Genomic DNA, 576,716 nt, shown 5'->3' with positions numbered 1-576,716 from the left:
TATGAGGACCTAAAGTCCTATGACACCTCTGTAATCCAACACACCATCCCTCTCAAACCTGATCAAAAGCCCTTTAAACAAAAACTGAGGAGAATCAATCCTATGCTTCTCCCAGCAATGGAACAAGAGGTACATAAAATGTTCAAAGCAGGCATCATAGCACCAATCAGATTCTCTGAATGGATTTCCAACTTAGTCCCTACAAGAAAGAAGACTGGTGAGATCAGGCTGTGTGTGGACTTAAGGAATCTAAACCAAGTATCCTTAAAGGACAACTACCCCTTACCCAAGATGGATCACATTCTTCAAAGGGTGGTGGGGCCTCAAGGATCTCATTACTGGATGGACTTTCAGGTTTTAACCAGATCTTAGTTCACCCTGATGATCAGGACAAAACAACATTTACAACCCCATGGGGAACTTTCAAATATGTAAAGATGCCTTTTGGATTGAAGAATGCAGGGGCAACATTTCAAAGAGCAATGGATATTGCCTTTGCCAAGGAAATTCATGACTTTTTAGTCATTTATCTAGATGACCTAACACCTTTCTCAAAATCAGACCAAGAACACATAAAACATTTGAGACAGATCTTCCTAAAATGCAGAAAATATGGAATCTCCTTGAATCCTAAGAAGTCCCTCTTTGGTTTAGAAGAAGGCAAGCTCTTAGGACACATCATCTCAAAAGATGGCATTAGAATTGACCCAGATAGGATACAAGCTATCCTGCAAATGCCTCACCCAAGGAATGTCAAAGAATTACAAGGATTCTTGGGAAAAATCAATTTCTTGAGAAGGTTTATCCCAAACCTAGCAGAGCTAACCAGATTATTAAATAACATGCTGAAAAAGGATTCAAAAGTGAAGTGGACTGTTGAAGCCAATCAAGCATTTGAAGGTATAAAATTGGCCCTTACCCAGACCCCAGTCTTGACCAATCCTCAGTTTGACAGAGAATTTATCATTTTCTCTTTTGCTTCCCAACATACTATTTTGCTGTTTTATTACAAAAGGATGACCAAGGAAATGAGAAGCCAATTGCTTTCTTTAGCAAAGCTCTCAGAGATGCACCTTTGAAGTATCAAATCATGGAAAAACAAGCTTATGCTTTAGTCAAAGCAATCAAAGACTTTAGGATTTATATCCTTTATTCCCATGTCAAAGCATATGTGCCAAGTCCTATTGTCAAAGACATTCTCACCCAAGAAAATTTAGAAGGCAGAAGAGGAAAATGGATTGCCAGCATCTTGGAATTTGACATTGAGATAAAACCTACAAAACTAATAAAAGGGCAAGGCTTGGCCAAATTAATGACAGAAACAAATTTTCAAGCCTTAGACATCAATCAGCTGGACAGTGAAACAGAGCTGGCGACTCCAAAGATCAATGTAGCCTTTGAACAATCCCCCTGGTACTCTGATATCTGTTATGTGTTACAAAACCTGTGTGCTCCCCCAGGACTGTCCAAAACTAAGTGTAGGTTCCTAAAAATGAAAACATCAAGATTTTGTGTGATGGATGGCAATTTACTTTGGAAAAACCATGAAGGGATATTGCTGCACTGTTTAATTGAAAATGAAACTAACAATATCATGCAAGAGTTTCATGCAGGAGACTGTGGTGGACACTTGTACTGGAAGTCCACTGTGGATAAAATACTAAGGGCTGGATACTACTGGCCCACCATGTTCTCTGATGTCAAGAAATTTATCACATCATGTCATAAATGCCAAGTGTTTGAGGGAAAGAGACAACTGCTGCCACTTCCTTTAAGGCCTATTGCAACAGAGAGACCTTTTCAACAATGGGGATTGGACTTCATTGGGGAAATTCATCCCTCATCTTCAGGCCAACATAGATGGATCTTAACAGCCACAGACTACTTCACTAAGTGGATTGAAGCTGCCCCATGCAGACAAGCAAATGATTCAGTAATCATTCAGTTCTTGGAGAACAACATACTGGCTAGATTTGGCTGTCCTGACAAAATTATAACAGACAATGCTGCTGCTTTCAGATCCAAGAAAATGGTGAATTTTTGTCACAAATTTCATATTACTTTGGGCCATTCTACTGCATACTATCCCCAAGGAAATGGCCTTGCTGAATCATCAAACAAAAGCCTTGTAAACATTATAAAGAAGGTACTTGAAGAGAACAAAAAGAACTGGCACAAGAAACTAGTCAATGCCTTATGGGCAGATAGACTAACAACCAAGAGATCAATTGGGACCAGCCCATATGAATTGGTTTATGGATTAGAGGCCAAATTCCCCTCATCACTAGGAGTGCCTGTTATGAAGCTTCTTCAAGAAAGCCAAGCTGAACCAAATAATATGCAAAGAAGGATAAATCAAATCATATGTCTGCATCAAACCAGAGATCAAGTTTTCAGCAGAGTTCAGGTATTACAAGAAAAACTAAAGAAAGCCTTTGACAGAAGAACCAAAGCAGAAGATTTTAATGTTGGTGATAAAGTCCTCAAGTGGGATGCAAGGAGAGAAGACAAAGGAAAACATGGAAAGTTTGATTCCTTATGGAGAGGACCATTTGCTGTCCAAGCAGTGCAAGGAAACAATACTTACTTCCTCAAAGGTCTTAGTGAAACTGACTTGGATGAAGGTCCTGTGAATGGCAGGATGCTGAAGCACTATTTTGAATACCACCCCTAAGTGCAGCATGAGCTTCCATTGTACATACCCAAATGTATATATTACTTTCTGTTTAAAATTGTAAAATGCAGTTTCTCAAGTGTTATTAGTTGGTCAGCAAAAGGAGAAAAGAATCAGAGGTTTACCAAGAAGAAAAGCACACAATTTGGGCACTTCAAGGCAGCAAAACTACAAGATGGATAAGCAGTAAAAGGCCAAGGCATTCTGACCTGCTGTTCTTGGTATTTCAAATGAAAAACCATCCCCATGTGGAGCCACTGTTAGCTACCTATACCAATAGGTTTCATATTTCATGATTGGCTATGAAAGGACCAAATATGCTCTGCTTTGATAACTCAAAGATCACATATTTCCAAGAGAATCCAATCTATGTATATAGCTTGGTATGGACTTAAGATTTTGATGGATGGTCCAACAGTCTAATCTGGATCATTCCATGGTTTAAATTTGCAGTTGTAGATTAGAGAAGAAAGTCTGTCCAAACTGTTTAATCTTGGCAGACAAGTAGTTCAGGTAGAGAAGAAAAGGCTCCCAACAGCTTAATCTGGGACCTTGGAAGAGATAAGGGTAGAAGTAGATAGAAATAACAAAGGAAAAGCCAAAGAAAAGAAAAGGCAAGTAAGGGTCTGCAAGTCCAAGTGCACCCTCCAAGAAGAAATAAAAAATGTTAGGCAAATACTGGGGTAAGTAGTTGGGGGTTGCAGAAAGGTTATCTTTACCATTACAGATGTGTGAACTGTGTTTTCCAAGGCAAAATCTATCAATGGACAAGGTGTTCATCTTCATCAAGTTACAGCAAGGAGCATGACTAACCTCCCTCTCCCCCTTCATTTCATTGCTAACATCCCCTCTTCAGCTAAGATCCATGGAAGAAGATCATGGTTTCATGGTGGTTCTTGTTCATTCAAAAGCCACATTTCTTGTGTAAAAATCTTTTCATTTTGATCTACTCTTTAAACCAAGTGTTTTGCAAACAAATTCAGTGTTTTCCCCCTTCATTTACCCCCATCCATATTAACTTTAACTTTACTATGTAAATCCCTATATCACCTTTCCCCTACTAGTATTAAACACCATGGTGTATAAACCCCAAAATTTGTATAAATATCCCTCCTTTTGGCATTATAGCCAATAAGTTCTCTATCAGGGATCAAAGTGACATCTGGCCACTTGGATGAACCTACACCTCATCTACCCTCCCTTTCCTCAAGTCATTCCACTCACTAAACTGCTATTTGCCAAGAAAAACCTTATAAAACCCCTTTACCCATGAAAACCCTTTGAAACTACCAAAAATCCCGAAAAAACCCACTTTCTGTTGCCTAACCAAAGTTTGCGCATATATTCGATTTTCGAAATATATTGAAAAAACATTAAAAATATGTATTTATGCCTCCGCCCGCTGCCTTATCCACCTATCACGTCATCGCCCCGACAGCCGCCCGATCTGATCCAGAGCATCCAACGGCTCTTATCACATCGGAGCGGCTCCGACGTCCGCCGTTTACCCGCCGTATATACCGGTCACGTCACTTCCCGATGCCGTTGGATCGAGCCCTCCAGATCCGACGGTCAGCATCGATATCGGAGCGGGTCTCACGTCCGACGGATATCGTCCGATATCCGTAAAATGGTTACGTCACTCGGCTGCCACGCGTCCTCGCCACAGCTCGTCGGAGGTACGTCTGACAGATTCCCCCCCGTACCATAAGCGGTGCGATATGAAACCGCTGGCTGTTTCCGGTTTCGGCTTTTCCGCCTATGCTACGTCACCTCCACGTCAACCCTTGCGCCCGACCACCTGCCGACCTGGCATGCCACTTCACCATCCCCGTGGACCAATCAGAGCCCGCCACCTCACCTATGACGTCAGCCGGCCCTGACCCCACCAATGACGTCATGCTGACGTCATCACAGAAAAGGCGCCAAATTGTCAAAAAGTCTATATTATGGCCGAAAAACATGTTTTTACGTTCTTTTCGCTCATTTTTATTCTCTCTGCTGCATGTTGTTCACGTCCGACTTACCGCCAACCTGCTAAATCAACCAGGAGACCTCCAGAGCACCAATCCTGCCTGCTCACACAACCTCTGCTCGCTGTTTTACCAGGTATTTTTCATCATTTATCCTCCGTACGCCTGGAATTCTCTATAAATCACTCAAAAAGCTTAAAAGACGATAAAACTTATAAATTCACCGGTGAATTCCTCTACAGAGCCTCTAATTTTCAACTACCACCTCGAAAACTACTAGCCAAGCCTTGTTTTACCTACATTTTATTGAAAAACTAAGTTCTGTCTGCGCAATCGCGGCAGACTCATTCAAACCAAATTTAACCACTGAGAGAGACAAGGAAAGGCCAAACATTGGTCCTAGTTGCACTATAAATAGTATTTCAACTGCTATTTCCTAGAACCACTCTCTGTTCCTGATAATCTCACCTCCCTGGTACAGAGGCATTCCTCTGTACTGTCCTGCTCAATCAAAATCACTTTGCACTTGATTCAAAATCCTCCCGTGCAATGGAGACACCTGTAGTACTAAATGTTCAACCTCTGAATGCCCCTCAAAAGAACTTGAAATGGCAAACCTTGGCAGATATGGATTACCAAATTACAGAAGAAAGCTTATGAGCAGCAAATTCCACATTCATCTGTTGAATGAGTTGAAAGCCAAGCATGAAAATGGGACAGATATATTGGGCTTATGGGACTCTTTCCTCCCTATTTTTAAGCTCCCTCAGGTCAACCAGTTCCCTGAACTAATCCACCTCTGTGCTGAACAATATGATGTTTCTCAGAGAGCTGTTGTTGACCCATCTGGTTCAGTACTTTTCTATGTTACCCCTCAAGCTATCAGAGACATGCTTTGCTTCAACCCTCAGAAGAAGTTGGTTCCTTTATCACTGGTAAACCTGATAAAACAAGGGGATAAACTCACAGATGCTCAAATTGTCAAATTTAATCAATTATACATCAAAACTAACATTGTGATGGGCCCTCCAATTCTTCATGTATACCTCAATGAGCTGGGCAGAGACCTTGCAGATATGATTTCTCCCATCTTGGGATATAGTTCAATTGAGCATATTGATGCAACTGTGCTGGTAATGATGCTTATGTTTGCTCCTGGCAAGTCACCAATCTGCTATGACTATGCCACCTACATATCAGACAAGATTCATGAGCAATTGATGAATTTAAGGAGAGATAGGATGTTCAGATACACCTCCTACATTTACCATTTGATCTTGTACCATCAACATGAGAAGTTTCACTTTTCAATCAAAAGAATGGATGCCCAAGGCAATCCCAGATCAGTGGTCTACTGGTCATCTGTCTTCCACATTAGACCTGAGTCTCCATACACTTACTGTGAATTCATGGATCTGTTCATCCATCCAACTATGGCAATGCTGATGAGCTCACCTCCTCCGAGACTCACTGATGACATGCAGAGAATTCTTCAGCTGTCCAAAGCTTATAGCATTGGGGATTGGTACTTCTACCAAAACCACACTGTCATCAGGATATATGGGTGTGATCTACCTCCTTTCAAATTACCCAAGTATGTGCCTATGAGGCTATTTGCCCTAGAGTACTTTAGGCAATTTGGCAGAGTTGATGTGCTTCATTTTTCAGGAAAAGGCAAAAAGGCACAGTTGAAGGTCAAAAGCCAACTTGGCCATTTTATCTATAATGAGAGGGAGCAAGGATGGAGGGAAGCAGAGAGAATGCTTGAGGCCCTTGGCCTGCAAACCAGTTTCATATGGGTACCCTATGACCCTAATCATTTCATATCCATGAGGAGGCTCAAATATAAGTTATCTGCCTATGATCACCATAGCATCCCTCACATTGAAAAATATGCAAACCAAGACAAATGGAGGAGAGGGACCTTAGAAGAGCCCTTGTCACAAGAAGAGCTGAACAAGAGGGCACTAAGGAATCTAAAGAAGTTGGCTGACCTTGAGCTTTGTTCACAGGTATTCACACTTCCAAGCACACAAACGGGAGCAGCTGAATCCTCCTCAACTGCCAAGCAGCAAACTACCAAGGCCACTGAGAATATATCCAGCAGAGGCAAAGAAAAGGAAATGGAGACAGAGCAGACAGATAAAGAAGAGCAGCAGCAGGCAGAGCAACAACAGCAACAAGATCTGCAGCAAGAAGAAGGGCAACATGACAGACAGCAGCCCTTACAGCAGGAGAGAGTAATTGATACTCCAACTTCCACTGAGCAACAGGCTCAGAACATAGTGCCTCCTAGGCCAGAAGTCACCACCGATGCCTCGGTCCTCCAAACTCCTCAAAAGGAGGACTTAAGCAGAAAAAGGGATAGAGAAACTCCCCTCACTTCATCTATCAACCAGGGAGAAAAGAGACAAAGATTAAATGATTTTTCAGAGGAGGACATAGCAATAAGACAGGCATTGGGCATGGGCCCACCCAGCAGAGAAGCTTCAGCAAGTTCCTTCCAGCAGGAACAGGACAGGACTATGGGAGGGGAGGTCAGCTCCTCCAGCCAGCAAAAAGAAGGACAAGTAAGCATCAAACAACAATTCATAGACATCAAAAGGAGGAATGAGCCTATCAAAATACAGCTGTACAATCATCTGCTAAACATGGCTCCTACTAATCAGCAGAGACTTATGTCTGCCTTTGATGTAGGTGAAGGCAAAATGATTATGAGCCATTTTTTGCCCACAGCACTGCAGCCCCAATCTGCCTCAGATTACCTCAGGACCAACCTGGAGGTCATGGCCAAAGACATACACCCAATGGACAAAATTGAACTGCACAAACAAACTGGTGAGATGGTGTATGCCTCCTTAGCAGATGAAACATTGGAAAATTATAAGCTAAAGAGCAGCCTCAATGCCACAGCCTCTCAACTGGAATTGGAGAAGGCATCATCCCAGGCAAAGGACAACAGAATAAGGTCCCTGGAAGACATAATCATTGAAATTGGGCATGATCCCAAAGATATTTCAGGGATACAGGAAATCTTGAAGTTGAGGGATGCTGACATGGCTGCCATGAGAAAGAAAATCAAGATCCCAGCTACCATTCACCCTCAGACAGATGAGGTAGCCCAACAAAGGCATGAGAAGGACACCACAGATTTGTTGATCTCCATTTATAAACAGCTGGTTCAAGCACAAGAGAAGTTGGGAGAATCAGAGGCTGCAAAGGCAGCATTACAGGCATCTCTGAAACAAAGAGAAGAAGGGCAGACTTCTCAGCCTCCTCCTCAGATCATCAATCTTGAGGAAACTGCTCCTATCACTGCCCCTCCTCCTCAACAGACCGAACAAACAGCAACATCTACTTCAGCAGCGCCAACAACTACAGAGCAGGCCCAAAGCCTAGATATGCAAAAGCTGAAGAACGAAATCCAAGTCCTGGAAGCTCAAATGTTGGAGCTCAATTCAGCCAAAGAATCTTTGGCTAAAATCAATGATAGATATGATAAATCCAAACAAACTGTGGCAGAGAAGGACAGGGAGGTGAAAGCCCTCAAAAACAAAATAAAAGAGCTAGAGAATGAGCTCAAGTTAGATAAAGTGGTGGCCGAACTGAAAATAGTGCTATGGGCTAACATTGGTCAATCTATCAATGAGCAGTGGCCATATATTGAAACTATCCATGAGCAACTAGAGCTCATCCCAAAGGCACAGAGGGAGATTCACAGATCAAGAGCTCAATTGAGCAATATGCCTGAAGTGGCCACTAGAATGATCAATGTACTTAACCACAGAACAAGTTCTCAGTTAGCTGCCATGGGAATTACAAACAGAACTGACACTATCCAAATGGTCAAAAGGGTTCTCACACTGAGAAACTTTGTGCAGACCTTGGAAAGAAGAACCCAGGATATGCAGACTGAGGTGAACAAGTTTTTAGAAAAGTTTCAAGTGTTAGAAAGCAGAGGACTCCCTGGCTTACTGAACAGCGCAGGGAGATTGTTCACACATGACCAGTATGCTAAAAGGGTCAATACATTTGCCACTAGCCAGATCAGTGATAAGCCCAGCACCTCAGAGGAAACAGGGCCAGCCACAGGACAGTCTCTTTACAACAGAGTCGAGAATCTGTTTTTTATAATGAATGAGATCAATCACCTGTTTGGGGTGGCTCCCAATTTCTTCAAGTACACAGAGGCAGAGGAGACAATGGATGCTATTCTCAGGCATCAACTCCCTACGCAAGAATGGTGGACAAACGCAATACAGAAGATTTTGTAAACAGGGAGTCACTTAACAATTTTGTTTCTTAAAAATATCAGTTGTCATGCAAAGCAAAGTTTAACAAAATCAGCATGCATGATGGATTAAAGCTGAGCCAACTCAGCAGATGGATCGGCCAACAAAGCAGAAATAGAAGACTACAGGTGGCAGGGCCGAGAAAATACAGCGCAGCAAGAAATAAAGACGCATTATTTAGCGTTAAAGCAAAACGGCTCAACCGACTCAATGACCTCCAAAGGTCAAATTACCCTCTGACAGACATAAAGAGCATTTATGCTGCATTCAAAGTTGCAATAACTTCTTTTCCTACTTTCTGTACGCATTTATGAAGATATTTTCTCTCTCAGATGACTCAATACCTGAGATATTTTGTATAAACATTGCTATAAAGTCCCCTTCGCATGAGCTTGCAAGGGTTGTTGTTGATTTCTCCTAAAGAAATTCTTATGCTGTAATCCTTTCAGAAGTTTAATAAAGAAAGTGATGGAATTTCTCGGATTTCTGAAGTGTTGAATGCGTTCTGGTGTCTGTTGATAACTGCTGGATTCCTGTGTATTTCACCATACAATAAGTCTCTGTAACTCTCTCTGTCAATTAGTTGTTTTGTTAAAATCCATATATGTTATCTGATTTTCAATACTAAGCAACAAGGAAAAAGAATAACTTTCAGGATTTATTCACTGAGTACCCTGAGTTCAATCTGTGTTGTTTATGAATGTTTTCTTCAGCTGTAATCTAGATAAGTGTAATTCTTAATTGCTGCACTTTCAGAATACACCTTTCACAGTGGCCTTTGTCACAGGAATTCAAGTTTTGCTCCTGTGCAGTGTGTTCACCTTCACCTCACCAACTTAATAGAAAATTCTTAATTGCTTTCTGTTGGTTGACATACATCACCATTTAAGCTAATTTTGTTTGTCTAAAATACACAATAGGCCCTGCAGTTTGAACACCACCAATCCAGCGTATCAAATCATTTCACAACTCCAGACTCCATTGCCCAATGGTATTTCACTATCTAAACACTATATCATAAGACCTGAAAGAAATCCTTCAACCAAAACATAAACCAAAACCTGAGCATAATAGCTAGCCTAAAAACACCATCATAACAGAGACAAATCATAAAGAGAGAGCCCTCTCTGATCACAGTTTGGCTAGAAACTGTGATCCAAAGATTGGTTAGTGGTTACCCCGGCCGTATTCCCTTGGGAGTCATAGGGAACAACCTGGGTGTTAACATAATTGGCGACTCCGCTGGGGAGTGCTTGAGATTTTTTACTATATATCTTCCATATAGCTACTATCAAGCCTGAAATAAGTCAAGAGGCCTTTGATCTGTTTCTGTATCACATTAGCAGTTTTAGGGAGGAGCTTGTTTTGGGAATCTTCATCTTAGCTCTGAGAATATATAACCATTCCAAAAATCTTCATCCAGTCCCTTCGGATATAAAAATTTCCCACAAAATCCTAAAAAACAGTTAGAAACTGGCTCCTAAGAAAAATCCTCGGCATACTAGGGCAAATCCTGACCCAAATCCACCCACCATTGTTGATAATCCAAATACAATCCCAAGAAACATTAGAAGGCAGCAAAAGCAGGAGCAGCCTGCTGATTTGACTTCAGAGCCAGATCATCCTAGCCTTATACCTACTCCATGCAAGGTCCTTTTCAGGTCTACCCCTAGTTCCCCTAGTTCACCATCCACATCTCAAAGTCCCCCTCTCACATCTTCATCCACTGCACATATCCCCTTGAACCACACTTTAGGTTCAGCTTCACCTGTTACCCCTGTGGTACCCACTGTTCCTATTATCCCAGCAGCACCTATTAATACACCCAACCCTCCAAATATGGCAAATAGATATGCACCCTTGCAGCTACCTGCTAATCCTGCAGCTCTACCCCAGGATTACCAAACCAAAATCTCATATTTTGACTCCACTGGCCCTTACTCTGCTATTCAACATGCTAAGAGGATGCAAGATCACTTTGAAAACTATGAGATAGATGATGACAGTGTGAGGATGAGAATTTTTGTCCAAAGCCTGACAGGTGATGTTAGAACCTGGTTCAGGTCAATTGCTGCAAATACTATCACGACCCCTGATGAGCTTTATCAGGCCTTTACTACCAGATGGGAGAAGAAGAAAGATCCCCTGCACATACTTGGTGAATATGAAACAATCAAGAGAGGTCCTCAAGAGACCGTTTTGGAGTATTGTGCTAGATTCAACAATGTGTACAATGCAATACCACAAAACCTAAGACCTCCTCCTGATTTGGCCTTGTACAAGTTCCCTGATGGATTTGATTCTGACATGGCATATCAGTTGAAGGAAAGAGAACCTGAAACCCTTGAAGACGCCCAGAAGGCTGCTGTCACAGTAGAAGCAAACCTGATTGCCAAAAGAAACAGGGCAAGGTTAGAAAAGAGAAGCATATACAAAGAAGAACCCACAGCCTTTGATCAAAAGCTCGATGCCATACTCAATAGCATGAAAAGATTGGGTGATAGGGTGGAGTCAGTTGAAAGAAAAGCATCATGGGAAGCACCACAAAACAATCCTCCTAGGAATCCAAATTTTAGGAGAAATCCAAACCCGAATGTTGGCAGGGCCAACCCTGATCCAGATATAAGACCCCCTTTCCAAGAAAATTATGCTGAAACCTCCACTTCAGCCGAGCCCAATGAAGATCCTGAGATTAATTTAATAGGGCTGGATGGTGAAAGTCAAGTTTTCTTAACACAAGAAGATCATGAGGATGAGGAAATCAAACTGTTCCACACTAAATCAGGGGAATCCTTTGACTTTAAACAAGGCTATGACACTGCTGTTTATGAAGTCCATAAACAGTACAAGCTAAGGAGCAGAACTGTGAATGTCAACCAGCCTGAAAAGAAAAAGGATAATCAGCAGCCTGAAAGAGTTATAGTCACACAACCTAGTGACAAACTAAATTCACCTACAGAAGAAGTGATTGTTGAAGAAATCACTGAGCCACTGTCCTTAAGACAGCAGTCTCTGGACACTTCATCTTCTCATCCTAATTTAAATGTTACTCCTCAAGAGATGAGTAAAAAGGATAAATCTCAAAGTCAAGATAAAAATCTAGAAGGAGACTTAATGAACAAGGAAAGAACTGTCACCTATAACCCCAAGACCCAATCTGAGAAACCTTTTGATCTTGAAACAGAAATTGGCAAAATAAAAATAGCTATTCCTCTCTTGGAATTAGCCAAGCATGACAGCTATAAATTGCAAATCAAAAGGTCCCTTCAACTCACTAGCAACAAAGATGATGTCAATGTACTGGATGACACCCCAGAACTCCTGTTTGGCCCAGAAGTGGATGGAAAAACAGTAGTCACAGGGGTACTGCCTTTTTATGTCAGTTTACATATTCATGACAAAATACTACATAATGCAATGTTTGACTCAGGTGCCTCTCACAATCTTATGCCAAAAGCAGTCATGGAGAGATTGAATTTAGACATAACAAGACCATACAAGGATCTGTTTTCCTTTGACTCCAGCCAAGTCAAGTGTCTAGGTCTCATAAAAGACTTATGTGTCTCTCTAGTTCAATACCCAAACAAGACAATCCTAATGGATGTGGTAGTTGCTGATATCCCACCTAAGTATGGAATGCTGTTATCAAGATCATGGGGAGCCAAACTCCAAGGTTCCCTACAATTAGACATGTCATATGCCACCATCTCTGTGTTTGGGCAACCAAAAAGACTGTATAGAGAAACACTAATGAAGTACATGGTCAGCAGCGAAGAAAAACCTCAAAATTTTCCTATATATGCTGTCCATTCAGACATAGACTCATACATTCTCTTCAATGATACAACCACTCCCTCAAAAGGTGAAGTTGAAACCAAGATATTCATACAGGAGGAAGATGCAAATGAGAGTAGTATCACTCATGAAACAACAGTCAATCAAACATTTGATAGTGCTGCTGCCTTAATTGTCAAGAACATCCAATTAAATGATGAGACTGTCCTAGAAGACAAGCTAGAGAAAAAACCACAATTGCTACTTACATTACCAGCCCATGAACAGATCATAAAACCTCCTCCCCAACAAGATATTCTATGGTTCCTTGAATTTGATGGCTCGGTCAACAAATTAGGGGCAGGAGCTGGAGTTTGGGTACACAATAAAGAAAATAGTCATGCAGAAGGCAGAGCCTATAGATTGAATTTCAGATGTACTAATAACATGGCAGAATATGAAGCTCTTTTACTAGGACTCAAGTTGGCAAAATTCTTACAAGCTGCCAGGGTTTCAATCATGGGAGATTCAGATTTAGTTATCCAACAAGTGAAAGGAAACTTTATCACCAATGACAAAAGACTAAGGACTTATAGGTCTGCTGTTGCTGAGATACTAAACTTTTTCTCTGAATTCCAAATTACGAAAATTCCCAGAACCCAAAATCTACATGCTCATAGTTTAGCCACCTTTGCAAGTACCTGCAAGTTGCCCTTTGAGCCCCACCATTGTTTCACAGCTGAAGTAAAACACAGACCCTCTATTCCAAACAACATCAATGATTGGCAAGTATTTGAGGATGACAAGCAAATAAACCAGTTTTTAACTCTGCAGCAAGAATTTGCAGGATTAAATATTGACAATGAGACAGCAAGTCAATCACAAATACTTGAGACAGCAAGTCAATCACAAATACTTAATGGAGCAAGTCCATCACAAATACAGTTTCAACAGACTGCTCAGCCAATATCACCTAGGACTGCAAAGCAAATGCTGAATCCAACTATTTTCAATATAGAAAACATCCAGCAAATTCAACAAGTTGACTGGGAAGAGGGAGTGTCCAATGCTGAAACTGAAATCATTGAGCTAAAAGACAATTTTTTACCAACAGGCCTAACCCCACTAGAAGACATTTTTGATTCAAATGATATTCCCAGAAAACCAAAAATGCAGCCCCTGAATGCAGCCATTGAAGAGTGCAACATAGGTACAATTGACAAACCCAAGATAATTAAATTATCTGCTTCCTTACCTCCTGACCAAAAGCCAAAATACATTGACCTCTTCAAAGAGTTCCAGGATGTTTTTGCATGGAGCTATGAGGACCTAAAGTCCTATGACACCTCTGTAATCCAACACACCATCCCTCTCAAACCTGATCAAAAGCCCTTTAAACAAAAACTGAGGAGAATCAATCCTATGCTTCTCCCAGCAATGGAACAAGAGGTACATAAAATGTTCAAAGCAGGCATCATAGCACCAATCAGATTCTCTGAATGGATTTCCAACTTAGTCCCTACAAGAAAGAAGACTGGTGAGATCAGGCTGTGTGTGGACTTAAGGAATCTAAACCAAGTATCCTTAAAGGACAACTACCCCTTACCCAAGATGGATCACATTCTTCAAAGGGTGGTGGGGGCCTCAAGGATCTCATTACTGGATGGATTTTCAGGTTTTAACCAGATCTTAGTTCACCCTGATGATCAGGACAAAACAACATTTACAACCCCATGGGGAACTTTCAAATATGTAAAGATGCCTTTTGGATTGAAGAATGCAGGGGCAACATTTCAAAGAGCAATGGATATTGCCTTTGCCAAGGAAATTCATGACTTTTTAGTCATTTATCTAGATGACCTAACGCCTTTCTCAAAATCAGACCAAGAACACATAAAACATTTGAGACAGATCTTCCTAAAATGCAGAAAATATGGAATCTCCTTGAATCCTAAGAAGTCCCTCTTTGGTTTAGAAGAAGGCAAGCTCTTAGGACACATCATCTCAAAAGATGGCATTAGAATTGACCCAGATAGGATACAAGCTATCCTGCAAATGCCTCACCCAAGGAATGTCAAAGAATTACAAGGATTCTTGGGAAAAATCAATTTCTTGAGAAGGTTTATCCCAAACCTAGCAGAGCTAACCAGATTATTAAATAACATGCTGAAAAAGGATTCAAAAGTGAAGTGGACTGTTGAAGCCAATCAAGCATTTGAAGGTATAAAATTGGCCCTTACCCAGACCCCAGTCTTGACCAATCCTCAGTTTGACAGAGAATTTATCATTTTCTCTTTTGCTTCCCAACATACTATTGCTGCTGTTTTATTACAAAAGGATGACCAAGGAAATGAGAAGCCAATTGCTTTCTTTAGCAAAGCTCTCAGAGATGCACCTTTGAAGTATCAAATCATGGAAAAACAAGCTTATTCTTTAGTCAAAGCAATCAAAGACTTTAGGATTTATATCCTTTATTCCCATGTCAAAGCATATGTGCCAAGTCCTATTGTCAAAGACATTCTCACCCAAGAAAATTTAGAAGGCAGAAGAGGAAAATGGATTGCCAGCATCTTGGAATTTGACATTGAGATAAAACCTACAAAACTAATAAAAGGGCAAGGCTTGGCCAAATTAATGACAGAAACAAATTTTCAAGCCTTAGACATCAATCAGCTGGACAGTGAAACAGAGCTGGCGACTCCAAAGATCAATGTAGCCTTTGAACAATCCCCCTGGTACTCTGATATCTGTTATGTGTTACAAAACCTGTGTGCTCCCCCAGGACTGTCCAAAACTAAGTGTAGGTTCCTAAAAATGAAAACATCAAGATTTTGTGTGATGGATGGCAATTTACTTTGGAAAAACCATGAAGGGATATTGCTGCACTGTTTAATTGAAAATGAAACTAACAATATCATGCAAGAGTTTCATGCAGGAGACTGTGGTGGACACTTGTACTGGAAGTCCACTGTGGATAAAATACTAAGGGCTGGATACTACTGGCCCACCATGTTCTCTGATGTCAAGAAATTTATCACATCATGTCATAAATGCCAAGTGTTTGAGGGAAAGAGACAACTGCTGCCACTTCCTTTAAGGCCTATTGCAACAGAGAGACCTTTTCAACAATGGGGATTGGACTTCATTGGGGAAATTCATCCCTCATCTTCAGGCCAACATAGATGGATCTTAACAGCCACAGACTACTTCACTAAGTGGATTGAAGCTGCCCCATGCAGACAAGCAAATGATTCAGTAATCATTCAGTTCTTGGAGAACAACATACTGGCTAGATTTGGCTGTCCTGACAAAATTATAACAGACAATGCTGCTGCTTTCAGATCCAAGAAAATGGTGAATTTTTGTCACAAATTTCATATTACTTTGGGCCATTCTACTGCATACTATCCCCAAGGAAATGGCCTTGCTGAATCATCAAACAAAAGCCTTGTAAACATTATAAAGAAGGTACTTGAAGAGAACAAAAAGAACTGGCACAAGAAACTAGTCAATGCCTTATGGGCAGATAGACTAACAACCAAGAGATCAATTGGGACCAGCCCATATGAATTGGTTTATGGATTAGAGGCCAAATTCCCCTCATCACTAGGAGTGCCTGTTATGAAGCTTCTTCAAGAAAGCCAAGCTGAACCAAATAATATGCAAAGAAGGATAAATCAAATCATATGTCTGCATCAAACCAGAGATCAAGTTTTCAGCAGAGTTCAGGTATTACAAGAAAAACTAAAGAAAGCCTTTGACAGAAGAACCAAAGCAGAAGATTTTAATGTTGGTGATAAAGTCCTCAAGTGGGATGCAAGGAGAGAAGACAAAGGAAAACATGGAAAGTTTGATTCCTTATGGAGAGGACCATTTGCTGTCCAAGCAGTGCAAGGAAACAATACTTACTTCCTCAAAGGTCTTAGTGAAACTGACTTGGATGAAGGTCCTGTGAATGGCAGGATGCTGAAGCACTATTTTGAATACCACCCCTAAGTGCAGCATGAGCTTCCATTGTACATACCCAAATGTATATATTACTTTCTGTTTAAAATTGTAAAATGCAGTTTCTCAAGTGTTATTAGTTGGTCAGCAAAAGGAGAAAAGAATCAGAGGTTTACCAAGAAGAAAAGCACACAATTTGGGCACTTCAAGGCAGCAAAACTACAAGATGGATAAGCAGTAAAGGCCAAGGCATTCTGACCTGCTGTTCTTGGTATTTCAAATGAAAAACCATCCCCATGTGGAGCCACTGTTAGCTACCTATACCAATAGGTTTCATATTTCATGATTGGCTATGAAAGGACCAAATATGCTCTGCTTTGATAACTCAAAGATCACATATTTCCAAGAGAATCCAATCTATGTATATAGCTTGGTATGGACTTAAGATTTTGATGGATGGTCCAACAGTCTAATCTGGATCATTCCATGGTTTAAATTTGCAGTTGTAGATTAGAGAAGAAAGTCTGTCCAAACTGTTTAATCTTGGCAGACAAGTAGTTCAGGTAGAGAAGAAAAGGCTCCCAACAGCTTAATCTGGGACCTTGGAAGAGATAAGGGTAGAAGTAGATAGAAATAACAAAGGAAAAGCCAAAGAAAAGAAAAGGCAAGTAAGGGTCTGCAAGTCCAAGTGCACCCTCCAAGAAGAAATAAAAAATGTTAGGCAAATATTGGGGTAAGTAGTTGGGGGTTGCAGAAAGGTTATCTTTACCATTACAGATGTGTGAACTGTGTTTTCCAAGGCAAAATCTATCAATGGACAAGGTGTTCATCTTCATCAAGTTACAACAAGGAGCATGACTAACCTCCCTCTCCCCCTTCATTTCATTGCTAACATCCCCTCTTCAGCTAAGATCCATGGAAGAAGATCATGGTTTCATGGTGGTTCTTGTTCATTCAAAAGCCACATTTCTTGTGTAAAAATCTTTTCATTTTGATCTACTCTTTAAACCAAGTGTTTTGCAAACAAATTCAGTGTTTTCCCCCTTCATTTACCCCCATCCATATTGACTTTAACTTTACTATGTAAATCCCTATATCACCTTTCCCCTACTAGTATTAAACACCATGGTGTATAAACCCCAAAATTTGTATAAATATCCCTCCTTTTGGCATTATAGCCAATAAGTTCTCTATCAGGGATCAAAGTGACATCTGGCCACTTGGATGAACCTACACCTCATCTACCCTCCCTTTCCTCAAGTCATTCCACTCACTAAACTGCTATTTGCCAAGAAAAACCTTATAAAACCCCTTTACCCATGAAAACCCTTTGAAACTACCAAAAATCCCGAAAAAACCCACTTTCTGTTGCCTAACCAAAGTTTGCGCATATATTCGATTTTCGAAATATATTGAAAAAACATTAAAAATATGTATTTATGCCTCCGCCCGCTGCCTTATCTACCTATCACGTCATCGCCCTGACAGCTGCCCGATCTGATCCAGAGCATCCAACGGCTCTTATCACATCGGAGCGGCTCCGACGTCCGCCGTTTACCCGCCGTATATACCGGTCACGTCACTTCCCCGATGGCCGTTGGATCGAGCCCTCCAGATCCGACGGTCAGCATCGATATCGGAGCGGGTCTCACGTCCGACGGATATCGTCCGATATCCGTAAAATGGTTACGTCACTCGGCTGCCACGCGTCCTCGCCACAGCTCGTCGGAGGTACGTCTGACAGATTCCCCCCCGTACCATAAGCGGTGCGATATGAAACCGCTGGCTGTTTCCGGTTTCGGCTTTTTCCGCCTATGCTACTTCACCTCCACGTCAACCCTTGCGCCCGACCACCTGCCGACCTGGCATACCACTTCACCATCCCCGTGGACCAATCAGAGCCCGCCACCTCATCTATGACGTCAGCCGGCCCTGACCCCACCAATGACGTCATGCTGACGTCATCACAGAAAAGGCGCCAAATTGTCAAAAAGTCCATATTATGGCCGAAAAACATGTTTTTACGTTCTTTTCGCTCATTTTTATTCTCTCTGTTGCGTGTTGTTCATGTCCGACTTACCGCCAACCTGCTAAATCAACCAGGAGACCTCCAGAGCACCAATCCTGCCTGCTCACACAACCTCTGCTCGCTGTTTTACCAGGTATTTTTCATCATTTATCCTCCGTACGCCTGGAATTCTCTATAAATCACTCAAAAAGCTTAAAAGATGATAAAACTTATAAATTCACTGGTGAATTCCTCTACAGAGCCTCTAATTTTCAACTACCACCTCGAAAACTACTAGCCAAGCCTTGTTTTACCTACATTTTATTGAAAAACTAAGTTCTGTCTGCGCAATCGCGACAGACTCATTCAAACCAAATTTAACCACTGAGAGAGACAAGGAAAGGCCAAACATTGGTCCTAGTTGCACTATAAATAGTATTTCAACTGCTATTTCCTAGAACCACTCTCTGTTCCTGATAATCTCACCTCCCTGGTACAGAGGCATTCCTCTGTACTGTCCTGCTCAATCAAAATCACTTTGCACTTGATTCAAAATCCTCCCGTGCAATGGAGACACCTGTAGTACTAAATGTTCAACCTCTGAATGCCCCTCAAAAGAACTTGAAATGGCAAACCTTGGCAGATATGGATTACCAAATTACAGAAGAAAAGCTTATGAGCAGCAAATTCCACATTCATCTGTTGAATGAGTTGAAAGCCAAGCATGAAAATGGGACAGATATATTGGGCTTATGGGACTCTTTCCTCCCTATTTTTAAGCTCCCTCAGGTCAACCAGTTCCCTAAACTAATCCACCTCTGTGCTGAACAATATGATGTTTCTCAGAGAGCTGTTGTTGACCCATCTGGTTCAGTACTTTTCTATGTTACCCCTCAAGCTATCAGAGACATGCTTTGCTTCAACCCTCAGAAGAAGTTGGTTCCTTTATCACTGGTAAACCTGATAAAACAAGGGGATAAACTCACAGATGCTCAAATTGTCAAATTTAATCAATTATACATCAAAACTAACATTGTAATGGGCCCTCCAATTCTTCATGTATACCTCAATGAGCTGGGCAGAGACCTTGCAGATATGATTTCTCCCATCTTGGGATATAGTTCAATTGAGCATATTGATGCAACTGTGCTGGTATTGATGCTTATGTTTGCTCCTGGCAAGTCACCAATCTGCTATGACTACGCCACCTACATATCAGACAAGATTCATGAGCAATTGATGAATTTAAGGAGAGATAGGATGTTCAGATACACCTCCTACATTTACCATTTGATCTTGTACCATCAACATGAGAAGTTTCACTTTTCAATCAAAAGAATGGATGCCCAAGGCAATCCCAGATCAGTGGTCTACTGGTCATCTGTCTTCCACATTAGACCTGAGTCTCCATACACTTACTGTGAATTCATGGATCTGTTCATCCATCCAACTATGGCAATGCTGATGAGCTCACCTCCTCGGAGACTCACTGATGACATGCAGAGAATTCTTCAGCTGTCCAAAGCTTATAGCATTGGGGATTGGTACTTTTACCAAAACCACACTGTCATCAGGATATATGGGTGTGATCTACCTCCTTTCAAATTACCCAAGTATGTGCCTATGAGGCTATTTGCCCTAGAGTACTTTAGGCAATTTGGCAGAGTTGATGTGCTTCATTTTTCAGGAAAAGGCAAAAAGGCACAGTTGAAGGTCAAAAGCCAACTTGGCCATTTTATCTATAATGAGAGGGAGCAAGGATGGAGGGAAGCAGAGAGAATGCTTGAGGCCCTTGGCCTGCAAACTAGTTTCATATGGGTACCCTATGACCCTAATCATTTCATATCCATGAGGAGGCTCAAATATAAGTTATCTGCCTATGATCACCATAGCATCCCTCACATTGAAAAATATGAAAACCAAGACAAATGGAGGAGAGGGACCTTAGAAGAGCCCTTGTCATAAGAAGAGCTGAACAAGAGGGCACTAAGGAATCTAAAGAAGTTGGCTGACCTTGAGCTTTGTTCACAGGTATTCACACTTCCAAGCACACAAACGGGAGCAGCTGAATCCTCCTCAACTGCCAAGCAGCAAACTACCAAGGCCACTGAGAATATATCCAGCAGAGGCAAAGAAAAGGAAATGGAGACAGAGCAGACAGATAAAGAAGAGCAGCAGCAGGCAGAGCAACAACAGCAACAAGATCTGCAGCAAGAAGAAGGGCAACATGACAGACAGCAGCCCTTACAGCAGGAGAGAGTAATTGATACTCCAACTTCCACTGAGCAACAGGCTCAGAACATAGTGCCTCCTAGGCCAGAAGTCACCACCGATGCCTCGGTCCTCCAAACTCCTCAAAAGGAGGACTTAAGCAGAAAAAGGGATAGAGAAACTCCCCTCACTTCATCTATCAACCAGGGAGAAAAGAGACAAAGATTAAATGATTTTTCAGAGGAGGACATAGCAATAAGATAGGCATTGGGCATGGGCCCACCCAGCAGAGAAGCTTCAGCAAGTTCCTTCCAGCAGGAACAGGACAGGACTATGGGAGGGGAGGTCAGCTCCTCCAGCCAGCAAAAAGAAGGACAAGTAAGCATCAAACAGCAATTCATAGACATCAAAAGGAGGAATGAGCCTATCAAAATACAGCTGTACAATCATCTGCTAAACATGGCTCCTACTAATCAGCAGAGACTTATGTCTGCCTTTCATGTAGGTGAAGGCAAAATGATTATGAGCCATTTTTTGCCCACAGCACTGCAGCCCCAATCTGCCTCAGATTACCTCAGGACCAACCTGGAGGTCATGGCCAAAGACATACACCCAATGGACAAAATTGAACTGCACAAACAAACTGGTGAGATGGTGTATGCCTCCTTAGCAGATGAAACATTGGAAAATTATAAGCTAAAGAGCAGCCTCAATGCCACAGCCTCTCAACTGGAATTGGAGAAGGCATCATCCCAGGCAAAGGACAACAGAATAAGGTCCCTGGAAGACATAATCATTGAAATTGGGCATGATCCCAAAGATATTTCAGGGATACAGGAAATCTTGAAGTTGAGGGATGCTGACATGGCTGCCATGAGAAAGAAAATCAAGATCCCAGCTACCATTCACCCTCAGACAGATGAGGTAGCCCAACAAAGGCATGAGAAGGACACCACAGATTTGTTGATCTCCATTTATAAATAGCTGGTTCAAGCACAAGAGAAGTTGGGAGAATCAGAGGCTGCAAAGGCAGCATTACAGGCATCTCTGAAACAAAGAGAAGAAGGGCAGACTTCTCAGCCTCCTCCTCAGATCATCAATCTTGAGGAAACTGCTCCTATCACTGCTCCTCCTCCTCAACAGACCGAACAAACAGCAACATCTACTTCAGCAGCGCCAACAACTACAGAACAGGCCCAAAGCCTAGATATGCAAAAGCTGAAGAACGAAATCCAAGTCCTGGAAGCTCAAATGTTGGAGCTCAATTCAACCAAAGAATCTTTGGCTAAAATCAATGATAGATATGATAAATCCAAACAAACTGTGGCAGAGAAGGACAGGGAGGTGAAAGCCCTCAAAAACAAAATAAAAGAGCTAGAGAATGAGCTCAAGTTAGATAAAGTGGTGGCCGAACTGAAAATAGTGCTATGGGCTAACATTGGTCAATCTATCAATGAGCAGTGGCCATATATTGAAACTATCCATGAGCAACTAGAGCTCATCCCAAAGGCACAGAGGGAGATTCACAGATCAAGAGCTCAATTGAGCAATATGCCTGAAGTGGCCACTAGAATGATCAATGTACTTAACCACAGAACAAGTTCTCAGTTAGCTGCCATGGGAATTACAAACAGAACTGACACTATCCAAATGGTCAAAAGGGTTCTCACACTGAGAAACTTTGTGCAGACCTTGGAAAGAAGAACCCAGGATATGCAGACTGAGGTGAACAAGTTTTTAGAAAAGTTTCAAGTGTTAGAAAGCAGAGGACTCCCTGGCTTACTGAACAGCGCAGGGAGATTGTTCACACATGACCAGTATGCTAAAACGGTCAATACATTTTCCACTAGCCAGATCAGTGATAAGCCCAGCACCTCAGAGGAAACAGGGCCAGCCACAGGACAGTCTCTTTACAACATAGTCGAGAATCTGTTTTTTATAATGAATGAGATCAATCACCTGTTTGGGATGGCTCCCAATTTCTTCAAGTACACAGAGGCAGAGGAGACAATGGATGCTATTCTCAGGCATCAACTCCCTACGCAAGAATGGTGGACAAACGCAATACAGAAGATTTTGTAAACAAGGAGTCACTTAACAATTTTGTTTCTTAAAAATATCAGTTGTCATGCAAAGCAAAGTTTAACAAAATCAGCATGCATGGCGGATTAAAGCTGAGCCAACTCAGCAGATGGATCGGCCAACAAAGCAGAAATAGAAGACTACAGGTGGCAGGGCCGAGAAAATACAGCGCAGCAAGAAATAAAGACGCATTATTTAGCGTTAAAGCAAAACGGCTCAACCGACTCAATGACCTCCAAAGGTCAAATTACCCTCTGACAGACATAAAGAGCATTTATGCTGCATTCAAAGTTGCAATAACTTCTTTTCCTACTTTCTGTACGCATTTATGAAGATATTTTCTCTCTCAGATGACTCAATACCTGAGATATTTTGTATAAACATTGCTATAAAGTCCCCTTCGCCTCAGCTTGCAAGGGTTGTTGTTGATTTCTCCTAAAGAAATTCTTATGCTGTAATCCTTTCAGAAGTTTAATAAAGAAAGTGATGGAATTTCTCGGATTTCTGAAGTGTTGAATGCGTTCTGGTGTCTGTTGATAACTGCTGGATTCCTGTGTATTTCACCATACAATAAGTCTCTGTAACTCTCTCTGTCAATTAGTTGTTTTTGTTAAAATCCATATATGTTATCTGATTTTCAATACTAAGAAACAAGGAAAAAGAATAACTTTTAGGATTTATTCACTGAGTACCCTGAGTTCAATCTGTGTTGTTTATGAATGCTTTCTTCAGCTGTAATCTAGATAAGTGTAATTCTTAATTGCTGCACTTTCAAAATACACCTTTCACAGTGGCCTTTGTCACAGGAATTCAAGTTTTGCTCCTGTGCAGTGTGTTCACCTTCACCTCACCAACTTAATAGAAAATTCTTAATTTCTTTCTGTTGGTTGACATACATCACCATTTAAGCTAATTTTGTTTGTCTAAAATACACAATAGGCCCTGCAGTTTGAACACCACCAATCCAGCGTATCAAATCATTTCACAACTCCAGACTCCATTGCCCAATGGTATTTCACTATCTAAACACTATATCATAAGACCTGAAAGAAATCCTTCAACCAAAGCATAAACCAAAACCTGAGCATAATAGCTAGCCTAAAAACACCATCATAACAGAGACAAATCATAAAGAGAGAGCCCTCTCTGATCACAGTTTGGCTAGAAACTGTGATCCAAAGATTGGTTAGTGGTTACCCCGGCCGTATTCCCTTGGGAGTCATAGGGAACAACCTGGGTGTTAACACCTGACAGAACAGAGTTTTTACATACAGAGTTCTACACCAAGCTACAGACTCAATGCCTTACAATACATCCTTTACGCAGAGATTTAATGCCATTTTACACTCAATGATTATACATGGCAGTTACCACTCAAAATCAATGTAAATTCAAGCCCATTGATCATTTCTTCATTAATTCAACAATGCCATGAACTTCAGAAATCAAATAAACAGTTTCTCCATCAATCAACCAATGTATGTATAATCTGAAACAAAACAATGACTTACAAACTTTTGTTGGCCGATATTCTAATTCGGTGGCCCTTTGCAAATTTCCCGAAGGCTCCCAAGCAGAAACCCCTGCTTTCTATTTCCAATCTCTCCCCCTCTACAACTCACAATCTCGCTAATCTATACAAATTGAATTGAACCAATTTTGGTTCATATCCCTTTAACCACTCAACAAAATCCCCAAATATCTCAACACCCCTATAATCTAGATTTTATCCCTAAAATCTTGAAACTAAATCTATCTTAGGCTCATAATTAATTCTTAAATATCCCAAGTCTAATTTCTCTCATGTTTTCCAATTATTTGGAAACATTACAAATCCTCTCAAAATCTCATAAATATTTACATAAAATTAATAATTTCTCAAAAACATGAAACCCCTAGATTTAAATAAAATACAAAGTATTTTCCCGAGTCTATGCTCCTGCATCAGACTCCCAAGGTAGAAAATGATCATGATCTCCAGATCATGCGTTTTAAATCTTTGTCTGCCTGGATCCCACATTTTGTTTTGCAAGTTATCATCAATTTTTGCTGTCGTATGCTGCTTTTCTCCAGGTCTCCATATCTTATGTTGTCTTGCTCCACTAGCTGCACTTTCACAATCTGTCTCTGTCTTCATTTTGCTGCTGCTGCTTCTTCTCTTTCTTGTTGATGTCTTCCTCTGAGACACTTTCAACATGATGCGTCTGATTAATTCAATTTCTTTGTCCAATAAATCTTCAAACTGCTGATTTTTTGCTGCCTGCTGAGCTAAGACGGCTTGCTCAGTTCTTATTCCTATGCTTGTTTCCGTTCTTACCTTCTCATTTCTTACTACCACCCAATCATCCATGCCCTCTTGTCTTCTACAACAGAAAACTTCTTCCTTGCCTTCTCCTATCAGCAACTTACTAGACTGGTACATTGTGTACTCCTTTCTGCTATCTTCATCTCTATGCATCTACAACTCCCAATTCTGAAATTGAGATTCTTTTTGCACTGAATTTTGATCATTCAGCATCCTTTCCATCAACATAATGTCCTCATCCCATGGATTAGAAATTTCCACAGAATTCTCGTCTTTCTCCTTCATTTGACAGCTCAACTGAGTCAAATGTCCTTCAACACTCCCGATAATACCTGCATTCACAAAACACTTGTTAAAACAAAAATCATAAGGCATCAGTGCCTTACTTCCCTTTCCCAGCACCTTAGTATGATATTCTGAATTCTCCCTCTCAATCAGCACATCAGTATGCTGATTCTCTCTTCCCAAAAAATTCTCTAAAGAACTCTCAAGACTATCAACCAGTCTTCCTCTCATACCATCTGTTTCCATGATGTCTTTCTCCTCTTGTTCACTGTACTGAACTCTTTCTTCTGCAATCTCCTTGTCATACTCTGGATTCTCCAACAAGTATTCCAACAATGCAATTTCTCTGTGGCATTGTTGAAGCATACCATCATCACTTATAGTCCCTGCATTCACACACAAACTTTCAGTTTGAAAATCAAAAAGTTCAACAGTCTCAACTGTTGCTTCACTTATCCGTGCTACAGACTGATCCACTTCTTCTGTATCCATAAGAACTTCCTCTTGTGCTGTAATAGTTTCACAATATTTCACATCCTCCTCAGTAAAACCTGTAATCACATCACAATTGTTAGCTACAAAAATACGCGGTTTTACATTATCTAGTTGATCTGGATTTACCCAATAACTCAAGAAATCATCAATGATCTTCTCCTCTGTTTCACCAATGGAAACCTCCACTTTCAACTCAGCTGCTCTGAGTTCTTCACGACTCAACTGTATACTCATCATCTGCTCGAGCTTCTTCAGCTCTTCTGTTAACTGCATGTTTATCTGTTGATCTCTTTTCTGTTGTAGCCTCTGCCACTTCACTCTCTTCCTCATCAGCAAACCATGTCTCTGGTCTTCCACATTTTCCCGTAACAACTCCATCAATAGCTCAAGATGAACTGCTATCTTAGCTTTCTCTTTCTCATACTCTTCCTCAGTCAACTGCTGCCTTATGCCATTTGCCTTGGCATATTTCTTCTCTTTTCTACTGTGGCCTCTTTATGAACCTCTGCTTTCTCCTTTATGACTTTCAGTAGTCATCTCCTTTTCCATGAGTTTCTCACCCATGAGTTGCATCAAGCCTCTAGAACAACAAACTCTCTTGCTGCCACTTACTTCACCAATCCTTTCCTCTGGATCTGGTCTTTTGGTAATCGCCGGCCCTCTTCTGGAACCTTTCAAGCATTCTCCGCTGCTCCTTCAGGCTTCTCTCATCTACAACTTCCAAGAACACACTTGTCCTTTTCATTCAAACTCTGTTGAATCTTTAGGTTCTGCCACATCCACCTAGAATCCCTTGCTTGACTCCTTAATCACTGCACTTCAGCTGTGATCTACTTCTTCCCGCTGAGATTTCTTCACTATGGCTGTAAATCAAATTATCCAAGCATAACCTTTAAACCAGAGATAAATAATACCTGTCAACTCACCTTTCAAGATCCTGTTGATCTTGTTTCACTTCTTCAACTGCGCTGCATCTCTGTGCTGCAATATTCATCAGCTTCAAAATCTGATCTTAACACATGCAATTAATTTAACTTAAAAGCTTGAATCTTCAAACAGAGCTATTCCAACTCTGATACCAAAAATGATGCAGGCAAGGCCCGCAATACCCAGGATCTTTAACATTTCGTGCATATAAGAATGCATCTCAGCTTTTTTCCCTAATCAAAACTTCAATAGTTGGCAAATTCACAGAATACCATTCCTCAGTAACAACTTATCTTGCCAGCGCAATTCAAACTAATTCCATTCGATTTAAACATACCTGTGTTATCACACATTGTCCATCCTCCAGCTCAAACTCTGCTTTTAACACTATCATTAACCTCAACGCTGATCCATACAATCACTTCATTCAGGATTCGATCCATAACTTTACTGCGCCCTTCAATCTTTAACAATTGGTTAGCCAACCAATTCACACAAATCACTGGATTAACTCTAGGAGCGCTTTACATAAATCCATGATGCGCCCCTTACCAAGCTCAAATCTAAACAATAGAATCCAAATTTCATACCTGTTTATCCACCAATAACACAGGTTCTTTGTAATACCAATTCACCCTCTGTAGTTGCTATGGAACTATAATCTCAAATTCCAGCATTTGATCTCAAACCTTCTGGCGCTAAGGCAGTACATTCAGACATAAGAAATCGATGTTTAAAATCGATTTCACTCAAGAGTTAATCATAACTCTCTCTGCTCCAAATTAACTTCCTAGACTCCAATTTCTTTGTTGTATTCCAAGACCAACAGCCCTTTCTTGCAATTACAATCAACTAATACACAGAGTTCAGTTCTGTGTTTCATAAGCTCTGCATTTTAAACTACTCTTCAGTCGATCTACTGCAATATATACACAGACAACTCTGCATTGGATTTAAACAAATTCATGTGACCGCTTTTCACCAATCAGGAATGTAGATTTGCAGATCCTGAACCTGCAATTTGAATTCAAACACGATTTTACACACAACAGCTCAATCAAAATTCCATTAAACGATTCTGCCTCCCTGAAGTCGAATTTCCAAGTCCAATTGAGCTCCGTTTGAACATCTACGTCTTGTACACAACCCGATCACTCAATACCACTGGCGCAGTCAACAACTATGTATTTTAATACAGAACCGATGCAATTTTAAGTTCTCCTGAAAACAGCTTCAATAACATGGTCATATATCAGGTCAACCTTTATTCTTGGACAGAAGACCAACACATTAATAATAGTGATTCACAATTTGTTCATACCCAATTCAACGCAATTAACAACGATTATTTAATCTGCGCCAAAGCAATGCTCCAACCCTTTGATGGTTTACAGTTCATTTAACACATTATGCAACAGTGAAATCCATCCATTATTGATGTCACTGAACTACACAAGTTTTTCTCAATAACCAACGACCCTGACAGAACAGAGTTTTTACATAGAAAGTTCCACACCAAGCTACATACTCAATGCCTTACAATACATCCTTTACGCAGAGATTTAATGCCATTTTACACTTAATGATTATACATGGCAGTTACCACTCAAAATCAATGTAAATTCAAGCCCATTGATCATTTCTTCATTAATTCAACAATTCCATGAACTTCAGAAATCAAATAAACAGTTTCTCCATCAATCAACCAATGTATGTATAATCTAAAACAAAACAATGACTTACAAACTTTTGTTGGTTGATATTCTAATTCGGTGGCCCTTTGTAAATTGCTCGAAGGCTCCCAAGCAGAAACCCCTGCTTTCTATTTCCAATCTCTCCCCCTCTACAACTCACAATCTCGCTAATCTATACAAACTGAATTGAACCGATTTTGGTTCATATCCCTTTAACCACTCAACAAAATCCCCAAATATCTCAACGCCCCTATAATCTAGATTTTATCCCTAAAATCTTGAAACTAAATCTATCTTAGGCTCATAATTAATTATTAAATATTCCAAGTCTAATTTCTCTCATGTTTTCCAATTATTTGGAAACATTACAAATCCTCTCAAAGTCTCATAAATATTTACATAAAATTAATAATTTCTCAAAAACATGAAACCCCTAGATTTAAATAAAATACAAAGTATTTTCCCAAGTCTATGCTCCTGCATCAAAAATTTATGAAACGTGGTCCCTCGAAGAAAAGAGAAGGTTGTAGCCTTCTGTAGGCTGGCACCTTTGTACTAGTAAATGTTTCAGCTAGTACAAGAGCTAGGGGGTAGTAGCTCCCTTCCAGAAGAAGCTGGAGAACGATAGAAGGTTGTAGCCTTATGCAAGTAGAATCTTGTGTACTGGTATAAGTTTGCACTAGTACAAAAATTGTAAAAAGAAGTTTCTTATTATTAGAAGAAGATATAGGCGATTACAATAGTTGGTTTTCACCCACATTGGGTTTCCACCTTATATCTTGTATTCATGTGTGTGATTTTCTATTCTGTTCTTATTGCACCTGGTTACTATTTATGTGGTTTTGATGCACTAATTAAAGATTGACATATGATGAATTAACTGAATCATAAGTTTGCAGGATATATGCTAGTTGCCTCAAACATAGTTGCGTATAGACGCGAGTTCCATTAACTGAGGTAGTGTATATGAATCTGATTATGGAAATGAAAAATTGTTTGACTTGCTAATACTGATTCACCCACCCCCCCAGTATTATTTCCAACACTTCTTGCGTGAGGAACTTTGATGGTAAGAAGAAATTCAGTTTTTTTTCTTCCTCAACCTGTTCATCTCTCTTTGGACATGTTTTTCACTTGAAGTTCTCCTGATCCTTGAGGAATCAAGTGGGTGCCAATTCTAGATACAAATCCAAACATCTTGACTCCTCCTGTCCTCTCTTATGGAAAAAGGAACACGATACCCATGAGTTGTTGCTAGAAGACCATTCTTCTATGGTAACATAGCTTAAGCCTTCATATTTAGGCCTCTCCTTTGCCTCAATTGGAATTTTAATGCCTTGATGGTTCACTCAAAGGCCTCCTCCCTTGTAACCCATCTTGGTCAAGAGGTTGGATTTAATGCCTTTACTATGTTTTTCAAAGGTTGTAAATGAATTTACATCAACACTTTCATGTAAAGAAGAAGCATGTAAATTCTTACCATTTGCCTCATATTTTGATTAACATACAAAGATGATTTAAAACTCTCTTTTGAGTCTAGATGTGTCTTCTTGGACTCTTTGGCTCTCTTCTTTATGCTCCTTGAAGTTGGGTGTTGATAAAACCTCATCCTCCACATCATGTGGAGAAACGTTACAAACATGTCCATCTACCTTCTCCTAGGGACTTTCTACACTTTCAACTTGCATAACAGTTGTAGAAAAACGTGAAGATTGTGGATAAGATGGTGGTTTATCACCATTCTTGTTACCTTCTTTCTTTAGAGAACATTCTCCTCTTGGAGGTCTAGAGATTTCATCTTGCAATTTGGTATTCCTCTCTTCATAAAGGACCTTCACCATTTCTGCCATGTCCAAGAAAGCCTTTCTAAAAGCCTTCACATCCTCTAACATTCTTGCAAGTTCTCCTCCTTGGGACATTCTTTTCTTGAAGCTTCTACTCTAACCCAAGTTCAGAGTTGTTCGCGCCAACCAAAAAAAGGCTAACTATTGGCCTTTTCAGCCACAACCTACATAGTGCAGGCTAGATTCTCACCTGAAGTAGTATTGGGGAATGCTAGAACCAACTTTCTACATCGAGAGATAGTGCGATAAGTGATCCTAATCTCTTGTAGCTCAAATCTACCTTTGCACAAATCGGTATCCTTTTATGGCTTGCTACTGCAATTCTAAGGAAATGGCTTCTAGACCTTCACGAAGGTCTCCGATCAATCTTTATAAACCTTAAGGAAGTTGTCTATATACTTTCACGCATTAATTAATAACCCTCATTCTGCCTTCATGCAGATCTATCCAATTCATCAGAAATCATAGCAGAATTAATCCTTATGTTCGCAAAAATAGTTAATCACTTATTTCATGCATAAATATTATAGATTCAATAGATTCTCACAACATTTACACATTATACCATAGAAAACATGTTATTGAGTGATAGAACATAACATAAATAGAATTAATAATAATACTCGGATGCAAGATATTTCTGAAAAATCAGTCCTTATTCAGTTCCAGTGTTGCATTTATAGACTTCTTTACCCTCCGCAGTCAACTGCAGGAGTCCATGCATTCAGTTGCAGAATTTCCAAGGCCTCCTACGCACTCATCTCTAGAAACCTTCCCCCCTCGCCTAAGTACAAGAAGAAGAGCCTTCCTACCTTAGCACTTGCCCAAAATAATCTCTATCTTGACTTTGTTTCTACTCTAGTACTTCTTAGACTCGCTATGACTCAAATATATAACATTTCCAATATAATACCATGTCCCGCGGCCCATTGGTGAGTCTCAAAACTAACCTATTACTTACCCAAACAAGGGGCTAAATCCGCTTTGACTCTTATCTATCTGTGTGCTCCACATCCACATTTTGTGGAGACTTTACATTCTTTACGACGCTTTTTACAAAATTGGGTTAAACTAACCCCAAAACTGACCTAGGGATCCTATCCTAATAGTCCCCCAACACAAACATTGTCACTATCCCTCAAGTCACTTAGCTGGTGCCTCGATTTTTCTATGGATACCACTTAGCTTAACCTATAATGATGCGATGTTAGTAGTGATCTGTACCGTGGCCTGCTACACTTACTCTACCAACATCTTTGTTGTTGGGCCTTCCACTGCTAGGCGCATTGTTCTCTATGTCTGTTGTAGTACCTTTAAATTTTTTGGTTGTGCTAGAGTAAGATGGCAGGCTTCCTCTATCCATGGCCATAATCTGGCCTTCAAAAGGGTCTCTTTCCTTTGTTGCTCTTCTATCCATGCTTGCAACTTCTTACCTTCCTGCAATTTTGTAAGGTGTTGTGCTGGAAGTTGCTTGAAATTCATCATACTTGTGCTGTGTCTCCCTGGTATCTGTGTTCAACCTATACATGTTCATCCACAACTCCATGGCATGATCAAACTTCATTGTGTAGTCTGTGACTGCAATATCCAAGGTATCCATATTTTCTCTGATCGTTTCTCTACATTTTTCCCGAACCTCTAGTAGACTAGTTGGCTGTAACTTCAGCTATAGTTATGAGAGTTTCATTTGAAAATTGAAGGTAACTCTACAAATCTCGTCCTTTGATGTGTGGACCACAACAACTAATTTTCTGAATTTTTCTATAGTTGCAGCATCCTCTGGGTTCAACTAAGGAAATGTCTTGCATGCCTACTTTATGGTTATCTCTAGACTCTAACTTCACGCTTGCATTTCCTTCTATTCTTTCAACTCTTGGTATTTCTTCATGAACATATGTTCATTATTCACATTAAACTCACTTATGGTTACAAGGGTGAAATTCTCTTTGATCCTTAAATCATCATACACCCTACACCCCCTAATGAAACATGTGGAGCGTCTGAGGCTATAGCGCGACCAATTTGACTCTTATGTCCTTCACTTGAATTGATATAGCGTGGTCCTCCTCTGACTTTGTGCGAATAGACCCTTCTGGCAAAGTTATGACTATGAGGTCCAGAGTTCATTCCAGCTCTGCTATTGTTCGACTTCCTTGTGCCATGCTTGCTTGTACCCCACTCACTTGCCCAAGACTCACCTAAATCTTGCTAGTCTAGATTTGTAGCTAGAGCAGATCCTTTTGGACGCTCCCCAGCATCTACATGTATTGTTGCTCAAAATGCTTCCACAGCTTTGCTGGTCACTGATATCATCGAGATACCCTTTTGTGAGGACCATCGGGTTGATGCACGTCTACTTCTATAACTTATGTTATTTTGATGGCCCAATAGTTGTCTCTACTCTGTGCTTCTTCAGTGTGAAAGGAGTGCTCTACTCCTCTCCACTGCCTCCTACCTTCTTTGATTTTTCCTATTTGTTTGTATGCTGGGAATTTTATTTTTTGAATTCCTCTGTGCCAATGCGTTCTTCTTCCGCATGCTCCTTCGCAACATGCTCTTTCTCCGAAGCTGCCTTAGCAGTATCTCCTTTCTTCTTTTGCTCAGCTAGAGTGTGCGCTACCTTCTGAGCTACTTCTTTTCACCTCTGCACAACGAACGACTGCACAGTAGAGCTTTCAGCCCCCTTACTAGTCCCTACACCAAGCTCCATGGGTTTGTGCCACTCTAGTGGCCAAATCCCCATGATCTCATGTACATCTATTTCTGATACTAAATATGGATGTTTGTGCCAAATATGCTTTGGGTCCTTCCATGCCTTGATTGAGACATTGTGGAAATTGTCCTTGAACTCCGTGAAGGCCATCAACTACTTGAACAAGGTTGGGGACAACCTTGGCTAATGACTGATGATTGTTTTAAGATCCATCTCCATCAATATCCAAAAAAAAATTGAGTCCTTGATCCTTTTCAGATCCTATGTTGCCCATAGCAAAGCGAACGTCACTCCCAGTCATAAATCTTCTGCCTACAGAGGAAACTGTCTATCCTCAGCAACCTCCATGCTACTAAGACAATGGAAAATAGAAGCCATACATAGTGGAATGGTTTTTTTCCTCCTGAGCCTCACGGTAGTTCACAAGGAACTCCTTGCAAAAATATTTCGCCCAATTATATTGAACTCCTTTCACACAGTGGGCATCCAATGATATGACAAGCATCGGAACTTCATCTATGCAACATTTCCTCATAATTTTTCCTGTAAGTATTTGGGTGGCGAACTGCACATCCTCATTCCAAAACCATTTGTTGGCTTAAGGAGGCCTAATCCGAGTTTAGAGTTGTTTGTGCCAACCAAAAAAACCCTAACGGCTGGCCCTTTCGGCAACAGCTTGCATAGCGCAGGCTGCAATATCACCTGAAGTAGTATTCGGGGATGCTAGAACCATGTTTCTATATCCAAAGACATTGTGATAAGTGAACCTAAGCTCTTGTAGTTCAGAGCTACCCTTTTGCAGATCAGTATCCTTTTGTACCTCACTACTGCAATTCTAAGGAAATGGCTTCTAGAACCTCACGAAGGTCTGTGATTAGTCTTTATCGACCTTAAGGAAGTAGTATATCTACTTTCACACATTAATTAATAATCATAGATCTGCCTTCGCGCAGACCTATCCAATTCATCATAAATCATAGCAAAATTAATCATTATATTTGGGAAAACAATTAATCGCTTAGTTCATGCATAAAAATTATAGATTCAATAGGTTCACACAATATTTACACATTATTCAATAGAAAACATGTTATTGAGCGATAGAATATAACATAAACAGAATTAACAATAATGCTCAAATGTAAGATATTTCTCAAAAATCAGTCTTTATTCAATTCCAACGTTCAATTTACAGACTTCTTTACCTTGTGCACTCAGTTGCAATAGTCCGTGCACTCAGCCGTGGACTTTCCAAGGCCTTTGATGCACTCAACTGTAGGAGTCTTCCCCTTTCACCTAAGTACAAGAAGTAGAGCCTCCCTGCCTTGGCACTTGCCCAAAACAGTCTCTATCTTGACTTTGTTTCTTCTCTACTACTTCTTAGACTCGCTATGACTCAAATATATATAGCATTTCCAATAGAATACCATAGGTCACGGCCCATGCGTGAGTCTCAAAAATGACCTATTACTTACCCAAACAAGGGGTTAAATTCCCTTTGACTCTTATCAAGTTGTGCGCTCTGCATCCACATTTCGCAGAGACTTTACATTATTTACAACACTTTTTACAGAATTGGGTTAAACTAACCCCAAAATTGACGTTGGTGACCCTATCCCAACACTCCTTGCACAAAGAAAACTAGTCTTGTGATACCAACTTGATCTAAATGTGGAATATTAGTTTTTTATACTAAGATCCTCATCGCAATACAAAAATATGCTTGAGGTTTGTACTTCAAAATAGCAAGTAAAAACTTGAGTTTTTATGTGTGTTTTCTTAAGTTAATTTCGTGAAAAAGTTTAAACATGAAATCAAAACATTGAATGGAAGCATGCATCAATCATTAATACACTAGCCATTGTTAAAGAGGTTCACCCCTCATAGGCTACATCTCCCTGGATCAGCTATAATGGCATGACCCCTTCTCATTATGCTGATGTTTAGAAAAAGAAGAGTACATAAAATGTTGAGAAATGGAATGGTTATTTTCTCCTTCAAAGAAACAACTTCTTCAAGAGTTATCACTCCAAATACATGTTAACCTACAGTCAAACATGTAAACTTTCAACAAACAAAGGCATCTTTCACGAATACCCCATACTCCAACTTCAAAGAGCGTCAAAGTACTACAATCCACTTGAAGTACAAGAACAAGTATCTTCTCCAAAGCACATAGAGAAAAGAGGAATAAAAGCTACAACATTGATGTAATTGTTGTTTCAGAAAGCACATGGAGGCTAGAAAACCCCTACAAGTCATCTCCATCTTCAAACTCCTCCATACGCTGATTCAACTCTCTGGTTGACCATGACACCCATATAATTCAACCTCCAAAAATACTATCTAGAAGTGATTTTTTTTTATTCTGGGACCTACTTCAATGAATCCAAAATGTTCAAAAATTGCCATCTAGCCTCTTTTTGCACCCCATTTGGTAAAAAACTAGAAAATTTATGACCACTCCTAGTTTTCCAACTATTCGCTCTACAAATCGCTCAAAATTTGACATCTTCCTACAATTTCAAAGTTTTTTGGGCATTAACAATTACCTTCTTCCTTTAGAGAACATTCTCCTCTTGGAGGTCTAAAGCTTTCACCTTGCAATTTGGTATTCCTCTCTTCCTAGAGGACTTTCACCATTTCTCCCATGTCTAAGAAACCCTTTCTAAAAGCCTTCACATCCAACACTCTTGTAGTATCTCCTCCTTGGGACATGCTTTTCTTGAAGCTTCTATTGCAACTTGAGGTAGAACTTGAGCTTAAAAACACATTCACTTGCAAACAACAATGAATTCCTCCTTGGACAAAGAAAACTTGGCTCTGATACCAACTTGATTTGAATGTGGAATATTAGCTTTCTATGCTAAGATCCTCATCATAATACAAAATTTTCTTGAGGTTTGTACTCCAAAATAGCAAGTAAAAACATGATTTTTTATGTGTCTTTTTCTTAAGTTAATTTCATGAAAAACTTTAAACATGAAATCAAAACACTGAATGGAAGTGTGCATCAATTAGTAATACACCAGCCATTTCCAAAGGATTTCAGCCCTCTTGGGCTACATCTCCTTGGATCATCTCTAATGACATGACCCCTTCTCATTATACTCAATGTTTAGAAAAGAAGAGTAAATAAAGTGTTGGGAAGTGGAATTGTTAGTTTCTCCTTCAAAAGAAAAACTTTTGCAAGAGTTATCACTCCATATACATGTTAACCTATAGGAAAACATGTAAACTTTCAACAAACCAAGACATATTATACCAAGACCCCATACTCCAACTTCATAGAGCATCAACAGTACCACAATCCACTTGAAGTACATAAACAAGTCTCTTCTCCAAAACACATAGAGAAAAGAGGAATAAAATCTACATCACTAATGTAATAACCATTACAGAAAGCACATGGAGGCTTGAAAGGTGCTGCAAGGTCATCTCCATCTTCAAACTCCTCCATAAACTAAATCAACACTCTAGTTGACCATGGCACCCATAGACTTCATCTGCAAAAAGCCTATCTAAAAGTTCTCCTTTGATTCTAAAACCTACTCCAATGAGTCTAGAATGTTCAAAAATAGCCTCTTTTTCTACCCAAATTGGTAAAAAGATAGAGAAGTGATGACCTCTCCTAGCTTTACCATTATTCGCTCTATAAATTGCATAAAATCCAGCGTCAACATACAATTTTGCCCCATTTTTCGGTAAGGAGAGACAAAATTCCGCAATTTTCAGGCAGATTTGTAGGACCATTAATCTAGTCATTGAGGCCTAAAATCCAAAATATTGCTCATATGCGGGCCATGCACCCAGGGGCTAGCCCCCGACGTTGGCCCCTTACCTCTAGCAATAGCATAAAATGCTAGCGGTCAAGTTTAAAGTGTTCATATGCTAGTTGTTTAGTTTGGCAGTCATTGTTAGAGGTTAGCTTGGTACTGACCCTTGGTGGTCACATTAAACGGTGGTCAGGCATTCACATGGGGGAAGATTAAGTCTGTCTACCCCTTCATACCATGTGACATTAACTTTAACATGAACCTGCCTCCCCATATGGTTATGTAACAAGCATGTGGTGCATTTGTAATGTCGTTGTGTTTGTGTATGGGAGGTTGTGGGGTCAAACTCAACCTATTCCTTGTCCACCATAAAAAAAATTCCATGACATGAGGAGGACACATGGTGGCCTCAATATTAGCCACGTGTCACCTCCTCATTGGGCCAAAACAAAAACACATGGACAAATAGAATGATGCCACTGAGCTTGAAGAATATTCCAAAGAATATGCTAAAGGAATATACCACAAGAATATACCAAGAATATTCCTTTTGCTGACTGGGTTGTAAGAATGCCTAGTCATCATCCCACTCAGCACCTACAAAAATTTTACCTCTTTGAAAAAATGATCAACACACGATATCTTGATCATATCATATCGGTTTTCCACGAAATGATTTGCACTAGAATCAGGATGATGAGATCTACGGAGTCATTTAGGTTCCATGCCATTTCAAAAAAATTGATTTTTGGCAAATTTGAGCTCCTGATCAATGTGCTTCAATTTGGTGTTGAAGGGTTCACATGCTCTTTTTATGTCATTTCAGTTGGAGTATGTCATCTTTGTAGGAGACGTTTTGAGTTGTTGTTGTTCGTGGGAGTTTTTTGTAGGAGAACACTACCTTGTAGGGCTAATTTCCACATATTTACCTAAAAAAAATGTTTATGTACTTCATTTGATATTGAATATATGAGTGGTATAGTTATTTGTCTTCATTATGTCTACATGGATTATGTGATGCTATGCCATTTATGTTAAGTGACATATGAAGACTAATTCATGATTTGAAGAGAGTTTTAAAAAACCTGTTGTTTCGAGACCCATTTTAACTTTGGAAAGCAATGACACGGTCCTAATTTTTGTTTTATTTTGTTTTGGGAAAAAGGAATAAATGACCTAGTCCAATTTAAGATCAATTTAGTATAAGAGAAACGAAAACTTTCAATTTTGAGCACTTTACTAATTCCCTAGATCACTCCTACCAAATGGATACTTTTGGACCTCCAAAATGCTAAATTCAGTCAACAAATAGATGAGGGTAAAGTTCCCTCACCCTTCCATTTTCAATCCATTTGTCTTCCCTCATTTTGTACCTTTGATCCACATATGAAGATGCTTCACATTCTCTCTTTTTCAAGTTCTTGCTTTTCTATCAAGGTTAGGATCTTGTAGTAATTCTTCAATATTTTTACAAGAGAAAATTCTCATGAAAGAATCTGAATATTCTCTCTTGAGCCTTCAATCAAAGGAGGTTTGCCCAATTTCAATTTCTTCTCACCTTGAAGCTTTTCTTTGTTGATGAAAAGGCTTAATTCATCTACAAACTAAAAAATGTGGTCAACAAGATGCTTATCATGTCTCCAAGTTTCTCTTCTATAGGTTATCCTTATTAGTTTGGTATTGGGGGCTAGGGATTAGCCTCGGCCCCATCCCATGAAATACAAACACCTAAACTTTAAATACGATTTCAAGGCTATATTAGTTAAGGACCACCATGTATCCTAGTGGTAAGGTGATATAATGTTGCTCGATCGGTCTCATGTTTGACTCACCAAAGGTCTGTTCGGCCATAACAAAAATTTTAATGCATTGTTGGGAGGCCACGTGGCTTCCCTCCATTAGCCCATGTGGCTTCCCTCCATTGGCCCATGTGGCCTCCATTCATTGGGCCACATGAACACCACTTCGACCAATCAGAATGCAGTAGCATAGAACTAATATGGAATGCCACTTGGTAGCTTTCCATTGGCCGAATAAGTATGGAGTGAAAATCTGGTAGCTTTCCATTGGTGCAATAAACACGTTCAACCTTCCTAGTCACCATGCCTAGTTAGCGTATGGACAAACCAGTCAACGTATAGACTACCTAGTCAGTTTTCCTGTAGCGGACATGCAAATTTTTACTTATTTCGGAAAATGACCAGAATGCGATATTAGGAGCATACGATATTGGTTTTGAATGATTCAAGATGTTTTTGATTGAGGTCATCAAGCTCTGCACTTTAGGACCAATTTTGAGAAATTTGAGTTTTGAGCATTTTATTGATCCACTAGGACACTTTTCCCGACTACAATCTTTTCAATCTCCAAAAAGATATTTTTAGTTAGGAAACAGATGCAGGTCCAGTTCCCTCATCCTTCCATTTCTAGTCCATTTGGATTTTCCTAGTTTTGTACCTTTAAGCCCCATATGAGGATTCTTCACATTCCCTCTTTTTTAAGTTCTTGTTTTTCTGTCAAGGTTAGGATCTTGCTATAATTCTTCAAGATTTTAAGGAGAGAAAGCTTCTCTTGAAATAATATGGACATTCTCTCCTGGGTCTTGAACCAAAGGACGCTTACCCAATTTCAATTTCTTCTTACCCTGAAGCTTCTCTTTGTTGATGGAAAGACTTACTTCATCTCCAACTTGAAAATTGTGGTCAACATGATGCTTATCATGTCTAGCCTTGTATTTAGCTCGACTCTTTACCAAATGTGATTGCCCTATCCATGTGCCATTCTTCCCCAAAGAAAAAAACATAAGGAGACATACAAGAGGATGTATTAGAACTAATGTCCCCTTGGTCAATTACCTCTTGCATCTTCTTCTTGATTTCAACATCCTCTAACACTGGTATCTTGTTTAAACCAATGTTCAAAAATGATGCATCCTGCTGCAAATGAACTTCATGTTGTTTTCCTCTTTTAAGAGGCAACATATTAGATTCTTGAAACATCTCATGACATGTGTTAACAAGTTCAACTAAATCAGATTTTATTTTGCATCACATCCTTGTAAGGCTTTTGATTCATCAACATCTTTATGATTAATCATCAACAATACAAAATTCTAATTAGCATTAACAAACCTCCTCATATTTCTAGCATTCTCAAGAGACAAATTCAACTTTTTGCAATGTGCTCTAATAGTATACTCAATCCCATTTTAAAAAAAATTATACTTGTTCTCATGGCAATGAAATATGGATTTCATATCATATAAGTATGGCCTTCTTTCATTAAGTGCTCAAATTTGTGTTTGCATGGATTTACAGTGCTCATAATGTAAATATTATGTCTCCATTGGCTTCGGAACCACCATGTTTCTTCATGTCCTTTGATTTTTTCCCTCCCACCAAATTAGTGTTGCACTTTCCAACCTAAGAAAAGAAAGCTAAATTTTGGTCTCGTCATCCTTGATTCTTTGTATCCTGCAATACACTTCATTCCGATGAATCCAATTATCTAATTTCTCACCACCTTCACATCCATCGTCATCCTCATCTTCTTCTAATTCTTCTAACACCAAAATGAAACATGAATCAACCTCATTGGATCACTTTGAATTGTGAGCATTTTATTGTTCCCCCAAATCAGTTTTCTCTAGTACCAAACTGATCTTAAATTGGATTAGGTGATTTATTCCATTTTCCCAAAACTAAATAAAACAAAAATTAGGATTGTGTCGATGTTTTGCAAGGTTAAAATGGGTCTTGAAACAACATGTTTTTCCAATGTCTCTTCAATTCATGAATTAGTCTTCATATGTAACTTAACATAATGAACATAACAGCACATCATCCGTCTAGGAATAAGGGAGAGAAAACTAAAAGGTTTGTTTATGGAGTTCACCCCTCCTGGGCTACATCTTTGGGCCTATCAACATGACTAGACCACTCATATATTCAATATCAAGTGAAGTACATAAACATTTGCTACAAGTAAATATGTGAAAATTGCCCCTGCAAGGTAATGTTATCCTACAAAAAACTCGCACAAACAATAGTAACTCAAAACATCTCCTATAAATATGACATATTTCAATTAAAATGAACTAAAAAGAGCATGTGAACCGTTCAATTCTAAATTGAAGCACACGATATGACATAGTTAAACTAAAATGAACTAAAAAGAGCATGTGAACCCTTCAATTCCACATTGAAGCACACAATCAAAACTTCAACTTAATAGATATTAAACTTGAATTAAACCTTGCTAGTTACCACTATTGGAGTAAACTTCTGGAAGTGAGAAAACCCCTACAGGGTCTTCTCCATACATAAATACCTTCCAGAACTACTTCCATACCCTGGCTGATCCTTACACCCTTAGTCTACAACCTGCAAAAAAATCTTTGTAGATGTGCTCAAATTAGAAATTAAAGTTTACCAATGGATTCAGAACATCCAAAAACCCCTAAGTGCACACTTTTTGAGCTCAATTTGGTCAAACAATAAAAAATATATGAGATCCTAAGCTCTCCCATGAACTTCACGTTAATCATCCTACAAATTCGACCTTCTGTTTATTGGTATTACAAATTTGCCCCTCAAATCGCTAAGGGAGTGATATTTTAGCTACCCATCAGGGAATTCTACTGGACAGTTAATTCATCCTCGGATCCATTAATCTGAAAAATAATGTCACATTGGCCACATAGGGCGAAGGGTTGGGCCTTAACACCCACCCGCATTGGTTAAGCCCCTCAACTCTAGCGACATGGTCATTTAGTGCCCCAAAGGGTCAAGGGGTGGGCTAATGGTCTACCCTATCCATTGAATCCACCTTATGCACTAGTGCACGGTTTTATGGCGACATATGACCTATATCTAGGCTTAAGATTTTAGCCCCCTATCTAAACGCAATCTGCCGCTGGTCCCGTGAACCTACATATGACCTAGAGTCAAGGCTTTCCCAAGCTCTAGACTTGTTAATGCCTCTCGCCAAGGTTCTATGCATTGGTCATATGACCTATACTTGGAGTTACGACCAATCCTCTACTCTATTAGTGCTTAAGCACTGGGGCCTCAGTCCTGTGGTGTCCTTGTGACCTTGGGGCCGGCCTCCTTCCTTGGAACCTTCCATCTGATGCCCAAAATCGACATTATGGTCACATGAAGGGCCATATGGCCTAGGCTAAGGCCTAGCCTTCATGCCTATCACAAAAACCTTTATTGAGACTTCATTGTGGTTATATGGTGTGTCATATGATACAGGGTTGGTCCCCAAAACTCTGCCCCAACTATTTACACTCTGCATGTTTGGCATATGGTCCAGTGGTAAGGTGACTGGGATGCCGGAACTATGGACTGTGGATAAGCTTGAGCCCTTGGCTCCCCTACCTGTGGTCATGTGGGCATGGGGTGACTGAGGGCTAGGGCTTAGCCCTAGCCCCATCTAACAATAAAAAAATGAAGAAAATTTTAATAGAAGTTTTGAACTATGGTAGTTAAGAACCCTAGCAGTAAGGCGTTGCAATGCTACTCAACTAGTCTCATGTTCGAATCACCTGGAGGCCTGTTCTATGATACAAAATTTTGGTTGACCCTAGGCTTCCACATGGTAGCCCATGTCTGAGCCACATGGCATCCCACCATTGGTCCACCTACAAACTCAACCACCAATCAGATTTCGACTACATGTGCCAACACCAGTGAACTAAAATGTGCAAAGTGTCATCATCTAGTTGGCTCATACCTGTACAATCACCCTGCTGACTCAATAGTACGCTCAACCCAATCAACAGTCTACTAAATAGGACTGCTCAAATTTTACCTGTTTTAGAAAATTACCAGAACATGATATTTGGAGTATATAGTGTCAGATTGAAGTGAAATAAACATAATTGTATTCAGTACAACGAGCACTTCGATTTTGTGCTAGTAACAAGAATTTCTGGGCACTTTCATTTTTGAGTTTAAAATGGATCACCTAATCACACCTCCCAAGTAGGAACTTTTGAACTCCCAAGGTTTACCTCCATAGTCAATATAAAGAGGTTGGAACCCAAAAACACCCAAAAACACAATCCAAAATGAAAAATTTTCAATTGCTTCCCTTCAAGCCCCATTTTAAGGCACTTCACCATTCTTCTTCATGAAGAACTATTGTCCTGAAGATGAACACGAAAAATGAACAAAGGATTCAAAACATCCAAAAACCACTAAGATAAATCATACTATTGGCCTCAGATGCAGTGACCAGGTGATCAAAGAAAAAGTTAAACAGTGCTAGTTTACTCCCACTCGCCATTGAAGGGTCATATATTTACTCTCATCCTACTTGTTGAAAACCTCTTTGAGGCATCTAGTAGGCCTAAGAAAGAGAAAAAAGTGAAAAAAATACCATGTGTGAATTAGTCTTTCCAAACCTTGATAATGTGTTGAGTCGTTTGGTATGCAACCATGAAGGATCCCAAGCTTAATGACATTGTACGATATATGGTGCTCAAAATTCAAATTGTTCAAAATTTCTCAGAATTTGTGCCAAAGTGTATAGATCGGTGACCTAAATCCAACGCAACTTGAATGGATCAAAACTAGGGGCCCCGACCCCATCTCCAATGGGAGGAGGCATGTTACATAGTATTTTTTCATGGCTCCTCACTTCCTTGTGACATAACCCGAAGTGCCCAAAACATGACCATTATACGATATGCTCATCGAGGTATACAACTCAAATTCCTCCTAATACTTTCATTGGAAAATACATTGAGCTTTCCCAAACGAAATAGCTTTCAAAACCCTAAAATGAGAGTTGTCACTCTTATGAAATTTAAAATTGCAATGGTCACCTGTTTCACTATACGTGACCAATTATGTCATCACTTTGTTCCCTTGCATACCCATGATGACCCTAAAGAGTTAATTTTCCCAAAGAGGATGAGAAGCTTTGTGATCTAGAAGCTTCCATAGCGACGAGTTGGAGGTTGTTTTGCATAGACAAGGTCTAATCCTCCAAACTTGGCCTCTTAGTCTTATACCTATGAGATATCTCCTTGAGATGATGGCCTAATCTTATATTTGTAGAAGTCCTAACTCCCTTTCCTAGTCTATAAATTCATCCGTTCCCATTCCCAAATGGTGGTCTATGTCCATTTGCACCTTTATGCTGTGATTGCGCCTAAGGCTATTCATTTGACTTGCAGACGAAGTGCTTGGAGAGTTTTTGGCTTGGAATTGGATTACCACTCAAGGAGAGCCTTTCAACATCAACGCTTTGGTTGTAAGATTCCCTTTATTTCCTAATAATATACAACTACTGGTTCATCTTCCCAAAATATATATGTTCGTGTATTACTTAGCTTGACATTACTTGATTAGTTAAGTAGGTTGTGATTGGATTTTCTATTGGATTTGGCATGCTTTGTTGTCTCTTGATCACTCGTGCAAGTACATAAACACTGAGAGAAGTAGGAACAAGTCTGTAACACAAGCATTTCAAGGCCTTCAACAAAGGAAATCAGAATAGCATGAAAATGAGGTAGGTCATCTCTTTCATTCTTCTTTTCAATTATAACCTTGGAAGATGTCTAGTTGATTGTCACTTCAGTTTCTAGACCCACTCATTGGGCTAGAGGGACCATCTATTTCCAAAGAGAGGATTAACCTTGTCAACAAAATAGCAACTCCACTAGAAAGCCTATGATCCTTTTCTTCTCTTTCTTCACCATGTCTTTTGACAAGTTTGATCAGCCATTCATTCTCAGACTTCATTTCTTGTCTATAGCCAGTCTCTATCTTTGATAGATGCCTGAAGTTTGTTGATTTGAGTTGTTCTTGAAGATTTTTGTGTTTCTTCTTTGTTTTCTCACCCATCATGTTTTTATCCCTCACAGTCGCGATGATATTGTGGATTTTTTATTATAGTAGTGATGATCACTGTTTTTCTCTTCAAAGGTGTGATGATTGCATAAGTTAAATATATTTAGGGTTTCTCTTCTTGTTTTAGTTCTTTTTTTCATTCTCCCGGTGATTTATCGGTGTGATCTTAGTTGACTCTTTTGTTTTCTAATTGAAATCGCCTCTTTAACTTGGTTTGAGTATGTTTGAAATTTGATTATCCTTTTAGCATTTCTAGGTCTTCTAGGTTATCCTTCATCCACTCATTGATCTCCTCATTAGATATCAATTACCTATGTTAAAGAGTATTTTGTGTGATTGGTCATCCTTTGTAAATAACTTTTGGTTCTTGTGTCTTAACTTGGTTTCATTAGTGTTAGATTGATTAGATACTATGAAAGTAGCTTATGTTTCATTTGACAAGAAATAGATTACAAATTGATTGTCTCATTTCGATTGAAAGGAAGTGTTTTCTTTGAGTTTGTGTTTCGAAAAGAAAAAGTGAAAGTATTTATCTTTTCAATAGTTTTCGAATAATTTCTTTTTGCATTCAAATCATTAATGTGAAAGAGATTTTCATGTTTGTTGTCTCGCTTGCATCATCTTTTACTTTTTTGAGCTAGATTACATTGATTGCACTAACGTGAAAAAGAAAAATCATCATTGCATTTTAAGGTAGATTACTTTAAAATCACTTTTGGGCATTGCATTTGTTGTGAAATGAAAGATTAGATTTCATGTTTTGTATTTAGCATTGGAAATTGTCATTGATGCATGTTTTCTTGTTTGATGCATGATTTGGGTGATCTTCTTCCTTACATATATATCTTTCATTCAATTGAAGGATTTCATTTAGTCATGTAGTTGAATTTTAGGAACAGATAACATTGTTAAGGCCTTGAAATTGAAACATAATTCCAAGATCAACTTTAAAATCTATCAATTAATCTAAGAATTTGAAACATTAATGTTCATACTTAGTGGTCTAGGCTAGAGATGTGTTCGGAATCTTTAAAACTTAGCAGCTCTCATTCACTTTAGCATTACACAGTGCTAGCACAGACTTGTTCTCCCCATAATGTCGCGTATATAAAGGGAGAACCTGATAGGTTGCAAACCTTTATCCATAGGATGTTGATTCTGCCACCATGTAACATGATACACCGAACACAACATTCGGGGAGATTGCCTACACGTACATCAAGTCCTTGGAAAATTTATTTAATGAGGTGTATATTGCAGTTCACGGTTACTTGGTACTCCTTTTTATCTAGAGTCACCTGACTAGTCATTTCGATATTTTCTGACTCTTTAAATTTGAAAAGATAATCAAGCAACTTGTTCTTTCAAGCTCGCTAGAGAATCAAAAGTGACTAGAGACACCTTTTTTTCCCTTTTCTCGACTCTTAAAACATGAAAATCAAAAGCTTTTTCTTCTAAAAATAACTTCCCATGATCAAAATGTTGAACCCAAGCAGTTTCTTCCTCAACCAATATTGAGTATTTCCTTGTTAATTCCAACATTAATAATCCCTCAACAAATCTCCTTTCCTTTTCTATGCTTGAGAGGAAGTCATCATGGTTGAACCATTGAGTTCATTTCACATTTCCCCTTTATTGTCTAATGTTGAAGGTTCCTCCCAAGGAGTTCATATGGAACTTCCTTAGTCGCTTGAAGATCAAGGTTTTGAACTTCGTATTATTCCAAGTATCCAAGCTCTATGTTCTCATCCACCTACATCAGATTCCTCTTCCTTAAGAATCTGATCTCGATACCCCTAATAATCCTATTCAAACCCCTAAGAGTCTGCAGAGACTTGTTATTCATCCACCGAATCTGTTATTCGATTCTGTTGTGATATCTCCTCAGCATCCTTATAGTATGTACGATCAGCCTAGTATTCCTTTGGAGTTATGTTCTTGCACATTTCATGTTCCTCGTCACCATTTGTTTCCACCTATGGAGTTAGAGGGTGAGATACCAAACTCTCCTCAAGGTCATCTAGAAGTTTCTTCCACTCACACTCCTTAGGTGCATGAGGAGAAAGACTATGAATTTCCTCCTGAATATTTTACTTTTTTAGGAATAACCCCATCTCGCACATTCCCTAAAACTAGTGGACCTTTGCTTCCACATGGTTATACCACCTTAGCGCAATTGGTTTCAAGAATTCCCAATGCTTCATCGTTATAAAAAAATCATATTTGGTCATCTAATTCCATGCCTACATTGGGTCCGTTCATTCCAAATGCGCCCTCTCGAATGTCTGTAGGAATTGTTGTGACCCAAGTTCCTATTCAACCTATGCTTCTGTCATAGCCCATCTCATCGTTTCAACTGACTCTTCTTGTTCAACCGACTATTTTAAGTTAGGTTTCAGTTAGTTCTTCTACCCTCCATCAAGTGGACAAAATGTGTCAATACCTTGGGGGTCAAGATCTGAATACTCCTCTCGTGTTAGATGAAACCAATGTGAGTGGATTACAAATTCACATGGTTGGAGTTAATCAACCTTATTATGGTACTATCCCTAACCCTGCTAGTCCATCTGGGTTAGGTAACATCCAATATCAGCAACCTTATATGGCTCAGCTTCCACTCCAACAGGATTATGTCCCATATGCTTCACAAGGCTTGGTTAATCCATCTTACATTCCTCAAGCAGGAGCTTATTTCCAGCCTAGTCAATCTATCATTCTCGGTGGATATGGTCAAATTCAATTCGGGAGTTATCAATATCCACAAGGAATATCCCAAGGAACTATCCAACATCCCTTTCAATAGTAAGGGAAGCCTTTGTAGCAGCAAGGGAAACTGTTACAACAACAGGGGCAACCTTTGCCACATTCTCAATAGACTTTACAGCCGCAAACATAGTTTGTTCAGCAGTCTACCCGACCTTTGTACTCACAAGGCCAACCTTTGCAGTAGCAAGGTCAACCTTTACATCAGAAAAGTCAACCTTTACAGCAGGAAGGTAAACCTCTGCAACAAGATCAATACATACACCCACAAGGTCAGCCCTTCCAAGTACAAGGTCAAAACCTATAGTAGCAGGGTCAATCTCTTTTTATCGAGGGACAACAAGTTCAACAACCTTATAACCCATATGCTACATACAATGCTTGTCAGTGGCCTTTGGTAGGACAATATCAAACCTACCTTGGACTCAATCCACCTTATGGTCAAGGTAACCCTTAGTGGGAACAAAATCAGGTCCCATATGGACAAAATCCTCCACTATGGGGGGGAAATCCTTACCAGCAAGGATGGAACCTGTAGTTTAGGTGTCCTCAAAGACCATACATGTTGTTTAACATGAAATTTCCTTTCTTGGCTACATGGAAGCTGCCCAATGTCTCGTGGCTCATGACTGATCCCATTCTTAATTTGCCTTACTAGCCTCCAGTTCTAACTAAAATTCCAAGTGATTTTCCCAAATTCGAAGGAAAGGCTAAAGAGGACCCACAAGCCCATGTGATGACATATCACCTATGGTGCTCCTCCAATTCCTATGTTGATGATTCTATCTATCTCTGTCTCTTTCAAAGAACCCTCATAGGTGCTACTGCAAAATGGTATATCGAGTTGCTTCGAGGTACCTGTGCTAACTTCAACTCTCTGGCTATGGCCTTTCTCACCCACTTCCAATTGTTGATTCGATATGAAACTAGCACTCATTTTCTCACATCCCTTAAGCAAGATACATAAACCCACATCTCTGATCATATCCATGAATGGATACATTGGCGTCGCATCATCAAATTTTATATTGTTGATGAGTTGTTGACTGAACAGTCCACAAATCATTCGTTAACAAGATGGATAAGGATATAGCTATGGGTGGACATGTTACTGAAGAGTAATCTATCGTCTGTGCCCAATATCTAGACTTAGTCTATTCACAATATGGCACGTTGTATGAGATGTTTCTTGATGCTCGAAGACCATATTTGGATCTGACAACACCTAAGTCCCCTGATGTACCACCTGTGGAGGGTGTGATTGGTTTCGTGTCTTAGACTTCCATGAAAGCTTCTTCAAAGAAGAAATTTGTTTCAAGCATTGGTTCCAATAATCCTTCAAAGAATTCATCTAGTCCTGGAAAAAACTCTGAGGTACATGTTATTCAGTCTACTGCAGCAGATAAGGCCTCTAAAAGTAAGAAAAGTGGCAAAGGAAGAGGCAAAGTCGATGCCACAAAACAGGACCCACCTAAATTATCTATTGATGATGCTTCTAAGAGAAATCTGAAATATCCTTTCCTCCTCTATGAAGAAGATCATTACACCAAGGATTGTCCTCATCGTTATAAAGTTAACAGCTTGTTGAAAGGGACTTGAGCTGTTTTAAAAGAAACCTTTCCATCCCAACAGATGAAGTTGGTAGACCAACCACAATCCTCTGCCTCCTTTGGTTCCCAGGTTTTCATGATGAAATGTTCATCACCTATTTTGATTGCTACTTAAACAAAGGACTATCAAACCATGCATAAGTAGATGGTGGAGAAAGAAGTCACCGATATCCCTTCTACTTCTACTTTTTCTAGTTTTGGTCCGCTCCGTATTGAGTGCCCTAACAATGAGTCCATGGTTTGACCATCTCCTAAGGGGCTAATTCGGAAATCATCTTATAATCCGAATGCTAGAGCTACACAACACTATAATATTATTGAGGATTTAGCTCAGGCACCTTCAACAATGTCTGCCTTGGAGGTTCTAAACCTATCCAATACAATGGAGTGACTGTTATCTGCTATAGGTGATATTGATCCTTTCAATTCGAGTTTGATTACCTTTGATATTGAAAACCATGTGCCTCATCCTCCTCATCAATTTTTTTTTTTGATACAAGTTCTTATCAAAGGAAAGACGATCCATCAGACTGTTATTGATGAATATGCTTCTACCTGCATCATGTATGTTTCATATTGGAAAGCCATTGTCTCTACTTCTCTTAACTAGTCCCCCAACACCTTCGAAGCCTTTGATGGCAGATGCTCATGTCCATACAATATTCTCATGAAATTGCCGATTACATTAGAAGGCAATATTGTTGAATTAGAAGTAGGAGTTGTAGATGCAAATCTCAACTACAACCTTCTTCTCGGGCAACGTTGGACCCACGCTGTGTGGTTTCTTCTTTGTTCTGGGTGGTCTGTTTCCCTCACAAAAGAAAATTTTTCACCATTATTAGTTGTCTTTCTTTTCTTCTTACTCATCCAATGACAACATCCCTTATATGGGAAATATTGAGGTTCCTTATGAGAGTGTGGGGGTTGTTACACAGCATCTTGTCACTGTCCCTATACACCCCATTCCTTGATCCTAGAGGACCTCTACAGTGAACCCTGCATGGTTTTCCTTCATGAAGAAACTCCCATTATGTCCCTCTTCATGAGAAAATAAATTCCCTTTTGCACCATTTCCCCTGAAACTTTTGTTTTTCTCAGTTTACAAGGCTGGCACTAATGGCCTTTATCTCCCCTGCACTGATGTGCAGAGATTAGCACTACTCCTCGTGATGACCAAAGTGACTAATCTATCTTCCAGTCACGCCAGTCCTATTATGGATTTTTTTTTAATTAGAGCCAAAGCTTCTAGCTCTAGAAGCTCTGTAACAGAATTATGGTAAATGTTTTGGTTAGATGGGGTTGAGGATGACAGTTTGGGCCCCTTTCCCCTATAATTATGGAACTACCTCAAGGGATAATTCCTTCACCCATGAGAAGAGGATCCATCTCCCATCCATATTTCCTATATAAACCTCCCTTCTTCCCAAGCACATACTAGTCACAATTGATAGTTTTGGCCGAGTCTTAGTCATAGTTTTTGGTTGAGTGTTGATGTTATTTTGGTTTGGAGTAGACAAGGAAGTTATTACTAGTTGTAGCTATCTAGTTGTGTTAGGGAGAGGTGTGATGTGGTTTGGAGTGAAGCCTAAAGGGAAGAGCCTCAAAACTATTGTTGATTGAGGCCATTATGGAATGCTAGCATTAGTGTGTGGGAACCTGGTCTTGTCAGAGGAAGACTGCAACGTCAAGACGGATGGTTGTAATCTCTCTTAGATATTAATATATGCAACTATCTATTGATTTCCTACATGTTTTGTAATATTACATATCCATGTCTTAATGTTTCTTGACTTGTTAAGTAGGTTGAATTGCAATTTGTCTATTGTTATGTTTGTATGTTGTTTTTGTTTACTTGTTAGAGGAGCTTGAAGAAGGAAGCGAGAGATTGTTGGAGCGAGCAAGTGAGGACATCATAAAGCAGGATAAGAGACCAAGAGGTAGGCCCTCTTGATTAATTCTAACCTAAGGAAATCTTCCATAGAATGTATCTGTTGTGTCTAGACCCACTATCGGGCTAGAGGAATTTGCTTGTGTCCGCACTTATAATTTCACTTCACTATAAATTGGCAAATCCACTGGAGATCCCAATCCTTTTGTTTGTTTTGGATTTCATGATTTCGAGAACTTTTATAGTTTCATGTTTTCCCTTTGCTTCTGTTTCTTTTCTCCTTATTACTATCATAAGTCTAAAATTCGTAGTAGCAGATATGGTCCGTGTTTTGAATTTTTTATTATTTTTCCTTGGTTACCTTAGCCAGTGTGCTTAATCTGCTGTCAATCATGTCGACCAGTGTGAATTTCTGAATAATAGTCATGTCGACCAGCCTCTAGCACTTTTTATTAGTTAGGTAGTCGCGCCGATGCCTGTAAGTGAAGATTAGGGCTTGACCCCAATGTTGGCCAGTGTGTTTTGCTCTTGTGATTTTGACCCCATAAGCCTTTTGGACCATTTTCTCCCTAACTGGAAAGCTTCATTTAGTTTTCTTTGTGTGCTTGCTTGGTTTAGCCCACCCTCTGATGTGTTAATTTTGGCCCTGTGTGAAGTTCTTTTTTATTTTTTCTTTGAATCCCTCAATCAGCACTATTTTTTTACCAAAAAGTTTTGTCGATCAGCCATCAGTGCTAGTTGTAGTATTGGTTAGTCGTGCCGATCGGGGCTACTTTTGTCCCAAAAGTCACTCCAGTCTCAGGGGTAAGAAAAAATTAGAATTTCTCTCATTCCAATGCCAGTGTGTCTTAACCTTTAGACTCTCTTCTTCCTCCCAGAAGTGACTAGGATGCTTTGTTTTCAATTGAATGAGTGAAAGAGTCTTGCTTGTTCTCTCATCTTGAGTGTCTCTTTTCGCTCTCCAAACATATATTACATTACTTGGTTTGTCAATTGAAGCATTTATGTGTTTCGTTTGTTTGATTCAAGGAAGAGGATGCTTTTAATTTCATTTATAATGCTTTGGATTTGATTGATGTTTGTTTGTTCGAAATTGTGAAAAATTTCATTTAAGGTTCTGTTAGATACCTATACCAATAGGTTTCATATTTCATGATTGGCAAAGAAAGTTCCAAATATGCTCTGCTTTGGTGATGCAAAGATCCCATATTTCCAAGAGAAGGCAATATGTGTACATAGCTTGATGTTGACTGAATTTTGGATGGATGGTCCAACAGCCTAATCTGGATCATGCCATGTTTTAATTTCTTGTTGTAGAATAGAGAAAGAAGTCTGTCCAAACTGTTTAATCTTGGCAGACCAGTAGTTAGGTAGAGAATTAAGGTTCCCAACTGCTTAATCTGGGGCCTTGGAAGCAATAAGGGTAGTTCTAGATAGAAAATCAAAAGAAAAAGCCAAAGGAAAAGAAAAGGCACATGAGGGTTTGCTAGTTCAAGTGCACCCTCCTTGGAGTAACAAAAAATGCTAGGCAATAGAATGGGTAGGTAGATGGGGTTGCAGAAATGTCATTCCTTTCAATTGAATGTTTAGTGGTCTAACATAAAGGAAACATCAGTGGATAGAGAAGGTCCTCTTCTCCATCATTTTGCAGCAATACAAAGAAGCATGTCTAACTTCCTGTTTCCCCCCCCTTCACATTCATTGCTAACATCCCATTACCAGCTATGTTCATGAAAGAAAGTCAAAGTCTTTTGTTGGTTCTTGTTTCTTTAAAAGCCACATTTCTTGTGTAAAATTCTTTTCATTTTGATCTACTTCCTAAACTAAGTTGATTTCATATAAAACTTAGTGTTTTCATTCCTCATCCACCTCTTCCACTCATATTAACTCCTAATTTCCTATTATTTAACTCCCTATACCCCCTATTCCCCCTATTACTATGTAAATTATACAAAAAACCCAAAATACCTATGTATCCCCTTCCCCGAGCATTATAGCTCTATGTTCGGCTTTAAATGGTTTGAGCGCTAAACATTAGAGCGCGACCCAAGGAGCCCTGAAAAATTAATCCCGGGATTAATCCAAGATCTGCTTGGATTAACAGCCTAAACTCAGTTTTGTAACTAAACCTGTGCATAATCCATTTTACCCGTAATACAGTTGAAAACCCACTTTTCTAATGTTTTGCCGGGCGCGTATTTCACCGAATAATATTATTTTATATGCCCGCCCGCTGCCGTATCGTCCTGACATCTCATTGACCCGTCGACCGTCGGATCTGGGCTTTCCCATCCGACGACCCATATCCATATCGGGTCGGGCCCGATAACCGAGCTTTACCTCCCGAGAAGTTGTCAGAGGGTGACGTCAGGCCTTTGCCACACGTCGCTCCCAAATTTGCTCGGGCCACCCTCTGACAATACCGCGACCGTATCCAGAGCGGTCCGAGAACTTACTGCTTACCACTTCCGGTTTTCGCTGACCAGTCGTGCCCACGTCACGCCACCTCACCGCCGCATCATCGCCCCCGTCCGCCAATGCTCTGATCTGTCCGCCACCTCACCAGTCCCCGTGGACCACTCACAGGCCGCCACGTCACCCTTCCGTACCCGACCCCACCCGATGACGTCATGCTGACGTCATCCAAAAAAAGCGCCAATGACCCAAAAAGTCCATATTTTCGCCAAAAAACCGTGTTTTTGTCACTTTTGCCTAAAGAACTATTGCTCTGCTCTGCATGCATATTACGACCATTCTGTCGCCAACCTGCAGAAATCGATACAAAGACCGTGGGCGCTTCCAATCCACCTGCATTTGTAACCATTGCCGGCAATTCACAAGGTATTTATCCAAATCATTCCCTCCGCGCCTGGTTTTGTCCATAATTCTCCAAAGCTAGCTTAAAAAGAGTGAAGAACAGTGTATTTACCAGCAAATCCCCGGTGACCAGCTTTATTTTCAGTTGTAAGGTCGAAATTCACCTGCAGAACCCACATTTAGCTAAATTTTCCTGAATTCACTGTCAGTTCGCGCATTCGTGAACTTAAAACCTGAGCTGCACTAATTCACCGGGAAAACAGTGGTTCTAGTCCCAACAGTTGCTCATTTACCTCCCTCTGGAGCATTTCAATTGTTCTCACCACAAGTTACTCAGTTTTTTCTCTGCAATTCGCCTCTCTCTCGCAAAATACCCCTCTGTGTTGCTCTGTCCAGTAACACTAGTTCAAGTACAAATCAGAGTCCTAATTAGCCATGGAAACACCAGTAGCATTAAATATCCCACCTCTGAATGCCCCACAGAGAGAGTTAGAATGGAAGGCCCTGGGTGATAAAGATTATCAGATGATAGAGACATTCTCAATGAATTCCAAATTTAACATCCATATGCTGAATGAGTTAAAGGCCCAACACCTCAGTGGAGCTGATATTTTAGGGATTTGGGACTCCAATTTGCCCATTTTTAACCTTCCTCAAGTCAATTCCCTTCCAGACTTGATCCATAGATGCTGTGAATGCTATGATCCATGTCAGAGAGCTGTTCTCAGTCCCACAGGTTCAGTCTTGTTCCATATCACCCCTGAGGCCATAAATGAGATGTTGCACTTTCACACTGCAAGACCATTGACTCCTCTCTCCATGTTGGACTTATTAAAGAAGGGGGGCAACCTGTCCAGTGCCCAGGTCATCAAAATTAATCAGTTATTTATTCAGCCAAGCTCTGAAACTGTGAGAACACCTCCTATTGGAAATCCATATCTCAATGACTTGGGAAAAATGCTTGTGGACTTGATCAGTTATGTCCTGGGGTACAAGGGACTTGAGGATGTTGATGACACCATTATGGCCATGCTGTCCATATTTTCTCCTGGAAAGCCTCCTGCTGTGCACTATGATTATGCTACATACATTGCCAATAAGATTCATGAGCAACTGATGAATCTAGAGAGGGAGAAGGTGTTTAGATACACCTCATACATCTATCATTTGTTCTTATTTTATCAACCTGACGGTTTCCCTATTCCTCTCAAGAAACTTGATGCCCAGGGGAATCCAAGGTCTGTAGTATTTTGGACTTCAGTTTTTCATCACACCTCCTGGTCACCATACACATACTGTGAATTCATAGATCTTTTTATCCATCCAGCTATGACCTTGTTATATGGTGTCCCTCCTCCGAGATTGACCGATGAGATGCAAAGAATACTCCATCTCTCGAAGGCCTACAGCATTGGTGATTGGTACTTTTACCAACACCATACAGTAATCAGAATATATGGCTCTGAATTGGACCCTTATAGGCTGCCAAGATATGTCCCTATGAGGCTATTTGCCTTGGAGTATTTCAGACAGTTTGGAAATGCAGACCAGGTCCATTTCCATAGTAAAAACAAGAAAGTGCAACTAAAGGTAAGGAACCAGCTAGGCCCTTTTCTTTACAACATAAGGGAGGAGGGATGGAAGGAAGCAGATGGCATGCTACAAGCCCTCCAGTTGCAAACTAGTTTCCGTTGGGTACCTTATGACCCTAACCATTTCATTTCTCTCAGGAGGGTAAAATATAGATTGGGTAGCTATGACCACATCAGTTTGCCTCATATTGAGAAATATGCCAATTTATTAAGTTGGAAAGAGGGCACTCTAGAAGAGGCAATTACTAGAGAGAAAATGCTAAAAAGAGAGGCAAAGAATATTGAAAAAGAGGCTGACTTGGAAACTTGTGGACAGGTTTCCTCTTCATACCAAAGGCACCTTGGAGCAGCTGCCTCATCTTCTACAGCACATCAGCAAGCAGCCAAAGCTACTTATCAGGCTTCCAGCAAAGGTAAAGACAAGCAGATGGAGCAAGAACAGCCACCTCATGCAGAAGAACAGCAGAAAGAACAACAACAAGAGGAGCAGCAAATGCAGCAAGAACAAACAGCAGAGGCCCCAATATCCACTGGGCAACAGGCTCAAGAAACTGTGCCTCCTAGGCAGGAAACGACAGTGGAGGCCTCGGTGCTCCAAACTCCACAAAATGAAGACAGAAACCGAAAGAGGGATAGAGAGCAGGAGACTCCCCTCACCACATCCACAAATCAAGGGGAGAAAAGACAGAGACTAAATCCCCTTTCAGAAGAAGAAATGCCTATGGGGCAATCTTTGGGCATGGGCCCACCAAGTATGGAGGCATCTGCAAGTTCCTTTCAGCAGGAACAAGAAAGAACAGTTGGAGGAGAAGTCAGCTCCTCAAGCCAGCAAAAGAGAGCAGAAACAGGCATCAAACAACAATTTATTGATATCAAAAAGAGGAATGAGCCACTTAAGATGCAGCTCTACAACCACTTATTGAAAATGGCTCCTACAAACCAGCAGAGGTTGATGTCTGCATACGATGTGCAAGAGGGCAAAATGACCATGAGTCATTTCATGCCAACCATGCTGCAACCACAGTCAGCTGCAGACTACATAAGGACCAACCTTGAGGTCCTTGCAAAAGACATCCACCCTATGGATCAAATAGAACTTCACAAGCAAACAGGTGAGATGGTATATGCCACCCTTGCAGACAAAACATTGGTAAATTATAGATTGGAAAACAGCCTAAACAATACAGCTGCCCAACTTGAATTGGAGAAAGCCTCCTCTCAGGCAAAAGACAACAGGATAAGGTCTTTGGAGGATATAATCATAGAGCTTGGGCATGACCCAAAGGATACCAAAGCTATAAAGGAGCTGCTAAAGATAAGAGATGCAGATATGGCAGCATTAAGAAAAATGGTTAAGATCCCAGCAACTCTTCACCCTCAAACAGAAGAGGTTGCTCAGCAAAGAAAGGACCAGGATGCAACCACCATGCTGATGTCACTATATAAGCAGCTGGTCCAAACAGAAGGCAAATTGGGAGAGACAGAGGCTGCACTGCAGGCAGCCCTACAACAGAAAGAAGGAGGCCAAACATCTCAGCCCCCTCCACAAATAATCAACCTTGAGGAACCCCCTCAAACTACTGCTCCTCCTACAGAACAGACAGCTCAAACAGCGCCATCTACATCAGAACCAGCACCAACATCAGAGCAGGCTCCAAGCCTTGACATGCAGAAGCTGAAGAATGAGATTCAAGCCCTGGAAGCCCAGATGGCAGAACTAAATGAAGCCAAGGAGAATTTAGCTAAGCTGAATGAAAAATATGACAAATCTAAGCAAAGCATAGCTGAAAAAGGAAGAGAAGTGAAGGCTCTCAAGGAGAAGATAAAGGAGCTGGAGAAAGAGCTCACCCTTGACAAAGTGGTGGCTGAGATCAAGACAGTTTTATGGGCCAACATTGGCCAATCAATAACAGATCAATGGCAGTATATAGAGACCATTCATGAGCAGATGGAGCTCATAGGCAAAGCACACAAGGAAATCCAAAGAGCAAGGGCATCTCTAGGAAATATGCCTGAGATAGCCAATAGAATGATTAACGTTCTCAATAACCGTACAGGTCCTCAGCTGGCAGCAATAGGAATCCCCAACAGAACTGAAACCATCCTGCTGATAAAGAGGGTCCTTACATTGAGAAGCCTGGTACAAACATTGGATAGAAGAAGCCAGGACATGCAAACAGAAGTAAACAAATTCATGGATAAGTTTGCAGCATTACAAAGCAGAGGCCTTCCTGGCTTACTGAACAGTGCAGGGAGGCTACTATCACATGAGAACTATGCAAAAAGGGTCAATACATTTGCCACCAATCAGATCACTGTAAGACCAAGTACCTCAGAAGAAACAGGGCCAGCATCTGGGCAAAGTCTCTATGACAGAGTAGAGAACTTATTTTTCATTATGAATGAGATCAAACATTTGTTTGAAGTGCCTCCAAACTTCTACAAATATACAGAGGCAGATGAAACCTTAGATGCAATTTTGAGACATCAATTGCCCACACAGGAATGGTGGACCAAAATGATACAGTTGATACTGTAAACAAGAGCCTTTCATCAAGTTTTTTCATCAAAAAACATAAGTCATCATGTTCAGAAAATTTGATGCATTCAGTATGTCTGCAGAAGAATGGACTGAGCCAACTCAGCAAACCAATTCGGCCACCAAAGCAACACTGACAGCTACAGATGACAGGGCCGAGAAAGCTACAGCATGACAAAGCCATAAAGACACATCATTCAGCATTAAATACAGAACGCTCAACCGACTCAGTGGCCTCCAAAGGTCAAAAAGTCTTCTGACAGAATTAAAGAGCATTCATTTTGTATTTAGAGCAGCAATAACTTCCTTATCTGCTATTCTGTAAAGTTGGTGAGCGTATTTATTTATCAAGTGACTCAGCGGTTCAGATATTTTGGTATAACCGATTGTATATATTCCCCCTCGCATAAGCTTGCAGGGGTTGTTGATTTTCTCTTCTAGAGATCTTATGCTGTAAATGTTCAGAGTATTAATACAAAAGCTGATGGAATTTCCAAAGTTCTGTGTTATCTGAGGCGTTGTGGTGTGTTTGCTGAATGCTACAGGATTCCTGCGTATTTCATGGCTCAATAAGTTCCTTTAAACTCTTCGTTATGTTTTTTATTATTTCTTCATAACTCATTCATGTTCTATGTTTCACAGTTTAATGGCAAAGAAAAAGAATAGTTCCAGGATTTATTCATAGAATACCCTGACCTCAATCTATGCTGTTATAAATGTTTTCCTCAGTTATAGTTATAAGGTGTAATTCTTAATTGCTGCACCTCCAAACTATATCTTTCACAGTGGTTATTGTTCAGGAATTCAAACCTGCTCCTGGGCAATATATCTCTTTCTCACATCCCCAGCTTAGTGGAAAATTCTTAATTGCCTTCCACTGGTTAAACATACTTCACCATCACAATTTCAAATTTGTTTCATGAAATATTTAAATGGCCCTGCAGTTTCAGCAATCCCAATCAACCTTTCAAACAACCTGTAGCCACGGACTCCATTGCCCAATGGACTAAAACTGTCTGAAGATTTCCACCTTAGGTACTGAAAGACATCATTCAACCAAAACCTTAAACAAAAACTGAACTCATAACTAGCCTAAAATCTTCACAAAACAGAGATAAATCTTAAAGAGAGAGCCCTCTCTGATTATAGGTAGGCTAGAACCTATAATCCAAAGCTTGGTTAGTGGTTACCCCGGCCGTATTCCCTTGGGAGTCAAAGGGAACAACCTGGGTGTTAACAGGTTCTTTATGTGAAAGATTCATTTTACATTTTATGAAAAGAAGAACATCACTTTAGTTTACTTAAGCAAAATTATTGCATTAGTAGCATTGTTGGGAAGCTAGAATTGCATCATCATAAGCATTGAAAATGAAATGAAACTTCTTATGTTGTTATACGAAGATTAAGTGAATTTAGGAGATTTATTAGTGAAAGATTTCATTCTTTGGTTGTTGCATTAGTTTTGTGTTCTCTATCTCTCAATTAGTGATAACTTTCATCGAAGACAAAGATCTTTTTTCTCATATAGCTACACGTAGGAGATTTTCCAGATGAAAGTGGTAGGGCCTTGTAATTGAAAACTAATTCAAGGTCAACCATCAAAATTTATTGGATTAACCTAAGGAAGCATTGAAACTTAATGCTCATATTTAGAGGTCTAGACTAGAGACGTGTTCTGACGTCTTAAAACCTAGCAGTTGTCATTCACTTCGGAACTAGACAATGCTAGCAAGGATTTGTGCTCCCCATCCCATCGAGTATATAATGGGATACCCCATTAGGCTACAATTGTTTATCCATAGGAAGCCGAGTCTGTCGCCTTGTAAACATGATACACCAAACACAGCATTCGCGGAGATTGCTTGCCCTTACTTCTTAGTTCACCAGGAAGTATTCTGCAGTTCACAGTTACCTAGTAATCCTTTTGCCTAGAATACCCTGAGTAGTCATTTTTTTATCTTTCCTAACTCTTTAAGATTGAAAATATCATCGAGCACTTGTCCTTTCAAGCTCGTTAATTCCAAAAGTGACTAGAGTCACCATTCATCCTTTTCTTGACTCTTAAAATATGAAAAGGAAAATTTTTGTTTTAGTGTCTTAAAATTAACTGCCCACGAAATATTCCTGGTTAAATTTATCTTCCTTAGTGTTTCTTTAGCGTCGTTTCCAATGGAAACATCTCCAAAGTCTACTAGTCAAGGGTTCACCTCGGATGGGAATCCTCGTCCTTTTCTTTCTTTTGGAAATGTTGGTGATCCTTATATGGAAATGTTGTCCCTCCTTGGGTTAACCATTGGTTTACTTGTCTGGTTATTTTCGACCTCGGTGGTTCCGAGTGTCCCAATTCCTACCCTGTTTTCTCCTTCATTCAAATCATGTCACTATGATTCTAAGGTTGACCCCCCGCCTTCTTTCCCCATTTCTTCACCCTCTTCTTCTACTTCTCTTGGTGAAAATTTGAAATCCAGTAATCAGGAGGCTAAGAAGAAGAAGAAGAAGACGAAGAAGAAGAAATCAAATAAGTGAGAGGCCAATTGTGTAGTTATTACTCCAAATGCACCCCCCATCGACAAACCTTTTGATCCTTCACAGAAGGTAAAATTTCCTTGCAAGCTGTGTAAGGGTGACCATCTCCTTTAGGACTGTCCTGGAATTCCCAGAGTCTTAGAGGTATGGTCTAAGAACTTGGACCAACCATCCCCATCGACCTCTGGAGATCATGTCGATGTTATGCCTTTAGTTAATGATGGTAATAAGAAGGGAAATATTAGATTCCCTTGTAGGTTATGTGAAGGAGAGCATCTTCTTCACCTTTGTCCTCTTATGGATAAAGCTTCCAAAGTTTTTGAAAACCTTACAGCTCCTCAACCCCAACTTCTGGTTGGTTATCAGAGGCTTTCTTCTCACCCTCTCCTGGTTGGTAAAGAGATTGACTTAGGTTCATATCTTTCCCATCCTTCTCTTCCTAAGCGAGAATCTCTTGTGTATGTTCCTAAACAACCATTGGTTGAAAAGAGTGTCGGCTTGGTTCTGCCACCAGTCGCTCACTCTGTTCAAGAAGAGAGTGGTGATCATAATGCTCATGTTCTTCTTGTCTCCTCAGATTCTCATGAATCCAAGAGTGACCCTCCTGTCCTGGTTGTTTAGGAGAGTCCTCCTATTCTTGTACATCATAGGGGTAATCATATGATACCCCCACCAAGTAGATCTGTTGTCTCTTTTGATTGGGATCCATTGACTACTTTCCACCTCCAATCTTATGTGCCTTTCCAGATCACAGTGCAAGCCTACAACATGGTAGTATCTATTAGCATCATGTCTTCTACTACCTGGAAAGCTTTGGGTTCCCCACAACTTTTGCTTGTTACCCATAATTTTTGGGCTTTCAATGGAGGAACCGGTCAACCTTTAGGGATACTTCCGAAGTTCCCTATTAGTTTGGGAGGAAAGACCATCTATATAGATGTGATGGTAGTCCAAGGTATTTTAGATTTCAATCTTCTCCTTGGATGTGGCTATGTTTATGTCATGGGAACTCTTGCTTCTTCACTTATCCATGTGTCTGGTTTTCCGCACGAAGGGCGAATTTTGACTATTGATCAACTGTCATTCATTGGTCACCAAGTGCCTCCTATGCAACCATATTCCCCTATTGGTCCTTGTTTGCAATAAGTACCTTCCCTGCCATAGGTCAATTATGTGCCTACCCATTCTGTCTCCAGATCTGTTGATGATCACAAAGATGGTACAATACATTATGTATTGGGGGTATTGGAACCTGATCTGTGATTGGTACCAGTTGACATGTATTCCCCCAGAGAATAGTTCTCTTGTCCACTAAGGACCTCTTGTGGGCCATGTTCTCGTATGTTCCATGATCATCTTACGAGGATAGTTCTTTTTCTATGTCAACCTCGTTAAAAAATTAAACAGTGGATGAGGATAGTTCCTGGTCTTGTGTCAAGCTCTCTAAAGAAATGAAACAAGGAGTCATGAGCATAGTTCTTCATCTTATGTTAAGCTTGGTAAAAAATGAAACAAGGATCTCGAGGATAGTTCTTTTACTATGTCAACCTCCTTAAAAAATGAAGCAACTCCCTTTTCCAAATCGAGTCTTTGATTAAGATCTCGTAAAATACCAATCAAGTCTTTCCAAGATCTCGAAAGTGAACCTTCATTCCATCCATATAGTTGAGTGAAATGAAGCTTGGGGGCATGTACCTCGATTGAATCATTATGTTGGGGGCATGCAAACTTATAGCAAGCATAGTTCTTTGTTTCATGCTTGTGTAAACATGAAACTGAATCCAAGAATAATTCTACATGATTCAAGCTTGTGTAAAAATGGACCCATGCCCAATTTACATCTCGTGATTTCTATTTTAATCAGCTAATTTCTACTAGACGAGCCTTGGTTGTTTCATTTGATCGCCACCATCTCTTTGGATGATCGTATGCTTTCACTTGGTTAGTTTTCCTTTCCCGAGGAACCGCAACAATGAGAGGTTTTGTTAGCGAGCCCCTTGACCATTACATGTTTTGAGTAGTTCCATCATTGTCGGAACCAGTTGCTACCCTTTATACCACTCATTCCTCTAGGATGAGTTAGCTTTGAGCTCTTTTCTTACTCGTAAAAAAATGAAAAGGTTGCCAAGTATTTTTTCAATTTGACTTGTAAAAGAGAATAAAATGAGGGCTCCGCTTTCAGCTCTTTTCCAACCCTTTAAAAATGAAAATATAGTGGAGCCATCGTCGTTTCGAACTCGTTAATGAATACGAAATGTCATGCTCCCAGTATAAGTTTACCCCCCTTTCAGGCTGGGAGGCACTATTTATGAAAAAGGTTCTCCTTGACTGAAATGGTCAAGCAATTCTCCCAAGTATTATTTTCTACCTTTTTGGGCTCGAGAGACACAAATGTACGAAAAGGGACCATGTGGAGTTTTATTTTACGTGTCTCTTTCAAACTCTCTAAACATGAAAAATATAGCGAGTTACACATTTTTCGGACTTGTTAAACTATTAAACAACATTGGATTTGTCACCATGACAAACATGAGCTTCTCATTCCTAGGGCTCGTTAAACTTAATAGGTTGGATGCATCCAAAGGATGAACTTACAGTGCAAGCATATGCTATCCCGTTCAAGCTTGTGATTAGAAAACAATTGCGGTACTCGCCAGAAATGATGGCGGGGAATTTGGAAATCTATTAGTCATGTCGGCATCTCACTCTTGAACATGACACTCTTTGCTTCGTGTCAGGTTGGGACATCCTCATCTGTATCATTGAGCTTCCTAGATTTGGGTTGTTTATTTTTCCCTTCCATTTGATCTCTACCACGCCATCATGACCATCGATCCCATGGATCCAAAAACTACCAAATTCTAGTTGTGTCATTGATATGTTCAAGAGTTGTCCTTCTATAGTTACACTTACCTCTGATTCTTTTTATCATCTAAAATCATTTCGCATGCTCTCATATCACATCGATGATGTGGGGTTCACTATGGCCCACCTTTGACACAGTCGCTTTCCATCTACTTCAACTCATTATCTAGCAAGTTGACTGAGAAACTCCCTTCCAGTACCTTAGAGCTTGTATGCCCTAATGGCAAGTTCTTCATACTCGATGACGATTTCACATCATTGACTTGCAATCAAGTGATTTCATGGGTTTTCGACTTCAGTTCCTGTATTCACATTTCATGAATTGTGTTGATAGTACCTTTAGGACCATTGTCATTATGGGTGGTTTCTCTTGCACTTATTAAAAGTTTACATCATTGACTGGTAATCAACCAAATTTCTAGCATGTTCGATGTCAACATACCCATTTTCATGCTATGATTTGTACTTTGATCGGGTCGCCTTGGAGCACAAGACCTTGGACTCATATCACAAAAAGTCCAGGTTGTGAAGTGGTGTGACATGGTTATGATGATATGCATGTCTCTATCAGATGACTGGCTGTAACTAGTCCATGAGTTATCATATGTGATCCTTCTAATTATTGGATGGTTGCGACCATACCTTGCTTTCATTATAATCCTCCTTGACGGATGGTTGTGCCCATACCTAGATCCATTTACATTATCATTCTCTAGATGTTTGTGCCCATGCCATGATTCATGTATCATTTGATAGAGATCTCATTTTATGTATATGTATCTGTACTTTCTTCTAGGTTTTCTGATGGCAGACCAGTTCCCCGCACTGATTTATAAAGCATTCCATCACTCACTCTAGTTCAATATTCATGCTTTAGGGGTCATCTATTACACAACATTTTCTCAATGTCCTTGTACTCCTTGTTCCTTGATCCTGGAGGGCCTCTAGAGTGAACCCCACATGCTTTTCCTTCATGAAGAAACTCCCATTATCTCCCTCTTCATGAGCAGATAAATTCACTATTGCACCATTTACCCTAAAACTTCTTTTTTGCCCAGTTTATAATATGGGTGCTAATGACCTTTATCTCTTCGGCACTAATGTGCAGAGATTAGCACTACTCCTCATGCCGATCGGAGAAATTGAGCTATGTTCTAGTAGCACCGGTCCTATTATGGAAAGTTTTTTTAATTAGAGCCAAAGCTTCCATCTCTAGAAGCTCTGTAATGGAAGTCTGGTAAATGGTTTGGTTGGGTGGGGTCGAGGATGACAGTTTGGGATCCTTTCCCCTATAATTATGGAACTACCTCAAGGGATAAGTCATTCTACCTTGAGAAGAGGATCCATCTCCCATCCATATTTTCTTTATAAACCACCCTTCTTCCCAAGCACAAACTAGTCATAGTTAATAGTTTTGGCTGAGTGTTGATGTTATTTTGGTTTGGAGTAGACAAGCAAGCTATTAATAGTTGTAGCTATCTAGTTGTGTGAGGGAGAAGTGTGATTTGGTTTGGAGTTAAGTCTAAAGGGAAGATCCTCAATACTATTGTTGATTGAGGCCATCATGGAATGATATTAAAACTGTGTGGGAACCCGGTCTTATCAGAGGAAGACTGCAATGTCAAGATCAATGGTTGTAATCTCTCTTTGATATTAATATAAGCAACTATCGATTAATTTCCTACATTCTTTGTGATATTACACATCCATGTCTTAATCTTTATTAACTTTTTAACTTTTTAACTTTTTAACTTTTTATGATGTTGTCATTTATTTGTTACAGGAGCTTGAAGAAGGAAGCAAGAGATTTCCGGAGCGAGCAAGCGAGGAAATCATCAAGAAGGATAAGAGACCAAGAGGTAGGCCTCATTGATTGATTCTAACCTAAGGAAATCTTCCATAGAATGTATCTATTGTGGCTAGACCCATTATTGGGCTAGAGGAATTTGTTCATGCTCGCACTTATAATTTTACATCACCACAGGGGCAGGTCTCTTCAAATATTTAATTTAAATGGGTACTTTTACTCTCCCACCTCCGCATGTTAACTCAATCAACATGATCTCAGTTTCTATGGATCCTTCGATTATCCCTACCCCATATCAAATTGATTCATTTGGCAATTCTATGCCGTTAAGTACATTGGAGCAAAATTATGAAGAATTTGCCTTGGCTTCGATGGCCGCTTCAGAAAGTCATACTATTTTCAGTATGAACCTAGACACTTATGTGCCATCTCCTTGGCTTGGTTCTTGGAATTCTTTGGATCCTTTGAATGAGACATTCCCCATCAATGAGAGTATCATTGAGGTTATGTCTCTAGACAAAACTCTGTGGAACGGTCTACATCATCGTTCTTCATTTCTTCCTAGCCTCAATGAGATGCCTTCTTGTCTTGAAGTGTTTGTTTCTCATTGTCCCACGCATCCACTTCAAACACCTGTCTTGGTGCATGAAGTCTTGTCAGAGGGTAATATGTGAAACATCACTGCTATTATGCCTCTTCACATTTCCATTAAACCTAGAATTATCGAGAAAATTCATATTGGATTTCCTGTTCTCTAGATGAGATCAAGGTTTACACTCAATTTTTTAAATAATTTCGAGATGTCCTCGCATTGTCATACGAGAAAATGCCTAGTATTGATCCAGCAATAGTGGTGCATGATATTGGTACTTATCCTGGTGCCAAGCTTATTCGCCCCCAACTTTTACCCGTGCACCCTCGAAATGATGGTGTTATCAAAGAAGAAGTGGAGAAGCTTTTAAAAGCGGGTTTTATTTATCCTATTCCATTGATAGATTAGGTGTCCAACATCATCCCTATTGCCAAAAATTAGGGCACGATCCCTGTTTGTGTTGATTACTGGGATGTCAATCGTGCATGTCCCAAAGACAATTATCCCACCCCTTTTATTGATCAAATTATCGATGACTGCACTGGGACTGAGATATTCGTGTTTATGGATGGTTTTTCTGGTTACAACCAAATCAACATTTCACTTGTTGATCGACATAAAATAGCCTTTATCTGTCCTTGGGGCACTTTTACTTATAAAAAGATTCCTTTCGGTTTAAAGAATGCTAACGCTACCTTCCAACGAGCAAAGTCTTATGCATTTCATGACATTTGACACATTATTCATCCTTAACTTGATAACTTACTAACTCATTTTCCTAAGCATCATGACCATCTGAATCACCAGAGATCGATCTTTTTACGATGGTGGAAATATAACATCCGTATCAATCCACACAAGTGTGTGTTTTGCATTGAGTCTAGCCGACTCTTCGGTTTTGTGGTGTCTCACTAAGGTATCTAAATTGATCCTTTGAAAGTTGAGGCCATTTTAAACTTACCCCCCACCCCCTGACCTCATTACTGCAATTACAGAGCATGCAGAGAAAGGTTAATTTTCTCCATTGATTTCTACCTAATTACGCCGAACTCGCCAAGGGTTTCACTTGCTTAATTAAGAATGGGATCCCTTTTATTTGGGACGAAGTTTCCAAAACATCCTTCGATGCTTTAAAGACATGCTTATTAGTGCTCCTTTACTACATCCCCTTGGTTATCGATGCAATTACTTCCTATAGTTGGCTGCAACTAATACTATTATTACTATGGTGTTATTTCAGGACAACGATGATAGAAGTGAGCATGTGGTTTATTATTTAAGCTGAAATCTTCTCGATACTAAGTCTCAATATGACCATGTCGAGAAATTTTCCCTAGCAGCAGTTCATGTTTCCAAATATTTCGACAGTATATCCTTTTACGGAAAACCACAGCGATTTCCGATTACATCCCCATGACCTATATATTGACTCATCAGTTACTAGAGGGAAAATACTCCAAATGGATTGTTATCCTGTAGGATTTTGATTTGGAATTTACTATTCCCAAATCAAAGAAATCACTTTTTTTTGCTGAGTTGATATGTGCACTTCCATCTGCAAGCACTTCGACTAATTTTACTGAGAATATTCCATTGAAGCTCTGTTTCTGATCATCACTCTTGACCCATGGTATGGAGATATTATCATTTATCTTCAAACCCAAAACTTTCGATCTGATTTGACTCAATCCCACTGACATCGTATCCGGCATAAGTCCCAACCTTATCGAATCCTTGGTGATACATTGTATCGGGTCAGTGTGGAATCTATTCTTCACAGGTGTCTCACCCTAGAAGAGGTTGAATGGGTCTTAAATGATTGCCACTCTTGTTCCCATGGTGGTAATATGTAAGGATATCCCACTGCTGAGAAAATCCTCCGCGCTGGTTATTTCTAGCCTTCTATATTTAAAGACTGTATTCTTTCTATCCAAAAATGCCATGAATGCCAGATTTTCAACCGCAAGTAGCGCACCCCACCCACACCCTTAGACCCAGTAATTATCATTCACCCATTTTCTAAATGGGGCATTTGTTTCATGTCATGTAACCCTCACTCGATCGGGGTGCCTGGCTATATCATCATCGTCGTCGACTATTTTACTAAATGGGCTGAGGCGATGCCTACATACAATGCTGATGGTATTACTATTGCTTAGTTCCTTTTTAACCACATTGTAGCATGTTTTGGTGCTCCTCAAGCCATTGTAACTGATCATGGATCATATTTTCGTCAGCACATGATGGAATTGTTGACTGCTCAGTTGGGCCTTCATCATGACAGCTCAACTCCATATTATCCACAGGCCAATGGCCAAGTTGAGGCAGTTAATAAAGTTTTGATTACAATGCTTCAATGTATCATTGGGAAGCACAAAAATTATTGGCATTTGATGTTATTCTCAGCTCTTTGGGCTTACAAAACTTTCGCTAAGACGGCCATTGGATTCACTCCATTCCAGCTGGTGTATGGTTTAGAGGCAACTTCTTCTGATACCTCGCCTGAAGAGGAATGACTACTGTATCCTGAGAGGCTTGATGAGACTCATCGTATTGTTGCGATGGTCAATGAACATCAAAAGAAACATCTGAAAGCTCATTTTGACCCAACTATTCCTCCCTGCACTTTTGCTGAAGACGACTTGGTCCTTCTTTATGATCAAGCCAACAATAAATTGGAAGCAGGAAATTTCGAACCCATGTGGAATGGTCCCTACATCGTTAAACATGCCTTACAGAAAGGTGCCTATGAACTATGTGATTATGAGGGAAATGCATTGTCATGACCCCGTAAGAAGTTGTACTTGAAGATGTATTATGTGTGAAATTCATGTAACGAGTTTTGTACATTAGTGTGTTAATTCATTAGTGTGCATTTTGAGTTTTTGTGTGCTTGTTTTCTTTTCATACATGTGCTTTTCTTCTTACCTCGTGTTTCACTCATTTCATAGGTTTCGTCAAGCCATTACGTTGGTTTTCTTGACGGTGCTGGCCGTGACACACATAACCTGTCTTCCGTAACATGGGTACTCTACGACCCTAATGGCGAGCTGATTAACTTAAAAGGTATCGACCTTGGTCAAACAACTAATAATATTGTTGAATACAGTGCTGTTATTGAACTCTTGTCAGAATCAGTTTCTCTTGGCGTTAGGGATTGATTGTCGAGTTGGATTCACAGCTTATTGTGTTACAATTAAATAGTCATTACTTAGTCAGAAATCCACAAATATTGTGTATGTATCTACATCTTATATTACCAGAAAGAAATTTTGATTTCATTACAAATCAACATATTACACATAATTTAAATACATTAACATATGCATTATAAATTTTGTTCTTAATAGGCATTTGTTTCATTTATAAAATTGATCATACTATGGACACATAAGTAGAAAATAAAACATGCATATATATATATATATATATATATATATATATATATATATATATATATATATATATATATATATCGTGTATGTTAGAATGCTTACGTCAATATATCAAAAAATATAGTGTTCTGGGACCCTTGGCTTTCAAAGCCTACAAAATGTGTAAAAGAGCTAGAAAGACTATTAGTCTACATGGTGCTCATGATAACACGAGACCACTTTGATCACTCGGTATAATAGATGGTGTAGTCTCACATATACCCCCCACTATGTGTTTTTGCAAATGCAGTGGAACGTCATCAATAGTGGCATACTCTGGGACTCCTCAAGTTATCACCTTTAGGTTGCGCTCCATCTCAACTAAGGGTTCAACCCCTTCTTCATAGTTTATGCCCAATATCTGATGAGAAATGTGTCATGCTATTGGTGACATGTCAACTGGTCTCTCTGGTCCCACATCTTCATATTTATCATAAGTTGAGTCTCAGTTTACATTTTCACAAAAAAATCATAAAACTTGAAAAAATCCAAAAAATAAGTTTTAACCTACATCGGTCCACTGTTCTCCTGATGGCAGAGGTAGATGTGGATCCCACTTGAAATTCGTGCCAGCATAAGCATAGTCATCTACCACAAATAGCTGGCATTCTAGCCAAGTGACAAATTGTAGTGGGTAATGCCTATGTTGACCCGTTCCTCCTCGAGGCATGACTTGACTCCATCTCATGAGTCTTGGATCTTGGGGGGCAGGATCTAGTACCTCTGCCCACTCATACCAGAATAAGGGCACTCACTCTAAAAACAAGGTCACTAGTATTGAACTGAACCCAAATTGCTTTAGATGTCCATGCTTCCCCTTGGTTAGTTGTCTTTTCATATTTTCCAAGAGGCCTCCACACCATTTAAATATGGTGCGGGATAAAAATGTGATAGGATATTAGAACTAGGATTTTGAAGCCTCATGCAAGGTTTGTGTGCTAGATACACACGCCATAGTGAAAAATATTGTTCTTGAGTGAAGGTTGTTGGTGATTATCGATATCTTTACCTTCCCTCCATTGGTCATTTTGGCACCTGGACAATCCCTCTGGATTAGAGTCCTTATACTTTCACCTCCTTAGTGAGATACAAAGACTTGAATCGCTTCCCCTTGTCAGGATAATCTTGTGATAAAGTAGATATCCATCTCCTAAAGTTCTACATCCAGGCCTTTCATGAAGATATCTCGATCTACATCCTAGAGACTGATCAAATAGGGCAGTAATTCCATATGAGCGCTTAACCTTGTGGTTCTGAAGAATTTTAGTAGCCCGCAATTCCTCAGAGTGTTTATGCATTTAGGATTCTAAGTTGCTTGATGGTCTTCAGCCTCATGGCCTCTTTCTTTCCATTTCAGAATCATGATCTCCAACAAAACATCATTTAATACCAACTAATGTTTTTTCATGGATTAAAGTCATAATTTTCTGCTAAAAGGGTTTTCCTTCTAAAAAATTTGCCTTTGTGCTATTGCACCTGTTTTTACAAACAAAGCAATGTCATCGCACGGCCCTGTGGGCTTGAATGAAATTATCATTTAAAATGCATTAAAAAGTGATAAAATTCAAGAGCAGGGATGGGCCTCTTACCTGTTGTAGACGACTCATGAAATGGCACTACAAATCTCTCCTAATGGCCACTTGAAAATCAAGAGAATTTGGGCACAACTACACTTTCAGAGCTTACTATGGTACAAGGTAAAAAAAAAAACACTTTTGGCTATTTATAAGTTTTGCAACTCATTTTGGTCAATATTTTCATAATACTTTAATTTTTTTCTCGATATCAGTGATGGGTGTGTTTCTTTTTGCAGTTATAGGTACCTTCAACTGAATAGTGATCATTTTTTACTAATTCTTACACATTTTATTTTATCTCTTTTTCAGACTCATTGAAGAAATGAAAAAGGAAGCCCCTAGAGTCATCTCTGATCTCTTTTTTGACTCTAAAAAACTGAAAATATTGCTGAGTACTTGTCATTTTCAACTCATTAAGGTAAATGAATCAATGTCACCTCAATGTTATCGGGAAATCTAGTGTCCACTCGGAGCTGCTAGTCCCAATAAGACTGGTAGCTATCTTAGAAACAAACAAAATAAAACTACTTTCGCTTTCCTTTATGAAAAGTAGTTAAGAGGGGAACAAAGGACACCAACCTCAGTCTTGCGCTTAGTTTCTTGCTTGGTTCCTCTCCCTTCGGACAGATCCTTGCCGCTTTGCCTTCATCTAGCCAGCTTCAAAGAGCACCTATGGAATCAAAGCAGCATAATACTATCGAAGAACAAAGATCTACAATATAGGACCAGATATATATTGACCACACAAATGCATATATCATCAAACATACAAGAATGTGGAGGAAAAATTGAATAGCTTTATTAACATCAAGAATAGCAAAGAGGATTACAACCAATTGTTCTGACCCAGCGTCATCCTCTTAGCATGAAAGCCCTTCTTCACCTCATGAAAAGCTTAGATCACTCAACACTATGATGTTCCACCAAGAAACCAACAACACTTCCTTACAAGATACAAAATTCCAGCCTCTGGATCTCTAGGATGAGGGATACATATATAGATGATTGTAGGGAGGTGAGTCAACTTCTAGGATTTTGATTAGTGTCTTCTCTCTGATAGTTCTTGATTCCACTTGGAGATTGATGATCTCTTACTCATCCCTGGGTGAATTTAGAGAGACAAGTGTCCTGGGGAAGTTTCTGGAATATTCCAAGATCATCCACTTAGAAAACTGCCTCCGCCATTTGTCTACTCTCATCCATCGTACCCTATAGAAGGACTTTTCAGTATGCATTACACCCCCCATGTGTAATAGGTGCGATGCATCTCACCCTCAGCACTGAGTAATCAGTATGGTCTAGTTTTTACCATTTCTGAGTAGTTTTCTGTGGAGAACTTCTGGGAGATGATGTAATCAGCTGACCTTCTTCCTTTAGGGTGTGAAGCAATAATTTTAGGGACTTAGAAGCCCTTGGTTTATGGACATGTATGATTGGGGATGCAGTGCCCATAAATCTCTATAACAGTTGCCCCCTAAGGCATGAGGTCATTAATCTTTTGATGTCGGGTGAAATGTTGTATCATGAGGATCTGAAGTTTTTTCAAGCTAGAAGGCTACCTGTAATAAGATAGAATACAATAAATTATCTTCATAATATTTTTCATAATCTAGCTGAGGTGGGCATTCCATGCTCAGCTTTATAAATTCATTTTCATGTACATAAGACAGACAACAGTCTATGTGGCAGACTGATGATTCTAATAGAGCCATCATCCTTTGATTCAGATGATCATCTGTGCAGCAATGATGTACATTTTATGTCTTTATTTTCCTAAATATATCGTAGCCCAGATGGATGATACTAGATCCAGGGTCTTCAAACTCGTCCAATCTTCACTCGGAGTACAAGTCGATCCATGTGAAAGATGTTCTGGAGTCGAACATGGAAAGACATCGCCTGATTACCAACCAATGATGTAAGTTGTTAAAAAGCGCGAGAGGAATCATCGATAATGATGATGACCCTCAAGGTACTACAGTACAATTTGCGTGGTGTGAAAAGGGACTTGGCGTCGAACACCATAATCTTTCGGTCGAAGGCCATTGATGTAAACCTGTCACCGGAAGTGAGAAACTTGCCATTGAGGCATGCAAGCTTCAAAGTACTGAAAGGGTTGTTCCTAAGTCGACTTCTTGGATAATGAGCTGATGTCGACAAGAAGTGACCCATCGTAGGAGGGCCTTAATGAATACCACATCTGATGATATAAGGTTTAGGGTGGCGATCATGAAAGAATGGAGCTTGAATGTATTGCAGTGGATGAGACACAAGTGAATTCTCTGAGCGACTTCTCTTGAACATACCGGCGACACTGGCATGGATTGGTAGTGTTTACCCCAAATATGGATGGTGTGATGGACCAATGGTGACATGACCAGCGAACGGAATAACCCAACTCGATTTGGACATGGAGTGAAAGTGTCATGTTCAAGAGCGACTTGCTACCAATAAAGTTTCTTCAAGTTTTCTTCCCAATTTTTCCCCAGTCACTGCTGACCAGTACCTCTTTATTTTTATCAAGCTTGAAGAGGATAACATATGCTTGTTCTATAATTTTCCCTTCAGGCAAACCCGTCGCTATGTTTTAACAAGCCTAGCGACAGTGAAACTCATTCTTTTCTATATGGACAAGTTTGTCGCTATTAGGTTTTAACAAGTTTAACGACAAGGATAACTCAGTCCTTTTCAATTTTAGAGAGTCTGAAAGGGACATAAAGGAAACTCCAATAATCCTTTTTCGTCATTATTTCCCTTAAGTCTAAAAAAGTATAAAATAATACAAAAAGGATGAGTTTTCGGTAATTTTAACGAGCCAAACAAAACAAGCGCTCAATCTTTTTGTGTAATAATCCCTTGGGTCCAAAAAGATTAAAATCTAGAGGAGGGATAACACTTCCAGTAGCTTTAACGAGCTGGAGAGGCCAATTGCTTGGCAATATTTTCATATTTTATGAGTTATATGAAAAGAGCTTGAAGGAGACTTGTCTTTTGAGGAACGAGTGATAATTTCAGGTAGCAGCTGATTCCAGGTAAGGTTTGGAATTTTCCAATCATGGCAGTGTCACAAGGATGGCTAACAGGATCACTCTTCGCAGCTGTTCCTCAAAAGGGGTAAAAAATCAAATGGAGGTGAATGATCGGCTAAAACAGAGTGGAGGTGATGGTAAGAACACGCCCAAGGCTCAAAAAGCTGATGATAATGCATTCACAATGGTTATTTACTGGGGATTGGTTCATTTTTTAATGAGCTTAAACTCTGGGGGAATGTTTGCTCATTGCTAAGGTTTAATTTTTAATGAGCTTGAACTTCACATAATAATTGCTCATGCCAATCATATAATAAGGATGTCTCATCGATAGGTTCAATTCTTAGGGAGCTTGCACCATTCGAAACTTTGCTCCGGATCCTTTCATTATGCAAGCTAGGAACGACCAATCCTACGAGTTTAAAGGGTTGAGAAACTACAAACTAAGAAAATAAATGGTCTCTCTTTACTTTCAGGAAAAACGGTTTGCATGCCCCCAAGTATAGTGAAGTAAAGTTTCCAGGTTACCATTTAGAATTTCTCGCGTTCACAAGATAGTTTCCATCCCCACAGCAAACAGAAACACTTCCTCGGCTTAGTCCACCTGGACAAAGGCTCCAATCACCTAACCTTGATGAAAGAACCTTATCCCAGTCTAACTCCCTCTTCCTATACGGACGGGTGTCGGACCCTTCTTAAATCCTTTGTGGAAACTTACCCTATACCCAAGGTTTTCTGCCGAAACAGACCAGGGTGCATGCCCCTTGGGTTTCAGTCATGTCCTCCCAAATCACTCGCCCTCTTCAGGTGGTTGGAATGGAGATTGATCGGACATTCCATGCGTGAAAAGACCATTTAGGGATGGCATTTGACTATTAGCTATGTGTGAGCCGAGGAATGAAAGCTGGTTTACGAGCTTGACCACTCGGCCTTCATGCGGAAAACACAGTACTCTAAAGAGTGAGGAGACAATGGCTCCCATGCTATAAATATATTCGCACCCAAGGAGTAGATTATAATCTAGAGGTCCTTGGACTACCATTACATTCATGTAAACGCTTTTCCTCCTCAATGTTATGGGCACATTGGGAAGGATCCCTAATGATCGACCGGTTCCTTTATCGAAGCCTGTCAGATTTCTCATCTCGGGCAGAAGCAATGGTGAACTAAGCGCTTCCCAAGCAGTTGAGAAAAGGATACTCATAGAATCCCCTTCATCTATGACGGTACTAACCATGATCATTTTGTAAGCTTGTATAATGATTCGGAATGGTACATTAGCCGGTACACGGGGTCTGCCTAGTAGATTCCAATCGAAGGAAACGACTAGGTTGCTTGGAGGTGGGACCGAATAGACGGCCGGATATGACTTTGACGAAATTCCTTCCTGCGGTAAAGGAAAGGGTAGATTTCCCCCATGTTCATTGGAGTCTGTGTTTACAAAAAGAATTTGAACGATTTCATTCTCATTCTCTTCGGTGATTGTGTCATCTGAAGATGGACCTTCCGAAGACAAGACCAGGTTGACTGCTGCCTCAACCTTTTCAATTTCATTTGGTATGTATTCAACGGGTTTATCTTCAATGACAGATGCTTAGATCGACCATAATGGCGTGTCGGTCAGATTTTCAACTAGTGACAGACTCGGCAAGAGTTTCTTATATCCAGGGGGAAGCCATAGCGGTGAAGCCGGACGGTTATCCAAAACTCTTTTAGCTTCTTCTAGGAAGGGACAACGGTGGACAACGTGATCACCTTCACACAGTTTGCAAGGAAATTTACATTTCCTTTTCTGTCCAAATGCTTCACTTTCACTAGTTGATGGTGTACTTTCAACATGATCTCCAGAGGTTGATGACAATAGATTGTGCAAACGAGGAGACCAGTCCCTTAAGATCTGAGGGATGCAAGGAAAATCTCGATGATAATGGTCTCCTTTGCAAATGACACATGAAGATTTATGCTTGGATAGTGCAGTGTGTGGATTTTGACTAGACGATGCCCAATTACCCCTTTTTGCCTTTGGCTCATTCTTCTTCTTCTCTTTCTTCTCCTTCCCCTTCTTCTCCTTCTTAGTTACTTGATTTTTGGCTTTACCAGCTTCATCAAGCGAAGAGGAAGGAGGAGAGGGAGAATTGGATGAAGTAGAAGGTTGGGGGGTAACTTTAGTATCATCTATTTTCCGACTTGATTGTTCAGGAATTACGATGTTCTGAACGATGGAGGTCGAGAAGAGCCATATTGGCAAGCCAATCGTCAATCCTGAAAGTGACAATGTGGCCATATGAGGTGCACAACCATCTCCCCAAGAGGAGAAAGGACTAGGATTTCCTCCAAGGGGAAATCCTTGGTTGGTGAACTCCATTTTTCTCAATCTAAGACCAACGCGGGAATGGTGATATTATTTCGATTAAAATAAATTTTAGACACTTTGACACAACTTGTTTTTCCAATTTTTAAGAGTCGAGAAAAAACAAAAGATGACTCTAGTTGCCTTCGATTTTTAATGAGCCTAAAGTGACAAATGCTGAGATGGACCTTTTCCTTTAAGGAGTTTGAAAAGGAATGAAAGAGACTACTCTAGAAATCTAGACAGAGGGATTACCAAACCAATCGCAAAACTACAGAATACTTTTACAGTACATCAGTCAATCTTCCCGAATGTTGTGTTCAGTGCATTGTGATCCATAGGGCGGAAGACACAGCTTCCTATGGATAAAGGATATAGCCTATTGTGGTCTCCCACTATATACTCGACAGTACGTGGGATCACAAGTCCGTACTGGCACTTGTCGTCTCAGAGAGGAGGAATCACCCAACCAATAGTGAAAGCGACAGTTACCAGGCTTTACGACGCTGGAATACGTCTCTAGCCTATACTTCTAGATGTTGTGTGTTAGGTTCCAAAGTGTTTTTAGGTTCATTGAATTTATTTTACAGTTGATCTTTCCTAAGAAATTTTCCTTTCAGGTTCACCATGTGATGTAGATATATAATTCCTAAAATGCAATCTAAGATTATAAACAATCATTTAATCTTCCTTTTGCAATGAAAATCATAGCTACTAAAGATAGAGAGACGATATTCTTTCAACATAGAGAAGAGAGCACACACTAGATGCACTGTCCTAAATCAAACCAACAAGTAGTCTAAATGCAAATGCACACGCATGTATTTGTTTTCAGCTTTATTAATGTGTGAATGAGAAGAAGAATGCCAAGTACAAATCTAAATTATCTTTTCAAAGCGACAGTACTAACAAATTTATCTTCAAAAACGAAAGGAATATAATGACGACACTACGCTTTTCTGAATTGAAAACTACTTTCGACACTTGAAAAACCACTAATTCAAATCAAATACAAGAGTAACTGTATAATCGACCATCAAGAACAATAGAATTATTTTCTTTGACTGAAAATGACACTTGAGACATTTTCAAATCAAAATACGACAGCTTGATTATGCTACTTCCTTGTAAAAGAGAACTGAAAATGGCGCACAATACATAAAAACATTCACAGTTATTTGCACAATGGAGGCGGAATGATGGAAAGGAAGGGAGTTTCCACAGTGGTATACTAATCACAGACAACAAAAATCCTGAATAAAGCTAAAGAGAGTGAACACAGCAACCAAAATTTGAGAGCAGAAGAGGTCTTGTCTGATCAGCGCACCTGCAACACAGGGAAGGTGTGATGCAGTGCACCTACTGCACACGGGAGGTGTGATGCATCCAGATTCCCAAGAGGAGAAGGTTCGATGGTCCAAGGACGAGACCTCAACTGGGTTTCGGGTCATAGTTTACAGCTCAATCCAAGGATTTAGGCCGAGCAAGTGATGTTCAGTAAATATAAATCACAGGGGTTGATCTAATGAGGTTACTAGAGCCACCACTAGGGAAATTAGAAGGTTTACAAATTGATTGTTTAGTTTATAAACAAAACCCGAAGATAGACTGAAGCAGCATTGATCTACTTTTCACTTGCATAGCAAATGCAATTCGTAGGCTAGCTGGCTTGACTTCCGGCTCCATCTGTAAGTTTATAAATAAAAAAAATATAGACAACCAAACAATCTATTCGCTCCCCAGTGGAGTCGCCATTTTGTTATCGGGAAATCCAGTGTCCACTCGGAGTTACTAGTCCCACTAAGACTGGTAGCTATCTTAGAAACAAACAAACTAAAACTACTTTTGCTTTCCTTTATGAGAAGTAGATAAGAGGGGAACAAAGGACACCAACCAGAGTCTTGCGCTTAGTTCCTTGTTGGGTTCCTCTCCCCTCTGACAGATCCTTGCTGCTTTTCCTTCGTCTACCCAACTTCAAAGAGCACCTGTGGAATCAAAGCAGCATAATACTATCTAAGAACAAAGATCTACAATCATAAACAATATAGGACCAGATATATATTGACCACACAAATGCATATATCATCAAACATACAAGAATGTGGAGGAAAACTTGAATAGCTTTATTAACATCAAGAATAACAAAGAGGATTACAACCAATTGTTTTGACCCAGCATCATCCTCTTAGCATGAAAGCCCTTCTTCACCTCATGAAAAGCTTAGATCACCCAACACTATGATGTTCCACCAAGAAACCAACAACACTTCCTTACAAGATACAAAATTCCAGCCTTTGGATCTCTAGGATGAGGGATCCATATATAGATGATTGCAGGGAGGTCAGTTAGCTTCTGGGATTTCGATTGTTGTCTTCTCTCTAATAGTTCTTGATTCCACTTGGAGATTGATGATCTCTTACTCATCCCTGGGCGAATCCAAAGAGACAAGTGTCCTGGGGAAGTTTCTGGAATATTCCAAGATCATCCACTTAGCAAACTGCCTTTTCCATTTGTCTACTCTCATCCATCACACCCTATAGAAGGAATTTTCAGTATGCATCGCACCCCCATGTATAATAGGTGCGATGCCTCTCACCCGCAGCACTGAGCAATCAGTATGGTCCAGTTTTGACCATTTCTGAGTAGTTTTCTATGGAGAACTTCTGGGAGATGATGTAATCAGCTGACCTTGTTCCTTTAGGGTGTGCAACACTTTTAGGGACTTAGGATCCCTTGGTTTATGGACATGGATGATTGGGGTTGCAGTGCCCAAAAATGTCTATAACACTCAGTATATGTTTACCCCTTTTTTGGGCTGAGATTGACTATTTACGAAAAGGGTACACCTTGATCAACATGGTTAGGAGGTTCCCTTGGATATTGTTTTCTACCTTTTCAGATTGGAGGGACAAATCACAAAAAGGGCATGATGGTGTTTTCTTTTTCGTCTCTTTTTCAAACTCTCTAAATATGAAAAATATATTGAGTTATTCTTACACAGAACTCGTTAAAACTCAATGAAAGACTCGTCACCATGATGAGACTGAGCTTCTCCTTCCTAAGGCTCGTAAAACTTACTAGGATGGATTCATTCAAAGAATGAACTTGCATGACAAGCATATGTTATGCCCTTCAAGCTTGTGATAAAAATAATTGGGGTACTCACTAGAAATAGCGGGGGGGGAATGAAGATGGAACATCCTTTGTATAGACAGCATGTCACTCTTGAACATAAAACTCTTCTTCTCTCATGTGGGGTTTGGGATATCCTCACTCAGTCACATGTCCTACCGGGTTTGGATGATCCATTTTTGCATCTCCTTTGACTATTCCATTTTTTCATGATGATGTTTAGTCCTATGTCGAGTTAGATACTACCACACCACAAAGTCACATCACCAATGTTCAAGAGAAGTCCAATCTACAACTATTTCCCTATACATTGTCTGACCCATTTCTACAGTCTTGGATCTCATTCATTTCATTCCACTTTATTCCTTGTTTCATGTTGATAATGAGGGACTCATCATTTCCCTCCTTCGATGGGTTACTTCCAGTCGAATTCAACTCATTATCCAGGAATATGACTTAGAAACTACCTTTTAGTACCTTAGATCTTGCATGCCCTAATGGAATGTTCTTCACGTCCGACAACAGGTCTTCATCATTGGCCTTCAATTGGATGATTCCATAAGTGCTCAACTTCAAATTCATTATCGAATTCACAGATTGTATTATTTTACCTTAAGAACCATTTTCATTATTGGTAGTTTCTCTCGTACCTATTAACAGTCCACTTCATTGGCTGATAATCAAGTGGTTTTCTAGCATGTTCAACTTCATCACATTTATTCATATGTTAGAATTTGTACTTTGATCGGGTTGGGATGGAGCACAAGACCCTGAGTCTTATGTGATACGACTTAGTCTGCATGGAGTTATATGTTATTCATGATTGTACACATGTTTCCATTATATAGATGGTTGTGACCATACCGTGTGACTTTACATTTATGATGATCTACCTACATTAGATGGTTGCGAGCATACCTTGGATCTTATATTTACAAATGATCCTTCTCATTTGTATCATCCAAGAATTTTTCATTTGTGTAATGTAAAGGAGGTTTCCTCTTCTAAGAGGCTGATTTCTAAGGCATTTATCTATCTTTTCTATCATTTTATGAGTTGGTAACATAGCATTTGGTATTAGAGCTTGGGATTCTAGGGTTTCGATGCTCCAAATAGGCCATCTTGAAATGTTCGCTATAACTTTTCTTCTTTGACATTTCAAAAGCTAACAAAAAAAACCATTTGAGAACAAGTCTCGCTGAACCTCAGCTTCGAATTTCAGATCTTGTCTCACTATATTTTTCAGAGATATCATCTGAGGAAGTTAGGGTTTGTGCAAGCTCCAAAATTTTATCTAAAATAGGTCATCATAGAATTTTTGCTATAACTTGTTCTCTACAAAGTTTAGAAGTTAAAAAAAAAAAAAAAAAAAAAAAAAAACCCATTTGAGACAAAAATAGTCTAAACCTCGGGTGTGAATTTCAAATATTGTCTTACTACATTTTCAGATATATGATATGAGGAATTTAGGGTTTTTGGAGACTCCCGAATTACATCCTAAATGGATGACCTTGGGAAAATCATCATAACTTTCTCTTTGAGCATCATATTGAAATTTCCTAAGAAGTTACAGAAAGAGGATGGATTGTATTGTGTTTGGGTATAATTTCCATAACCTAAGGTTGAAACAGTGACACGTGGAATGTCGTACAAGGTCATTCTACTGAACTAGTCTATAATAGGTCATCGCGGGATATTCAGAATAAATATTTCTTTAGGAATCCAATTGAGGCCAGAATTGCAGAGTTAGAAAGAGGACTTAGACGGCTATTACAAGCTGAAATTTCAGAACTTAAGGATCTAAAATTACAGAGTTAAAGTCATTTCAAGATCAAGCTCCTAAAATCAATAAAAAGTGAGATGAGGAAGTTTGATGGAAAGGATCCAGTAAATTGGATACTACAGATGGAGAAATATTTTGATCTACATGGTGTACCACTATTACAAAAGGTACGTATTGCATCTAATTATTTAGAACCAAATCAATTTTTATGGTATAAATGGCTTTGCTCTCGTAAACCACTTGTTATGTGGTCAATTTTCACAGAGGAAATGATAACATAGTATGAGGATACAAAGAGAAACACCTTCTTTAGCCAATTGATAAATCTCAAACAAAAGTGTTTAATGGCAGAGCAGATTGAGGAATTTCAAAAATTGAATATACGGGAAAATGATATTCCAGAGAAGAAAAGGATTGATGTCACCATAGGGACTTTAAAGGATAACATTCAACATAAGTGTTGTCTTTGGGAACCTGATTCATTGGAGAGGGCATTCAGGTTGGCAAGAAAATTGGAAAGAAAAATTATGGAAACAAGGAAGTCTACCCCTCACAACTATAAATATGGAAGTGTTGTTTCTCCTAGCCTTCCACAACCTAAAAGGTTGACACCACAATAATTGGAAGAAAAAAGAGAAAAAGGGCTTTGTTACAATTATGATAACAAATAAATTAAAGGTCATAAGTGTGCTGAGAAGAAATTATTTTACATTGATTGTGAAGAGAAGGAAGAAAAGGATCAAGAAACATCAAAAGAAGAGGATATACAACAAAAACCACCCCAGAGGAAGAATAAATGAATCTGACCATATCTTGTAAAGAATTGGCAAGAATTACGCTCCTCAAACTCTCAAGATAGAAGGACATATCAAGAAGAAAAAGATTCAAGAAGTGAAAGATCACATCAAGAAAGAAGAAATTAATCTGACCATATCTTGTAATGCATTGGTCATAATTACCACTCCTCAAACTATCAAGATAGAAGGACATATCAAGAAGAAAAATGTTCAAGAAGTGAAAGATCACATCGAGCATTAAGAAATGAATCTAACCATATATTGTAATGCATTGGAAGAAATTACCACTCCTCAAACTCTCAATATAGAAGTACATATCAAGAAGAAAAAGATTCAAGTAGTGAAATATCACATCGAGAATCAACAAGAAGTTCTACAACTTTTAAAGAATAATGCCACTTTGGTGTAGAATCGAATGAAACAACATGCAGATCAACATCGCAGTGAAAGAAGTTTTGATGCAGGTGATTGGGTATTTTTACAGCTACTATCAAGAAAGCTATTTATGAGAAGGAAATGTTGGCAATACTACATGCACTTAAGAAATGGTGACCTTACCTAATGGAAAGACACTTCAAGGTAAAAGTGGATCATGATAGTCTTAAATATATTTTAGAACAAATATTATATTTAGAAAAATAGAAAAAATGGGTCACAAATATATTAGGTTATGACTTTGAAATCATCTACAAAAAAGGGAAGAAAAATGTTGTTGTAGATGCACTCTTAAGAAGGATGAGGATGTGCAAGCATTGTTTTGTGTTATTTCTATTATCCAACCAGATTGGATAAATGAAGCAAGGGATGAATGGAGGAAGGACGAGGAAGTGTGGCCACTCATTTAAAAGTTGCAGAATATCCTATTTCAAGCAATATTATTTGAACTTGACGAGGAAGGAAAAATCATATTAGAGCCTGGAGTGGTTACAGAAACAAGAACTCGACAACTACAAAATAGATCAATTTCAGAGTATCTCATCAAGTGGAAGAACTTACTCATTGAATATTCCACATGGGAGGACAAGAATTTTATATAGAGGCATCAAGAACTACTCAAGCGTTGAGGAAAACACTCTTTGAAGGAGAGGGGCATGCTAGGTCCCTATACTACTAGTGTAACCCCTTATTGTTATTAATACAACCCCTTATTATATTTTTATGCCCATGTAGTCCCCATATTGTTATTATTGTGCCCCATAGAAGCCCACTATTGTTACTATTGTGCCCTTACATTATTATTGTTATGTCGGCTTTGATTATATTATGACCCCTTAGACTACTATATATAGAAAGGAGGTATTGTCATTTGTATCTTGCATGAATTGTTCATTTGTGTAATGTAAATGAGGTTTCCCCCTCGAAGAGGCTGATTTCTAAGGCATTGATCAATCTTTTCTATCTTTTTGTGAGATGGTTTCATAACAGATGGCTATGCCCTTCCCATGGATCTTTTCATATAGTCTTCATCATTCGGATGGTTGTTTCCATGTCATAGATTCATGTCCTGATCTCATCTATCTATATGTATATGCATCCTTTATTTGTAGGTCTCCTGATAGTGTGTGTCCTCATCCTTGCAAAAGCCCATAAAGCATCTCAGCTGTCACTCCTCGTTCTGCCTTCATGCCTTAGAGGGCATCTGTTACAGATTATTTTGTCACGCTTCCTGCACTTCACTATGACATACCCCAAAGTGCCTGAAACATGACCATTAAACAATATACTCATCAAGGTATACATCTCAAATCCCTCCTAATAATTTCATTGGAAAATACATTGAGCTTTCCTTGAAGAAATAGCTTCTAAAACACTAAAATGAGAGTCATCAGTCTTATGAGCTTAAAAATGCGATGGTCACATGTTGTACTGTACTTGACAGTGATGTCATCACTCTATTCCCTTGCATACCCGCGATGATCTCAAAGAGGTAATTTCCCCAAAGAGGATGAGAAGCTTCATGATATAGAAGCTTCTAGAGTAATGAGCTGGAGGTTGTTTTGCATAGATTAGGTTGATACCTCCCAACATGGCCTCTTGGTCTAATCCCTCTTAGCTACCTCCTTAGGATGAGGGCCTAATCCTATCTTTGAATAATTCCTAACTCCCTTTCCCATACTATAAATTCATGTGACATACCCCGAAGTGCCCGAAACATCACCATTATATAGTATACTCATACAGGTATTAAGATCAGCTCCCTCCTAAGACTTTGATTGGAAAATACATTGACCTTTCCCTGAAGAAATAACTTTTAAAACCCTAAAATGAGAGGCATTTCTCTTATGAAGCTAAAACCACGATGGTCGCTTGTCATACTATACTTCACCAACAATGCCATCACTCTGTTCCCTTGCATATCTGTGATGATCCCAAAGAGATGATTTTCTAAAAGAGGATGAGAAGCTTCATGATCTAGAAGCTTCTAGAGTGACGAGCTAGAGGTTGTTTTGCATAGATGAGGTTGAATCCTCCCAACTTGGCCTCTTGGTCTTATCCCTATGAGCTACCTCCATGAGATGAGGGCCTAATCCTATCTTTGTAGAAGTCATAACTCCCTTTCCGAATCTATAAATTTATCCTCTCCCATTCCCAAATGGTTGTTCTATGTCTATTTGCACCCTTATGCTGAGATTGTGCATAAGGTTATTCATTTTACTTGGAGAAGGAGTTCCTGGAGAGTTCTTGGCTTGGACTTGGATTACCACTCAAGGAGAGCCTTTCAACATCAAGGCTTTGGTTGTAAGATTCCCTTTATTTCCTAATAATACACAACTTCTAATTCATCTTCCCAAAATACATATGTTCATGTATTATTGAGGTTGAGATTCCCTTATCAGATAGGTAGGCTGTTATTGGATTTTATATTGGTTTTGGCATGTTTTGTTATCTCTTGGACACTTGTACAGGTACATAAACGATGAGAGAAGTAGGAACAAGTTTGTGACACAAGCAGTTTAAGGCCCTCAACAAAGGAAATCGGAATAACATTAGAATGAGGTAGGTCATCTCTTTCGTTCTTCTTTTCAATTATAGCCTAGGAATATGTCTAGTTGATTGTCACTTTAGTTGCTAGACCCACTGGGCTAGAGGGATTGTCTCTGCCCGCAGAGGATTAACCTTATCAACAAAGCCAAACAAGGGTTAATGGGGTGATCACTAACCAATGAGATGGTACGACATGAATACCCGGTATTCGTGTCAGAGACATGGTGCAATACATGGTGGGTTAATCATGTCCTCCTCAAAAACTAAAGAGGACATGAAGAAACATGGTAATGGTTTATCCTCTTGGAATGATTTTATTGTTGCAATAAGAAAACACTTTTATCCATTAGCATACATGCAAAAAGGTATAATGGATTCGCAAAACTTTAGGCAAGATATGGGTCAAAATGTACAAAGCCATACTCAAGAATTTAGGAAAAGATATTTAATTTCTGGTATATCTTTGTCCTCCCAAGATATTCTACTGAAATACATTGGAGGTTTACATAGTTATTTGCGTTAAGTTATGGTATGTTCTATGCTTATAATAGTTTACTTCTTTTTCTTATTATATTCCACTGATTAGCAATCACATGTACATAAAGTAAAGTTCAGATAGAACATTAAACGATCGACAGAAAACAAGCCAAGACAAGAGACACAAGATGTGGCGGCTAGCCAGGGACAAACCCCACAATGTGTGGGGAAACCATTTGATAAAATATTCTTTTATCTTTAATAATTCAGCAAAGAGAAATAGTACAATAAATCTGATTCATATCAACAGTAGAAAACCCTAGATCAGCAGCATCAGCATTAGAGGCTTCATTATCAAACTGGGGCAGACCATATCTCACAAACTGACCATCGGATTGAATTCATTCCACCACCAAAAGTTTCGGCTTCCAGAGGAGGTTCAGATGAATCTATAGCGCAATTCAGATGAGGAGATCTTCTAGGCCACGCAAGTCAATCTTTACTTCTGCAGTTGCAGCTTCAGTTTCAGCAGTTTCCGGCTTCAAACTAGGGCAGTCGATATCTTGCAAACCGTTCATCCGATTGACTTCATTCCACCACCAAAAGTTGTGGCTTTTAGAGGAGGTTTAGATGAACCTACAGCACAGTTCCAAAGAGGAGATCTTCTAGGCCACGCAAGTCAATCTTTACTTCTGCAGTTGCAGCTTCAGTTTCAACAGCTTCCGGCTTCACATGTGTGAGAGAGAGACCCATTTCAGCGCAGTAGAGAAGAGACTCATTTCTGCGTAGTAGAGAGAGAGAGAGATGTGATGAGATGAGTGAGTCCAAATGAGGAAAAGTCCTCTTATATTTATACACAACGTTGATGGGTGAATAGATGCGACTGTTGGGCTTCTGAGCCTACATGAGTTGTAGGTCGGCTTGATAATAATTCCATAATCAAAATAAATTCATATCTCCATGAATACTTATCGGAATCGGATGATCTTTATATCAATCCTACACCTCTCGATGAGAGGAATCTAATAAAAATATTATTAGTCATGAATAAGATGACCCACATGAAGTTTTTCCCTGGTTGCCAATTTTAACACTCCCTCTCAACCATCGAGAACTTCATCTGCAATCTGTCTATCGGTCGTTACTATTCATCCATCAAATGCACTGCCCTATACAGCCTGACCCTTGCCCTTCTCTGCTCTATTCTGCCTATTCTGCTTTGTCTTGTTCTGCCCTGCACTGATCTATACTGTTTTGCTCTATTCTGCTATGCTCTTGCATTGTTCTGTTCTGCTCTACTTTTGTCTGAATTATGAAGAAGAAATGATCGAGGATGTATCATACTGACTCAAAGTCAGTCTCAGAGTATGTACCACTGGTCCCAGACCAGTCTCAACCAACCTAAAGTCAGCGTCATAGTGAGTACAACTCCACTGGTCCTAGACCAGTATCATCCTCCACTAACTCAAAGTCAGTCTCAGAGTGCGTACCACTGATCCCAAACTAGTCTTAGCCGACCCGAAGTCAGCTTCATAGTAAGTACCACTCCTACCACTGGTCCCAGACCAGTATCGCAGTCTTTGAGAGTGTACCACTGGTCCCAGACCAGTCTCAACCGACCCAAAGTCAGCGTCATAGTATGTACCACTCTCACTGGTCCCAGACTAGAACTGCATTGACATGAAGTTAGTCTCGGAGTATGTACCACTGGTCCCAGACTAGTCTCAACCGACCTGAAGTCAGCGTCATAGTATGGTACAACTCCTACCACTGGTCCGAGACTAGTATCGTTGATCCCAGATCAATGGAGGTCATCCTAGCGTAGGGAGCACAGTAGATACAACGATGCGTCCACCAATACTACTATGGTCCCTAACTTCATTTCCCTACTCATTGATCAGATGAGAGGTAATTCCCATGAGTCCCAGACTGCATGGGTAGGATGCCTCGATAGGAGAACTAATCAATCCTTTCCTCACAAGAGAACACATTAATCCTGCTACAATCACCGTGGAGAACACATCAATCCAGGCTGCCATGGAGAACACATCAATCTAGGCCTCACAGGAGAACTAATCATCCTGCTACATAGGAGAGCGAATCATCCTGTTCCACAAGAGAGTGAATCATCTTGTCCCACAAGAGAGTGAATCATCTTGTTCCAGTGTGCACCACAAGGGGAGGGTGAGTCACCCTGTGGTCATATGTTGCTCCAGTAGGAACCGTAAGCCCTCAGAGCTCCCAGAGCTCAATGTATGCAACATGCAGGACCCTTGTACAAGGGTTTCTTGCCAACTCCAAGTCATTTGGGAAATCACAGATTAGATCTTTCCTCGGGGCTTTGACAAGGTGTATCAACCTGTACATCATCTTAATGTGATGGAGCTTCCTTGCTCATCGACTTACCATATCCCAGATGATGTCTATCTTTTGGAGCAATTGACGAATACGGGATTCCTCAATAATCAAATCCCACCTCTGGTTGTTACAGAGAATCACAGTGGTATCCAATGTAAATCCAAACAGCTCACTGAAGAGCTTTCGCAACCAGACTGCCTCACACGAGGTTATGCTAGCAAAAATATATCTTGCTTCGGCGGTGCTCAAAGCCACCGGCTTCTGCTTCCTGCTCATCCAGGATATCGAAGCAGATCCCAAGGTGAAATAGTACCCCGAAGTTCTCTTATGGTCCACCACACTGCCTGCCCAATCAACATCAGTATATCCAAGTAGTCTCACATCTCCGACAGTGTATTTTAATCCATGAGAGATTTTGTCCTGAAGACATCTCAGAAGATTCATGGCATCAATCCAGTGAGGCTCAACCAAATATGAGCTCACAATGCTAACTGCAAAACATATGTTCGGATGGAGGTTCACCAAGAACATCAATGCGAATGAGTATTTGAAACTCAAAGGCATTTCCCAAGTCTGGTCCGACAGCACTACCATATAACTTCTAAAAGTTAAGATCCTCGAGGTAGTCACAAGCTTGCAGTCCATCATACCGAATCTTTCCAATATATTTACCACATATTTTCCTTGAGATAGGAAAATTTCCCTTGGCTTCTGCCACACTTCAAGTCCTTGGTCCTTCATTTCAAATTCAGAAGCCATCTCCCTCTTACATTTGTGAATGAGAGGGTTTGCACCTGTTAGAAAGAGGTCATCCACATACAACACCAGTATGAGAGGCTTGTCATCTTCAACCTTAAAGTAAAGGTTAGGATCAGCTTCACTCCTAATGAATCCCAGCTTCATCAATTAGCTATCGATCCTCTCATACCATGCTCGGGGTGCTTGCTTTAGCCCATAGAGAGCCTTCTTCAACCTGCATACATGAGATTTTCAATCATAAATCTCAAATCCTTCAGGTTGCTCCACATAGACCTCTTCTTTGATAGAACCATGCAAGAACGTGGTCTTACATCCATCTGATGTAGGTTCCATCCTTGTGAAGCCAAAAGGGCTATGATCAAGCGGATGGTCATATATCTGGCAACAGGTGAAAATATCATAGTATATACCTCCCTTCTGGGATAAACCACGAGCAAAAAGTTGAACCTTATACTTTTCCATACTTCCATTTGCTGCATGCTTTATCTTGTAAAGCCATTTTGAAGTAACAATTGTCTTGTCCAGAGTCTGGGAACTACTTCCCAAACATCATTCTCCATAACAGACTCATATTCTATGGTCATAGCATCCTTCCATAGTTAATGCTTGATCACATCTGAGAATGATGAAGGTTCATTTTGTATGATCATGCTCATGATGGTCAGGCTTCACTGATACCTGTTAAGTTTCTTACTTTGATGGAAGGTTTGTTATAGACATTTTTGTGCCTCGCAGCATGGAACATGAAATGTCGATAATTACAGGGATCCTCAGTCCCTAAACATGTTGTTCTTACCCCTAGAGGAACAAGGTCAGCAAACCACAGCACTTCCTATCAGTTCTCCACCTGAAAACACTCAAAAACAGGCTATTTTTGGATCATGTCAGCTGCTCCACTGAGCATCTGCGCTGAATGTCAACTGCTCCTGCTTGTACCTGCACTGAAAGTCAAAACCAATGAAGGCTACCTGCGCTGGGTGAGATTGGCCAAGTGGCACAGTCATTCTGCAAGGTGTCAACTGCCCAGGAAGCTTCCAAACTGACACTTGGTTCAAGGAATTCGCCCTATGATGAGTAAGAGGTACTTGATCTCCATGTGGAAGCAAGGATCTCCAAGTGGACTCAAGAACTGAAGTTTAACTGAAGAGGGAGAGGACACAAGGCAGCTTTATGTCAGTCTCAAGCTAACTCATCCTTTCTCCTTCTACCCTATATATAGAGCTCTCTCATGAGGTCTAGGGAGGCTGGAATTTTGTGCAAAGTAAGGAAGTGTTGTTGGTTTACAGTTAGAGTTATTGGGTGATTGCTTTTATAGAGGAGAAGAGGAGATTTCTTGCTGCTGGGGAGGTGCTGCTGGATTGGAGCCATTTATGGTTGTAACCTTCTCAGAACCTTTATCTTCTATCAATAAAGATTTTGATGTTCTCCTATATACTTGTATTGCAATGATGTATTGTTTTTATCTGTATATTTGATCCATTCTAATCCATGCATCAGTTATGAGTACATGTTTCTTGTAGTTTCCCTCTCTTGTTTTTGCAGGATCTTTGTGTAGCTGGGCTGGCAAAAGGAGCAAGGAGCTGGGAACAAGAGGCAAAGAGAGAAGACAGGATCGACAAAAGCGAAAGACATCGGTTGGTCAATCTTTTCTTCCTTCTCTGTACTTTCATAAAGGAAAAATATCAAAGCTTTACTTTCAGTTGTTGCTAAGGAACTATCACCCTTAGAGTAGGGATAGGGTCATTCCGAGTCGGATACTTTTCCCCACAACAAACTGGCGACTCCACTGGGGATCCTAGTATCTTGTTGGTTTATTGTGTTTCTTGCTATTCATCTCATAAACAAGGAGAGCACCAAATCGAACTGCAATTGAGTCCTTCAATTGCAAAGTAGAGGGCAGCTGCTCTGGCTCAGTTTCTGAGCAAGTTTATGATTTGAAGAGCTGATTCACAAGGACTCTTGTGCTCTTTGTGATAGCTTTTCATCCTCTTGATCATCCCTTAGCTTGTACTTGACCTATAGCTTTTTATTTCAGCAAAAACAGTGAATTTTTGAGCTTTTTATGACCCGGAAACCCTTGTAAACGCAACTCTCGTGTCTCAGTGCAGGCTGTCCAAAGGCAGTCTGCATTTCAGCGCAGGTACTCCCTTCGGGAACTGCGCTGAGAGTCAGTTTGACAGACCAGAGCCTGCACTGAACCAGTTAGGCTATGTCTTCCTGAGGTTTCCCACTGAGTCTTGGCCCTGTTTTCACTGTTATTTTGCTGCTGATTGCTTGTCATTTGTACTTGCTGTAAACCAAATTTCCTTGACATCATTCCGCCTCAGTTGTGTGATGAAACTGTAATTGTTCTTTTAGTATTTCTTGTTTCAGTTACAGTTTCCCATTGTGAAAAGCAAACCAGTATAGCTGTGGCCTCTTAGATCCTCAACTGTAAAAGTGTCTTTGTGATCTTAAGAGCTAGTTTTATTACTGTTCATGGCTGTTTGAGTTTGTTTGTTTTTCATTTTGTGGTTTGAACCTATACATTTCCAATGTCTAAACAAGTCGATCTTAAGGTGTCTTTTGATTTTGGACAAGCTTGTTTACTTCCGCTTGAAATTAGATTCAAAGTTACACAACAGTTTCCTTTTTGTCTTACATCAACATTAAGGATAAAGAAAAGAAATATCTGCATTGTGCATGTGCATTATTGACAGTTTGCATGTTGATTTAGGAAAAAGTGCATTTAGTGTGTGTTCTATGATCTGTGTGAAAAGTTGATGTCTTTCTTTTCCCTCAGTAGATTAAGGTTTTCAAAGTTGAAAGATTGAAAAGTTTTGCTTCTCATCTTAGATTGCATTTAGGAAGTTGTATATATACATCTCGTGGTGATCCTTAAAGGCAAACTGCTAAGCAAGATCAACATTAAAATGAATTGAATTTACATAACAACGCATTGAAACATAACGCAAACACATAGAGGTCTAAGCTAGAGACGTGTTCCGGCGTCGTTAAACGTGATATCTTAGCGTTGAGTGGTTGGGTGATTCCTCCACGGTGAAGCGATAAGTATCAATACGGATTTGTGCTCCCGCGTACCGTCGAGTATATTGGGAGACCCCTATAGGAATAAAGCCTTTATCCTTAGGAAGCCGTGTCGGCCGCCCTACTGATCGCGATGCAGTGAACACAGCATTCACAAAGATCGACCACCCGTACCGTAAAACGTATTCTGTGGTTTCGCGAAAGGTTTGGCACACCCTCTGCCTAGATCTCCAGAGCAGTTTCTTTTGGCCTTTTTCAAACTCTATAACTGAAAAAGTCCAACCGAGCATTTGTCACTTCGGGCTCGTTAATACATCGAAGGCGACTAGAGTCATCTTTAGCTTTTTCTCGACTCTTAAAACATGAAAAAGCAAAGTTGTGTCTAATAAAGCGTCGTTATAAAATTCATTTTAAACGGAACATAATCACCTCTTATTCCCGCGTTGATCTGTGAGTTGAGAACATGGAACGCCCCAACCAAGGAAGTCCACAAGATGGAAATCCTAGTCCTTTCTCCTCTTGGGGAGAAGTTGGTGCGCCCCATATGGCCACATTGTCACTTCCAGGACTGACAATAGGCCTGCCAGTTTGGCTGTTCTCGACCAATGTAGTTCAGGCCACCATGGTTCCTAATCAATCGAGTCAACTGTTAGATCAGTATAGAGCTGCCCACCAGCCTTCTACTTCTGATAACTCTTCCTCCAATCCTTCATCTTCGCAAGGTAGAGCCGGCAAAAGTCAGCCTCCCAAGGAGAAGAAGGAAAAGAAGAAGAAAGAAAAGAAGAAGAAGGAGCCTAAGGCGACTGGGGGCAAGCAAAAGATATCTGACGAAAACCCACCCACTGCACAGACCGGGCCTAAATCGCCATGTGTCATATGTAGAGGAGACCATTTCCACAGAGATTGTCCCTGTATTCCCCGGATACTAAGGGACTGGTCCCCTCGTCTGCACAATTCGGGGGCATCAACCTCTGACAATCAGGTTGATTGCTTTCCGTCAACCAGCGAAAGTGAAGGATCAAGACAAAAAGGGGGAGTAAGATTCCCCTGTAAGTTGTGTGAAGGCAGTCATGCCATCCACCATTGTCCCTTCTTAGACGAAGCGAAGAGAGTTTTGGAAGATCGTCCGGTTTCACCGGTAAAACTTCCTCCTGGATACAAAAAACTCGTGCCAAGTCCTTCGTTGGTTGAAAATACAGCTGGCCCGCTCAAGTGGTCGGCTGAAGCGTCAGTCACTGAAAATGAACCTACTGAATCCAGACTGGACGAAAGTCCAAAGGTCGATATGGCAGTTGACCCGGTTCTACCTTCAGAAGTTTCATCTTCAAATGACACCGTCGCCGAAGAGTCATCTTCATGCGACACCCTCACTGAAGAGAATAAGGATGACACCATCCAGGTTCTTTTCATCAGCACCGACTCTGATAAGCGTCAGGGCAATGCGCCCATTCCTTTATCGCAGGAAGGAACATCATCAGGGTCATATCCGGCCGTATATTCGGTCCCGCCACCAAGCAACCTGGTTGTATCCTTTGATTGGAATCAACTAGGCAGACCCCGGTTACCAGCCAGTATACCGTTCAGAATCATTGTCCAGATCTATAGAATGATTATGGCTGGTACTATCATTGATGAAGGGGCGTCTGTGAGTATCCTTTCCTCTGTTGCTTGGAAAGCACTGGGTTCCCCGGCGCTTTTACCTGAGTTAAGAAATCTCTCAGGTTTTGATAAAGGAACCAGTCGACCATTAGGAATCCTCCCCAATGTGCCTGTTACATTGAAAGGGAAGACCGTTAATTTGAACGTGATGGTCGTCCAAGGAACCTTGGATTATAACCTACTCCTTGGACGTGACTATATTTATTGCATGGGAGCGATAGTCTCCTCACTCTTTAGAGTAATGTGTTTTTCACACGAAGGAAGGATGGTCGAGCTCGTAGACCAACTTTCATTTCCGGGATCTCGCATCGCAAATAGTCAAATACCAATCCTAAATGGTCTGTTCACTCAAGATATGCCTCCACCCCCAGTCCTCCTTCCCGATGAGTGCGAGTGATTCGGAAAGAAAGACTGGAACCCAGGGGGCATGCACCCTGGTCTGCTTCGGGCAGAAGAAACCCTGGGTATAAGGTAGAATTTCCGCAGAAGAATATGACTAGTCCGTACCCCGTCCGTGGATGGAAGAGGGGTTGTTCTGGAATAGTATTCTTTTGTTAAAGTTATGTGTTTGGCAAAAGAGTCATTCACCTTTGTCTAAAGAGGTGGGAAATGCCCAAGTAGGAATTCCCTTATTGCGACAAGCAGTAACCATCTTTGGGGAAAAGCAAGCCTCACCCATTAAAACAAATGTTTTGAAGGATAAGTAGGGGCAGCGTCCAAAGAAAGAGATTCTATTGTTGTGACATAGGGTAACCATCTTTGAGTAACCTAATGATAGACATCGCCGAAGAAAGAGATTGATTTGCGGCAGCAAATAGAACCCTCTTCGGATAATAAGAAAGAGGCAAGCCTCCCTCAATAATACCAATGTTTTGTCTTTGAGTAGTGTTCTTCTCTTGTCACAAATAGCTGTTCGTTAAAAGTTGGGCCGACGGGAAGACTGAGTACCGCGTAAGACCCCTTAAAATAACGAGAAGACTAGTATCGTTAACATTAGATTGGCAAGATGACAAGTAGCTGTGAACACCCAAAGAAAAGCAGAGGTGGGGGAGAGGAGGGGCAGCCTCGAAATTCTATCCTATACCTGGGGGCATGCAAACCTTCTGGAATGCAAGCTAGGGGCAGTTATTTATCTGGTTTTAAGATTAACCGTTTTCCAAACTTACATAAAGGAAGGATGAGTTGGAGCATAGCTGTGGTAAGGCGCAAGCTCTATAAAAAATGGATCCTTAGAGGAGGCATTCTTATCTTATGACTGGTATATCGAGCAGTTTTAGCACATAGTTCATGCTCGTTAAAAAATAAACGCAAGATCCGAGCAGTTTTAGCGCATAGTTCATGCTCGTTAAAAAATAAACATAAGTTTATGAGCAGGCTTTCCTTTAGAGTTCAAGCTCATTCAGAAAAAATGAACCGGTAAATACCCTTTTGAGATCGTAAATTCATCAGCCATAAAAGCCTTGGTCATGTTTGTGCACCATCACCTCCACCGTCATTTGGCCGATCATTCACTTCCATTTGTGTGTTTACCCATTTTGAGGAACATCTGCGAAGAGTGATTTCACCTAGCCATCCTTGTGACACTGCCGTGATTGGAAAATTCCAACTTGTACCTGGAATCAGTTGCTATCCCTGTTCATCACTCGTTCCTCAAAAGACGAGTCCTCTTTGAGCTCTTTTCAGACTCGTAAAATATGAAAAGTTTGCCGAGTTTTGGCCTTCCAGCTCGTTAAAAGGACCGGAAGAGCTATCCCTCATTTAGACTTTAATCTTTTTGGACCTGAGGGATTATTACACAAAAAGATCGAGCGCTTGTCTTGTTTGGCTCGTTAAAAGTACCGAACACCCATCCCTTCTGTATTGTTTTATACTTTTTCGGACTTAAGGGATTAGATGACGAAAAAGGAATTATGGAGTTAACTTTCTGTACCTTTTCAGACTCTCTAAAAATGAAAAGGACCGAGTTTTCCTTGTTGTTAGACTCGTTAAAATGATTAAATAGCGACAAACTTGTCTTTAGACAAGAACGAGTTTCCCTATCGCTAAGCTCGTTAAATCATAGCGATGGGCTTGCCCGAAGGGCAGGTTATAGAACAAGCATATGTTATCCTCCTCAAGCTTGACAAAAATAAAGAGGTACTGGTCAGAAATGACTGGGGAAAAATTGGGAGAACATCAAAGCTTAATGGTAGCAAGTCGCTCTTGAACATGACACTTTTCTTCCGTACCACATCGGGTTGGGTTGTTTCATTCACCGGTCTCATCACCATGGTCTTCGCCAAACCATCCACATTTTGGGGTAATGCTACCGATCCATCGCATCAGTGTCGTTATATGTTAAAGAGAGGTCATTATGAAAGTGTCAACCGTGTCCCATCCACTGCCATACATTATCCTTCATCCATTCATGATCGCCACCCTGAATCATATGTCACAGTTTGTTTTCACCTCCACTAAAATCATTAGCTCCGTTCCATGTCATTGATGTGGGATTCATTAAGGCCCTCCTTTGACGGATTGCTTCTTGTCGACTTCAGCTCATTATCCAAGAAGTTGATCTAGGAACAACCCCATCAGTACTTTGAAGCTTGCATGCCTCAATGGCAAGTTTCTCACTTCCGGCGACAGGTATACATCAATGACCTTCGACCAGAAGATTTTGCGTGGCGTTCGACGCCAAGTCCTTTATTCACGCCACGTGAATTGTACTGCAGTACCTTGAGGGTCATTATCATTATCGGTGATTCCTCTCGCGCTTGTTAACGGTTTTCATCATTGACCGGTAATCAAGCGATGTCTTTCCATGTTCGACTTCAGCGAAATTCTCACATGGATCGACTTGTACTTAGAGTGAAGATCGAACGAGTTTGAAGACCCCGGATCTAGTTTCATCCATCCGGGCTGCGATACATATTCAGGAAATATAAAAGCATTTGTCATGTACATCATTGCAGCAGATGATCATCCTACTCAAAGGATGATAATTTCAGCAGAAAATTATCAGTCTACCATCAGACGATCGTCTGTTCTATGTACCAAAATGTATTTATAAAGTTGAGCATGGGAATGCCCGCCTCAGCTAGATCATGAAAATAGAATGAAAAATAATGTATTGTATTGTATTGTATTACAGGGCACCTCTCAGCACTTGAATGAACTTCGGACCCTCTGGATAAAGCATTTCACCCGATAAACGGCCTCATACTTTAGGGGGCAACTGTTATAGACATTTTTGTGCCTCGCAGCATGGAACATGAAATGTCGATAATTATAGGGATCCTCAGTCCCTAAACATGTTGTTCTTACCCCTAGAGGAACAAGGTCAGCAAACCACAACACTTCCTATCAGTTCTCCACCTGAAAACACTCAAAAACAGGCTATTTTTGGATCATGTCAGCTGCTCCACTGAGCATCTGCGCTGAATGTCAACTGCTCCTCCTTGTACCTGCGCTGAAAGTCAAAACCAATGAAGGCTACCTGCGCTGGGCGAGATTGGCCAAGTGGCACAGTCATTCTGCAAGGTGTCAACTGCCCAGGAAGCTTCCAAACTGACACTTGGTTCAAGGAATTCGCCCTATGATGAGTAAGAGGTACTTGATCTCCATGTGGAAGCAAGGATCTCCAAGTGGACTCAAGAACTGAAGTTTAACTGAAGAGGGAGAGGACACAAGGCAGCTTTATGTCAGTCTCAAGCTGACTCATCCTTTCTCCTTCTACCCTATATATAGAGCTCTCTTATGAGGTCTAGGGAGGCTGGAATTTTGTGCAAAGTAAGGAAGTGCTGTTGGTTTACAGTTAGAGTTATTGGGTGATTGCTTTTATAGAGGAGAAGAGGAGATTTCTTGCTGCTGGGGAGGTGCTGCTGGATTGGAGCCATTTATGGTTGTAACCTTCTCAGAACCTTTATCTTCTATCAATAAAGCTTTTGATGTTCTCCTATATACTTGTATTGCAATGATGTATTGTTTTTATCTGTATATTTGATCCATTCTAATCCATGCATCAGTTATGAGTACATGTTTCTTGTAGTTTCCCTCTCTTGTTTTTGCAGGATCTTTGTGTAGCTGGGCCGGCAAAAGGAGCAAGGAGCTGGGAACAAGAGGCAAAGAGAGAAGACAGGATCGACAAAAGCGAAAGACATCGGTTGGTCAATCTTTTCTTCCTTCTCTGTACTTTCATAAAGGAAAAATATCAAAGCTTTACTTTCAGTTGTTGCTAAGGAACTATCACCCTTAGAGTAGGGATAGGGTCATTCCGAGTCAGATACTTTTCCCCACAACAAGGTTCCTCAGGGTGCAGCATGTCCTTCAGCATCATCAAGTATCCCCCTAAGCCATGAAGGCCTCTTCCTAGAAGAGGAAGGCTCATGTGGATGATGATCAATCAGATCCATGGGTTCTTCTACATCAGGCATTGATTCATCATCCTTTTCTTTCGGTTCCTTGGTGTCGGCTTCTTGAGAGCTACTCAAAGTCAGCAAATTGTCCACCTTGCTGAGAGCCATATCTTTGTCAAAGGTGACATCATGACTAATCATGACTTCCCTTTGACAGGTGGTGAACATTTCTGCAGGAGTTTAGGAACCCAATGCTTGATGAGGGCATCGATGTTGTACATATATGGCAGTGATTGTAGTTTCAGCCCATAGAAACTTTGGAAGTCTTTGATCATGTAGCATGGCCCAGACAACTTCCATCATCGTGTGGTTCTTCCTTCCCACCACACCATTTTGCTCAGGAGTATGTGGTCTAGTACTCTCCCTCTTAATGCCAACATCAGGTATGCCTGAGTGAACCAACTGTAATATATTGGAGGTCTTGCTTTGGCTTGAGGGGAATGGTCCCCTTTTGAGCTTTCCTTCGGCACATCTTAGACATACACCTTCTTTCTCTACTCAGAATTCGGGCATCCCTGTCACCATTTGTCTTACACCGAGTATAGCTTTATAATGAAGGGGGGAAAACCTCCAATGCCAAAGTTCGGACTGAAGAGATGTGTCATAAGACATGACACCTAGCGGACTTCCATCGACCTGATATAATGAATCAACACTAAACCCAAGAGTAAAGGCATCTTTAACATTATTTTTCCATATACGTACCTTGGCATCGCTGAAGGTTACCTTATAGCCTTTGTCTTCCATTGCCGAGATGGACACTAGGTTCTTTTTGAGGTCAGGTGCATTTAATACATCCTGGACTTTCTAGCCTTCTTGAATGGTTTTCCTCTTCCTCGATTCCCAGCTCTCCTCTTACCTTTGCTATTGAATTTGTCATTCCCTTGATTTCCATCAGAGGGATTTTGCTTATCGTCCCAATGTGAGTCCTTTCTATCAGGGCACTCCCTTGCATAGTGACTTGCATTATCGCAGATGTAACATCATCATTTTCTTCCAGCCTTAGGTCCAGCCTTTCCTTTTGATTTAGTCTCAGAATTATTTCTTTTCTTAGCATGAGAAGAAAAGGTAGCAGGAGGACCTTTAGGCATGGGCATTTCTTTCTCTTCTACCCTTGTTTCTTCTTGAGTGCATCTAGCCATTAATTCCTTGAAACCATAAATTACATGATTGTTCAGAAGAGTAGTCATGAACACGTACCATTCAGATGGTAATCCTCCAAGAGTCATGAGTGACATTTCCCTGTTAATAATAGCTAGTCTATCGTAGATTTCCTTGGAGGTTCCCAGTTCAGAGATGTAGGCCACCAAGTGCTTGTCGATAGAGTCCCAGATGATCTTCTACTTTGACTTCTTCGGTTTTCCATTTGTTCCATGCAGCAGTGGATGCATTTGATGGAGGCTCAACAATATTTCCTCTTACATGGTCCAACACTCCTTGATCTTCTAGGGTTAGATCGATAGACATCTTCCATCCATGATAGTCAGCTTTCTCACGGAGCTTGTCTTCGGTAGGAAAGAGTGTTGAGGACCCCATAGTTCTTTTAGGATAGCCTTGCCAATCTTCTCTTCGGTGATTTCTCTTGCTCTTGCTCGGGCTTTGTCTTCACCTCAGCTCTGATACCATGTTAAGTTATGGTATGTTCTATGCTTATAACACTTTACTTCTTTTTCTTATTATATTCCACCGATTAGAAATCACATGTACATAAAGTAAAGTTCAGATAGAACATTAAACGATATGACAAAAAACAAGCCAAGACAAGAGACACAAGATGTGGCGGCTAGCCAGGGACAAACCCCACAATGTGTGGGGAAACCCTTTGATCAAATATTCTTTTATCTTCAATAATTCAACAGAGAGAAATAGTACAATAAATCTGATTCATATCAACAGTAGCAAACCCTAGATCAGCAGCATCAGCATTAGCGGCTTCATTATCAAACTAGGGTAGACCATATCTCACAAACCGACCGTCGGATTGACTTCATTCCACCACCAAAAGTTTTGCCTTCCAGAGGAGGTTTAGATGAACCTATAGTATAGTTCAGATGAGGAGATCTTCTAGGCCACGCAAGTCAATATTTACTTCTATAGTTGCAGCTTCAGTTTCAGCAGTTTCCGGCTTCAAACTAGGGCAGTCGATATCTTGCAAACCGTTCATCGGATTGACTTCATTCCACCACCAAAAGTTGCGGCTTTTAGAGGAGGTTTAGATGAACCTACAGCGTAGTACCAAAGAGGAGATATTCTAGGCCACGCAAGTAAATCTTTACTTCTTCAGTTGCAGCTTCAGTTTCAGCAGTTTACGGCTTCAAACTAGGGCAGTCGATATCTTGCAAACTGTTCATCGGATTGACTTCATTCCACCACCGAAAGTTGTGGCTTTTAGAGGAGGTTCAGATGAACCTATAGAACAGTTCCAAAGATGAGATCTTCTAGGCCAAGCAAGTCAATCTTTACTTCTGCAGTTGCAGCTTCAGTTTCAACAGCTTCTGGCTTCACATGTGTGAGAGAGAGACCGGTTTTAGCGTAGTAGAGAAGAGACTCATTTCTGCGTAGTAGAGAGAGAGAGAGAGATGTGATGAGATGAGTGAGTACAAATGAGGAAAATTCCTCTTATATTTATACACAACGTTGGTGGGTGAATAGATGCAACTGTTGGGCTTCTGAGCCTACATGAGTTGTAGGTCGGCTTGATAATAATTCCATAATCAAAATAAATTCATATCTCCATGAATACTTATCGGAATTGAATGATCTTTATATCAATCCTACACCTCTTGATGAGCGGAATCTAATAAAAATATTATCAGCCATGAATAAGATGACCCACATGAAGTTTTTCCCTAGTTGCCAATTTTAACAATTTGAGATACACAATTATCATATTCATCCCTACAAAAGTAGATGAAGTTTGTGTACATGAAAATGATTTAGAAGAAATAGGGAAGAATGTTTCTGAAGAAACTATTGAGAATTCATTTAAGTCAGGAGTAAAAGGAAAAGGGAAGTTAAAAGGAAAGGATAAAAATAATGCTTCAATCACAAAAGAGGGAGAAAAAATCATTTGTAAACACTTCTCTAAAAAATGCCATGGTGAAGATCATTGTTGGAAACTTCATCTTGAGATGAGACCAAAAAAGTTTAATAACAAGGAGAAAGAAAATATTGCTGCAACTACACAACAAGATCTAGGGTCTGATTCTAGAAATGAAACAAATATCGTAGCCATGGGATTGAAAGGTAAGGATTCGATTTCGAGTACTAGTTCTTCTAGTGAACCCATTGAAACTCAAAATGAAAAAGAAAGAATAGAGCTTTTCCATATTAGATTCATCACAATACATAACAAACTAGATACTTTGTTTGATGGTGGATCACAAGCAAATAAAATTTAAGAAGACATTATCAAGAAATTAAATTTGGAAACTATTCCTCATCCCAAACCTTATCCTTTGTGTTGGGTATGTGACAATTCCAAATTGCAAGTGATAAGAGAATGCATACTTAGATTTGCTAGCACTACAAATTTTAAGGATGAGGTAGAACTTGATGTGGTACCACTTATCATTTGTGGGATTGTCTTGGGAAGCCCATAGTTATATGATAGGAAAGCCATATTGCATCTCCATGAGAACAAGTATCATTTGTTTAAAAATGGGATTGAGTACATTGTTAGAGCACATCACAAGAATTTGAATTTCTCTCTTTGTGAATGTTGGAAAAATGAAGAGGTTTGTTAATGATAGCCATAATTTTGAATTTTTGATGATTAAACAAAAAGATGTCGATGGATATAAAACCTCCCAAGGATGTGATGCAACATTAAAATCTGATTTTGTTGAATTTTTTCACATGTGTGATACGATGTTTCGGGAATCTAATATGTTGCCTCCTAAAAGAGGAAAATGACATGAAGTTCATTTGCAGAAGGATGCATCATTTTTTAATATTGGTTTGAACAAAGTGTTAGTGTTAGAGAATGCATGAAGCAAGAAGAAGATGAAAGAGCTACTTGACAAAGGGAACATTAGTTTTAATGCATCTTCTTGTGGGTCTCCTATTTTTTTGGCTTTGAGGAAGAATGGTTCATGGCGAGGGAAATCACATTTGGTGAAGATTCAAGCCAAATACAAAGCTAGACATGGTAAGCATCATGTTGACCACAGTTTTTAGGTTAGAGATGAAGTAAGGCTTTACATTAGCAAAGAGAAGCTTCAGGGTGAGAAAAACTTGAAATTGGGTATTCGTCCTTTGATTGAAGACCTAGGAGAGAATGTTCAAATTCTTTCAAGATAGTTTTTCTCTCCTGAAAATATTGAAGAATTGTAGCAAGATCCTAACCTTCACAGAAAAAAAAGAACTTCAAAAAGAGGAAACGTGAGGCATCGTCATATGGAGCTCAAAGGTACAAAAGCAGGAAAATCCAAATGGATTGGAAAGGGAACGGTGAGGGAACTAGACTCTCATCTATTTCCTGACTGAAAATAGTCTTTTGGAGATCCCAAATTTCTAGTTGGGATGAGTGATCTAGGGGATCAATAAAGTGATCAAATTAAAAGTTCTCAAAAGTGCTCGAAAATAGTCCCAAAATGTAGAGCTTGACGATGTCAATCCAATGCAAATTGAATCACTCAAAATTGATATCATATGATCCCGATATCACTTTTTGATTGTTTTCCCAAACAACTAAAAATTGGCAGGTTGATTACAGAACTTCTGACTGGGCTCTCTAAACACTGAATGGGTTGGGTGACTTGGAAGGTTGAGTGTGTTTATTGGTCCAATGTCAGGCTTTCAAGTGGCCACTTTGTATTGGTTCGGTGTTGATACATTCTGATCCATCGAAGTGGTGTTTATGTGGTCCGGTGAAGGGAGGCCACATTAGCTAACGGAGGGCAGCCATGTGGCCTCCCTACGGTGCATTAATTTATTTTTTATGGCTGAACAGACCTTCATGAGTCGAACATGAGATTGGTTGACTAGTATTGCAATGCATTACCACTAGGGCGCATGGTGGTTCTTAACGACCATAGTCCCAAACTTCTATTTAAAGTTTCTACATTTGGTATTTGGGGATGGGGTTGGGGGTAAGCCCTAGTCTCTGGTCACCCCATTCCCATGAGACCACAGTTATTGGAGTCGAGGGCTTGAGATTTGCCCCAACCCAAGGTTCCAACACCTACATACTTTAACCATAGGACCTATTATCACTTCAGGAAACTCTCCTAGGTTGCAGCTCGAAGATACCTGGTAACATATAATATTCAATATTGTTCTTTGAACTATTAGAATGGATGATGGTTTGGATCAGGTTAGATGACTGTTTTAACTCTGGTTTTACTCAAGACATGCATGACCACCCTCAACTTTACAAGGCTTTAAACCACTAATGCTCAATAGTTTGTAGATTCAATGAATAGATGGAGAATACTGACCGTACCGGCAGATGCATATATAAACACATATGAATGGCTAGCTCTAGGTAGTAAATGAAGCTTGTGAATCTAATTTATCAACACAGAGATAAGATGATAGTTATCAGGAATTAGACACAAAACAAAACATGAACAACCTATTCAAGTGCAAGATTAGAATAGAAGAGAAAATAGAAATTGAACATATAATAGCAAAAGAAGCTTATATTTCTAGAATGAAGATGACAAGCTTGAGTAGCAAAGACTCCATAGTCCCCAAAAGTTGAAGCCTTCATACATTTAACTTTTAGCCATTTATAGGCCTTTTACAGTGCTCCTGAGCTCTCAAAGGCTCAGAGTGTCTTAATCTATCCTCTGTCTTTTTAACTGTTTGATGCCCTGACTACACAAGCATGGGTTGAGAGGTTTCTTCTCTAACAGTAGAGTAACCTCATTTTGGTAATTTTCTGTGCTGGAAGGGAGCTCACTCATGCAAAAGATGTCCCACAATCACATCTGTTTGTTTTTTCTATGTTGCGTTGTTGATGCTCCATGATCATTTGTTGGTTGTGGCTACATCGTGCTAGGCTTTTTCCCTTTCCGGTCTCTGTCCGCCAGATTTTGTCTCCCACCTGAATCCCTCTTCTGGCATGTAGATATTATTGTATAACGCCTCTGCTCTGTGATGGAATGGGTCTTTGGCCCTTTGAAATCCCTTCAAATATTAATCAATGATTTTTTTTTTTTGTTTTATACTGAAAACACTGCAACAATGTAAAATCCCACCCATATTTGTTTATTTTAGACTTTAAAAGTCCTTAAACATGGCCTATTCCTCTATTGAGTCTGCCCTCTGGGTTGCTATCGCAAGTCGCTAGTGGCCTGTTCCTTGGTTTTTTCATAAATGCATCAAAACATTGAAAATACATTAAAAAATGGCTTTGGTGGACTTGAAAATATTATATATTTTCATTCCTGAACCCTTTCAGGTCCGAGTCTTATCACATTAGCGCTGCTCCAAGGTTCCCTTTGTATTTCTTTGAAATACACCAAACTGTGAAAATGCATTGAAAAGGGCCTTCCTGTGAACCTAAAATCTTATGAAATAATACTTATAATATCGTCAGGTCTGATTCATCGGGTCGCACCCATATATGTGTAAAGGCCATACTCCATGGTGTTGCCTCGTTGCAATATAGTGATGCAATCTGATTGCAATTGCATATTGTTCATGCCCCAGGCCATTGCTAGTGCTCCTTGTATTCCTCGATAGAAATCTTGTGACGCGATGTGGGTAGTCGATCTATATGCTTGATCGACGGTCCACATTGCATCGCTGATCACCATAGCAAGTTCCACTTGGCCTGCCCTTAATCCGCTAGCTTCCTTCCCCAATTGTGACCCGTTGATCCGATCATCGGACATCGTTGATCGAGGATGTCTTCCGCCCAACCTTATGTCCTCCTCTGTGTTTGGTTGATTGTGATTTGCCGCTTAGAACTAGGCCGTTGATCAGCCAGATCTGATGACTACTATGCGTTTCAATGTTTATGTCTGCGATACATGGGTTTTCACTATTTTTATGTGTTTTATCCTACCGATAGTGCTTTTCTGCCACTCTAAGTGTTCTTCTCCTTCAATGGTTTTTATCCTTGGCATGATTTTACTAGATTTTAAAGACTTAAAGGGCATATTTGGATTCATTTTTGCGCCATTTTCCAACAAGACTAATAGGACCATAGCCATAACCCAGAAACGTTGCACAGTTGACGGGGGTGAAACTTGGGGACCAACCCCGGATGATATGGAACTCCTTATAACCACATGCCAATGCTGAACAATTGGGGGTAGAGTTTTGGGACTATCCCATGACCTCATGCACACACCATATGACCTGTGCAGAGAGCTAATAGTTTTTGGGTAGAGTTTGGGGACCAAACCCTAGTCACAATACTTGCCATATGACCACAATGAAGTTTCAACAAATTTTTGTATTCATGCATGGAGAAAATGGGAACGACACAAGGTTTTATGCACCACATGTAACATAGCATGATAAGAAAATGGGCTTCGATGATAAGGGTGGCCTATTGGCCCTAGCCCTCGACCACATGGCTCATGTGGCCCAATTTTTCTGCTCATAGGGGTCATTGGACATTTAAATGGTGCAAAAAATTCTTTTGAGACGACGGGAATCTCACAGGCACTAGGAAAAATTAGTGTTTGGAGACCCCCGAAAAAGGAAGATTCGTAGGGTGGATAGCAGTCCAGTGTAGTCTCTAGATCAGTTAGCAGAGAAAACTTTGAGAGGGCATAACTTCTTCAGTTTTTGGCCATATTGAGCCCAACAAAATCCCAGCTAGGGACTTTTGACTGTTTTGAAGCCATTGGAGGCGTAATATTTACATTCTTAGCACTATAAATCCATATAAATACAAATTTGAGCACTTAATGGAAGAGGCCAAACAATGGAAGTTGGACCAAGAGATGTATCCCAGGAGAGAGGTGAACTCCTTACTCTTTTTTTGTCATGTGTTTTTGATATGGTAGCTTATCTCTATTTAATGTTGTTAACTAATTTTAAAAACCATTATTTTATGTGTTTTTTAAAGTGATTCATTATCCAAAATACATAAAATTTCACTTGCAATTTTTCCATCACCCTCAACTTTACATTACAAATCAGTTTTCTATCCCATCTTGGAATAAGTATCCAAACCATGACTGATCCATACACCTTTAGTCTCAAACCAACGAAAATGCTCTGTATATGTGCTCAAATTAGATATTATAGGTTACCAATGGATTTAGAACATCCAAAAACCCCTAATTGCACTCTTTTTTAGTTCAATTTGGTAAAAAACTCACAAAGATATGAGCTCCTAAACTCTCCCATGAACTTGAATGTACACATCCTACAAATTCGACCTTATGTCTATCGTTACTAAAAATATTCCCTAAAAATCACTAATAGAGCAAAAATTTCACTACCCACTGGTGCATAATGTTGGACAGTTAATTCAGGGTCAGACCCCTTAATCCAAAAAATAAGGCCACATGGGCCACATAGGGTCGAGGGATGGGCATTAACGCTTAAACCCACTAATTAAGCACTTAATTCCTGGGACGAGATCATTTGGTGCCCCACAGGGCTGAGGGCTGGGCCAATGGCTTGCCCTAACCATCAAAGTGCTTAATTATTACCGTGTGGTCATGTTAAAGGCCATATTGCCTAGGTTGGGGCCTAGCCTTCATTTCCATCACAAACCTCCAGCGAGCCCTTTAAACTTAAAGGATGGGGCCTAACCTTTGCACCCTTGATTGTTAGCACTCTACTAAGGTTCTATGCCTGGAGCTGTTACACTAAAAAAATGTCACCATGACTATTTACAGTTAGTATGGCTCAATCAACAGTCATGCTACCCTCTTAGGCAAGTCTTATGCCTCTGCTATCCATCTCAAACTCAAAAAAGAGAGAAAGTCTTGTAAAAAATGTGTTTATCTCTGGGGACGCAGGTTCTCTCAAGCCTTACCTGCGGGGACGCTCACAATGTTCACAAAGACTGCGTCCTTGGACGCTCTGTATGTTAAGGGACAGGTGCGTCCTTCTGTAAAAGGCAAAATGCACAAGTTTCATCTTAAAAAAGTTACTTGTGGTTACTTCTAGAACTTTCTAGAGGTCGGTTTGATGAAATGGATGTGCCTCCAGTTGGTTCATGTATCCCTATTAAGGAGGAACTTATCCCATCAATAAGGGAGCTATCCCACCCAAAGAGGGGGATTATCCCATTGATGGTGGACCTGAATAACCTCTTTACAGCACTATAAATAAAGGCATTGAGCCAGAAGGAGGGGAGGTTGAAGCTATACATTTTCTTTGGGTAAATGCTACAGGAATTAGGACTCCCATTTAGAACCTTGTGAGGAGAGATTGTCTTTGCTTGATTCTACTTGGAAATGGGTGAGCTTTGTCAAAGTAGAGGAAAACCCTTGATGGACCCTGGGAGGAACTTGCACAACACCAAGGCCAGGTTGTAAGAGTTTCTTTGTTTCGTTATTAATACAAACTGGTTTATTTTTCTCAATAGCTTGTGTTAATGAGTTATTTCATGTGTTCCTTGGTCTGCATGTTGAATATATGTTTTATTATATGAAATGCAAGTGCTTGGTAATTGTTTGATTGTTTGTGGTTGCAGGAATTGATGTGAAGGAGGAGCTCATCTGGATCGGCAAGGACGGACTACAACAACAGCGTTTTGGAATAAGGTAAGCCTAAACACTTGTAGTTTTCATGTTTTAAAAGGTATATTTAGAGAAAGATCACTCCATTTTGTCTTGTTTGTCGCTAGAGAGTTTAGACTCCTAGGGAGGTCAGTTGTGTCCGCACAAACGACTTTTTCCGCCACGACAAATTGGCGACTCCACTGGGGAATCCATTAATGAGAAAGTCTTTTCCTTTGTGTGAACTTTGCTCTGAGAAAATCATTTTTATTTTCTGGTTTTTGACTGTGAGAATTAGTATTTGGGTGGCTTAGCTTTAGATTTAGTTAGATTTGGTTTTTCTTAACTTTTCCAGAAGGACGCATCCTCTGAGTACTGCACAGTGCGTCTTTGGACGCGCTGTTGCCGTTTGCACAGAGCGGGCCCACGCCTGTTATAACGGGTTGCCTGCGTCTTCCTGTAAAATTTAGGAAAATTCCATTTTTTGCTTTAATTGCTTTTAGATTTTGATTTTTCTTAGTGTTTTCTGCCCAGATCCTTTAGTACCCTGTCAAAAATTTTCACCTGAACTTGTTTTGTGAGCTTTGAGTGTTTTAGTGGATTTCAACGAAATTTAGGCCTAGGGTTTGATTTTTGGATAGGTCCTGTAGTGACTTTGACGGTAGAAAGTTGTCCAGCCTTAGATCTCTCTGGTTTGTCAGCCTTCTTAGAAGTCGGGCCTGTCGTAAAGTCTCCTTGTGTGAGCAGCTTACCATTTAAGTTGTTTTGGGTCAAATTTCGAATTACTTGTTTATAAAGTGTTGATTTCCATTTTACAAAAGAACAAAAAGATTAGAGTTTTGTTTTGGCTAGTTTTTGGTTCTGCAATAAGCTAGTCCTTGATTTGATTGTGATCAAGTAAAACACTTTAGAATAATCATTGTTGGTTTTGGCCTCGTTAAGATTGCTTAGAGTAAATTTACCTTTTAGTTTGCTTATGAGTGAATTTTCGTAGATTTTAATAGTTGTTAAGATTGATTTTTGTTACCTTAGATTTATTTGCTTTATTAAAAGAAAAATACAAAAACATCTTCTTTAAAAGTCTTGTTTCAAGTAGCTTTTTGTTTTTGAAAGAGAAAAGAGTTTTTTCGTGTATGTAAAGAGTGGTCATGTTTTTATGCTTGGAAAAGACAAACGAATTGTTTCTTTGATTGTCTTCAATTAAGAAGTTTCTTTTATAAAGATTGCATTCTCTCAACTTTTTAGTTAAGCAATTCATCGAAAAAGTAAAGTAGTGGGTAAATCATCCTAGGTGCATTTTGTAGTGGTTTCGAGTCGAGTCAACACACCACTGGTTTCACTTCCATCACCTTTTGACTTAAGAAACAACCTTAAAAGTAACGCTTAAATTAAAATCAATCTAGTAATTTTTATTTTTCTAGGGCTCTGAAACACCAACATAGCTTAGGCTAGGGTCTTGGAGTAGGTGAGTACTTAACTCTCCAAGACTACAAAACCAAACAGATAGTTTATCTTGAGTAGATTAAATCCAATTGTTTCAATTGCACTCTGGGAAAGCTCCTCTTAAAGGAGAAGCACGAGCTCGTGACCGAACCAGTGAGGGGATCATTCCCCCCTCGTTGGGAACGACGCCAGACAGTACGTATTACAAACGGTAAACCTCGGATTAACCATTGTCGAGGAGCCAGGGGTCACTTATCGGTAAACCTTGGATTATTGTCAAGGAGCCGGTAAGGGGATTGAGCTTGTTACTCTGCCCTTGCGTGCTGTCGGAGTTTAGACTGTTCCCCCAGGTGTAATTGTTGTGATTGGTAACTTTAGTGACCATAATCTTTAGGGTTCTACCGAGGTGACGGTGGAGGGAAGGTCCCACTGTACCTGGAGCAGACGTCGGTTATACTCACTTGGATTTTCCGGGGGGTTCACTTCACTTCGAGACGGTTAAAGTGGAGGAACTTGTGCCGGTCTATTCATTAAGCAGGTTGCGGGGTAACTGTTCCACCCGCCATTTCTGTACTGAATCCTGCGAGGTTGGGCCTAATCACCAACTAGCGCTTTTGGTCCGGAAGACTACTGTTTGTGTTTGGTTTGACGCTCTAGATTCTTTAGGCGTGTGCTTCAAATTTGTTTGCTTCTTTAGAAGACTTTAGGTGGTTTGATTTGAAATTTTTACTTTGTTTTCGTGTGTTGTAGTTAAAAATCTTTAATTGTGGCGGAATTACCGAGACAGTCCCGTCGACTTCGGGGCAAGTCTCCTGAGATTGTTACCGGAATAGATTTGTTAAGAAAACTCCGTAAATCGCGGGGTGAATCTCCTGAAGACATTCCGGGTCAGTACGAAGGGTTAAAGGTCCTTGTAACTCCTCCTAGTGACAGTAGAGTAGGTTCACCTGAAGAAGGAGAATCTTCCTTGGTAGTCCATCCAGATTACCAAAGTTTAGAGACAGGTTATAATCCCGAAGCTGTTACAGTTTCTGAGCTTGTTGGTAGTTTTTCGTCTGCTAGTGATACAGGCGAAGAACCTGAAATATCTGAACCTGTTACTCCAACTTCTAGTGTTCCAGATTCACCAAGAATAGAAAGAATTATCACCGAAAATCTACCTTCTGGTTTGATTGCTATAGAAGAACTTGCTCCAGAAGAAGATATAGGTGTCTCTCACCTTGAAGGTCAAATTACTATTGATCTAAGGGAGCGTGAATCCATCTTTTACAGTCCTCCTAGAAGTACTTCTTGGTACCTTGCGTTAACCAATTTTTTAGACAACTCAGTAGGTTTTTCTACACCTCGTACTCCTTTTCCACCTGGAGGTATTTATACTCCTGTAAATATGTCTGGTCAGTCGTCCGTGTTTACTCAAAGTCCTGAATCTTTTTTACACGGCGGTCCTTCTGTTCCCACTGGGTATCAGTCACTTTCTGGTACCTTTGCGGGGGCATCTCCTCAACCCGTTGATCATGGGTTATTTGCTGGAAACAGTGGTAATATACCATTGGGTGTAGGAGACATTTACATGATGTCAGGTTCAGTTCCCGTTTCCCAACCTCAAGGTGGCCAATTACCGCCTGGGGGGCAACCGCAGTTAACGCCTGGGGGGCAACCTCAAGGTACACAAATCGTGTCTGGGGGGCAACCTCAAAGTCAGTATGTACCTATGGTGCAATACGTGCCTCAAGGTCAACCTCAGCCTCAATATGTACCCCAAGGTCAACCTCAGCCTCAATATGTACCCCAAGGTCAACCTCAGTATCAATATCAACCTCAAGGATGGCAACCCCAAGGATGGCAACCTCAAGGGTATCAACCCCAAGGTTATCAACCTCAAGGGTACCAACCTCAAGGTCAAGGTCAACCCCAGTATCAGTATTTACCTCAAGGTTATCAACCTCAAGGTCAATACTCAAGTCAAGGTTATCAACCGCCTCAAGGTCAGTCATATGTTCCAAGTATGGGAACTGCACCTTACAATTATCAATCCTACCCTCAATCTGGTTATGGATCTCAGTATCCTCAACCTGTTACGGGTCAATACCCTGGAATGTTAGTGTGGGATCCATCACAGGGTCAACAGGTGTTGCAGCCAAGTGTACAGATGGTTCCTCAAGCTGGACAACCCGTAGTTTCTGGTCCAACCCAGCAACCGCAACCTGTCCAGCCAAATGTTCAAACTTCTGTAGCTTCGGTAGTTACTCAGCCGTCAATTGCACCTAGTACTCCATCTCAAACGGCTGCTGCAACTACCGCTACATCTACCATACTTACTTCTGGAGTATCGACGGCTCCAGTTTCTACTGTCCCTGTTACCACACCTCAGACATCTTTACCGTTGTCTGGATCTACGATTCAAACCACGGTCCAGATGCCTGTAGGTCAACCTGGTATAAGTACGGTTGTCACTACTCAACCTCAATTTGTTCAACCTCCGTACCAGGGACAGTACCAACATGGGCAAGCTGTCCAACAACCGGTTTACCAGTATCAACCGTATCCTGGGTACACTTATCAACAACCTCAACAACCCCAGTACGGTCCGGTTAATCCTGGTTTTCCAGGAGGATATAATATCCCAAATGCGACTCCTGTTCCTAGTTATCCTGGATATCCTCCTCCTGGGGCTGGTATTGTGACCCAGAGTTTTAGAGATCCTAACCGGCAGTTACCGTTTATTGCAACTTTGGATTTACCCGACTTGACGCGCCTAACGAACGATCCAATTCAATATCTTCAGTTCTGGCCGCCAATGCCAAATAAGTTGCCCAGCGATATACCCAAGTTCGAAGGTAAGTCTGGAGAGGATCCGTCCAATCATGTGATGACTTACCACCTCTGGTGTGCTTCGAATTCTATCTCAGATGATTCCATCCGCTTACGTCTTTTCCAGCGTACACTCATTGGTCTCGCGGCCAAGTGGTACATTGAGTTACCACGGGCCTCTTTTTACAACTTTAGCCAGTTAGCTACCTCGTTCTTAACTCACTTTCAGTTGCGGTCAGATACGATAACGGCACGGAGTTATTAACTTCACTAAAACAATCGACGTCCACGTATATTTCTGATCACATTCATGAGTGGAGACGTCGAAGGAGATTAGTGAAAGTTTTTATCCCGGACCAAATCTTAGCTGAATGGTTTGTCAAATCATTATTACCGAAGATTACTGAAGATGTAGCTAAGGCCGGAGTAGTTACTGAGGAGCAAGTCATTGCTCAGGCACAATACCTTGACTTAGTTTACACTCAGTCGGGTACGTTACACGAGAAGATTCCGGATCTTCCAAAGTCGAATCAAATCGCTGCTGCTCCTTCGGGATCTCATGCCGCTGATGGTATGATTGGTATCGTGACTACGAAGAGCAAGAAGAAGTCTTCCAAGGCTTCAACTACTCCAATTATCACTTTGCCTGATTCTCCGACAGGAGAGTCTTCTCCTGAACTCACCGCCGACATTCACGCTGTAGAGTCATCTACGGCCAAATCAAAAAACGGTGGAAAGAAGAAAGGAAAGAAGAAGGCTAAAGCAGACAAGGCTCCAAAGGAGAAAACTGAAAAGTCGGAAACCAATGACGAAAAACGCAAACCTCGATATCCTTGTCTTATTTGTGAAGAGGATCATTTTACGAGAGATTGCCCTCATCGGGCCGAGGTTGTGAAAATAGTCAAAGGTTCTCCCACTCCTGCTGTGTTAAAGAATCCATTTCCAGAGCAGGAGAATAAGATGATAGGTTCTTCTTCGAATGCCAGTGAAGAACCCATTTTGATGATGTCTCATGTGAGGATTGCGACTCGATCGCAAGATTATGGTAGTAAGGCTCCTGTTGATGGTAAGGAAGCAGAATCTTCTCACTCTAACCCATCAACCTCAGCTCCTGGTTCCGATCCACTACAGATCGAAAAACCTAACCCAGACTTAGTGATTAAGCCGCCCGCCAAGGGTGTACTTCGAAGGTCTGCTTTCAATCCACATGCGAGAGCAGCCCAGAATTACAACATTGTTGAGGACTTAGCTGTTTCACCTTCAGCAATGTCGGCACTCGAAGTGCTGCAATCATGCCCAGCACAACGGAAATTGCTTTTGTCGGCTATCGGAGCTGTCGATGTTCAGGACCCGAACCTAATGATCTTTGATCTAGAAAATAGTACACCACGTCTCCCCCATCAAATGGCTTTCCAAATTCCAGTGATAGTCAAAAACAGGCCTATTCATCGGACTGTGATTGATGAGGGAGCTTCTACGTGTATTATGTCGATTCAATGTTGGAGATCGCTTGGTTCTCCTTCGTTGAACCAATCCCCCACCATCCTTAAGGCCTTTGATGGCCGTGGGTTCCGTCCGTTTGGTATTCTACAAGAATTGCCTATAGGGGTTGAAGGTAAAACCGTTAGTCTGGATGTGGAAGTGGTTGATGCCCCTCTAGACTACAACCTTCTTTTGGGTCGAAGTTGGTCATATGCTATGACAGCGGTCGTTTCATCGGTCTTCAGAGTAATTAAGTTTCCACATAACGGTAAGATCGTGACTATTGATCAGCTGACATACTTTTCATCCGACCCAGCCTCTTCAGAGAGTATCCAGCATGTCGGTAAGACGACAATCCCTTATAGGGACGTTGGTGTAGGTTTAGTTAAGGATTCCGGTTTACTGGGAACTTTTCCTCTCCCTCCACTCAGCGCAGATCCTTCGTTTGCAACAATTCATATGATTACATCAGAAAACATTATTTATGATGATCCTTGGTTCGTCCCATCTGACTCTGAGATAGACTCACTCGGTAATGCTATGCCTTTGAGTCCGTATGAAATTGCTTATGAAGCTCTCATGTCTTTTACCGACTTTCATTCAACCGAAGTCGACCAAATGAATGTGGTCAGTGAAGAGTCACTTTTCACCTCACCCTTAGAACGGATAACGTTTCCCGAAGTCGTGTCATCTGACGAACAACTTCGCGAAATCCTAAGTGTAGACGATCTACCATGGGAGGATCTCCATCACAGATCTTCGTTTTTACCTAAGGATGATGCATTTGAAAATGATTTTTCATCTATCTTTACCGCTGAATATGTCAAAGACGCTCAGGATCCAACGAAACATTCTGATTCAGAGTTGAATTTAGGGAATATTTCTCGTACTATTCCCATTGATATTTCAGTGAAGCCCGGAATCGAGGAAAACATTCATATAGGTGCCGCATGTACTGAAGAAGAAATCCAAACTTACAAGGCCCTATTCCAAGAATTCCGCGACGTGTTTGCCTGGTCTTACGAGGAAATGCCGGGAATTGATCCTGCCATTGTTGTTCATGAAATAAAGACCTACCCGGATGCTAAACCCGTCCGGCAACGGTTGCGTCAAATTCACCCTCGAAAAGCGGCTGCGATTAAAGCAGAAGTCGAAAAGCTGTTGAAAGCAGGTTTCATTTATCCGATCCCGTTAACGGATTGGGTATCGAATATTGTTCCGGTCAATAAGAAACAAGGAACAATAAGAATCTGTATCGACTATAGGGATATAAATCGAGCTTGTCCAAAAGACAACTATCCTACGCCTTATATCGATCAAATTATTGATGATTGTGCCGGAAGTGAAATGTTTTCCTTCATGGATGGTTTCTCGGGCTATAATCAAATCAATATTCTACCTGCCGACCAACCAAAAACGGCATTCATTTGTCCATGGGGGACATTTGCTTATTGCAAATTACCTTTTGGGCTTAAGAATGCCGGGGCTACTTTTCAACGGGCGATGTCTTATGCATTTCATGACATCAAGCACATTGTGCAACCCTATCTCGATGATTTGCCTGCTCATTCTTTACATCGAGCTGATCACCTTGTCCACCTACGAGCAATCTTTATGAGGTGTAGGCATTATCGAATTCGGTTGAATCCCCACAAGTGTGTTTTCTGTATAGAAACAGGTCGATTGCTGGGATTTGTTGTTTCAAAAGCCGGCATTCGCGTCGATCCCTCGAAAGTCGAGGCTATCATCAAATTGCCTCCTCCTTCGAGTTTGCGCCAACTCCAAAGTTTGCAAGGGAAAGCGAACTTTTTACGCCGATTCATCCCAAACTACGCCGAGGTCACTAAAGGTTTTACACGGTTGTTGAAACAGAACGCACAATTCTTTTGGGACGAGATTGCCCAACAATCTTTTGATGCACTTAAACACGCGTTGACCCATGCACCGTTATTGCATCCTCCCAACTACAACCAGGACTACTTCTTATACCTCGCAGCTTCGCATTCCACCATTGGAATGGTGTTAGTTCAAGAAGATGAATTCGGAGCGGAGCATGTGATATATTATCTTAGTAGGACCTTGAATCCCACTGAGCTAAAATATTCGCATGTGGAGAAATTGGCCCTGGCAGCCGTTCAAGCTGTCCAGCGTTTTCGTCACTACATTCTTCTCCGTAAAACTACAGTTATTTCGGATTGCAACCCTATGATTTATATTTTGACAAAACAATTGCTAGGGGGCAAGTACTCTAAATGGATCGTTATCCTGCAAGAGTTCGACTTGGAGTTCGAGAAGTCCAAGTCTAAGAAATCCTTAGTTTTTGCGGAATTGATGTGTGATTTCCCGAGTGCTGACACAGAGACTGTGGCAGAGGGTCCATTGCGGACGAATCTTTGTTTCTTATCAGTACTGTAGATCCGTGGTACGGGGATATAATCATCTATCTCCAAACCCAAACCTTTCGGCCTGAAGCTTCCAAAGCGGAACGTCGAAAAATTCGGTTTCAATCCCAGCCATACAAAATTATTGGAGATACACTTTATCGCCGGGGGGCAGACTTAGTTTTTCGACGTTGTTTAACTCACGAAGAGGCTGAGAGGGTTTTGAATGATTGTCACTCTGGAGCATGTGGCGGTCATATGTCTGGGTATGCCACAGCTCAGAAGGTGTTGCGCGCTGGCTATTTCTGGCCGTCTATGTTTAAGGATTGTATCATTGCAGTCAGGAAGTGCCACAACTGTCAAGTGTTTGATCGCAAGATGCGCGCTCCACCTGCTCCTCTCCACCCTATAATTGCCGTTGGTCCATTCGCCAAATGGGGTATCGACTTTATTACTTGTAACCCTCACTCGGCCGGGGGGCATGCGTATATCATCCTTGCGGTTGATTATTTTACTAAGTGGGCCGAGGCGATGCCTACATTCGACGCAAGCGGCAAAACAGCTGCAGTTTTCGTATTCAATCATATCATAACTAGGTTTGGTGTCCCACAAGCAATCATTACTGACCATGGGAGCCATTTTCGAAACGTCATGATGACTGAGCTTACAAGCCAGCTTGGTTTGCGCCACGATAGCTCTACTCCTTATTATCCGCAAGCCAACGGTTTGGTTGAGTCTATCAACAAAGTTCTAGTTATCATGATCCGACGAACCATTGGTGTTCATCGGTCGAATTGGCACAACATGTTATTTTCAGCGCTATGGGCATACCGAACCTCAGTGAAAAATTCAACAGGGTTCACTCCTTTCCAGCTAGTTTATGGCTTAGAAGCTGTGTTACCCATTGAATGCGAAATCCCATCACTTCAAATGGCTGTCGAATTACTTCCAGCTACTTCCGAAGAGGAGAAACGTTTATTGTACTTGGCTAAATTAGATGAGACTCGACGTGACGCTACATTGGCAATCGAGACTCACGCGAAACGAATGAAAGCTCAGTATGATAGAAATGTAACCCCTCGAAGTTTTTCGGAAGGAGACCTAGTACTATTATATGATCAAGCTAACGATAAGCTAGGTGCCGGAAAATTCGTTCCCATGTGGCATGGGCCCTACATTGTAAAGCGAAAGCTAGCAAAAGGGGCTTATGAGCTAGTTGACTTTGATGGGGACTCTTTGGGTAAACCCAGAAATGGACTTTACCTAAAGAGGTATTATGCTTAAATGATGGGTATGGAGAAATTTTTAGATAGGTTAGATTTTCTTTCTAGCTAGCAAGTGTGTTAGTTTAGTCAGTGTGCTTAGCTTAGAGAGTGTGTTTTTTCGTCGTTATTCTGGCTTATCTTGGTTTTACTCTTGATATTGCAGATGTCGACGCCTCTCCAAACATACATTGGATTTGCTGATGGTGCTTGTCGTAGTACACGAAACATCTCTTCCGCAGCTTGGGTTATCTATTCGCCCTCTGACGAGTTAGTTTCTATGCATGGGGTAAGCCTCGGTCAAACAACGAACAACATTGCAGAATACAGTGCAGTGATTGAATTATTATCCGAATCTATTTCATTTGGAATTCGACGTTTGATAGTGAGGTTAGATTCTGAACTTGTTGTATTACAGCTTAATAGAGTTTATGCCATTAGAAATCCTGTGTTATTAAGGTTGTTTTTGAGAGTGCGTCTCTTGGAACGTGAATTTGATTACATTGAATATCAACATATTCCAAGGTCTTTGAATACATTAGCAGATGCAATTGCTTCTCGAATGTTGGACAGACATTTACAATAATCATGCAAGTAAATTTAAAAACATTTCATCACATATGTTAAACAGATAAGCCGGTAATAGTGATATATATAGATAGAAGTGTGTCAAAAAATATATACATCGTCTTCGATCATAGGTTGAAAACACCTTATGATCGGCAAAATGATAGTACAAAAAGTCAAAATGTCACATGTGACTACAAAAGTGACTAGTCAATCACTGGTGGTGCTCTCTGTATGACACCACTGCGCGGGCTACCTTACGCAAAAATCTCCTAAACGGTCCAGGGACCGCGACTACGAAGCGCTGAAGCCTGGTAGGAATGTCGTCCATAGTAGTCTCAGGTATATCTGCCGTGAGACGCTCTAGATCATGCTCCAACTCAGCTAGTACTTCTGCAGCCGCGTCCTGTGGGGCCGGTACCGGTGCAGCTGGATGTAGTCTATCAAAAGGCCGGAGGTTGGCTGGACGCTGTGGACCAACATCTGCATTTTGAAAGTTTTACTGTTAGTTTTGAGACGATATATATGAAAAATAAAAAAAAATACATAATTAGAAAACTTGTGAAAATAAAAGTACCTCTGTCATCCCATTGTTCTCCCGGTGGAAGAACCATGTCCGGATCACCTCTAAAATCCACTCCGGCATACGGAAAGTCCTGTATCGAAAAAACCTGGTCCTCTAACCAGTGAAAGTAACTATCTGAGAATCGAACCACTGTCGCACCCTCGTCAGGATGCCGGGCCATCACCGCAACCCATCGTATCAGCTTTGGCTCCCGAGGACCCAAGATATCAACAGTGAGTTGCTGAGGGATCAGCATTGGAACTCTCTCCAAGGCAAAGCTCACGACTAGAGGCCCATATCCAAAAGTCTTTAGTCGTCCGTTCTTTGCCTTGGTCAGTTGGCTCTTCATATGAGCCGACACAGCTTCACACCAGTTGAAAATGGTGCCTTGGTAACAGTCAATTGCCATCCGCATTTGGGATCCGGAAGCAATGTGTAAAGCGGCCGCGCCGCAAATTCTGGTAACCGTGAACGCTATGACTTTGAGTTCACGTAGAGTGATGTGTTTTATCTCTATGCCTTTCGAATGGTGAGCCCCAGGTGTGCACCACTCGTCGCGGAGACTATCAAGGGATTGGCCACCCGGCCTAGTCCCCGCAAGACTGAGTTGCTCACCTCTGTTCGGCAAGCCAGTGAGAAAGTATACATCCGAGGGCTCTATCTCGAGCTGGTGCCCTCCTATGTAAAAGCATTGTTCTTGAACGTTCCATCGCTCAACCAGCCATTCCAAGAATCTTACCTGGCCCCTCATGCCCGGTATGGTCCAGTATTTGTATAATCGCATGCTCTTAGGGCATCCAGGGAAGGTTGATGATTTATTGCAGCTTCATCATCCTCTACATGCTCTCTTTCTCTCCAATCTAACATGGTTAATGCCCTGCACACCAGAAATAGTCATTAGAAATTGATTTGGGGATTTTTAGATAGTTATTTGAGGGGGTTGGGGTTTTGAAATGCGCGTTTCATGGAAGACGCACCCCGCCTTTACAGCACAGGGCGCCCGGACGCGGCTGGCCTGAAGGCGGACTGCGTCTTCCGACCGTTTTCCTGTATAGGAAAAAGTCGGGGGACGCGGGTCACCCGAAGGGCACCCGCGTCCGCCGAGAGGCGCATTCCAAAACCAAAACCCCCCCAAAAAATGAAACTAAGACCTAAAAATTAATTCTAAACGGATAGAAATGCAGAGTAGGATGTGTAAAATACCTGGATAAGACGGCGTTCGATTCCGACGGTCGGATTTTCCGCAGCAACCACGGGAAGTTTCTTGTCAAAAGCTCCTTTTTCAACCTCAACAGTCAAACGGTAAAAATGACATGGTAAAAGGTCTTTTTATAGGTTTTTTGGATGAATTAGTTCATTTTTTACCATGAAAAGATATTTTTCGATGTATTTTTGCCTATTTTAAACAGGTATGAGTAATGTGTTGCTTTTGTGCAGGACAAAGGGATTTCGAGGGAAATTGTCATTTTTCACAAACAAAAATATCAGAGTCATCTTTTAAGCCCTTTTCTGACTCCTAAAACATGAAAAGATCGCCGAGCGTTTCTTTTACACTCGTTAAAACGGAATTAAAAGACGGTCCCCTTTTAGCTCTTTTCTGACCGCAAAATCAGGAAAAGATTGCCGGGTTTTTGTCGTTTCAAACTCGATAAGGAAATAAAACGACGTGTCCTTGATCGCTTTTTACTTTTCAGGTCAACGACACTATTATGAAAGTACTCCTTGGTCGCAAGATCAAGCGGTTCCCCCAGGTATTATTTTATACTTTTTCGGGCTTGAGGGACACAAATATACGAAAAAGTTCAACATGGAGTCTCCTTTTGTTTTTCAGACTCTAAAATTGAAAAACGCCGAGTTTCTCCTATACTGGGCTCGTTAAACTTTTACAGTAGAGGACCTGTTCAATTACAAACAGGAACGAACCACTCCTTCCTAGGGTTCGAATTTAAACTAGGTTGGACTCGTCCGAAGGATGAGCTTATAATCAAGCATATGTTATCCTCCTCAAGCTTGTTAAAAATAAAGAGGTACTTGCCAGAAATGGTGGGGGAAAAGAGAGAAGAATGAACCTGTTTGTTACCTTTTGTCTCAAAAGAAACTTTATTACCACTCTTGAACACGACACTTTTTCATTCACCTGGGTTGGGAAATCTTTTACCTCACAGTTGATCAAACCACTTTGAAAGTCTTTAACCGGGTTCCGGGATTAACTTTGAGTTATTCGTCACCAAGCCATCTGTCGTGTCGTTATGTGTTCAAGAGGTCTGCAAGCAAAACTTTCATCTGCAAAATACTTGTCATCCATTTGACCATCCCTGAGTCAGTCCTTACAGCAACATTTCTTCAACTTGAACAATGATTTCGTGTTGCGGGCTTGCCTGCAACGGGTCGCTTTCTATCGACATCGACACATTATCTAGAAAGATGACTTAGGAATCGACAGTACCTTGAAGTCTGCATGCATCAATGGCAGGTTTCTCGCCTTTGACGTCAGTTTACATCATTGACTTTCGATCAAAGGATTCCGTGAAGTGTTCGACATCAAAACATCTATTCACATTTCACGGGTTGTGCTTGGTACTTTGAGAACCATTGACATTACTGGTGGTCTCTCTCACGCTTGTTAACAGTTTACATCATCGACTGGTAATCAAGTGGTTTCTAACATGTTCGACATCAAATCATTTAATCACATGGCTAGAATCGTACCAATTCGGGAAGTAGAAGTGAAGACCCTGGATCTAGTTTCTACCATCCAGGCTGCAGGAGTTTTGTATTCATTATCTATGTAGACTAATCATAAACAGATGGCTGCGTCCATACTGTGTCTACAAAAGTCTATAAAATGATGTACTGCAAGATCATTCCTGTATCAGAGTAGTTAGTCCATTAGTTAAAGTTTTGAATCTGAGTATGGGAATGCCTACCTCAGTGATGATATAATCTTATACATGTATTTTGTGTTGAAAATTGCAGGTTCCAACCAGGTCATCCACAAGACAATCCTTGAAATGATAAAGCGCTTCACCCTTCCTAGAATTACAAAACCCTAATCTATTCCAGGCTTCGCACTTTAGGGGGCAATCTGTTACACTAAAAAATGTCACCATGACTATTTACAGTTAGTATGGCTCAATCAACAGTCATGCTACCCTCTTAGGCAAGTCTTATGCCTCTGCTATCCATCTCAAACTCAAAAAAGAGAGAAAGTCTTGTAAAAAATGTGTTTATCTCTGGGGACGCAGGTTCTCTCAAGCCTTACCTGCGGGGACGCTCACAATTTTCACAAAGACTGTGTCCTTGGACGCTCTGTATGTTAAGGGACAGGTGCGTCCTTCTGTAAAAGGCAAAATGCGCAAGTTTCATCTTAAAAAAGTTACTTGTGGTTACTTCTAGAACTTTCTAGAGGTCGGTTTGATGAAATGGATGCGCCTCCAGTTGGTTCATGTATCCCTATTAAGGAGGAACTTATCCCATCAATAAGGGAGCTATCCCACCCAAAGAGGGGGATTATCCCATTGATGATGGACCTGAATAACCTCTTTACAGCACTATAAATAAAGGCATTGAGCCAGAAGGAGGGGAGGTTGAAGCTATACATTTTCTTTGGGTAAATGCTGCAGGAATTAGGACTCCCATTTAGAACCTTGTGAGGAGAGATTGTCTTTGCTTGATTCTACTTGGAAGTGGGTGAGCTTTGTCAAAGTAGAGGAAAACCCTTGATGGACCCTGGGAGGAACTTGCACAACACCAAGGCCAGGTTGTAAGAGTTTCTTTGTTTCGTTATTAATACAAACTGGTTTATTTTTCTCAATAGCTTGTGTTAATGAGTTATTTCATGTGTTCCTTGGTCTGCATGTTGAATATATGTTTTATTATATGAAATGCAAGTGCTTGGTAATTGTTTGATTGTTTGTGGTTGCAGGAATTGATGTGAAGGAGGAGCTCATCCGGATCGGCAAGGACGGACTACAACAACAGCGTTTTGGAATAAGCTAAGCCTAAACACTTGTAGTTTTCATGTTTTAAAAGGTATATTTAGAGAAAGATCACTCCATTTTGTCTTGTTTGTCGCTAGAGAGTTTAGACTCCTAGGGAGGTCAGTTGTGTCCGCACAAACGACTTTTTCCGCCACGACAGGAGCTACTGTCAACCTCCTACTCCCTTGATTCTTAAGCACTAAGGAATTGGTCATATGGGGTCCATGCAACCTTGGGGCCACCCACCTTCCTTAGCACCTCCGCCTATGATTAGGGATCATTATTTTAGCTAAAAAAATGAAAGTGCTCATAATTGCTTCAGAATTGAATGAATGGATAGAGCTCATCCCTAGAATTCCAACATCATGAATGGTTTGAAAAACTGACATCGTATGCAAAAGTTAGAGCTTCTAAAAGTTTGGTAAAAACCAAGCCCTGCGGGGCCAACCCCACCCCATGTGACCAAGTGCCCAAACCAAGAGCTAGGGGCTAACTGTTAAGCGAGATTAATGTGCCACTAATCAGTTTATCATTTAATTAATCCATAACTAAGTTGGGAGAATTTATGGCGGAGCCACTAAATCCAGAACCGCCACGAAACTTGGCGGACTTAAGTGGAGTCTCTCTAGAATTAGTGGAGGTTTTCTAGGAATAATTGTTTTAGCCATAATTTACTCAATTCATAGCCAAATTTCAAAAATGAATAGTCACTTTTGTCTAATTGGCATGCTGGGAATGCATTCGAGTAGGTTGTAAAGGTAGAAGAGGTCATATACTAGTGTTTTTGATCACTTGAATATTTTTTATTCCAAGGCCACTAGGTGTTGAAGGCCATTACCAGAGCAACTGATAACCAAATTGAGTAAACAATTACTCATTTATAATAGATTTGAATGTTTTAAACTCATTTGAATAGGTTACACTAGCATTTGATGCATGTAACAACAATTTGAGCACTATTGAAGATAATACAAGGGCCCAAACTATGAAGCTCGACCAAGCAGATGTAGCCTACGAGGGGTGAACTCCTTCAAAACAAATTTGTGTATTGAGCTCTGTTATTTTTGCTTGATGTGTTTTTATATTATTTTGTTCTTCCATTTAAATTCATGCTTTTAATTTCATGCAAAACACTAAATTTCACCAAGTTTGTTGAATTGACATTCACATGCTCATGGATAAACTCTTGATGGATAAGCAAACCAAAGCAAAGAATATTTTATATCTGGAAATGGTACTAGCACAATATTAAATAGAAATTAAATTGATCTAAAATTTATTTCTAGTTAATGTTGTGCTGGTACCATTTCTAGATATAAATTTTTCTTTGCTTTGGTTTGCTTACTGATCAAGAGTTTATCCATGAGCAGGTGATTGTCAATTCAACAAACTTGGTAAGATTTTGTGTTTTCCATGAACTTAAAAGCATGAATTTAAATGGTTGAACAAAAACATATAAAAACACAACAAGCACAAATAACAGAGCTCAATACACAAATTTTTGTTGAAGGAGATCACCCCTCCTGGGCTACATCTCCTTGGTCCAGCTTCATAGTTTGGGCCTTTGTATTAGCTTCAATAGTGCTTGAATTTTTGTTACACACATCCAGTGCTATTGTAACCTATTCAAACGAGCTTAAATCATTCAAATCTATCATAAATGACTATTTGTTTACTCAATTTGGTTACCAATTGCTCTGAGAATGACCTTCAACACTTTGTGGCCCTAGGCTTCAGAAATATTCAAGTGATCAACAAAACCTGTAGATGAGCTCTTTCGCCTCTAAAATATTCTCCAATGAGTTCCTAGCATGCCAATTAGCAAAAAACTAACTATTTTTTTACTCAATTTGGTTACCAGCTACCGTGGTAATGGCCTCCAACACCTGGTGGCCTTGGGATTCAAAAATTTTCAAGTGACCAAAAACACTTATTGATGACCTCTTTTTTCTCTATAAACCACTCAAATGAGTTACCAACATGCCAATTAGCAAAAATGACTATTCACTTTTGAAATTTGGATGATAATTGAGTAAGTTATGGCTCAAACAATTTTTCCTAGAAAATCTCCACTAAATCTAAAGAGACTCCAGTTAAGTCAGCCAAGTTTGGTGGTGATTCTAGATTTAGTGGCTCTACCATAAATTTTTCCAACTTAATTATGGATCAATTAAATGTTAAACTGATTAGTGGCAAACCAATTCCACTTAATAGTTGGCCCCTAGCTCCTGGTTCGGGCGCTTGGTCACATGGGGTGGGGTTTGGCCCCGCAGGGCTTGTTTTTTACAAAAAATTCAGATGCTCTAACTTTTGCATACGATGTCAGTTTTTCAAATCATTCATGGTTGTGGAATCCTGGAGATGAACTCTATTCATTAATTTGGGTCTGAAGCAATTTTGATCACTTTCATTTTTTAGCTAAAATACTGATATATGATCATTCCTCCCCACTAGAAGCCTTTTGGACCCAAAAATCTCTCTTGATCACTGACTATGTTGATGAGGGGACTGTTCCCTCATCATTCTAGTCTTTATCCATTGAAATTTTCCTAATTTCATCATTTTGAGCTTTTCATAAAAAGCCAACTTTTTCCTTAATTCCGACAACCATCTATTATTGTCTTTGACACTGTCATGCTGCAATATTTATGAATTTGCAAAACAACAATCTAATTTTGCAAAAAGCATCTTGTTCCTACCTTGGTGAACAATCAAAAGAAACTTGGAATCTTTCTCACCTTGCACTTTGTCTTAATGGCAACTTTTAGCTGCTTTTGCCTTGTACTTGATTTGACTTTTGCCCAAGATTCCTCGTCATTGTAATGTGCCTTTTAAAAACCAGCAATGAACATTTATGAAACCTATGCCTTCTTTGTGAAGCTACTTTATCCTCTTCTCTTTTACCTTTGCAACTTCTTGCACCAACACCTTGTTTTCAACACTGCTCAACACCAATGTTGGGTGCTATAAATGTTTTTCACCTTCTTTCAAAGGCGACCTATTACCATTATGAAACAACTCATTACAAATATAATCATATTTATGAAAAGTATGATTCAAAACCTCTCTTTGTTTGATCATCAACAATGTCAATTTTTGACTTGCATTCACTAGCCTCTTCATTTTCCCTGCATTAACTAAAGAAATGTTTAGTTTCTTGTAATGAGCCCTCACAATCTACTTCACCCCATCTTTAAGAAAATGATATTTGTGCTCATAGTGATGAAACACCGCTTTCCACCATACAAATATGCACTTCCCAAGATAATTCCAGAAATGTCAAGTGGAACCACGTCTAACTCGACTTCATCAACAAAGTTTGCAATAATACCAAATCTAAAAATGCATTTCCTTGAAACCTGTAAATTGCCATCCTTAACTATCCAACCCAAAGGGCATGGTTTATGATGTGGTACAGTTTCAAGTTTAAGCTCTTTAACTAAGTCTTTTGAAATAAGGTTTGCTTGTGATCCACTATCAAAGAGTGCATCAATCTTGGTATGATTTGAGATTACTCTGACAGTGAACAACTCTTCCCTTTTGTTTTCATTTGGAGTGTTGTTGTGACTATTTGAGGAACTAGTGCTTTCAACATGTTTACCTTTCAAACCCATAACTGTAGTTTTTGTCTCACCTCCTAAGTCTGACCCTAAGTCTTTTTCAGCTATAGAAATAGTTTTTCCCTTCTCTTTAGCTTTCAATCTATCTGGCTTTAATTCTAGATGAAGTTGCCACAAATGGTGTTCATCATGTCCAATCTTTGAACAGTTTCAGCATGTGAGATTTTCCTTCTTATTTTTTATACTTGCATTCTTCTTTCCCTTCCATTTTCCTACCTTCTCTTTTCCCTTACCCTCAATTTCACCTTTCTCCTCTATGTTTTGCTTTCCCCTTGCCTCAAGATGTGTGGCTTGCACACATACTTCATCTAAGTTGCTTGGGTTAAACATCAGGATAATATGATGCAAATAGGAATGTAAACCTCCAATATATTTCAAGAGTGTATCTTGTGAATTCAAGTATACTCCCAACAATAAATCCCTCTTCTGAAAATGATGAGTGTAGTCTTCGACAGTCGGCCTTTTAGTTGCCTAAAGTTTTGCCAACTCATGATGGTTTTTTGCATATAAGCTAAAGGACAAAAATCTATTTTAATTGTAGAAACAAATTCAGCCCAAGAAATGGATATCTTACCATGGATTCACATTTCCTCTTGGGTCTTTGATTCCCACCAAACTAGTGCAGATCCTTCTAGCCTTAGTGAAGCCAACTAGATCTTTACATCATATTCTTGAAGGTACTAAATTCTGCAGTATAACTCCAACTGTTGAATCCAATTGTCCAACTTTTCTGCATTCACTTCTCCATTGTACATGGGAAGTTCGAATTTTATGTCCAATTTCAGTAATGGAGGTTTTCCTTTTGGGGTTTTGGAATGAGTATGGGTAGTGGTGGTTGTGGAAGATGATGGTGTGTGAGATGATGGAGATCATGAGGAAGATGATGAGGATAGTGGAGATGGAGGTGGCTTTTGACCATTCCCTTTGGAATCCTTCTTCTCATCTTTTTTGTCCTCTAAGCTTCCTTCTCCATGTGGAGGTTTAGAACTCTCTCCAACCATTCTAGTGTTCCTCTCTTCATAGAGGAATTTAACCATCTCAGTCAAAGTATAGAAATGTTTCTTGAAGTCTTCCTCTTCTGGAGAGGGACCTTCATGTACTCTTTCTCCAAACATAATGACTATGGATTTAGGCTCAAAAATTTGTACTGATTGTACCTGTTCAATCACTTTAACCTATTTTGCAATTTGTGCCTCTTCTATCTCAACTGATGGAGATGGAACTTGAGGTGATTTAGGTGCTGCCTTGAGTGGTCCTTTGGGTGAGTATGATGCTTTCTCAGCCTTCTTCCTTCTTTTCCTAATCTAAGGAATAGCTATCAATAGCTTCCTTTCTCCTCTCTACAACTTCAACCTTGTAATAATAACAACAATTTCAACTATTAAACCCTTCAAGAAAATCAAGAAAGCAAACTTGCAGTCTGATACTAACTTGATCTAAAATTAGTTGCTAATTAATGTTGTGCTAGTATTATTTCTACATATAAAATTTTCTTTGCTTTGGTTTTCTTATCCATAAAGAGTTTATCCATGAACATGTGATTGCAAATTCATCAAACTTGGGGAAATTTAGTGTTTTCCATTAACTTAAAAGAATGAATTTAAATGGCTAAACAACATCGTATGAAAACACGACAAGCAGAAATAATAGAGCTCAATACATAATCTTTTGTTGAAGGAGTTCACCCCTCCTGGGCTACATCTCCTTGGTCCAACTTCATAGTTTGGGCCTTTGTATTAGCTTCAGTAGTGCTATAATTGATGTTACATGCATCCAACTATATTGTAACCTATTCCAATGAGTTTAAAACATTCAAATATATCAGAAATGACTATATCTTTTACTCAATTTGGTTACTAACTGCTCCAGGAATGGCCTCCAACACCTGGTGGCCCTAGGCTTCAAAAATATTCAAGTGACAGAAAATGCATGTAGATGACCTATTCTACCTATGAAACCTTCTCCAATGAGTTCCTAGCATGCCAATTAGCCAAAAATGACTATTTGTTTACTCAATTTGGTTACCAGCTACTCTGGTAATGGCCTCCAACACCTGGTAGCACTAGGCTTCAAAGATCTTCAAGTGACAAAAAATACCTGTATATGACCTCTTCTACCCCCTAAACCTACTCCAATGAGTTCATAGCATGCCAATTAGCCAAAAATTACTACTCATTTTCGAAATTTGGCTGATAATTGAGTAAGTTATGGCTCAAACAACTTTCCCTCAAAAACCTCTGCTAAATCTAGAGAGACTCCAGTTAGGTCTGCCAAGTTTGCTTGTGATTCCGGATTTAGTGGCTCCACCACAAATTATGCCAAATTAATTACAGATTAATTAAATGCTAAACTAAGTAGTGGTGCACTAATCTCGCTTAACAGTTGGCCCGTAGCTCTTGGTTCGGGAAGTTGGTCACATGGGGTGGGGGTTGGCCCTGCGGGGCTTGTTTTTTACTAAACTTTCAGAAGCTATAACTTTTGCATATGATGTCAGTTTTTTGAACCATTCATGGCATTGGAATACTGGAGACGAACTCTATCTAGTCACGTGGGTCTGAATTAATTCTTAGCACTTTCAGTTTTTAGCTAAAATACTGATCCTTAATTAGCCTAGCCCTCCACTGTGAAGGCATGTTGTTCCATGGCCTGTGGTGACCATGGGTTGGTCCGTAAACTCTGCCCCAACTGTTTCACTCTGAGGTGTTTGGTATATGGCTTGGCATCTTGTAATGTTGGTGTTAAAAGTGTGGGTTGCGGCTGAGCTCGAGCTCTTGGCTCCCCTCGATGTGGTCGCATGGTCGTGGTGTGACTAGGGACTAGAGCTTAGCCCCGACCCTATCCCCCAAATGAAAAACACATCAACATTAAATATGATTTCAAGACTATAGTAGTTAAGAACCATCATGAACCCTAGTGGTAAGGTGTTGCAATGTTGTTCCACCCATCTCATGTTCGACTCACACGGAGACCTGTTCGGCCATAGCATAATTTTAGCGAACCCCTGGGTGCCATGTGGAAACCCATGATTGGGCCATGTGGCATCACACCATTTTTCCAACTACAAACTTAACCCCCAATCATATTTTTACCACGTGCTTGAAAACTGGTGAAGCAAAACATGCCAAGTGTCATCATCTGGTTGCCTTGTACTTGTACAGTCACCTTGTTGACTCAGTTGTATAGTCAACCCAGTCAAATGGCTAGTCAATAGGCCTGCTCAAATTTTACCTATTTGGGAAAATGATCAAAATGCGATATATGGAGCATACACTAGCAGATTGAGGTGAAATGAATGTCGCTGGATTAAGAATGACAAGAACATCCATTTGGAACTAGTTTCAACAATTTATGCGCACTTTCATTTTTTATTTTAAAATGATCACCTGATCACACCTCCTTGCTAGGAACTTTTGGACTCAAAAATTTCACTTCACTAGTCAATATAAATAGGTTGGAACTCAAAAACACCCAAAACTCAATCCAAAAATGAAAATTTTTCAATCGGTGCACTTCAAGCCCCAATCAAGGCACTCACCTTTCTTCTTTGTGAAGACCTGTTGTCCTAGAAATAATTGAGTCACCATTCTTATCTCTGTTGCAGGAAAAAAATACTGATGAGTGGAATCTGAATGCTCGCTTTACTTTAATCTTTTCATGGCTCCAAAAACACTTCATCTTGAATTTTAAACTATTTAATACAAACTTGACCACATCTTGGAAACCAGAAACAACATAAATTTGCTTTAACATCTTCAAGCTGAATTTGTACATGAAAGTTAGATTGTTGCAAAATTTTCCATGATATGATTGGCCTTGCCTACAATACATATTCATCTTATACAATCTTGAAAAACAAGATATTATTAACACAAGTTTCAAATCGAATACTTGCATCAGTGAACATACCACAAACTTGTAGACAACATTGAATGACAACCTTGTACATTCATAAAAGTCCTTAAACATGTGGAATTTAAGGAGCCAATATATACATCAATGAAAAAAATCTACTGTTTGAACATAGTGACAATGAATGTTCACTTTAAAAAAGTACCTAAATAGGTAATGAGAACAAGTATTTACAAAATTTACAAAACAACTTTTACAATAAATATACCAAAACTTTGCCTCTCCTAGGCTTATGGGTTCTCTTCTTGCATCCACTTTGTCTTTAAGGTCGCTTAGGAGTGGTGCAAGTCCTCTTTTCCACCTCTTGCTTCCCTTGCATTTTGTAGCATAATCTCTTTACCTTTATTTGAACAAAGCTCTGGATGTAACTTCCAACATCATATAGAATCATGTCCACGCACCTTGCAATGAGTATAGAATAACTTCCTTGTGTTTGTTGACATGGGAGTTCTCTCATGTGAAGATAATCCATTATGCTTGATGCCTAAAATTTTGTTCATTATTTTAACCATTATCATCCCCTGCTCACATACATCCACGCATGGTCAATTGGATCACAAAATGTAAAAGGGTACTTATTCCACAAGTATTCAAAATTTCCATGCAATGAAAAACACTCTTGAGAGTTATACACGTCTTTAGAGCTGCAACTTCGATGGAGTGGAGTGGACGATGCCATGCAAGGCCCCTTCAAACATGCATCTTTTTTGGGAGGTGAATGAACATTGTCACAAGGTGGTGACATCTCATCCTCAAATGGTTGATGTGCCTCGAGTCTTTTGGAGCATTCTCGAAACTCCCTTCAGTTAGATGTCTCTAGAGATGTAGCTTCGACGGAGTGGAATGGATGATGCCATGAAAGGTTAGTTCAAACATGCATCTTTCTTGGGAGATGAATAAACATTGTCACAAGGTGATGACAACTCATCCTCAAATGCCTGATGTGCCTCAAGCCTTTTGGAGCATTCTCCAAACTCCCTTTGGTCATATCCCAATCCTTAATACTTTAGTCTCTCCTCAATCATAATTGGATTGGTAATACCATGGCCATTAGTTGGAGCCTTCATTAATTTTGAAGAAGTTTTGACCATTTTTGACCAACCGTAGGGTGGGAAAGGACAAATGGCAGCAACGTTTGGGTGGTATAACAAGAAGTTGCGGGGGAGTGATGGAAAAGTGGCAGCGAAAGGCAAAGGTAGCCGATGAGATGGAAAGGCGTAGAAGCAGCAAAGGGAACAAGCAGTCGAATGAGAACTGGTATTTCAAGCACCCGGGAAGGATATAAAAATGAGAAGAACAAAAAGGAAGGGGTTGTTTTTTAATACGCTAGATGCAAGCGGACTTGGTTACTGAGGAGGTATGTGGATGTAGAGGCCGATGTAGGAAGAGCTGGGAGCTGAGGAACTAGGTTCCGGAGCTGATCCGACTCAAGCTACTAAGCTAGGTATTGTATGTATTGTTTATGGAGAGATTCCAAGTTATGATGTTCTCTGTCTTGTTGATTTAATGTAATCAGAGTTGATGGTTGTTAAGAATTATAATGTATTGCGTATCGTGTTTTGTGGGATTTCTAAAATTTTAAATAGTTTACTTGTTGCACGATGATGGTGATTACTAGATTGATACTAGAATGGTGTTAGTTCTATGTTATTCATGATGGATCCATGTGTATGAGTTTAGGGTATCACTATCTCTATCTCATTTATTATGGACACATATGTGTATGATTGCCTGTGCCCAATTGTTATTCTCCCGGTCCCATGCTGAACCCTTCTCCCCTTTAGTCATGGAGAGCTTTGGTCCCCCTTCGGGGTGAGGTGAAAATTCCAGCACTATCCTAGACTACAGTAGACCACTATTGGTCTCCATGCCTAAATCTGGGGTCTTTTCCTTTATGATTCTCTCCAGCCAATAAATGGTTCCTTTGTCGGGGCTCGAAGTTATGAGAACTATTCAAAATATGGTGTCAAGGGTGTTTAAAGGAGAGATTAGAAACTGGTGGAACCACAAAGTAGACCAATTTGTGGAAAAAAGAGCTACCCATAGGAATCAACTAATTGGCAAGGTGCGTGTGGAGATTTCATACGCTGATAACTCAAATGACCAGTATGAAATTTTCTGGTGCAAGTTTTCTGAAGACCTATACAATTGGTTGAGGGAATTGAAGCAGCAAAGTCCATCGAGAAAATCGGCAATAGCCCACCATAGTTGGACTTTATCTGACACTGCATTACTACAACAGTTGGATAACGAACAGACAAGAGCAGTTGATTTCTGGGTGAGGACTACGGTGGAGGGATACGTGTTCAAGTTTTCTGCAGAAAGCTATCAGTCCTACTCAAAGGTAGAGGTGGTGTTCAACTCTGGGCGAAGGGAGGAATTGATAGGGGATGTTTTGACATGGATTAAGATGTTTCTGGTGGAAGAGAGATTCTATCTTTACCCACTACTCGAATGGAAGCGTAAAACCCCAATATCAAGGGAAGGAACTGAAGGGGTAAATGCTGCCCAAAAGGGGATAGGGATAATGCAAGGACATGGATGTAGAAGGATTGAAGAGAGCTAAGGATGTTAGAGCATAGAGGAGGGCGCTGCTAGCAAACAAGTGATAGGCAAGAGAAACTCGAGCCCTAGGAGAAGGAAGGAGAGGGGCTCGCCAAATAGGAGTGGTGAGGAGAAAACCCCAGGTTGGGATGAAGGGAGAGGATGATGCTAGGCAACGTGGATGTGGGAAGAAGGGATGTTGGAATCAGGAAGAGAAGGAAAGACATTCCTTGCAGGTTGCAAAAATAGGATCACAATAAGAGACAGGGGGAGGATCATCTCGAAATGTTGCAGATTGGGAATCACAACAGGGAGCGGATGGGGGATCCTCCCTGAAGGTTGTGGAAGAAGGAACGCAAGACCAACACCCATGTTTCCATGAAGATGATGACAATGTGGGTGATGGGATGAGGAGGTTATTCAATGAAGAATAGGCATATACCAAGTTTAAACATCCGCATCCCTGCAACGTGAGTGGCATTTTCCCCGACCTTCCCATGGTACCTTATCACAATCCAAAAGAATTCATCCTTAACTTAGGCAAGGCGGCATGAGTATACAGTGCACGAGAGAAATACATAACCAGTCTCAATATTGGAAGTAATACAAGAACCAGCTATAGCAGTAACTTGGGACTACAGGGATCCCTACAGCCAGGAACCAAAGGTTTTGTGCTATTAGCTAATACTCAGAGCAGTATGGTAGGATCATTTACTAGATACTTGGAGTTTGAAAGAAAGGGGAATGAGGATGTGGAGAAACACTAGTACCTTTGCGAAGCCATCTAGAGGGCCTATCAGACTCTGGATAATGTTCGTATGGTGGAATTCCAGACCACACTAAGAGAAAAGGCTCTACACTAGTTCATAAAGTGGGCAGAACAGAACCAGAACCCAACCATATATGATATTAAGAGGGTGTTTGTGCAAGAATTCAAGGCACTGCAAAGAAATATTCAGGGGCTATTAGAGTTGTTGGAAATTAAGCAGAGGGAGGGCAAGAATGCTTGGGAGCTCATGCAAAGGTTTATGGACGCCATTGACAATCTAAGTTACACCCTGGACCTGAACCACCAGCGGGACTAGTTCATCAAGGAACTCTTGCCCCTTACCAAGACACTGCTTACACAAAAGTACATACGAACCTTGCAGTATGTATTAGAGAAAGCATCTCGAATAGAAGTAATGGCAGGGTATCCCCATGAATACGGGGGAGGCACGATTCTGCACAATCCAATAATCATGGGCTTGCAAAGACATATCATGAATCTGATCGAGAAGTCGAGAGACCTCTAGCCCATACGACAAGCCAGGCCCAACATTTGGTGCACCCATTTCCTAGTGGAAGGGCATATAGCAATGCAGTGCCCGTGACTGTGGGGTCTTAACCAAATAGGGAGGGTGGCAGGATCATCTAGAACCACTCCCATCGTAGGAGTTGTGAAAATTGGAGTGCAAGGACCCTTGCCAGGAAGGAATAATGTAGAATTTTGTGAGATTTATAGAATGTATGGACATATTGTTGGGCAGTGGATCACCCACATAACGATTTTGGGGCTTAAAGCCCACAATTTTGGGTATTGATATTGTAAAAGTTCCACAAAGCGCGCGGAGCATGAATTGTAATGGGCCAAGTCAAAGGGTTGTCCGCCTAAAAATAATGTAAGATAATAGAAAGTGAGTTGGCCTGCCCATGGTCCGCGAATGATAGGAAAGTATAAATAGAGTGAGGCTCTAAGGGTAGAAGGTAGCTTTTGGCAAAGATAAAAAAGTGTTATGGCTTTGTAAAGACTAGATTGCTCTAAGTCTGTAAGTCCATGTTGGGGTCAATGGTAGTTAGTGTAGGCTCCGCAGCTGTGTGTGCAAAGGCTTGGTAGATTCTGCAACTGTGTGCGCGGACCCTTGTAGCTGAGTGTGAAGGGTGGAAGTGGATTGTACTAAAATACAAGATTAATAAAGATATGTGTTTCTGAATTATTGTGCATCTGGTCACAGAACTGTATGTTTATTCTTATGTTATAGTTTTATGCATATGTTTAAGATTTATGGTTTCACGCACTGGTTCAAATTATTGAATTCTTGATTAAGACTCTAAGAATTAGATCAGATCCATAAAAACTGAAATAATAATAAGGAATCTAGGAAGTGCCTTGTCACAGAGCTACGTGAGGGCCAGGCAGTTGTGCAACATAGCGCAAGTGCACCGATTGGTTCGTGACCCCTCCAAACCTCATCAAGACATCCCTAGGGTGTATAAAACTGGTTCCAACACCCTCCCATACTACCTCGGGGGAGACTTCAATCTGTGCTTTGCAGATTGTTGCTGGAAGGGACGATAGTGCAGGATTTGTTTGGCCAAAACACTTTTGAACCTGGGCCAGGCCCCAATAAGCCAACACATGTGTCATGGATGTGTCCAGTTCTGCAAAAGTACTCCAATGTCCCCAATAACAACTATTGCAAGTTCTACGCATCGACCACTCATCACACCAATCAGTGTTGAGCACTGGATGCTCTAGTAGAAAGGCTAGATAGATCCACATTCAGGGTCAATGAAGCGAGTCGAGGGGGGCGAGGAAATGGGTGCGGAGGAAGAATGGGGAAGGGGACCCTTAAGATGCTAGAACTGAGATCAGGAAAGACATGTCACAAGGGAATGCCTGCTCCCAAGGAGACCATGGTGTTCGCAATGTAGAGTTAACACCCATGTGACAGAAGATTGCCCAGAACTCATTGCAAAATTGGAAGAGAGAACCAAACATCAAGGGTCCAACCTGGTGAATGCTGAGCCTCGGATTGATGAGGGTTTCCCTGCAAAAAATATTAATATAGTAACCTAAGGAGGGAAGAAGACATGGGAAGATTGTTACACTGAGGAACCCTCCATGATTGTCAAAGCAGCATCACCACAAAAGGCATATCAGCTCGAGCACCAAAAGCAGTATTATCAAGAAGCAGCCAAGTTGTTCAAGGGAATGATGGAAGATATGGACACTCGAAGACTGCAAGTCTATGGGCCTACTCCTTCCCAGCCCATTAGGGAATGGTTTAAACTATTCTTAAAAGTTGTTGAAGATGAGGCCATGATAAAGGAATTATGGAAAAGCTTAAAGGTGCGGTATCCATATAATGAGAGCACATGGGACAACCATGTGAAACCTGGAGAGAAAAATCCTCTAGGAGAGTGAAGTGGAATAAGAAAACAAGTGTGAAGGAGTTTGGAATCAACGTGCAGGTAGCAAGATTCCAAATAAGGGACACCATGCTAGATCTTGGGTCGGATGTAAACACCCTACCCGGGAAGACCTGGGAGGCAATGAGGAAGTCGCAGCTGAAGTATTCACCAATTCAATTGAGAATGGAAAATCAGTATTGTATATTTCCTATTGGGAGATTTGAGAATGCAGACATTGATGTGGCGGGAGTGAAAACGCGCACTGATTTCGAAGTAATAGACATTATGGGGGATAAATACTTGTATCTAGCACTCTTGGGGATTGACTGGGCATACAAGAACTATGATGTCATAGATTTGAAGAAGGAACTAATGATCTTTGAAGTAGAAGGACTAAGGGTGATTTAGCTATTGGACCCTTACCAAGGACCCAAGTTTACAGAGCCAACAGATGACAGGGAGGAACCAGGGATGTTAGATCAGTTGTATACACTCACGGTAGGAAAGAGGGAGGACTACATAAATCCCACAGCCAGAGGATCAGTTAGCTGGAGGAGCATCCAAAGTTTAGAAGCTGGTTCAGAAGTTGCATGGGATGCATGGCAGTAGGGTGGGTATGAACTGACAACCCGACGATGTGCAATGATAAGCCGAGTAACCTGGAGAGACATAGGAAAGGGTGACAACCCAAAGTATTGTGGCCTTGAACCGATAGATCGGTTCTTGAACATGATGGACCAGGATGTACCGGAAAACTAGAGAATTCCCTTACTGGACATTGCACTCATGGAAACACCGGAAAGGTGGTGGAAATCACACTACCAAGTATTAAGAAACTCAAAGGATTCCAAATGAGCAATGAAGGAGAGGTTCAACAAGAAAGAAGATCGGCCACCAGATGAAAAAGAATACACGAGGAATTTAAGTCCTAAGGAGCATATCAAAAAGTGCACGACCAACTGGGAAAGCTCAAGGCTACCAAAGGACCTGTGGGTGCATGCTTTTATACACACCCTTAGTTCCATCCCCTAGGCTTGGTACATCTAGGAGGAACTATGATGACAAATGGTTGCTTGGGATGCCTTGAAAGAATAGTTCATCGGCGATTTTTCATTCAAAAGTAGTGAAGCACAAATGACAGAAGTACTTCAAGCGGTGAAAGGGGTTTTTTTCACCCAGAGACGCTAGTTGAAGGGGAGCACAAAGAAAACTTTCTGCAATGCTTGTATGATATGGAATTGCTAGGATTTGTAACCTATGACAAAATTCATGCAGAACCAGAAGAAGACGGATTAGAAGGGCTTAAACACCTAGCCTTTGAAGAAATAGAGGGAGAAATGGGGATTTAGGAGAATCCCTTGACAGAAGGCGCCCATCTCCTACCAGTGAAGCTGAGAAAACAGAATGTAGGGACAAAAGATAAGCGCAAGTTAACATAAGTGGGAGACTACTGGGATGAACAGACCACCAAAGAAATTTTTGATTTATTACAGGAATAGCAGGACTTGTTCTTAGCTTCAATAGCAAAACTCGAGGGGATAAAAGGTAACTTGGGAGAGATGAAAATTGTTATGAAAATAGGTGTCTGACCAGTGAAGCATAGACCATACCGATTGAACCCAAGGGTCAAATAGAATGTTAAAAGGGAGATTGAAAAAATGTTGGATGCAGGAATCATATTTTTAGTCAATGAGGTTGACTGGATAAGCCCTATAGTTATTCAGAAAATTAAATATGTGACCAAGATTAGAGTATGCGTTGACTACAGAATCCTGAGCAATGCATGTGTGCATGACCCGTTCCCCAAGCCATTCAGTGACGGAGTCCTAGACAATGTTGTGGGGAACAAGGCATACTCATTCACAGATTGCTTCTTAGGCTACCATCAGGTCCGAATAGCTGAAGAAGATAAAAGGAAAACAACTTTCACGACTTAGTGGGGGTCATACGCATACAATGTAATGCTATTCAGGTTAAAGAATTTGCCAACAGTATTTTCAAGGATTGTAATAGCTACATTCCAAGATTACATTCATAAGTTCCTAGAAGTCTACATGGATGACTAGATAGTATACAACCTACTAAAGAAGCATGCCAGTCTATTGAGGGTAATGTTTGAAAGATGCAGACAGTTGCAAATCTCTTTAAATTTAAAAAAATTCATTTTCACAGATCCCTTTGGAACACTATTGGGCCATATTGTTTACAAGGATGGAGTCTAAGTGGACTGTACCAAAATAGCAGCAATTGTCCACATGGAACCACCCTGCAATGTGAAGCAACTAAGAGAAGCTCTAGGCCATACACGGTACTACAAAAGGTTCATCAGAATCTACACAACCATAACAACCCCAATGGAGAAACTGTTAAGGAAGATGGATGAATTCATCTGGAAAACTGATTGTCAAGCAACACTGAACAAACTGAAAGAAAGGTTAGTAAGTGCCCCCATATTGGTGTACCCCAACAGGAACAAAATATTCCATGTACACATTGACGCGTCTAGAACAGCACGAGTAGTAGTCCTAGTACAACTAGGAGAGAAGATGGATCATCCGGTATAATACACAAGCATAAAGCTCTCCATGGTGGAAGAAAACTACACAACAACAGAATGGGAAGCTCTAGCAATGGTCTACTCTCTCCAAAAGTTTAGGCACTACCTGCTAGGTGCGCCATTCAAATTTTTCACAGACCATTCTGCACTGAAGTACCTACTAAACAAGCCGATACTAGAAGGAAGAATATGCAGGTGGCTATTAATTTTTCAAGAATTCACGTTTGAGGTGGTTTTTAAGCTAGGCAGATTGAATGTAGGCCCAAATCACCTGTCCCACCTAGAAACAGGGGAGAATGATGGGGCAATAGACGATCAGTTACCCGATGCCGACCTGTTCAGGATAGAAGCCATACCTGATTACCTAGAGGAAATTGCTACTTTATTAACAATAGGAAGTTTCCCACAAGGATACACAACAATGCAGAAGAGGCATTTAGTGGTCAGAGCTGCAGATTACTAGCTCATAGCGAGACACCTTTACAAAATGGGCTTGGACCAAATACTTAGATGCTGTGTGCTACAACATGAAAGAGAAGTCGTCCTATGGGAGTGCCACACAGGGGTCGTAGGAGGTCATGTAGGGGGCAAGGCTACCACAAGGAAGATACTACACGCAGGATTGTGGTGGCCCACTATACATAAGGATTCGAAGGAATTTACTAATAATTGTGATGTCTGTCAAAGGATCGATAAGCCTTCCCGGCACAATGAGCTACCACTACACTTGATCCATATAGTGTAGATATTTGATAAGTGGGCAGTTGATTTCATTGGACCAATCTCCCCACCAGCAATACACTCTCGAGTCTGATACATCATCACAACAACAGAATACCTAACAAGATGGATTGAGGCCACATGAGTAAAAGACTACACAGTAGAAACAATGACGAGATTCATTTTTGAAAATATCATTTCAAAGTTCGGATGCCCGAGGAGCCTCACAAGTGACCAGGGCACACATTTTTTGAACAAAACAATTGAAGTTTTTTTAACAACTTTTATGGTACAACATAACAAGAGTATTCCTTATCATCCATAGGAAAACGGTGCAATGGAGGCATTTAACAAAATACTAGAAAGAGGGCTAACAAAAATCGTATCGGCCAACCAAGATGACTGGGATGAAAGAGTCCCAGTGACTCTTTGGGAATATAGTACAATAGTCAAAAGACTCCACAAAAAAACACCATTCTAGCTCCTCTACAGCATAGAGGTGGTGGTGCTAGGGGAGTTCATATTGCCCAACATGTTGATTTGAGAGGCTACAGGAATGACCGAGAACAGTGCCTTGCGAACAGACTGAGCCAGTTGATGGAACTCGATGAAACCCAGTTCCTGGCAGAGTTCCATCAATATGTCTAGCAACGAAGACAAAAGACTTGGCATGATAGACACATCAAGAACAAATTGTTTGATGTCGGCAACCAAGTGCTCCTCTATGAAAACAAGTTCCTCAAGTTCCAAGGAAAGCTACAAATTCACTGGTTAGGCCCATTCATCATTACACAAATAAAAGAATAAGGTGTAGTAAGCCTCACACAACTGGATGGAGTTCTACTATAGGGATGGGAGAAAGGTGCATGCTTCAAACCTTTTCGCAAGTGAAAAGAATTAAAAAAAAGAAAGAAAAATTGAGTTTCTTCCGAATAATAAGGTTGTAGCCAATTTGGGATACCGCAACCCATTTGTGGTGGGGGGGGTGGGGGGTTAGTGTCAGTGGCCAAAGAATGTTAGATCGCAGTGTTCGGCCTAGTTAGCAGGAACAGTAGCCATGTGTGTCAACCCCAATCAGCAGAATATATGTAGGTTTGCACCTTTTCTAGAAATGATGACTACACGAGTACCCACCCAATCCACCATACCAATAGGTAATTCCCAATTAAGTAATCAATAAGGCAACTGTCAAGATAGGGTCGCAAAATCTTTCTCATTAAGCATAGAATTAATTAATAAATAAGCCCATCATGGCAGAATAAAGACGCCATGCAGCCCACTCTAAATGTTCCAAACTACATCATAGTTGGCACATACCAGTCGATCGATAACGGAAAAATATGGCTAAAATACATGGAAAGGTCATCAGAGTAATTAGTTGATTAAAGCCTCATCAGTTAGGGGACGTCATGTCAAAATTGGCTATATAAATCTCAAGAGAATGCAAATAATGGTAGAACTTCAAATAACAGAAGGATTCTAGGATCACTTGGAAGAACAAGAGTAGGACAAGAAAAATAGGAGACTGCCAGTTGAAATTGTTTACAGCAGAAGGAGAACAATGGAAAAAAGAATCATATCAGTCCCACAAACCACTCTAGATGCAAGAATTTAAGTCATGGACAACCTATACGAGAAGTATGACCAATCGAATCTCATCGACAAGGACTTCACAGAAGGATTCTAATTTCCAACAATGAAGAGGGAAGTATACGTAGAGGAATTTCAAAGGGGGTATGGCACCAGGAACTCAAGAATCAGAGAGGACTTCAGAGGGCTACAGAGGTCTAGGTTGTTCAACCTACAAAATTTGCCTGTATTTGGCACCTAATTGACTGCCATGCAATGCACCAAGCTATTGGCGAGTAGGATGCATGGAGGTTCACTATGGTTCGACAAATAATACCCTATTCATGCCGGAGATATCTATCGATTGACTAGATTGGAAGAAATGGGGAATGCAGTCAACACAACATTCTAGGTTAGGGCCAAGTGGGCAAAGAAATGACATAAGACAACATCTACACCCGCTATGGAAAAGATCGAGGGGGAAAGGGTGCGAAGGTGGACAAGATCGAAAAAGGTAACATCCAGTTTTCCTACTACCTTATTGTAGGAAAGACAATGTGACACTTCATGAGAAATGAGTGCACCCTCGACATCGTTTCAATAGTAGAACATTACTGCTAGGGAGAGATGCTCAACTGGTCAGCTTTCACACTCAATAAACTTTTTGAGGCATGTGAGGATGTCTACCGGTGGAGCACTGGCTTTGTGTTCGGGTACTTGGTAATGGTGCTAGCAATGTGGAAGTGGAGGCCACCACCAGAGAGGTAGATGGTAACCATTACTAAAGACCAACCAATTGTGCTCATGTACGAACTATGGAGGGCATTAGGGGATCCCTACAAAAAATAGATCAATGAAATAGCCTTCAAGAGCTGGTACACATAGATGGTGGATGCCATTCAATCCACAAAGAGAATACATAGGATTCTCCTACATGATTTCTTAGGTGAGCTCTGGTTCAGTGCCTCGCACATGCACACTTATCTTAGACCACAGTGTGTCAACCCCACCACATTCAAATTAAGGCCACTGAGGTTTAGCCTGACAAAGGAGGCCTTACGCAGAGAAGTGGAGTCCTGGCTGGGAGTGGCCTGCGAAGTGAGAGAAGGGAAGCCCAAGTACCTATTCAGAGCTCTGATGCCATAAAACCGAGAGGGTGAGGGGGTAGAAAGTAGCAGGAAGAGGTCAATAGAAGAAGTACTCCAACCGATGTTGCTCCAAATGGAGGAGAAAATGTTTGAAGTAAGAAGGACAATCACAAGCTTCGAGCTAGGTGAGGGTGACTATCCCGAGCATTTTCAAGGTTCAACCATGTTGTTCCCCATTATAATGCCACCTCTCTCAATGGCACCTCCTGCGGGCATAGCCCAGGCTCCCTCCCCAATGCCGATGCCCAAGCCACAAAAGAAGTGAGTTATTTGCACACCCCAAGTCCAAAAGTTGCCTACCAAAACGTCAAAAGTTAACCCCCCAGCTCCATTCATCAACCTTATTGTTAAGGTCAAAAACCCAATTCCCACAACAACCATAGTTGATGAGATCCCCACCACCACATCCATTGTAGTACACCCATCATGAGAGTCATCCCCGCAAACCGCTTCCGCCTCCGCACTGTGTCTGAGATCCTCCCGTTCGGCCACCAACGGGCTTCTGCAGAAGTAGAGGTTTAGTCAGTTGGTCAGATAGAAGGCGCCACCTCGACCATCAGGATGCCACCCAATGAGAGTACAACACCAATGCTTGAGTTGGACCCACCAACTTGGAGATTCCTGGATACCGGTTGGTAGGGTGAAAGGACTTGATCGTACTTACCCACTTTCCCTATAAAGATCACAGTCCCCCCAAACCCTAGCATCACTCCAAGCACAACATAGTCCACTCAACAGTCCCAGCAACCATCCCACTCTGATAAGACCATTGCAAGCAGCCTACCCTTACAGCAAGAATTCTTGAAACCAGACACAATGTTGGCCGATACACTCCAAAACTGGTCATTAGCCCATCTATTCTCTTTTATTCAGAAAGCAACCCATAAATTCAAGACCCTTCATGAGGACTTGGCCAAGGAACATGAGCAGTAAAAAATGCAATTTCTCGTAGTGACGGAAGAACAAGATCACTTGCGGGAAGAAAATACAGGATTGCAATCCTAGGTGAATCAGCTTACACAACGGTTCCAATCCATATTAGCCAACTGACACTGAAGGCAACACAGAAGCCCCGACGGACATGTCTGCCTGCACATTGATCGATTGTTGTGATCATATACAGATGACATGCATGCACCTAGCAACCACAAATGCATAAATGAAGTGGAAGCTAGGGACGATCAGGTCTACACTACTCGGTCATGTAGAAATTTATGCACAGTCAGTTGAAAGCAAGGTCAGAGAGCTAGAGATGAAGAAACAAGCCTTAGCCAAAGCCCTCACTAATGGATATGCCTTAATGGGCAAGGTCCATGATTGGTCAGGCAGTCTAGCTTTGAAAAATCACCAGGTCTACCCGTTAAGAGAACAAATTCAATCCCTATTTTCCAGCACAAGGGCATGCACAAACCATGTGCAACTCCAACAAATAAGTGAAAAAATTGATGTCCTCTAGGCATAGGTTGATGCAATTAAGGAGGAATTGCCGAGGATGAAAAGAATAATCTGAGACCTGTGGCCCTCAGTTCAGATGTAGGTCCTACTATTGAAGGAAGCGTCCAACTCAAGTAGGCAACATTGAGATGACCTGCAGAGCCAATGGCCGACAACCTTAACATCATAATCAGCCGAGGAAATCACACAAAGTTCCAATGCAATCCTCGCTAACTGGGAGCTGGCAATTCAACGATACAATGGGTTTAGGCAGCAAATAAGAACAACAGTCCTAGAGTTAGAGCCTTAATTTCGAATGAAGGAGCTACAAGGTGAAGAAAGGACAACACATACAAATGCCATGCCACAAGCTAGGATTGAGATGGAAGAGATTACTACTCTGCAAGAAAGTATCATAGTAACAGAGGTGTTGGCACAACATACAGTGGAGACAGTGTTGGTAGCAACACAGCCACCACTCGGAGAATATATGGAAGCAACGACAAAGCTGCCAAAGGTTGAAATGACTTGACTGAGGGACGAGTCAAGAAATTGTGGTCAGGTCTTGTTGGAGCCTTTGTTAATTTTGAAGAAGTTTTGACCATTTTTGACCAACCGTATGGCAGGAAAGGACAAATGGCAGCAAAGACAGGGTGATGGAATGAGCAGTTGCGGGGGAGTGATTGTAAAGTGGTAGTGGAAGGTAAAGGCAGCTGAGGAGATGGGAAGGCGCAGAAGTAGCCAAGGGAACAAGTATTCCAGCGAGAACTGGCAGTTCAGGCAGTCGGGAAGGATATAAAAATAGGAAGAACAGAAAGGAAGGGGTTGTTGTTGAACCCACCAGGGAGGACTTGGTTGTCGTGGAGGTATGCAGATGCAGAGGTCGAAGTAGGAAGAGTTGGGAGCTGAGGAACTGGGTTTCAGAATCGATCTGACCCAAGCTACTAAGCCAAGTATTCTATGTATTGTTTATGGTGAGATGCCAATTTATGATGTTCTATGTCCTATTGATTTAATGTAATCAGAGTTGATGGTTGTTGAGACTTATAATGTATTGTGTATCGTGTTTTGTGGGCTTACTAAAATTTTAAATAGTCTACTTGTTGCACGAATATGGTGATTACTAGATTGATACTAGAATATTATTAGTTTTGGGTTATTCATGATGGATCCATATGTATGAGTTTAGGGTATCACTATATCTGTCTCATGTATTATGGACGCATATGTGTATGATTGCCTATGCTCGATTGTTATTTTCTCAACCCCATGCTAAACCCTTCTCCCCTTTGGTCCGGGCGTGCTTCAGGTGAGACTCCTCACTCTTCTAGGTGACATGGAAATGCCAGTGCTGTCCTACACTACATCGGACCACTTTTGGCCTCCGTGCCTGAACTTGGGTTCTTTTCCCTGATGATTCTCCCAAGCCAACATTATTTATGCCAAGACCTCCAATTCCTATCTTATCTTGGAAAGCAACATCATACCTGTGCCCTTGGTATGTTGCTCAAACGCTGCAAAAGAATTGTTATGCACAAAAATGGAAAGTGGTAAGTTACCTCCTAAAACTTGGTATCTCAAACCATTTGCATATCAAGTGGCCATAGTCTCACCCAAGTTTCTTCATGTGGGCCATGAGTGTTGTAGGATCCTAACTCACTAGCCACTGAAACAATTCATGTCCTCTTGGAGGATTATATAGTTTGGTAAGTTGTGATAAGGATGTTACCAAATGAGGTTATCCATTACTTGCTTAGGTGATACCCTGATTTAGCGTTGGTTTCAATACTTTCTAGGCACTTTCATTTTTTAGCTTAAAATTGATCACCTGACCAATTTTAAGATTGGGTAATCCAAGGAAGAAACCAGCTAATCCAATTTAAGATCAGTTTGGTATCATAGCTTTCAGGTAATGGATGCGGTATAGTGGTCAAAGTATGTAGGTGTCAAAACCTTGGGTCGGGGCTAAGCTTGAGCCCTCAACTCCCCTACATGTAGTCTTGTGGGTGTTGGGTGACCGAGGGCTAGGGCTTAGACCCAGTGCTATCCTAGTCATTTTTCTTCCCATTCTTGCAACTTGGTAAACTTGGATATGATACCAAACTAATCTTAAATTGATGTAGGTGACTTTTTCCTTTTTCACAAAATAAAATATATAAAAATTAGGACCATGTTGATGCTTTACAAGGTCAAAATGGGTCTTGAAACAATAGGTTTTTCCAATGTCTCTTCTAGTCATGAATTAGTCTTCATATGTAACTTAACATAATGAACATAAGAACACATAATCCATGTAGAAATAATTAAGATAAAAACAAAATGTTTTTTTGATGAAGTTCACCCCTCCTAGGTGTTGGTCACTTTAATTGTTTAATAATAAAATAGTCAAGTGCCAGATTAATTATCAACCCTGGAAAGTCTGATTATTCCAAAGGTGACTACGTACTATATGTACTCAATCTTAATGGTATTAAAAGATGTAGTATAAATAGTCTATTATTTATGAAATCCCTACTCTGTGTTACAACAGTTACAGTAGTTACAGCTTATTGCAGAAAATGAAGTAAGAACAAATAACTTCAAGGAAACAAATCTGCAAAAGGAATTGATGGCTGTCCTGCAACAAAGGATCAGGACCCTATCCTCAGAGTAAGGACTTTCAGCACCTGCCTCTATTGTCTAGTTCACACATACACTCTATAAATCCTAATCACCGGTGAGGCACTCATATGCAACATCAATCAGTTAAAAAGGAAAACAGAGTTTCAGCAAAAGTAAATGTCATTAGAAGCAGCAACTGTAATATAAACAGAAAGCACACACACACCACACAACAGAAATAAGATGGGTGAATCTTGTGATGAAGGTGGGCCCTGTCCTTCTCACAAGATTCCCTAGAACACAGGAATTAAAATAAAATACCCAAAACAGAATTGTATTCATCTGCCAATAAACCATATTACAAAAAGAGATTCAGTCTCATCCCTTCACTACAAGTTCTGTGTTATAGTTTGTTACCCTCCTTTCCCCCCCATCCTCTAATGTAGATGTCTCCTCTTTATAGAGGAGACATCTATTACAATAGATTTTCATACATTCGGATTCAACCCTTTTGTACCAAAAATAAGAAACTCGGTTCTTGATAACAAAATATTGTTACAGCCATGAGGATCGTGATCATTACGACCAATATAGTAATCGGTCAGACTCCTTTGCCGATGCAGTTTTGTTATGCAAATCCCAACTGTTCCTCAAAGTGTGCGTGCTGTTTCAGCTTCAAGGTTCGTGCTGTTCTTGCTGTTTCAGCTTCACAGTTTGCGTTGTTTCCGCTGTTTCAACAACGGAAAAATGTGATCCTGCCAGTTAGGCAAATTCAGCAATTAGTCAACACTTTAATCAACTTCAGGGAATAATTATAAAGATAGCATGATTACGTGTTGAATAATTAAATATGTAGAAATGAGGAAAGTTATTCTGTACCTTTTGGAGTGATTAAGCCAAAAACACTAGCAAAGGCTTTCAGTTAAGGGTTGAAGAGGGTAATACAATGGCAAAATATACAGTCAAAAATAGAAAAAATGGGAACCTAACATCCCCCCCAACTGAAAATGTTGCATGTCCGCATGCAACGCCTAATCTGAATCAGAATCAGAATACTGGGCTGAACAGTGTAGATTGCTTATACAGTAAGTGTAGAAAGTGCTGTCAACCATGTCTCTGAACCCTTGGGCATTCTGAATGCTTTTCCATGCTGCCAATTCTTCCTTTTTAGTCAATGTAAATTGAGCCTTGTATTGTTCTCCAGGAAGCCATAAGAGAGGGAAATGAAAACGGTAACCAATCCACCGTTCAGCACATTGTCTCATGCATTTTACATAAGCAGGTATCCTTGAGATTGCTGCCTACGGATTGAGGGGATTGTAGGGATGATATTCCCTTCTTTCTTTGGGACACTGTTCCCAGAAAAATTCATTTGATTTTATGGCCAGGGGTCCTTTACCTTTGACATAATGTTGGCAATCTTCCAAAACTACTGCTTGCAGATCCCTAATGTAGTCGGTCATCCTTGGTTCTCTTAGATTTCGTTGATGTTCCATAAGGAAGATAGCTGCATTCTGTGGTTCTGGACGGATCCAGAGAAGACAGTTCTCCTCATTGTGTTGTGCAGACATGAAAGCATTCTGCCAAGTGAGTTGGTTGGCCAAAAAGGAAATAAAATCTCTTATTTGAATATCACCACAAATAGGAAGTAAATTAATCTTTCTATCTTCAGGCATAGCCTCGTTGTGAAGATAGAGTTCACACAGCAAATTCTGATCATTGTTTGGTGCTTCTGCAAAAGTTTCAATGAATTGCTGTGGTGTAGAGACCTCGTGTGGTCTGCCATCCTTTATTGCTTTCAATTGGATGAACGCTAAGCGTTCTCTCAAGAATACAGAATAATTAAAAGAAGGCTTTCTTGTAGCCAGTAAGCACTGGACCAAATCGAGGATAAGGGACAGTCTAGCTTTTAATTGCTTATTTTCTGTGTGCTGTGCATGAGACTGTTCCATTGCTTCCCAATTCCTATAGGCATAGTTAAACCATAATGACTTCTGCTATTGAAATGCCTTTCCTTGGGAAATCTCGTATTCTACTCTCCATGTGTTGCTTAATTCTTGAAAAGTAGAAGTCTGTGCATGAGCATCGCTAACGCAAGGAGGTTCAGTTTGTATATGCATAGTTGTAAAAGATTTTGATTCTGGTTCCTGCTCATCAATAACTTGGGTAGGCCGGGGTGGTTCTACTTCTTCTTCTGATTTCTGCTCATCAATAACTTAGGTAGTCCGGGGTGGTTCCATTTCTTCCTCTGGTTTCTGCTCATCAATAACTTGGGTAGGCCAGGGTGGTTCCATTTCTTCTTCTGATTTCTGCTCATCAATAACTTGGGTAGGCCGGGTTGGTTCTACTTCTTCTTCTGAAATCCTAGAAGACCCTACTGGTTCTTGTGTAACAGCAGGGTGTTCCTTTTTTAATATAACAGGGCTGGCTCCAATCAATGGGACTGCAATTATTTTATATCCTGCTTGAGTATAAATATCCCCACATTCACTGCACATGTATTCACTGTATTTCTCTTTCTCTACACTCTTTTCAGCTTGAGATGCTACTTGAGCTAACATGTACAGGTTGAGTTCTTCTTTATAGGCTTCCCTAGCCATTGCTAATTCTTTCTGATAGGCCTTAATTTCTGATTTTAAGAACTCATTTTCTTCTTGTAGGGAGGCTAGAGTGACCTGGGCTTCTACAGTTACAGATTCCAAAGGAAAAGAAAATTGTTGTTCAGCATTATCTTCATCATGTGCGTCCCCAATAGGTGGTTCTTATGTTTCACCTATTGGGTCTATTTGTGTATCAGTTTCACCTAGGGCATCTTCTTCTTTCTCCCCAACAGGTGGTTCTTGTGTGGCACTTATTGGGGCAGTGGCTGGTTTTTGAGTAACAACCACATGTAGGTCGTCTTCTTTAAGCTACCCAACAGGTGGTTCTTGTGTGGCACCTATTGGGTCAGTGGTTGGTTCTTGTGTAATAGCCACATGCAGATCGTCTTCTTTTTGCTCCCCAATAGGTGGTTCTTGTGTGGCACCTATTGGGTCAGTGGCTGGTTCTTGTGTAACAGCCACATGTCCTATATCAGCTTGGATGTCTAGCTTGAATTTGTCAGCAGTTGGTTCTTGTGGAGCAGCTACCTCTGTTGAGAAAAATGATGTTAAAAAATCATGAACACTTTGAATTTCGGCGTCTGAGGGTGAAGGGGGTGAAGGTTCAGGGCTATGGGGAATACAGGGATTTAAAATGATAGGAGGAACGGCCTCGGTTGCTGCAAACAACCTTGTTCGTTGCCGAGGTAGGGAACCAGGAGAGACAGTAGTTTTCCTCTTGCGAGGACTTTTACTCAGGGAATCATCAGAAATAGTAGCTGCCTTTACTGAGGCCCTGGTTCTTCTTTTTGACGGGGCTGCAGTTTTCTGTTGCTTTTTCCTTTTAAGGAAAGTGATGAGGGCATCGTCGTCTGAATCGTCGGTAGGGATGTGCACTATGGGAGTGGACGGTTTGGCTTCATCATGGGGTGAGGACTGTAGCAGATTTTCAGTGCTTAATTGGGCTGTTCCTACTGTTGGTTGCTGAGTTTCAGCTTCTTGCTGGGAATTTTCTTCATTTTGCTGAGGATTTTCCTCAGCTTGCTGGGGAGGGTTAATGAGTAGAGGCGGGTTATGCAGGGCGAAGCCTCTATTTATCAGGAGTTGGACCAAACGATGGTGCGTGAGACAGAGGAATTGATGCCTAGTGTTCACAGTGTAATGTGCCATATTTTTCAGACATCCAAGGAGATAATAAGGCATATTTACTAGACGACCATGCCGCAAATGATTTAAAAAGATGAAGTCATGTTGATAGACTACTTGATAGCGGCCCTCACAAGTGAAGTAGTGTTTGACGAATTCTGCAACTTTAGGCCAAGGCGGTGGTAATGACCGAAGTGAAACACCCCTGCCTTTGGCTTCCACCTGCTCCCCCGGTAGTAGGAAATCTTGCCGCACATTGAGGATAGGATGCTTCATGCTGAACCAGCGAATGCCGTTGGTTGGAAGCCCCGAAATTTGTGCTATGCCTTCTTCTGTTACTGGGATTCTCACCCCTTGGACAGTAGAATACCCCTCCCTCAAGTTGCATGCAAATTCAAGAACTTGCTGCAAATCAAATTCCGGAAGTCTTCTAAAATAGTCCACCCATCCTGCCTGTAGGAAGATTTGGTATGCGTCTAGGTAAAGTTCCAGTAATGCCGTCGAGCCCAGTTCATGTCTAACAGCATCTCCACCCATGGTTACTGTTTTAGGCAGAATACAAAGTGCAGAGCCGAGTTGCCGAAGTCGAAACAGAGCAGAACGTTGCAAAATGAAATTATGACGTGGTAAGGCATAAGTGAGGTGGATTAGACACAACCGGGAGGAATAGGGATGACGGTGATGGGCATGCCCTATAATGATTATGATATTTCGTTAATTCCCCCCAACTACGGCTAAATGATATGGTTGGTAGTACGACGCTTTTAGCAGTCATGTCAACTATCTCCTCATTAACTACAATTTAATATTCACACATAACATGCATACCTTTACAATTACCTTGGGTTGTTGCGACGAAAAGTGTTACCTCATCCTTAATAGGTCAATGATCATTATAAAAAAAAGGGTTTGTAAGGTGTGAGGGTTTTTGTCCACGAGGTTTTTATTATTCACGAGAGGCAGTAGTGAAGGGGTATTATTAACAGGATAAATGGTTGATTCCTTTGAATAAAGAATGATATATTTCTTTTTGAAATAATAGTTCATTCTCGGGAGTAAAAATGGGGATATTTAGGAAAATAGAAAATATTGGTGTTTAAGCAGTGGGATTTGGTGTTTCGACACTGGAAAGTGGTGTATCAACAATAGGAAATGGTGTACCAGCAACGGGAAATGGTGTATCAACAGCGGGAAATGGTGTATCAGTAATGGGAAAATGGTGTATCAACAACGGGAAATGGTGTATCAGTAACGGGAAAAATGGATTATGATCTGGAATGACATGGCGATGCTTTTCCAATATGCAGATTAATTCTTCCTATATTGGAGTCTTTCTTTTTCAACCACCATCCAAAGCTAAGATCTGCAAAATAATTAATTGTAACATCGCAACCCTTGACAGGGATTATTAGTTAAGAAATCTAATCTAAAAATAAATATATAAACATGAAATTAAGTGCATTGAGGGATAGTTGGTTCCCCCAAAAAGGTATAGTGTATGTCTATCATGCAAGTAGCTTTGAAATCCTCTTTTGAAACAGGTCGTTGATACAAACGGAGTCGATACCCATTCACTAATAGTGGTGTTCTACTATCATCAATCGTTAGGAGTCTGACTGTTCCATTTGGAAAAACAACATCTACTTCATAAGGTCCTAGCCACCTTGTTCTTAATTTCCCCTGAAAATTTTCAAAACGGGAGTCATACAGTAAGGCCTAATTACCTTTTTGGAACTGCTTGTTCTTAATAGTTTTGTCATGCCACCTGGTTCTTTGCTATTGTATCATGTTTGTTTGATGGATGGCATCCAACCTCTTTTCATCCAATTCCTGAAGCTACTGTAACCTAGCTATCTGTGCATCAGTCAAATCAAGGTTAACGGCTAAAGCAGTCCTTAAGGTTTTGATTTCAAATTCCACAGGAAAAACAACATTTTTACCATAGACTAATTCATAAGGTTAAAAACCCGTAGTGTTCCTCCAAGTATCTCTGTAAGCCCATAATGCTTCAGGCAACCTTTGAAACCAGTCCCTTCTATTCTCCTTGACTGTCTTTGTTAAAATGGCTTCTATGACTTTATTTGTACTTTCCACTTGCTCATTTGCCTGGGGGTGACAAGGTGTAGTCATTTTATGCTTAATGTGATATTTCTGGAGTGTATCTTTGAAGCCATGAGAATTAAAAGGGGGTCCTCCATCTGTGACTAGTTCTCTAGGCAGACCAAACCTAACAAAGATTTCTTCAAATAGAAAAGTTAACACTGATTCTTCATTAGCTTTGATGAGTGCCTTAGCTTCTACCCACTTAGTCATATAATCTGTATGAACCAGTATATAAACTCTTTGATTTGATGGAGGATTGATGGGACCTATAAAATCCAGTGCCCATCTTTCAAAAGGTTCAAGTATTACCTGGGGGTTAAGTGGCATTTTATCCCTGTGATTAGGCTGGCCCATTCTCTAACAGCTATCACAAGCTCTAACATATTTCTTTGCATCCTTGAAAAGTGAGGGCCAATAGTAACCCATTCTAAGAACTTTATGTGTTATTCTTTTATCTGCAAAATTCCCTCCATAAGGGCTATCATGGCAAGCCTTCAATAGATGATAAACTTCATCTTCTCTGATGCATCTTCGAATTTCCTGATCGAGTCCTGTGTGAAAGAGACACCCACTTATCCAGCTGTACCTAGCACTTTGCTGAACGATCTTTCTTTTCTCTCTGTGCGATAGGTGTGATGGTAGTTTCCCTGCAACTAAGTAATTGGCAATGTCTACATACCAAGGTGAGTGAGCAGATATTGCAAATAAATATTCATCAGGAAAAGAATCATCTACTGGAATATTTTCATCAGTTTTTAACCGAGAAAGAAAATCAGCAACTACATTTTCTTTACCTCGTCGATCTACAATTGTGATATCAAATTCTTGTAATAATAATAACCATCTAGTAACTCGAGCATTTGTAACTTATTTGTTCATTAAATATTTAATGGTCGAGTGATCAGTATGCACAAAAGTAGTGTAACCAGTAATATAATGTCGAAACTTATTAATAGCATAAATAACTGCTAAGAATTCTTTCTCGTGACTGTATAATTAAGTTCAGCAGGGGTCATATTTTTACTAATAAAATAGATAGCATAGGGAAGATTGCTTTCTTCTTGACCCAAGACAGCTCCAATTGCAGTATCAAAAGCATCGAAGGATATATGAAAGGGGAGTGCCCAGTCAGGTCCTCTTAAAATGGGAGCTGTAGACAATTGATGTTTAAGTTCATTAAATGCTTTTTGACAACCATCAGTCCACTTAAATTCAACATTTTTCATAAGTAAAACAAACAAAGGAGAAGCTATTTTAGAAAAATCCTTGATAAATCTTCTATAATATCCAGCATGTCCTAAAAATCTTCTTACATCAGTTTGTGTTTTCGGGATAGGCAAAATCTGAATTACTTGTACTTTAGTTGGATCAACTTGAATTCCTAGGAATGAAATGAAGTGTCCCAAAACAATACCTTGATTCATCATCATATGACATTTTTCAGTACTTAAGGCAAGATGTGCTTCTATAAACCGTTTAAGTAATTTTTCAAGGTTTTGTAAAGCATCTTCAAAAGTCACACCATAAGGAGTAAAGTCATCCATAAATATTTCTAAGGAATCATTAAGCATATCAGAAAAAATTCCTATCACCGCTCTTTGAAATGTTGTTGGGGCATTACATAGTCCAAATGGAAGAACTTTATAGGCAAAAGTCCCCCATGGACTAGTAAAAGTGGTCTTGTCCTGATCTTGGGGTGCAATCTTGATTTGATTATAACCACTAAATCCATCCAAAAAGGAAAAGAATCTCTTACCTGCCAAATTATCTAGTACCTAATCAATAAATGGTAAGGGAAAATGATCTTTCTGAGTAGCCTTATTCAGAGCTCTATAATCCACACACACTCTCCATTTCCCATTTTTCTTAGGTACTATTACTAATGGTGAAACCCATTCACTATCAGATATAGGATATATAAATCCTGCATTCAACAGTTTTTGAAGTTCTTCTTTCACAATTTCCCTTAAATTGGGATTCATTCGTCGTTGGGGTTGGCAGACTGGGCGGGATCCTTCTTTAATATAAATACGGTGAGTACATAATTCAGAAGAAATTCCCTTCATATCTGTGTAATCCCATGTGAATGCTTGTTTATTCTCGTGGAGTAACTTCATTAACTATTGTGTTTCAGCATCTGTTAAGTTAGGGTTTATATTTAATGTTTTGCCAGGCTCGATTTCGACTACTATACTTTTGGAGGGGGTGTCAGCTAATGTCTGAGATAAATCTTCAGTTTTAAGATTCTGCTGTGATTCAGATTCCAAGATTGTAGCCAAGTGATCATGTATTTCAGAGTTAACCGGAGGAGGTTTAGAAATAAAGCTACTAATTAATTCATCTTCGGTTGAATCTTTAAAAGTTAGGGCTTGTCCGACAGTCAAGATGGGTTGAGTCTCATCATCCTCATAATCTAACCACACAGAGTTATCATTGTTAATCATAGGTGTGGCATGAGGGTACAGAGTAAGCTGTTTGGTTTCACATCCATTAGAAATTGTCATTGAACCTGACCTACAGCTAATGAAGGCATCTGTTGTAGCCAGCCAAGGTCTCCCTAAAATCAATGGATGACCCCCCAACTTATTTTTGGTCTGTAACACCACAAAATCAGCTGGGTAGTTCCAAGATTCGACTGAAATTATCAGGTCTTCAATGACTCCTTCAGGTTTGATTGTGGAGCGGTCAGCCAGCTCTAGAATGGTTGGGGTTTCCCTAATGAAATTTTTTAACTGTAGTAATTGTGCTGTTTCAAGTGTCATGATGTTTATTGCAGCACCCAGATCTACTAGAACTCTAGAAACAAAGGTTTTACCAACCTGAACTGTGACTGTAGGGTGACCAGGGTCACCATATTTCACAGGGGGATTTTTTTCTGACATTAGAGCAGCTAGATCACCCATCACATGAACTGTGAGGGGGTCTTTAGCTTTTCTTCCAGGTTTCTTAATACAAATATCTCTAACAGTTCTAGCATAAATCGGTACATCTCTTAGTGCTTGTAAGAGTGGAATTTTAACATATAAATTCTGCAGCTCTCCTAACAGATTAAAAGCAGGTGGCTCAAGTGTTTTGGTAAGAGCCAAATGTTCAGGGAATGGTGGCTCTGCTGCTTTAGCAATCTTTTTAGAGGATGTTTCAACTGTTTCAGCATTATTAGGGGATGATCCAACTGTTTCACCATTAGATGACTTTTCTTTTCCGATTTCTTCTTTATCAGAATCGGAAGTGATGTCATCAATAATGGGTTCAACTATTCTTCCAGAGCGTAAATGAATGTCATTACATTACATAGGGGAAACCAGTTCGTTTTGAACATCAATTACTTGCAGAGCTTTATTATTATTCGGGTTGGGTTAGGTTGTAGAGGTAGCTGGGGTCTTATTTTCTGATTATTTGGTGGGGCATTTGATGGTAAGGAGAGAGATTGCTGATACTGAGGTAATTGGTTTGGAAATGGGATCTATGGAGCTGTCCAATTCGGGTTCCATTGATTATAATAGGTTTTCTCTAGAGCCTAGGGATTCCACATCGTAGGATCAACAAAAGGAAGGTTTGGTTGCTGCATGGGTGGAAAATTCATTTGATTTAGGTGTGGGTACTGCATTTGGTTGAAGGGTGGGTAATTTGTTTGAAAACGAGGATGATTATTCCAACGATTAAACGACATGTTAGAATTCGTACCTTGTCCTCGTGGTTGCCATTGTATTCTCTGTGTGACGAGGTACACTGCTTCAGCTTCTTCTTAAGTTGGTTGCAGTGCTACTTTTATTCCTGGCAAAGAAGGGCATTGTTGAGTCTCATGGTCCTTTTCACAGATAGTGCAGATTGGTACCTTGTCCAGGGGACATTCCCTTAGTGGGTGTTTTCCGCTGCATTTAGAGCAGAAAATAGCCAGAGTAGCTTATGCGTTTGCCTGCTTCTTTTTAACCTGCAAGGTATCAATTTTTGAAGCGAAAGAGCTTAACATTTCAATTTTTAATTCTTCAAGTAAGTTACCTATTTCAGCCTGTGTTGGTCCTCCACTTGCTGATTTATGGACTCTTGAGTATGTACTGTCTTTGCTCTTTGGTCTGTTTGCTGCTCCTCTTGAACATCTTTTACAGAGATTAATAATCTCATCATAGGATTCCTTAGATATGTCTCCTTTTCCAAGCATATTCAACATATCTAAACAATCATCTCGTACCCCTTTTAGCAATATTGACTTGAGAATATCCTTACTCATATCAGGATGATCAGATCGCTGTAAGTTATATTGTAGCCTTTCCACGAAGTCCTCCAGACTTTCGTCCTCCTTCTGAGTCATCTTGAATAATTCCTCCTTCCTTTCTCTTGTTCGACAATAATCTTGGTATTTAGCCAAAAATTTCTCCTTCATCTGGTCCCATGTTGTAATCACATGAGCTCCCAAGCTCATGAACCATCTTAATGCATTCCCTTTTAATGTAGCTGGAAACAACTTTAATTTCTGAGCAGAATTAACATAGTCATAGCTTCTACACAGTATATCAAATTCAAAAAGAAATTCATCAGGATCTTCTGTGGATAACCCATGGAAATTGGGTAATGTTGAAAGTGGGATATTCTTCATAGGAGTTGCTCCTCTGGGGAGATCTCCAATGGGGAATTCCAGGGTTGAGAGAGAATTTTCTCCCCTTCCCTCTATCCTGCGACCTCCATCAAAAAGTCCTTCATTGTTATCCTCCATTGGTTGTTTTCTTGATGCGCTCGCCCGGTCTTCGGAATTTTCTGTTGGGATTTCAATGTCCTACACTGGTTCCTCCACCTTAACTTCCTCTATTGGTTCTTCTACTGGTCATTCATCTTCTTCCACCAGTTCCTCAGTATATTCTGATGATTCTATAACCCTCTCTGGCCCCACTGCTTCCTCTGTCTGAAAATCTGTCTGGGAAGAGTGTTGGGTCTGTGGCCTCCGAGAGCTTAACCTCTGGGATGTCTCAGCTTTTGAAATAATATCGTCAATCAAAGTTTTTCTTCCTCCTCCTTTGCCTTTGCCGCCTGAATGGTTAACCTTCTTGCGTCCTCTCATGCATCCTGCATTTCTAAAGAGAAATGTTAATACCCTTAAAATCTTCAGTCCCCTTCCCCAGCAACGGCGCTAAAATGTTGGTCACTTTAATTGTTTAATAATAAAACAGTAGAGTGCCACATTAATTATCAACCCGAGAAAGTCTAATTATTTCAAAGGTGACTATGTACTGTATGTACTCAATCTTAATGGTATTAAAAGTTGTAGTAAAAACAGTCTACTATTTATGAAATCCCTACTTTGTGTTACAGCAGTTACAGTAGTTACAGCTTATTGCAGAAAATGAAGTAAGAACAAATAACTTAAAGGAAACAAATCTGCAAAAGGATGTGATGGCTATCCTGCAACAAAGGATCAGGACCCTATCCTCAGAGTAAGGACTTTTAGCACCTGCCTCTGTTGTCCAGTTCACACATACACTCTGTAAATCCTAATCACCGGTGAGGCACTCATATGCAACATCAATCAGTTAAAAAGGAAAATAGAGTTTCAGCAAAAGTAAATGTCATTAGAAGCAGTAACTGTAATATAAACAGAAAGCACACACACACACCACACAATAGAAAGAAGATGGGTGAATCTTGTGATGAAGGTGGGTCCTGTCCTTCTCACAAGATTCCCCAGAACACAGGAATTAAAATAAAATACTCAGAACAGAATTGTATTCATCTGCCAATAAACCATATTACAAAAAGAGATTCAGTCTCATCCCTTCACTACAAGTTCTGTGGTATAGTTTGTTACCCTCCTTTCCCCCCATCCTCTAATGTAGATGTCTCCTCTTTATAGAGGAGACATCTATTACAACAGATTTTCATACATCTGTATTCAACCCTTTTGTACCAAAAATAAGAAAGTCAGTTCTTGATAACAAAATATTGTTACAGCCATGAGGATCATGATCATTACGACCAATATAGTAATTGGTCATACTCTTTTGCCGATGCAGATTTGTTACGCAAATCCTAACTGTTCCTCAAAATGTGCGTGCTGGTCATGCTGTTTCAGCTTCGAGGTTCATGCTGTTCTTGCTGTTTCAGATTCATAGTTTGCGCTGTTTCCGCTGTTTCACCACGGAAAAATGTGATCCTGCCAGTTAGGCAGTTTCAGCAATTAGTCAACACTTTAATCAACTTCAGGGAATAATTATAAAGATAGCATGATTATGTGTTGAATAATTAAACATGTAGAAATGAGGAAAGTTATTCTGTACCTTTTGGAGTGATTAAGCCAAAACACTAGCAAAGGCTTTCACTTAAGGGTTGAAGAGGGTAATACAATGCCAAAATATACAGTCAAAAATAGACAAAATGGGAACCTAACACTGGGTTACATCTCTGGACCTATCAACATGACCAAACAACTCATATATTCAATACCAAATGAAGTACATAAACATTTGTTTTAGGTAAATAAGTGGAGATTACCCCTACAAGGTAATTTTCTCCTACAAAGAACTCTAAAAAGCAATAGCGACTCAAAACATCTCCTACAAAGATGACATACTCCAATTGAAATGAACTAAAAATAGCGTGTGAACCCTTCAATTCCACATTGAAGAACAAAATCAAAACTTCATGTTAATAGAAGTTAAACCTGAACTAAACCTTGCTAGTTACAACTACTACAATAGACTTCTAGAAGTGATAATATCCATACAAGGTATTCTCCTTGCCCAAATACCTTCCAGAAGTGCTTCCAAACCCTGACTCATCCATAGACCTTTAGTCTCAAACCTACAAAACAACTCTGTATCTGTTCTCAGAAAAAAATAAATAAAAATAAAAGATAAAAAATAATTCTAGGTTAATAATGGATCTAGAACATCCAAAAACCCATAAGTGCACTCTTTCTGAGCTCAATTTTTTCAAAAAGTCAAAAATATATGAGCTCCTAACCTCTCCCATGAACTTTATGATTAATCATCCTAAAAATTTGACCTTCTATCAATTGGTCCTACATGTCCACCCTGAAAATTGCTAATGGAGCGGCAATATCGCTAACCACGAGTGCATTCTATTGGACAATTAATTCAGCCTCAAACCCCTTAATCTAAAAAGCAAGTTCACATGGGCCACATAGGGTTGAGGGCTAAGCCTTAAAGCCTGTCCCCATTGGTTAAGCCCTTAAGTTTCGGCACATGGTCATTTGGTGCCCCAAGTGGCCGAGGGTTGGGCCAACGACCTGCCTTAACCATCTAAGCCCTTAACTGTTGGCACACTATCAGGTTAAACACCATATGCTATAGGGTGTGGCCTAGCCTTCACGTGCAAGGAAAACCTCCGACGAGCCACTTAAACTTTAGCACATAGTCATGTTGGGGTTGCATATTACTTGGAAATAGAGCTACAACCAAAACCCTAGTCTGTTGGTTCTTAAACACGTGGGCCTTAGCCACATGGTGTCTATGTAATCCTGGGGATGGCTCCCTTCAGTAGCACCTTCTCCGAGTGCCAAACTCTTCGCGCCAAGGGTTATATGGTGTGCCATATGATCCGAGGGTAGTCCCTTAACTATTGAAACCCTATGTGTTTGGCATATCATCCAGTGGTAAGGTGACCAAGGGTGTTGAAACCATGGGCTGGGGCTAAGACCAAGCCCTTGGCTCCCCTACCTGCATTCTCCTAGGTGTGGGGTGACCAAGGGCTAAGGCTTAGCCCCAACCCTGACCTTGTCCCCCAATATAATAACACATAAAGTTAAATAATAATATGCACCCATAGCTAATAAGAACCACCCTTGGCATGATGGTAAGGTGTTATATTGTCTAGAATAAGGTCTCATGTTTGATTCCTATGACAGAAGTTTGGTCCATAACCAAAATTTTAATGCACCATTGGGAGGTCACATTGATGCTCTCCATTAGCCCATGTGGCTTCTACCCATTGAACCACATCAACACACATTCAACCAATCAAATCACAAAAAAATTAGACCAATGTGGTGAGGCCACTTGGTAGCCTACCATTGGGCCAATAAACATAGTCAACTTGTCCAGTCACCCTACCCATTCAATGAACAGACTGCCCATTCACCGTATCTACATCCAATATGCAAAAATTTTGCCTGTTTAGGAAAAAAATCAGAACACAATATCAATAGAATACAATATCGGTTTTGAGTGATTCAAGTTGTGTTGAATTCATGTCAGTGATCTCTTTGATTTGCTGCTGGTTTCATTTTTTTGGGCACTTTCATTTTTTATCTTAAAAGTGGTCGCATGATCACACCTCCCCACTAGGAACTTTTGGACTCCAAACGTTTTATTTCCCTATTCAATATAAAGAGGCTAGAACTAAAAACACCCAAAAACTCAATCCAAAATTCAAAATTTTCAATTTTTTCCCTTCAAGCCCAATGGGGGATCCAGGCTATCAAAAAAGTGCTTAAAATTCGTAGTGTTAAAAAGTGCTCGAAATCACTGCCAAAGCATAAAGATCGATAACCTGAATACAACGCAACTTGAATCACACAAAATCGATATCGTATGCTCTCGATATCACATTCTGGTCATTTTCCAAATAAGTAAAAATTTGCAGGTTGGTTGCAGCACTGCTGATTGGGAAATCCATATACCGACTGCTCATGTTGACTATGTTTTTAGGGCCAATGGAAAGCTACCAAGTGACCATTCCATATTGGTTCAGTGTTGTTGCATTATGATTGGTCGAAGTAGTTTTTATGTAGTCCATTGAATGGAGCCCACGTGGGCCAATGGAGGGCAACTACATGGCCTCCCAACACTGCATTAAAATTTTTGTTATGGCCAAATAGGCCTCCGATGAGTTGAACATGAGATTGGTCGAGAAGCATTGCTGCACTTTACCACTAGGGCGTATGGTTGTTCTTAACTACCATAGTCCCAAAATTCTTTAAAGTTTCATCATTTTTTATTGGGGGAGAGGGTTGGGGCTAAGCCCTGGCCCCAAGTCACCTCATGCCCATGACACTACAAGAAGGTGAGCCGAGGACTCAAGCTTAGCCCCGGCCCAAGGTTCAAACACCTACATACTTTAACTACAGGACCGCAACCATAGCCCAAAAGCGTTGAATAGTTGACAGGGTTGGAACTTGGGGACCAACCCCAGACCATATGACACTGCTTATAACCACATGTCAATGGTGAACAGTTGGGGGAGGAGTTTTGTGACCAACCCATGGTCTCGTACTGACACCATAAGACTAGCGCGAAGAGCTAATAGTTGCGGGGCAGGGTTTTGGGACCAACACCCAATTGTAGTACCCTGATCTAGTTGACTGACAGTGGTATTACATTAAAATTTATTTAGCCCTAACGCCTGCACTTTATTCTTTTAGGACCTCAGGTTCAGGATCTAGACACATGACTCTATTATTAGTGGTTTTGACATTAGTGGTTGTGATGTTTATGTATGTTCTCCATTGATATTATGATGATGATAGCATTAATGGTTATGTATGTTCTCTGCTGGTATTGTGATGATTGTAGCATTAATGGTTATGCATGTTATCTATTGGTATTATGATGATTGTAGCATAAATGGTTATGTTTATTCTATATTGAAATTATAATGATAATAGAAGTAAAGGATATGTATGCTCTCTATTGATTTCATGATGGTGATAGCTTTGATGGATGGTATGTTTTCTATTGATGTTACGGTGATGATAGCTTTGATGGATATGTATGTCCCATTGATGTTATGATGATGATAGCGATGATAGATGTGTCCTCTATGTTAGCTACTTACATTAGTTCTGGTTCACAATGAACAATGATGCGAATGACTAAGTGATGTTGATGATGCTATTACAGAAATAAATAACAATAATAAACTTTGTTACTAATGATTATTGAGTATGAAAAGAAATGACTAGAGACACTCGCATATGATGAATTGATGACACCTGGTTTGATGAAAATTAATATTGTGTCTTTGAAATTCTAAGTCAATTTTGAAACATGCCATATATATATATATATATATATATATATATATATATATATATATATATATATATATATATATATATATATATATATATATATATTGATGATATGTTAGTGGTTGTAGGCATAGATTATTTTCTTAGACGAATGACTCACATCTGGGTGACGGGGTTGTAAAATAGGATAGAACTGCATGGGAGGGGTGGGACAGTGTCCCTGATCGCACCTGCTAGCATTCCCGCCATGACTTGGGCTAGAAAGGCTGAAACCCCTTTGCCTTGAAGATCATGATGTCATGAGAGCAGGTACCAAATTTGGGTCACTCATGAGGATTTCACTGAGGGGCATGCATCAAGGTGAATTCCCTGATCCCTAACACCATTAGTCTCACTATGGCAGATAACATAAGAGATGATAGTGGTTTCCGTTGTTGCACCTATAATTTCGCCTCGTAGCCACTGGATTCTTGAGGGGAAAGTGGCATGGCACCCTTGGAACTTCAAGGGAATTTCTTGAATGTCATGACCAACTTGGCACCCTTGGCATCACAAATAAACTATTAGGTGTGGCACCCTTGGAACTTCAAGGAAAGTTCTTGAAGGGCATGACCAACTTGGCACCTTTGGAATCATTAAAAATAAATAAATTAATAAATATAATCAAGATATGAAAACCTTGTAAATTCACATCAAGTGGTAATTGATGTTAGAACCAAGGTAATTAAATCAAGAATAAAATTTGGGTTAAGGGGATCATAGGAAGAAATAAAATATTTTACCTCGAAAACTCTGCCCTTCCCATGTTGGAAAATATTAGGTAGATAATCTACGTAAGTAGCTTAATTAGGTAAAAGGGGGAAAGAGGGACACAGATGTAAGTATAAATATTAATACTAAAATAGTTAAACCTAATTAAGAGAACATGGTGGTGAATCAAAATAAGATTACTAAATTTAATTTTAGAGAAATTTAGAGAACCTCCATGTGGCAACAACCAACATAAGAATATCCATCTAAGAGGAAAATTGAGTTAAATTAGGGAGTAGTTAGGGGATCAAATCTGTGACTTATCAATTTACTTTAGTAATGAACACAATCTAAGGAGTATAAAAGAGGGATCAAGAGACAACTAGGAGAAGAAATACGAAGTATTGTTGGGGGGGGGGGGGGAATATAATTCTAAAGTAAAATTTAAGTAAATAATTTTGGAGATCCTTGGTGAGAGAGTGACACATGGATGGGTGAATAATCAAACTATTGGATTAATAAAACTAATTAATTATGCATGAAATTCCAAGTTTCTCCTATGAAGACTCCTATAAAAGAAGGGTCATGCCATGGGAGAAGAGACTTTTCTTTTACCCTATTATTGAATGGATGAGACTATGTTAGAGTAGTGACTACGAGCTATAGTGAGTTTGGTTAGGTAGAGGACTTTAGAGAGGGGACTCTTGAGCTAAAGAGTGCTCTCCTTTACCAGCTAATACATTTCCTCCAATGCACAACTCCATTGCAGCTTAGGGGTCCGCGGGGAAGGAGAGTACCCAAAGAGTAGGTTGGGAGGTCAACCAGTGGGTCACTGCATTTGGATTAAGCATGTCAGCATTCAAAATTGGAGGCGACTGACAACAAATGAGTGCAAGTAGTGGCAAGTCAAGATTGAATCCCAGCTCCTGGTGAATGGTACCTATGTTATTATAATGTTCTTTTATATGACTTCATTATGGCTTTAGTTAATAACATGTAAAATAGATGATATGTTGAATGTAGTGAAATTCAGGGATGTTTTATATAATTTCTTAATATTTTTTAGTTCCTAATGCTAGTTTCTTGTGGTTGTATTCTTAGATTAAAAACAATATAAGAAAAAAAATATAGGGTTGGTCCCTACACGAGTCACAACACTTGTCATATGACCACAACGTAGTTTTGGTGGAGTTTGGTATTCGGGCAGAGAGAAAATCAGAATGGCCCCAAGTTTTATGTGCCACATGTGACCTAACACAGTAAGAGAGGGGACTCTGAAGCTGGGGATGGGTTGTTGGCCTTGGTCCTCTGCCAGAAGGCCCATGTGACATAATTTTTCTGCTCGCGGGGGTCATTGGACATTTAAACGATGCGAAAAAATGCACATGAACTGGCAGGAATCTCACCGACACCAAGTGAAATTAGCACTCGATGAGGCCCAGGAAAGGTGGATTCATATGATGGATAACAGTCAAGTGCAGTTTGTAGATCAGTTAGCAGAGAAAACATTTCAAGGGCATAAATTCTTAAGTTTTTGGCCAAATTAAGACCAACAATATCCCAACTAGGGGTTTTTGACTATTTTAAAACCATTAGAGACATAATTTTTACACTCTGAGCACTCTAAATCCATGTAAAAAAATTGAACACTTAATGAAAGAGGCCCAACATTGGAAGTTTGACCAGGTTACGTAGCCTAGGAGAGGGGTGAACTCCTTTATCATTTTTGTTGTCATGTGTTTCTAATATGGTATATTGTCTCTGTTTTATGCTGTTAACTAAGTTTGAAAACAATTTTCCATGTGGGCACTGCAATGCTGAGGAAAAGTTTGGTATCAAAGCTCAAGGTTATTTTGAAGGTTTGATTTTGCTTGCAAGTGTTTTCTAATGTTTACAATGTTGAAGCTTAAAAGAGGAGAAGAAGAACTTGTGCAACCAAGGTCCCAAATTGTTTCAAGGAGAACACTCACACCTCAAGCTTCACTATTCATGGTTCATGAAGAGGGTCATGAAGGGATGTATGAAGATGAAAGAACTTCTAGAAGATATTTCATTGAAATGTATGAAATGGTAATAATTCTTTATTAGGAGAGGAATTCAAGGTTGCAAGGAGAGAGCTTAAGAACTCCAAAATGAGATGGAGGAAAAGGAGATAGACCTCCAAAAGGGAATTGAGGTAATGGTGACAAGCCACAATCTTCACCTCCTCATCTTCATTCTCATCTTCTTCTACTTCTTCTACCCTTTCACAAACCCCTCCAAATTCTCCAAAAGGACATGGTAAAAATCCTTTGTTAAAGATCGACATAAAGTTTGAATTTCCTATGTGTGATGGAGAGGTAGATGCTAAGAAATTACATAATTCGATTTGTCATATTGAAGTGTATTGCAGGATACAAAGAATAAAGGATGATGAGACCAAAATTTTTCTTTCTTCTGTTAGGTTGGAAAGTGCAGCACTTATTTGGTGTGAGGCCAAAACTCAAGAGGACATGAAGAAACGTGGTAAGGTTTTATCCTCTTGTAATGATTTTGTTGTTGTAATAAGAAGATAATTGTATCCATTAGCATACATGCAAAAAGCTATAATGGATTGGAAAAGCTTTAGGCAAGCTAAGGGTCAAAACGTACAAAGCTATGCTCAAGAATTTAGGAAAAGATCTTTAATTTTGGGTATATATTTTTCCTCCCAAGATACTCTAATAAAATACATTGGAGGTTTACTTAGTTATTTGAGACACACAATTCTCATGTTTAACCCTACAAAAATAGATGAAATTTGTGTACATTCAACTCGTTTAGAAGCTAGAAGGAAGAATGTTTTTGAAGAAACTCGTGAGAATTCATCTAAGTCTAGAGAAAAAGGAAAATGGAAGTTCAAAGGAAAGGATAAAAAGAATGCTTCAGTACAAATGAAGTGAGAAAAAATCATATGCCAAGTTTTTTCTAAAGAATACCATTATGAAGACCACTATTGGAAACTTCATCCTCAGACGAGACCCAAAAATTTTAATAACAAGGAGAAAGAAAAGATTTTTGCAACTACGCAACAAGATCTAGGATCTTATTCTAGAGATGAAACAAAAATCATATCCATGGAATTGAAAGGTAAGGATTCAATTTCCAGTACTAATTATTCAAGAAAACCAATTGAAACTCAAAATGAAAGAGAAAGAATAGATATTCTCCTTATTAGAGTAATCACAAATCATAAGAAAGTAGATACTTTGTTTCACATTGGATCACAAACAAACCTCATTTCAGAAGACATTGTCAAGAAATTAAATTTTGAAACTATTCCTCATCCTAAACCTTATCCCTTGGGTTGGGTATGTGACAATGCCAAATTGCAAGTGACAAGAAAATGACTACTTAGATTTGTTGTCATTGCAAATTTTATTGATATCTTAAAACTTGAATATAGTACCAGTTGATATTTTTGGGATTGTTTTGGGAATCCCATACCTATATCACAGGAAAGTCATATTTTAGTGTCATGAGAACAAGTATTATTTGTTTAAAAATAGGATTCAGTATATTGTTAAAGTACATCACAAGAAGTTGAATTTGTCTCTTGTGACTGTTGGACAAATGAAGAGGTTTGTTTAAGCTAGTCATAATTTTGCATTGTCGATGATTAAACATAAATATGTTGATGAATATGAAGCCTTCCTAGGTGTGATGCAACATTAAAATCTGATTTAGTTGAAGTTTTTAACATATGTGATAAGATGTTTCGGGAATTTAATATGTTGCCTCTTAAAATGTGAAAGAAACATGAATTTCATTTGCAATAGGATGCATAATTTTTTAACATTGGTTTGAACAAGATGCAAGTGTTAAAGAATGTAGGAGTCAAGAAGCAAATGCAAGAGCTACTTGACAAAGGGAAGATTAGTTCTAATACATCCTCTTTTGTGTCTCCTAGTGTTTTGGCTTTTAGGAAGAATGGTCCATGGTGATGGTGATCACATTTGGTGAAGATCCAAGCCAAATACAAGGCTAGACATGATAAGCATCATCTTCACCAAGAGATGAAGTAAGCCTTTGCATTAATAAAGAAAAGCTTCAAGGTGTGAAGAAATTGAAATTGGGTAAGCCTCCTTTGATTGAAGACCTAGGAGAGAATGTTCAGATTCTTTCAAGAGAATTTTTCTCTATTGAAAATCTTGAAGAATTACAGCAAGATCCAAACCTTGACAGAAAAGCAAGAACTTCAAAAGGAAGGAATGTGAAGCATCTTCATATGGGGCTCAAAGGTACAAAACCGGGCAAAGAAAAACGTATTTTAAAAGGAAGGGTGAGGGAAATGTACCCTCATATGTTTTTCAACAGAAAATAGTCTTTTGGAGGTCCAAAAGCTTTCAGTTGGGAGAAGTGATCTGTAGGTTTTAACCCCGTACAGAAATTACCTGCATATGAATTCTAAAACACAGAAAATAAACAATGCGAGATCATAACACATAAAACACATATACACAGATTTTTCCCCAGATCCCAAAATCAGGACTACCAGCTTGATTTTTCATTATGTTCCTTTTAGTGTTACAATACATATTTTGACATACCGAAGCATCCAATACCATGGACCGAAAACCATCGTGTCCAAAAAACATGTGCAAAAATCATGCACAAAACCATAGGTGGGTCCGCCCAACCTAACATAGGGTCCAAAACCAAAATTTTCTGGGGCACTGCCCCGGACCACATAAAGTGGGGTTACGGGTGCCCTTCAAACCCCTTATTAATTATGTGGAAAGAATATAACACAACTCAATATTCTCCCACTTGTCGTTTTCTTTCCACAGGGTGCCACAAGAGAGCTTAGTCATTTTCCTAGCCCTGAAATGCCCATTGTCTCTCTACACCAAGAGAACTTCTCAGAGCTCACAAATTTTGTCAATGCATCTGCAGTATTCTTCAAAGTGTCCACTTTTACTAGCAACACCTTTTTTTCTTCTATCATATCCCTCACAAAGTGATACTGAACATCAATGTGCTTTGTCTTTGAATGATATGCAGGGTTATTTGCCAAGAAAATTGTACTTTGGCTGTCACAGTCTATCCTTATAGCTTCCTGTACTAACCCCATACTTGAACAAAATCTCTGCAACCAAATTGCTTCCTTGCTTGCATGAGTGGCTGCCATGTATTCTGCCTCTGTAGTTGATAGTGCCAATACAGATTATTTCTTACTCATCCAACTGATTGCACCTCCAAATAGGTTAAACACACACCCACTTGTAGATCTTCTTGTTGGATAGGTAAATCCCCTCTGCGGACAGAGGTGATCCCACTAGCCTAAAACAGAACTAGCCACAATCGATTCACGCTGCTACGCAAGTTCCTAGTTGTACACTAAAGGTGAATTAAGAAGACCAACCTGGAGTCCAACGCTATTGTCGAAGCAGAGTTGATATTCCCGCTCCCCTTGCTCCAGCAGGTCACAATCCTTGCGATCATCGCAAACGGACACCTGTACATGCAAAGGAAGAAACAGATACAAGCATAAAATCCACCAAGGCACAACTATATTTCAGTCAGAAAGGAAATAAACCAAACATCATTATAATAGACAATGAGATTGGAACCATAACAGCAGTCGTTCATTAATGAATAATAGACGGGAAAAGATACAACCAAGGTTCTGACGTTGAACCTCTCCTCTGGCTGGGCGAGCAGCTATGTGTGTCTTGCAATATACCTCCTCTCCGGCAGCATAACCTCTCTATGCATCACTATCACTCATGACAAGCATAATCACAACTAGCATTACTCCAAAACTAGCTTGTCTAATGCATGAGGACAGACATTTATAGATGGAGAAGGGAGGAAGATTCAATGAACCAGGACACCCATTGTGGATTGGCATTATCTCTGAAAAGATAGATGATGAGGATAGATGATGACTCTCGACCTCTATCCGATGGATTTTACCCTCAAAAGACTTCGTGATCTGAAGGGAAAAAACATATGGGCGTGCGTTTGTCAAAAATCATTACCAAACTGGGTTGGCGCGGGTGTTGTTCTGTGACAGAGCGCCAATGGTCGCGCCCCCTTTTGAGGATCTCAGTGATTGGCGCGGGTGAGACACTGTGGACTTGCGCCAATGGAAAAAGAGCACTTTTCAGGGATAATTTGCAAAAGGTGTCTTCAGGGAACATGAAGTACATACTCAGGGGAACATAATGCAAGTGTTTTTAGGTTATGTCACTGCTCACAGGTCCCGGAATGTGTTCTCCAATGTACGGGAACGGGGCGATAGGGACGGTGACCAATGGTGACAAATTACTGTGTAACACTTCTCTAATCCAGATCTCCAGCCCAATCTGCATCAACAAAGCCACGAATATCCAACACTCTATCCAATCCTGGTCTTCCTTGGTAGCAGAGACCATAATCACTAGTTCCATGCAAATATATGAAAACCCACTTCACTGCTGTCCAATGCTCCTTTCCTAGTTTTGACATAAACCTGCTCAATACTCCCACTGCATGTGCAATGTCTGGTCTAGTAAAGACCATTGCATACATCAGGCTACTGACTGCACTTGCATATGGAACATGGGACATGTCCTCTTCCTCTTCTTATGTCTTGGGACATTATTCAGCAGATAACCTCACAACTACATGAATAGGAACCTTCACCAGTTTAATATCCTACATATTAAACCTCTACAGTATTGTCTCGACATACTTCCTCTGGTTTAACCAGAGCTTCCTCTTTGCTTGATCTCTTTTAATTTCCATGCCCAAAATATAGTTTGCAGCACCAAGATCTTTCATGTCGAATTTGGAGGACAATTGGGTCTTCAAATCCTGGATAATTTCTTTGTCATTTCCAACCAGCAACATATCATCCACATACAAGACCAAATAAATAACACGGTCACTAATTAATTTAAAATACACATAGTGATCTGCTTTTCTTCTGGTGAAGCCAAGTCCCCGTATAAATGTATCAAATTTCTGATACCACATATTTGGTGACTGTTTTAACCCATACAGAGACTTCTTTAACTTGCATACCAGTTCTTTCTCACCCTTCACCGCAAAGCCTTCAGGTTGCTTCATGTAGATTTCCTCTTCCAGATCCCCATGAAGAAATGTTGTCTTCACATCCATCTATTCTACCTCAAAATCAAAAGCAGTAGCAACAGATAAAATTAATCTAATAGAAGTTACCTTGGTAAGAGGAGAAAAAATATCACCAAAATCAATTCCCGACACCTGTGAATAACCTTTTGCTACCAACCGATCTTTGTATTTCTCCACTTTTCCTTCTACATTTGTCTTCTTTTTGAACACCCATTTGCTGCCAATGGGTTTCCTTCCAGCTGGCAACTCCACTAGATCCCAAGCCTCATTTTTGTGCAAAGATGCCATTTCATCAACCATGGCCTCTTTCTAGAGTTTTCTGTCCTCTGAATCTATTGCTTGCTTCATAGTTCTGGGATCATCGTCAGTAATAGATAAAGAAAAATTTGAATAGAAATCAGATGGACTATACCTTTCAGGCTGCCTTCTTTCTCGAACTAATCTTCTCATAGCCGGAGTTTGTGGCTCTTCATCTTCTGATTCCTCCTCTGCTGTAGAGTCTGATTCTTCCTCCTTTAGCTCAAACTCTATCTTCTCAGGTTCTTTTCGTTGGACTTCATGTTTAATAACATATTTCACCTCTCTGAACACGACATCTTGGTTGTACACAACTTTCCACATGACTAGGTTCCAAAGCTTATAACCCTTTAAACCATCCTTGTATCCAATAAAGATGCACTTTTCTTACTATCCAACTTGGTTCGTTTCTCCTTTGGAACATGTACATATGCATCACATCCAAATACCCTCAGATGTGAAAGAGATGGTTTCTTACCAGTCCATACCTCTTGTGGAGTCTTATCCTCCAATGTTGATCAAGGTGACCTATTGACGTTGCTCAGTGGTGCCGGGTTAGGACAAGAATTCTGGGCAAAGGCGGTGGATACTGCATAGGGTCTTATTCATTCTTTCTACAACTTCATTTTGCTGAGGTGTATATGGAGTAGTATTATACCATGCTATTCCACACTTCTTACAAAATTCTTCAAATTCCTTACTACAAAACTCTCCACCATTATCTGTCCTCAGCACCTTTATCTTCTTCTCAGTCGGTTTTCCACCAGAGCCTTAAATTCTTTAAACCTGTCAAAGAATTCAGATTTATTCGTAAGGAAATATATCCATGTATTCCTTGAGAAGTCATCTATAAATGATACATAGCACACAGACTTACCCAGTGATGGAACCTTCACAGGTCCAAACACATCACTCTGCACAAGTTCTAATATCTATTTTTCCCTCTTACTACCAGAGGGGAAACTCACCCAATTCTGCTTCCCATATACACAATTTTCACAGAATTCAAAATCCAGAGAGCTATTACTCATACCTTCTACCATACCTTTACAATGAAGTATTCGAAGGCCCTTTTCTCCAATATGTCCAAGCCTTTGATGCCACAGTATGGTCTTCTCTCTAGAGACCACTATATTTTCTGCTCCACTTTCAGGAACCACAGAACTATTGCACCTATCAATAACATGGTACCTTGCAGATTGTACAGAGTTTCAATCCGAACTCCCCACATCAATACCAATGCTACCCGAACCATCTTGCAAGTATCCTTCTCGAACACTATTTTTACACCTGCATCATCTAGCTTGCTAACAAAAATAAGATTTCCGGCTAATACAAGAATATGTAGAACACCTGGAAGCGTTCTAACCATTCCACCTTGCAACTTCAAATTTACTTTTCTGCGACAAGCAATTCTAACCTTCCTATCAACCCCCAAGAAGACATCACCACCATCATATTTCTCATACTCACAGAACCACTCTCTTTGGGGAGTGAAGTGAAAGGATGCACCTGAGTCAATCAACCATGCCTCATGATCTACATGTGTACTTGAAGAAGCCAAGTACACATCCCCACCTTCATCTGAGGTGGTTTTCGCCTCTGAAGAAGGAGCCTCATCAGATCCCTTTCCTTTGTCAGGAGATTTAGATTTACAGTCCCTTTTGTAGTGCCCTTCCTTTCCACATTTCCAACACACAACCTTTACAGGCTTTCCTGGAGATTTAGATCTCCCACTTGATGACTTATTTTTGTTTCTGTTCTGGGTCCGCCCTCGTACAGACAAGGCATCACCATTTTGGCTCTCCATATTTTTCTGTCTGATCTCCTCCGTTATCAAGGATGAGACTAATTCATCAAAATGCAAGGCAGTTGCATTGCTACCTATTGCAATAACCAAACAATCCAACGAATCTGGTAGAGAACACAACAAACTGATGCAGTTATCTTCGTCTGAAATTTTAATATCAACAGATGCTAACTAACTTACCACAATATTAAATGCATTCAAATGCTCTATCACTGAGTCTCCATCTTTCATCCTCAGGTTATACAACTTTTTCCATAGGAAAATTTTATTCACCAGAGACTTAGATTGGTACAAAGTCCCTAACTTGTCCCATAAAGCCTTCGCCATAGCTTCCCCTGATACATTAAGCAATAATGAATCTGAGACACACAATCATATTGTGATCTTTTCCTTCTGATCCAACTTCTTCCATTCTTCATCGGACACTCCCATTGGTTTAGTACCCAGATCTACAGTGATCCATTGGTCTTTATCCACCAACATATCCTCCATCTTGAGTTTCCACAACTCAAAACTCTGGCCAGTAAATTTCTCGATCTCTATATTTCCACTGCTCGCCATCTTCCTTCACCATTGGAATCGATCTCGTAGATCTCCCACTGAACAGGGTCTACCACAGGCCCGAGTGAAACCCCTTAGCAACAAAGGCATCCCCTTGAAGCAAAAATAGCTTTGATACCAAATGTAGGTTTTAAACCCATACAGAAATTACCTGCATACGAATTCTAAAACACAGAAAATAAACAATGCGAAACCATAACACATAAAGCACATATACACAGATATTTTCCCCTGGATTCCAAAACCGATACTACCAGCTTGATTTTTCATTATGTTCCTTTCAATGTTACAATACATATTTATACATGCCGAAGCATCCAATACCATGGACTGAAAACCGTTGCGTCCAAAAAACATGTGCGAAAATCATGCACAAAACCATAGGTGGGTCCACCCAACCTAACATAGGGTCCAAAACCAAAATTTTCCAAGGTGCTGCCCCGGACCCCATAAACTAGGGTTACAAGTGCCCTTCAAACCCCCTATTAACTACGTGGAAAGAATATAACACAACCCAACATGATCTAGGGGATCAGTAAAATGCTCAAAATTCAATGTGTTCAAAAGTGCTTGAAACCAACACCAAAGTGTAGAGCTCGAAAACCTAAATATAATGCAACTTGAATCACATAAAATGGATATAATATGCTCCCATAATCGCATTCTAATCATTTTCCCAAATAGGTAAAAATATCCAGGTTAGTTGTAGGATTGTTGACTGGGAAGGGTGACTGGGTAGGTTGATTTTGTTTATTGGGCCAATGGTAGGCTTCCATGTGACCACTCCATATTGGCTCGGTTCTACTATATTCTGATTGGTTGAAGTGGTGTTTATGTGGTCCAATGAAGGGAGGCCATGTGGGCCAATGGACAAAAGCCACATGACCTCCCAATGGTGCATTAAATTTTTTGTTATGGCTGAAATGGTGCGACAAAATGCACCTGAAACAACACGAATCTCTCCAGCACCAGGGAAAATTGGTGCTCATCGAGCCTTGGAAAAGGTGGATCCATAGGATGGATAGCAGTCTAGTGTAGTTTGTAGATTAGTCAGTAAAGAAAAATTTGAGAGAGCGTAACATAGATATATGTCTTTCAAATTAATCACATTATTGGGATTTGGTTGATGTTTCGAACCAACTAATGTGGTTCATCCTTAGGACAAGGTTTTTGTCCAAATTGAGCCCAACAAAATCCAAGCTAGGGGTTTTTTAGTATTCTTAAGCCATTGAAGACATAATATTTACATTCTTTGCACTGTAAATCTAAATAAACACAAATTTTAGCACTTAATGAAAGAGGCCCAACATTGGAAGTTAGACTACGAGATGTAGCCCAGGAGAGGGGTGAACTCCTTTATCATTTTTTTTCATGTGTTGTTAATATCGTATCTTGTCTCTATTTTATGTTGTTAACTAAGTTTAAAAACCATTGTTTTATGTGTTTTGTAAAGTGGTCCATTACCCAAAATACATAAATTTTCACTTGGTGCTCATCACTATGGTATATTCCCATTGTGCAGCCAGGGTTGGGTGCATTCTTTGGCACCCAACCCATTATGCATGACAGGGCCCATAGCATGATGGTTTGGGAATCTCTAAGCATAACCTTAGGTGTTGTTGGATAATCCATGGATCCATGGAACCCACTTCAGGATAGTATTCATGGTGAAAGGGTAGATCATGCTTCAGGGCACTGATCTTAATTAATTGATTCAATAGTTTTTCTTCATCTTTGTAATCTTGTTAGGCTCAAAGACATGGTGTCATTCCTCTCTAAGGGTATCATCCAATTTGAAAAAGCAACACATAAAGGCCAACAAAATGACTCGGACGGGGTTGGGGCTTAGATCACCCCACACCCACGAAACTGAAGGAAGTGGAGCCAAGGGCTCAGCTTAGCCCCGATGCAAGGTTCTGGCACCTACTTAATTTAACAACAGGCCCACAACCATAACTCGAAAGCTTTGATACCAAATTGATCTTAAATTGTATTAAGTGATTTCTTCCTTTTTCCAAAAATCAAATAAAACAAAATTAGGATCGTTTCGATGCTTTTCAAGGTTAAAATTGGTCTTGAAACAACAAGTTTCTCCAATGTCTCTTGAAATCACAAATTAGTCTCCATATGTGACTTAACGTAATGAACATAGTAACCAGAGAACCCAACGTAAAAACCATTTTCCATCAACGTTTCAAATCCCAACAGGGATCCATCATCAAGACTATTTTGAATGTTGATAGGAGAAGAGCTCAATTGCAAGATTTAAATAGTTAAGAAATTGAAGGTCTGCAATTGAACTCTTCTACTATCAACACTCAAAATAGTCCTGATGATGGATCCCTGTTGGGATTTGAAACATTGACGGAAAATGGTTTTTACTATGGGTTCTTCGATTACTAAGTTACAAGATACTAACCACAGAGGTCTTAAATCCGAAATCATTTCCCTATGCGAAGGGGATACATGGAGTGAAATCATTTTACTTGAAAAATTTAGGGTGAAGATAGCAAGAAGAGCTGCAAACCTTCAATTTCTTGAAAATTGTCCATAACTATTTAAATCTTGCAATTGCGCTCTTCTACTATCAACATTCAAAATAGTCTTGATGATGGATCACCATTGGGATTTGAAACCTTAACGGAAAATGGTTTTTACTGTGGGTTCTCCAGATACTGAGTTACAAGATATTAACCACAAAGGTCCTAAATATAGAATCATTTCCCTATGCGGAGGGGATACATGGAGCGAAATCATTTTACTCGAAAAATTTAGGGTGAAGATAGCAAGAAGAGCTGCAGACCTTCAATTTCTTAAAAATTTTCATCTCATAACTATTTAAATCTCGCAATTGAGCTCTTCTATTATCAACATTTAAAATAGTCTTGATGATGGATCCCTATTGGGATTTGAAATGTTGATGGGAAATGGTTTTTACTGTGGATTCTCCGATTACTAAGTTACAAGCTATTAACCATAGAGGTCTTAAATCCATAATCATTTCTCTTTGCAGAGGGGATACATGGAGTGAAATCATTTGACCCGAAAAATTTAGGGTGAAGATAGAAAGAAGAGCTGCAGACCTTCAATTTCTTAAAAATTGTCATCTCATACCTATTTAAATCTCAAACTTTAGCTCTTCTACTCTCAAGATTCAAAATAGTCCTAATGATGGATCCCTATTGGGATTTGAAACGTTGATAGAAAATGGTTTTTACGATGGCTTCTCCGGTTACTAAGTTACAAGATATTAAAAACAGAGGTCTTAAATCCAGAATCATTTCCCTATGCGAAGGGGATACATGGAGTGAAATCATTTTACTCAAAAAATTCAGGGTGAAGATAGCAAGAAGAGCTGCAAACCTTCAATTTCTTAAAAATTGTCATCTCATAACTATTTAAATCTCGCAATTGAGCTCTTCTACTATCAACATTCAAAATAGTCCTAATGATGGATCCCTGTTGGGATTTGAAACATTGACGGAAAATGGTTTTTACTCTGGGTTCTCCGGTTACTAAGTTACAAGATATTAACCACAGAGGTCTTAAATCTAGAATCATTTCCCTACGCGGAGGGGATACATGGAGTGAAATCATTTTACTCGAAAAATTTATGGTGAAGATAGCAAGGAGAGTTGCAGACCTTCAATTTCTTAAAAATTGTCGTCTCATAACTATTTAAATCTCACAATTGATCTCTTCTACTATCAACATTCAAAATAGTCCTGATTATGGATCACTGTTGGGATTTGAAACGTTGACGGAAAATAGTTTTTATTGTGGGTTCTCCGGTTACTAAGTTACAAGATATTAACCACAGAGGTCTTAAATCCATAATGAACATAACAATACATAATCCATGCAGGCATAATGAAGATAAAAAAAAAAGTTTTGTTGACAGAGTTCACCCCTCCTGGGTTACATCTTTTGGCCTATCAACATGACTAGACCACTCATATATTCAATATCAAATGAAGTACATAAACATTTACTGTAGGTAAATATGTCGCTATTACCCCTAAAAGGCAATGTTCTCCTACAAATAACTCTCACAAACAACAACAACTCAAAACATCTCCTACAAAGATGACATACTCGAAATAAAATAAACTAAAAAGAGAAAGTGAACCCTTCATTTCCACATTGAAGAGCATAATCAAAACCTCATGTTAATTGAATTTGAACCTGAAATAAACCCTACTTGTTATAGCCATAGTAGTATACTTCTGGAAGTGATAATGCCCCTATAAGCTCTTCTCCATGCACAAAAACCTTCTAGAACTGCTTCCAAACCCTGGCTGGTCCATACAACTTCAGTCTCAAACCTGCAAAAATACTTTGTAGATATGCTCAAATCAGAAATTAGAGGTTACTAATGGATTTAGAAAATCAGAAAACCCCCAATTGCACTCTTTTTGAGCCCCATTTAATTTTCCAATAAAGCTTAAGATGGAAAACTAGGCCTGGGGCTAACTGCTTCCTCCCTTCGGCATAGCCCTTGGCTCTGCAGATATTGGTTCCATGTAGCCCATCAGACTAGGGTATGTTCCCAATTTTCTGTGCCCATTGAAAATCTGTGCTAACCCCTCTGCTGTGGTCGACTGTGGCTTCATGGTGGTTATGTGACCATGGTTGGTGCCTAAACTCCACCCTTACCTATTGGTGCACACACTATTTGGTATATGGTCCAGTAAATGGTACTGCTGGTGCTGGAACCATGGGACGAGGTTAAGCCCAAGACCTCAACTCCCCTACCTATGGTCTCATGGGCATCGAGTGACCGGTGGCCAGGGATTAGCCTCGACCCCATCACCCAATACAAATCTCATTATATGTTAAATGAAAACGCGCCACCATAGCTGTAGGGACCAACCCTATAATTTTATTTTATTTTTAAATACTAAAAATACAACCATAAGAAAATAGCATTAGGAACTCAAAAATTATTAAGCATTATATAAAAATTTCCTGAGTTTCACTTCATTGAACCTATCATCTAATATTCATGTTATTAACTAAACCATAATGAAGTCATACAAAAGAATATTATAATAACATAGGTACCAGGAGATGATATTCAAATTTTACTTGCCAATAATTGCCCTCCTTTGTTGCCAATCGACTCGGAGTGTGAATGTTGACGTGCTTAATCTAAATGCAATGACCTACCAGTTGACCTCCCAGCCTACTCCTTTGGTACTCTCCTTCCCTGCAAACCCCCGAACTGCAATGGGTTGTATAATGGAAGAATGTATTAGTTGGTAGACGAGAGCATTCCTTAGCTCAAAAGTCCTCTCTCTAAAGTCTTCTACCTCACCAAAGTCACTATAGCTCGTAGTCACTACTCTGACATAGTCTCATCCATCCAATAATAGGGTAAAGAAAAAGTCCTTTCTCCCATGGCCTGCCCCTTCTTTTATAGGAATCCTCATAGGTGACACTTGGCCTTTCATGCAAAATTAATTATTTTTGATAATCCAATAGCTTTATTATTCACCCACCCATGTTTCACTCTCTCATCAAGAATCTCCAAAATTATTTACTTAAATTTTAATTTAAAAATAATATTTTTCCTCACCTCAACAAGATTCCTATTTTTTCTCCTATTTGTCTTTTGATCCCCCTTTTTACTCCTTAATTTGTGTTCATTACTAAAGTCAATTGATAAGTCAACATTTCATCCCCTATCTACTCCCTAATTTAACTCAAGTTGTCTCTTAGATGGATATCTTATGTTGGTTGTTTCCACATGGAGGCTCTCTAAATTTCTCTAAAATTTAATTTATTAGTCTTATTTTAATTCACCATACTCTTCTCTTAATTAAGTTTAACTATTTTAGGATTAATATTTATCCTTACATTTATGTCCCTCTTTCCGCTTTTTACGTAATTAAACTACATTATCTACCTAATATTTTCCAACATGGGGATGGTAGAGTTTTTAAGGTAAAATATTTTATTTCTTCCTATGATCCTCTTAACCCAAGTTTTATTCTTGATTTAATTACCTTGGTTTACCCTCAATGTGAGCTTACCTTGTTTTTTTATCTTGATTATGTTTATTAATTTATTTATTTTTAATGATTCCAAGGGTTCAAAGTTTGGTCATTCTCTTCAAGAACTTCCCTTGAAGTTCCAAGGGTATCATGCCTAATAGTTTATTTGTGATGCCAAGGGTGCCAAGTTGGTTGTGCCCTTCAAGAAATTCACTTGATGTTCCAAGGGTGCCATGCCAATTTCCTTTCAATCATTCAGTGGCTATGAGGAGAAAGTATAGGTGCAACGATAGAGACCACAATCATCTCTTATGTTTCCTTCTATAGTGAGACTAATGGTGTACGAGATCAAGGAATCCACCTTCATGCGTGCCCCTCGGTAAAATCCTCATGAGCAACCCAACTTTGCAACCTTCCCTCATGACATCATGATCTTCAAGGTGAAGGTGTTTCAATCTTTACAACCCAAGTCATGGTGGGAGTGCTAGTGGGTGAGATCAGGGACATTGTTCCACCCCTCCCATCCAGTTCCATCCAATTGTATAGCCCCATCACCAAATGTGAGTCATTCGGCCAAGAAACTAATATGTGCATGCAACCACTAACATATCATCAAAATATATATATATATATATATATATATATATATATATATATATATATATATATATATATATATATATATATATATATATATATATATATATATATATATATATATATATATATATATATATATATATATATATATATATAACAGGTTTCAAAATTAACTTAGAATTTCAAAGGCAAAATATAAATTTCCATCAAACCAGGTGCTGTCAACTCACCATATTGGAGTGTCTCTAGTGGTTTCTTACCATACTCAATAATTATCAGTAAAAAGGTTTCACATTGTTAGTCATTGTCATAATAGCATCATCAACATCACCTAGTCATTCACATCATTGTTAATTGTGAACCAGAACTAATGCAAGTAGGTAACATAGGGACACATCCATCATGGCTATCATCATCATAACATCAATGGAAACATACATATCCATCAAATCTATCAAAATTGTAACATAAATAGAAAACATACCTATCCATCAAATATATCAACATCATGATATCAATAGAGAGCATATGTATCCTTTACTGCTATCATCATCATAAATTCAATAGAGACCAAACATAACCATTTATGCAACAATAATCATAATATCAATATATAACATGCATAGCCATTAATGCTACGATCATCATAATACCAGTAGATAGCATACATAACCATTAATTCAATCTTCATCACAATATCAATGGAGAACATACATAAACATCAAAACCACTAATATCAGAATCACTAATAATAGAGTCATGTGTCCGGATCCTCAACATAAAGTCCTCAAAGAATAAATTATGGGCCTTAATGTCAAATAAATGTTAATTTCATGTCACTGTCAGTCAACTAGAGCGGGGCACTACATACACCCACTCATAACAATAGACTTCGTCTTGAAGTCCTTGGAATAGGTAAGGAAAATGATGACGCATATCCTCAGCACCCTCCCAAGTCGCTAAACTAAGACTATAGTTGTCCCACTAGACCTTAACCTGGTCCACTAGCCATCATCTAAGCTGTAAGGTTCATTGGTCTAGTATGCAAACTGGTTCGTCCATTACTGTTCCCTCGTCCGAAATCTAAAAAAGACCAAATTTAATAACATGTGAAGGATCTTAAATATAATGAGACAAACTAGAAATATGAAATGCATCATGCATATGCACTAAGGATGGAGGTAAGGGAAGCCTATATGCCACCAACCCTCTCCTTTCTAAGATTTCAAAAGGTCCCACAAATCGTGGATAAAATTTTTCTCCCTTTCCAAATCTTATAGAGAACTTTTAGGGCCTTACTCTCAAGAACAACCTATCTCCCTCTTCATAACTTCGGTCTACCCGATGAGCATCAACATAGATCTTTTGTCGATCTTGTGCTTCTTTTAGCCTCCCCCTAATCATAGTCATTTCTTCTTCCATCTCTTACACCACTTCTGGTCCTATTAATATGCGATCCTCTAGTCCGTCCCAACTAAGAGGTGTTTTGTAAGGTATTTCATATAAGAACTCAAATGTCACCATATTGACGAAACTTTGATAATTATTATTGTAAGAAAATTCCATGAGGGGTAAAAACTCCTCCCATCTCTTTTATTGGTCCATCACATACATCCAAAGCATGTATTCAAGGATTTGATTAGTCCTTTCAATCTATCCATCTGTCTCAAGGTGATAAGCAGTGTTGAAGTTCAACTGGGTTCCCAAGGATTCTTAGAAACTGGTCCAAAACCTTCCTGTAAATATTTCTCCCCTATCATATATGATCTTCCTAGGCACTCCATGCAATCTCAAAATCTCATCAATAAAAACTCTTGTTATTTCTGATTCCTTATATGTAGTCTTAATTGGTATGAAATGGGCGCTCTTGGTCAACATTTCCACCACTACAAATATACAATCATGTCTTCTTGAGGTCATTGGTAGTTCCACAATGAAGTCCATTAATATAACTTCCCATTTAGAATTTTGTATCTCATGGTGTTAAGTTTAGGTATGTTCTATGCTAAGAGCAATTCATTTCAATTTCCACAATTAGCTCAATACCTTTTCCAGATTAGCAATCACATCAACATTAAAGTAAATTGCAGATAGAACATAAACATAAATTGCAGAAGACAAGCCAGGAAAAGAGGACACAAGATGTGGCACTAGCTAGGGACAAACCCCAATGTAGGGAAACCCTTGACCAATTCTTCTTATATGTTCTTCAATAGTTTAGCAAAGAGAGAGAGAGAGAGAGATAATAAGTTTACAACAAAAGTCAACACTTTGACTTATCTAGATAAGAGCATAGATCATCTCTAAGAAGATGATACATGAGATCAGCTGAAGACATGCTGCTTCAACTAATTCTCCAAGGTGACTCCTTCACCTATCATTGTGCTACATTTCGTCATCATGCTACACCTCACTGCTTTGCACCATGTTGCGCCCATCATCACTATGATGCATCTCATCATGCTTCATTAATCATGACTATCCCCATCACTATACTATATTATGTGCCATTGGTACACCACATTCCGTACTAACCTATGCTCTGGATGCACCTTGCTTGCTTATTGTCCCTTGCTTGCTTGTTGTCCCTAGCATGCTTGTTGTCCTTAGCATGCTTGTTGTTCCATGCTAGTTGTCCCTTGCATGCTAGCTGTAACATTGCATGCTTGGTGTATTCACTGTTAAGTGCCATCCAATAGTCCCAATGTTAGTTAACTGTCCCTTGCATACTGCTCTCCCTGGGAGACAGATGCCCCAACAGATCCCAACAGTTCTGGTAGTTCCAAATGTTCCCGATAGTTCTGGCAGTTCGTAGTTGTCTTGGTTGTTCCCAGCAGTTCCAGCAGTTCTGGTAGTTCCTGATAGTTTTGGTAGTTCCGATAGTTCTAGTAGTTCCCAGCAGTTTCTAGAAGTCCCCGCAGTTCTGACAGTTCCGACAGTTCCAGGCAGTTCCCAGTAGTTCTGATAGTTCTAGCAGTTCCAAAAGTTCCCAACAGTTCTAATTGTTTTGGCTATTTTGGCTATTCTCGGCAGTTCCCGGTAGTTCCTGGAAATTCTCGGCAGTTCCTAGAATTTCTCAAAAGTTCCCGATAGTTCTGGAAGTTTTGGCTATGCCTAAAATTTCCCAACAGTTTCGGCTATTCTGGCAGTTCTGATAGTTCCCGGCTATTCTCAGCTATTCCCGGTAGTTCCCGATAGTTCTTGGCAGTTCCTGACAGTTCCAGAAGTTCCCAGCAGTTCTGGTAGTTTTGGTTGTTCCAGCTATTCTTGAGAGTTCGTGATAGTTTTGGCTGTTCCAGCTATTCCCAACACTTCCCGACAGTTCCAACTATTCCGGTAGTTCCCAACAGTTCTAGCAGTTCCGACAGTTCTAGCAATTCCATTTGTTCTAGCTTCTGCCCTCTATATTATGGCAATGTTATTGCTTAGTATCTCTCCTCCTACTAAAACCCAAAGACAAGTAGAGCGGATGAGATCCCAAGTGTGTTGAAATGACTTGAAGCCCACCTCTATTTATACTAAAACATTGAGCACAAGTGGGGTTTATTTGGTTGTTGTCCAACCTTGATGAATTTTCCCATAACACAAATAAAATCATATCTCCATGAATACTTATCGCAATTGGATGATTTCTAGATCAATCCTACACCTCTCAATGAGAGGGATCTAATAAAAATATCATCTTCCATAATAAGATGACCCACATGGATTTTTGCCCTAGTTGCTAATTTTAACACTCCCTCTCAACTAGGGACAGCTCCATCCGTTGATCTACTATGCTGAGCTTTGCTATGCTAAGCTCTGCTTTGCTCTTCTCTACTTTGCTCTGTTGAACCATGAAGAAGAAGAATTGATCGAGAATGTCTCATACCATTCTATACTAACCTAAAGTCAGTTTTATCTGAAGAGAGTGTGTCACATCACTCTTACTGATCCGAAGTTATTTTTATTGATAATAGATAAATATCACAAGAGAGTGTCTCAAACCACTCATACTGATCCCGGATTAGTTTCATTGATCCTAGATCAATGGAGGTCATCCTAGCATAGGGAGTACGGTAGATACAGAAATGCATCCATCGATAGTACTACTATGGTCCCCAACCCCATTTCCCTGCTCATTGATCAAATGAGAGGTACTTCCCATGAGTCCCAGACTACATGGGTAGGATGCCTCGACAGGAGAACTAATCATCCTATCCACAGGAGAATGAATCATCCTGCCCCACAGTCGCCATGGGAGAACTAATCATCTCGGCTAACATGAGAACTAATCATCCTATTTCACAGTCGCCACAAGAGAACTAATCATCCCGGCCCATAGGAGAACTAATCATCATGTTTTACAGCTGCCACAGGGTATCACAGGTGAAGGTTGAGCCTATCATCCTGTACATAGCATACCACCAGGGGAGGGTGAGTCACCCCATGGTCGTATGTTGCTCTAGTAAGTACTCCAAGCCCCCTAGAGCTACTAGAGCTCAATGCATGCAACATGAAAGACCCTTATAAGAAGGTCTCTCAACAACTCCAAGTCAATTGGGAAAGTCACAGATTTGATATTTCCCAAGGCTTTGACAAAATGTCTATGACCTATACATTAGTCTTAATGCAATGGAGCCTCCTTGCTCATCGACTTACCATATCCCAGATAAGGTGGTATCTGATGTCTATCTACTTGATCAATCATCGAATACGAGATTCGTCAATAATCAAATGCCCCTTTGATTATCACAAAGAATCATAGGTCTATTCATCGTGTGTACAAATAGCTCACTGAAGAGCTTCCACGACTAGGTAGCTTCATACGAGATCATACTCATAGCTATGTATTCAGTCTCGACGACTTCTACTTCCTGCTCATCCATGATATCAAAGTAGAACCCAAAGAGAACCAGCACTGAGAAGTGCTCTAGTGATCCTCCACACAATTTGCCCAGTCAGCATTCGAATAATCATGCAGCTTCATATTTCCAGCAGTGTATCTCAATCCATGAGAGATTGTGCCTCGAAGATATCTCAAAATATTCTTGGCACCAATCCAGTGAGGCTCAACCAAATATGAGCTCACCATGCTAACTGCAAAACAGATGTCCATACGGAAGTTCACGAAGAACATCAATGCAAATGAGTTTATGAAACTCAGAGGCATTTCTCAAATGTGGTTCGACATCATCACCATATAGCTTCTGAAAGTTAAGATCCTCGAGGTAGTCACAAGCTTGCAGTTTACCATTCCACATTCGGAATCCAACTCCCTCTTACTTCTGCATGTGAGAGGGTCTACACCGGTTTCAAATAGGTCATCCTCAAAAGGTGCTAGTATGAGAGGTCTATCATCCACAACCATCAAACAATGGTTTGGATCGGCTTCACTCTTAGTGAATCTCAGCTCCATTTGACAGTTATCAATCCTCTCATACTATGCCTAGGGAATTTTACTTCAAGCCATAGAGGGCTCTCTTCCACCTACATACATGAGATTCCTGATCATGAATCTCAAAGCCCTCGGTTTGTTCCAAACCAGTGGACCTACTACATGAGGGGAATGGTCCCCTTTGTAAGATTTTCCTTCAGTACATCTTAGACATGTACTTTCATGCTCTTTTTGAATTCAAGCATACCCATCACCATCTAACTCATAGACCTCTAGTGTTATGTGTTAATGGACATGGTTCCCAGTGGACTTCCTGCAACTTGATACAACCATGAACTCAAAAAAATATTTGAAAATTATATTTTCAAACACATACCTTTCCATCGATGAGTTCCACCCTCTAACCTTTGACTTCCATTGTCGAAATGGACACCAGGTTCTTCTTGCAAACAGGTACATAAAAGAGATTTAGTAAATGAATTAAGTTACCCTCATTCAATTGAGGGGTAACATTCCTTACACCATTTCCAGGATAGGTGGCATCGACTCCAAGTATAATCCCGCAATTGTTTCCATCTCTACCAGATTCGAAAGAGCACCCTTCTATCCGATGAGGTGCCTTGAAGCACTACAATCAATAAGCGAGATTCCCAAAGAATCTGAAAAAGATGGCCAATACAAGATAATGCTTCTTTATCTTATCAGAAACAACATTTGATTCTTCATACCTAGGGTTCCTTGCTTTCATTGAAGAGTCGGTTATATCCTTGATGACCTGCACTACCGGTCATTCCTCTGATCACTGAAGATGTCTCTAGAATGATTGTTATCATCATCAAGTGATGTTTCCCTACCAGTCCGACACTCCTTCGCATAATGGTCGAACTTCCTTTCCTTACATCCTTAGATCCTGAATCCCCATAGAAGTGATCATTAGGTAGGCCATCAAAAAATTCTGCTGCACCATTCTAATAATATTCTCTGCTTCGACTTCACCCTCGGTGATTTTGAAGAGGGATGAGGAACCCATCGATCCTTTTGTCATATCCAAATTGTCTTCGGTGATTTGTCTTTCACTCTTGCTTGGGCTTTGTCTTCACATCAGCTCCGATACCATGTTAAGTTTAGGTATGTTCTATGCTAAGAGCAAATTTAGTTCAATTTTCGCAGTTAGCTCAATATCTTTTCCATATTAGCAATCACATCAGTATTCAAGTAAAGTGTAGATAGAACATAAACATTAATCGTAGAAGACAAGCCAAGACAAGAGGACACAAGATGTGGCGCTAGCCAGGGACAAACCTTAATGTGGGGAAACCCTTGATCAATTATTCTTATACGGTCTTCAATAGTTTAGCAAAGAGAGAGAGAATTAGTACGTTTACAACAAAATTCAACACTTTGACTTATCTAGATAAGAGCATAGATCACCTCTAAGAAGATGATGCATGAGATCAGTTGAAGACATGCTGCTTCAACTGATTCTCCAAGGTGACTCCTTCACCTATCATTGTGCTACATTTCATCATCATGCTGCACCTCACCGCGCTGCACCATGCTACACCCATCATCAGTATGCTGCATCTAATCATGCTTCATTAATCATGACTATCCCCATCACTATACTGCATTATGTGCCATTGCTATAATACGTTGTTGTATTTACCTATGCTCTGGCTCCACCTTGCTTGCTTGTTGTCCCTTGCTTATTGTTGTCCCTAGCATGCTTTTCGTCCTTAACATGCTTGCTGTTGCATGCTAGTTGTCCCTTGCATGCTAGCTATAATATTTCATGCTTGGTGTATTTTTTCTAAGTACCATACAACTATCCCAATGTTAGTTAGTTGTCACTTGCATGCTGCTCTCCTTTGGAGACAAATGCTCCAATAGTTCCTCGTAGTTCCATCTATTCTCCGCAGTTCCAGTAGTTCCTGGCTATTTAGGTTGTTCCAGTTGTTCCTGGTAGTTCTGGAAATTCCAATAGTTCCCAGAAGTTTCGGTAGTCTCAGTAGTTCCCAATAGTTCCCGGCAGTCTTGGTAGCTGCAGCAGTTCCAACTATTCCACGTAGTTCCAGCGGTTCCAATAGTTCTGGAAGTTTCAGCAGTTCTCGATAGTTCTCGCAGTTCCCAGCAGTTCCAGCAGTTCCCAGTAGTTCTGGTAATTCTGTTATTCCTAGTAATTCCTGACAGTTCCTGACAGTTCCGACAGTCTTGGTAGTTCTCAGCAGTTCTAGTTGTTTCGGCTGTTTTGGTAGTTTCTGGCTATTCCCAGCTGTTCCTCGTAGTTCCCAACAGTTCTGGCAATTATAGTAGTTCTGATAGTTCCCCGCAGTTCCAAAAGTTCCCAGCAGTTCTGACAGTTCTGGTTGTTTCAGTTGTTCCTGACAGTTCCTGACAGTTTCAGCTATTCTGGCTGTTCCCGAAATTTCCTGGCTATTCCGATTGTTCTAAGTGTTCCGGGAGTTCTCGACAGTTCCAACAATTCCGATAGTTCTGGCAATTCTAGCTAATCCAGCTTCTGCCCTTTGGATTAGGGTAGCGTTATTGCTTAGGATCTCTCCTCCTACTAAAACCCAATGACAAGTAGAGAGGAAGATATCCCAGGTGTGTTGAAATGACTTGAAGGCCACCTCTATTTATACTAAAACGTTGAGCACAAGTGGGGTTTATTTGGTTCCTCACTGACCTTGTCGAATTGTCCCATAACACAAATAAATTCATATCTCCATGAATACTTATCGGAATTAGATGATATTTAGATCAATTGTACACCTCTCGATGAGACGGATCCAAGAAAAATATCTGCTTCTATTAATAAGATGACCTGCCTAGAGTTTAGCCCTAGTTTCCAATTTTAACACATGGGGTTGCAATAATCCTATTGGATGTCTGTGTTTAGCTTTTACTCGTTGACACTCTAAGAATATTGCTACCAAATTTCAATGTCCTTCTTCATCCCTTTCCAAAATAAGAGTGTTTCCAGGTCCACACTCATCTTCTTAGCACCAGGGTGTGCCATGTATATTGCTGATGTGCTTCATTCAAGATTAACTGATGTATATCTTCATTCGGTGGTAAATATATCATTCCTTGAAATCATAGTAACCCATCGCTATCAAGGGAGTATTCTTCATATTTTGGGACCCTTATTTCATCCTCCCTCAAAATTTTGATAACCTTTTGGTACTAGGTGTCTTTAAATTGTAACTCAAGCAGTTTCTGCCTCAAATTTGTCTTTAAGGAAATCACTGAAAATATGTAAGGCGTCCTACTTAAAGCATAAAATACCCTATTTAGCATTCCTTTTATGTAAGTGATATCAAAATTATATTCACTAATTAGCTCATACCATTGTCCTTTTCTTTCATTTAAGTGGTCTTGAGTGAATATGTGTTGTAGCCCACAATGGTCAGTCCTAAGATCAAACATCCTTCCTAGAAGGTAGTGTCTCCAAATCTTTAGTGCATAAACAATTGCTTCCATTTCCAGACCATCGGTTGTGTAGTTTTCTTCATGGGTTCTAATTTTCCTTGATGCATAAGCTATTACTCTTCCTTCTTGTATCAATACATAACCCAACCCTTCCTTGGAGGCATCAGTGCAAACCAAAAATTCTTGTTCCATATTCGACACCTTCAAAATTGTTGTTGTCATTAATAACATCTTTAACCTTTGGAATGCCTCTCCACACTTTTTAGTCTAAATTAATTTCTTGTTTTTTCTTTGGAGCTTGGTAATGGGGCTTGCTATCTTCAAAAACCCTTTGACAAATCTATGATAATACGTTGCCATGCTCATGAAACTTTGTATTTCATGAACATTGCTTGGTGTTGGCCATTCCATGATGGCCTCAATATTTACCGGGTCTACTGCAATACCATCCCTAGAGATAATGTGTCCAAGATAACGAATCTTGGTTTGGTAAAAGGAACACTTTCACAACTTCCCGTATAATTGGTTTTCTCTAAGACATTGTAGAACTATACTCAAGTGTTCAACATCCTCTTCTGGGATTTTTGAGTAGATCAAAATTTCATTGATAAAAACTTTTACAAACTTGTCTAAGTAATCCTAAAATATTCCATTCATAAAACTCGTGAAAACACCTAGGGAATTTATCAGTCCAAAGGGTAAAACTACAAATTCATAATGCCCAAATCTTGTCTTAAAGGTTGGCTTTGGGATATCTTCTTTTGTGATTCTCAACTAATGATATCCCAACCTTACATCTATCTTTGAAAACCATGTTCGCCCACCTCGTTTGATCAAATAAGTCATCTACCCTTGGCAGAGGGTATTAATTTTTTATCTTCACTTTATTCGACTGGCAGTAGTCAATGCACAATCGCCAAGACCCATCCTTCTTCTTAACGAAAATCATAGGGGCTTCCCACGGAGATATGCTAGGTCATATGAACCGCAAGTCCAATAGTTCCTTTAATTAGATTTGTAATTCCTTTAGCTATGGATCCAACAAACGATAGGGTGCCTTTGAAATAGGCTCATTGCCTTCCTGGTTTAAGGTCGATGGTGAAATCAATTTCCATTTTTTTGGGTAGCCCAGGTAGTTCTTTGGGAAATACATCCTTAAATTCAATAAGAAATCGATGTTTATCAAGGTTTTCAAAATCACCCTTATCATTTAGAGTTAACACTAAGAACATTTGACATCCCTTTCGCCTATATTTCATTAGTTGTATGGAGGAGATGAACCTCAGGGACACCCCTTGCTTCTTTCCCCTTAATGATTTTCTTTGGCCGTCATCATCTATGAAATGTAGAATCTTGTCTTTGCAGTCTAAGAGTGCCTCATGTCATTCCAACCATTCCATTCCTATAACTACATCATAGTCTCCTAAAATTGTAGAGTACAAGAATAGCTTGGTCTTACATACCCCCAGGTCCACCTCACAATCCTTTACCATCCTTCCTACATTTATTTTCATACCACATGCCATTTCTACATGTCTAAATTCATATTGTGCAATTGCATTATGTTTAATCCTTGATAATTCATTTAGATTAATAATGGAATCAATAGCTCCTAGATGTATTAAAATGAAAAAACTCATACCATTAATATTACCTGAGGTTTCCAACACAATGGACTGGTGTTTGACCTAGCGATTGTTCACCACTACATGGATGCGATGAGCCTTCCCCATATCCCCCACCGTAGTTTCGTTCTTACTTAAGTCAGTATTACTTGTCTTTTGAGGGTAATCCCTCTCATAGTGAGGACCTCCACAAGTCCAACACCCCGTCTTAGGAGCTTGGATCCTACTACCAACTAAACCGGGAGTTGGCCTAGAACTCCTCCGGAAAGAGCCAGACTATTGGCATTGGCATTGAGGAGGTTTGACTTGGTCTATTGCATAGGTCAATGTTGTTGTGGTTGATGAGTTTGTTGAGGTACCCTGAGTGAGTGCTGAGCTGGATGCCTATATGGTGTCCTTTGATTTCCTACTAACCACATTTGATGATTGAGCACAAGACCCCCTTGAAAATTTCTACGTTCCATATTATTTCCACTTGGTACTCCTAATCCTATGGGCCTTGTTGAATTACTAGGTCCATTGCTCATGATCTCCTACTCTGCAATGATTTCTCGCTGAACTGCCTCATGCATAGTGCGAGGCATTAAGATTCTAACCTTGGCCCGAATGTTAACATTTAGTCCATACACAATTATTTTCAACTTGAGCTTTTCTATGTTTAAGCGAGGGTCATAATGAAGTAATTCCATGAAGCAAGCCTCATACTCTGGTAGTGAGTGACTCCCTTGATTTAATGCATTCAATTCATTAGTTCCCTCTCAAGGAACTCCTCAGACATGTAACTTTCTCTAAATTTTTCTTCAAATAGTTCCCTAGTTACTTCTGATATATCCATCCCAAATTGGGTTAATAATGTCTTCCACCAAAGTACTGTGTTTCCCTCTAGCTGGAATATACCCATCTTGGCCTTCATATTTGAGGTGTAATTTCTCATGGTAAAGCATAAAGCCATGTTTTATAACCATGCCTCTACAGATTGACGATCTGTGGACCCAAAAAACTGTGGAAATTTTATTTTTTCCAAATCTCGACATACATCATTTATTTAAGTGTTTTGGGGTACTTCGTTTTCTATGACAGGTCCTCCATGCTTTCGTTCCAAACGGTTTATTAATTCCTCAGACATATGTTGGAACGATCTCATTAAGTTCAACACTTCTCTAGCTGGTGTCTATTCTGGTGTTGTGATGTTTTCCCCATCATTGGGTGGGGAGGTAGGAGTTTCTTGTTGTGGTGGCGCTATATTGCACCCTTTAGTTGCTCCACTTATTCTTGTACCTCTTCTAACCATGGTTCACCAATGAATCTTGCCACAATTTAACATGATTTTTCCTTATAAGATAAAAATAAATAAATAGAAATCAGATAAAAATCATAACCAACCTCAGCGGTTCTATAATTTATTATTATGTTTATATCATTCAAAAGAAACAATTTATGCATTTATAAGTTCTTGATTATATAATTCGCCTATCAATTCCAAACATTCATAGAAGATTTAATCCAAATAATACCATCAATCTACTCAATTAGTATGTCTATACTACATCATGTCATGTAAATGGTAGAGGGGGTTGGTAGCATTATCATAACATAAACTGAGAATGTCCTTAGTAAAAGAGAGAAAATACGTTTCTAATGTTTTATGCTTTTATGAGCTTACCTATAAACAAACACAAAATATTGCATGATGAAATTTTAGCTCAAAATATTCATCAAAAGGCATAGGTGGCTGCCACAATCAAATTTTGTGAAAAAGGTTTACTTCAAGAAACATCACTCCTCCAAGATGGCCATACTCTCTCTACCCACATGGGGGTTTATTTTTATACTCCTCTTCTTCTTAGTTTTATGTTGCAATAGTTCTTAATAGGATGGATATCAATGCTACTTATTATTACAAGGCAGTGGGTTCATCCATTAAGGGACAACGGTCATGTGGAAGGGGAGATCAGTGCACTATGGAACCAAGCTAGATCTCACTCTTACCTAAGGGAACTGTGATAAGGGTCTTTCTAATAGTTGGGTTTGATTATCTTTGTATTGAGATTGTCTTGCAGTATTTGGTGTCTTAAGGTTACAAATTTGGGGATTCATAGACCTGGTAGGTCATTATTTGGTATAATGTAGTAGATAATTAACAAAACTAGTCATGCATGCATGGGCCCATAGGTCCCAAGGGTTCAACAAAGCTTTGATACCAAATGTAGGGACCAATCCTATATTTTTATTTTTATTTTAATACTAAAAATACAACCATAAGAAAATATCATTGGGAACTAAAAAATTATTAAGCATTATATAAAATTTTCCTAAGTTTCACTTCGTTGAACATATCATCCAATTTACATGTTATTAACTAAACCATAATGATGTCATACAAAAGAATATTATAACAACATAGGTACCGCTCACTAGGAGATGAGATTCAAACTTGACTTTCTGCTAATTTCCCTCCTTTGTTGTCAGTCACCTCCAAGTGTGAATGTCAACGTGCTTAATCCGAATGCAATGACGCACCCGTTGACCTCCCAGCCTACTCCTTGGGTACTCTCCTTCCCCGCAGACAATCAAGCTACAATGGGGTTGTATAATGGAGGAATGTATTAGCTGGTAGAGGAGATAACTCTTGGGCTCAAAAGTCCCCTCTCTAAATTCCTCTACCTCACCAAACTCACTATAGCTTGTAGTCACTACTCTAACATAGTCTCATCCATCCATCAGTAGGGTAAAGAAAAAGTCATTTCTCTCATGACATGCCCCTTCTTTTATAGGAGTCCTCATAGGTGAAACTTGGCCTTTCATGTATCATTAATTATCTTTGATAATCCAATAGTTTGATTATTCACCCACCCATGTTTCACTCTCTCATCAAGGATCTCCAAAATTATTTACTTAAATTTTAATTTAAAAGTAATATTTTTCTTCACCTCAACAAGATTCCTATTTCTTCTCCTAGTTGTCTCTTGATCCCCCTTTTTACTCCATAATTTGTGTTCATTACTAAATTCATTTGATAAGTCAAGATTTTATCCCCTATCTACTCCCTAATTTAACACAAGTTATCTCTTAGATGTATATTCTTATGTTGGTTGTTGCCACATGGAGGTTCTCTAAATTTCTCTAGATTTTAATTTGTTAATCTTATTTTAATTCACCATCCTCTTCTCTTAATTAGGTTTAAATATTTTAGGATTAATATTTATCCTTACATTTATGTCTCTCTTTCCCCTTTTTACCTAATTAAACTACATTATCTACCTAATATTTTCCAACATGGGGATGGTTGATTTTTAAGGTAAAATATTTTATTTCTCAGGGTGCCACGCCACTTGCCCTTCAAGCATTCAGTGGCTACAAGGGGAAACTATAGGTGAGTGCAACGACAAAGACCACTATCATCTCTTACGTTGCCTTATAGTGAGACTAATGGTGTCAGGGATCAAGGAATCCGGCTTGATGTGCATCCCCCAGTAAAATCCTCATGAGAGACCCAGCTTTGGGACCTGCCCCCATGACATCGTGATCTTCAAGGCGAAGGTGTTTCAAACTTTCCAATCCAAATCATGATGGGTGTGCTAGTGGGTGAGATCAAGGACATTGTCCACCCCTCCAATGCAGTTCCACCCAATTGTGCAACCCCATCACCCATATGTGATTCAACCAGCCAAGTAACTAATCTATGTCTGCAACCACTAACATATCATCAAAATATAAATAAACATGTATAGAAGGTTTCAAAATTGACTTAGAATTTGAAAGAAAAAATATAAATTTTCATCAAACCAGGTGTCCTCAACTTGTCGTATGGGAGTGCCTCTAGTAGTTTCCTACCATACTCAATAATCATCAGTAACAAGGTTTCTCATTGTTAGTCATTGTCATAGTAGCATCATCAACATCACCTAGTCATTCGCATCATTGTTCATTGTGAACTAGAACTAATGCAAGTAGGTAACATAGGGGACACATCATGAATGGCTATGATCATCATAACATCAATGGAAACATACATATCCATCAAAGATATCAACATTGTAACATAAATAGAAAACATACCTATCCATCAAAGCTATCATCATCATGATATCAATAGATAGCACATGTATCATTTCATCACAAATTCAATAAAGACCAAACATAACCATTTATGCTATAATCATCATAATGTCAATAGAGAACATGCATAACCATTAATGCTACAATCACCATAATACTAATAGATAACATACATAACCATTAATTCTATCTTCATCATAATATCAATGGAGAACATACATAAACATCACAACCACTAATAATAGAGTCATGTGTTCAGATCTTTAACCTGAAGTCCTAAAAGAATAAAGTGTGGGCCTTAGGCCTAAATAAATGTTAATGTCATATCACTGTCCATCAAATAGAGTGGGTCACTACAATAACTCTTAAGTAACACCTGGTTGGCATGGAGGTAAGGCTCCTTACTGGTAGACCATAGGTTCTACGTCAAAATTCGCTCAGTTGTTATTTGGACATAACCAAATTTTCATGAACGTTGGGCTTCCACATAACATCCCATGATTGGGCCACGTGGCATCCCACCATTAGTCCAACTCACAAATTCAAATACCAATTCAAAATCTCCCAAATTTTAACCAATTAGAATATGACACTTGGAAGCCATTCATTGGCCCAAGTTGTATAGTAAGCATGCCTAGTAACCTTGCCCATTCATCGTATGGACTTCCTAGTCAGCAGTCCTTCATCTTACCCGCAAATTTTACTTGTTTGGGAAAGTGATCAGAACACGATATCAGAACCATACGATATCCATTTTCAGTGATTCAAGTTCCCTTGAATTCAAGTCATCATGCTATATGCGTTAGCACTAGTTTCGAGCACTTTTGAACACTCTGAATTTTGAGAACTTTACTAATCCTCTGGATCACTCCTCCTAACTGGAAGCTTTTGGACCTCCAAAAGACTATTTTTAGTTAATGAATAGATGAGTGTATAGTTCCCTCACGCTTTCCTTTACAATCTATTTGGTTTCTCCTAGCTTTGTACCTTTGAGCCCCATAAGAAGATGCTTCATGTTCCCTCTTTTAAAGTTTTTGTTTTTCTGTTAAGGTTAGGATCTTGCTGTAATTCTTCAATATTTTTAGTAGAGAAAAGTTCTTTTGAAATAACCTGAATATTCTCTCCTTGGTCTTCAATTAAAAGAGGCTTACACAATTTCAATTTCTTCTCACCTTAAAGATTTTCTTTGCCAATGCAAAGTGTTACTTTATCCCCAACCTGAAAAATGTGGTCAACATGATGCTTATCATGTCTAGCCTTGCATTTGTCTTGACTCTTCACCAAATGTGATCAACATCGCCATGCACCATTCATCATCAAAGAAAAAATACTAGGAGACACATAAGAAGATGTATTAGAACAAATGTTCCCTTTTTTATGTAGTTCTTACATCTGCTTCTTAATTCTTGCATTCTCTAACACTGACATCTTATTTAGACCAATGTTAAAAAATGATGCATCTTGCTACAAATGAACTTCATGTTGTTTTCCTCTTTTAGGAGCCACCACATTAAATTCCTGAAACATCTTATCACATGTGTGAACAACTTAAACTAAATCAAATTCTAATGTTGCATCACATCCTTGGAAGGCTTAAAATTCAGTCAAAAACCCCTAGCTAGGCTTTTGTTGGGCTCAATTTAGCCAAAATATGAAGAAGTTATGCCCTCTCAAATTTTTCTCTTCTAACTGCTATACAAACTACACTGGAATGTTATTCATCCTATGAATCTATATTTTCTAGGGTTTGTCATGCGCCAATATTTCCAAACACCAGTGAGATTCCCACCAGTTTGGTTGCATTTTGTTGCAGCATTTAAATGTCCAATGACCCCCTTGAGCGGAAAAATTAGGCCACATTGGCCATGTGGCCGAGGGCCATGGTGAACGGATCACCCTCACCATTGGATATCCAACTCTTATAGTGCTAGTCACATGTGGCACATAAAACCTGGGGTCATTCCCATTTTCTCTTCTCCCGAATACCAAACTCTATCGAAATGCTGTTGTGGTCATATGGAAAGTGTTGTGACCAGGGTTTGGTCTCTAAACTTCACCCCATAACTGTCAGCTCTCTGAGCTAGTCGTATGGTGTGTGTATGAGATCGTGGGTTGGTCCTGAAAGTCTACCCCCAATTTTTTAGTGCTACCATATGGTTATATGGAGTGGCATATGATCCAGGGATGGTCCCTAAGTTCTGTCCCCATCAATTTTTTAGCGCTTTTGGGTTATGATTGTGCTCCTATGGTTAAAGTATGTAGCTACTAGAACCTTGGGCTAGGGCTAAGCCCAAGCCCTTAGCTTCCCTTCCTATGCTCTCATGGGCATGGGGTAATCATGGGCTAGGGCTTAGCCCTAACATTGTCCCCCAATAAAAAATGCAAAAATTTTAAAGAGAAGTTTGGGACTATGTTAGTTAAGAACCACCATGCACCCTAGTGGTAAGGAACTGCAATGGTGCTCGATCAGTCTTGTGTTCGAATCATCAGAGCCATGTTAGGACATAACAAAAATTTTAATGCATGGTTTGGAGGCCACGTGGATGCCCTCCATTGGCCCACATGGCCTCCATTCGTTGGACCACATAAACACCACTTCAACCAATTAGAATGCAACAACACCGAACCAATACGGAGTGGGAAATCAACAACCTATAATTAGCCCAATAAACATAATCAACCTACCGAGTCACCCTACCTAGTTAATGTACGTACTACCTATTCACCATACAGACTGCCTAGACAACAGTCCTAGGACCTACCTACAAATTTTTACCTGCTTGAGAAAACAATCATAGTGCAATATCTGGATCATACGATATTGGTTTTTAGAAATTCAAATTGCATTAGATTCAGTTTTTCGAGATCTATGCTTTCACACCAATTTAGAGCACTTTTAAGCACTTTGTATTTTGAGCAGTTTACTGATACCCAGGATCACTCCTTCTAACTTCAAGCTTTTGAACCTCAAAAAGACTATTTTTGGGAACAAACATATGAGGATACAGTTCCCTCACCCTTCCCTTTTCAATCCTTTTGGATTTACCTATTATTTTACCTTTGAGCCCCATTGAGATTCTTCACGTTCCCTCTTATTGAATTTCTTGTTTTTCTATCAAGGTTAGGATCTTGTTGTAATTCTTCAACATTTTTAGGAGAGAAAAATCCTCTTGAAAGAATCTGAAACATTCTCTCCTAGGTCATCAATCAAAGGAGGCTTATGCAACTTTAAATTCTTCTCACTTTGAATCTTTTCTTTGCTAATGAAAAGCCTTACTTTATCTCCAACCTGAAAATTGTTGTCGACATGATTCATATCATGTATTTGGCTTGAATCTTCACCAAATGTGATCGACATCACCATGCACCATTCTCTTATCCCATATGTAAAATGTATGGTCACATGGTTTCACCTCCATGATGAAACCATGGCATGAAGAAACTATATGGGGAACTAATCAAAGCACTCATTGTGATGCAAAGGGAATGTGTCTCTTCTCATCTTCAACTATATCTAACACTGTTCTCAATTCTATGTTCTCTATCCAAAGAACCAATTTTTTCTCCTCTAGCTCTTGAAGACTCTTTTTGCTGCCCATTCTTGCAAATTGGTCAACTCATCTCTGATACGAAACTAGTAATTAGCACTCCTCTTGATCTGATACAAAACTAGTAATTATCACTCCTCTTGGTCAAAGTGTCCCAACCCATTATATCAGATCATAATGGGTTGGGTTCCCAAGAGTCGAGTCCCCTAGATTCAAAGCGTCCCATGCCCAAACTCATTCGGCACCAGGGGTGTTCATAGCACACTATGATGGTAGTGATCACAGTTCCATGGTAGGATATTTTTTGTTTCCACTTGATCAGAGTAGTTCCATTACATTACCATCTTCTTGTGTATATTCCAATGGACATTGGAATATATATCCACTGAGCATTGGAGTTTGAAGGGCCATTTCTTTACTCTCATCCCACTCATTGAAAACCTCTTTGAGGCATCTAGCAGGCGTAAGAAAAGAGAAAACAAATGAAAGCAACAAAAAAATATTTTCTCTATGTATCTCTCTCTAATGAATGCAGGTGCTCTCCAACCTTTGCAAGCAACAAAAACAAGTTAGCACCAAAAGAAAAAGTTTGTCAAAAATATAGTAAAAGGAAGTCAAACTTAGGTTTTCTCCTCCTTTTCGCAGATGCTCCAACTGGGCCAAGGCCATGTCAATCCATCTGTTATAGATCCATTTTGGCACACCAACCCCAAATTATAGATTGATACTATTTGGGCCCATCAAACCCTAGTGCAGTTGTTACATGCCATAAAGAATTTAGTCATCAGAATGCCTCACTTCCCAATAAGTCCCATCATTGAAAACATCCAAAAACTACCTCTAAGAAGATTAGTGTAGGTAGGCCTTCATTATGGTGCACTGAAATGCAAAAAATACACTGAGAGGGTACTATGTAGTGCACTTGGTCCCTCTTTGGCCTGCGCTGAGCAAATTTGAGCAAACTTTCGTGAGGGTTTGAAGATTCCTTATCCATTGGAAACCTCTAGAAGTTTCTCAATGCCACCTACTCCTTCGAGTTTGCATTTGGATGAGCAAGGGAATTAGGAAACATCAATCCCCTAGCCCTTCTTCCATGGAAGTAATTTCTAAATTTAGAAAGGCATTCATTATCACCATTGATGGCATAACCTCCTTCACTCACCGATAAAAAGATCACTCATATAAGAGATGAGGGGCTGAAAAATATTGAGTTGTAAGGAGATGCCGGTGATATGAGATTAGAATTAAGTGCAAGTATTGTAAAAGCATTGGAGTGTCTTGGTTTTCATGAGGTGAAGAGGGATTGAATTGGAAGAGTTCTACTAGATTGAGCTCATATAGGTTGTAATCTTTCCTCTTATCAATAAAGTTTTCAAGACTTTTTCCTTATGCTTGTGTTACATGTTAATGCTTTCATATGTATATCATGTTTTCGATTCCATGCTATTTATAAGCAATAGATGATTATCATTTGCCTTGATGGGTTTTTGTTTCTGTAGTTGTGCAGGTACTTTCCAAGCAGTTTAAATATGGAAAGGAGCAACAAGATAGGTCAAGGGAGACAAGGATCTAGTGAAAACTACAAGTAGGTTTCTCTTCTCTCTTGTTTGATCTGTTGATTATAGAAAAGGTAGAGATTACTTTGTCTGTTGTTTCTAGACTTGCTACTAGATCTAGAGGGTTAAGCGTTTTTCCAAGAACACTAAATATTCCTGAAACAAATTGGCGACTCTGCTGGGAGGTGTTTATCCATCTTATTAGCTTAACATCCTCTTAAGATATTTCTACATATGGTACTTGTGGTCGTTTATTGATTTCAATCCTCTTTCATTGAAAATTGAGTCGAAACTGTGACAAAATTGCCTTCAGAATTGCTTACTGTCATTAGCACATTCTGATGAAGGACACAGTGCGCTGCAGTGCACTTCCCACATAGTTTTAGTGTGATTCATCGCACTATCTCTAACTACTGCCTGTGGTGATCCCTTTAGGGTCAGTTTCCCATCTAGGAACTAAGAGTTTTTGCCAATTTTCTCTTGTTTGAATGAGTTGTTGAATGTCAATGATGTTTTGTCTTTGAAAATAGTTTTTCATCTCCTTAATTGGCCCTATTTAGACTGGATTTTTGGATGTTTTTTATGTTTTTTCTTTATCAATTGCAATCCACTGTCGAAAGGTAGTTTTGATCAATTGTTTTGTGAATAGAAGAGTGTCGTAAAATCGTCATTGCCTTAAAAAAATGAAGTGTCGTAAAGTCTTCCTTCATAAATAATCGATTGATTTATTTGTGCATTTCATTTGTATTTTCATTTAAACTGTCAAAAATCTTCATTTCTTTAAAATCAAAAGTGTCGTACAATCTTCCTTTTTCTTTTAAAAGGAAATGTCACAAATCGTCATTTTTTATGAGAAGAGTTATGAATCATTTGTGCATTAGTTTTTCTTATTGCGTCATTCACATTAAGAGAAACTAAAAAGAAATACATGCAATTTTCATTTTAGAGTTTGAGTTTTTGTGTTCAAAAGGAATGGTTTAGCGAATTGCATTAGTTTATGCTCTTTGTTGCTTGTTCAAAAAGTACTTGTATGCTCTATCCCTTATAGCTAGGATTTTCATTGTTGAAATTAAATGGAAAGAACACTGATCATGATAGTTGCATTCCTAGGAATTTCAGAATACATCACGCGATGAATTTGAAAGTCAAATTTCTAAACAAGATCAACTTAAGATAAACATCAATTAATCTAATAACACATTGTAAATTAACAAAAAACATCTAGAGGTCTAGGCTAGAGACGTGTTCCAGTATCTTTAGACCTAGTGGCTATCATTTTCACTAAGGTTGGGTGATTCCTCCTCTTTGATTTGATATGTGCTAGTAAGGATTTGTTCTCCCTGTACCGTCGAGTAGATGATGGGAGACCCCAATAGTTTGAAATCCTTTATCCCTAGGCAACCAAGTCTGCCACCTTACCGATTGCAACACACCGAACACAACATTTGGGAAGATTGACTACTGTACATAAAGTCCTTGGTCATTTCTCTTTCATTTATCACCAAGGTGTATATTGTAGTTTTGCAATTTCTCTGCTAAACCCTCTTTGTCTAGAATCTCCAGAGCAGTCACTTTCGTTCCTTTTTTACTCTTTAAAAGTAAAAGGATCATTTTTGCACTTGTCCTTTCAGGCTCATTAAGCATCGAAGGCAACTATAGTCATATTTTTTTTCTCTTGACTCTTCAAAAATGAAAAAGTGAAGTTGTGTTCTAGTGTCGTAAAAATTAGTTGACCATGAATAACATACTCATTACTTAGTTGATTTTAAGTTGATAGAATCAATAAGAAATTGTGGAGGAACATCACCCCAAACCCCATCATTCACGGAGAACACTGAGCCAACCACCTTTGCCTCTCGAAGCGACACTAATTCGGACAAAGAAGTCTCATTTAACTGAGTCTAGTACATCAAGAACTCATAGTTCTTCATCTGTATTACCTGAAACATTTGTTTCAGTAGCTACAAAGACTCCAGTTATGCCGACAATTTCTGGAACATTCGTTCCTAAAGAAGAAGTTTCACAATTACCTGAGGACATTAGCACTGATCCTAGTGAAACAGTAACTTAGGTTGTCTAACAACAAATTGATACTAAACTTGAAATTGTTCAACCAGAAAGTGCTTCCGAACTTGAAACAACTCAACCAGGAGTTTGTCCAAAATCAATCCCAGCTCAAATAGAAGCTAAATCTGAACCTGAAGTTGTTTAGGAACCTCCCTTTGAAACTATTGTTCATTTACCTGAACACCTGGACTTCGATTTTCAACATTTAGAAGTTGTTACCCCTCAAACATCAGTTACCGTTGAAAATATAATTTCATCAATACCAGAAGTCTTTTACGGGCCTGACGGTCAAGTTCTTCCATCATTGATTGCCATAGAGGAGGAATTAGTAGAATATTCCACACATTGAAACCCGTTTCACTTTGGAACTAGGCTTAATATTTATCCTACTACTCTTGATTATTTTTCTTCATCTGATCTTGCTTCCATTCAACTACCCATCAAATATTTAGGACAACTTTTGGGCCAGTTAACTATCATTGAACAACAGTTAACATCCAAGACTGTATCATTTGATGCAGCTGCAACAAAATATTTTGTTGTAACTCCTTCGATGTTTTCTACCACACCTGAGTTGCACCTTTATGGTGAATCATCCGTCCCGATTGGTTACCAATCATTGTCAGGAACCCACTCAGGGGTTGCTTCTGCACCATGGTCATCACCCATGTCCTCAACCCAGAATTCTACTTGGTTCTTCTCTAATGGGAACTCAACAGTTTGATCCTCTACATCAGTATCATGCTAGGAAATCTAGTCATGAAAGACACATGTATCCATTAAATACTGGATTGCCACCATATGCAGAGCATATGCTTACTCACTGTATCCTCCTTATTCCTGAGGACAACCATATGGTAATTTCCCACAATATTCAAGTCAAACTGGAGTTAGAGTTTGTCAATGGAAACCAACAATGCCAACCCAACCAAGGCTTATGTATCCAAAACAACCAATGCAAACTGTGTCAAATATTCCTACTACACCTCTTGTCACTCCTATGCCACAGTCACAAGCTTAAACTTTTGTATCTCAACTGGTTCAAACTGATCCTTCTCCCTTGCAACCACAAGTTTCAAGTCAAGAGGTTCAAGTTTCTCAAGTTTTTATACAACAACCACTTGTTTCTGGAGCTTAGCAACAACCTTGGGTTAGTATACCTTTATTTGGACTGACCCAGGCTTACATTGGTATAGTTGATGCACAACTTGGTAAACCTTTCATTGCTGGGCAACAACAGTTGGTTCAACAACCATGGCTGCTGCAATTCCAACAACCCCAAGTCCAATAGGTCCAACCTCAGTTTGGACTTGGTTCAGAAGCTCAACCTGGTTCTGGTCAATATCAAGCTTACCAAGGTCTTGGGAAACAAGGCTTTATAGGTTATGGACAACCACAATTTCCATTTGGTTATCAACAACCACTTTATACTTGTTTTGTTAAATAACCATAATAAGCTTACCAAATGCAGATGCCCTACGATGGTCTATAAAGACCTATTGCATAGGCAATTCCATCATATCCTGTGTATGCTCAACCTGACTTGAATCGACAGTTTCCATTTGTAGCAACTTTAGAATTACCAGATTTAAACCAGCTCGCCAATGATCTAATCACATATGTACCTTGGTGGCCGGTAATTCTGCATAATTTACCATTTGATATTTTGAAGTTTAACGGAAATACTAGAGAAGACCCATTGAATCATGTTATGACCTTTCATTTATGGTGTCATCCAACACTTTGAATGATGATTTGATCAGACTTCATCTTTTCCAAAGAACGCTTTCTGGTCTAGGTGCTAAATGGTACATTGAATTACCAAGAGCTTATTTCGATAACTTCACCACTTTAGCCACTACCTTTTTGACCCACTTCCAGTTACCTATCAAATACGAGACTGGAACAGAGCTCTTGACCAACTTTAAATAGACTACCTCCACACATATATCAGATCATATTTATGAGTGGCAGCATCGTCGTTGAATGGTTAAGACATACGTTCCCAATCAGATTTTAGCTGAGTGGTTCATAAAGTTCTTGTTGCCATCAATCACCGAGGATGTGGAAAAAGGTGGAGTTTTCACAGAAGAGCAAGTTATCACCCATGCCCAATACTTGGATTTTATTTACGCACAATACGGCACACTCTATGATAAAATCCCTAATGCACCTACCAGTTTACACTATCTCACCACCCCCACAATTGAGTAAGGGTTGTCATGTCGGCAAAGGTGTCATCGGTTCTTCAAGCACACAGGTAACAAGAATACCATCTAGTCAAACTCTTTCTATTTCCAATCAAGCTGCAAATGCATTAGAAAAAACTCATGCCTCAGAGGTTAATGCCATGTCATCTGACAAAGGCCAAAATCCAAACCAAGAGGTAAGAAAAAGGGGAAGAATAACAAAAAGAAATAGGAAAATTCCACTCCAGAGAAATCATCTGATTCCTCTACCATGGCCAAGAAACCTCGTTATCCATGTCTGATATGTAATGACAAGCATTATACAATAGATTGTCCACATTGCTCTAAGGTCTCTAAATTGTTAAAGACCCCAACCCCATCAACAGTGTTGATAGATCTGTTTCCAACCAAAGAGACACATTTGGTTGCAATTGATAATGCTTCCACATCCCAAGTACTCATGTTATCCGTCGGAAATCCGCAAAATGATGTTTTGGTGTCAATAAGGAACAAAGATTATGGAAATGCATCGACATTGATTAACCAATCTACTGATCGACCTAGTACTTTGACCTCGACTTCATCAGAAGTTGTTCCACCAATTGTACTTGAATTGACGATAAAGCCACCAAAGGGAGTTGTGCACAAATTAAGATTCAATCCTCATTCTTGAGTAGCTCAAAACTATAACATAGTGGAAAATCTGGCTCAATCACCTTCCACTATGTCGACACCCGAGGTGTTGCAAAACTATCCCTCCCAGAAACAAGCTTTATTGTTAGCAATAGGTGGAATAGATCATACAAATTCAAATCTTGTGGTTTTTAACCATGCGGGATATTCACCACAGTTACCGGCGCAATTATCTTTCCTAATACAAGTAAAAGCTCTAAATAAGAATCTTCAGTGAGCTATTATTGATGAGGGGAAATCTACTTGCATTATATCCATGAGCTATTGGAAAACACTTGGTTCACTACCATTGTCACAATCACCAACTACATTAAAAGCCTTTGATGGAAGAACATATACTCCATATGGGATTTTGAGTAACCTGCAAATCAAACTAGGGGGCAAGACAGTTACTTTTGACGTTGAGGTAGTTGACGAACTTCTCGATTACAACATTTTACTAGGAAGGCCTTAGGTATATGCTATGGCTACTGTTGTTTCCACATACTTTCATACAATTGCATTCCCTTTCAAGGGTGGAGTCATAGTCATTGATAATATAGCCTTCATTTCCAATAGTTCACAGGCTATGGGAAGCATTCTTTTGATACACAAAAACCCACTGTCACTTAAAAGTGTTGGAGTAGGTCTCCTTAAAGATCCTTCTTTAATGGGCACTTTTACCCTCCCGTCACCATCTAGTTTGGCGGAAGTGGCAAGAGTAGAGACTTGCAACATGATTTCTTCTACATCATCTAATTTAATGAATATTTCCAACTACTTTGAAACTGATGGTCATAGTGAGGTGTTTCCGTTAAGCCTCATTGAATCGTCATAGCAATTAACTTTCGGGCTTTTGCGGCAAACCCTAATCCAAACTCAACAATTGTATGCGTTGGTAGATCGTTAGAATATGGTACCTCTTCGGATCCTTTTTCACGTATACATTCTACGGATGAAGGAATCATCTAATTAATGAAGATATGAGAGATGCTGTGGGAAGATTATCATCATTGTTCCCACCTTCTAGATGATAATGAAGATTATTCAAATGATCTAAGTGACCCATCGATCATTGGTTTTTGTCAAATTCTATAAATACTGGAGATTCTGAGCGTAATTTGTCCAACATAGAAGAAACGATTTCTATAAACATCTCAACCAAGCCTAACATTGTAGAAAAAATTTGTGTCAGCAAATATTATTCTCCATTGGAACTTGATAATTATTGTGCTCTTTTTCGTGAATTTCGAGATATCTTTGCATGGTCTTATGAGGAGATGCTGGGCATTGACTCAAGTATTGTTGAACATGAGATTAAAATGTACCTTGATGTCAAACCAGTACAATAGTGGCTTCAACCTATTCATCCTAAGAAAGTTGCTGCCTTTAAAGTAGAGGTTGAAAAAATTTTGTGTGTTAGCTTCATTTTCCCTATACCTCTTACTGATTGGGTATCTAATATTGTTCCAGTGATGAAAAAAACAAGGGAAAATTCGATGGTGCGCCGATTATAGGGATGTAAACTAAGCATGTCCAAAGGACAATTATCCTACACCTGTTATCAACCATATTATTGACGAATGTGCCAGATATAAAATCTTTTCATTCATGGATGGATTTTCTGCCTACAATCAAATCAATATCCACCCACCAAACCAATCAAAAACTGCTATTATATGTCCGTGGGGCACATTCACTTATTGAAAGCTACCTTTTGGTCTGAATAATGTAGGGGCTACATTTCAGATTGTGATAAATTATGCCTTCCATGACATCAAGAACATTTTTTAACCTTATCTTGATGATTTGCCTTCTCATTCACAAAAACGGACTGATCACCTGCAACATTTGAGAGCAATATTATTTCAATGTCGACACTACAAGATAAGACTCAATCCACACAAGTGTGTGTTTTGTATTGGCTCTGGTTGAATTCCTGGATTCATAGTTTCGAAAGATGGAATTTGACTTGATCCCATTAAGGTTCAAGCAATCCTTGACTTGCCTCCGCCCTAAAACTTGTTACCGATACAAACACTTCAAGGGAAGGAAAAATTTCTGAGGAGGTTCATTCCAAACTATGCTAAGTTAGCTAAAGGTTATACATGTCTATTGAATAAAGGGGTACCCTTCCATTGGGACCAAGTTGTGCAAGCTTCTTTTGATGCTCTCAAAGATTCCTTGATTAGAGCATCATTAATGTATGCCCCAAACTATCAAAAGGACTTTTATCTATATCTTGCCACAGCAGATACAACCATTGGTATGGTTTTAGTTCAAGGAGAAAGTGGAACTGAACATCCTATTTGTTACTGATTGGATGATTCTTTCATCCGTAGAATGTATACGTGAAAAAGGATCCGAAGAGGTACCATATTCTAACGATCTATCTACCCATACAATTGTTGAGTATGGATTAGGGTTTTCCACACAAGCTTGTTATAGAAATTTTTGGGCACTGCAACCCCAATCATAAATGTCAATAAACCAAGGGCTCTTAAGTCCCTAAAAGTGTTGTTCCGACCCCTAAAATAACAAGGTCAACTGATTACATCTTCTCCCAGAAGTTCTCCATGAAAAACTACTTAGAATTGGTCAAAACTGGACCATTTCACCTGCTCCATAGGCAAAGTGCATTGCATCCCACCTGAATACACACAGTAGGTGTGATGCATGTCAAAAATACCTTCTATGGGGTGTGATGGGCGAGAAGGGACAAATGGCAGGGTCAATCCGCAAGGTGGAGGAGCATGGAATCTTCCAGAAACTTCTCGTGTGACACTTGCCTCTCTGAATTCGACCAGGGATCAGTAAGAGATCATCAATCTCCAAGTGGAATCAAGAACTATCAGAGAGAAGACACTAATCAAATCTCAAAAGCTGACTCGCCCTCCTTGCAAACATCTATATATGGATCCCTCATCCCAGATATCCAGAGGCTGGAATTTTGTATCTTGTAAGGAAGTGTTGCTGGTTTCTTGGTGCAATCCCAGAGTGTTGGGTGATCTAAGCTTTTCATGAGGTGAAGAAGGGCTTCTTGCTGAGAGGATGATGTTGGGTCAAAACAATTGGTTGTAATTCTCTTGGCTCTTTCTTGATTATCAATAAATTTATTCAAGTTTTCCTCCACATGTTTGTATGATTAATGTTTTATGCATTTGTGTGGTCAATGTACATCTGATCCTATATTGTTTATGGTAATAGATCTATGTTATTGGATAGTATTATGTTGCTTTGATTCTATAGGTACCCTGTGAAGCTGGGTGGACAAGGAAGCAAGTAGCAAAAGATCTATCAGAAGGGACAGGAATCGAACAAGGAACCAAGCGCAAGACAGAGGTTGGTCTCCTTTATTCTTCTCTCATCTATCTCTCATAAAGGAAAACGAAAGTAGTTTTAGTTTGTTTTTTTCTAAGGTAGCTACCAACCTTAGTGGGATTAGCAACTATGCATACACACTATTCCTGGTAACAAAGCCTGAAAATTTGATTGTTATAAGGATTCAATGGAGCTTAACGACAATGCCTCACTATGACCATCAACTTCAAAGTAGTTGGAAATCTTCATAAAATCAGATGATCTAGAATAAATCATGTTGCAAGTCTCTACTCTTGCCACTTCTGCCAAATGAGATGGTGATAGGAGGGTAAAATTTCCCATTAAAGAAGGATCATTAAGGAGACTTATTCCAACACTTTGAAGTGATAGTGGGTTTCCGTGTATAAACGAAATGCTTCCTGTAGCCTATGAACTATTGGCAAAGAAGGCTAGTTGATCAATGACTATGATTCCACCCTTGAAAGGGAATGCAATTGTACAAAAGTATGTGGAAACAACAACAGCCATAGCATATACCCAAGGCCTTCCTAGTAAAATATTGTAATCGAGGAGTCCACCAACTATCTTGATGTCAACAGTAACTGTCTTGCCCCCTAGTTCGATTTGTAGGTTACTAAAAATCCCATATGGAGTATATTTTCTTCAATCAAAGGCCTTTAATGTAGTTGGTGATCATGACAATGGCGGTGAGCCAAGTGTTTTCCAGCAGCTCATGGACATAATGCAAGTAGATGCTCCCTCATCAATAATAGTTCGGTGAACATTCTTATTGAGAGATTTTACTTGTATTAGGAAAGATAACTGTGCTAGTAACTTTGGTGAATATCCCACATGGTTAAAAACAACAAGATTTGAATCCATAGGATCTATTACACCTATTGCTGACAATAAAGCTTGTTTCTAGGAGGGACAGTTTTGCAACACCTCCAGTGTCAACATAGTGGAAGGTGATTGAGCCAGATATTCCACTATGTTATAGTTTTGAGTTGTTCGAGCATGAGGATTGAATGTTGATTTGTGCATAACTCCCTTTGGTGGCTTTATCATCAATTCAGGTATAATTGGTGGAACAACTTCTGATGAAGTCAAGGTCGAATTAATAGGTTGATTAGTGGCTTGGTTATTCGACAATGATGGATTTCCATAATCTTTGTTCCTTGTTGACACCAAAACATCATTTTGCCAAGTTGCGATGGATAACATGAGTACTTGGGATCTGTAAGCATGGTTAGTTGCAACCAAATGTATCTCCGGGGTTGGAAACAGATCTGCCAGCACTATTGATGTGGCTGAGGTCTTTAACAATTTAGATACCTTCGAGCGATGTGGACAATATCTTGTATAATGCTTGTCATTACATATCAAACATGGATAACAAGGTTTCCTGGCCGTGGTAGGGGAATCAGATGATTTCTCTGTAGTGGAATCTTCCTGTTCCTTTCTGTTATTCTTCCCCTTTTTCCTACCTCTTGGTTGCTTTGGATTTTTGCCTTTGTCAGATGACATGGCATTAACCTCTGAGGCATGAGTTTTTTCTGATGCATTTGCATCTTGATTGGAAATAGCAAGAGTTTGAACAGATGGTCTTCTTGTTTCTTGTGTGCTTCAAAAACTAATCACACTGTCACCGGCATGAGAGTCCTTACTCAATTGTGGGGGTGGTGGAACACTGTAAGCTAGTTTAGGTGCATTATGGATTTTATCATAGAGTGTGCCGGATTGTGTGTAAATCAAATCAAAGTATTGGGCACGAGCGATAACTTTCTCTTCTCTGGCAACTCCACCTTTTGCCACATCCTCGGTGATTTATGGAAACAAGGACTTTATGAACCACTTAGCTAAAAGCTGACCAGGAACATATGTCTTAACCATTTGACGACAACACTGCCACTCATGAATATGATCTGATATATGGGTAGAGGTAATATGTTTAAAGTTGGTAAAGAGCTCCGTTCCAGTCTCGTATCTGATAGGTAACTGGAAGTGGGAAAAAAAGGTAGTGGCTAAAGTGGTGAAGTTATCGAAAGAAGCTCTTTGTAATTCAATGTACCATTTAGCAACTAGACCAGTAAGCGTTCTTTGGAAAAGATGAAGTCTGATTGAATCATCATTCAAATTTTTGGATGAACACCATAAATGAAAGGTCATAACATGATTCAATGGGTATTCTATAGGATTTCCATTAAACTTCAGAATATCAAATGGTAACTTGTGCGGAATTATGGCCACCAAGGTACATATGCGATTGGATCATTGCTGAGCCAGTTTAAATCTGGTCATTCTAAAGTTGCTACGAATGGCAATTGTCGATTCAAGTCAGGTTGATCATACCCAGGATATGATTGAATTTCCTTTGTAATATGTCTTTGCAGACCATCATAGGGCATCTACATTTGGTAACCTTGATATGGTTGTTGGACAAAACCAGTATAAGGTGGTTGTTGATAACCAGATTGAAATTGTGGTTGTCCATAACATGTAAAGCCTTGTTATTGAGGACCTTGGTAAGCTTTATATTGACCAAAACCAGGTTGAGCTTGTGAACCAAGTCCAAACTGAGGTTGGAATTGTTGGAATTAGGGTTGTTGGAATTGTGGTAGCCACGGTTGTTGAACCAATTGTTTCTTCCCAGAAATGAAAGGTTGACCAAGTTGTGGATCAACTATACCACTGTAAGCCTAGGTTAGTCCAAATAAAGGTATACAAACCTGAGGTAGTTGCTGAGCTCCAGAAACAAGTGGTTACTATATAACAACTTGAGAAACTTGAACCTCTTGACTTCAAACTTGTGGTTGCAAGGGAGAAGGATCAGTTTGTACTCGTTGAGATACAATAGTTTGAGCTTGTTACTGTGGCACAGTAGTGAAAATAGGTGTAGTAGGAATAGATGACACAGTTTTCATTGTTTGTGTTGGATACACAAGCCTTGGTTGTGTTGGAATTTTTGGTTACCATTGACAAACTCTAACTCCAGTTTGACTTGAATATTGTGGGAAATTACTATATTGTTGTCCTCTGGAATAAGGAAGATATGGTGAATAAGCATATTTCTCTCCATATGGTGGCAATCCAGTACTTAATGGATACACATGTCTGATGACTAGATTATGATGTTGGTGTACATGATAAAAATATTGAGTTCCCATTAGAGAAGAACTAGGCAGAATTCCAGTTGAGGACATGGGTGATGACCGTGGTGCAGAACCAACCCCTGAGTGGGTTCCTGACAATGATTGGTAATGAATCGAGATGGATGATTCACGATACAATTGTGACTCAGGTGTGGTAGAAAACATCGAAGAAGTTTCAACAGAAGATTCTGCTGCAGCTGCATCAAATGATACAGTCTTGAATGTTAACGGTTGTTCAGCCATAGTTATTTGGACCAAAAGTTGTCCTAAACATTATATGGGTACTTGAAGGGAAGCAAGATTAGATGAAGAAAAATAATCAGGAGTAGTAGGATAAATATTAAGCCCAATTCCAAAGTGAAATGGGGTTCCAGGTGTGGAAGCTTCTACTAATTACTCCTCTATGGCAATCAAATCTGGTGGAAGAACTTGATCGTTAGGTCTGTAAAAGATTTATGGTGTTGATGAAAGTGTAGCTTCAATGGTAACTGATGTCTGAGGGGTAACAACTTCTGAATGTTGAAAATCAAAGTCCAGATGTTCAGGTAAATGAACAACAATTTCAAAGGGAGGTTCTTGAACAACTTTAGGTTCATATGTAACTTCTATTTGAGTTGGGATAGATTTTGGACCAATTCCTGGTTGAGATGTTTCAAGTTCAGAAGCACTTTCTGGTTGAACAGTTTCAAATTGAGTATCAACTTGTTGTTGGACAACCTCAGTTTCTGTTTTTCTAGGATCAATGCCAATTTCCTCAGGTAATTGTGAAACTTCTTCTTTAGGAACGGATGTACCATAAATACTCGGAATAACTAGAGTATCTGTAGCTACTGAAACAAATCTTCAAGGTAATCCAGATGAATAACTAGGAGTTCTTGATGTACTAGACTCAGTTAAATGAGACCGCTTTGTCTGAATTGGTCTCGCTTTGGGAGGCAAAGGCGGTTGGCTCACTGTTCTCTGTGAACGATAAGGTTTGGGGTGATGTTCCTCCACGATTGTTGATTGATTCTATCAACTTAAAATCAACTAAGGAATGAGGATGTTATTCGTGGTCAATTAATTTTTACAACACTGGAACACAACTTCACTTTTTCATTTTTAAAGAGTCGAGAAAAAACAAAAGATGACTCTAGTCACCATCAATGTTTAATTAGCCTGAAAGGATGAGTGCTCAGATGATCTTTTTAGTTTTAAAGAGTCTAAAAGGAACAAAAGTGACTGCTCTAGAGATTCTAGACAAGAGGGTTTACCAGACAAATCGAAAAACTAGAATATACACCTTGGTGATAAATGAAAGAGAAATGACCAAGGACTTTACGTACGACAATCAATCTTCCCGAATGCTGTGCTTGATGCGTTGCGATCAGTAGGGTGGCAAACTTAGCTTCCTAGGGATAAATGATTTCAACCTATTGGGGTGTCCCACCATATACTCAATGGTACAGGGAGCACAAGTCCGTATTAGCATTTATCGAATCAGAGAGGAGGAATCACCCAACCTCGGTGAAAATCACAGCCACTAGTTTTAAAAATGGCAGAACATGTCTCTAGCCTAGACCTCTAGATTTTTTTCGATAAGTTTCTATGCATTATTAGATTAATTGATGTTTATTTTAAGTTGATCTTGCTTAGGAATTTGAATTTCAAGTTCACCATGTGATGTATTTTGAAATTCCTAGGAATGCAACTATCATGATAAGCATTCTTTCCATTTAATTTCAGCAATGAAAATCCTAGCTATGAGGGTTAGAGCATACAATTACTTTTTGAACAAGAAACAAAGAGCACAAAGTAATACAATTCCCTAAACCATTCCTTTTGAGCACACAAACTCAAACTCTAAAATCCAAATTGCATGTATTTCTTTTCAGTTTCTCTTAATGTGAATGATCCAATATGAAAAACTAATGCATAAATGATTCATAACTCTTTTCATAAAAAATGACGATTTGTGACAATTTCTTTTAAAAGGGAAAGGAAGATTGTACGACACTTTTGATTTTAAAGAAATGAAGATTTTAGACACTTTAAATGAAAATACAAATCAAATGCACAAATAAATCAATTGATTATTTACAAAGGAAGACTTTACGACACTTCATATTTCGAAGAAAATGATGATTTTACAACGCTTTTCTATTGACCAAACAATCGACCAAAACTACCATTAGATAGTGGATTGCAAGTGATAAATTGAATACACAAAAAAAATCCAACAATCCAGTCTAAATAGGGCCAAATTAAGGAGATGAAAAGCTATTTTTAGAGACAAAACCTCATTGACATTCAGCAACTCATTCAAACAAGAGAAAATTGGGAGAAACTTTCAGTTCCTAGATGGGAAACTAACCCTAAAGGGATCAGCGTAGGCAATAGTTAGAGATAGTGCGATGAATCGCACTGAACCTATGTGGGAAGTGAACTGCAGCGCACTGTGTCCTTCATCAGACTACTGATGACAATAAGAAATTCTGAATGTAATTTTGTCAAAGTTTAGACTCAATTTTCAATAAAAGAGGATTGAAACCAATCAACAACCACAAGTACCATAAGTAGAAATATATTAAGAGGTTGGTAAGCTACTAAGATGGATAGAATATCCCTAGTGGAGTCATTGTTATAGATATTTTTGGGCACTACAACCCCAATCATAAATTTCCATAAACCAAGGGCTCCTAAGTCCCTAAAGGTGTTGTTATAACCCCTAAAAGAACAAGGTCAACTGATTACAGCATCTCCCAGAAGTTCTCCATGAAAAACTACTCCGAACTAGTCAAAACTGGACCATTTCACCTGCTCCATGGTAAAAGTGCATTGCATCCCACCTACCGACACACAGTAGGTGCGATTCATGTTGAAAAGCCCTTCTATGGGGTGCATTGGGTGAGAGTGGACAAATGGCAGGGTCAATCCGCAAGGTGGAGGAGCATGGAATATTCCAGAAGCTTCTCCTATGACACTTGCCTCTCTACATTTGACCAGGGATGAGTAAGAGATCATAAATCTCCAAGTGGAATCAAGAACTATCAGAGGGAGGACACTAATCAAATCTCAAATGCTGACTCATTCCCCTTGCAAACATCTATATATGGATCCCTCATCCCAGAGATCTAGAGGCTGGAATTTTGTATCTTGTAAGGAAGTGCTGCTGGTTTCTTGGTGTAACATCATAGTGTTGGGTGATCTAAGCTTTTCATGAGGTGAAGAAGTGATTCTTGCTGAGAGGATGATGCTGGGTCAGAACAATTGGTTGTAATCCTCTTTGCTCTTTCTTGATTATCAATAAAACTATTCAAGTTTTCCTCCACATTTTTGTATGATTGATGATTTATGCATTTGTGTGGTCAATATATATTTGGTCCTATATTGTTTATGATAGTAGATCTCTGTTCTTGGATAGTATTATGCTGCTTTGATTCTACAGGTGCTCTTTGAATCTGGGTAGATGAGGAAGCGAGTGGTAAAGATCTACCAGAAGAGAAAGGAATCAAACAAGGAACCAAGCGCAAGATAGAGGTTGGTCTCCTTTATTCTTCTCTCATCTACTTCTCATAAAGGAAAACGAAAGTGGTTTTAGTTTGTTTGTTTCTAAGGTAGCTACCAGCCTTAGTGGGATTAGCAGCTCTGCATAGACACTATTCCCAATAACAAAATGGCAACTCCACTGGGGAGCGAATAGATTGTTTGTTTATTTACATTTGTTTACTTTATAAACTTACAGACGGAGCCTGAAGTCAAGCCAGTTAGCCTTCAAACTGCATTTTCTATGCAAGTGCAAAGTAGATCAATGCTGCTTCAGTCTATCTCCGGTTTTGCTTATGAATTAAATAATTGATTTACAAGCTCTCTAATTTGCCTTGTGGTGGCTCTAGTAACCTCTTTAGATCTACCCCTGTGATTGATTTACTGATTACCACTTACTCGGCCTAAATCCCTGAACTGAGCTACAAACTGTGACCCGGAACCCAGCTAAAGTCTCATCCCTAGTCCATCGCACTGTGTCTTCTCTGAAACCTGAATGCATCGCACTTCTCGAGTGTAGTAGGTGAGTTGCATTTCAGTTTCCCTGTGCTACAGGTGCACTGATCAGACCTCTTCTTCTCTTATATTTTGGCTTCTGTGTTCATTATTTTTAGCTCTATTCAAGAGTTTTGCTGCCTGTAGTCAGTACACCTCTGGTGAAACCCCCTTTCTTGCCTTTATTCCACCTCCATTGTGCAAAGAAATGTAAATGTTTTTATGTATTTTTGAGTCATTTTCAGTTCTATTTTACAAAGAAGTAGCGTAATTGAACTGTCGTTTCTTGATTTAAAAGTGTCGCAAGTGTCGTTTTCAATCATAGAAGATAACCTGATTGTTCTTGATAGTTGATTACACTATTACTCTTGTATTTTATCTGAATTAGTAGTTTTTCAAGTGTCGAAAGCAAGTTTTCAATTCTAAATCGCAAAGTGTCATCATTGTCTTCATTTTGTTTTGAAAAGAAACTTGTTAGTTATTGTTGCTTTGAAAAATAATTCAAATTTGCGCTTAGCTTTCTTTTTATCATTCACACATTAAGAAGGATGAAAACAAATACATGCATGTGCATTTGCATTTAGACTGTTTGTTGGTTTGATTTAGGATAGTGCATATAGTGTGTGCTCTCTGCTCTATGCTGAAAGAATATCATCCCTCTTTCCTTAGTAGCTAGGATTTTCATTGCAAAAAGAAGATTAAACAACTGTTTATCATCTTAGATTGCATTTTAGGAATTGTACATCTACATCACGGGGTGAACCTGAAAGGAAAATTTCTTAAGCAAGATCAACTATAAAATAAATTTAATGAATCTAAAAATGCTTTGGAACCTAACGCACAACATCTAGAAGTCTAGGCTAGAGATGTATTCTGGTGTCATAAAGCCTGGTAACTGTTGTTTTCACTGTTGGTTGGGTGATTCCTCCACTTTGAGACGACAAGTGCCAGTACGGACTTGTGCTCCCACGTACCGTCGAGTATATTTTGGGAGACCATAATAGGCTATATCCTTTATCCATAGGAAGCTGTGTCTGCCGCCCTATCGATTGCAATGCACTGAACACAACATTTGGGAAGATTGACTGCCGTACCATAAAATGCATTCTGCAGTTTTGCGATTGGTTTGGTAATCCCTTTGTCTAGATTTCCAGAGCAGTCCCTTTTGTTCCATTTCAGACTCCTTAATGGAAAAGGTCCATCTGGGCACTCGTCACTTCAAACTCATTAAAAATCGAAGGTGACTAGAGTCGTCTTTTTTTTTCTCAACTCTTAAAAATTGAAAAAACAAGTTGTGTCAAAGCGTCTAGAATTTATTTTAATCGGAATAATCATCACCTTTCCTACGTTGGTCTTAGATTGAGAAAAAATGGAGTCCACCAACCAAGGAGTTCCCCTTGGAGGAAATCATAGTCCCTTCTCCTCTTGGGGCGATGTTGGTGCACCCCATATGGCCACATTGTCACTACTAGGATTGACAATCGGCTTGCCCGTATGGCTCTTCTCAACTTCTGTCATTCAGAACCCTGTGATTCCTGAACAATCAAGTCAACAACTAAACGATACCAAAGTTACCCCCCAACCCTCTACTTTGTCCAATTCTTCCTCTCCTCCTCCCTCTTCGCTTGATGAAACTGGTAAAGCCAAAAATCAAGTAACTGAGAAGAAGAAAGAGCCAAAGGTGAAAAGGGGCGACCAGGCATCGTCTAGCGAAAATCTACACACTGCACCATCCAGGCTTGAATCTCCATGTGTCATTTACAAAGGAGACCACTTTCATCAAGATTGTCCTTGCATCCCTCGGATCTTAAGGGACTGGTCTCCTCGTTTGCACAATCCGGTGTCGTCAACCTTTGATGATCATGTTGAAAGTACACCGTCAACTAGTGAAAGTGAAAGCCCCTGGACCAAAAGGAAAATATAAATTTCCTTGTAAATTGTGTGAATGCGATCATGCCATCCACCGTTGTCCCTTCTTAGATGAAGCTAAAAGAGTTTTGGACGACCGTCGGGTTTCACCGTTATGGCTTCCTCCTGGATATAAGAAACTCTTGCGGAGTCCGTCACTAGTTGAAAATCCGGCTGACACGCCCTTGTGGTCGGTCGAAGTATCTATCATTGAAGATAAACCATATGAATCCATACTAGACGAAATTCAAAAGGTTGAGGCGGCAGTTGACCCGGTCTTGCCTTCAGAGGATCCATCTTTAGATGATACAGTCACCGAAGAGAACAAGAACGACACCATTCAAATTCTCTTCGTAAGCACAGACTCCGACAAACATGGGGGAAATCTACTCATTCCTTTACTGCAGGAAGGAAGTTCTTCAGAGTCGTATCCAGCCGTCTATTCGGTTCCACCTCCAAGCAACCTAGTTGTTTCCTTTGATTGGAATCTACTTGGCAGACCCCGCTTACCGGCTAGTGTACCATTTTGAATCATTGCTCAAATCTATAGAATGGTCATGGCCGGTACCATCATAGATGAAGGGGCTTCTGTGAGTATCCTTTCCTCAACTACTTGGAAAGCGCTTAGTTCGCCATCGATTTTGCCTGAGATGAGAAATATAACAGGCTTTGACAAAGGAACCAGTCGACCGTTAGGGATCCTTCCCAATGTACCAATAACATTGAGAGGGAAGACCGTTCACATGAACGCAATGGTAGTCCAAGGGCCCCTGGATTATAATCTACTCCTTGGACGAGACTATATTTATTGCATGGGAGTTGTTGTCTCCTCACTCTTTAGAGTAATGTGTTTTCTACATGAAGGAAGAGTGGTCAAGCTCGTCGACCAACTTTCATTCCCCAGCTCGCACATAGCAAATAGTCATAAACCAACCCTGAATGGTCTTTTCACGTAAGGAATGTCTCATAAATCCCCAGTCCATCCTCCTGATGAGTGTGAGTGATTCGGAGGATATGACTGAAACCCAGGGGGCATCCACCCTAGCTTGTTTCGATAGGGAAACCTTGGGTATAGGGTAGGTTTCTGTGGAGGATATATGACTGGTCTGACACACCCATATGTTTTGGAAAATGGGGTTAGACTGGAATAAGATTCCCTCGTCAAAGTTATGTGAGTGGAGGCATTTGCGCCACTCACCTTTGTCTATTTCGGTAGACATCGCCGAGGAAGTGTTTTGCCTGAAATATGGATAGAACAATCTTTGGTAACCTGGAAATTTTTTGCTATACCTGGGGGCATGCAAACCTTTTGGCATGCAAGCGAAGAGTGACCATTTATTTTTTAAAATGTATAGGTCCTCTAACGCTTTAAACTCGTAGGATTGGTCGTTTCCTAACTTGCATAAAGAAAGGATGCGGGGCAAAGCTTTGATAAAATGCCATGTTAAATGAGACATCCTTATTATACGACTGGATCGAGTAGTTTTAACGTGGAATTCAAGCTCGTTAAAAAATAAACATAAGCAATGAGAAAGTGTTCCCCCCAGTGTTTAAGCTCATTAAAAAATGAGCCAATTGCCAGTAAATAACCATAATAAATGTATTATCATCAACCTTTGAAGCCTTGGTCGTGTTCTCATCATCACCTCCACTCTGTATTGGCTGATCATTCACCTACACTTGATTGTTTACCTTTTTGAGGAACAACTGCAAAGAGTGATCCTGTTAGCCATCCTTGTGACACTTCCATGATTGGAAAATTCCAAACCTTACCTAGAATCAGCTGCTACCCGAATCTATCACTCGTTCCTAAAAAAAAAACGAGTCTCCTTTAAGCTCTTTTCAACTGACTCGTAAAATATGAAAATATTGCCGAGCAATTGGCCTCTCCAACTCGTTAAAACAACCAGAAGTGCTATCCCTCCTTTATATTTTAATCTTTTTGGACCTGAGGGATTATTACACAAAGAGATCGAGCGCTTTCTTTGTTTGGCTCATTAAAATTACCGAAAATTCATCCCTTTTGTATTATTTTATACTTTTTCGGACATAAGTGTTACAGGGAAAAGTGTCTATTTAGAACTGCTCTATCCCACTAAGGTGTGACAGCTTCCTTAGAAACAAATAGAGAAAAACTACTTTTGTATTTCCTTTATGAATCAAAGAAGAGAGGGATTGAATCAAAGGATTAGCGCAAGACACAGGTTGGTTCTTTCTATTCCTCTCTATCTATAATTCATAAAGGAAATACAAAAGTAGTTTTTCTCTTTTTGTTTCTAAGGTAGCTGTCACACCTTAGTGGGATAGAGCAGTTCTAAATAGATATTTTTCCCTCGACCATCAACAGCAATCAAACTTTCTCCTATGATCAAAATCGACACTTGCGACATATTCAAATCAAAGGACGACAGTACGACTATTCTACTTTTGCAATGGAAAACTGTAAACGACTCAACAAACACACAAAAACATCTATAGTTCTTTTGCACAAAGGAGGCGGAATAATAGCAAGGAAAAGAGGTTTCAAACAGACATATACTGATCACAGGCAACGAAATTCAGGGATAGAACTAGAAAGAATGAAGCACAAGAACCAAAACTGCACAGAGCTAGTCTGATAAGCGCACCTGTAACACAGAGAATCTGAAATGCAGCGCAGGTTGCCCCTTCGGGAAGTGCGCTGAAATTCAGGATCTCTGAACAGTACCTGCGCTGGGCCAGAAACGAGACTCTGTCCGGGTTCTGGGTCACAGTTTGCAGTTCAGTCCTTGGTTTTTGGACGAGTAAAAAGCAATTAGTAATTCAACAATCAGGGGTAGATCTAAGGAGGATCTAAGAGCTATCACAAGGGCAATCGAATAGTTTGTGAATCAGCTGTTTAAATCATAAACAGATCCAGTGAATGGATTGAAGTAGCAGTTATCTACTTTTCATTTGTTATGGCAAATGCAGTTCGAAAACTACTTATAAGTTTATGAAACAAACAACAAAGAATGATACACAAATAAACCATCTCCTGACGATCAAACCACCTGAAGAAGGTATCAGAAAATGAAATCTCTAAGCCACTGACAAAGAAATAAACTTATAAGTAGCTTTCGAACTGCATTTGCCATAACAAATGCAAAGTAGATAACTGCTGCTTCAATCCATTCACTGGATCTGTTTATGATTTAAATAGTTGATTCACAAACTATCTGATTGCCCTTGTGATAGCTCTTAGATCCTCCTTAGATCTCTTTGGAATTGACATTTGGCGAGAAATGACAAATGGCAGTGTCATTCCGCGAGGTGGAGAGGCAATGGAAGCTTCCAGAATCTTCACCTGTGACACTTGCCTCACTGAATTCGACCAAGGATGAGTAAGAGGCCCTCAGTCTCCAAGTGGAAGCAAGAACTGACAGAGAGAAGACACTAATCAAATCACAAGCTAACTCATCCTCCTTACAGATATATATATATGGATCCCTCATCCCAGAGATCCAGAGGCTAGAATTTTGCATACTGTAAGGAATTGTTGTTGGTTTCTAGAGACAAACATAAGATTGTTAGGTGATTTATGCTTTGTTTGAGGTGAAGAGGGGCTTCTTTGCTGGGAGGTTGATGCTGGGTCGAAACCACTGGTTGTAACTCCTCTTGGATCTTTTCTTGTTTATCAATAAAAACTATTTGAGTTCTCCTCCATGCTTTTGTACCATTGATGCTTGTTACATTTGTATGGTTAACTTAAATCTGATCCTAAGTTGTTTATGAATATAGATCCATGTTTTTGTATAGTGCTCTTCTTCTGTGATCTTATAGGTACTTTGTGAAGCTGGGCATGCAAGGGAGCAGGTAGCTAGAGACTGTCAAAGAAGAGAGGGATTGGATCAAAGGATTAGCGCAAGACAGAGGTTTCTATTCCTCTCTATCTATAATTCATAAAGGAAATACAAAAGTAGTTTTTCTCTGTTTGTTTCTAAGGCAGCTGTCACACCTTAGTGGGATCGAGCAGTTCTAAATAGACACTTTTCCCTGTAACAAAATGGCGACTCTGCTGGGGAATGTATAATTAGTTTGTTTGTGTATCATTCTTTGTTGTTTGTTTCATAAACTTATAAGTAGCTCTCGAACTGCATTTGCCATAACAAATGCAAAGTAGATAACTGCTGCTTCAATCCATTCACTGGATCTGTTTATGATTTAAACAGCTGATTCACAAACTATCTGATTGCCCTTGTGATAGCTCTTAGATCCTCCTTAGATCTACCCCTGATTGTTGCATTACTGATTGCTTTTTACTCGGCCAAAAACCAAGGACTGAACTGCAAAATGTGACCCGGAACCCGGACAGAGTCTCGTTTCTGGCCTAGCGCAGGTAATGTTCAGAGATCCTGAATTACAGCACACTTCCCGAAGGGGAAACCTGCGCTGCATTTCAGATTCTCTGTGTTACAGGTGTGCTGATCAGACTAGCTCTGTGCAGCTGTGGTTCCTGTGCTTCATTCTTTCCAGTTCTATCCCTGAATTCTGCTGCCTGTGATCAGTATATGTCTGTTTGAAACCTCTTTTCCTTGCTGCTATTCCGCCTCCTTTGTACAAAAGAACTGTAGATGTTTTTGGGTGTTTGTTGAGTCATTTACAGTTTTCCATTGCAAAAGTAAAATAGTCGTGCTGTCATCCTTTGATTTGAATCTGTCGCAAGTGTCGATTTCGATCATAGGAGAAAGTTTGATTGCTGTTGATGGTCGATTATACTATTACTATTGCCTTTGGTCTGAATTTTTAATTTTCTAGCGTCAAGAACGAGTGTTCATTTCAAAATTGTAAGGTGTCGTAATCATCTCTGTTTTTTATTTCGAAAAAGAGCTTGTTTATATTTGTCGCTTGAAAAGAAATTCAGATTTATACATCAACTTTCTTTTTAGTATCAATACTAAGAAAGTCAAAAACAAATACATGCATGTGCATTTGCATATAGACAGTCTGTTTGGCTTGATTTAGGAAAGTGCATTTACAGTGTGCTCTTTGCTCTTTGTGAAAAGATTCTGTCTTTCTTTTCCCCTAGTAGCTAGGATTTTCATTGCACAAAAGAGATAAAAGTTTGTTTATCATCTTTAGATTGCATTTTAGGAATTACATCTACATCTCATGGTGAACCCGAAAGGCAAACTTCATAAACAAGATCAACTTAAAATAAATTCAATGAATCTAACAACGCTTTGGAACTTAACGCACAACATTTAGAGGTCTAGGCTAGAGACGTATTCCAGCGTCATAAAGCCTGGTAACTGTTGTCCTCACTGATGGTTGGGTGATTCCTCCACTTTGAGACGATAAGTGCCAGTACGGACTTGTGCTCCCACGTACCGTTGAGTATATTTTGGGAGACCCCTATAGGCTTAAATCCTTTATCCTTAGGATGCTGTGTCTGCCGCCCTATCGATTGCAATGCACTGAACACAGCATTCAGGAAGATTGACTGCCGTACCCTAAAAAGTCTTCTGCAGTTTTGTGGTTGGTTTGGTACTCCCTCTACCTAGATCTCCAGAGTAGTCCCTTTCATTCCTTTTCAGACTCCTTAACGGAAAAGGTCCATCTGAGCACTTGTCACTTCAATCTCATTAAAAATCGAAGGCGACTAGAGTCATCTTTTGTTTTTTCTCGACTCTTAAAAACTGAAAAAACAAGTTGTGTCAAAGCGTCTAAAAATTTATTTTAAACAGAATATTCATTACCCCTTTCCTACGTTGATCTTGGGTTGAGAAAATGGAGTCCACCAACTAAGGAATGCCCCTTGGAGGAAATCCTAGTCCCTTCTCCTCTTGGGGAGATGTTGGTGCATCCCATATGGCCACATTGTCGCTTCCAGGACTGACAATTGGTTTGCCTGTATGGCTCTTCTCAACCTCTGTCGTTTAGAACACCACTATTCCTGAACAATCGAATCAGCAATTAGACGAGTCCAGAGTTACCCACCAACCTTCTACTTCCTCTAATTCTTCCTCTCCTCCTTCCTCTTCGCTTGATGGGGCTGGTAAAGCCAAAAGTCAAGCTCCTAAGGAGAAGAAGGAAAAGAAGAAGAAAGAGGAGAAGAAGAAGGAGCCAAAAGCGAATGGGGGCAAACGAGTGTCGTCTAACAAAAATCCACACACTGCACCGACCAGGCCTAAATCGCCATGTGTCATTTGCAAAGGAGACCATTTTCACAGAGATTTTCCTTGCATCCCTCGGATCTTAAGGGATTGGTCTCCTCGTTTTCACAACCCGGTGTCGTCAACCTCTGATGATCATGTTGAAAAAACACCGTCAACTAGTGAAAGTGAAGCCCCAGGAAAAAAAGGAAAATATAGATTTCCTTGTAAACTGTGCGAAGGCGATCATGCCATCCACCATTGTCCCTTCTTAGATGAAGCTAAAAGAGTTTTGGATGATCGTCCGGTTTCACCGTTACGACTTCCTCCTGGATATAAAAAGCTCTTGCCGAGTCCGTCACTAGTTGAAAATCCGGCTGACCCGCTCAGGTGGTCAGCCGAAGCATCTGTCATTGAAGATGAACCATCTGAATCCATACTAGACGAAATTCAAAAGGTCGAGGCGGCAGTTGACCCGGTCTTGCCTTCAGAGGTTCCATCTTCAGATGATACAATCACTGAAGAGAACAAGGATGACACCGTCCAAATTCTTTTCATAAGCATAAACTCCAATGAACATGGGGGCAATTTACCCGTTCCTTTACCGGAGGAAGGAAGTTCGTCAGGATCATACCCGGCCATCTATTTGGTCCCACCTCCAAGCAACCTAGTTGTCTCCTTCAACTGGAATCAACTAGGCAGACCCCGTTTACCAGCAAGTATACCATTCTGGATTATTGTTCAAATATATAGAATGGTTATGGCTGGTACCATCATAGATGAGGGGGCTTCTATGAGTATCCTTTCCTCAACTACTTGGAAAGTGCTTGGTTCGCCATCGCTTTTGCCTGAGATGAGAAATCTAACAGGCTTTGATAAAGGAACCAGTCGACCGTTAGGGATCCTTCCCGATGTGCCGATAACATTGAGAGGGAAAACCGTTCACATGAACGTAATGGTAGTTCAAGGGCCCCTGGATTACAATATACTCCTTGGACGAGACTATATTTATTGCATGAGAGCCATTGTCTCATCACTCTTTAGAGTGATGTGTTTTCCGCACGAAGGAAGAGTGGTCAAGCTCGTAGACCAGCTTTCATTTCCCAGATCACGCATAGCAAATAGTCATATACCATCCCTGAATGGTCTTTTCACACAAGAAATGTCTCCATCTCCAGTCCATCCACCCGATGAGCACGAGTGATTCGGGGGGACATGACTGAAACCCAGGGGGCATGCATCCTGGTCTGCTTCGGCAGGAAAACTTCGAGTATAGGGTAGGTTTCCGTGAGAGAATGCTTTGTCCTTTCAAATATCGTACTGTATTTTCAACTGCTTCATCAAACTAGTCAGAAATGAACAATATATGCTTGAAAACGAGTTAGAACACTAATATTTTACTTTGAACTGCGTAAAAGTAATGAAAAAGTGTTTTTACCTCTCATTTTACCATTTCATTTGAACCTGGTTTGTTGGAGCTTTAGAGGTGCTTTTTCCCCTCGATTTTCATCAGCTGATTTCGGGAGATTCTGTGGACGATTCTCGGTGCCGTCTGGACCAGGTAGGAGCTAAACCTGAGCTCTTTCATTTCATGGTTTCCATTTTGCATTTTGAGCTTGATTCCTAGCTTTTCTGAGTCCCTGAGGTTTAAAGAACTTGTTCTGCCATCAGCGCACCCTCAGTGTATCGAAAACTGCATTGAATGTTGGCCTGTCAGAACGAGTTCTTTAAACCCATCTCTTTGTCAGGTTTGGCTCGAGGAGGCGATTCTGTGAGAGATTATGTCTGCCGGTACTACAGAGAAGGATCTCAGTCGAGTAAAGACGGCAAGATCATCATCTGTGATGTCACTGACAGGTCCCTTAGGACTATTCTGTTTACTTTTGGTAGGATGGCTGGTGGTGCGGCTCTTCATGTAGCCAACCGATCTTACATGCAGCATGCCTTGGAATGCCTCCAACTGAAGGTGTTCAACTGGTGCGACGTAGTACTTCTTGTGATGAAAGAACAGTTGACCAAGATAAAGAGCGGGAGGTTGAAGAACTTTGGGTATGGTTCTATTTTGACCGCCTTTGCCTTGGAGAAGATACCACTGATGCAGCTATAGTACATTGCACTTGATTTACCTTCTCCTACTGAACCACGTATGCAGAGATGGGTTGACCATATGTCTAGGCATGCTGGCCAGTCTCAGATTTCATTTTCTGATACCTTCTTCAGGTGGTTTGATCGTCAGGAGATGGTTTATTCTGAGTATCATTCTGTTGGGGAATGTCTAATTAGTTTGTTTGTGTATCATTCATTGTTTTTTGCTTCATAAACTTATAAGTAGCTTTCGAACTGCATTTGCCATAACAAATGCAAAGTAGATAACTTCTGCTTCAATCCATTCACTGGATCTATTTATGATTTAAACAACTGATTCACAAACTATCTGATTGCCCTTGTGATAGCTCTTAGATCCTCCTTAGATCTACCCCTGATTGTTGCATTACTGATTGCTTTTTTACTCGGCCAAAAACCAAGGACTGAACTGCAAACTGTGACCCAGAACCCAGATAGAGAAATGAACAATATATGCTTGAAAACGAGTTAGAACACTAATATTTTACTTTGAACTGCGTAAAAGTAATGAAAAAGTGTTTTTACCTCTCATTTTACCATTTCATTTGAACCTGGTTTGTTGGAGCTTTGGAGGTGCTTTTTCCCCTTGATTTTCATCAGCTGATTTCAGGAGATTCTGTGGACGATTCTCGGTGCCGTCTGGACCAGGTAGGAGCTAAACCTGAGCTCTTTCATTTCATGGTTTCCATTTTGCATTTTGAGCTTGATTCCTAGCTTTTTTGAGTCCCTGGGGTTTAAAGAACTCGTTCTGCCATCAGCACACCCTCAGTGTATCGAAAATTGCGTTGAATGTTGGCCTGTCTAAAGGCTATCTGACATTCAACGCACCTAGAACACTGCTGCAGGTGCATTGGGCGCAAAAAGGGAATTTGATGCACAATTTTTTATGGAATTTTTGCCTGTTTCTCACCAAAATCAGGACGTAACTCCTTAGATAACTGCTGTTTTCATGATCTAGCTGAGGCGGGCATTCCCATGCTCAGCTTTATAAATTCATTTTCATGTACATAGCACAGACAATCGTCAGAGTGTAGACTGATGATTCTGATAGAGCCATCATCCTTTTGGTAGGATGATTATCTGTGCTACAATGTTGTACATTTAATGTCTTCATTTCCCTGAATATATATCGCAGCCCGGATGGATGAAACTAGATCCAGGGTCTTCATTCTCGTCCGATCTTCACTCGAAGTACAAGTCGATCCATGTGAGAAATGTTCTGAAGTCGAACATGGAAATACATCGCTTGATTATCAGCCAATGATGTAAACTGTTAACAAGCGCGAGAGGAATCACCGATAATGATAATGATCCTCAAGGTACTGCAGTACAATTCACATGGTGTGAATAAAGGAATTGGCGTCGAACACCATGCAAAATCTTTCGGTCGATGGCCATTGATGTAAACCTGTCGCCGGAAGAGAGAAACTTGCCATTGAGGCATGCAAGCTTCAAAGTACTGAATGGGGTGTTCCTAGATCAACTTCTTGGATAATGAGCTGATGTTGACAAGAAGTGATCCGTCACAGGAGGGCCTTAATGAATCCCACATCGATGACACGGAATGGAGCAAATCATTTTGATGGAGGTGAAAACAATCTGGTGATATAAGGTTCAAGGTGACAGTCATGAAAGAATGGAGTATAATGTATGGTAGTGGGTGAGACACAGGTGACTTCTCTGGATGACTTCTCTTGAACATATCGGTGACACTGATGTGATGGATTCGTAGCATTAACCCCAAATGTGGATGGTATGGTGTGACCATGGTGATGTGACCGGTGAATGAAACAACCCAACCCGACTCGGACAAGGAGCGAAAGTGTCATGTTCAAGAGCGACTTGCTACCAACAAAGTTTCTTTGAGTTTTCTTCCCAATTTTTCCCCAGCTATTGCCGACCAGTACCTCTTTATTTTTGTCAAGCTTGAGGAGGATAACATATTCTTGTTCTATAATTTTCCCTTTGGGCAAAACCATCACTATGTTTTAACGAGCCTAGCGATAGTGAAACTCGTTCTCGTCTAAAGACAAGTTTGTCGCTATTAATCTTTTTAACGAGTTTAACGAAAAAGATAACTTGGTCCTTTTCAATTTTAGAGAGTCTGAAAAGGAACGTAAAGGTCAATCCAAAATTCCTTTTTTGTCATCTAATCCGTTAAGTCCGAAAAAGTATAAAACAATACAGAAGGGATGAATTTTTGATAGTTTTAATGAGCCGAACAAAACAAGCGCTTGATCTTTTTGTGTAATAATCCCTCAGGTCCAAAAAGATTAAAATCTAGATGACGGATAGCACTTCTTGTCCCTTTAACGAGCTGGAGAGGCCAATGGCTCGGCAATCTTTTCATATTTTATGAGTCAGTTGAAAAGAGCTTAAAGGAGAATCTTCTTTTGAGGAACGAGTGATAAAATGGGTAGCAGCTGATTCCAGGTAAGGTTTGGAATTTTCCAATCACGGCAGTGTCATAAGGATGGCTAGTGAAATCACTCTTCGCAACTGTTCCTCAAAATGGGTAAACAATCAAATGGAGGTGAATGATCGGCCAACGAAAAGTGGAGGTGACGGTGCAAACACGACCAATGCTTTAATGGCTGAAGTATTACATTCACGATGGTTATTTACCGGGGAAATAGTTCATTTTTTAATGAGCTTAAACGCGGGTGGAAACATTTGCTCATGTCTTATGTTTATTTTTTAACGAGCTTGAACTATGTGCTAAAACTGCTCGATGCGGGTTTATTTTTTAACGAGCTTGAACCTTGCGGTAACGCTGCTCGATTAATCCAGTCTTGTGATAAGAATGTCTCATATAAAAAGGGAAACTTTTAGAGTTTTTCCCCACGTCCTTTCTTTATGCAAGTTAGGAAATGACCAATCCTACGAGTTTAAAGGGTTGGAGGTCCTATAAATTTAAAAAAATAAATAGCCGCTCTTCGCTTGCACTCCAAAAGGTTTGCATGCCCCCAGGTATAAAACAGAGTTTCAAGGTTACCCCTTATTTATTCCGTTAAAACATTTGTTTTACAGAGAGAGGCCTACCTCTTACAGGTTACCCAAAGATTGTTCTATTCACAGCGCAAACAAAACACTTCTCTGGCGATGTCTACCGTGATAAACAAAGGTGAACGGCGGTGCTCGCCACCTCACATAACTTTGACAAGAGAATCTTGTTCCAGTCCAACTCCCCCTTCCAATCACAGACGGGAGTTTGGAGGTCATATTCTCTCGCGGAAACCTACCCTATACTCGAAGTTTTCCTGCCGAAGCAGTCCAGGAAGCATGCCCCCTGGGTTTCAGTCATGTCCCCCCGAATCACTCGCGTTCATCGGGTGGATGGACTGGAGATTGAGACATTTCTTGCATGAAAAGACCATTCAGGGACGGTATATGACTATTTGCTATGCGTGATCCAGGAAATGAAAGCTGGTCTACGAGCTTGACCACTCTTCCTTCGTGCGGAAAACACATCACTCTAAAGAGTGATGAGACAATGGCTCTCATGCAATAAATATAGTCTCGTCCAAGGAGTAGATTGTAATCCAGGGGCCCTTGAACTACCATTACATTCATGTGAACGGTTTTCCCTTTCAATGTTATGGGCACATCGGAAAGGATCCCTAACGGTCGACTGGTTCCTTTATGAAAGCCTGTTGGATTTCTCATCTCAGGCAAAAGCGATGGCGAACCAAGCGCTCTCCAAGCAGTTGAGGAAAGGATACTCATAGAAACCCCCTCATCTATGATGGTACCAGCCATAACCATTTTATATATTTGAACAATAATCCGAAATGGTATACTGGCTGGTAAACGGGGTCTGCCTAGTTGATTCCAGTCGAAGGAGACAACTAGGTTGCTTGGAGGTGGGACCGAATAGACGGCCGGGTACGACTCTGACGAATTTCCTTCCTGCGGTAAAGGAATGGGTAAATTGCCCCCATGTTCATTAGAGTTTGTGCTTATGAAAAGAATTTGGATGGTGTCATCCTTGTTCTCTTCAGTGATTGTATCATCTGAAGATGGAACCTCTTAAGGCAAGACCGGGTCAACTGCCGCCTCGACCTTTTGACTTTCGTCTGGTATGGATTCAGATGGTTCATCTTCAATGACAGATGCATCGGCCGACCACCTGAGCGGGTCAGCCGGATTTTCAACTAGTGACAGACTCGGCAAGAGTTTTTTTATATCCAGGAGGAAGTCGTAACGGTGAAACCGGACGATCATCCAAAACTCTTTTAGCTTCGTCTAAGAAGGGACAATGGTGGACGGCATGATCGCCTTGGCACAGTTTACAAGGAAATCTATATTTTCCTTTTTGTCCTGGGGCTTCACTTTCACTAGTTGACGGTGTGTTTCCAACATGATCATCAGAGGTTGACGACACCAGGTTGTGCAAACGAGGAGACCAGTCCCTTAAGATCCGAGGGATACAAGGAAAATCTCTATGAAAATGGTCTCCTTTGCAAATGACACATGGCGATTTAGGCTTGGTCAGTGCAGTGTGTGGATTTTCGTTAGACGACACTCGTTTGCTCCCATTCGCTTTTGGCTCCTTCTTCTTCTTCTCTTTCTTCTTCTTTTCCTTGTTCTCCTTAGGAACTTGACTTTTGGCTTTACCAGCCCCATCAAGCGAAGAGGAAGGAGGAGAGGAAGAATTAGAGGAAGTAGGAGGCTAGTGGGTAACTCTGGACTCGTCTAATTGCTGATTCGATTGTTCAGGAATAGTGGTGTTCTGAACGACAGAGGTTGAGAAGAGCCATACAGGCAAACCAATTGTCAGTCCTGGAAGTGACAATGTGGCCATATGGGGTGTGCCAACATCTCCCCAAGAGGAGAAGGGACTAGGATTTCCTCCAAGGGGAATTCCTTGGTTGGTGGACTCCATTTTCTCACCCCAAGATCAATGTAGGAAAGGGGTAATGAATATTCCGTTTAAAATAAATTTTTAGACGCTATGACACAACTTGTTTTTTCAGTTTTTAAGAGTCGAGAAAAAACAAAAGATGACTCTAGTCGCCTGCGATTTTTAATGAGCCTGAAGTGACAAGTGCTTAGATGTACATTTTCTATTAAGGAGTCTGAAAAGGAATGAAAGGCACTACTCTGGAGATCTAGGTAGAGGGAGTACCAAACCAATCACAAAACTGCAGAATACTTTTTACGGTATGGCAGTCAATCTTCCCGAATGCTGTGTTCAGTGCATTGCGATCGATAGGGCGGCAGACACGGCTTCCTAAGGATAAAGGATTTAAGCCTATAGGGGTCTCCCAAAATATACTCTACGGTACGTGGGAGCACAAGTCCGTACTGGTACTTATCATCTCAAAGTGGAGGAGTCACCCAACCATCAGTGAGGACAACAGTTACCAGGCTTTACGACACTGGAATACGTCTCTAGCCTAGACCTCTAAATGTTGTGCGTTAAGTTCCAAAGCGTTGTTAGATTCATTGAATTTATTTTAAGCTGATCTTGTTTATGAATTTTTCCTTTTGGGTTCACCACGAGATGTAGATGTAATTCCTAAAATGCAATCTAAAGATGATAAACAAACTTTTATCTCTTTTGTGCAATGAAAATCCTAGCTACTAGGGGAAAAGAAAGACAGAATATTTTCACAAAGAGAAAAGAGCACACTGTAAATGCACTTTCCTAAATCAAGCAAAACAGACTGTCTATATGCAAATGCACATGCATGTATTTGTTTTCGACTTCCTTAGTATTGATGCTAAAAAGAAAGTTGATGTACAAATATGAATTTCTTTTCAAGCGGCAAATATAAACAAGCTCTTTTTCGAAATCAAAAACATAGATGATTACGACACCTTACGATTTTGAAATGAACACTCGTTCTTGACACTATAAAATTACAAATTCAAACCAAAGGCAATAGTAATAGTATAATCGACCATCAACAGCAATCAAACTTTCTCCTATGATCGAAATTGACACTTGCGACAGATTCAAATCAAAGGACGACAATACAACTATTCTACTTTTGCAATGGAAAAGTGTAAATGACTCAACAAACACACAAAAACATCTACAGTTATTTTGTACAAAGGAGGCGGAATAACAGCAAGGAAAAGAGGTTTCAAACAGACATATACTGATCATAGGCAGCAAAATTCAGGGATAGAACTGGAAAGATTGAAGCACAAGAACAACAGCTGCATAGAGCTAGTCTGATCAGTGCACCTGTAACACAGAGAATCTGAAATCCAGTGCAGGTTGCCCCTTTGGGAAGTGCACTAAAATTCAGGGTCTCTGAACAGTACCTGCGCTGGGCTAGAAATGAGACTCTGTCCGGGTTCCGGGTCACAGTTTGCAGTTCAGTCCTTGGTTTTTGGCCGAGTAAAAAGCAATCAGTAATGCAACAATCAGGGGTAGATCTAAGGAGGATCTAAGAGCTATCACAAGTGAAATCAAATAGTTTGTGAATCAGCTGTTTAAATCATAAACAGATCCAGTGAATGGATTGAAGCAGCAGTTATCTACTTTGCATTTGTTATGGCAAATGCAGTTCGAAAACTACTTATAAGTTTATGAAACAAACGACAAAGAATGATACACAAAAAAACTAATTAGACATCATCCCCAGTAACAAAATAGTCATATACCATCCCTGATAAACAAGCCTAAAAAATAAACAAGCTCTTTTTCGAAATCAAAAATAGAGATGATTATGACACCTTACGATTTTGAAATGAACACTCATTCTTGACACTAGAAAATTACAAATTCAGACCAAAGGCAATAGTAATAGTATAATCGACCATCAACAGCAACCAAACTTTATCCTATGATCGAAATCGACACTTGCGACAGATTCAAATCAAAGGACGACAGTACGACTATTCTACTTTTGCAATGGAAAACTGTAAACGACTCAACAAACACACAAAAACATCTACAGTTATTTTGTACAAAGGAGGTGGAATAACAATAAGGAAAAGAGGTTTCAAATAGACATATACTGATCACAGGCAGCAAAATTCAGGGATAGAACCAGAAAGAATGAAGCACAAGAACCACAACTGCACAGAGCTAGTCAGATCAGCGCACCTGTAACACAAAGAATCTGAAATGCAGTGCAGGTTGCCCCTTCGGGAAGTGCACTGAAATTCAGGATCTCTGAACAGTACCTGCGCTGGGCCAGAAATGAGACTCTGTCCGAGTTCTGAGTCACAGTTTGCAGTTCAGTCCTTGGTTTTTGGCTGAGTAAAAAAGAAATTAGTAATGCAACAATCAGGGGTAGATCTAAGGAGGATCTAAGAGCTATCACAAGGGCAATCAGATAGTTTGTGAATCAACTATTTAAATCGTAAACAGATCCAGTGAATGGATTGAAGCAGCAGTTATCTACTTTGCATTTGTTATGGAAAATGCAGTTTGAAAGCTACTTATAAGTTTATGAAGCAAACAACAAAGAATTATACACAAACAAACTAATTAGACATTCCCCAGCGGAATGATACTCAGAATAAACCATCTCCTGATGATCAAACCACCTGAAGAAGGTATCAGAAAATGAAATCTGAGACTGGCCAGGATGTCTAGACATATGGTCAACCCATCTCTGCATACGTGGTTCAGTACGAGAAGGTAAATCCATTGCAATGTACTGCGGCTGCATCATATTTTGTTACAGGGAAAAGTGTCTATTTAGAACTGCTCTATCCCACTAAGTTGTGACAGTTGCCTTAGAAACAAACAGAGAAAAACTACTTTTGTATTTCCTTTATGAATTATAGATAGAGAGGAATAGAAAGAACCAACCTGTGTCTTGCGCTAATCCTTTGATCCAATCCCTCTCTTCTTTGATAGTCTCCAGCTACCTGCTCCCTTGCATGCCCAGCTTCACAAAGTACCTGTAAGATCACAAAAGAAGAGCACTATACAAAGACATGGATCTATATTCATAAGCAACTAAGGATTAGATTTAAGTTAACCATACAAATGTAACAAGCATCAATGATACAAAAGCATGGAGGAGAACTCAAATAGTTTTTATTGATAAACAATAAAAGATCCAGGAGGAGTTACAACCAGTGGTTCTGACCCAGCATCAACCTCCCAGCAGAGAAGCCCCTCTTCACCTCAAACAAAGCATAAATCACCCAACAATATGATGTTTGTCTCTAGAAACCAACAACAATTCCTTACAATATGCAAAATTCCAGCCTCCGGATCTCTGGGATGAGGGATCCATATATAGATATCTGTAATGAGGATGAGTAAGCTTGTGATTTGATTAGTGTCTTCTCTCTGTCAGTTCTTGCTTCCACTTGGAGACTGAGGGCCTCTTACTCATCCTTGGTCAAATTCAGTGAGGCAAGTGTCACAGGAGAAGATTCTGGAAGCTTCCATTGCCTCTCCACCTCGCGGAATGACACTGTCATTTGTCATTTCTCGCCCATTGCACCCTACAGAAGGAAGTTTTGAAATGCAACGCACCCTCACAGTGCATTTGGGTGAGATGCAATGCACCTAGCCAGTGGAGCAGCTGCAATGATCCTGTTTTGACCAATTCTGAGCAGTTTCTGGTGGAGAACTTCTGGGAGAAGCTGTAATCTGCTGCCCTTGTTCCTTTAGGGTTTAGAACAACACTTTTAGGGACTTAGGAGCCCTTGGTTTATGGACATTTCATGCTTGGAGTTGTAGGGCACAAAAATGTCTATAACAGTTGCCCCCTAAAGTATGAGGCCATTAACCTTTTGGTGTCGAGTGAAATGCTTTATTATGAGGATCCGAAGTTCTTTCAATGCTGGGAGGAGACCTATAATAAGATACAATACAATACATTTTCTTCATATTGTTTTCATGATCTAGCTGAGGCGGGCATTCCCATGCTCAACTTTATAAATTCATTTTCATGTACATAGGACAGACAATCGTCTGAGTGTAGACTGATGATTCTGATAGAGCCATCATCCTTTTGGCAGGATGATTATCTGTGTTGCAATGCTGTACATTTAATGTCTTCATTTCCCTGAATATATATCACAGCCCGGATGGATGAAACCAGATACGGGGTCTTCAATCTCGTCCGATCTTCACTCGAAGTACAAGTCGATCCATGTGAGAAATGTTCTGAAGTCGAACATGGAAAGACATCGCTTGATTACCAGTCAATGATGTCAATTGTTAACAAGCGCGAGAGGAATCACCGATAATGATAATTATCCTCAAGGTACTGCAGTACAATTCACGTGGTGTGAATAAAGGACTTGGCGTCAAACGCCACACAAAATCTTTCGGTCGAAGGCCATTGATGTAAACCTGTCGCCGGAAGTGAGAAACTTGCCATTGAGGCATGCAAGCTTCAAAGTACTGAATGGGGTGTTCCTAGATCAACTTCTTGGATAATGAGCTGATTTCGACAAGAAGTGATCCGTCACAGGAGGGCCTTAATGAATCCCACATCAATGACACAGAACGGAGCAAATGATTTTGATGGAGGTGAAAACTATCTGATGATATAAGGTTCAGGGTGGCGGTCATGAAAGAATGGAGTATAATGTATGGTAGTGGGTGAGACACTGGTGAATTCTCTGGATGACTTCTCTTGAACATATCAGCGACACTGATGTGATGGATTGGTAGCATTAACCCCAAATATGGATGGTATGGCGTGACCATGGTGATGTGGCCGGTGAATGAAACAACCCAACCCGACTCAGACACGGAGTGGAAGTGTCATGTTCAAGAGAGACTTGCTACCAACAAAGTTTCTTTGAGTTTTCTTCCCAATTTTCCCTAGTCATTGCTGACCAGTACCTCTTTATTTTTGTCAAGCTTGAGGAGGATAACATATGCTTGTTCTATAATTTGCCCTTCGGGCAAACCCATCGCTATGTTTTAACAAGCCTAGCCATAGTGAAACTCGTTCTCGTCTAAAGACAAGTTTGTCGCTATTAATCTTTTTAACGAGTTTAACGACAAAGATAACTCGATCCTTTTCAATTTTAGAGAGTCTGAAAAGGAACATAAAGGTAACTCCAAAATTCCTTTTGCGTCATCTAATCCCTTAAGTCCGAAAAAGTATAAAACAATACAGAAGGGATGAATTTTCGATAGTTTTAACGAGCCGAACAAAACAAGCGCTCGATCTTTTTGTGTAATAATTCCTCAGGTCCAAAAAGATTAAAATCTAGAGGAGGGATAGCACTTCCTATCCCTTTAACAAGCTGGAGAGGCCAATGGCTCGCTAATCTTGTCATATTTTACGAGTCAGTTGAAAAGAGCTTAAAGGAGACTCGTCTTTTGAGGAACGAGTGATAAAACGGGTAGCAGCTGATTCCAGGTAAGGTTTGGAATTTTCCAATCACGGCAGTGTCACAAGGATGGCTAGTGAAATCACTCTTTGCAGCTGTTCCTCAAAATGGGTAAATAATCAAATGGAGGTGAATGATCAACCAATGAAAAGTGGAGGTGACGGTGCAAACACGACCAAGGCTTTAATGGCTGAAATATTACATTCACGATGGTTATTTACCGAGGAAATAATTCATTTTTTAATGAGCTTAAACACGGGTGGAAACATTTGCTCATGTCTTATGTTTATTTTTTAACGAGCTTGAACTATGTGCTAAAACTGTTCGATGCGGGTTTATTTTTTAACGAGCTTGAACCTTGCGGTAACACTCCTCGATTAATCCACTCTTGTGATAAGAATGTCTCATATAAAAAGGGCAACTTTTAGAGTTTTTCCCCACATCCTTTCTTTATGCAAGTTAGGAAACGACCAATCCTACGAGTTTAAAGGGTTAGAGGTCCTATAAATTTAAAAAATAAATAGTCGCTCTTCACTTGCACTCCAAAAGGTTTGCATGCCCCCAGGTATAAAACGGAGTTTCAAGATTACCCCTTCTTTATTCCGTTAAAACATTTGTTTTACCGAGAGAGGCCTACCTCTTACAGGTTACCCAAAGATCGCTCTATTCACAGCGCAAACAAAACACTTCTTCGGCGATGTCTACCGAGATAAACAAAGGTGAGCGGCGGTGTTCGCCAACTCACATAACTTTGACAAGAGAATCTTGTTCCAGTCCAACTGCCCCTTCCAATCACGAATGGGAGTACGGAGGTCATATTCTCTCGTGGAAACCTACCCTATACCCGAAGTTTTCCTGCCGGAGCAGACCAGGGTGCATGCCCCCTGGGTTTCAGTCATATCCCTCTGAATCACTCGCGCTCATCGGGAGGACAGACTGGAGATTGAGACATTTCTTGCGTGAAAAGACCATTTAGGGATGGTATATGACTATTTTCTATGCGTGATCTGGGAAATGAAAGCTGGTCCACGAGCTTGACCACTCTTCCTTCATGCGGAAAACACATCACTCTAAAGAGTGATGAGACAATGGCTCTCATGCAATAAATATAGTCACATCCAAGGAGTAGATTGTAATCCAGGGGTCCTTGAACTACCATTACGTTCATGTGAATGGTTTTCCCTCTCAATGTTATCGGCACATTAGGGAGAATCCCTAACGGTCGACTGGTTCCTTTATCAAAGCTTGTCAGATTTCACATCTCAGGCAAAAGTGGTGGCGAACCAAGCACTTTCCAAGCATTGAGGAAAGGATACTCACAGAAGCCCCCTCATCTATGATGGTACCAGCCATAACCATTATATATATTTGAACAATAATTCGGAATGGTACACTAGCTAGTAAACGGGGTCTGCCTAGTTGATTCCAGTCGAAGGAGACAACTAGGTTGCTTGGAGGTGGGACCGAATAGACGACCAGGTACAACTCTGACGAACTTCCTTCCTGCGGTAAAGGAACGGATAAATTGTCCCCATGTCCATTGGAGTCTGTGCTTACGAAAAGAATTTGGACGATGTCATCCTTGTTCTCCTCAGTGATTGTATCATCTGAAGACGGAACCTCTGAAGGCAAGACCGGGTCAACTACCGCCTCGACCTTTTGACTTTCGTCTGGTATGGATTCAGATGGTTCATCTTCAATGACAGATGTATCGGCTGACCACCTGAGCGGGTCAGCCAGATTTTCAACTAGTGACGGACTCAGCAAGATTTTTTATATCCAGGAGGAAGTCATAACGGTGAAACCGGATGATCATCCAAAACTCTTTTAGCTTCGTCTAAGAAGGGACAACGGTGGACAGCATGATCGCCTTCGCACAGTTTGCAAGGAAATCTATATTTTCTTTTTTTTCCTGGGGCTTCACTTTCGCTAGTTGACAGTGTGTTTTCAACATGATCATCAGAGGTTGACAACACCGGGTTGTGAAAACGAGGAGACCAGTCCCTTAAGATCTGAGGGATGCAAGGACAATCTCTGTGAAAATGGTCTCCTTTGCAAATGACACATGGCGATTTAGGCCTGGTCGGTGCAGCGTGTGGATTTTCGTTAGACGACACTCATTTGCCCCCATTTGCTTTCGGCTCCTTCTTCTTCTTCTCTTTCTTCTTGTTTTCCTTCTTCTCCTTAGGAACTTGACTTTTGGCTTTACCAGCCCCATCAAGCGAAGAGGAAGGAGGAGAGGAAGAATTAGAGGAAGTAGAAGGTTGGTGGGTAACTCTGGACTCGTCTAATTGCTGATTCGATTGTTTAGGAATAGTGGTGTTCTGAACGCCAGAGGTTGAGAGGAGCCATACAAGCAAACCAATTGTCAGTCCTGGAAGTGACAATGTGGCCATATGGGGTGCACCAACATCTCCCCAAGAGGAGAAGGGACTAGGATTTCCTCCAAGGGGAATTCCTTGGTTGGTGGACTCCATTTTCTCAACCCAAGATCAACGTAGGAAAGGGGTAATGAATATTCCGTTTAAAATAAATTCTTAGATGCTTTGACACAACTTTTGTTTTCAGTTTTTAAGAGTCGAGAAAAAACAAAAGATGACTCTAGTCTCCTTCGATTTTTAATGAGCCTGAAGTGACAAGTGCTTAGCTGGACCTTTTCCGTTAAGGAGTCTGAAAAGGAATGAAAGGGACTACTCTGGAGATCTAGGTAGAGGGAGTACCAAACCAATCGCAAAACTGCAGAATACTTTTTACGGTCCGGCAGTCAATCTTCTCAAATGCTGTGTTTAGTGCATTGCAATCGATAGGGCGACAGACATGGCTTCCTAAGGATAAAGGATTTAAGCCTATAGGGGTCTCCCAAAATATACTCGACGGTACGTGGGAGCACAAGTTCGTACTAGCACTTATCGTCCCAAAGTGGAGGAATCACCCAGCCATCAGTGAGGACAACAGTTACCAGGCTTTACGACACCGGAATACATCTCTAGCCTAGACCTCTAAATGTTGTGCGTTAAGTTCCAAAGCGTTGTTAGATTCATTGAATTTATTTTAAGTTGATCTTGTTTATGAAGTTTGCCTTTCGGTTTCACCACGAGATATAGATGTAATTCCTAAAATGCAATATAAAGATGATAAAAAAACTTTTATCTCTTTTGTGCAATGAAAATCCTAGCTACTAGGGGAAAAGAAAGACAAAATCTTTTCACAAAGAGCAAAGAGCACACTGTAAATGCACTTTCCTAAATCAAGCCAAATAGACTGTCTATATGCAAATGCACATGCATGTGTTTGTTTTCGACTTTCTTAGTATTGATGCTAAAAAGAAAGTTGATGTACAAATCTGAATTTCTTTTCAAGCGACAAATATAAACAAGCTCTTTTTCGAAATCAAAAACAGAGATGATTACGACACCTTACGATTTTGAAATGAACACTCGTTCTTGACACTAGAAAATTACAAATTCAGACCAAAGGTAATAGTAACAATATAATCGACCATCAACAACAATCAAACTTTCTCCTATGATCGAAATCAACACTTGCGATAGATTCAAATGAAAGGATGACAGTACGACTATTCTACTTTTGCAATGGAAAACTGTAAATGACTCAACAAACACACAAAAACATCTACAGTTATTTTGTACAAAGGAGGTGGAATAACAGCAAGGAAAATAGGTTTCAAACAGACATATACTGATCACAGGCAGAAAAATTCAGGGACAGAACTGGAAAGAATGAAGCAAAAGAACCACAACTGCACAAAGCTAGTCTGATCAGCGCACCTGTAACACAGAGAATCTGAAATGCAGCGCAGGTTTCCCCTTTGGGAAGTGCGCTGAAATTCAAGATCTCTGAACAGTACCTACGCTGGGCCAGAAATGAGACTCTGTCCGGGTTCTGGGTCACAGTTTGCAGTTCATTCCTTGGTTTTTGGCTGAGTAAAAAGCAATCAGTAATGCAACAATCAGGGGTAGATCTAAGGAGCATCTAAGAGCTATCACAAGCGCAATCAGATAGTTTGTGAATCAGCTGTTTAAATCATAAACATATCCAGTGAATGGATTGAAGCAGCAGTTATCTACTTTGCTTTTGTTATGGAAAATGCAGTTCGAAAGCTACTTATAAGTTTATGAAACAAACAACAAAGAATGATACACAAACAAACTAATTAGACACTCCCCAGTGGAGTCGCCATTTTGTTACAGGGAAAAGTGTCTATTTAGAACTGCTCTATCCCACTAAGGTGTGATAGCTACCTTAGAAGCAAAGAGAGAAAAACTACTTTTGTATTTCCTTTATGAATTATAGATAGAGAGGAATAGAAAGAACCAACCTGTGTCTTGCGCTAATCCTTTGATCCAATCCCTCTCTTCTTTGATAGTCTCCAGCTACCTGCTCCCTTGCATGCCCAGCTTCACAAAGTACCTGTAAGATCACAGAAGAAGAGCACTATACAAAGACATGGATCTATATTCATAAACAACTTAGGATCAGATTTAAGTTAACCATACAAATGTAACAAGCATCAATGATACAAAAGCATGGAGGAGAACTCAAATAGTTTTTATTGATAAACAAGAAAAGATCCAGGAGGAGATACAACCAGTGGTTTCGACCCAGCATCAACCTCCCAGCAGAGAAGCCCCTCTTCACCTCAAACAAAGCATAAATCACCCAACAATCTGATGTTTGTCTCTAGAAACCAACAACAATTCCTTACAATATGCAAAATTCCAGCCTTCGGATCTCTGGGATGAGGGATCCATATATAGATATCTGTAAGGATGATGAGCCAGCTTGTGATTTGATTAGTGTCTTCTCTCTGTCAGTTCTTGCTTCCACTTGGAGACTGAGGGCCTCTTACTCATCCTTGGTCGAATTCAGTGAGGCAAGTGTCACAGGAGAAGATTCTGGAAGCTTCCATTGCCTCCACCTCGCGGAATGACACTGTCATTTTTCATTTCTCGCCCATTGCATCCTACAGAAGGGAGTTTTTAAATGCAACGCACCCTCATAGTGCATTTGGGTGAGATGCAACGCACCTAGCCAGTGGAGCAGCTGCAATGATCATGTTTTGACCAATTCTGAGCAGTTTCTGGTGGAGAACTTCTGGGAGAAGCTGTAATCTGCTGACCTTGTTCCTTTAGGGGTTAGAACAACACTTTTAGGGACTTAGGAGCCCTTAGTTTATGGACATTTCATGCTTGGAGTTGTAGGGCACAAAAATGTCTATAACAATAAGGGATTAGATGACGGAAAAGGATTTTTGGAGTTTCCTTTACGTCCCTTTTCAGACTCTCTAAAATTGAAAAGGACCGAGTTATCTTTGTCGTTAAACTCGTTAAAACTGAATAGTAACAAACTTGTCCATAACAGACAAGAACGAGTTTCACTATCGCTAGGCTCATTAAAACATAGTGATGGGTTTGACCGAAGGGAAAATTATAGAACAAGCATATGTTATCCTCCTCAAGCTTGACAAAAATAAAGAGGTACTGGTCAGCAATGACTGGGGAAAAATTGGGAATAAAACTTGAAGAAACTTTGTTGGTAGCAAGTCACTCTTGAACATGACACTTTCACTCCGCATCCGAGTCGGGTTGGGTTGTTCCATTCACTAGTCACATCACCATGGTTCTGTCACACCATCCACATTTGGGGTTAATGCTACCAATTCATCATGTCAGTGTCGCCGATATGTTCAAGAGAATTCGCTCAGAGAATTCACCTGTGTCTCACCCACTGCAATACATTTACGCTCCATTCTTTCATGACCGCCACCCTGAACCTTATATCACCAGATCATTTTCACCTCCATTAAAATCATTTGCTCCGTTCCGTGTCATTGATGTGGGATTCCCTAAGGCCCTCCTATGACGGATCGCTTCTTGTCGACATCAGCTCATTATCCAAGAAGTCGATCTAGGAACAACCCTTTCAGTACTTTGAAGCTTGCATGCCTCAATGGCAAGTTTCTCACTTCCGGCGACAGGTTTACATCAATGGCCTTAGACCAAAAGATTTTGAGTGGTGTTCGACGCCAAGTCCCTTATTCACACCACGTGAATTGTACTATAGTTCCTTGAGGGCCATCATCGTTATCGGTGATTCCTCTCACGCCTATTAACAACTTACATCATTGGCTGGTAATCAGGCGATGTCTTTCCATGTTCGACTCCAGAACATCTCTCACATGGATCGACTTGTACTTTGAGTGAAGATCGAACGAGATTGAAGACCTCGGATCTAGTTTCATCCATCCGGGTTGGATATATATTCAGGAAAATAAAGATATCCAATGTACATCATTGCTGCACAGATAATCATCCAATTTAAGGGATGATGGCTCTACCAGAATCATCAGTCTACATTCAGACGATTGTCTGTCTCATGTACATGAAAATGAATTTATAAAGCTGAGCATGGGAATGCTCGCCTCAGCTAGATCATGAGAATATTATGAAGATAATGTATTGTATTGTATCTTATTACAAGTCGCCTTCCAGCTTGAAAAAACTTCGGATCCTCATGATAAAGCATTTCACCCGACATCAAAAGATTAACGACCTCATGCTTTAGGGGGAAACTGTTATAGACATTTTTGGGCACTGAAACCCCAATCATAAATTTCCATAAACCAAGGGCTCCTAATTCCCTGAAGGTGTTGTTCCAACCCCTAAAAGAACAAGGTCAACTAATTACAGCATCTCCCAGAAGTTCTCCATGAAAAACTACTCAGAACTGGTCAAAACTGGACCATTTCACCTGCTCCATGGTCAAAGTGCATTGTATCCCACCTACTGACACATAGTAGGTGAGATGCATGTTAAAAAGCCCTTCTATGGGGTGCGATGGGCGAGAGTGGACAAATGGCAGGGTCAATCCGCAAGGTGGAGGAGCATGGAATCTTCCAGTGTTAAAATTGGCAACCAGGGCAAAAATTCATGTGGGTCATCTTATTCATGGCTAATAATATTTTTATTATATTCCTCTCATCAAGAGGTGTAGGATTGATATAAAGATCATCCAATTCCGATAAGTATTCATGGAGATATGACTTTATTTTGATTATGGAATTATTATCAAGCCGACCTACAACTCATGTAGGCTCAGAAGCACAACAGTCGCATCTATTCACGCACCAACGTTGTGTATAAATATAAGAGGACTTTTCCTCATTTAGACACACTCATCTCATCACATCTCTCTCTCTCTCTACTGCACAGATATGAGTCTCTTCTCTACTGCGCTGAAATGGGTCTCTCTCTCTCTCACACATGTGAAGCCGAAAGCTGTTGAATTTGAAGCTGCAACTGTAGAAGTAAAGATTGACTTGCGTGGCCTAGAAGATCTCCTCTTTGGAACTACATTGTAGGTTCATCTGAATCTCCTTTGAAAGCTGCAACTTTTGGTGGTGGAATGAAGTCAATCCGACAAACGGTTTGCAAGATATCAACTGCCCTAGTTTGAAGCCGGAAACTACTGAAACTGAAGCTGCAACAGCAGAAGTAAAGATTGACTTGCGTGGCCTAGAAGATCTCCTCTTTGGAACTGCACTGTAGGTTCATATGAACCTCCTTTGAAAGCCGAAACTTTTGGTGGTGGAATGAAGTCAATCCGACTGTCGGTTTGTGAGATATGGTCTGCCCTAGTTTGATAATGAAGCCGCTAATGCTGATGCTACTGATCTAGGGTTTGCTACTGCTGATATGAATCAGATTTATTGTACTATTTCTCTCTGTTGAATTATTGAAGATAAAAGAATATTTGATCAAAGGGTCTCCCCACACATTGTGGGGTTTGTCCCTGGCTAGCCGCCACATCTTGTGTCTCTTGTCTTGGCTTGTTTTCTGTCGATCGTTTAATGTTCTATCTGCACTTTACTTTATGTACATGTGATTGCTAATCGGTGGAATATAATAAGAAAAAGAAGCAAATTGTTATAAGCATAGAACATACCATAACTTAACATGGTATCAGAGCTGAGGTGAAGACAAAGCCTGAGCAAGAGCAAGAGCAATCATTGAAGAGAAGATTGGCAAGGCTATCCTAAAAGAACTATGGGGTCCTCAACACTCTTTCCTACCGAAGACAAGCTCTGTAAGAAAGCTGACTATCACGGATGGAAGATGTCTATCGATCTAACCCTTGAAGATCAAGGAGTGCTGGACCATGTAAGAGGCAATATTGTTGAGCCTTCATCAAACGCATCTGCTGCTGCCTGGAACAAATGGAAAAATGGAGAAGTCAAAACAAAGAAGATCATCCGGGACTCTGTCGACAAGCGCTTGGTGGCCTACATCTCTGATCTAGACACCTCCAAGGAAATCTACGACAGACTGGTGAGTTTATTTAAAGTTAATGATGCAAATCAAGTTTTGTTTCTTAGAAATAAGTTGAGGGAAATCAAGAAGGGTAAAGATGAAAGTATGCAAGCATACTTCTTAAGAATCATCGAGATCAAGAACAATCTCCTATCTATTGGGGAAACCATTACTGACAGAGAAATGGCACTCACAACTCTCGGAGGATTACCATCTGAATGGTATGTGTTCAGGACTATTCTTCTGAACAATAATGTAATTCCGAGTTTTGAGGAATTAATGGCTAGATGCATTCAAGAACAAACAAGGGTAGAAGAGCAGGAAATGCCCTTGCCTAAAGGTCCTCCTGCTGCTTTTTCTTCCCATGCTAAGAAAAGAAATAATTCTGGGTCTAAATCAAAAAGAAAGGCTGGATTTAAGGGTGGAAGAAAAGGACGATGTTTCATTTGCAATAAAGTAGGTCACTATGCAAGGGAATGCCCTGATAAAAAGGACTCTCACCGTGATGATGATCAAAATCCCTTTCATTGTAATCGAAGGAATGGAAAATTCAACAACAAAGGAAAAAGGAATGCGGGAAATCAAGGAAGAGGGCAACCATTCAAGAAGGCTAGAAATTCTAGATATGAATCTAACACTGTTGACAATAAGCAGGCTGAATATTATCTACTAGCTGCTCTATCTACCTCCGCTCCTTCGGACTCAATGGGAATTTGGCTCATTGATAGTGGTGCCTCAAGACACTTCACTGGTTACAAAGAAGTACTCTATAATCTAGTAGAGAAAGAAACTAACCTGGAAATTTTCCTTGGAGATGACATGAAATACCCAGTGAAAGGTGTAGGCAATGTTTCTGTTAAACTGAATCAAGGTAATACGATTCACTTACAAGATGTATTATATGTACCTGATCTCAAAAAGAACCTGGTGTCCATCTCGGAAATGGAAGACAAAGGCTACAAGGTAACCTTCAGCGATCGCAAGGTATGTATATGGAAAAATAATGTTAAAGATGCCTTTACTCTTGGGTTTAGTGTTGATTCATTGTATCAGGTCGATGGAAGTCCGCTAGGTGTCATGTCTTGTGACAAAACTATTTAGTCTGAACTTTGGCATCGTAGGTTTTCCCACCTTCATTACAAAGCTCTACCCGATGTAAGACAAATGGTGACAGGGATGCCCGAATTCTGAGTAGAGAAAGAAGTTGTATGTCCAGGATGTGCCGAAGGAAAGCTCAAAAGGGGACCATTCCCCTCAAGCCAAAGCAAGACCTCTGATATATTACAATTGGTTCACTCGGGCATACCTGAGGTTGGCATTAGGAGGGAGACTACTACACCACATACTCCTGAGCAGAATAGTGTGGTGAGAAGGAAGAACCGCACGATGATGGAAGCTGTCTGGGCTGAAGCTGCAAACACTGTTGTATATGTACAAAATCGATGCCCTCATCAAGCATTGGGATCCAAGACTCCTGAAGAAAAATTCACTTGTAAGAAACCTGATGTTTCTCATTTTAAAATTTTTGGAAGCCCTGTATACTTTCATGTGCCGAAAGAGAAAAGAAATAAATTGGGAGCATCTAGAAAGAAGGGAATTTTCGTGGGCTATGGTGAAAATACTAAAGGCTATAGAATCTATGTAGCCGGTTAAAGGGAAGTCATAATTAGTCATGATGTCACCTTTGACGAAGATATGGCTCTCAGCAAGGTGATCAATCTTTTGACTTTGAGGAGCTCTCAAGAAGCCGACACCAGGGAACCGAAAGAAAAGGATGATGAATCAATGCCTGATGTAGAAGAACCCATGGATCCGATTGATCCTCCTCCATATGAGCCTTCCTCTTCTAGGAAGAGGCCTTCATGGCTTAAGGGGTTACTTGATGATGCTGAAGGAAATGCTGCACCCCGAGGAACCTTTCGTGAAAGTAAGAAACCTCATAGGTATCAAGGATACCTGACCATCATGAGCACGATCATACAAAATGAGCCTTTGTCATTCTCAGATGCCGTCAAGCATCAAGTATGGAAGGATGCTATGACCAAAGAATATGAGTCTATCATAAAGAATGATGTTTGGGAAGTAGTTGCCAGACCCCAGGACAAGACTGTTGTTACTTCCAAATGGCTTTACAAGATAAAGCATGCAGCAGATGGAAGCACGGAAAAGTATAAGGCTCGTTTTGTTGCTCGAGGTTTCTCCCAAAAGGAAGGTATAGACTATGATGAGATATTTGCACCTGTTGCCAGATATACGACCATCCACTTGATCATAGCCCTTGTGGCTTCACAAGGATGGAACCTTCATCAGATGGATGTCAAGTCTGCGTTCTTGCATGGCTCGATCAAAGAAGAGGCCTACGTGGAGCAACCCGAAGGATTTGAGATTTATGATTGAAAATCTCATGTATGCAAGTTGAAGAAAGCTCTCTATGGGCTGAAGCAAGCACCCCGAGCATGGTATGAGAGGATCGATGGCTACTTGATGAAGCTAGGATTCACTAGAAGTGAAGCCGATCCTAACCTTTACGTTAAGGTTGAAGATGACAAGCCTCTCATATCGGTGTGGTACGTGGATGACCTCTTTCTAACAGGTGCAAACCCTCTCATTCACAAATGTAAGAGGGAGATGGCTTCTAAATTTGAAATGAAGGAGCAAGGACTTGAAGTGTGGCAGAAGCCAAGGGAAATTTTCCTATCTCAAGGAAAATATGTGGTAAATATATTGGAAAGATTTAGTATGATGGACTGCAAGCCTGTGACTACCTTGAGGATCTTAACTTTTAGAAGTTATATGGTAATGATGTCGGATCAGTCTTGGGAAATGCCTCTGAGTTTCAAAAACTCATTCGCATTGATGTTCTTGGTGAACCTTCGTCCGAACATATGTATTGCAGTTAGCATTGTGAGCTCATATTTGGTTGAGCCTCACTGGATTGATGCCAGGAATCTTTTGAGATGTCTTCAGGACACAATCTCTCATGGATTAAGATACACTGCCGGAGATGTGAGACTACTTGGATATACTGATGTTGATTGGGCAGGTAGTGTGGTGGACTGTAAGAGCACTTCCGGGTACTGTTTCACCTTGAGATCTGCTTCGATATCCTGGATGAGCAGGAAGTAAAAGTCGGTGGCTTTGAGCACCGCCGAAGCAGGATATATTGTTGCTAGCATAACCTCGTGTGAGGCAGTCTGGTTGTGAAAGCTCTTCAATGAGCTGTTTGAATTTACATTTGATACCACTGTGATTCTCTGTAACAACCAGAGGTGGGATTCAATTATTTAGGAATCCCGTATTCGTCAGTTGCCCCAGCAGATAGACATCATCTGGGATATGGTAAGTGTTACACAGTAATTTGTCACCATTGGTCACCGTCCCTATCGACCCGTTCCCGTACATTGGAGAACGCATTCTGGGACCTGTGAGCAGTGACATAACCTAAAAACACTTGCATTATGTTCCCCTGAGTATGTACTTCATGTTCCCTGAAGACACCTTTTGCAAATTATCCCTGAAAAGTGCTCTTTTTCCATTGGCGCAAGTCCACAGTGTCTCACCCGCGCCAATCACTGAGATCCTCAAAAGGGGGCGCGACCATTGGCACTCTGTCACAGAACAACACCTGCGCCAACCCAGTTTGGTAATGATTTTTGACAAATGCGCGCCCATATGTTTTTTCCCTTCAGATCACGAAGTCTTTTGAGGGTAAAATCCATCGGATAGAGGTCGAGAGTCATCATCTATCTTTTCAGAGATAATGCCAATCCACAATGGGTGTCCTGGTTCATTGAATCTTCCTCCCTTCTCCATCTATAAATGTCAGTCCTCATGCATTAGACAAGCTAGTTTTGGAGTAATGCTAGTTGTGATTATGCTTGTCATGAGCGATAGTGATGCATAGAGAGGTTATGCTGCCGGAGAGGAGGTATATTGCAAGACACACATAGCTGCTCGCCCAGCAAGAGGAGAGGTTCAACATCAAAACCTTGGTTGTATCTTTTCCCGTCTATTATTCATTAATGAACGACTGCTGTTATGGTTCCAATCTCATTGTCTATTATAATGATGTTTGGTTTATTTCCTTTCTGACTGAAATATAGTTGTGCCTTGGTGGATTTTATGCTTGTACCTGTTTCTTCCTTTGCATGTACAGGTGTCCGTTCGCGAGGATCGCAAGGATTGTGACCTGCTGGAGTAAGGGGAGCGGGAATATCAACTCTGCTTCGACAATAGCGTTGGACTCCAGGTTGGTCTTCTTAATTCACCTTTAGTGTACAACTAGGAACTTGCGTAGCAGCGTGAATCGATTGTGGGTAGTTCTGTTTTAGGCTAGTGGGATCACCTCTGTCCGCAGAGGGGATTTACCTATCCAACAATTTGGCGACTCCACTGGGGAGAAGCTATTTGGAGTTTGTCTTGCATGTTAATTTTCTCTTGCTTGTTTGAGTCTATGAGCTTTCTGGGTCAGTCTTGAGATTGGTATTTACTGTTTGATCCGTCTGAACACTGTCGGCTCGACCTGGGGTCGGGTTATTTATTTTTTAAGCCGGCAAGCTTTGTTGGCGCGCTTTCTACTCTGACAGTCGCGCCGGTTGGCGCATGTTGCCCAACAGCAACCCACGCCAATCTTTTGGTAGCGCAAGTTGCAGGCTGACAGTCGCGCAAGCCCTGTAAATTTTGCCTGTGTGTTTGTTGGAAGCTCTTTCAACTCGGTTTTTTGTCTTTTTATACCTTTTGCAGCTTCTGGGAGTGTGTTGAAACTCTGTTTGACTGGTTGTGCCTTTATCCTTCAGTTGTTTGCTTATCTCGATCGACTTTGTATTCCAGCCCTAGAACATCTAGTGGCTTTGCATGTCGAGCCTTCTGTGGGAAGTGCCAGTTCTTTGACTCTCCAGTCAACTTTTTGGTTGTTTTTCACACATATCTAGTGGTTGTTAAAGCTTGATATTCCATGCATCGAGCAGTTCACTTCTAGCTTGTTGGATTTTACTTGACTTCATTCGAACTTAGATCACATGGTTCATTGAAAGTCCTAGTGTTTTTCCTTGCTTGGATAGTTCATTTTGGTGTTTCAGAGTTGGTTCTATTTCCATTGAGTGAATTTTGTTTGTTTATACTTGTGAATATCTCTTAAGATTTGTTTAAATGCATCATGCCATATTAAAAGAAAGAAAAACAAAAGATCTTTTGCATCATATTAGTTAGCATTTATTGTTATTTGTTGCTTTTAAAAAGAAAAGAAAATTTTTATTTCTTGTTATTAGTTGCATTAGGATCTTTGTTGTTTGTTGAGTGATCATTTCATTTGTGTAAAGATCTCAACCTTCCTGTAGATAGAATTCATTGAATGAAATGATATAATTTTGGCATGTAGTTTGCATTTAGGAAGTTTTGAGAGATCACATACGGTAGGACCAAAAAACTGAAACATAATTAAAGATAAACTTTAAAATAAACTGAATGAACATAACAACGCATTGGAACTTAACGCAAACATTCTAGAGGTCTAGGTTAGAGACGTGTTCCGGCGTCTTTAAACCTGGTAGCTTACCGTCAAGTGGTTGGGTGATTCCTCCACGGTGAAATGATAGGTGCCAGTACGGATTGTGCTCCCACGTACCGTCGCGTATACATTGGGAGACCCCTATAGGATTAAAACCTTTATCCATAGGAAGCCGAGTCTGCCGCCTTACAAGCCGTAATGCACTGAAAACAGCATTCGGGAAGATTGACTGCAGTACGGGAAGTCCTTGGTTTTCATCTGATTGCCAAGGTGTATAAGCAGTTTTACGGATTGTTTGGTAAACCTCTTGCCTAGTTCTCCAGAGCAGTCACTTTTGATCCTTTTCGGACTCTCTAAAAGAAAAGGTGTCAGTGAGCTTCTTGTCACTTCGTGCTCATTAAATATTCGAAGGAGACTAGAGTCATCTTTTTGTCCTTTTCTCGACTCTTAAAATATGAAAAGTTCAAGTTCAGTGTCTTAAAATTTATTTGCCACGATAATACTACCCGGTAAGATTTTGTTTGCGTTAGTCTGAGTAGGGTCTTGTCTCGTTAGATTCCCTAGGGTTTTGTGAAGTCCCATCATGGCGGAATTACCAATTTCGTCTTTCGAGATACCGGTTGTGAGCGAACTTTCTATTGTTCCAAGTATACAACCGCTCAATTCTCATGCTCGAGGCGACGAGACTTATCAGTTTCATTGGAACCCTATTTGGGAACCTTCTGAAAACGGTATCCCTTTTTGGGAATACACTTCTCCTTGGGTTCCACCACCTCCATTTCCTTCCGACATGGAAGACACATCCCCTACTACGACTGACGAATCCGGTATGCCAGGTGGTGAAAATCCCACCTCGATGGTCTCTACACCTGTCGTGGCACTCCTCCTGCTGAGAGGCTACCTCCAGGTTATAGAGCAATAAGCCATGTTATGTCTTCTCCCTTTCCAACCTCTATTTGGTCACAACTCAGTTTTTCCAACATGGGGCTTTTGACTCCACCAAGTTACAGTACATCTGTTACCTCAGTCACAACCGCTCCAACGGTATCTGTGGCTTCGTCGACTCCCATGTTTAGTCAATCTTTATTCAGAGGTTTTGATCCTACATCGAATGCCCCACCTAAAGGTCAATACGATCAGTATTTATCACCTCATGGGTATTTGACGGGTCAACTGATGGTTGAGGTTTCAGTTCCATTATCAATCGATTGGAGTTCCACCATTTTTCATGATGGTCAAGCTTCGTATGCTCAACCCGACAAACCACCTCAGCAAAACCTACAAGGACAATCCTTCCAAGGAAATCATTTTGCCTCTGGTAGTCCATTTTTCACCTCTCAGCCTACTGGTAACCCAGGTCAACCTTCTATGCAACAAGCCCAACCTGGTATCCAGCAAGGTTCACCTGCTGGGCACACTGGTCAATCTTTTGCTAATCTCAATCAACCCAATGTCCAGTATGGTCCAATATCTGGACAAGTTACTCAACCACTTGGTCAGCCTACTGTCCAGTATTCTCAACCCTCTGGGCAGCCCGGTCAGCCTCAAACATAGTTGGGCCAACCAACTGCCCAGCCCTCTTAGCCATCTAGTCTGTTAGGACAACGTTCAGCTGTGCAACAACAGCTCCAATCCCAGCAGGTCGGCCAACCTCAGTATCAGCAGGTACAACCTTCCGGGCAGGTAGGCCAACCTCACTATCCATAAGGTTATCCTTCTGGCCAGATAGCCCAACCTACAGGACAGCCTACTGGCGCTGCTCAATCCGGTCTGTGGCCCCAAGCGGGACCCCAAAACCCATCTGGTATTCAAATGCAGGCTGGAGCCCAATCCCAAACTTTTTATCAAACCCAGCCTGGTGCTCAAGCTCAATTTGGAGTCCCACCACCCTATGGTTACCAGCAACCACAAGGGCAACCTTTGTTTGCACCATACTAGAGTTACCAACAACTGCAGGCGAATCCTTCGCAGATGTATCAACAGCCATATGGCGCATCTGCAGCATCGTTTGGTAATCCTTATGCGGGGGGGCAAAATATAAATCCCTACGGCCAATACACTATGGGGCCAAATCCGTCTGGACAAAACCCATGGGGGCAACCACCACCTGGTTGGAACCCTGGTGCTCCATCCTATCAGCAGCCCCAGATTTCTTTCAATCCTCAATTACCATCCTTAGCGACTTTAGAATTACCGGATGTGTCCACTTATTGGCCTCCGGTTCCAACCAAAATTCCTGGTGACTGTCCAAAATTCGATGGTAAAGCTAATGAAGATCCACAAGCCCATATCATGACTTATCATTTGTGGTGTTCATCCAATTCATGGCTTGATGGTTCGATTCGGCTTCGCCTTTTTCAGAGAACTCTCACCGGCTCCGCCGCTAAGTGGTATATTGAACTCAATCGCGGATCCTTTCAGGATTTCAACTCTTTGGCTATGGCATTTCTCACTCACTTTCAGTTACCCATTCGATATGAAATGGGTACACACCTCCTCACATCCTTACGACAAACAACGACTACGGATATCTCTGATCATATCCATGAATGGAGACGGCGTAGACGTATGATCAAATTTTGGATTCCCGACTAGCTTCTTACTGATTGGTTTACGACTTCGTTCGTTCCTCCAATAGCTCGGGATATTGCCATGGGGGCGTGTGTCACTGAAGAGCAAGCTATTGCGCGCGCTCAGTACCTTGATTTAGTCTATTCTCTATCAGGTACATTATATGATTATTTGCCTGATGCCCCAAGGCCAGGAACGTCTAAAGCCCCGCCAACACCAACTGTTGACGGTATCATTGGTTCAGTTAGTTCATCCTCAAAGAAAAATCCCGCGAACCCTGGGAAGCAATAATCAATTGCTTCGAATGAACAACCTTCCCAGGTACCACCCGTTTCAAATGTCACTTCCGAGGTTAATGCCGTCCAATCCAATACGGCAAACAAGGCCTCGAAAGAAAAAAAGAAAGGGAAAGCGAAAAATAAACCAGAGCAACCCAAACAGGAAGCCCCTAAACCTCCACCCGATGACGGCGCTAAACGCAAACCCAAGTATCCTTGTCTTATCTGTGATGAGGATCACTATACCAAGGACTGTCCGAGGCGGTCTGAAGTTAGTCGTTTGTTGAAAGGTGCCCCTGGGACTCCTGCGGTGCTCAAAGAGCCCTTTCCCACCCAACAAACTCAAAAAACTCAAATGGTGGCTGACCCTTCTCAGCCTCCCTCTTCCTTTGGTTCTCAAGTGTTTATGGCTGGTACAGTACCTATCAATATAAGTACTCGAACAAAAGATTATCCGCCATCTGCTGGGAAGGAGCCTGAGATTCCCTCTAGTGCTCCTCCGTTCAGTTCAGGTCCACTCCATATTGAGAGACCTACCACTGAGACGCCTCTTCGACCCCCTCCAAAAGGAGTACTCCGGAAATCTTCTTACAACCCGAATGCTCGTGCTGCACAGCACTACAATATCGTTGAGGACTTAGCACAGACTCCGTCAGCTATGTCTGCTTTAGAAGTTCTCCAAAGTTGCCCTTCTCAGAGGAAGTCCTTGCTATCCGCCATTGGTGGCATAGACCCGGCTGATTCGGATTTAATCACTTTTGACTTAGAACGCCATACTCAGAGACTGCCTCCCCAAATCGCCTTCCTTATATAGGTCATTATTGATTCCAAGATGATTCATCGTACAGTCATTGATGAAGGTGCCTCAACTTGCATCATGTCTGTTGCCTGTTGGAAGGCTATTGGATCTCCAACCCTGAGCCAGTCTCCTACTACTCTGGAAGCCTTTGATGGAAGAGCGTCCCATCCTTACGGTATACTCCAACGCTTACCCATCTCTTTGGAAGGGAAGATGGTCGAAATGGAAGTTGAAGTTGTTGATGCTACTCTAACCTACAACCTCCTTCTCGGACGTAGCTGGATATATGCCATGCAAGCTGTCGCTTCGTCTTTCTTTCGTATCATTCGTTTCCCTCATCAAGGGAAGATCGTTACCGTTGACCAGCTATCCTTCTTTGCTTCTTCTTCTGAAGGAACCATCCCGTTTGTGGAGCATACCTCCAAATTATCTGAGAGTCTGGGAGCCAAACCTTTCAAAGATCCCGCTCTTATGGGTGTTTTTCCGCTCCCTCCTCCGAATATCGCCTCTGTCAATATGATCACTACTGGTTCTGACCCGTGGATCATCCCTCCCACAGACCAAGTAGATTCCTGGGGCGACAGGATGCCGTTCAGTCCTGTCGAGCTTAACTATGTTGAAATCATTGCTGCCTCAGCTCCCTCTTCCACGCTTACTCCATCCTCAGGGCTTCTAGAAGAGACTTCTTCGGATTCCTTAAGAGAGATATTCCTCTCCGACGAAGCCATTATTGAGACCATGTCTCTAGAGGAACCTCCTTGGCACGATTCTCACCATCATTCCGCATTTCTACCTGCCCCGCAGAATTTTCTGACTTGCCTTGAGCGGTTTGCTCCTTGTCTCCCATCACAAATCCTTCAAACGCCTATTCAGATTGATCAGGTATTTTCTGAAGGGAATATGGCGAACATTACGCAAACCCAACCCATCGACATCTCTGTCAAACCAGGGATTTTTGAGCATCTTCACATTGGAGTCACTTGTACTCCAGAGGAAATTCAACTTTATTCCAACCTTTTTCGTGAATTTCGTGATGTCTTCACATGGTCCTACGAAGAAATGCCCGGCATTGATCCTAGTATAGTGGTGCATGAGATAATCACGTACCCAGGTGCTAAGCTTGTTCGTCAACGTTTACGCCCTGTACACCCCTGAAAGGCTGCAGCAATTAAGGCCGAGGTAGAAAAGCTTCTTAAAGCCGGTTTTATTTATCCTATTCCTCTCACGGATTGGGTTTCTAATATTGTACCTGTGACCAAAAAATAGGGTACAATCAGGGTTTGTGTCGATTATCGTGATATAAATCGAGCCTGTCCTAAAGATAATTTTCCCACACCATTCATTGATCAGATTATTGACGAGTGTGCGGGAAGTGAAATGTATTCTTTTATGGACGGTTTTTCTGGCTATAACCAGATTAATATTGCTCCCGCTGATCAACACAAAACTGCCTTATCTGCCCATGGGGCACTTTTTCCTATAAGAAGCTCCCCTTCGGTCTAAAAAATGCCGGTGCTACCTTCCAACGTGCAATGTCTTATGCATTCCATGACATTCAACACATTGTACAGCCTTACCTGGATGATCTTCCTGCTCATTCAGCTAAACGTCAGGACCACCCTAAACACCTTCGCAAAATCTTTCTTCGCTGTCGATACTATCGAATTAGGCTTAATCCGCACAAATGTGTCTTCCGCGTCGAATCTAGCCGACTTCTCGGGTTTGTTGTTTCCCGAGAGGGCATCCGCTTGGATCCCCTTAAAGTTGAGGCCATAGTGAATCTTCCTCCCCCTGCTTCTTTACAGCAATTGCAAAGATTGTAGGGTAAAGCAAATCTCTTACGTCGTTTTGTTCCAAACTATGCCGAGGTGGCCAAAGGTTTTACACGATTGTTAAAACGCGATGTCCCTTTTCATTGGGATACCATTGCTCAAGAATATTTTGAGCGTCTCAAGGGTCTCCTTGTCTCCGCTCCGTTACTCCGTCCTCCGAACTATTATCGCGATTACACGCTGTATTTGGCCGCCGCCGACACCACTATCGGCACGGTTCTTGTTCAAGCTGACGATGATGGCACTGAACATGTGATTTATTACCTCAGCCGCAACCTTCTGGATACGGAAACTCGGTATGCTTATGTCGAGAAGTTGGCTTTAGCCGTGGTTTGTGCTGTCCAACGTTTCCGTCATTATATCCTGCTGCGAACTACTACTGTGATTTTTGATTGCAACCCCATGACGTATATATTGTCACGCCAGTTGCTGGGGGGCAAATACTCAAAGTGGATTGTTATCCTCCAAGAGTTTGACTTGGAATTTACCATTGCCAAGTCTAAGAAATCCCTTGTGTTTGCTGAGTTAATTTTCTCTCTGCCATCTTCTTCCTCGACCTTGCATATAGAGGATCAAATTCCCGATGAGACCCTGTTCCTCATTAGCACCCTCGATCCATGGTACGGAGATATAATCACATATCTGCAAACATCCTCCTTTCGCCCGGGTGTGTCTAAAGACGCTCGGCGAAGGATTCGTCATCAATCTCAACCATACCGTATCATTGGAGATACATTATATTGAGGAAGCTGAACGGGTTTTAAATGACTGCCACTCCGGTGCTTGTGGCGGGCATATGTCCGGATATGCTACGGCCCAAAAAATCCTTCGTGCTGGCTATTTTTGGCCCTCTATCTTCAAGGATTGCATCCTTGCCATCCGTTCTTGTCATGAGTGTCAGATATACCAGCGCAAAATGCGAGCGCCTCCTGCTCCATTGCACCCTGTTGTCACTGTCGGCCCTTTTGCAAAATGGGGCATTGATTATATGACTTGTAACCCTCACTCGGCCGGGGGGCATGGGTTTATCATCGTTGTCGTCGATTATTTTACTAAATGGGCCGCGGCGATGCCTACATTAACTGAAGACGGTCACACAGCGGCGCAATTTTTATTCAATCATGTTATTTCGCGATTCGGCGTCCCTCAAGCCATTGTCACTGATCACGGAAAGCATTTTCGTAATCATATGATGTCGGATTTAACAACCCAGCTAGGCTTACAACACGATAGTTCAACTCCATATTACCCTCAGTCCAATGGTCAAGTTGAAGTGGTCAATAAGATCTTGGTTACAATGCTTCAATGTATCGTTGGCGTGCATAAGTCTAACTGGCATTGGATGTTGTTCCCTGCCTTGTGGGCCTACCGAACCTCTGTGAAGGATGCCACTGGTTTCACTCCATTTCAACTGGTTTATGGACTGGAGGCTACCCTTCCAATTGAATGTGAGATCCTTCATTGAAATTAGCTGTCGAGCTACTTCCCAACACCACTCCGTTAGAAGAACGCCTTCTTTACTTAGAACGGCTAGATGAGACTCGTCGTCTGGCCTCTTTGGCCATCGAAACACAGAAGAAGCAAGTCAAGACTCACTTCGACCAAACTGTATGTCCACGTTCTTTCGTTGAGGGAGACATAGTCCTGCTCTATGATCAGGCAAAAGATAAGCTAGGAGCAGGAAAGCTCGAGTCTATGTGGCTAGGCCCTTACATTGTCAAGAAAGTTCTACAGAAAGGGGCCTACGAGCTGATTGATTACGAAGGGAACCCTCTTGGGAAGCCCCGAAATTGGCTTTATATAAAAAAGTACTATGTGTGATGCTAGTACATTTTGTTGTGTACATACATGTACTTTAGTGTGTTGTGTGTGTGTGTCAGTTTTGAAGGCATAGCAACCACTTATTGTGTTTTTCGCTTCTTGTGCAGATGTCGGATGCACCTTATGTTGGTTTCGCTGATGGTGCCTGCCGCAGTACTCGCGATTTGTCTTCTGCGGCATGGGTGATCTATGATCCTCATGGCGAGCTAATAGATTGTCAGGGTGTGTGTTTAGGTCATACTACTAACAATGTCGCCGAATACTGTGCTGTAATCGAGCTACTTGCTAAAGCAATTAATTTCGGCATTCGTGCATTGGTAGTGAACCTGGACTCTCAACTTGTTGTCCACCAGCTCAACGGGCAATATTTCATCAGAAACCATCATATTCTAAGGTTGTATTTACGTGTAAGATTTCTAGAAAGGCATTTTGATTTTATCACATATCAACATGTTCCAAGACAATTAAACACATTATTTGATGCATTGGCCAATCATGTATTAGATAGACATTTGCATAATTTGTAATTAAAACAGTATATAAGCAAGCACATGAAAACACAATAGTAAACCATAGACATATGTATATATATACGTGTGTGTCATAATGTTTGCGCCACGCGCATTACATAACCCAAAAAATAATACATGTCAAGTCCCATACGGCCGCTGACAACATGTCTCTCAAAAATATGCAAAAATGAAACCTAGGCGTCTAAGCACGGTGATGCTCATGATAGCATGTCACCGCTTGCACCACACGTCTCAGCAGACGATGGACGCGAGTAGATACTCCCACCGTGTGCCTCTGATACGCTCTGGGCATGTCTGCCAATCTGCCATAATCTGGGATCCCTCGAGTAAGTGCCTCGAGGTTCTGTACTAGGTCATCATCCGCATCACCCTCTACTTGAGGGTCGGCAGCAGGTGCCCTCCGTGCTATATGAGACAAGTCAGCTGGTCGTTCTGCGCCAACATCTGCATACATATATATATTTGTTGTCAGAGACTGACATGTATTACCAAAAAAAAACTAAATACCTAAAAACATCAAAAATACAGAGAGTTCTTACCTAGCTCCTCATCCCAATCCTCCCCCGCAGGCAATGGGAGATCTGGATCTCCAGTGAAATCAGTGCCCGCATAGGGCCAGTCCTCCACGACAATCATCTGGTGTCGGAGCCAAATGAAGAACTCGGGCCTCCAGGCCATCTGCTGGCCCCCTCCTGCTCTGGGCATAAGTGCTGCCCATCGAGCCAACCTCGGCTCCCGTGGCACTGGATCTGCCACTAAACCTCCCTGGATCCGGAATATCGGTAGCCGCTCCAGGAAAAACGATACTATGATGGATCCATACCCAAACTGTTTGTTGCCGTCACGCTTACACTTGGTAAGCTGCCTCTTTATATTTGTTGTCACTGCCGTTGCCCAATCAAACAGTGTAGGGTGCAGACACTCAGTCGCCAGCAGCAAGTGATTCTTGTTGGCCTCGTGGGGTGCCTGTACCCCAGCCGTCCGCATGATAGTGAATAGTACCACTCATAGCACCAGGTCCGGAATAGTGACAATATCTACCTTGACACTGTTGGATCCAAATTGTGCCCCGGGACAAACCCGTGCCATTACCTCACCCATCTTTTCCCCGGAAGGCCTGCTACCAGTCAAGATGGGCCGTGCACCCCACCGTGATAATCCAGTAATAAAGTAGACATCGGAGACATCCAACTCCAATGTCTGGTCCTTCAAGCAGAATACCTGATCCTCTGTGTCCCAAGCATCCACAATGAATTTCAGTAACTCAGGTTGTGCACGTAGGTACGTGGTAAGGAATAATTTCTTCAAGCCGCAATCTCTCAGAGCATCCATACAGGCATCATCCTCCAATGCCATGGCATCTATGGCCTCATGTTCCCTTTCTCTCCATTCTACAGCCATTCTGACCAATCCCTGCAACCAAAAAGCCGAAGATGTCATCAATAGATCAATGGTGAAACCAAAAATCAAGAAAAATTGCAGGTTCAATGGTCAAAATCATGTGCAAAATTGGTTCGCGCAATTGGCGCGACTGTTTTCAAAACAGTCGCGAAAATGGCGCGACTCCTTTTAGGAAAATAGCCCATTGGCGCGAACCCGTGCGGGAAACTCGCGCCAATGGGCGCAACCCTAGTTTTTGCAATCCCCCTTGCAGAGGATCATTCTGTGGATGGAAAACTGAAGAAATGGAATAAAAATGAAGCTAAGGATGAGGCCTCTTACCTGCTTCAGACGGCGGCTCGAATGGTCTCCTGAATTGATCGCAATCAGTAAGTCGATGAGCAAGGAAGCTCCATCACATTAAGATGATGTACAGGTTGATACACCTTGTCAAAGCCCCGAGGAAAGATCTAATCTGTGATTTTCCCAAATGACTTGGAGTCGGCAAGAAACCCTTGTACAAGGGTCCTGCATGTTGCATACATTGAGCTCTGGGAGCTCCGAGGGCTTGCGGTTCCTACTGGAGCAACATATGACCACAGGGTGACTCACCCTCCCCTGGTGGTGCACACTGGAACAAGATGATTCGCTCTCTTGTGGCACAAGATGATTCGCTCTCTTGTGGAACAGGATTATTCGCTCTCCTGTGTAGCAGGATGATTAGTTCTCCTGTGAGGCCTGGATTGATGTGTTCTCCATGGCAATTGTAGCAGGATTGATGTGTTCTCCTGTGAGGCCTGGATTGATGTGTTCTCCATGGCAGCCTGGATTGATGTGTTCTCCTGTGAGGCCTGGATTGATGTGTTCTCCATGGCAGCCTGGATTGATGTGTTCTCCATGGCAATTGTAGCAGGATTGATGTGTTCTCCTGTGAGGCCTATATTGATGTGTTCTCCATGGCAATTGTAGCAGGATTGATGTGTTCTCCTGTGAGGACAGGATTGATTAGTTCTCCTGTTGATGCATCCTACCCATGCAGTCTAGGACTCATGGGAAGTACCTCTCATCTTATCAATGAGCAGGGAAATGAACTTAGGGACCATAGTAGTACCGATGGACGCATCATTGTAACTACCGTACTCCCTACGCTAGGATGACCTCCATTGATCTGGGATCAATGATACTGGTCTGGGACCAGTGGTAGGAGTTGTACCATACTATGACGCTGACTTCGGGTCGGTTGAGACTGGTCTGGGATCAGTGGTACATACTCTGAGACTGACTTTGAGTCAGTGGAGGATGATATTGGTCTGGGACCATTGGAGTTGTACTCACTATGACGCTGACCTTGGGTTGGTTGAGACTGGTCTGGTACCAGTGGTACATACTCTGAGACTGACTTTCAGTCAGTATGATACATCCTTGATCACTTCTTCTTCTTCATAATTTGGACAAAAGCAGAGTAGAACAGAACAATGCAAGAGCAGAGTAGAACATAACAAAACAGTACAGATCAGTGCAGGGCAGAACAAGACAAAGCAGAACAGGAAAAATAGAGCAGAGTAGGGAAAGGGTTAGGCTGTACAAGGCAGTGCATTTGATGGATGAATAGTAACAACCAATAGACAGATTGCAGATGAAGTTCTCCATGGTTGAGAGGGAGTGTTAAAATTGGCAACCAGGGAAAAACTTTATGTGGGTCATCTTATTCATGGCTAATAATATTTTTATTAGATTCCTCTCATCGAGAGGTGTAGGATTGATATAAAGATCATCCAATTCTGATAAGTATTCATGGATATATGAATTTATTTAGATTATGGAATTATTATCAAGCCGACCTACAACTCATGTAGGCTCAGAAGCCCAACAGTCGCATCTATTAACCCACCAACGTTGTGTATAAATATAAGAGGACTTTTCCTCATTTGGACACACTCATCTCATCACATCTCTCTCTCTCTACTGCGCAGATATGAGTCTCTTCTCTACTGCGCTGAAATGGGTCTCTCTCTCTCACACATGTGAAGCCGGAAGCTGTTGAATTTGAAGCTGCAACTGCAGAAGTAAAGATTGACTTGCGTGGCCTAGAAGATCTCCTCTTTGGAACTTCATTGTAGGTTCATCTGAACCTCCTTTGAAAGCCGCAACTTTTGGTGGTGGAATGTAGTCAATCCAACGAACGGTTTGCAAGATATCGACTGCCCTAGTTTGAAGCCGGAAACTGCTGAAACTGAAGCTGCAACTGCAGAAGTAAAGATTGACTTGTGTGGCCTAGAATATATCCTCTTTGGAACTGCACTGTAGGTTCATCTGAACCTCCTTTGAAAGCCGAAACTTTTGGTGGTGGAATGAAGTCAATCCGACTGTCGGTTTGTGGGATATGGTCTGCCCTAGTTTGATAATGAAGCCGCTAATGCTGATGCTACTGATCTAGGGTTTGCTACTGCTGATATGAATCAGATTTATTGTACTATTTCTCTCTGCTGAATTATTGAAGATAAAAGAAGATTTGATCAAAGGGTTTCCCCACACATTGTGGGGTTTGTCCCTGGCTAGCCGCCACATCTTGTGTCTCTTGTCTTGGCTTGTTTTCTGTCGATCGTTTAATGTTCTATCTGCACTTTACTTTATGTACATGTGATTGATAATTGGTGGAATATAATAAGAAAAAGAAGTAAACTGTTATAAGCATAGAACATACCATAACTTAACATCCAGAAACTTCTCCTGTCACACTTGCCTCTCTGCATTCGACTAGGGATGAGTAAGAGATCATCATTCTCCAAGTGGAATCAAGAACTATCAAAGGGAGGACACTAATCAAATCTCAAAAGTTGACTCATTCCCCTTGCAAACATCTATATATGGATCCCTCATCCCAGAGATCCAGAGCCTGGAATTTTGTATCTTGTAAGGAAGTGTTGCTGGTTTCTTGGTGTAACATCGTAGTGTTGGGTGATCTAAGATTTTCATGAGGTGAAGAAGGGCTTCTTGCTAAGAGGATGATGTTGGGTCAGAACAATTGGTTGTAATCCTCTTTTCTCTTTCTTGATTATCAATAAAACTATTCAAGCTTTCCTCCACATTCTTGTATGATTGATGATTTATGAATTTTTGTGGTCAATATATATCTGATCCTATATTGTTTATGATAGTAGATCTCTGTTCTTGGATAGTATTATGCTGCTTTGATTCTACAGGTGCTCTTTGAAGCTGGGTAGACGAGGAAGCGAGTGGCAAAGATCTACCAGAAGAGAAATGAACCAAATAAGGAAGCAAGCGCAAGATAGAGGTTGGTCTCCTTTATTCTTCTCTCATCTACTTCTCATAAAGGAAAATGAAAGTGGTTTTAGTTTGTTTGTTTCTAAGGTAGCTACCAGCCTTAGTGGGATTAGCAGCTCTGCATAGACACTATTCCTGATAACAGTCACCAATTTGTTTCAAGAATATTTAGTTTTCTTAGACAAAAGCCTAACCCTCTAGATCTAGTAGTAGGTCTAGAAACAATAGACAATGTAATGTCTACCTTTTCTATAATCAACAGATAGAACAAGAGAGAAGAGAAACCTACTATAGTTTTCACTAGCTCCTTGTCTCCCTTGACCAATCTTGTTGCTCCTTTTGATACCTAAACTGCTTGTAAAGTACCTACACAACTACAGAAACAAAAACCCATCAAGGAAAATGATAATGATCTATTGCTTATAAATAACATGGAATCGAGAACATGATATACATATGAAAGCATTAACATGTAACACAAGCATAAGGAAAAAGTCTTGAAAACTTTATTGATAAGAGGAAATATTACAACCCATATGAGCTCGATCTAGTAGCACTCTCCCAATTCAATCCCTCTTCACCTCATGAAAAGCAAGACACTCCAACACTATTACAATAATTGCACTCAATTCTAATCTCATATCACCATCATCTCCTTACAACTCCATATTTTTTAGCCCCTAATCTCTTAAATGAGTGATCTCTTTATAGGTGAGTGAAGGAGGTTATGCCATCAACGGTGATAATGAATTCCTTTCTAAATTTAGAAAGCAGTTTCATGGAAGAATGGATAGGGGATTGATGTATCCTAATTCCCTTCCTCATCCAAATGTGAACTCAAAGGAGTAGGTGGCATTGAGAAACTTCTAGAGGTTTCCAATGGATAAGGAATCTTCAAACCGTCATGGAAGTTCACTCAAATTCACTCAGCGCAGGCCAAAGAGGGACCAAGTACACTGCATAGCACCCTGTCAGTGTATGGTTTGCATTACAGTGCACCCTAATGAAGGCCTACCTATGCTAATCTTCTTAGAGGTAGTTTTTGGATTTTTTTCAGTGATGGAACTTCTTGGGAAGTGAGGCATTATGATGACTAACTTCTTTAGGGCATGTAACAACTGCACTAGGGGTTGATGGGCCCTAATACTATCAATCTGTAATTTGGGGTTGGTGTGCCCAAATAGATCTGTAACAGTTGCCCCATAAAGCATGAAGTCATAAATATATATGTCAGGTGAAATGCATCATCATGAGGAGAGGAGGTTTCAAAACAGAAGGTGACCTGCATCAATTACCATACATATATCACGATTTCTCCTGAACTAGCTGAGGGAAGGCATACCCATGCCTAGCTTATAAACTTTCATTACATGTAAAAAAAAAGTCATCTACAGATATAAACCCATGAATGGTTGACCATGAATGTAAGGCCATTTTACATTTGATTTAGTATTCCTGAAAAATATCACAGCCTGGATGGATGAAACTAGATGCAGGGTCTTCAATCTTGTTCAGTCTTTTGCTTAAGTACAAGTCTAACCATGTGAATAGATGTTCTGAAGTCAAACATGGAAAGACATTGTCTAATTACCAGCCGATGATGTAAGCTATTAACAGACACGAGACATATCACCGATAATGTTAATGACCATCAAGGTAAATACATTTTGAATGGTGTGAATAAATGATTTGATTTCGAACACCACACAAAGTCTTTTGGTCAAAGGCCATTGATGTCAACCTGTTGCCGAAAGCGAGAGACCTGCCATTGATGTATGCAAGCTTCAAGGTAATAAAGGGGTGTTTCTAAGTCAACTTCCTGGATGATATGCTGATGTCGACAAGAAGCGACTCATAGCAGGAGGGCCTTGATGTATCCCACATCTATGACACGAAACAAGGTAAATGATTTTGGATATGAAAGAAATGACTGGTGACACAAGGTTTAGGAATGGCGGTCATGAAAATGAAGGTTTACAATATTGCAAAGGATGGAGTTTGAATTGAATGACTTCTCTTGAACATGTTGGAAAAACTAAGATGAATTAGTAGCATTGACACACAACAATGTAATGGATGGTATGATATACCAACAATCTGATAACCATCAAGCTGAATGACCTAACCGAAATAGTCATGGTGATGAGGTGAAAGTGTCATGTTCAAGAGTGACTTGATACCATAAAGTTTTCTCATCTTTTTCCCATTTTCCCCAGTGATTTCTCACCAATAGCTCTTTATTTTTTATCAATCTTGAAGAGGATAACATATGCTCGTTGTATAATTTCACACTTCGGGTGAATCCATCGCTATTTGATGCTCTAATGAGTCTAGCAAAGGTGAAACTCAGCTTTGTCTAGATGGAAAGGCTTGTCATTATTTGATGTTTTTAACGAGTTTAATGATAAAAACAACTCGATCCTTTTCATGTTTAGAGAGTTTGAAAAGGGACGAAAAGGAAACTCCACAAGTTCTTTTTCATAGAATAATCTCTCAAGTCCGAAAAATCAAAAAATAATACAAGAGAGATGTCATTTCCAATCCTTTAACGAGCTGGAATAGACAACCACTTGACAATCTTTTCATATTTAGAGGGTCTGAAAAGAGTTTAAAGAGGACCCTAAGGGGGTTTCTTTTCATTTTTAAAAAAGCTCACAATAGAAACAAAAGTTTGATCTATGGTCAAAGTTGTTCAATTTACACTTGAGCACATTTAATTCTTCTTTCACCTATTAAACCTGCTCAAAACTCCATCAAAGAGGATTAAAAATACATGTTCATGGATAAAATGAATAAAAAACTAACATTTACTCGATTAATATGCAGGAAATAAACATAAAAACAAGTTTTATTATTCATTTTCACCCTTTCACTTTTACCCTTTGACTTTGGTGCTCTAGACTAGTTTTTCACCTCAAAATTCACTAGCCGATTGCGGAGGATTCAGTGCACCATTTCTTGTGTTGTGTGGACCAACTAGGAGCTATCCCTATTCTCTTCCATTTTATTCCATTTATTTTTAGTTATAAGCAAAAAAAATGCTTTTTGAGGCCCTTAGGGTTTCATTTTGTGCACTCTGAATCAGCACACCCTTTCAATATTGAAAGGTGCATTACATTGCATACACCTAGAAGGAAGTATGCATTGCAACGTACTGTCTCTAATGGAGGGGTACGATGGGTGAAAAAAACCAAATTTTGAGAGTTGTTTTCTCCCAAATTTTCAACTGTTTTTGCAAAAAAAGGGATCCTAATTTGTTTAACTGTTGCATTTTAGACATTCATTGGATCAAAATGGTGATTATGTGGAGAGAACGAGAGCATGAACAACAAGACATGATTGCCCTAAATAATAAAGGAACAGTTGATGTCCTAAGGAATTGTGGGTTACTGAAGTATTTTCGATTATCCAACATGCGGCAACAAATTGAACTTTTACAATACCTTGTTCGTTCTTGGGATCCTACCGATCAAGTTTTTCACATTAGGGGAAAAATAATCCCCTTTATCATTGAGGATATTTACTTTCTGACTGGACTGTCGAGGTGGGGTGCCCCCACCTCATTATCAGGATTTACTAGAGGAGGTGAATCAGTGAGATATTATACCACAGTTCTGTAGGGAAGGAGCTCAACCTAGGAGAGACAGAAAGATCAACATCATGGATGTTAGTGACTTACCATTGAGAAAAATCCTTTTTACCCTCACCAAACTGGCTAGTAGCACAACTTCACTTGGACAATAGGTCATATATGTTGTATTCTTTAGAGTGCTTGGAGCCAAAGGTGTTCAACTGGTGTGAGGCAATTTTTTCATCCGTGAAAGAACAATTGACCAAGGTAAAGAATGGAAAGACAAAAATTTTGGATATGGGTCTATCTTGATTTCTTTTGCCTTGGAGAGAATCCCACTCATGCAGCCACAACACATCTCACTTGGAGTACCTGAGCCGAGAGACCCACAGATGCAGAGGTGGGTAGATCTCATGGCTAGCCATGCTAGCCAATCATTGATCTCGTTTAACCCTTTTTTCTGAGTGGTTTGACCGACACAAGATTGCCTTCACAGAATATCCATATTTAGGGATGTATTTCTATGGTGACCCAGATCTGATGTTATCGGTTGGAGTGCAGTGGAGTGCTATTGGTAAATTGTTTGACCAAAGTGTTTTTCTTTTTTAAGTTTCTACTTTTTCTGTGTTTTTTTATTATTGCGAAGACTAAACAAACATTTTTTATATGCATGCAGATGTTGGATTTTTTTGGTGTGTGGGACACCAATGGGAGGCAGATGCGCTAGTACATAGAGCTGTTGGGAGAGCAATTCTTTGATACTTGGATTTAGCAGAGACATTAGTTGAGCTACAAGATCACATAGAGGGTTTGACCCTAGGTATTCCAAATGTCCAAATCGAGGAGTTACCTATGCGATTGCAATGCCATACCATTGGTATTTTGAGTCATTGGATGAGACTCCTACGCATGATAGCACAAGCTGTGACCTGTTATCATGAGTAACACCAGTCTACTTGGATATTTTTTCCATACATAAAGTCCTTGGTCATTTCTCTTTCATTTATCACCAAGGTGTATATTGCAATTTTGCGATTTGTCTGGTAAATCCTCTTTTTTAGAATCTCCAGAGCAGTCAGTTTCGTTCCTTTTCGACTCTTTAAAAGTAAAAGGATCATCTGAGAACTTGTCCTTTCAGGCTCATTAATGCACCTAGCACCAACTTACATTGAGCACTAAGCACTTGTTCTTGGACAAACACCTAACCCTATAGATCTAGTAGTAGGTCTACAAACAACAGACAAAGAAATCTCTACCTTTTCTATAATCAACAGATAAAACAAGAGAGAAGAGAAACCTACTTGTAGTTTTCGCTAGCTCCTTGTCTCCCTTGACTGATCTTGCTGCTCCTTTCTATACTTAAACTGCTTGAAAAGTACTTGCAAAAATATAGAAACAAAAACCCATCAAGGAAAATGATAATGATCTATTGCTTATAAATAACATGGAATCAAGAACATGATATACATATGAAAGCATTAACATGTAACACAAGCATAAGGAAAAAGTCTTGAAAACTTTATTGATAAGAGGAAAGATTACAACCCATATGAGATCGATCCAACAACAATCTTCCAATTCAATCCCTCTTCACCTCATGAAAAGCAAGACACTCCATCACTATTGCAATATTTGCACTCAATTCTAATCTCATATGACCAACATCTCCTTGGTAGCCGTTCAAGCTGTGCAAATATTTCCTCATTACATCCTCCTTCACGAAACTACCATTGTATCAGATTGTGAGCCTATGACATACATTTTGTCACGTCAATTGCTAGAGGGCAAGTATTCTAAATGGATATTTATCTTGCAGGAGTTTGATTTGGAATTCATCAAATCTAAATCAAAGAAATCTCTTGTCTTTGATGAGTTACTTTGCGATCTTCCCTCATCCTCCAATGATTTAACATCAAAAGCATCAATCCTGAATGATTCTTTGTGTCTTATCTCATCAAGTGATCCATGGTATTGAGATATACTGGTCTATCTCCAAACCCAAGCTTTTCGGCCTAATACCTATTGAGCGATGGAAAAGGTATGTATTTACCATTTATTTCTTTATCTTTTCCTTTGAATCATAACTCCTTTAAATTCTAAAATGGTAATATGTTAAAGAATTATGGTAGAATTAAGGAGATTTATGATTGATACAAAATAACTGATAATTGTCTTTTTCTATATAGAATATGAAGGAAATTGAAAATCATTATTTGGGAGGAAAAGAAAAAATAGAAGCAACTGTTGTCCCTTCCCCAGGAAACCGTATCCAGACAAGGAGATTAAGATCGGAGCGCATAGTCCAGGAGAAGAAAGGGAAAGCATGACATCAACGCAAGAAGACAAAATGATAAACTGTAAATCTAAGATAGATAAAATCCTTCAGGATCCTTTGATCCTGAGGGATCGTTGCTTCAAAAATTATTTGTACCGTTGATATATCCACCTGGCCATTATAAAAAGGGACAATGCTTGTATCCCAGGGGGCATGTATTATCATTTTGCAAAACTTACTGTTGTGCAGTTATTTTGATCATCGACTCTCGTTGGTTAAAATAGAGTACGGTTGCTTGTAAACTTTTTATACATGATTAATACATAAATCAATTTCCATTCCATTATTTGATACTAGAGTAAGTTCGGCGGTGCTTCACTGGCAGCTAAGGGCCCGGCCCTAGTGAATCCACTTGCTACCTGTACCATTATTTTACAGTTCCAGTCGTGTTATGGTTTTATTTACTTTTCATTTTCTTTGAATCACATTGTTTTCTAATGTCCTATTCCTTTCCATTTTCCTGAAATCATTTCATGCTTGAAATCGTAATTAGATCACATTGCTATTTTCATCCACCATAACAATATTTTTTTTTTCTCGGTAAAAACTAGCTAAACTTTTATATTATATGTACAAGATAACTTTACACACAGAAAGACATGCCTTCCAGGGCCTGCCGTAGCACCCTGGGAATCTTGACTATAGACCGAAAAGCTCCCTCGCAGGGGCAGCATCGCCAAAACAACCTAGAACTTTCATGACAACAAAAGCTCCCACACAGGGGCAGCACCGGACCGAATTCTCAAAACAATAGCAATATCTATCAGAATCCCTGAGGAGCAACATTGTATAGACCAGACACATGACTGCCCACGCAGGGGCTTACTGCTAAGATTGACTGACCCATATACCGGACAGATTTAAGCATGACAGAGTCACGAGTGTCAGCTGTCAGCTTAGACCACCCAGAATTGAGACTTGACCATAGACTCGACAGATTTAAACAAGGCAGAGATACAAGTATCAATTGCCAGCAAACATAACCGAATAACAAAATCAAAATACCCGCAGCTGCATTAGTCCTGGAGACGGGCTGAGGATGGAGGGAGGGCCGCGAGATGTGCATTCGCCTCTTCGCAGAGGCTCTTGTCTTCGACCACGAACGCCCAACCGTCACCTTCTTCACGTCCTTCCCACATTTTCTTCCATTTCTCCTCGTCAACGCCTGGAGGGGCTGGCCCCAATGGAGGAAAGAGGTCTTGCATGCTTTTTTCCCCCATGCTTCCAGCTTCAGACGTTGGAAGCACCGTGGCAATGACCTTTTCCGCAGCCGCTTCTTCTCCAGTCTCAATTTCCTTTCCAGAGCCTTCCAGTGGCATCTCCAGCGTGCCCTGAGGATTTTCATCCTCAATTCCTTCCGGAATTTTGGTGAATAGGACTGAAATGTGGGCATTAACTCCTGCATTGTCCTCAGAGCTTCGCAAGGTGAATACCACAGAGCCGAAGGAAGGAAGCACCGGCTTCCCTTCGCTGGAACTCCCGACCTCCACGAATTGTCTAATGGGGAGCTGGGTCGCCCGGGCTCGCCTATGACAATAGCAGCAGCAGCAGTGGTGATGCTCATCTGCTGCAGGGGTTCGTGAGGAGGACCCTCTCGATGGACCCCTTCTGCTGGGCTGTCGCTCCCGTACTTTAACCATGGTATGTCTGATGCCTCCTTTGTATGCCTGAGGGTAAGCTTGAAATCGGTAGCAATGCCAATTCCTTCCCAATTCGCTCTCTGGTGCATCGCACTCAGCTTGAATTCCTCCACTTGGTGCCAGACTATTCCAATTCCCGAATTGTCGCTGTGAATTTGCCAATTGCCCTCTCCTTCCAGACCAGCGGCAAGGATGGCAATAGAGACAGGCTTCCACTGAGCCGCGGGGTGGTGAAAACTTCCTCGGCCTAAACTCTCTGTGCTTCCGCACCCACCAACTCTCAGCAAACCAGTATTCCTTGCCCGACCCATCGAGCTTGTCATATGCTGCTTCATTCCCTCGTTGCAGGCGCTCAATAACTGCGCTCTGCTCCTCCATCTACCTCTCCTCTCAGCCATCAATTGCATTAACTGTGGCTTTGTGCGGAAGGGGGCTTACTTACCATATGACGGCTTTCTCCGGGGAGCCGTGGAGTTAACACGGGGCAGCCCATGCTGGGTATGTGGCTCGCCCGTCCTCGTCATTCCGACACCCGCATCCGGGGATCCACCGTAACAATATTACTCTTCATTATAACTTAAATTGTTATGATATTCATTCTAGTTATAAAGCTTCACTGTTCACTTCGGACTCTGCCGTTCATTACAAGTTGTTGTTCTTTTGGCTTTGATGTTCATTTACATTAAGTTAGTGTTGTTGTTAATTTCCATTTAGCATTGTTGTTCATATCCATTTAGTGTTGTTGTTCGATTCTATTAAGTTAGCATTGTTGTTTATTCATACTAGATAGGTGTTATTTCTTTCTTCCACGTATTTTGTTTTGCTTTTAAGTATTTTGTAGTGAGTGTGTTTACTACATTTCTACTAAGCAGCATTATTGATTGAATTGTCATTTCCAATTAATTGCTTTACTGTGGAGTGTAAGATCACAACTGTAAAGGACACTGGTTATCGCCATCTAAGTTCTCAGATTGTGGATCTTGTTTATATTTGAATTCATTTATATCAATTGACAGAGGAAAGCGTTATCACTACTACATCCTTCATTGATAAATTGCTATAGTTTTCTGAGTAAATGATTTAAGTTTCAGAGCATTGAGTTTCTTTTGATTTCAATTAGATTTTATTTCTAGCATCCATGTACTTTTGTATTTAACATGGTATTGCAAATTAGAAACCATTACTCTTGAAATAAATTTCTGCCTTAGGCTAAGTACACTCTTAAGATGAAAAATCATACCTGGATTGATAATTATTGCAGGATAAATAAGAGTTCAAAAGATACCTTTTATACCTCAATAATACCTCTCGCTCTGAATAGGATACCAAGCCAAAGATTATGATCATCGGTGATATACTTTATCGTCATGGTGTCAATACGATTTTACATAGGTGCCTTACTCATGAGGAGGCCGAAAAAGCTTTGAATGAGTTTCATTCAGGTGATTGTGGGGGGCATTTATCTCGTTACACAACTGCACAAAAAATTCTACATGCTGGTTACTTCTGGCCAACCATATTCAAAGATTGCATTCTTGCTGTCAGAAGTTGCGATGCTTGCCAGATATTTGACTGTAAAACCAAATTACCACCTACACCACTACATCTAATCATTGTTGTTGGCTGATTCAAAAAATGGGGCATTGACTTTATGACATGTAACCCCACCTCAGCTGGGGGCATGGGTATATTATAGTCATCGTTGACTATTTTACCAAATGGGTCGAGGCAATGCCAACATTGAACAATAGTGGTGAAACTGCTGCTCTTTTTTTTCAACTATGTGGTTGCCAGGTTTGGTGTACCACAAGCTATAGTTATAGATCATGGGTTTCATTTTCGCAATGACATGATGGTTGAATTAACTGCCAAATTAGGATTGCCACATGGTAGTTCTACTCCATACTACCCGCAAGCTAATGAACAAGTTGAGGCTATCAACAAAGCCCTTGAGAGCATGTTGCAAAGAATGATTGGAGTTCATAAAAGGAATTGCCATTTAATCATGTACTCGGCTTTGTGGGCATATTGAACCTTGGTGAGGAATGTGACTGAATTTACACATTTTCAGTTGGTGTATGGTTTGGAAGCAGTCTTACCAATCGAATGTGAAATCTCATCTCTTAAACTCACGATTGACCTACTACCTAACACTTCTGAAGAAGAAGCGCGTTTCTTGGAGTTAATCCATCTGGACGAAACCTGTCATGATGTCGCAGTGGCTAACGAAGTGCATCAAAATGCATCAAGGTGCAAGATGATAAAAATGTTAAGCCTCGTGTCTTCTCAGAAGGTGATCTAGTCTAATTTACAATCAAGATTCTGATAAACTTAGAGCATAAAAATTTGAAACATTATGGATGAGCCCTTATATTGTTAAATGTGTGTTGATGACAGGTGCGCACGAGTTAGTCGACTATGACGGGATTCCATTGTCGCAGCCTCGAAACGAGCTATACCTTAAACTTTACTATGCTTAGTTGAGTGTAGTAAAACTTATTGTATATATTCTTTGATTGCATTTGTGTGTGTGTTTCTTTTAGAGTTTTTATTTGGTTAGGTAATCCACTTCGCATTTGTTGCAGATGTTGAACTTTTCAAAACCATTTGTTGGTTATGCCGATGGAGCTAGTCGTAGTATGCAGAATTTATCTTCTGCAGCATGGGCCATTTTCTCTCCAAGTGGCAAGTTAGTGAGTTTTAGAGGGATATGTATTGGACGATCGACAAACAATATCAGTGAGTATAACGCATTGATTGAACTCCTCTTTGGTGCCATTTCACTTGGTATATGCCAAATCATCATTAGGCTAGACTCACAACTTGTCGTACTACAGCTTATTGGCATCTATACCATTCAAAACCCAGTAATTCATCGCATGTTCCTTAGAGTTCGTATTTTGGAAAGGAATTTTCAGTTTATTCAATATCAGCATATTTCCAAAAATCTTAACACATTAACTGACTCTCTAGCGAATTATGTGTTAAATGGACATGTGCGACATATGTAAAGTAAATATTTTCAATTCACATCATAATTTTAATAGGATTGCATCACCTAACCATAATAAAACTCTAAAAGTCAAATAGATAGATATATATAAGTTTTTACAAATAGTTTGTGTCGAAGACAGAAATTGGTCATCTGACAAAAAAAAAAAAACTTAAAAATGTATGCAAAAAATATCCAAGTAGATTGGTCTTGCTCATGATAATAGGTCAAACCCTGTGTTATCATGCATAGGAGTCTCATCCAATGACTCGGCACACCAATGGTATGCCGCAACAATCACATAGGTAACTCCTCAATCTGGACATCTGGAATACCTAAAGTGAAACCCTTTATGTGATCCTATAGCTCGGCCAGTGTCTCTGCTAAATCCAAGTCTCAAAGAACTGCTCTCTCTATAGCTCTATGTACCAGTGCACCTGCCTCCCGTTGGTGTCCCATAGGTCAAATGGATCCAACATTTACATGCATATAAAAAATGTTTGTTTAGTCTTAGCAATAATCGAGAAACACAAAAAAGTAGAAACTTTAAAAAGAAAAAAACTTTGGTCAAACAATTTACCAATAACACTCCACTGCGCTCCAACTGGTAACATCAGATATGTCACTACAGAAATCCATCCATGAATATGGATATTCTATGAAGGCCATCTCCTGTCAGTCAAACCACTCAAAGAAAGTAGGGGTAAATGAGATCAATGACTGGCCAGCATGCCTAGCCATAAGATCTACCCACCTCTGCATTCGTGGGTCTCTAGGACCATAGCCAATTTTTTTTGTCTTTCCATTCTTTACCTTGGTCAGTTGTTATTTCATGGATGAAAGAACTGCCTCACACCAGTTGAACACTTTTGGTTCCAAGCACTCTAAAGCATATTGCATGTATGACCTATTTTCCAAGTGTAAAGTTGCACTGCTAGTGAGTTTGGTGAGGGTAAAAAGGATTGTTCTCAATGGTAAATCACTAACATCCTTGACGTTGATCTTTCCATCTCTGCTAGGTTGAGCTCCTTCCCGACAGAACTGTCATATATAATCTCTCATTGATTCACCTCCTTTGGTAAATCTTGATAATGAGATGGGGGCACCTCACCTTGACAATCCAGTTAGAAGTAAATATCCTTGATGGTAGAGGGGATTACTTTGCCCCTAATGTGAAAAACCTAATCGGTTGGATCCCAAGAACGAACAATGTACTGTAAAAGTTCAATTTTTTGCCACATGCTGGATTATCAAAAATACTTCAGTAACCCACAATTCCTTAGGGCATCAACTGTTCCTTGATTATTTAGGGAAATCATGTCTTGTTATTCATGCTCTTGTTATCTCTATATAATCACCATTTTGATCCGATGAATGTCTGAAATGCAACTATTAGACAAATTAGGATCCATTTGTTTTGCAAAAAATAGTTGAAAATTTGGGAGAAAACAACGATCAAAATTTGGTTTTTGTGCCCATGCACCCCTTCATTAGAGATAGTGTGCTACAATGCATACTGCCTTCTAGGTGTATGCAATGCAATGCACCTTTTGATATTGAAAGGGTGCACAGACCCAGAGTGTGCAAAATGAAACCTTAGGGGCCTCAAAAACCAATGTTTTTTGCTTAAAACTGAAAATTAATGGAATGAAATGGAAGAGAACAGGGATAGCTCCTACCTGGTCTAGATGGCATGAGAAATGGTCCACTGAATCCTCTGCAATCAGCTAGTGAACTTTGAGGTAAAAAAATGCTCCAGAGCACCAAAGTCAAAGGGTAAAAGTGAAATGGTGAAAATGAATAATAAAACTTGTTTTTATGTTTATTTCTTGCATATTAATCGAGTAAATGCTAGTTTTTTATTCATTTTATCCATGGACATGTATTTTTAATCTTCTTTGATGGAGTTTTGAGTAGGTTTAACAGCTAAAAACAGAATTCAATTTGCTCAAGTGTAAATTGAACATCTTCAACCACAAAACAAAATTTTGTTTCTTTTTTGAGCTTTGTTAAAAACGAAAAGAACCCCCGTTAGAGTCCTCATTAAACTCTTTTCAGGCTCTCTAAATATGAAAATATTGTCGAGCACTTGTCTATTCTAGCTCATTAAAGGATTGGAAATGACATCTCTCTTGTATTAGTTTATGGTTTTTCAGACTTGAGAGATAATTTTACGAAAAAGAACTTGTGGAGTTTCCTTTTCGTCCCTTTTCAAACTTTCTAAACATGAAAAGGATCGAGTTATCTTTGTCGTTAAACTCATTAAAAACATCAAATAGTGACAAGCTTGTCCATCTAGACAAAGTTGAGTTTCACGTTTGCTAGACTCATTAGAGCATCAAATAGTGATGGATTCACTCGAAGGGTGAAATTATACAACAAGCATACATTATCCTCCTCAATCTTAAAAAATAAAGAGGTACTGGTCAGCAATGACTGGGGAAAATGGGAAAGAGCCAAGAAAACTTTATGGTATCAAGTCTCCCTTGAACATGACACTTTCACGTTATCACCATGACTATGTGGTTTGGGTCATTCAACTTGATGGCTATCACACCATTGGTCTATCATACCATCCATTACTTTGTTTTGGGTCAACACTACCAATTCATCATAGTGTCGCCGACATGTTCAAGAGAAGTCATTCAGCTCAAACTTCATCATTTGCAATATTGTAAACCTTCACTTTCATGAACGCCATTCCTAAACCTTGTGTTGCCAGTCATTTCTTTCATCTCCAAAGTCATTTACCTCGTTTCGTGTCATAGATGTGGGATACATCAAGGCCCTCCTGCGACGAGTTGCTTCTTGTCGACATCAGCGTATCATCTAGGAAGTTGACTTAGAAACACCCCTTTAGTACCTTGAAGCTTGTATACATCAATGGAAATTCTCTCACTTCTGGCGATAGGTTGACATCAATGGCCTTCAACCGAAAGACTTTGTGTGGTGTTCGACATAAAGTCATTTATTCACACCATGCAAAATGTACTGTAGTACCTTGAGGGTCATTAACATTATCGATGATCTCTCTTGTGTCTGTTAATCGCTTACATCATTGGCTAGTAATTAGACGATGTTCTTCAATGTTCAACTTCAGAACATCTATTCACATGGTTAGACTTATACTTGAGCAAAAGATTGAACAATATTGAAGAACTCGGATCTAGTTTCATCCATCCGGGCTACGATATTTTTCCGGAATACTAAACCAAATGTACAAAGGACTTACACTTATGGTAAACCATTCATGGGTCTATATTTGTAGATGACTATATTTGTACATCTAATGAAATTTTATAAGCTGAGCATGGGTATGCCTTCCCTCAGCTAGTTCATGAGAAAAATCAAATTATCGTGATATATGTATTGTAATTGATGCAGGTCACCTTCCATTTCGAAAGCTCCTCTCCTTGTGATAAAGAATTTCACCCGACATATATATTTACGACTTCATTCTTTAGGGGGAAAATGTTACAGATCCATTTAGGCACACCAACCCCAAATTATAGATCGATACTATTAGGGCTCATCAACCTCTAGTGTAGTTGTTACAGCCCCTAAAGAAGTTAGTCACCAGAATGCCTCACATCCCAAGAAGTTCCATCACTGAAAAACATCCAAAAACTACCTCTAATAAGATCAGCGCACGTAGGCCTTCATTGGGGTGCACTGCAATGTAAACCATGCACTAACAAGGTGCTATGCAGTGCACTTGGTCCCTCTTTGGCCTGCGCTGAGTGAATTTGAGTGAACCTCCATGAGGGCTTGAAGATTTCTTATCCATTGGAAACCTCTAGAAGTTTCTCAATGCCACCTACTCCTTTGAGTTCACATTTGGATGAGGAAGGGAATTTGGAAACATCAATCCCCTATCCCTTCTTCCATGGAACTAATTTTTAAATTTAGAAAGGCATTCATTATCACCATTGATGGCATAACCTCCTTCACTCACCTATAAAAATATCACTCATCTAAGAGATGAGGGGTTGAAATATATTGAGTTGTAAGGAGATGTTGGTGATATGAGATTAGAATTGAGTGCAAGTATTGTAATAGTGTTGGAGTGTCTTGCTTTTCATGAGGTGAAGAGGGATTGAATTGGAAGAGTGTTGTTGGATCAAGCTCATATGGGTTGTAATCTTTCCTCTTATCAATAAAGTTTTCAAGACTTTTTCCTTATGCTTGTGTTACATGTTAATTCTTTCATATGTATATCATGTTCTCTATTTCATGTTATTTATAAGCAATAGATCATTATCGTTTGCCTTGATGGGTTTTCATTTTTGTAGTTGTGCAGGTACTTTCCAATCGATTTAAGTACAGAAAGGAGCAACAACATTGGTCAAGGGATACAAGGAGCTAGAGAAAACTACAAGTAGGTTTCTCTTCTCTCGTCTTATCTGTTGATTATAGAAAAGGTAGAGATTACTTTGTCTATTGTTTCTAGACCTGCTACTAGATCTAGAGGGTTAGGCATTTGTCCAAGAACACAAAATATTCCCAAAACACCATCATCTTCATCGATTTCCAACAGCCACCCATCATTCCCAAGTATTTCCCATTAAATTTCCTCATTGTCCTAAAGTCCTAGAGGAAGGTTATGTTTTGCTACAAGATTGCCAAAATACATAGTGCAAATTTTTTTTTTTACCATATCTAAAAAAATGTGCATCTTTTTCCCAAACTCTTTCATGGGGATATGTATAAGGATGATGGTAATATTCTCAAGGAATTTCAATAAATTATAATGCATGGTTTTTGAGAAATGAACCTCCATCACATACAACCATTTTTAGTTTTTCTTGATATTCATAAATCCATCGGCCAAGATGTTTTATGGGGAGGTGAATAAGGATGATGGAAACATGATAAAAACACATTATGTCAATCTATTCTACCACTTCAGACATATAGATAAAACAATTTTTCTATAAGAGTGTTCCAGAATTGCTACAGGAGTGACCAAAATTGCTACAGAATTGTGATTGGCATAGAGAGAGGTGTTAGATCCTATGTTTTCCTTGGGGGAACGAAGAAATAAGTCTAACACACCTCCATCATCCATAATCCACACCATTTATTCACTTCTCCATCCAAAACATCATCGATGTCTATAAAAAACCCCATTTTCACCCCTTTTTCCATTACTTTCACCTTAACCAAGACTTTTCATCTTGTCCATAAATTGATCATGAATTATCATTATTTTTGGAAGCATTGTCTGAATGATATTTTTGTCACATAAAGGTTTTTATGACTACTATAGGAAGAAATACATTCCTATAGTACTCTGTAATTACCCTACAAGAGCACAATTATAGCACTAGAATGAAGAACTAATCATCATGAAGACATTCCAGAGTCATTTCCTAAATTTTGGCTAGCTATAGAACCTCTGCAAAACTGCTACAAGATCACTATTCATCTGAAACAATAGTCTTTGGTCCATGGTGGAACCTATATTTTGATCATATGAATCATGAAACCTCAATCAATAATGAGAAGATTCCATCCAATGAAAAATAATCGATGAAAGTGAAATTTTGTACCTCAAATAGAATTCCAATAGCTTCATCAATGTTCCAACAACACCGTGCAAGTATCAAAAAGTCAATCATTAGCTACAGCACTGACATCATGAGCATCACAACAACATAATTTGAGCCAGGGATGTGAAGCAACAATGACAACAACAACAAAAAAAAACCCAGAAGAGCTCCAAATTCAAGGCTATTAGCAATAGGAACTCCAACAAATTATCACATGCAGCTTCAGGATCATCATTAGCATCTTTAGAACCACCAAAGGAAGCTTCAACAATCATATCAGAATCCTCAATATCACCTAAAAAAATACATCAAGGGTAAGGCTCAGGTATGGAATCATCTAAACCTTTCCTAGGAACTTGTTTTAGCTTGAGAAATATTGCGAGTGTATGAAGGAAAAGGAGTGTGAAGGAGTAAGTAAGGGCCAACTCAATTAACAAAACGAACTATGAGTTTATTTTTCATGCAATGAAAAAAAAAATCGAAAAAATAATAAAATAAAAAATAAGTAAATAAAAAGAATAAAATGGTGGACCCACCACCTTTTGGCATGCAAAGAATAGATGTTAGAGGATTAATGTTGGTTGTTACAGGAGTACTAGTAGTGCTATAGGGAGAAAAACGTTGCCACAAGACGGAACATAAATGCTACAAGAAGCTAACAGAGTGCTACAAGAAGGAAAATTTCACCTAGAATAGCCACTAGGGCCTTGGGAAGCAAGAAAATATTCGAAGGAAATGGAAATGGTGCAAACACAAATGCTACAGGAGAAAACATAATTGTTATAGGAAATAACAGAGTTGATACAAGAAACTGATAGTGGACAAAATTAATCTCAAAACATAAGGAGGAGGAAAGAATCATGATAGAAAGGGTAAGTATACATTTTCCTTTAATCCCTGTGGACAAGAAGACTACAAAAATCTTTAATTCTTCAACAAAACATCTTGTAGTAAATTTCTTATAAAATTTGGGAAAATAAAAAATGAAATATGGGTGTTTCTTTAAGCATGATGAGAAGGAAAATTGAATTGTTTTTTTAATTAAGCTTAAAATATGTTCTCTTCCAAATAGTGTAAAAAAATTGTTCATTCTATCCCTACCTTAAAAAAAAAACCTAAGTACACAACAAACTCCAAAACTTATGGAAGAAAAGGGAAAATTCATTGTTTCATAGTGATAAAAGTGGAGGAGGACTTAGCAAAAGAAGAAGCTGAGATTGAGAGGGGAGAAATCAAAGAAAGGATAAGAAGAAAAGACATAAATAAAGCAGAAATAAAGGTTGACCTAAAGCCAAAGGAAGAAATTAAAGAGCATGCATGGTTCCATTCAGTAAAGAAAGATACATCCACATCAATGTGGGGCATCAGAAAGGTCATATGGGTCATAGAAGAAGAAGAACACGACAAGAAGATCAGTAGGTTCTTAGAGGATGAACAACAATTTTTGTAGGGGGGTATGATGTGCCTCCAAATTAGACACTAATTAAGGTCCGTATAACATTTCTTAGGAACATGAAGGCTATTTGAATATCTCTTTCTACACGTAATAATGTTGTTTTAGCTTTAATATGTTCTTAGGATGGGTTTCAAATATAATTGCATATTATATGCCCAATATTATTTATTTTTGTGTAATATTGAGAGAATATTGAATAAATTATGAATGAGATAATATGGGGACTTTCTCCCTAGTATAGGATGGAACAAGTTTGGGTAATAAATGAACAAAATATCATTAAATTCTTGACAAAACCTGGAGCTTCACTGATTGAGAAAATATAGGAATGTGTTCCCTATCATTTAATGAAGATTTCTAGTGTGGGAACCAGATCCAAATTTTGAGGGATTTTGGAGGGGCAAGTTCTCTCCTTTCAAGGAGAATGCTTCCCCATCACATTTTATAAGTAAAATTCAAATTTTCCTCTATGGGCATGTATTTCCTAATCTTTTTGTGGAGAAAAATTGTTATCTAGCGGCTCCACTTTCATTTCTAGTAGGCATCTACTCCCTAATTTAACTCAAGTTATCTCTTAGATGGATATTCTTATGTTGGTTGTTGCCACATGGAAGTTCTCTAAATTTCTCTAAAATTTAATTTATTAGTCTTATTTTAATTCACCATACTCTTCTCTTAACTAGGTTTAACTATTTTAGGATTAATATTTATCCTTACAATTATGTCCCTCTTTCCCCTTTTTACCTAATTAAACTACATTATCTACCTAATATTTTCCAACATGGGGAGGGTAGAGTTTTTAAGGTAAAATATTTTATTTCTACCTATGATCCTCTTAACTCAAGTTTTATTCTTGATTTAATTACCTCGGTTTACCCTTGATGTGAATTTACCTAGTTTTCATATCTTGATTATATTTATTAATTTATTTATTTTTAATGATTCCAAGGGTTCAAATTTTGGTCGTGGACTTCAAGAACTTCCCTTGAATTTCCAAGGGTGTCATGCCTAACAGTTTATTTTTGATGCCAAGGGTTCCAAGTTGGTCGTTCCCTTCAAAAAATTCCCTTTATGTTCGAAGGGTGCCATGCCAGTTTCCATTCAATCATTCATGGCTACAAGGGGAAAGTATAGGTGCAACGAAAAATACCACTATCATCTCTTATGTTTCCTTCTATAGTGAGCCTAATGGTGTCGGGGATCAACGAATCTGCCTTGATGCGTGCCCCCAGTAAAATCCTCATGAGCGACCCAACTTTGGTACCTTCCCTCATGACATCGTGGTCTTCAAGGTGAAGGTGTTTTAACCTTTCCATCGCAAGTCATGGCAGGAGTGCTAGTGGGTGAGATCAAGGACACTATCCCACCCCTCCCATATAGTTCCATCTAATTGCATAGCCCCATCACCCAATGTGAGTCATTCAGTCAAGCAACTAATATGTGCTTACAACCACTAACATATCATCAGAATATAGATAAATATATATAGCAAGTTTCAAAATTGACATCGAATTTCAAAGGAAAAATATAAATTTTCATCAAACGAGGTGTTGTCAACTCATCATATGTGAGTGTCTCTAGTGGTTTCCTACCATACTCAATAATCACCAGTAAAAACATTTCTTGTTGTTATTCATTGTCATAATAGCATCATCAACATCACCTAGTCATTCACATCATTGTTCATTATGAACCAGAACAAATCAAGTAGGTAACAATGGGGACACATCCATCATGGCTATCATCATCATAACATCAATGGAAACATACATATCCATCAAATCTATCAAAATTGTAACATAAATAGAAAACATACATATCCATCAAATATATCAATAGAGAGCATATGTATCCTTCACTGCTATCATCATCATAAATTCAATAGAGACCAAACATAACCACTTATGCTACAATCATCATAATATTAATAGATAACATGCATAGCCATTAATGCTACGATCATCATAATACCAATAGATAACATACATAACCATTAATTCTATCTTCATCATAATATCAATGGAGAACATACATAAACATCACAACCACTAATATCACAATCACTAATAATAAAGTCACGTGTCCGGATACTCAACCTAAGGTCCTCAAAGAATAAATTGTGGGCCTTAAGGTCAAATTAATGTTAGTTTCATATCACTATCATTCAACTAGAGCGGGGAACTACATACAACCCCTCTTAATAATAGACTTCATCTTGAAGTCCTTGGAATAGGTAAGGAAAATAGTGATGCATCTCCTAAGCATCCTCCCAAGTAGTTGAACTAGGACTATAGTTGTCCCACTAGACCTTAACCTGGTCCACTAGCCATCATCTAAGCTGCAAGGTTCATTGCTCCAGTATGCGAACTGCTTTAGCCATTACTATTCCCTCGTTTGAAACCTAAAAATGACCAAAGTCAATAACATGTGAAGGATCTTAAATATAATGACGCAGAACAAAAATATGAAAGGCATTATGCATACGCACTAAAGATGGAGGTAAGGGAAGCCTGTATTCCACTGACCCTCTCCTTTCTAATATTTCAAAAGGTCCCACAAACTGTGGAGATAAGTTTTCTCTCTTTCCAAATATTATAGAGATTTTTTACGGCCTTTCTCTCAGGAACAGCCTATCTCCCACTTCATAACTTTGATCTACCCGATGAGCATCAACATAGCTCTTTTTTCTATCTTACGCTTCTTTTAGCCTCCCCTTAATCATAGCCAATTGTTCTTCCATCTCTTGCACCACTTCTGGTCCTATTAATACTCGGTCGTCTAGTGGGTCCCAACTGAGAGGTGTTATGCAAGGTCTTCTGTATAAGAATTCAAATGGCGCCATATTGATGGAACTCTAATAACTATTATTGTAAGAAAATTCCATGAGGGGTAAAAACTCCTCCCATCTCTTTCGTTGATCCATCACATAGATCCAAAGCATGTATTAGAGGATTTGATTAGTCTTTTCTATCTACCCATCTGTCTCAGGGTGATAAGCAATGTTGAAGTTCAATTGGGTTCCCAAGGCTTCTTGGAAATTGGTTCAAATCCTTCCTATAAACATTGCTTCCCTATCAAATATCATCTTCCTAGGCACTCCATGCAATCTCATAATCTCATCAATAAAAACTCTGGCTATTTCTGGTGCCTTATATGTAGTCTTAATTGTTATGAAATGGGTGCTCTTGGCCAATGTGTCCACCACTACAAATATGGAATCATGTCTTCTTGAGGTCATTGGTAGTTCCACAATGAAGTCCATTGATATAACTTCCCATTTAGATTTTGGTATCTCATGCGGTTGCAATAATCCTGTTGGATGTCTATGTTTAGCTTTTACTCGTTGACACTCTAAGAATATTTCTACCAAGTTTACGATGTCCTTCTTCATCCCTTTCCAAAATAAGAGCGGTTTTAGGTCCACACTCATCTTCTTAACACTAGGGTGTGGCATGTATACTGTGCGATGTGCTTCATTCAAGATTAACTGGTGTATATCTTCATTTGGTGGTACATATATCGTTCCCCGAAATCGTAGTATCCCATCGTTATCAAGGGAGTATTCTTCATATTTTGGGACCCTCATTTTATCCTCCCTCAAACTTTTTATAACCTCTTGGTACCAAGTGTATTTAAATTTTAAATCAAGCATTTTCTCCCTCAAATTTGTCTTCAAGGGAATCACTGAAAATATCTGAGGCCTTGTTGTGCTGTACAACAACCCCCCATTTCTATAGAAACTTTTACACAAAATTTTTAAGATGAAGTGGGTCCCTTTTTAATAAACTCGGTTAGATTTGTGAGTTGATAAATAAACTAGTATTGACCTCATTACAAGAAAAGTATTTATCAAAAGGCCTGATGTAAATAATTCATTTTAAAAAGCCTTTTGATAAAAGTGTTCCTTTTAGATAACATAAGAAATTTTACATTGCGATAAAGAGATCGAAGATCACATCTCGCAATAACAATGGAACAGTCACAAACAAGGCCTCACCAATCCTCTGATCCGATGAAGGAAATCACAATCGGTAATCAGAGAAATAAAATAACAAAGGGATGCACACATAAAAGCAAGACCTCATCTAATCCTCTGATCCGATAAAGGAAATCGCAATCGGAAATCGGAGAAATCATATGACAAAGGGATAAAAGCGAAACCCAAAGCACGATTTTTGATCAATCAATTTGGCACGCATCTCAAGAGGACTTTAGCATGCTACAGAGGAGGGACTGCTCTACGAGTAGGAGGGCGATCTAGATCCACACAGAAAGGAAGGTCTTGATCACACACAGGGGGAGTTCGGTAATCTTTCAATCTCGGCTATTGCACTATTGTATGGTGCAGAGGGGACGATTATAGAGAGAACAGAGAAGGTTTCGTTGGCTATGTCTAATTGCTTAGTACTATTGCAGGCTGTAAGATTGTAGTTATGAAATTCTCTAAGGCTGCATATTTTGTAATAAGCTCTGGCATTGTTTAAATGAATTTCCATTCATGTGTACTATTACTGTAATGCTGAATTTTCATTTTTATTTTTGTCCAAGTTTTGTAATTGATTTCGATCTTTATTCAAAATATTATTTCTTGTTGATATCTAACACTATTGTTGGTTCAATTTTGATATGTTATTGAAGCCTTATAGGAGCTATCTCCAAGAGGCAGAACGAGATCGAATCTATAATGAATTCATTGAAGTATATATGAGATAAATGATGACTATTTATCATTTCGCAAACGTATTTTGCTTTTTATTACATTAATTAATATGAACTATTTCTTTTGGTTAATGGAAATCACATGGTGAATTCACTCATAAACCAGTCCTTCCTCCTATTTTATTTCATTTTCTCTCGGATTAGGAGAGGGCTATCCTGTTCTAGTTCGAGATAGGATTTTCATCTTAAATTAGTTTTGCATTTGTAAACTATTTCTACTTAAAGTCCTCTTTCTTTAGAGGAAAAAATCCTAATCCTTAGCAGCATGATTGAGCCCTTATATTAATCAAACTTCTTGACAGATTTTAATCTTGATTCAAAACATTAAAAAAATCAATCATGAGGATTAATGTAATATATTATACATTAATTTATTTATTTTTAATCAATAACACTTAACATTTGAAATTAATTTTCTCATCTTTTTTAGAGTTAATTTTACCATACTAAATTACTAATTAGTTCTCTAACATTAACTTTCAATAAATAAAAATAACCTAGAGGAATTAGAATAATTTTAATTTTACTTAGATATTGTATTTAATTAGATCTCATTTTAATTAAATGTTTTCTCAGAATAATAATAACATTATTTAGTTTAATTAACATTCATTTTACAATTATAATCTTATATTAAAGTAGATTAAATATTACTATTATTATTAGAACTATATTAGTGATATTTAAGAATATATTATAGTATAAGTGATTTTATTATAGAATAGTATTAGTATAGTATAAGGTATATTTCTTTATATAGTATAATTAGTTAATTAGTATAATATCATATGATATATTAGTTTAGATTTGACATATGAGATAAATAGGAGTACTTTAGTACCTAACAAGACTTTAACGACAAATGTAGCATTAATAGTGTGTTACTTTAGGATTAATAGATAGTATTAAACTAACAAGTTTCATAGGAATAATACTATCATAGTATCATATAGGATTAGCAATTAATATTCATTTAATACTATAAATCCAATTAGGTTAGGATAGTTAAGCTAATAGTAAGTCATAAGTTAGTCGTGTCTTGGCTAAACCCCATATTAGCTTAAGGATCAACTCTCTTGCCTAATTGGCAAGAGGACTGATCTGATGTCTCTTCTCCATTGATGAATGAAATTCATATTTAAGTCATCAGAGATTGAGAGAAGGTAACTGGACCTAGTTAAACCAGTCGGAGCCACTAATCCAAATGGATAAAGGACGGTATTCAAGTCCCTGACCATGTGGTTTTCCCTGATGTTGATGCAGTGATTTTCGAGGCATCAACATTTTTGGCACTAGAAGGAGGGCATGAACTGTGAATGGCAAGAAAACCCAAATCTATAGTCCATTTTGAGAGTAAATCTCCCTCCACCTCACCTCTGACTTCTCCCTCGCATGTTGAAACTCCAGTTTTCAAGCGAGAAGTTAAGGAAACAACAACCATTGCTCAACTCCAAAACATCTCAGATAAATCAACTCTAGAATCTCCTGAAGTACAATCTATAATTCACAAACTTCAAGGATTCTCAATATCACCACAAAAATCCGAGTTATCTCAAGGCATTGTAACTTCGCAATTTGTTCCTTCTCACCCCCTCACTAGACTTCACAGTGAAAAGCTTGGTATTGAACCTACTGAGTTACCTTTGCCTAAAAGGAAAAGAGCAAGGAAAACAACTAAAATGTCTGATAGTGACACTCTCTCATCATCATCATCCATTTCATCTTCTCTATTGTGAAGTCAACCATCCACTCCTCCACTCCAGATTGTCGTTCAACAAGGAATTGGAACTTCAACATTTGTTTCTCAGCCTTCTCAAACTTCAACATCTACTCTTTCCCAACCATCTGGAACTTCATCTATGCTATCATCCATTAGTAGCTCGACAGTGGCACAGAACCCATGGAACCATCTTGGTGCAGTCACAATGCTTGCACCTTTGCACCCATTGCCAGCTCATCCTGAAAAATGGTTTAAAAAATTCAATCCAGAAGCAGGCATATGGGCAGACGAACACATAAACATCTTTATGTTGTCAGTCAACTTAAAATGAGTTATTGAGGAAGATGTGGTTGTTAGACTTTTCCCTTATACCCTACAAGGATCAACTGGGTCTTGGTACTTCTCCTTACCATCAGGATCCATTATTAGTTGGAATATTTTTTAAGAACAGTTCTTAACTAAATATCGTGATGACAGATCTGTAGCAACGTTAATCAATGATATTTCAAATCTCAAAATAGAGTCTAGAGAGCCTATAAAAGAGTTTAATTCATGATTTAATAAACTCTTGAATAAAATTCCTACTGCCTCTAAACCTAGTGAACAAGTTAGAAGTGAATGGTATATAATAGATTTACCTTCAAACATAGCTATCTTTATAGATGGAGCTGCAAAACCTACTCTAGCAGAAAATATGAAAGAAGCACTTGCTGTAGAAAAAAATATCATCGCCTTAGAAAAGAAAGTTTATCTTGAAGACAGAAAATATAAAAAAGTCACCTTCAAAGATGATTCGAAAAAGAAAATGGCTAAAGATCCATACGGCATGGAAGCTCTTCAAAAATTTCTAAAAACTATGTCAGAAATCAAGAAACAAGTAGTTGAGACTTCAACTAAAAAGCCATTTAGAAACTCTAAGAAACCAGAATCAAAACCCCCTAATGTTATATTCAATGCAGAGTTAGACCCCGAGGATAACGAAGAAGAAGATACAGTCTTATCATCTGAAGAAATTGAAGAAGAGGTAACTGTAGAATGTCATGGGATGTGGGACTTTATTTTGCCCAATTCTGATACTGAAAATGAACAGCAAGCTTTCCCAGTACATACTAGGAGTATAGGCACTCTAAAACCTGTTCAAGTAACTCAGAAGAAAAAGAACATGGGTACTACTACTAAAGAAAAAACTCCCACAAAGAAGTCTACAAAAACACTTAGCCAAAATCAACCATCAACTTCCAATCCACCTTCAGCATCTAAAACATTAGAAGTTACAAAATCTATGGATTACAACATCATTGAAGACATGAAGAAAACAAAAGCAAATATCACTATGTTTGAGCTTAGTAAACTCAAACATCAACAAAAATTGTTGCTCAAGGAATTAGATGCAATACCTTCTTCTTCCCTTCCAAATGTTGTATTGTCGAAACCTGCTAATGAGACAGCTAAACCACCACCTGGTAAAGTAGAAGCTATTGATGTTGTTGTAGTCAGAGATGGATCAAATTCCCATACTCCTCCATTTCTCTTGACCTACGAAATTTATAATAGAAATCTGCACAATTGCTTGATAGACTCAGGGGCTTCCTCGAATATAATGTCGGCCTTACTTTGTTCTAAATCGAATATTGAACCCCAAAAGTATGCAATCCATATTATCCAATTAGATAGACCTAAGGTCCAAGTGTTAGGAAAAATCAACTCAGTTACCATTACGTTATCAGCTGATCCAAGAGTGGTTCAAAGAATTGACATTTTAATCATCAATATTCCTGAGTTGTATGGTTTGATTTTAAGTAGAGACTGGTCTAAGAAACTTCATGGTTACATTTCTACCAATTGTTCTCACATGTGGCTTCCCTATAAAGGAAAGCCAAATCAAATTAAGATTGATCGGGAGAAGCATATGACTCATACTATAACAGAGTTTGAACAAGAAAACCAACCTATAACATTCAATAATAACATTCTGGGTAACTACTCATCTATATCATTCTTTGGTAATTTTGCTGTTCAATCATCACCTTTCTCAATTACTAATTTCACATCACAAATTAAAAAAAATTCTCAAACAGATACATCAAGGTGTGTTAAAATTGCTGAAGAAATTTTAAATAAAACTGTAGATAAATCTTTATTTTGGTCATTATATTTTGATGGGTCTAAATCTAATGAAGGTGCAAGAGCAGGATGTATTTTAGTTAGTCCTGAGGGAGAAAAGACCATGCTATCATGTAGATTAGAATTTGAGTGTTCAAATAATACTGTTGAATATGAAGCCTTGATTCAAGGACTTTATAAAGCAATTAGTCTTAAGGTACAATATTTGAAAGTGTTTGGTGACTCTGAAATTGTTATAAAACAAGTCAGAAATACTATACATTGTCTTTCTAGTCACCTTAAACATTATCAATCTTTGGTACAAGACCTTGTATCTCATTTTCTAGCATTTAATATTTCTCCCATTCCTAGATCTCAAAGTGCAGCAGTAGATTTACTAGCTAATGTTGCTTCTAAGCTCCTTTCATATGAAGATTTCAGTCATGATAGGTTTTCAGTAAAATTAATTTTCAGACTGTCGATTCCCAATAATGTCACTAACTAGCTAGTATTCAGTCATGATGATGACATTTTAAATTTCTTAACTTCTGATAAGTCCTGTGATGATCAAATTATTGATGAAAGTGAGCATGATCTTAAAATGAAGGAAAAACTTGAAGAAAATTCAATACCTAAACTAGTGGTCAAACTGGAAGATCTTTATGACATCAAATACAGGTTTAAATAGGTTAGTAATTCAAAGATTCAAAGTTCTACTTTGAGATTTGAATTAATAAACCTTGGTAAGGAGGACAAGCCACAAAACATCAATCTAGGATTAGGACTTACTTCAGAAGAAATAACTGCATTTATCGAATTATTGAATAAATATACAAGTGTCTTCGCTTGGAATTATGATGACTTGAGAACATATGATACTTCTATCATACAACATACAATTCCAATGATATCTGAAGAAAAACCAGTGGAGCAGAAATTAAGGAAAATTCATCCCAATCTAAAAAGTAAAATAAAATTTGAGTTGAATAAACTATTGAAAGCTAAGATCATTTTTCCTGTTAGACATTCAAATTGGGTGTCCAACTTGGTGCCAGTAAGAAAGAAAAATTGTGACATTAGAATTTGTATTGATTTTAGGAATCTTAATAAAGAAAGTCAAAAGGATAACTTCCCTCTACCAACAATGTAGCAAACTCTCCATTCAGTAGCTGGTTCTGAATTAATGTCTTTCTTAGATGGTTTTTCAGGGTATAACCAAATTTTGGTATACCCCGATGACAAACTTAAGATTACTTTCAGAACTAAGTGGGGAACTTATTCCTATCAAAAAATGCCTTTTAGATTAATCAATGATGGAGCTACATTCCAAAGAGAGATGGACATAGCATTCAAAGGTCTAATTAATAAATTAGTAGATGTCTATTTGGATGACATTACTATATCATCTAAGAAAATATCAAATCATTTACATGATTTGAAACAAATATTTGAATGCTGTAAAAGGTATGGCATTTCACTTAATCCTAAGAATTCCTTTTTTTTCTCTTGACCAAGGTAAACTCTTGGGGTTAATTATTTTAAGGGATGGTATTTATATTGATCTATATAGAATCAAAGAGATTTCTAACATTCCATTTGCACATAATAAAAAAACAATGCAATCATTTTTAGGTCAAATTAACTTTGTAAAAAGATTTTTTCCAGATTTTTCACAGATTGTTTTACCATTACAAACCATGATCAAGAAAAACTCAGTATTTAAATGGGGACATATAGAAAAGGAAGCTTTTGATTCAATCAAGCAAGCGATCAAAAATTCTCCTGCATTAAACACTCCTGATTTTTCAAACCATTTCATTTTATATACTCTTGCATCTGATTCATCTTACGCAGCAGTGCTGACAAAAATCAATGATCAAAACTTGGAAGCACCAAATTCATTTTATATTTCAAACCTTCAAGGTGCCAAACTTAATTACTCTAAAGTTCAGAAGCAAGCCTTTGTTGTATATAATGCCATTAAACACTTTAGGCCCTTTCTCTTAAAGGCTCACACAAAAGTTATAGTTCATTTCTCAACAGTAAGACAGTTACTAGTTCAAAGGGAATTGGGATAAAAAAGAGCAAACTGGGTCACGACATTACAAGAGTATGGTTTGGACATTAGACCAACAAATATTGTCAAAGGCCAAGGTTTTTGCAGGTTGTTAGCAGGAGCTTCTAATATTCAGGAACATGAAGGTACAAACAATAATGAAGAAATCAATGAGATAAGTACCATTAATCCTGAATCTCAATATGTATATTTGATATTCTATTTGAAAAATGGATATGCTCCCTCTAATATTTCCTATAAAATAAACCTGCCATAAGACTGAAAGCAAAAAACTTCATGATTGTTGATGATGTGTTGTTTAGATGGAATTATGATTAAATTTTGTTACGATGCTTAGAAAGACCTGAAGCCCAAAAGGTCTTACAGGAATTACATGATGGTCCAGCAAGAGGACATTTTGGAGCTGACACAAAAGCCCACAAAATTGTTCATGCTGGGTATTATTGGCCCACCTTATATAAAGACACTCATGAATATGTAAGGAAATGTAGAATATGTCAAACTACCAGTGGAAGACAAAGGAAGCTAGCTTTTCCTTTGCAACCAGTCAACATTGAACAACCCTTTGAACAATGGGGATTGGATATCATTGGATAAATTATTCCACATTCATCAAAATATCATAGGTATATCATTACAACTACAGATTACTTTACTAAGTAGGTAGAAGCAATCCCTTTGAAGACAACGAACTCTAAGGCAATCATTGAATTCATAGATCAGTTCATTGTTACTAAGTTTGGTGTCCCAAATACTCTTATTTTTTATAATGCATCTTATTTCTTTGGTAATTCCATACTTGAATTTCCTATCAAAAGATGATTCAAATTGAAATATTCTGCAAACTACTACCCTCAGGGTAACATTTTAGAAAAATCTACAAATAGTAATCTTATCAAAATTATTAAGAGAACTATTGATTAGAATCATAAGAATTGGCATAAGTCTTTGATATTTGCACTATGGGCAGACTGTATAACACAGAAGGACTCAATAGGAACTTCTCCATTTAATTTAGTGTATGGAAATAAGGTTGTCATACCAGTAGACTTAGTACATCCATCACTAGCCTTAGTGTAGTTTATTGAAGAAAATCCCTCATCTCTTATTCAATTGAGACATAATCAAGTTCTGAAACTAGAGGAAGAAAGGGAGAAAGCCAGAGTTACACATGTAAAGCATCAAAAAATTATTAAATCTTATTTCGATACAACTCCAACTGGCTCAAAACATTTACAATTTGGTGATCTTGTTTTGAAATGGGACAAAGCCCACGAGGATAAAGGAAAACACACTAAATTTTAGAAAATGTGTCTCGGACCATTCCAAATCACCGAGGAGACAGGTCCATCAACATTCATATTGCAAGATCTATCAGGAAAGAGAGTTTCTCTTCCTGTCAATGGAATAATTTCTCAGGAGAAAAAAGGACTTTTTAAGATTGAGTGAAATGCCATACCTTTTACAGCGTTCAAAGATTTGTTTAAAATCATGTAAATGATTTGATGTTTTCTTAGATAACACAGTAATGTCATCCAACTAGACAAATACTAATTTATTAATTAGATTTTTGAATGCTATGTCCATCACTTTTTGGAATCTAGCTCCAACAATGATTAATCCGAAACGCATTTTTTGATAGGCATAAGTTCCCCACTCAGTTCTGACAGTAGTCTTAATTCTGTCATCGGGGTGCACCAAAATTTGGTTATACCCTGAAAAACCATCTAAGAAAGACATTAATTCAGAACCAGCTACTGAATGGAGAGTTTGCTCCATTATTGGTAGAGGGAAGTTATCCTTTTGACTTGCTTTATTAAGATTCCTAAAATCAATACAAATTTTAATGTCACCATTTTTCTTTCTTACTGGCACCAAGTTGGACACCTAATTTGAATGTCTAACAGGAAAAATGATCTTAGCTTTCAATAGTTTGTTCAAATCAGCTTTTATTTGACTTTCTAGACTGGGATGAATTTTCCTTAATTTGTACTGTACTGGTTTTTCTTCAGATATCATTAGAATTGTATGTTGTATGATAGAAGTATCGTATGTTCTCAAGTCATTATAATTCCAAGCGAAGAAACTTTTATATTTATTCAATAATCTGATAAATTCTTTCTTTCTTTTGAAGGTCGTCCTAATCCCAGATTGATGTTTTGTGGCTTGTCCTCTGTACCAAGGTTTATTAATTCAAATCTCAAAGTAGAACTTTGAAGCTTTGAATTAGTAACTTGTTTAAACCTATCTTTGATGTCATAAAGATCTTCCAGTTTGACCACTAGTTTAGATATTGAATTTTCTTCAAGCTTTTTTTTCATTTGTAGATCATGCTCACTTTCATCAATAATTTGATCATCATAGGACTTATCAGAAGTTAAGAAATTTAAAATGTCACCATCATGATTGAATACTCACTAGTTAGTGAGTCTGAAAATTAATTCTACTGAAAACCTATCGGGAATGTAATCTTCATATGGAAGGAGCTTAGAAGCAACATTAGCTAGTAAATCTGCTGCTGCATTCTGAGATCTAGGAATGGAAGAAATATTAACTGCTAGAAAATGAGATACGAGGTCTTGTACCAAGGATTGATAATGTTTAAGGTGACTAGAAAGATAATGTATAGTATTTCTAACCTGATTAATAACAATTTCAGAGTCACCAAACACTTTCAAATATTGTACCTTAAGACCAATTGCTATAAAGTCCTTGAATCGAGGCTTAATATTCAACAGTATTATTTAAATACTCAAATTCTAATATACATGATAGCATGGTCTTTTCTCCCTCAGGAATAACTAAAATACATGTTGCTCCTACACCTTCATTAGATTTAGACCCATCAAAATATAACGACCAAAATAAAAGTTCATCTGCAATTTTATTTACAATTTCCTAAACTATTTTAACACACCTTCATGTCTCTGTTTGAGAAAAATTTTCAATTTGAGATGTAAAATTATTAATTTAGAAAGGTGATGATTGAGCAGTAAAATTACCAAAGAATGATTTAGATGAGTAGTTACCCAGAATGTTATTGTCGAATGATATAGGCTAGCTTTCTTATTCAAACTTTGTTACAGTATCAATCATATGCTTCTCCCAATCAATCTTAATCTGATTTGGCTTTCCTTGATAGGGTAGCCACATGTGAGACCAGTCGGTAGAAATGTAACCATGAAATTTCTCAGACCAGTCTCTACTTAAAATCAAACCATAGAACTCAGAAATATTGGCGATTAAAATTTCAATTCTTTGAACCACTCTTGGATCAGCTGGTAACCTAATGGTAACTGAGTTGATTTCTCCTAACACTTGGACCTTAGTTATATCTAACAGAACAATATGGATTGCAGAATTTTGGGGTTCAATATTCAGTTTAGAACAAACTGAGGCCAACAATATATTCGAGGAAGCCCCTGAGTCTATCAAGCAATTGTGCAGATTTCTATTATAAATTTCGTAGGTCAAGAGAAAAGGAGGAGTATGGTAATTTGATCTATCTCCAATTATAACAACATCGGTAGCTTCTACTCTACCAAGTGGTGGTTTTCCTGTGTCATTAGCAGCTTTGGACAATACAACAATTGGAAGGCGAGAAGAAGGTATTACTTCTAATTCCTTGAGCATCAATTTTTGTTGATGTTTAAGTTTACTAAGCTCAAACATAGTGATATTTTCTTTTGTTTTCTTCATGTCTTCAATGATGTTGTAATCCATAGAGTTTGTAACTACTAATGTCTTATATGGTGAAGGTGGATTGGAAGTTGATAGCTGATTTTGGGTAAGTGTTGCTGTAAACTTCTTTGTGGGAGTTTTTTCTTTAGTAGTAGTACCCATGTTCCTTTTCTTTTGAGTTACTTGAATAGGTTTTGGAGTTCCTTTACTCCTAGTACTTACTGGGAAAGCTTCCTGTTCATTTTTAGTATTAGAATTGCGCAAAATAAAGTCCCACATCCCATGACATTCTACAGTTACCTCTTCTTCAGTTTCTTCAGATGATAAGAGTGTATCTTCTTCTTCATTGTCCTCGGGGTCTGACTCTGCATTGGATATAGCATTAGAGGGTTTTGATTCTAGTTTCTTAAAGTTTCTAAATGGATTTTTAGTTGAAGTCTCAACTACTTGTTTCTTGATTTCTATCATTTCATTTCACATAGTTTTTAGAACCTTTTGAAGACCTTCCATGTCATATGGATCTTTAGCCATTTTCTTCCTTGAATCATATTTCAAGGTGACTTTTTTAGATTTTCTGTCTTTAAGAGCATTTTTCTTTTCTAAGGCAATGATACATTTTTCTACAACAAGTGCCTCTTTCATATTTTCTACTAGAGTAGGTTTTACAGCTCTATCTACAAAGATAGCTATGTTTGAAGGTAAAGCTATTATATACCATTCACTTCTAACTTGTTCACTAGATTTAGAGGCAGTAGGAAGCTTACTCAAGAGTTTATTAAATTGTGAATTAAGCTCTTTTATAGGCTCTCTAGACTCTATTTTGAGATTTGAAAGATCATTGATTAACGTAATGCTACATATCTATCATCGCCGTATTTAGTTAAGAACTATTCTTGAAAAGTATTCCAACTAGTAATGGATCATGATGGTAAGGAAAAGTACCAAGACCCAGTTGATCCTTGTAGGGTATAAGAGAAAAGTCCGATAACCACATCTTCCTCAGTAACTCCTTTTAAGTTTACTGACAAAATAAAGTTGTTTATGTGTTCGTCTGCCTGTATGTCTACATCTAGATTGAACTTTGTAAACCATTTTTCAGGATGAGCTGGCAATGGGTGCAAAGGTGCAGGCATTGTGACTACACCAATAATGTTCCATGGGTTCTATGCCATTGTCGAGCTACTAATGGATGATAGCACCGATAAATTTCAAGATGGTTGGGAAGGAGTAGATATTGAAGTTTGAGAAGGTTGAGAAACAGATGTTGAAGTTCCAATTCCCTATTCAACGACAATCTAGAGTGGAGTGGATGGTTGACTTTGCAATGGATAAGATGAAATGGATGATGATGATAATGACAGAGTGTCACTATTAGACCCTTCAGTTGTTTTCCTTACTCTTTTCCTTTTAGGCAAAGTTAACTCAGTATGTTCAATACCAAGCTTTTCACTCTAAAGTCTAGTGAGGGGGTGAGAAGGAACGAATACACTATCTAAGTAAAATTAAAATTATTCCAATTCCTTTAGGTTATTTTTATTTATTGAAAGTTAATGTTAGAGAACTAATTAGTAATTTAGTATGGTAAAATTAACTCTAAAAAAGATGAGAAAAGTATTTTCAAGTGTTAAGCGTTATTGATTAAAATTAAATAAATTAATATACAATATATTACATTAATCCTCATGATTGATTTTTTTAATGTTTTGAATCAAGATTAAAATTAGTCAAGAATCTTGATTAATATAAGGGCTCAATCATGCCGCTAAGGATTAGGATGTTTGCCTCTAAAGAAAGAGGACTTTAAGTAGAATTAATTTACAAATGCAAAACTAATTTAAGACGAAAGTCCTATCTCGAACTAGAATGGGATAGACCTCTCCTAATCTGAGAGAAAATGAAATAAAACAGGGGAAAGACTAGTTTATGAGCGAATTCACCATGTGATTTCCATTAACCGAAAGAAATAGTTCATATTAATTAATGGAATAAAAATCAAAATACGTTTGTGATTAAATTATAAATAGTTATCATTTATCTCATATATACTTCAATGAATTCATTATAGATTTGATCTCATTCTACCTCTTAGAGATAGCTCCTGTAAGGCTTCAATAACATATCAAAATTGCACCAACAATAGTGTTAGATATCAACAAGAAATAATATTTAGAATGAAGATAGAAATCAATTACAAAACTTGGACAAAAATAAAAATGAAAATTCAACATTCCGGTAATAGTACACATGAATGGAAATTCATTTAAACAATGCCAGAGCTTATTACAAAATATGTAGTCTTTGAGAATTTCATAACTAAAATCTTACTGCCTGTAATAGTACTAAGTAATTAGACATAGCCAATGAAACCTTCTCTGTTCTCTCTATAATCATCTCCTCTGTGCCATACAATAGACAATAGCCCGGATTGAAAGACTATCAAACTCCCCCTATGTGTGATCGGGACCTCCCTTTCTAAGAGGATCTAGATCGCCCTCCTACTTGTAGAGAAATCCCTCCTCTATAGTGTGCCCGATTCCTCTTGAGATACACACCCAATTGATTGATCGCGAATCGGGGTTTGGCTTGCGCTTTTATCCCTTTGTCTTATGATTTCTCCGATTGCCGATTGCGATTTCCTTTATCGGATTGGAGGATTGGATGAGGTCTTACTTTTATGTGTGCATCCCTTTGTTATTTTATTTCTCTGATTGCCGATTGCGGTTTCCTTCATCAGATCGGAGGATTGGTGATGCCTTGTTTGTGAATGTTCCTTTGTTATTGCGATATGTGATCTCTGATTGCTTTATTCCAATGTAAAATTTCTTATAATATTTAAAAGGAACACTTTTATCAAAAGGCTTTTTAAAATGAATTATTTACATCGGGCCTTTTGATAAATATTTTTCTTGTAATGAGGTCAATACCAGTTTATTTATCAACTCACAAATCTAACTAAGTTTATTAAAAAGGGACCCATTTCATATTAAAAATTTTGTGTAAAAGTTTTTATAGAAATGGGGGGTTGTTGTACAACACAACAATTGGTGATTCACTGGAAAAAATAGTTATCTCTAAGAAAGTAATGTAATATTTTAACCTTCCTAATCTGAAAAACTTATTGGATAGAGAAAATCTAATATAACTAGGTAATCATAAATTCTAAATATAATGAAAACTATTTTTTCTATTTCCTTCTCATCTCAAAATTAAATACATTCTAAGTTTAAGTAAACCTTAATTGGTTGATAATGATAAGACAAGAGACTTCTCCAACTTAGCTTGTAAGATGACTCCTTTGTCATAGGTAGAGCCACTGTTGCCAGCAAATGTTCATAGCCTTGGCAGGGTTACCTTTTAACCATTTGATCATTCATTGTCCCATCCATTTCAGAGTATAATTTAAAAGAATGAATCCAACAGATATGTTTCCAGATTTTTTGTATTTCATCTTCTTTTTTCTCTTATTTCTTTATTTTGTAAGATAAAAAGCCATTGTCCTGGTTTGGTGGCCAGCTGTTGAAAATGTCATTCATTGGTTGTAATTTAACTGAACAAGCTAGCTCATGATGAGATCCCTTGTCTTATAATTATAAGCCATTACCCTGTTTTGGTATGCAGTGTTGGTAATGTCAGTTGAACTAGTCCCCTATGATTATGGTAAGCAGGCTCGCGATGAGACCTCTTATCTTTTACATAAAATATATTTTAGAATTACACTCTGAAAAATCATAAACTTTGATGGATGGGATGAATAATTTTCTCCCTAAGAGAACATGTATGACAGTTTTTGGAGTTGAAGATGCTAAGATTGGATCAATCTTTTCTTTCTAATGATAACCTTTTTTAGGCTTCCAAAACTTAGAACAATTTACAGTATTTTCAAGTTTGAGAAGATTTCACAAAAATAAAAAGGGTTTTCAGAGTTCAATTATACCTAATTTCCTAGAACTTTTTCCTTTTCCTTCAAAGCTTTCATATATAAAAAGTAAATATTAAGACTATTTTCTTTTAAGTAACCTTTTCAAGGTAGTAAAGAAAAATAGAAGGCTATTTACAAATTTATTTTCTAAGCAAGAAAATAAACTAATTATTCACACAAATATAGCTGAAAATTAAATATTTACAAAGTGAGAAGGGATTACCTCCTCAATTGAAGAATTTTTTCTAAATCAGCCCATTGACAGGAAGAGAAACTCTCTTTCTTGATAGATCTTGCAATATGAATGTTGATGGGTCTATCTTCTTGCTGATTTGGAATGGTCCGAGCCACATTTTCTGAAATTTAGTGTGTTTTCCTTTATCCTCATGGGTTCTGTCCCATTTCAAAATAAGATCACCAACTTGTAAATGTTTTGAGCTGGTTGAAGTTGTACCAAAAGAAGACTTAGTAATTTTCTGATGCTTCGCAAGTCTAATTCGGGCTTTCTCCCTTTCTTCCTCTAGTTTCAAGATTTGATTATGTCTCAATTGAATAGAAGATGAGGGATTTTCTTCAATAAACTGCACCAAGGCTAGTGATGGAAGTACTAATTTTGCTGGTATGACAGCCTCCTTTCCATACACTAAATTAAATAGAGAAGTGCCTATTGAGGCCTTCTGTGTTCTATGATCTACCCATAGTGCAAATATCAAAGACTTATGCCAATTCTTATGATTCTGATCAATAGTTCTCTTAATAATTTTGATAAGATTCTTATTTGTAGATTCTACTAAACCATTACCCTGAGGGTAGTAGTTTGTAGAATATTTCAATTTGAATCCTTTTTTGATAGAAAATTCAAGTATGGAATTACCAGAGAATTAAGATGCATTATCAAAAATAAGAGCATTTGGGACACCAAACCTGGTAACAATGAACTGAACTATGAATTCAATGATTGCCTCAGAGTTTGTTGTCTTCAAATGGATTGCTTCTACCCACTTAGTAAAGTAATCTGTAGCTATAAGGATATACCTATGTTGTTTGGATGAATGTGGAATAATTTCTCCAAGGATATCCAATCCCCATTGTTCAAAGGGTTGTTTAATGTTTACTAGTTGTAAAAGAAAGGTTGGCTTCTTTTGTCTTCCACTAGTAGTTTGACATATTCTGCATTTCCTTACATATTCATGAGTGTCTTTACATAAGGTGGGCCAATAATAACCAGCACGAATAATTTTGTGGGCTATTGTGTCAGCTCCAAAATGTCCTCCTACTAGACCATCATATAATTCCTGCAAGACCTTTTGCGCTTCAGGTTTTTCTAAGCATCTTAACAAAATTGAATCATATTTCTATCTAAATAACACATTATCAACAATCATGAAGTTTTTTTCTTTCAGTCTTATGGCACGTTTATTTTTATATGAAATATTAGGAGCATATCCATTTTTCAAATAGAATATCATATCTGCATATTAAGATTCAGGATTAATGGTACTTATCTCATTGATTTCTTCAATATTGTCTGTACCTTCATGCTCCTAAATATTAGAAGCTCCTGCTAACAACGTGCAAAAATCTTGGCCTTTGATAATCTTTGCTCGTCTAATGTCCAAATCATACTCTTGTAATGTCATGACCCAGTTTGCTCTTTTTTCTCCCAATTCCCTTTGAACTAGTAACTCTCTTACTGTTGAAAAAGGAACTATAACTTTTGTGTGAGCCTTTAAGAGAAAGGACCTAAAGGGTTTAATGGCTTTGTATATAGCAAAGGCTTGCTTTTGAACTTCAGATTAATTAATTTTGGCACATTGAAGGTTTGAACTATAAAATGAAATTGATGCTTCCAAGTTTTGATCATTGATTTGTGTGAGCACTACTGCATAAGATGAATCAGATGCAAGAGTATATAAAATGAAATGGTTTGAAAAATTAGGAGTGTTTAATGCAGGAGCATTTATGATCGCTTTCTTGATTGAATCAAAAGCTTCCTTTTGTATATGTCCCCAATTAAACACTGATTTTTTCTTGATCATGGTTTGTAATGCTAAAACAATCTGTGAAAAATCTGGAACAAATCTTATTACAAAATTAATCTGACCTAAAAATGATTGCATTGATTTTTTATTATGTGGAAATGGAATGTTAGAAATCTCTTTGATTCTGTTTGGATCAATATAAATACCATCCTTTGAAACAATGAACCCCAAGAGTTTACCTTGGTCAAGAGCAAAAAAGGACTTCTTAGGATTGAGTGAAATGCCATACCTTTTACAACGTTCAAAGATTTGTTTCAAATCATGTAAATGATTTGATCTTTTCTTAGAGAATACAATAATGTCATCCAAATAGACAACTACTAATTTATTAATTACACCTTTGAATGCTATGTCCATCACTCTTTGTAATGTAGCTCTAGCATTGATTAATCCGAAAGCCATTTTTTGATAGGCATAATTTCCCCACTTAGTTCTAAAAGTAGTCTTAAGTTTGTCATCGGGGTGCACCAAAATTTGGTTATACCCTGAAAAACCATCTAAGAAAGACATTAATTCAGAACTAGCTATTGAATGGAGAGTTTGCTCCATTGTTGGTAGAGGGAAGTTATCCTTTTGACTTGCTTTATTAAGATTCCCAAAATCAATACAAATACTAATGTCACCATTTTTCTTTCTTACTAGCACCAAGTTGGACACCCAATTTGAATGTCTAACAGAAAAAATGATCTTAGCTTTCAATAGTTTGTTCAACACAGCTTTTATTTGACTTTCTAGATTGGGATGAATTTTCCTTATTTCTGTTGTACTGGTTCTTCTTCAGATATCATTGGAATTGTATGTTGTATGACAAAAGTATCATATGTTCTCAAGTCATCATAATTCCAAGCAAAGACACTTTTATATTTATTCAATAATCTGATGAATGCAATTCTTTCTTCTGAAGTAAGTCCTAATCCCAGATTGATGTTTTGTAGCTTGTCCTCTATACCAAGGTTTATTAATTCAAATCTCAAAGTAGAACTTTGAAGGTTTGAATTAGTAACTTGTTTAAACCTATCTTTGATGTCATAAAGATATTCTAGTTTGACCACTGGTTTAGGTATTAAATTTTCTTCAAGTTTTTCCTCCATTTTAAGATCATTCTCACTTTCATCAATAATTTGATCATCATAGGACTTATCAGAAGTTAAGAAATTTAAAATTTCATCATTATGATTAAATACTCACCAGTTAGTGACATTATCAGGAATCGGTGGTCTGAAAATTAATTCTACTAAAAACCTATCAGGACTGTAATCTTCAGATGGAAGGAGCTTAGAAGCAACATTAGCTAGCAAATCTGTTGCTGCATTCTGAGATCTAGGAATGGGAGAAATATGAAATGTTAGAAAATGAGATACAAGGTCTTGTACCAAGGATTGATAATGTTTAAGGGGACTAGAAAGACAATGTATAGTATTTCCTACTTGTTTTATAACAATTTCAAAGTCACCAAACACTTTCAAATCTTGTACCTTAAGACCAACTGCTTCATAAAGTCCTTGAATCAAGGCTCCATATTCAACAGTATTATTTGAACACTCAAATTCTAGTCTACATGATAGCATGGTCTTTTCTTCCTCAGGACTAACTTAAATACGTCCTGCTCCTGCACCTTCATTAGATTTAGACCCATCAAAATATAATGACCAAAATAAAGGTTTATCTACAGTTTTAATTACAATTTCCTCTACAATTCCAACACACCTTGATGTATCTATTTGAGAAAAAATTTCAATTTGAGATGTGAAATTATTAATTGAGAAAGGTGATGATTGAGCAGTAAAATTACCAAAGAATTATTCAGATGAGCAGTTACCCATAATGTTATTGTTGACTGCTATAGGCTGGTTTATTTTTCAAACTTTGTTACAGTATGAGTCATGTGCTTCTCCCAATCAATCTTAATCTGATTTGGCTTTCCTTTATAAGGTAGCCACATGCGAGACCAATCGGTAGAAATGTAACCATGAAGTTTCTCAGACCAGTCTCTACTTAAAATCAAACCATAGAACTCAAGAATATCAGCGATTAAAATGTCAATTCTCTGAACCACTCTTGGATCAGCTGATAACCTAATGGTAACTGAGTTGATTTCTCCTAACACATGGACCTTAGGTCTATGTAACTGGACAATATGGATTGTATACTTTTGGGTTTAAATATTCAGTTTAGAACAAACTAAGTCTAGCATTATATTCGAGGAAGCCCTTGAGTCTATCAAGCAATTGTGCAAATTTCTATTATAGATTTCGTAGGTCAAGAGAAAAGGAGAAGTATGGGAATTTGATCTATCTCCGATTAGAACAGCATCAATAGCTTCTACTCTACTAGGTGGTGGTTTGCCTATCTCATTAGCAACTTTGGACAATACAACATTTGGAAGGGGAGAAGAAAGTATTGCATTTAATTCCTTGAGTAGCAATTTTTGTTGATGTTTGAGTTTACTAAGTTCAAACATAGTGATATTTTCTTTCGTTTTCTTCATGTCTTCAATGATGTTGTAATCCATAGAGTCTGTAACTACTAATGTTTTAGATGCTAAAGGTGGATTGGAAGCTGATGGCTGATTTTGGCTAAGTGTCGCTGTAGACTTCTTTGTGGGAGTTTTTTCTTTAGTAGTAGTACCCATGTTCCTTTTCTTCTGAGTTACTTGAATAGGTTCTAGAGTGCCTTTACTCCTAGTACTTACTGGGAAAGCTTCCTATTCATTTTCAGTATCAGAATTGGGAAGAATAAATTCCCACATCCCATGACATTCTACAATTACCTCTTCTTCAGTTTCTTCAGATGATAACACTGTATCTTCTTCTTCATTGTCCTCAGGGTCTAACTCTACATTGGATATAGCATTAGGGGGTTTTGATTTTGGTTTCTTAAAGTTTATAAATGGCTTTTTAGTTGAAGTCTCAGCTACTTGTTTCTTAATTTCTATCATTTCATTTGACATAGTTTTTAGAACATTTTGGAGACCTTCCATGTCATATGGATCTTTAGCCATTTTCTTCTTTGAATCATCTTTGAAGGTGACCTTTTTAGATTTTCTATCTTCAAGAGCAACTTTCTTTTCTTAGGCGATGATACATTTTTCTACAACAAGTGCCTCTGTCATATTTTCTGCTAGAGTAGGTTTTGCATCTCTATCTACAAATATAGATACATTTGAAGGTAAAGCTGTTATATACCATTCACTTCTAACTTGTTCACTAGGTTTAGAGGCAGTAAGAATCTTATTCAAGAGTTTATTAAATTGTGAATTAAAATCTTTTATAGGCTCTCTAGACTATGTTTTAAGATTTGAAAGATCATTGATTAACGTTGTTACAGATCTGCCATCACCGTATTTAGTTAAGAATTGTTCTTGAAAAATATTACAACTAGCAATGGATCCTGATGGTAAGGAAAACTACCAAGAACCAGTTGATCCTTGTAGGGTATAAGGGAAAATTCTAACAACCACATCTTACTCAGTAACTCTTTTTAAGTTGACTGACAACATAAAGTTGTTTATGTGTTCATTTTCCTGTACGCCTGCATTTGAATTGAATGTTGGCAACCATTTTTCAGGATGAGCTAGCAATGGGTGCAAAGGTGCAGGCATTGTGACTGCACCATGATTGTTCCATGGGTTTTGTGCCATTGTCGAGCTACTAATGGATGATAGCACTGATGAAGTTCCAGATGGTTGGGAAGGAGTAGATATTGAAGATTGAGAAGGTTGAGAAACAGATGTTGAAGTTCCAGTTCCCTATTGAATGACAATCTGGAGTGGAGGAGTGGATGGTTGACTTTTCAATGGAGAAGATGAAATGGATGATGATGATGAGAGAGTGTCACTATCAGACCCTTCAGTTGTTTTCCTTGCTCTTTTCCTTTTAGGAAAAGGTAACTCAGTAGGTTCAAAACCAAACTTTTGACTCTGAAGTCTAGTGAGGGGGTGAAAAGGGATGAATTGTGAAGTTACACTACCTTGAGATAACTCGAAATTCTGAGTTTTAATGAAGAATACTTTTATGTGATCTGCACTATTGCTTCTTGTAAAAGTATTTCCAAGTTGAAAGGCGGGATCTGAATGCGATTCATATAGGAGGAGACTCAAATACATATGGTACTACTATCTATGTTTTTGCTTCATGCTTTTATGTGAACCATCATTTATTTCTTTGTCTATTATTGATATATGTATATGCTTTCACAACAATTCTTTTACTTATCACTATTGAATTTTTAAGAGCTATTATTTTTCATACATATGTGTGTTAATGATATATAAAGAATAGTGTGATCACATTTTAATTATTACTTTGTTCAACTACTTGAACAAAGTAATTATCATATGAATAAATATTTTTGTTTATAAGTAGAGTCATCTATATGCCTACTTGTCAATAAGAATCATCAAAAATTGCACTAAGAGAAAGACTTTCCAAGATAGATTAGTTATTTATATTTTTGAATTTTAGAATAAATCATTCATCCTTCTCATTAGATATTAGAAAATTGATCACTTATCCATCCCATTTATAAATCATTGGGAAACTAGTCCCATTATATCCAGTTAGGACCACCACACCAAACGAAAAAGGAGCTGCATTTAAGGTCTGGACTAGGTGGTTTTCCCCAACTTCGATGCAACGATTTTCAAGGCATCAAAAGGCCTCCTACTTAAAGCATCAACTACCCTATTTATCATTCCTTTTATATAAGTGATATCAAAATCATATTCACTAATTAGCTCAGACCATAGTCTTTTTCTTTCATTTAAGTGGTCTTGAGTGAATATGTGTTGTAGCCCACAATGGTCAGTCCTAAGATCAAACTTCCTTCCTAGAAGGTAGTGTCTCCAAATCTTTAGTGCATAAACAATTGCTTCCATTTCTATATCATGGGTTGCGTAGTTTTCTTCGTGGGTTCTAAGTTTCCTTGATGCATAAGCTATTACTCTTCCTTATTGTATCAACACATAACCTAGCCCTTCCTTGGAGGCATCAGTGCAAACCAAAAATTCTTGTTCCATATTTGGCACCTTCAAAATTGGTGTTGTCATTAATAACACCTTTAACCTTTGGAATGCCTCTCCACATTTTTTAGTCCAAATTAATTTCTTGTTCTTTCTTTGGAGCTCGGTAATGGGGCTTGCTATCTTCAAAAACCCTTCGACAAATCTACAATAATACCTTACCATGCCCATGAAAAATTGTATTTCATGAACATTGCTTGGTGTTGGCCATTCCATGATGGCCTCGATCTTTACCAGCTCTACTGCAATACCATCCCTAAAGATAATGTTTCCAAGATAATGAATCTTAGTTTGGTAAAAGGAACACTTTGACAACTTCCCTATAATTGGTTTTCTCTAAGACATTGTAGAACTATCGTCAAGTGTCCTTCATTCTCTTCAGGATCTTTGAGTAGATCAAGATGTCATTGATAAAAAAATTTACAAACTTGTCTAAGTAATCCCGAAATATTCCATTCATCAAACTCATGAAAACACCCAAGGCATTTATCAGTCCAAAGGGTAAAGCTATAAATTCATAATGCCCAAATCTTGTCTTAAAGGTTGGCTTCGCGATATCTTCTTGCTTGATTCTCAACTGATGATATCCCGACCTCAGATCTATCTTTGAAAAGCATGGTTGCCCCCTCATTTGATCAAACAAGTCATCTATCCTTGGCAGAGGGTATTGATTTTTTATCGTCACTTTATTCAACTGGCGGTAGTCAATGCATAATCGCCAAGACCCATCCTTCTTCTTAACAAAAATCACAGGGGCTCCTCATGCAGATATGCTAGGCCATATGAACCCCAAGTCCAACAGTTTCATTAATTAGATTTGAAATTCCTTTAGCTCTAGAGTGAACATATGATAGGGTGCCTTTGATATAGGCTTAGTGCCTTCCTGGTTTAAGGTCGATGGTGAAATCAATTTCCAATTTTTGGGGTAGCCCAAGTAGTTCTTCGAGAAACACATCCTTAAATTTAATAAGAAATGGATGTTTATCAAGGTTTTTAGAATCACCCACATCGTTTAGAGCTAACATTGAGAACATTTAACATCCCTTTCACCTATATTTTATTAGTTGTATGGAGGAGATGAACCTCAAAGACACCCCTTGGTTCTTTCCCCTTAATGATTTTCTTTGGCCGTCATCGTCTATGAAATGTAGAATCTTGTCTTTGTAGTTTAGGAGTGCCTCATGTCATTCCAACCAATCCATTCCTATAACTACATCATAGACTCCTAAAATTGTAGAGTACAAGGATAACTTGGTCTTACATACACCTAGGTCCACCTCACAATCCTTTACCATCCTTCCTACATTTATTTTCATACCACATGCCATTTCTACATGTCTAAATTCATATTTTGCAAATTCTTTATGTTTAATCCTTGATAATGCATTTATAGAAATAAAGGAATCAGTAGCTCCTGGATCTATTCAAATGAAAAAACTCATACTATTAATATTACCTGAGGTTTCCAACATAGTGGACTAGTGTTCGACCTAGCGATTATTCACCACTACATGGATGCGATGAGACTTCCCCATATCCCCTACCATAGTTTCATTCTTAGTTGAGTTGGTATTACCTATCTTTTGAGGGCAATCCATCTCGTAGTGAGGACCTCCACAAGTCCAACACCCCCTCTTAGGACCTTGGCTCCTACTACCAAATGAACTGGGAGTTGACCTGGAACTCCACCGGAAAGAGCCAAATTGTTGGCATCGGTGCAGAGGAGGTGTGACTTGGTTCTATCACATAGGTTAGTGTTTTTGTGGTTGACGCGTTTGTTGAGGCACCCTGTGTGAGTGCTGAGCTGGATGCCTATGTGGTGTGCTTTGATTTCCTGCTGACCACTTTTGATGATTGAGCACAGGACCCCCTTGCAAAATTTCTACGTTCCATACTATTTCCACTTGGTATTCCTAATCCCGTGGGCCTTGTTGAATTACTAGGTCCACTGCTCATGATCTCCTCCTCTGTAATGTTTTCCCACTGAACTACCTCATGCATGGTGTGAGGCATTAAGATTATAACCTTGGCCCAAATGTTAACATTTAGTCCATACAAAAATTTGTTCACCTTGATCTTTTCCATGTTTAAGCAAGGCGCATAACAATGTAATTCCTTGAAACAAGACTCATACTCTGGTAGTGAGTGACTCCCTTGATTTAATGCATTGAATTCATTTAGTTGCCTCTCAAGGAACTCCTCAGACTAGTAACGTTCTCTAAATTTTTCTTCAAATAGTTCCCAAGTTACTTATGATATATCCATCCCTAATTGGGTTAATAATGTCTTCCACCAAAGTAGTGTGTTTCTCTTTAGCTGGAATATCTCCATCTTGGCCTTCATATTTGAGGTGTAATTTCTCAGCATAAAGCATAGAGCCATGTTTTATAACCATGCCTCTACAGATTGACCATCTGTGGGCCCCCAAAACTTTGGCAATTTTACTTTTTCCAAATCTCGACATACATCATTTATTGAAGTGTTTTGGGGTACTTCGTTTTTTATGACATGTCCTCCATGCTCTCATTTCAAATGGTTTATTAATGCCTCAGACATGTGTTGAAATGATCTCATTAAGTTCAAAACTTCTCTAGCTGGTATCTGTTATGGCGTTGTGATGTTTTCCCCATCATTGGGCGGGGAGGTAGGAGTCCGTTGTTGTGGTGGTGCCATATTGCACCCTTTAGTTTCCCCACTTCTTCTTGTACCTCGTCTAACCATGGTTCACCAATGAATCCTGCACACAATTTAACACAATTTTTTCCTTATAAGATAAAAATAAATAAATAGAAATTAGATAAAAATCATAACCAACCTTAGTAGTTCTATAATTTATTGTTATGTTTATATCATTCGAAAGGAACAATTTATGCATTTATAAGTTCTTGATTATATAATTCTCCTATCAATTTCAAACATTCATATAAGATTTAATCCAAAGAATACCATCAATATACTCAATTAGTATGTCTAGACTACATCATGTCATGTAAATGGTAGAGGGGGTTGGTAGCATTATCATAACATAAACTAAGAATGTCCTTAGTAAAAAGAGAGAAAATATGTTTATAATGTTTTATGATTTTATGAGATTAGCTATCAACAAACACAAAATATTGCATGTTGAAATTTTAGCTCAAAATATTCATTGAAAGGCATAGGTGACTACCACAATGAAATTTTGGGAAAAAGGTTTACTTCAAGAAAAATCACGCCTCCAAGATGGCCATACTGTCTCCTTTACCCACATGGGGGTTTATTTTTCTACTCCTCTTCTTCTTAGTTTTATGTTGCAATATTTCTTGATAGGATAGATATCAGTACCACTTATTATTACAAGGCAGTGGGTTCATCCATTAAGGGACAACAGTCATGTGAAAGGGGAGATCAATGCATTATGGCACCAAGCTAGATCTCACTCTTACCTAAGGGAACTGTGATAAGGGTTTGTCTAATAGTTGGGTTTGATTATCTTTTGATAAAAAATTATAAGAAAATTAGTATATATATATATATATATATATATATATATATATATATATATATATATATATATGAAGTAAATGAAATTTATAATATTAATTCTTACATAAAAAAATGGTTTGTTTTTTTCTAAATGAATCTAAAGCAAGGAAAAATTTCTTCTATTCATATGGACAAATAAGAAGAGTGATACATTTATAGGGAAAACATTTATCCTCCAACTCATCATTAAATGTTCAAAACTCAAACAGGAGTGTTTTGGAAGATCAAGAAGGGAAATTGAACATAGAAAACATGAACAAAGGATTTGAATAGAATCAATCATGAGTCTTCTACCAATAGAGAAAAACACCATTCTTGTAAGCTTTCTATGTTGGCTTCTCTGCATTGAAATATATCTAGAGACTACAATTGCATGCAGACAAGATTTGTAGCAAAGGATTGGCCTGCAACTTGAACAATCAACACTGGATGATCTTCTCATTCCCTCTTTTTCTTACGGTGATGATACACTCTTTTATGTGGATATTTTCCATAGGATAACTGTGAAATTTCTCAAACAAGAGAAACGTTGTGATTTGGAGACCCAATTTCTGTATGCTCTTGATGATTATCTCTGATGCAGGAGCATTAGAGGTCTCAAACCTCTTGGGTTTGAGAGGGAAAATTTTCAAAGAGAATTTTTATTTTTAGGAGAAGATATATTATTTTTATGTAATTATTGAATTCTAGAAAGTAAGGATTGAGAGATTTGGTATAATCTACTCATAAAGGAAGAATTTAGATATAGGACTATTTGTTGAGATCCTCAAGGGATCATTAAGAGATTTTAGGAACTAGTTGAGGGATCTATGGAGAAGATCATGGATTTAGAATGATCCATAACTATGTAATTGTTCATATACAGGTAAGATGCATATGGATTAGAGAGTAGGTGTGAGAGTGATTAGAGATGTAGGTGGCCAATTAAACGAAGTCCAGGCCAACAAGTGTACAAGAGAGTGTAAATAGGAAATAGAATCTGAGAACAAATTTTATGTACAATATTGTTTGATTGAAAGTAAATTTTATGTACAATATTGTTCATATATTCTTATGTGTATATTTTTTCTATAACCACGACAGAGTGATGAATTCTATTCTCTGTATATGGTGGATTTAATGAATTATAGTTCTATGCATGTGGAAGTGAAGATGGATTAGAGTGTTAATCTGTTAATTGATTCTGGGCATAAGGTAACTGTGAGTCTGCATTGAGTTTAATGAAGCATTTGGAGATTTTTCCCAATGACCGGCACTGAAGAAATTGAGTACTCTAATGGTTCAATAATATGAATCAGACATTGCTTACTGTGAGTGGAGCAAAGAAGATGTCCAGTCGATTCGATGGGAATTAATGCCATGAAAGGGAGCCAAAACTAATTATGATCTAGAATGTTTGAGTGTGAGGACCACCATAGCTGCATGGAGCCTTGTGAATACTACTCCAGGTATACGTAGAGAAGACTATGTGTAATAAAGTATGGTGAATTGTGTGGGTACAGAAGGGAACTGAACCAATTTTTAAGCATGCCTTTGCGCAGAAGTGTTGCTACGTTGGTGTTCCTTTGGTTTTCCCTCTCTGGATGGCTATTTAGGATGATAATCTTTGGAACATGGGTGTTACCCTTCGCAACACCTTTCCTAATTGGGCAGTTAACGAAACACAGTAATAGAGGGAGCTTGTCCAGCTAGTAAAAGATGTTTATAGGAAATTGGAATCAGATTATACAGTGCGTGAATTGTAGGGCTATAGTTTGGCAATTGCGTGAAGATTTTTCGAAGGGAAGTTCAAATCCTGACATTATTGATATAGCGATCATTCAAAGACAGAGTTTTTGTTCCTGATCCAATAGTTCTATTCCTGTTCCAGTGAAATTGAGTTCCTGGACACACACTATGCCTTTCATTCCTCACACCGTGCTTTCTCTACTTTGGTGGCACTTTTTGCTGTGAATGGCATTTTTTGTTGTGACGCTGTGTTTTTTGATTTAACACTACACCTTTCTCAAAGTGTAGGAAAAATAAAGAGTATTCTCTATGATTAGGTGACTTTGAATTTGTTGGCTAAGTTGAATGAGGAGTTGCTTGTATTAATGAGGGTCATGAGCTAGAGAAGAGTTAAGCTAGTGAATCTTCAGCATTGAATTTGTTGGTGTGCCCTGAGGAAACTATAAATTGGAGCATGAAACCTACGGTACTCTGTTTTGTGACCTGTGTAATGTAGAGCATGGCATTGTGTTGAGTTTAGGCGTTGTTAAAGTCATCGGGCATGAATAGAGTGAGCAGAAGCTCTGTGTGTTTCAAGTTATTGATCTGGTTGTACGTGACTAGTGGAGCACATAGGCGTTGTTTCATCACTTAGATAATGGTAGGGACATAGCTCTTTATTTGAATATTGTGTGAACTAGTATGCTTTCATTCTTAGCACCAGTTGCAATAATTGAAAGAAGCATAGTTTTAAAATAATGAAGAAGACTGGAGTGGTTGAAATCTTTGTATTGAGATTGTAGTGCAGTCTTTGGTGTCTTAAGGCTACAAATTTGGGGATTCATAGACCTGGTAGGTCATCATTTAGTATAATGTAGTAGATATTTAACAAAACTAGTCATGCATGCATGGGCCCATAGGTCTCAAGGGTTGAACATAGCTTTTATACCAGGTGTAGGGACCAATCCTATAATTTTTCTTTTTTAAACTAAAAATACAACCATAAGAAAATATCATTGGGAACTAAAAATTTATTAAGAATTATATAAAATTTTCCTAAGTTTCACGTCATTGAACATATCACCTAATTTACATGTTATTAACGAAACCATAATGAAGTCATACAAAATAATATCATAACAACATAGGTACCATTTACCAGGAGACAAGATTCAAATTTGACTTTCCGCTAATTGCCCTCCTTTGTTGTCAGTCGCCTCCAAGTGTGAATGTTGACATGCTTAATCTGAATGTAATGACCCACCGACTAACCTCCTAGCCTACTCCTTGGGTACTCTCCTTCCCCGCAGACCACCAAGCTACAATGGGGTTGTACAACGGAGGAACGTATTAGCTGGTAGAGGAGAGAACTCTTGGGCTCAAAAGTACCATCTCTAAAGTCCTATACCTCACCAAACTCACTATAACTCTTAGTCACTACTCTGATATAGTCTCATCCATCCATCAATAGGGTAAAGAAAAAGTCATTTCTCTCATGGCCTGCCCCTTCTTTATAGGAGTCCTCATAGGTGACACTTGGCCTTTCATGCATCATTAATTATTTTCGATAATCCAATAGTTTGATTATTCACCCACCCATGTGTCACTCTCTCATCAAGAATCTCCATAATTATTTACTTAAATTTTAATTTAAAAATAATATTTTTCCTCACCTCAACAAGATTCCTATTTCTTCTCCTAGTTGTCTACTCAATCTGTGTTCATTACTAAGGTCAATTGATAAGTCAAGGTTTGATCCCCTATCTACTTCATAATTTAACTCAAGTTATCTCTTAGATGGATATCCCTATGTTGGTTGTTGCCACATGGAGGTTCTCTAAATTTCTCTAAAATTAAATTTATTAATCCTATTTTAATTCACCACCCTCTTCTCTTAATTAGGTTTAGATATTTTATGATTAATATTTATCCTTACATTTATATCCCTCTTTCCCCTTTTTACCTAATTAAACCGCATTATCTACCTAATATTTTCCAACACGAGGACAGTAGAGATTTTAAGGTAAAATATTTTGTTTCTTCCTATGATCCTCTTAACCCATGTTTTATTCTTGATTTAGTTATCTCGGTTTTTGACATCATTTACCCTTGATGTAAATTTACCTAGTTTTCACATATTGATTATATTTATTAATTTATTTATTTTTAATGATTATAAGGGTGCCAAGTTTGGTCGTTCCCTTGAAGAACTTCCCTTGAAGTTCCAACAGTGTCATGCCTAACAGTTTATCTATGATGCCAAGGGTGCCAAGCTGGTCACGACCTTTAAGAAATTCCCTTGAGGTTCCAAGGTTGTCATGCCACTTTCCCTTCAAGCATTCAGTGGCTACGAGGGGAAATTATAGGTGAGTGCAATGACCAAGACCACTACCATATCTTATGTTTCCTTCTATAGTGAGTCTAATGGTGTTGGGGATCAAGGACTCTAGCTTGATGCGTGCCCCATGGTAAAATCTTCATGAGCGACCCAACTTTCGGACCCTCATGATATCGTGATGTTCAAGGCAAAGGTGTTTCAACCTTTCCAATCCAAGTCATGATGGGAGTGCTAGTGGGTGAGACCAAGGACATTGTCCCACCCCTCCCATGCAGTTCCACCCAATTGTACAACCCCATCACCCATATGTCAGTCATTCAACCAAGTAACTAATCTGTGTCTGCAAACACTAACATATCATCAGAATATAGATAAACATATATAGCAGGTTTCAAAATTGACTTAGAATTTCAAAGACAAAATATAATTTTTCATCAAACTAGGTGTCCTCAACTCATCATATGAGAGTTCCTTTGGTGGTTTCTTGCCATACTCAATAATCATCAGTAACAAGGTTTCTCATTTTTAGTAGTTGTCATAATAGCATCATCAACATCACCTAGTCATTTGCATCATTGTTCATTGTGAACCAAAACTAATGCAAGTACGTAACATAGGGGATTCATCCATCATGGCTATCATCATCAACAATTCAATAGAGACCGAACATAACCATTTATGTTATAATCATCATAATATCAATACGAAACATGCATAGCCATTAATTTTATGATCATCATAATACCAACAGATAACATACATAACCATTAATGCTATTTTCATCATAATATCAATGGAGAACATATATAAACATCACAACCACTAATAATAGAGTCATGTGTCTGGATCCTAAACCTGAGGTCCTAGAAGAATAAAGTGTTGGCCTTAGGGATAAATAAATGTAAATGTCATATCACTGTCAGTCAGATAAAGTGGGACACTACAATAAGTATTAAGTAACACCCGGTTGACATGGAGGTAAGGCACCTTACTACTAGAGCATAGGTTCGACGTCAAAATTTGCTCAGTTGTTGTTTGGACATAACCAAATTTTCATGAACCTCGAGGTTCCACGTGACATCCCAAAATTGGGCCACGTGGCATCCCACCATTAGTCCAACTCACAAATTCAAATACTAATTCAAAATCTCCCAAATTCGAACCAATCAGAATATGACACTTAATCATTCATTGGCCCAAGTTGTATAGTAAGCATACCTAATAACTTCGCTCATTCATCATATGGACTTCCCAGTCAGCAGTCCTTCATCTAACCTGCAAAGTTTTAGCTGTTTGGGAAAATGATCAAAACGCGATATTAGAAGCATACGATATCCATTTTGAGAAATTCAAGTTGCCTTAAATTCAGGTCATCAAGCTATATGCTTTAGCACTAGCTTCAAGCACTTTTGAACACTATGAATTTTGAGCACTTTACTGATCGCCTGGATCACTCCTCCTAAATGGAAGCTTTTGGACCATCAAAAGACTATTTTCAGTCAACAAACAAATGAGGGTACAGTTCCCTCACCCTTCCCTTTTCAATCCATTTGGTTTCACCTGGCTTTGTACCTTTCAGCCCCATATGAAGATGCTTCATGTTCCCTCTTTTAAAGTTTTTGTTTTTCTATTAAGGTTATGATTTTGCTATAATTCTTCAATATTTCTAGCAGAGAAAAGTTCTCTTGAAAGAATCAGAATATTCTCTCCTTGGTCTTCAATTAAAGGAGGCGTACCCAATTTCAATTTCTTCTCACCTTAAAGCTTTTCTTTCCTGATGCAAAGTGTTACTTTATCCCCAACCTAGAAACTATGGTCAACATGATGTTTAGCATGTCTAGCCTTGTATTTGTCTTGACTCTTCATCAAATGTGATCGACATCGCCATGCACCATTTGTCATAAAAAATACTAGGAGACACACAAGAAGATGTATTAGAACAAATGTTCCCTTTTTTATGTAGCTCTTACATCTACTTCTTGCTCCTTGCATTCTCTAACACTGACATCTTATTTAAACCAATGTTAAAAAATGATGCATCCTACTACAAATGAACTTCATGTTGTTTGCCTCTTTTAGGAGCCACCACATTAAATTCTTGAAACATCTTATCACATTTGTGAACAACTTAGACTAAATCAGATTTTAAGGTTGCATCACATCCTTGGAAGGCTTCAAATTTAGTCAAAACCCCTAGTTGGGGCTTTGTTGGGCTCAATTTAGCCAAAATATGAAGAAGTTATGCCCTATCAAATTTTTCTCTTCTAACTGCTCTACAAACTACACTAGAATGTTATCCATCCTATGAATCCAACTTTTCTAGGGCTTGTCGTGAGCCAATATTTCCCGGTGCCAGTGAGATTCCTACCAGTTTGGGTGCACGTTGTCACAATGTTTAAATGTCCAATGACCCCCGTGAGTGGAAAAATTAGGCCACATCAGCCATGTGGACAAGGGCCAAGGTGAACAAATCACCCTCACTATTGGATCCCCCACTCTTATAGTGTTAGTCACATGTGGCGCATAAAACCTGGGGCCGTTCCCATTTTCTCTGCTCTTAAATACCAAACTTCATTGAAACATTGTTGTGGTCATATGGCAAGTGTTGTGACCGGGGCCTGGTCCCCAAACTTCACCCCATAATTTTCAGCTCTCTGAGCCAGTCATATGGTGTGCGTATGAGATTGTGGGTTGGTCCAAAAATTCTGCCCCCAATTTCTCAGCACTGGCATATGGTTATATGGAGTGCCATATGATCCAGGGATGGTCACCAAGTTCTGTCCCCATCAATTGTTCAGGACTTTCGGGTTACGATTGTGGTCCCGTGGTTAAAGTATGTAGCTACCAGAACCTTGGGTTGGGGCTAAGCCAAAGCCCTTAGCTCCCCTTCCTGTGGTCTCATGGGCATGGGGTAGTCACGGTCTAGGGCTTAGCCCTAACCTTGTCCCCCTATAAAAAATGAAAAAAATTTAAATAGAAGTTTGGGACTATGGTAGTTAAGAACCATAATGTGCTTTAGTGGTAAGGCACTACGATGGTGCTCAATCGGTCTTGTGTTCAACTCATTAGAGGCATGTTAGGACATAACAAAAATTTTAATGCATGCTTTGGAGGCCGCGTGGATGTCCTCCACTAGCCCACATGGCCTCCATTCATTAGACCACATAAACATCACTTCGACCAATTAGAATGCAACAACACTGAACCAATAAGGAGTAGGAAATCAAAAACCTATAATTAGCCCAATAAACATAGCCAACCTACCGAGTCACCCTACCTAGTTAATGTATGAACTACCTAGTCAGCGTAAGGACTGCTTAGTCAGTAGTCCTACAACCTACCTAGAAATTTTTACCTGTTTCGTAAAATGATCAGAACACGATATCTAGAGCATATGATATTGGTTTTTAGAAATTAAGATTGCATTGGATTCAATTTGTTGAGATTTGTGCTTTCACACCAATTTATAGCACTCTTAAGCACTTTGTATTTTGAGCAGTTTACTGATACCCAATATCACTCCTTCTAACTCAAAGCTTTTGAATCTCCAAAAGTCTATTTTAAGGAAACAAACATATGAGGGTATAGTTCCCTCACCCTTCCCTTTTCAATCCTTTTGGGTTTACCTCTTTTTTTACCCTTGAGCCCCATTGAGATGCTTCACATTCCGTCTTATTGAATTTCTTGTTTTTATATCAAGGATAGGATATTTTTGTAATTCTTCAACATTTTTAGGAGAGAAAACTTCTCTTGAAAGAATCCAAAACATTCTCTCCTAGGTCATCAATCAGAGGCTTATGAAATTTTATGTTCTTCTCACTTTCAAGCTTTTCTTTGCTAATGAAAAACCTTACTTTATCTCCAACCTGAAAATTGTTTTCAACACGATTCTCATCATGTATTTGGATTGAATATTCACCAAATGTGATCACCAACACCATGCACCATTCTCTTATCCCATATGTAAAATGCATGGTCACATGGTTTCACCCCCATTATGAAACCATGGCATGAAGAAACTATATGGGGAACTAATCAAAGCACTCATTGCAATACAAAGGGCATGTTTTTCTTCTCCTCTTCAACTATATCTAACACCATTCTCAATTCTATGTTCTCTATCCAAAGAGCCAATTATTTCTCCTCTAGCACTTGAAGACTCTTTTTGCTGCCCATTCTTGCAACTCGGTCAACTCATGTTCTGATACGAAATTGGTAATTAGCACTCCTCTTGATCTAATACAAAACCAGTAATTATCACTCCTCTTGGTCAAAGCATCCCAACCCATTATATCAAAACATAATGGGTTAGGTGCCCAAGAGTCAGGTCCCCTGGATTCAAAGCATCGCATCCTAGCCCATGCCCAATCTCATTTCACACGAAGGGTGTTCATAGCACACTCTGATGGTAGTGATCACAGTTCAAAAAAGGATAAACTAATACAAGAGGGATGTCGTTTCCATTACTTTAATGAGCTAGAAGAGACAAGCGCTCGACTACCTTTTCTTATTTAAAGAGTCTAAAAAGAGTTTAAAGGGGACTATATAGTTTTCTTTTCATTTTTAAATCAAATCTAGAAAAGAAAACAAAAGTTTTTCTTTTTGATCAAATATGATTTGACAAGTCTTTTTTTTGTAGTTGTGCAGGTACTCTCCAAGCATGTTAAGAATGGGGAGGAGTTATGAGATCAGCCAAAGGATAGGGAGATCAAGCGAGGAATCAAGTGAAAGTTACAGGTTGGTCTTTCGTAATATTTCTCTTATCTATCACTCATAGGAAAGATAGTGAATTGCTTTGACTGTTATTTCTATGTTAGCTACCAAACCTAGAGGGCTAGCATTTCTTAGAAATACTAGTTTTCCAAGAAACAAATTGGTGACCCCACTGGGAAAACTAGTATTTCTAAGAAATGCTAGCCCTCTAGGTTTGGTAGCTAACCTAGAAACAATAGTCAAAGAAATTCACTATCTTTCCTATGATTGATAGATAAGAGAAATATTATGAAAGACCAGCCTGTAACTTTCACTTGATTCCTCACTTGATCTCCCTCTCCTTTGGTTGATCTCGTAACTCCTCCCCATAATTAACACACTTGGAGAGTACCTGCATAGCTACAAAAACAAAGACCTATCAAAGCATAATGATCCATCACAGTATAAACACCATAGAATCAGAAATATGATAAACAAATGAATGCATTTACAGTTAACACAATCAATTGAGAAAAATCCTGAAGAAATTTATTGATAACAAGGAGAATTACAACCCATAAGAAGTCTGATCCGGTGCCATCCGGAAAACTTCAAACCTTCTTCACCTCATGAATCAGCACGAACATACCAACAATAACACAATGCTCTCACCTCGATACTAAAACTAGTAGCACTTCCTTACAACTCAAAATAATTCAGCCTCATAATCTCTTGGATGAGAGATCCTTTTATAGATGATTTCAGGAGGTTGAGTCATCAATGGGGATGATCAATGCCTTTCTATTTTTAGGAATTGGTTCCATGAAAGAGGGGAATGGGAGGTGGTTTCCTAATTCCCTTAGTCATCCTTGGGCGAACTCAGAGGGGCAGGTGGAACAGGAGAAGTTTCTAGAAGTTTCATGAGAAACCAACTCTCAAACTCTCTCGGAATTTTGTCCTACCTCACCCATCACACCTTCTAGAGGGCCAATCTACGCTACATAGCACTTTGACGGTGCACTACCTGCTATGCATAGCAGCCTAACACAGAGATTTCAACAATGATTCATTTTAGTCACTTTCTAGATGATTTTTGAGATGGAACTTTTAGGGAATGAGGCATTCAGATGACTTAGCTTATTTAGGGCATAAAACAACTATTTTAGGGGTTGATGAACCCTAATACCTGGACATGTGAGTTGGAGTTGATGTTCCCAAATATGTCTATAACAGCTGCCCCCTAAAGCACGAGGTCGTAAATGTTCATGTCGGGTGAAATGATTTATCATGAAGATCAGAAATTTCGAACTAGAAGGTGACCTGCATCAATTACAATAAAATACATCATGACGATATGATTTTTCATGAATTAGCTGAGGGAGGCATTCTCGTGCTCAACTTGTAAGATTTCATTACATGTACATAGATCAGACAGTCATCTGCAGATATAGACTTTTAATCCATGATTAGGATGACCATCTGTGTAAAGCCTTTGTACATTTGATGCTTTTTGTACTCCTGAATATATCGCAGCCCAGATGGATGAAACTAGATCCAGGGTCTTTAAACTTGTTCAATCTTCACTCAATGTACAAGTCAAACCATGTGAAAAGATGTTCTGAGGTCGAACATGGAGAGACATCGCCTGATTACCAGCCAATGATGTAAGTTGTTAATAGATGCGAGAGGAATCACCAATAATGATGATGATCCTCAAGGTACTATAGTACATTTCACGTGGTGTGAATAAATGATTTGATGTCGAACACCATGCGAAATCTTTCGGTTGAAGGCCATTGATGTCAACCTATCGCTGGAAGAGAGAAATTTTTCATTGATGTATGCAAGCTTCAAAGGACTGAAAGGGTGTTTCTAAGTCAAGTTCTTCGATAATGAGCTGATGTCGACAAGAAGTGACTCGTCATAGGAGGGCCTTGATGTATCCCACATCTATGACACAAAACGAAGCAAATGACTTTTGGAGATGAAGACGAACTGATGACATAAGGTTTGAGAATGGCAGTCATGAAAATGAAGGTTTATAGTATTGCAATGGATGAGAATTTAACTAGATGACTTCTCTCCAACATATCGGTGACACTAAGATGAATTGGTAGCATTTGACCCAAGGCAAGAGTGATGGATGGTGGAATAGACAAATGGTATGACGATGATCAAATATAATAACCCAACCTAGTTTAATCACGGCGATGAAGTGAAAGTGTCATGTTCAAGAGTGACTCACTACCATAAGTTTTCAAGATTTTCCCGTTTTTCCCCACTCATTGCTGACTAGCACCTCTTTATTTTTTATCAAGCTTGAGGAGGATAACATATGCTTGTTCTATAATTCACCCTTTGGGTAAACCCATCCCTATTTGATGTTTTAACGAGTCTAGTGACGATGAAACTCGGTTTCATCTAGATGGACAAGTTTGCTGCTATTGTTTTAACGAGCTTAATGACAAGGATAACTCGGTCCTTTTAATGTTTAGAGAGTTTTAAAAGAGACAAAAATGAAACTCCATAAGTTTTTTTCATAAAATAATCCCTCATGTCTAGAAAAGGATAAAATAATACAAGAGGGATGTCATTTCCAATACTTTAACAAGCCGAGAGAGACAAGTGCTCGACTGTCTCTTCTTATTTAATGAGTTTGAAAATATTTTAAAGAGGACTCTACAGTTTTCTTTTAATTTTTAAATTAAAGCTCGAAAATAAAACAAAAAGTTTGCTTGGTGGTCAAAGATGCACAATTCACCATTAGCAGATCAGATTCTGCTCTCAGTTGTTCATCCTACTCAAAAATCCATAAAAAATGATTAAACATACATATTTATGGATAAAAAATGAATAAAATCAACATTTACTTGATGTGCATGAAAAAGTAAACATAAAAACTAGTTTTGACAATTCATTTTCACCATTTCATTTCTAATATTGGATTTTGGAGCTCTAAATAAGTTTTTTCCACCAAATTTCACCAGTTGATTGCGAGAGATTCTATGGATGATTTCTCATGCTGTCAGGACTAGGTAGGAGCTATCCTTATGCTCTTCAATTCTATTCCATTCTTATTTTAGTTTTGGGCAACATTTCTCAGCTTTCTAGACCTCTTGGGTTTAATAATGTGTTTTTCAACCATTTCAAATTGTTTCTATCGAAAAGTGCAATGCATACTGGGCTGCTAATAAGCAACCTACTATGCATAGCACTGTCCTCAAGGGCTAAGTGCAATGGGCACAGGAACCAAGTTTGAACATTTATTTTTCATCAAATTTTGAACTGATTTTTCCCCAAATTGGATCCTAAATTATCTAATGTTTTATTCAGATATTCATTAGATCAAAATGGTTGTTACATGGCAAGAATGAGAGCACAAAGAGGAGGATATGATTGCCTTAAATGACCAGGGTATAGTAGATGCATTAAGGAACTGTGTGTTGATAAAGTTTTCCTCTTGTCCAACATAAGACAACAAATGGATTTGTTGCAGTATCTTGTTCGTGCTTGGGATCCTATTGACCAAGTGTTTCAAATAAGAGGTAAAGCTATTCCTATCATCATCGAGGATATTTATTTTCTAATGGGTTTATCGAGGCGGGGTGCCCCTCTTTCATTATCAGGACTTGCCCGAAGAAGTGAATCGGTGAGAGATTATATTTGTCAGTTCTGTCGGGAAGGATCTCAACCCAACAGAGATGGAAAGATTCATATCCGAGATTTTTTTGATCAACCTTTGAGGACTATTATCTTTACCCTTGCTAGGTTAGTTGGCAGTGCGGCTTTACATTTAGATAATAGATCTTATATGCAGTGTGCCTTGGAATGCCTGGAACTGAAGGTATTCAACTAGTGTGAGGTGATTCTTCCACTTATGAAAGATCAACTGACCAAAGTGAAGGCTAGAAAGACCAAAAATTTTGGTTATGGGTCTATTTTGATTTCCTTCACTTTGGAAAGAATCTCGCTCATGCAACCACAAAATATTTCTCTAGGAGTGCCTGGACTGAGAGAACCATAGATGCAGCAATGGGTAGACCTTGTGGCTAGGCATGCTAGCCAGTCGAAGATATCATTTTCCTCTGCCTTCTTTGAGTGGTTTGACCGTCAGGATATGGCTTTTGTGGAATATCCATATGTATGGATGGATTTTCGAGGTGATCTAAATTTAGCATTACAAGTTGGGGAGCAGTGGAGCGATATCTGTAAATTGATTTGAACACACTTTTCTTTTTCATTTTTCCATTTTTTTGTGTGTTTTTAATTGTTACCAAGACTAAATAAACTCATATGTGTATGTAGATAGTGGACCAGTTCAACCAGTGGCATGCCCACGGGAAGCAGATGATGCTCCAGTGGAGGGAGTTGTTGGGAGGGCAGTCCTTAGAGATTTGGACATAGGAAAGACCTTGACTCAGTTGCAGGATCATGTAGAGGGCTTAACCCTATGCATTCTGGATGTCCAGATTCATGAGTTACCCATGAGGCTGTAGCGCCATACCACTAGTGTGCTGAGACGTTGGACGAGGCTCCTCCACATGAGAGCACAGGCGGTGACCTGTTATCATCAGTATCACTAGTCTAGGATGTTTTTCTGCATTCATTTTTAGTTTCTAGGGTGAGATGACCAATTTTTTCTTGGACACAAAATATTTGTGAAAACTTATGAACAACTATCTATTTGACTTTCAAAGTTTTATTGTGGTTAAGTGATGAAATCCTATGCAAATGATGATGTGAAATGCTTTCTTTACATATGTTGCAAATGTCTATTTAACACATAGTTTGCTAAAGAGACAGTCAATGTGTTTAAATTTCTAGAAATATGTTGATATTGAATGAATCAAAATGTCTTTCCAAAATTCTAACCCTTAGGAACATGTGATGAATAGTTGGGCTTTGAATGGAATAAATGCCAGTGAGTTGTAGAATGACAAGTTGTGAATCTTGCCTGACAATGGTTCGGCGTATGCCATGTGAAATGGCATCAGAGAGGAGTTCAATCAACGCGCTATACTCAACAATGTTGTTTGTCGATCGACCAATACATATCCCTCTAAAACTCACTAACTCACCACTTGGAGCAAAGATGGCCCCGGCTACAGAAGATAAGTTCTGCGTATTATGACTAGCTCCATCAACATACCCAACAAATGGTTCCAAAAAGTTTGACATCTGCAACAAATGTGAAGTGGATTACCCAACCAAATTGAAACTCTAAAAGACAACTAACACACAAACATGCAATGAAAGCATATGTACAATGAGTTTTACTACACTTAATCGTGCATAGTAATGTTTGAGATACAACCTATTTCGGGGTTACGATAGTGGAATCCCATCATAATCAGCTAAATTGTAGGCTCCTTTTGTCAACACATGTTTAACAATATAAGGGCCCATCCATAATGGTTCAAATTTCCCTGCTCCTAATTTGTCAGAATCTTGATCGTAAAGCAAGACCAGGTCACCTTCTAAGAAGACACGAGGCTTAATATTTCTATCATATTCTGCCTTGATGCGTTTCTCATGTGCTTCATTACCCAATGTGGCATCATGATAGGTTTCATCCAGATGGATTAATTCCAAGAAACGAGCTACTTCTTCTGAAGTGTCAGGTAGCAGGTCAATTACGAGCTTGAGGGATGAGATTTCACATTGAATTGGTAAGACTGCTTCCAAACCATACACCAACTAAAATGTCATAAATCTAGTCGCATTTCTCACCGAGGTTTGATATGCCCACGAATCTGAGTACAAGATTAAATGCCAATTCTGTTTATGGACTCCAATCAATATTTGCAGCATGCACTTAAGGACTTTGTTGATTGCCTCAACTTGTCTGTTAGCCTATGGATAATATGGAGTAGAACTATCATGAGATAGTCCTAATTTGGTAGTTAACTCGATCATCATGTGATTGCAAAAGTGCGACCCATGATCTGTGACTATAGCTTGTGGCACACCGAATCTGGAAACCACATGATTGAAAAAAAAAAGAGCAGCCATTTTGCCATTGTTCTTCAATGTAGGCATCACCTCAGCCCATTTGGTAAAATAGTCGACAACGACTATCATATACCCATGCCCCCTAGCTGAGGTGGGGTTACATGTCCTGAAATCAATGCCCCATTTTGCGAATGGGCTAACAACAACGACTGAATGTAGCGGTGCAAGTGATAATCTGGTTTTACGATAAAAAATCTGACAAGAATGGCACTCTCTAATAGCAAGTATGCAATCTTTGAACATAGATGGCCAGAAGTAACCAACTCATAGGATTTTTTGTGCAATTGGATAAGTAGATAAATTCCCCCCACAAGCACCTGAATGGCATTCATTCAAAGCTTTTTTAGCCTACTCATGCGTAAGGCACCTTCTTAAAATCATATCAACACCATGATGGTAAAGTGTATCACCAATGATCAAATAATCTCTAGCTTGGTATCAAGTACATCGCTATTCAGAGCGAGAGATGTTGAGCCTAAAAGCTTGGGTCAGGAGATAGATCAGTATATCTCCATACCATGGATTACTTGACGAAATAAAAAACAGAGACTCATCCAAGTTTTATGCTTCTGATGTTAAATCGTTGGAGGACGAGCGAAGGTCGCAAAGTAGCTCTACAAAGACGAGATATTTCTTTGATTTAGATTTGATGAATTCGAAATCAAACTCCTGCAAAATGACTATCCATTTAGAATATTTGCGCCCCCACAATTGATGTGACAAGATGTATGTCATAGGGTTTCAATCTAATATAATGGTAGTTTTGCGAAGGAGAATATAATGTCGAAATCTATGCACAGCTTGAATGGATGCTAAAGCTAACTCTTCAACATATCAATATTTACTTTCTATATCATTAATATTGTGACTTGAATAATATATAGGATTTTCAATTCCATTATCTTCCTAACTAAAATCATACCGATGGTTGTATCTGCAGTGGCAAGATACAGGCAAAAGTCTTTTTAATAGTTTGGGGCATAAAATAATGATTCTTTTATCAAGGAATCTTTGAGAGCATCAAAGGAAGCTTGCACAACCTAATCCCAATGGAAGGGTACCCCTTCCTTCAATAGACATGTATAACGTTTAGCTAGCTCAACATAATTTGGAATGAACCTCCTCAAAAAGTTTGCCTTCCCTTGAAGTCTCTGAAACTGTAACAAATTTGAAGGTGGAGGCATGTCAAGAATTGCCTGAACCTTTCTTGAATCGAGTTGAATTACATCTTTAGAAGCTACAAAGCTAAGCAGTCAACCAGAGCCAACAAAAAGCGCACATTTGTGTGGTTTGAGTCTTATTTTGTAGTGTCGACAACGTAAAAATATTGCTCTCAAATGTTATGGGTGATCAGTCCGTTTTTGCGAATGACCAGGCAGATCGTCAAGATATTTTTGAACTATATGTTTGATTTCATGGAAAGAATAATTCATTGCCCTCTGAAATGTAGCCCTTGTGTTCTTCAAACCAAAAGGTAATTTACGATATGTGAATGTGACCACGGACATATGAATGCAGTTTTTGATTGGTCCTGTTGGCGAATATTGATTTGATTGTAGCCAGAAAATCCATTCATGAATTAAAAGATTTTTCGTCTGCCACATTCATCAATAATCTTGTTGATAAACGGTGTAGGATAGTTGTCCTTCAGACATGCTTGATTTACATCCCTATAATCGATGCACACTCTAATTTTCCCTTATTTTTTCATCACTGGGATAATATTAGATACCCAATCAGTGAGAGGTACAGGGAAAATGAATCCAGCATGCAAAAGTTTTTCAATCTCTGCTTTAATAGCAATAGATCTCTTTGGATGAACAAGTCAAAGCCATTATCATACTGGTTTTACATCAGGATACATTTTGATCTCATGTTCAACAATGCTTGAGTCAATGCCTGGAATTTCCTCATAAGACCATGCAAAGACATCTCTGAATTCATGAAAAATAGCACAATAATTTTCTCGTTCTGATGAAGTACAAGATTTACAGATATGAATATTATCTACAACGTTAGGCTTGGTCTAAATGTTGATGGAGATTGCTTCTTCTATGTTAGACATATTTCGCTCAGAATCTATTGTATTTGCAGAATTCGACAAAAAATCAACGATTGATGGGTGATTGAGTTCATTTGAATAATATTCACTATCATCTCGAAGGTGGGAACAATGATGATAATCTTCCCATGATGTCTCTCCTTTCATTATTGATTGGATGATTCCTTTGTCTGTAGAATGTATACATGGAGAAGGATCCAAAGAGGTGCCATATTCTAAAGATCTATCTACCCATACAACTATTGAGTGTGGATCAGGGTTTGTCGCACAAGCCCAATAGATAGATTGCTACAAATATTCAATGGGGCTTGGTGGCATCACCTCGTCGTGATCATTACTCTCAAAATAGTTAGAACTCTTCTCAAACTCAGATGATGTAGAAGAGATCATGTTACAAGTTTCCACTATTGCCACTTCCATGAGACCAGATGGTGATGATAGGGTAAAAGTACCCATTAAGGAAGGATATTTTAGGAGACCTACTCCAACATTTTGAAGTGATTGTGAATTTCCATGTATCAATGGAATGCTTCACGTAGCTTGTGAGTTATTAGCAAAGAAGGCTAGTTGGTCGATGAATATAATTCCACCTTTGAAGGGAAATGCAATCGTTCGAAAGTATGTGGACACAACCACAACCATAGTCAAGGCCTTCCCAGTAAAATATTGTAATCAAGGAGTCCATCAATGACCTTGATTTCAATATCTACTGTTTTCCCCCAGTTCAACTTGCAACCTATTTAAAATATCGTATGAAGTGTACGTTCTTCCATCGAAAGCTTTTAGTGTTGTTGGTGATCGTGACAAGGGTGGTGAACGAAGAGTTTTCTAACAACTCATTGACGTGATACAGGTAGATGCCCCCTCATCAATAATGGTTCGATGAACATTTTTATTGAGGGATTTTACTTGTATAATAAAAGCTATTTGCGCTGGTAACTGTTGTGTATATCATGTATGATTAAAGATGTCAATATTGGAATTCGTAGGATTGATCCCACCTTTCGCTGATTGAGCTAGATCTTCCACTATATTATAATTTTTGGTTGCTCGAGCACGAGGATTAAATGCTGATTTGTGTAAAACTTCCTTTGGTGGCTTAATTGTTAATTCAGGGATAATGTCTGGAACAACTTCTAGTGAAGTCATGGTCAATGTACTAGGTTGATTAGTAGCCTGGTTATTCGACGACGATGGATTCTCATAATATTTATTCCTCGTTGATACCAAAACATCATTTTTTGTATTTGCGATAGACAACATAAGTACTTGGGATGTGGAAGCATTATAAATGGCAACCAAATGTGTTTCTGGGTTCAGAAATGGATCTGTCAACACTGCTGAGGTATTCAAAGCCTTTAAGAGTTTAGAGACCTCAGATTGATGTGGACAATCTCTTTTGAAATTCTCGTCATTGCATATTAGACATGGATAACAAGGTTTCCTAGCCGAAGTGGGGGTTTCAGATGATATTTTAGGAGTGGCATTCTCTTGTTTCTTCTTATTATTCTTCCCTTTTTTCTTACCTCCTAGTTTCTTTGGATTTTTGCATTTTTCTGATGACACAGAATTAATATCAAAGGCAAGATTTTTTCAAATGAATTTGCATTTTGATTGGAAATAGCAAGATCTTGACCAGATGGTCCTCTCTCCATTCGTGTGCTTGAGGAACCGATCACAACGTCGCCGGCATGAGAGTCCTTACTCGATTTTGGAGGTGGTGGAATGGTGAAAGTTGGTCTAGGTGCGTCAGGAATTTTGTCATAGAGCGTGCCTAATCGCATATAAATCAGATCCAAATATTGGGCATGAGCACTGAATTTCTCTTCTGTGACAACTCCTTCTTTCGCCACATCCTCAATGATAAATGGCAATAAGGACTTAATAAACCACTCAGCTAAAAGCTAATCATGAACATACGACTTTACCATTCGACAACGATACTGCCACTCATGAATATGATCAGATATGTGAGTGGAGGTAGTCTGTTTAAAGTTGGTTAGAAGTTTTGTTCCAGTTTCGTACCTAATAGGTAACTGAAAGTGGGTTAGAAAGGTAGTGGCCAGAATAGTGAAGCTAGCAAAAGAAGCTCTAGGTAATTCAATATACCATTTTGCAACTGGACCAATAAGCGTTCGGTGGAAAAGACGAAGTCTAATCAAATCATCGTTCAGGGTGTTGGATAAACACCATAAATGAAAAGTCATTATGTGATTTGAGGGGTCTTCTCCTAGATTTCCATTGAACTTTGGAATGTCAGATGGTAATTTATGTGGAATTGCCGGCCACCAAGGCGCATATGTAATTAGATCATTAGTGAGATGGTTTAAATCTGGTAGTTCTAGAGTTGTTAAAAATGGCAACTATCGATTCAAGTCGAGTGGAGCATACCCAGGATAAGATGGAATCGCTTGAGAAATAGGTCTTTGCATACCAGCATAGGGCATCTACATCTGGTAACCTTGGTAAGGCTGTTGGACATAACTAGTATAGGGTGATTATTGATAACCAATTTGGAAACGTGGTTGTCCATAACCTGCAAAGCCTTGTTGCCCATATCCTTGGTAAGCTTGATATTTACCAAAACGAATTTGAGCTTTTGAACCAAGTCTAAACTGGGGTTTGGACTACTAGAATTGACATTGTTGATATTGTGATATCCATGGTTGTTGGATCGACTATTGCCACCTAGTATTGAAAGACTGACCAGGTTGTGGATTAACTATGCATGTGTGTGCCTGGGTTATTCTAGATAAAGGTACACTAACCTGAGGTTTCTGTTGAGCACCAGAAATAAGCAGTTGTTGTATAACAGCCTGAGAAACTTGAGCCTTTTGCCTTGAAACCTGAGGTTGCGAGGAAGAAGGAACAATTTGTGTTGGTTGAGATACAATAGGTTGTTCTTGTGACTGCGGCACAATAGTAACAACAGGTATAGTGGGAATATTGGACACAGGTTGGATTGGTTGTGTTGGATATACAACCTTTGGTTGATCTGGCAGCACTGGTTGCTAACCACTAGCTCTAACTCTAACTTGAATTGCATATTGTGGGAAACTCTCATATGGTTGTCCCCCGGAAAAGGAGGAAACGATGAGTAAGCATACTACTCTCCATATGGTAGTAGTCCAATGTTTAACAGATATATCGGTCTTCGATAAAATGTTTGCCCAAATTGATACTGATATGTGGTATCAAATTGTTGAGTTTCCATGTGAGAAAAACCAGATGGGATTTCGGACAAGTAAAATGGGAGTTGACCATGGTGCAGAACCAACCCTTGGGTGGGTTCCAGGTAGTGATTAGTAACCAACCGAAACAGATGATGCACCGTATAAGTGTGACTTAGGTGTAGCAGAAAAAATCGAAGGTGTGGCAATAGAAGATTTTGCTGCAGCTGCATCAAATGATACAGTCTTAGATGTTGATGGTTGTTCAGACATGGTTAACTAGCCCAAGAGTTGGCCCAAAGATTCGACAAGAACTTGCGACGAGGCAGAATTAAATGAAGGAATGTAATCAGGAGTAGTAGGATAAAAATTAATCCCAATTCCAAAATGAAATAGGGTGTCAGATGGAGGATCCTTTACTGTCTCCTCTATAGCAAATCAAGCTAGGTGGAAGAGGTTGACCATCAGGTCTATAAAATATTTCTGGTGTAGAAGAAGCTGTAGTTTTTATGGTGATATATGCTGGAGGGGTAACAACTTCTGGATACTGAAATTCAAAGTCCAAATGTTCAGGTAATTGAACTACAGTCTCAAAGGGAGGTTCTTGAACAATTCTTGGTTCAGATGTGACCTCGGTTTGAATTGGAATGGGTTCGAAACCAAGTCTTGATGGAGTTGTTTCAAGTTTGGAAGTACTTCTTGTTTGAATAATTTCAAATTGAGGATCAATTTGTTCTTGGACAACCTCAGTTACTGTTACACTAGGATTAGTACTAATGTCCTCAAGCAACTGTGAGACTTCCTCTTTAGAGGTGGATGTGCTAGAAATAATTGGAGTAATTGGAGTCTCTGAAGATGTTGAAACAAATGTTCCAAATAATCCAGATGAACTATACTCAGTTAAACAAGACCACTTTGTTCGAATTGGAAAAGCTTCCGGAGGAAAATATGGTTGACTTGCTCATCTCTGCGAATGACAGGGTTCAGATTGACTTTCTTCCATGATTACGGATTACGTGATCAACTTAAAACTCAACTAAGGGAAAGTGATGTTATTTCGTAGTCAATTTATTTTAATGACACTTTGGACACAACTTTACTTTTTTAGTTTTAAAGAGTCAAGAAAAAGCTAAAGATGACTCTAGTCACCTTCGATTTTCAATGAGCCTGAAAGGACAAGTGCTCAGATGGACCTTTTCTTTTAAACAGTCGAAAAGGAATGAAAGTGACTACTCTAGAGAATCTAGACAAAAAGGTTTACCAGACCAATCACAAAACTGCAATATACACCTTGGTGGTAAATTAAAGAGAAATTACCAAGGACTTTACGTATGTCAGTCAATCTTCCCGAATGCTGTGTTCAGTGCATTGCGATCGATAAGGTGGAAGACTCGGTGTTATAGGACAAAATGACCTCCTCATCAACTCAGAGGTGAAAGACAGCATGATTGAAGCAAAGACCAGAATTGTAGGCTTTGATTCCACACTAACGCTCTATGCACACTGCTAACCTGCTTTATAAAGCTTGTTACTAAGCATAGAGGAGCATTAGTCACCCCGCTAACTCAAGTTGTTAGACTAGGGGGAGCGTTAGTGAAACTAAGAGAAGTTCAGTGGGTGGAGCCAACGAATTTTCTCACAAATATCTAGATATTTATCCCTAAATTTGCTCAAGAAAGCAAAGGAAACTCCAAAAATTGAATTATTTGGGGAAATTCCAATCTGAGAATGAAGGCAAATGGGAAGAAGCTTGAAAAAAAGGCAGGGTCATGGCTTTTGCCCTAATGAACTCTAGGAGTGATATTGTGTAAGAGAAGACATAACCTGGCTTGTTGCTTTATAACCTGGAGGTAGCCTCTCAGCAGTAAGAGCGCCACTAACAGGTGTAGAGACTATCGAGGTAGGATTTTCACCACCTGGCATACCGGATTCATCAGTCGTAGTAGGGGATGTGTCTTCCATGTTGGAAGAGAATGGAGGAACTCGAGGAGAAGTGTATTCCCAAAAAGGGATACCATTTTCAGAAGGTTCCCAAACAGGGTTCCAATGAGACTGGTAAGTCTCGTCGCCTGGAGCACGAGAATTGAGCGGTTGTATACTTGGAACAATAGAAAGTTCACTCACAATCGGTATCTCGGAAGACGAAAACGGTAATTCCGCCAGGATGGGACTTTACAAAATCCTAGGGAATCTAACGAGACAAGATCCTACCCAGACTATCGCAAACAAGATTTAACCAGGTAACGTTATCGTAGCCAAATAAATTTTAAGACATTAAACTTGACCTTTTCATTTTTTAAGAGTCGAGAAAAGGACAAAAGATGACTCTAGTCTCCTTCGAATGTTTAATGAGCACAAAGTGACAAGATGCTCACTGGCACCTTTTCATTTAGGGAGTCTGAAAAGGATCAAAAGTGACTGCTCTGGAGAACTAGGCAAGGGGTTTACCAAACAATCCGTAAAACTGCTTATACACCTTGGCAATCAGACGAAAACCAAGGACTTCCCGTACTGCAGTCAATCTTCCCGAATGCTGTGTTCAGTGCATTACGGCTTGTAAGGAGGCAGACTCGGCTTCCTATGGATAAAGGTTAATAGCCTAGTGGGGTCCCCCAATATATACGCGACGGTACGTGGGAGCACAGTCCGTATTGGCACCTATCGTTTCACCGTGGAGGAATCACCCAACCACTCGACGATAAACTACCAGGTTTAAAGACGCCGGAACACGTCTCTACCTAGACCTCTAGAATGTTCACGTTAGGTTCCAATGCGTTGTTATGTTCATTCAGTTGATTTTAAAGTTTATCTTGAATTATGTTTCAGTTTTTTGGTCCTACCGTATGTGATCTCTCAAAAACTTCCTAAATGCAAACTACATGCCAAAATTATATCATTCCATTCAATGAATTCTATCTACAGGAAAGTGGAGATTTTTTCACAAACGAAGTGATCACTCAGCAAAAACAAAGATCCTAATGCAGCTAATAACAAGGAATGAAAATTTTTCTTCTCTTTTTCTTTTTCAAAAGCAATAAATCAAAAAATGCTAACTAGTATAATGCAAAAGATTTTTTGTTTTTCTTTCCTTTAAGATGGCATGATGCATGCAAGCAAATTTAAGAGATATTCACGAGTACAGAGAAACAGAATTCACTCAATAGAAATGGAACCAATTCTGAAACACCAAGACGAACTAAGGAAGAACACAAAGACTTTTCAATGGACCATGTGATGAAGTGGAGCAAGCTTCAAACAGGCTAGAAGTGAATCACTCAGGCAACTGAAGGATCAAGGCACAACCAGTCAACCAGAGGTCCAACACACTTCTAGACGCTGTGAAAAATATAAAAAAAACAAAAATCTGAGTTAAAAGAGCTTTCAACCAACACACATGCAAAATTCACAGAGCTGGCGCGACTGTCAGTCTGCAACCTGCGCCAACTGGCGCGACTGTGGGATGAAAAACTGCGCCAATTAAGTTTGGTAGCTTAAAAAATAAATACCAAGACCCCAGCGGAGTCGCCAAATTGTTGGATAGGTAAATCCCTTCTGCGGACAGAAGCGTTCCCACTAGCCCAACAGGGGTCTAGCAACAATCAATCAAAGCTACTATGCAGGTTCCTAACTGCAAATAACAGAAATAGGTAAAGAAGGACCTACTTGGGGTCCAATGCTAGTGTTGAAGAAGCAGAGCCACTTTCGTTCCCTGGTCCTGGCTGGTCACAATCCTTCGCTATCCTCGCGAACGGACACCTGCACACATAAAGAACGATACAAACACAAGCGTGAAATCTGATATAGGCAATTATATGTCAGTCAGAAAGGACATAACTTTACATCAAACACCATGTAAATGATGAAAGTGGAACCATAATAGTAGTCTTCTATTATTAATGATAAATAGAGAAGAGTACAACCAAGGTTCTGACGCTGAACCTCTCCTCTGTCTGGGCGGGCAGCTATGTGTGTCTTGCAATCGGCAGCATCACCTCTCTATGCTTCACTATCTCTAGCACAAAACTCTAACTCAAGAACTCTAGCACTTCGGAACTCACTCCCAGAACTCAGAACTCCCAACGAAAAACTTGTCAAACTCTAGAACTAGCTTGTCAAATGCATGAGGACAAGCTTATATAGATGAAGAAGGGAGGAGGATACAATGAACCGGGACACCCATTGTGGATTAACATTATCCCCGAAAGCCATAAAAGATGGAGATAGGATAGAGCTCGACATAAGACTAATTTTTTATCCTCAAAATGTTCCATGTAATGAAGGAAACAACAGTTGGGCGTGCATTAAGGCAAAAAGCGTGACCAAATTTGGTTGGTGCGACCATTGCTCTAAGACAGAGCGCCAATAGTCGCGCCCTCTTTTGAGGATTTTTATGATTGGCGCGGGTGAGACACTGGGAACTCGCGCCACTGGAAAAAGAGCATTTTTCAGGGGTAATTTGCAGAAGGTGTCTTCAGGGAACATGAAGTACATACTCAGGGGAACGTAATGCAAGTGTTTTTAGACTTTGTCACTTCTTATAACTCCCGGGATGAGTCCTCCAAAGTACGACAAGAGGAGTAACAGGGATGGTGAAAAATTATTGTGTAACAGATGCCCCCTAAAGCATCAGGTCCGAGAGGTAGAGAGGGGTGAAATGCTTTACAAGAACACACAATAACACATATAGCTGCCGCTGAGGATCTGCATTGAGAAATATGACTGATAGTTCAATTACATGATGTACATGGTATGGTCGCAGCCATCCATAAGAGAGTACATAAACAATCTAGATCCATAGTATGGACGTAGCCATCTAGTTAGGATCAATGAACTGACTCAGGTATGGTCGTAGCCATCCAGTGAATGAGTCATGTATCAAGAATCACGCCTGGATTACAACAGACACAATCCAGGGTCTTGCGCTCCATCTCGACCCGAACAAGAGTACAAGTTCAAGCATGCGAATATATGAGCTGAAGTCGAACATGCATGAACATCGTCTCATTACCAGTCAATAGTGGAAACTATTAACAGACGCGAGAGGTACCACCAATAATGACAATGGCCCTCAAGGTACTATAGGTACAATCTACAGCGTGCGAATTAATGAGCTGATGTCGAACACCCGTAGAATCATTCGATCGGAGGCCAATGATGAAAAACCTCATGTCGAACACGAAGAACCTGCCATTAAGGCATGCAGGCTCCAAGGCACCGGAAGGGAGTCTCTAGATCAGCTTCCTGGATAATGAGCTGGTGTCGACAGGAAGTGGCCTTGATCGAAGGTGGGCCATAATGTTTCCCACATCATCGACATGAGACAGAGAAATAATGTTGTGAATCAAGATTATGTGAACTATCAGATGGAGGTTGTTTCTTTTCAGAGGTCAACTTCTCTTGAACATATCGGCGGCACGATATTGGAATTGGCAGTATTTGACATCAATGGATCAGAGGTCATGATGACGAGGCAATGAGCAGATGAGAGGTCAAATAGGATTACCCAAATCCATGGAAGCCAGTGAAAATTGAGATGAGATATCCCCACCCAGACACGAAAACAGATGAGTGCCATGTTCAAGAGCGACATACTGCCGACACAACAATGGTTATGGTTCCAAAATTTTCTTTTTCCCCACCATTTCTGGCGAGTACCCCAGTTATTTTTAACAAGCTTGATGGGGATAGCATATGCTTGTGGTGTGTCATCCCGATAAAATCCGATGTCATCAGGTTTTAACGAGTCTGACAAAGGAAGAAATCGGCGTCTTTTCATGTTTAGAGAGTTTGAAAAGACAGCATAAAAGGAAACTCCAGGGATGTCCTTTTTCGTAAAGTTGTGTCTCCCGAGCCCAAAAAAGTATAAACCAATGCTTGAAAGAACTGCCCGACCATTACGATCGAGGAGTACTTTTCGTAAATAGTGTTCCTGACCCTGAAAAAGTAAAAAAGCGGTCAAAAACACGTCGTTTCATGACCATTAACGAGTTTGAAACGGCAAAACCCGATAATATTTTTGCGTTTTAACGGTCGACAAAAAGAACTTAAAACGACCGCCCCTTATTAACGTTTAACGAGTTAAGAGGAGTAACTCGGCAATCTTTTCTCTTTAAATGGTCAGAAAAAGAGCTTAAAGCGGACCTCCATTTTTATTCTCTTTAACGAGTCAAAAAGGAAAAATACTCGGCAATCTTTTCATATTTTACGAGTCAGAAAAGAGCGTAAAGGCGACTCGTCCAAATGGATCATACCTCCCTCCTCCAAATATCACCTCTGTTAATATGATTACTACTGGTTCTGACCTTTGGATCATACCTCCCGTACACCAACTAGATTCCTGGGGCGACCGGATGCCGTTGAGCCCTGCCGAGCTTAATTATGTTGAAATCATTGCTGCCTCGGTTCCCTCTTCTACGTTTACTCCATCCTCAGGGCTTCTAGACGAGGCTTCTTCAGATTCCTTAGAAGAAACATTCCTCTCCGACGAAGCCATTATTGAGACCATGTCTCTGGAGGAACCTCCTTGGCATGATTCTCACCATCGCGCCTCATTTCTACCTGCCACGGAGAATTTTCTAACCTGCCTCGAGCAGTTTGCTCCTTTTCTCTCGTCACAAACCCTTCAAAAGCCTATTCGCATTGACCAGGTGTTTTCTGAAAGGAATATGGCGAACATTACACAAACCCAACCCGTCGACATCTCTGTCAAACCAGGGATTGTCGAGCATCTTCACATTGGAGTCACTTGTACTCCAGAAGAGATTCAACTTTATTCCAAACTTTTTCGCAAATTTCGTGATGTTTTTGCATGGTCCTATGAAGAAATGCCCAGCATTGATCCGAGTATAGTGGTACATGAAATAATCACGTACCCAGGTGCTAAGCCTATTCATCAACGTTTACGTCCTGTGCACCCTCGGAAGGCTGCAGCCATTAAGACCGAGGTAGAGAAGCTTCTTAATGCCGGTTTTATTTATCCTATTCCTCTTACAGAGTGGGTTTCTAATATTGTACCTATAACCAAAAAACAGGGTACAATCCGGGTTTTTGTCGATTATCGCAATATAAACAAAGCCTATCCTAAAGATAATTTTCCCACACCCTTCATTGATCAAATTATTGACGAATGTGCCGGGAGTGAAATGTATTCTTTTATGGACGGTTTCTCTGGTTATAACCAGATCAATATTGCTCCCGCTGATCAACACAAAACTGCCTTTATTTGCCCATGGGGGACTTTTGCTTATAAGAAGCTCCCTTTCGGTCTTAAAAATGCCGGTGCTACCTTCCAACGTGCAATGTCTTATGCATTTCATGACATTCGACATATTGTACAGCCTTACCTGGATGACCTTCCTGCTCATTCAGCTAAACGTCAGGATCACCCTAAACACCTTCGCGAAATCTTTCTTCGCTGTCGATACTATCGAATTAGATTAAATCCTCACAAATGTGTCTTCTGCGTTGAATCTGGCAGACTTCTCGGGTTTATCGTTTCCCGAGAGGGCATCCGTTTGGATCCCCTTAAAGTACAGGCTATCGTGAATCTCCCTCCCCCAACTTCTTTGCATCAGTTGCAGAGTTTGCAGGGAAAAGCCAATTTTTTACATCGTTTTGTTCCCAAATATGCCGAGGTGGCCAAAGGTTTTACACGATTACTAAAACGCGACATCCCATTTCATTGGGATAACGTTGCTCAGGAATCTTTTGAGCGTCTCAAGAATCTCCTTGTCTCTGCTCCATTACTCTGTCCTCCGAATTATTATCGCGATTACACGCTGTATTTGGCCGCCGCCGACACCACTATCGGCATGGTTCTTGTTCAAGCCGACGATGATGGCACTGAACATGTCATTTATTACCTCAGCCGCAACCTGTTGGATACGGAAACTCGATATGCTTATGTTGAAAAGTTGGCTTTAGCCGTAGTTTGCGCTGTCCAACGTTTCCGGCATTATATCCTGCTGCGAACAACTACTGTGATTTCTAATTGCAACCCCATGACCTATATATTGTCACGACAGTTGCTCGGGGGCAAGTACTCCAAGTGGATTGTTATCCTCCAAGAATTTGACTTGGAATTTACCACTGCCAAGTCCAAAAAATCACTTGTATTTGCTGAGTTAATTTGCTCTTTGCCATCTTCTTCCTCGACTTCATTTGTCGAGGATCAAATTCCGGATGATACCCTGTTCCTCATTAGCACCCTCGATCCATGGTATGGAGATATAATCATATATCTGCAAACGTCCTCCTTTCGTCCGGGTGTGTCTAAAGACGCTCGGTGAAGAATTCGTCACCAATCTCAACCGTACCGTATCATTGGAGACACATTATATCGTCTCGGCGCAGACTCTATTCTCCGCCGTTGTCTTACTCTCGAAGAAGCTGAACGAGTTTTAAATGACTGCCACTCCGGTGTCTGTGGCGGACATATGTCCGGATATGCTACCGCCCAAAAAATTCTTCGTGCTGGCTATTTTTGGCCCTCTATTTTCAAGGATTGCATCCTTGCCGTCCGCTCTTGTCATGAGTGCCAGATATACCAGCGCAAAATGCGAGCGCCTCCTGCTCCGCTGCACCCTGTTGTTTCAGTCGGCCCTTTTGCTAAGTGGGGCATTGATTATATGACCTGTAACCCTCGCTCGGCCGGGGGGCATGGGTACATCATCGTTGCCGTCGATTACTTTACTAAATGGGCCGAGGCGATGCCTACATTAACTGAAGACGGTCACACAGCGGCGCAATTTTTATTCAATCATGTTATTTCGCGATTCGGCGTCCCTCAAGCCATCGTCACCGATCACGGAAAGCATTTCCGTAATCATATGATGTCAGAATTAACAACCCAGCTAGGCTTGCAACACGATAGTTCAACTCCATATTACCCTCAGGCCAATGGTCAAGTTGAAGCGGTCAATAAGATTTTGGTCACAATGCTTCAACGTATCGTTGGCACGCATAAGTCCAACCGGCATTTGATGCTATTCCCGACCTTGTGGGCTTACCGAACCTCCGTGAAGGATGCCACTGGTTTCACTCCATTTCAACTAGTTTACGGACTAGAGGCTACCCTTCCAATTGAATGTGAGATCCCTTCATTAAAATTAGCTGTCGAACTACTTCCCAATACCACTCCGTTAGAAGAACGTCTTCTTTACTTAGAACGGCTAGATGAGACTCGTCGCCTGGCCTCTTTGGCCATCGAAACACAAAAGAAGCGAGTCAAGGCTCACTTCGATCAAACCGTTCGTCCACGTTCTTTCGTTGAGGGAGACTTAGTCTTGCTCTATGATCAGGCAAAAGATAAGCTAGGCGCAGGAAAGCTCGAGTCGATGTGGCTAGGCCCTTACATTGTCAAGAAAGTTCTGCAAAAAGGGGCCTACGAGCTGATTGATTATGAAGGGAATCCTCTTGGGAAGCCCCGGAATGGGCTTTATTTGAAAAAGTAGTATGCGTAATGCTAGTACATTTTATTGTGTACATACATGTACTTTATTGTGTTGTAGGTGTGTGTTAGTTTTTAGCTATCGCTTATTGTGTTTTTCGCTTCTTATGCAGATGTCGGATGCACCTTATGTTGGTTTCGCTGATGGTGCCTGCCGTAGTACCCGCGATTTTTCTTCTGCGGCATGGGTGATCTACGATCCTCATAGCAAGCTAATAGATTGTCAGGGTGTATGTTTAGGCCGTACTACTAACAATGTCGCCGAATACTGTGCGGTAATCGAGCTACTTGCTAGAGCAATTAATTTCGGTATTCGCGCATTGGTAGTGAACTTGGACTCTCAACTTGTTGTCCACCAGCTCAACGGGCAATATTCCATCAGAAACCATAATATTCTGAGATTGTATTTACGTGTAAGATTGTTAGAAAGGCATTTTGATTTTATCACATATCAACATGTCCCAAGACAATTAAACACATTATCTGATGCATTGGCCAATCATGTATTAGATAGACATTTGCATAATTTGTAATCAAAACAGTATACAAGCAAGCACATGAAAACACAATAATGAACTATAAACATATGTATATATATACGTGTGTAATGTTTGTGCCGCGCGCATTACATAACCCAAAATAATACATGTCCAAGTCCTATACGTCCGCTGACAACATGTCTCTCAAAATGTACAAAAATGAAACCTAGGCGTCTAAGCACGGTGATGCTCATGATAGCATGTCACCGCTCGCACCACGCATCTCAGCAAATGGTGGACGCGAGTAGATACTCCCACCGTGTGCCTCTGATACGCTCTAGGCACGTCGGCCAACCTGCCATAATCTGGAATTCCTCGAGTAAGTGCCTCGAGGTTCTGAACTAGATCGTCATCACCCTCTACCTGAGGGTCTGCTGCAGGTTGTGCTCTCCGCACGTTATGAGGCAAGTCAGTCGGTCGCTCTGCACCAACATTTGCATACATATAGATGCTGTGAGAAACAGACATGTGTTGCAAAAACATGAATATGTAAAAACATTAAAAGCATAAAGAGTTCTTACCTAGCTCCTCGTTCCAGTCCTCTCCCTCAGGCAATGGGAGATCTGGATCTCCAGTAAAATCAGTGCCCGCATAGGGCCAGTCTTCCACGACAATCATCTGGTGTCGGAGCCAAATGAAGAACTCGGGCCTCCAGGCCATCTACTGGCCCCCTCTTGCTCTGGGCAGAAGCGCTGCCCATCGAGCCAACCTTGGCTCTCGTGGCACTAGATCTGCCACTAAACCTCCCTGGATCCGAAATATCGGTATCCGCTCCAGAAAAAAAGATACGATGATGGAACCATACCCAAACTGCTTGTTGCCATCTCGCTTACACTTGGTAAGCTGTCTCTTTATGTTTGTTGTCACTGCCGCTGCCCAATCAAACAGGGTAGGGTGCAGACACTCAGTAGCCAACAGCAAGTGATTCTTGCTGGCCTCGTGGGGTGCCTGTACCCCAGCAGTCCGGGTGATAGTAAACAGCACCACTCGTAGCACCAGATCCGGAATAGTGCCAATATCTACCTTGCCACTGTTCGATCCAAATTGTGCTCCAGGGCAAACCCTTTCCATTACCTCCCCCATCTTTTCACCGGAAGGCCTGCTACCAGTCAAGATGGGCCGTGCACCCCGCCGAGATAGTCCAGTGATAAAATAGACATCAGAGACATCCAACTCCAATGTCTGGTCCTTCAGGCGAAATACCTGATCCTCAATATCCCAAGCATCCACAATGAACCTTAGTAACTTAGGCTGGGCACGTAGGTATGAGGTAAGAAAGAACTTTTTCAAGCCGCAATCTCGCAAAGCATCCATGCATGCGTCATCTTCCATTGCCATGGCATCTACGGCCTCATGTTCCCTTTCTCTCCATTCTATCGCCATTCTGACCAATACCTGCAACCAAAAAACCAAAGATATCAGCGATAAACAAATGGTTAAACCAAATATCAAGGAAAATTGCAACTTAAACGGTCAAAATTGGGCAAAAACTTGGTTCGCGCGGTTGGCGCAACTGTTTTCAAAACAGTCGCGCCAATGGCGCGACTCCTTTAGGAAAAATTGCCCATTGGCGCGGACCCGCACGGGAAACTCGCGCCAATGGGCGCAACCCTAGTTTTTGCAATCCCCCTTGCAGAGGATCATTATATGGAAGGAAAACTAAATAAATGGAATAGAAATGGAGCTAAGGAGGAGACCTCTTACCTGCTTTAGACGGTGGCTCGAATGGTCTCCTGGATTGGTCGCAATCAGCAGTTGAAATTTGCACCCAAAACCCTCCAACGGTCAACTCAAAAGGTAAAAAGTGAAAAGTAATTTTATTTTTTACCATTTCACTATTTATAACTTCTTTTGGCCTAAAAATACATTAAAATAATGTTTTTGTGGGTATTTTTATGTCAAAGTGGGTTTTACGCTGTTTTTTGAATGATGACAGGGTTTGGTGCAACTTAAGCAACGAAATGAGCCCCTTTTTCCACTTTTTCAGACTCAGTAAAACAAATGAAAACATTATTCCAAGGTCCGCTTTAAGCTCCTTTTCTGACCATTTAAAGAGAAAAGATTGCCGAGTTACTCCTCTTAACTCGTTAAACGTTAATAAGGGGCGGTCGTTTTAAGTTCTTTTTGTCGACCGTTAAAACGCAAAAAGATTACCGGGTTTTGTCGTTTCAAACTCGTTAATGGTCATGAAACGACGTGTTTTTGACCGCTTTTTTACTTTTTCAGGGTCAGGAACACTATTTACGAAAAGTACTCCTCGATCGTAATGGTCGGGCGGTTCTTTCGAGCATTGTTTTATACTTTTTCGGGCTCGGGAGACACAACTTTACGAAAAAGGACACCCCTGGAGTTTCCTTTTATGCTGTCTTTTCAAACTCTCTAAACATGAAAAGACGCCGAGTTCTTCCTTTGTCAGACTCGTTAAAACCTGATGACATCGGATTTTGTCGGGATGACACACCACAAGCATATGCTATCCCCATCAAGCTTGTTAAAAATAACTGGGGTACTCGCCAGAAATGGTGGGGAAAAAGAAAATTTTGGAACCATAACCATTGTTGTGTCGGCAGTATGTCGCTCTTGAACATGGCACTCATCTGTTTTCATGTCTGGGTGGGGATATCTCATCTCAATTTTCATTGGCTTCCATGGATTTGGGTAATCCTATTTGACCTCTCATCTTCTCATTGCCTCGTCATCATGACCTCTGATCCATTGATGTCAAATACTGCCAATTCCAATATCGTGCCGCCGATATGTTCAAGAGAAGTTGACCTCTGAAAAGAAACAACCTCCATCTGATAGTTCACATAATCTTGATTCACAACATTATTTCTCTGTCTCGTGTCGATGATGTGGGAAACATTATGGCCCACCTTCGATCAAGGCCACTTCCTGTCGACACCAGCTCATTATCCAGGAAGCTGATCTAGAGACTCCCTTCCGGTGCCTTGGAGCCTGCATGCCTTAATGGCAGGTTCTTCGTGTTCGACGTGAGGTTTTTCATCATTGGCCTCTGATCGAATGATTCTACGGGTGTTCGACATCAGCTCATTAATTCGTACGCCGTAGATTGTACCTATAGTACCTTGAGGGCCATTGTCATTATTGGTGGTACCTCTCACGTCTGTTAACAGTTTGCACTATTGACTGGTAATCAGACGATGTTCATGCATGTTCGACTTCAGCTCATATATTCGCATGCTTGAACTTGTACTCTTGTTCGGGTTGAGATGGAGCGCAAGACCCTGGATTGTGTCTGTTGTAATCCAGGCGTGATTCTTGATACATGACTCATTCACTGGATGGCTGCGACCATACCTGAGTCAGTTCATTGATCCTAACTAGATGGTTGCGTCCATACTATGGATCTAGATTGTTTATGTACTCTCTTATGGATGGCTGCGACCATACCATGTACATCATGTAATTGAACTATCAGTCATATTTCTCAATGCAGATCCTCGGCGGCAGCTATATGTGTTCTTGTGTGTTCTTGTAAAGCATTTCACCCCTCTCTACCTCTCGGACCTCATGCTTTAGGGGGCATCTGTTACACAATAATTTGTCACCATCCCTGTTACTCCTCTTGTCGTACTTTGGAGGACTCATCCCAGGAGTTATAAGAAGTGACAAAGTCTAAAAACACTTGCATTATGTTCCCCTGAGTATGTACTTCATGTTCCCTGAAGACACCTTCTGCAAATTACCCCTGAAAAGTGCTCTTTTTCCAGTGGCGCGAGTTCCCAGTGTCTCACCCGCGCCAATCATAAAAATCCTCAAAAGAGGGCGCGACTATTGGCGCTCTGTCTTAGAGCAACGGTCGCGCCAACCAAATTTGGTCATGCTTTTTGCCTTAATGCACGCCCGACTGTTGTTTCCTTCATTACATGGAGCTTTTTGAGGATAAAAAATCAGTCTTATGTCGAGCTCTATCCTATCTCCATCTTTTATGGCTTTCGGGGATAATGTTAATCCACAATGGGTGTCCCGGTTCATTGTATCCTCCTCCCTTCTTCATCTATATAAGCTTGTCCTCATGCATTTGACAAGCTAGTTCTAGAGTTTGACAAGTTTTTCGTTGGGAGTTCTGAGTTCTGGGAGTGAGTTCCGAAGTGCTAGAGTTCTTGAGTTAGAGTTTTGTGCTAGAGATAGTGAAGCATAGAGAGGTGATGCTGCCGATTGCAAGACACACATAGCTGCCCGCCCAGACAGAGGAGAGGTTCAACGTCAGAACCTTGGTTGTACTCTTCTCTATTTATCATTAATAATAGAAGACTACTATTATGGTTCCACTTTCATCGTTTACATGGTGTTTGATGTAAAGTTATGTCCTTTCTGACTGACATATAATTGCCTATATCAGATTTCACGCTTGTGTTTGTATCGTTCTTTATGTGTGCAGGTGTCCGTTCGCGAGGATAGCGAAGGATTGTGACCGGCCAGGACCAGGGAACGAAAGTGGCTCCGCTTCTTCAACACTAGCATTGGACCCCAAGTAGGTCCTTCTTTACCTATTTCTGTTATTTGCAGTTAGGAACCTGCGTAGTAGCTTTGATTGATTGTTGCTAGACCCCTGTTGGGCTAGTGGGATCGCTTCTGTCCGCAGAAGGGATTTACCTATACAACAAGGAGCTTGGCAACCTTAACTCGATTAATACATAAGTAGTGAGAGGGCCATTGTGGAACGAGTCAGAGCATTTGGAAGGATAGCCCATTAAGCTGTTGTGAATTGTCATACACTTGAAGAAGTGAGCTGAAAGAGAAAGAGAGAGAGAGGAAGAAGGGGCAAGGGAAGGCTGATAAAATGGATGGTTGTAATCACTCTTCCATTATAAATACAGAAATGAAGTTGTGTTCCCTACTCCATAGTGTCAGTAACATTACTCATTGATTTGTTCATTTTGATGCCTGTCCAGATGAGTAGTTAAGTTATACACTAATATATGTTTATTGTACACTCTTACATTCGCTTTCAAGAGAGTATGCTGTGATTGGTTTACCTTGTCCTTTGTGCAAGAATTGTTTTGGAGCCAGCCTTGAAGGAGTTCTTCTTGCCGCATAGAGATCTCCAAACAAATCTAGAAGGAACAAAAGGTGATCCTCTTTCCATACCTTGTCAATTTATGTTTGATAGATGAACATGTGTATAACTTGGTAGCTTCTGTAGATAATCTTACAGTCTGTCGAAGGTCCTCGGAAGACCTTTTAGGGTAGTTTTCATTCTCCAACACCACACATTTTACCCCATAGTAGAATTTCCGACTCCACTGGGGACTATACATCTACTTCTTGGTTTGCCCAGACTCCTCTCAGTTCTTCTCTTTCTTCTAAGAGCTCCCTACTTCTTCAAATCCTTTTCTGATCCACCAAATATCTTGTTACATCCTAATAGTTTGCATTCTCCTCATAAACTAATCCTAAAGGCCCTTTGTTTGAGCTATTTCCCTCACTAACGCAGGTTACCAGGCTAAACAGAGCTTTATAAAGCACTGTGCCTGTGTACAGGGAGCATTAGTGAACCAAATAACTCTCTGTTTACACTGAAACAGAGCATTAGTCTCCCATTTCCATGATTTCTAGTGTTTGTGGACCAAAACGGGGGGGGGAGTGGATTTTCTCATGGGCTGAAGTAAGATCTGGAACTATATTATGTTAACAAATTTGGTGTCCTGAAAATTTATTTTTAGGAAAAAGTTTTAGTTTTTCTCTCTTAAAATACATTTTTTTTAGAGAAACACTGATAAATTGTATTCATCCTTCTGTCGAAATAGTTGTAAGCTACTTCATTTTGGTTTTCAGTAGTTGTTAGGAAATATTAGGAAAAGAATCTTTTGGTTATGCAAGTGTTGAATGGCTTTAGATGCACAGACGAACTTATGAATATGTGAAAATATGAATATATAGAATAAGACTTGTTTGCATAAAAATTGAAAAAAAAATTCAGAGCATTGTTCTGCATGATTTATTGAGTCAAGAGTCTCGCCATATTCATACATCAACACCCCTACTGAAGACAAACAATCAAGTACACTTAAGATTACATTAAAATCAATTAGTTACTGTTTTGAGAAAACCAACATTAGCTAGGCTAGGACCTTGGGATAAGCACATGAGTGAACTGCCCAAGGTTGAGAACCAAAAATAGTGTCGTTAACGAGTGAAAAATCCTTCTACACTCATATTACCAGGACCATTCCACTAACAATGGAGAAAAATACGAGACAACATCGGACTGTAATTGAAGGTAGCCCGCCTTCTCTTACAAATCCTTTGGGCATTATGTGTACCAGGGGTCCCTTCAGGGATTTCGAAACTGAGTCAGGGACTCAGGTTTCCTTCCCACACAGCATGCTGTCTATGACTATGTCCCCCCTAGTAATTTTTGTGATTTGAGGTATCTCTAGTGGCCAAAACCTCTAGGTACTTACATAAGGTGACTGAGATGGGCTGTCCTGGTACCTAACATAGACGGATCTACTATGCCTTCAGTTTTTGGGAGGGTGCTCGTCTTCACGAGAGTACTTGGCCTCTCAATCTGAGGTTCGAGCGAAGCTCTAGAGTAACTGTAACCATACATTTAGCCATCCTTCTCTGTTATTCATTGATATAATGGGTTTCATCTCCAGTGATCAGTGCTTATCAGATGAGGTACTTTCCCTCTATTTGTTGATTGATATATTTAGTGTATTTTTTATTTTTAGGTACCTAAGTGCTATCATTTTCGAGACTTTAAAGAATATCACATTAAAATTTATTTGAGAAAACTTAATGGTCACCATGGCTACATCCGGCCCTCGTTGTCACTCTAGACGATTGTTAGGATTTCCTCCACTCATTGTGGAAGATTTTTCGAGTTCCACTGACTCAGATTCCTCATCTTCGAGCAATCAGTCTCCTAAATCTCACACGGGATCCATGTGGACGACCGACAATTGTAGTTTTCCAGACGATTTCTTCATGGAAGGATTTCTTCCTCACTTTAACACTTTGCTCACAAATCCGTCGGACCCTATCGTGGTTCTCGTGGTACCTGTACTTCCTTATTCAGTAGCTGGAATGTTCCCATCTATCCAGTCAATGACTCACGGGTTGTGGAATTTTAGAGACACTGTTAGTCCTCTACCACTTCCCTAGTAGACAGTCATCACAACACTGGTAATGTGAAATCTCGCTATCCCATTTGTCCTAGGTATGATAACTCACATAACACCCTCTATAAGTGGAACCTAGCAGATGCTAGGTTCCACTCCTATGGTGCCACAATGCATACCTTCGACAAGTACCACATATAGTGCTCCATGTAACACTCAATGCGGCACTATGGGCATGGTTCCCATTTGCCAACAACACGGTCAGCCGCCGATGTATAGTTCCAACCCCCAGATTCAGATATCTGGGGGTTCCCAATATGCACATGCCGGTAGGGAATGTCACAGTTCCCCCTTCGTTCTCAGGAATGCATGGAAAGTCGCTAATTGACATGAGTGTTCCCTCTGTTAATCAATGCCAAATGGTTAGTTCTATGTCGGTCAGGAATCCACAAGAGGTTCCCAACCAATCCATGGGGGCACCCTACTCACAGACTCAAATGAGTCAAGGGGGCACTGCCTATACTGGGGGTAATTTCATACCCCAATATCAAAATCCTCATGGAAATCCACTCTACAACACCATACTGCAAAGCAACTACTACACCACACAACCCATGTACACTATGGGGAACCAAATGATGGGAAGAGCACACAGCTCCTTAGGTCATCTGTCAGCACCATGGTATGAGTCGAGGGCACCCAACTCTCTACCTTTTTTGGAAACGTTGGATATTCCCGACTTATACAAGCTGAGAAACGACCCCATCTACCACAACTTACAATGGCTGTCGATCCCACATAAAATACCAATGGACATCTCAAAGTTTTATGGAAAGCAACGGGAGGATCCGGGCACCCATATCACCACCTACCATGTCTGGTGTGTTTCTAACTCTATGGTGTATGATAGTGTCTGGTTATGTCTTTTACCCTGCAACCTCACTGGCAATTCCGTGAAATGGTATATTGAGTAACCACGCACTTCAGTAAATACCTTTGACGCTTCATTAAATACTTCATTTTGTCAGGATACTGCCACCCACATCTCTAATCATATTCATGAATGGAGACGTAAGCAGAGGTTATTCGAAGCTCCCATCCCTGATTTTCTCTTAACAGACTGGTTATGTAAGTCCTTACTCCCACAAATCACTAGAGAGGTCGCTCTAGGTGGTGCGGTCATAGAAGACCAATCCATACATCATGCCCAACACTTAGATTTTATTTATTCACAATCTGGCACTCTTTACAACATAATCCCCCATGCTCCAGGTAACCCCAATGCTTCCACCACTCAGCACCCTAGAGTGCACACCGACGGGATTGTCGACACAACCTCTGGGGTCACTGTAAAACAACTTAGTGCTTCCATTGCCAAGCTGGCAGTGGGCCCCTCTACCAAAGTGACTGCTCTTCCTCCCACTGTGACAAAATTTGTGCAATCTACACAAAAATCCAGTGTCAAGAACAGGAAGAAAAAGAACAAGACTACTCCTTCTGAAGAGCAGTCATCCAAGTAGCCCATCCCAAAATAGAAGGCTGCTGTGCCTACTAATGAGGAAAAGGATAAAGGCACCAAATATTCATCCAAATTCTATGTTGAAGACCACGTAGCCTGACATTATCCGCCTCTTCAAGAATGTACAGACTACCTTGCTAAAATAGATTCTGGTAAGGTACCTATTGTCCTTAGAAATCCTTTTCCTACTCAACAACAGCAAAATCTCTTTGCCAACCAACTGCAACCCATGCCAGGGGTCAATGATGGTTCACAACATCCTTCAGTTGGTGAAGCATATTCTACCATTTACACATTTGAAATGGTAGAACTCACAATAAGAGCCAAATCTTATGGAGCTCCTATCGCTCCTGCAGCAGAACCATCCTCAAGTCAAAACCCATCGCCGCCCAGTGATTTTCATATTGAAAGGCTAGATGAGAACTTTGTAATTCAACCCCCCAAGGGGTCATTTTAACGAAAAATGCACAATACATCTACACATGTCTCCCAACACTACAATATTGTAGAGGATTTGGCGCAAGTGCCACCGACTATGCCAACGCTCGAATTATTACAAACATTCCCCAGCCAATGGAAAGCTTTGCTTTTAGCTATCAGAGGTATTGACCTTATGGATTCCATGCCTGCTATTTTTGACATGGACAAGTGTAAACCTCCCCTTTCCCACCAGCTTGCATTTCAGGTGCATATGACTTCGAATGGTAAAGGTATACACAGAACTGTCATCAACCAAGGTGCTTCAACCTGTGTCATGTTGGCTTTATGTTGGCTCGCGCTGGGTTACCCAACCCTATCCCCACCATAAAACTCCCTTAAAGCTTTTGATAGCCACACCTTTATCCCAAAAGGATACCTAGCTAGTTTTCCTATCACATTTTATGGCAAAACAGTAATGGTCGACATAAAAGTCGTGGATAAGAAACTCAACTATAATTTGTTGCTGGGTCGCAGTTGGACATATGCCATGATGGCTGTCGTATCCACTATCTTTCATATCATCCTATTTCCATTAGATGGAAAGGTCATTATAGTGGATCAGTTGTCTTTCTGCACCCCAGATTATTCACCATTACGAAGTGGCTCTGTACCCCTAGTACGAGGTGTAACTGACAGTTATATCAGTATAGGTACTAGCCTATTGAAGGCTTCTTCCCTTATGGGTTTTTTCCTCTTCAGTCACCCTAGGTTCCACAATTGGTCAACATGCTTTCATCAATTCCTCATGAACTGACCAATCCCTGGATCCTAATGGTTCCTTCAGACCTTGACACACTCGGAGACTAGATGTCGTTGTCACTAGTTGAATCGGCCTACCAAGGCATTCAATCCACATTCACATCTTCGGTCATGTTGGTTATCGTCGACGATACCACAACCCTTCCCATAACCACTCCTCCTTTAGATCCATTCAATCAACTCATACATAGGGATGAAGCCGTTCAAGAAATTATGAGTTTTGGAGAGCAACATTGGGAAGATTGGCACCACCTTGTCCCGATATCTGATTCGGAAATGATGCCTCTTCAAATACTTTCCTCTAACTTACCAGAAATTATTTCCTCACCATTCACGATCATCCAAACATTGGATGCGGAAGGAAACATGTGCGACACTTCCAGGTCATTTCCATAGATATTTCAATCATGACAGGCATCATGGAAAACACCCAGATGCGAGTAGATTGCAGTCCTAAGGAAATTGCAAGCTCCACCTGCCTACATGAGTAATTCCATGATGACTTCGTTTGGTCTCACGAGGAAATTCCCAACTTTAATCCGCCATTTGTCGCGCATGAGATCCAACTTTACAATGAAGCAAAACAAAATGGGTGGTCAATCCCTTCCCTAGAAATAGTCGTTGAACCCATGCTCGGCCCTACTGCCAAAGAAGAATGCCTACTATACCTTAAACAGTTGGATAAAACTCATCAAGATACCGATTTGGCACTCACAGCTCACAAGGAGCAGGTACAATCCCAATTTGCATAAGAGGTTAGGTTTTGTTCTTTCCAAGAGGGTGACTCCATATCGCTCTATTGTCCAAAAGATAACCTCCTGGAGGCATGCATGCTTCGACCCATTTGGCTAGATCCCTATGTCATAATGAAAGTCCTACCCGCAGGGGCATATGAATTGCAGGACTAGGAAGGAATCCCACTCAAGGAGCCCAGATATAAACTCTATATAAAAAAGTATTGTGCCTAGTATTACACTGGGCATGTGCTTTGTAAATTTATGTATTCGTAAGTTTTTCTTACCTTTTTTTTTATGTGATTGGATTGTTTTGTTATTTAGTGGAGTACTTGTCTCATGCATTCTTCTCACAATGCAGATGTCATCATTTCCCTTAGCATACATAGGATACACAGATGGTGCAAGTTGTCACGCAAGACACATTGCATGAGTTGCTTGGGTCATCTACACACCCGAGTTAGAACTATTTTTCTTTGAGGGGGTCTTTCTTGGTACTACCATCAATAATATTGCCGAGTACATGTTCGTCATTTCACTTCTCATCGAAGCATCATCAAGGGGCATATACAATCTGGTGGTTAGGTTAGACTCCCAGCTAGTCGTTATGCAATTGACAAACCATTATCACATTCATAATCCATCCTTGTTACATAACTATCTAATGGTGCGACTCTTGGAACATCGATTTGAAATAATCATATATGAGCATGTTCCTCGAGAATTAAATAAAGTCGCTAATTCGTAAGCTAACTATGTATTGGATTGGCATTTGTCACTTTCTTTATAGAAACATGCATGAGAAGTAAAACATTTACTAAAGATAAACATTTGTTACAAAAAACATTTAAAAACACATTTAGACCATCAAAATACCAAAAATATCTATATGTATATATATAGATCGAAATCTAGGTTTTTACATCAAAATATTCCAAAACTTGGATGATTTAAGTACAAAATGGATTAAAGACCAGCTACAAGCACTCATATGGCTATTCTAGAACACCTGCTAAAAAGAGCCTATTGCTCTAGAAATGCTAAAACAACTCTAGCTACCCTCCGAAGAGGAAGTAGAAACCACTCAGGTACACCAACGGTGTGCAACTACATATGATCTGGAATCTCCCCATAGGAAGGGGCGGATACCCATAGTTAAACACTCAAGGTTCCTCAGAACCTCGCAGATACTATCAGCATCGCCCCCTCCAGCAAGTAATTGGCCACCTCGTCGCACATAGCAAGGTTTGCCTACAGGTCATACCAGTGCCACATCTGTGTTAAGCATAAAAGTTTCATTTCAGTTCTTATTTCACCATCAAAAAACATTACATATACATTCAAAAGCACAAAAATACTTAAGTACTGTCAAAATTATTCTCATCTTGAGGACCCCAGTTGGTCTCGGGTGGTAGCATCAAGTCTAGGTTGCCGGTAAAGTCCATGCCTTCATAGGCATAGTCATCAACAATCACAATTTGGCTATGGAGCCACTGGAAGAAGTCTTCGTCAAAAAAGTTTCAGAGCGGTCCTCCTCCTGTGCGAGGATGGAGTGATGACCAGCGACCCTGCCTTGGCTCCCTCGGATCAAAGGGATCTAAGCTCATCCGTGGGTGCATGACAGGTACCCTCTCAAAGGAAAAATGAGACTATGATAGTACCATACCCAAAACTGTGTTGGGCACAGGTCTTGCATGATGTTAATTCTGCCTTCAACTAGCAAAGCATTGCTTCACACCAGTTGAACATCTATGGCTAGAAACAGTCGACTGCAAGCAACAGTTGGGCCTTTGTCACTACGTGGGGACTTTTTGAACCTGCCAACCACATAATCAACCATAAAAATACCCTCATAGACCAAGATCGGAACCTCTCTATAGGGACTCTATTGCTGACTAGTCCACTCTCAGGGATGCAGTAGATCTGTACGAGCTCTGAGGTATATCGTGGATCTGACCTACAACTGGTGAGGTTTTCTTGTGCCCCATAGCATGACAAACCAGTCAAAAAGTAAATGTCATCCTGGTCAATTGTCGGCACCTGATATCCAATCTTAAACACTTGCTCGTGTTCATCCCAGCGTTGTATGATCCATCTCATTAAATCCTCATATCCTTTCATCATCTCTAGCTTTGCATACTTCAATAAACCACAGCGACGCAATTCAAATATGCATACTAGATCATTTCACATCATCAATTCCTCATTGTCATGGGCCCATTCTCTCCATAGATGAGTCATTTCAGCATGAAACCTGCACAAAATAACCCTAAATAAAATGGGGCAAAAACACTTAAGGAATCCATGCATGAGGGTTTTAACTACGCCCTACAGCCCTAACACTAACCCCAGTGCTACACAGGGAGGATTAACGCCATCCAGTGGCTCGTACAGAGTGTTTAGCGCTCCTTACTGGCCATCTGGAGGGCGTTAGTGCACAAATAAGGCTTTAGGGCACCTCAGATCTACAAAATTCCACCCATAAAAATGTTAAGAAATATTTAGTAAGGCATAGAACAAGGTTTTAGCTCTCACCTAGGACTGACGACATGTCGAATGGTTGCCCAGATCTCCTACAATGGTCCATAGAAAATCTGCGTCTCTTTAGCTCTGGCAAGCTCTCACAAACTTCAAAATAGTGAAAATGATGCATGTGAAAGCTCAAAGCATCTCCTTATATAAATTTGAGAGACATAATTTTTTGAAAATCATTAAAGAGGAAGTAGTCCATTCTCCATGATTTTTTATCATGCATGAACCTAGATAATAGGAATTGCTACTTTTTTATACCTTTTACCACGTTTGATGAAAGTACTTTCAGGAATGAAAAGCCGTAAAAGCTGCATGCAATTCTCAATAGAGCACTTTTCGAGATATTTTATTGCTATTTAAAAAATATGAACATCTCTGAGTTTTCATCATTGCACTCATTAAATCTATACGACAATGGTCAGAGCACTTTTTGTGATATTTTATTGCTCTTTAAAAAATATAAACATCTCCTACTTTTCATCATTGCGCTCGTTAAATACATGTAACGATGCTCTGAGCAACTCTTTTTTTATCTTTTCCCAGCTCATAAACTAAAAAATACTAAAGGAGCATTCTTTTTAGGAACTTTTTTCTCACTCTTTAAACTGAAAAAATCTCGAGCTATGTCTTACTACTTGTTAAACTTGCTAAAGATGACCCGAGCATTCTTTTAGGTACTTTTCTCACTTGTTAAATTGAAAAACCCTAAGTTGTTGTTACTGGGATCGTTGAAAATAGATGGCCGCAGCAAAACCACTTTCTTTTTTGCAACAATTTCTCGCTCTTAAATCAAAAAATCCCTGAGTTTTCCCCTCCTTCGAGCTCATAAAACTATGAAGAAGAGATGAGTCATTATTTTCCCTCTTTTCCTCGCTCACTAAACTAAAAAAGATACCCCATGTTTTCCTCATTTGACTCATTAAAATTTTCGATGAAGGTATTGAGTTTGTAGTCGCATGACTCATTAAAAATTCATGATGAAACACATGTTTGCTTCATCACCTTGTACTCGTAACAAAATGAGGTCAACATCTATTGGAAAAAGGTTTCTCTTTATCTGGGTTCAATAGATTAAAAGATAGAAAAGTAACCAATCTGGGTATACTATTAACCTTTTGTCGCACCCAGTTAACGACTATGACAAAGGGACCACCGTGGAGCCTCTCTTTATGATCTTTTTAGACTCTCTAAATATGAAAAGACCACTGATTTTTCTACTCTAGACTCTTTAAATTACACAGACAAAATATAGAGTTGTTCCTTTTACGATACTTTTCAAACTCGTAAAACATGAAAAAATCGATGAGTTTGCCTGTCTGGACTCATTAAACTAATCAGATAGGGAAAAGAGTCATTCTTTTTTGTGATGCTTTTTAGACTCTTTAAACATGAAAAGATCGATGAGTTTACCCATCTGGATTCATTAAAAAATCAGATGGGGAAAGTAGGTAGCACAGTTGTATTCCGTATTTGAAAGCGTGGTTTGGCAGCAATCATTCCCTTGAACATGGCATTCCCTCATATAAACCTTCATTTTGATGGCCTCTCAATATGAACCCTACCAACCTATGAGTTTTAGCCTATATACCCTGATGTAATTGCATCTCCGTATCCTAACACTCTGTAGTGTTCATGAGTCTAGTGTTGTCTGGTTAAAACCATTGTTGTGCCTTCTATTGTTCAAGGGTTCCCATTTCTTTCCTCTATCAACCGATCATACATATCCTTTCATCAGGCACTCCATTTTTAAGACCCGAATTCTCAAAATATTCCTCAAAAAACAAAAACATTATTGTCTGGTTTCGTGTCGACTAATGTAGGACACGTCATTGCCTACCTCTCGACAGCTTTCTTCCTATTGACTTCAACACTCTGTCTAGGAAGATAACCCATAAACACATTCAGTGCCTTGGTGCTTGAAGACATTAGTGGCAGGTTACCTTGTGTTTGATCACAGGTTTTCATTATTGGCTCCTGGTTAAGCAATACTATGAGTGTTCGACGAGAAAGAAATATTTCACACTCGCTAGTTTGCACTGTGCATCTTGGAGACCATCACCATTATCAATGGCCTTCCTCACAGCTGTTAAGAGTCTCCATTATTGATTGGTAATTAGATGATTTCATGCATGTTCGACATCAACACATCTTATCACATGTACTGATCTATGTTGTTCGGTGAAGCAGAAATCAAGTCCATGGGTAGAGGCTTACATCATTCAGCCTTGTTTCCTCTCCCAAGCTACGGATATTGTTCTTTGGAGATAGCTATTTCAGGATGATCTATTATGACACTGGATCTACTCTATGCTTATCGGTGGCCAGCATTGTTATATCTCAGAAGAGAAAATTACTCTGACATAGCTACTGAGCATGGGAATGCATGACTCAGTACATGATTTTAGCAGTTTATATATATGTTTTGTATCAGGTTTTCCTTGCCGCCAGAAACTTTTCTCTCTCTACAAAAATTTTGACAGAAAATTACAATTTTAGTAAAGTATTTCGGCCATTGTCTCTGCCTATGATCTCAAACTTTAGGGGGCATATGTTATAGGACCAAATGACCTCCTCATCAACTCAGAGGTGAAATACAACATGACTGAAGCAAAGACCAGAATTGCAGGCTTTGATTCCACATTAATTCTCTCTGAACACTACTAACCTGCTTTATAAATCTTGTTAGCAAGCATAGAGGAGCGTTAGTCATCCTGTTAACTAAAGTTGTTAGACCAGGGATAGCATTAGTGAAACTAAGAGAAGTTCAGTGGGTCAAGCCAATGAATCTGCTCACAAATATCTAGATATTTATCCCTAAAATTGCTCAAGAAAAGTAAGGAAACTCCAAAAATCGAATTATTTGGGGAAATTCCAATCTGAGAATGAAGGAAATGGGAAAAATCTTGAAAATAGGGTAGGTTCATGGCTTTTACCCTAATGAAATCTACGAGGAGCTTGGCAGCCCTAACTTGATTGCTACATAAGCAGTGAGAGGGTCATTGTGAAAGGGGTGAAAGCTTTTGGAAGGATAACCCATTAAGCTATTGTGAATTGTCATACACTTGAAGAAGTGAGCTGAAAGAGAAAGAGAGAGAGAGGAAGAAGGGGCAAGGGAATGCTGATACAATGGATGGTTGTAATCACTCTTCCATTATAAATACAGAACTAGAGTTGTGTTCCCTACTCCATAGTGTCGGTAACATTGTTCATTGATTTCATTTTGATGCTTGTCGAGATGAGTAGTTAATTTATACACTAATATATGTTTATTGTGAATTCTTGCATTAGTTTTCAATAGCATATGCCATGATTGGTTTACCTTGTCCTTTGTGCAGGAATTGTCTTGGAGCCAGCCTTGAAGGAGTTCTTCTTCCCGCATTGAGATCTCCAAACAAATCTAGAAGGAACTAAAGGTCATGCTCTTTCCATACCTTGTCAATTTATGTTTGATAAATGAACATGTGTATAACTTGGTAGCTTCTGCAGATAATCTTACAGTCTGTCGAATGTCCCGAGAAGACGTTTGAGGGTAGTTTTCATTCTCCATACACTGTGCATTTTACCCCATAGTACTCAGTTTCCTATGGATAAAATATTTAAGCCTATTGGAGTCTCCCACTATATACGTGATGGTACAGGGAGCACAAGTCCATACTAGCACTTGTCATATCAAAGAGGAGGAATCACCCAACCTTCAGTGAAAATGATAGCCACTAGTTTTAACGACGTCGGAACACATCTCTAGCCTAGACCTCTAAGTGTGTTGCGTTACATTTAAAAGTATTTTTAAGTTCATTGAGCCTCATTTTAATTTGATCTTTCTTAAAAGTTTTCCTTTGATGGTTCACCGCGAAATGTGATATGAAATTCCTAAAAATGCATCTATAATGATAAGCAATCTTTTTGTTTATTTGAACAATGAAAATCCTAACTACAAGGGATAGAGCATAGAAGCAGTTTTAAGCAAACACGAAAGAGCACACACTAATGCAGTTTCCCTAAATCATGTTTTTTGAACACAAACAAAAATGCTAAAATGCAAATTCATGCATTTGTTTTTAGTTCTCCTTAATTTGAATGGTTCAAGAAGGAAAACTAAGTGTAGCAATGACTCAAAACGTTTCACACAAAATGACAATTTTCAACAGTTTTCTTCAGAAGGAGAAAGGAAGACTCAAAACGAAACTTTATAGTTTGAAGAAATATATTTTTGACACTTTGAACAAAATAAAATCAAATCAAATGCCCCAAAATAGTTTAATCAATAGGCTATGAAGGAGGATTTTGTGACACTTAACTTTTTTCAACGAAAATTGAAGATTTTATGACACTTTTCCTATCGAAACGAAAAGTCGATTAACACTACTGTTTGAAAATGGATTGTAAATGAAAAACAAACACACAAAAACATTCACCAACCCTAAGCTAAATAGAGGTTGATCTAAGTGGTGTAAGTTGGCTTCAGTGATGAGACATTGTTCATATTTAGCAAGCAACCAAACAGGAATGAAAACTAGTCAAAAACCTCAACTCCTAGATGGGAAAATTGAGTTTCAGTCATTCATTGTAGGTTTTAGTGATAGATAGTGTGATGCATAGCACTTTTCCCATTCGAGAACTGAGATGCATAGTAGGTTAGAGTTCAGGACATTGCAATGGTCATAGGGAGCGATTTCTGAAAATGTTTTTGGCTCAAATTTGCAGCAGTTTTCAATGGATTAAGCTTGATTTTAATGAAAAATAACAAGTGAGATGGAATGTCTTAAGAGGCTACTAAGCTAACAACAAGGACATTTTGATGTTTTTGCAATTAAAATTCTCAAAATATAAACTAAACCAGATATTGATTGAAGTAGCATTTATCTACTATGCAATTGTAGAATAAAAGTGGTTCGAAGGCTTCCTAGCTAGCTTCAGACTCTGTCTATAGTTTATATAATTTATCATAGAGAAAAAAACAACAAAAAACAATCATTCTTTCCCTAGTGGAGTCACCAATTTGTTTATGGGAAAACTAATATTTCTAAGAAATGCTAGCCCTCTAGGTTTGGTAGCTAACCTAGAAACAACAGTTAAAGCAATTCACTATCTTTCCTACGAGTGATAGATAAGAGAAAGATTATGAAGGACCAACCTATAACTTTCGCTTGATTCCTCACTTGATCTCCCTCTCCTTTGGCCAATCTTGTAACTCCTCTCCATACTTAACACGCTTAGAGAGTACTTGCACAGCTATAGAAACAAAGATCTGTCAAAGCATAATGATCCATCATAGAATCAGAAATATGATAAACAAATGAATGCATTTACAGTTAACACAATCAATTGAGAAAAATATTGAAGAACTTTATTGATAACAAGGAGAATTACAACCCATAAGAATTCTGATCCAACGCCATCCTCCTAGCTTAAAACCTTCTTCACCTCATGAATCAACAAGAACATACCAACAATAACACAATGCTCTCACCTCAATACTGAGACTAGCAACACTTCTTTACAACTCATAATAATTCACCCTCATAATCTCTTGGATGAGAGATCCTTTTATAGATGATTGCAGGAGGTTGAGTCATCAATGGGGATAATGAAAGCCTTCCTATTTTTAGGAATTGGTTCCATGAAAGAGGGGAATGGGAGGTGGTTTCCTAATTCCCGTAGTCATCCTTAGGTGAACTCTCAGGGGCAAGTGGCATAGGAGAAGTTTCTATGAGCAACCAACTCTCAAACTCACTCAGAATTTTGTCCTACCTCACCCATCGCACCTTCTAGAGGGCCAAACTACGATGCATAGCACTTTGACATTGAAGTACCTACTATGCATAGCACCGTAACATAGGGCTTTTCGCAATGATTCATTTTAGGCACTTTCTGGATGATTCCTGACATGGAACTTTTGGGGAATGAGGCATTCAAATGAATTATTTTCTTTAGGGAATAAAACAACTATTTTAGGGGTTGATGAACCCCAATACATTGACATGTGAGTTGGGGTTGATGTGCCAAATACAACTCCAAGGTTGGTAGGGGTTTCAGATTTTTTAAGAGTGGAATTCTCCTGTTTCTTATTATTTTTCCCCTTCTTCTTGCCCCATGGTTGCTTTGGATTTTTGCCTTTGTCAGAGGACATGAAATTAATCTCACAGGCAAGAGTTTTCTCAGATTGATTTGCATTCTGATTTGAAATAGCAATAGCTTGAACAAATAGAGCTATGACGGTTTGTGTGCTCAAGGAACCGGCCACGCCATCACCGGCATGAGAGTCCCTGCTCGATTTTGGAGGGGGTGGAATGATAAAAGCTGGTCTAGGAGCATCAGGAATATTATCATAGAGCATGCCAGATTGTGTATAAATCACATCCAAATATTGGGCACGAGCAATGACTTGCTCTTCTGTGACAACTCCTCTAGTTTCCACATCGTCAATGATAGATGGCAATAAGGACTTAATAAACCACTCATCTAAAAGCTGATCAGGAACATACGGCTTAACCATTAGATGATGATGCCACCACTCATGAATATGATCAGATATGTGAGTGGAGTTAGTCTGTCTAAATTTAGTAAGAAGTTCTGTACCTGATGGGTAACTAAAAGTGGGTTAGAAAGGTAGTGGAAAGAATAGTGAAATTATCAAAAGAAGCTCTCGACAATTCAATATACCATTTCACTGTTGGACCAGTAAGCATTCTCTGGAAAAGGCGAAGTCTAATTGAATCATCATTCAGGGTGTTTGATGAACACAATAAATGAAAAGTCATTACGTGATTCGATGGGTCTTCTCCTGGATTTCCATTGAATTTCGGAATGTTAGATGGCAATTTATGTGGAATCGCCGGCCACCAAAGGGCATAAGCAATTGGATCATTAGTTAGCTGGTTCAAATCTGGTAGTTCTAAAGTTGGTACAAATGGAAACTATTGATTTAGTTTGGGTGGAGCATACCCAAGACAAGATGGAATCGCTTGAGCAATAGGCCTTTGCAGACCAGCATAAGTCATCTATTGCTGGTAACCTTGATAAGGTTATTGGACATAACTTGTGTAGGGTGGTTGTTGATAATCATTTTGGAAATAAGGTTGTCCATAACCCGCAAAGCCTTACCGCCTAGATCCTCGGTAGGCTTCATATTGAAAAAATCTAGTTTGAGCCTGTGAACCAAGTCCAAACTGATGTTGGGTTTGCTGGAATTGAGGTTATTGGTATTATGATAACCATGGATGCTGAGCTGATTGTTGTTGTCTAGTATTGACAGATTGACCAAGTTGAGGATTAATAGTACCATTTTGTGCCTGAGTCCTCTCGGATAAAGGAGCACTAACCTGAGGTTGCGGTTGAGCCCTAGAAACAAGTGGCTGTTGTATAACAACCTAAGAAACTTGAACCTTTTGCCTTGAAACCTGAGGTTGTGAGGAAGAAGGACTAGGTTGAGGTTGAGACACAATATATTGCGCTTGTGACTGCGATACAGTCATAATGGTAGGTGTAGTGGGAATATTCGATACAGGTTGGATTGGTTGTGTTGGATATACAACCCTTGGTTGATTTGGTATTACTGGTTGCCAACCACTAGCTCTAACTCCAGTTTGACCTGAATATTGTTGGAAACTCTCATATGGTTGTCCCCCAGAAAAAATAGGAAACAGTGAATAATCATACTGCTATCCACATGGTGGTAGTCTAGTGTTTAATGGATATATCGGTCGTTGATAACTGGTTTTCCCAAATTGATACTGATATGCACGATTGAATTGCTGAGTTTCCATGTGAGAAAAACCAGATGGAATTCAAGACGAGTAAATGGGAGTAGACCATGATGCCGAAGCAACTCCTGAGTGGTTTCTAGCTAGTGATTGGTAACCAACCAGAACAAATGACATGCCATATAAATGTGACTCAGGTGTACTAGTAAACATTGAAGGAATAGCAGCAAAAGATTCTACCATAGCTGCATCAAATAATACATTCCTAGATGTTGATGGTTGTTCAGACATGGTTAACTTATCCAAAAGTTGTCCTAGCGATTCGACAAGAACTTGTGATGAAGCAAGATTAAATGAAGAAAAACTAGGAGAAGAAGGATACAAATTAATCCCAGTTCCAAATGAAATGGGGTGTCATATGGGGGATCCTCTACTATCTCCCATATAGCAATCAGACTAGGTGGAAGAGATTGACCGTCAAGTTCGTAAAAGATTTCTAGAGATGAAGAAGGTGTAGTTTCTACAGTGACAGATGCTGGAGGGGTCAAAAATTCTGGATATTGTAGAAATTTTGAATAATATGACACTTACTCACAGATATTATCCCGATTATACATTATTGTGGAATACATGCACAATACATAATCTCCTCTATGTTGATCATCAATTTAGCAGCATCAAAAATAATGAAACATCAATCGCATGCGCACATTAACACAATATGTAACCTGAGGAAAGCATACAGCTGAAAACCCCACACTATCTGTATATTATAATGATTGAGAACATGTAACAATGCATAGTACAATACTCCTCACAAGTACTCAGTACTATCTCCACCTGTTACACACAAAACTAGCTCAGATCCGAACAAGTCATAGGTTCAAATTAACTCCGCTGCTTTGCCTGCACAATCCTGCAAGAGAATCACGTGAGCACAAGCTACAATTGCCTTGATATTGGCCCACACTATGCAATCCTCATTAGCATTACTCAATCCATGCATGTGCAAATCCCATGCACAACTGATAGTCACAACTCACCCTTTCACTTACCTCTAAAACCTGTCTCCATTGAACTTTCCATGCACTGAGTTAACTGATGTATTCTTTAGTTGCTTTATGAGTTAATAATTAGTGAATTAATTAATATTTAATTTACACAACTCATCACTAGTGTATTCTTTAGTTAGACTAAATACAACTAGTTCAACTAAGTCAAACTGAACACAACTCCATCAACTCCACATCCAACTCCACAGAACTCATATGCATGAGTTCTAACTGAAGTCCTCCATGCAATAGCTCAACTAACACATAAGAAACCACGTAATTCCTTTTGTCAGCTGCATGTGCTGCATCCGTAGCTCGAACTGAAGTGCTCCAAGAAAATAAGATAATGTTTAGGGTCTAAATATTACTAAGGGCTAATAATATTTGACTGTTTCTATTTTTAGCTTGGCAGTCTAAAAATAGACTCCGATCACTCCGCTGTGAACCAAAAATAGAAGTCCATCTATTTTTCCCAACATGACCAATCATCCATAAACGGCATCCTACAACTCATAGACCATGATCCATATGTTTAAAAATAGACTTTGTGGAAAAAATAGCATGCGGGCCCACTTAGTGAAGGCGACTCCTTTCCACTAAGCTCCATCATCTTGTTGCATTTTCAACACTCCCTCTCAAAAAGATATGGATTGTTAGCAACCATTATCCTACAACTCTGGAATGTTTTGCATGCAACACATTTTCCCGGCCCACTTGCTCCAACAACACTTGGAACAAAAACACTCCCAACTGACCACTCTGTTGGGCTAGGAACATACTCTGATGTTGAAGCTCTACCTGCTACTGACAAGTGCTCCCTATCTGACATCTGCGCTAGTGCAACATCTCCATGCATCTCATACCATTGCACACATCTTTGTGCCACCTAGCACTATGGAAAACACTTGTGCCTCTCGCATTGCTGCAGCCTGCTAGCTATGCGTTGTCCTGGGATTCCCTACATTGTCGCTCTCTCTGCTGCTCCATACGCATCTATCTCTACCAAATCAATTAGTTCTTACTACTCCACATTGGGGCTCCCATAGCAAGGTCTCATCCAGGAGGTTTGGTACCTCAAGGATCCTACCCCTCCTCCTTGGGACGATCAATCCACATCACCCCACCTCCTACCTGGAGGTATGGATGCATGCGATCCCTCAGCCCACCTGGCTCGGAGTTTCCCCCTACTGGAGGTCTCTGCATGAGTAGATGTCTCTACTCGATCTCCTCTTAGCTTCCCTTATTGTGGCTGCTCCACAACCTCTTGAAGCTGCTGCACCAATCGTGGCTCCTCCACAATCATCTGAGACTTCTTCTGGCTCTGCATGTTGAGAGGTAATATGCGCTCCCTCTCAACCACCAAGTCTCCATCAGTTGCCTCGCTGCTCACGAATTTGCATGCATCTTGAACCTCAAGAGCATACAAGTTCTTGACCCGTGAACCAATCTTCTTCACATGTTTGGTGATGATGTGTCTAAGGAAAACCTTTCCCTTACTGAAGACTACATCATAGCCTCTTTCTTCCAGCATCGCAATCGACACCAAGCTTCTCTTCAGTCCTGGTACATACTTGACATCGGTCAAGGTAATGCGAGCTCCATGCTCCCTCTGAAAAATAATCGTGCCTACAACCTAGACATTATACTTCTCATCATTACCCATCTCTACGAGTATCTGGAGATCTTTCTCCTCCAAAGTACTGAACAAACTCTTGTCACCGGTCATGTGGAAAGAAGCTCCATTGTCAAGAAACCAACCACTTCCCACCATGGATGAAACCATGCATGCGAAGAGTGTGAAATCCAACTCAAACTGTGAAGCAAGTGCCTCACCTTTAGATCCTTCCCCGGATCCCTTCTTGGATTTCCTCTTCATCAGATGCCTTTGATGAAGATCCGTCCCTGGTATTCCACCTAATCTCCTCTTGCACAAGATCTAACCAAAGTCTCTCCCATCCTGGAAATTTCTCCCGACCATTGATAGAGTTTTGATAGGAATGCCAACTCTTTGGAAGACCAAGGAGAGCCAAGCTCACCAAGTCCTCATCATTGACAGTCACCCCCACACTTCCCAGCTCATCCTGGCATTGGGTGAACTTCGTGAGATACTGGGGCATACTGTCTCCATTCTCACACTTAATGTTTCCGAGTTTTATCCTTGAGCACCATTCCACAGCTCAAAAAACTCAACCGCTTCTGATCTAAAATTCGTGAGAACAAAGTATTTCTCGTATAGAGATTGACTGTATGGGATTTTACCGGATATCTCACCTTCCAAAGGAAGTATGAATCCAGAGGCTACCTGGCCCGATTACAGACTCTGCCTAAAGAAATAAAATGTAAACACTTTCTGAATAATAGATCTGATGATCAATCCCGCTTTGATATCCTGTAGAACATTTTCTACAAATCAACCAGCTCTGATACCATGTATAAATTCTAAATAATACGACACTTGTTCACAGAGATTATCCCGATTATACACTATTGCGGAATACATGCATAATACATAATCTCCTCTATGTTGATCATCAATTTAGCAGCATAAAAAACAATGAAACATCAATCGCATGCGCACATTAACACAGTATGTAACCCAGGGAAAGCATACAGCTGAAAACCCCACACTATCTGTATATTATAATGATTGAGAACATGTAACAATACATAGTACAATACTCCGCACAAGTAATCAGTACTATCTCCACCTGTTACACACAAAACTAGCTCAGATCCAAACAAGTCACAGGTTCAAATCTCCTCCGCTGCTTTGCTTGCCTCCACTGCATAATCCCGCAAGAGAATCACGTGAGAACAAGCTACAATTGCCTTGATATTGGCCCACACTGCACAATCCTCATTGGCATTACTCAACCCATGCATGTGCAAATTCCATGCACAACTGATAGTCACAACTCACCCTTTCACTTACCTCTAACACCTGTCTCCACTGAACTGTCCATGCACGGAGTTAACTGATGTATTCTTTAGTTGCTTTATGAGTTAATAATTAGTGAATTAATTAATATTTAATTTACACAACTCATCACTAGTGTATCTTTAGTTAGACTAAATACAACTAGTTCAACTAAGTCAAAAAGAACACAGCTCCATCAACTCTACATCCAACTCCACAGAACTCACATGCATGAGTTCTAACTGAAGTCCTCCATGCAATAGCTCAACTAACACATAAGAAACCACGTGATTCCTTATTTCAGCTGCATGTGCCACATCTGTAGCTCTAATTGAAGTGCTCTAAGAGAATAAGATAGTGTTTAGATTCCAAATATTACTAGGGGCTAATAAAATTTGACTGTTTGCATTTTTAGCCTGGTAGTCTAAAAATAGACTCTGATCACTCTGCTGTGAACCAAAAATAGTAGTCCATCTATTTTTCCCAACATGACCAATCATCCATAAACAACATCCTGCAACTCATAGACCATGATCCATATGTCTAAAAATAGACATAGTCTAAAAATAGACTTTGCACCAAAAATAGCCTGCAGGCCCACTTAGTGAAGGCGACTCCTTTCCACTAAGCTCCATCATCTTGTTGCATTTTCAACACTCCCTCTAAACAAGATATGGATTATCAGCAACCCTTATCCTGCAACTATGGAATGTTCTGCATGCAACACATTTGCCCGGTCCACCTGCTCCAACAACACTTGGAACAAAAACACTCCCAACTGACCACTCTGTTGGGCTAGGAACATATTCTGATGCTGAAGCTCTACCTGCTGCTAACAAGTGCTCCCTCTCTCACATCTGCGCTACTGTAACATCTCCATGCATCTCACACCATTGCAAACTTCTCTGTGCCACCTAGCACTGTGCAAAACACTTGTGCCTCTCGCATTGCTGCAGCCTGCTAGCTATGCGTTGTCCTAGGATTCCCTACACTGTCGCTCTCTCTGCTGCTCCATCCGCATCTGTCTCTACCCAATTAGTCAGTTCTTGCTACTCCACATCGGGGCTCTCGTAGCAAGGTCTCATCCAAGAGGTTGGGTACCTCAAGGATACCGCCCCTCCTCCTTAGGACGATCAATCCACATCACCCCACCTCCTACTTGGAGGTATGGCTGCATGTAATCCCTCAGCCCACTTGGCTCAAAGTTTCCCCCTACTGGAGGTCTTTGCATGAGTAGATGTCTCTACTCAATCTCCTCTCAGCTTCCCTTGTTGTGGCTACTCCACAACCTCCTGAAGCTGTTGTACCAATCGTGGCTCCTCCACAATCGTATGAGACTTCTTCTGGCTCTGCATGTTGAGAGGTAATATGCGCTCCCTCTCAACCACCAAGTCTCCATTAGTTGCCTCGCTGCTCAAGGCTTTGCATGCATCTTGAACCTCAAGAGCATACAGGTTCTTGACACATGAACCAATCTGCTTCACCTATCTGGTGATGATGTGTCTAAGGAAAACCTTTCCCTTACTGAAGACTACATCATACCCTCTTTCTTCCAGCATCGCGATCGAAACCAAGTTTCTCTTCAGTCCTGGTACATACTTGACATCGGTCAAGGTAATGCGAGCTCCATGCTCCCTCTGAAAAATAACTGTGCCTACACCTAAGACATTATACTTCTCATCATTACCCATCACTATGAGTATCTAGAGAACTTTCTCCTCCAAAGTACTGAACAAACTCTTGTCACCGGTCATGTGGAAAGAAGCTCCACTGTCAAGAAACCAACCACTTCCCACCATGGATGAAACCATGCATGCGAAGAGTGTGAAATCCAACTCAAAATGTGAAGCAAGTGCCTCACCTTTAGATCCTTCCCTGGATCCCTTCTTGGATTTCCTCTTCATCAGATGCCTTTGATGAAGATTTGTCCCTGGTATTCCGCCTGATCTCCTCTTGCACAAGATCCGACCAAAGTCTCTCCCATCCTGGAAATCTCTCCCGACCACTGATAGAGTCCTAAAAGGAATGCCAACTCTTCGGAAGACTAAGGAGAGCCAAGCTCACCAAGTCCTCATCATCGACAGTCACCCCCACACTTCCCAGCTCATCCCAGCATTGGGTGAACTTCATGAGATATTGGGGCATATTGTCTCCATTCTCACACTTAATGTTTCCAATTTTTATCCTTGAGCACCCTTCCACAGCTCAAAAAACTCAACTGGTTCTGATCTAAAATTCGTGAGAACAAAGTATTTCTCGTACATAGACTGACTGTATGGTATTTTACCAGATATCTCACCTTCCAAAGGAAGGATGAATCCAGAGGCTACCTGGCCCGATTATAGACTCTGCCTGAAGAAATAAAATGTAAACACTTTCTGAATAATAGATCTGATGATCAATCCCGCTTTGATATCTTGTAGAGCTTTTTCTACAAATCAACCAGCTCTGATACCATGTATAAATTTTGAATAATATGACACTTATTCATAGAGATTATCTCTATTATACACTATTACAGAATACATGCACAATACATAATCTCCGCTACGTTGATCATCAATTTAGCAGCATAAAAAACAATGAAACATCAATCGCATGCGCACATTAACACAGTATGTAACCTGGGGAAAGCATACAGCTGAAAACCCCACACTATTTGTATATTAAAATGATTGAGAACATGTAACAATACATAGTACAATACTCCTCAAAAGTACTTAGTACTATCTCCACCTGTTACACACAAAACTAGCTCAGATCCGAACAAGTCACAGGTTCAAATCTCCTACGGTGCTTTGCTTGCCTCCACTACACAATCCTGCAAGAGAATCACGTGATCACAAGCTAGAATTTCCTTGATATTTGCCCACACTGCGCAATCCTCATTGGCATTACTCAATCCATGCATGTGCAAATCCCATGCACAACTGATAGTCACAGCTCACCCTTTCACTTACCTCTAACACCTGTCTCCACTGAACTGTCCATGCACTGAGTTAACTGATATATTCTTTAGTTGCTTTATGAGTTAATAATTAGTGAATTAATTAATATTTAATTTACAAAACTCATCACTAGTGTATTCTTTAGTTATACTAAATACAACTAGTTCAACTAAGTCAAACTGAACACAACTCCATCAACTCCACATCCAACTCCACAGAACTCACATGCATGAGTTCTAACTGAAGTCCTCCATGCAATAGCTCAACTAACACATAAGAAACCATGTGATTCCTTTTGTCAGCTACATGTGCCACATCCGTAGCTCGAACTAAATTGCTCCAAGAGAATAAGATAATGTTTAGAGTCCAAATATTAATAAGGGCTAATAATATTTGACTGTTTCTATTTTTAGCCTGGCAGTCTAGAAATAGACTCTGATCACTCCGTTGTGAACCAAAAATAGAAGTCCATCTATTTTTCCCAACATGACCAATTATCCATAAAAATCATCCTACAACTCATAGACCATGATCCATATGTCTAAAAATAGACATAGTCTAAAAATAGACTTTGCGCCAAAAATAGCCTGCGGGCCCACTTAGTGAAGGCGACTCCTTTCCACTAAGCTCCATCATCTTGTTGCATTTTCAACAGATATTGAAATTCAAAGTCCAGATGTTCAGGTAAATGAACTTCAGTCTCAAAGGGAGTTTCTTGAACAACTCCTGGTTCAAGTGTAACCTCGGTTTGAACTAGGATGGATTCTGGACCAACTCTAGATGGAGTTAGTTTAGGTTCAGAAGTGTTTTCCGTTACACTAGGATCAGTTCTAATGTCCTCTAGTAACTATGAATCTTCCTCCTTAAAGGAGGATGTACCAGAAATAATTGGAGTAACTGGAGTCTCTAACGATGTTGAAATAGAAGTTCCAAATAATCCAGATGAACTAGACTCAGTTAAGTGAGACCACTTTGGTTGAATTGGCTTCGCTTCTGGAGGCAAAGACGGTTGATTCACTAATCTCCGCGAACAACGGGGCTTTGATTGACTTTCTTCGACGATTGCGGATTACTTGATCAACTCAAAATTAACTAAGGGAAGATGATGTTATTCCGAATTCAATTAATTTTAACGATGTTTGGACACAACTTTGCTTTTTAGTATTAAAGAGTCGAGAAAAAGATAAAGATGACTCTAGTCTCCTTCGATTTTTAATGAGCCTGAAAGGAAAAGTGCTGAGATGGACCTTTTCTTTTAGAGAGTCGAAAAGGAACGAAAGTGACTACTCTAGAGAATCTAAGCAAAGGGTTTACCAAATCAATTGCAAAACTGCAATGTACACCTTGGTGGTAAATTAAAGAGAAATTACCAAGGACTTATGTATGGTAGTCAATCTTCCACAATGTTGTGTTTAGTGCATTGCAACCAATAAGGCACCAAACTTGGTTTCCTATGGATAAAGGATTTAAGCCTACTGGGGTCTCCCAATATATACGCGACAATACAAGGAGCAGAAAACTATACGGAGTAAATGGGCTTGTCCTCTTGTATTAAGAAAGCTTCAAAGTCTAATACAAGTAAATAAGTGCCTCTAAAGGAAAATCTGACTGTAACAACACAATCAAAAGATTGGAAACAACTAAGAATGCTCTTCCTCAAGCACTAAACAGTGAAATTGTACCTTAAATAGTACTTTCTCCAAATGGCGCTGGTGGCCCTTTAAACTTATATGAAGAAATTCAAGGTGGAGATGACCTCCAATGGTTCTGAAACCTTTGCTAGTGGACTCATAAGGTCGAGAGAAACATAATTAGGCTTCTGAATCACCGAAAACAGATGAATACAAGCCCCAAACAGCTCAAGCACTGAAATGGCCCTTGTGGCCCTGAAAGCTTCCCTGAAGTAATTTAAGGTGAATAATGCCTCTACGGGAAAAAAGAGCTATAGAGATCGACTCAGAAAACTAAATATAGTTAGGAATGAGCTTCATTTCACATTCAATGGTTGCACAGATCCCAATCCAACTCCCAAACTGATATGGCCCTAGTGGCTCTTGGAAATTTTGTGAAGCCAAATCACCTACAAATGACCTCCGTTGGATGTGAAACATGTGCCAATGGATTTAGAATGTTGAGGAGACCAAAACTAAATAAATAAAGTCATCTCAAAAGACCTTTCCTAGCCAATGTTATGGCATATTCATGATCTGCCAGTCAACCCCTTAAAAAACTTCAGTTAAATTTAGTGGAAGTGTAGATAACTTTAGTAATCTTCATAATTTGGAGGCAACCCAGTAAATTTGGCCAAAACCTCTGGACGGACTGCTAGTTGGCCCCTAGTTTAATGGGCATGTGAGTGGAATTTGGTGGTGGTTAACGTAACTGTCGTGTTTAAGGGTGTGGTTCTTGCACTAGGGTCCCATGGTTAGGGGCTAGCCCCCTTTCCCGCCCAACTGAACCTTTATAACAGTTAAATACAAACTTCGCCCCATAATAGTTAAGACTCATCATGTGGCCCGGGCGGGCACGCGTGTGTTTTTCCAATGGAGACACCTAGGTTCGATTCTGTGGGGTTGCAAAATTTTTTCCATATAAAACAAATGGAATATTCTCAAAATATTCTAGGAATATTCTCAAAAATATTAGAAAGAATATTCCTTGGAATATTCCTATGAATATTTTGTGGAATTTTCTATTTTAAATTTTTTTAAAATTGAAAAAATAGAATATATTGGGAGATTTTCAAATTGGTGTAACTTCTGCATACGGAGTCTGTTTTTCAAACTATTCATGGTTCTGGAATCAAGAAGGCTAGACTTATCTAGTTTTCTAGGTTCAAACCATTTCTGAGCACTTTCATTTTTTAGTATTTTCCGACACTTGGTCTTGAGCTCCTGATCACACCTCCCAAAAACTCTGAACTGAATTGTATAGCAAATGAGAGAACAAAAACATCCTTTTCCATTCAGCCAAATGAGCAGAAAGATAATGAAAATCTCCTGCCTTGCCAACTGTCGTCATGGAAAAGTTTTGTTGAATAAGCCAAGTACTTGTCGAATCCCGACCAAGTTTTCTCGCCAGACAAATCTGAAAATTGCAGAAACCAACAATGGCTCTTGCTGATGTGTGAGCTAAAATATTCCGCTGAACATGCGATCTTGCCAATTGTCATTATGCTCATCAATGGCACCTCCTTCTCTAGAAGGAAAACTGAAAGTGACTTAAGCTAATATCCATAACAAACTTCCAAAATAAAGTAGTTGTAGAACAATGCTTGTACCGGCTGTAGCATGCTTAAAGTAATGGAAATGCTCATCCCAAAATCTTGGGACGTGTTGCAAAAACTTCTATTCACAAACAATAAAAGTAAGCAAACCATAATGAAACAAGTAGAGACCCATGCTGAAATTTGAGGCTTCTTTGCTTGCATGCTTTTCCATCTCATGGAATTGTGCATTTCTTTGCACCAATTTCATTCCCTGCACCAAATGACACCAAAGATACCTTGTGCAACAAGACAATCATCAATGACAAGTTGACCTGAAATGTCCTGAACAATGGACTCAACCATAAATGTAGCAAGTGTGTAGACAACTGACACAAGTCGACAAAACATATGCAACACAATCGACACAAGTCGATAATCAAGGTGCGACACAATCGACAAAAGTCGATAAGCATTGTGTGACACAATCAACAATGTAAAAAGTGTGCTCACAAGCGACACTAGTTGACTAACAACAGATACATTTACAAACACATATGCATGTATCATGTACAATGAAATATATACATTTCAACAGATACACCTACAACCACTATGTATAGGTGCATATTCAAGTCTTCTTTTCAAATTCCAACAAATACATCAACCCAAAAACAACGTGTGGGTGACGAAGGGCTGAAATGAAAGACAATGTTGTAATAATGGTGAGTACCATACTCATCTTTTACCTCATGGTGAAATTTTGCAACAACATAAAAAAGCATGCATACATCCAAAGTTTGTATATGTACAAAAGGAGTACATCTTACTGTGTCAAGAAGTCCATCCACTTCACACCAAGCCACTTTCATGGTGATTTTTGCTGCTACAATTTTTCCTCATGTGAATCTTCCTTTTCCACATCAATAATGGAATCTGTGGTTCCACCTTTGCCAATCTTCTCGTCCTCTTGCTACATGTGTGTGGGATGACAAGTTGGATGTAAAGTCCAACAATGAGAGACGACATGTCCCTTCTTTTGGCAAAAATTGCAAACCTTATGCACCTTCTTCGAAGGTAGTCTTTGCTTCATCTGTTCCCTGTGTGATTTCTTCCTCATCCAACATCTCGTAACATGATGGTTAAATTGACCACAATATGTACAACAAATCTCTCTTCCATTAAAGAATATAAAATTATCATGCCTTATAGAAACATAGTCGAATTGATCATGAGAATATTTATAGCTCTTGTGTTGCTTTACATGTTCATCCTTTTTGCCTCCATGAGGAGATGAACTAGTAGAGGCTTCAATGTTCAACTGCAGACTAACATCATCGTTCTTGTCTTGAAAACTGCATAAAATTTGCATGCTTGCCATAAGCTTCATGTCTACCATCTTCTTGCTGCAACAAATGCTTTAAGCAATGGCAATCATCTTTGAAACAAATTTAACATATTCACCTCATGGAACTTGGAATAAAAGTTCTCTTTGAATTAGCCTCACATGTCTTCATGGCTTTTGAGTCTTCGCCATCAAATTGCACATAAACAAGTCCAAGATTATTGAGTCATTCCTCAACAGAAAGGAGTTCAATCATGCCTTGTGCATGCTTTCCTAATCCTTTGCCTTCATAACCCATCTTAATCATTAAATTGGATCATGCTCCCCTTGTATGCTTTTGAAAAGATCCAACACATCTTTCTAAAGAGAAAACTAAAGACAAATTAGAATGGATTACCTCTTCCTCATGCATGTTCTTGGTCAAAGCCTCTTGGGCTTGATGAAGATACAACTCCATATCATGCAATCTTTGAAGAATTTCTTCCTTCTGCTATTTCATGGCCAACAATTTCTCATGAAGCTCCATGCTTTCTCTTCTATCCTCAAACAGGATCTATACCATATCCTTCAATATAAGGAATTCACGCTTCATATCCTCATCGAAGAACCTTGTGAAGGAGGAAACTTGATGAATTTGTCATTATAATGCCAATGAACAAATTAACTTCAACAATGTTCTTAAGCTCTTCAAAACAAATGAAAAAGATTTTTCACCCAAATGTCTTTACAACCATCATATATTCAAGCAGCCAACAACGCACAAATCAAGTGAGAATTTTGTTCAAGCAGCCAACAGCAAATCAACTAAAGTGAAAATCTTGGAGTGGTTTTGAGGTCCTATCGGGTAAAGAAAATATCTTCTATTCCTTTTTTTCTTCTCCAAGACTTAGCTAATCAGTAGCTATCCCCAAACTTCAACAAACTCAAACAACATGTAGTTTGCAAAATAGTAAAGCAATCAATCTTCTACACTACTTTAAAACACCTTTCCATCTATAAAATCAAGCTATTGTGATGTCAATCAAGCAAACCTCCAACCCTTTATAGCTCTCACAATAAAGGGTATTTTGAAGTTTCAAACTGGAAGGTGACCTAAATCAATTTATAATACAATAATGATAATATATGATTTTTCATGAACTAGCTGAGGGAGGCATTCCTATGCTCAACTTTATAAATTTTATTTCATGTACATAGATTAGATAGTTGTCTGCAGATACAGACTTGTGGTTCTCGAGATATAGAGTCATCATCCATGAGTAGGATGACCATCTGTGTAGAGCCTTCATACATTTGATGTTTTGTATCCCTGAATATATCACAACCCGGATGGATGAAACTAGATCCAGGGTCTTCAAACTCATTCAATCTTCACTTGATGTACAAGTCAGACCATGTGAAGAGATGTTCCGAAGTCAAACATGGAAAGACATCGCCTGACTACCAGCCACTGATGTGAGCTGTTAACAGACATGAGAGGGATCATCAATAATGAAAATGATCCTCAAGATACTACAATACATTTCATGTGTTGTGAATACATGATTTGATGTTGAACACCACGCAAAATCTTTTGGTTGAAGGCCACTGATGTCAACCTATCGCCAGAAGTGAGAAAATTGCCATTGATGTAAACAAGTTTCAAATCACTGGAAAGGTGTTTCTAAGTCAACTTCTTGGATAATCAGCTGATGTTGACAAGAAGTGACTCATTGTAGGAGGACCTTGATGTATCCCACATCTATGACATGAAACGAAGCAAATGATTTCTATAGGTGAAAATGAACTGACGACACAAGGTCTAGGAATGGTGGTCATGAAAAATGAAGGTTGGAGGTAAGGTAGTGTATGAGACATTAACTGGATGACTTCTCAAATAGATGACTTCTCTTCAGCATGTCGGTGACACTGAGATGAATTGGTAGAGTTAACCCCAAAGGATGGATGGTATAAAAGACCATTGGTATGATGACTGGTGAATAGAATAACCCAACCCAACTCAATCATGGAGATGAAGTGAAAGTGTCATTTTCGAGAGCGACTTGCTACCATACATTCTTCAAGATTTTTCCCTTTTTCCCCAGTCAATGCTGACCAATACCTCTTTATTTTTGTCAAGCTTTGAGGAGGATAACATATCCTTGTTCTATAATTCACCCTTCGGGCAAACCCGTCACTATTTGATGTTTTAACGAGTCTAGCAATAATGAAACTCGGTCTTGTCTAGATGGCCAAGTCTGTAGCTATTATTTTAATGAGTTTAACGAAAATGATAACTCGGTCATTTTCATATTTATAGAGTTTTAAAAGAGATGAAAAGAAAACTCCATAAGTTCTTTTTTGTAAAATAATCCCTCAGGTCCGAAAAAAGGATAAAATAATATAGGAGGGATGACGTTTCCAGCAATTTAACGAGCTGGAAAAGACAAGTGCTCGACAATCTTTTCATGTTTAACAAGTTTGAAAAGGGTTTAAAGAGGACTCCATAGTTTTCTTTTCATTTTTGAATCAAAGCTCAAAAAGAAGAGAAAAAGACTGCTTGGTGGTCAAAGATGCTCAATTCACCGTTTAACACATCAAATTCTGTCGACAGTTATTCAACCTGCTCAAAACTCCATCAAACTAATTAAAAATACATATTTATGGATGAAAAATGAGCTAAAACTAACATTTACTTGAAGTACATAGAAAAATAAACATAAAAAGTAGTTTTAACATTTCATTTTCACTATTTCATTTCAAATTTTGGATCTGGAGCTCTGAAGCGGGTTTCCCCTCAAATTTCACTAGTCGATTATGAGAGATTCTATGGACCATTTTCTGCGCTGTCAGGACCAGGTAGGAGCTATCCTTAATCTCTTCATTTTCTTTGCATATTTTCCCAATTCTGGGCAAGTTTTCTCACCTTTCTGGGCCTCAGGGTTTGAATATTTCACTCTCCAATCATCACACTTTGCCTATATCGAAAAGTGTGATGCATACTGGGATGCCAATAGGAAAAATAATATGCATCTCACCTTGCTCAAAGGCTAGGTGCGATGGGTGCAGAAGGGCAAGTTTGTACAATGTTTTTTCATCAAATTTTTACATGTTTTTGCTCAAAAATGGATCCTAACTCATCAAATGATTGTATTTCAAATATTTGCTGGATCAAGATGGTCGTCACATGGTGAGAACAGGAACATGAAGAGGAGGATATGGTTGCTTTACATGACTAGGGCACAGTGGATTCATTAAGGAACTGTGGTTTACTGAGGTTTTTCTGCATATCCAGCATGAGGCAACAAATAAGTTTGCTGCAGTATTTCCTTCATGCTTGGGATCCTATTGACTAGGTATTCCAGATCAGAGGTAAATCTATTCCTTTCACGATCGCGGATATTTATTTTCTGATGGGTTTGTTGAGGCATGGTGCCCCTCTTTCACTTTCAGGATTTGCTCGAGGAGGTGAATCGGTGAAAAACTACATTCTTCAGTTCTGCAGGGAAGGATCCCAACCCAATAGAGATGGTAAGATTAATATCCGGGATGTTACTGATCAACCTTTGAGGACCATTCTATTTACCTTTGCTAGATTGGTTGGCAGTGCGGCTTTACATTTAGCGAATACATCCTATATGCAGTATGCCTTGGAATGCCTAGAACTGAAGGTGTTCAATTGGTGTGAGGTGGTACTTCCTGCCATGAAAGACCAACTGTCCAAAGAAAAGACTAGGAGAAACAAGAACTTTGGTTATGGATCTATATTGACTGCCTTTTCTTTGGAAAGAATCCCACTGATGCAACCTCAAAACATTTCACTAGGATTGCCTGCACCAAGAGAACCACGGATGCAGAGATGGTTTGACGTTATGGCTAGGCATGTTGGCCAGTTGCAAATCTCCTTCTCATCTTCCTTTTTTGAGTGGTTCAATCACCAGGAGATGGTATTTGTGGAGTATCCATACGTAGGGATGGATTTTCGAGGCAATCTAGATTTGGCATTACTAGTTGCTGAGCAGTGGTTTGCTATAGGTAAAATGTTTTGACCACTTTTTTATTTTTTTAGTTTTCTATTGTTTTTGTGTTTTTGGTTGTTACCAAGACTAAGAAAACTCATATGTGAGTGGCACATCCACGAGAGGAGGATGCTCCAGCAGGAGAAGGTGTAGGGAGAGCAGTCCTTAGGGACCTGGACATAGCGGAGACCCTTGCACAATTGTAGAATCAGATAAAGGGATTGACTCTTGGTATCCTAGATGTCTGGACTGATGAGTTAACTATGAGGCTATAGAACTATACTACTGTTGTACTGATTCGTTAGGCTAGGCTCCTATGCATGATAGCACAAGTGGTGACCTATTATCACTAGCATCACTAGTCTAGGTTGTTTTTCCTGCATTTACTTCGAGGTTTTGGGTTAGATGACCGATTTTGTCTTGGACAAATTTTTTTTTGTGAAAACTTATAAACAACTATCTATTTTGACTTTCCAAGTTTTATTTTGGCTAAGTGATGAAATCCTAATACAAATGTTGATGTGAAATGCTTTCTTTACATATGTTACAAATGTCTATTTAACACATAGTTTGCTAATGAATCAGTCAATGTGTTTAAGTTTCTGGAAATGTGTTCATATTGAATAAAATAAAAATGTTTTTCCAAAATACTAACTCTTAGGAACATGCAATGAATAGCTGGGTTCCAAACGGAATAAACACTAGTAAGTTGTAGAATGACAAGTTGTGAATCTAGCCTGCCAATAATTTAGCGTATGCCATGTGAAATGGCATCAGAGAGAAGTTCAATCAACGTGCTATACTCAACAATGTTGTTTGTCGATAAACCAATACATATCCCTCTGAAACTCATTAACTCACTGCTTGGATCGAAGATGGCCCAGGCTATAGAAGATAGGTTCTGCGTGCTACAACTAGCTCCATTGGCATACCCAACAAATGGTTCCAAAAAGCTTGACAACCCGTTCTTGGGTTGTGTTACACTAAAAAATGTCACCTTGACTACTTACAGTTAGTATGCCTCAAATCAACAGTCATGCTACCCTCTTAGGCAAAGTCTTATGCCTCTGTTATCCATCTCAAACTCAAAGAAGAGAGAAAGTCTTGTCAAAAATATGTTTATCTCTGGGGTCGCAGGTTCTCTCTAGCCTTACCTGCGGGGACGCGGACCATGTTCACAAAAGGTGCATCCTTGGACGCTCTGTATGTTAAGGGACAGGTGCGTCCTTGTGTAAAAGGCAAAATGCGCGAGTTTCATCTTAAAAAAGTTACTTGTGGTTACTTCTAGAACTTTCTAGAGGTCGGTTTGATGATTTGGATGCGCCTCCAGTTGGTTCATGTATCTCTATTAAGGGGGAACTTATCCCATCAATAAGGAAGCTATCCCACCCAAAGAGGGGGATTATCCCATTGATGGTGGACCTGAATAACCTCTTTACAGCACTATAAATAAAGACATTGAGCCAGAGGGAAGGGAGGTTGGAGCTATACATTTTCTTTGGGTAAATGCTGCAGGATTTAGGTCTTCCATTAGAGCCTTTGTAAGGAGAGATTGTCTTTACTTGATTCTACTTGGAAGAGGGTGAGCTTTGTCAAAGTAGAGGAAAACCCTTGATGGACCCTGGGAGGAACTTGCACAACACCAAGGCCAGGTTGTAAGAGTTTCTTTGTTTCGTTATTAATACAAACTGGTTTATTTTTCTCAATAGCTTGTGTTAATGAGTTATTTCATGTGTTCCTTGGTCTGCATGTTGAATATATGTTTTATTATATGAAATTCAAGTGCTTGGTAATTGTTTGATTGTTTGTGGTTGCAGGGATTGACTTGAAGGAGGAGCTCATCCGGATCGTCAAGAACGGACTTCAACAACAGCGTTTTGGAATAAGGTAAGCCTAAACACTTGTAGTTTTCATGTTGTAAAAGGTGTATTTAGAGAAAGATCACTCCATTTTGTCTTGTTTGTCATTAGAATGTCTTAGACTTCTAGGAAGGTCAGCTGTGTCCGCACCCTTGACCAATTCCGTGTGACAAATTGGCGACTCCACTGGGGAATCCATTAATGTGAAAGTCTTTTCCTTTGTGTGAACTTTGCTCTGTGAAAATCATTTTTATTTTCTGGTTTTTGACTGTGAGAATTAGTATTTGGGTGGCTTAGTTTTAGATTTAGTTAGATTTGGTTTTTCTCAACTTTTCCAGAAGGACGCACCCTCTGAGTACTGCACAGTGCGTCTTTGGACGCGTTGTTGCCGTTTGCACAGAGCGGGCCCGCGCCTGTTCTAACGGGTTGCCTGCGTCTTCCTGTAAAAAATTAGGAAAACTCCATTTTTGCTTTAATTGCTTTTAGATTTTGGTTTTTCTTAGTGTTTTCTGCCCAGATCCTTTAGTACCCTGTCAAAAATTTTCACCTGAACTTGTTTCATTAGCATTCCTGCTTTTAGCTTTCATCAATTGGGTGTTTTGAGTCCCTTTTTTGAGAAATTCTTAATTTGATTTCCTTTGGTCATTACTTGGAGGTTTCTCTCAGTCTTTTCACAATTTTGCATCTTTTTGCTTTTGTGTATGAGTGTTAATCGCCTTTGAGTGTTTTTATGTTTTGATCTTTGGAACTCTCACCCAATTTTCTCGACTTGCACTTGATTGGTTCTTAGATTACATTAGAATCATCTTGTGTTTGAGAATTCTCTTGCATAGATCACATTTGCATAATTAGAGTTCTCAGTTTCAGAATATGAATGAAAAATGTGCATAGATTACATTTGCATACTTTTCATGTGAATTGTGCATAGATTACAATTGCATAGTTTACATTCTGAAAAATCAATCGTAGATTTAGATCAGCTTTCTTTGATTTGAATTTACACAAAAATAAAAATAAAAATTGGTTTGGAATTGATTTGCATTAGTTTTTCTTGATGAAATTAGTGCATTAGGGAATTTGTTAAATTTTCTCTTAATGATCAATTTTTTGCATTGTTGGAAGTCAATGGAAACTCTCTCCTTACTCTAGTTAGGATTCATCGAATTGAAAGGATTGCATTATCATATTCGATTGCATTCAGTTGAGTCAGGTCATAACACCATTGGTTTCATCTCCATTTACCCATTTGAGTAATAACAGCCTTAATAACACAGCGCTTAATTAAAATTCATCTAGTAATTTTTACATTTCTAGGGCTCTGAAACACCAACATAGCTTAGGCTAGGGTCTTGGAGTAGGTGAGTACTTAACTCTCCAAGACTACAAAACCAAACAGATAGTTTATCTTGAGTAGAATAAATCCAATTGTTTCAATTGCACTCTGGGAAAGCTCCTCTTAAAGGAGAAGCACGAGCTCGTGTCCGAACCAGTGAGGGGATCATTCCCCCCTCGTTGGGAACGACGCCAGACAGTACGTATTACAAACGGTAAACCTCGGATTAACCATTGTCGAGGAGCCAGGGGTCACTTATCGGTAAACCTTGGATTGTTGTCAAGGAGCCGGTAAGGGGATTGAGCTTGCTACTCTGCCCTCGCGTACTGTCGGAGTTTAGACTGTTCCCCCAGGTGTATTTGTTACTGTTGGTGACCTTAGTGACCATAATCTTTAGGGTTCTACCGAGGTGACGGTGGAGGGAAGGTCCCACTGTACCTGGAGCAGACGTCGGTTATACTCACTTGGATTTTCCAGGGGGTTCACTTCACTTCGAGACGGTTAAAGTGGAGGAACTTGTGCCGGTCTATTCATTAAGCAGGTTGCCGGGGTAACTATTCCACCCACCACTTCTGTACTGAATTCGGTGATGTTGGGCTTCATCACCAACTAGTATTTTCGGTCTGGAGAGCTTACTGTTTGTGTGTGGTTTGACTCCTAGATTTGATAGCGCGTGTTAATTTGTTTGTTTTTACTTTTAGAGACCATAGGTGTGAATTGTGAATTTTAGTTGTTAAGTGTGAATTGTGAATTGTTAATTTTAGTTTTAAATTGTTAATAAAATTCACTGAAGTTGAATATAATGGCAAATGTTCCGGAATTTATCAACCTAGGAACCCCTCCTAATGAGAATCCTAGTACTTTTCCTTACTTTGGAAATGTTGGTCCTCCTTATATGGCTACTTTGTCATTACCTGGATTTACAATAGGTTTACCGATATGGTTATTTTCAACTTCGTTGGCCCAAAATACTCCAATTGTTCCACCTCAACCGGATGCTTCACCTCAACAGAGTTCACCATCTCAACATAACCAACCTTCTGTTAACCCTTTACCTTCTTCGCCTAATTCTTCTTCCTCCATTTCTTCCTCTTCGCCTGGTAAAAGCCTTGATGCTAGTAACCAGGAGGCTAAGAAGAAGAAGAAAGGGAAGAAGAAGAAGAAGAAGAAGAAGCAAGATAAGAAAGAAGTCAACCAACCAACCATGGCTGTAAGTGTTAGTTGTGTTGAGGAAAATTCCGACATGCATCGTAAACCCAAATACCCTTGCAGGCTTTGTAAGGGTGACCACTTCCTTGTCAATTGTCCTGGCATTCCAAAGGTCTTGGAAGTATGGTCAGAAAAATCTCATCAACTTTCCATTGATCCATCAACCAGTGATAGTCAGGTTCCTGGGAAAAAGGGTAAAGTTAGGTTTCCTTGTAATTTATGCAAAGGGAGTCATCAAACTCACATTTACCCTCACATGGATGAAGCCTCAACATTGTTGGAAAACCTTACTGTTCCACAGCAAGAATTTCCAACTGGTTACCGTAAACTTTCTCCCAACCTACCGTCAACTGACGGAGTGATTGATCTAAATTCAAGTACAGTCGATCACACTCTCCCATTAGAGAGTGAAACTCATGTCACTCAGGTTGATGATCCATTAGTTGATCAAGTGGTCGATTCAATTTCACATTCGGTCGATCACACTCTCCTTTTCGAGAGTAAATTTCATACCGCTGATGTTCTTCTTGTTACATCGGATTCTTCTATGCCGGGGGAAATTTCACCTGTTTCTACAGAACCCCCTCCAAGTACTGAGGTCTTTTCCTTTGATTGGAATAGACTGACAGAACCTCGTCTTCCTTCCTCCATCCCCTTCCAAATCATTGTCAAGGCTGGTGGTAGGGACATACATCGTACTCAGGTAGATGAAGGTGCTTCTGTTAGTATTTTATCCTCAGCTGTTTGGAAAGCTTTGGGTTCCCCTCAGCTTGCGCCTATTACGCAGAATCTGAAAGCTTTTAACAGAACAATTAGTGAACCTTTAGGGATCCTTCCTAAGTTTTCTATTACCTTGGAAGGTAAAACTGTTTGTGTTGATCTTATGGTAGTTCGAGGTCCCTTGGATTTCAATTTACTCCTTGGGCGAGACTATGTTTATGCAATGAAAGCTGTCGTATCGACACTCTTTCGCGTGATGTCTTTCCCTCACAATGGCAGTATTGTGACTGTAGACCAGCTTTCGTTCCCTAGTCTTTTTTCAACTACCAATAATATGACACCCCTAAATGTTCCTGATTCTAAAGTGGTATCTACCCTGCCACGGGTTAATTATGTGGCAACCGGTCCCATGATTTCAGTTACCGATGTAAGTGAGCCTCTCACTGTTTGCTCATCTTCCTTTGATTTAGCTCCGGTAATTGACATGGAAAACTCTATGGGATTACTTGAACACGATGTTCTTATCCCTTTTGTGTCCCTTGACATGTGTTCCTTCCCAAGAAGTATTCTTCCTTCGGATGAAGACCTCTTGGAAGCCATGATCAAGGTGTGTCCATTGACATGTCTTTCCTCCAGTTGGAAGCCATGATCAATGTTACGAGGATAGTTTGTTCCTCTCTCAACCTCGTTAAAAAATGAAATTGGATGGACCGAGGAAAGTTCCTTTTACTGTGTCAACCTCGTTAAAAAATGAATCAGTGAGTGTGAGGATAGTTTCTTCTAGTCTCAACCTCGTTAAAAAATGAAACTGGAAGTCATGAGCATAGTTCCTTGGCTTGTGTCAAGCTCATTAAAAAATGAAACAAGGAGTCACGAGGATAGTTTTTTCCTGTATCAACCTCATTAAAAAATGAAATAGGCTGTCACGAGGAGAGTTCCTTTTACTGTGTCAACCTCGTTAAAAAATGAATCAGTGTTTATGAGGATAGTTCTTTTACTGAGTCAACCTCATTAAAAAATGAATCAGGTAGATTTTAGGATATGTTAGGTAGATTGTAGAAAGTAGGTTTTTTGAGGATAGTTCCTATTACTGAGTCAACCTCGTTAAAAAATGAATCAGGTATGAGGATAGTTCCTGTTACTGAGTCACCTTCGTTAAAAAATGAATCAGGTATGAGGATAGTTCTTTTCTTGTGTCAACCTCCTTAAAAATGAAACAACTCCCTTTTCAAGTTAAATATTGAAAGTAAACCTTCATTTCATCCAGCTGGTTGAATGCAATGAAGCCTGGGGGGAATGTCCCTCGCTTTGCATCATTATGCTGGGGGCATGCGAACCTTTTGAGCATAGTTCCTTGTCTTGTGTCAAGCTCGTTAAAAAATGAAACAAGGGTAGGTTAAGTAGGTAGATTGTAGAGAGTAGTCATGAGCATAGTTCTTTGTCTTGTGTCAAGCTCGTTAAAAAATGAAACAAGGATTTTAGAGCATAGTTCCTTGTCTTGTGTCAAGCTCATTAAAAAATGAATCAAGGTTTTTAGAGCACAGTTCCTTGTCTTGTGTCAAGCTCGTTAAAAATGAATCAAGGATTTTATGAGCATAGTTCTTTGTCTTGTGTCAAGCTCGTTAAAAAATGAATCAAGGTTTTTAGAGCATAGTTCCTTGTCTTGTGTCAAGCTCGTTAAAAAATGAATCAAGGTTTTTAGAGTAAAGTTTTTGTTAGGTAGATTGTAGAGAGTAGTTATGAGCAAAGTTCCTTGTCTTGTGTCAAGCTCGTTAAAAAATGAAACAACTCCCACAAGTCTTTCCAAGATCTTGAAAGTAAAGCTTCATTCCATCCACCTCATTGAATGCAATGAAGCTTGGGGGGCATGTACCTTGATTTGCATCATTATGTCGGGGGCATGTGAACTTGTAACAAGCATAGTTTTTCGTTTCAAGCTTGTGTAAACATGAAACCGAATCCGAGCATAGTTCTTTTCCTGTGTCAAGCTCGTTAAAAAATGAAACAAATCCTCCTCTACTTGAGTCGAGAGATTGACCAGACCTCATAGATGTTAAGTTGTATATTTAGGTTAGTTATTTCAGTTTTTTGCATAATTTTCTTACAGTTTTAGGTCGAGTCTTTCAAATGATCTCGTAACTCAACCTTCATTTCATCCAACTGGTTGAATGAAATGATGCTTAGGGGGCATCAAGCACAGTTTTCTCTCTATTTCAAGCTTGTGTAAAAATGAAACTACTTTGAAGCATAGTTTGTCTGTTTCAAGCTTTTGTAAAAATGAAACCTATCTCGAGTGAATTTCAGTTATTTTCACGACTCGTTAAACTCATGAAAATACCGAGATTATTTTGCTATCTTTCATTCTCGTAAAACAAATGAAAATGCCGAGTTCTTTCCGTCTTTTCCTGCTCGTAAATTAAATCGAAAGTCGGCCATATGAGTACATTTTTATCATTTTTTCGAACTCATTAAAACATACGAAAAAGTGAAAACCATGAGTACATTTTTATCCCTTTTTCGAACTCGTTAAAACTTACGAAAAAGTGAAACCTTGGAGTTCTCTTTTAAGCCCTTTTCAGACTCTTAAAACATGAAAAGATTGCCGAGCGTTTCTTTTACACTCGTTAAAACGGAATTAAAAGACGGTCCCCTTTTAGCTCTTTTCTGACCGCAAAATCAGGAAAAGATTGCCGGGTTTTTGTCGTTTCAAACTCGATAAGGAAATAAAACGACGTGTCCTTGATCGATTTTTACTTTTCAGGTCAACGACACTAATTATGAAAGTACTCCTTGGTCGCAAGATCAAGCGGTTCCCCCAGGTATTATTTTATACTTTTTCGGGCTTGAGGGACACAAATATACGAAAAAGTTCAACGAGGAGTCTCCTTTTGTTTTTTCAGACTCTCTAAAATTGAAAAACGCCGAGTTTCTCCTATACTGGGCTCGTTAAACTTTTACAGTAGAGGACCTGTTCAATTACAAACAGGAACGAACCACTCCTTCCTAGGGTTCGAATTTAAACTAGGTTGGACTCGTCCGAAGGGTGAGCTTATAATCAAGCATATGTTATCCTCCTCAAGCTTGTTAAAAATAAAGAGGTACTTGCCAGAAATGGTGGGGGAAAAGAGAGAAGAATAAACCTGTTTGTTACCTTTTGTCTCAAAAGAAACTTTATTACCACTCTTGAACACGACACTTTTTCATTCACCTGGGTTGGGAAATCTTTTACCTCACAGTTGATCAAACCACTTTGAAAGTCTTTAACCGGGTTCCGGGGATTAACTTTGAGTTATTCGTCACCAAGCCATCTGTCGTGTCGTTATGTGTTCAAGAGGTCTGCAAGCAAAACTTTCATCTGCAAAATACTTGTCATCCATTTGACCATCCCTGAGTCAGTCCTTACAGCAACATTTCTTCAACTTGAACAATGATTTCATGTTGCGGGCTTGCCTGCAACGGGTCGCTTTCTATCGACATCGACACATTATCTAGAGAGATGACTTAAGAATCGACAACACCTTGAAGTCTGCATGCATCAATGGCAGGTTTCTCGCCTTTGACGACAGTTTACATCATTGACTTTCGATCAAAGGATTCCGTGAAGTGTTCGACATCAAAACATCTATTCACATTTCACGGGTTGTGCTTGGTACTTTGAGAACCATTAACATTACTGTGGGTTTCTCTCACGCTTGTTAACAGTTTACATCATCCACTGGTAATCAAGTGGTTTCTAACATGTTCGACATCGAATCATTTAATCACATGGCTAGAATCGTACCAATTCGGGAAGTAGAAGTGAAGACCCTGGATCAGAATAGTTAGTCCATTAGTTAAAGTTTTGAATCTGAGTATGGGAATGCCTACCTCAGTGATGATATAATCTTATCCATGTATTTTGTGTTGAAAATTGCAGGTTCCAACCGGGTCATCCACAAGGCAATCCTTGAAATGATAAAGCGCTTCACCCTTCCTAGAATTACAAAACCCTAAATCTATTCCAGGCTTCGCACTTTAGGGGGCAATCTGTTACACTAAAAAATGTCACCTTGACTACTTACAGTTAGTATGGCTCAAATCAACAGTCATGCTACCCTCTTAGGCAAAGTCTTATGCCTCTGTTATCCATCTCAAACTCAAAGAAGAGAGAAAGTCTTGTCAAAAATATGTTTATCTCTGGGGTCGCAGGTTCTCTCTAGCCTTACCTGCGGGGACGCAGACCATGTTCACAAAAGGTGCGTCCTTGGACGCTCTGTATGTTAAGGGACAGGTGCGTCCTTCTGTAAAAGGCAAAATGCGCGTGTTTCATCTTAAAAAAGTTACTTGTGGTTACTTCTAGAACTTTCTAGAGGTCGGTTTGATGATTTGGATGCGCCTCCAGTTGGTTCATGTATCTCTATTAAGGGGGAACTTATCCCATCAATAAGGGAGCTATCCCACCCAAAGATGGGGATTATCCCATTGATGGTGGACCTGAATAACCTCTTTACAGCACTATAAATAAAGACATTGAGCCAGAGGGAAGGGAGGTTGGAGCTATACATTTTCTTTGGGTAAATGCTACAGGATTTAGGTCTTCCATTAGAGCCTTTGTAAGGAGAGATTGTCTTTACTTGATTCTACTTGGAAGAGGGTGAGCTTTGTCAAAGTAGAGGAAAACCCTTGATGGACCCTGGGAGGAACTTGCACAACACCAAGGCCAGGTTGTAAGAGTTTCTTTGTTTCGTTATTAATACAAACTGGTTTATTTTTCTCAATAGCTTGTGTTAATGAGTTATTTCATGTGTTCCTTGGTCTGCATGTTGAATATATGTTTTATTATATGAAATGCAAGTGCTTGGTAATTGTTTGATTGTTTGTGGTTGCAGGGATTGACTTGAAGGAGGAGGTCATCCGGATCGTCAAGAACGGACTTCAACAACAGCGTTTTGGAATAAGGTAAGCCTAAACACTTGTAGTTTTCATGTTGTAAAAGGTGTATTTAGAGAAAGATCACTCCATTTTGTCTTGTTTGTCATTAGAATGTCGTAGACTTCTAGGAAGGTCAGCTGTGTCCGCACCCTTGACCAATTCCGTGTGACAGGTTGTGACAGTGGAATCCCATCATAATCGACTAACTCGTAGGCTCCTTTTGTCAACACACATTTAACGATATAAGCGCCCATCCATAATGGTTCAAATTTCCCTGCTCTTAACTAGTTAGAATCCTAATCGTAAAGCAAGACCAGGTCACCTTTTGAGAAGATACGAGGCTTAAAATTTTTGTCATATTGTGCCGTGATGCATTTCTTATGTGCTTCGTTAGCCAATACAACATCACGATGGGTTTCATCCAGATGGATTAATTCCAAGAAATGAGCTTCTTCTTCAGATGTTTCAGATAGCAGGTCAATTGCGAGCTTGAGGGATGAGATTTCACACGGAATTGGTAAGACTGCTTCTAGACCATACACCAACTGAAAGGGTGTAAATCCGGTCACATTTTTCATTAAGGTATGATATGCCCACAAAGTTGAGTACAGGATTAAATGCCAATTCCATTTATGGACTCCAATCATTCTTTCCAGCATGCGCTTAAGGACTTTGTTTATTGCCTCAACTTGTTCGTTAGCCTACAGATAATATGGAGTAGAACTATCATGGGACAATCCTAATTTGGTTGTTAACTCGATCATCATGTGATTGTGAAAATGCGACCCATGATCTGACTGTAGCCTATGGCACACCAAATCTAGAAACTACATAATTGAAAAAAAAGCGCAGCCATTTCACCACTATTGTTCAATGTAGGCATCGCCTTGGCCCATTTGGTAAAGTAGTGGACAATGACTATAATATACCCATGCCCCTCAGCCGAGGTGGGGTTGCATGTCATGAAATCAATGCCCCATTTCGCGAATGGGCCAACATCAACAAATGGATGCAGTGGTGTAGGTGGTAATCTAGTTTTACAATAAAAAATCTGACAAGCATGGCAATTTCTGACTGCAAGTAAGCAATCGTTGAATACGGTTGGCTAGAAGTAACCAGCTCATAATATTTCTTGTGCAGTTGCGTAATCAGATAAATACCCCCCACAAGCACCTAAATGACAATCATTAAAAACTTTTTTGGCCTCCTCATGCGTGAGGCACCTTCGTAAAATCGTATCGACACCATGACTATAAAGTGTATCACCAATGATTAGATAATATTTGGCTTGGTATCGGATACGTCGTTGTTCAGAGTGAGAGGTCTTAGGCCTAAAATCTTGGGTTTGGAGATAGACCAGTATATCCCCATACCATATATCACTTGAAAATATTAGAAACAGAGACTCATCCATGATTGATTCTTCTGATGTTAAATCATTGGAGGGCAAGGGAAGGTTGCAAAGTAGCTCTGCAAAGATGAGATTTCTTTGATTTGGATTTGATAAATTCTAGATCAAACTCCTGCAAGATGACTATCCATTTGGAATATTTGGTCCCCAACAATTGACATGACAGGATGTATGTCATAGGGTTGAAATCTGACACAATGTTAGTTTTGCGAAAGAGAATATAATGTTGAAATCTTTGTACAGCTTGGACGGCTGTTAAAGCCAACTTTTCAACGTAAGAGTACTTTATTTGTATATCATTAAGATTGTGAATTAAATAATATATAGGATGTTCAATTCTATCATGTTCTTGCACTATAACCATACTGATGGTTGTATCTACAATGATGAGATACAGGTAAAAGTCAATTTTGATAGTTGGGGGCATACATTAATGATGCTTTTCTCAGGGAATCTTTGAGAGCATCAAAGGAAGCTTGCGCAACTTAATCCCAATGGAAGGATACCCCTTTCTTCAAAATATGTGTATAACCTTTAGCGAGCTCAGTATAATTTGGAATGAGCCTCCTCATAAAGTTTGCCTTCCCTTGAAGTCTCTGAATCTGTAACAAATTTGAAGGTGGAGGCATGCCAAGAATTGCCTGGACCTTTATTGGATTGAGTTGAATTTTGTCCTTAGAAACTACAAAGCCAAGTAGTCAACCAGAGCCGACACGAAACACACATTTGTGCAGATTCAGTTGTATATTGTAGTGTCGGCAACGTAAAAATATGGTTCTCAAATGTTCCGGATGCTCAGTTCATTTTCACGAATGAGTAGGCAGATCGTCAAGATTGGTTGAACTATGTTTTTGAGTGATGGGATGTAATATCCCTCCCCTTAATAATAAATAATAAATAATAAAAATAATAAATAATAAATAATAAAAATAATAAATCATAAATGTTAAATAATAAATGTGATTAAAAATATATACAAAGAAAATAAATAAAAATAATAAAAATAAAAATAGTAATAACCTTACTAAAGCTCTAGATAAGAATAAATAGAAATAAAACAAGAAAAGTAAAAATCAAAAGAAAAGTAAAGAAATAAAACAAGAAAGCTAAAAAATCAAAAGAAAGTTGCATGTAGACACATGGAGTGTGTGCATGTGGTTCCCCTTCCAATGTTTGTTCTATTTAATAGATGGTGAGGAAGATGAGAGGGATTTTTCCTGCATTCCATCTTTCAGAGTTTCTATCTTTCATTCTCTTGGGAGAATGGTGTTCTAAGACTTAGGAGTCACTGGCAGTAGTATGTTGATTGAGGGCTCAGGGGTGGCCAGTTGTAGCAGAATCCTTGCACAATTGAGCCTACGGTTGGGTGGAGAGTCGTCCCCAAAACCTTGTTGCGGTAACCAAATAGGTATTGAGATAGGAAATTGATGAGATAAGAAATATTTTTGGTGGATGAAAATGATAATGGTTTAATGATATATGTATAAGTCAACATGGATCAACAAACCCTCATATCGGTAAATTAAGCATCATAAAACAATGAAATCATGATGACCTAGGGTTTGCATATAGTGATATTGGAATCGGTAAGCCATAGGGTAAATGGATGCAAAACCAAGGGATTTTAATTTTGAGATAATGCTGGTATAAATAGTAATATCTTAAAAAATGAATTTCACCAGAATTTCCTCGAGAGATTAAGACTCAAGATTACAGGGCTCATGCGAAATTTAACGAGGTACTTAGATAATTATATGATGGTGTAAATGATCAACTTCCTAGTTGAAAGAAGTAATTATTGAAAATTAATTGACAACTTGATGAAACCATATTGACGGTGTTTCATGATATGGTGATTCTTATAGTGATAATGTATCCATATGATGATAGTGATATGAATAGGTATTATGACATTCTGTCAAGGTATATCAACATATTCATTTACTACGTGATGATAGGTATTCAATGTTCAATACTTATAATGGATATGATATGCATAACATGGCATATGAATTATGATGCTATAATATGATGTTTATTCACATGTGGTTCACTTATTATGTGAAGTCATGATATGTCTTTGATGCAAATACATTGATGATCTAACTTACGATGGTATTTCATGAGGTGAAGCATAACATAGCTCCGTACAAATTTATGACATACATGAGCATGCAGTTCGTTACTATTCATAATGTTGCGATTAACAATGATGAATGTTCTCATGATGACATGCAATACTTGGCATGTGGATTATTTTCTATAATACTATAATGGTATGGCTAATGCATTGGTTGGATGTTGAGGTGTGATGATTCACAGGACTCGACAAATGGGCTGAGAGGGCTGTTTATTTGATGAGTTCATTCAAGACCATACGTATGAAGGAGAATTTGTAACACCATATGGGCTAGGGAAAAACTCAATCAACACTACATATGCCAGTGGTTTCTTTGCCTTGTGTATAGCTCTCGATGGATAGCTCTTGAAGGGCTATGGGACCATCTTGAGGAGGTCAAGTGCTTGATGTTCTAGGCTAGGTGCCTGTTATTGGATTGGAATGCCTAAGTCTGGAAGGGATGTAAAGGACTTTGATGCTTGGGGATGTGCGCCTTAGTAGTTGTGGAGGGAGTGGGCCAGCCTTGTGAGATGCCCGGGGTCATTGAGTACGAGACCGAATGCCTGCCTTGCCGCAGATGAAGTCTGAGTCAAGTGTGAGCCTTGGGGCCAGCCTTGGACTAGGATACAGATTGGGTCATGCTTATGCCTGGTATCGAAAGTGGGAAAAGGGATAGAGATTCCTTAATATTTCCCGGGTGCTGGGGACTTTCGATGCCTATTGGTTATACTAGTTCAGTAGAGGGTGTTGGCAACATGAAGTAAATAAAATAATAAATAATAAATAATAAATAATAAATAATTCAACTTAAACAATAGAAAAGTTAATAGAAATAAGGCATGGAAGTCCTTTACATCCTTTCCAGACTTCGGCATCCCAATCCAATAACAGTCACCTAGCCTAGAAAATCGGGCACTTGGCCTCCTCAAGATGGTCTGATAGCTCTTCAAGAGTTATACATCAAGAGTTATACACAAGACAAAGGAACCACTAGCATATGTAGTGTTGATTGAGTTTTGTCCCCAGCCCATACGGTATTACTTATTCTCCCTCATGCGTATCGGGGGTACCGAGGAGAAACAAAAGTAATAAAAGAGATTAGACATGATGTTAGTTGCACTTCATATCAACCAAGAAAGTTAAGAAGTGTGTCTCCTGCTTCAAGCATCTATAACTTTGTTCTCTTTTCCCTTAATATAGGATATCTTGAAATCATAATCACAAAATAGCTCACTCCAGCATAATTTTCGAGCATTAAGGTCCTTTTGTGTGAAGATATACTCAAGACTTTTATGATCTATTCTTAATTCAAATTAACGCCCCATTAGATAATGTCTCCACAGTTTCAAGGCCATTACAAGTGCTACTAATTCCAGATCATGAGTTGCATAATTGATTTCATGGTTCTTAAGTTTTCGTGAAGCATAAGCGATAACCCCTTCATCTTGCATCAAGACTACACCTAATCCTTCTTCTGATGCATCCGTGCATACAAGAAAGTCCTTGTCCATGTCGGGTACTTTTAATATTGGAGTCGTTGTTAGTTGATGTTTTAGCTCATTAAATTCTTTCTCACACTCACTTGTCCATTCAAGGAAGGAAATAAAACAAGAAAGCTAAAAATCAAAAGAAAAGTAAAGAAATAAAACAGGAAAGCTAAAAAATCAAAAGAAAGTTGCATGTAGACACATGGAGTGTGTGCATGTGGTTCCCCTTCCAATGTTTGTTCTATTTAATAGATGGTGAGGGAGATGAGAGGCATTTTTCTTGCATTCCATCTTTCCGAGTTTCTATCTTTCATTCTCTTGGGAGAATGGTGTTCTAAGCCTTATGATTCACTGGAAGTAGTACGTTGATTGAGGGCTCATGGGTGGCCAGTTGTAGGAGAATCCTTGCACAATTGAACCTACGGCTGGGTCGAGAGTCATCCGCAAAACCTTGTTTTCATCTAGCAGACTTCGATCATAGGTAATATGGGTATGAGATTAGTTGTTTATGATTTTAATTAGGAAAGTAGCTTTATATTTACATTGTACTGTTACATATGGTATCAGAGTAGGCTCAACCCTTAGGGCCTATGGGCATCTACTTTTTTAAAAAATTTAACTTGAATTGTTTTCGAAAGTTACAGGATGCCTACTTTTCTACGAGTAATTTCCACTGCAACTGAACTTTGGAATCGGGGTTTCTAGATTTCCGAAATTCTGATTTCTTTTCATTAATTCATTAGCCATTTTGAAAATTTTTGGTAGGCTCTACCACAACATAAACTGGTGCCATGGTGTAGTTGGTTATGATGTCAGTCTAACACACTGAAGGTCTTCAGTTCAAGTCCGGGGGGTGCTAACTATTGAGATTGGTTATTTTTTATGAGAACTATCTTATTATAACAATGCAATATAGCTTGATGGGATTCAAGCCAATCCATTCCCACGATTAAGTCATACATCCCGAGAGTTGTACTATATAGGTTCATCTTGGTATCACTTCCCCAAATGTTAACACTACAATCTCTTACCATGGATCCTACTAATTGCTGAGGGCCTGATACCATTTCTACCATTCTAAAGTTACTTTGCCCATGAGATGTCAACCCACATCTAAGTATTGTTGAAGGTGAAATAAAACTATCAGTGGCGCATGGATCAATTAACACAGACAGAGGGATGTTATTGATTATACCTGCAGACTCTACTAAAGTGGCTTGGTGCTAAGCCTGGCGATGGTTTGTGGCTGCATGAATTCGATGTGAGAGCCTGATGCCATTTCTACCATTCTAAAGTTACTTTGCTCATGAGCTGTCAATCCACATCTAACTATTGTTGAAGATGAAATAAAACTATCAGTGGCACTTGGATCAATTAACATAGATAGAGGGATGTTATTGATCATACCTGCAAACTCTACTATAGTGGCTTGGTGCTCAGCCTGGTGATGGTTTGTGGCTGCATAAATTCGATGTGGGTTTTGTGGTCTTCCTCCTTTTGCTTTGTATTCTTGTTGTTTAATCCCCATTTGATAGCTTGGAAAATCTTTTCTATAATGTGGACCTTTACATTGCCAACATTCTACTTGTCCTTGGCCACCAAATCTTCTACCCAATCCACTATTCAAGTAAGGTTGATCCTTATGTCCTCCTGGAGGTGGTCGAGAAGTTGCACTAGTGATCTGAGAAATAGTGTTTTTTCTTCCATGGAATCTATATGGCTGCCCCCCAAGTTTATTTAGCCTCATTGTGGAATTTTCCTTCCCTGAATTTTCATCAACCACCATTTGTTTCTTCATATTTATCTTCCTCAGGACTTGTTTGGCTAAACTAGTGGTTGTTGCCATAATGGTGGGTTTCCACATGGCGACTACTACTCAGACTAAGGTGTCGAGTCCTTGCAAGAATCTCTCATCTTGACATTTATCATCAGCCATATAGTCCACATGATGGACCAACGAATAAAATTCAGCTTCATAGTTCTCAATAGATCTACAATTCAGTCGTACTTCATGGAAAGCGCCTACTTGTTGATGTTTGTACTCTTCTGATAGGTACCTAGTTTGGAAGGCTTCCTCAAAAATTTGCCAAGTAACTTGCACTGGGGTGACTTGCATCTTCGTTTCTCCATTTACCCACCATAATAAGGCATCTCCTCTTAGTAGACTCATTGATATCTCGGCCTTTTCCCTAGAATTGTATGCCTTAAAACTAAGTGCGCTTTTGACACCCATTACCCATGCTTCTTCTTTTGAACCCCCTTCTAGACCCGTAAACTCTGGAAATTTGGATTTTTGGACTTCATTCATAATATCAAGTGTTGCTTGTCCATCTTTGGCATTAAATTGAGAATTCAGGTCCTGTCTTTGTTTTTGTTCCAATTCCTTTTGTACATTTCCTTGAACTCGTCCTTGGCTTGAGACCCAATCCTTAAAGATATTGGTCATTTCCCCAAGGGAATGTAATATAGCTTTCTCAGCTGGGGTTCCTATCTCTGAAGTGGCAGGAGGTGGTGTTTCTACCTCAGGGTTGTTTTGGGTTGGTCTTCTACATTTAGGAGCCATGATCTACCCTGTGATATTCAGTTAAATTATACATTACTTTTATGCCAAAATCTACAACAAATTTAGAGTATCTCCAAATTTAAAATACACATTTAGTTACTAAATTAAATTACAATACTTAAACCATAAATTATCACAAATTTTGTAATATAGAAACATGGAGTTTATGAGTTTCATAAATTATCGATAATCACAATACTTAAACCGTATTTTTCAGTAACTAAACCATAAATTATCAACAACCACAAATTTTGTAGAAATTATTGTGTTTTGAAGGTATTTAATTTTGGAAAGAAACATTATATGTCACAATAATACAGATGACTAAGATGAATTGAAATTTTGTGTTAAATATCAGTTTATGCAATCATTACTTATGTAGAAAAGTAAATAGACTATTTAAAAATAAATTATTAAACAAGTGTATCTTAAGATTCTTATGACTATTCTAAGAAAATTTATGAAATCAAACCATCAAAGAAATATTCCACACCATAAAGAAGAGGCACTGCCACCTGACCCAGAACCTGATCGGATGACTGGGAAGGTTATTCCTCCCCAATACAAAATAAAATCATTTTATTAATTATATGGCCTACCTGCAAGCGCACCCGCGAAGGCAACACCATATCAACCCTTAACAAAGCTTTAATAGCTACTGGGTTTACATTCATTAATTACAATATAAGGATTGAAACAAAACCAGGAACTCTTGAACAAACGTATTGGTGCGCTTGGGGTAGATACATTTTGGTCTGCACTTAGACAACTGCAGGAACACAATTCTTTTCTCGAATGTTGTGACATATTTTTGTACAGCCAGGAATGGAACTTTTTCTATAATCCTCACTTCAGATAGTTTTTCTTTCAACTTTCATGCATTAAACATATTTTAGGTGCCCAAGGAGAAATGAGCATCCGAAAGGAAATTTATTTCAGATGGTACCCCACTCTCGCGTGGCTTGGAGATTGGTTATTTTTTATGAGAAATGTCTTATTATAACAATCCAGTATAGCTTGATAGGATTCAATCCAATCCATTCCCACGATTATATCATACGTCCCGAGAGTCATACTATATAGGTTCATCTTGGTATCACACCCCCCAATGTTAACACTACAATCTCTTACCATTGACCCTACTGATTGTTGAGAGCCTGATGCCATTTGTACAATTCTAAAGTTACTTTCCTAATGAGCTGTCAATCCACAACTAAGTATTGTTGAAAATGAAATAAAATTACTAATGGCACCGGGATCAATTAACATAGATAGACGGATGTTACTGATCATACCTGCAGACTCTATTATAGTGGCTTAGTGCTCAGCCTAGCAATGGTTTGTGGTCGCATGAATTCGATGTGGGTTTTCTGGTCTTCCTCCTTTTGCTTTGTATTCTTGTTGTTTAATCCCTGTTTGATATATTGGAAAATATTTTCTATAATGTGGACCTTTACATTGCCAACATTCTACTTTTCCTTGGCCATCAAATCTTCTACACAATCCACTATTCTAGTATGCCTAGATGTTCGAGGCATTGCAGTTGATTATAGTAAGATTGAAACTATAATGACTTGGCCCACTCCTCGAATGTCAAAGAAGTACGCAGCTTTATGGGATTAGCATGCTACTATAGAAGGTTTGTAGAAAGGTTCTCATAGATATCTAATCCCATCACCCACCTCCAAAGGAAAGGGGTTAAGTTTCAATGGACAAGTGAGTGTGAGAAAGCATTTAGTGAGCTAAAACATTGATCCAATTCTTTAAGTCTTATGGTTTTATACTACAAAATTGTGATTGTTGATAATTTATGGTTTAATTATTGAAAAAATATGGTTTAAGTATTGTGATTATTGATAACTTATGAAACAAATAAACTCCATGTTTCTATACTACGAAATTTATGATAACTTATGGTTTAAGTATTGTAATTCAATTGAGTAACTAAATGTATATTTTAAATTTGAACATATTCTAAATTTGTTGTAGCTTTTGGCATAAAAGTAATGTATAATTTAACTGAATATTACAGGGTAGATCATGGCTCCTAAACGTCGAAGACAAACCCGAAACAACCTTGAGGTAGAAAGACCACTTCCCTCCACTTCAGAGATAGGAACCCCAGCTGAGCAAGCTATATTACATTCTCTTGGGAAAATGACCAATATCTTTAAGGATTGGGTCTCAAGCCAAGGACAAGATCAAGGAAATGTGCAAAAGGAATTGGAACAAAAATAGAGACAAGACCTAAACTCTCAATTCAATGCCAAAGATGGACAAGAAACACTTGATATTATGAAAGAAGTCCAAAAATCCAAATTAGCAGAGTTTACGGGTCTAGAAGGGGGTTCAAAAGTGGAAGCATGGGTAATGGGTGTCAAAAGAGCACTTAGTTTTAAGGCATACACTTCTAGGGAAAAGGCCCAGATATTAATGGTTCTACTAAAAGGAGATGCCTTATTATGGTGGGTAACTGAAGAAATGAAGATGAAAGTCCCCCAATGCAAGTTACTTGGGAAATGTTTGAGGAAGCCTTCCGAACTAGGTACCTATAAGAAGAGTACAAACACCAACAAGTAGGCGCTTTCCATGAAGTATGACAGAATGGTAGATCTATCAAGGACTATGAAGCTGAATTTTATTCGTTGGTCAATCACATGGACTATATGGCTGATGATAAACGTCAAGCTGAAAGATTCTTGCATGGACTCGACCCCTTAGTCTGAGTAGAAGTCGCCATGTGGAAACCCACCGCTATGGAAGAAACCACTAGTTTAGCCAAACAAGTCCTGACGAAAATCAATATGAAGAAACAAATGGTGGTTGATGAAAATTCAGGAAAGGAGCATTCCACAATGAGGCTAAATAAACCGGGGGGTAGCCACATAGATTCCAAGGAAGACAAAAAACTATTTCCCGGATCGCTAGTGCAACTTCTCGACCACCTCTAGGAGGACGTAAGGGTTAGCCTTACTTGAATAGTGGGTGGGGTAGAAGATTTGGTGACCAAGGACAAGTACAACATAAGAAGCGGGCACAAGTAGAATGTTGGCAATGTAAAGGTCCACAATATAGAAAATATTGTCCAAGCTATCAAACAGGGATTAAACAACAAGAATACAAAGCAAAAGGAGGAAGACCACAAAACCCACATCGAATTCAAGCGACCAAAAACCATCGCCAGGTTGAGCACCAAGCCACTGTAATAGAGTCTGTAGGTTTTCGAGGAAGGAGTCCTTGAGGTCAAACCATTCTGTATATTGGACCACTGGGTTCATCGACTCAGGAACCATGAGTTTGAGTAATTCAAGGTCGAATGGGACCAATATAGCCCAGGGTCAGCTACCTGGGAAGATGCAGTTGTTACTTTTCAAGACTTTCCTTATTTACTTGATTAAAATGTGTGGAAATGCTTACTTAGTTAACACAGGTACTTGACTAATATGATCTAATGATGCACATATGGTTCTTATAGTGATAATGTATCCTTATGATTTGCATAGGATTTATGATGCTACAATATGAGGTTTATTTACATGTGGTTCATCTATTCTGTAAAGTCATGATATATCTTTGATGCAATATGTTCATATCAAAATTTAAAATGGTGAAGCATGTAATAGTTGCATACAAATGACATGCATGAACACACAATTTGTTATTAACAATGATAAATATTCTCATGATGACATAAAAGACTTGGAATGTGGATTATTTTCTATAATACTAAGATGGTATAGAAAATGCATTGTTGCATGTTGAGCTGTAATGATCGACAGGACTACACATTGGGCCGTGAGGGCCGGTTTATTTGATGATCTCGTGCGAGCCCATACACATGAGGGAGAATAAGTAATACCATATGGGCTGGGGACAAAACTCAATCAACACTACATATGCCAGTGGTTCCTTTGTCTTGTGTATAGCTCTTGATGGATAGCTCTTGAAGAGCTATGGGACCATCTTGAGGAGGCCAAGTGTTTGATGTTTTAGGCTAGGTGCCTGTTATTAGATTGGGATGCCGAAGTCTGGAAGGGATGTAAAGGACTACGATGCATGGGGTTGTGCACCTTAGTAGTTGTGGAGGGAGTGGGCTAGCCTTGTGAGATGCTCAGGGTCATTGAGTACGAGACCGGATGCCTACCTTGGGGCAGATGAGGTCTGAGTCAAGCACGAGCCTTGGGGCCAGCCTTGGACTAGGATATAGACCAGGTCAGGCTTATGCCTGGTGCCGAAAGTGGGAAAAAGGACAGAGATTCGTTGAGATTTCTCGGGTGTTGGGGACTTTCGATGTCTGCTGGTTATACTAGTTCAGCAGAGGGTGTTGGCAACATGAAGTAAATTAAATAATAAATACTAAATAATAAAAATAATAAATAATACAGAAATAATAATTAATAATATAAATAATAAATAATAATAAATAAATCACTTAATAATAAATAATAAAAATAATAAATCATAAATGTTGAATAATAAATGAGATTAAAAATATATACAAAGAAAATAAATAAAAATAATAAAAATAAAAATAGTAATAACCATACTAAAGCTCTAGATAAGAATAAATAGAAATAAAACAAGAAAACTATCAAAAGAAAGGAAACAAAACAAGAAAGCTAAAAATCAAAAGAAAGTTGCATGTAGACACATGGAGTGTGTGCATGTGGTTCCCCTTCCAATGTTTGTTCTATTTAATAGATGGTGAGGAAGATGAAAGGCATTCCTGCATTCCATCATTCCGAGATCCTATCTTTCATTCTCTTGGTAGAATGGTGTTCTAAGACTTAGGAGTCACTGGTAGTAGTACGTTGATTGAGGGCTTGAGGGTGGCCAGTTGTAGCAAATCCTTGCATAATTGAGCCTACGGTTGGGTGGAGAGTCATCCCCAAAACCTTGTTGCGGTAAGCCTACTTCTACCATAGGTAAGCATAAATAAGCACTATTCATATAAAAAGTAATAAATAATAAATAAATAAAAATAGCAAACCATAATATTATTACTTGTTTATAATAGCATACAAGTAATATTTATTCTTATTTAGAGCTTTAGTATGGTTATTACTATTTTTATTTTTATTATTTTTATTTATTTTCTTGTATATATTTTTAATATCATTTATTATTTAACATTTATGATTTATTATTTTTATTATTTATTATTAAATTTTTTATTTTTTATTTTTTATTATTTATTATTGTATTACAAATAAATCATAAATAATAATAAATAATAAGAAATAATTTCTAAACTTCTCTCTACAATCATATATTTAATTAACTCACTTATAATATCACATAACGTAATTTAAATTTGAATTTTGTATCAACCATTTTATTAAAACAAAATTATATGTAGCCATATATACTATTTATTAATATAAAATAATTTCCTTTTCTTATATTCCTATTTCAAAAAGAATAATAATGAAGTAGACTAAACTTAACAAATTTACATATATTATAAAAATACTAACACTTTCTATATTAAAAAAAAAATATAGGAACCTTAAAATTAACTCTTAAACTAAAAATATAATTTTATATTCATTATCTTCAATGAAAATTTAATTGATGGTGTTTTCATAGGTTATCTATTTTTATATCTTTATTGTTATTGAAATATAAGATTAAAAACAACCTTATTCATAAAAACTTTTTTTTTTTTAAAATAAAAAATCAACATAAGAATATTAATTATCTAAACTCAATTCCCATCAAATAAACCGGCCCTCATAGCCCAATGTGTAGTCTTGTCGATCATTACAGCTCAACATGCAACAATGCATTTTCTATACCATCATAGTATCATAGAAAATAATCCACATGGCAAGTCTTTTATGTCGTCATGAGAATATTTATCATTGTTAATAACAAACTACGTGTTCATGCATGTCATTTGTATGCAACTATTACATGCTTCACCATTTTAAATTATGATATGAACATATTGCATCAAAGATATATCATGACTTTACATAATAGATGAACCACATGTAAATAAACCTCATATTGTAGCATCATAAATCCTATGCAAATCATAAGGATACATTATCACCATAAGAGCCATATGTGCATCATTAGATCATATTAGTCAAGTACTTGTGTTAACTAAGTAAGCATTTCCACACATTTTAATCAAGTAAATAAGGAAAGTCTTGAAAAATAACAGCTGCATCTTCCCAGGTAGCTAACCCTGGGCTATATTGGCCCCATTAGACCTTGACTTGCTCAAACTCACGGTTCCTGAGTCGACAAACCCAACAGTCTAGTATACAGAATGGTTCGACCTAAAGGACTCCTCTCACTTGGTTGCCACAGGTACCTCTTCTTGTAAGGAAAAATTTATTTGTTGGTAATATGGGTCCCCTACTAGATGTTTTAGAATCAGGCTTCTCAAAACTATCTTTAATGACGATATTGAATGAAGTCTAGGTTTCCTACTTAAAGCATCTGCAACTTTGTTCTCTTTTCCCTTAATATAGGATATCTTGAAATCATAATCACAAAATATCTCACTCTATCGTCATTGTCGAGCATTAAGGTCCTTTTGTGTGAAGATATACTCAAGGATTTTATGATTTGTTCTTAATTCAAATTGATGCCCCGTTAGATAATGTCTCCACAATTTCAAGGCCATTACAACCGCTGCTAATTCTAGATCATGAGTTGCGTAATTGATTTCATGGTTCTTAAGTTTTCATCAAGCATAAGTGATAACCCCTTCATCTTGCATCAATACTGCACCTAATCCTTCTTCTGATGCATCTGTGCATACAAGAAAGTCCTTGTCCATGTCGGGTACTTTTAATATTGGAGTCGTTGTTATGTATGTTTTAGCTCATTAAATGCTTTCTCACATTCACTTGTCCATTCAAACTTATCCCCTTTCCTTTGGAGGTCGCTGATGGGATTAGATATCTGCAAAAACCATTCTACAAACCTTCTATAATAGCCTACCAATCCCATAAAGCTGCGTAGTTCTTTGACATTCAAAGGAGAGGGACAAGTCATTATAGTTTCAATCTTACTGTAATCAACTGCAATGCCTTTGCCACTAATGGTATGGCCTAGATATTGAATTTCTTTCTCAAAGAAGGAACATTTAGAAAGTTTTCCATATAGCTTATGTTATCTAAGGCATTGTAGTACCAACCTCAAGTGTTCTAGATGCTCTTTCTCATTACGAGAGTAAATGAGGATGTCATCCAAGAGCACTTGGACAAAGCAGTCCAGATATTTTCGGAAAACACTGTTCATCAAGTTCATGAAGGCTGTTGGGGTATTAGTCAAACCAAATGTCATAACAATAAACTCATAGTGTCCATACCACGTTCTGAATGTCATCTTAGCTATGTCTTCCTCCTTGATGCTTAGTTGATGATAACCTGACCGTAAGTCTATCTTGGAGAATATTGAAGCTCCTTTTAGTTGGTCAAAGAGGTCATTGATTCGAGGCATGGGGTTCCTATTCTGAATGGTGGCCTTGTTTAGATCTCAAAAATCAATACATAACCTAAGAGTTCCATCCTTCTTCTTTACAAAGATTACTGGTGCACCCGAAGGTGACACGCTGAGTCATATAAAACCCTAACCAAGTGCCTGATGTTCCAGGCTAGGTGCCTGTTATTAGAATGGGATACCGAAGTCTAGAAGGGATGTAAAGGACTTCAATGTCTGGGGTTGTGTGCCTTAGTAGTTGTGGAGGGAGTGGGCCAGCCTTGCGAGATGCCCAGGGTCATTGAGTATCGAACTAGATGCTTGCCTTAGGGCAAATGAGGTCTAAGTCGGGCGCAAGCCTTGGGGCCAGCCTTGGACTAGGATACAGACCGGGTCCGACTTATGCCTAGTGCTGAAAGTGGGAAAAAGGACAGAGATTCCTTGAGATTTCCCACGGTGTTGGGGACTTTCGATGCCTGCTGGTTATACTAGTTCAGCAAAGGGTGTTGGCAACATGAAGTAAATAAAAAAATAAATAATAAATAATTCAACTTAGCTTTGGGACGAAGTTACTTAAAGTGGGAGAGTATGTAATATTTCTCCCCTTAATAATAAATAATAAATAATAAAAATAATAAATAATAAATAATAAATAACAAAAAATAGTAAATACTACAAAATAGTAAATAATAATATAAATAATAAATAATAATAAATAAATCACTTAATAATAAATAATAATAAAATAGTAAATCATAAATGTTAAATAATAAATGACATTAAAAATATATATAAGAAAATAAATAAAAATAATAAAAATAAAAATAGTAATAACCATACTAAAGCTCTAGATAAGAATAAATAGAAATAAAACAAGAAAACTATCAAAAAGAAAGAAATAAAACAAGAAAGCTAAAAATCAAAAGAAAAGTAAAGAAATAAAACAAGAAAGCTAAAAAATCAAAAGAAAGTTGCATGTAGACACATGGAGTGTGTGCATGTGGTTCCCCTTCCAATGTTTGTTCTATTTAATAGATGGTGAGGAAGATGAGAGGCATTTTTCCTGCATTCCATCTTTCTGAGTTTCTATCTTTCATTCTCTTGGGAGAATGGTGTTCTAAGACTTAGGAGTCACTGGTAGTATTATGTTGATTGAGGGCTCAGGGGTGGCTAGTTGTAGTAGAATCCTTGCACAATTGAGCCTACGGTTGGGTGGAGAGTCGTCCCCAAAACATTGCTGTCATCTGGCAGACTTCGATCACAGGTAATATGAGTATGAGCTTAGTTGTTTGTTTATGATTTTAATTAGGAAATTAGCTTTATATTTACTTTGTACTAACTATGAATTATGGATAACAAGATGTATGCTAAGGCAATTTTATTATGTTGATGTCTTAAAATAGGAAATGATAAGTGGATTACATTTGGTATCCATCTTAATGAATTTATTTATCAAGTATTATCCAAGTTGGGAAATAGTAACAACATTTCCAAAGTATATCAGTGCCATGCTTTTAAGAGAGGAGGAAAAGAAACCACAATGACTAGAGGTGAGAAATTAAAGTCCATTTAATAAAATAGAATGAAGTGAAGAAGTTTCCATTTTTGAGGCTAGTAGACATGGAGTATTAGGAAATTAAGACTAGGAGAAAAATAAAAATATATCTATGAATATCTGGTAAGAGGAAATGAGAGGATGTTCTATCATGAAGAAAGTTCTTTAAGGGTATTGATGAATGGACCGAGAAACATGATTGGTAGTGGTCATAGTGATGATCTACATAGTTCAAAAAATAAGAAAAAGCTTTATTCCCATTAAAATTTTTCATGGAAAATGATGATAGTACTGTTTCCAAGTGTTTCAAAATCTCAAGATACAAGAATCTCTTGTCCAACTTGAAGAAGGGTGAATTTACAATAAAGCAATCAAATGGCATTGAGATAGGAACTTTACGAGATAAGAAATATTTTTGGTGGATGAAAATGATAATTGTTAAGTGATATATGTATAAGTCAACATGGATCAACAAACCCTCATACCAGTAAATTAAGCATGATAAAACAATGAAATCATGATGACCTAGTGTCTACATATAGTGATATTAGAATCGGTAAGCCAAAGGGTAAATGGATGCAAAACCAAGGGATTTTAATTTTGAGATAATGATGGTATAACTAGTAATATCTTAAATAATGAATTTCACCAGAATTTCCTCGAGAGATTAAGACTCAAGATGATGAGGCTCATGCAAAATTTAACGAGGTACTTAGATAATTATACAATGGTGTAAATGATCAACTTCCATGTTGAAAGAAGTAATTATTGAAAATTAATTGACAACTTGATGAAACCATATTGACGATGTTTCATGATATGATGATTCTTATAGTGATAATGTATCCATATGATGATAGCGATATGAATAGGTATTATGACATTCTGTCAAGGTATATCGACATATTCATTTACTATGTGATGATAGGTATTCAATGTTCAACACTCATGATGGATATGATATGCATAACATGGCATAAGAATTATGATGCTATAATATGATGTTCATTCACATGTGGTTCACTTATTATGTGAAGTCATGATATTTATTTGATGCAAATACATTGATGATCTAGCTTATGATGGTATTTCATGAGGTGAAGCATGCGATAGTTGCATACAAATTTATGACATATATGAGCATGCAGTTCGTTACTATTCATAATGTTGCGATTAACAATAATGAATGTTCTCATGATGACATGCAAGACTTGGCAAGTGGATTATTTTCTATAATACTATAATGGTATGGCTAATGCATTGGTTGCATGTTGAGGTGTGATGATTCACAGGTCTCCACAAATGGGCTAAGAGGGGTGGTTTATTTGATGAGTTCGTGCGATCCCATATGCACAAAGGAGAATAAGTAACACCATATGGGCTAGGGACAAACTGAATCAACACTACATATGCCAATGGTTCCTTTCTCTTGTGTATAGCTCTCAATGGATAGTTCTTGAAGGGCTATGGGACCATCTTGAGGAGGCGAAGTTCCTCATGTTCCAGGTTAGGTGCCTATTATTGGATTGAGATACCAAAGTCTGGAAGGGACGTAAAGGACTTTGATGCCTGGGGCTGTGTGGCTTAGTAGTTGTTGAGGGAGTGGGCCAGCCTTACGAGATGTTCGGGGTCATTGAGTACCGTACCAAATGCCTGCCTTGGGGCAGATGAGGTCTGAGTCAGGCGCGAGCCTTGGGGCCAACCTTAGACTAGGATATAGACTGGGTCAGGCTTATTCCTAGTGCCGAAAGTAGGAAAAAGGACATAGATTCGTTGAGATTCCCGTGTGTTGGGGACTTTCGATGCCTGCTGGTTATACTAGTTCAACAAAGGGTGTTGGCAACATGAAGTAAATAAAGTAATAAATAATAAAAATAATAAATAATAAATAATACAAAAATAATAAATAATAATATAAATAATAAATAATAGTAAATAAATCACTTAATAATAAATAATAAAAATAATAAATCATAAATTTTAAATAATAAATGAGATTAAAAATATATACAAAGAAAATAAATGAAAATAATAAAAATAAAAATAGTAATAACCATACTAGAGCTCTAGATAAGAATAAATAGAAATAAAACAAGAACACTATCAAAAAGAAGGAAATAAAACAAGAAAGCTAAAAATCGAAAGAAAAGTAAAGAAATAAAACAAGAAAGCTAAAAAATCAATAGAAAGTTGCATGTAGACACATGGAGTGTGTGCATGTGGTTCCCCTTCCAATGTTTGTTCTATTTAATAGATGGTGAGGAAGATGAGAGGAACTTTTCCTGCATTCCATCTTTCAGAGTTTCTATCTTTCATTCTCTTGGGAGAATGGTGTTCTAAGACTTAGGAGTCACTGGTAGTAGTACGTTGATTTAGGGCTCGTTGTAGCAGAATCCCTGCACAATTAAGCCCACGATTGGGTGGAGAGTCATCCCCAAAACCTTGTTGTCATCTGGCAGACTTCGATCACAGGTAATATGGGTATGAGCTTAGTTGTTTGTTTATGATTTTAATTAGGAAATTAGCTTTATATTTACTTTGTACAGTTACATGGAAGGAATAATTCATTGCCTTCTGAAATGTCGCCCCTGTGTTCTTCAAACTGAAAGGTATTTTATGATATGTGAATGTGCCCCACGGACATATAAATGAATTTTTTGATTGGTCCTGTGGGTGGATATTGATTTGATTGTAACTTTAAAATCCATCCTTGAATGAAAATATTTTGCATCTGGCACATTCATCAATAATCTGGTAGATAAAGGGTGTAGGATAGTTGTCCTTTGGATATTCTTGATTTACATCCCTATAATCAACACACATAATTGGAGTTTATTCAAAGGATTTTTCATACCTTTTGAATCTTTTTAGGTTGGTATCAGAGCAAGCTTTCTCAATTGACATCAAAATAACTTGATTGTATAGCTTGAAAGGTGTTTTAAAGCTGTGTAGAAGATTGGCTTCTTTACTATTTTGCAAACTGCATGTTGTTTGAGTTTGTTGAAGTTTGGGGATAGCTACTGATTAGCTAAGTCTTGGAGAAGACAAAAAGAAATAGAAGATATTTTCTTTAACACAATGGACCTCAAAACCACTCAGAGATTTTCACTTGAGTTGATTTGTTTTTGGCTGCTTGAACAAAATTATCACTTGATTTGTGTGTTCTTGGCTACCTGAATATATGATGGTTGTAAAGACATTTGGGTGAAAAATATTTGTCATTTTTTTTGAAAAGCTTAGGAACATTGTTGAATTTAATTTGTTCATTGACACTATAATGACAACTTCATCAAGTGAAGTTTCTTCCTTCACAAGGTTCTTCGATGAGGATATGAAGTGTTATTTCCTTATATTGAAGGATATGGCGCAGATCCTATTTGAGGAAAGAAGAGAAAGCATGAAGCTTCATGAGAAATTGTTGGCCATGAAGTAGGAGAAGGAAGAAATTCTTCAAAGATTTCATGATATGGAGTTGCAGCTTCATCAAGCCCAAGAGGCTTTGACCAAGAACATGTGTGAGAAAGAGGTAATCCATTCAAATTTGTCTTCTGTTTCCTCTTTAGAAAGATGTGTTGGATCTTTCGAAAAGCATACAAGGGGAGTAGGATCCAATTTAATGATAAGATTGGTTATGAGGGCAAAGGATTAGGAAAGAATAAACAAGGAATGATTGAACCCCTTTCTGTTGAGGAACGACCCAAGAATCTTGGACTTGGTAATGTGAAATCTAATGGCAAAGACTCAAAATCCATGAAGGCATGTGAGGCTAATTCAAAGAGAACTTTTGTTCCATGTTACATGATGCAAATATGTCAAATTTGTTTCAAAGATGATTGCCATTATTTAAATCCTTTGTTGCAACAAGAAGATGGTAGACATGCAGCTTATGGCAAGCATGCAATGTTATGCTTTTTTCAAGACAAGAACGATGATGTTAGTCTGCAATTGAAAACTGAAGCCTCTACTAGTTCATCTCCTCATGGAGGCAAAAAGGATGAACATGCAAAGCAGCACAAGAGGTATAAACCTTCTCATGATCAATTCGATTATGTTTCTGTAAGGCATGATAATTTTACATGCTTTAATGGAAGAAATATTTGTTGTAGATATTGTGGTCAATTTAACCATCGTGTTTTGAGATTCTGGATGAAGAAGAAAGCACATAGGTAATAGATGAAGAAAAGACTACCTTCAAAGAAGGTGCATAAGATTTGCACTTTTTGCTAAAACAAGGGACATGTTGTCTCTCATTGTTGGACTTTACATCCAACTTGTCGTACCACATGCATGCAGTAAGAGGACGAGAAGATTGGCAAAGGTGGAACCACAGATTCCATTATTGATGTGGAAAGGGAAGTTTCACATGAGGAAAAATTGCAGCAGCAAAAATCGCCGTGGAAATGGCTTGGTGTCAAGTGGATGGACTTCTTGACACAGTAAGATGTACTCCTTTTGTACATATACAAACTTTGGATGTATGCATGTTTTCTTATGTTGTTGCAAAATTTCACCATGGAGATTAAAGATGAGCATGGTACTCACTATTATTGCAACAATGTCTTTCATTTCAACTCTTTGTCACCCACATGTTATTTTTGGGTTGATGTACTTGTTGGTTTTTGAAAAGAAGAGTTGACATTGCACCTATACATAGAGGTTGTAGGTTTATTTGTTGAACTGTATATAGTTCATTGTATATGATACATGCATATGTGTTTGTAAATGTATGTATTGTTGGTCGACTAGTGTCGCTTGTGAGAACACTTTTTACACTGTTAATTGTGTCACACAATGCTTATCGACTTGTGTTGATTGTGTTGCATGTTGATTATCGACTTGTGTCGATTGTGTTGCATATGTTTTGTCGACTTGTATCGGTTGTGTACACACTCACTACGTTTATGGTTGAGTCCATTGTTCAGCACATTTCAGGTCAACTTGTCGTTGATTGTTTTTTTGTTGCACATGGTACTTTTGGTGTCATTTGGTGTAGCGAACAAGACTAGTGTGAAGCAGTGCACAATTCCATAAGCTGGAAAGGCATGCAAGCAAAGAGGCCTCAAATTTCACCATGGGTCTCTACTTTGTTCATTATGGTTTGCTTACTTTTATTGTTCATGAACATAGCCATTGTACTTCTTTTTGAGAAGTTTTTGTAGCACATATCCCAAGATATTGGGATGAGAATTTGCATTACTTTCAGCATGCTACAGCTGGTACATGCATTCTTCTACAGCTACTCCATTTTGGAAGTTTGTTGTGGGTATTGACTTAAGTCATATTCAGTTTTCCTTCTGGAGAAGGAGGTGCCATTGGTGAGCATAATGACAGGTGGCAAGCTCTCATGCTCAGTGGAAGATTTTAGCTCACAAATCAACAATAGTCATTATTGGTTTCTGCAATTTTCAGATTTGACTGGCGAGAAAACTTTATTGGGATTCGACAAGTACTTGGCTTATTCAACAAAAATTTGCCATGAAAACAGTTGGCAAGGCAAGAGATTTTGGTTATCTTTCTGGTCTTTTGGTTGAATGGAAGAGGATGTTTTTGTTCTCTCATTTTCTGTACAATTTAGTTCAGAGTTTTCAGTAAGCTTTTGGGGTCCAAAAGCCTCTCATTTGGGAGGGTGTGATCAGAAGCTCAAGACCAAGTGTCAAAAAATGCTCAAAAATGAAAGTTCTTAGAACTGGTTCAAAATTAAACAAATGGATAGGCCTCATCTTCCTGATTCTAGTGCCATAAATAGGTCAAAAAATGAACTTTGTATGGAGAGGTTATGCCAATTTGAAAATCGCCCAATATCCTCCATTTTTTTAATTTAAAAAACAAGAGAAAAAAATTAAAATAGAATATTCCTTAGAATATTTTAGAGAATATTCTTTAGAATATTCTTGGAATATTTTGAGGATATTCCATTTTTTTTATATGGTAAAAAGTTTGCAACCCAGCGGAATCGAACCCGGGTCTCTCCACTGGCAACACACATGCTTGACCACCCGGGCTACACAATGAGTCTTAATCGTTATGGGACACATTTTATATTTAACTGGTATTAAAGTTTTGGTTGGCTGGGAAAAGGGGCCAGCCCCTAACCATGGGACCTTGGCGCGGGAACCACAGCCTTAAACCCGACAGTTATGTTAACCGCCCCCGAATTCCGCTCACATGCCCATTAAACTGGTGGCCAACTAACAGTCCATCCAATAGTTTTGACCAAATTTGGTGGGCTACCTCCAAGTTAGGCAGATTACTAAAGTTATCTCCACTTCCACTAAAGTTAACTGGAGTTTTTTTAGGGTTCGACTGGCAGATCATGAATAAGCCATAACTTTGGCTAAGAAAAGCCTTTTGAGACGAGATTATTCATTTATTTATTTTTGGTCTCTTCAACAATCTAAATACATTGGTATAGGTTTCCAACCAACAGAGGTCGCTTATAGGTGATTTTTCTTCGGGAAAGTTCTAGAAGCCACTAGGGCCATATCAGTTTGGGAGTTGCATTGGGATGTGTGCAGCCATTGAATGTGAAATGAAGGTCATTCATGACTGTATTTAGTGTTCTAAGTCCATTTCTATAGCTATTTTTGCCTATTGAGGCATTCTTCACCTCGAATTACTTCAGGGAAGCTTTAAGGACCACTGAGGCCATTTCAGTGTTTGAGTTGTTTGGGGGTTGTATTCATTTGTTTTCAGTGATTCAAAAGCCTACTTCTATTTTTTTCAACCTTCTGAGTCCATTTCCAGAGGTATCTGAACCATTGGAGGTCATATCCACCTCTAATTTCTTCATAGGAGTTTAAAGGGCCACTAGGGCCATTTGGAGAAAGTATTGTTTAAGATACAATTTCATTGTTTAGTGCTTGGGGAAAAGCATTCTTAGTTGTTTCCTATCTTCTGATTCTATTTTTACAGTCAGATTTTCCTTTAGAGGCACTTATTTACTTGTATTAGCCTTTGAAGATTTCTTAATACAAGAGGACAAGCCCATTTTGGGAGGCTTGGTCCAGCAGATGTAGCCCAGGAGGGGTGAACTACTTCATCATATTTGTGTCATTATTTTCTAGAGATTTCATGCTGAAAAAATCTGATATAATGTGTTAAACAACAAATTTAAATAACTTGCCTTCACATATAAACACCTAAACAACTGCTCAAACTTTTTTTTTTTATTCCGCAAGACATCAAGCTTCAAGAATGAGTATTTTAATGGCGTTTGAGTGTTTACCTCTATTATTTATTTAGGCAGAGCCTGTAGAGGGCTAGGTAGCCTTTAGAACTCATCCTCTCTTTAGAGGTGACATATCTGGTAAATGGCCCTACAGTCTATCTTTTTATTAGAAATAAGAAGTTCTCACATTTTCAGAGTTAACCTTGGAGTTGTTTGCACATTTAAAATTATTGGAAATGGATACCTATGGGTACCTTGAATATAGGAGAGTGAGAAAGTGATATATAAACACTGTTCTAAAGTAGGCAATGAAGAGAAAAATTGTTGGAAACTTCATCCTGAAAAAAGAAATTAGTTTAACAAAACCAAAGGGAAACATAAAACTGCAGCTACTACATCTACACCATAAGATTTAGGGGATGATTCAGGTGATGAAACCAAAATTTCAGCTACGGGTTTGAAAAATTTGAAGGGAAAAGAAATTGAAATGGAAGCCAGCACTAGTACCTCAAATTGTCATGTACAAGCTCCTAATGAGGAAAAAATAATTGAACTGTTTCATGTGAGGGTAGTTTCAAAACTTACTAAGATTAACACACTTTTTGATAGTGGGTCGCAAGCAAACCTTATATCAGAAGACTTGGTCAAGCAGCTCAAACTTGAGACCATTCCACATCCAAAGCCTTATCCACTTGGATGGATACACAAGGATTCAAATTTACAAGTCTCAAGAAAGTGCATATTGCGCTTTGCAATTATTGCACATTTTATTGACACGGTTGAACCTGATGTAGTGTCGTTTGATATAGCAGGAATTGTTTAGGGAATTCCTTACTTATTTGAAAGGAAATATACCTTTTATCGCCATGAAAGCAAATATCATCTTTTCAAAGATGGAAAGGAGTACATTGTCAGAGCTCATCGCAAAAAGAAAAATATAGAAATGTTGAATGGAGGACAGGTAAAAAGGCTGGTCAATTCAAGTAAGAATTTTGTTCTTCTCATGATCAAGCCTGAGGTTGATGTGAATCACGAGTCATTTGACAATTGTGATCCCAAACTTAAATCAGATTTATATGATGTAGTTGATGCACATCATGAGATGTTTTAGGAACCAATAGGATTGCCTCCTAAGAGGTAGATTCAACATGAAATCCATTTGCATCCAAATTGTCCTCTTCTAAACATAGGCATGTATCGCATGTCTATCATGGAGAATTCTGAAATCAAGAAGAAAATCAAGGACTTGTTGGGAAAGGGTGTCATAGGAAAAGTACTTCACCATGTGGGTCACTGATTGTATTGACTCCAAAGAAAGATGGCACTTTGCACATGTGTGTAGATTTCAGGGCCTTGAACAAGATAATGGTAAAGAATCATTGCCCACTCCCAAGGATAGATGATTTGCTGGACCAGCTGAAAGATGCTCGATATTTCATGAAGTTAGACTTGCACAGTGGATATCATCAAGTAAGAATTGAAGAAAGTGACATTTGGAAGACAACCTTTAAAACCAAACAAGGACTCTTTGAGTGGCTTGTGATGTTGTTTGGTTTATGCAATGCACCTGCAACTTTCATGCGGGTAACGGATGATGTCTTGCGTCCTTTTCCTGATGATTTCGTTATTGTCTACTTAGATGACATATTAATTTTTAGAGAGTCTAGAGAAGGTCATGTCATGCATGTTAGGAAAGTACTTGATGTTTTGAAGAAGAATCAATTATTTTTTAAAATGTCAAAGTGTGAATTTGGAAAGAATTATATGGTTTATTTGGGACACATAGTAGGAGGAGGTGCTTTGAGAATTGATCCTGCTAAGATTGAGGTTACTGTGAATTGGCCTACTCCCAAATCCATTACAGAGGTAACAAGTTCTTTGGGTGCAACTAAATATTGGAGGAAATTCATCTCTAACTTCTCTTCTATAGCAGCTCCTATGCATGTAGTGACAAGTGTGAAGCATGCTTTCTAATGGGGAGGAAAGCAGCAGAATGCTTTCAAATCTTTGAAAGACAAGATTAGTTCAGCTCCGGTCCTGGTATTATTAGACTTGAGATAGCCAGTTGAGATTTAAACCAATGCTAGTGATTATGCCATGGGTGCAGTTCTTCTACAACATGGTAAGCCTATTACATTTCTTTCTAAGACCTTTAATGGTACAAAGCATAAAAAAGTGGAAACATTATTTGAGGTCAAATAAATAGTGATACATACCAGCCATCAACCCTTATAATACTTGCAATCATAGAGCAAGTTACAATAGTCACGACACTTCAGATGGATGGGCTTCTTGCAATAGTTTCACTTGGTAATAAGGTACAAGAAAGGTGTTTTCAATAGAGTTGTTGATATGCTTTCAAGGCCTATTATTGGTGATGTTACTTTAGTTAAGAATGATTCCATTGTACATGATAGTTATATAGAACAATATTCATCTAATTATGATTTTAAGGATGTGTATGCTAACTTGAGTAAAGGGAACCATGTTGAGGAGAATGAATACCACTTGCATAACAATTTGTTGTTTCATTTGGGCAAGTTGTGTATACCACAGGGGGAGAGAATAAGTGTCATAAGAGAAGCTCATTCTTGTCTTATTGCTGGACATTTTAGTGTGAGCAAAATAGTTGCACATCTATAAAGGTATTGTTATTGGCCTCGCATGGTACATTCTGTTTCAAGGTTCATTAGAGGTTGTTCATTATGTGCTACAAGCAAGCCTAATAATAGGAATCTTGGATTATATACGCCATTGCCCATACCTTCTAGACCATGGGAGAGCGTTTCTATGGATTTTGTAGGAGGTTTACCAAAGTCTAGAAAGTAGCAAGATTATCCTTTTGTAGTAGTTGATCGTTCCAAAAAAATGTGTATACTTATGCCATGTAAGAAAATTATAACTACTAAACAAACTGCTGAATTATTTTTTCAACATGTATGGGTTCATTATGGCTTGCCTACTTCCATTGTTAGTGACAAGGATTCCAAATTTGTTGGAAATTTTTGGTCCAATCTATGGAAGATGATGGACACCAAGTTGAAGAAGAGTAGTGCTTTCCATCCACAAATAGATGGCCAAACAGAAGTAGTGAACAGAACCATTGTGCACATCTTGAGAGGTTATTGCAGCAAGCATCCCAAGCTTTGGGATGAGCATTTGCATTACATATAGCATGCTTACAAATGTTCCAAGCACTCTTCCACAAACACCTCACCGTTTGAAGCTTGTCTTGGTTACTTGCCAAAGTCACGTCTTGATTTCATTCTTGAGAAGGATGTCTCCATTGAGGGACGTAGTCACATTCACAAAGCTCATTTGTTCATTGAAAGAATTCAGCTAACACATCAGCAAATTTAAGAGCAACTTGAAAAAGTCAAGGCAAGTACAAGGAGAGACATGACAAGCATAGAGTCGATCACAAGTTTCAAGAAGGGGATGAGGTATGGTTGTACATTAGTAAGGAAAGAATACAAGGAGAAGGTAAAAATCTGAAGCCTATTTGTTATGGTCCATTCAAAATCCCCAAACAATTTGGAAATAATGTTTTTCAACTAGATTTTCCTTCATATATGCACATGTATTCTGTTGTTAATGTGGATAATTTACGTTTGTAGGAACCTCCTTTAATTGTTGATCATGAAAGTGATATTCAGCTGTCATCTATAGATGATTTCTTGCTAGAATTTTTGAATGAGCTGAAAGAACATGCTATCCTTGACAGAAGGACATGCACTTCAAGGAGGGGAATTGTTGATTATGTCCGGGTTGGTCCCAAAGGCAACAAATCGAACAAGGCAAAGTGGATGGAGGTGGACAGAATGAGGGAGTTGTAGCATCACCTTTTTAAAAGGTAATTGAAGGCTTTTGGGGTCCAAAAGCTTCCCAGTGGGGAGGCATGATTAGGGACTCATGTCTCAAGTGTTGAAAAATGCTCAAAAATGGAAGTGCTCAGAACTAGTTCAAACTTGAACGATAGGATAGATCTCGTCCTCCTGATTCTGGTGCTGTGAATAGTTCAAAAAATGGTCTTTGTATGTAGAAGTTATGGCAAATTGAAAATAACCCAATAACCCTTAATTTTTGAATTTTTTCAAAAAAAATTACACGGAATATTCCTTAGAATATTCCAAGGAATACTCTATAGAATATTCCTAGAATATTCCCAAAATATTTCGTTGGAGCAATCAATGAGAGGGTGCCACGTAGCAAGCCCGGAGGCCGCCACGTGGCCCCAAGGTGGCAACCATTTGGGCATATAAAAATTTTATGGGATCGGTGGGTTAAACCCACGACCTACCAACAAACATTGCAGTGGCTTACCATTACACAAAGGCAGTGAAATTAGTTTGGTTAACAAACCAACAATATTATATAGTTTAAAAAGGTTTAAGGTGAGCCCAAAAGGGGGCCAGCCCCCACTACATATAACCTTGGCACCAAAACCATGGCCTATCCACTTCCGGTGGTAACCAACAGTCACATCAAAATTATCACATGCACTTATGGTGGTCACAGTAACCAACAGTCCAGTTTGCAGTTTTACACTTAATCCAATGTAAACCACCAAGTCTGCTAGAACCGGTCACATGTGTGGGTTTCACTGGCAGTTAACCGGCGGTCGAGGTAGAGTTAGCGGGATTTTCGACAGTGGCACCAAATTTAGCAATCCCGCCAACTTTGGCAGCCTTAACTGCCCAACAAGTTTAATTAACTAGATTCAATTCAGGGCCAGATAGGCAGTGGAGTAAATGAGTCATAACTTTGGCTAGGAAAGGCCTTTTGAGATGATTTTTTTTTTTTTTTGTTTTGACTAATCAAATGATTGTGAAGCCATTGGCATAGGTTAGAAAGCAATCAGAGGTCATTTGCAGGTGTTTCTGCTTCATCGAAGTTCTAGGAGCCACTAGGGCCTAGCATTGTGAGAGGTGTATTGGGTTGAAGGTACCCATTGGAAGAGAACTAGTAGCCATTCCTGACTGATTTGAGATTTCTGAATCCCTTTTTACAATCCAATTCACCTGTTAAGGCTTGTATTCATCTGTACAATCATTTTGAGCTTTTAATCAAATCAAGGACATGCCCATTTGGGAGCCTTGGACCCAACAGATGTAGCCCAAGAGGGGTGAATTGCTTCATCATATCCTATTGCACCTGTGGTTGAGTTTTCTTTTAGAACAAATCTATTTTATTATGTTAAACAGATAAATGAATTAATCCTACTACACATAAAAGGGTTATAAAATGTATCAAAACTTATTTGTTTTTAACTACAAGACATGTATATCATTTGCATAAGTATATTTACTGAATTGAAATCACAGTAGCTTTATTGGATAGCTTGAAAGATGTTTTAAAGCAGTGTAGAAGATTGACTGCTTTACTATTTTGCAAACTGCATGTTGTTTGAGTTTGCTGAAGTTTGGGGATAGCTACTGATTATCTAAGTCTTGGAGAAGACAAAAAGGAATAGAAGATATTTTCTTTACCCCAAAGGACCTCAAAACCACTCCAAGATTTTCACTTGAGTTGATTCACTGTTTGCTGCTTGAACAAAATTCTCACTTGATTTGTGTGTTGTTGGTTTCTTGAATATATGATGGCTGTAAAGATATTTGGGTGAAAAAGCTTTGTCATTTGTTTTGAAAAGCTTAAGAACATTGTTGAAGTTAATTTGTTCATTGACATTATAATGACAACTTCATCAAGTGAAGTTCCCTCCTTCACAAGGTTGTTTGATGAGGATATGAAGCATGAATTCCTTATATTGAAGGATATGGTGCAAATCCTATTTGAGGATAGAAGAGAAAGCATGAAGCTTCATGACAAATTGTTGGCCATGAAGCAGGAGAAGGAAGAAATTATTCAAAGATTGCGTGATATGGAGTTGCAGCTTCATCAAGCCCAAGAGGCTTTGACCAAGAACATGCGTGAGAAAGAGGTAATCCATTATTATTTGTCTTCAGTTTCCTCTTTAGAAAGATGTGTTGGATCTTTCGAAAAGCATACAAGGGGAGTAGGATTCAATTTAATGACTAATATGGGTTATGAAGGCAAAGGATTAGAAAAGCATGCGCAAGGCATGATTGAACCCCTTTTTGTTGAGGAATGACCCAAGAATCTTGGACTTGGTTATGTGCAATCTAATGGCGAAGACTCAAAATCCATGAAGGCATGTGAGGCTAATTCAAAGAGAACTTTTGTTCCAAGTTCCATGAGGCAAATATGTCAAAGTTTTTTCAAAGATGATTTCCATTGCTTAAAGCCTTTTTTGCAACAAGAAGATGGTAGACATGCAGCTTATGGCAAGGATGCAATATTATGCAGTTTTCAAGACAAGAATGATGATGTTAGTCTACAATTAAAAACTGAAGCCTCTACTAGTTCATCTCCTCATGGAGGCAAAAAGGATGAACATGCAAAGCAGCACAAGAGGTATAAATCTTCTCATGATCAATTCGATTATGTTTCTGCAAGGCATGATAATTTTACATGCTTTAATGGAAGAAATATTTGTTGTACATATTGTGGTCAATTTAACCATCATGTTTTGAGATGCTGGATGAGGAAGAAAGCACATAGGGAATAGATGAAGCAAAGACTACCTTCAAACAAGATGCATAAGGTCTGCACTTTTTGCCAAAAGGAGGGACATGTTGTCTCTCATTGTTCGACTTCACATCCAGCTTGTCGTCCCACACACATGCAACAAGAGGACAAGAAGATTGGAAATGGTGTAACCACAGATTCCATTATTTATGTGGAAAGGAAATTTTCACATGAGGAAAAATTGCAGTAGCAAAAATCACCATGGAAGTGGCTTGGTGTGAAGTGGATCGACTTCTTGACGCAGTAAGATGTACTCCTTTTATACATATAAAACTTTGGATGTATGCATGTTTTCTTATGTTGTTGCAAAATTTCACCATGGAGATTAAAGATGAGCATGGTACTCACTATTATTGCAACAATGTCTTTCATTTCAACTCTTTGTCACCCACATGTTATTTTTGGGTTGATGTACTTGTTGGTCTTTGAAAAGAAGAGTTCAAGTTGCACCTGTACATAGAGGTTTTAGGTGTATTTGTTGAACTGTATATAGTTCATTGTACATGATACATGCATGTGTGTTTGTAAATGTATCTTATGTTGGTCGACTAGTTTTTCTTGTGAGCACACTTTTTACATTGTCGATTGTGTCACACAATGCTTATCAACTTTGTGTCGACTGTGTCGAACCTTGATTATCAACTTGTGTCGATTGTGTTGCATATGTTTTTTCCACTTGTGTCGGTTGTGTACACACTTGCTACATTTATGGTTGAGTCCATTGTTCAACACATTTCAGGTCAACTTGTCATTGATGATTGTCTTGTTGCACAAGGTACCTTTGGTGTCATTTGGTGCGGGGATTGAAATTGGTGCAAAGCAGTGCACAATTCCATGAGATGGAAAAGCATGCAAGCAAAGAGGCCTCAAATTTCAGCATGGGTCTCTACTTGGTTCATTATGGTTTGCGTACTTTTATTGTTCGTGAATAGAACCGTTGACTTCTTTTTGAGAAGTTTTTGTGGCACGTACCCCAAGATTTTGGGATGAGCATTTTCATTACTTTCAGGATGCTACAACCGGTACAAGCATTCTTCTACAGCTACTCCATTTTGGAAGTTTGTTGTGGGTGTTGGCTTAAGTCACCTTCAGTTTTCCTTCTGGAGAAGGAGGTGTCATTGATGAGCATAATGACAGTTGGCAAGCCTGCATGCTCAGTGGAAGATTTCAGCTCACACATCAGCAAGATTCATTGCTGGTTTTTGCAATTTTTAGATTTCTCTAGTGAGAAAACTTGGACGGGATTCGATAAGTACTTGTCTTATTCAGTAAAAATTTGCCATGACGACAGTTGGCAAGGCAGGATATTTTGGTTATATTTCTCCTCATTTGGCTGAATGGAAGAGGATGTTTTTGTTCTCTCATTTGCTGTACAATTCAGTTCAGAGTTTTTAGTAAGCTTTTGGGGTCCAAAAGCCTCTCATTTGGAAGGTGTGATCAGGAGCTCAAGACCAAGTGTCAGAAAATTCTCAAACATGAAACTACTCAGAACATGGATTTTGGTAGGCTTGAAGGGGGCCAACCCCTAAAGGTCAGCCCCCACTCCACAACACTAGGAACCGGGAACATGCGACTAACACCTAACCCGATGGTAACCATTAATAGTTATGGAATCGATCACATGTAGCAATGGGAATCCCAATTGAATTGACCATTCAACAAACCATTGGCACGAAATTCAATGCCACAAACTACGCCTAATAGAACAGGTCACATGCGCGAGTTAGACTACCAGTTGCTCTAGCGGTCACGGTTTAGTTAGCGAGATTTCTGGCAGTGGCGCCAATTTTGGTGGCCCCACAAACTTTGGTGGGCCTAACTGGGCCTTCACTAAATTTAACTGGAGTAAATTAAGGGCCAAACAGGCAATGGAGTAAATGAGCCATAACTTTAGCTAGGAAAGGCCTTTTGAGACGATTTTTTTTTTTTACTAACCAAATTATTCCGAAGCCATTGGCATAGGATAGAGAGAAATCAAAGGTCGTTTACAGGTGTTTTTGCTTCGTGGAAGTTCTAAGAGCCACCAGGGCCCAACATTGTGAGAGTTGTATTGGGTTGTAGGTACCAATTAGATGAGAACCAATAGTCATTCCTGACTGAGTTGAGCATTCTGAATCCATTTTTATAGTCCATTTCACCTGTTAAGGCTTGTATTCAGCTGTAAAATCATTTTGAGCTTTTAATCAAATCAAGGACATGCCCATTTGGGAGCCTTGGACCCAGTAGATGTAGCCCACAAGGGGTGAACTGCTTCATCGTATGCTATTGCAACTGTGGTTGAGTTTTCTTTCAGAATAGTTTTTTTTATTATGTTAAATAGTTAAATGAATTAATCCTACTACAAATAAAAGGGTTATAAACTGCATCAAAACTCAATTTTTTTTAACTACAAGACATGTAAATCATTTGCACAAGTATATTTACTGAATTGAATACCTTGCTAAGCATTTTCAAGTAGTTTTTGAATTTGAAACTATTTGAACATGCTTAACAAGGTATTCAATTCAGTAAATATACTTGTGAAAATGATGTACATGTCTTGCAGTTAAAAACAAATGAGTTTTGATGCAGTTTATAATCCTTTTATGTGTATTGGGATTAATTCATTTATCTGTTTAACATACTAAAATAGATTTGTTCTGAAAGAAAACTCAACCATAGATGCAATAATAGATGATGAAGTAGTTCACCCCTCCTGGGCTACATCTGCTGGGTCCAAGGCTCCCAAATGGGCATGTCCTTGATTTGATTAAAAGCTCAAAATGATTGTACAGTTGAATACAAGCCTTAACAGGCGAAATGGACGATAAAAATGGATTCACAACTCTCAAATTATTCAGGAACGACTACTAGTTCTCATCCAAAGGGTACCTACAACCCAATACAACTCTCACAATGCTGGGTCCTAGTGGCTCCTAGAACTTCCATGGAGAAAAAACATGGAAAACGACCTATGATTGCTCTCTAACCTATGCTAATGGCTTCAGAATCATCTGATTTGTCAAAATAAAAATAAAAAATAAAAAAATTGTCTCAAAAGTCCTTTCCTAACCAAAGTTATGGCTCATTTACTCCACTACCTATGTGGCCCTTAATGTACTCCAATTAACTTTAGTGAAGGCCCAGTTAGGGCTACCAAAATTGGTGCCACCGCCAGAAATCCCGACAACTAAACCGTGACCACCAGAGCAACTGGCAATCTAACTCGCGCATGTGACCTGTTCTATGGGAGCTGAGTTGTTATTTCTTTGTATTAAAAGTAGTCCAATAAACCATAAATAGAGCCTAAAATGAGCTGGGAAGCCCTTGAAATTCTCTTGTTATACAATTACAAAGTAGATAAATGGTCTTTTAGCCAATCTCTGGTGTAGTTTTCTTTTGATTGTTTTTGTGCAAGGATATTTTGACTGTTTTGCAAGTTTTGATGCTTACCAGGCTTAAACTTCAAAGAGGAGAAGGACATTTGACTAGAGAAGGAGATAATCCTCAGTCAAGAAGGGCCTGGGTGCCATTATCTTCACCTTTAGATTCACCCTCAAGAGCCTCAACAGAAGCTTCAAGAATGTTTGAAATAGAAGGAAAAGTTCCTGTAGACATGGATCCAAAAGAAGAAGAAAGAATCTTTAGAAAAGCTTTCTTAGACTTGACCGAAATGGTGAGGACATTGTGCCGGGAAGAAAATGATAGACTGGCAGAAGAAGGGTCTAAACATACAAATGAAAGAGAGGGCTCTTCAGGAGGTAAGAAGGATGGTGATCTTTCAAAGAAAAGACATGGAGGAAATGTTGATCCACCGCCCCCATCATCACCTTCTTCCTCTACATACTCATCTTCTTCTTCTTCAGTTCATAAGCAAAGATCCTCTGGAAAAAGTCCCTTTTTGAAGCTTGATGTAAAATTTGAATTAGTTATGTTTAACGGTGAAGTGAATGCAGAAAAGCTTGACAACTGGATTAGGTAGTTGCAAGTTTCCTTGAGGATCTAGAATATGCATGATGATGCCACAAAGATTTAGTTTCCTTCTTTGAGAATGGATGGAGTAGCATTGGGGAAATCAAGAAATTTGGTAAGGTTACCTTAACATGGATTGAACTTCTTTTAGCCATTAAAAAATTAATTATTCTATTGCTCACATGTAGAAAGCCATCATGAACTGGCAAAATTTCAAACAGCTTAAGGGTCAGAATGTACAAGACTACACCCAAGAATTCAGGAGTAGAGCACCCTTGTTAGGGGTAGATTTACAAACCCAAGAAACCTTCCTGAAACACATAGCTGGCTTGCGTAGCTACCTTAGACATACCATCTTGATGTTTAATCCTACTAGCCTAGATGAGGTTTGTGTTCAAGTTACCCATTTAGAGGCTAGGGGAAAAACACATTTGAAGAGGGTAGAAACAAGACCCCCAAGGGGAAAAACAAAGAGAAAACCTCCAAGGGAAAAGGAAAAAAGAACACATCTGTCAAACAGGAGAGCATGAAAGAGATTTGTAAACACTGTTCTAAAGCAGGCCATGAAGAGAAAAACTGTTGGAAACTTCATCCTAAAAAAAGAAACCAATTTAACAAAACCAAAGGGAAACAGAAAACCACAGCTACTACATCTACACCACAAGGTTTAGGGGATGATTCAGGTGATGAAACCAAAATTGTAGCTACGGGTTTGAAAAACTTGAAGGGAAAAGAAAATGAAACTCAAGCCAGCACTAGTACCTCAAACTGTCATGTACAAGCTCCTAATGAGGAAGAAAGAGTTGAATTATTTCATGTGAGGGTAATTCCAAAACATATGAAGATTGACAGACTTTCTAATAGTGGGTCACAAGCAAACCTTATATCAGAAGACTTGGTCAAGCAGCTCAAGCTTGACACCATTCCACATACAAATCCATATCCACTTGGATGGATACTCAAGGATGCAAATTTACAAGTCTCAAGAAAGTGCATATTGCACTTTACAATTACTGCACATTTTATCAATACAGTTGAACTTCATGTAGTGTCGTTTGATATAGCAAAAATTGTTTTGCGAAGTCCTTACTTATTTGAAAGGAAAGCTATCTTCTATTTCCATGAAAACAAATATCATCTTTTCAAAGATGGCAAGGATTACATTGTCAGAGCACATCGCAAGAGGACAAATGTAGCGATGGTGAATGTAGGACAGGTAAAAAGGGTAGTCAATTCAAGTAAGAATTTTTTTCTTCTTATGATCAAGCCTAAGGTTGATGTGAATCATGAGTCATTTGACAGTTGTGATCCCAAACTTAAATCAGATTTATGTAGTTGAGGCACATCATGAGATGTTTCAGGAACCAATAGGTTTGCCTCCTTGGAGGGAGATTTAGCATGAAATCCATTTACATCTAGATTGTCCTCTTCCAAACATAGGCATGTATCGCATTTCTAGCACGAAGAATACTGAAATCAAGAAGAAAATCAAGGACTTGTTGGGCAAGGGTTTCATAAGGCCAAGTACTTTGCCATGTGGGTCACCAATTGTATTGATTCCAAAGAAAGATGGCACTTGGTGCATGTGTGTAGATTTCAGGGCCCTGAACAAGATAATGGTAAAGCATTGTTACCCACTCCCAAGGATAGATGATTTGTTAGATCAGCTAGAAGATGCTCGATATTTCACGAAGTTAGACTTGTGCTGTGGATATAATCAGGTAAGAATTGAGGAAAGTGACATTTGGAAGACAACCTTTAAAACCAAACAAGGACTCTTTGAATGGCTTGTTATGTCGTTTGATTATGCAATACACTTGCAAATTTCATGCAGGTGATGGATGATGTCTTGCGTCCTTTTCTTGATGATTTTTTTATTGTCTACTTAGATGACATCTTAATTTTTAGCAAGTCTAGAGAAGATCATGTCATGCATGTTAGGAAAGTACTTAATGTTTTGAAGAAGAATCAGTTATTTCTTAAAATGTCAAAGTGTGAATTTGGAAAGACTTCTTTGGTTTATTTGGGACACATAGTACGAGGAGGTGCTTTGAGAATTAATCCTGCTAAGATTGAGTCTATTGTGAATTGGACTACTCCCAAATCCATTACAGAGGTAAGAAGTTTTTTGGGTGCAGCTCAATATTGGAGGAAGTTCATCTCTAACTTCTCTTCTATAGTAGCTCCTATGCATGCAGTGACAAGTGTGAAGCATGCTTTTCAATGGGGAGGCAAGTAGCATAAAGCTTTTGAATCTTTGAAAGAGAAAATCGGTTTAGCTCCAGTTCCTGCATTACCGAATTTGAGACAGCCATGAGATTCAAACCAATGCTACTAATTATGCCATGGGTGCAGTTCTTCTACAACATAGCAAGCCTATTACATTTCATTATGAGACTTTAATGGTGCTGTTGTAAATTATCCTACATATGATAAGGAGTTGTATGCGTTGGTACAAAGCATCAAAATGATATCAACCTATATACATCACAAATAAAACTTGAATAAAGGGTTCAAGGTATCCATTGCTAATAATTTTAAATGTGCAAACAAATCCAAGGTTAAGTCTAAAAATGTGACAACTTCTTATTTCTAATACAGAGATAGACTATAGCGGCATTTACTGAATATGTCACCTCTAAAGAGAGGATGAGTTCCAGAGGCTACCTGGCCCTCTACAGGCTGTTCCTAAAGAAATAATAGAAGTAAACACTTAGATGTCATTAAAATACTCATGCTTGAAGCTTGATGTCTTGCGGAATAAAACAAATAAGTTTGAGCAGCTGTTTAGGTGTTTATGTGTGGAGACAAGTTATTTAAATTTGTTGTTTAACACAATATATCAGATCTTTTTAGCACGAAATCTCCAGCAAATAATGACACAAAGATGATGAAGCAGGTCACCTCTCCTAGGTTACATTTGCTGGACCAAGCCTCCCAAAATGGGCTTGTCCTCTTGTATTGAGAAATCTTCAAAGGCTAATAAAAGTAAATAAGTTCCTCTAAAGGCAAATTTGACTGTAGCAACAGAGTTAGAAGATAGGAAACAACTAAGAATGTTCTTCCCCAAGCACTAAACTATGGAATTGTACCTTAAGTAGTACTTTCTCCAAATGGCCCTAGTGGCCCTTTAAACTTCTATGAAGAAATTCGAGGTGGATATGACCTCCAATGGGTTTGAAACCTCTACCAATGGACTCAGAAGGTCGAAAACAATAGAAGTAGGCTTTTGAATCATCGAAAACAGATGAATACAACCCCCAAACAACTCAGGCACTGAAATGGCCCTAGTGGGCCTCAAAGCTTCCCTGAAGTAATTCGAGGTGAAGAATGCCTCAACAGGCAAAAATAGATGTAGAAATGGACTCAAAAATTTGAATACAATCAGGAATGACCTTCATTTCACATTCAATGGTTGCACACATCGCAGTGTAGCTCTGAAACTGATATGGCCGTCATGGCTCGTGGAAATTTCCCAAAGCAAAATCACCTGCAAATGACCTCTGTTGGCTATGAAAACTATGCCAATGGATTTGTAATGTTGAAGAGAGCCAAAAAAAAAAAACTGTCTCACAAGGCCTTTCCTAGCAAAAGTTATGGCATATTCATGATCTGCCAGTCAACCCCTGAAAAAACTCCAGTTAACTTCAGTAGAAGTGTAGATAACTTTAGTAGTCTGCCTAATTTCGAGGCAGCCTGACAAATTTGGCAGAAACCATCAGATAGATTGCTAGTTGAACGCTAGTTTAACAAGCATGTGAGCAGAATTTGAGGGTAGCTAACGTAACTATCGGGTTTAAGGGTGTCGTTCTCATGCCAGGGTCCCATGGTTATGGGCTGGCCCCTTTTCCCGCCCAACCGAACCTTTAATAACAGTTAGATACAAACTATGCCCCATAACGGTTAAGTCTCATCGTGTAGCCCATAACGGTTAAGGCTCATCATGTAGCCCGAGCGGTCAGGTGTGTGTACTGCCAACAGAGAGACCCAGCTTGGATTTCGCGAGGTTGCAAACATTTTTCCATATAAAACATATGGAATATTCTCAGAATATTCTAAGAATATTCTAAAGAATATTCCATGGAATATTCTAAAGAATATTCATTGGAATATTCCAAAGAATATTATGTGGAATATTCTTTTCTTTTTAATTCAAAAAATGGAGAATATTGGGCGATTTTCAAATTGGCGTAACTTCTGCATACGGAGTCCGTTTTTCAAACCCTTCATGGCACTGGAATTAAGAAGATAATAACTATCCAGTCATTTAGGTTTGAAAACATTCTGAGTACTTTCATTTTTGAGCATTTTCCGACACTTGGTCTTGAGCTCCTGATCACACCTCCCAAATGAGAGGCTTTTGGACCTCAAAAGCTTACTGAAAACACTGAACTGAATTGTACAGAAAATGAGAGAACAGAAACATCCTCTTCCATTCAGCCAAATGAGCAGAAAGATAACCAAAATCTCCTGCCTTGCCAACTGTCATTATGGCAAATTTTTGCTGAATAAGCCAAGTACTTGTCGAATCCCGACCAAGTTTTCTCACCAGACAAATCTAAAAATTGCAGAAACTACCAATGACTCTTGCTGATGTGTGAGCTAAAATCTTCCACTGAACATGCGGGCTTGCCAACTATCATTATGCTCATCAATGGCACCCCCTTATCCAGAAGGAAAACTGAAGGTGACTTAAGCCAATACCCACAACAAACTTCCAAAATGGAGTAGCTGTTGAAAAATTCTTGTACCGGTTGTAGCAAGTTGAAAGTAATGCAAATGCTTATCTCAAACTTGGGATACGTGCTGCAAAAACTTCTCAAAAATAAGTACAATGGTTCTGTTTACGAACAATAAAAGTAAGCAAACCATAATGAACCAAGTAGAGACCCATGTTGAAATTTGAGGCCTCTTTGCTTGCATTCTTTTCCAGCTCATGGAATTGTGCACTACTTTGCACCAATTTCGTTCCCTACACCTAATGACACCAAAGGTACCTTGTGCAACACTCAACCATAAATGTAGAGGGTGTGTACACAATCGACACAAGTCGGCAAAACATATGCAACACAATTGACACAGGTCGATAATCAAGGTGTGACACAATCGACAATGTAAAAAGTGTGCTCACAAGCGACACTAGTCGACCAACAATAGATACATTTACAAACACATATGTATGTATCATGTACAATGAACTATATACAGTTCAAAAAATACACCTACAACCTCTATGTACAGCTGCAACTTCAACTTTTCTTTTCAAATACCAACAAGTACATCAACCCAAAAACAACATGTGGACGATAAAGAGCTAAAATGAAAGGCATTGTTGCAATAATAGTGAATACCATACTCATCTTTTATCTCCATGGTGAAATTTTGCAACAACATAAAAAAACATGCATACATGCCAAGTTTGTATATGTACAAAAGGAGTATGTCTTGCTGTGTCAAGAAGTCCATCCACTTCACACCAAGGCACTTCCATGGCGATTTTTGCTGCTGCAATTTTCCCTCATGTGAAACTTCCCTTTCCACATCAATAATGGAATCTGTGGCTCCACCTTTGCCAATCTTCTCATCCTCTTGTTGCATGTGTGTGGGACGACAAGCTAGAAGTAAAGTCCAACATTGAGAGACAACATGTCCCTTCTTCTGGAAAAAAGAGAAAATCTTATGCATCTTCTTTGAAGGTAGTCTTTGCTTCATCTATTCCCTGTGTGCTTTCTTCCTCATCCAGCATCTCGAAACATGATGGTTAAATTGACCACAATATGTACAACAAATCTTTCTTCCATTAAAGCATGTAAAATTATCATGGCTTGCAGAAACATAATCGAATTTATCATGAGAAGATTTATACCTCTTGTGCTACTTTTCATGTTCATCATTTTTGCCTCCATGAGGAGATGAACTAGTAGAGACTTTAGTTTTCAACTGCAAACTAACATCATCATTCTTTTCTTGAAAACTGCATAACATTGCATGCTTGCCATAAGCTGCATGTCTACCATCTTCTTGTTGCAACAAAGGCTTTGGGAAATGGAAATCACCTTTGAAACAAATTTGACAAATTTGCCTCATGGAACTTGGAACAAAAGTTCTTTTTGAATTAGCCTCGCATGCCTTCATGGGTTTTGAGTCTGCACCATTAGATTGCACATAACCAAGTCCAAGATTCTTGGGTCGTTCCTCAACAGAAAGTGGTTCAATCATGCCTTGTTTATGCTTTCCTAATCCTTTGCCTTCATAACCCATCTTAATCATTAAATTGGATCCTACTCCCCTTGTATTAAGAAAGCTTCAAAGGCTAATACAAGTAAATAAGTGCCTCTAAAGGAAAATCTGACAATAACAACATAATCAAAAGATAGGAAACAACTAAGAATGCTCTTCCCCAAGCACTAAACAATGAAATTGTACCTTAAACAATACTTTCTCCAAATGGGGAAGAAAGAATTGAACTGTTTCATGTGAGGGTAATTTCAAAACATTCTAAGATTGACACACTTTTTGATAGTGGGTCACAAGAAAAACTTATATCAGAAGACTTGGTCAAGCAGCTGAAACTTGAGACCATTCCACATCCAAAGCCATATCCACTTGGATGGATACACAAGCATGCAAATTTACAAGTCTTAAGAAAGTTCATATTGTGCTTTGCAATTACTGCACATTTTATTGACATAGTTGAACTTGATGTAGTGCCGCTTGATATAGCAGGAATTTTTTTGGGAAGTCCTTACTTATCTAACAGGAAAGATGTCTTCTATCGCCATGAAAACAATTATCATCTTTTCAAGGATGCCAAGGAGTACATTGTCAGAGCACATTGCAAGAAGACAAATGTAGTGATGGTGAATGTAGGACATGTAAAAAGGCTAGTCAATTCAAGTGAGAATTTTGTTCAAGTAGCCAACAACAAATCAACTCAAGTGAAAATCTTGGAGTGGTTTTGAGGTCCTTTGGGGTAAGGAAAATATCTTCTATTCCTTTTTGTCTTCTCTGAGACTTATCTAATCAATAGCTATCCCCAAACTTCAGCAACTCAAACAACATGCAGTTTGCAAAATAGTAAAGCAACCAATCTTTTACACTGCTTTAAAAATGTGAGAACTTCTTATTTCTAATACAGAGATAGACCATAGGGGCATTTACCGGATATGTCACCTCTAAAGAGAGGATAAGTTCCAGAGGCTACCTGGCTCTCTACAAGCTCTGCCTAAAGAAATAATATAAGTAAACACTCAGATGTCATTAAAATACTCATGCTTGAAGCTTGATGTCTTGTGGAATAAAACAAATAAGTTTGAACAACTATTTAGGTGTTTATGTGTGGAGGAAAGTTATTTAAATTTGTTGTTTAACACATTATATCAGATTTTTTTAGCATGAAATCTCCAGCAAAATAATGAGACAAGGATGATGAAGTCGTTCGCCCCTCCTAGGCTACATCTGCTGGAACAAGCCTCCCAAAATGGGCTTGTCCTCTTTTATTAAGAAAGCTTCAAAGGCTAATACAAGTAAATAAGTGCCTCTAAAGACAAATCCAACTATAACAACAGAATTAAAATATAGGAAACAACTAAGAGTACTCTTCCCCAAGCACTAAACAATGAAATTGTACCTTAAACGATACTTTCTCCAAATGGCCCTAGTGGCCTTTTAAACTTATATGAAGAAATTCGAGGTGGAGATGATGTCAAATGGTTCTGAAAGCACCACCAATGGACTTAGATGGTTGAAAACAACAAAAGTAGGCTTTTGAATCACCGAAAATAGATGAATACAGCCCCCAAAAAACTTAAGCACTGAAATGGACTTGGTGGCCCTGAAAGATTCCCTAAAGTAATTCAAGGTGAAGAATGCCTCAACAAGAAAAAAGATGTGTAGAAATGCATTCAGAACACTGAATATAGTCAGAAATGACCTTCGTTTCACATTCAATGGCTCCACACATCCCAATGCAGCTCGCAAACTAATATGTCCCTTATGGCTCCTGGAACTTTCTTAAACAAAAATCACCTATAAATGACCTCCATTGGCTACGAAACCCATGCCAATAGATTCAAAATGTTGAAGAGACCCAAAATCCAAAAAAAAATCATCTCAAAAGGCCTTTCCTAGCCGAAGTTATGGCATATTCATGATCTGCTAGTCAACCCCTAAAAGAACTCTAGATAACTTTAGTGGAAGTGCTGATAACATTAGTAATCCTCCTAATTTGGAGGTAGCCCACCAAATTTGGATGAAACTACCGGATGGACTGCTAGTTGACCGCCAGTTAAAATGGCATGTGAGCAAAATTCGGGGGCAGTTAACGTAACTGTCGGGTTTAAGGTTGTGGTTACCACGCCCAGGTCCCATGGTTAGGGGCTGGCCCCTTTTCCTACCCAACACAACCTTTAATAACAGTTAAATACAAATTTCACCCCATAACAGTTAAGACTCATCATGTAGTTCAAGCAGTCTGGCATGTGTGCTACCAGCAGAGAGTCCCGGGTTTGATTTCGCGGGGTTGAAAACTTTTTGCCATATAAAACAAATGGAATATTGCAGGAATATTACCAAGAATATTCTATAAAATATTCCAAGGAATATTTTGTGGAATAATCTATTTTAATTTTTTCTAATTCAAAAAATGGAGGATATAGGGTGATTTCAAATTGGCGTAACTTCTGCATATGAAGTCCGTTTTTTGAACCGTTTGCAGCACTGGAATCAGGAAGATGATACCTATCCATTCATTCAAGTTTGAACTAGTTCTGAGAACTTTAATTTTTGAGCATTTCCGAACACTTGGTCTTGAGCTCCTAATCACACCTCCCAAATGAGAGGCTTTTGGACCCCAAAAGCTTACTGAAAACTCTAAACTGAATTGTACAACAAATGAGAGAACAAAAAAATCATCTTTCATCCACTTAAATGAGCAGAAAGATAATCAAAATCTCCTGCCTTGCCAACTGTCGTCATGGCGAATTTTTGTTGAATAAGCCAAGTACTTTTCGAATCCTGACCAAGTTTTCTCGCTAGAGAAATCTAAAAATTGTAGAGACCAACAATAACTCTTGCTGATGTGTGAGCTGAAATCTTCCATTGAACATCCTGACTTGCCAACTTTCATTATGCTCATCAGTGGCACCTCATTCTCCAGAAGGAAAATTGAAGGTGACTTAACCTAATACCCATAACAAACTTCCAAAATGGAGTAGTTGTAGAAGAATGATTGTACCAGTTGTAGCATGTTGAAAATAATGCAAATGATCATCCCAAAATCTTGGGATACGTGCTGCAAAAACTTCTCAAAAAGAAGTACAATGGTTCTGTTCACGAACAATAAAAGTAACCAAACAATAATGAAACCAGTAGAGACCCATGCTGAAATTTGAGGCCTCTTTGCTTGCATGCTTTTCCAACTCATGGAATTGTGCACTTTTTTGCACCAATTTCATTCCATGCAATTGATGACACCAAAGGTAGTTGTGCAATGAGACAATCATCAACGACAATTTGACCTGAAATGTGCTGAACAATGGACTCAACCATAAATGTAGCGAGTGTGGACACAATCGACACAAGTTGACAAAACATATGCAACACAATCGACACAAGTTGATAATCAAGGTGTGACACAATCAACACAAGTCGATAAGCATTTTGTGACACAATTGACAATGTAAAAAGTGTGCTCACAAGCGACACTAGTCGACCAACAACAGATACATTTACAAACACATATGCATGTATCATGTACAATGAACTATATACATTTCAACAAATACACCTACAACCTCTATGTACAGGTGCAACTTCAGCTCTTCTTTTCAAAGACCAATAAGTACATCAACCCAAAAACAACATGTGGGTGACAAAAAGCTGAAATGAAAGACATTGCTGCAATAATAGTGAGTACCATAGTCATCTTTTATGTCCATGGCAAAATTTTGCAACAACATGAAAAACATGCATACATCCAAAGTTTGTATATGTACAAAAGGAGTACATCTTACTATGTCAAGAAGTCCATCCACTTCTCACCAAGCCACTTCCATGGTGATTTTTGTTGCTGCAATTTTTCCTCATGTGAAACTTCCCTTTCCACATCAATAATAGAATTTGTGGTTCCACCTTTGCCAATTTTCTCGTTCTCTTGCTGCATGTGTGTGGGACGAAAAGCTAGATGTAAAGTTCAATAATGAGAGATAACATGTCCCTTCTTTTGGCAAAAGGTGCAAATCTTATGCACCTTCTTTAAAGGTAGTCTTTGCTTCATCTGTTCCCTGTGTACTTTCTTCCTCATCTAGCATCTCGAAACATAATGGTTGAATTGACCACAATATGTACAACAAATCTTTCTTCCATTAAAGCATGTAGAATTATCATGCCTTGCAGAAACATAATCGAATTGATCATGAGAAGGTTTATACCTATTGTGCTTCTTTGAATGTTTATCTCTTTTGCCTCCATGAGGAGATGAACTAGTAGAGGCTTCAATTTTCAATTGCAAACTAACACCATCATTCTTGTCTTGAAAACTGCATAACATTGCGTACTTGCCATAAGCTGCATGTCTACCATCTTCTTGCTGCAACAAAGGCTTTAAGAAATGGTAATCATCTTTGAAAAAAATTTAACATATCTGCCTCATGCAACTTGGAACAAAATTTCTCTATGAATTAGCCTCACATGCCTTCATGGCTTAGATTGCACATAACCAAGTGCAAGATTCTTGGGTTGTTCCTTAATAGAAAGGGGTTCAATCATGCCTTGTGCATGCTTTCCTAATCTTTTGACTTCATAACCCATCTTAATCATTAAATTGGGTCCTACTCCCCTTGTATGCTTTTCGAAAGATCCAACACATATTTATAAAGAGGAAACTGAAGACAAATTAGAATGGATTACCTCTTTCTCACACATGTTCTTGGTCAAAGCCTCTTGGTCTTGATGAAGCTGCAACTCGATATCATGCAATATTTGAAGAATTTATTCCTTCTCTTGATTCATTCCCAACAATTTCTCATGAAGGTCCGTGCTTTCTCTTCTATCCTTAAACAGGATCTGCACCATATCCTTCAATATAAGGAATTCATGCTTCATATCCTCATTGAAAAACCTTGTGAAGGAGGAAAGTTCACTTGATGAAGTTGTCATTATAATATCAATGAAAAAATTAACTTCAACAATGTTCTTAAGCTTTTCCAAACAAACAACAAAGTTTTTTCATGCAAATGTCTTTACAGCCATCATATATTTAAGCAACCAACAACACACAAATCAAGTGAGAATTTTGTTCAAGAAGCCAAAAAAAAATCAACCCAAGTGAAAACCTTGGAGTGGCTTTGAGGTCATTTGGGAAAACAAAAATATCTTCTATTCCTTTTCGTCTTCTCTAAGACTTATCTGACCAATAGCTATCCCCAATCTTCAGCAAACTCAAACAACATGCAGTTTGCAAAATAGTAAAGCAGTCAATCTTCTACACTGCTTTAAAACACCTTTCAAGCTATACAATCAAGCTATTGTGATGTAAAATGGAAAATTAGTGTCTTTTTGAATGACTAACCCTCTAGGTTTGGCAGTTACCCTAGAAACAACAGTTTAAAGCAATTCAATGATCTTTCCTATGTGTAACAGGTAAGAGAAAGATAGTAGAAAACCAACCTGGAACTTTCACTTGATCCATTGCCTAATCCCTCTCTCCTTTGGTAGATCATGTGACTCCTCCCCGTACTTAACATGCTTGGAGAGTACCTGCATCAATTTACAATACGATACATTATAATATATGATTTTTCATGAACTAGCTGAGGGAGGCATTCCTATGCTCAACTTTATAAATTTCATTTCATGTACATAGATCAGATAGTTGTCTGCAAATAGAGACTTGTGATTCTACAAATATAGAGTCATTGTCAATTATTAGGATGACCATCTGTGTAGAGCCTTCATACATTTGATGTTTTTGTATCCTTGAATATATTGCAGCCTAGATGGATGAAACTAGATCTGGGGTCTTCAAATTCATTCAATCTTTGCTTGATGTACAAGTCAAACCATGTGAAGAGATGTTCTGAGGTCGAACATGGAAAGACATCACCTGATTACTAGCCAATGATATGAGTTGTTAACAGACACGAGAGGTATCATCGATAATGAAAATGATCCTCAAGGTATTTTAATACATTTCACGTGGTGTGGATACATGATCCGATGTCAAACACCACACAATATCTTTTGGTCGAAGGCCATTGATGTCAAATTGTCGCTGGAAGTGAGAATCTTGCCATTGATATAAACAAGTTTCAAAGCACTGGAAGGGTGTCTCTGAGTCAAATTCTTGGATAAAGAGCTGATGTCGACATGAAGTGACTTGTCATAGGAGGGCCTTGATGTATCCCACATCTACGACACAAAACAAAGCAAATGATTTTTGGAGGTGAAAATTAACTGACAACACAAGGTCCAGGAATGGCGGTCATGAAAAATGAAGGTTGGAGGTAATGCAGTGTATGAGACATTAACTAGATGAATTCTCTTGAACATGTTGGTGACACTGAGATGAATTGGTAGGGTTAACCCCAAAATATGGATGGTATGAAAGACCAATGGTATGATGACCGGTGAACAGAATAACCCAACCCAACTCATCATGGAGATGAAGTGAAAGTGTCATGTTCAAGAGCGAATTGCTACCACAAATTCTTCAAGATTTTCTCCTTTTTCCCCAGTCATTGCTGACCAGTACCTCTTTATTTTTTTCAAGCTTGAGTAGCATAACATATGTTTGTTCTATAATTCACCCTTTCGGTAAACCCATTGCTATTTGATGTTTTAACGAGTCTAGTGATAGTGAAACTCAGTCTTGTCTAGATGGAAAAGTTTGTCGCTATTATTTTAATGAGTTTAATGACAAGGGTAACTTGGTCCTTTTCATGTTTAGAGAGATTGAAAATGGATGAAAAGAAAACTCCATAAGTTCTTTTTCGTAAAATAATCCCTCGGGTCCGAAAAAGGATAAAATAATACAGGAGGGATGACGTTTCCAGTACTTTAACGAGCCGGAAAAGACAAGCACTTGACAATATTTTCATGTTTAACGAGTCTGAAAAGGGTTTAAATAGGACTCTATAGTTTTCTTTTCATTTTTGAATCAAAGCTCGAAAAGAAGACCAAAAGTTTTCTTGGTGGTCAAAGATGCTCAATTCACTATTTAGCACATCAGATTCTGTCGACAGTTGTTCAACCTGCTCAAAACTCCATCAAACTGATTAAAAATACATATTTATGGATGAAAAATGAGCTAAAACTAACATTTACTTGAAGTACATAGAAAAGTAAACATAAAAAGTAGTATTAACATTTCATTTTCACCATTTCATTTCAAATTTTGGATTTGGAGCTCTGAAACAGTTTTCCCCCTCAAACTTCACCAGTAGATTGCGAGAGATTCCATGGACCATTTTCTCTACCGTTAGAACCAGGTAGGGGTTATCCTTAAGCTCTTCATTTTCATTCCATATTTTTCAATTCTGGGCAAGTTTTCTCACCTTTCTGGGCCCAAGGGTTTGAATATTTCTCTCTCCAATCATCACACTTTGCCTATATCGAAAATTGTGATGCATAATGGGCTGCCAACAAGAAAAATAGTATGCATCTCACATGGTGAGAATGATAACATGAAGAGGAGGATATGGTTGCTTTACTTGACCAGGGCATAGTGGATGCATTAAGGAACGGTGGTTTACTGGAGTTTTTCCGCATATCCAGCATGAGACAACAGATAAGTTTACTGCACTATCTTCTTCATGCTTGGATCCTATTGACTATGTATTCTAGATTAGAGGTAAATCTATTCCTTTCGTGATCAAGGATATTTATTTTCTGGCAGGTTTGTCGAGGTGTGCTGCCCCTCTTTCACTATTAGGATTTGCTCGAGGAGGTGAATCGGTGAAAGACTACATTCGTCAGTTCTACAGGGAAGGATCCCAACCAAGTAGAGCTGGTAAGATTAATATCTGGGATGTTACTGATCAACCTTTGAGGAACATTCTATTTACCTTTGTTAGATTGGCTAGCAGTACGGCCCTATATTTAGTGAACAGATCCTATATGCAGTATGCCTTGGAATTCCTAGAACCGAAAGTGTTCAATTGGTGTGAGGTGGTACTTCCTGTTATGAAAGACAAACTGTCCAAAGTAAAGATTGGGAGAACCAAGAAATTTGGTTATGATATATATTGACAGCCTTTGCTTTGGAAAGAATCCCACTGATGCAACCTCAAAACATTTCACTGGGATTGCCTGCATTGAGAGAACCACAGATGCAGAGATGGGTGGACCTTATGGCTAGGCATGCTGGCAAGTCATAGGTCTCCTTCTCATCTGCCTTCTTTGAGTGGTTCGATCACCAGGAGATGGTGTTTGCTAAGTATCCATATGTAGGGATGGATTTCCGAGACAATATAGATTTGGCATTACCAGTTGGTGAGCAGTGGAGTGCTATAGGTAAAATGATTTGACCACATTTTTCTTTTTTTTAGTTTTCTATTGTTTTTGTGTTTTTTATTGTTACCAAGACTAAACAAACTCATATGTGTGTGCAAATATCGGACCAGTTCAACCAGTGGCAAACCCATGAGAGGAGGATGCTCCAGTGGGAGAAGTTGTAGGGGGAGCAGTCCTCAGGGACCTAGACATAACGAAAACCCTTGCACAGCTGTAGGATCAGATAGAGGGATTGACTCTTGGCATTCCAGAAGTCTAAACTGACGAGTTACCTATGAGGATAAAACGCCATACTACTTGTGTACCGAGTCGTTGGACTAGGCTCCTGCACATGATAGCACAGGCTGTGACCTGTTATCACCAGCACCACCAGTCTGGGATGTTTTTCCTGCATTTACTTTGATTTCTTGGGTCAGATGACTAATTTTGTCTTGGACACAAAACATTTTACGAAAACTTATAAATAGCTATCTATTTTGACTTTCAAATTTTTATTTTGGCTAAGTGTTGAAATCCTAATGCAAATGTTGATGTGAAATACTTTCTTTACATAGGCTACAAATGTCTATTTAACACATAGTTTTCTAATGAATCAGTCAATGTATTTAAGTTTCTAGAAGTTGTTGATATTGAATATAATCAAAATGTCTTTCCAAAATCCTAACTCTTAGGAAGATGCGATGAATAGCCGGGTTACGAATGGAATAAATGCTAATAAGTTGTAGAATGACAAGTTATGAATCTATCCTGAATATGATTCGGCGTATGCCATGTGAAATGGAATCAGAGAGAAGTTCAACCAATACACTATACTCAGTGATGTTGTTTGTTGATCGACCAATACATATCCCTCTGAAAATCACTAACTCGCCACTTGGAGCAAAGATGTCCCAGGCTGCAGAAGATAGGTTCTGTGTGCTACGACTAGCTCCGTCAGCATACCCAACAAATGGTTCCAAAAATTTTGACTTCTGCAAAAAATGTGAAGTGGATTACCTAACCAAAATGACAACTCTAACAGAAAACACTTAAAAATGAAATGAAAGCATATTTATAATGAGTTTTACTACACTTAATCAAGCATAGTAATTTTTGAGATACAACCCGTTTCAGGGCTGCGACAGTGGAATCCCATCATAATCGACTAACTCGTAGGCTCCTTTTATGAACCCACATTTAACGATATAAGGGACCATCCATAATGGTTCAAATTTCCCCGCTCCTAATTTGTCAGAATCCTGATTGTAAAACAAGACCAGGTCACCTTATGAGAAGATACAAGGCTTAACATTTTTGTCATATTGTGCTTTGATGCATTTCTTATGTGCTTCATTAGCTAATGCAGCATCACGACGGGTTTCATCCACATGGATTAATTCCAAGAAATGAGCTTATTCTACAGAACTTTCGAGTAGCAGGTCGATTGCGAGCTTGAGGGATGAGATTTCACACTGAATTAGTATGACTACTTCTAGACCGTACACGAATTGAAATGGTGTAAATCCGATCGCATTTTTCACTGAGGTTTGATATGCCCACAAAACTGAGTACAGGATTAAATTCCAATTCGGTTTATGGACTCCAATCATTCTTTGCACCATGTGCTTAAGGACTTTATTGATTGGCTCAACTTGAATGTTAGCGTGCGGAAAATATTGTTATCGACATATTCGGGCACATCAACCCCAAACTTATATGTCAATGTATTAGGGCTCATCAACCCCTAAAATATTTGTTTCATAACCTAAAGTAACATAGTCATCTAAATACATCATTCCCCAAAAGTTCCATCTAAGAAAGCATTCAGAAATTGCCTAAATTGAACTATATTGACTGTTCCACTCGCAAAGTGCGATGCATACTAAGTGGTACACTACCAGGGTGTCATGAATACTGATTAGGCCTTCTATAGGGTGCGCTGGTTGAGGATGGACAAATGTTTGAGACAATTTTCTAGGTGGTTTCTCATGGAATCTTCTAGAAACTTCTCCTATGCCACTTGCCTCTCTGAATTTTCCCAAGGTTGAGTAGGGGATCAAAGAAATCTCAAATCCTTTCTCTTATGGAATCAATTGTAACAAGTGGAATGACACTAATTAAACCCCATGGATGACTCACACCCATACACACATCTATAAATGGATCCCTCATCCAAGAGATCTAGAGGCTGGAATGTTGTGAATTGCAAGTGTTGATAGTTTGTAATTAAGGAAAGAGCATTGTATTGTTGGTGTGATCTTGCTATTTCATGAGGTGAAGAAGGATTGAAGTTGGGAGGATGATGCTGGATTAGACAAGCCAGGGTGCGATGCATACTGATTAAGTCTTCTATAGGGTGCGATGGGTGAGAATGGACAAATTTCTGAGACAATTTGCTACGTGGTTGCTCATGGAATCTTCTAGAAACTTCTCATGTGCCACTTGCCTCTATAAATTCGCCCAAGGATGAGTAAGGGATCTAAGAAAATCTCCAATCCCTTCTCTTATGGAATCAACTATAACAAGTGGAGTGACACTAATCAAACCCCATGGATAACTCACACCCTTGCACACATCTCTAAATGGATCCCTCATCCAAGAGATATATAGGCTGGAATATTGTGAATTGCAAGGAAGTGCTGATAGTTTGTACTTGAGGAAAGAGCATTGTATTATTGCTATGATCTTTCTATGTCATGAGGTGAAGAGGGATTGAATCTAGGAGGATGATGCTGGATTAGACATCTAGGTTGCAATTCTCCCTTCTATTAATAAAGTTCTTCAATTTTTCTTCCATATGATTATGTAATTGTGAATGTCATCATTTCTGAATGCTATCATTTGTTCATTATATATCTAATTCTATAATGTTTATGTTGTAATAGAACATGATGTTTTGACAGTTCTTTGTTGCTGCACTTGTGCAGGTACTCTCCAAGCGTGTTAAGTACAGGGAGGAGTTGTGAGATCTGTCAAAGGGGAGAGAGATCAAGCAAGGGATTAAGTGGAGATTCCAGGTTGGTTCCACTATCTTTCCCTTATCTGTTACACATAGAAGAAATCATTGGATTACTTTAAACTGTTGTTTCAGGGTAGCTACCAAACCTAGAGGGCTATCATTCCTTCGGAATACTACTTTTTCCAGAAGCAAATAGGCGACTCCACTGGGGAATGAACAAATGTTTGGTTTTTGTTATTGTTTGTTTTATAAACTATAGACAAGGTCTGAAGTCAGCCAGGTAGCCTTCGAACTGCTCTTGCTATAAAATTGCATAGTAGATGAATGTTGCTTTAGTCAATCTTTGGTTTAGTTTATGAATTGAACATTTGACTTACAAGCACATCTAGATGCCCTTTTGGTGGCTTAGTAACCTCTCAAGACATTCCAACATACTTTTCTCTTTATTGTTCATCAAAACCCAGCTTAACTCATTGAAAATAGCCCCACATTTGAGCAAAAACCCATTTCAGTTGCATTCTCAAGACCATCGCACTTTCTTCCATTCTAACTCAGTATGTATCGCACCTGCCAAGTATAGTAAGTATGATGCATCTCAGTTTCTTTGAAGCCTAGGTGCGATGATTGACTGAACTCTTTTTCCATTTAGAAATTGAGTAACACATATTTCATTAAAATTGGAAAAATTTTATTACAAGGACAACACCAGAATTGAGTTTTTTGGTTATTTTGAAATTCTAAATCCACTATTCAATTCCAAATTTAATGAAATATGTCTTTGAGGGTTTTTGACCTTGTTTTCACTTTTGTTTGGTTGTTTTGCTGCTAATGAATAGTGCCTCTTTACTGAAACTTACTTGCATCACTTAGATCAGCCTCAATTACATTAGGATTACTGAATGTTTTTGTGTATTTGTTCCTCATTTGCAATCCTTTGTCAAAAATTTGTTTAAATCAATTTGTCACTATGGTACAAGTGTTGTAATTGTCATTTCTTGTCGAAAAGAGAAGTGTTGTAAATTCTTCCTTCCCTTGATAATCGATTAAACTTTTCTTCATGTATTTGGTTTGATTTGTTTATATTCAAAGTGTCGAAAGAATTTTTATTCAAAATTGAAAGTGTCATTTTGAGTCTTCCTTTCCCTTTTGACGAAGAAATTGTCAAAAAAGTCGTTTTGAGTGAAATATTTCAGATCTTTGCTGCATGTAGTTTTCGTTTTTCATCTTTCACATTAAGGAAAGCGAAAACAAATACACGCATTTGCATTTAGCATTTTTTATTTGTGTGCGAAAAGATGATTTAGGGAAATGCACTAGTGTGTGCTCTTTGCTTTTTCTTAAAAGCACTATTATCTTTTTTCCCTAGTAGCTAGGATCTTCATTACTCAAATAAACAAAGATTGTTTATCATTGTAGATAGTATCTTAGGAATTTCATATCATCATCACACGGTGAACCATTGGAAGGTAAACTTTAAACAAGATCAACTTTAAAATGACTTTTAATGAACCTAACAACACTTTGGAACTTAACGCAACATATCTAGAGGTCTATTCTAGAGAAGTGTTCCGACGTCATTAAAAGTAGTGGCTATCGTTTTCATTGAAGGTTGGGTGATTCCTCCTCCTTGATACGAAAAGTGCTAGCACGGACTTCTGCTCCGCATACTGTCACGTATATATTGGGAGACCACAATAGGCTTAAATCCTTTATCCATAGGAAACTGAGTCTGCCACCTTATTGATCGCAATGCACTAAACACAGCATTCAGGAAGATTGACTGCAATACATAAGTCCTTGGTAATTTCTTTCTGATTTTATCACCAAGGTGTATATTGAAGTTTTGCGATTAGTTTGGTAATCCCTTTGTCTAGATTTTCCAAAGTAGTCACTTTCATTCCTTTTCAACTCTTTAAAAAAAGAGGTCCATTTGAGCACTTGTCCTTTCATGCTCATTAAAAATCGAAGGAGGCTAGAGTCATCTTTAGCTTTTTCTTGAATCTTAAAAACTAAAAAAGCAAAATTGTGTCCAAAGTGTCGTTAAAATTAATTAAATTCAGAATAAAATCCCTATTCCTTAGTTGATCTTAGGTTGAGACATACGGCGACAAATCCAGAGTCCAGTGATCAAGGAATCCCTTTAGATGGGAATCCTAGTCCTTTTCCTTCTTTCAGAAATGTTGGTGCTCCTTATATGGCTACATTGTCCCTTATGGGATTTACCATTGGCCTGCGAGTATGGTTATTTTAAACCTTCTTGGTTCAAAATAGCGAGACTTTTCTGAAATCGAGTACACCTCCAATTAGACAAAATCAACATCCAGTTGATCCTAATGTTGACCCTTTGTCTTCTTCCTCGTTTATTTCTCCCTCCCCTTCTTCCTCTTTTCTTGGTGAAAGTATTGATACTAGTAACTAGGCTGTTAAGAAGAAGAAGGAAGGGAAGAAGAAGAAGGAGAAGCCAATTCAGCCAGGGGCCAACCAAGCAACCATTGCTTTGAATGCAACATCTATTGAAAATTCGTTCATTAAGCCACACAAAGTCAAATATCCATGCATAGTGTGTACAAGAGACCATTTTCATTGAAATTGTCCATATTTTCCTCAGATCTTGAAAGAATGGTCTTCCTGTTCACACCATCCCATGTCATCAATCTCTAGAGATCATGTTGGTAACACACCATCAATTAGTGATAGTAAAGTTCATGGATAGAAGGGAAAATTCAAGCTTCCATGTAGGTTATGTGAAGGTATACACCCCTTTCACCTTTGTCCTTTTTTGGATGAAGCCAAAAGAGTATTGGATAACCGTCCTGCTTCACCACAGCGACTTCCATCTCATTATGGGAAACTCTCCCTAAATCCTTCACTAGGTGATGAACCAACTGACTTAAATCAACCATCCATTGAAACCACTCTCTTTGAAAGTGAATCCTATGAGTCTATACCCGACCAAAATCAACATGTCGAGGTAACAGTTGACCCGATTTCACCTTCAGCTAATCGTACCTTTCCCAAAGAGAGTGAAAATGATGCTGCTCAAGTTCTTTTTGTTTCCCTAGATTTAAATGAGCTTGGGGGTAGCCCACCTTTTCCATCCAAACAGGAGGAAAATCCTCGAGTTCTCGTAACTCAAGGGGTTAATTCTCCTGTTTCTATGATACCCCCTCCAAGTAGTCTAGTCACTTCCTTTGATTGGACTTGGCTGGCAGGATCCTACTTCCTTCTTATGTGCCTTTCCAGATCATAGTACAAGTTTGTAAAATTATTATATCAGGCACTATTATAGATGAAGGTGCATCAGTGAATATCCTTTCCTCAACTACTTGGCAAGCACTTGATTCGCCATCGCTTGTTCATATTACACAGAATCTATTGGGTTTTAACAAAAGAACCAGTCGACTGTTAGGGATCCTTCCTCAGTTACCTATCACTTTAGTAGGAAAAACCATTTATCTAAACATGATGGTAGTCCTAGCACCTTTAGATTACAATTTACTTCTTGTGTGTGACTATGTTTAACACATGGGAGCTATTGCTTCAACACTCCTTTGAGTGATTTGTTTTCCGCATGAAGGAAAAATTGTCACCATTGACCAACTCTCATTTCCTGGTCCAAATATCACTCCTAGTCAACCATCGTCCCTAAATGGTCCATTTATACCAATGGTATCATCCTCGCCACAGGATAATTATGTGGCAACCTGTTCCATACCTACATCAACTAACGATCAATTCAGTGATGTTGTATATTATGTAGTGGGGGCATTGGAACTAGATCTCTCCTTCATAACCACTTATGAGTTGTGATAAAGGAATCGGAGCATAGTTCATTGTCTTGTGTCAACCTCGTTAAAAAATGAAACCCAGGATGTTAGCATATTTCCTTGTCTTGTGTCAATCTCTTTTAAAAAATGAAACAAGCTCCCAAGTCGAGTCTTTCACTTGAACCTTCATTCCATCCACCTAATAGCCATGAGTAGTCTACGTAGGTGAATGTAATGAAGCTTGGGGGGCATGCACCTAATGGTAAAGATAAGTTTCCCTATAGGTTATGTGATTGGTCTATCACGCCATTCACCTTTGTCTAGCTGAATGAAGCCAAATAGGTGTTGGATAACCATCCTGCTTCACCGCAGTGACTTCCATCTGGTTACAAGAGACTCTCATTTTCATCATGCTGAGAGAATGAAAACCATTTTCAAGCATAGTTTCTTCATTTCGAGTTTTTGTAGAAATGAAACTGAAGCCAAGCATAGTTTGTTTGTTTCAAATTTGTGTAAACATGAAGCAAAATCCAAGCAGTTCCCCATGGTTCAAGCTTGTCTAAAAATGAACACATTTTTAATCTTTAAACCCTTGTGATTGCCATTCTGTCAGCCTTTTAAGCCTTCATTTTTTTCATCTCACCACGACCATCTGTTCGGCTGATCATATGATTTCACTTGGTTGTTTTACCCTTCTGAGGAATAATTACAACGAGTGGTCTTATTAGCCAGCCTCTCCACAGAAATCAACATGTTTTGAGAAGTTCCAAAATCACCAGAACTAGTTGCTACCCTCGACACCACTCATTCCTCAAAATAGAGTCCTCTTTAAACCCTTTTCAGAATCATTAAACATGAAAAGATCGTCGAGCGCTTATCCTTTCCAGCTCATTAAAGTGATTGGAAATGTCATCCCTCTTGTATTGTTTTATCCTTTTTGGGACCTGAGGAATTATTTTATGAAAAATAACTTATGGAGTTTTCTTTTCATCATGTTTCAAACTCTTTAAACATGAAAAATACCGAGCTATCCTTGTTGTTAAAGTCATTAAAACAATAGTGACAAACTTTTCCATCTAGACAAGACCGAGTTTCACTATCGCTAGACTCGTTAAAGCACTAAATAGTGACAGGTTTGCCCGAAGAGTGAATTATAGAACAAGCATATGTTATCCTCCTCAAGCTTGACAAAAATAAAGAGGTATTGGTCAGAAATGACTGGGGAAAAAGGGAAAAAACTTGAAGAATTTATGGTAGCAAGTCGCTCTTGAACATGACACTTTCACTTCATCACCATCATTGAGTTGGGTGGGGTTATTTCATTCACCGATCATCTCACCATTGGTCTTTCATACCATCCATATTTTGGGGTTAACGCTACCAATTCATCTCAGTGTCATTGACATGTTCAAGAGAAGTCATTCAGTTGATAAATCACCATCCAGTTAATGTCTCATCCACTGTAATACTTCCAACCTTCATTTTTTCATGACCGCCATTCCTGAACCTTGTGTCATCAGTTCATTTCACCTTCAAAAATCAATTGCTTCATTTCATGTCGTAGATGTGGGATGCATCAAGGCCCTCCTATGATGAGTCACTTCTTGTTGACACCAGCTCATTATCCAAAAAGTTGACTTAGAAATACCCCTTTTAGTGCTTTGAAGCTTGCATACATCAATGGAAAGTTTCTCACTTCCAGCAACAGGATGACATCAATGGCCTACGACTAAAATATTTTGTGTGGTGTTTGACATTAGATCATATATTCACACCATGTGAATTGTACTGTAGTAGCTTCAGGGTCATTATCATTATTAGTGATTCCTCTCATGTCTGTTAACAGCTCACATCATTGGCTGGTAATCAGGCGACATCTTTCCATGTTTGACTTCAGAACATCTCTTCACATGGATTGACTTGTACATCGACTGAATATTGAATGAGTTTGAAGACCCTGGATCTAGTTTCATGCATCCGGGTTGCGATATCTTCAAGGACATAAAAACATCAAATGTACAAAGGCTCTACACAGATGGTCATCCTAACCATGGATGATGACTTTATATATGAAGATTCACTAGTTTGTATTTGCAGATGACTATCTGATCTATGTACATGAAATGGATTTGTAAAGGTGAGCATGGGAATGCCTCCCTCAGATAGATCATGAAAATTATATTATGATGGTGTATTGTATTGTAACTTATTTATGTCACCTTCCAGTTCAAAACTTCGGATCCTCATGATAAAGCACTTCACCCGACATCAATATTTATGACTTCATGCTTTACACGGCAACTATTATAGAAATATTTGGGCACGTCAACCCCAAACTTATATTTCAATGTATTAGGTCTCATCAACCCCTAAAAGAGTTATTTCATACCCTAAAGGAACATAGTCATCTGAATACATCATTCCCAAAAGTTCCATCTGAGAAACCATCAAGAAATTACCTAAATTGAACCATACTAACTACTCCACTGGAAAAGTGTGATGCATACTGAGTGGTACACTACTAGGGTGTGATGCATACTGATTAAGCCTTCTATAGGGTGGGATGGGTGAGAATGGACCAATGTCCGAGATAGTTTTCTACGTGGTTGCTCATGGAATCTTCTAGAAACTTCTCATGTGCCACTTGCCTCTATAAATTTGCCCAAGGATGAATAAGGGATCTAAGAAAATCTTCAATCCCTTCTCTTATGGAATCAACTGTAACAAGTGTAATGACACTAATCAAACCCCATGGATGACTCACACCCTTGCACACATCTATAAATGGATCCCTCATCCAAGAGATCTAGAGGCTAGAATATTGTGAATTGCAAGGAAGTGATGATAGTTTGTAATTGAGGAAAGAGCATTGTATTGTTGGTGTGATATTTCTATGTCATGAGGTGAAGAGGGATTGAATCTGGGAGGATGATGCTGGATTAGGCAACTAGGTTGTAATTCTCCCTTCTATTAATAAAGTTATTCAAGTTTTCTTCCATATGATTGTGCAATTGTGAATGTTATCATTTGTTCATTATATATCTGATTTTGTAATGTTTATGTTGTAATAGATCATGATGCTTTGATGGTTCTTTGTTGCTACACTTGTGCAGGTACTCTCCAAGCATGTTAAGTATGGGGAGGAGTTGTGGGATCTGTAAAAGGGTAGAGAGATAAAGCAAGGGATTAAGTGGAAATTCCAGGTTCGTTCCACTATCTTTCTCTTATATGTTACACATAGAAGAAATCATTGGATTGCTTTAAACTGTTGTTTCTAGGGTAGCTGCCAAACCTAGAGGGCTAACATTCCTTAGGAATACTAGTTTTCCCATAAATAAATTGGTGACTACCCAGTGGAGTCGCCAATTTGTTTCTAGGAAAACTAATATTCATAAAGAATTCTAGCCCTCTAGGTTTGGCAGCTACCCTAGAAACAACAGTTTAAAGCAATCCAATGATTTCTTCTATGTATAATAGATAAGAGAAAGATAGTGAAACCAACCTGGAATTTTTGCTTAATACCTTGCTTGATCTCTCTCCCCTTGGACGGATCCTGCAACTCCTCCCCATACTTAACATGATTGGAGAGTACCTGCACAAGTGTAATGTTAAAATTGGCAACTAGGGAAAAACTTCATGTCGGTCATCTTACTCATGGCTGATAATATTTTTATTAGATTCCTCTCGTCGAGAGGTGTAGGATTGATATAAAGATCATCCGATTCCGATAAGTATTCATGGAGATATGAATTTATTTTGATTATGGAATTATTATCAAGCCGACTTACAACTCATGTAGGCTCAGAAGCCCAATAGTCGCATGTATTCAAACACCAACATTGTGTATAAATACAAGAGGACTTTTACTCATTTGGACTCACTCATCTTATCACATCTCTCTCTCTACTGCGCAGAAAAGAGTCTCTTCTCTACTATGCAGAAAACGGTCTCTCTCTCACACTTGTGAAGCCGAAAGCTGCTGAAACTGAAGCTGCAACTGCATAAGTAAATATTGACCTATGTGGAATAGAATATATCCTCATTTGAACTTTGATGTAGGTTCATCTAAACCTCCTCTAAAAGCCGCAACTTTTTGTGGTGGAATCAAGTCAATCCGACAAACGGTTTGCAAGATATCGACTGCCCTAGTTTGAAGCCAGAAGCTGCCGAAACTGAAGCTGCAACTGCAGAAGTAAAGATTGACCTACGTTGACTAGAAGATCTCTTCATATGAACTATGTTGTAGGTTCATCTGAACCTCCTCTAGAAGCCACAACTTTTGGTGGTGGAATCATGTTGATCCGATGGTCGGTTTGTGAGGTATCGTCTGCCCTAGTTTGATGGTGAAGCCAGTAATGTTGATATAAACCAGATTTATTGTACTAAATATTTATGCTGAATTATTGAAGATAAAAGAGTATTTGATCAAAGGGTTTCCCCACACATTGTTTGGTTTGTCCCTGGCTAGCCGCCACATCTTGTGTCTCTTGTCTTGGCTTGTTTTCTGTTGATCATTTAATGTTCTATCTGCACTTTACTTTATGTACATGTGATTTCTAATATGTGGAATATAATAAGAAAAAGAAGTAAACTATTATAAGCATAGAACATACCATAACTTAACATGGTATCAGAGCTGAGGTGAGGACAAAGCCCGAGCAAGACCAAGAGCAATCACCTAAGAGAAGATTAGCGAGGCTATCCTAAAAGAACTATGGGGTCCTCAACACTCTGCCAAAGGCAAGCTTCATAAGAAAGATGACTATCATGGACGGAAGATGTCTATCGATCTAACCCGAAGATCCAGGAGTGTTGGACCATGTAAGAGGCAATATTGTTGAGCCTCCATCAAATGCATCCACTGCTGCATGGAACAAATGGAAAACCAAAGAAGTCAAAATAGAATATCATCCGAGACTCTATCGACAAGCACTTGGTGGCCTACATCTTTGAACTGGACACCTCCAAGGAAATCTACGATAGACTGGTGAGTTTATTTAAAGTTAATGATGCAAATCAAGTTTTGTTTCTTAGAAATAAACTAAGGGAGATCAAGAAGGGTAAAGATGAGAGTATAAAAGCATACTTCTTAAGAATAACCGAGATCAAGAACAATTGCCTATCTATTGGGGAGGCTATTACTGACAGGGAAATGACACTCACAACTCTTGGAGGATTACCATCCGAATGGTACATGTCCAGGACTACTCTTCTGAACTATAATTCCTGGTTTTGATGAATTAATGGTTAGATGCATTCAAGAAGAAACAAGGGAAGAAGAGCAAGAAATGCCCATGCCTAAAGGTCCTCCTGCTGCCTTTTCTTCTCATGCTAAGAAAATAAATAATTTCGGGACTAAATCAAAAGGAAAGGCTGGACCTAAGGCTGGAAGAAAATGACGATGTTACATCTGCGATAAGGCAGGTCACTATGCAAGGGAGTGCCCTGATAGAAAGGACTCACACCGGGACGATGATCAAAATCCCTCTGATGGCAATCAAAGGAATGAAAAATTCAATAGCAAAGGTAAGAGGAGAGCTGGGAATCGAGGAAGAAGACAACCATTCAAGAAGGCTAGAAATTCCAGGATGTATTAAATGCCCCTGACCTGAAAAAGAACCTAGTGTCCATCTCGACAATGGAAGACAAAGGCTACAAGGTAACCTTCAGCGATGGCAAGGTACGTATATGGAAAAATAATGTTAAAGATGCCTTTACTCTTGGGTATAGTGTTGATTCATTATATCAGGTTGATGGAATTCCACTAGGTGTCATGTCTTATGACACATCTCTTCAGTCCGAACTTTGGCATCGGAGGTTTACCCACCTTCATTATAAATCTCTACTCAGTGTAAGACAAATTGTGATAGGGATGCCTAAATTCTGAGTAGAGAAAGAAGGTGTATGTCTAGGATGTGCCGAAGGAAAGCTCAAAAGGGGGCCATTCCCCTCAAGCCAAAGCAAGACCAACAATATATTACAATTGGTTCACTTAGGGATATTTGAGGCTAGCATTAAGAGGGAGACTACTACACCACATACTCCTGAGTAGAATAGTGTGGTGGAAAGGAAGAACCGCATGATTATGGAAGCTATCTGGACCATGCTACATGATCAAAGACTACCAAAGTTTCTATGGGCTGAAGTTGCAAACACTGTAGTATATGTACAAAATCGATGCCCTCATCAAGCATTGGGTTCCAAGACTCCTGAAGAAAAGTTCATTGGTAAGAAACCTGTTGTTTCTCATTTTAGAATTTTTGGAAGCCCTGTATATTTTCATGTGCTGAAAGAAAAAAGAAATAAATTGGGTGCATCTAGAAAGAAGGGAATTTTCGTGGGCTATGGTGAAAATACTAAAGGCTATAGAATCTATGTAGCCGGTCAAAGGGAAGTCGTGATTAGTCATGATGTCACCTTTGACGAAGATATGGCTCTCAGCAAGGTGGACAATCTTCCAACTTTGAGGAGCTCTCAATAAGCTGACACTAGGGAACCGAAAGAAAAGGATGATGAATCAATGCCTGATGTAGAAGAACCCATGGATCCGATTGATCCTCCTCCACATGAGCCTTCCTCTTCTAGGAAGAGGCCTTCATGGCTTAGGGGGATACTTGATGATGTTGAAGGACATGCTACACCCCGAGAAACCTTCGATGAAAGTAAGAAACCTAACAGGTATCAGGGATACCTAACCATCATGAGCATGATCATACAAAATGAGCCTTCATCATTCTCAAATGTCGTGAAGCATCAAGTATGGAAGGATGTTATGACCATTACGGAGAATGATGTCTGGGAAGTAGTTACCAGACCCCAAGACAAGACAATTGTCACTTCTAAATGGCTTTACAAGATAAAGCATGCAGCAGATGGAAGTACGGAAAAGTATAAGGCTCATTTTGTTGCTCGTGGTTTATCCTAGAAGGAGGGTATAGACAATGATATTTGTACCTGTTGCCAGATATACGACCATTCGCTTGACCATAGCCCTTGTGGCTTCAAAAACATGGAACCTACATCAAATGGATGTCAAGATTGCATTCTTGCACAATTCGATCAAAGAAGAGGTCTATGTGGAGCAACCCGAAGGATTTGAGATTTATGATTGAAAATCTCATGTATGCAGGTTGAATAAGGCTCTCTATGGGCTAAAGTAAGCACCACAAGCATGATATGAGAGGATCGATAGCTACTTGATGAAGTTGGGACTCATTAGGAGTGAAGCCGATCCTAGCCTTTACTTTAAGGTTGAAGATGACAAGCCTCTCATACTGGTGTTGTATGAGGATGACCTCTTTCTAACTAGTGCAGACCCTCTCATTCACAAATGTGAGAGGGAGTTGGCTTCTGAATTTGAAATGAAGGACCAAGGACTTGAAGTATGGCAGAAGCCAAGGGAAATTTTCCTATCTCAAGGAAAATATGTGGTAAAGATATTGGAAAGATTCGGTATGATGGACTGCAACCCTGTGACTACCTCGAGGATCTTAACTTTTAGAAGTTATATGGTAGTGATGTCGGACCAGATTTGGGAAATGCCTTTGAGTTTCATAAACTCATTCACATTGATGTTCTTAGTGAACCTCCATCTGAACATATGTTTTGCAGATAGCATTTTGAGCTCATATTTGGTTCAGCCTCACTGGATTGATAACAAGAATCTTCTAAGATATCTTCGTGGCACAATTACTAATGGATTGAGATACACTGTCAGAAATATGAAACTGCATGATTATTCAAATGTTGATTAGGCAGGTAGTGTGGAGGATCACTAGAGAACTTTTTAGTGTTGTTTCTCTTTGGATTCTGCTTCAATATAATGGATTAGCAGGAAGCAGAAGTTGGTTGCCATAAGCACCACCGAGACCGGATACATATCTACGAGTATGATCTCGTATGAAGTTGCCTGGTTGGGGAAGCTCTTTAGTGATCTGTTTGAACATATACCACTGTGATTCTCTGTAACAACCAGAGGTGGGATTCGATTATTGAGGAATCCCATATTCGTCAATTGCTCCAGCAGATAAACATCATCTGGGATATGGTAAGTCGATGAGAAAGGAGGCTCCATCGCATCAAGATGATGTACAGGTTGATACACCTTGTCAAGCCCTGAGGAAATATCTAATTTGTGATTTTCCCAAATGACTTGGAGTTGTCAAGAAACCCTTGTACAAGGATCCTGCATGTTGCATACATTGAGCTTTGGGAGCTTTGAGGGCTTACGGTTCTTACTGGAGCAACATACGACCACAGGGTGACTCACCCCCCCTGGTGGTGTGCACTAGCACAAGATGATTCGCTCTCTTGTGGGACAAGATGATTCGCTCTCATGGAATAGGATGATTCACTCTCCTGTGTATCAGGATGATTAGTTCTCCAGTGAGGCCTGGATTGATTTGTTCTCCATGGCGATTGTAGCAGGATTGGTGTGTTCTCCTGTGAGGCCTGGATTAATGTGTTCTCCATGGCAATTGTAGCAGGATTGATGTGTTCTCTTGTGAGGACAGGATTGATTAGTTCTCCTGTCGAGGCATCCTACCCATGCAATCTAGGAATCATGGGAAGTACCTCTCATCTGATCAATGAGTAGGGAAATGAAGTTAGGGACCATAGTAGTACTGATGGATGCATCATTGTATCTACAGTACTCCCTACACTAGGATGACCTCCATTGGTCTGGGATCAATGATACTAGTCTGGGACCAGTGATAGGAGTTGTACCATACTATGGCGCTGACTTTGGGTTAGTTGAGATTGGTCTGGGACCAGTGGTACATACTCTGGGACTGACTCTGTGTCAGTGCAGTACTAGTCTAGGACCAATGAGAGTGGCACATACTATGACGCTGAACTTGAGTCAGTTGAGACTAGTCTGGGACCAGTGGTACACTCTCTAAGACTGCGACACTGGTCTAGGACCAATGGTAGGAGTGGTAGCTACTATGAAGCTAACTTCGGGTTGGTTGAGACTAGTCTGGGACCAGTGGTACACACTCCGAGACTGACCTTGAGTCAGTGGAGGATGATATTGTTCTGAGACCAGTGAAATTGTACTCGCTATGATGCTGACTTCGGGTTGGTTAAGACTGGTCTGGGACTAGTGGTACATACTGTGAGACTAAATTTGAGTCAGTATGATACATCCTCGATCATTTCTTCTTCTTCATAATTCAGACAAAAGCATAGCATAAAAGAACAATGCAAAAGTAGAGCAGAACAAAGCAAAATAGTACAGATCAATACAGGGCAGAACAATACAAAGAAGAACAGGCAGAATAGAGCAGAGCAGGGCAACGGTTAGGCTGTGCACGGTAGTGCATTTGATGGATGATTAGTAATGACCGATAGATAGATTGCAGATGAAGTTCTCCCTAGTTGAGAGGGAGCGTTAAAATTGGAAACCAGGAAAAAACTTGATGTGGATCATATTATTCATGGCTGATAATATTTTTATTCGATTCCTCTCATCAAGAGGTGTAGGATTGATATAAATATCATCCAATTCTGATAAGTATTCATGGAGATATGAATTTATTTTGATTATGGAATTATTATCAAGCTGACCTACAACTCATGTAGGCTCAGAAGCCCAACAATCACATCTATTCAAACACCAACATTGTGTATAAATATAGGAGGACTTATCCTCATTTGGACTCACTCATCTCATCACATCTCTCTCTCTCTCTACTGCAGAAAAGAGTCTCTTCTCTACTGCGCAGAAGAGGGTCTCTCTCTCACACATGTGAAGTCGAAAGTTGCAACTGCAGAAGTAAAGATTGACCTACGTGGACTAGAATATCTCCTCATATGAATTGTGTTGTAGGTTCATCTGAACCTCCTTTGAAAGCCACAAATTTTGGTGGTGGAATCAAGTCAATCTGACGGACGGTTTGCAAGATATTGACTGCCCTAGTTTGAAGCTGGAAGCTGCCAAAACTGAAGCTTCAACTGCAAAAGTAAAGATTGACCTACGTGGACTAGAAGATCTCTTCATATGAACTACACTATAGGTTCATCTAAACCTCCTCTGGAAGCCACAACTTTTAGTGGTGGAATCATCCCGATCCGATGGTCGGTTTGTGAGATATCGTCTGCCATAGTTTGATGATGAAGCTGCTAATGTTGATGCTCTGATCTAGGGTTTGCTACTGTTGATATAAATCAGATTTATTGTACTATTTATCTCTGTTGAATTATTGAAGATAAAAGAGTATTTGATCAAAGGGTTTCCCCACACATTGTTGGGTTTTTCCCTGGCTAGCCACCACATCTTGTGTCTCTTGTCTTGGCTTGTCTTTTGTTGATCGTTTAATGTTCTATGTGCACTTTTCTTTATGTACATGTGACTGCTAATTTGTGGAATATAATAAGAAAAAGAAGTAAATTGTTATAAGCATAGAACATACCATAACTTAACATGCAACAAAAAAGAACCATCAAAGCATCGTGATCTATTACAACATAAACATTACAAAATCATATATATAATGAACAAATGATATCATTCACAAATGATAACATTCACAATTGCATAATCATATGGAAGAAATATTGAAGAACTTTATTAATAGAAGGGATAATTATAACCTAGTTGTTTGATCCAGCATCATCCTCTCAGCTTCAATCCCTCTTCACCTCATGACATAGCAAGATCACACCAACAATACAATGCTCTTTCCTCAATTACAAACTATCAACACTTCCTTGCAATTCACAATATTCCAGCCTCTAGATCTCTTGGATGAGGGATCCATTTATAGATGTGTGAAAGGATGTGAGTCATCCATGGGGTTTGATTAGTGTCATTCCACTTGTTACAGTTAATTCCATAAGAGAAGGGATTGGAGATATTCTTAGATCCCTTACTCATCCTTGGGCAAATTTAGAGAGGCAAGTGGCACAGGAGAAGTTTCTAGAAGATTCCATGAGCAACCACCTAGCAAACTATCTCGAGCATTTGTCCATTCTTTCCCATCACACCCTATAGAAGGCCTAATCAGTATGCATTACACCCTGGCAGTGTACCACTCAGTATGCATCACACATTGTCAGTGGAGCAGTCAGTATGGTTCAATTTAGGAAATTTCTTGATGGTTTCTCATATGGGACTTTTGGGGAATGATGTATTCAGATGACTATGTTCCTTTAGGGTATGAAACAACTCTTTTAGGGGTTGATGAGCCCTAATACATCGACATATAAGTTTGGGGTTGATGTGCCCAAATATGTCTATAAAAAATATGGAATAGAACTATCATGGGACAGTCCTAATTTGGTATTTAACTCAATCATCATGTGATTGTGAAAATGTGACCCATGAGCTATAGCTATAGCCTGTGGCACACCAAATCTAGAAACTACATGATTGAAAAAAAAGAGAAGTCATTTTGCCACTGTTGTTCAATGTAGGCATCACCTCGACCCATTTAGTAAATTAGTTGGCAACAACTATAATATACCCATGCCATCTGGCCGAGGTGGGGTTACATGTCATGAAATCAATGCCCCATTTCACGAATGGGCCAACAACAATGAGTGGATGTAGTTGATTGAGGGAAATGTTCCCCTAGGGCTTTTTGGGTTGAAACCCTAGCAGACTGAAAGTTGTCTATTCAAAGAAGCACACATTCACATAGCCATTATGTTATTATAAGCAAATTCTATTGTAAAGGCTACGTACCTTAAGTCCTACGTTTGAGAAGGCCTTTAGGGTCCAAATCCTTCTTGGAGTTCCCTTCTTCTCTTTTGTCTTGCAAAACAACCAATTCCAAAGAACACAGCAGTATATGGAAAAAACCTTATAAAGAAACCATCTTCATGTTATAAAGAAAGGTAGTTAGTTATGAAATCCAAACAACCATTTACATATGAATTCTAAACATGAATATCATTAACATAAAGAAGATTCATTTCGGGAACCAAGACATGTGTTTATTTTATTATAGACAAATAAAGTACATAAAAAGGAATATTTTCACCTGAATCACCTTCAGCAGGCTCCAAGCAAAGCTTCTTTCCGGATCCGTTCCAGCCTCAAGCCTTTAACAAACTCCTTCCATGACTCTCTCCATGATGTCATAAATGGTGGATGAACATCAGCACACAAGGAAACAAAGGTTTCCTAGAAAAATTGGGGAAGTGCAGAAGGCACAAGGGACTTCAGACCTAGTCAGGGGAAAATCTCAGCATAATAACCTTTCTCTCTCTTCTCTCCTCCTTTAGGCCTTCCCTTTGAGGTCTTTTTATACCTCTCCCAAAGTATTTTTTTACTTGGGAGTTGGTTGGGAACAGTTGGGCCACAGGCACTAACAGGTGATCAGCAGGTAAAACCCACGATCTCCACCCAAAAATAAGGAGTTTTATCTTTTTCTAAGTGTTTTAATACATACATGCGGGTTGGCTATACACAGACCTGCGTATACACGCGTTTAACTCAGGGCAATGTTGCGTATGGTGGAAGGGAAAGTACCCCTAGGGTCCTTTGGGTTAAGACTCTACCAGACTGAAAATTACTTATTCAAAGAAACACACACACAGCCATTATCTTTACTATAAGAAAATTCTAACGTTTAGGGTACATACCTAAGGTCCTACGTTCGAGAAGGCCTTTAGGGTCCAAACCCTTCTTGGAGTTCCCTTCTTCTCCTTTGACCTGAAACAAACAAATCAAAGAATGCAACAATACATGGACAAATACTTATGCATAAATCATCTTCATGTTATAAAGTTAGTTATAAAAATCTTTGAGTAACTACTTGCATAAGAATTCAAAACATGAATCTCATAAGCATAAAGAAAGATTGTTTCGGGAACCAAGACGTGTTTCTTTATATAAAGGCAAGTAAAGTACATATAACGGAAAGATTTCACCTGAAACACCTTCAGCAGGACCCAAGAAAATCTTCCTCCCGGATTCGTTCCAGCCTCAAGCCTCCAACAAGAGCTCCTTCCAAGTCTTACTCAATGGTCATATAAAGGATGAATGATCACCAACACACATGGAAACAAGGGTTTCCTATGCAAAGTGGGGGAAGTGCAGAAAGCACCAAGGACTTCAAACTTGGTCTAAGGGAAAAATCTCGGCATAATAATCTTGCTCTCTTTTCTCTCCCCTTTGGCCTTCCCTTTGATGTCTTTTTATACCATCTCCAAAGTAGTTTTTTAGTTAGGAGTTGGTTGGGAACAATTGGGCCACGGGCACTAACAGGTGATCCAGCAGGTAAAACCCGCGATCTCCGCCCGAAAATAAGGAATATTTTTTTTTTTTTAAGTGTTTTAATACATACACGCGGGTTGGGTATACACAAACCCTTGTGTACACGCATTTAACTCAGGGCAATGTCGCGTATAGGGAATAAAACACTGTTTTTTAAATTTTAGGACCAGGTCTGGAAGGAGGGGTTGCCCTAGGCCATGAGTGCAGCATCACAAACCATAAGAGTGAGATTTGGAGCTATAACAGATGCCCCCTAATATATGAGGTCAGAAGGGGAACATGATGGCCGAAATATATTAAGTACATGGAAAGGAACTCTGTCAAAAAACCGAGGAGGACTTCACCAGAATTCAGCCTGCCAAGCCACCAAAAGGAGATCAGAAAGAAACACTGTCTGAGGCGGGCATACCCATGCTCAGGAAAAGTAAAGCATGTCCGCATATCAAGTACAAGCAGATCCACTAAGTATACAAGTATAAATGACTGGAAGATACATAATGGATCATCTGATCATAATGAGTAAGTACATGTCTGAATATCACATATAAGACTGTCAATGATGCTGAAAGATGCAACAGATCACTGATATCAAAGACTGATCCCAAAAAGGTACCAACTGAACATGATGGAATAGGATGGTACTACACTGCAAACTCAGGTGCCAGCACATAGAATGTCGCCGTGACTGACTGCAACATATAAGCTGGAGTGGTATCAACTAGCAGTAACAGGAGCAACTGTCAAGTGAACCAATGAATGCTGATACAACCTGAGGTCTTCACCGACCGCCGTGGTACATTTCTACACCATGGGAATAAATGATCTGAAGTCGACCATGTGAGAAATCGTTTGATTACTGGTCATTGATGTATACCATTAACAAACGCGAGACTACTCACCGATAATGATAATGACCGTCAAGGTACCCAGTACAATCTAACAAGTGTGAATAGATGAGCTGAAGTCGAACACCTGTAAGAATCTATCGATCAGGAGACAATGATGGTTTCCCACTGTCGATAGTGAGGGATCTGCCACTAATGACTGGAAACCCCAAGGTACTGCCAAATGGACTCTAGATCTTTGCCCCAGAGCAATGAGTCGGAGTCGATAGGGAAAGACCCGCTAGAAGGAACGCATTAAGGCATCCTCCATCAATCTAGTGCGAGTGTAACCCGTAGGCCAATAATGTGGAAGGAATCAGACAAAAAAAGATGTAGTAACCCAACCGAAGTACATTTCCGGCGTACACAAGATGTGGCTAGTGCACGGCAGAAACCCTCTGAACCAACCAATAATGAAAGCTGACACAGAGGGGAGGTATCCACCAATAGGGTCAAATGGAAACCAAGGTACTGCACGAATCCCAATGTGTGATAATGTATGCTGATGTCGAACACAAGGGAAACCACTCAGTCAAAGACCCATAATACTGATCGATGCTGAGCACAAGGTGACCTATCAATAATGAAAATAGGGCCAGGGTGCAGCTCTAGGCCTGTCCTCAGAGCAAGGTGTCGTCGTCGATAAGGACAAGACCCGCCAGCAACAAGTCAATGGGGACCTTCTCAAACCGGCACGAGTAACGGACCAATATAACTGATGTGATGATAGACATGATACTGACAACCAGGGATGGCCGACTGAAAAATGAGTCAAGAGACACCGCAGAGAGGCCGACTCAGGCTAACTTCCCTTGAACAAAAGCACGACTCAATGTGACTATGTGGCAGCATATGATGACTCTATATAAGTTCGCCATGCAGGAGGCACGAACGAACCCTCCATATGATTGGAAGAGATAACCAATCGGGGGAGAACTGACTCAATAACAATGGTTGTGACATACCTAAGTCAAACTAAATCCCACCCATGCGGAGGAGACTTTGTTTTGAGTGCTTTGTTCAAGGGCGACACGACTGACTCTAGATGCCAACAATAAATGGAAATAACGTCCCTGTTCCTGCTCTTTTTGGAATATTTAATTTTTTTTGTCTTTTTCTAATAAGCCGGAAAAAGAATAAAAGAATGCTATGGTACAGTGGAAAGAACGAGTGTCGGTGAAACAGATGATCTAGTTCCTGGGAAAGGAACGTTCCTATGCTCAATGCAGGGAGGTGAAAACTGGTCGGTGACACTCAGAGGTATGTTCCTTCCACGGATGAGGGTATGTCAAGCTGCAGAAGTCAAAGGTATGCAAGGTTGATTTTGCAGACGTCATGGTCAAAAGTTGGCTTAAACACGAGTCCAAGTGAAGCTGGCTCTAGGCCAAAAGGTACAAATAGTCAACATGCAATGCAGAAGTACAACACGACACACATAGGAGCCTCTAGGGTATAAGGCCAGAACGAAGCGAAGAAGCAAAGAGGAATGAGTCTTCAACGCATAAGTCATGGCAGGGCTACAGAGGACTCCCGAGCCTACTCAAAACGAAGCAGCATGGGCAACAAATGTCAGTGAGGTGCTAACTACGATGCCCATGTAAAGGGATGGCTCTACCATCGTGTCATGATTTAAAGAATCGGCGAGTGAAAATGGCTTACGAACCATAACACGATGGGTGGACCCTACGGCAGATGTATCGGTCATATGGAGGCTAGTATGCATAATGCAACGGAAAAATGGTGTCCCTAACCTATATGCCAGTGAAAACACGATACCTGCCATGACGGGTCAGCGGTCATGTAACCATCTCGAACTGTTGGAAAAGGTCCAAAATGTCCTGAAAAACAAACCAAACTTGACATTACAAGCTCCCAAGTTAAAAGTTACATGAGGCCAAACAAAATAAAATTTTGAAAAAATTTTACATTTTCAAAACTTATAAAAGGCATTTTTGACTTACCATTTTCACCATTTGACTTGGAGAGCAAAAATTGTGGAGCAAAAGGAGCAAACTTCCTTGTGACCAATTCAACCATTTAAACTTGTCAAAAACTTCCAGGTAAGCCTCAAACTTGTCTTGAAATCAATTCTGATAGTTTTTAGGAATTTTAGTTGATGTTTTACCGTTGGATTTTTGCAAAAAATTCCTTTGCGGCGTACACGCGGGTTGGGTATATTGAACTCGCGTATACGACGGCCCTACACGCGACTGTGTATATAGTAACCCGCTTGTGCGCAGCGAACTAATTTTATAAACAAATCTAACGGATGAAAATGATTTTTTCTTCCAGGATGACTATCACATTGCGTGAAAGAGAGTACTCAGCTGTGGATAATGAATTCATGGGCAATGATGAAGCATTAGATGCTTTACGGGGATGCGGTTTGCTAAAATTCTTCAAATTGCCAAATATGAAAGCAAACACGCATCTGCTCGAGAGGCTCATCGATTATTGGGATGTCAATGAAGAAGCATTTGTAATTGATCAGATGCCACTCAGGATAGAAGTGGAAGACATATATTTTATCACGGGCCTTTCCCGAAGGGGAGAGGTAGTACATTCCCGGGGCAGGACACGGAATAGCCTCAGTGTAGATGACTATGTACAGATTTGCTGCCCGGGTCATCGGAAGGTCGGGAGCCAGATCTCTATCCCACATGTGGCGAGTTTGTCACTCAGGATTATCTTGTCCACCATAGCTCGAGTGAACAGATCATCCTCACTACCTCAGGCGTCACGGGTAACCATGAGCGTGGCAGTGGACTGTCTCACTACTGTGTTTGACTGGTGTACTCCTCTTCTTGCCAACATGAAGGAACAACTCACTTCTATCAGGAGGGGACAGACCAAGAACTTTGGGTTCGGAACCATCTTGTGCACTTTCTTCTTTGAGAAGGTTCCCGCACTCCGCCCCAGGGTAGCAGTTTCCATCAGTACCCCACCTGATCCACGTATGGGCTGGTGGGCTGACCTCATGAAACGTCTGGGGGTGGGGAAGTCCCAAGGAATGCATTCGACCATGACTTCTTTGCCTGGTGGGAGTAACAAATCATCGCCATAGATGACTACCCCTATGCTGGACTGGATTTCCGAGGAGATCTTGATCTACTGTTACCACCGGATGTAGCATGGGGTGAGATTGGTAAGAATTTTTTATGATTTTATGATTTTTTTTGGATTCTTCAAATATAATGATGAGTTTTGAAAAATATTTTTTGATGAGATTCAAATGACTAATATGATGATCATGTTCCAGACATTGGGCCTATACAACCAGATGGATTCCCGCGGCATGGACGGCGTGGCCGAGGAGCCGAAGAGGCGGCTGCGGATATGGAACGGACCTTAAACAACGTCCAACGACACTTGGCGAGATTGAGCTACCGAGTACCGATGGCCGAGATAGAGGACCTTCCTCTGGATATGCAGCGTCATGTGGTTGGCATGCCACGTGACTGGGTTCGCGTCTTTCAGTGCGTGGCCAATGCTATAGTGACATACTTAGACGCTCATCCTGAGCTGAGGCATTAGATATGCCTGACATGATTATGGGAATTTGAGTCCCAATTTTGTATATTTTTGGACACACATATGTACACTCGAGGCGTTTTATGACATATATATATATATATACAGTTTGACTTTTTGATGTATGATTTTATGATGATGAATGATTGATATGCCAGTCTAATGCTTGATTAGCGATAGAATCAGCTAACCAATTTTGAGATCTTGGTATGTGCAAATAATTAATGTAAATAAATGATCTTTGCAACAACCTCACCCTTAAATATTGGCGATATAATAATGGATCCCTAACCTGATAAATGTTATTCAATTGAGACACTATCAATTGAGAATCAAGATATACTACCAACGAGTCGATCCCATAAGAGATTGCCTCGGATAATAAATTGATAACAGCTGTATACTCGGCCATATTGTTTGAAGCAGGACCGATACACACGCCTCTCGATACCATCAATTGACCAGTTGGATAATAAAGTACCCAAGCTGCGGAAGCAAGATTCTGAGTGTGCCGACTAGCACCATCGGCGAACCCAAAATAAACCAAATCATCCATCAGCACCTGCCACAGCAGACCAAAAAGCACTGATATTAGAAAACGCTTGACGATATATGTATAAAATATATACATAAAGTACAAAGAAGTTATTGCCAAGCCTGAACTAAGCAAAGTACTTCTTTAGGTAGAGCCCATTTCAGGGCTCCGCCAGCTTCTTCCCTTCAAAGTCGATTAACTCATACGACCCTTTTTCTAAAACTCGTTTAACAATGAAAGGACCGTACCACATAGGCCTAAATTTGCCTGCCCCCAAGGTGTCTTTATCTTGGTCGTAGACCAAGACAAGGTCACCTTCAGAAAATACTCGAGGACAGACAGACTTATCATACTATGTTTTAACCCTTTTCTTATGGGCCTCATTCATCGTGGCGGCATCTCGACGCTGCTCATCGAGATGTTCCAAGTGAACTAGGCGCTCTTCGAGACTCGAAGTCTCTGGAAGGAGTTCAACAACCAACTTAAGGGATGGAATTTCACATTCGACCGGGAAGATGGATTCCATCCCATAAACCAACTGAAAGGGTGTAAAACCAGTAGCCGTTTTGACGGAGGTTCGGTATGCCCACAGAGCCGGATACAACATAATGTGCCAATTGGACCGATTTTTATCGATTGTCCGTTGGAGTATCGTCTTAAGAGTTTTATTAACTGCCTCGACCTGTCCATTGGCCTGAGGATAATAAGGGGATGAATGCTCCTGACGGAAGCCTAATTTACGGGCCAATTCGGACATTAGTTGATTTTGGAAATGACTGCCATGGTCATTGACAATCTCCCTTGGGATACCGAATCTTGAGATGATTTGATTGAAAAGAAACAAAGCTGCCATGTCACTATCGTTCTTATAAGTAGGCATGGCTTCAGCCCACTTCATGAAGTAGTCTACAGCCACGATAATGTACTTGTGATTCGCTGCTGGGGGCGGATGACAAGTCGTAAAGTCAATGCCCCACTTAGTAAAGGGAACGACAGTGACAACGGGAAAAAGAGGAGCTACATGCGCACGCATCTTCCGAGTAAAAACTTGACATGGGTGGCAGCGTTTGACCGCTTCCACACAGTCCTTAAAAGGTGAAGGCCAAAAATAGCTGGCACGTAAGATGCGTTGGGCTGTAGCAAGCCCTGATAGATGACCACCACAAGCTCCACTGTGGCAATCATTGAGCACGGACTCTGCTTCCTCTAAGGTTAAACAACGCCGGAGGATTGAATCAACCCCTCGACGATACAATGTGTCACCAACAATAACATAGTTTTTTGCCAGGTGACGTAATTTGCAACGTTCATCCTTGGAGAAAGTAGAGGGGCACTTCGAAGTCTGGAGATAAAAAATGATATCTCCATACCAAGGGTCTTGTGAAGAGATGAGGAATATATGTTCGTCGGGTAAACTTTCCTCATAAACAATATCATCTCCACAAGGTAGCTCCGAGATAAGTTCCGCAAAAACCATGGATTTCTTAGATTTGGCAGACAAGAACTCGAGATCGAATTCTTGCAAAATGACTATCCATCTATTATATTTTCCCCCAATCACTCACCTACTGAGGACAAATTGAAATGGATTGACTGCCGCTAAGACAAAAGTTTTACGTAGCAAAACATAATGATGGAGCCGTTGGACAGCATGGACAGCTGCCAAGGCCAACTTCTCGACCGGAGAATAGTGAAGCTCAGGGCCTATTAAGCCTCGGCTCAAATAATAAATGACATGCTCGGTGAGAGCATCATCCTCCTGAACTAGAACCATACCAATGGTTGATTCTGCTGCAGCGAGATATAAAAGGAAGTCTCTACCATAATCCGGTGGACTCAAAAGCGGGGCAGAGACTAATGCTTTTTTCAAAGCATCAAATGACCGCTGCGCAAAGTCATCCCATATAAATGGAACTCCCTTCCGTAGTAGACGCATGAACCCTTTAGTGATCTCGGCGTAATTTGCTATAAACCGTCTCAAGAAGTTAGCCTTCCCTTGAAGACTTTGAAGTTGCCGAAGTGAAGACGGGGGAGGCAACTGAATTATTGCCTCAACCTTGAAGGGGTCAACCCGAATCCCTTCATTGGACACAATAAACCCTAACAGCCGACCGGAAGTAACTGCGAAAACGTACTTGTTGGGATTCAGCCGGATTTTTTAAAAACGACACCTCTCAAAGACTAATCGAAGATGACTAGGGTGATCTGTTCTCTTTCGAGAACGAGCAGCGAGATCATCTAAGTATGCCTCGATGACATGTTTGATGTCGTGGAAAGCGTATGACATGGCCCGCTGAAACGTGGCTCCAGCGTTTTTAAGACCAAAAGGCATCTTTCGATATGAAAAGGTACCCCAGGGACATATGAAGGCTGTCTTATGCTCATCCTCAGGACGGATAGAGATTTGATTATAACCTGAAAAACCATCCATAAAGGAGAAAATCTCGTTACCCGCACACTCGTCAATAATTTGATCAATAAATGGCGTGGGGTAATTGTCTTTTGGACAAGCCTTATTTAGATCCCTAAAATCGATGCATACATGGATTGTTCCTTACTTTTTATCTACGGGGACTGGATTAGAAACCCAATCAGTAAGAGGAACAGGGTATATAAAACCCACCTTTAGCAGCTTCTGGACTTCAGCTTTGATAGCTGCTGCTTTCCTAGGGTTAACCGAACGAAGTCTTTGATGAACAGGTTTCGCATTTTCATATGTCTTGATCTCATGTTGAACTATAGAAGGATCAATGCCAGGCATTTCTTCATAAGACCAAGCAAATACGTCACGATATTCCTTAAAGAGTTCGGTGTAGATTTGAATTTCTTCAGGGGAACACTCGATTCCGATGAAGATATTCTCAATGATGTTAGGGTCCCTAGAGATGTTGATGGGTATCTTTTTTGAAATTACTGACATATTACCTTCGGCACAAATGTGTGTTGGAGCCAAAGGGTTCGACACCATATCAACATCACTAGTACAGAGCTCGGAAAACCTAGATTCCACTTCCTGCAGAGGAGAAAGAAAGTACGAACGATGGTGTAAGTCTTCCCAAGGTTGATCTATACCCATCATTGCTTCAAGGATTGCTTCTTCAGAAGGTAAAATGGAATCCAAGCAATCCAAGGTAGAGATAGAATCTAGGCTCCAGGCCGGGGCCACATGACCATCCAACTCTTCTTCAGAAAAAGGAGTGGAATGGTTATCTGCAGAGTCTACGATAGACTGATATCTAAGCTCAGCTGCAGATATAGGGAACGCCATTCCATTTACTTGTCCTTCAACTAATGTGGTCGTAGGTGAAGGCAAGGTCCAAGGGTCGGAAAAATAATCAGTTCGAAAGAACTCTTCTCGAGGAGACTCCTTGGATGATGAAATAGCATTGATTTTTGCAAAAGGAGAGGGAAGATCAAACGTACCCATCAATGAGGAATACATCCCTACTCCTAAATTCTCAGTCGGTAGGCGAGGGTTATCCACCAAAGGAACAGTAGAGTCGGAGTTTTCTTGAGGATCGATTGGGGAATAGTCCAACTGATCCACCTTAACGATTTTCCCCTCATGAGGAAAGCAAATGACACGAAACAGAGTCGATACGACGGCTTCCATTTCGTATACCCAGTTCCTTCCTAATAGGAGATTATAGTCTAGGTTAGCATCTACGACTTCAACTTCGATATTAACGACCTTCCCTCCAACACATATAGGAAAGGCCGGGATAATCCCATGCAGCTTGTGAGAATGACCATCAAATGCAGTTAAGACGGTTGGTGAAGAAACAGCCGAAGGTGAACCAATAGCCTTCCAACATGACATCGACATGACACATGTGGAAGCTCCTTCATCTATAACGGTGCGAAAAATATTGATTTTCCGGTATGAAGACTTTATCTGAAAAGCCATATGATGAGGGAGTCGCTTTTTGACATTTAACATGTCAAAAGTGAGCACTAAAGAGTTGGTCGGATCAACTGCTCCAATTGCGGAGAGTAAAGCACTTCTCTGAGACGGACACGACTGGAGAACCTCTAAAGCGGACATAGCACATGGGCTTTGAGCCAAATCCTCTACAATGGAGTAGTTCTGGGCGGCCCTAGCATTAGGGTTAATCGTCGCGCGTTTGGCGGAACCTTTCGGTATCCGAGGTATAGTCTCAACAGGGGGTCGCTCAATGTGAAGGTCAGTACTTCCGGGAACAGTTTTATCCTTAGATGTTTTGGCTTCACCATAATCACGTGACCGAGTAGCCACATGGACATTTGAACCCATCATAAAAACATTTGATGCTTTTTCCCCTTCCTAGTTGCCCCCTGAGGAGGTCCCAGGGTTCAAACTCGCGCCAGCAAGAAATTACTGCCCTTGGGGAAACGGGTTAGTTAACGCAGCTTGCGAACTAGAAGTCCCTTGTTGTCCTAACAAGCACTAAGCGTCTTCAATCCTAGGGCAGAGATGAGTTAGATGGTCTCCACTGCATAACTTGCAAGGAAACTTAACTTTCTTTCTCGACTCACCTTTACCACCACTAGCGTTGTTGCCAGATTTATTTGCATTAGGCTTCCCATCCTGGTTCTTTTTCTTACCGCGTCCTTTCTTTTTCCCATTGGAATTTTGATTTCCTTTGGGGTTATCGGATTGGATGGCATTAATTGAAGAAGTTTGGGAAGCGGGAGGATTAGACAATGTGACTTGGTTATTAGAAGCAGTTTGCAAAGACAACTGCTGCAATTGGTTCAACAAGTTCATTGTAGTCGTGTCTACTGACCCAACGATACCATCCGCGTGCGGACCTGGCTTCGGCTTAGCTAAATCAACCTTAGATCCAGGAGCATCTGGCAAGTACTTTTGTAGGATCCGAGACTGAGAGTAGATCAATTCTAACTGCTGGGCCCTAAAAATGGCTTGCTCCTCAGAATATACCCCATACATGGAGACATATTTGGAGATCTCGGGTTGTAAAGACTTCAAAAGCCACTCGAGACGGTACTCCGGAGGGATTTCGGCTTTAATGAGCCTCTTTCTCCGTCTCCATTCCTGAATGTGATCGGAAATGTGAGTAGCCTTATCCTGACGAAAGGTAGCCAGAAGTTCAGTTCCGGCATCATAGCGGATAGGCAACTGAAAGTGATTTAAGAAAATATTGGCTAAGTCGGCGAAGGCTGAGAAGCTGCCCCCTGGCAACTCTATATACCACTTGGCCGCATTACCAGTCAAGGTGCGCTGAAAGAGTCTCAACCTAATCGAATCATCGATGAGGGAGTTGGATGAGCACCATAGACGGAACGTGGTTACGTGGTCGCCTGGGTCCTCACCACTCTTCCCTTCGAATTTTGGAATGTCCGAAGGGAGTTTGGTAGGGACCGGAGGCCAGGCCGGATTATATTTAATTGGGTTGTTTGTTAACTTTGTGAGATCTGGCAAGTTTAACGTTGCCAGAAATGGAAGTCTGGGAGGACCTTGGGGATTCCACCCAGACTAGGTGGAACTCCCAAAGTTCTGAAAATATTGTCCTAGAATTTGTGAGGCACCAAGCTGCCCGAAGTAACCAGTAGAACCGGCTGAACCAAAAGGGAAGCCTTGAGATCCAGCAAAATTCAGAGTTTGACCAACTCCTGCCGTATAACCTCCATAACTTGCAAAGTTTCCTCCTAAATAATGGTAAGGAGTTGATAACCCCTGATATGGATTCCAAGCCGAAGCAAGGGGAGGAATACTTTGAAACGAACTAACCGTGGTGTACGGCCTATTCCCTTGTTGGCCGATGAACGGATTCCCAGTTCCCGCGCTACTAACCCTAGGGTTATTCCAACCTTGGAAAGGATTTTTGCTTTGTCCTACTGAAGAAAAAGGCAAGGATCCTACCGTCGGGTTGGAATGTGGTATATGACCACTTCCGAAAGGAAAACCCTGGAACGAAGCCGCTCCGCCCGCCATGGACGTAGTGGCACTAAATGCAACTGATGGAATACCCTGTGATTGGGTGCTAAATGGGAAGAATCCTGTACCAAAAGCATTGGTTTGGGCATTTCCACTCGTAGACGGAATGGAGGTAGACCCAAGTAAAGATGTGCTCGCAAAAGATCCAAACAAGGAAGTGGAGGGGATGGAAATAGTTCCTCCCCCTTGCACTGATGTTGGGGTTTGCATTGTTGTAGCACTTGTAGAAGCCATGCTTCCAGTGGTGGTCATGATTGGTAAGCGCGTAGCATAACCTGGACTTGTCGGTCTATGTGACGGAGTCCCAACGTATTGCAATACGTCTGGATAACTCAATGGTAGGGGAGGATTCGGAGCCCCTAACGACTCTGAGAATTCTTCTACCTCTACATTATTTTCCGCTTGAAAGCGAACTCGAGAAAGGACTGGAGTATCCCTCTCTTGTTCAAAAGTACCAGGCCTTGCTTGGGCAATAATGCCTCCGCTAGGAGGATCAATCTCCGATGTGTCAACCGGCGTAGGACGAACCCCACCGGTGGTATTCCCTATGCGCCTTCTCGGAGAAGGCTCTAAACTTGGTGGCGAAAGACCACGAAGTCTTCGAGACCGTCTAGGAGATCGGTCAACCACTTTGAATTTTTTGTTATGATCTAACTAAAGACTCAAAAAATTGAAAGTTAGTCCAACTAGGAGCACAGAGCACACACTATAAAGTCTCTAAAGATACAGCCAGTCAAACAACTTCTAAGTATTTCCGCTCCGGGTGATTAAGACCGGACACCAAAATACGAGAAAGTGAATCAAGGGGCCTTCCGAAGATAGTCTGGGATGATGAAGGCCCAGTCCTATCAGCGAAGGTATCAGAGGAAGTTACGCTGACCTCCTAACAACAGCCTGCGCCGGTGCAAGCCCCCAAGCTTCGCAAGGGTGCCCTCCAGTAGTACTGTCGAGAGTGATACAACGTCAACCTCAGGTGCCATGGGATTCCCCTCCGCAGCCACCTGTGTAGGTCCCTAGGAGAGGCAACTATGGGTACCAACTCATCGCAGAAGCCAGGCGGAACAGTCGTGAGGTAAGTTCGGACAAGTAGGAGAGGGGGTATCTCTCTTCCCTGTCTTCACAGACCCTCGTGCTTAACTCCCAGATCCGGAGCTTTCCTGGTCTTCCTAACGCTATTGGATTTACTCTCGTTAATCAGACTCTTATGTTTGACGTTTTATGTGGCCTTGGAGAGTTAACTCTCCACTCGCCTAATCCAAGGCCCTAAAATCCTAAACTTGTTGGTGTAACTGACTAAAACAAAAAATTCTAGTGGATTTTAATTTAGCGCTTGATTTTATTAGGTTGTTCTTTAAGTCACAAGGTAATGGAGATGAAACTTGTGGTGTTTTTATGGACGCAAAAGAAATTAATAAAACTTAGCTACATGCACATGCACCTTTTGTTTTCGATGAAGAGAAATTTCTATGAGGTTCAGAGATACTTCTAATGTAAACAAATTTTCCTTTTCTTTTCAGACTCCACACTCACAAAAACTAACAAAACTATATGTGCCTAAAAAGAGATGCAAATCTATCCTAATGCAAGAACTATATGTGGATGCAAGATTTCAAAGACTACTCTAAAAACAAAGAAGGAAAGTTGCTGCCTTATCAAATTTGTCTTGCCACTCAAATGCTTAGATAGAAGATGATGTGTTACCAATCATTTCGTCCAAACAATAAAAACAAGTTCTAAGATAAACACAAAGCACTTTCACTTCGCAAAAAAGGAAATCAAATGAAAAGCAAGTTTAAGAAAGCAAAACTCAAAACTTTCAAAAGATTTTCTTTCAATCAACAAAGAAGTCTTTTTCAAGGAATGCTCTCAAAAATACTGACACTAATGATTGAAGAAAAAGGCAACCAAACACTTTTGCGAATTGACACCTTTCAAATGATGAAAACCCAACAAAAATAAATGTGTTTGAAATCGCTCTTGACAATCACAAGCAGCAATGAAAGTCCAAAAGATCAAAAGACAAGTTTCAAGAAAATGTTAACTAACAACTTTCCCGAAACGAAGGAGCAAATGGTCACAAAAATGGTTTCGTTAAGCAAACAAAAAGGGTCACCAAAACAAAATGAACACAAAGATTGAATCCAATCTTCCTACTCTGCCAAAACGGAGTAGTCAAGACTCTTAACCAGAAATCTTGTGTGTCAAAAAACAATGACGCTTACAATCAACGAAAACAAGACTGATACTCCTTATAACTAGAGAGAGTTTAGAACAAGATGCCCCCTGTTAAACAGAGGACTGTTACTGGGAAATGACTGTTTAAAACTGACCCAAACCACCAGACAAACATTCAGCAAAAAGAAAATTTATAAATCTTGAGAATTATATAATATACGCGCCTGTAGTGATGTGCAGAATGCGTGTACACGCGACTGTAACTGAGGAAACTCGCGTATACGTGGGTTCACTTAGTACAACTTGCGTATATACACTTCTGTAATCCAAAAAAACAGCGTATCTGAAGATTTTCAAGAAAAATAAAAAATACAGACTGAAAAAACTGGAAAAGCTTAGAGTTCAAGAATAGATCAGACAGTCAGAACCAGCAAACAGAGAGGCTGAGCCTTGATTGGCTTGAAGACTACCCAAACTAGGAACAACAAGAGTGTTGTTCCCCAGTGGAGTCGCCAATTCTAGTGGAAGGGAAAGTACCCCTAGGGTCCTTTGGTTTAAGACTCTACCAGACTGAAAATTACTTATTCAAAGAAACACACACACAACCATTATCTTTACTATAAGCAAATTCTAACGTTTAGGGTACGTACCTAAGGTCCTACGTTCGAGAAGGCCTTTAGGGTCCAAACCCTTCTTGGAGTTCCCTTATTCTCCTTTGACCTAAAACAAACAAATCAAAGAATGCAACAATACATGGACAAATACTTATGCATAAATCATCTTCATGTTATAAAGTTAGTTATAAAAATCTTTGAGTAACTATTTGCATAAGAATTCAAAACATGAATCTCATAAGCATAAATAAAGATTGGTTCAGGAACCAAGACGTGTTTCTTTATATAAAGGCAAGTAAAGTACATATAACAGAAATATTTCACCTGAAACACCTTCAGCAGGCTCCAAGCAAAGCTTCCTCCCGGATTCGTTCCAGCCTCAAGCCTCCAACAAGAGCTCCTTCCAAGTCTTACTCAATGGTGATATAAAGGATGAATGATCACCAACACACATGGAAACAAGGGTTTCCTATGCAAAGTGGGGGAAGTGCAGAAAGCACCAAGGACTTCAGACCTGGTCTAAGGGAAAAATCTCAGCATAATAATCTTGCTCTCTTTTCTCTCCCCTTTGGCCTTCCCTTTGATGTCTTTTTATACCATCTCCAAAGTAGTTTTTTAGTTAGGAGTTGGTTGGGAACAGTTGGACCACGGGTACTAACAGGTGATCCAGCAGGTAAAACCCACGATCTCTACCCGAAAATAAGGAATTTTTTTTTTTTTTTAAGTGTTTTAATACATACACGCGGGTTGGGTATACACAGACGCGTGTGTACACGCGTTTAACTCAGGGCAATGTCGCGTATAGGGAATAAAACACTGTTTTTTAAATTTTAGGACCAGTTCTGGAAGGAGGGGTTGCCCTAGGCCATGAGTGCAGCATCACAAACCATACGAGTGAGATTTGGAGCTATAACAGCGTATAAGCGATAAAACATTGTATTTTAAATTTTAGGACTAGGTCTGGAAGGAGAGGTTGCCCTAGGCCATGAGTACAGCATCACAAACCATAAGAGAGAGATTTGGAGCTATAACAGATGCCCCCTAATATATGAGGTCAGAAGGGGTACATGATGGCCGAAATATATTATGCGAGTACATGAAGAGGAAGTCTGTCAAAAACCGAGGAGGACTTCACCAGAATTCAACCTGCGAAGCCACCAAAGGAGATCAGAAAGAAATATTGTCTGAGGGCATACCCATGCTTAGAAAAAGTAAAGCATGTCCGCATATCAAGTACAAGCAGATCCACTAAGTATGCAAGTATAAATGACTAAAAGATACATAATGGATCATCTGATCATAATAAACAAGTACATGTCTGAATATCACATATAAGACTGTCAATGATGCTGAAAGATGCAACGGATCACTGATATCAAAGACTGATCCGAAAAGGTACCAACTGAACATGATGGAATAGGATGGTACTACACTACAAACTCAGGTGCCAGCATATAGAATGTCGCCATGACTGACTGCAACATATAAAGTGGAGTGGTATCAACTAGCAGCAACAGGAGCAATTGTCAAGTGAACCAATGAATGCTGATACAACCTGAGGTCTTCACCGACTGTTGTGGTAAATTTCTACACCATGGGAATAAATGATCTGAAGTCGACCATGTGAGAAATCATTTGATTACCGGTCATTGATGTATACCGTTAACAAACGCGAGACTACTCACCGATAATGATAATGAGCATCAAGATACCCAGTACAATCTAACAAGTGTGAATAGATGAGCTGGAGTCGAACACCTATAAGAGTCTATCCATCAAGAGACAATGATGGTTTCCCACTGTTGATAGTGAAGGATCTGTCACTAATGACTGCAAACCCCAAGGTACTGCCAAATGGACTCTAGATCTTTGCCCCAGAGCAATGAGTCGGAGTCGATAGGGAAAGATCCACTAGAAGGAAGACATTAAGGCATCCTTCATCAGTCTAGCACGAGTGTAACCCGTAGGCCAATAATGTGGAAGGATCGGACGAAAAAGATGTAGTAACCCAACCGAAGTACGTTTCCAACGTACACAAGATGTGGCTAGCGCACGACAGAAACCCTCTGAACCAACCAATAATGAAAGCTGACACAGAGGCGAGGTATCCATCAATAGGGTCAAATGGAAACCAAGGCACTGCACGAATCCCAATGTGTGATAATGTAAGCTAAAGTCGAACACAATGGAAACCACTCAGTCAAAGACCCATGATACTGATCGATGTTGAGCACAAGGTGACCTATCAATAATGAAAATAGGGCCAAGGTGCAGCTCTAGGCCTGTCCTCAGAGCAAGGTGTCATCGTCGATAAGGACAAGACTCGCCAGCAAGAAGTCCATGGGGACCTTCTCAAACCAGCACGAGTAAAGGACCAATATAACTGATGTGATGATATACATGACACTGACAACCAGGGATGGCCGACTGAAAAATGAGTCAAGAGACACTGTAGAGAGGCCGACTCAAGCTAACTTCCCTTGAACAAAAGCACGACTCAATGCGACTACGTGGTAGCATATGATGACTCCGTATAAGTTTGCCATGTAGGAGGCACGAACAAACCCTCCATATGATTGGAAGAGATAACCAATCGGGGGAGAACTGACTCAATAACAAGGCTATGGCGTACCTAAGTCAAACTAAATCCCACCCATGCGGAGGAGACTTTGTTTTGATTGCTTTGTTCAAGGGTGACATGACTGACTCTAGCTGCCAACAATAAATGGAAATACTGTCCCGTTCTCGCTCTTCTTGGAATATTTAATTTTTTTTGTCTTTTTCTGTTAAGCTAGAAAAAGAATAAAAGAATGCTATGGTATAGTGGAAATAATGAGTGTCGGTGAAACAAATTATCTAGTTCTTGGGAATGGAACGTTCCTATGCTCAATGCAGGGTGGTGAAAACTGGTTAGTGACACTCAAAGGTGTGTTCCTTCCACGGGTCAAGTTGTGTCAAGCTGCAGAAGTCAAAGGTATGCAAGGTTGATTTTGCAGTCGTCATGGTCAAAAGTTGGCTTAAACACGAGTCCAAGTGAAGCCGACTCTAGGCAAAAAGGTGCAAGTGGTCAACATGCAATGCAGTAGTACAACTCAACACAAAGGAGCCTCTAGGGTATAGGGCCAGAACAAGGCGGAGAAGCTAATAGGAATGAGTCTTCAACGCATAAGTCATGGCGGGACTGCAGAGGACTCCCGAGCCTACTCAATGGAGTAGCATGGGCAACAAATGTCAGTGAGGTACTAACTACGATGCCCATGTAAAGGATGGCTCTACCATCGTGTCATGATTTAAAGAATCGGCAAGTGAAAATGGCTTATGAACCATAACATGATGGGACCAACCCTATGGCAGATGTATCGGCAAATGGAGGCTAGTATGCATAATGCAATGAAAAAATGGTGTCCCTAACCTATATGCCAGTGGGAAAACGATACCTGCCATGACGGGTCAGCAGTCATGGAACCATCTCGAAACTGAAAAACATCCAAAATGTCCTGAAAAACAAACCATTCTCGACATTCCAAGCTCCCAAGTTAAAAGTCACATGAGGCCAAACAAAATAAAATTTTGAAAAATTTTTGCATTTTCAAAACTTATAAAAAGCATTTTGGACTCACCATTTTTACCATTTGAGTTTGAAAGCAAAGGATTTGGAGCAAAAGGAGCAAACTTCCCACAACCAGATTCAACCGTTCAAATTCGTTAAAAACCTCCAGGTAACTCTTATACTTAGCTTGCAATTGATTGTGACAATTTTTAAGATTTTTTATTGATGTTTCACCGTTGAACTTTTGTCAAAAATTTCCCCACGGCGTATACGTGGGTTGGTAATATTGAACCCATGTACACGTAGGCCCTATATGCGACTGTGTGCACAGGGACCCGCGTATACGCTGCGAACCATTTTTAAACAAAAACTAACAGTTTTAAATCCATTTTTTCTCAGGATGCCTGTCACGTGGCATGAAAGAGAGCACGCAACGGTGGATAATGAAGTTATGAACAGTCCTAAAGCATTAGATGCCCTACGAGGATGCGGTTTGCTCAAATTTTTCAAACTGCCAAACATGAAATCGAACACACATCTTCTTGAGATGCTCATTGATTATTGGGACGTCGAGGAGGAAGCCTTTATGATTGACCAGATGCCACTCAGGGTAGAAGTGGAGGATATCTATTTTATCACGGGCCTTTCCCAAAGGGGAGAGGTAGTACATTCCCGAGGCAGGACACGGAGTAGCCTCTCAATAGAGGACTATGTACAGATATACTGCCCGAGACATCCCAAGAAGGTTGGGAGCCAGATTTCCATCACACATGTGGCGAGTTTGTCACTTAGGATAATCCTGTTCACCATAGCTCGAGTGAATGGATCATCCTCTCTGCATCAAGCATCATCGGTCACCATGAGCGTGGCAGTTGACTGTCTCACTACTGTGTTTGACTGGTGTACTCCTCTTTTAGCCATCATGAAGAGCCAGCTCACTTCTATCAAGAGGGGACAGACCAAGAACTTTGGATATGGGACTATCCTGTGTACTTTCTTTTTCGAGAAGGTTCCCGCACTCCGCCCCAGGGTAGCAGTTTCCATTAGCACCCCACGTGATCCATGCATGGGCCGGTGGGTCGATTTGATGAAACGTCTGGGGGGTGGGGAGGTCCTAAGGACTGCCTTTGACGATGATTTCTTCACCTGGTGGGATCAGCAAATCATCACCGTGGACGACTACCCCTATGCTAGGCTAGATTTCTGAGGAGATCCTGATCTAGTCTTACCACCAAACGCAGCATGGGGCGAGATTGGTAAGAATATTTTGATTTTATGATCCTTTGGATTTTTCAAATATAATGATGCATTTTGAAAAATATTTTTGACGAGATTCAAATGACTGATATGATGATCATGTTCCAGATATTGGGCCAGTACGACCAGATGGGTTCCCACGGCATGGACGGCGTGGCCGAGGAGCCAAAGAGGCGGGTGCTGATACAGAATGCACTCTAAACAATGTCCAGCGACACTTGGCGGGATTGAGCTGCCAAGTACTCATGGCCGTTATAGAGGACCTTCCTGAGGATATGTAGCGTCATGTGGTTGGCATGCCACGTCACTAGGTTCGCACTTTTCGACGTGTGGCCACTGCGATAGTTACATACTTAGATGCTCATCTTGAGCTGAGGCATTAGATATGCCGGACATGATTATGGGCATTTGAGTCCCAAATTTTGTATATTTTTGGACACACATAAGTACACTCGAGATGCTTTACGATATATATATATATATATATATATATATATATATATATATATATATAGATATATATATATATATATATATATATATATATATATATATATATATATATATAGATATATATATATATGTATATGTATATATGTATATATGTATATATGTATATATATATATATATATATATATATATATATATATATATATATATATATATATACAGTTTGACTTTTTGATGCTTGATTTTATTATGATGAATGATTGATTTTATTATTTATTCCCCTATCTCAGCTTCCCATGGAAATTCTATTGTCGGTTTAGGTTGCTTCTTCCTCTCAAGTGATTCCTCAATTGTAAAGGTTTATATTGGTATTCCTTTGGCATTTATCCTTGCAAAAAGAAATATATTTCTTAGGACATTCATTACCTCATTACTAATGTCATTCTCATTGAATTCTAAGCATATTACTACTGATACAAATTCTTATCCACTTAGATATTGTAAATTGATTGCAAACTCAAGTGCAATCTCATCATCATATCCCCTTATCCTTTCAAAGAATTCCATCTAGTTGCAATTTTGGAAAATGGTAAGCACTTAACAGAGACAGAGAATTATGCTTCCAACCTCAAGAAAATTATCTCTGACCCCACTGTGAAATTTTTGTGCAAGTAAACAACCCTTTTTTTAAGGTAATTCAAAGTAATGCAAATTATGAGAACACTTTTTTTCTTGTCGAGAACACTTGTTATTTAGTAGCTCCACTTTCATTTCTAGTAGAGATGTACTTGGATTGACTCAAATAATAACATTTGGTGCCATTTTTAGCTTCTAAAGCTTGGTTTTCTTTATAGTACTCTGATCTTCCTTAGGCTTTTCCATCCCAAGAGCCTTAGATCCCTCTTGTACAATTTCTTTATTTCCTTTCAATGCTTTTTTCACTTGCATCTCTTATTTTTGTATTTACTATCCATGCTTTTGTTGTTATAGGTCATATTGGTTAAATTATTGAAGTAAGAATTTTTGTGAGTTATTTATAGATTAATAAGCATGATTCATCCTTTGAAGAACTTTGAAAATTCATATTCATCAATTTTTAACAAGTTGGATTGATTTACCAGGATCACAAATCTAGAATTTCTAGAAGTCCCTTGTAGCAAAATAGTAGTAATTTTATACTATTTTTTAGAACGTGTTAATGAGATTAATTTTAGTTTATTCCAATTTCATTGGGTCATAAAAACATTCAAATTAATAACAAAATTTACACCATATCAATTTCACTTGATTAGGTTAGGCATTTGGTAGGTTAACTAGCTCATTAGTTCTTGAATTTCTGGTCGTTAGAGTAATAATTTTCTGTTATTTTTTAATGCATATGAAAGGGGGTATTTTTAATTGATTCCACTTGGAACAGAGACATAGGACATCCTAATTAATAAAAAAAATTATCAACTCATTTTTCTGTGATTTACTTGGGCATTTGGTAAGTTATCCCACTCATCTAGCAAAACAGGGCCTCTTGTAGCATCTCTTGTAGCACATGTAAACTTGGCCATATTTAATCCAAAAGCTTCGTTTTTGACTCTAAGGATTGAATCATGAACCCTAGGCTCTAAATCCGTGATTGAGTAAGACCAAATACCTATTGAGCCTTTCGTCTTATCTATTCCAAATCATCTCTGCAGTTATGGTTAGTGGACAGATTCATGACTTGAAGAACTTAATGATGATTTTCATGATTACTTTATGGAGTACCTTATGAACTTTTTTGAAAAAATATATATTGAATGCAATGGTTGAAGAATGATTTCATTTTGTTTCATGCATCTTAAGTTATAGGTTTCATTTCTAACATTGATATTTCTATTGGATAGACTAGGCTTCCTTTTGATGTACCATTTACACTCTGAAAATAGGTTAATGTTTCCATTTCTGCAAATAGGATTATCATGTATATTCATGCAAATTATAATAGCCTTTCCTCTTTTCAAAATTAACTAGGATTTTCTCTTTGCAAAATTAATTGGGTTTCCTTTCTGTGAATACAATAACATTTCCATTTCTGCAATTTGTTTAGTCTTTGATTTCATGGCATTCACTTCATTGCATCAGGTCAATGAAAGGAAACATTTCATGTTTCTCATATTGTGTCAAAACCTCTTAAATTTGTGCAAACCCCAGGCTGATAAATTAAGTTGGTAGGTGTCAAGGTATGCATTGTTTTCTTACTTAGTTGTTCCATTTCTACAAAAACAAAAAATTCCATTAGGCATATTTCATTTCAAAAATAGAAAATTGCATTTCATTAGCATGATTATTCATTTTTTTTTATAAAAATGTAGAAAAGTACATCTCCAACACCAAACCCCCCATTTGACCACATGGTGTAGTAAGAACCACATCACCATCTACGTCTTTAGGTAGAAGAAGAAGAGGTAGAAGAGAAGGTAAAAGAAATGATGGAGATGATGACAATGAAGAATATCCTCTTGGGTTTCCCATTCAAGATCTTGATGTTGATTTACTTACTCTTTCCCTTCCTCCTGATATGTTCTTGCATGTTTCAAAAAAAATTTCAAATGATAATTGATATACATCACCTATATTCATGATATCAAGCAGATTAATCCACTCATCTCTAATTGTTCTAAGTAAGAGGGTTTTTAGTGTTTCAAATCCTACATGATGTAATTTTTCCCTCTTAACATTATACATAAATCTGTATATTAGATCCTCAAGGCTCCCCTCTTATTTTTTATTCATTCTAAAGATTTCTTCTTTAAGGTCACGATCTTTATATTTTTCTATAAATATTCTTTGCATATCATTTTGTGATCTTATTGAATTAGTCCCTAAACTCATGAACCATTTAAGAGCTCTATGTTTCAATGTTATCGAAAACAATCTCAATTTCTGAGCATTTAGTAAGAAACCATAAGATATACAAAGGATTTCAAATTCAAAGAGAAAGGTTTCCAGATCCTCTGACCTCATACAGTGGATGTTGGGAAGGAAATATGGAGGGATGTTCTTCATATGCACATTGTTCTCATTATATTGAATGGTAAATCAAAGAGGATCATCCTCATTGTCATCATTTCCATCCATTTATCCGACCTTCTTTGTTAACTCCTCTTCTTCTACCTACAAAAATAGATGGTGATGTGTCTCTTACTGAAACACATGATCAAATGGGGTGGTTTGGTGTTGGAGATGTATTTTTTTTAGTTTTTTATATAAAAAAATTGAATTAGAATGCTAATGCAATGCAAATTTTCTATCTTTGAAATGAAATATGCCTAATGAAATTTTTGTGTATTTTTGTAGAAAGTAAAAGAAATGAATCAAATCGTGAAGAAAACAATGCATACTTTGACATCTCCCTAGCAATGACATCAACAAGTCATGAGCCCAAGTATTGCAACAAGAATGTTGCAAATCTCAAGGCTACCAAATTAAATTATAAACATGAGGTTCATACAAACTTAAGAGGTTTCAAAACCATATGTGCAATATGCAATGTCTCCCTTTTTTGTTGATATGATGCAATGATGTGAATGCCATGAAATCCAAGCCTAAACTAATTGCAGAAATGGAATTTTTTCTCTATTTGTAGAAAGAAACCAAATTACTTTTGCAAAGAGGATATCCTAGTTACTTCTATAGAAATGAAAGGTTATTCTACTTTACATGAATATAAATGTTAATCCTATTTTCATAAATCAAAGAATTAATCTATTTGCAAAGTGTAAATGGTACATCAAAACAAAGTCTAATATATGCAATAGAAATCACAAGGTTGGAAACGGAAACTATATCTTAAGATGTATGAAACAAAATGAAATAATTATTCAATCACTACATTAAAAATAGATTTCTTCAACATTTTTCATAGTGTATTTCATAAAGTAATTATGAAAATCATCACTATGCTTTTGAAGTCATGAATTTGTCAGCAAACCATAACGGTAGAGGTGAATTTCAATGGAAAAGAGGTAAGTATTAAGAGGTTTTTGGTCTTAATCATGGTTTTGGATCGTAGGGGTAATTATTCAAGCCCAAGAGACAAAAACCAAGTTTTTGGAGCAGATCTTGTCAATTTTACACATGCTATAAGAGTGCTAGAGGAGGTGTTATAGGAGCCCATGTTTTCCTACAGGAGTTAGATAACTTTCCTAATGCCAAATTAAATAAAATGAAAATGATATTTTTTTTTTAATTAGGATGTACTAGGACTCCTTTCTAAGTGGAATCACTCCAAAATACCCTTGTTAACACATGCTAAAAATAGAATAAAATTACTACTCTAAAAACGGAATTCAAGAACTAGTGAGCATTTAATGGCATACAAGATTACCAAAAAAAAATTGTCAATTTGATGGCATAGGACCTTATACAACACAACATCATGTAAACAAAATGACAAATTACTTTGAATTACATGAAATTGATATTGGAGGTGTTCAAATGAGACTTTTTGCTCAAACTCTAGCTGGTGATGTAAGAAAATGGTTTAGAGTTTTACTGCTAATAGCATAGATAATTCAGATATATTTTATTAGCAATTTTTAAATATATGGGAAAAGAAAAAGAACCCTCTACAGATCCTTTCAGAATACGGAAACATCAGAAGAGGACCAAATGAAACAGTCCAGGATTATTGTACCAGATTTAACAATATATATAATGCAATACCAATCAATCTTAGACCCCCACCTAACTTAGCTCTGATAAAGTTTCCTAATGGTTTTGATACTGATATGGCATTCCAACTTAGAGAGAGAAATTCTCCAACTTCAGAAGACATGCAGAGTGTAGCAGTTACTATAGAAGCCAACTTGGTAGCAAAAAGAGCTAGGGTTAGCAATGGAAGGACAAGACCCGTGAAAGATGAAGTCTCACCCTCTGACCTTAAAATATATGTTTTAACGAAGGGTATGGAAAAACTAATGGATAGGATAGAGAACATTGAGAGGAAGCCTCAATGGGATAATCAACAAGCACCTCTAGTGAGAAATCTAAACTTTAGAAAGAATCAAAATCAAAATAGTGGAAAGAATGGACCTGATCAGAATATTAGGCCTCCCTTTCAAGAAAACTATGTTGAAACATCCCATTCAGATGACCTTGAACAAGACACACACATTAACTTGATGGGATTAGATGATGAGAAAATTGTCTTCTTGACCCAAGATGAGCAGGAATTGCATATGCTTCAGCAATTACAGACCCAATTTGGAGAATCATATGAATATAAACAAGGGTATGATTCTGTTATTTTTGATGTGCACAAACAATACAATTTAGGGAGTAAAAATAATTCTGATGCTCCTAAACAAACCAAGAAAACAATACCAAATGAACCTAAGAAAATCAAAACAGCTCCAGTTTCCAAGACTCTCCAAATTCTCCCTAGACTAAATCAAAACCCTTCTGGTCCCACCATTGTAGATATAACCCATGACCAACCCCCTAATGATCAACCATCCACTTCAATCCCCTCCAAGGAGACAGTGGAGAAATCTCTAAACATGATATTAGAAAATCCACAGAAAGAGACTTCAAATGTAGAAAAAGAAGAGCAACCTACTCCAAATCCTGCTATGAAAATTCCAAACACTCAAATAGAAAAAGCCCCTTTGCCTTTCAATTTGGGAGTAGAGGTGGCTAAACTGAAAATTTCAGTTCCCTTAACAGAGCTGATTAAAAATGAAACCTATAAGTCTCAAATAAGCAAAACCTTAAACTTTGTTGAGAATGGAGACTCTGTCAACCTTTTTGATGATCAGCCTGATCTTATATTCGGTCCTGATGTTAATGGAAAACCACTAGAAGGAGGAATACCACCCTTTTATATTAGCCTTAAAATTAATGGTAAAATTTTACACAATGCAATGTTAGGTTCAAGGGCTTCACACAATTTAATGCCTAAATCAGTTATGGAAAAGCTAAACTTGGACATCACTAGACCTTACAAGGACTTGTTTTCATTTGATTCAAGTCAAGTAAAATTTCTAGGATTAATTAAAGATCTTTGTGTTTCCTTAGTTCAATATCCTGCTAAGACCATTCTCATGGATATAGTGGTCGCTAATATCCCACCTAAATATGGCATGCTATTGTCTAGATCATGGGGAGATAAACTCCAAGGATCTTTGCAACTTGACATGTCATATGCCACAATGTCAGTCTTTAGACAACCTAAAAAGCTGTACAGAGAGACCCTAATGAAATATGTGGTGAGTAGTCGGAATAGGCCTCAAAACTTTCCTATCTCCTCCATGTATTCTGACATTGATTCTTTCATTTTGTACAATGTTGAAAAAACACAAAAAACCACTTCAAATAGTATTATTTCAGAACCAAAAGAAATTGCAGTTGCAGCTAAAAAAGAAACTGTCCAAACTCAAGAGATTTCCAATAAACAAGATGATCAAAACACCTCAAACAAGGAAAATTTTCTTCCCCCTAACAGTGAAAATTATGAACATGAGATATTATGGCACCTTGAATTTGATGGATAAGTAAATAAGCTAGGAGCAAGAGAAGGAGTGTGGATATATAATCTGGAGAATGATCACTCAGAGGGTCATGCTTACAAACTAAATTTCAAATGCACTAACAACATGGCTGAGTATGAAACACTTCTTTTAGGTCTTAAATTAGTTAGAAAGTTAGGAGCTATAAGAGTTTCTATTATGGGAGACTCTGAATTAGTGATAAATCATATTAAAGTTGTATATATGACCAAAGACCCTAGATTAAGTTATTATAGAGGAACTATTATAGAAATACTAAACACTTTCCTAGAAACCAAAGTTGTTGTAATTCCTAGGAAGCATAATATGCAAGCTCATAGTTTAGCAATGTTTGCCAGCACTTGTAAGTTACCATTTCAACCTAACCATCAGTACACTACTGAGGTTAGGCATAGACCTACTAACCCAGATAACTTGAAAAACTGGCAAGTATTTGGTATGGAAAATAGATAAATAACTTTTTAACCTTAGAGGAAGAATTTGTAAATATTAATATAGACACTGACATAACAGTAGATCATGATTTTGAAGATAAAATAGAAATTAATAAAATAGAAGATGAAAAGATAGATAGATTTCATCCCACTAAATTTACAAAATTAGATGTAGAAAACCTAAAGCAAGTTGAAATTGATGAGATAATTAATGAAGACTCTAAAATCATTAATCTCAAAGACAACTTTTTGCCCAAAGGATTGACCCCTTTGGAAGACTTGTTTGATTCAAATGATGTCCCTAGGAAACCAAAGATGGAACCCTTAAAATATGATATAGAGGAGTGCAATATAGGCACTAAGGAAAATCCAAAATTGATCAAACTTTCAAAGACCTTACCTCCTACCAAAAAAATGAAATAGCTTGAACTATTAAAGGAATTCCAAGATGTATTTGCTTGGAGTTATGAAGACCTCAAGTCCTATGACACCAGCATAACACAATACACCATCCCTATCAAAGAAAGCTAGAAACCTTTCAGGAAGAAGCTTAGGAGGATCAATCCCTTCCTATTGCCTTCTATTGAAAAGGAAATCTGAAGGATGTATGAGGCCAAGATAATAACACCAATTAGATTCTCTGATTGAGTTTCAAATTTGGTGCCAACAAGGAAAAAGCCTAGTGAGATCAGACTTTGTGGTGATCTCAAGAATCTTAATAAAGTTTCACTTAAAGATAATTACCCTCTCCCTAAAATGGATAATATATTACAAAGGGTAGTAGGGTCAACCAGAATCTCATTATTGGATGGGTTTTCTGGTTACAATCAAATTTTAGTTCACCCAAATGACCAGGCTAAAATTGCATTTACTACTCCTTGGGGCACATTCATATATGTCAAGATGCCTTCTAGATTAAAGAATGCAGGGGGTACTTTCTAAAGAGCCATGGACATAGATTTTTCTAAGGAAATTCATGACTTCCTTGTAATATACTTAGATGATATCTGTTATAGAAATTTTTGTGCCTTACAGCTCTGAGCATGAAATGTCCATAAACCAAGGGATCCAAAGTCCCTAAAAGTGTTGTTCCTGCCCCTAAAGGAACAAGGTCAGCAAACTACAGCTTCTCCCAGAAGTTCTCCACCAGAAACTGCTCAGAATCAGTCAAATCAGGATCATTTCAGTGGCTCCACTAGCTGCCTGCGTTGCATAGCACCCCAGTACACTAGCTAGGTGCATTGCAACGCACCTAAATGCACTACCAGGGTGTGCTAAGTGGGAAATGACAAATGGCAGTGCCATTCCGCGAGGTGTAAAGATAATGGAAGCTTCCAGAATCTTCCTCCATGACACTTGCCTCACTGAGTTCGACCAAGGATGAGTAAGAGGCTCTCAGCCTCCAAGTGGAAGCAAGAACTGACAGAGAGAAAGGACACTAGTCAGATGACAAGCTGACTCATCCTCTTTGCATACATCTATATATGGATCCCTCATCCCAAAGATCCAGAGGCTGGAATTTTGTACATTGCAGAGAATTGTTGTTGGTTTGAGATTGAGATCAGTGCATTGGGTGATTTATGCTTTGTTGGAGGTGAAGAAGGGATTCCTTTGCTGGGAGGTTGATGCTGGATCGGGACTCACTTGGTTGTATCTCCTCCTGGATCTTCTTGTTATATCAATAAAACTATTTGAGTTTCTCCTACATGCTTGTGTATCATTGATGTATGTTTCATTAGTATGTTTAGCTTAAATCTGATCCTAAGCTATTTATGAATATGAATCCATGTCTTTGTGTAGTTTTCCTCTTCTGTGATCTTGCAGGAACTTGGTGAAGCTGGGCAAGTAAGGGAGCAGGTAGCTGGAAGCTGTCAAAGAGAAGAGAAACCGGATCAAAGGACTAGCGCAAGACACAGGTTGGTTCATCTCATCTCTCTTCATTTGTAATTCATAAAGAAGAATACAAAAGTAGTTTTCTCTGTTTGTTGCTAAGGCACTGTCACACCTTAGGTGGATAGGGTCGTCCTGAATAGGCACTTTTCCCCACAACAAAATGGCGACTCCACTGGGGAGATCTGTCTAATTAGTTTATTTGTGCTTCTCTTACTGTTTGTTTCATAGACTTAGAAGTAGCAATCGAACTGCATTTGCCATTTTCAAATGCAAAGTAGACAACTGCTACTTCAATCCACTCACTGGATTTGTTTATGATTTGAACAGTGGATTCACAAATGATCTGATTACCCTTTGTGATAGCTCTTAGTCCTCCTTTAAATCATCCCTCTGATTGTACCTTACTGATTTCTTTTACTTGGCCAAAAACCATAGATTAAACTGCAAACCGTGACCCAGAACCTTGATAGAAGTCTCGTTTCTGCCCCAGCGCAGGCTCTGTGAAGAGACTCTGCATTTCAACGCAGGTCCCGAGAGGGCTACCTGCGCTGCAATTCAGTTTCTCTGTGCAACAGGTGCGCTGATCAGCCCTTGCATTGTGCAGCTAAGGTTCTTTGCTCTGTTTTGTCCAGTTTTGATCTCTGTTTTTGCAGCCTGTGACCAGTGTAGGTACCTATCTGAAAACCCCTTTTCTCTACCTTAATTCCACCTCCTTTGTACAAAAAGACTGTAGGTGTTTTTATGTGTTTGTGGCATCATTTACAGTTTTCCATTGAAAAAGTGAAATAGTCATACTGTCGTCCTTTGATTTAGATCTGTCGTAACTGTCGATTTTGGTCTTAGGAGAAAGTTTATTTGCTGTTGACAGTTGATTATACATTTACTTTTGCTTTTGGTTTGAATTTGTCTCTTTCTAGTGTCGAAACAAGTGTTATTTCGAAAATCGTAAAGTGTCGTAATCTTCTCTACCCTTTGATTTCGAAAAAGAAGCTTGTTTGTGTTTATCATTTGAAAGCAAATTCAGATTTGTACATCCACTTTCTTTTTAGGCATCAATATTAAGAAAGTGAAAAACAAATACATGCACTTGTGCATTTGCATATTGATAGTTTGTATGGTTTGATTTAGGAAAAAGTGCATTTACAATGTGCTCTTTGATCTTTGAGAAAAGATTGTGTCTTTCTTTTCCCCTTGTAGCTAGGATGTTCATTGTCAAAAAGAGATAAAAGATTTGCTTATCATCTTTAGATTGCATTTAGGAATTATATCTACATCTCGTGGTGAACCCAAAAGGCAAACTTCTAAGAAATATCAGCATAAAATAAATTGAATGAATCTAACAACGCTTTGGAACTTAACGCACAACATAGAGGTCTAGGCTAGAGACGTGTTCCGGCGTCGTAAAACCTAGTAACTATTGGCCTCACTGATGGTTGGGTGATTCCTCCACTGTGAGACGATAAGTGCCAGTATGGATTTGTGCTCCCACGTACCATCGAGTATATATTGGGAGACCCCTATAGGCTTAAAACCTTTTATCCATAGGAAGCCGTGTCGGTCGCCCTACTGATCGCAATGCACCGAACACAGCATTCGGGAAGATTGATTGTCGTACCGTAAAACGTATTCTGCAGTTTTGTGATTGGTTTGGCACACCCTCTACCTAGATCTCCAGAGCAGTCCCTTTCGTTCCGTTTCAGACTCCTTAACGGAAAAGGTCCATCTGAGCACTTGTCACTTCAGGTTCATTAAAAATCGAAGGAGACTAGAGTCATCTTTTGTTTTTTCTCGACTCTTTAAAATTGAAAAAAAAAGTTGTATCTAAAAGCATCTAAAATTTATTTTAAACGGAATATTCATCACCCTTTTCCTGCGTTGATCTTTCGGTTGAGAAAATGGAGCCTACCAACCAAGAAATTCCCCTTAGCGGAAATCCTAGTCCCTTCTCCTCTTGGGGAGATGTTGGTGCGCCCCATATGGCCACATTGTCACTTCTAGGACTGACAATCGGCTTGCCTGTCTGGCTCTTCTCAACCAATGTCGTTCAGAACACCAATATTCCTGAACAATCGAATCGGCAATTAGACGAATCCAGAGTTGCCCACCAACCTTCTACATCCTCTAATTCTTCTTCTCCTCCTTCCTCTTCGCTTGATGGGGCTGGCAAAGCCAAAAGCCAAGTTCCTAAGGAGAAGAAGGAAAAGAAGAAGAAAGAGAAGAAGAAGAAGGAGCCAAAGGCAAATGGAGGGAAACAAGTGTCGTCTAACGAAAATCCACACACTGCACCGACCAGGCCTAAATCGCCATGTGTCATATGCAAGGGAGACCACTTTCACAGAGATTGTCCTTGTATCCCCCGGATACTAAGGGACTGGTCTCCCCGTTTGCACAATCCGGTGTCGTCAACCTCTGGTGATCATGTTGACTGTACACCGTCAACTAGCGAAAGTGAAGCCCCAGGACAAAAAGGGAGAGCTAGATCTCCCTGTAGACTGTGCGAAGGCGATCACGCCATCCACCGTTTTCCCTTCTTAGACGAAGCTAAAAGAGTTTTGGATGATCGTCTGGTTTCACCGTTACGACTTCCTCCTGGATATAAAAAACTCTTGCCGAGTCCTTCGCTAGTTGAGAATCCAGCTAGCCCGCTCAAGTGGTCGGCTGAAGTGCCTGTCATTGAAGATGAACCAACTGAAGCCATACCAGACAAAAGTCAAAAGGTCGAGGCGGCAGTTGACCCGGTCTTGCCTTCAGAGGTTCTATCTTCGAATGATACCGTCACTGAAGAAAACAAGGATGACACCATCCAAATTCTCTTCATCAACACAGACTCCAACGAACAAGGGGGCAATTTACCCATTCCTTTACCGTAGGAAGGAAGTTCGTCAGAGTCGTACCCGGCCGTCTACTTGGTCCCACCTCCAAGAAACCTAGTTGTCTCCTTCGACTGGAATCAACTAGGCAGACCCCATTTACCATCAAGCGTACCATTCAGAATTATCGTACAAATATATAGAATGGTCATGGCTGGTACCATCATAGATGAGGGGGCTTCTGTGAGTATCCTTTCCTCTACTGCTTGGAAAGCGCTTGGTTCGCCATCGCTTTTGGCTGAAATGAGAAATCTGACAGGCTTTGATAAAGGAACCAGTCGACCTTTAGGGATCCTTCCCAATGTGCCCATAACATTGAGAGGGAAGACAGTTCAAATGAACGTAATGGTCGTTCAAGGACCCTTGGATTATAACCTACTCCTTGGACAAGACTATATTTATTGCATGGGAGCCATCGTCTCCTCACTCTTTAGAGTAATGTGTTTTCCGCACGAAGGAAGAATGGTCAAGCTCGTGGACCAGCTTTCATTTCCTGAATCACGCATAGCAAATAGTCATATACCATCCCTAAATGGTCTCTTCACGCAAGAAGTGTCTCAACCCATGGTCCGTCCTCCCGATGAGCGCGAATAATTCGGAGGGATATCACTGGAACCGAGGGGGCATGCGTCCTGGTCTGCTTCGACAGGAAAACTTCGGGTATAAGGTAGGTTTCCGCGGGAGAATATGACTAGTCTGTACCCCGTCCGTGATTGAGATAGAGGTTATTCTAGAATAAGATTCTCTTGTCAAAGTTATGTGAGTCGGCGGGCGTCATCACTCACCTTTGTTTATCTCGGTAGACATTGCCGAAGAAATGTTTTGTTTGCTGCGCGAACAAGACAATCTTTGGTAACCTGAAAGAGGTAGGCCTTTCCTGATAGAACAAATGTTTTGTCTGCAAATTGAGGGGTAACCTTGAAATAGTATTTTATACCTGGGGGCATGTAAACCTTTTAGAGTGCAAGGAAGGGGCGACTATTTATTTTTAAAATTTTTAGGTCCTCCCTTTAAACCTGTAGGCTAACCCTTTAAACTCGTAGGATTAGTGGTTTCCTAACTTGCATAAAGAAAGGATGTGGGGCAAAAATCTAAATGTTGTCGTTTCATATGAGACTTTCTTATCATATGACTAGATAATCGAGCAATTTTAGCACATAGTTCATGCTCGTTAAAAAATAAACATAAGATCGAGCAAGTGTTTCAATCCGCATTTAAGCTCGTTAAAAAATGAACTACCCTCTGGTAAATAACCACCATGAATGTACCATTATCAGCCATTAAAGCCTTGGTCGTGTTTGCACCGTCACCTCCACTTTTCCATTGGCCGATCATTCACCTCCATTTGATTGTTTACCCATTTTGAGGAACAGCTGCGAAGAGTGATTTCACTAGCCATCCTTGTGACACTGCCGTGATTGGAAAATTCCAAACCTTACCTGGAATCAGCTGCTACCCATTTTATCACTCGTTCCTCAAAAGACGAGTCTTCTTTAAGCTCTTTTCATCTGACTCGTAAAATATGAAAAGATTGCCGAGTTTTGGCCTTCCAGCTCGTTAAAGTGACCGGAAGTGTTATCCCTCCTCTAGATTTTAATCTTTTTGGACCTGAGGGATTATTGCACAAAAAGATCGAGCTCTTGTTTTGTTCGGCTCGTTAAAACTATCGAAAATTCATCCCTTCTGTATTGTTTTATACTTTTTCGGGCTTAAGGGATTAGATGACGAAAAAGGACTTCCGGAGTTAACTTTACGTACCTTTTCAGACTCTCTAAAAATGAAAAGGACCAAGTTATCTTTGTCGTTAGACTCGTTAAAAACATTAAATAGCGACAAACTTGTCTTTAGACGAGAACGAGTTTCACTATCGCTAGGCTCGTTAAAACATAGCGATGGGTTTGCCTGAAGGGAAAATTATAGAACAAGCATATGTTATCCTCCTCAAGCTTGACAAAAATAAAGAGGTACTGGTCAGCAATGACTGGGGAAAAATTGGGAAAAACTCAAAGAATCTTTATTGGTAGCAAGTCGCTCTTGAACATGACACTTCTCCTCCGTACCAGAATCGGGTTGGGTTGTTTCATTCACCGGTTACATCACCATGGTCACGCCATACCATCCACATTTGGGGTAAATGCTACCAATCCATCACATAAGTGTCGCCGATATGTTCAAGAGAAGTCATTCAGAGAAGTCACCTGTGTCCCATCCACTACCATACATTATACTTCATTCTTTCATGACCGCCACCCTGAACCATATATCATCAGATCGTTTTCACCTCCATCAAAATCATTTGCTCCGTTCCGTGTCATTGATGTGGGATTCATTAAGGCCCTCCTTTGACAGATCACTTCTTGTTGACATCAGCTCATTATCCAAGAAGTTGATCTAGGAACAACCCCTTTCAGTACTTTGAAGCTTGCATGCCTCAATGGCAAGTTTCTCACTTCCGGTGACAGGTATACATCAATGACCTTCGACCGAAAGATTTTGTGTGGTGTTCGACGCCAAGTCCTTTATTCACACCACGTGAATTGTACTGCAGTACCTTGAGGGTCATCATCATTATCGGTGATTCCTCTCACGCTTGTTAACAGTTTACATCATTGACTGGTAATTAAGTGATGTCTTTCCATGTTCGACTTCAACCCATTTCTCACATGGATCGACTTGTACTTCGAGTGAAGATCGGATGAGATTGAAGACCCCGGATCTAGTTTCATCCATCCGGGCTGCGATATATATTCAGGAAAATAAAGACATTGAAATGTACAGCATTGCAGCACAGATAATCATCCTACCAGAAAGGATGATGGCTCTATCAGAATCATCAGTCTACCATCAGACGATTGTCTGTCCCATGTACATGAAAATGAATTTATAAAGCTGAGCATGGGAATGCCCGCCTCATCTAGATCATGAAAACAGTATGAAAATAATGTATTGTATTGTATCTTATTACAGGTCTCCTCCCAGCATTGAAAGAACTTCGGATCCTCCTAATAAAGCATTTCACCCGATAAACGGCCTCATACTTTAGGGGGCAAATGTTATAGACATTTTTGTGCCTTACAGCTCTGAGCATGAAATTTCCATAAACCAAGGGATCCAAAGTCCCTAAAAGTGTTGTTCCTGCCCCTAAAGGAATAAGGTCAGCAAACTACAGCTTCTCCCAGAAGTTCTCCACCAGAAACTACTCAGAATCAATCAAATCAGGATCATTTCAGTGGCTCCACTAGCTGCCTGCGTTGCATAGCACCCTAGTACACTAGCTAGGTGCGTTGCAACGCACCTAAATGCACTACCAGGGTGCGCTGAGTGGGAAATGACAAATGGCAGTGCCATTCCGCGAGGTGTAAAGACAATGGAAGCTTCCAGAATCTTCCTCCATGACACTTGCCTCACTGAGTTCGACCAAGGATGAGTAAGAGGCTCTCAGCCTCCAAGTGGAAGCAAGAACTGATAGAGAGAAAGGACACTAGTCAGATGACAAGCTGACTCATCCTCTTTGCATACATCTATATATGGATCCCTCATCCCAGAGATCCAGAGGCTGGAATTTTGTACATTGCAGAGAATTGTTGTTGGTTTGAGATTGAGATCAGTGCATTGGGTGATTTATGCTTTGTTGGAGGTGAAGAAGGGATTCCTTTGCTGGGAGGTTGATGCTGGATCGGGACTCACTTGGTTGTATCTCCTCCTGGATCTTCTTATTATATCAATAAAACTATTTGAGTTTCTCCTACATGCTTGTGTATCATTGATGTATGTTTCATTAGTATGTTTAGCTTAAATCTGATCCTAAGCTATTTATGAATATGAATCCATGTCTTTGTGTAGTTTTCCTCTTCTGTGATCTTGTAGGAACTTGGTGAAGCTGGGCAAGTGAGGGAGCAGGTAGCTGGAAGCTGTCAAAGAGAAGAGAAACCGGATCAAAGGACTAGCGCAAGACACAGGTTGGTTCATTTCATCTCTCTTCATTTGTAATTCATAAAGGAGAATACAAAAGTAGTTTTCCTTGTTTGTTGCTAAGGCACTGTCACACCTTAGGTGGATAGGGTCATCCTGAATAGGCACTTTTCCCCACAACAATATCACTGTATTCTCAAAATATGATAAACAACATTTAGATCATCTAATGTAGGTTTTCATCAAATGCAGGAAGTATGGAATTTCTTTGAATCCCAAGAAATATTGGTTTGGAATAGAAGAGGGAAAGTGACTTGGACATATAAACTCAAAAGATGGTATCCGAATAGATCTTGCAAGAATTGAATCCATCTTACAAATACAACATCCTAGGAGCATCAGGGAATTACAAGCTTTTTTAGGAAAAATCAACTTTCTTAGGAGATTTATTTATAACTTAGCAAAGTTAATTAGATCATTGAATAACATGTTGAAGAAATATTCGACCATAAAATGGACCATTGAAGCTAAGAGATCCTTTGAAGATATTAAGCTAGCCTTAACAAAAACACCAATTTTGGTCAGTCCAAAGTTTGATAGGGATTTCATTATATTTTCCTTTGCCTCAAAACATACAATTGTTGCAGTCTTACTATAGAAGAATGATCAGGGTTATGAAAAACCTATTGCTTTTTTTGGCAAAGCCCTGAGAGATGACCCTTTAAAATACAATATAATGGGAAAGCAAGCCTTTGCTTTGGTCAAAGCTATCAAAGATTTTAGAATTTACATTTTATATTCTCATGTAATAGCCTATGTCCCCAATTCAGTAGTCAAGGATATCCTAACTTAGGACGGTGTAGATGGAAAGAGAGGGAAATGGATTTCTACTCTTGTAACTCCTTCACAATTTCCACCATCCTCTGTTTCTCTCTCTGCCTTTGAGCATTTCTCCTCTTGCGCTATCACCTCTTCGCCTCTATCTCCAAAGTTGCTTTCTCCACAAGTGGGTCTACTTTGAACTACCATCTTTGTTCTACCTTTGTGCTGTCAACAGTCTTTCTCTTACCTCCGTCATGAACAGGTATGTTACTCCCTCCTGCTACTGATGATGGTGCTCTCCTCAATGTTACTTCGTGCTACTTCACTAACCATTCCACAACTATGTTGACCATTTCATTGAGCCTATTATCACTCAGAAATTTCTCAAGAAGTTATTAGAAGAAAGAAAATGACTAAGGTAACCACAAACCAACTTTGGAGCATAAGCTCTAGCCAACCTAGGCTTAGAGAGGACTCTCTGTATATGATTTAGCTTTGTTTGATTGGATTTCAGGCTAGTTATGAATGTTCTAGGTGTTTTTTATTTGTATTCAAGATTGGATGGTGGGATCCTTGGAGTAGATGGATAGAATGACGTCTTTAGACCATTGGGCTATGGAGTCAACATAAAGGCAGCAGCACTGGATCAAATCACTAAAGGGAATGTTCAAAGGGCAAGCTAGCAGAGTAAAGTGCCGGTATTTGGAATAGGGGGGTGAAATGGTTTTAATCATGGTGATAGAGCAATTAAGGGTTCTCAAGCCGAGATATAAACGAGGAATAGAGGGTAATCGAAAGAAAAGGGAAATTAAGAATCTTTTGGTCTGGATTAGCAAGAGACAACCTAAACTAAGGAGTAATTAAGAATTCATTAACTTAGATATTAGTTGAAAACATTTATATGCATAACTGTTAAAACAAATCATAATTAAACAAATTCTGAGATATTGTTCTAGTTATAGCATTCAGATTCAGAAATACATTAAAGGTTGTGGAAAAACTTTAACAAAGATAACTATAACATATGAAAATACTTGTTTGCACTTCTCTCAACACATGAATCTTGTGAAATATCTTGTCTTTATTCATCAATCCAACTTACTGGCTCAGTCAATGATACAATAGCTTTACAACCTTTTTGATCAAAATGCTATAGAAATGTCTAAGAATCCCTTCTATACTTTGAATTGTGAAGTATTTATACAAAAAAAAAATTACAAAATATCTCAAACTAACTTGAGATTTAATCTAGGAAATACAAATATCTTCTTGCAAGAAGATAGAGACAACTATTTAACTACTTCATGTTGTCCCTTATATTTTGGTACTGCTGGCTTTTATGGTTTGATTTCTAGCCAGTTATGCTCTTTGCTATTTGAACTTTCACGGTGGAGGATTTATTCACTTTAGGCTTTCATCTGATACTCTTTGAAACTGATACACTTCAAACATGTTGATTTGTCTCTATCTTTTCACCTTGGTGATTTATTTTTACTGAACATTAACCTTTTTACTATATTTTACTATAGTAAATGAGTCAACTTTTCCCATTCAACATCAGGTAATTTGATTTTCAACATCCTCCTACATATTTCATCTGACTCTGTGTACTTGGAAAAAGTAGGCTTAGTGATGAACAAATGTTTTACCTCATGTTGGAGGTAAAATAAGTTTTCAAACGTCTGGTAAAGAACTTTACCTGTTGGCAATGCCTTTATTCATGATGTACTGACATGTTCTTTAGCTATCTCTCTAATCTTACTGTTGTAATCTTGTTGTGTCATGAGCTTGTCATTTATGGCCAAGGGACTAGGTAACCCTTTCTCTCTCAAAATTTGAAGTTTAGCCATAAATCAATCAATGGCTACTTGCATATTCTGACACTTGTCCTCCAAGTTTAACATTAAGTTTCTCTTGGAAAGGACCTTTCTCACCTACAAAATGGCTTCTGTCCTGTCTTCTATTTCTAATTCTTGAAGTTCATACTTCTTTTTGCTATTAAGGAACTGGATAACACTAGTAGCATCTTCGGCCATTTCTCCTATTTCTTCCTTAACTCTTTGGATGGCCTCTTTAGCCATATTTATTAAATGTATCTGCTAAAAAATTACCTGAATAGATGGCCAAATAGCATTAACGGAGTCAATGATACTGGGCCATAATAGTTCCTTAGCTTGCCCAAGGGGTTCTTTCAATGTTAGGTCCTTCTCCATGGCTTTCAATCTCTCACTCATCCCAGTAGCTTTCTGCACTTCTTCCTTCTGCATGATTTTGGCAAGCTTGTAATCAATTTCCAAGCTTGTCAACTTTTCTTTCAGCTTATTTATCTCTATTGCCTGTATGGACATCTCTTCCATAGCTTTAACTAACTTTGTTGCTTCTTCTCCTGATGTAACTAATGCTAGTGTAGACTCTGTTGAAACTAGCTATGCTATGGCCATAGGAGTTGTGGGAGCCAATGGGATAGCCAATGTGGAAGGAATGACTGTTGAGACTGTTTGGATGGCTTTCACTTAGGTTGTGGCAATATTAGTCTACTTCAATTGGATTAGATTTTCTAATTCCTTCAATGTTTCCCTTAACTGCTCATTTAATTTTAGGACTAAGTCCATCAATTCTTCATGTCTAGTTTGGTTTTCCAAGACTTCTTGTGTCTGGGGATGCTGCAACTAAGGTATCTTCAATTGCTTTTTTGAGTGCTGCAATGTCATCATTCTTTTTCTTAATTAGTTGCTTAGTAGCTTTGATATATTTGGGATCATGTCCCAATTCAATCACTAAGTCTTCCAAAGACTTGTGATCAGGTGCTCATGTCCTAAGTGTCGTAAAATGCTCAAAATTTAAAATGCTCAGAACTGGTTCAAAATTGAATGACTGGAAAGTGCTCGTCCTCCTGATTCCGGCACCACAAACAGTTCGAAAAATGGTCACCGTATGAGAAAGTTATGGCAAAAAGAAGAATTTCTCAATAACATTGTAATTTAGAATTTTTCCAAAAAAAAAATTAAAAAAGGAATATTCTGCAAAATATTCCTTGGAATATTCTAGGGAACATTCCTTTTTTGCAGCCAATCACAAGATGCCACATGGTAGGCCCGGAGGCCGCCACGTGGCCCAAAGATGACGTCAGCATATCCTATGGGCGCATATGTAAAAAAAATTTGGGCATTGGCAAGTTTTGAACACGGGACCTCCCATTCATTAACGAACAGCCCTACCAATGCGCCAGCACTATGGGTTGTGTTATAAAAGTGGCGGAAAGGGTTTATGAAGTTTGAATTGGTTTGAGTGCGGCCCTAAGGGGGCCAGCCCCCGCACACCATGTGACCACAGCCCAAAACCGTGGGCCAAACCTTTAACCATCGGGCACGAAATCCGAGATAAACCGCCAACCATTCATAAGCATTTATTATAACTGCAGCCAAGTTGCAGAAAATTTCACAAGAGCACCAAATTTGGGTGGACCCGCCATATTTGGCGGGCCTAACTGGCTCCAACTACAATTAGCTGGAGTTTTTTTAGGCTAAACTGGAGGGAAACTTTAATTGGCCATAACTTTGGCTAGGAAAGATGGTTTTGGACGATTTTTTTTTTGATTTTGGGTATTTTTGACCTTCTGAAGCCATTGGTGCAGGTGTTACAGCCATCCTAGGTCATTTGCAGAGGTTTTGGAGCCGTGGAAGTTTTGGGAGCCACTAGGGCCCAGTATTGAGAGAACTGTATAGGGTTGCAGGTATCCACTGGAGGTGAACCAGTAGTCAATCCTGAAGGATTCAAGTGTACTGAATCTGTTTTTACCATCTATTCCACTTGTAGATGATTCTATTCAGCTGTAAATTCAATTTGAGCATTTAATTAAAACAAGGACAGGCCCATTTGGGAGCTTTGGACCCAACAGACATAGCCCAGGAGGGGTGAACTGCTTTATCAACTTCTTTTGCATCTGTGGTTGATTTATTTTGCAGAACAAATTCGTTTTAGTGTGTTAAATAGTAAAAGGAAATAAATCTTCTATGCTTAAATGGGTCATGAACAACTGAAAATTTCATTTGTTTTCTTTTTGCAAGACATGGACATCTTTTAAATATGTATATATTTGAATTGAATACCTTGTAAACAATTTACAAGTAGATTCAAATTCAGATCAAGTTGGTATCAGAGCTATGTTGGTGTTTCTTTGTATCAAAAGCAGTCAAATAAGCTATAGACAGAGCCTGAAATGAGTCAGGAAGCCTTCGAAATGCTCTTGTTATACAATTGCAAAGTAGATAAATGCTCTTTCAGTCAATCTCTGGTGTAGTTGTCTTTTGATTGTATTTGTGCAAAGATCTTCGAACTGTCTTGTAAGTATTGATGCTTACCAGGTTGAAACTTAAAAGAGGGGAAGGACAGTTCACTAGAGAACGAGAGAATCCCCAGTCAAGGAAGGCTAGAAAGCCATCACCTCCACCTTCAATTTCACCCTGCAGAGTCTCAGCAGAATCTTCAAGAATGTCTGCACATGAAGGAGAAATTCCTGCAGACATGGATCCAAAAGAAGAAGAAAGAGTCTTCAGAAAGGCTTTCTTGGACCTCACTAAAATGGTGAGGATATTGTACCAAGAAAGAAATGAGAAATTGGCTGGAGAAGGGTCCAAACCTCCACAGGAAGGAGAGGGCTCTTCAGGAGGTAAGAAGGATGACGATCATTCCAAGAAAGGACAGGGAGGTAATGGTGATCCACCACCCCCATCGTCACCTTCTTCCTCTTCATCCTCGTCTTCTTCTTCTGTGCATAAGCATAGATCCTCTGGAAAAAGTCCCTTTTTGAAGCTTGATGTAAAATTCGAATTACCTATGTTTAATGGTGAAGTGAATGCAGAAAAGCTTGAAAATTGGATTAGGCAGTTGGAAGTTTACTTGAGGATCCAGAATATGCATGATGATGCCACCAAGATTCAGTTGGCTTCTTTGAGAATGGATGGAGCAGCATTGGTCTGGTGGGAGGCCAAGACTAAAGAGGAGATCAAGAAATTTGGTAAGGTTACCTTAACATGGCTTGAATTTCTGTTGGCCATTAAAAAACAGTTTTATCCTCTTGCTCACATGCGGAAAGCCATTATGAACTGGCAAAATTTCAGACAAATTAAGGGTCAGAGTGTCCAAGACTACACCCAAGATTTCAGGAGAAGAGCTCTCTTGTTAGGGGTATATTTACAGACCCAGGAAACCTTTCTGAAATACATTGGTGGCTTGCATAGCTACCTTAGACACACAATCTTGATGTTTAACCCTACTAGCCTGGACGAGACTTGTGTCCAAGCTACCCATTTAGAGGCAAGGGGAAAAAACACATTTGAAGAGGGTAGAAACAAGCCCCCCAAGGGGAAAAACAAAGAGAAAACCTCCAAGGGAAAGGGAAAAAAGAATGCATCTTTCAAACAAGAGAGTGAGAAAGTGATCTGTAAACACTGTTCTAAACCAGGCCATGAGGAGAAAAACTATTGGAAATTACATCCTGAAAAAAGACCTCAATCTAACAAATCCAAAGGGAAACAGAAAACTGTTGCTACTACATCTACACCACAGGATTTAGGGGATGATTCAGGTGATGAAACCAAAATTGCAGCCATGGGTTTGAAAAACTTGAAGGGAAAAGAAATTGAAACTCAAGCCAGCACTAGTACCTCAAACTTCCATGTACAAGCTCCTAATGAGGAAGAAAGAATTGAACTGTTTCATGTGAGGGTGATTTCAAAACATACTAAAATTGACACACTTTTTGATAGTGGGTCACAAGAAAACCTTATATCAGAGGACTTGGTCAAGCAGCTTAAACTTGAGACCATTCCACATCCAAATCCATATCAACTTGGATGGATTTGCAAGGATGCAAATTTACAAGTTTCAAGAAAGTGCACATTGCGCTTTGCAATTACTGCACATTTTATTGACATAGTTGAACTTGATGTGGTACCTTTTGATATAGCAGGAATTGTTTTGGGAAGTCCTTACTTGTTTGACAGGAAAGCTATCTTTCATCGCCATGAAAACAAATATCATATTTTCAAAGATGGCAAGGAGTTCATTGTTAGAGCTCATCGCAAGAAGACAAATATAGCGATGGTGAATGCAGGACAGGTAAAAAGGCTGGTCAATTCAAGTAAGAATTTTGTTCTTCTTATGATTAAGCCCAAGGTTGATGTGAATCATGAGTCATTTGACAATTGTGATCCAAAACTTAAATCAGATCTATATGATGTAGTTGATGCATATCATGAGATGTTTTAGGAGCCAACAGGTTTGCCTCCTAAGAGGGAGATTCAGCATGAAATCCATTTGCATCCAGATTGTCCTCTTCCAAACATAGGCATGTACCACATGTCTATTATGGAGAATGCTGAAATAAAGAATCAAATCAAGGACTTCTTGGACAAGGGTTTCATAAGGCCAAGTACTTCGCCATGTGGGTCACCGATTGTATTGATTCCAAAGAAAGATGGCACTTGGCATATGTGTGTTGATTTCAGGGCCTTGAACAAGATAACGGTAAAGAATCGTTACCCACTCCCAAGGATAGATGATTTGCTAGACCAGCTGAAAGATGCTCGATATTTCACTAAGCTATACTTGCGCAGTGGATATCATCAAGTAAGAATTGAAGAAAGTGACATTTGGAAGACAGCCTTTAAAACCAAACAAGGACTCTTTGAGTGGCTTGTAATGCCATTTGGTTTGTGCAATGCACCTGCAACTTTCATGCAGGTAATGGATGATGTCTTGCATCCTTTTCTTGATGATTTCATTATTGTCTACTTAGATGACATCTTAATTTTCAGCAAGTCTAGAGAATATCATGTCATGCATGTTAGGAAAGTACTTGATGTTTTGAAGAAGAATCAGTTATTTCTTAAAATGTCAAAGTGTGAATTTGGAAAGACTTCTTTGGTTTATTTGGGACACATAGTAGGAGGAGGTGCTTTGAGAATTGATCCTGCTAAGATCAAAGCTATTGTGAAGTGGCTTATTCCCAAATCCATAACAGAGGTAAGAAGTTTTTTGGGTGTAGCCCAATATTGGAGGAAGTTCATCTCTAACTTGTCTTCTATAGCAGCTCCTATGCATGCAGTGACAAGTGTGAAGCATGCTTTCCAATGGGGAGGCAAGCAGCAAAAAGCTTTCGAATCTTTGAAAGAGAAGATTAGTTCAGCTCCGGTCCTTGCGTTACCGGATTTGAGACAGCCATTTGAGATACAAACCGATGCTAGTGATTATGCCATGGGTGCAGTTCTTCTACAACATGGTAAGCCTATTGCTTTTCATTCTGAAACTTTTAATGGTGCTATTGTAAATTATCCTACATATGATAAGGAGTTGTATGCATTGGTACAAAGCGTCAAAAAGTGGAAACACTATTTGATGGGAAAAGAAACTATTATACATACCAACCATCAGCCCTTACAGTACTTCCAATCACAAAGCAAGTTACAACAATCACGACACTTCAGATGGATGGGCTTATTGCAACAGTTCCATTTTGTAATAAGGTACAAGCAAGGTACTCTGAATAAAGTTGTTGATATGCTTTCAAGGCCTATTATTGGTGTTGTTACTTTACTTAAGAATGATTCCATTGTACATGATAGTTACATAGAACAATATGCATATGATGATGACTTTAAAGATGTGTATGCTAACTTGAGTAAAGGGAATCATGTAGAGGATAATGACTATCACATGCATAACAATTTGTTGTTTCATTTGGGCAAGTTGTCTATACCACAGGGGGAGAGAATAAATGTCATAAGAGAAGCTCATTCTTCTCTTATTGCTGGCCATTTTGGGGTAAGAAAAACAGTTGCACATCTACAGAGGTATTGCTATTGGTCTCGCATGGTAGATTCTGTTTCAAGGTTCATAAGAGGTTGTTCATTATGTGCTACAAGCAAGCCTAGTAATAGGAAGCTTGGTTTGTATACTCCTTTACCGGTACCTTCTAGACCATGGGAGAGCATCTCTATGGATTTTGTAGGAGGTTTGCCAAAATCTAGAAAGCAGCATGATTATTTATATGTAGTAGTTGATCGTTTCAACAAAATGTGTATACTTATGCCTTGTAAGAAAAATATAACTACTGAACAAACTGCTGAATTATTTTTTCATCATGTATGGATTCACTTTGGTTTGCCTACTTCCATTATTAGTGACAGGGATTCCAGATTTGTGGGGAATTTTTGGTCCAACCTATGGGAGATGATGGACACAAAGTTGAAGAAAAGTATTGCTTTCCATCCGCAAATAGATGGACAAACAGAAGTTGTGAACAGAACCATCGTGCACCTCTTGAGAGGATATTGCAGCAAGCATCCCAAGCTTTGGGATGAACATTTGCACTACATACAGCATGCTTACAACCGTGCCAAGCACTCTTCCACAAACACCTCATTGTTTGAAGCTTGTTTTGGTTACTTGCCAAAATCACCTCTTGATTTCATTCTTGAGAAAGATGTTGCCATTGAGGGACATAGTGATATGGACAAAGCTCGTTCATTCATTGAAATAATTCAGCAAATACATCAGCAAATTCAAGAATAGCTTGAGAAGAGTCAAGGCAAGTACAAGGAAAGACACGACAAGCATAGAGTCGATCACAAGTTTCAAGAAGGGGATGAGGTATGGCTGTACATTAGTAAGGAAAGGATGCAAGGAGAAGGTAAAAAGCTGAAGCCTATTCGTTATGGTCCATTCAAAATCCTCGAGAAGGTTGGAAATAATGCTTTTCAATTAGATTTGCCTTCCTACATGCAAATGTATTCTGTTGTCAATGTGGAGAACTTACGTTTGTATGAACCTCCTTTGATTGTCGATCATGAAAGTGTTGTTCAGCTGCCATCTATAAAAGATTTCTCTCCAGAATTCTCAGATGAGCTGAAAGAAGATACAATCTTTGACAGAAGGACACACACTTTAAGGAGCGGCAGTGTAGATTATGTTCGGGTTGGTTTCAAAGGCAGCAAACCGAACAAGGCAAAGTGGATGGAGGTGGACAGAGTGAGGGAGTTGTACCCTCACCTATTTAACAGGTAGTTGAAGGCTTTTGGGGTCTGAAAGCTTCCCAATGGGAAGGCGTCATCAGGTGCTCATGTCCTAAGTGTCGTAAAATGCTCAAAATTTAAAATGCTCAGAACTAGTTCAAAGCTGAGCAACTGGAAAGTGCTCATCCTCCTGATTTCGGTGCTGCAAACGGTTCAAAAAACGGTTGCCGTATGAGAAAGTTATGGCAAAAAGAAGAATTTTTCAATAACATTGTAATTTTGAATTTAAAAAAAAATAAATTAAAAAGGAATATTCCTTAGAATATTCCAGGGAATATTCCTTTTTTGCAGCCAATCACAAGATGCCACATGGCATGCCCAGAGGCCACCACGTGGCCCAATGATGACGTCAGCATATCCTATGGGCGCATATGTAAAAAAAATTTGGGCATTGGCAAGTTTTTAACACAGGACCTCCCATTCCTTAACAAACAACCCTCCCAATACGCCAGCACTATGGGTTTTGTTATAAAAGTGGCGGAAAGGGTTTATGAAGTTCGAATTGGTTTGAGTACGGCCCTAAGGGGGCTAGCCCCTAAGGGCCATACCCCGCACACCATGTGACTACAGCCCAAAACCGTGGGCCAAACCTTTAACCGCCGGGCACGAAATCCGAGATAAACTGCCAACCATTCATAAGCATTTATTATAACTGCAGTCAAGTTGGTGGAAAATTTTGTAGGAGCGCCAAATTTGGGTGGACCCGCCATATTTGGCAGGCCTAACTGGCTCCAACTACAGTTAGCTGGAGTTTTTTTAGGCTAAACTAGAGGGAAACTTTAATTGGCCATAACTTTGGCTAGGAAAGACGGTTCTGGACAATTTTTTTTTTTTTTTTTGGTATTTGCGACCTTCTGAAGCCATTGGTGTAGGTCTTACAGCCATCTAAGGTCATTTGCAGAGGTTTTGGAGCCGCGGAAGTTTTGGGAGCCACCAAGGCCCAGTATTGAGAGAACTGTATAGGGTTGCAGATATCCATTGGAGGTGAACCAGTAGTCAATCCTGAAGGATTCAAGTGTTCTGAATCTGTTTTTACCATCTATTCCACTTGTAGATGCTTCTATTCAGCTATATATATTCAATTTTAGCATTTAATTAAAACAAGGACAAGCCCATTTGGGAACTTTGGACCCAGCAGACATAGCCCAGGAGGGGTGAACTGCTTTATCAACTTATTTTGCATCTGTGGTTGATTTAATTTGTAGAACAAATTCATTTTAGCGTGTTAAACAGTAAAAGGAAATAAATCTGCTATGCTTAAATGGGTCATGAACAGCTAAAAATTTCATTTGTTTTCTTTCTGCAAGACATGGACATCTTTTAAATATGTATATATCTGAATTGAATACCTTGCAAACAATTTACAAGTAGTTTCAAATTCAGATCAACTTGATTCTAGTATCTTTGGCCTATGATGAGTCCTTTTCCAACTGATATTGGGCTGAGATATTGGTCAATTAATTCTGCAACTGGTGGGAAGCTATGGCATTACCTGTAAGGGTGGAGTATATCATTTCTCCAATCTATTTGTGAAATTATATTTGGTCAATGGGATGAATATCCCTTGCCAATTCCTCGAAATCAATCTTTTTGTAATTTGCTGATGTCCTTGGCTGCTATACAATTGGTTTTATAAAATACATCTACATTTTTCCCTCCTTGATGTCAAAAGGTGACATCAACCTGGCTTGATTTGTATGTGTGAGTTTGAGATACTGAGCATACGATTGTGCCTTCAGTTTCTCATTTCTCATCTTGATATCTTTAAATCTGTCTTTTATGTCCTTATCTTTATCAGCAGGCCTACTAAAGGATGAAACTTCTACATTGAGCTACCTTTCTAACATGTGAGTGTGTGAGGTAGAAGGCTCCTGTGTTTCCCTAGATGGATATGTGCTTTTACTTCCCCTCTGCTCCTCTTAGGATTCTTTTCCTCATTCTGAGAAGTCTACATAATAGGAGGGGTGCTCATGGTTCTTTCTTGTTATTCAAGTACCTACAGAAACAAGCTTTCATCAAGCTTTCTTTCTAAATCAATCAAGGCATTCTCAACATCTACCTTTGTGCTATCCCTGTCTACAAGAGTGTTTTCCAACCACTCAAATTGATTGGCATATCTTTCTATCTCTAGTATGGGGTGATGGATATAAGGTCCCAACTTGACCTTCTTTCTCAATCTAGTCATGAACTCCTGAGGATCATACCTCCACATGAAACTTTTTTGAAACTTCATTTGTTGGAGAATTTGGTCTGCTTCCTCCCCTGCCTCTCTAGAATTGCAAATGAAGGGGCCTAACTAGTTTTTGACTTTGAATTGAGATCTTTTCTTGGCTGAGACAAAATTGATCTCATCAGAGTTCATTATCTGCCTATAGTACTCTAGAGAAAATAACCTCATGGGGAGGTATTTGGGCAGTTTGTATGGGGCAAGCTGGCAACCATAGATTCTTATTTCTGTGTGGTTTTGGTAAAGGTACCAATCTCCCACCTTACTTTGTTTAGACAACTGAAGCACCCTTTTGATCTCTTGACTTATTCTGGGTGGAGGGCTTCCTGTCAGCATGGTCATGACTGGATGAACAAAAGAATCAATGAAATTTGTATAGGTATATGGTGATTGAAACTTGTGGAAAAGTGGGGTCCAAAATATGACAGACCTAGGCTGGCCTCTAGTATCAAGCTTCTGGAGGGTGAATGGAAATTTGTCTGACTGATAGTATAAAAACATATGGTATAGAACAGATGAGTATTTAAACACTCTCTCATTGTGAATTCTAGTGAATTGTTCATGCACCCTTTCAGCTATGAACTGGGCATAATCATACAAAACAATAGCAGGTTGTCCTAGGGTGTAAATGGAAATGAAGGCGAGGATAAGTTCATCAACAAATTCATTAGTGGTGTAGCCCAAAATACATGATATCATAGTCACAATGTGTTTCCCTTTATTAGAGAAAATGGTAGAAACATATGGAGAAGCATATTTAGGAATGCACTTCTCTTCTACAATGAAAGTTTGAAATATTTGAGCCAGTGTAGATGGACTCAACTTGGTGTGCAGGTCTAACAAATCCCCAATGGAGAGTGGGGTCAGATTTTGACTTGGTTGGACTTGCAACATCTCGTTAATTGATTCAACTGTAATTGTGAACAAAACCTTTTTGTTGGACATTATATCTCTCTGGCAAGGAATGTAACAAGTATGGCACATATGGACAATTTCAAGAAAAACATGTACTTGGGGAAACTAATATTTGGGAAAATTGGAGTCCCAAAGGCCAATGTCATCAGAATGGTTCAGATATCTATCTCTACTCAAACATTGAACTTTGACTAGGAGATCATATGTACTTATATCTATGATTTTAAAATACATGTCCGTCAGGGGGAGGTGGTCTAGGTCCAAATGGGTAGTAGTGATAGGTCTGACATCCATGGCAATAGGGGCAGCCATAATTCAGTTCTTGTGGATTTGAATCTGGCTTTCAGAAGTTTATTGAGAGGTTTTTAACAGAAAGTGGAAGTTTTCAGAAGGGTTTGAGCATAAACTTTTAAATTTAAAGTATTTTCAATTAATTTTACTTAATTAAAATATTGTATAGACTGAATGCTTTCAAACTGGAAAGGGTGATTGGTAGTTTATCTTTAAATACCTGGAATTTAGTGAATTAACTGCAAATTCAATGTTCTCAACAACTGTGGAAGGTTGAAAGGGCTCTGAGAGCTTTGAAGGTGGTCCCCACAGCTTCTTTGAGGAATGAAATGGGGTTAATTGGTAGTTTCTAGGTTTGCAGGTGTCACATTGGTTTTCAGAGGTGTTCAAAGAGCTAAGCGAAAAAAGATGAAAAATGGCTTCTTGACCTTTTTATTAAGCAACGGTCACTTTTTAGCGGGTAATTTTAAGAATGAATAGTAGGTGGTTTATCGAGTTTAGTGGGGAGGCGGTTTCCCAGGCCATCGCACCACTTTTGTGGAGGAACTGGTATTTTGGAGGGGTCACCCAATCTACCTCCATGCTTGACATGTAGCATATGGGGTTCGGGGAAAAACTGCTTTATCGGATGGGTAAAGGTCGGGCGTTGGGCGGATCCGATATGGATATGGACCATTAGATGTGGGTGATGATGATCAGATGATAGTCAAGTGAAGAATGTGCACGAATGAAATGAACTGATGTGTCAAGGGCGGGGCCAGGGCTTTAATCCTCGAAAGTTTGGGATTTATTTGAAGTTAATGAGAGGATTAATTAATTGGGCAGGTTTTGATGAAGGGATTAACTCAACATTACCGAAAACTGGTAAATTAAGAAAATTTTGTTGAGGGTATGAAGTATGGGGTCAACTATAGTTTATAATTAAACTAAGGGTTGGGATATTTATATAAGGGATTTAATTAATATACAAGAAAAGGTATATCGGGATTAACATAATTATATCAAAAATTAATATGAAATGTGATGAGCGGAGTGGATATACCCCTAAGTAAAAAGGTAATGTTTATGCATACGCTTTATACTTAGGATAAAATATTTTTTGTGGGTTTTTTGAATGAAAAGGGATTTAACATGGAGTTGCTTTACTTTTCCTAGGCAAATGAAGTTTAACCTTAGGAAAAGGGGTTTTATTAGGGTAGTGAAGGGGGATGACTTTTATGAAGGGGATTCTAACACTTGATGTCCATAAGTCATTAAGCCGAGGGTTCGGTCCCACCAAAAGTCAGAGAAATGCTTTGAGCCTCTTTGACTTGAAGGATTTAAAGTACTAGAACATACTTGTGGATAGGAAATTAGTAAGTAAGGGGAAAAATGAATGAGGGGGAGTTAATCACATTAACTTGCAAACCTTTGTTTTTGCTTCCATAATTGATCATACATATTGAAATATGTGTCTAAGCATGATGCATGTGTTTTGATCCAATCAACTTTATACTTCAACAACCTTTCTTCTACTTACCCATTTACTTACCCTAAAATTTTCATTTCATTTATTTGGGTGCATTTCGGTTAGAAAACCCTTATCCCACCTTTTCTTTTATAAAACAAACTATCTACTTCTAACCTTATGTCTTCCAAGGGCTCAGATTAAGCTTATGAGCTCCTTTTGTTTCTCTACCTATCTACTGATCTACCAATATTAAACTATTTGGTCACATTTTATTCTCTAATTATAAACATAAAATGCAAAGCATGATATAATCAAGACTAAACAGTTTGATTACCATGGATTGTGGCATGAATAACAAGCTGCACACAATCATTACTATGCATAAAAGTAAATAGTAGTGGCATTTAGACTTGCACACTTTCATGGTCTCTTTTTGTTGTTGGGGTTCATATATTTTTAGTTTTTGACCTTCTCTTATTCTTTTTGTCCTTTGATATTTCTTTCAGGACATACCCTCTTTACATTTTTTAATTTTTAATATGGAAAACATTTGCAAAAAGCAAAGGTATGCACAATATTACGAGGCTTAACCTTAGTCATTCAAAATTATGACTCCTATTGGTATAGGAACCTAAGAGTGGCTCCACTTGGGGATGACATCTTCTGAAGAGATGTCAAGAACTAATGAAGATCAGTGACTTTTGACTTAAGACTTTTGTTACCTTCTAACTATGCTCCTGTGATTTTTGTCTTTTTAATAACTATGATAGTTATATCTCTAAATATTAGGGCCTTCTCTTCGGTCTTCAACTTCAAATATCACCATCTAATCCAAACTAGACTTTGTAAATAAGGTATGTACAAATGGGAAATGAAAATTAGTAACTTGGTTCAAAGTAATGTTTTATCATTCGACCATTCACTGGCCCATGTTCTACATCTGTACCATTAATTTCTCTCTAGAAGAAAGCATTATTTCCTTTGTAAGCATAAATGACATAGGGACCTTTCCATAGGAAATCAAATTTCCCATGTTTGCCTTTTTCTTCCCTCCTTGAATCCCACTTAAGAACTTTGTCACCAATGTAGAAATCTTCAGCCTTGGTCCGCTTATCAAAAACCTTTTTAATTTTTTCCTGCACAACTTGAGACCTAACATAGACCTCTTCTCTAGTTTGTTGTAGATGAATAGTTTGGTTGATTCTTTTTTGGATACTATTTGGTTCAACCTGTAATTCTTGAACTATATTCACCACTGGTACTCCTAAATAGGATGGAAAGATAGCTTCCATCCCATAAACTAGTTGATAGGGAGAAGTACCAATTGATTTCTTAGTAGTCAATCTGTCTGCCCATAAGGCATTGACTATCTTTTCTTCCAAGTTTTCTTATTGTCTTCTAGTAAATTCTTGATGATGTTTACTAAGCTTTTGTTTAAGGATTCTGCCATTCCATTACCTTAAGGGTAATAGGCTGTGAAATGGCCAAGGGTAATATGGTATTTATTGTAGAATCTATCATTCTTTTGGATTTAAAGGCTGCTGCATTATCAGTAATGAGCTTAGTTGGACATCCAAATCTTGATAGAATATTGGATTCAAGGAAGGTTATGGTAACAATATCTATGGCTTGCCTTGAAGGTATGGCCTCTATCCATTTGGTAAAATAGTCTGTGGCTATTAGAATCCACTTATGCTGAGCTGAGGATGGGGGGTGTATTTCTCTAATGAAGTCTAACCCCCATTGTTGAAATGGCATCTCAGTGGAAATTGGTTTAAGAGGCAAGGGTAGCAGTTTCCTTTCTCCCTCAAAAATCTGGCATTTGTGATAGGAGGTCACATGTTTTTGACATCAGCAAATATGGTAGGCGAATAGAAACTAGCTCTAAGGATTTTGTCTGCAATGGTCTTCCAGTAAAGGTGTCCTCCATAGTCACCTGCATGAAATTCTTCCAAAAATTTGTCATATTCTCCTTTTAATAGGAAATTGAGAAGAATACCTTCATGATCTCTCCAAAACAGAGCATTGTCTAATATACAAAATTTCAAGGATTTCATCTTCAGAAACTTGTTTTTAGTCTTAGATAATTCATGAGGAGCTTGTAAATTCAGTGAAACATAAATAATATCAGCATACCAAGGTGATTCAATAAAGGCTTGGTTGATTAGTGGAGTCACCATCTCCTCTTAATTATCTATCGTTGCAATAAATTTTATATCCAAGGCCTGACAGTTTGATTCAGCCATGAGTTTGGCTAAACCTTGGCCCTTAATTAACTTAGTAAGTTTGACTTCTATATCATACTCTAAAATAGTAGCAATCCACTTTCCCCTCTTTCCATCAAGACCATCTTGAGTTAGGATGTCTTTAACTACTGAATTACGAACGTAGCTATTATATGAGAATATAAGATGTATACCCTAAAGTCCTTAATGGCTTTGAGTAAACCCAAGGCTTGTTTTTCCATTATATTATATTTCAAGGTGTTAGCACCTAAATCTGCCTTAGGCTGAAGGAAGGCAAAATTTAGGGTAACCACAAACCACACTCAGTCTGGCAGCTAGCCCTACCAGAACAAGAGAGGGCTCCCTCCGAGTCACGGTCAATGAATAAGTAAACGGAATGGTCTGAGATGACTAACAGTGAAATATTGATCTTAGGCTAGTAAGTAAATACGGATACAAGAAGCAATTTTTTATGAATGACTGAGTTTCTGGGATGGTATGGGACCAACAGACAACAATGAGTAGAGAATTTAATACAAAGGCATAGATTACTTCGTGAGGCAAGATAGGCAGAAAGTCTAGCAATTTAGTTGGCACGGCACATATAGATTTGGGCGCGGCGCATATAGAGAAAAAGGCCAAAATCGCGCCCGTTTCGCAAAATTTCGATTCGCGACTTTCTCCAAGTGGACCCGCTCATCTACATTTACTTTTTTGGCACCTAAGGCAACATTTAAAGTATTTTCACTCCATATTGGCTTCTATTGAAGTGGCGAAGGAAGGAAAACAGCCACCCAAGCCATTTGTCATGTTTTTAACGCTGCACCTGTAGCTAATGGTTCGCTTTCCAACTCCATTTTGTAATGATTCGAGTAACTCCCCAACCCTTGGGTGTTCTATCTCTTCATGGCGAGTTCTATATATTGTATGCAAACTATTTGCAAAAGGTTGGTTGGCTTGTAATTTCTGGGAGACTGTGGGAGAGAAACTCAGTTCTTCATTGTATATTTTGACAGAGGATTAATGAAAGGCAGCAGCTCTGTTTCATGAGATTCATGTGGTTGTGAGCGTAGCAAATGTGTCTCTTATGTTTCATATATATTTCATAATGTTTCACAGTTCATTTCATATTCATTTCCAGTGAAATTTCCTAAGTTAGATAAGGTAGAATTCATTTTTATTGCTCAGCCTGTGGGAAAATTTCATGTTAAGTGTTCTTCTTCTGTTGAAAAGGGTTCATGTACTTATGCCCTTTTCACCCTCCTAAGCAATTCCTCCATTCTGTGTTATTTCCAACTAAATTGCTAGACTTTCTGCCTGTCTTGCCTCACAAAGTAATATGTGCCTTTGTATTAAATTCTCTGCTCATTGTTGTCCATTGGTCCCATACCATCCCAGAAACTCAGTCATTCATAAAAAAATTGCTTCTTGTATCCATATTTACTTACTAGCCTAAGATCAATATTTCACTGTTAGTCATCTCAGACCATTTGGTTTACTTATTCGCTGAGTGTGACTCGGAGAGAGCCCTCTCCTGTTCTGGTAGGGCTAGTTACCAGACTGAGCGTGGTTTGTGGCTACCCTGAACTTTGCCTTCCTTCAGCCTAAGGTAAATTTAGGTTCTAACACAAGGTGGCGTCTCTCAGGGCTTTGCTGAAGAAAGCAATGGGTTGTTCATAGCCCTGGTCATTTTTCTGCAATATAACAATAGCAATTGTGTGCTTAGAAGCAGAGGAAAAAAAGATGAAATCTCTATAAAATTTAGGACTGATTAACACAGGTGTTTTAGTCAAGGCTAGTTTAATGTATTCAAAATATTTTTTAGCCTCAACATTCCATTTTATGGTGGAGTCCTTTTTCAACATGTTGTTTAGTGATCCAATTAACTCTGCTAGATTAGATATAAATCTTCTAAGAAAATTAATTTTTCCTAAGAAAGCTTGTAACTCTTTAATGTTCCTAGGGTCCTTTATTTGCAGGATGGCTTCTATTCTAGCAGGGTCTATTCTTATACCATATTTTGAAATTATGTTACCAAACAACTTTCTTTCTTCTAACCCAAACAAGGACTTTTTGGCATTTAAGGAGATTCCAAATTTCCCACATTTAATAGAAACTTTCCTTAGATGATCCAAATCTTGATTGTCAGATTTTGAAAATACAATGATATCATCCAAATATACCACAAGAAAATCATGGATTTCTTTTACAAAGGTTATATCCATAGACCTCTAGAAAGTGGCTTCTGCATTCATTAGCTCGAAAGGCATTTTCACATACATAAATGTGCCCCAAGGAGTAGTAAAGGAAGTTTTGGGTTGGTCATCTAGATGAACCAAGATTTGATTGTAACCAAAAAATCCATCCAACAATGAGATTCTGGTTGATCCAACTACTCACTATAAAATGTGGTCCATTTTGGGGAGAGGGTATTTGTCTTTTAGTGACACTTTGTTGAGGTTTTTGAGATCCACACGGAGTCTGATCTCACTAGTTTTCTTTCTAGTTGGCACCAAGTTTGAGAGCCGATCAAAAAGTCTGATTGGTGCAATTATTTTGGAATCATACATCCTCCGAATTTCTTTTTGATTGCAAGTAATAACTTTAACCCTTATAAGTTTCTGTTTGAAAGACTATGGATTTTCTTTAATAGGAATCATGTGCTGGATGATGTTGGTGTCATAGGATTTGAGGTCCTCATAGCTCCAAGCAAAAACATCCTAAAATTCTTTCAACAACTCAATGTATTTCACTCTTTCAATTGCGGGTAATGATTTTGAAAGCTTGATCAGTTTAGGATTTTCATCGGTGCCTATATTACATTCCTCTATATTAGACCTTGAAGTTTACATTCTAGGTTTCCTAGGAGCATCATTTGAATCAAATAAATCTTCCAGAGGTGTTAATCCCTTTGGTAAGAAGTTATCTTTGAGATTAATTATTTCGGTTTCTTCACTGATTATTTCATCAATCTCAATTTGCTCTAAGTTATCTACATCTAATTTGGTAAATTTAGTTGGGTTGAGTCTATCTATTTCATCACCTTCTATCTCATTTATTTCTATCTCATCCTTAGTGTCAGGATCTATTGATGTATCGGTATCTATATTGTTATTGGTAAACTCTTCTTCTGAAATTAAAAAGTTATTCGTTTGTTTATCATTAGAAAATATTTTCCAATTCTTCAAATTGTCTAGAATTGTAGGTCTATGCCTAACTTCAGCAGTGTATTGATGGTTGGGTTGAAAGGATAATTTGTAGGTGCTCGCAAACATTGCTAAACTATGGGCTTGCATGTTATGCTTTCTAGGAATTACTGCAAGCCTTGATTCTAGGAAAGTGTTAAGTATTTCTATGATAGTTCCCCTATAACAACTTAATCTAGGGTCCTTTGTCATATATACACCATTAATTTGTTTTACAATTAGTTTAGAGTCGCCTATGACATAAACTCTTTTAGCTCCTAGATTCCTAACTAACTTAAGTCCTAAAATTAATGCTTCATACTCAGCCATAGTATTGGTACATTTAAAATTCAATCTATATGCATCGCCTTCTGAGTAATCATTTTCCAAATTATATGTCCACACTCCTGCTCCTGCTCTTAATCTATTGATTAATCCATCAAAATATAAATTCCATAACATCTCATGACCTATATTTACACTATTTGGTGCAACAAACTTTTCATCATTTATAGCAATTTGATCGTCTTGTTCATTGAACAATTTTGTAGTCTGGTCTGTTTCATTTTGTGTAGAAACTGCAATTTCTTTTGGTTTTTTATTAGTATTGTCTAAGATTTTTTCTTTTGTTTGATCAACATTATACAAGATAAAAGAATTGATATTTGAGTGTATGGAGTAGATGGGAAATTTTTCTGGCCGATCCTAGCTACTTACTATATATTTCATTAATGTTTCTCGGTATAGTTTCTTAGGTTGTTCAAAAACAAAGATTGTTGCATATGACATATCTAGTTGTGAGGATCCTTGAAGTTTGGCTCCCCATGATCTTCATAACAACATGCCATACTTTGGTGGGATGTCAACAACTACAATATCCATAAGGATGACTTTGGCAGGATATTGGGCTACAGTGACACACAGGTCTTTAATCAATCGTAGACACTTTACCTGACTGGAGTCAAATGAAAATAAGTCTTTATAAGGCCTTGTAATGTCTAGGTTTAATTTCTCCATCACTGATTTGGGCATTAAGTTGTGAGATACCCCAGAATCCAAAATTGCATTGTGTATAGTTTTGTCAAGGATACTAAGGCTAATGTAAAAAGGTCGAACTCCTCCTTCTAATGGTTTTCCATTAACATCTGGACCAAATATGAGTTCTAGTTGGTCATCAAACAAGTTGATCGAATCCTCATTTTCAGCAATGTTTAAGGTCTAGGTTATCTGTGATTTATAAGTTTCATTCTTCATTAGTTCTGTTAAAGGAACTGAAATATTTAGCTTTTCTATCTCTGCTCCCAAATTGAATTGGAAAGAGACTTTTTTTGTTTGAAGGTTTTGAATTTTTGCAGCAACGATTTCAGTAGGCTTGTCTTCTTTTCCTTTATTGGAGACCTCCTTATGTGGATTTTCAAATATGATATTTTGAGATTTGTCCACTGGTTCCTTAGTGGAATTAAAGTGGATGGTTGATCAGAGGTTATGTCTACAATTGTGGGGCTAGAAGGTTTTCGGTTTCCCCTAGGGAGAATTTGGAGGATCTTTGAAACAAGGGCTTCTTTTATTTTTTTGGGTTGATTTTTTATTATTTTCTTAGTTTGGTTAGGGACATCAACATTATTTTTTCTTCTTAGGTTATACTGTTTATGAACTTCAAGGATGGAAAAATCATATCCCTGTTTGTAATCAAATGATTCCCAAGATTGTTATTGTAATTACTGCAGCATATACAGTTCTTGCTCATCTTGGGTTATAAAAACAGTGTCCTCATCATTTATTCCCATTACATTAATTTGTGTATCTTATTCTAGATCTTTTGGATGGGACATCTTTGCATAATTTTCTTGAAAACGAGGCCTAATGTTCTGATCTGGTCCATTTTTCCCAATGTTTTTATTTTTTCTAAAATTTGGGTTTCTAACTAGAGGTTCTTGTTGGTTATCCCATCGAGGTTTTCTTTCTATGTTCTCTATTCTATCAATTAGTATTTCCATAATTTTGGCTAAAATATCTATTTTAATGTCAGATGGTGAAGTTTCATCCTTTGCAGTTCCTCTCCTTTCATTTCTAACTCTAGCCCTTTTAGCTAACAAATTAGCTTCTACACTAACTGCTACACTTTGCATTTCTTCTAATGTTGGGGGGTTTCTTTCCCTAAGTTGGTATGCCATATCTGTTTCAAAACCATCAAGGAACTTTATTAGTGCTAAATCATGTGGGAGTCTAAGGTTAATTGGGATTATGTTATATATATTATTGAATCTAGTGCAGTAATCTTGAACAATTTCATTAGGCCCCCTTCTAATATTCTCATATTCTGAAAGGATTTGTAGGGGATTCTTTTTCTTTTCCCATCTGTTCAAAAATTGCTGGTAAAACATATCTAAACTATCAATACTATTAGCAGGCAATGCTCTAAACCATTTCCTAACATCACCAGCTAAAGTCTGGGAAAACAATCTCATTTGAACATTATCTGTGTCAATTTCGTGCAACTCAAAGTAATCTATCATCTTGTTGACATGTTGTTGTGCAGTGTAATGTCCTATGCCATCAAATTGAACAATTTTACTTTGGTAGTCTGCTGGCATAGGAGCCAGGGCCACATTAAAGTTTAAGGGAGCATATCTGGCTGCCATGGCTGTAAGTTGGGAGAGGCTGAGATGTGGGGTTGAGGTACTTGGAGATGATGCAGCAGTGGATGAAGAACCAGGACTAGTAGATGATGAATGAGTAACGATAGGTTGGTGAGGGAGTGTAGGTATAAATGGTGGTGAAGAATGGACTTTAGAAGGTATTATTATTGAAGTTGAAGGGAACAATGGTCAACTCAAAGTAATGGACAATTGTTCAAAAATCTCGAGGGTCATGGCAGTATTAATGGATGATTGTGGATATTTCAGAATGTATTCATCAATTGATTTGTTGGCCTGTTGAACTTCAAGGTCTGCAATAAAATCAGGATCTAGAACAATTTCATCGATTGCATTTTCAGATTTTGTTCTAAATAATGAAAGATCAAATGGCACATCAAAGGGAAGTTCTTCTAAAAATAACCACTCATCAGGACATGAATTAGCTTTAACTAATGGTATTTAGCTAACCAAATTTCTTCTTTTTTATATTTCCTTGAAATTAGGTTGGGATTGTCTGGATATGGATTAGCCCTAGTAAAATGACTTTTCCTAGAAGCCATAATTCCAAAAATTTTAATTGTTTTTGTCACATCTTTTCAAAATAACTTCTAACAAATGACTTTAAGAAGCTCATAATGTAGAGTTAGAATTTTCTTAAAGATTTATTAGGACTAAGGATTCCCTGGTCCCCAGTATGGTTGCCACCATGTTATCGCTCGGAAATTTATCTAGAAGATATTCGAAGAAAGAAAATTACTGAGGTAACCACAAACCAACTTTGGAGCATAGGCTCTAGCCAACTGAGGCTCAGAGGGGGTTCTCTCTATATGATTTAGGTTTGTTTGCTTGGATTTCAGGCTAGTTATGAATGTTCTGGGGGTTTTTTATTTGTATTCAAGATTGGATGGTGGGATCCTTGGAACAGATGGATAGAATGATGTCTTTAGACCATTGGGCTATGGAGTCAATAGAAGGGCAGAAAAACTGGATCAACTCACTAAAGGGAATGTTCAAAGGGCAAGCTAGCAGAGTAAAGTGCAGGTCTTTGGAACAAGAGGGTGAAATGGTTTTAATCAGGGTGAGAGAGAAATTAAGGGTTCTCAGGCCGAGATATAAACGAGGAATAAATGGTAATCGAAAGAAAAGGGAAATTAAGAATCCTTTGATCTATATTAGCAAGAAACAACCTAAACTAAGGAGCAAGTAAGAATTCCTTAACTTAGATATCAGTTGAAAACATTTATATTCATAACCATTAAAACAGAGTGTAATAAACAAATTCTGAGATATTGTTCCAGCTATAGCATTTAGATTCAGAAATACATTAAAGATTGTGGAAAAAATTTAAGAAAGATAACAATAACATATGAAAATACTTGTCTACACTTCACTCAACACATGAATCCTCTGAAATATCTTGTCTTTATTCATCAATCCAGCTTGCTGGTTCAGTCAATGACACAATAGCTTTACAGTCTTTTTTATCAAAATTCTATAGAAATGTCTAAGAATCCCTTATATACTTCGAATTGCGAAGTATTTATATATAAAAAAAAAAAATTACAAAATATCTCAAACCAACTTGAGATTTAATCTAGGAAATACAAATATCTTCTTGGAAGAAGATAGAGACAACTATTTAACTACTTCATGATGTCCCTTGTATTTTGGTACTGTTGGCTTTTATGGTTTGATTTCTAGCCCTTTATGCTCTTTGTTGTTTGAACTTTCGTGCTGGAGTCTTTATTCACTTTAGGCTTTCATCTGATACTCTTTGACACTGATACACTTCAAACATGTTGATTTGTCTCTATCTTTTCACCCTGCTGATTTATTTTTACTGAACATTAACCTTTTTACTATATTTTACTATAGTAAATCAGTCAACTTTTCCCACAATTCAACATCAGGTAATTTTATTTTCAACATCCTCCTATATATTTCATCTACCTCTATGTACTTGGCAAAAGTAGGCTTAGTGATGAACAAGTGTTTTACCTCATGCTGGAGGTAAAATAAGTTTTCAAACGTCTGGTAAAGAACTTTGCCTATTGGCAATGCCTTTATTCATGATGTATTGTCCTGCTCTTTAGCTAGCTCTCTGATTTTTCAGTTGTAATCCTACTATGTCATGAGCTTGTCATTTATGACCAAGGGATTAGGTAACCCTTTATCTCTCAAAATTTGAAATTTATCCATAAATCTATCAATGGCTACTTGCATATTCTAACACTTTTCCTTCAAGTTTAACATTAAGTTTCTCTTCGAATGGACCTTTCTCACCTCCAAAATGGGTTTTTTTCCTTTCTTCTATTTCCAATTCTTGAATTTCATACTTGTTTTTGCTATTAAGGAACTAGATAACCCTGGTAGCATCTTCCAGCATTTCTCCTAGTTCTTCCTTCACTCTTTGGATGGACTCTTTACCCATCTTTATTAAATCTATCTACTAAAAAATTACCTGAATAGATGGCCAAATATCATTGACATAGTCAATGATATTGGCCCATAAGAGTTCCTTTGCTTGCCCAAGGGGTTCTTTTAGTGTTAGGTACTTCTCCATGGCTTTCAATCTGTCATTCATTCTAGCAGCTTTCTGCACTTCTTCCTTGTGCATGATTTTGGCAAGCTTGTAATCAGTTTCCAAGTTTGTCGCCTTCTCTTTCAACTTATTCATCATTGTTGTCTGTATGGACATCCCTTCCATAGCTTTAACTAAATTTGTTGCCTCTTCACCTGATGTACTTGCTGCTAATATAGACTCTGTTGAAACCGGTTGTGTTGTGGCCATAGGAGCTGTGGTAGCCAATGACGCAGCCAATGTGGAAGGAACAGCTGTTGAGATTGTTGGGATGACATTTACTGAGGTTGTGGCAATACTAGTCTGCTTCAATTGGATTAAACTGTGTAATTCCTTCTCTGTCTCCCTTAACTGATCATTTAATTTTAGGACTAAGTCCATCAATTATTCATGTCTGGTTTGGTTTTCCAAGACTTCCTGTGTTCGGGATGTTGCAGCTAAGGTATCTTCAATTTTTTTTTTGAGTGCTGCAATGTCATCATTCTTTTTCTTAATTATTTTCTCAGTAGCTTTGATATCTTTGGGATCATGTCCCAATTCAATCACTAAGTCTTTCAAAGACCTGATTCTGGTATCCTTGGCCTGTGAGGAGGCCTTTTCCAACTAATATTGGGTTGCGATATTGGTCAATGAATTCTGCAATTGTTGGGCAGCTATGGGTTTACTTGTAAGGGTGGAGTATATCATTTCCCCAGCTTGTTTGTGAAATTATATTTGGTCAATGGGATGAATATCCTTTGGCAATACCTCAAAATCAATATTTTTGTAATATGTTGATGTCCTTGGCTACTGTACAGGTGGCTTTATAAAATAGATCTGCATTTTTCCCTCCTTGATGTAAAAAGCTGACATCAACCTAGCTTTATTTGTAGCTTTGAGGTTGAGATACTGAGCATAAGACTATGCCTTCAGTTTCTCATTTCTCATCTTGATATCTTTAAATCTATCTTTCATGTCCTTGTCTTTATCAGCAGGCCTACTAAAGGATGAAACTTCTACATTGAGCTGCCTTTCTACCATGGAAGTGTGTGAGGTAGAAGGCTCCTATGTTTCCCTAAGATGGATCTTTGCCTTTACTTCTGTCTAGATCAATATCAGTTACTTGTGCTGAGCCCTCTGTGTCTTCCTGTTCTGAAACAGGATTGAGCCTTGGTCTATTGTTATGACTGGCTTCATACTGCACACTTGAAGTGTCCATACGTGAGCTGGAGGCTTCCTCTCTACTACTTTTATGTTTATTTTCCTCATTCTGAGGAGTCTGCATAATAAGATGGGTTCTCATGGTTCTTTCTTGTTGTTCAGGCACATGCAGAAACGAGCTTTCATCAAGCTAGGCATTCTCAACATCTACCTTTGTGCTATTGCTATCTACAAGAGTGTTTTCCAACCACTCAAATTGATTGGCATATCATTCTATCTTTGGTATGGGATGATGGATATAAGGTCCCAACTTGAACTTCTTTCTCAATCTAGTCATGAACTCTTGAGGATCATACCTCCACATGAAACTTTTTTGAAACTTCATTTGTTGGAGAATTTGGTTTGCTTCCTCCCTTGCCTCTCTATAATTGCAAATGAAGGGGCCTAACTAGTTTTTTACTTTGAATTGAGATCTTTCCTTGGCTGAGACAAAATTGATCTCATCAGAGCTCATTATATGCCTATAGTACTCTAGAGCAAATAACCTCATGGGGAGGTATTTGGGAAGTTTTTATGGAGCAAGATGGCAACCATAGATTCTTATTTCTATGTAGTTTTGGTAAAGGTACCAATCTCCCACATTACTTTATTTACATAACTGAATCACCCTTTTGATCTCTTGACTTATTCTGGGTGGAGGGCTTCCTATCAACTTGGTCATGACTGGATGAATAAAAGAATCAATGAAATCTGTATAGGTATATGGTGATTGAAACTTGTGGAAAGGTGGGGTCCAAAATATGACAGACCTGGGCTGGCCTCTAGTATCAAGCTTCTGGATGGTGAAGGGAAACCTATCCGACTAATAGTATGAAAACATATGGTATAGAATAGATGAGTATTTAAACACTCTCTCATTGTGCATTCTGATGAATTGTTTATGCATCCTTTCAGCTATGAACTAGGCATAATCATAGAAAAGAATAGGAGGTTGTCCTGGGGTGTAAATGGACATGAAGACGAGGATAAGTTCATCAACAAAGTCATCAGTGGTGCAGCCCCAAATACATGATAGCATAGTCACAATGTGTTTCCCCTTATCAAAGAAAATGGCAGAAACATATGGAGGAGCATCTTTAGGAATGTACTTCTCTTCTATAATGAAAGTTTGAAATATTTAAGCCAGTCTAGATGGACTCAACTTGGTGTATAGGTCTAACAAATCCCTAATGGAGAGTGGGGTTAGGTTTGCACCTGGTTGGACTTGCAACATCTCGTTAATTGGTTCAGTTGTAATTGTGAAAAAATCCATTTGGTTGGGGAACATTATAGCTCTCTGGCTGGGAATGTAAAAATCATGGCACATATGGACAATTTCAGGAAAAACATGTACGTGGAGAAACTAGTATTTGGAAAATTGGAGTCCCAAAGGCCAATTTCATCAGAACGTTTCAGATATTTGTCTCTACTCAAACAATGAACTTTGAGCAAGAGCTCATATGCAATTGTATCTCTGATTTGAAAATCCCTGTCCACCAGGGGGAGGTGGTCTACATCCAGATGGGAAGTAGTGATAGGTTTGACATCCATGGTGATAGGGGCAGCCATAATTCAGTTCTTGTGGATTTGAATATGACTTTCACAAGTTTATTCAGAGGTTTTTGATGGAAAATGGAAGTTTTTAGAAGGGTTTGGGCATAGACTTTTAAATTTAAAGTATTTTTAATCAATTTTACTTAATTAAAATACTTTACAGACTGAATTCTTTCAAATTGGAAAGGGTGATTGGTAGTTTATCTATAAATACCTAGAATTTGGTTAATTAATTACAAATTCATTGTTCTCAGCAACTGCAGAAGGTTGAAAGGTCTCTGAGAGCTTTAAAGGTGGTCTCTGCAACTTCTTTGAGGAGTGAAATGGGGTTAATTGGTAGTTTTTAGGTTTGTAGGAGTCCCACTAGTTTGCATAGGTTTTCAAAGAGCTCGAGCGAGGAAAGACGAAAAAGGGCTTCTCAACCTTATTATTAAGCAATGGTCACTTATTGGTGGGTAATTTTATAAATGAATAGTAGGTGGTTCATCGGGTTGAGTGGGGAGACGATTTCCTAGGACATCGCACCACTTTTGTGGAGGAAGGTGGTATTTTGGAGGGGTCACCCGATCTACCTCCGAGCTTGACATGTAGCATATGGGGTTCGAGGAAAAACCACTTTATTAGACGGGTAGAGGTTGGGTGTCAGGCAGATCCAATATGGATATGGACAGTCAGATGTGGGCGATGATGATTGGACGGTAGTCAGGTGAAGAAGGTGCACGGATGAAATGAACTAAGGTGTCGGGGGGGCCAGGGCTTTAATCCTCGACGGTTTGGGATTTATTTAAATTTAATGAGGGGATTAACCCAACATTGCCTAAAACTGGTAAATTAAGCAAATTTTGTCGGGGGAATGAAGTAGGGGGTCAACTATAGTTTATAATTAAACTAAGGGTTGGGATATTTATATAGGGGATTTAATTAATATACGGGAAAAGGAATGTCGGGATTAACATAATTATATCAAAAAAGAATATGAAATGTGATGAGCAGAGTGGATATACCCCTAAGTAAAAAGGTAATGTTTGTGCATACACTTTATACTTAGGATAAAATATTTTTTGTGGGTTTTTCAAATGAAAAGGGATTTAACATGGAGTTGCTTTACTTTTCCTAGGAAAATGAAGTTTAACCTTAGGAAAAGGGGTTTTATTAGGGTAGTGAAGGGGGATGACTTTTATGAAGGGGATTCTAACACTTGATGTCCATAAGTCATTAAGTTGAGGGTTCGATCCCACCAAAAGTCAGAGAAATGCTCTGAGCCTCTTTGACTTGAAGGATTTAAAGTACTAGAACATACTTGTGGATAGGAAATTAGTAAGTAAGGGGAAAAATGAATGAGTGAGAGTTAATCACATTAACTTGCAAACCTTTGTTTTTCTTCCATAATTCATCATACATATTGAAATATGTGTCTAAGGATGATGCATGTGTTTTGATCCAATCAACTTTATACTTCAACAACCTTTCTTCTACTTACCCATTTACTTACCCTAACATTTTTTCTTCATTTATTTGGGTGCATTTAGCTTAGCAAACCCTTATCCTACCTTTTCTTTTATAAAAAAAACTATCTACTTCTAACCTTATGTCTTCCAAGGGCTCAAATTAAGCTGATGAGCTCCTTTTATTTCTCTACCTATCTACTAATCTACCAAGATTAAATTGTTTGGTCAGATTGTATTCTGTAATTATAAACATAAAATTCAAAGCATGATATAATCAAGAGTAAACAATTTGATTACCATCGATTGTGACATGAATAACAAGCTTCACACAATCATTATTATGCATAAAAGTAAATAGTAGTGGCATTTAGACTTGCACACTTTCATGGTCTCTTTTTGTTATTGGGGTTCATATATTTTCATTTATTGACTTTGTCTTATTCTTTATTTCCTTTGATAGTTCTTTTAGGACATACCCTCTTTACATTTTTTTATTTTTAATGTGGAAAACATTTGCATAAAGCAAAGGTATGTACAATATTACAAGGCTTAACCTTAGTCATTCAAAATTATGACTCCTATTGCTATAGGAACCTAATAGAGACTAGATAAGTTGTGATAGTATCTCCATGTGTCTTCCTATGGCCAATGACATGCCTCATGGATCCATAGAAACTAGACTTTCGAATAGTGTTCTTTTTCCCAGCAATGCGGGTCATATGGATTGAAACTCCTAGACCTTCCAAAAGTAAATCTTTTGAACTCACCAGTTTCAGCATCAACATGCCTAAGATTCTGTATCAAAGCAGGTCATACAAATTGAAACTCTTGGTTCTGAAAGTAAATCTTTTGAACTGACCAGTTTCGGCATCAACATGCCTAAGATTCTGTATCTCATACAACCCGATCCGCAATGGAAGAGTGGGACAGGGTGCCTTCTTCTTCCGATGCAGTCTAGCTAACAGTCTTGTCGAGATGTGGTAGGAAACTTCTTGCATGACGATCTTGTCCATAGGAAAATTTGGTAAAATATCCAGAGTCTTATCCACCCTGTACATCCATATGAAGGTGCCAGGAGGTGAGGCATACCAATCCGCTATGTCGATCAATGCCTCCATTATTGCCTGCAACATGCAAGGTGCATCCTGCTCAAATATCATCTTGTACACCAGTGTGACAAAATGGTCTGATAATAGTTTGATGACTTCATGTAAACTTCATTCAGAGAACAATCTACAGTATGTGTACAAAGGTTTTCGTTAATGCCCATGCCCATCTCAAGCCTGGGAACTATTGACGGGCATAGATTACATCCAAAATGTATGTGGAAATGTATATATCTACATCTGACCTTTCGCTGGTACCCGAGCTTTAGTTACCTATTCCTTCAGCCTGTGAGCCAACATGTCGGACCAGTGGCATGGTCTTCCTTCACTGGCCAGTTGGTCCAACACTATCACCCAACTCTGTGGGAAAGTCTCTATGTTGTATTGGTCGTATAGGTGGCATGAAAAGATGACCAAGTAATAATATTCCTTCTGCAATATCTTCGTATTGTAAACCTGGTTCAGTGTCATCCTGATCTTGGATGGCTCCTTCACCCAGCTCTTCAATATATCCCTAGAGTTTGCACTATCGTTGGGTCTGCTAAAGGGTGTCTCAATTATGATCCCTTGTTGTGTCAAGTGGTACATCTATTGATAGTCATGTGCCCTGAATGTAGCAAGCTTTGTTCCACTAACACTTCTTAATGCGGTCATCTCAGGATCAATGTGTGAGATGAACTAATGTTTCATATCCGCGCATGGAAATGTGGGATACCTGCATGCAATCTGGTACAAGCCATACTTGTGAATATTCACATAGACCCTATGGTCTTCCAAATCTTCCCCAAATATGCCTGAGAATGTACCATTGGTGTCCTACCATTTCAACTTGATGTCTTTGTCTATGAGAAACTTGGTGTCTTCATAAATCAGCAAACTCGTAGACACTTTCTCAACTGCATCTCTAGTTGTGCTTCTGACAGTGTCTTTTGACCCTGATCTCTTGGAGGCCATTGAACCTAAGCTGCTGAGAGAAGGTCAAACACCTACAATACCTGGAGACATGGAGAAATTCATGCCAAGTAATCTAGCAGTTGAAAACCAAAGCAAACTTGAGGACTGACATGCAACATACCCGGGAGACTGATGACAAGGATTGCACAATTTCCACTGGGAGGCCGGGAGACCGACTGCCAGAACTATGCAAAACATAGTCCAGACTGTTGGGAGGGTGGTTGGATGTTTGAATTGTGCAATGCGAAATCCAGGTTGACATATTAGGTGTTGATATTGCACAATGTGCAATTTCAGTCAGCAAGGCATGCAGACCCAAGGACTAAATTGCACAATTTTCTAGGCTAGCAGAGCATTGCAATTTAAATTTGCGTAGATCAGGCCTAAAGGACAGTGTCTAGCCAAATTTGTGCATCTTCTAGGAGGAAGGTAGAGCCTTCCCTCTTAGAAATGTATAATGTTTTCTGGGTAAGGCACAGCCTGAGCCAATGTTGCCCAGACTAGCCAATGGGCGACTGAAAAAATGTGAAACCTCAAATGCACGATGAAACTAAGTGTAAGAAAGATTGAATGATCATGCATGAAAACGACGAATGAATGGTTCAGGAAACAAGAAAACATGCATGTGTGTGAAACGGGTCGCCGCAATGGTGACCGTTGGTTCAAAAACAGTGTCATGCATGTGACAATAGTCAGATGCAAATGAAAATTGAAACATAGCTTGTACAGGCTAACATGCATGAGAAAAACAACAAGAATTCATTGAAATCAAGCAGACAACACTCACACAAGGCAAAACACAAAAATCGACAAAAAATCTACAAAATACATGTAAAGCAGAGTTACCCAAAAAAATTGAGTTGAACGTGCCGGAAACTCCTATATGTGATGTGGGATGTTAGAGATCCAACGAGCTCTGCAATGTTGAATAAATAAGTTTGAGGCTCATGATGCACATGCCACAAATCTACGAAAAAGTGACACTTCGAGGGCACTTTCTAAAATGATCTTTGTATGTAACCTCCAACTGCTAAAAATAGTTCCCTAAAATCTCGAGATGCTTTTGCATGTTTCCTTTTTCTATTTCTGGAAAAACAGCCCATGCATGCAATTCAGTGTTGCTCGGTCCCGTAGGGAACTAGTCAACCTAAAGGCACATGCATCGGTCCATGAGCCTAGGATGAAAATTTCAACAGTTTCTGGGTTGAGCTGGGTTGGTTGTCCCTGAGGGATTGTGCAATTTTTGGGGTTAGCATGTGACTATCTCCATGAATTTCTCAATTTATTGGCTCAATCCTAGTTCCAGGACAGATTGCATAATTTTCTATGGTAGGCTTGTCTGACTATTCTGTGTAATTCTAGAGCCCAGCAGGTTGCCCAACAGATTTGCATAATATCTAGAAGGAAGATTGGTTCCCCTCCAGAATTGCATAATTTTTTGGGGGAGATTCTCAACTAGCAAATAATCTAATTCCAGAATGCTAGCCTATCGGAGGGAGACAAGCAAGCTAACATGTACTAGCCGGCAGACCACTAAAACTCAGTTAAAGCCTGTGTTCTTGACAGTGCAAGACATGCTGCTAAGAATAGATGGTAGGGAAGTTCCAAAACGAAGCTAAGGAAAAAATTTTGGAGGCTAGTTGTAGTCACTACAACAAATTATTTGGTTGTCTTCTGATTCTTGGGTGCATTAGTGCATTGACATAATTTTTGTAGACATCCCAAACGCCTATAGGCTACTCCTTATTAGAGACTGGTCCTGCAAGTTTCAGGGCTACTTCACCATAGCCTGGTCCCACTTATGGCTACCCTATAAAGGAAATAATAATCAAACTAGAGTCAACAATGAGCCTTGAATGAACCACACCATAATGATGTTGAGGGCTCTAATGATCCAATCAGCTACACCTAAGAGGAGCTACGGGTGTGTCTCCTCAAGACACTATTCGATTGCCATCAGTCCCAGACATTGATTATCCCTTCGGATACCCAGTTGGAAATCCCATTGCAAACCCCAGGCCATAAGAATGAAATTTGCACATTGAAACTACACATTCTGAACCCACCTGTCCTTAATATTAGGATCTGGATGTCATATTATGATGAATCCAAGATTCATGATGGAGCTGGAGCGGGCTGTGTCCTGGTAGATCCCAAAGGAAACATATTGTTGATTTCTTGCAAGTTAGAGTTCCAATGCACTAACAACATTGTAGAGTATGAGGCATTAATACTTAGCCTCAAAAAAGCCATAGACCTAATGGAAGATTGTCTAAAGGAAATTGAGGATTCTGAAATCATTACAAGATAGGTACGCAACACAATTCACTGCTTGTCCCCTCACCTCAACAATTACCAGCAAGAGGTATTGCGTTTGAGAAACTCATTTAAATATTTTAACATTATTTATGTTCCTAGATTTAATAATGCCACCGTTGACACACTGGCTAATGCAACAGCTAGATTCATGCCCCTTAGGGATGGATTTTCTATTGAAATTGTTTATAAATTGGTTGTGCCTGATAACATAACTAACTTACACATTTTCAATGACGACCAGCAGATACTAGAGTTCATGAAAAGTGCATAGGTGTTTAAAGGAACATCCATCGAAGAAGAGGAACATGAATGGTACATAGAGGAAGAGGTGGACTCACAAAAAGGAAACCCTATACCTAAATGAGTGATCACGTTAGCGAAATTATCTGACCTACACAACAGGTCCTGAGGCCTGTTGAACACCAAGACCCAAAGTTCCACCCCCTTGCACAAATATATCAACCTAGGAACTGAATCTAATCACAAATGTGTCAACATAGGACTAGGATTCTCCCTCGAAGAAATAAAAGCCCTTATCAACCTATTCAAAAGGTGTCACAACATTTTCTCTTGGACATATGATGGCCTGAAAACATATGATACGTAGATTATCTAGCATGTCATCCCTACAAAAGAAGGGGCTAAACCATTTCAACAAAAAATGAGGAAGGTGCATCCCACGTTATAACCCTTATCCATAAGGAACTTAAGAAGTTGTTGGATGCTCACATTATCTTCAAGGTTAGACACTCTACTTGGGTATAAAATCTAGTTCCAGTATGAAATAAATCTAGAGAAATCCATCTATGTGTCATTTTCTGGAACCTCAATCAGGCATCAAATAAAGAAAACCACTTGATCCCCTCCATGGAGAAGATTCTTCAAACCATCTCGAGATCGGAAATTTTCTCCTTGCTAGATGGCTTCTCTGGCTACAATCATGTCCTAGTGGTCGAACCCAACCAGATCAAAACAACCTTCAAAACAAAGTGGGGAATATTTGCATTTCGTCGTATGCCCTTCGGACTCATTAACGTCGGGGAAACCTTCCAAAGAGAAATGGATATCGCATTCCAGGGTTTAATAGTCTAGAGCATAGTGGTCTACCTTGATGATGTCATTACTTTCTCTAAGAAAAGGGTTGACCACCTTCACCATTTGAAGCATATTTTCAAACAGTGCCAAAAATACAGAATCTCTCTCAACCCCAAAAAGAGAATATTCACGGTTTCCAAGGGAAACCTTCTCTGACATATCATCACCATATACGAAATCACTGTTGACCTTGATCATGTGAAGGCTATAGCACAGATTCCCCAACCGAGCACCAAAAAAACGTACGCAATCTTTCCTTCGCAAAATCAATTTTCTTCGCAAATTTATTTCGGATTTTGCACAAATTGTCAAACCTTTGCAGAATATGATAAAGAAAGATTCTATGTTCGAATGGAATTAAGAAGAAAAGGAGTCTTTTGATTTCATCAAAACAACAATCGTTGAGGCCCCTTCCCTTTTCAGCCTAGATTTCAGTAAGGACTTCATCTTATACACTTTTGTCTCAGACTCGTCCTTGGTCGCAGTCCTCATGCAAAATGATTGCAACCACAATGAACGTCCTATATCCTTTATGAGCACAGGGCTACAAGGCACAAAACTCAACTACCCAAACATTGATAAGCAGGCATATGCTCTCTACAAAGCAGTGAAAAATTTTAGACCATACATTCTAAAAGACCATGTCACAGTGATGGTCCAAAAACTAGTATTCAGATCACTCTAGTCCAACAGGAGCTGGGTGAGAGGAGAGCCAACTGCATGACCTCCCTCTAAGAGTATGATTCCAATTTCAAACCTTCACACACATTGAAACGACATGGGCTCTGTAAACTAACCGCCAAGGAAGCAGATCAATAGGTTTTGGAGGCAGATCAACTAGTTTCAGAGGAAAACGTCTGGGAAGATGAGATCGAAATGTACCAGAATGAGCTAATCGGCTCACATGACCCCTCTTTGTGGTACTCTAACCTGAAGAAATACCTAGTGCAATGGTCTCTACCAGAGACCTTGTCTGCCAAGTAGAAGAGAGTCGTCAAGCTCAAGGCCACCTCATATCAAATAGTTCAGGGAAACCTATTCCGAAAGCACCATCTCAGTGTATTGTTAAGACGTTTAGAATATGAAATATCTCAGCGAGTGCTGAAGGACCTACATGATGGACATGTAGGAGGTCACTGTGCGGGAAACAGCACTACGCACAAGCTCATGCGGGCAGGTTTCAATTGGCCCACACCTCTAAAGACAAACATGCCTACGCCCGAAAGCGTCCCATCTTTTAAAAGCACATAGGCAAGCAGGCTAGATCATCCGCCCCCCTCTAACCCATAGCAGTATAAGAGCCTTGTTGACTTAGTGGGGCCTGACTGAGGTTTGGAAGTGATTTAGCCAAGCAAATCCCGATACTACTGGCCCTTTCGATAACAGTTCACAGAGCGTAGACTAAGGTCTCACATGAAGTAGTATGGGAGGGTGCTAGAACCAGGTTTCCTCACCCTAGGGATGTCCGATATGTGGTGATTGGTATGAGGTCCAACCTTCGCACTTACTGCGCTACGCGCACCTGCATGCCATGTGATATTGTCCTCGCGCAGTTCTAGTCATAGCAAGACCCGTGTTATTTACCCAAGTCTTCCTTAATTAGTCTCCGTTAGCTGATTACTCAGATTAAATTCCAATATAAGCATTCATATACATAATTATCAATTGCACATAGTAAATAACAGAGTAAAGTAATGAATAACATCAACATACAGATTCAAGAGTAGATGCATAGAATAAACTTTTTTACTAGCTTCCAAATACAAGTACAATCCTACTTATATACCCAACTCTGCCCTGCACACTCAGCTGTAAGGGTCCGCGCACTCAAATGCGGACTCTACTAGGCCCCTGCACACTCAGCTACAGAGATTTTTCCTACTACTATGACCCAATACACTTCACCTCTCACTCTTTTATTTTACCATGCCTTCGCATCTATCTATTACTTGCTTTTCCACCACTAAAAAAACTATCTTTACACTTAGAGCCCCACTCTATTTATAAAATCCCATGGTCCACAGACCATGGGTAGGCTGACACAACTTTACATTATTTTACAATTCTTAGGGCAGACAGCCCTATGACTTAGCCTAGACTTTCGCGCTCTCTGCCCGTACTTCCTGAAGTCTTACAATATAATGGACCAAAACTCGGGCTTTAAGCCCCAAAACCTACTACGGGGGATCCCATGCCCAGCAGGCCCCCAACATAATCATCGCAACTCATCCTGAGTCACTCTGTTGGTGCATCGATAATTGTGCGGAGTCCATCCAGCAGGTCTCGCGCAACTTGGGTATCTGCGGCACACTGTTCCGCTATCTGTTGTACTTTTTGCACGCGTATCTCTAAACTTTCATGAGCAGGGTCACATTATTGTCTAACCATATACAATTCCTACATTTTTGCCAGCTTTCCTTCAATGGTAACTATAATCATGAATGCTTCATCGATCCATGCTTGGATGCATGCTTTAAGCAGGGCTTCTTTTTGTCGCGTGGCATCTAATTGGTCCTTAAGTGCCCTTGCCTGTTGTAGTTTGGTGATTCGTTGACTAAGGACAACTGTTTGCATGGTCCCCTAGACATTGTCGTACTCCTGCTGCAACTCGCGTGCCTTTGTCTCTAGGAATTATAGGTTTGGATATTCCTGCAGGTATGTAAGCATTGTTAGTGCTTGATCCAGCATCCCGGTGCATTCCCATACGGCTTGGCCAATTTGCTCCAACCCTATTTGAATAACGTGGGTGCACTTCTATCTAACCTTTGGGGGCATGGAAGGTTGTGCCTTCAACCGTAGCTCGGCAATGTACATGTTCAGCTCTAACTAAACCTTCCTCGTTTTCTCCCTAGCCTTGCGGACTCCAGCTGCTAATCTGTGGACCTGCTCTGCTGCTGGTAGGTCTACCAGCATGGCCAACTCTGGGATGCTCCTACACTCATCCTCTAACACCTGCTCCAGTCTGCGAGCCTACGCAACCAACTCATAACGCTGGAAGCTAAGCTGATCCATGTTGAGTTTTTGCTCGCTCAAGACCTGGATCGTGTGGCCTTCCCTGGCGCGAAGCTCTATGATGACCCCATCCTACAACTGGTACATGGTTTCATGTGGTAGGGTTGCCAAGTTTAAGCTGACACCTTTCATGTTTCTCATCACAGCCCAGTAAACCTCACTTACTAATGCTAGGGTACCTTTAGGAAACACGAAAGGGTTATCCCTACTGGCACGCAGCGCCTATTCAGCCTTTGTGGTTCCTACTGCAACATATGGAGCCATTCTACCTTTTTTGTGGGGCTTTACCTATAATCCTTATAGCTACGCATTGAGCGCCCCCAACACAGTGTTCTACTCCATCTCATTTCCTAGAGCACATCCTTTGTGACCTCGCGAATCGTTTCACTGATGCCAAACAGATCACCTTCGGTGAGCGTGATCGGGTCAATGGACATCTTTGTCACCTTCACCTTCTTCTTGGTAGTTTTTTTCTCAGGGACATGTGGCCACTTGAGTTGGGTCAATGCTAAACCAGAGTCTACACGCTCTTCTATCCTGTCCACTTCCCCTATCTGCTGCCCCGTGGACATCTCTTCACCCTCCTCGGGTTCTTTTCTTGAAGCTATTGTGGATTTTGTTGTCTGCGCCACTGTTGCTGCATCGGTCATCTTCTGTTGTGTGGCTACTTCTTGTTCATGGCACCTCCTTTTAACCAGTTGCGTGATGTGCAACTTAGTGTCCTTCTTCCTTTGCTGGGATGTGGCCCTCTCCATTGCTGCCAACTCTGGGGCATGCCACTTCGGAGGCCATGACTCCATTATTGAGAAGATCACATCATCCGTTGTGATGAATGGAAGCTTCACCGATTTCTACCCTGGATCCTGGCGCACCGGGATATACAAGTTATGCATATCTGCCTTGAACTCTACTGAGCTCCGCAAGCTGTTATAAACTGTGAGAGATAGGCACGACCTTTGGTTGATCCACATTCAGATGCTCGCCTCCATGAACACCTATAACACCTTTGTCTTGTGAATCCACTTAACGTATTTTGTCGCCCAAAGCGAGGTGTACCTCACAGCTTCGGGTAGATCATCCTCAATACTTGGAAACTATCTGTCCTCTAGCAGTTCCCTTGCAACCAACAAGATGGATAAGAGCAACCACACGTAGTGGAAGGTCTTACCCTACTCCTGGGCCTCCTTGTAGTTCGTCAGAAACTCCTCGTAGAGGAACTGCACCCAGTTGAACTGTACCCCCTCCGCGCACTGCTCTTCTAGTGCAATCACAGACCCTAGTACTTTGTCAGCACAACGTTTCCTCATCATCTTGTTGGCTGGCAGCTGGGTGGCTACGCGCACCCCCTTTTCCTTAATTCTTGCTATTGCGTACCCCTGCTTTTTCTTTTCTAGCTTATACTTGGCCTTCATGGCTTCTTCAAGGGCCAATTCACTGCTTTTTTGTACTGTGGCCACGGGGTTGTGTCCTTTAAAGGATAGTCAAGAAATTCTATGAATTAGGTTAGCCATGATGGGAATCAGATCCTCCAGCCAGAGATACCCATCATGCACCAAGCATAGCAGCTGCCTGATGACAAAAATGGTGATGGGTGCACATTAGCAGCGGGGTATCCATCGCAAATGGAGTAACCCAGCCTTCTCCACATGGCACAACCATTTATGCTTCATTAAACTCTCCATGGCCAGGTGTGGAAACTTCTTGCTATCTGCAAGGCCCTAGTCCTCAAACTTCATGGTAGGTGTTCGTCCCAAAGGCAGACCTTCAAACCTTATCCCGTCGGGGAGGAGTGGGTTCTAGAGCGTACTCTTCATGGACTCCAGGTCTTTTGGTATATTAGCTTTCCCTTTCCATGGGGGAATGTATGTAGGTAACTTTTTTGCAGAAGCCATTGGTGATACATCCTCCACCACATCGTCTTGCACCTCAATTTGAGCGATTAAAACTTGTAAGTCTTCCTCCTCTTCGTTTGATTCAACGGTGACAAATTTTCCCTTTTCTGCTATTGAAAATTTGTCAAACCATGGGTTTCTTAGGGATACATGGACTAGGCCCATAGTATGCTTATCTTTCTTCGGTCGTGGCATTCATGGTGATTTTGGAACTTCCGGTGCAACTATTGCCTCTACAGGCTCCTCCTGAGCCATATGGGGTTCCGTGGTATCTTCAGCAAATTGCACTCTTGTTCTGGTAGCAGTCATCGTGTCTATCATGAAAAGTGGTAAGAATACATGACACTCACTGCTCTGTAGCGGCAGATCATCCCAAATCTAGCTCTTAATTCGTGTCTTGATTGGCCATCGCCCGCTCCTCTTTGCCTTAAATTGGACACATTGTCATGAATAGTGACACCAATGGTCACCTCCCAGCCTACTCGCACAACAGTGCAGCCCCCTATGCACAGGAGTGACCCCTGTGACATACTGATCTTGCGTGCAACCTCCTTATTGTGCAGATCCCATACAGACTCTTTTATAGTCCTGTGCTCTCTTTCAACTGCTTAGAGCATTGAGACTGTGCTCCCTGTGGATAGTCAGGTGGTTGCATCAGCTATGCAAGACTTCAATTCACCTTCCATCTCGGTCTGTGGGTACTCCTCAATTACCCTTGCCACAGTCATCACCGTGCATTCCTCCTTACGCAGTGTGCTCCCCTAGTTCCTCTGTTTGGTAAGGTGCGGTCGCAACCATGGCAGCAGACCCACAAATTCTCAGCGACAATCTTCAAATGTTATGGTATGGGTGCCCATATCTTATCTTGTCATTCTTTCCACGCGACATTCTTGTGTGATTTCAGTTTCCAATTTTTTGATTTCTGCATCCATTAACATGCTTTTCTTCGTCATCTGTACCCAATCTTCTTCGAGTTCATAAAGTTTAATGTTCCCTTACCAAATGGTTTCTTGTAACTACATAATGCCTTTATCTGGGTCCTCGCGTACTGTCCAACCTATTAGAGCTATTGCATGAGGATTACTTTCTTCCAAAATTATGGTCTCAACTCTGCACTTCAGCTTTAAAATCATCTTCGTGCTCAGGCTTTTGCACATGGCCCTATAGGCCCATCAAACCACTGGTACGCGCAGGTCCTAATCAGTTCATTTTTCATGGGGAACCCCGTTCAAGACTCCACATACTTTCTTAAATTATTCTACATGGAACTTTTGTGGTGCACATCACCTTTCTTTTTGTTATGTCCTGTTCTAGTTTTCGATCCTTAGTTTGTGGTGTGCTTGTGTGGACTACACAACACACATCTATACCCATCAACATAGTTGGGTGCACAAGCTGCTCTGTCCTAGCTGCTCGACTCTTGTTCGAAGCTGGGGGCTTCCAAACTCTAAGCACATCATCCTTCTACATCTGTGCTAGTCCTCAAAGTTTTCTTGATGTATACCCCACCATCATGCAGGTGTTGCGCGCAATGGCCACTTCAATGCCTTGAACCGCTCCTGTTCTGGTACTGGTCCCTCAAATTTGTTCAGGAATTCATCCACCTTTGTCAATCCATCATATATCAGTAGCTCTCATGCCTCTGTTATCACTCAATGCAGTGATCTAATCATGATGTTGCAAGTTAGCATTGTTACTTCGTGCAATCGATTCTGCCATCGCTCTACTTCTTCATCTGAATCCGAAGTGCAGGAGCTTTCGCGCTCCCATCAGAGCCTCCCTTCTACAGATAGATTCACCCAATCTTGGTCTCACGCAGTTATCTTGTAAATACAATCAATATAATCATCAATTTCATCGCCACACACTGGTTCAGTGTAGTGCGCTCCTTCGGCTAGGTCCAGTGGGACTACTACGCGCAGTGGCTTTTTCTCGAAGATCATTTTGCACTTCTTCAGATTGATGACTCTGTTCATATCAGTGGCCCAGTCTATTCCTAACAATGATGGGTAGGGATTTCTATCATCGACAATCCCTATCACCTCAAAATCTGTCTGTGTGCTCGCGCCTTCAATATCAACTGTTACCCCTTGCAACCTTCCTAAGGGCAAAACCTTTTGTTGGTTCACCATTCGTAATTAAATAGGGGCAACGTGGGCCTACCCATACACTCCCGTGTTTGCTTCGGTAATACATTCATGTCCGAACCCAAATCTAGGATTACCTGATCCAATTCATATCCCCCAATCTGTGCAGTCAACCTCATCTCCCTTCCAGTGTGCAATGCATGCTTCCCCAATTTCTGGACTACACGGGGTTCTCCTGACCCCGTGCACTTGGTGATCAGTTCCTGTAGTCCGTTAACTGCCTTGTTGTTGTGTTGTAGTTTCATAGATGTCTCCAGAAAGGTAGTAAGCATTGAAGGATCCATTCCTGGCTCTGGTTGATCCTTACGACCTAAAGTGGAGGTCTCCGCGAAGGTCTTCTTATCTTCCTTGAATGTCTCCTTTGTGTGTTCTAAGTCAAACTTGGATTCTTTTGTAGGGGCCTTATAAACCCACATACTTTCCTCTGGCTACTTCCCCTTATCCTCTCTCGTGGTCACTGTTGTGGGGAAAAGTATCCGATGCGGATGACACTAACCCTTCTAAAGGTGACAGTCTTTAGCAACAACTGAATGATAAAGTTTTCTTGTTCCACTTTATGAAAGTACAGAGAGAATAGTAAGAAGGTCAACCAACCTGGTGTCTTGCGCTTAGTCGATCCTTGTCCTTCTCTCTTTGTATCCTGCTCCCAGCTCTCTGCTCTCCTAGCCGATCCAGCTACATACAGATCCTGCACAAAACAAGAGAGCGAACTACAAGATACATGTACTCATAACTGAAGCATGGATTAGGGTGCATCAAATATACATGTAAACACAAAGCATCTATGTAAAACAAGTATATAGGAGAACATGCAAACTTTATTGATAGAAAGTAACAGGGTTCCAGAGGAAGTTACAACCAATGATGTTGGATCCAATCCAGCAGCAATTCCTCGGCAGCAAGAACTCTCCTCTTCACCTCTAGTAAAACAATCACCCAATAATCCTGGCGGTATACCAACAGCACCTCCTTGCTTATGCAAAATTCCAGCCTCTCTAGACCTCATAGAAGAGCTCTATATATAGGAGGGAAGAGGAAAGGATGATTCAGCTGGAGGCTGGCATATAGCTGACTAGTGTCCTCTCCATCTTCAGTTAATCTTCAGTTCGTGTGTCCACTTGGAGATCCTTGCTTACACATGGTGATCAAGTACCTCTTACTCATCACAGGGCGAATCTCATGAACCAAGTGTCATTTTGGAAGCTTCCTGGGCAATTGACACCTTGCAGGATGACTGTGCCACTTGGCCAATCTCGCCCAGCGCAGGTAGCCTTCATTGTTTTTGACTTCCAGCGCAGGTACAGAGTGGGACAGTTGCAATACAGCGCAGATGCTCAGTTAAGCAGCTGACATGATCCAAAATAAGCCTGTTTTGAAGTGTTTTCAGGTGGAGAACTGATTGGAAGTGCTGTTGTTTGATGACCTTGTTCTTTTAGGGGTAAGAACAACATATTTAGGGACTGAGGATCCCTGTAATTATTGACATTCCATGCTCCTTGACGCGAGGCACAAAAATGTCTATAACAGTTGCCCCCTAAAGTATGAGGCCGTTTATCGGGTGAAATGCTTTAGCTAGAGGATCCGAAGTTCGTTCCAGTGCTGAGGAGAGTGCCCTGTAATACAATACAATACAATACATTATTTTTCATTCATCATTATTCTCATGATCTAGCTGAGGCGGGCATTCCCATGCTCAGCTTTCTATAAATACATTTTGGTACATATGACAGACGATCGTCTGAAGATAGACTGATAATTTTCTGCTGAAACTATCATCCTTTGAATAGGATGATCATCTGCTGCAATGATGTACATGGCAAATGTTTTTATATTTCCTGAATATATATCGCAGCCCGGATGGATGAAACTAGATCCGGGGTCTTCAAACTCGTTCGATCTTCACTCTAAGTACAAGTCGATCCATGTGAGAATTGCGCTGAAGTCGAACATGGAAAGACATCGCTTGATTACCGGTCAATAATGAAAACCGTTAACAAGCGCGAGAGGGATCACCAATAATGACGATGACCCTCAAGGTACTGCAGTACAATTCACGTGGCGTGAAAAAGGACTTGGCGTCGAACGCCACGCAAAATCTTCTGGTCGAAGGTCATTGATGTATACCTGTCGCCGGAAGTGAGAAACTTGCCATTGAGGCATGCAAACTTCAAAGTACTGATGGGGGTGTTCCTAGATCAACTTCTTGGATAATGAGCTGAAGTCGACAAGAAGCGATCTGTCAAAGGAGGGCCTTAATGAATCCCACATCAATGACACGGAACGGAGCTAATGACTTTAGTGGAGGTGAAAACAAACTGTGAAATATGATTCAGGGTGGCGATCATGAATGGATGAAGGATAATGTATGGTAGTGGATGGGACACGGTTGACACTTCCAAAATGACCCCTCTTGAACATATAACGACACTGATGCGATGGATCGGTAGCATTACCCCAAATGTGGATGGTGTGGCGAGGACCATGGTGATGAGACCGGTGAATGAAACAACCCAACCCGATGTGGTACGGAGGAAAAGTGTCATGTTCAAGAGTGACTTGCTACCTTTAAACTTTGATGTTCTCCCAATTTTTCCCCAGTCATTTCTGACCAGTACCTCTTTATTTTTGTCAAGCTTGAGGAGGATAACATATGCTTGTTCTATAACCTGCCCTTCGGGCAAGCCCATCGCTATGATTTAACGAGCCTAGCGATAGGGAAACTCGTTCTCGTCTAAAGACAAGTTTGTCGCTATTTAATCATTTTAACGAGTCTAACGACAATGAAAACTCGGTCCTTTTCATTTTTAGAGAGTCTGAAAAGGTACAGAAAGTTAACTCCAAAATTCCTTTTTCGTCATCTAATCCCTTAAGTCCGAAAAAGTATAAAACAATACAGAAGGGATGGCTGTTCGGTACTTTTACGAGCCGAACAAGACAAGCGCTCGATCTTTTTGTGTAATAATCCCTCGGGTCCAAAAAGATTAAAATCTAGAGGAGGGATAGCTTTCGGTCGTTTAACGAGCTAGAAGGCCAAAACTCGGCAAACTTTTCATATTTTACGAGTCAGTGAAAAGAGCTCAAAGAAGACTCGTCTTTTGAGGAACGAGTGATAAACAGGGATAGCAACTGATTCCAGGTACAAATTGGAATTTTCCAATCACGGTAGTGTCACAAGGATGGCTAGGTGAAATCACTCTTCGCAGCTGTTCCTCAAAATAGGTAAACACACATATGGGGGTGAACGATCGGCCAAATGAAATGGAGGTGATGGATGAAAACACGACCAAGGCTTTTAAGGCAGTCAAAGGTTACATTTCTCAAGGCTATTTACCGGTTCATTTTTTCTGGATGAGCTTGAACTCTAGGGGAAGATTGCTCACAACTTATGTTTATTTTTTAACGAGCATGAACTATGTGCTAAAACTGCTCGGATTTGCGTTTATTTTTTAACGAGCATGAACTATATGCTAAAACTGCTCGATCTTGCATGCCCCCAGCATCATAATGACGCATGTCAAAGGAGGGTGCCCCCCAAGCTTCATTGCATTCAACTTTGGTGATTGGAATGAAGGTTTACCATTGAGATCTGGACAGGGGATTGTTTCATTTTTTTAATGAGGTTGACATAGTAAAAGAACTATCCTCATGGTTTTTCATTTTTTAACGAGGTTGACTTGAGATAGGAACTATCCTCGAAGCCGACCAAATATCTAGGAATCTTCCGAATCCAACCAGAAGATTGGATTAGATTTCATGTTGTAGGTTTCTATCGTGGTCACTCCCGCCAAATTACTTGGAGGCGGTAGAGCGAAAGTACCCATTAAGACAGGGTCTTTTAGGAGACCTACTCCGATATTTTGAAATGACTGGTCGCTTCCATGGATCAGAGGAACGCTTCCTGTAACTTGTGAACCATTAGGGAGGAAATTTTGTTGGTCAATGATTGTAATCCCTCCTTGAAAGGGGAATGCGCTTTTCCTAAAATAGGTCGACACAACAGCTTCCATGGCATAAATCCATGGTCTTCCCAGTAGGATGTTATAGTCAAGATTGCCATCGATGACTTCAACATCTATTTCTACTGTTTTGCCCCCTAGTTCAACCCTCAAGTTACTAAGGATACCGTAAGGGGTATATGTCCTTCTGTCGAATGCTTTTAATGTTGTCGATGATCGCGACAAGGTTGGAGATCCTAAAGTTTTCCAGCAACTCATCGACATAATACATGTCGATGCCCCCTCATCAATAATTGTTCGATGAACAGTTTTGTTGAGGGCTTTCACTTGGATGAGGAAAGCTAGTTGAGCTGGTAACTGAGGATCATATCCTTTGTGATCAAAGGATACAAGATTGGAATCTTTAGGATCCACTCCACCAATTGCTGATAACAATGCCTGCCTTTGGGATGGGCAATTTTGTAGTACCTCAAGAGTTGACATAGCAGATGGCGATTGGGCCAAATCCTCCACTATATTATAGTGTTGCGCCGCTCTGGCGCGAGGGTTGAATGTCGACTTGTGGACTACTCCCTTAGGCGGTTTTATTGTTAATTCATGCGTGATGGGGGGTACAACTTCTGCCGAAGTCGTTGTCGAACTGCTAGGTTGACCTTTACCTTTATCATTTGACACCCGTGGATTCCCGTAATCTTTGTTCCTTGTCGAAATCAAAGCATCATTCTGTTGCTTCGATATCGATAACATAAGCACTTGCGACGGTGAAGCATTTCCACTACCAACCAGATTTTTTCCTCGATCGGGAAACGGATCAGTTAACACAGCTGGAGTTTGCGAACTCTTTAAGAATCTTTTTAGATCAGCTTTGTATGGACATTCTCTCGTCCAGTGATCCTTGTCACATATCTGACACCCATAAGGTGGTTTCCTATCTCGAGGAGGGCTTGAAGAAGTTTTTCGAGGAGATGACTCTCCTTGTTTATTCTTCCTCCCTTTGTTTTGATTCTTCTTGCTTCCTGGTTGATTGGATTTTTTGCCTTTATCCGTAGATACAGCATTTACCTCCGAAGCAAGAATCTCTTGATTTGCTTTTTGATTCGAGGTCTTACGGGCTTTCTTATTCGAATCCTTTGTCGACTTAGCGTTTGCAGTGCCAATCACGCCATCACCGGCGTGAGAGTCACTATTCGATCCGGGAGGAGGAGGGATTGAAAATTCCGGTCTGGGGGCGTCAGGTATCTTATCATAGAGCGTGCCCGACTGAGTATATACTAAGTCCAAATATTGAGCACGAGCAATGACCTGCTCCTCTGTTACGACGCCTCCCTTGGCCACATCTTCTGTTATTGCCGGCAGAAGCGACTTTATAAACCACTCAGCTAATAGCTGATCTGGAACATAGGTTTTTACCATTCTGCGACGACGACGCCACTCATGTATATGATCAGATATATGTGTGGCTGTTGTCTGCTTGAAATTGGTCAAGATCTCTGTTCCAGTTTCGTACCTTATAGGTAACTGAAAGTGTGTTAAGAAAGTCGTGGCTAGGGAACTAAAATTGTCGAAAGAGGCTCTAGGTAATTCAATATACCATTTGGCCGCCGGACCAGTCAACGTCCTCTGGAAAAGACGAAGCCTTATCAAATCATCATTCAAGGTATTCGACGAACACCATAGATGGAATGTCATCACATGATTCGACGGGTCTTCGCCCGGATTTCCATTGAATTTAGGAATGTCCGAAGGAAGTTTGTGAGGAATCGCTGGCCACCAATGGGCATGGGCGATTGGATCGTTCGTCAATCGATGTAAATCTGGTAATTCTAAGGTCGCCACGAATGGCAACTGCTGATTCAGGTTTGGCGAGGCGTACCCAGGATACGATGGAATCGCCTGAGCAGTAGGTCTTTGCACACCAGCATAATGCAACTGATGTTGATATGACTGATATGGCTGGTGGGCTTGGCCACTGTAAAGTGGTTGGTTTAACCCATTCTGAATATAGGGTTGCCCACTATTTGCAAAGATCTGTTGCTCAAATCCCTGGTACACCTGTTGAAACTGAGGTTGTTGGTATTGCACCATCCATGGTTGTGAAGCCATGTTTTGCTGTGCGACACTAACCGACGGACCAAGATGCGAGGTTATAGTCCCCATTTGTATCTGTGTCGTCCCGGCAATTGGCGATTGTGGTTGTGTTGCGGGGTCAATAGGCTGTTGCATTACAACTTGGGGTTGACATACAACAGGCATCGATTGAACTTGCGACACGGTTACAATTGCTGGCGTCGTCGGGATACTAGACATAGGTACAGATTGTTGCATAGAATATACAACTCTCGGTTGTTGGGGTAACATAGGCACCCAACCACTCGTCGTTACTTCAGTCAAACCTGAATGCGGTTGATAACTGCCGTATGGGTATCCCCCCGAAAGGGGAAGTGAAAAAGCATATTGCCCCCCATACGGTAACAATCCGGAGCTCAAGGGTATAGATGGCCTTTGAGGACTGGATGGTCCAAAATGATTCCCAAAGGGGTCAATTTGTCTAGTTTCAACATAAGAATTACCGGGTATTATACCGGAAGAACAAACTGGAACAGACCAAGTTGTCATAATAGTCCCTGGGTGGACTCCTTCTAGCTGATGAGAGCTAGTCGGGACGGCTGGTATGCCGGCAAACATCGTTGGAATGGCAGCAGGAGCTTCTGCTGTCGCTGTGTCGTTTGGCACAGTCCTAGATGTCGACGGTTGTTCAGACATTTTAAGTCTATCCAATAAACTTCCTAACGATTCTTCAGGAACTTCGAGTGGCGATAGACAAACTTCTGATGCAGAAGGAAAAAGAGTGGTACCTACTCCAAAATGAATTGGAGTATTTGCTTGCTGGTCCTCTACGATTTCCTCTATTGCAATCAGACCAGGAGGAAGAGGCAGACCGTCAGGTCCGTAAAAGATTTCTGGTGCCGAAGAAGGGGTTGCTTCGACAGCGACAGTTGTTTGAACAACAAGACTCTGTGGACCGGTTTCAGATGGAACTGGTTCAGTTATGCAAGTACTTGTTTTCAGACTAGGATCAGTACAACTGTCCTTCTGTTGCTGTTGAACTTCTTCAATAGAGGCAGGGATTCCAGAAATATTGGGAGTGACCAGAATCTCGGATGTTGTTGGAACTTCCGTTCTAACTTTAAAAGGAGATTTTGACCTGGTCAAGCGAGTTCGCTTCGTCCGTACTACTCTCGGTTCCGGAGACAAAGGTGGTTGACTCGCAAGTCTCCCTGAACGATGGGGTTTTAATTGACTTTCCTCCACGGTTGCGGATTACTTGATCAACTAAAATACAAAAAAGGGGATTATGTTTCCGTATTGAATGAATTTTATTAGACGCTTTTAGACACAACTTTGCTTTTTCATGTTTTAAGAGTCGAGAAAAAGCTAAAGATGACTCTAGTCGCCTTCGATGTATTAACGAGCCCGAAGTGACAAATGCTCGGTTGGACCTTTTCAATTATAGAGTTTGAAAAGAGCCAAAAGAAACTGCTCTGGAGATCTAGGCAGAGGGTGTGCCAAACCTTTCGCGAAACCACAGAATACGTTTTACGGTACGGGTGGTCGATCTTCGTGAATGCTGTGTTCACTGCATCGCGATCAGTAGGGCGGTCGACACGGCTTCCTAAGGAAAAAAGGATAATTGCCTATAGGGGTCTCCCAATATACGCGACGGTACGCGGGAGCTCAAATCCGTATTAGTGCTATCGTCCCTCAGGAGGAATCACCCACCTTCGTAGAGATCGACAGTCACTACGTTTAACGACGCCGGAACACGTCTCTACCTAGACCTCTATTGTGAGCGTTATGTTACAATGCGTTGTTAGATTCATTCAATATATTTTAAGTTGATCTTGTTTATCAGTTTGTCTTTCAGGATCACCACGAGATGTATTGGTACAAATTCCTAAATGCAGCTAAAATGATAAGCAAGCTTTCACAATCTTTTTAGCTTTGAAAATCCTAGCTACATACAGATCCTGCACAAAACAAGAGAGCGAACTACAAGATACATGTACTCATAACTGAAGCATGGATTAGGGTGCATCAAATATACATGTAAACACAAAGCATCTATGTAAAACAAGTATATAGGAGAACATGCAAACTTTATTGATAGAAAGTAACAGGGTTCCAGAGGAAGTTACAAGCAATGATGTTGGATCCAATCCAGCAGCACTTCCTCGGCAGCAAGAACTCTCCTCTTCACCTCTAGTAAAACAATCACCCAATAATCCTGGCGGTATACCAACAGCACCTCCTTGCTTATGCAAAATTCCAGCCTCTCTAGACCTCATAGAAGAGCTCTATATATAGGAGGGAAGAGGAAAGGATGAGTCAGCTGGAGGCTGGCATATAGCTGACTAGTGTCCTCTCCATCTTCAGTTAATCTTCAGTTCGTGTGTCCACTTGGAGATCCTTGCTTACACATGGTGATCAAGTACCTCTTACTCATCACAGGGCGAATCTCATGAACCAAGTGTCATTTTGGAAGCTTCCTGGGCAATTGACACCTTGCAGGATGACTGTGCCACTTGGCCAATCTCGCCCAGCGCAGGTAGCCTTCATTGTTTTTGACTTCCAGCGCAGGTACAGAGTGGGACAGTTGCAATACAGCGCAGATGCTCAGTTAAGCAGCTGACATGATCCAAAATAAGCCTGTTTTGAAGTGTTTTCAGGTGGAGAACTGATTGGAAGTGCTGTTGTTTGATGACCTTGTTCTTTTAGGGGTAAGAACAACATATTTAGGGACTGAGGATCCCTGTAATTATTGACATTCCATGCTCCTTGACGCGAGGCACAAAAATGTCTATAACAGTCACACCATTTCGGAGCATCACGTTTACATTTGAGTCCTCTTCACGCGGTTCAGACCTCATCATTTATATATTCTGAGTCGGGGGAGGCTAGAAGACCCCTTTTTCGCACACCCTTTGTGATCAATGTAGGATAGTCTATTGTTTCATGATAAAACTAGGCACAACACGTATAGGATATCCTCGTCAGGTTGGCACAATCGCGGGCATAGTGCCTGTTGAGATTGCAACAAGATGATGAAGCTTAGTGAAAAGAGTCGCCTTCACTAAGTGGGCCCGCAGGCAAATTATGGCGCAAGTTCTATTTTTGATCATAGTGTGGATGATCATAGTGTGGGTTACCACAGTGTGAGTGATCACAGTGTGAGTGATCACAATGTGGGTGACCAAAGTGTGGGTGACCACAGTGTGGGTGATCAAACTCTATTTTTAGGCTGGCTGTCAAAAATAGAAAAGTCAAATATTATTGTCTCATAATAATATTTGGACTATAAACTTGATCTTATTCTCTTGGAGCACTTCAGTTTGAGCTACAGATGTGGCCCATACAGCTGTCAGAAGGAAGTACACTTTTCTTATGAGTCAGTTGAGTTGTTGCATGCATGACTTCAGTTAGAACTCAATCAGTTGAGTTTGGTGGAGTTGATTGTGGCGTTGATGGAGTTGTGTTCAGTTTGACTTGGTTAAACTAGTTGTAGTTAGTCGAACTGCAGATAGACTAATGATGAGTTGTTAAACTAATTATTAACTCATAATACAATTATAGAGTAAATCAGTTAACTCAGTTGCATATCAGTGCATATTCAGTTCAGCAGGGACAGGTGTTAGAGAATCAGATTGCTATCAGTTGTGACTATAGTAGTGCATCAAATCTTGCACAATCAAGGGATTGAGTATGCCAATCAGTTTGCTCATGTATTTTCCCAGTTTGTAGCTTCTGCTCACGTCTTACACATTGTGAGTGATTCTTTGGAGGTGAAATACGAGTTTGGTAGACCATTCTCATTCATTCTTGAGCAGGTATTGAGCAGTGGAGTCAGGCAAGTAGTGGAATAGATTTGGAGATCAGATCTTAGCTGTATTGTGTGTAACAGGTGGAGCTGGTACTAGATTTCTTGTGATAAGCATTGTAATTTGTAATGTTACATGGTTTCAATCATTAATATACAGATAGTCTGGGGTTTTTAGCGAGATGCTTTCCCCGGGTTACATACTGTGTTAATGTGTGAATGCTCTTGATGTTTTATTGTTATTGATGCTGCTATATTGATGATCAACGTAGAGGAGCTTATGTATTGTGTATGTATTCCACAATAGTACATGATCAGGATAATCTCCATTGAATATGTGTTAAATTATTCAAAATTTATGCATGGTATCAGAGCTGTTGATCATCAGATCTACTATTCAGGAAGTGTTTACATTCTATTTCTTCAGGCAGAGTCTATAATCGGGCCAGGTAGCCTCTGGATTCATCCTTCCTTTGGAAGGTGAGATATCCGGTGAATGCCCATACAGTCAATCTCTGTACGAGAAATATTTTGTTCTCACGAATCTTAGATCTGAGGAGGTTGAGTTGGTTGTTGGTGGAATTTGAATTTGCAGCAGTGTTTTCTCGGTGACAACACAACAATGTCTTTCAACGGATTGCGATTGGAGTATGCTCTTGAGGGCAGCTCAAACTATATTGCATGGAAGGACAGGATTGTTGTTGGGAAAAGTATCCAATACGGAATGACCCTATCCCACTCTAAGGGTGACAGTTCCTTAGCAACAATCGAAGCAAAGCTATCTAAGATTTCTTCTTTATGAAAGTAAAAGGAGGGAGAAATAGATCCACTAACCGATATCTTGCGCTAATGGTTGATCCAATCTTCTCTCCTTGCTGCTTGCTCCCAGCTCCTTGCTCTCTCACGGGCCCAGCTACACAGAGATCCTGCAAAATAACAAGAGAGGGAAACTACAAGAAGCATACATTCATAATTGATTCAAGGATTAGAATAAATCAAATACACAAGTACATCAATACATCATTGAAACACATGCATATAGAAGAACCTCAAATGCTTTATTAATGGAAGAAAGTAAGGTTCAGGATGTGATACAACCATAAGAGGCCCAATCCAGCATCACCTTCCCGATGGAAAGAAATCTCCTCTTCACCTCCTTCAAAGCAATCACCCAATAGTTCTATACTAAAACCAACAGCAATTCTTTGCACAAAATTCCAGCCTCCAGATCTCATGGGATGAGATCCTTATATAGAGTTTTGGAGAGAGCATGAGTCAGCTTGAGGCTGGTATGAAGCTGACTAGTGTCCTCTCTAACTCCAGTTCTTCTTCAGTTCTTGAGTCCACTTGGAGATCCTTGCTTCCACTTGGAGTTTTAGAACCTCTTACTCATCACTAGGCGAATTCCTTGATCCAAGTGTCATTTTGGAAGCTTCCTGGGCACTGACACATTGAGGAATGAGACCTCCACATGTCAAAACTCGCTCAGCGCAGGTAGCCTTTGTTGAAGTTGACATTCAGCGCAGGCAGACCATGGAGCAGTTGACATTCAGCGCAGATGCTCAGTGGAGCAGTTGACATGATCCAGAATTGACTTTTTTTTGAGTGTTTTTCAGTGGAGAACTGATTTGAATTGCTGTGGTTTGCTGACCTTGTTCCTCTAGGGGTAGGAACAACATGTTTAGGGACTTTGGATCCCTTAGATTATGGACATTTCATGCTTCATGTTGTAAGGCACAAAAATGTCTATAACAATTGCCCCCTAAAGTATGAGGTCGTTTATCGGGTGAAATGCTTTATCAGGAGGATCCGAAGTTCATTCAATCGTCGGGAGATGACCTGTAATAAGATACAATACAATACATTATTTTTCATACTTCTTTCATGATCTAGTTGAGGCGGGCATTTCCCATGCTCAGCTTTATAAATACATTTTCTGTACATAGAACAGACAATCGTCTGATGGTAGACTGATAATTCTCTGCTGAAATTATCATCCTTTGAGTAGGATGATCATCTGCTGCACATGTCAATGTCTTTATTTCCTGAATATATATCGCAGCCCGGATGGATGAAACTAGATCCGGGGTCTTCAAACTCGTCCGATCTTCACTCTAAGTACAAGTCGATCCATACGAGAATTTCTTGGAGTCGAACATGGAAAGACATCGCTTGATTACCAGTCAATAATGTAAACTGTTAACAAGCGCGAGAGGAATCACCGATAATGATGATGGCCCTCAAGGTACTGCAGTACAATTCACGTGGTGTGAATAGAGGACTTGGCGTCGAACACCACGCAAGATCTCCCGGTCGAAGGTCATTGATGTATACCTATCGCCAGAAGTGAGAAACTTGCCATTGAGGCATGCAAGCTTCAAAGTACTGGGGGGGTGTTCCTAGATCAACTTCTTGGATAATGAGCTGATGTCGACAAGAAGCGATCCGTCAAAGGAGGGCCTTAATGAATCCCACATCAGTGACACGGAACGGAGCTAATGATTGTGATGAAGGTGAAAACGATCTGTGAAATATGATTCAGGGTGGCGGTCATGAAAGGATGAAAGATGATGTATAGAAGTGGATGGGACACGGTTGACTCTTTCTGAACGACATCTCTTGAACATATAACGACACTGATGTGATGGATCGGTAGCACTACCCCAAATGTGGATGGTATGGCGAGACCATGGTGATGAGACCGGTGAATGAAACAACCCAACCCGATGTGGTACGGAGGCAAAAGTGTCATGTTCAAGAGCGACTTGCTACCATTACAGCTTTGAGATTCTCCCAATTTTTCCCCAGTCATTTCTGACCAGTACCTCTTTATTTTTGTCAAGCTTGAGGAGGATAACATATGCTTGTTCTATAACCTGCCCTTTGGGCAAGCCCATCGCTATGTTTTAACGAGCCTAGCGATAGGGAAACTCGTTCTCGTCTAAAGACAAGTTTGTCGCTATTTAATGTATTTAACGAGTCTAGCGACAAAGACAACTCGGTCCTTTTCATTTTTAGAGAGTCTGAAAAGGTACGTAAAGTCAACTCCGAGGGTCCTTTTTCGTCATCTAATCCCTTAAGTCTGAAAAAGTATAAAACAATACAGAAGGGATGAATGTTCGATAGTTTTATCGAGCTGAACTAGACAAGCGCTCGATCTTTTTGTGCAATAATCCCTCAGGTCCAAAAAGATTAAAATCTAGAGGAGGGATAGCTCTTCCGGTCCTTTTAACGAGCTGGAAGGCCAAAACTTGGCAAACTTTTCATATTTTACGAGTCAGATGAAAAGAGCTCAAAGAAGACTCGTATTTTGAGGAACGAGTGATAAACAGGGATAGCAGCAGATTCCAGGTACAGGTTGGAATTTTCCAATCACGGCAATGTCACAAGGATGGCTAGGTGAAATCACTCTTCGCAGCTGCTCCTCAAAATAGGTAAACAATCAAGTGGATGTGAATGATCGGCCAAATGAAAAGTGGAGGTGACGGTGCAAACACGACCAAGGCTTTTATGGCTGATGAATTTACGGTCTCAAATGGTTATTTACCGGTTCGTTTTTTCTGGATGAGCTTGAACTCTGGGGGGAAGCTTGCTCACATGCTTATGTTTATTTTTTAACGAGCATGAATTCCGCATTAAAACTGCTCGGTTTGCGTTTATTTTTTAACGAGCATGAACTTTGCCAAAACTGCTCGTTTTTGCGTTTATTTTTTAACGAGCATGAACCTTGCCAAAACTGCTCGTTTTAAATTGCATGCCCCCAGCATAAAAATGCAAATCAAGGTGCATGCCCCCCAAGCTTCATTGCATTCAACTCGGTGGTTGGAATGAAGGTTTACCTTGAGCTTTGAAAAGGGGATTTGTTTTATTTTTTAATGAGGTTGACACAGTAAAAGAACTATCCTCATGACTCCTTGTTTCATTTTTTAACGAGGTTGACACGAGATAAGAACCGTCCTCGGAGGCGAGATCCATTAGATATAGAAGGTTTCATATTCCATTGTGGCCACTTCCGCCAGATTAGTCGGAGGCGGTAGGGCAAAAGTACCCATTAAAGTAGGGTCTTTTAGGAGACCTACTCCTATATTTTGGAGCGAATGATTGCTTCCATGGATCATTGGAACGCTTCCAGTAACTTGAGAACCATTGGGGAGGAAGTTTTGTTGATCGACGATTGTAATTCCTTCTTGAAAATGAAATGCAATCTTTCTGAAATAGGTCGACACAACAGCTACCACGGCATAAATCCACGGTCTTCCCAGTAGGATGTTGTAATCAAGATTCCCATCGATGACTTCAACATCTATTTCTACTGTTTTTCCACCTAGTTCAACTTTCAAGTTATTTAGGATACCATAAGGGGTATATGTCCTACCGTCGAATGCTTTCAATGTTGTCGAAGATCTCGACAAGGTTGGCGACCCTAAAGTTTTCCAACAACTCATCGACATAATACATGTAGATGCCCCCTCATCAATAATTGTTCGGTGAATAGTTTTGTTGAGGGCTTTCACTTGAATAAGGAAAGCTAGTTGAGCTGGTAACTGAGGGTCGTATCCTTTGTGATCAAAGGATACAAGATTGGAATCTTTAGGATCAACCCCACCAATTGTTGATAACAACGCCTGCCTTTGGGATGGACAATTTTGTAGCACTTCAAGAGTCGACATAGCAGATGGCGATTGGGCCAAATCTTCTACTATGTTATAATGCTGCGCCGCTCTGGCGTGAGGATTAAACGTCGACTTGTGTACTACTCCCTTAGGTGGTTTTATTGTTAATTCAGGAATTATGGGTGGGACAACTTCCCTCGAAGTCGTTGTCGAATTACTTGGTGGATCTTTACCTTTGTCGTTCGACAGTTGCGGATTCTCGTAATCTTTGTTCCTTGTCGAAATCAAAGCATCATTTTGTTGCTTGGAGATTGACAACATTAGCACTTGACACGGGGAAGCATTTTCACTATCAACCAGATTTTGACCTGGATTGGGAAACGGATCAGTTAACACAGCTGGGGTTTGCGAACTTTTGAAGAACGTTTTAAGCTCAGCTTTGTATGGACAATTTTTTGTCCAATGATCCTCCTCATCGCATATCTGACAAGGAAATTTTTGTTTCCCTTTCCTAGGAGAGTTTGAAGAAGTTTTGCCAGGTGATGACTCACCTTGTTTCTTCTTCTTCCCTTTGTTTTGCTTCTTCTTGCTTCCTGGTTGATTGGTTTCTTTGCCTTTATCTGCTGATATGGCATTTACTTCCGAAGCAAGAATCTCCTCATTTGCATTTTGATCTGAAGTCTTACGGGCTTTCTGAGACGAAGCCTTTTTCGATTTTGCGCTTGCAGTGCTAATCACACCATCGCCGGCATGAGAGTCAATATTCGATTTAGGAGGGGGAGGAATTGAAAATTCAGGTCTAGGAGCATCCGGTATTTTTTCGTAGAGCGTGCCAGACTGAGTATATACTAAGTCTAAATATTGAGCACGAGCAATGACTTGCTCCTCTGTTACGACTCCCCCCTTGGCCACATCTTCTGTTATAGCCGGAAGTAACGAATTTATAAACCATTCAGCTAATAGCTGATCGGGAACGTATGTTTTCACCATCCTACGACGACGACGCCACTCATGTATATGATCAGATATGTGAGTAGCTGTTGTCTGTTTGAAGTTGGTTAATATTTCGGTTCCCGTTTCATACCTTATTGGTAATTGAAAATGGGTTAAGAAAGTCGTGGCTAAGGAGCTGAAATTGTCGAAAGAGGCTCTTGGCAATTCAATATACCATTTAGCCGCTCGACCTGTCAATGTCCTCTGGAAGAGGCGAAGTCTTATCGAATCATCGTTTAGAGTGTTCGATGAACACCACAGATGAAAAGTCATGACGTGATTTGACGGGTCTTCACCTGGATTTCCATTGAATTTAGGAATGTCCGAAGGAAGTTTGTGAGGAATCGCTGGCCACCAAGGGGCATAAGCAATCGGATCGTTCGTCAACCGTTGTAAATCGGGTAACTCTAGAGTTGCCATGAATGGCAACTGTTGACTCAGATTAGGCGAAGCATATCCAGGATACGATGGAATCGCCTGAGCAGTTGGCCTTTGCATACCAGCATAATGTAATTGATGTTGGTATGATTGGTACGGTTGGTGGACTACCCCACTATAAAGTGGTTGGTTTTGACCGTGTTGTATATACGGTTGTCCACTGTTCGCAAAAATCTGCTACTCGGAACCTTGGTACACTTGCTGGAATTGCGGTTGTTGGTACTGTACCAACCATGGTTGTGAAGCCATGTGTTGTTGTGCTATACTAACCATTGGACCAAGATGAGGGGTAATGGTACCCGTTTGTACTTGTGTCGCCCCGCCAGTTGGCGATTGTGGTTGAGTCACAGGGTCAAAGGGCTGTTGCATTACAACCTGAGAAATCTGAGGTTGACATACAACAAGCATCATTTGAACTTGCGACACGGTTACAATCGCTGGTGTTGTCGGGATGTTCGTCACAGGTACACATTGTTGCACAGAATACACAACTCTTGGTTGCTAGGGTAGCATAGGTACCCAACCACTTGTCGTAATTCCAGTATAACCTGAATACTGTTGTGAACTCCCGTATGGGTGACCTCCCGGAGGGGGCAATGAAAGGGCATACTGCCCCCCATACGGTGGTGACCCGGCACTGAAAGGGATCATTAACCCTTGAGGGCCGGATTGCCCAAACTAACCTCTAAACGGATCAATTTGTTGAGTTCCAACATAAGAGTTACCAGGTATTATCCCGGGAGAACAAACAGGAACAGACCACATTGTCGTTATAGCCCCTGAAGGGGCTCCTTCCAGCTGTTGAGAGCTAGTTGGGACAGATGGTATGCCGGCAAACATTGTCGGAGTGATGGCAGGGGGTTCTGTTGTCGCTGTGTCATTTGACACAGTCCTAGATGTTGACGGTTGTTCAGACATTTTGAGTCTATCCAATAGACTGCCTAGCGATTCTACAGGAACTTCTCCTGGTGATAGGCTAGCTTCTGATGTAGAAGGAAATAGAGTGACCCCTACTCCAAAATGGGTTGGAGTAGTTGCTTGCGGATCTTCTACAATTTCCTCTATTGTAATCAGACCAGGTGGAAGAGGAAGACCGTCAGGTTCGTAAAATATTTCTGGTGCCGAAGAAGGGGTTGTTTCGACAGCGACAGTTGTTTGAGGAGCAAGACTCTCTGAACCGGTTACAGATGGAACTGATTCAGTAACACAAGTATTTGCTCTCAGACTAGGATCAGTGTTACTGTCCCTCTGGGGCTGTTGAACTTTTTCAATAGAGGCAGGGTTCCCAGAAATGTTTGGAGTAACCGGAACCTCAGATGTTGTTGGAACACTTGTTCTAACTTTGATAGGAGATTTTGAACCGGTTAAACGAGTTCACTTTGCCCGTACTGTTTTCGATTCCGGAGAAAAATACGGTTGACTCGTAAGCCTCCGTGAACGACGGGGTTTCAATTGACTTTCTTCCATGATTGCGGATTACTCGATCAACCAAAATACACAGGGTAAAATGTGTTTCCGAATTGAATTAATTTTAGACGCTTTTAAGACACAACTTGCTTTTTCACTTTTTAAGAGTCGAGAAAAAGCTAAAGATGACTCTAGTCTCCTTCGATGTTTTAACGAGCCCGAAGTGACAAATGCTCAGATGGACTTTTTCAGTTATAGAGTTTGAAAACGGCCAAAAGAAACTACTCTGGAGTTCTAGGCAGAGGGTGTGCCAAACCTTTCGCAAAACCACAGAATACGTTTTACGGTACGAGTGGTTGATCTTCGTGAATGCTGTGTTCACTGCATTGCGATCAGTAGGGCGGCCGACACGGCTTCCTATGGATAAAGGCTTTATTCCTATAGGGGTCTCCCAATATATACGCGACGGTATGTGGGAGCACAAGTCTGTATTGATACTTATCGCTTCACCGTGGAGGAATCACCCAACCACTCGACGCTAAGATATCACGTTTAACGACGCCGGAACACGTCTCTAGCTTAGACCTCTATGTGTTTCGTTATGTTTCAAAGCGTTGTTATGTAAATTCAATTCATTTTAGGTTGATCTTGCTTAGCAGTTTGCCTTTATGGATCACCACGTGATGTATGGTACAACTCCTAAATGCAGTCTAAGAATGAGAAGCAAGATTTTTCAATTCTTTCAACTTATGAAAATCTTAATTACTGAGGGAAAAGAAAGACATCAACTTTTCACACAGATCATAGAGCACACACTGATGTACTTTTCCTAAATCAACATGCAAGCTGTCAAGATGCACATGCACAATGCAGGTATTTCTTTTCTTCTCTCTTAATGTTGATGTATTACAAAAAGAAAGCTGTTGTATAATTTCGAATTCAGTTTCAAGTGAAATCAAACAAGCTTTTGTCCAAAAATCAAAAGAACACCTTAAGATTCACTTGTTTCAACACTAGAAATACTTAAATTCGAACCATATGACGAAAGCAAATGCTCAATCAGCAAATAAACTAACTCTTAGGATCAAAACGACACTTTATCACAGGTCTAGATCTAAGAGGCCACAACAAGACTAGTTCACTTTCGTTATGGGAAACTGTAAATGAAGTAAGAAATACAAAAAGAACAATCACAGTTTCTTTATACAACCGAGGCGGAATGATGGCAAAGAAAGGTAGTTTCAGATAGGTACACAGGTTGATAACTGGCTGCAAAAACAATACTGAAAACTGGGCAACAGAAGGCAGGGAACCCCAGTTGCACAATGCAAAACTGGTTCAGCGCAGGCTCTGCACTGTCAGTTTGACATTCAACGCAGGTAGACCCTTCGGGACCTGCGTTGAAACGCAGAGAGCCTTCACTGCAGTGGCGCTGAAGAGAAAACTCTCGTTTCCCTCAGGTTTCGGGTCACAGATTGCTCAAAAATCAACTGTTTTAGGCCAAATCAGAGGCTATCAATCAAGTACACACTAGAGGATGATTAAAGGAAGATGAAGACTATCACAAAGAGCTATTTAGAGTCCTTGTGGATCAGCTCTTCAAATCATAAACATGCCCAGAAACTGAGCTAGAGTAGCTGCCCTCTACTTTGCATTTGAAAGATTCAAATGCAGTTCGATTCGGTACTCCCTGTGTTTAGGAAATGAATAGCAAGAAACACAAGCATCCAACAAGATACGATCCCCAGCGGAGTCACCAGTTTGTTGTTGGGAAAAGTATCCAATACGGAATGACCCTTTCCCACTCTAAGGGTGACAGTTCCTTAGCAACAATCGAAGCAAAGCTATCTAAGATTTCTTCTTTATGAAAGTAAAAGGAGGGAGAAATAGATCCACTAACCGATATCTTGCGCTAATGGTTGATCCAATCTTCTCTCCTTGCTGCTTGCTCCCAGCTCCTTGCTCTCTCACGGGCCCAGCTACACAGAGATCCTGCAAAATAACAAGAGAGGGAAACTACAAGAAGCATACATTCATAATTGATTCAAGGATTAGACTAAATCAAATACACAAGTACATCAATACATCATTGAAACACATGCATATCGAAGAACCTCAAATGCTTTATTAATGGAAGAAAGTAAGGTTCAGGATGTGATACAACCATAAGAGGCCCAATCCAGCATCACCTTCCCGACGGAAAGAAATCTCCTCTTCACCTCCTTCAAAGCAATCACCCAATAGTTCTATACTAAAACCAACAGAAATTCTTTGCACAAAATTCCAGCCTCCATATCTCATGGGATGAGATCCTTATATAGAGTTTTGGAGAGAGCATGAGTCAGCTTGAGGCTGGTATGAAGCTGACTAGTGTCCTCTCTAACTCCAGTTCTTCTTCAGTTCTTGAGTCCACTTGGAGATCCTTGCTTCCACTTGGAGTTTTAGAACCTCTTACTCATCACTAGGCGAATTCCTTGATCCAAGTGTCATTTTGGAAGCTTCCTGGGCACTGACACATTGAGGAATGAGACCTCCACATGTCAAAACTCGCTCAGCGCAGGTAGCCTTTGTTGAAGTTGACATTCAGCGCAGGTAGACCATGGAGCAGTTGACATTCAGCGCAGATGCTCAGTGGAGCAGTTGACATGATCCAGAATTGACTTGTTTTTGAGTGTTTTTCAGTGGAGAACTGATTTGAATTGCTGTGGTTTGCTGACCTTGTTCCTCTAGGGGTAGGAACAACATGTTTAGGGACTTTGGATCCCTTAGATTATGGACATTTCATGCTTCATGCTGTAAGGCACAAAAATGTCTATAACAAGGATGGAGGCAATATTGGATGATAACGGGCTGAAGGAGTTCATAGATACCGATATCCCAAAGCCTAATGATGCTGCTGAGGCGGAAGTTTGGCAAAAGAAGACCGCAAAATGTCGAAGGATTCTGTTGGAGGGCGTGAAGGATCACATTGTGTCCAGCCTCCATGGAAAGGCTACTCCATATTTGATGTGGAAATCATTAACAGAATTATTCCAAAGCAAGACCGATCAGAGGAAGCTGGCGCTCAAAGATAAACTCAGAAACATCAAATGCGAGAAGGGTGACAGTATTCCCAAGTATCTCACGAAGTTCACTCAGTGTCGAGATGAGCTGAGAAGTGTGGGGGTTACTGTCGATGATGAGGACTTGGTGAGCTTGGCTCTCCTTGGTCTTCCGAAGAGTTGGCATTCCTATCAGGACTCTGTCAATGGTCGGGAGAAATTGCCAGGATGGGAAAGACTATGGTCAGATCTTGTGTAGGAGGAGATCAGGCGGAGTACCAGGGACGGATCTTCGTCAAAGGGAGCTAATGAAGAGAATTGTGCTTTGTCTGCCAAAGCAAAGAAAGGGAAGAGCAAGAAAGCTTCTCAATCTGGTGCGAAAGGCAAGAAGCAGTATATGTCCAAGGTGAAGTGTTTTCACTGTCACCAGCACGGACACTATGCCACTAATTGTCTCCAGAAGAAGAAGAACAAGTAGGCTGCCGGATCTTTAGCAAGAGAGCCTCTAGCCTCACAGTTTGAGCTTTATTTTTCATTGATCGCATGCTTGGCTTCAAGTGTGATGGGATCAGTGTGGTTCTTGGACAGTGGTGCGTCTTTTCACATGACGGGAGATAGAGATTTGTTCTCTGATCTAGAGGACAAAGATCTTGGAGTGCACATCAAGATGGGCGATGATGGTGGATACAGTGCGACCGGTATCGGTACCATTTCCTTTGAGAGGGAGTCTGGTAAACCCTTCGTATTGAAGGAAGTCATGCATGTTCCAGGATTGACGAAGAATCTCATTTTAGTGGGGATGTTAGAAGACAAGGGGTATGATGTTGTTTTCAGCAAGGGAAAGGCTTTCCTGCGCAGCAAGACAACTGGTGAGACCCGGAAGATAGGGGTTCGAGTGAGGAACCTTTATCAGTTGCACGTAGATGGATGTGCAGCAATGGCGGGCAAGGCAGAAGGATTGGTGAGCCGGGATGATGGCGAGTTGTGGCACAGGAGATTGGGTCACCTTCACCATGGAGCCTTGAAGATACTGCAGCAGATCACTACAAGGCTTCCTAAAGGCACACTTGCGCAGTCAGATCAGTGCAAGGGGTGTACTTTGGGGAAGTTTGTGAAAGCCACCTTTCATGAGAAGGATAGTTGTGCCACGAAGATCCTTGAGAGAATTCACACAGACGTGTGTGGACCTTTCTCAGTTGATTCGACAGCAAAACACAGGTATTATGTGATTTTTGTTGATGATTTCTCTCGTAAGTGCTAGATCTTCTTCATGCAGAAGAAGAGCGAGACATATTCAAAGTTCTGTGAATTTAAAGCACTGGTCGAGAAGGAGTCGGGGAAGAAGGTGAAGGCTCTTAGGAGCGATAATGGTGGTGAATACATCTCGGACGAGTTCAAGGATTTCTGTAAGGCAGAAGGGATTCGTAGAGAGCTCATAGCTCCCCATAACCCACAACAGAATGGGGTAGCTGAGCGGAAGAACAGAACGATTGTGGGTGATGCACGGGCAATGTTGCATGATCAGGGCCTACCCCTTCACTTGTGGGCGGAAGCATGCAATACAGCAGTTTATGTGCAGAATTGTTGTCCTCATAGGATACTTGGCATGAGTACACCTGAGGAGACTTATTCTGGTAAGAAGCCCGATCTTTCTCATTTGAGGATTTTTGGTGCTAACGTTTACATGCATGTGACGAAGGATGCCAGGAAGAAGTTGGAGCTGATTGCAGAGGTTGGGATATTTGTGGGGTACACTGATACGCCCCACAACTATCATGTGTATTTGCCAGACAGTGGTAAAACTATTGTGCGACAGGATATAAAATTTCAGGAGGAGAAAGCCATGAAGTGTTCGCTTGAGAGGGAGCTACACTTGCATGCAGATGAGGAGCTATTAGTTCCTAAGGATGAGCTTCAGGACATGGATCAGCCACAGGATGAGGTTCATGGAGTGGAAGAGACCACTCATGCAGCGCCAACCATCAGAGGGAAAAAGTGCTTGACAGAAGCTGAGCGATTGGCTCAAGATGCAGAGAAAGTTGTAGGACCACCTACAGCCCAACACAGGCAGAGACAGTCACTTGATCGGTACACTGGATACATGGATCTGATGAGCAAGTGTGTTGTGACTGAGCCATCCTCTTTCGAGGAAGCTGTGGAGGATCCCGCATGGGTAGACGCCATGGTGGAAGAGTATGATTCTATTGTCAGAAATAGTGCATGGGAGATTGTTCCTAGACCGGAAGGGAAATCAGTGGTGGGTTCGAGATGGATCTACAAGGTCAAGCAGGCAGTTGACAGGAGTGTGGAGAAGTACAAGGCAAGATTTGTTGCCAGAGGCTTTTCACAGATAGAGGGGATCGATTATGAGGAGACCTTTGCTCCTGTCGCAAGGTATTCTTCCATACAGACGATTCTTGCTCTCTCAGCGCAGATGGGATGGCACATTCATCAGATGGATGTGAAGACTGTGTTCCTCAATGGAGTCATTGAGGAGGAGGTGTACATTGAGTAGCCCGAAGGCTTTGAGGTCCTTAGCAGCGAGTCGCATGTGTGCAGGCTCAAGAGAGTGTTGTATGGGTTGAAGCAAGCACCACGTGCTTGGTACACACGGATAGATAGCTATTTCACAGGACTTGGATTCTCCAAGAGCGAGGCGGATCCTAACCTATACCAGATTGTGGTGGAGGGTAAGTTGCTTATCATTGTACTGTATGTTGATGATTTGATTCTAACGGGTGATGAGCTATTGATACTGTCATGCAAAGAAGGATCTTGCTACAGAGTTTGAGATGAAGGACTTGGGCCTCCTTCACTATTTCCTAGGATTGGAAATATGGCAGCGCAGTGGTGGACTGTTTGTTTCTCAGGGCAAGTATGCTCGGGAAGTATTGGAGAAGTTCAACATGCATGGCTGCAAGCCTGCTGATACTCCTCTTCCTGCAGGTTGGAGGAAGGAGGATGCCACTTCGGGAGAAGAAGTGGATGCCACTATTTATTGATAGTTGGTGGGGTCGCTGATGTATTTGGTCAATACATGACTTGATATATGCTATGCAGTTAACCAGCTTTCACAAGCTATGGTTAAGCCTACCAAGCTCTTCTGGAAGGCGGCCAAGCATGTATTGCGCTACTTGAGAGGCACATCGGGATATGGTTTGTGGTACAAACAAGAGGATGAGGTGAAGCTATATGGCTTCACGAATGCAGATTGGGCAGGGATCCCAATGGACAGAAAGAGCACATCAGGAGGCGTCTTCAGTATTGGATCGACAGTAGTTTCTTAGTACAGCAGGAAGCAGAGATCTGTGGCACTCAGTTCAGCGGAGGCCGAGTATATGGCAGCAAGTTTGGCTGCATGCGAGGCTATATGGATGAGGAAGATCCTGGTTGGTTTGTTCAATTCTCATTTGGATCCTACTGTGATTTACTGTGATAACCAGAGTTGCATTAAACTCTCGGCTAATCCTGTATTTCATGATAGATCTAAGCATATTGACATCAGGTACCATCATATCAGAGATTGTGTGCAGCGGAGGATCATGTTGCTTTCGTACATTCCAACAGAGGATCAAGATGCTGATATTCTGACGAAGGCTCTCACCAGGAGCAAATTCGAGTACCACCGAGGCAGGATAGGGGTTGCTGATAATCCATATCTTGTCGAGAGGGAGTGTTGAGATTGCAACAAGATGATGGAGCTTAGTGAAAAGAGTCGCCTTCACTAACTGGGCCCATAGGAAAATTATGGTGCAAGTTCTATTTTTGATCACAGTGTGGATGATCACAGTGTGGGTGATCAAAGTCTATTTTTAGACTAGCTGTCAAAAATAGAAAATTCAAATATTATTGTCTCATAATAATATTTGGACTATAAACTTGATCTTATTCTCTTGGAGCACTTCAGTTTGAGCTACAGATGTGGCCCATGCAGCTGTGAGAAGGAAGTACGCTTTTCTTATGAGTCGGTTGAGTTGTTGCATGCATGACTTCAGTTAGAACTCAATCAGTTGAGTTTGGTGGAGTTGATTGTGGAGTTGATGGAGTTGTGTTCAGTTTGACTTGGTTAAACTAGTTGTAGTTAGTCTAACTGCAGATAGACTAATGATGAGTTGTTAAACTAATTATTAACTCATAATACAACTATAGAATACATCAGTTAACTCAGTTGCATGTTAGTGCATGTTTAGTTCAGAAGGGATAGGTGTTAGAGAATCAGATTGCTATCAGTTGTGACTATAGTTGTGCATCAGATCTTGCACAATCAAGGGATTGAGTATGCCAATGAGTTTGCTCATGTATTTGCCCAGTTTGTAGCTTCTTCTCACGCCTTACACATTGTGAGTGATTCTTTGGAGGTGAAATACGAGTTTGGTAGACCATTCTCATTCATTCTTGAGTAGGTATTGAGCAGTGGAGGCAGGCAAGCAGTGGAATAGATTTGGAGATCAGATCTTAGCTGTATTGTGTGTAACAGGTGGAGATGGTACTAGATTGCTTGTAATAAGCATTGTACTTTGTAATGTTACATGGTCTCAATCATTAATATACAGATAGTGTGGGGTTTTTAGCGAGATGCTTTCCCCGGGTTACATACTGTGTTAATGTGTGAATGCTCTTGATGTTTTATTGTTATTGATGCTGCTATATTGATGATCAACATAGAGGAGCTTATGTATTGTGTATGTATTCCGCAATAGTATATGATTAGGATAATCTGCTTTGAATATGTGTTAAATTATTCAAAATTTCTACAGTGCCCTAGTCCTCCGCAATCGTAACAAATTAACTGTATGCAGCCCCTTCCTAGTCCCATTGCTCTTCATCCTCGACCTCGCCACTGAAATCTAGCATGAACCATCGCACATTTGGGTCGGGGGCTCAAATTTCAATCTACATTCTATAGGTTGTGGTCCAATCCATCATTACTGCGGCACGTGCGCTCATTATGGCCTATCGACCTGCAAAAATTAGAAAACAATCGCTGGGGTGTCTGTGTATATTTCTGCAGCAAATGACAATTGTCCATCATGTGTTTCCCTCCTATCTGATAGATCGCACACAATAAATCGGGTGCCGTTCATCCCTGCCTGTGCCTCCAGTCTCAATGGCATTAGCCCTGCTCCTACCGAGTAGTTCGTGAACACTGAACAATGACCCTTGTCATGACCCTAGCCTTTGCATTTTATGCGCCATACTTCCTCACGTGCATCTGGCCGTGGTGCCCTATCCTGCTTCAAGCTTTGCATTTCCAAACATAGATTCTATAGTTGCACGTGGATTTGCTGAACTCCCAACCCACGGTCTTGTATCAAGGTCTCATGCAATCTCATCACCATCTCTAACACTTCGGCATGGGTAGAAAGTTTCTACTGTGACAGCGCCATCCTCAAGTGTGGTGTCAGAGATGCTACAAACCATGAGTGATGTTGTGCATCCGTTAGCGTCATATTGGCCTCGCGGATCGTACTCTTCAACCTTTGGTCCAGATCCTAGGGGGTCTTACGTGGAAGCATCGCCATCTCTTTAAACCCGATGATTGACCGTGTCTCTGATTTTGGCCTGCTAAATTCTCTGTTCAACGCATTCTGGATCTTTGTTATCCCTACATTTGGGTGTTTGTTAGAGTGTTTGATATACCATGTTAATACGAGATCCTGCAGCGTGCTCACCAATGTAGCCTTCTTAATATTGTCATCTGTGACACCTTGTGCTTCCCATACTGCTCTTACCACAAACCATAATTGGTCCAGATCCTCATTCCATACTCCTCTAAATACTCGTAGTTTGATCGTGCTCACCATACTGAACCGTGGAGGTGGTGGAGGCAGACTGAGTGGAGATGGAGGTGAAGGGGTGACATGGGTGGTAATTGTGGAATCTGCTGCCTTATCAAACTGACTGCGCTTCTCAGAGAAACTTTCGCGAGCTCATCCTCACTCTCCCGCGAGGGTGAAATTAAGGGACTATTTTATAATTCTTCACTACTTTCGCTTCTATATATTCTTCCGCTCCATGTAGTCCCAAACATTAATTTATTCACATAACTCACTTTTCACATAACAACATCTTAATCCAGGTATTCAAATATTTAATACACTTACCTCGCAGTCCTGTGAGAAAATGTCGCTCTGCCTCGTTGTAACTGACAGTCGTTTCCACCGTGAACTTAGTGTTAAATCCTCCTATTATTCGATCGAGTCAGTGGTCCATAGCTCGTGCTACCTTACCCTCTAAGGCTTCTAGTCTACTATAAACCAAGATTTTATTGTAACCAAAAAACCCATCCAACAATGAGATTTGGGTTGAGCCAACTACACTCTATAAAATGTGGTCCATTTTGGGGAGAGGGTAATTATTTTTAGTGACATGTTATTGAGGTTTCTGAGGTCCACATAGAGTCTGATCTGACCAATTTTCTTTCTAGTTGGCACCAAGTTTGAGAACCAATCAGAAAATATGATTGGTGCAATTATTTTGACATCATACATCATCTGAATTTCTTTTTCGATTGCAGGTAATAAGACAGGATTACTCCTTCTAAGTTTTTGTTTGAAAGGATTTTGATTTTCTTTAATAGGAATTGTGTGCTGGATGATGTTGGTATCATAGGATTTGAGGTCCTCATAACTCCAAGCAAAGACATCCTAAAATTCTTTCAACAACTCAATGTATTTCACTTTTTTAGTTGGGGGTAATGATTTTGAAAGTTTGATCAGTTTAGGATTTTCATCAGTGCCTATATTACATTTTCTCTATATCAGACCTTGAAGTTTCCATTTTAGGATTCCTAGGAACATCATTTGAATCAAATAAATCTTCCAGAGGCATTAATCCCTTTGGTAAGAAGTTATCTTTGAGTTTAATTATTTCGGTTTCTTCACTGATTATTTCATCAATCTCAATTTGCTCTAAGTTATCTACATATAATTTGGTAAATTTAGTTGGGTTGAGTCTATCTATTTCATCACCTTCTATCTCATTTATTTCTATCTCATCCTTAGTGTAAGGATCTATTGATGTATCGGTATCTATATTGTTATTGGTAAACTCTTCTTCTGAAATTAAAAAGTTATTCATCTATTTTTCATCAGAAAATATTTTCCAATTCTTCAAACTTTCTGGAATTGCAGGTCTATGCCTAACTTCAGCAGTGTACTGATGGTTGGGTTGAAAGGATAATTTGCAGGTGTTGGCAAACATTGCTAAACTATGGGCTTGTATGTTATGTTTTCTAGGAATTACTGCAAGCCTTGATTCTAGGAAAGTGTTAAGTATTTATATGTTAGTTCCCCTATAACAACTTAATCTAGGGTCCTTTGTCATATATACACCATTAATTTGTTTTACAATTAGTTCAGAGTCTCCCATGACATAAACTCCTTTAGCTTCTAGGTTCCTAACTAACTTAAGACCTAAAATTAATGCTTCATACTCAGCCATATTATTAGTACATTTAAAATTCAATATATATGCATGGCCTTCTGAGTAATCAATTCAATATATATCCACACTGCTCCTGCTCCTAATATATTGACTGATCCATCAAAATCTAAATGCCATAACATCTCATGAACTATATTTACACTATCTGATGCAACAAACTTTTCATCATTTATAGCAATTTGATCGTCTTGTTCATTGAACAATTTTGTGTTCTAGTCTGTTTCATTTTGTGTAGAAACTACAATTTCTTTTGGTTATGTATTAGTATTGTCTAAATTTTTTTCTTGTGTTTGATCAGCATTATACAAGATAAAAGAATCAATATCTAAGGGTATGGAGTAGATGGGAAATTTTTGAGGCCGATCCTAGCTATTTACCATATATTTCATTAAGGTTTCTCGGTATAGTTTCTTAGGTTGTTAAAAAACAAAGATTGTTGCATATGACATATCTAGTTGTAAGGATCCCTGAAGTTTGGATCCCCATGATCTTCATAACAACATGCCATACTTTGGTGGCATGTCAGCAACTATAATATCCATAAGGATGCTTTTCGCAGGATATTGGGATAAAATGACACACAGGTCTTTAATCAATCCTAGAAGCTTTACCTGACTAGAGCCAAATGAGAATAAGTCTTTATAAGGCCTTGTAATGTCTAGGTTTAATTTCTCCATCACTGATTTGGGCATTAAGTTGTGAGAGGCTTCAAAATCCAACATTTCATTGTGTAGAATTTTGTAATGGATACTAAGGCTAATGTAAAAAGCTGGAACTCCTCCTTCTAATAGCTTGCCATTAACATCTGGACCAAATATCAGTTCTGGTTGGTCATTGAACAAGTTGAATGAATCCTCATTTTCAACAATTTTTAAGGTTTGGGTTATCTGTGATTTATAAGTTTCATTCTTGATTAGTTTTGTTAAAGGAACTAAAATCTTTAGCTTTGCTATCTCTTCTCCCAAATTGAATGGGAAAGAGACTTTTTATGTTTAAAGGTTTTGAATTTTTGCAACAGGGATTTGAGTAGGCTTGTCTTCTTTTCCTTTATTGGAGACCTCCTTATGTGGATTTTCAAATATGATGTTTTGAGCTTTGTCCACTGGTTCCCTAGGTGGAAATAAAGTGGATGGTTTATCAACAGAATGTTGATCAGAGGTTATGTCTACAATTGTGGGGCTAGAAGGTTTTGGGTTTCCCCTAGGCAAAATTTGGAGGATCTTTGGAACAAGGGCTTCTTTTATTTTCTTGGGTTGATTTTGTACTATTTTCTTAGTTTGGTTAGGGAAATCAGCATTATTTTTGCTTCTTAGGTTATATAGTTTATGAATTTCAAAGATGGCATAATCATATCCCTGTTTGTAATCAAATGATTCCCCAGACTGTAATTGTAATTGCTACAACATATATAGTTCTTACTCATCTTGGGTTAGGAAAACAATGTCCTTGTCATTTATTCCCATTAGGTTAATTTTTGTATCTTGTTCTGGATCTTCTGGATGGGATGTCTCTGCATAATTTTCTTGAAAACAAGGCCTAATGTTCTGATCCGGTCCATTTTTTCCAATGTTTTACTTTTTTCTAAAATTTGGGTTTCTAACTGGAGGTGCTTGTTGGTTATCCCATCGAGGTTTCCTTGCTATAATCTCTATTTTATACATTAGTATTTCCATACTTTTGGCTAAAATATCTATTTTAATGTCAGATGGTGAAGTTTCATCCTTTGCGGTTCCTCTCCTTTCATTTCTAACTCTAGCCCTTCTAGCTAACAAATTAGCTTCTATACTAACTGCTACACTTTGCATTTCTTCTAACATTGGGGGGTTTCTTTCCCTAAGTTGGTATGCCATATCCATGTCAAAACCATCAGGGAACTTTATTAATGCTAAGTCAGGTGGGGATCTAAGGTTAATTGGGATTGTGTTATATATATTATTGAATCTAGTGCAGTAATCTTGGATAATCTCACTAGGCCCCCTTCCAACATTGTCATATTCTGAAAGGATTTGTAGGGGATTCTTTTTCTTTTCCCATCTACTAAAAAATCGCTGGTAAAACATATATAAACTATCAATACTATTAGCAGGGAATGCTCTAAACAATTTCCTAACATCACCAGCTAAAGTCTGGGAAAACAATCTCATTTGAAGATTATCTATGCCAATTTCGTGCAACTCAAAGTAATCTGTCATATTGTTGACATGTTATTGTGTAGTGTAATGTCCTGTGTCATCAAATTGAACAATTTTTCTTTGGTAGTCTATTGGCATAGGAGCCAGGGCCACATTAAAGTTTAAGGGAGCATATCTAGCTGCCATGGCTGTAAGTTGGGAGAAGCTGAGATGTGGGATTGAGGTACTTGGAGATGATGCAGCAGTGGATGAAGAACCAGGACTAGTAGATGATGAATGAGTAACAATCGATTGGTGAGGGCGTGTAGGTATAAATGGTGGTGAAGAATGGACTTCAGAAGGTATTATTATTGAATTTGAAGGGAACAATGGTGAACTCAAAGTAATGGACAATTGTTCAGAAAGCTCAAGGGTCAATGTAATGGATGATTGTGGAGATTTCAGAATGTATTCATCAATTGATTTGTTGGCCTATTTAACTTCAAGGTCTCCAATAAAGTCAAGATCTAGAACAGTTTCATCGATTGCATTTTCAGATTTTGTTCTAAATAATGAAAGATCAAATGGCAAATCAAAGGGAAGTTCTTCTAAAAATAACCACTCATCAAGACATGAATTAGCTTTAACTAATGGTATTTAGCTAACCGAACTTCTTCTTTTTTGGATTTTCTTGAAATTAGGTTGGGATTATCAACTACTAGGGCAAGATTTGGATCTGGATTAGCCCTAGTCAAATGAGTTTTCCTAGAAGCCAGAATTTCAAATTTTTTAATTGTTTTTGTCACATTTCTTCAAAATAACTTCTAACAAATGACTTTAAGAGGCTCAGAATGTAGATTTAGAATTTTCCAACACATTTATTAGGACTGAGGATTCCCTAGTCCCAGTATGGTCACCGCTATGTTATCACTTAGAAATTTCTCTAGAAGTTATTAGAAGAAACAAAATGACCAATGTAACCACAAACCAACTTTGAAGAATAGGCTCTCACCAGCATAGGCTTAGAGAGGGCTCGCTTTATATGTTTTAGCTTTCTTTGCTTGGATTTCAGGCTAGTTATGAATGTTCTGGGGGTTTTTTATTTGTATTCAAGATTGGATGGTGGGATCCTTGGAACATATGGATAGAATGATGTCTTTAGACCATTAGGCTATGGAGTCAATAGAAGGGCAATAGAGCTGGATCAACTCACTAAACGGAATGTTCAAAGGGAAACCTAGCAGAGTAAAGTGTAGGCCTTTGGAACAGGAGGGTGAAATGGTTTTAATCAGGGTGAGGGAGAAATTAAGGGTTCTTAGACCGAGATATAAATGAGGAATAGAGGGTAACCAAAAGCAAAGGGAAATTAAGAATCCTTTGATTTGGATTAGCAAGAAACAACCTAAGCTAAGGGGTAATTAAGAATTCCTTAAATTAGATATAAGTTGAAAACATTTATATGCATAACTATTAAAACAGAGTGTAATTAAACAAATTCTGAGATATTGTTCCAGTTATAGCATTTAGATTCAGAAGTACATTAAAGATTGTGGAAAAACTTTAATAAAGATAATGATAACATATGAAAATACTTGTCTGCACTTCGCTCAACACATGAATCCTGTGAAATATCTTGTCTTTATTCATCAATCCAGCTTGTTGGCCCAGTCAATGATACAATATCTTTACAGTATTTTTTATCAAAATTCTATATAAATGTCTAAGAATCCCTTCTATACTTCAAATTGTGAAGTATTTATACAATTTTTTCTTACAAATATCTCAAACTAACTTGAGATTTAATCTAGGAAATACAAATATCTTCTTGCAAGAAGATAAAGACAACTATTTAACTACTTCGTGATGTCCCTTGTATTTTGGTACTATTGGCTTTTATGGTTTGATTTCTAGCCCTTTATGCTCTTTCTTGTTTGAACTTTCGCGTTGGAGGCTTTATTCACTGTAGGCTTTCATATGATACTCTTTGACATTGATACACTTCAAACATGTTGATCTGTCTCTATCTTTTCACCCTACTAATTTATTTTTACTAAACGTTAACCTTTTTACTATATTTTACTAATAGTAAATCAGTCAACTTTTCCCAGAATTCAGCATCATGTAATTTTATTTTCAAAATCCTCCTATATATTTCATCTACCTCTGTGTACTTGGCAAAAGAAGGCTTAGTGATGAACAAGTGTTTTACCTCATGCTGGAGGTAAAATAAGTTTTCAAGCATCTGGTAAATAACTTTCCCTATTGGAAATGCCTTTATTCATGATGTACTAACCTATTCTTTAGCTAGCTGTCTGATTTTTCTATTGTAATCCTGCTGTGTCATGAGCTTGTCATTTATGAGCAGAAATTACAAAAAAATTGATGGGGTGTCTGTGTATATTTCTGCAAGAAATGAAATTTTTTCATCGTGTGTTTCCCTCTTATCTGACATATCGCACACCATAAAGCGGGTGTTGCGCTCAGCCCTGTCTGTGCCTCCAGTCTCAATGACATTGGCCCTCCTCCTACCAAGTAGTTTGCAAACACTGGATAGTGATCCTTGTCATGACCTTGGCCTTTGCATTTTATGCGCCATACTTCCTCATGTGCCTCTGGCCACGATGCACTATCCTGCTTCAAGCATTGCATTTCTAGACATAGATTTTGTAGTTACGCATGGATTTACTAAACTCCAAACCCACGGTCCTGTATCGGGGTCTCATGTATTCTCATTGCCATCTCCAATGCTTTGGCCTAGGTACAAATTTTCTGCTGTGATAGCACCATACTCAAGTGTGGTCAGTCAGAGATGCTACAAACCATGCACGATGTTGTGCATCCATTAGCGTCATATTGGCCTCCTGGATCATACTCTTCAGTCTTTGGACCAGATCCCAGGGGGTCTTGCTTAGAAGCATCACGATCTCTTTAAACCCGATGATTGACTATCTCTGGTTTTGGCCTGCTAAATTCTCTGTTCAACGCATTCTGGATCTCTGCTACCCCTACGTTTGGGTGGTCGTTAGAGTGCTTCATGTACCACGTTAATGTGCGATCCTGCAGCGCACTCACCAATGTAGTCTTCTTAATGTTGTCGTCTGTGACACCTTGTGCTTCCCATACTACTCTTACCACGAACCAGAATTGGTCTAGATCCTCATTCCATACTACTCTAAATACTCATAGTTTTATCGCACTTGCCATACTGAATCATGGAGGTGGTCGAGGCGGACTAGGTGGATATGGAGATGAAGGGGGTGGTGTGGGTGGTAACCGTGGAATCCGCTGTCTTATCAAACTAACCACGCTTCTCGAAGAAACTTTTGTGAGCTCATCCTCGCTCTCCTGTGAGGGTGAAATTAAAGGACTGATTTCTAATTCTTCACTACTTTCGCTTCTGTAGATTCTTCTATTCTGTGTAGTCCCAAACATTAATTTATTCGTATAACCCATTTTTCCCATAACAACATCTTTTTTTTTCCACTAGAAAAATCCGTAATTTTTCATTAAGATTGAAAAAATTACATATTGTAGATGCTTTACGCATATGCGATTCCCACTGTGTGTATAGTAGTGTTCCATATTTACATAAATATATCAAGCAGAGCACTGTATAGCTCTCCGAGAGATAGATCTGTCATATAAGACTGTTTACATTTTGCCTTAAAGGCACAAAAATTATGCAATTTTCTGATCATCGTAGATAGATACTGTCTGCATGACAAAAAACAAAAATCCTTTCAGTAATTAAGATTCTGGTGCATGCTGGTATTCTTGGTCTATGTATGGCCGGTGGAAATATCTGTATTCGTTTCGTCCCTTCACCTCTGTGATCTCCCATATGCCTCTGTCCATCAACGCGGCCTCCTTGGATAGTTTGTCAGCATGTCCGTTATGTTCCCTGTAGATATGGGAGCACGAGATGTTGTTAAAAGCTGCCTTGAAAACTAAAACTTCATTTAGGATGATGCTGAGTGTGTGTATGTGACAGTCTGATATGCCATTGAACCAATTTATTACAGTCTTTGAATCCCCAAAAATATTAATGCTGGTGCAATGGTGATGTAGAGCAAAATGGAGTAGATGTCTCAAGGTTATGAGCTCTGCAAAATTATTAGTTCCTGTGCCCAGGCCCGATTTAACAGTGAAATAATGATGTTCATTTAAATGTATTATGAAACCTCCCCCACAACTTTGATGATTTGCAGCCCCATCAAAGAAAGCGCAAGGGATGTTTTTATCAATACAAGGGGGCGGATGAAGATGGCGATCTTTTGGGGAAGGAGGATCAGGGAGTTCCTTATAGGCAGCCATGATAGCGGCTTCGATCAATGGCCAGATGATGGGTCTGTTCTCAAATATGGAGCGATTTCGAGCCTTCCAGATCTACCAGTTTACATAACAACATCTTAATCCAGGTATTCAAAAATTTAATATAATTACCTCACAGTCCTTTGAGAAAACGTCGCTCTGCCTCGCTATAACTGACGGTCATGTCCATCGCAAACTTAGTGATAAATCCTCCTATTATTTGATCTATTACTTTCTTTTCCACAACTAAAAAAACTATCTTTACACTTAGATCCTCACTCTATTTATACAGACCCATGGTAAGCAGACCATGCGTAGGCCGACACAACTTTAGATCATTTTACAATTCTTACGGCGGACAACCCTATGACTCATCGTATACTTTCATGCTCCATGTCCATACTTCGTGGAGTCTTATAACACAATGGACCAAAACTCGGGCTTTAAGCCCCAAAACTTGCTATGGGGGATCCCATGCCCAACAAGCCTTTCAAATAATGGGGATTGGAAGTCATCGGAGAGTTAGTGCTGAACTCATGAAAACATCATAGCTATATACTCACAAGCACCAACTATATCACCAGGTGGGTGGAAGCAATCTCGTTATGGAAAATCAACAACAATGACATAATATCTTTCATCAATCAGTACATCATAGCCAGGTTTGGTGTCCCAACCTCACTTGTCTTTGATAATGCTATGTATTTTTCATCTTTAAAATTGTATGATTGTTCTTTGGAAAACGTTGTTGTTTTAAAAAAATTAGTCAACTACTACCCACAGGGGAATGGCCTAGCATAATCTACTAATAGAAACCTCATCTGCATTGTTGGCTTGTTGGGCCCAGACACAGGTTTAGAGTTAATTAGCCAAACAAATCCCGCTACTACTGGACCTTTCGAAAATAGTCTGAGGAGCGTGTACTAAGGTCTCACCCGAAGTAGTATGAGAGGGTGTTGGAACCCTGTTTCTGCACCCTTGATATGTTTGAGGGGTTCGACTAGTCTCACTGGGTATCCCTGCGTGCAAGTCACTTTGCGCACTTCCTTGTCTCTTACACCCTGATACATTGCCTTCACGCAACCCTAACTAGGGACTGTGGAGCTTTCGCACTGGTAGAGCCACAATCGGTACAATCTTACTTTTATTCTTATACTAGTTAATTACCTTCGCATACTTGGATGTCTTATGTTATAATTAGTTAAACATTCAAATAAGTTTGCACAACATATAAATAGTAATACTTGCAAATTACACCCAATCATGTATATTAAACAGAAAAGATGCATAGAGATATGGTAAACTTTTTCTTTATTGATTTTTCCAATGGTTACAGACTCAATCTGACTTGCAAACTCAGCTACAGGGGTCCGCATACTCAGCTGCAAACTACTAGGCCTCTGTGCACTCAATTGCGGAGCCTTCCCCTACTCTACAACCCACAAACACACTTTACACTTTGACTCGATCACTTAGACCTTCCTTTTCCTTCTATTCTATATTCTCTTAGTTATCTTATACCCTTAGAACCTCGCTCTATTTATATAATCCCATGGTCTACAGACCATGAGTAGGTCTATCCAACCGACATTACATTCCAAAAACTAGGGTAGACAACCCTGTGACTCTATTATAACTTCATGGCCCACACCCGTAATTCACAGAGATTTTACAAAAGATTCGGTCAAAACTTGGGTTTTAAGCCCCAAAACCTCCCTTTGTGGGATTCGATGCCCAATAGGCCCCAACACAAACATCATGACTCGCCCTCGAGTCACTCTATCGGTGCAGAGATCTTTGCGTGGAGTCCTTCCAATTCTACTTGAGCTGCTGCCTGCTGCATCCACTACATGCATTGCTCCGAGACCATGGTGTTAGAACTATTTCCTTGCATTTGTGTGTGTATCCCCTACATGTGTTTATAGTCCCATGCTTCCTTTCAATTACCTAGAGCACTAAGATTGTACTTCCTTCGGCTAGTTAGGTGGTCGCACCACCCGTGTAAAGTTTCATCCTATCATCCATCATGTTTCCTAGAAAATATCCACCTTTTATTGTTACGGTTGGCATCACACACTTTACCATTTGCAATGCGCTACCCTAGTCAATTCGCTTAGTAATGTGCAGTCAAAGCCAAGGCATCAGAGTGATCAATTCGTAGCGATAGGCCTTAAACCTGTCATTGTGATTATACACATCCTACCTTATCACCTTGATCTCTTTGCCAAGAAACTCTTCCTTTATCTCGTCCTCCAGCTTCTTGGCTTTCACATCCACCAGAATTCTTTTCTTCCTTAATCATATCCTTTCTTTTCCAAGTTCTTAGAATCTAAAATTTCCTTATTCAATTTCTGCTTCCAAGGTTCCACGAACTGTCGTATATACCTGTGCTATCATCCACAGTTCAATCTCTCTAGGTACTATAGGGCTTATAGCGGTTGCTTCATGCCCCAGCCTTGGCAGTGCCTATGCGGCCAAGCTCTTACACGCTGTCCTATAAGCCCATAGAACAGCTGGTACATGCAAGTCCCAATCAGTCTGCTTCGCATTGTGGACCTTGTTCAGTGCTTCACGTAATTTGTTAAGAGCTTATGTGTGGATATTCTTCTACGCACTTGGTCCTTCCATAATTTGTGGTCCTAGCCAAAGGGGTCATTCATGCCATTGCCTTACCTACACCTGCTTACTGATTGTGTCTCCTACCACGAGGACGGTGTTTCATTCATGCAAGTTTCACATCATCTGCTTGTATCCACTTGGATAGGTGGGTGCATTGGTTGGTTCATCTGACAATCTTGTCTGTTAGTTGCATCGGAGGCTTCCCAAACTGCATGCACATCATCTTTCTACATTCATGCCAGTCCTCAAAACTTCTTTGGTGTATACCCCACCATTTTGTGAGTGTAGCTTGCAGTACCCATTTCAGACCATCGAAACGCTACTATTCTAGTACTTCTCTCTCAAATTTTTTCAGGAAGTCATCCACCTCGCTTAACCCATCATACATAGGCAGATATCATACATCTCTTGCTACGCAGTGCAATGATATCGTCATCATGTTACAGTTGAGTGTGGTTACCTCGTGTAATTGGTTCTGCCATCATTCTATCTCCTCATCAGAATTTGATCTGCAAGAGCTTTTGTGCTCCCAAGATATTCCACCATCCGTGGTTGGATTTACCCAGTCTTTCTCCTGCAAGGTTATCTTGTAGATGTAGTCCAAATCGTCGTCGCCATCGTAGTCATGCATTGGCTTCGTGTAGCACAATCCTTTTACAGGGTCTAAGGGTACCAATGCACGTAGTGACTTTTCTCAAAGATCATCTTGTGCTTCTTCAAACTTATCACTCCATTCATGTCAGTGGCCCAATCTATAACAGATAGCGTAGGGTAGGGATTACTATCATCAACAATCTCTATTACTTCGAAATCTACTAGTGCACTTGATCCTTCAACATCTACTATGATTCCCTACAATCTCCCCATAGGTAGCATCTTTTGTTGGTTCACCATTGGCAGTTGGATAGGATACCATTACAATATAGGCCTGCCCATTCACTCCCATGTATGTTTTGGTAGGACGTTCACATCCGACCCTAGATCTAGAATCACTTGGTCCATCTCATATTCCCAATCTGTGCTGTCAATCTCATCTCTCTTCCTATTTGTGTCATGTGCTTCCTGAGTTTCCTGACTATAAGTGGTTCTCCTGACGTAGTCCCAACGCATCTTGTCATGAGTTCTTGCAGTCCCTTTACAACCTTGCTATCATGCAGTAGCTTCATGCATGTCTTCAAGAACATAGTGAGCATCAATGGGTCCATTTTTGGTTCCAGTCTATCTTTATTTCCTGAAGTGGAGGCATCAGTGAAGCTCCTCTTAGCTTCCATGAAAGTATCCTTAGCATGCTCCAAATCAAATTATGGTTCCTTCGTTGGAGCCTTGCGAACCCAGGTACTTTCTTCAGGTTGCTTACCTTTGTCATCCACTGTCATAATTCCACTCCGATGCACAATATTTACATTAGGGTCTTCCTCGCATGACTCAGACCTCAACATTTACAGGTTCTCAGTCGGGGGAGGTTGGAGTGCTCCTTTATCATGCAACCTTTCTATCAGTGTGGGAAAATCCTTTGTCTCATGATCAAACAACATACAATACAAGCATGATGGTCGTGTTGGATTCGTACAATCACGAGGATAATGCCCTGGCCCTCTGCAATTGTAACATATTAGCTGTCTGTGACATCTTCCTAGTCCCCTCCACCTCGGCCTTGTCCATGGCCATGAAATCCAGTGCGTGCCATTCCTGCATTTTGATCAAGGGGTCATGTTTTAGCCTGAACTCTCTAGGTAGGAGTTTGATCCATCATCATCTCATAACTTCTAAGGTGCACTCATCATGTCCTACTGATCTACAGAAATTACAGAACAACTGATGTGAATTCTGCGTATACTTCAATAATAGACGGCAGTTATCCGTAGCATGCTTTCCTCCTATCTAACAAATCATGCACCACAGTGCAGTCACTGTGCTTGGTCCTGCTTGTGCCTCCAGTCTTAGTGGCACTGGCCCTCTGTTGGGCAATTTATTGGGCTTAAATTGCTGCATTAAATTATCAACCAGGAAAACTCGTAAGCTTGTGATGATGCCAGCAAAATATATGCAGGAGTAGGCAACTAACTCTATGTCTAACTAAATGATTTATGATTCAATATAATATGCAAGGGAAGAGGCTCCTAACTAAGGAGGTTCTGGTTGTCCTTCCCTACAGTATCATAGAGAAATCATTGATTACATAAAACTAGAAACTTGAAATGAAGACAAGAGAATGAACTTTAATTGTTTTTCAGATTCAAAGAGAGAGAAAGACTAACTTAGTCTCTTGATTGTCCTCTCATGTACTACTCCAAACTAAACTAAGGTTCATCCATAAGCATAAGAATGAAATAACTTGAAACTTAAAAGCAAAAGAATGAATTTCAATTATCATGTGAATCAAATGGAGAGAGAGCCTAACTTAGACTCTTGGTTATCTCCTCATATGATACTTGAAACATAAAAGCGAAAGAATGAATTTCAATCGTCATGCAAATCAAATGGAGAGAGAGCTAACTTAGACCCTTGGTTATCCTCTCATATGCTGATAAGATTCTAATTTAAAGCTCATTCATCAATCACAAACAAATTCTCAAACATCTAAGCAATTAAATGAAATAATATCTAATATGAAATAACATGTTCCTTTGATCCTTCTAGAGTGAGCTCATTTCTCCTAAGAACAAAGTGACAAGCTATTCCATATACTACATTAAGGCAACTTATATCTAAAACTACATAATGGAAATATATGTACGACTTATATTTAAAACTACATAATGAAAATATATGTAAAATGAAGCTTTATTCTATTCCATCATAAGTTGGATACAATGCTCCAAGATTCCTCCCCTTTGGAATGGAGGAGGTACTCCTATTTATACAATGAGATGAGATAACAAACTCATAATGATGATCCACTAATCTCTCTTTAGTTCCATACATTTCTCAACCATCTAGACACATAACCCTATCCTCCATGATTTCCTCCATGAGGTCCATGATCTTCTCCATGATCTTTTCTGTGAGGCTTATCTTATCAAATTCGAATTTGATCATTCAAGGCCACATAAAGATGCCCTGGAAGCTTCCTTTGTAGCTACACATGTCAACAAACTCATTCTAATTGTTAGGTATAAGTATAAGCATATTATTTTCTAAAGTTTAGCCATAAATCCACTTAAAAATGTTAAGAATTAATAAACTTTGGAAAAGCATAGTTATGACCCCATAATGAAATAAATGGAATGATGTGGAGGTGGAATGGAGGTGACATGAAGGTAAAATGTGAAGATATTGGTGAATAATGGAGTGAAAATAGGGACCATTTTTAGGCCCAACATCTCCCCCAAACTGAAGGTATTGCATGTCCTCATGCAATCTATTACATTACTTTTTGGTACTTGAGCTTTGGCTTAAACTCTGCATGATATCATTTACTTAACTTTTGCAAAGTGTTATTTTGATGAACTACAACTTGGTTGGTTCTTGTGTTTCAACCATATTTTGTTTGTTGCATTCAATGTATGATCTTTGCATATTGATAATGTGATTTTTATTGCAGAGTATTTTTGTTGGAATGCATCATGGTTGGTTCTTGTGTAACAACCATGATTGTTTTGGCATCCAATTAACTTTTAAATACTTTTGACAAAGCCATTTGTATGCTCATGTAATAGTGAATATATTTTGAAGGTAAGTGGGGTTTAGAATGTGATATATGAATGTGGAGGAATGTAACTTCTATATTTTGTATACCTTCCAAGCCTTATACATTTTTACATTTTCAGCCGCATTTAGCAGCAGATTCTGAACATTCAGCAGAAGGTCCAACAACAGATTCAACAGCAGATGCAGCAGCCATAAAAGATTCACTTTTTCGATTTCATCCACCATTTTCCCAACCAAGTAAAGAAGACTTCGAACAATAGTTTTTGCAGCCACACGTGCACAACTCTCATCCATTTTTGGAAGGGTAAGTTAAGGTATGATATTTTCTAACTTTTAACCAATAAATTCCTTCAAAAGTTAGAATAATAATTTTTGGGAAAACTTCACTTCCTTTCCCCATTTCACATAACTGCCCAAACCATCCGTTTAAGGGAAAGTATACATTTACATACATAATTTGTCACATTCATCCACATTCATATATCACATTCTAAACCCCACTTACCTTCAAAATATATTCACTATTACATGAGCATACAAATGGCTTTGTCAAAAGTATTTAAAAGTTAATTGGATGCCAAAACAATCATGGTTGTTACACAAGAACCAACCATGATGCATTCCAACAAAAATACTCTGCAATAAAAATCACATTATCAATATTCAAAGATCATACATTGAATGCAACAAACAAAATATGGTTGAAACACAAGAACCAACCAAGTTGTAGTTCGTCAAAATAACACTTTGCAAAAGTTAAGTAAATGATATCATGTAGAGTTTAAGCCAAAGCTCAAGTACCAAAAAGTAATGTAATAGATTGCATGAGGACATGCAATACCTTCAGTTTGGGGGAGATGTTGGGCCTCAAAATGGTCCCTATTTTCACTCCATTATTCACCAATATCTTCACGTTTTACCTTCATGTCACCTCCATTCCACCTCCACATCATTCCATTTATTTCATTATGGGGTCATAATTATGCTTTTCCAAAGTTTATTAATTCTTAACATTTTTAAGTGGATTTATGGCTAAACTTTAGAAAATAATATGCTTATACTTCTACCTAACAATTAGAATGAGGTTGTTGACATGTGTAGCTAAAAAGGAAGCTTCCAGGGCATCTTTATGTGGCCTTGAATGATCAAATTCGAATTTGATAAGATAAGCCTCATGGAAAAGATCATGGAGAAGATCATGGACCTCATGGAGGAAATCATGGAGGATAGGGTTATGTGTCTAGATGGTTGAGAAATGTATGGAACTAAAGAGAGATTAGTGGATCATCATTATGAGTTTGTTATCTCATCTCATTGTATAAATAGGGGTACCTCCTCCATTCCAAAGGGGATGAATCTCGGAGCATTGTATCCAACTTATGATGGAATAGAATAAAGCTTCATTTTACATATATTTTCATTATGTAGTTTTAAATATAAGTTGTACATATATTTCCATTATGTAGTTTTCGATATAAGTTGCCTTAATGTAGTATATGGAATAGCTTGTCACTTTGTTCTTAGGAGAATTGAGCTCACTCTAGAAGGATCAAAGGAACATGTTATTTCATATTAGATCTTATTTCATTTAATTGCTTAGATGTTTGAGGATTTTTTTGTGATTGATGAATGAGCTTTAAATTATAATCTTATTAGCATATGAGAGGATAACCAAGGGTCTAAGTTAGGCTCTCTCTCCATTTGATGTGCATGACAATTGAAATTCATTCTTTTTCTTTTATGTTTCAAGTATCATATGAGGAGATAACCAAGAGTCTAAGTTAGGCTCTCTCTCCATTTGATTCACATGATAATTGAAATTCATTATTTTGCTTTTAAGTTTCAAGTTATTTCATTTCTTATGCTTATGGATGAATCTTAGTTTAGTTTGGATTAGTACATGAGAGGACAATCAAGAGACTAAGTTAGTCTTTCTCTCTCTCTGAATCTGAACAACAATTAAATTTCATTTTCTTTTCTTCATTTCAAGTTTCTAGTTTTATGTAATCAATGATTTCTCTATGATACTGTAGGGAAGGACAACCAGAACCTCCTTAGTTAGGAGCATCTTCCCTTGGCACCATCCCCGGCAATGGTGCCAAAATGTTGGGCAATTTATTGGGCTTAAATTGCTGCATTAAATTATCAACCAGGGAAACTCGTAAGCTTGTGATGATGCCAGCAAAATATATGCAGGAGTAGGCAACTAACTCTATGTCTAACTAAATGATTTATGATTCAATATAATATGCAAGGGAAGAGGCTCCTAACTAAGGAGGTTCTGGTTGTCCTTCCCTACAGTATCATAGAGAAATCATTGATTACATAAAACTAGAAACTTGAAATGAAGACAAGAGAATGAACTTTAATTGTTGTTCAGATTCAAAGAGAGAGAAAGACTAACTTAGTCTCTTGATTGTCCTCTCATGTACTAATCCAAACTAAACTAAGATTCATCCATAAGCATAAGAAATGAAATAACTTGAAACTTAAAAGCAAAAGAATGAATTTCAATTATCATGTGAATCAAATGGAGAGAGAGCCTAACTTAGACTCTTGGTTATCTCCTCATATGATACTTGAAACATAAAAGCAAAAGAATGAATTTCAATCATCATGCAAATCAAATGGAGAGAGAGCCTAACTTAGACCCTTGGTTATCCTCTCATATGCTGATAAGATTCTAATTTAGTGCTCATTCATCAATCACAAACAAATCCTCAAACATCTAAGCAATTAAATGAAATAAGATCTAATATGAAATAACATGTTCCTTTGATCCTTCTAGAGTGAGCTCAATTCTCCTAAGAACAAAGTGACAAGCTATTCCATATACTACATTAAGGCAACTTATATCTAAAACTGCATAATGGAAATATATGTACAACTTATATTTAAAACTACATAATGAAAATATATGTAAAATGAAGCTTTATTCTATTCCATCATAAGTTGGATACAATGCTCCAAGATTCCTCCCCTTTGGAATGGAGGAGGTACTCCTATTTATACAATGAGATGAGATAACAAACTCATAATGATGATCCACTAATCTCTCTTTAGTTCCATACATTTCTCAACCATCTAGACACATAACCCTATCCTCCATGATTTCCTCCATGAGGTCCATGATCTTCTCCATGATCTTTTCCATGAGGCTTATCTTATCAAATTCGAATTTGATCATTCAAGGCCACATAAAGATGCCCTGGAAGCTTCCTTTGTAGCTACACATGTCAACAAACTCATTCTAATTGTTAGGTATAAGTATAAGCATATTATTTTCTAAAGTTTAGCCATAAATCCACTTAAAAATGTTAAGAATTAATAAACTTTGGAAAAGCATAGTTATGACCCCATAATGAAATAAATGGAATGATGTGGAGGTGGAATGGAGGTAACATGAAGGTAAAATGTGAAGATATTGGTGAATAATGGAGTGAAAATAGGGACAATTTTGAGGCCCAACACCCTCCTCTAGCAAGGTAATTCACAAACATTGGTCAGTGGTCCTTATCGTGCCCCTGGCCCTTGCATTTTATACATCATACCTCATCGCTCATCTCTAGGTGGGTTGTCTTATCTTGTTTCAAACTCAGCATCTCCAGGCCCAAGTTTTTCAACTGTGCATGAATCTGTTGGACTCCCAAGTTAGGATCTTATATCTGGGTCTCGTGCAATCTCATCGCAACCTCCAAGTCCTTGACCTAAGTGGTTAGCCTTTGTTGTGACAACATGTTCCATAGATGCGGTGTTAACGATGCTACAAACCATTCATGGTGTTGCCCATCTATTAATGTCATGTTCGCTTCATGAATTGTGCACTTTAGTCTTTGATCCAACTCCCACGAGGTTTCGCCTAGTAGCATTGTGATTTCCTTGAACCTAATGATTGACTGTGTCTTTAACTTTGGCCTACTAAATTCTTTGTTTAGCGCCGCTTGGATATCTGTGATCCCCACATTCAGATTGTCATTGGAATGCTTAATATACTAGGTCAGCGCGTGATTCTGCAAAGCGCTAACCAATGTTGCCTTCTTTATATTGTCATCTGTGACACCTTGTGCTTCCCATACAGCTTTTATCACGAACCAAAATTGGTCTGGATCTTCATTCCCTACTCCCTTGAATACTAGTAGGTTTATCGCACTTGCCAGACTACCTGGCAGTGGTGGCGGGGTTCGTATGGGGGAAGACAGTGAAACAGGTGGTGGTGTGGTTGGGGGTGGTATGCATGTTACAGGGAAAAGTGTCTATATAGAACTGCTCTATCCCACTAAGCTGTGACAGCTGCCTTAGAAACAAACAGAGAAAAGCTAATTTCATTTTTCCTTTATGAATTATAGATAGAGAGGAACAGAAAGACCAACCTCTGTCTTGCGCTAATCTCCTGATTTGATCCCTCTCTTCTTTGATAGTCTTCAGCTATCTGCTCCCTTGCACGCCCAGCTTCACAAAGTACCTGTAAGATCACAGAAGCAGTGTTATAGACATTTTTGTGCCTTGCAGCTCCAAGCATGAAATGTCCATAAACCAAGGGATCCTAAGTCCCTAAAAGTGTTGTTCCGACCCCTAGAGGAACAAGGTCAACAAATTACAGCTTCTCCCAGAAGTTCTCCACCAGAAACTGCTCAGAATCAGTCAAATCAAGATCATTTCAGCTGCTCCACTGGCTAGCTGCGTTGCATAGCACCCAAATACACTAGCTAGGTGTGTTGCAACGCACCTAAATGCACTATCAGGGTGCGTTGAGTGGGAAATGACAAATGGTAGTGTCATTCCGCGAGGTGGAAAGACAATGGAAGCTTCCAGAATCTTCTCCAATGACACTTGCCTCACTGAGTTCGACCAAGGATGAGTAAGAGGCTCTCAGTCTCCAAGTGGAAGCAAGAACTGACAGAGAGAAGACACTAGTCAAATCATAAGCTGACTCATCTTCCTTGCATACATCTATATATGGATCCCTCATCCCAGAGATCCAGAGGCTGGAATTTTGTACATTGCAAAGAATTGCTGTTGGTTTTGAGATAGATATCAGAGTATTGGGTGATTTATGCTTTGTTGGAGGTGAAGAGGGGCTTCTTTGCTAGGAGGTTGATGCTGGATCAGGAATCATCGGTTGTAACTCCTCCTGGATCTTCTTGTTATATCAATAAAACTATTTGAGTTTCTCCTACATGCTTGTGTATCATTGATGTTTGTTACATTTGTATGTTTAGCTTAAATCTAATCCTAAGCTATTTATGAATATAAATCCATGTCTTTGTGTAGTTTTCTTCTTCTGTGATCTTACAGGAACTTGGTGAAGCTGGACAAGTAAGGGAGCAAGTAGCTGGAAGTTGTCAAAGAGGAGAGAGATTGGATCAAAGGACTAGCGCAAGGCATAGGTTGGTTCATCCTATTCCTCTTCGTTTATAGTTCATAAAGAAGAATACAAAAGTAGTTTTCTCTGTTTGTTTCTAAGGTCACTGTCACACCTTAGTGGGATAGGGTCGTTTTGAATAGACACTTTTCCCGTTAACAAAATGGCGACTCCACTGAGGAGCATGTCTAGTTAGTTTGTTTGTGTTTCTCTTGTTGTTTGTTTCATAAACTTAGAAGTAGCAAATCGAACTGCATTTGCCATTAACAAATGCAAAGTAGACATCTGCTACTTCAATCCATTCACTGGATTTGTTTATGATTTGAACAGCTGATTCAAAAATGATCTGATTGCCCTTTGTGATATCTCTTAGACCTTCTTTAAATCTTCCCTCTGATTGTACATTACTGATTGCTTTTACTCGGCCAAAAACCAAAGACTAAACTGTAAACCGTGACCCAGAACCCAGATAGAATTCTCGTTTCTTCCCCAGCGCAGGTACTGTGAAGAGTTCCTGCATTTCAGCGCAGTTCCTGAGAGGGCAACCTGCGCTGCAATCCAGTTTCTCTGTATAACAGGTGCGTTGATCAACCTAGCCTTGTGCAGCTGAGGTTCTTTGCTTCATTTTTTTAGTTTTGTCTCTGATTTTTGCAGCCTGTGATCAGTGTATGTGTCTGTTTAAAAACCCCTTTTCCTTGCTGTAATTCCGCCTCCTTTGTACAAAAATACTGTAGATGTTTTTGTGTGTTTGTTACATCATTTACAGTTTTCCATTGCAAAAGTAGAATAGTCATACTGTCGTCCTTTGATTTAGATCTGTCGCAAGTGTCGATTTTGATCTTAGAAGGAAGTTTATTTGCTGTTGACAGTCGATTATGCTTTTACTTTTGCCTTTGGTTTGAATTTGTGACTTTCTAGTGTCGAAACGAGTACTTATTTCAAAATCATAAAGTGTTGTAATCATCTCTACTTTTTGATTTCGAAAAGAAGCTTGTTTGTGTTTGTCACTTGAAAGCAAATTCAGATTTGTACATCAACTTTCTTTTTAGTCATCAATATTAAGAAAGTGAAAAACAAATACATGCACATGTGCATTTGCATATTGACAGTCTGTTTGGCTTGATTTAGAAAAGTGCATTTACAGTGTGCTCTTTGCTCTTTGTGAAAAGATTGTGTCTTTCTTTTCCCCTAGTAGCTAGGATTTTCATTGCTGAAAAGAGATAAAAGTTTGCTTATCATCTTTAGATTGCATTTTAGGAATTACATCTACATCTCGTGGTGAACCCAAAAGGCAAACTTCATAAGAAAGATCAACTTAAAATAAACTCAATGAATCTAACAACACTTTGGAACTTAACGCACAACATTTATAGGTCTAGGCTAGAGACGTATTCCGGCGTCGTAAAGCATGGTAACTGTTGTCCTCACTGATGGTTGGGTGATTCCTCCACTTTGAGACGATAAGTGCCAGTACGGACTTGTGCTCCCACGTACCGTCGAGTATATATTGGGAGACCCCTATAGGTTTAAATCTTTTTATCCACAGGAAGCCGTGCCGGCCGCCCTACTGATCGCAATGCACCGAACATAGCATTCGGGAAGATTGACTGTCGTACCGTAAAAAGTATTCTGCAGTTTTGCAATTGGTTTGGTACTCCCTCTACCTAGATCTCCAGAGCAGTCCCTTTCGTTCCTTTTCAGACTCCTTAACGAAAAAGGTCCATCTGAGCACTTGTCACTTCAGGCTCATTAAAAATCGAAGGAGACTAGAGTCATCTTTTGTTTTTTCTCGACTCTTAAAAATTGAAAAAACAAGTTGTGTCAAAGCGTCTAAAAAATTTATTTTAAACGGAATATTCATTACCCCCTTCCTACGTTGATCTTAGGTTGAGAAAATGGAGTCCACCAACCAAGGAATTCCCCTTGGTGGAAATCCTATTCCCTTCTCCTCTTGGGGAGATGTTGGTGCACCCCATATGGCCACATTGTCACTTCCAGGACTGACAATCAGCTTGTCGGTATGGCTCTTCTCAACCAATGTCATTCAAAACACCACTATTCCTGAACAATCGAATCAGTAATTAGACGAGTCGAGAGTTGCCCACCAACCTTCTACTTCCTCTAATTCTTCCTCTCCTCCTTCCTCTTCGCTTGATGGGGCTGGCAAAGCCAAAAGTCAAGTTCCTAAGGAGAAGAAGGAAAAGAAGAAGAAAGAGAAGAAGAATAAGGAGCCGAAGGCGAATGGGGGAAAACGAGTGTCGTCTAACGAAAATCCACACACTGCACCGACCAGGCCTAAATTGCCATGTGTCATTTGCAAAGGAGACCACCTTCACAGAGATTGTCCTTGCATCCCCTGGATACTAAGGGACTGGTCTCCTCGTTTGCACAATCCGGTGTCATCAACCTCTGGTGATCATGTTGAAAGCACACCGTCAACTAGTGAAAGTGAAGCCCTAGGACAAAAAGGGAAAGCTAGATTTCCTTGTAAACTGTGCGAAGGCAATCATGCCATCCACCATTGTCCCTTCTTAGACGAAGCTAAAAGAGTTTTGGATGAGCGTCCGGTTTCACCGTTACGACTTCCTCCTGGATATAAAAAACTCTTGCTGAGTCCGTCGCTAGTTGAGAATCTAGCTGGCCCGCTCAAGTGGTCGGCTGAAGCACCTATCATTGAAGATAAACCATCTGGATCCATACCAGACGAAAGTCAAAAGGTCGAGGCGGCAGTTGACCCAGTCTTGCCTTTAGAGGTTTTATCTTCGGATGATATAGTCACTGAAGAGAACAAGGATGACACTGTCCAAATTCTCTTCATCAACACAGACTCTGACGAACATGGGGGCAATCTACCCATTCCTTTACCGCAGGAAGGAAGTTCGTCAGAGCCATACCCGGCCGTCTACTCGGTCCCACCTCCAAGCAACCTAGTTGTCTCCTTCGACTGGAATCAACTAGGCAGACCTCGCCTACCAGCAAGCATACCATTCCGAATTATCGTTCAAATATATAGAATGGTCATGGTTGGTACCATCATAGATGAGGGGGCTTCTGTGAGTATCCTTTCCTCTACTGCTTGGAAAG

The sequence above is a fragment of the Pinus tabuliformis genome, chromosome 8 (assembly GCF_031772625.1).
Source record: "Pinus tabuliformis cultivar Carrire ecotype Pingquan chromosome 8, CPIR1, whole genome shotgun sequence".
NCBI lineage: Eukaryota > Viridiplantae > Streptophyta > Pinopsida > Pinales > Pinaceae > Pinus > Pinus tabuliformis.
Note: the sequence above shows the minus strand (reverse complement) of the source record.